The 576,716-nt window shown below is 44.8% G+C and overlaps 2 protein-coding genes and 1 non-coding gene across 6 annotated transcripts in view; 1 reads left to right on the forward strand and 2 right to left on the reverse strand.

Annotated features, from left to right (window-relative positions):
• The first annotated feature begins 41,195 nt into the window (after positions 1-41,195).
• On the forward strand, positions 41,196-344,899 carry LOC144696347 (protein kinase C-binding protein NELL2-like). Its single transcript, XM_078567565.1, has 20 exons — positions 41,196-41,396; positions 42,072-42,200; positions 86,552-86,702; positions 96,013-96,186; positions 99,718-99,814; positions 107,600-107,672; positions 110,002-110,084; positions 112,417-112,545; positions 117,177-117,279; positions 137,565-137,656; positions 139,826-139,928; positions 141,659-141,787; positions 161,663-161,788; positions 217,017-217,139; positions 241,594-241,689; positions 323,434-323,574; positions 324,147-324,340; positions 334,302-334,478; positions 341,215-341,439; positions 344,367-344,899. Exons 1-20 carry the CDS (start codon positions 41,345-41,347, stop codon positions 344,415-344,417), a joined length of 2,448 nt encoding a protein of 815 aa, XP_078423691.1. The 5' UTR covers positions 41,196-41,344; the 3' UTR covers positions 344,418-344,899.
• On the reverse strand, positions 322,300-322,408 carry LOC144696843 (U6 spliceosomal RNA). The gene has a single exon (XR_013580254.1). It is a non-coding gene; the product is annotated as a U6 spliceosomal RNA (small nuclear RNA).
• Positions 344,900-483,002: 138,103 nt separating the features above from the next.
• The window catches only part of tmem117 (transmembrane protein 117), a 383,404-nt gene continuing 289,690 nt past the window's right edge, over positions 483,003-576,716 (reverse strand). For all 4 annotated transcript variants that reach the window (XM_078567892.1, XM_078567889.1, XM_078567890.1 and 1 more), the window contains 3 exons: positions 559,423-559,582; positions 488,513-488,642; positions 483,003-484,548 (listed from right to left, as the gene is read on the reverse strand). In XM_078567892.1, the coding sequence (XP_078424018.1) occupies positions 483,857-484,548; positions 488,513-488,642; positions 559,423-559,582 (982 nt within the window). In that variant the 3' untranslated portion in view covers positions 483,003-483,856. The remainder of the gene's footprint in view (positions 484,549-488,512; positions 488,643-559,422; positions 559,583-576,716) is intronic.

A 576,716-nucleotide genomic window follows, 5' to 3' on the forward strand; every position in this document is an offset into this window, starting at 1 on the left:
AAGTGAGTGAAGCAGAGCGGGAAGTGAGTGAAGCAGAACAGGAGAAGATTGAGGCAGAGCAGGAGCAGAGTGAAGCAGAGCAAGTGCAGTGTGAATCAAAGTGGGAGCAGAGATGAGGCACAGCGGGAGCAGAGTGAAGCAGAGCGGGAGCAGAGTGAAGCAGAGCGGGAGCAGAGTGAAACAGAGCAAGCTCAGTGTGAATTAAAGCGGGAGTGGGATGAAGCGGAGCGGGAGCAGCTTGAAGCTGGGCGAGAGCAGAGTGAGTGCGGAATGAAGCAGAGCGGGAGCAGTGTGAAGGAGGTTTGGAGCAGTGTGTAGCGGAGCAGGAGCAGAGTGAGGCAGAGAGAGAGCAGAATGAACCAGAATGGGAGCCGTTTGAAGCAGAGCGGGAGCAGAGTGAAGCAGAGTTGAAGCAGAGATGAGGCAGAGCGGGAGCAGAATGAAGTAAAGCGGGAGCAGATTGAGCCAGAATGAGAGCAGTTTGAAGCAGAGTGGGAACAGAGTCATGCAGAGCGGGAGCAGAGTGAAGCAGAGCGGGAGCAGAGTGAAGCAGAGCGGGAGCAGAGTGAAGCAGAGCGCGAGCAGAGAGAAGTAGAGTGAGAGCAGTGTGGAGCAGAGTGAGAGCAGAGTGAAGCTGAGTGAGAGCAAAGTGAAGCAGAGTGAGAGCAGAGTGAGAGCAGAGTGAAGCAGAGCGTGAGCAGAGTGAAGCAGAGTGAAGCAGAGTAAGAGCAGAGTGAGAGCAGAGTGAGAGCAGAGTGAGAGCAGAGTGAAGCAGAGCGCGAGCAGAGTGAAGCAGAGTGAGAGCAGAGTGAGAGCAGTGTGGAGCAGAGCATGAGCAGAGTGAAGCAGAGTGAAGCAGAGCGGGAGCAGAGTGAAGCAGAGCGGGAGCAGAGTGAAGCAGAGTGAGAGCAGAGTGAGAGCAGAGTGAGAGCAGAGTGAAGCAGAGTGCGAGCAGAGTGAAGCAGAGTGAGAGCAGAGTGAAGCAGAGCGGGAGCAGAGTGAAGCAGAGTGAAGCAGAGCGGGAGCAGAGTGAAGCAGAGCGGGAGCAGAATGAAGCAGAGCGGGAGCAGAGTGAAGCAGAGCGGGAGCTGAGTGAAGCAGAGCGAGAGCAGAGTGAAGCAGAGCGGGAGCAGAGTGAAGAAGAGTGAAGCAGAGCGGGAGCAGAGTGAAGCAGAGCGGGAGCAGAGTGAAGCAGAGTGGAGCAGAGCGGGAGCAGAGTGAAGCAGAGCGGGAGCAGAGTGAAGCAGAGCGGGAGCAGAGTGAAGCAGAGCGTGAGAAGTGTGGAGCAGAGCGGGAGCAGATCAGGTTGTGATCTGTGAGTCTGAAGTGAACAGGAGAGGAGAAAAGTTTAAAAAAAAGGTGATATCACATGACAGGGCAGATTTTTGGGGTCAGTACACTGGTTCGCTTTTAAGTTAATTTAAATTAACCAACCATGAAGTAAGACTTGATCAATTAATTAGTATAAAAACTAAAAATTAAAGTCAATTTGATAATTTATTATATAATTAAAATCAGTATTCAGTTAATCAACCAGATCAAGCAGATATAGTTAAAATTAAATAATAGGAGATAGTAAAACTAAAGAAGACTGAATGTTTCAATAAGGTGAAGTCCACAGTTTCTGGAGAATAAGAATTAAATAAAAAATAATTTCAGTTAACTGCTCTAAAAAATAAAGTAATATCCGCACAGGGAGAAGCAGTTGATTTATGAGTAGCTAACGTGTCATTACTTATTTAAGTAGTAAGTTTAATAGTCTAATAAAGAAAGGCTTGGCAAGGCAGTTCAGGCCTGTGAAGTGCACATCCTTCTCCATGTGAGAACTCCAGGACCCTACTTGTGTCCTGGACAACCACATGTACAGAAAGTGTTGTTTAACTGGAGGGGCTCTAGCTCCTGTTTATTGAGCTTGAGCAGCAGCTGGCATCACTGCAGTGGCGAAACTGCAGTCTCGTGGGTAGCACGTTTATAGTTTTGGTCACCTCACAGCTTTAAGGGTATGCGGGAAGAATTGATGGGTGTCTGCCAGGCAATCAAGAATAACCAGGCATTGAGTACAGGAGCCTTTTGAGTGCATCTCATTCTCCAACTGGTATCCTGTTCTGAATACTGGCAGGAGTGATGGGCCCTTGGAGCTGTGCAGCCAGAGTGTAGTCCTCGGTGCCATAGCTGGCCCATCTGTACAGGGGAAGGGATGTGGGCGGGTGGCACGTAGAAGGCAGATTGGAAAGTCATTAGTGATGGGAGATTTGATAGTTAGGGGAACAGGCTTGGGGAGATAGGACCTGTAGATGCTGGATGGGTTGCTCCTGAACAGGGCAGGGGCCAATGTCCTTGTGAATTTGCTAGAGCAACTGGGGAGAATTTAAACTCACTTGGCAGAGGTGTGAGAACCATGAGAGAAAATTAGAGAGGAAAACCAAGGGGCACAGAGAATTAGGAAAGACAGGTGGCACTAGAATAGATAATAGTAAGGTATTAGGTGGGGTCAGAGTAGGAGGGAATGTAAATAAGGTCTAAATTAAGTTCACTGTGCATGTATGTGAATGCACAGAGCATGGTAAGTAAGGTTGGTGTGGTGCAAGTGCAGATAGCCTCGTAGAAATATGATATCATGGTAGTAGCAGAGATCTGGCTCAAAAAAGGGCAGCACTGGGTATTAACCATTCCTGGATACAAGGTGTTCAGGAAAGATAGGGAAGGAACGGACAGGAGATTTGATTAAGAAGAATATTACAGTGCTGGAGAGAGGATATCCTAGTGGAGTCAAGGACAGAATCTATTTGGTTAGAGCCAAGAAACAATAGAGGTACCATTACACCACCGGTGTATTCTATAGGGGAAGAAATAGAGGAAAAAGTTGGCAAGGAAATTACAGAAAGGTGCGAGAGGTATATGGCAGTTATAGAATTATAGAGTGGATTTAATTTAGACTGGGATTGTAATAGTGTAAAGGGCAGAGAGGAGTAAAAGTTCCCAGAGTATGTTCAGAAGAATTTTCTACATTAGCACCTTTCTAGTCAATGGGAAGAAGGCATTGCTGGATCTGGTTCTGGGGAATTCGGTGGGCCAGATGGATCATGTGTCTGTAGGGAAACCTTTAGGGGACAGTGATCGTAGTATCATAAGGCTTAGGTTGGCTACGAAAAAGGGTAAAGAGCAATCCACCATAAAAATAAAAGGGCCAACTTCAATGGAGTGAGAGCGGATCTAGCCCAGGTAAATTGGAATCAAAGATTGGCAGGCAAAACTATAACAGAACAATGGGGTGCCTTTAAAGAGGAAATAGTTCGGGTACAGTCAAGATACATTCCTTTGAGGAGGAAAGGTCGGGAAAACAAATCCAGAACTCCCTGGATGTCGAAAGAGAGAGTAAGATGAAGCAGAAATAGGATGCATATTATAGATAAAAGCAAAAAAACAGTGGATGCTGGAAATCGAAAACAAAAACAAAAATACCTGGAAAAACTCAGCAGGTCTGACAGCATCTGCGGAGAGGAACACAGTTAACGTTTTGAGTCCGTGTGACTCTTCAACAGAACTAAAAATAGAAAAGAGGTGAAATATAAGCTGGTTTAAGGGGGGGTGGGACAGGTAGAGCTGGATAGAGGGCCAGTGATAGGTGGAGATAACCAAAAGATGTCGTAGACAAAAGGACAAAGATGTGTTGAAGGTGGTGATATTATCTAAGGAATGTGATAATAGGCGACATTAAGAGTAGAAAGCAGGACGAGCAAGGTAAAGATAGCCCTAGTGGGGGTGAGGTGGGGGGAAGGGATCGAAATAGGCTAAAAGGTAGAGATAAAACAATGGATGGAAATACATTTAAAAATAATGGAAATAGGTGGGAAAAGAAAAATCCATATAAACTATTGGAAAAAAGGGGGATTAGAAAGGGATGGGGATGGAGGAGAGAGTTCATGATCTAAAATTGTTGAACTCAATATTCAGTCCAGAAGGCTGTAAAGTGCCTAGTCGGAAGATGAGGTGCTGTTCCTCCAGTTTGTGTTGAGCTTCACTGGAACAATGCAGCAGGCCAACGATGGAGATGTGGGCATGAGAGCAGGGTGGAGTGTTGAAATGGCAAGCGACAGGGAGGTCTGGGTCATGCTTGTGGACAGACCGCAGGTGTTCCACAAAGTGGTCACCCAGTCTGCGTTTGGTCTCTCCAATGTAGAGGAAACCGCATTGGGAGCAGTGAATGCAGTAGACTAAATTGAGGGAAGTGCAAGTGAAATGCTGCTTCACTTGAAAGGAGTGTTTGTACCCTTGGACGGTGAGGAGAGGGGAAGTAAAGGGGCAGGTGTTGCACCTTCTGCGGTTGCATGAGAAGGTGCCATGGAGGGGGTTGAGGTGTAGGGGGTGATGGAGGACTGGACCAGGGTGTCCTGGAGGGAACGATCCCTGCAGTATGCCGCCGGGGGGGTGAAGGGAAGATGTGTTTGGTGGTGGCATCATGCTGGAGTTAGCAGAAATGGCGGAGGATGATCCTTTGAATACGGAGGCTGGTGGGGTGATAAGTGAAGACAAGGGGGACCCTATCATGGTTCTGGGAGGGAGAGGAAGGTGTGAGGGCGGATGCGTTGGAGATGGGCCAGACACGGTTGAGGACCCTGTCAACCACTGTGGGTGGAAAACCTCGGTTAAGGAAGAAGAAAGACATGTCAGAGGAACTGTTTTTGAAAGTGGCATCATCAGAACAGATGCGACGGAGGCGAAGGAACTGAGAGAATGGGATGGAGTCCTTACAGGAAGCGGGGTGTGAGGAGCTGTAGTCGAGGTAGCTGTGGGAGTTGGTAGGCTTGTAATGAATATTGGTGGACAGTCTATCACCAGAAATTGAGACAGAGAGGTTAAGGAAGGGAAGGGAAGTGTCAGAGATGGACCATGTGAAAATGATGGAGGGGTGGAAATTGGAAGCAAAATTAATAAATTTTTCCAGGTCCCGACAAGAGCATGAAGCAGCACCGAAGCAATCATCGATGTACCGGAGAAAGAGTTGTGGGAGGGGGCCAGAGTAGGACTGGAACAAGGAATGTTCCACATACCCCATAAAGAGACAGGCATAACTGTGACCCATGCGGGTACCCATAGCCACACCTTTTATTTGGAGGAAGTGAGAGGAGTTTAAGGAGAAATTGTTCAGTGAGAGAACAAATTCAGCCAGACGGAGGAGAGTAGTGGTGGATGGGGATTGTTCGGGCCTCTGTTCGAGGAAGAAGCGGAGAGCCATCAGACCATCCCAGTGGGGGATGGAGGTGTAGAGGGATTGGACGTCCACGGTGAAGAGGAGGCGGTTGGGGCCAGGGAACTGGAAATTGTTGATATGCTGTAGGGTGTCAGAGGAATCACGGATGTAGGTGGGAAGGGACTGGACAAGGGGAGAGAGAATGGAGTCAAGATAGCAAGAAATGAGTTCCATGGGGCAGGAACAGGCTGACACGATCGGTCTGCCGGGACAGTCCTGTTTGTGGATTTTGGGTAGGAGGTAGAAGCGGGCCGTCTGAGGTTGGGAGTCTATGAGGTTGGAAGCTGTGGAAGGAAGATCTCCAGAGGAGATGAGGTCAGTAACAGTCCTGGAAACAATGGCTTGATGTTCAGTGGTGGGGTCATGGTCCAGGGGGAGGTAGGAGGAAGTGTCTGCGAGTTGACGCTCAGCCTCTGTGAGGGGGAGGTCAGTGCGCCAGTTAACAACAGCACCACCCTTGTCAGCGGGTTTGTTGACAATGTCAGGGTTGGACCTGAGAGAATGGAGTGCAGCAAGTTCAGAGACAGACAGGTTAGAGTGGGTGAGAGGAGCAGAGGAATTGAGACGACTAATGTCACACCAACAGTTCTCAATGAAAAGATCAAGAGAAGGTAAGAATCCAGAGGGAGGGGTCCAGGTGGAGGGAGAATATTGGAGGTGGGTAAAAGGATCCGTTGAACGGGGAGAGGACTCCTGCCCAAAGAAGTGAGCATGGAGACGAAGACGGCAGAAGAAGAGTTCAGCATCATGCTGAGCCCGAAATTCATTGAGATGAGGCGCAAGGGTATGAAACTGAGTCCTTTGCTGAGCACTGAACGTTCAGCATCGGAGAGGGGAAGGTCAGGGGGTATAGTGAATACGCGGCTGGTACTGGGATTGGAAGATGGGGTGGGGATGGAGGGACAGGCAGGGGTGGAGGGTCCTAGATGGGTGTTGGTGTCGATAAGTTGTTAGAGCTTGCGTTCCTTAGCACTTGAGAGAAAGAGAAAAAGTTTCTTGTTGAGGCATCGGATGAGGCGAAGAATAAAATGAAACTGGGGGCACGCGCAGCTTTGAAAAAGGGTGCGGCGGTGCTGCTGGAGGGAGAGGTCGAGTGTGTTCATATGGTGGCGCATGGCACTGTGTGTGGATCTCAGGATGCGACGTGAACAGCAGTCCGAGGAGCGTTGTATGTCCCGGAGATACCTGTAATCCTGGGTGGGTTCGAAACATGAGGGATGGAACTTCAGTTGAAATCCACGTGGGGTAAGTCGGAGATGGAGACAGTCACTGAGAAAGGAAATATGGCTGTGAAAGCGGGTTTCAGTAAACACCTTGTCAAACACCAGGAGAGAAATGGAATGCAATGAAGGTGAACAAGGCAAAAGAGAGAGGCGGAAATCCTGTCGGAGAGAAGAGCAATACTTCTTCAAGGTAGGCATTCCTTGAAGAGAAGTGGCAGTTGATTAAACACTAAGATAAAAGCAAAAAACTGCGGATGCTGGAAATCCAAAACAAGAACAAAAATACCTGGAAAAACTCAGCAGGTCTGACAGCATCTGCGGAGAGGAACACAGTTAACGTTTTGAGTCCGTGTGACTCTTCAACAGAACTAAGGAAAAATAGAAAAGAGGTGAAATATAAGCTGGTTTAAGGTGGGGGGGGGTGGAGGGAGAGAGAACTGGATAGAGGGCCAGTGATAGGTGGAGATAACCAAAAGATGTCATAGACAAAAGGACAAGGAGGTGTTGAAGGTGGTGATATTATCTAAGGAATGTGATAATAGGCGACATTCAGGGTAGAAAGCAGGACGAACAAGGTAAAGATAGCCCTAGTGGGGGTGAGGTGGGGGGAAGGGATCAAAATAGGCTAAAAGGTAGAGATAAAACAATGGATGGAAATACATTTAAAAATAATAGAAATAAGTGGGAAAAGAAAAATCTATCTAAATTATTGGAGAAACGGAGAATCGGAAAGGGGGTGGGGATGGGGGAGAGAGTTCATGATCTAAAATTGTAGAACTCAATATTCAGTCCGGAAGGCTGTAAAGTGCCTAGTCAGAAGATGAGGTGCTGTTCCTCTAGTTTGCGTTGAGCTTCACTGGAACATTGCAGCAGGCCAAGGACGGACATGTGGGCATGAGAGCAGGGTGGTGTGTTGATATGGCAAGCGACAGGTTTAAATATGTCTTCTTGCTCGAGTTCAAACTCATTGAAATCAATCCCAGTGGCTTTGTGAAAAATACAACCTAATAATCCTGTACGCAACTTAAAAGAGCACGTATATATCATAGAAAGCAATGGCTGAATTCTTTTCTTCATAAAGTGACTATTTATCTCCTCTATACAACTATTTCCTCTGCTGGGTGCCCAGCAATTGTTATAGTGACCTTTCCATTTCACTGATTTCATGCTGATTTGTACCTTGCCCTCTATCCTTCCCAGAGGACTGTTAGCAAGTATTTTTCTATCAAGATTGATTGCTTTAAAATTTAATCATGATTTGAATGTGCTGTGCACTCCATCAGGAACACAATGGTGTTATCTTTGATATGACTTGAATGTGATATTGGTCTATTTTCTTCAACTATTTGAGAGCAATGCTGCTTTTTATCAGCAAGCAAATTATTTTACTTTTGTTAAGGCTGGGGATAGAATTCCTGGGGCTACCCTGGACATGGCTCTTGATGTGTCAAAAGGGTCAAAAGATCAACAGGTCATCACACTTCATAGTGCATCTAGTGCAAAGCTACTGATCAGCTCAAGTAGCTCATTGACAACGTGTGAAGCAATTGAAAAGACGTACTTTCATTTGCAAGAGAGATAAAAAAGCTACCAATCAGAAATGAGCTAGCAAAACAACCAGTGATACTATTCATAAAATAAAAGCGGAAATCGTTGGAAATAGTCAGCAGGTCCTGCGGCATCGGTGGAGAGAAAAACAGAGTTAACGTTTTTGTTCAGTTACTCTCTGTCAGAGCCCAATGAAATTAAGTCATTTATTTTCTGCAAATTCAGCATCTAGAGCCAGCAACTACCAGGAAACAAACCAACTCAATTGTTTGAATTATTCCTTCATAAATTTAACTAGCTAAAGAAGTTTTTCCTCAAGTCGTCTTTGCTTCTTTTGCCAATCACCTTAAATCGATGGCCTTCTCGTTCTCGATCCTTCTGCAACAACAGGAATAGTTTCCCCAGATCTTTAACAATTTAAGGACTGGAATTCCACAAACCTCAATCCCCAGGGCCTCTCAGGTTTCATCTAATTAAAACCTGTTGAACTTTTTAAATTAATGTGTCCTTCAACTGCTGTCATTGTGCACTTCCTGTGAAAATTCTCTAGTGGAAGTCTATGGAGGGAAATGTTACCAAGTACCGAGTATATTTTAGTGGCTGTCTCCCTTCTTCATGCAGGGCAGCATATACAACTGGAACTGACGTATAACCAAAGCATGAGAAACTACAATCATTGATAAATTATAGAATCAGACCTGTTACATCACCGAAACAGGCACTCGGGTCCATCAAGCCTGTGTCAGCATTTTTCTTCACATGAACCATCTTGTCTAATCCTACTTTTTGTGTAATCCTCATGTCCTTAAATGTTCTTTTTCAAGCATTGATTTAATTTCCTTATATAAGAATTTATAGAATCTGCTTCAATAATGCTTTGTTACAGAGTTTTCTTTAGCCTAACCATCATCTGCATAAAGAAATTCTTTCTAAGTATTCAGGGGGAGCAGCCTTTTACTATTTACCCTATTATATAACTCCTTGTAATCTTGAAGATCTCTATCATCGCTTATTAACCTCATCAGCTGCAATGAAAAAGGCCATAGTTTCTCATATGTCTCCTTATAACTGTTGCCCCCTTATCCCTGGTAACATCCAAAGCAATCTACGCCTTTTCATTGTTTTTCTATCCTTCTTATAATGAGGTGCCCAAAACTGCAGATAATACATCAATTATTGCCTAAGGTCATATACAAGTTCAACATTCCCTATTTCTTTTGTATTTCAACGTCTCTAGGTCCAGAAGCAAAGCTCTCAGTACTACACTGATGTGTCAATCCACACAAACAAAAATTGTTTATATTTGCTTCTTTTAGCTCTCATAGTGAACATGATATGGGATGTACGCTTCATCTGCCATGGAAGTATAGCAATCGTGCTACAGATTTCTCCAACAAACAAACTAATTTCAGTTGGGAAGAGGAATGAATGCAATCGGTAAGCAAGTCAGCTAAAGTTACCTTTTCCCAATTCCACCCAGTGGCAGATGAGTTGAGGAATCTATTTTTTCCTACAGTGAACTATAGCGGAATCTGGGACTTAAAAAATGCATTCTTTGTAATTATTATGGCACTGACCCTGCCTCAGCTCATCCGCTGCTGAAACCTTCATCCATCCCTTGGTTTCCTGTAGACTTGACTATTGCAACACATTCCATGCCTTCCATGTTCTATCCTTAGTAAACTTGACATCATCCAAAAACCTGCTGCCCAATTCCTAATTCTCACCAAGTCCGATTCACCCATCACTCCCTCACTCGTTGACCTATATTGGCTCCTGATTGAGGAATGCCTCAATTTTAAAATTCTCTTCCTTGTTTTGAAATCCCCCCATGGCTTGTCCTTCCCAATCATTGTAATCTCTTTCAGCTCCACAAATCTGGAAGATATCTGCATTTCTCTAATACTGGCTTCTTGAGCATTCCCAATTTTAATCACTGCACCATTGGTGGCCATGCCTTCAATTGCCTGGGTCCCAAGATCTGGAACTCCTTACCTAAACCTCTCCGCCTCTCTGCCTTGCCTTCCTTCTTTAAGATCTACCTCCATGACCAAGCTTCTGCCCTTTATCTCCTTATCTGCCTTGGGTATTATATTTTGTTTTATAATGCTCCTGTGAATCGCATTGGTACAATTCGTTACATTGAATGTACTATACAAATACAAGTTGTTGTTTTTTTGTTATGATACCATTACATGTCAAATACTTGCCATAGTTAGAATAAATGATTGCATGAGAGAACAAAATATATTTAGTGGCCCACATTTTACAGCTTTCTAAGCTCTTTTAAAAAATATTGTAGTGCAACATCTCTGAACAAGTATACTGTCACAGCAGCAACTCTCTGATGATTCACTACACAAAGATATATTCAGACATGATGGTTAACAAAATTCTACTGCATTAATATAAGTGTCAGAGTGCAATATCATCAAATTGGATTGGAAATAAAACTCCAGAGAAGACAGGTTGGAATGAACAACCACCACACTAAGTACAGCAGTGTAAAAAAAGGAGCATTGACGCTGTTAGCTAACATAATTATAAATGTTACGGCAATGGTTTTCTGTAAAATAATTACAAAAAAAAATCCTACCCTTAACCATATTTTACTTGGAGCAAAAGTTGAGAAGGATGACGTTCCTTGGGCACCCTGATGAATTCCTGCCCCAATTTCAGTGGGAGTCAAATTTCAGTGGAATGGGCACAATTTCTACAAGGCCAGAAAGTGAGTTGGGAGAAGGGGTGTGGGAGTGGATGAGCAATGTCCAGACAGGGTGAGGGGCGAGGACTGTCTGGAGAGGATGAGGGGGATGAACACTGTCCGGAGAGGGTGAGGGGCTGAGGACTGTTCGGGGAGGGTGAGGGCTGTCTGTAGAGGTTGAGGAGTGAGAGGGTGAGGCCTATCCGGAGAGGGTGAGGGGGTGAGCACTGTCCAGAGAGGGTGAGGATCTCTGGAGAGGGTGAGGGGTGAGAGGGTGAGGACTGTCTGGAGAGGGTGAGGGGGTTAGGAATGTCCAGAGAGGGCGAGGGGGTGAGGACTGTCTGGATAGGATGAGGGGTGAGGACTGTGTGGAGAGGGTGAGGACTGCCCGGAGAGGGTGAGGGGGTGAGGACTCTCTGGTGAGGGTGAGGGTGAGCACTGTCTGGAGAGTGTGAGGGATAAGCACTCTCTGGACAGGGTGAGGTGTGAGCACTCCCTGGAGAGGGTGAATGGGTAAGCACTGTCCAGAGAACATGTTGAGGGAGGGAGGGTTGAACACTGTCTGAAGGGAAGGGGTGAACTTTGCCAGGAGGGAGGTAAAAATTGATGGGGGTGGGAGTGTGGAGGCTGAACATTTCTGGGATGGGCTGAACATTGCCAGAGGAGGGGGTGGTGAACATTGTTGGGTGGGAGATGTATTGCTGAGAGTGGGGAGGGGTGAACATTGCTATTGGCTCTGGAATGCTTTGACCCTTCAGTTGATTTACTTAGAGTTATGCTGGTTTTATACCTGCAATGAAAGCTATAAGTAAACCTGTGTAAAAACCAGGTTAAATATAGTGCGAACAGCTCAAGTCATCATGGTTCTAGCCATCTGATCCCACTGCGTTGGAATCACAGGGAAATCTGGAAGGTTAAAACCAGCAATCAAAAATTTAAATTTCCCATTTAAGCACCACAGGCATGCTTACGTTGGGGTTTCCTCAGTATCATGAGGTGTACCAGCAACGGAAGTTGAGCTGGTGGCCTCTCCCACATCGAAAGATTTGGACCCATGTATGTTGAAACTCCTGTAAGCCCTAAGATGTTTTAAAGTTCTATAAATAAACTGTTTTGATTTAGAACCAGAGTCATCTCTGAATTGCTATGAGACATATAAGATATGCAGCAACCCGATGAATACATGCCAAAAATTGGTGACGAGGATGGTTGAGAGCAGTTTAATTTTATCAGCTTCAGGATAGTTTCATTCATCACTGGGAGACCCTCCCATGTTGCGGGAGTGATGGTTTTCGGGGTTCAAGATCCACTTGCTCACCACAGGGATGGAAAGTCTGGATATAGCAGTGATTTGTTAGAAAATGATACTTGTACACTGTCTCAGAGCAGAAGGCCAGTGAATATTCAAGCAGCTCACAGAAGAAACATCTACATTTGATCTGATGGTTAATCGCTCTCGAAAAATACATTGGGTGAAAGAGAAGCGTGTTGATCGACCGATATGCGTTCGGTCAGAGCTCGCAAGGGAACAGTGAGTCTATCAAACAATATGCGGCAGCATAGCAGCACTTAACTTCTACATGTAAATTTGGCACATGAACCAATGAACTAATTTGTGACCAAGTAATTGAAAAGGCTTCAATTCCACAAATTAGGGGACGTCTCCTCACTAAGAATGGCAACTTAACTTTGGAAAAAGTCACAATTTTGGCAGTCCAAATCGAACCTGCCATGTTGGAGTTGAAGAGGAGATGCACCCTCAGACTCTGGTTTGCAGACACAGTTTGCCCAACCAGCTCAAGTGCAAGGATTAAGGAACAAGGGGACATCAGCAATCTCGTCAACACGTGCCCCATCACGGTCAGATATCTTCGAAACTGTACCCAAGTTGTGGAAATGCTCGTCAAGTCACGACGCCATATCCAGCTCAAGGAAACAGGTGAAACTCATGCTTTAAGTGGAACCATTTTGAAGAAGTATGTAGGTTGCTGAAGAAAATGTTTGACATGTGAAAGGGTCCTCCCTGAGAGTGACGTACAACATCACAATATATACCATCACAATAGGGTCATTTTAAGATGTGCTAAGTTGGGAACAAACCCTACAAACCCAAACAAAAACAGAAAATGCTGGTAAAACTCAGCAGGTCCAGTTAGACCTGCAGAGTTTTTCCAGCATTTTCTGTTTTTGTTTCAGATTTCCAGCATCCGCAGTGTTTTGCTTTTACTTACAAATCCAAACTTGATGGGAAACGATTTGCTCACAGAAACGTGTACAAGAACCACAAAAAGATACACTCAGAAGAGAGACAATTCCAGTGTGAGGTGTGTAAGGCTTTGTTTTGCATTCTTTCTCTCAGCAGAGACATCTGCTGATACACCACAGTGAACGAACTTTCAAATCTGATCTGTGTGATAAAGCCTTTGTGATTGCCTCTGTGCTTAACAGTCATAAAAAGACACATACTGTGCAGGAGGATCTTTGTTCACACTGTGACCAGGAATTTTCCAACAATGAAACATTACATGTGCATATTTGGTGAACGCCCTACCAGTGCCCCTACTGTGACAAAGCTTTCAGCAAGAATGACAGATTAAAAGATGCATATTAGAACACACATGCGGCACAAATCTTACCAGTGCTCAGAATATAATAACTTTTAGTCAGAAGAGGGGCCTGGATGAATATATGAAGACACCAGCTGAACTCATGGTAGGTCGGAATCTTTGCGCACCACTGAGCATTCTTAAGCTGTCGACACCAGTTAACGGGAATGTCAGAGCGAAAGCAGATGAAATTGCAAAGTGACAAGGTAAAGCAAAAGCATACTTTGACAAGTGAACAGGTGCGAGGGAACCAGGGTTTGAGGTTGGAGATTGGATTTGAATCAAATGGCCAAACTGTGACCACAAATTTTCATCACCTGTATCAGATCCAAAGCAGATCAAATGGCTACTTGGTACCAATGTGTGATGAGTGTCACTTTAAGGCCAGTTCAACTGAGTAGAGGTCACGTGATTTGTTCAACCAATGTGTGGCTAGTGCGGGGGAATAAATTCTATGGAGGTGTTTCTTAGGAAAAATGGCTGTGTGAGGGGCTGGCTGGATGCAAGCAGCCGGGGAAGCTCTTGTGTAAATAAAGTTCATTTTGTGTTTGACTCAAGAAGTCTCCCAGAGCGTGTTTCTACACAATGCTTATCTGTTAGATGACAACACCAAGTGGAATGTGAGACACTTGATAGCGAGCAGACCAGGCTCTTTTGAGGACAGTGATTATGAGGATACATTTCCTTTTCCAATGAGTGGCGTTGATCATCTGCCTCATTAAGTTGGTCACTCTGAACCGCAACATCACTTTCATAGGTCTAATCGCAGAGCAAAGTATCTTCGTATCTCAAACTCTATTTCTGTACTTAAGAGAAAACAGATAAGTTGAACTCTTAAGAAATGACTTGATGTATATATGTTTATTGTTTAGAATTATTTAATTGAAAATAAGGTCTTTAGTTTAAAGGGGAAAAGAATGTAGTGTTCAATGGTTTGTCTCTCCCATGTTTCATTATGCTAATCTGATTAACTGATTCATCCTTCTCTCCTAAAAACTTTTCTTTGGTTAATTTCACAGGACCTATTATCTCATGTCTGTACATTAATTCAAAAGAGCTAAAACCAGTAGATTTATTGGATGAATCTTGGGTAGCTAATAAAAGAAAATCCAGTCCTTTGTCCCAATCATGGGGATATTCATGACGATATGCTTTAGTAATTGAGAGTTTGATGGTACCTCTCTAAAGCGCTCTGTGTTTGTGGTTGATATGCTGTGAACTTTAACTATTTTATACCCAAACTACTCATGTCCTGAAAAATTTTAGACATAAAATTGGAGCCTTGATCCGACTGGATCTGTCGGTAATCCATATTGAGTAAAAAATTGTGTTAACTTCTCTAGCACTACTTTATCCCTAATGGTCCTTAAAGGGATGGCCTCTGGAAATCAAGTTGTCATGTAATATTAGTAAGGATATACTGGTGTCCTGCTTTCATTTCTGGTAATGGTCCCATACAGTCCACTAACACCCTGCTGAATTGTTCCTCAAAACTGGTATAGGAAATAAGGGCGCCAGTTTGATTACATGTTGTGGTTTTCCTACCATCTGGCACCTGTGGCACATTTTACAAAACTGTACCACGTCCTTATGAAAACCTGGCCAGTAAAACTGCTGGTTTATCTGCGCTTGAGTTTTCCATATCTCTACATGTCGTGCCATAGGAATTTCATGTGCTATCCGTAATATCTCTTTACGATATTTGGGCGGTACCATTACCTGATGAACAGGCGTCCACTCCTGATCTGCAGGTCTGTGAGGGGGTCTCCACTTCCTCATTAGAATTCCATTTCTAATATAACAATATTCTGGAACTGCCTTAGCCTCAGCTTCAGATGGGGCTGATTGTGCTATCTTACTTAACACTGGATCAGCTTGTTGAGAAGATTTGTTAAACATCTCTGTCGGATTACCTAAGTCTTTCAAGAAAGTTTCAGCCAGCCCAATATCTGTCTGTGGTGTCACTTTGACCTTTGATGATGGACTCTGTTTAGCCATTGCTCGGGTCATTACAAAGGAAAAATTCCTGGAACCTTTGCTTGTAACTGCTCCATCTCTTTAACCTCACTTGGGTTTTCTGTAATTATGGGAGAAGCTATTACCTTTGCTCCAGCTAAATCATTTCCCAGGAGTAAGTCAACTCCATCTATGGGTAACTTCTGAACAACTCATGCCTTTACTGTGCTAGGCAATAGGTCACACTCCAAGTGCACCCGGTACAAGGATATGGGTATATACTCCTCACCAATACCATGGACTAAAACTTTGGTTTTTAATGCAGTCCCTGGTGGAAAAGTTATGCCTTTCCCCAGCAAAAGTGTTTTGAGTGGCTCCTGTATCTCTAAGGTTTAGCTGTCTCATATGAGTGATAAGGGGTTACATTTCCTCTAGACAAAAATTCTTTATAACTCTCATATATTTCATTCACCTCTCCTGAACTCACAGCAGTGTTCACACTCAGCTCCACAGCTGTAGTTAACATTACATCCTCATCTGTTGTGCTTTCAGTCAGGGCTCCTTTTCCTGAATCACTCTTATGTACCCCAATAAGTCCCATGGGTTTCCCGTGCAACTTCCAGCAATCAGCACGAACATGCCCTACCTTGTTACAATGGAAATACTTAGGCCTTCAAACATCACTTCCACCCTCAGCACTTTCCCTTCTGGGCTGAGGAGGAGTTTCTGGGGTATTGCCAACTGTCGCTTCTCTTCCCTGGCTACTTGCCTTCCTTTCACCTTCCCACCTTCTCAGGTTTGTGGGGATGAAGAAAGAGGGTTTAGATTTATGGACCACCTCCTAATTAATCGTCAGCCATCTCTTCTGCCTGCCTAGCTGTTTTTACCCTCTGGTCTTCAACATGGGTTCTAACTACTGCAGGAAGTGAACCTTTAAATTCTTCCAAGAGAATGATTTCTCTAAGAGCTTCATACGTTGTCTCTAACTTTAATGCCAATATTCAATGGTCAAAATTACTTTGCTTTACCTTCTCAAACTCAATATAGGTCTGCCCAGGCTGTTTCCTTATATTCTGAAATTTCTGCCTGTATGCCTTTGGGACTAACTCATATGCACTAAGAATAGCCTTTTTTACTGCATCATAATCCACGGAGGAGTTGGTAATCAAGCAGTGTACACGGAACTGATTCCCCCCCCCTCGACCACCCCTGACCCTCTGACTACCCACCCACCCCTCGACTACCCTCTTGACCCCCCTACCTACTCCCCTACTTTCTGACTACCCCCTGACCCCCTGACTACCCCCCTGACAACCTGACCGCCCCATGCCTACCCCTACATCCCCGACTACCCTCCTGACCCTCTGAATACCCCCCTACCATCTTGATTGCCCTCCCAACCCCTGAAAACACGCCCACCACCCGACTGCCCTTCTGACCACCTGAATACCCTCCACACCCCTGACTACCCTCCTGATCCCTCGACTTAAGCCCACACCCCAACTACCCTCCTGACACCCCCTCAACTCCCCTTCCCCCCTGACTGACCGCCCGACCCCCATGGCCCATCCTACCCCACTCCGACCCATCCTACCAACACCCAACCCATCCTACCACTCCGACCACCCTAGCCCTCGCTCCTCCATCCTACCCACTTACCTTCCCCACTTATTTTCTCCCTGGCTTCCTGAAGTGGCTGGGACCTTTAAATTTACCTGCTTTAAGGCAGCTACTGCTGTAAAATGGGGGTGTGGCTTCACTGCCTCTGACTTTGCTGCACTAGACTGAAGGCCTTGGGAACCCGCTGCGCTGAACTATTCTCACCTGGACCGAGTCAGGTCGGGTGAGAAATGTGCAGCTCCATTCCAGTGAAATTAAAAAGGAGCAAGTGGCAATCCAACTCTGATTGCCAACCCTTGGAAGTTCTAGCCCATAATGCGTTGAAATTCCTGTAAGTTCTAAGGTGTTTTAAAGTTCTATAAATACACCATTTGGATTTAGAACTGGAGTCATCTCTGCACTGCTCTGTGATAGATAACATATAATGCAACCCGGCAAATACATAACAGGGAGCAGGCAACATTTCCATCGTTCCACAGTTAGTTGTGCATCCCTGCATCAAGGAGGTGACAGAGGCCAGGTGTGAAGGGGGAATTTATCATCATCTCTTGTGCCAGAGAGAAGCAGGAGGTGAAAGGACATAGCTTTTCCACCTGGCTTGTGGGATTTCCAATTGAACAAGAGCGCCATCACTGTAAGCATGTGACTTTGCAGGCCCCACCTGTTAATGGAAGGATGGATGTATGGCCACTGCAAGGGCCACCACTCCATGAATGTCCAGTTCATGTGTGACCATGCACAAAGAATTCTGTTGGTGAATGCCTTCCATTTTGGAAGCAGCCATGACATCTTCATCCTGCACCCCTCAGCTGTACCTGCCATCTTTGGCCACAGTGACAAACCAGAGGCTGTCTACCTGGTGACAGGGACACCATTTTACACTTGGCTCATGACTCTCCTGCACCAGCCAACCAGGCATGGAGAGTACACATACAATGAGAGCATTCTACCACCAGGGACTTCATGGCGCAAACCATTGCCCTCCTCAGACAATGGTTCTACTGTATAAATGGCTCGGGGGAGCCCTGCAGTACCTATGGGAATGTAGGTCCAAGTTTGTGATGGCTGCTGCACCATAACCCTGCTGCCACGAGGGTGCAGCCTTTGCCACTAGGCCTTCGAATGGCACCACAGAAGGAGGAGGAGGAGGTGGTGGAGGAGAAAGACAAGGAGGAGGAAGACAAAGGGAGGAGGCATCTGGGACCCCTTTGTTCTGGGCAGGCTGTCCATGAATGGCTACTCAGACTCCTGTATCCCTAAAATTTCATCCCAACATCATCGTTGTTCCACAATTCCCCACCTTTTAATTCCTCTCTGCTATGGACCATCACAGCGACCTCTTTGCTAAAATCCTGAAATAAAAGAATACCACTAAAAAAGAATTCCGCAGTCACTTTATTCAACAACACTTCCAATAATGCATGCAAAACTGAACTATTCGGCCTTGTGCGTTTCCTTAGTGGCCGTCCTGTGCATGCCTTTGCCCGGCCTAGTGCTCCTATGCACTACTGCCCCAATGGCTACAACATGGCTGGTGAAAGGCTGCTGAACTTCACGGGAGGTGGCTGCAGGCTGCAGACGGTCTTGCAGGATGTCTTTGAGCAGCCCTGGGCCTTGAAGACCCGGCTTCAGAATGCACCACCTCAGCATTTCGGATCTGGTGGAAAACAGACCTTCCAGAAGTGACAGCCATTATTCTAAAGAACCTGCGTTGTGTTAAGAAATCACAACAACGTAAAATGTAAGATCGCAGGCTATGGAAATATAAATGTAATGGGCTTCCAGAATAGATTAGAAAACAAGACCAGGTGCTCAATCGATCTTCAGGTCATTGGGAAGTAGGATTATTGAATGAATGAACATACATGTAATATATGTTCATAATGGAAGACATATATTAATATATGTATTATATCATTAATATATCAGTATACATATCCATACAGAGATGGAGTGAGAAAAGAGCTTTGGGGAAAATATGGAATATATAATTAATAGGAAGATACCTTCACTACTAATCAGTTGGAGGAATCAATATTATGGCACCACTATGCATGAGAAGCTTGGGAGACTGTGCTTGGTATATCGGGGCAATTCTAGGCTTTGGGGAAGGTGAAAAGGGGAAGTTAACACATGCTGAAACATTTCCAGCAGGGGAGATGTCAACCTCAACCTGTTCAGTGGTTACACAGAACATGACATAGAATTTACAGCACAGTCTGTACCAGTGTTTGTGCTCCACATGAGCATTCTCTCACCCTGCTTCATCCAACTCTCTCAGCATATCCTTCTATCCCTTTCTCCCTTGTGCTCTCGTATGTTTCCCCTTCGAGGCATCTACGCTACTCGCCTCGACTGCTTCATGTCGTAGCGAGATTCAGAGGTGGATTAATAAACAGGATTGTGGAAGTAAAATCCACGGCACTGTATTAAAACAATAACAGCCAAAAAGGCATCGTAATCTGGGACCACACACCTATGAAGTAAAAAACTTAATGTGGGAAAGACAACTTGCACTTGTGGCCAAAAATCAACATGAAGGAAAAGCAAAGAAAATATATCGTGGTAGAACAGTTGAGGTTTTGAGATAGGATTGGGAAAATCTGTATGAGTTCCTTCATTAATTTGGGCACTGTTCATGCCTATGAAAGCTAAATTTGTTTTCTGCTGTAAAGCAGACTTAGTGGGAGCTTGTGGGAATTTCTGGTATAATTATAACAAGTTTCACCCAAGTCAGGTTTTGAGAACAGGAATGAAATAGTTTGTTTGAAGTGTTCTTTTGAGAGTTTCAGGAAACCTTAAAAGGAAACATTGACAAAATGATGATTACTATCGGCGTTTAGAATAGAGCTGGCTACATTTAAAAAAGGCATTTAATCTATAAATGTCATTAGGTATTTAGTGGATTGGTTCTGCTCATTAATCTATCATATTCTCCAGGGGAGACGCCTTTAATGCATTTTAAATTCATCAATTTTATAAATGGGCTTTGCAATTGGAACAATACCATATGATTTCTCAAAGGGCCCACAAGCCACAGTATGCGCTCAGTGTATCTAGAATTTTGAAGAAAGGCAATGATCTACTGACTAATGACTGTAATGAATGGTCCATCATGCTCAGTTCTGGATTGAGCGGCTTTCAGCTAATTAATACACTCAAGTGTACTTTGTGCCTTAATCAGCTCTCCAACTAATAATACATTGCTTTGCAGTGTTTACATTTTCTTTTGTCTTCCTAACACGACAGTAATTAGGAGCTAGGCTAATACTAATCAGAGGACATGATGAATATTCAATTTAAAATTTATTATAAGGTATGGTTGTCAACATTTTTCCGTCATAACATGGGTATTTGTTGCTTTTTGTTGTTCAATCTGGATATTTAAAGACGAATCTCACTGCTTTGGGCGGGTCTGCTTGTCGCTTGTAAGTTAATTCCAGTTAGCCAGATTGGGGCGCAGATGGAGTCCTTCATCCTTTTGGAAATGTGAATTGAATGGTGTTAGCTTGGGAAACTTTGAAGGTAGCAGGTGATCAGAATAAACTGGCACAGTTCAGGTAACGTAAGGGCAATAAGAAAAGGAACTTACATTTATACAGTGCATTTCATGACCACAAAGTGCTTTGCAGCCAAGGAAGTATTCTTGAAGTGCAGTCATTTTGGTAATGTGAGGAAATTATTAACACATACGGAGAGTATTAAAGCATCCTCTACATTGCAAATGTCATTAAACTTAATTAGGCAAAACTTAATTAAATAACACTTAATTATTCTGCTAAAAGACCTCATTCTAAAATCTAATCTATGAACTATGAACTGAAAACTGAGGGCATTAGCATAAATATATTTAATTTTCAAAGAAACCTCCTTAATTATCTTGATCAATTTGAGTGATGGTGTTAGCAAAAAACTCTTCTAGTTCTTCCAGTATCACACACCTCATGCAGTCCTGTTGGCATCTGAAGGTGAGTCATAGGGACTCGAAACATTAATTCTGTTTCTCTCTCCACAGATGCTGCCAGACCTGCTGAGTATTTCTAGCATTTTCTGTTTTTATTTCAGAGCATCCGCAGTATTTTGCTTTTATACTGTTGTCTTGAAGCTTGTTTTCTGTCTCTGCTAAGTAATGTTTTGTTTATATGAACCTTCGTTAGCATTAGCCTTTCTCTTTCCCATTATTCAGTCTGATATTGACTCCATTTGGAACGCATATTTAAGGCCATTCTTCGGTCATTTCTCTCACAAGTATACAGCCAGTGTCTTGGAGGAGACTAGGAAAACCAACAGTGAATTTAATTTAACTTAAGTTTAAATTCCAGTCCCAGGAAATAAAACAACTCTAAACATTGGCTTTCTTTGTACTGAGTAGTGCCAATGCTGTTAATTTTAATTGAATTTTAATAGGGATATTTTAAAAAACCCATTTATTTTCCGCTCCCTTTCACTTTCAGATGCTTCCCTGCACCATGCACCTACTCTTACGGACAGGATGAAGGCTATGTTATAATAGCCTGTAGGAGATTCTCCACTGTTATGTTTCCCTATCCTTCCGATAAGGAACCACTTGGTAGTTACTGGGTGACTTTCTGTGACAGCAAGATCTCATCATGTGCATGATTTTGAACATGAATTTGTATTCCTTAACTCTATATTACAGCGTGTGGATCTGCTTCTTAAAATTACTACGCTGATAAATTACACTTAATATTTTAAAAGTGAATATTTATCTCAGGCTAACCAATCAGAGCCCCTATTACATCAATTATTATTACTAAAGGAAAGAATAATCAGGGAAAACCAATTTTTATATTCCCTCAGGAATGATTTTTCAATTAGTTTTACATACCAGCAGGACAACTTTTAGTGAGAACCACTGAAATAACTAAATCACATGTGAGAGGCCCCACAATTAGAGAACTAAAATTTTCAATTGCAGAGGGTGAGTTCTAAGCACCATTAATATTTTGGTTTTCTATTAGACATCACTGACCCTATATAATCAGCACAAGTCAAAATTGTCTGTATGTAATTGTGAAGCAATGCAGGTGCTTAAAGACATAAATGCGATCATCATATTCTAGCATTATAACATGATTATAACATTATCATACTCTAATGAAAGGTTATGAATGTGAAATGCTAACTTTGTGTCTTTCTCCACAAATGCTGAGTATTTTCAGCATTTTCTGTTTTTCAGATTTCCGGCATCTTATCTCTTCTGCCTGTAAACTAACTATGTGGCCACAAGATGGCAGCACAAACAAAGAGTTGACTTTCTTGAAGGCGCACCAAACATTAAAATTTCTCTCTTCAGTCCCAAAGAATCTCCCAGCAACTTGAAAATTATTCATTCTGCATTGTAATCACACACGGAGCACAAGAGCAACTTTATTTCTCCCTTCCGTGCTTCAGCTAAGCTTAGTTGTTTCACCTCTCTGGTGCTTTAAATCATTGAGTTGGACAAGTCATATTATATCTTCAAGATAAGTGTTAGTTGCTGCATAGCTAAGGCTGACTCAGGCCTCACAGGGACGGAAAGGCTCTCAGACGCAGCCAAAATAGCGCTGGAACCATAATTCCAGAAGCCCTGCCCCCGAACCAAGCACCCACCATTTCCGACAGGGGGAACACAGAGGAACACAGTGTGTTTGCACAGAGGAAGCTGCACATGTAAAAGTTCAGCTGCCTTCAAACAGATCCAATTTTCACCAGTGGGATGTCTAAGACATGACTTGTAAGCTTTGTACCTTTCAGTAGAAGGTCTAAACTTACCAGAGTTCTTTAGAGAGCTGGGCTACCCTTTTGGATAGGTTCAGGGACATCATTGGGAGGGGTAAGGTGCCCTTTGGGAGAGGTCAAGTACCCTTTGGGATTGTTATAAGTAGACATGAATGTGCATAAAACGTGGATAAATTCATTGGAACTGCAAAGTTGTCAAGGCGTTTAAATCTCTTGCCCTTTATTTTAAAAATCAAACAGTCTGCAGTTTAAAAATAATCTGCACTTGCAACCTCACTCTGTTTGTGGTCAGAAGCCTGAGAGCTCTTATTATAGGATTCATGCTGCATAACTGATTTCATAACTTATCCTTATCACAATGGGTTGCCTGTCAGTTCACATTTTGATAGATAGCTCCAAGTGGTTATAAAGTCTTTGATGTGGGCCTATGAATACATACGATGTTTTTACAAGAGATTAAGCGCTTGAAGTAAATGTTTGTTTTTATAAGCAATTAAATCATTGAAGAAATTAAAAATGGTGAATGGGTTTAATCAATGAGAGTATTTTTTAAAATAGTGAAGTCATTAGTAGAAACTTAGGACTTTATTTTATTTAATCTCAGCATGGGTCCTGAGGTTTGCCCATGGTGGATACTTGGTGAGCTGGCATGGAGGATGTAAGGGCAAAGGGTAGTGAGTTGTGGTGGCATGGACTGGCACTAAGATGGCATAGGGACTATAAAGGCACATGGTGTGGGTAGAGGGGCATAGGTTGGTGTGGAGAGCATGAGGGCCATGGGCGGTGGGTGGAAGGACATAGATTGGCAGAGGGGAAATGAGGGGTCAGGGGCACATGAGATGGCATGCGTTGGCATGGATGGGGCGTGGGGAATGTTTGGTGGGGGGGGGGTGCTGAAGATTGTGAGGGGTGAGTGCTGGAGGGCTGTTTTTTGTTTTATTATTTTTCTTACAAGTCCCGGAGCACAAGGTGGGTATTCCACACTGTGTCCACATCTGACAGTTCCTTTGGCTGCCTCCGCACTGTTTCTGGATGCGGCCTGACTTCTGTTTACTCCTGCCTCCCGGAACGAACATCAGACCATCCCGGGCAGTTTCTTGGGAGTTGGGTTTGCGGAGTTGAGGCTTTCCCTAACTCTGCATGCCTAATGTGAGAGCGAAAATCCAGGCCTCAGTTGCTTCTGCCAACAGGTCTCCACTATAACTACGTGTAATGACTACATGTAAATGTAGATACTGATATTTATTCATCTTGAATGCCAAAGGGCACTAATTCTAAGCTATTTTAGCATTGCAGTTTTCCCTTGCTGCAAGAAATTCCTAAATGATCCACCCAGAACTCAGGGTAGTCAAGATCAAAATTACTATTGACCATGATATACATACTTTCATTAAGCACAAATGACTTGAAGGGTTAAGTAAGGAATTAGATCATCTGTAAATCCAATGTACAGAATAGACATTGCAATTTACAACACATTAGAGCAATAGGATGAAACAGTTGCAGAAAATGTTTGGACATGGAACAGCGCAGCGTTAAGAAATTATTGTCAGTGGAAGAGTTAGATGTGTCGCAAACGATTGGAGAAGAGTACATTTAAATAAAATGTGAAAAGAGATGTCTAGTGTTTCTGCAGGGATGGTCGGGTTAACAGAAGCTAATAAGAAGGGTGAAAACACCTTGGGCCAGGATTTTCCGCGCCCGATTGTGACGGGCATGTTCGGTGGCGAGATCGGAGAATCTTGCAAAAAGGCGTGTTTCTGGCTACATGAATCCAGGAAGCAATTGTCCCCTCTCTCCCCATCAATGGTGGGCCACATTTACCTGCCACTGAACATCGGGAACTTAATTTGAATGCGTTTGCATCTCATTATTGTGGCCACCCTCTGGGATCACCACCCATGTCAATGTGATTTTATGACAGTGTGATTTACAATTGCCTTTAAAAGGCATGCACCTGGCGACCTGAACTTCGAGGGGAGCTCAGAGGTGAAAGCACACAACATTGTGCAGCGCTCGTGATGATCACAGTGCAAAGAAGCGGCTCTGCGGATTCAAGGGGAGGGGTCATAGGCAAGTCTCGATTGTGGTGCTGGGACAAAGACAACAGTGCAAGAGGGGAAGGGAACATTGGGGCAAAGGCTAAAGTGCTGGGGAGATGGAACCTTGGGGTAAGGGCTACAGTGCAAGAGAGGGTCGTGGCAGCACAGACTGAAGTTTGAACACAAACACATGTCAGGGGTGGGCAAATGCCAACACATGTCAAAGGTGAGCACTCTTCCACAGCTGAGAGCGTTCAGCTTGAGCTCAATTGAGATTCTTGGAGTCAGGCTAGTCAAGCAAATGTGCCCACTCAAGCAGCACTAATTCCTCACAGTGCCAATGATTGGTCCTTTACTGTTAACTCCTTGCGCACACACTTCAAACTTGAATGAGTGCTATGGTGCTGCAGAACCTTTGGGCGAATGGGCAAGCTTGAGGATCCTGTTGGGAAAGTTGACTATCGAACACTGGCGGAGGGGTGCGCTTCTAGTCCCTTGCATTATTGTTAAGTTGACATTGAAAAGTCGCCCTCATTGTCCAAGCAAACCGTGAAGTCTTGGAGTGCAGGTTAGGACAATGACTGTATCTGAGATGAGAGTTCAGGATGCAGTCGAGTGGCCGAAGCTGTCACCCACTCAGTCATGTGGTGCGGAGCAGTGCTGGGTGTGGACATGGTGAGCCAGCATGCACACTAAACACTGGGCATCCATGTGGTGGTCTGGACCCTCTGGCATGCATTAGAGGCCTCGAGAGGCAGCCGCAGGTGATGACTTGACCAAGAGTGGTCCTTAGGAGACAATTGCTGACCCTTGCGTCTCTCTCTTTGATACTGCAGTGAGGGGACCATCAGGAACATGGAGCCTGGAGATCTCGCTGTCTGCCACATTGCTTATAGGCAGGAGAGAAGAGGGAGAAGAATGCGAGGGAGGCACCTGGCTCACCAAAGGGAGGAGCAGAGCCCTGAAGACTCAGGGGTGGCACAGCCATCTCCATTTGCAGAGGATGAACCCCACAAGTCTGTCGTATCGCTGGATCCAGGGTCTATAGATGGTGCACGTGCTACCTGCAGACAAGTGAGAACCTCAAACTACCAACCCATGGCTCCACTCTCCTGAAAACTGTCAACCCATTTCCAATCTACCTTTCCCCTTCCAAGTCCTTGAACTTGGTGTTGCCTCCCAAGCCTCTGCCTATTTTTGAACACCTGCGACCAGGATTCCACCACTGCCACATTTCTGAGTCATAGTGACATCTTAGTTGGGTGGGACAGAGCTAAACCTATTTCTCCTTGTCTCATCTGCCTTCAGCATTTGGCATGTTTGACCACAAAATTCGCCTCTAATGCCTCTCCAGCATTGCCCAACTGGAGAGCACTGCACTAGCTTTTTTCTTTATTTGCACATGGGGCTTGTGCCTCACTGGCAAGGCCAGCATTTATTGAGTCACATGTAGGCCAGACCAGGTAAGGATGGCAGATTAGTGAACTAGATGGGTTTTTACAATCAGCATCAGATTTTTGTTGAATTCAAATTTTATCATCTGTTATGGTGGGATTTGAGCCCAGAGCATTACCCTTGGTCCCTGGAATACTAGTCTAGAGACAGTACCACTATGCCACCTTCCCCCCCTTGATTTAATTACCTATCCAGTCACAGCCAGAGAATCACCAGCAATGGCTTTTCTTCCTGCTATTGCCAGGTTATCTCTGGTGTCCCCCTAGGATCTATTCTTGGTCCCCTCTTATTTCTCACCTACATGCTGCCCCTTGTTCCCACATATACATCAAACCAGCCTTACCTCACCTCCATCTCTCTTGACACCTCCACTGGTCTCTAGCTTGTCACTGCTTGCCTGACATCTAGTACTGGGCGAGCAGAAATTTCCCCCAACTAGATACTGGAAAGAGTGAAGTCATTGTCTTCAGTCCCTGTCACAAACTCCATTCCCACGCTAACAACTTCACCCTTCATCCTGGCAACTGTCTGAAGCTGAAGCAGGCTGTTTGCAAATGCAAACCTGCTGAGTACTCCCAGCTTTTTTTTTATGGTGTTATGTTTTTATTTCAGAGTGTTTACAATCCTGATGTTATATTTGACCCCTTAATGAGCTACCTACTGCATAACTGCACCATCACTAAGACCGCCTATTTCTACCTCTGTAACATTGCCTGACTCTTTCCTTTGCTCAGCTTATCTCCTGCTGAAACTGTCATCCATGCCTTTGCTACCTCTAGATTTGACTATTTGGGAAGGCACTGCACCCTTAAAATTAAAATGACCAAACAACTGCTGCGTGGCTCTGCCAAGCTGGCAACAGTAGGACATGCACTCATTTAAAATAGGGACCACGTGAGCTGGTGTCTGAACTCCTTTCCACTTGCGACAATTTATCATGGTGAGTTGGAGTAAAATGACATGTCGCCAGCCAGTGGAAGGGTAAGGGTATCAACCTTCGCCAGGGGCTACGTTGTTATGTGAAAACCCTACACTGTAAGCAAGAACATGACTGTGCTTTTTTAGCTTTCAAATCTACAGCCTGCATAGCTCCCAACGCCAACAATTGAAGGGTAAAATGACAACTTCACTACTTTGCTAATGTGCTGCGCAGTGGTGGTTCAATTTTCAGGCACCCAGCTGGCAAATAGCAGTCAACGTGCTAATGTTAGCTCCAAGCAGACTTAGTGTTGCTTCATGAAGCCAAACAAAAGGATTGGCGAAATAGGTCTAAATTAGTCAAACACAATGCATTGAGCCAATTTTCTCTTTCACTCAAAGCTGGGATCAGTCAATTGACTCATGTTGATCTTTCTGACCTCATGCTTCCCACCCCTCCCCTCCCCTCCCCCACTAACCCTCACTACTCTTCCAGTGACAGCTGCTAAATTGATAGATAGTGTGAGTCAGCATAAAAATGGCATCAAGTTATCAGCTGCAACCTGTGTAATCATATTATTTAAACGATCTGCAGTATGACTAGGAACTAATGCTGGAGTCGCAAGTGTTATTTGCTTGACTCCAGCCATTGTGCTTTTCCAATCGCACTTTGAGATACACCAAGCTTTTAACTAAGTAACTTTGCAATGGTTTCACACTGGAATGTACTCACAGTCCCTGTTAACATTGTGGGCATGGAGATTGGAATACTATTAGCACTGTACAACTAGTTTAGTGTCATTCTATAATTCTCAGTAGCCAACAAAGGTGCAGTTTTGTTTTAAGCAACATTTAATTTATATCTCACATCATCTTCAAAATAATGAGATTTACAAATTAGCAGTAAACTGCTTAGAACTTGGAGACCATTTGCAATAACTATTTAAAAAATGTCATCTTAATATATTTTACTTTTTAGTCCATAAAAAGCAGCATAAGCTTAGCTCAGTGGTAACCTCTTGTTCCTAAATCAGAAGGTTGTAGGTTCCAATCTCACTCCAGCAGCTGGATTTTCGTGGAGTCTGGAAGGTTCTGTGGACCATTTAAAAATGGTGGGTGGGACCTGGATGAGGAAGCCCGGCCCTAATTTCCAAAAGATCCAATTTTTGCCAGCAGCGGGAATGGTGCAAGATGTCAATCACTCAGGTGGGAAACCTAAACTCAGCAGGGTCTTTTGAACTTAGTGCTGAGTTCAAACAGACCCCATTTTGGCTGGTCTAAGGGCCTTGAGGGAGTCAAAAATTGATGGAGTAGATTAAACACTCTTGAAGGCAGATAATATCTGTTTAACTGTCACAATATGAGGTTCTTTAAACTTGAAAAAGGTAGGTTTAAGCTATTAGCAAGAGTTTTAAAATATCTTTTGGTGGATTGCTTTGATTGACAGGACATCTGGTGTAAATTAGAAAAAATCTGTTTGATCAGTTTTAATAGAGCTTTTTATCGACATTTCCCAATGACTAGTACTATGTCATTATGAATGCTTGGCTGAGTGTCAAAATCTATAATTACATCAGCAGGTTACAGTTGAGGTTACAGTTGGGCATTTTAAAGAGGTCTTTAAACAATTAGCTGTCTTTGCTATGGGGTATGAATACTATTTTTTTGTTTTTATAAGAGATTGAACACTTGAGGAGATTTAAAAATTTTGACTGGATTTCGTGAATGAGAGTTTTTTTTCACGATCAAGTGTATATGAGTAAGAGCTGTAGCAGATTGTTAGAAGTTTATTTTTTTTATCTCCACATGGCTCCTGAGGTCTGCTCATGATGGATACTGGGTGAATGGCTATGGGGGTGGCATGGGGGAATGGTGGGGCATGTGTGTGGGGCATGAGTTGGAATGGAGGGACCATGGAGGGTATGAAGTGGCATGGGGGATGGTTGGGGTCATGAGTTGGCATGGAGGGGCTGTAGGAGTTATGAGGGGGCATGGGGTGTGTGGGCAGAGGGGTGTGGTGAGACCATGTAACAGGTGAGGGCTAGCAGTTTATAAAACAAAGGGGACAAAGTCCCAGAGAACCGAAGTGGGTTTTCTAACCAGCCCTCCTTGGCACCCACCAGCCCCATGGCCGATTAGGATCTACTTCTGGGGTTGACAAGCCCGACTCAATTCCACCCCTGCCTCCCCATAGCAAAGCTTTGATCTACTAAGGTGGGTCTGCCAACTTGGGAAATTTCCTGACTTGAGGCACTCACCTCGGCAGTGAAAATCTGGCCCCAAGACTTCGGCATAGAATCTTGAGTTAAAGGGAGTTCTGCACTGTCAGAGGAAACGTTTAGCTCAGGCTCCATTCAGGTCAGTGTAACGGATCCCATGGCATTTTTCAAAGGGGGAATTGCTGTTGGCCTGGCTAACATCCATTCCTAAACCAACACCACCTTTGCTTGCAGAGTTTTTATACACTCTAGCAAAAGTAATCCAGTAGCCAGGCAGTGCTTTGAGACATCCTGAGGACATGGTAAGCACTGTGTAAATGTAAGTTTTTATTTCAGGCAAATGCTCCTACATCCTTCAGGTTTCCCAAATTATGGTAGACTGGGCATTTATACCTGCCACAGGCTGGACATAATCCTTACAAACTCAAACAGCAAAAGGTGCTCTGAAAATCCCTGAAGATTAATTCCTCTCTGATGGATACAATTGCCAAAACTTGCATTCCATATGACAGACAGGCAAATGGCTTTAAGCACATTTCCTCAATTATCTGCAGTCTTCCCACTGACATGTTTGGGGGAATCTGTACAAGAAGAAATTTCATTCTGTTACTATTTTCTGGTCCTGAAAACTATTTGTGCTTTGGCCTTATTATGTACCATCAGCCCTCTGATTTATTATCTTCTGACATGTGGCACGGTTCCATTTTGCACATTTAGAATTGAGGCGGATTGGAGATTATAGAGGTGACAACATTTATTTACTTGATGGGTTTTAGGTGCAAAGATGGGCCACTTGATTTCACCCAATCAACCACGCTTTGGGATGTGTCAACTCTTCTGAATTATCAGTGTAGTCATTGCAGATTTCAGACTGACTTTGCTGATCTATTTCCTGTAATTGAATCTATAAGGCAATACAGTCCAGCTTGACAAGGGAGTGATATTTCTTCTCTGGGTTTTAAAGGGTTGATTTTACAAGTAATCTTCACAGAAACTTTACGTAGCCACCCTGGGTTTTTTATGGAAATGGGACTGCTCCAGTTATGGGAAGTGATTTTGATCCATCCTAAACACTTTCAACATTTGGAAGAGAATGACTTATTGAGTTGGTGGCTATTTTGTTTCCTACAGTACAATATTTAGGAAAAAACCCCCAAGAGATTATGATGCCCTGATTTCTTTTCTGCGTGCCTATTACCAGGGTACTGCCATTCTAAATATCTTTGTAACACATTATTAAAGAACAATAAATGGAATGTAGAATGAAAGGTGATACTTTTAAAATGTCAGTAATTACAAGAGGTTAAAGTGGTAACTGTAATCCATAATTATGGTAGCGAAGAAGTTGGATCCATCTCAATTTGTCCAATTATATGTGAAATTTCATAAAATCACTTAGTAGGTAAAAAAAACCATTCTAGCGAGGAAATGTTAATCACTTTTTGACAGGAGCTCTCATATCTGATTTAGAGGAGGATGTCTGTCATTTTGCTTTGTGTGCTTTGTCTCCTTGCATGATTTTTATTGAGTGTCGCTTGATGAGACTCTTATTTATGCTTCACCATATTACACTGGAGTTAAAACAGGAAGGTTCCATTATATTGGGACAGAGGAGCCTCTGTAAACTTGCACTTTGCCATTTGGACAGGTTCTGAGATTGTGGCATCTCCTGTGCAACTGTTTGAATATATGCTAGAGATAGTTTTATGATTATGATGAAATATTCACAAATTAAATAGGAAAGTAGAAATGCATCCTTTCAGTCTTTTTCTACTGATAAAATTTTTTTAAATTGTCATCGCTTCCCATGGCAATAACTCTGGTCAACCAATTAATATTATCTTAGGGTTCACTGTTACACTTGTTAATTGTGACTCTCCAGAGCCTACAGTATAACACTAACTGCTTGCGGCTATGAAATGTTCTCTTAATTACAGATAAATATTTTATAATTTTGCTAAAATTCATGTTACGTCCACAGGGGTAATGTGCACTTCATTTATAAACTTTCCATTCAGATGAAATTATACCATTATGATACACAAAATTATAGGGTTTGATGTAGACAAGAACAGTTGGTCAATTGAAATTAACCAGCAGTTCATTCTAGATTTGTACCAGCAAAAAGGCCTGGAATGCTATGTGTTAATCTTTCAGGAATTGCCAATGTCATGTTAGATTTCAGATTACCTTTGCTGATATATTTTCTAGCCTCAGTCATTCAATCTTTTTATATGGGTCTCCTGAAGTCTAGTTCATTGCAGTTCCAGATGGCTCATTAATCAAAGGAATAAGACCACATATATTTTACAAATAAAGTGCAATTGATCCCTTTCAGTTTGGTACTCTAGCTATTTTGTCTTTGTTGAGATGAGGAATTATTGCAGGTTTTAACCCAAACAGGTTCACAAAATTATACAACAGTTGATTGGCACATCAGTGCAGGAACAATTATGTATTTAGTACAACTCCACTGAAAGCTTATTATAATGATCTCTGTTAAAATGAATCTTTGTAATTCAATTCAGAATCCCAATGCAGTACAGATTCACATAACTACTGATGTAGGGAAACTCTTCTCGTTTTCATGGAATTTTGCGATGGCCAGTAACATTTCAGAGTAAAAATGTTCCACTATATTAAATTAGATACAGGGGTAATTGTCATAAATGGTATTCCAGGCAAGATTATTAGAGGTCCTTTTTTTACAGATTGTGTGGAGTTGCTCCTCTAACCTAATTTGAAACCTTTACCTTTGAATTGAACAAAGGGAATGCAATTCAAAGTCAGAGAATTGGATTATTATTTGAATAAAGGAGTGATGATTGAGAAAGAAAAATGTTGCTTGGTAGTATAGCACTTGAGTATAGCTGAAAAAAGAGACATGCTATTGAAGCTTTACATCTTGCAGTTAACTGTTCCCTTTTGCATTCTCCATGGCAACACCTATAAAAATCAGAGTTCACTTGCCAACCTATCATCACTCCCTTGTCATGCAGTATAAATTGTTGTTCCCTTTACAACTGGCATTCTTGCGAATTTGTCCTGATGAGTGCAAGATGAAAAGCTTCAACAACATGTCTCTTTTTTCAGCAATACGAAAGAAAACTGTATTTAGAAACTATTTCTATTCCATCATTACATATTTCTTTTGCCAAAATTTACAGAATTAACCATTCAACATTACTGTGATTGTATCATTGGGATGTCAGTTGTATTCTGCTATTGAGCTGAGAACAGTAACTGCAAAGAAAGGCTCTCAGCTTGGTGAGCACATTTTATACATTGGGTTGTGAACTTGCCTTCCTATCACCACCACAGAGTATGTATTTTCCCAGCCAGTAGATTTTGAGCGATTTGAGAACATCATTGAGAGCATCAACTTTCTCTATCTTTGTAAAACCAAAGCTTCTCCTGTCTATAAAGTGTCCAGAAGGTATCCAATGGATCCCCAAGAATGTATTTAAAATTATCTTGAAAGAAAGTAGTACGACAAGGCTTCACTGAAGGGAATCTCACACCACAATGCTCCAGAGGCAGCCCAGACCCTCAACCTGGAGCAACAATTTTAATTCCATGAGGTAACGGTGATAGTATAATCACCTGCTATATTCAGTATCATTTCATCTATAGGCTTACATATGCGAGATGGGGCCCAGCCCTTTAAATCAATGTGATCTCCCACTGCAACTTCTAAGTTGGCAGCCCGTGGACTGAGCTTTCATTTGTGTGCATTTCTGGATCTTCACCCCATGTTGGCACCTTATGCCCGATGCAATTTTGGAAGTGTAGCGCCCAAGGTGTGTGCTCACTGCCCAATTAAGGACAGAGGCCGGGCTCTCAAGGTTTGAGGGCCAAATGATACCCTCCAGCACTGGAAAATCACTGGCAAAGGTGGGTGCTGCCGATGTAGATAGGAGAGAGGTGGAGGTGCCTTCTGTCGAGTTTTTATAAATGTTTAAGTTCTTAAAGGCCAAAGCTGCCAAGCTGTCACCCTGGAGGGGCAAACACGCCACTGGATGACCAGTGACCATACAGCTATGGTGGGTGCAGGGCATTTCCTAGCAGGATGGAAAACTGGCACTGACACCCACTGCCCTCCCCATTGGGTGTGTCATTGGAAGGTTGGCTCCATCTCTCTGCTGTGTTTTGGCCTTAATGGGCAGCTGCATGGAGAGCTGGTGAATGCAGGGTATATGTCCCATTAATTGGCATAATGGGCTCTACCCACTGTGGCAGGTAGCTGACCAGGACTAACTACCCGGGGGCTAGAATTATTTCCTCGTCGGGCAGGCTCGGCAGGAGTGGGTGGGGGTGGTCTGGAAGTCGACTGCCTCCTGCGATTGGCTCTGCTCCGCGATTTTACGCAGGCGGGCCAATAAAGGCCCACCCTGCGTGGATCATGAGTGGCAGCGCTCAACGCTACCTGTGCGGGCAGTGGGAGGAGGGAGAGCAGGCCTGGCACACAGGTTGCACATGCGTGTGAAAGAGCGCTTCAATCTCCCTGGAGGAACGGAGCTGCCTCAGGGAGACTGAAGCACTTTTTAAAAAAAATGATTAAAGACAGTAACATTTTTTTAAAATGTCCCCTGATGTGACTCTCTCACATGAGACAGGGCATATTTTAAAATTCGAAAATAAAGTTTTAGTTAATGTTTATTTGCTTTAGGAGACCTCATCCCGCTCGTGGATGAGGTTTCCTAAAAAACGTAAAGGCCGCTTGGCCTTTTTGCCTGCCGCCAACCGTAAGGTTGGATGGGCAGCATTGATTTGATTTTAATTAGCTTGTTAATGGCCTTAATAGGCCTTTCAATTATCGGCGGGCGCGCAGCCGACTCCGGCGTGCGCCCGCCGAACGAAATATCGTACAAGTGCGCGATGATGCTGGGACGCACGCCCGATGTCATCGTGCGTCATGTTATGTTTGGGCGTGTTGGGCACGTGCCCATATGCCAAACGTAAAATTCTGGCCAGGGTTCAAGGAGTGGTCTGCCAACAGCACAGCACTGTTAGTTGAGTCCTTCTCTGATTTGTATTCTACTCTTTCTAACTATAGAGTTCAGCATTTTTCTGGCTAAATTTATAGTTGGATAAAGTGCACGTTTTGTATTTTGCCAGTATAACACACATCATTGTGCAGGTCGATTTAATCTATTTGAAGTCAATGAAAAATTGTTGGAATCATAATTATATATCACATATCATATTTATGCTGAAACTCTGCTGTTCATCTTTAGGGATTTTAAGACATTCCAGCTTATGCAAAACTGGTTTGGAATATTTCTGTGTCTTCTCTTTTAGGGTTTTGTAAACCCGTTAAATGTATAACTCAGCACTTTAGGTATTACACCATTTCAACACATTAAATGTACTGACACACTAAACCATTGAGTGGCAGCATGTGATTTACCATTCTTAGCTAGTGTGGCTGGGGAGAAAAGATAGATGAAGTGTGACACTTCAGTGGAAGCAAGAGAGGGAGGGAATAAACTGGTGAATTGGAAGCAGCCCCAATGCCAAATATTGGGCTCAAAGTAGCCCCTCTAAAATGATAGGTCACTTGCTCATCTTCCATGGTGCATGTCATAGAATGAATTCCAGTTGGAGAAAAATTGCTTCCACAAAAGGAAAGAAATGTTTATGTTTTTTACTTTTCAACCAACCGTTTATATGTTTTACAGACAGCAGATATTATTTTAATTTAAAAACTTCTTGAAATCATTTTGAATACATACATGAATTGTACAAATTTTGGAAAATATTTTGTCTGCAGCTGTTGCCAATACTTTTGAGAAGAAAGGTGTGAATTTTACCCAAAGAGAGTGCAATTTTCACCTGATCAGCAACCTTTTGCAATCACAACTGCCTCATCACTATAATATTTATTTTTAAGACCTGGAAGACAGACCTTGCAGATTGTGCGCTTTATTGCAATTTTCAATGACAAGAGTGATTGGTTGCATAGATAAACTGCAGATTTATTCCCAAATAAATTAAGTTCAATCCCTATTTGCCCAGTTAGACACTCGCATTCATTTTACAGGAAATGGTGTGCAAGGCAAATATCATTTACTGGGTAGTTATTTTCCTATATCAGATTTATTGTCAAACATGGGTTTTATTATTTTGTTTTCATTGCTTCTGATTTTCTGATAATAACTTCCAGGCAGGAAAATATAATAGAATCCTATGCAGGCAGAAATATATCTTATGACCTATCAAAGCAACAGAATCAACTAGATTGGTTGCTAACAGCATTATATTATACTGTACCTTGAAGTGTGAAGATTGTATTGTATATCTTTGGATATATAAAGCTTATATCTTCCCTAGGTTTCCAATTATGTTGTATTCTTTAGCATTATTATTGCCATAGATAATAAACACCATTCTGAGTATTTGCTGATATATTCCTCAATAGTGTCATGCTAGTGAGCGCCTGAGATAAAGGTGCTATAAGGTGAGACTCAAAGTGGATAAAATTTGTGTTAGGACCCTTATTTGCATATATTCGTGATACTGCTGCCTGAGTCTGGGAGAGGCTTCAGTTGTCAAAGAAAAAAACGATGTTAACATAGTTGTGGAGTGGGAAATGAGTGGTAAGTGTTAAGTGCACTTAAGTTCAGCCTTAACACCCATTGCTTCTAGGCGGAGGGAGTTAAAATTCTCCATCTAGTGTCAGGAGCATGACTTCAGACGAAAGATAAAAAAAAAACTTGCTGTTTACAGCCTTGAAGAGAAATGACTTAGAGGTGATTTCAGCAAAGATAGTTAAAGGCATGGAAAAAGAAAATGTGCAAAATTGCCTCAGTGTAGCTGCACGAATGGTACAGGCTCAGGCTGGAAGAGGGGAGATTTAGAACTGATATCAGGAAGTTCTACTCGCAAAACACGACCAATATGAGGAATGGACTATCTGATCGAGCGGAAGAGATGAAAACCATGGAATAATTTAAGAATCAATTTCATACCTGAATGTGAAGACTTTAGGGTACTCTGGGTGGATGAATTAAGTTAAGCTGAGTGACTCACTCATCTGTAATTATCTTGTGATAAATCACAAACTTATTTTTTAGTCTCTGGTATAAATCACACTGGTGAAAAATTACCTGGTTGTATAAATCGTCCAATTGTACTTGACTGAAGTGAAACGCACACCAACCATGAAATTGAATAACAGATGTTAAGGTGCTATCGATACTTATTGGAAGAATTTCTAGGATTTTTTTTTCTTGTTTTGTCATATTTGTACCTTTGTTTTGTTTCTGTTCCCTTGATCAGTCAGAGAGAGTGAAATGGTCTTTTCCTGTCCTGCACATTCCTATTATCCTTTGAGTACATGTAATGGGAGTCACATGGATTTATGAGGAAGCAACTTGTTATGAATGACAATTTGTCCTTCCAATAATAACATATTGCAACATAATTACTGTTCAGGCCTGAACTACAAAGATATAGTCGCTTCTGAATTACATAAAGACCACCTGTGCACTTGGGTGAACGTATGTCTATCTGTCATGCATTTCATGAGCATCTATTTCATCATTTCATATGCACTGCACACATTACTTCTTGTAAAGCTCAGCCAGTGGTGCATCAGAGTGATCTAATACAGATAAGAAGATTTTTACAGTGAACAACAAAATGCATTTGATACTATTGGTACCAGCAAACACCTGATGCCGCCAGAGGTGCAGGCTACAGGGACACCATTTACACATTTTAACAAAAATTGATCTTTCAGAAAACATGAGGTCAATGGCTTTCATGTATGTCTGGTAGACTGTTCTTGAGCTTTATTCTATCTCAGAATTAACTCGCATGTTCTCACATAATCACCCTTTATTCTATACATGCCACAAAAAATTATTTATGGTGAACTCAGGCTAAATAAAACTCCAGTGAAAAGCTCGATTGCGATGACTTGCTATGCAATTTGGGGTGAAGGATTATCAGAAGCAGGCAGGAAGTTACAGTCAGATCAGCCATGAACTTATTGAATGGCGGAGCAGGCTTGAAGGGCCGAGTGGCCTACTCCTGCTCCTAACTCGTCTGTTCGTATATAATTTAACAAATAAAATTACAATAAAATCATTAACTGTTCATAGTGAAAAAATCAATGCTAATAGTCCACAGTTTAATACGTGAGGATCAAGGAAATGTTTCTCATGGTAAGCGGAACCCAAGCTATCCAATGCTAAAGCCTTTAATCTCTAATCATACAATGGCTGAACCCTCTGAAATTCACATGCTAAAGTATTCACTCCTTTTCAGTTTTTGAAGACAGCCAGCATTCGGATTATATTCCTTTTTATGTAAAGTATGCAGGCTAGTAACTTGGAAAATCATAGGAGTGCAACATTTTTTTTTCAGATTGGAAAGGAGACAAGTTCAAATTGGCTTGACTTTGCTAAAACCGGATGTCCGCTTTCATCAATCAGAATGGATACTTGTATAAAAAGATTTCCCCCCTCCCCACTTTCAAGCTAAAGAGCCCATAAAACATCAAGACCTCATGAAAAAGATGCCATGTCATTCACAACCTTTCCCCAGAAAGCAGGAAATTTGGCATCATTATGTACTGATCAATCCACGCACTGCCGCAGATAGAGATTGGAGGACAAGAAGCCGGAAATGAGAAGCTGGAGATCATAAGCCAGATAAAATGGCAAACTGGAAGAGAGAGGTGAGTGGCACTGAAGTGTCCAGAATAGACAGAGAGTGTAACTGAGTCATGAGTAGGTGAAGATGAAGGTGCCACCGAAAATGCCAACTCCAAGATACTCAGTCCCTAACAGTCACCTAAGTTTCTAGTCTTCAATATTTCTTCCATTTATTCTCAGGATGTATGTGATGCTATTAATTCTGCATTCCTTGCTCATCAATAGTTGTCCTGAGAGTATAATGGTGGAGCTTTCTCCTTGAATTGTTACAGTCCTCGTGATGATGGCTTCCCACAATAGTGTTAAACGTGAGTTGTTGCTGATTACATAGCCCACTTTCCTTCTTATTGAATTTTGTAGTAATTATTTGCAACTGGGTGGATTTTTAAGTCATTTCAGAGGGCACTAAGAGTCAACAACATGGTGACTGGGGCTCATGCCAAATTTATGCCATCAATATGGTTGTGCTTCCCCGAAGCACATTATGAACTAGTTGGGTTTTTATAATAGCCTGTAAGTTTTCATGGTCACTTTTATGTCACTGGCCCACAAATTTCTTGATTTATTAAATACAAGTTCACAAGAGTGGGATTGCAGCACACTGGTGTACTAGTCCAGTACCATAATCACTGGGAGACCATGAGTATATAAAGTGTTCAATAAAACACAAACATCTGACTCCTGTTGTAGCAAAACTGGTAGTTAAATTAACCATCGGTTTGGAATTGGTAATTTCAGGTCGTAGAACCATGCAAAACAAAGGAGGCCATTCAATCCATTGTGCATGTGCCAGCTCTTTGAAAGAGATGTCCAATTAATCTCACTTCTCATAGCTCTACAATGTCTTCCTTTTGAAGTATTTATCCAATCTCCCATTGAAAGGTATTATTGAAACTGCTTTCATCATGCACCCAGGCAATCCATTTCACATCATAACAATACCATATGTTAAAAAAAAATCACATTGTCCCTCTCATTGCCAATTATCTTACATCAGTTAGAAAAGTCAAGTTATATGATTAGGCTCTGATTGATTCTACCCCATCTCTCAATCAGGAGAGAACACTGCTCAAGAACACATATATGGCACACAGGATGCTGCTCTTCTGGTAAGTAGAAAGAAAATTTGCACTTATATAGTAGTTCTCATGGCCACCAGGTGTCTGTAAAGCTCATGAAATGCTTCTGAAATGTAGGTTCTGTTGCAATGTAGGAAGTATGGCAGCCAATTTGCACACATAAAGCTCCCACGGACAGTAATGTGATAATGACCAGATAATCTATTTTTGTGATGTTGATTTGGAGATAAATATTGGCCAGGACATTGGGGACAATGCCCCCTGCTCTCCTTTTAAATAGTGCCATGGGATCTGAGAGGCCTCAGTTTAACATCTCATCCAAAAGATTCCTTCAGTACTGTGTGGGAGTGTCATACTCAATTTGTGTGCTCAAGTCCTGGAGTGGGACTTGAACTTAGAGGTTGGTTGACATTAGGGGAAACATATAGCACTGGATCCACAAGATTACTGGAAATCTTTCAATCTCAGCTTTACATTGGGAACACGTTATATTACACTTCATACCAAGTCAAGGTAGGATGAAGTGACAGCCTGGAGGGTGCTTATCACCTTTTGGCTTTAGTTTGCTCAACAGTCAGAACAGGAGCTTAACTCCTGGGATCTTCCTGCCTTTTGCCTGTCAACATGACCTCAATCCATTTCACATCAACAGCGAGGGGCCAGGATAAACTGGAACCTTAGACTGACCCCTTTCAGAGATAGGAGAAGGCCATGCAGCTCCTCGAGTTTGCTGCACCGCTCAGTCAGATTGTGGCTGATCTGTGCGTCCATTCCATTTACCTGCCTTTGTTCCACAAACCCTATCTAAACAAAAAACCTATCCACCTCAGTCTAGAAAGTTCCAATTATCCTAGAAACCATAGCTTTTTCGAGGAAAGAATTTCTGAATCCTGCTACCATGTGAATGAGGAGGGGGTGATGGCGTAGTGGTATCCTCACTGGATGATGATCTGGGTTTGAATCCTGCCACACAGCAGATGGTAAAATTTTAATTCAATAAAAATATGGAATTTAAAAGTCTAATGATGACTATGAAACTATTGTCAATTTTTGTTGTAAAAATCCATCTGGTTCACTAATGTCCTTTAGGGAAGGGAATATGCCACCCTTACCTGGTCTGGTCTACATGTGACTCCAGACCCACAGCAATAAGGTTGACTCTTAAGTGCCCTCTGAACAAGGGCAATTAGGGATGGGCTTGTAAATCGCTAGCCAGCGATGCCCACATCCCATGAACGAATATAAAAAAGTGCTCCCTCATTTCCCACCTGAATCGCCTAGTTCTAATGTTAAGACTAATTCCCCTTCGTTCTAGATTCCCGGAACGGAGACAAAGATTCCTCTATATCGATCCTGAGCATTTTAAACACCTTGATCAGATCAACCATCAATGCCCAAGGGAACACGGGCCAAATTGTTGAAATCTGTCTTCCTTATTGACCCCGGGGACCTTTCTGGCGCATCTGTGCAACGGGGTAATAGTACTTGAGCCCTTTAAGCCCCCCGCACTGTTCTATCAGATGTGCTCTCATTCGATCAGATAGCGCCACTAATGTCAGCGCTGTTGTAAAGCACACAGGTCACCAGAAATGTAGCTCAATGAGGGGAGAAAAGAAAGTAATCTCATAAAACAGGCGATCAATTCTGCCTGCCTTCTGTGGTGGGTGGCAGGGCTGTATTTGGTTTTATTATGTAGGTGTTGGGTGTGACGAAATGAGAAGGGGTATTATTCCGTGAAATAAAATCAGATTTAATCGCCGGGAATCTTGTTGCAAAGTATTCTGGCTTCAGGGGCGGATTAGAGGCACTCAGCGAGCTGAAGGCTGATGCAACGAGGAAGATTCTCCCTGCACTTGCTTGTTGGTAGAGATTTTCGCTCCTGTGAGGAACCCACAAGGAGATGTAAATAGCCCTGAACTGCCAGTTGTGTTTTTTTTTAGTGTCTCCCGACAGCGCTGGTAAAGCAAGTCTCTCTTCAGGCTCTCCAGAGACTGACACATAACAGGTTCCCTCTTTTATCCTCCAGCAGTTATCCTCCTGCTCCTGACGGCTGCCGACCTGGGTCGGACCATCAAACTCCCCACACTCCAGACCGCCTTATAACCAACGCAACTGGATTCTCATGGTGATGCTGTGAAGCCGGAGCTTGTGTGATGTGCCGGGCTGGCTGCTGATGATCGCCAGTGTCTCCCTCTCTCTCTCTCTTTCTCTCTCTTTCGGCCTGATCCGCATCGCCACTTCGCTCGCTCCCACTTTTGAGGCAGCCCTCACCGCGGTGAAAGCACTGGGATAATTATGGACTAGGAGTATTCCCCACGATGGCATTCGCGATTTTCAGAACTGTCCTCGCACTTTTTCATATCGCACAAGGTAACAGTCGCCTCGTTTCCCTGGGTTTTAAAAGCCTGTAGGACGAAACAAGGGGGTCTAACGCCCTACAGAGGGACATGGGTCCCAACACTCTGAGGATGGGCAGGGGGGTCTTATCACCCTTGTGATAAGAGAAGGCGGTTAATATCGTGTAGATGGGCAGGGTTTTTAGCAGCCACAGAACAGCAAGGCTTTTAACAATATATAGGCGGAGAAGGGTTTTAACACTCTATAGATGAACAAGGGGCTTAAACATCATGTAGGTTAACAATGGTTTAACATATACATGAACAAGGGGTTTGATATTCTGTAGCTGAATCTAACAACCGCCGGTTTCAAACCAGAGCGTTTTCTAGTTAATCAGATTGAAGAGTAGACTTTTTCTTTAGGGGAATAGAAGGTGTTGGATAGGTAGCGATTTGTGCTGGCTGCTTAGGAATGCTTTTCCGAGTTTAATATGTTAAGACATCTAAGCAAGATTTACTGAGTTGCGGTCGCTTTGTTCCGCTCCTTAGATTTTTGCACATGAAAAGTAAATAAACATGAGAACGGAAGAGGGGTCTGTCATTTCTTTTTTAAAAAAAAACATCATAATACGGTGTAACTTAGATCGACAACTTGCTTTCTGATCCGGCGGAGATGACTGTGAGTCTAGTAACATCTGGTTGATATCAGTTTTAGGATTCGGCGTTGATCCAGCCCTGGAAATTGACGTTTTCTCTGCATTGCAACTGAGTGATACGACCGACGGAATTGCCCAGGTTCCAGGATTCCGCAATGGCAGCAGAGCCTTTCTGTTCCAAGGTAACCAGGGTAACCCCTACCCCTTTGAACAAGTCCCCGCCTGAAAGGACCGTGTAGTTTCATGCCCGGGCTTTCGGCTCGCCCTAGAGAACAGGATAGTGGTCCGAGTGTGCACCAGTGCAAACGGGACACGATGCGCAGATTTGTGTGGCCGTGATTTCCACCGGTTAGGGATTTAGGCAATTAGGGATCACTAGGCTTGTATAAGGTTAAAAAGTAGAATTTCCCCTTCTGCTTAATAGCGGATTATCAATGATTAATGGAAACTTGACTGACGGTATGTTTAAACTAACCTGAGCGATAAGCCTGCTGACTGGATAAAATATCAACCAGGCTGGTCGAACAGGTGTAAAACAAAAGATCTAGAGCTCTGTCGCATTTCATTACCTCTCTCACAAACAAAAAAAAAGTACCACTCAATGAATTGACAATTATAGACCTACTAATTGGAAACAAAATCAAAATAAGAATTTCATTTGGTGGGGGGGGGAAATAAAATCTCTGCCCAGAATTTGACAAAATAGCTTGGCAGGACCCGTTGCATTCCTGGGACAAGGTGCCGCTATAACCTTCCTGATCAATAGCTGGAGTGACCCTGAAGATTGAATGTGAGATCCTTTCTATGAAGGCTCAGTGTTTATAATGCAGCGGAGTTATTGCCGCCCAGCTCCGCTTGACTGAGGGCTATTGAAAATATGTGCAACGCTGACAATTCCTGCCTGAGCGTAGATTCAGGATTTATTAATGTTTTCCTGTAATGTTTGGAGCGTGGCATTTCACATTTAATAACATCGTCGCGTGAAGGCAAACAAACAATGCTTCACAGAAATTTGTAAAAGAAAATATAATAATATTTCTGTTTGTGAGACCTTGCTGTGTGCAAATGGGCTTTTGTGCTTTTTAGATGACACTTCAGAAGTACCTGACTGGCAATGATGTGATGGTTTTGGGAAGTCATGAGGATGTGAAAGTTGTAATCCAAGTTCCTCCCTTAGCACAAGGCTGGAGTAAGACTAACTTGTATGACTATCCAGAGGCTGGCCATCTAATCTCTATAGATACACTGGAGACTTCAGCATTAATTAACATTTAGAGCTATGCGTGCTTCACTTTGGAAATAATGTGTTAATTGCCTTTGCTTAGCAAATTTTAATCGGTGGCAGTTCAGTGAAGCACCTTCTATGTTTTAGGCTCCATATAAATGCAAGTTGTTGTTTCAGCTCACTGGACATAAATTAAAATGGTGGACCAGTGCACTTCTGGCATAGGTGAGTTAGCACAAGTTCATTCTTGGAGTGGGAACATTGCTGTCAAGGCCAGCATTTATTTCATGTCTTCCAGTTGCCCTTGAGAAAGTGATGGTGGGTCTGGGGTTGGGGGTGGGGGGGAGGGGGTGCGGGCAGTGTCCATGTTTCAGTCAGGATGGTAGTGATGGTTGGGAAAGTTGGACTGGGCAAAGGCGGGGATGGTGGGAGTGCGGGGGAATGGGGGTAGAGTAATGATGGTGATCTGGGGAATGGCAGCAGTGACTGGGGGAGAGCCATGACCAACTGCAGCCCACATGGTCTGGAGAAGCATTCCTCCATTTAGGTAAGTATATTTCCTGTTTTGGATGTAGTCTGCAGTTGCTCCTTGAAGGACGGCCTGATAGATCACATCTGGACTTGTTTTTTCTGTTGCAGCTAGTTTTGGCTGTTTCAGGTCAAACTGATATTGCTGAACTCTAGAGGTGCAGTGAGAGTGACTGCCCTTGCTATCAAGGTAGCACTTGACTGAGTGTGACATCAAGGAGCCCTAGCAAAACTGGAGTCAATGGGAATCGGGGGAAAGTTCTCCGCTGGTTGTATTCATACCTAGAACAAAGGAAGATGGTTGTTGTTGGATGTCAATCATCTCAGTTCCAGGACATCACTGCAGGAGTTCCTCAGGGTAGTGTCCTAGGCCCAAACATCTTCAGTTGCTTCATCAATGACCTTCCTTCCATCATAAGGTCAGATGTGGGGATGTTCGTTGATGATTGCACAATGTTGAGTACCATTTGCAACTCCTCAGATATTGAAACAGTCCATGTCCAAATGCAGCAAGACCTGGACAATATCCAGGCTTGGGCTGACAATTGGCAAGTAACATGCCACAAAAGTGCCAGGCAGTGACCATCTCCAATAAGAGAGAATCTAACCATTTCCTCTTGACATTCAATGGCATCGCCATCACTGAATCCCCCACTATCAACATCCTGGGGGTTACCATTGACTAGAAACTGAACTGGACTAGCCATATAAATACTGTGGCTACAAAAGCAAGTCAGAGACTAGGAATTGTGTGGTGGGTAACTCACCTCCTGACTCCCCAAATCCTGTCCACTATCTACAAGGCACAAGTCAGGAGTTTGATGGAATACTCCCCACTTGCCTGGATGAGTGCATCTCCAACAACACCTAAGAAGCTTGACATCATCCAGGACAAAACAGCCTGCTTGATTGGCACCCTATCCCCAAACTTCACTCCCTTCACCACCGACACACATTAGCAGCAGTGTGTACCATCTACAAGCTGCACTGCAGGAATTCACCAAGCCTCCTTAGACAGCACCTTCCAAACCCACGATTGCTACAATCTAGAAGGACAAGTGCAGTAGACACATAATAACACTAGCACCTGGAAGTTCCCCTCCAAGCCACTCACCATCCTGACTTAGAAATATATCGCCGTTCCTTCACTGTCGCTGGGTCAAAATCCTGGAACTCCCTCCCTAACAGCATGGTGGGTGTACCTACACCACATGGACTGCAGCAGTTCAAGAAGGCAGCTCATTGCCACTTTCTCAAGGGCAATGTGGGATGGGCAATAAATGCTGGCCTAGCCAGCGACACTCACATCCCATGAATGAATAAGAAATGGAAGCTGCAAACTGATATCAGGCTTCTTAATTGCACATGCAAAGGAACTAACACCTGTTTCAGGCATGGGCCTCGGATGCTGACATCTTTTGCCTGTAACAGGATGCAAGGATGACCGTGCACTTGCTGGTGCTATACTGGAAGCTTAGAAATCTATTTAGTTTCAGAAAATGTCTAGGCCATAGTCTATGTGCTGAATTAAGCTAAAAGGGAGTTAACATTATTATTCAATTGATGTCATTACACTATATCAACATAGTCCTTACTGCCTTGTCAGATCCTACCACATCATATTCTGTTCAAGTACAAAAGGCAGATAGAGTTGTGTCAATTGCCACATCTTCATGATTTTTTAAGTGTGAATTCTGGTGGCTATTATGTAGACAAATGCAGCAGCATTTGTTAACACTCCACAGATAAAGTTGCAGGACCTGGATGACATTCAGCCTTGGGCTGATAATTGACAAGTAACATCCACACCACATAAATGACAGATATTAACTTCTCCAACAGGGGAGAGTATACCCACTTCCTGCGACATTCACTGGCATTACCATCATCAAATTCTCCACCATCAACATCCTGGGAGGGGGGTGGGGGTTAACATTGACCAGATAACTATATAAATACTGTGGCCACAAGAGCAGATCAGAAGCTGGGTATTCGCAGCAAATAACTCATCTCCTGACACCCCAAAGCCTCTCCACCATCCACAAGGCACAATGTGGGAATGATCGTCACTTGCCTGTATGTCTGCAACTTCAACAATACTCAAGAAGCTCAATACCATCCGGAACAAAGCAGTCCACTTGATTGGTACCACATCCACAAACATTCACTCCCCCCACCACCGACGCACAGCAGCAGCAGTGTGTACCATCTACAAGATACACTGCAGGAATTCAACAAGGCTCCTTAGACAGCACCTTCCAAACCCATGACCACTACCATTTAGGAGGGCAGCAGATAGATGGGAACACCACCACCTGGAAGTTCCCCTCCAAGTCACTTACCATCCTGACTTGGAAATATATCACCATTCCTTCACTGTCGCTGGGTCAAAATCCTGGAAACCCATCTCTAATAGTGCTGTGGGTGTACCAACACCACATGAACTGCAGTTGTTCAAGAAGACAGCTCACCACCACCTTTTCAAGGGTAATTAGAGATGGGCAACAAATGTTAGCCTAACCAGCAGTGCCCATGTCCCTTGAAAAATTAAATAAAGCAAGAACCCACAACCAGCCATCAGAAGAATGATTGATTAATCTAAGCTTTGTATTATTGGTTGAAGGAGAACTGTTGTGTTCAGTGAACTTCTGCCCTTCATTGAATAGGCTTAACTAATTCTTTAGAATTAATTCTTTAATGTTTATGTGATACAGTAGGCAGATGGGTTCCCTGAAGGACTGCACTTCCAGCAATGCAGCAACTCCTCACTACAGTCTGCTTAGCATTTGTGCTTAAGTCCTTTAGTGTGGCTTGAACCATAATTCCACTACTTGAGAATATTGTCAACTGAACAAAATTGACACTATCTTTAGTCGAAAGAAAGAATGACACTGGGCCTAGTATTTATAGTTTGCCACTTCCCCACCCCCCTTCCCCCTGCCCACCCCCCCTCCCCCACCTCACCCCCTCCACCCGAGCTAAGGGTGTTTGGGAAAAACAAGAAATGCAGTGAACTCACTTCCTGAAATAATGTTTACCAGCACACAAAGCTCTGGGGGGCGATTTTCAACTACCAGCTGCCCAATTCTTGTTGCCTGCTTGAATAACAAGCAGCAACAACTGTAAACTAGAGCTAGGCATCTCAGCGGCCTTATGATTGCCCAAGACCCACCTAGTGCAACTTTCAGGCTGACCTGTGATTTAACAAACAGTCTACTCACCTGAAAGAACTGAGGAGTGGGGCTGCTTAAATATGCAAACTGGGGCTATGAAACCTGAAAGATGGGCACAGCGTGCACTCCGCATGTCCGGTTTTACCAAGCATTGAGTGACATAACCAGCAGTCCTTAGAGAGACAGCTGGGTGTTGCGTGTAAATAAATAATAGCCCAGGAAGCTTGCAAATTTTTTTTAAGAGCCCTTCCTGGATCACCCAAATAAGTTCAGACCACTCTGCCTGTCCATTCATGGCCCCTCTTGGGGTAGCTTCACTCCTCTTCTATGCCTAACCTGCCAACTGTCCTAGAGTGGGAGGTGGTCAATCTCCTGCCCAACTGGTACCTCAGCTTAATGGTGGCATGTTAATATGGGCCAGGGCATCAAAATAGCTCAGAATTCATGTCGGCACAGAGAGGTGGGCAGAGTGGCCACTCCACTGGCTTTGCGCCCATTTTGCTGTTCCTTTAAAATTTCACCCTGTGCTCATTGCCCCTTCCTTCCCCCTCCCCTCACCCCCACCTGCCCCCTGCCACCCCCTCATTTCCTATTTGTTTTATCAGGAACGGTTGTAACTTCCCTGAACCCCTGAGGCTACATATAGCACCTCTTACTTTGTAGTTTGGGGGGATGTGCATTCACCATAAAAATGAAGCTGCATTGCTGACGATTAGAATCAATTGTATGAAAATGTGGTGACACCATGATTCTTTGCCTATGAAACCTTTAAAGCAAATTGACTGTTTCTGTTTGTCAGAGTGATTTGTAGAAATGGCATTTATTTAATATCCATTGGCTATATAAGACTGAAAAAATATACTTCGATGTACAATTCACTACAATTCAGTTTTCAATAAACGACTTATGAATATTGCACCAGTCAAGCTCTGTAAAGATAGCTTTAGGAGGCTTTTACTTCTGGTGCCAAACCTCTGATACTGACCTGAATTTGCTGCAGTAAATTAGGCCAAACTTTTTAAACTTTTTAACTGTTCCCTTCAAAAAAGAAATGCAGTCCTTCAGTTATATATACCCGCAGAGAACGATAACTTCTTAAAAAGAAAGCAATCCCCATGAAGCCAATGGAAAGAAAACTGCTGCACAACGTTTCACTTTTTGAAACTTCTACTGTAACAAACCAACCAAAATCAACATAATTCAAACATTAATTAACAGGTGAAGGGTATTTCAGATAAAAAGGTAAATTTTGCTTTAATTAGTTGATACAACAAAGATGCTCCTCACATAGTTACATGTGCTTGCATTACTTCCTGCAGAAATGTGTGGCCACATGCGAACTCACAGTCTTTCCAATTCAGCTTCTACTATGCCACTTAATTGTTTTGGCCCTTGAGTCGCATTCACCAGCAGCTTTGTTCCATTCAAATTCCTCGGATATGGTCAACACTGACAAGGTGGCTATCTACAAGCCCTCTCTCACTCGGGTCATGGCAGTCCTGATGCCATAGAATCCCTGGAGACTCCCTTCTCCAACTCTTTTAAACAGTCTTGTGGGTGCTGGCAACCCTCCCTGGCTTCAGCTTTCTGGTCTTTCCAACTGGATAACAGACAAGTAGCACAGTTTCTGTTCTATTCTCAGAGACCTGCTTCAACACCAGGAAATCTAAAGATTTCCAAACAGAAACTTTGGAGAGAAACTTGCTTGTTTCCTCTTCACACAAATACTCTGAACTGCCAAACAGAAAACACTGGCTGACCCAACCTGACTGCAATGCTTTCTATTTATTCTTTGCTCTTAGCTACTCATCCTGATGGCAACCCCAGGTCACCTGAACATTTCTTGGAGCCTAATGATGTCAGAATCAGGAACCTAACTAATCCTCTTTCAGAATAGTCCCCAGCTCACTTTGGTCATAAAAGGATTTTGTACAGACTTCTCCCAGCACATGGGTCTTTGCAATGCCCCTGTAAATTGGATGTAACTAATATAATTGATACAAAGGGGAAGAATTTCTGTGGTGATTCTTTTGATTGATTGCCATAACTTTGGCAGAAAATCTGCGGAAACCCTGAAGAAACGCAGTAAATACTGCTTTTCATGATTTTCAGTAGATCATCCGCTTCATATGTGGTGGCAGATCAGGAAATTCACCTCCATTATCGCTAATGACATAAAAATTAAATTATTCAAGAGTTGTTTTGGTTTTGATTTTGTCTGTATTAGTGTACAATATTTATAACATCCTATCAGTGAAAACGTTTCTCCCCTGTGCTTCATCCTCTTAGACAGGCAATATTAAGATGCAGATTCTGAATGCTTGTGAATATTAATCATGATTCTAAGGTCAGTTACCGACTATAAACTCGTAAATAAAAGCAGAAATGCTGGGAAAACTCAGCAGGTCTGGCAGTATCTGTGGAGAGAGGAACAGAGTTAACGTTTCGAGTCCAAAATGATTCATCCTCAGAACTCTATAAGCTATAAGCTCTTTGTTTTATTCACTTACTAGTAAATCTTGTCTGCACCCTCTCATAATGAACAGAATTGCCTGCCTGTCTCGTGGGGGGGCAGGTTGTCTTCCCATTTCAGGAAACCCTGTTCAGCCGTTATCATGCCGGCTGGTGCTGGTATTTTCAGGTCCCCCCCACCATCGCCCATCTCTGTTCCCCATCTCGGTGGGGGTGGGGACCCGAAAATTCAGCTCTGCACCCTTACTTTGAAAGCCACGGATCCCGTGTGTCTTTTTAACAGCCTTCCCAACTAGTCCTCTCACCTTCAAAGACTTGTTCAAATACGTTCCCAGGTGTCTCCTCCTGCACCGCTTCTAAGATTGTACCATTTATTTTATATTACCTCTCCTCATTCTTCCTACCAAAATGAACCACATCATACTTTCCTGTGCTACTTTTCATCTGTTATGTGTCTGTCCATTTCATCATGTCTCTGCCTTTTGAATTTGTTGCTATCCTTCTCACTTTTTACTGCAGTTCTGAGTTTTGTGCCATATGCCCTTTATACCCAATTCCAGGCCATTAATGTATATCAAGAGCAGCATACTTCCCCAGTCTGAGAAACAACTATTCACCACTAGACTCTGCCTGATGTCACTTAGCTAATATCATATCCATGCAGCCACTGTCCCTTTTATTCCAGTGGTTTCAATTTTGCTGAGAAGTTGATTATCTGGTATTTTATGGAGAGCCTTTTGAAAGTTCATACGTATATCAATCACGCTACCCTCATCAGCCCTTTCCGTTACATCATCAAAGAACTCAATCAAGTTAGTCAAACATAATTTGCTTTCAATAAATCTGTGCTGGCTTTCATTTATTAACCCTTGTTTTTCCAACTGCCAATTAATTTTTTTCTTGAGCTAATTTCTCTGAAAGTTTCCCCGCCTCTGATATTAAGCTGACTGCTTTGTAGTTGTTAGATTTATTCCTCTCCCCTGTTTTGAATGGGGGTATAACATTTGCTATTGTTCAGTCCTCTGGCATCACCCCCATAGCTAAGTAGGATTGGAAGATTGTTGCCAGAACTCCTGTAATCCCTAACCTGAGCAGCCGAGGGTGCATCCCATCAAGACTGGATGACTTTTCTACTTTAAGCATTGCCAACCTTTAAAGTACCACTTCTTTATCTATTTTATTTTATCCAATTTCTCGATTGCCTCTTCCTTCACTATGACATTGGCAACAAACTCTTTAGTGAAGAATAATGCAAAGCGGTCATTTTGTACCTCAGCCATGTCATCTGCCTCCACATGAAGATTTCCTTTTTGGTCTCTAATTGCCCTTACTCTTTCTTTGACCATTTTACTATTTATATGTTTATAAAATATTTTCAGGTTCTCTTTTATATTACCCGCTAATCAATTCTCATTCACTTACATTGTCTCTCTTATTTCCGATTTCAGTTCCCTGTTGTACTTTTTTCATTCAGCTTGGTTATCAACTGAGTTAAAAACCCAACATTTTTCATTAGCCTCCTTTTTCTGTTTCATTTTAATCTCTATCTCTTCACCCATCCATGGGAGTTCTAGTTTTGGATGCCCTTCCTTTCATCTCATGAAATGTGACTGGCCTGTACCCGAACTGCATCCTCTTTGAAGTCATCTCATTGCCCACTGACTGTTATATTGATCAATCTTTGATTCAATTCCACCTAGGCCAAATCACTTTCCAACTCATTGAAATTAACCCTCCTTCAGTTGAGTATTTTCACATTTAATTTTTACTTGTCCTTTCCTATAACTACCTCAGACCTAATGATTTTATGATCACTGTTTCTCAAAAGCTGTCCCACTGAAACATGCTCCACTTACCTCACTTCATTCCCCAGAACAAGATCCTGCATTGCTTCCATCCTCATTTTGGCTCATGATGATCAAGGAAATTTTCTTGTGCACATTTCAAAAATTCCTTCTTGCCTTTGCTCTTTTTTCAGCCTCTACTGGGATAATGGAAGTCCCCCATTTTCACTATTCGATTGTTGTTGCATTTTTCTGCAATTTGCCTGCAAATTTTCTCTTCTCATTCATCCCATTATTAGGTCACCTATACTATATACCTGGCTCCATAATAGCTTCTCTATTGTTCCTCAATTCTGACCAAATAGATTCTGTCTTTGAACTCTCAAGTAAATCATCCCTTTCTAATGTGTAACAATATCTTTGATAAATATTGCCATCCGCCACCCTCCTTGGACTTTTCTTCCTTCACTATCTTTCCGAAAGCGGGGATAGCTTAGTTGGCTAGCATGCGGTTCAGAATAATGCCAACATCAAAGGTTCGATTCTGTTTCTGGCTTGGGATCTCCTTCCTCGTCCTGCCTCTGAGAGTGAAAGTCAATGGCAAACCACACTGACAAAACGTGTCAAGAACATGGCTCAGGATAAAACACCAGCAGACAATAAGCCAAGGAACTGAATGAATGATCTTTCATGAATACGGCTTAGCTAGGAATAATAAGTGCCTATTCTTCCCCTTGTTTGAACATGGTCTCAGTTATTGTAATTGTATCATAATCTCATGTGATTACCTGTGCCTGTACCTCGCCAACTGTGCTCCATGCATTTTCGCAGTCAATCTAAATCTGTCTTAGCCTGCCTTCCATTTCCTTCCATCCAATGCCTGCTATTTCTGGACTATTCTTCATTGTGATGATGTTTGTCTCTCTCAACCCTCTGTGTACCTTGCATTTCCTCTCTGCTGCTTCATCCTAGTGTTTTCTCCCTGCTGAAATTGACTTAAACCATCTCCTACAGCACTAGTTAACTGTGTGGTCATTGGTCACAGTCCTGTTGAGGCATAACCCGTCAATTTTGTATAGGTTTCTCCTTACCCAGATCTGGCCCCATTGAATGCTCCAATGTTTTCTATGGGATTACTGCTGGTACAGAGTGACTAGTGAATTTGCCAATGACAGTGACGGCATTCCAAAAGCAATTCATTGGAGGTCATTTTCACTTTGGCTGGGACAGAGAAGTATCAGTAAAATCCCTGCTTTATGCTCCTTCGCTGTCAGGTCAATGGAAAACTAAATTGGGCAGCGGTAAATAAGTTTACACTCCCACCAAAAGCGACAACTATCCTCATTGTGTAAAGCCCTTTGAAACTTTTCAACCTTGTGATAGGCACTCCATGAATGTAAATCAGTTTTTTTCTGTTGAGGTCCTGGCTTAATTGTGCTGCCAAAGTTAAGGCGATGGTATTTTTTTTCTCTTTTCAGAACTTAGAGTTGACTTTCTTAGAAACAGGATTTAGTCTGTTTAAAAATATGATGGGTCTTGTGTCTGGAGCTATTGGATTGCCTGGGTGCAGAAAATAAAGGAATATCAGGCAAGGTGAGCATATGCCTTTAAAGGACCCTTCCTGATATTTCCATCCATTAATTTAAATTTGCAGGGCTATGGGGAAAGAGAAGGGGTATGGGCCTAATTCGATAAATGCTTCAAAGAGCCGTCACAGACACAATGGACTGAATGGCCTACCTCTGTGCTAAAGGATTCAAAGGGCTGAATTTTCCACCCGTCGGGGGAGGGGTGGGTGGGGGCGGGGTTGTGCTGGGACGGGCGGGAGCGAGTGCAAACCTGATCGGCGTCCCCGATCGGGTGCGCGCCGCCATTTTACGTGGGTCGGCCAATTAAGGAGTGACGCACACCTGGAAGCACTGTGTGCTCCCTTTGCGGGCAGGGGTGGGGGGATCCCCTGAGCCGGGGCCTGCGCTCCAAATGGCACAGAAATCTCCCTGAGGCACAGAGATGCCTCGGGGAGATTAGTTTAAGTTCTGGAAAATTTAAGAAAGGCGAAAAAAATTTTAAGGACATGAAACTGTCACATGAGCTGGGACATGTCCATTAATTTTTTCAAAAACTTTTATTTAATTAATAAACCCTTCATGAAACCTCAACCCGCCCGTGGATGAGGTTTCATGAAAAATGCGGAGGCCGCCTGGGCTCTTCGCCTGCCCGCCAACCTTAAGGTTGGATGGGCAGCTTTCTTGACAACTTTAATTACTTTGTTAATGGCCTTAATAGGCCTTTGACAATTTGGCAGGCGCGCAGCCAATGCGGCTGCGTGCCCACCGACCTGACAAGCTAAATGATGTGCGGTGTCGTCGGGACGCCCGCCCGATGTCACCGCGTCAATTTACGCGTCGGCGAGCAGGCCCCACCCCCACTCACCGATGGGAAAATTCTTCCCTATGAATATAGGCATGTGCTCCTCGCCGAGTGACTTTCCAGTATCTGCAGCACCCACTCAATCTTATAGGAAAAGCCTCCCTGCAATTCTTATTGAAATATTTGTCATTATTACAGAACTGGCACCAAAACGCCAGCAGCAGAAGGGGTTACCATCTGCACTGGGTAGCACTTCTGTACTTCAATTTAATCCAGTCCTTTTGAGAAATGAGAAGGACAGTTCGTAAAGAACAGTCTAAGGCTCGAATGGCTGTTGTGTTTAAGAATGAATATATGAGCATAAAAGATATAACATGGAAATGAGGATCTGACACGTATAAATGAATCATTCTGTAAAAGATGGACCACTTCACAAGTGGATACTGTGCAATAATGGTAAGGGATGGCAGAGGTCAAATATACAAAACACAAATTGGAAAGGGGAGGAGAGTGAAGGCAGAAAATGAACACATTTTATGTGAAATTATTTACTTCAGAGCATGAGCAGGCGCTACCATAAATCCCAAGAGGCTGTCTCTCTGGGGATGCATATTTTGCACATCAGTGACAGTGAGAGAGAAAGATCAGGAGAGGAGAAGTGAAAGGAGAAAGTGGATAAATAAATATACAGAGACCTGTGAAATTCTGCCTGATGTGAAGGAAAATAGAGAGGGGGAAGTGTACTGCTTTTCAACACCATGGCCAACTTTGCATTTGCAAAAGGCAACGCTGAATAAGAAATAGAAGATAGGTACCAGGAGACAGAGAGAAATTCCATGAAAAGGGAACAAAGGGAAATGGGTGTGGATCAACCACATTAATATTTATAAACGTCAAAGCAATATTGTTTGAATTTTATTATTGATGTTACAATTAGGCAACAGGCAAATCGCAGCCACTGAGGTAATTGGATTTTGAGGGCAGCCCTCCCTAGCTCAGTTCAAAGCATGGTATAAAAAATTCTGAAAGCTGATTAAAGTGAATTAAGATATTGTGAAGCTGGCGGGATGGGGAGAGTGAAATGAAATTAAGCTGAGGGAACCCAGCCTTCAAAGTAGGCTAATATATTTAAATCGCAGCATGCAATGTTAATAACAAATGATTTTGCAAATTTATGTGAAATTCCTTTGTTAAAATAGTGAACAGAGAAATGGCAACAGGCATTGCCGAGCTCAACTTCAATGCTTTAGATAGAGCTTATTAGCTGGCAAAAGATTAATATTCAGTTGCCGGAAAAGCAGACAAATGGTTTTTGAGTCAGTCAGAATAATAATGGCAACATTGAATAGAGTAAGTTTTAAGTGAAAAGGAATAGACAACAACATTTCTCTCAAGAACCTAAGCATATCATTCCGATGATACTTCGATCACCTATAAAGACGATTTTAAGGTTGAAAGATATTTTAATATTTTTGGAGTTTGAGTTGCTATTGTGGCATGTAAATTGATATTTTCTCATCTGATCTAAAGCATTTTGCTTAACAAAGGATCGTCATACCTCAGGCTACATTTGTTCAGATAGATAAGTTTGTAACTCTGCAACTAGCAATCAGTTAGATTATTTTAGAATATTTATGCAAATAAACTCAGAACCCTGAAGAACAAAGAGTGAGGGAAAACTCTTGCTACTCTGCCAGGATGGTCAAGTGACAAGTTAGCTGAGGCACAGGGATCGTAGCTGCATGTTTCTGCTCAGTTCATTTCAAGGAAGGCTTACTTTGTATCTGTCATTATGCCTGATCCTGAGAGAACACAGTGGCCAGTGTGAGAGGCAGGCTTGAGTACCTAGCATCTGAGCAATGATAAAATTAGGTCCTGACGTGAATGAAAGACACAACTTCCCATAATTTTATTTTGTGTCTTTTTTTAAAAACACAGAATGATAAGATGTGGCAGGGAGCTGGAATTCTGCATACATAAAGTAAGCTACTGAGTTAGCTGGCCATTCGATGGCCAAAAGAACCGGTCCAAATCATGTTAGGCTGCTCCCACGCTTTTCACTGCTGGCTTAGCTGTAGCATTGGCACAGGCCTGCGAGCAGGTTATCTGCTTTACACACTCAGCTGGGGTTCTTGTTGTGGAATGGGGAGCACCTGAGAAGGGAGGTGAGAAAAGCAGTGTTTATAAAAAAAAACCAAAGAAATTGATCTGTAACTTAATTGACTTAATTGAAAGTGTCATTCGAGTCTTCTGGATTATTATCTAAAAGAAAAATTCCCAATGAAGCAGTCCTGTGCCATTCCTTTCCTTTTTGGCCAATGGGATTTCCTGATTTTGAAAGCATTTCCTGATTGAAACACCTTGACATACAACATCCCGTGTCATAGTATCCAGCACATACACAATGGCTGGCAAGATGAACACTTTGATGTGATTGCTTCTGAACTGCTTCATCATTTATTGATGATTCTATTAAAGTACCACATGTGTTTGAATCATCCAAAGGCATTGCCAAGGAATGAATTAATATCTGCTCAGTGAAAACGCACAGTTGACCGTTAGTATTTCAGCTCTTCTAAATAAATACCTACCCAAGGAAAATTATGGGGTAGAAATGAGTCTGAGCCCATTTTTAGGCCCACACTCAGTGCTGAGGAACTAGTGCGCTCCTGAAGCAGGAAGCCCAAAGATCAATAGAAACCATTACTCAGGCCTCATCGGCGTACTTGGGGGTGAGCTATTAGTGCTGGACTTGTCCCATGGGGGCAACTGATTTTTGGCTGCCTGGATTGCTGGCAGTGACCCTCAATTAAGTCCTGGGAGAAGGACTGGAACGGTGTGGGGTGGGACCTGATCGCGACTCCTTTGGAGTTGGGGCTGGACTTCTGGTTCTTCAGGTACCATAGGAGAGTGCTTTTGACAAAAAAAACCCCATAAGTTTGCCTTTGGTTAGTGGCCACGGAGGCTGGCGAATTTTGAAGGCTCTGGTCAATATGATTTTGCCAAAAGGCTCCTTTAACATGCGCCAGGCCTCAAACTTACATATTTAAAAGGCCTTATGCTTAGCTGTTAAGTTTGCCACAACTATTTTAACCCCTACTACCCTAATTCCACTGGATGGACTCAGTTCAAATGTGTCCCATAAAATCTGGCACCTCTGCTCCTCTTAATTCCACATTATTTCATTTAAAATATTTGTTAACCTCTATGTTCACCAAAAAGATTATTTCTGTTAGCTTGAGCCTTTTTTTACCCCCATAGGATTTGCTGCAATTCAATTTTCCTTCTGCCCTTTTTATTAATTGTTTTCTCTCAGACTTTGCATCATTGATTTTATCTGTTACAGAGCTAATGTTTCACTGAGGCTATGTGTCCTTGATTTGCAAGTTTAAGCTGTGGGATTTTGGATTAAGTGACAAAAATTCTTCACTCAGAAAATAACTTTTTAAAAGAGAATCATTGCATTTTTAAGCAGTTAATTTAAAATGTTTGTTGTCAAAGAGCTGGTTATCATTATTGTTTTAAATATCAGGCACAAATAATACTAAAACAAGATGTGACATGGTAGCACTTTTGAGACATGAATTGCCATTACATATCTACAAAGTACCTAATTACAGACAAGCAAAAAATATTTTACATTTTGAAAGGGTAGTAAATCCCCTTCTCAACACTGTGAATCCTCCATTTTGTTGCCTGTAGGTTATTTGAAGTAACTTCATTCGGTCTGATGTTTGTGCAGCATATTAGACATGAGGTCAGCAGTACATAGCCTTTTAAACGACCTTTAGTCAATAAGGTCAAACCACAACTAAGTTGTAGCTTGACCTTGTCAAAGAGAAGCCCGGTAGCACTGTGAAACTTAACAAATCCACTTGTGAACGCAATAATCCAATATGGGCTGGGAATTCAGAAGAGATGTGTGAAAGCTTTTGTAAGGAAAACAATATACAGAAAAACAGATGCTGTGTTACTGTATTTAATAATGTGTTAGGAACAAAAGGTTTTAATATGAAAGCATTGAGCATTCAGGCAATTACATTGGACAAGGTAATTTCTGGATTCAAACCTCATGGCCAGGATATATTCCAGATGGCATGGTTTCCCGATCTGCCATCTGAGGAAGTGGCAGGGAACACATCACGGCCGACTCTGCCTGCCCTGCCGCCAGTTAAAGCTCCTCACTCCGGAGGAAGCCCCACCTTAGGGAGCTGCTGGCCAACCTGATTGGTCGGCAGCTCTCTAGCCCCTGCAGCGACAGGAGCCGCAGTGGACAGAGGTGGAAGTTCAGGCAGCCAATGTTCCGGGACAGCATGAAAAGGTGAGTTTTCGGGGTCTCGGGGCGGGGAGGGTAGGGAAGGCCTGGGTGGGGGTGGATAGTGGGGGATTGGGGTGTTGGGGGAGAGGCCGGGGTGGGGGATGGGGAGGGTGGACCAGAGGCTATTGGACCTTAAGCGGGGTGGGGGGGGGTGGGTGCCCAAAGTTAGAAGGGGGCTTCTGATGGAGGTGACCCCCACACCATTCCTAAACCGAGACCTAAACCCGATCATTTTCAGGCTTCCCCCACACCCGGGAAATCCTGCCAGCAGCCTAAATAATTGGCTACTTAAGGGCCTCAATTGGGGCAAGGGCGGGCAGCCTGTCTGAGACAGGAAGCCCATTCGAGCTATTTCACACTCTGATGCCCCCCCCCACTCCCACACCTCAAAGCCCACCGGGAGGGGAATGTGAAATTCAGGCTCATAATTTATTTTCACAACGGATGAATTTCCTGTGGTTAAGTTAACTGTGAGTCGTAGGAATCTTTGGGGGTAATTTTTTCCTTCATCACTTATTTGGTAAAGTGGTGGAGGAGATCATCTACCGGCCATAGAACCCACCTGAAAATCAATGGAAATGAAAACTGGGTGAGTTGACAACAGGCAGGCAATCCAATCCATCAGATTACCAACCAAGTGCTGAAAGTGACAATGATCTCCCTGTTTTCCATGTGTCTTCACGTTGTGGTGTTGCTTTGTCTCTTTGTGTGCCCTTCTGTTTCTTGTCTCCTTCCCGATCTTCTGTATTTGCACTTTGCTGCTTCAAAGTCTGCACCTCTCTCTGTCTTCCTGCATTGCACTGCTTTTTTTTTCAGTCTTATCTTATGCCTCTACCCTCTCTTTTCTCATTCCTTCTCCTGGTGTCTCATGCTGTGGCCCTGATATTTCTGAGGAGCTGGGGAGGGTGCGGAGGAGAGCAGGAGGTGACCGTGTCAAGACCGGGGATGTGAAGGCCTGCTGATCTTACTGGCAGAGTCGCTTTTAAATAAGAGAATGCATGGGCTCGCACCCAAACCTGCCAGATTGACAGCCCCATTGATTTAACTGACCTGTACCAGCTGATTTCCACCAGTCAAGTGCAGTTAAAATCAGACCATGTGTTTCACTTCTCTTCTGCTGGATTTTATTTTTCTTCCCTCTCTCTCTGTATTATTCTACTACTGTTCAGTTTAGCATCTAGACATCACAAGTGGCAGATAGAATTCATTCAGAACCTCAGGCAGGTGCAATAAAGTGGGTAGTGGATTTTCATGGATTCAGCTAAGGTCCCAGGCTGGTGGGACATCAGGACTCATGGACATCAGGGGAGGTAAAAACAAAAAACTGCGGATGCTGGAAATCCAAAACAAAAAATAAAAAATACCTGGAAAAACTCAGCAGGTCTGGCAGCATCGGCGGAGAAGAGTACAGTTGACGTTTCGAGTCCTCATGACCCTTCAACAGAACTAAGTAAAAATAGGAGAGGGGTGAAATATAAGCTGGTTTTTTTTTGGGGGGGGCGGGGGTGTAGAGAAGTGGGGGGTGGGGGTGGTTGTTGGGACAAGCAAGCAGTGATAGGAGGAGATAACCAAAAGATGTCACAGACAAAGGGACAAAGAGGTGTTGAAGGTGGTGATATTATCTAAAAGAATGTGCTAATTAAGAATGGATAGCGGGACAAGCAAGGTACAGATAGCTCTAGTGGGGGTGGGATGAAATAAGACTAAAAGGGCATAAAAGGTATAGATAAATGATCAGTGGAATACATTAAAAATAATGGAAATAGGTGGGAAAAGAAAAATCTATATAAATCATTGGAAAAAACAACAAGGAGGAGGGGGAAGAAATGGAAAGGGGATGGGGATGGAGGAGGGAGTTTAAGATCTAAAATTGTTGAACTCAATATTCAGTCCGGAAGGCTGTAAAGTGCCTAGTCGGAAGGATTGACCCCAAGCAGCAGTTGGATGTGGAGATGCATATGATATAGGGCTACAGGCAGAGGCACATGGGTGGATAAGAAAGTAAATAAGAAAGTGAAGTAAATAATAACTTCCTGAGGTTTGAATGGTATGCATACTTAATGGTTGAAAATATAAATTGTCACTAACACCTCCTACAGGCAAATGAAGATGTAAATGACAGAAACAAAGCTATGATTGATCCAAAGACATTAACAAAACTCAGGCCAGTACTTAGAGCAGATATGCTGCTTTAGGTTACTCTGTTTTAATGTTAAAAACGCCACTGGCAAAGTTAACTTCACTGGACTCAATGGAAACTTGCATAGTGTTGCGAAATCTCCAGGATTGGCCTGGAGTCTCCAGGAATTGAAGATCAATCTCCATGTGCAACCCTGGAGAAAAATCATAGGAAGATTAAAAAAAGATTTTTTTTTGTCATTTTCAACAAACACTTCTCTTTACCAGGGAAAAGTAAATATTGAAAATGGGGAAAAAAGGCTAATTGGCTGATGGTCATGCCTCATCCAATTGGGTTATGAGTCTTATTGCCTTCTAATTGGCGTAGGAAGGCAGTGCATCACAAGGATGGATGTGTTGGGCGACTAATGGCTGGCATATGGGGGCAAGTCATGTGATGAAACCTCCAGGAATACATTTCAACACGGTTGGTAACCCTAGTGCTACCTGCAATATTCTTGCTAGAGTTTAACACAATTGGTTCATTTGGTAGAACAAAAATTCTCCCTGGATAGTTCAAAATAAAATCTCTTCATAGCACAGTCTTCTTCAATATTAATTCATAATCATTTGAAAAACACCATTATTAATCAATACAAAGCTAGGTCTTACCCTTTAAAATTGATACATTAAAGGTTTTAAGTTAGAAATCCTTTGGATTTTATGAGTTCTATCAACAGCCCAGTCAGTTTATCATTTTACTTTCCCCAGCATGGGCACAGGACCTTATAGGGCACAATCATAATAGTGTTATTATTGTAACCTCCTAGAGTTTTCATACCTCAGTGCTGAGATCTGTAAAACTACAAAAATCGTATTGAAAGAGAATCAGTTAGTTATTGACAAAAAACAACAGTTAGTTATTGACTTGGCCTGGTCCCATATCTGTGAATATCTTTCTAACAGTTTGAGAGTGCCCTTGTGTTCATTCATTTATTTTGGTTAGCTCTTTTCCTGTGTTTGTCTTCTATTTCCAAAAGTCGCTTTTTGTACTTCTGTATGTGTGTTCTGGTAGTTTCTTCCCCTGGTATTTTGGAGAATATTTCTTGTCTTGTTGTGCTAACGCAGAATATTTACAGAGTTCGCTGAGGTAAGGAAAGAGTTAACTTTATTAAGAAACACATCTTACTGTGGCATCCTTGCCATGAGGTCTACAAGAGAGACAGAACAATAAGACATTGCATCATGTCCTGTGATGTTGTATACTGTGTCCCATTAGCATATTACACAGTTAGAATTAACCATTATACTACATCTCCCCCGGGTCTTTCTGTCTATTATACTACACCTCCCCACCAAGTCTCTGACTTCCATTTTTTCAGAAGGACAACCATTGTGGCGGTTTCACTAGTCTACCCAAACAGGTCCTCAGCTCCTTTGGAGGAGATTGTCAGTTTGAGTCCTGTGGGTGATCTCTCACACTTTGGTGAGCAGAAAGGAGAATTAATGGATGAATCAGGTTCAACAGCCTGGTAGTCACTTGTATTGGTAGATGAATGCAGCATCTCTGGTCTGTTCAATTTGGTAGATGGCTGCTTTAACTGTGTAGAAGGTTACTTTTGTGTGGCAACAATGCACGTCTGTTCTGTCTCACCATCCCATTATCTGTTTGGATGAGGTAGGACCATGGATATGGTGTCTGTTCAATCACTTGTCCATAGTGAGCTTGGTATTGGATCCAAACCGGTGGGAGGTCTGGCAGGTTGCATGCTTTGTAACATTTGTCTTGGTTCCACACCTGGCTGGAACAATACTCCCTCTTATTTTGCTCTCACTTTTTCCAAGTCATATGTGCAGTAGGAGCTTGTATGTGAGAGTAGGGAGTTGACTTCTCAGTCTTCTTCCCATTAGGAGTTCACAAGATGCCCATTTTGGAGTGGAGTTGAATGATAGCCCAGAAGTTAAATTAAATGTCATTGTTCTTCTTCAGCAATGCTTTCACTTAACACACTTCTCTTTCAGCTTCACCATTGGCTTGAGCATATCTTGCTGAGCTGGTAGTATGGACAAATCCATATGATGCCGTGTACTCTTTAAAATATTCATTGACAAACTGTGGTCCATTGTCTGAGATTACAAGGTCTGAGATTCCATGTGTTGCAAATATCTCTTTCAGTGATGTAATCACTGCTTCAGAACTGTGACCCTGTAGTTGCTTGACTTCTATCCATCTTGAGTAGTAGTCTACTACGATCAAGAACATCTTGCCTTTGTGTTCAAAGATGTTCATTCTAAGACATTCCCATGGTCTTGATGGAAAGGAAGATGACATTAACTGTTCTCTTGTCTTCTGATTATGAATAGCACAAGTAATACAGTTTGACATCATCTCTTCCAATGATTTTGAGAGATCTGGCCACCAAACAGAATATCTCTCTGTGGCATGACATTTTGTGATGCTCAATGTCCTTGGTGCAATCATTGCAGTATGTTAAGGGCAGAATTTTGCCATCAGTGAGCAGGGGGTGGGACCCGCTCACCGATGCGTAAAATGATGCGGGATGACATTAGGCGGAACCCCCGATGTCACCCCGCCCCATTTAACCTTTCAGGGGCGCAGCAAAATCAGCTGCAGGCCCGCCGACCTGTCAATGGCCTTAATTGGCCATTGACAGGATCATTTAACCAATTAAAGGACCTGCCCGTCTAATCTTAAGGTTGGTGGGCAGGCCAGGAGCCCTGACGGCAAATAGAGAAAACATGAAACCTCATCCAGCGGTGGGATGAGGTTTCATGCAGGGTTTTAAAAATTTTAATAAAGATATTATTTAAATTATGAACATGTCCCAACTCTATCCATGCTAATATACTACCCTCAACACCAGAGGCTCTTATCTTATTAAGTAGCCTTATGTGCAGTACCTTATTGAACACCATTTGGAAATCCAAATATATTACATTAACTGGTTCCACTTTATCTATCCTGCTTGTTACCTCCTCAAAGAATTTTAATAAATTTGTTAGGCATGATTTCCCCTTCATGAAGCCATGCTGACTCTGCTTGATTAGATTATGTATTTCTAAATCCTCTGCTATTACATCCTTTATAATAGACTCCAACATTTCCTCAATAACAGATGTTAAACTAACTGGCCTATAGTTACCTGTTTTTATCTCCCTCCCTTTTTGAATAAGGGTGTTACATTGGCTGTTCTCCAATCCTCTGGGAATCTAAGAACTCTTGAAAGATTACTATCAGTGCATACACTACCTCTGTAGCTACTTCCTTCAATATCCTAGGATGCAACCCATCAGGTCCAGGGGTCTTATCGGCCTTTAGCCCTAATAGTTTCCCTAGTATTTTTACTCTAGTAATAGTTATGTAGTGATGAGCTGAGGTGAGTCAGCTTCTCCTGCATGAAAAAAAATGGAGAGAGTGTGAGCAGGGTGCATGGCACTGCATTGTGTGGTGAGTGGAGCCATGGACAGGATAAGGATGTGAGCTCCAGAGGATATGACCCTGATGGAGATGTGAGGATGCATGTGAGAATTAGTGGTGTTGTCCCTTGATGTGTGAGATCCCTGTGGATGTTTGATGGGTTTGTGAGTGTGTGAGTTGAGAGTGAGGAGGTGGTGGACTTACCCTGGCAGAACTGATGAGAGCATTCATCCTCTTCCTGCACTGGTTGGCTGACCTCCTCTGTGCTTCAGTGGCGCTGACCATTGCCTCCCAGGCTGGATCGGTGACTCTGATGTACCTCCTGAGACCAGAGAGGGGGTAGAGGACATTGCGGTGGCCCTGCATTATGTCCAGCAGGTACCCCAGAGAGGCGTGACTAAATTTGGGGTCTGCTGTCTTCTTTGCTTTCAGGGTCGTCTGTCACCTGGAGCAGTCCTGCTCTGAACTCATGAGGCAGAAATTTGCGCTGAGTGGGCGGGTGCGCGCTCGACCTGCTCGAGTGTGAAATGACGCGCGATGACATCAGGCGAGAGTTCCGACGTCGCTGTGAACTCGTGTGATATTTTGGTTGGCGGGAGTCGGCAGCCCGCCCGCCAACAATTAACGGGCCTATTAAGGCCATTAAAGTTATGGTTGAATGAAATTTTTCACTGCCCATCCAACCTTAAGGTTAGCAGGCAGGCGAAAAGGCCAAGCGGCCTTTGGATTTTTTAAGAAACCTCATCAACGGGCGGGATGAGATTTCTAACAGCAATTAAAAATTAAATTAAAAAATTAAAATTTCATTTATAATATGTCCCTGTTCATGTGACAGAGGGCACATGTTTTTAACATTGCTAAGTTTTTTATTTCTGATTTTTTAAATCTTCAGCTCCCTGAGGCAGCTCAGTGCCTCAGGGCAGTTTTATTGCGCACACTCAAGCGCATGCATGAACTTCTGCACTCGCCCTCCTCCTGCTCCCACCCCAGCAGCGCTGAGCCCTGCAGCGCACATTTCACGCTGGCTGGCTGTTAATTGGTCAGCCAGCGTGAAACCGATCGCGGGCAGTGGTCAGCTTCGCGGCCGATCCCGGGCCCACCCACCACATCTGCCTAACGAGGGGAAATTCCTACCCTTTAAATAGGCATGCGCTCTGGTGCACTTTAAATATGGCACTCGGAGTGAGGAAGTGCTGATGTCATGGCGTGGCAGGCAAATCTGGAGCCCGTCCGCCAGCGATCTGGCGTGTTCCCCGTGAATGCATAATTAATGAGGCAGGGTGCGCCAGGAATGGGACAATATGGCGTGAAAAGCCGCCATTGTGGGTAAAACGTTCTTTGTGCAAATCTGAGACGATTCCTCCTACTGGCTTCATTTTAGAATGCGGGTGATTTGTATGCTGTCTGCAGCTTTCCCAGTCCTCTGAACAGCTGTGGAAATTCAGCTCTGCTTGACTTTCTAGTTCCTCTACCCTCAAATCCGATATAAGTTGATACAGACTTTCCTGCTTAACAGTGAACTCCTCTGTTTCAGTATCACATATGAGGTTCAGAACCAGAGGACAGCAATTTAGCACGATTACCAAAAGGAGCGGAGATGAATTAGACTCTTACCTGAATAGGAAGAATGTGCAGGGTTACTGGGAGAAGGTGGGGTAATGGCACTGATTGAATTGCTCATTCTGAGAGCCGGTACAGACATGATGGGCTAAATGGCCTCCTTCTGCACTGCAACAATCCTATGATTCTATATATTCAGTTATCCTATGAGCTTGAGTTCTGTGCCTCTTGGCCTGTGTAGTTTTTTTGCAAGCTGGCTGAAGAAAACTTTTCTCCAACCACGGTTCAGCATCAGAAAGAACCAAAACTGCTGCAGCTGTGTCTAGCTTAAAGTGTGTCTTTTTTCCCTCTACGAGGATATCAGCACTTCAGTAGCTTCCCGCTTGATTCCTGGATCTCTCCAAGAAAAGGTATCTTAATATAATTGATATCTTCTACTTCATGGACCTTGCCATCTTTCAAGGGCTTCTCTTGTTGCTTATTCTGCACAGGCTCCTTGCTGCGACACATAGCCTGAAAGTGGCCCTTCTTTCTGCAATAATGACATGCGGCCTCTGTGGTGGGACAATTTTTGCGCTTGTGTTTTTTTTCCGCAACCCCAGTTAGCTGGGGTGGTTGATGGACACTCTTCCTGGCTCCCCTACTTATGTATGGCCACCTCTCTGCTTTTAAAGTTAACGTACTTCACTGAGTCAGTCATTTTTGGGATATGGCTCTCCCTGTCACCCCGAATCACCAATTGATTTTGCTTCCTGACCGCAGCTTGTCTGCTATGTTGAATTGCCTTTGTTAAGGTTAAATCATCTCTCAGTTGTAAATGTACAATGCTTCATCCAAGACTCCAACAGTAATTCTGTCCCTGATTAGTTCATCTCTTAAGCTCTCATTTGCACAGTTCTTTGCAAGTCTATGCAGAATGTTGATAAATGTATCAATACTTTCCCCTTGTCATTGGGTACGCTTGTTAAATTTAGCCCACTTGAGCATGGTATACTTTCACAGATTGAAGTAGGCACCAAGTGTTTTTATTACTTCATTGTACATAGCTTTTTCTTCACTGATCCCTTGCCTGGCTAGTATATTGTCTGCACAGTCACCCATCACATGTGACAACGTACTGCCCGGCCCCACTGCTCAGCTTCGCAGCGAGGCCTGACAAATCTTTGATGCCAATTCAGCTGTGCTTCTGCTTGGTTGGGGCCTGCAACTTGGTCAAAACTTTCTGGTAATGGCAGAGACTTTTCCATAATTGTTCTCTCACTTTCTGCCACCATATAATATTCTTGATCTTGTTGTGCTAACACAGAGTCTTCTGAAATAAGGAAAATGTTAACTTTGTTAAGAAACATGTCTTATTGTGGCTTCCTTGCCATGAGGTCTACACAAGAGAGCAGGATCATCAGACATTGCATCATTGCAGCAAATAGGGTCAAAGGCGGAAAAAAATGGTAAAAAGGCTAAATTAATGACTCTTTACTTAAATGCATGTCGTATTCGGAACAAGATAAATTAATTAATGGCACAAATAGAGGTTAATGAGTATGATCTTATAGCCATTATGGAGACATTGTTACAAGGAGATCATAGCTGGGAACTAAATGTTCAGGGGTATGTGACTTTTTGAAAGGACAGGCAGGATAAAGGGTGGTGGGGTAGTTTTGTTAGTATGAGATGGAATACGTACGATAGCAAGAAATGATCTTGGATTGGAAAATGTAGAATCTAAATGGGTGGAGGTAAGAAATAACAAGGGGAAGAAGACATTGGTGGGAATAGTCTATAGGCCCCCTAACAGTAGATATACTGTAGGACAGAGAATAAATCAGGAGATAATGAGGGCATGTAAAAAAGGCAGTACATTAATCATGGGTGAATTTAATCTTCATGTAGGTTAGGAAAATTAAATTGACAGAGGTAGCCATGAGCAAGAACTCAGAGTGTATTCAGGGCAGTTTCTGAGAACAATATGTTGTGGATCCAAGCAGGGATCAGACTATTTTGGATCTGGTAATGTGTAATGAGGTGGGTTTAGTAAATGATCTCAGAGTAAAAGATCCCCTAGGGAACAGTGACATGGTAGAATTTGGCATTCAGTTTGAGAGTGAGAAACTTGGGTCAGAAACAACTGTGCTAAACTTAAATAAGGGTAATTACAAAGGAATGAGGGCAGAGTTGGCTGGAGTGGACTGCGGAAGGAGTTTAGCAGAAAAGAGGTTGATGAACAATGGCAGGCGTTTAAGAAAATAGTTCATGACTCACAACAAAGATATAACCCAGTGAGCAAAGAGGATTCTAGGAAGGGGATAAACTGACCTTGGTTAACCAAGGAAGTTAAGGATAGTATCAAGTTGAAAGAAAAAACATACAATGTGGCAAAGAATAGTGGTATGCTGGAGGATTGGGAAAGTTTTAAAAACCAACAAAAGATGACCAAAAAAAATAAAGAGGGAGAAAATAACCTTTGAGGGTAACCTAGCAAGTAATATAAAAATGGACAGTAAGAGCTTCTTCAAATACATAAAAAGGGAGAGTGAGGCCAAAGTGAACATGGGCCTCTTAGAGAAGGAGGCTGGGGAAATAATAATGGGGAACCAGGAAATGGCAGAGGGGTTGAATAAATACTTTGCATCAGTCTTCACAGTAGAAGCCATCATTGCATTCCAAAAATACTAAATAATCAAGAGGCAAAGTGGGGAGGAAATAAATAGAATAACTACCACTAGAGAAAAAGTACTAGGGAAACTAATGGAGCTAAAGGCTGATAAGTCCCCTGGACTTGGTGGGTTGCTTCCTAGGATATTAAAAGAAGTAGCTACAGAGATAGTGGTTGCACTGGTAGTAATCTTCCAAGAATCCTTAGGGAAAAATTTACCCCCCGTTGGGGGGATGAGTGGGAGCAGACGCGGGCAGGCGCACATCCGATCCGCCTATTTTACATGGGCGGGCCAATTAAGATGTTCCCTCAGCAGGGGGCGCACATGCGCATGAAAGAGTGCACAGATCTCCCTGTGGCTAAGTGCTGTCTCAGGGAGATCAGCTCCGATTTAAAACTTTTAATAAACATGTGGATGAGGTTTCATGCTTTTTCCAAAGCCCGCCAGAGCTCCTGGCCTTAAGGTTGGACGGGCAGGTCCATTAACGACCTTAATTAGTTTTTCAATGGACTCAATAGGCTGTTGACAGGTCGGCTGGTGCACAGCTGGCTTGGCTGTGCCCCCGCCAACCTGAAAATGGAAATGACGCGGGGTGACGTCGAGAGTTCCACCCGATGTCATTTTACACATTGGCGAGCGGGCCCTGCCCCCGCTCGCCGACCGGAAGACTCTGCCCTTAGATTCTGGAAAAGTTCCAGATGATTGGAAAACTGCCAATGTAACACCCTTATTCAAAAAGGGAGGGAGACAAAAAACAGGTAACTATAGGCCAGTTAGCTTAACCTCTGTCATTGGGAGAATGTTAGAGTCTATTATAAAGGATGTAATAGCAGAGCATTTAGAAATGCATAATATAATCGAGCAGAGTCAGTATGGCTTCATGAAGGGGAAATCATGCCTGACAAATTTATTAGCATTCCTTGAGGAGGTAACAAGCAGGATAGATAAAGGGGAACCAGTAGATATAATATATTTGGATTTCCAAATGGTGTTCGATAAGGTACCACACATAAGGCTACTTAATAAGATAAGAGCCCATGGTGTTGGGGGTAGTGGAGTGCCACAGGGTATAGTGCTGGGGCCATGATTATTTATAATATATTTTAATAACTTGGATGAGGGAAATGAATGTACTATTGCCAAGTTTGAAGATGACACAAAAATAGGTGGGAAAGCAAGTGATGAGGATGACACCAAGAATAAAAATGTAATAAAACATGTTCTTCTCATGTGACTCTTTAATTTTATTAATTACATTTTAAAACTTTTATTTTATTATTATTTGCTTTTGGAAACCTCATCCCGCCCGTGGATGAGGTTTCAAAAAAAAATGCAAAGGCCTCTTGGCCTTTTTGCCTGCCCACCAACTGTTAGCTTGGACGGGCAGTGAAAAGTTTAATTTAATTGATTGTTTGATGGCCTTAACAGGCCTTTTAATTGTCGGTGGGCGCGCTGCTGTCTGCGGCGTGTGCCTGCTGACCAAAATATTGCGCGGCTGCATGCTGGAGTTGGCACGCTTGGCCGAGATCAACGTGCGCCATTTCATGCCCGAGTGGGCCTGGTGTGCGCCCACCCGCCCAGAAAATATTTCTGCCTATAAGGTTCTTAGGGGGCTTGACAGGGTAGATGCTGAGAGGTTGTTTCCCCTTGTGGGAGAGTCTAGGACCAGAGGGCACAATCTCAGAGTAAGGAATCGCCCATTTATGACAGAGCTGAGGAGGAATTTCTTCTCTCAGAGGGTAGTGAATCTATAGTTAATCTGTGGAATTCTTTACTGCAGAGGGCTGTAGAGGCTGGGTCGATAAGTATGCTCAAGGCTGAGATAGACAGATTTTTAATCAGTAAGGGAATCAAGGGTTATGGGGAGAAGGCAGCAAAGTGAAGTTGAAGATTATCAGATTAGCCATGATCTCATTGAATGGGAGAGCAGACTCGATGGTCCAAAAGGCCTAATTCTGCTCCTACGTCTTGTGGTCTTATGGTCACTCCCTATAATGATGCATACCATGTCTCATTAGCCTATTAAATAGTTAGAATTAGCACCTTATATGACATTTTGGAGGTAGGTCTTCTCTTTATTTGTCTGTGTGTTTTTGGGGGATCTCTTTCCCTGAATTTGTCTTTGTATTTCTGTCAATCTCTCCCTTCATGCTTATCTCTGTTTATGCTGTAATCCCCAGTTATATTGAATAGCTTGATTGGACGTTACTGTAAAAGGATGGCTCTGTGACACCAGAGCTCATCCCTGAACTAATCAGCGGTGAATTCCATTCTGATATCAGTGAGCTAAATATAACAAAGCTTTCCAATAGCTGTAGTTTGCTTTTAAATAGCACCTTTAACATAGTAAAATGTCCCAAGGTGCTTCGCAGGAGCATTATCAAACACATTTTGGCACTGAACCGTGTAAGAAGATGATATGGCAAATGGCCAAAAGCTTGGTCCAAAAGGTAGGTGCCTTTTAGGAGGAAAGAGAGATAGGGAGGTTGAGAGAATTCCGGAGTTACGGCTTCGGCAGCTGAAGGTATAACCACCAATGGTGGAGTGATTAAAATAATGGATGCTCAAGAGTCCAGAACTGGCCAATTTGAACCATCAGCATGTTTAATTGCAAAGTGTACAGCAGTCAGCCATAACACCAGACTGCCACTGAGATTAGTATTTTTATGTTATTACTCTGCTTTCATGGCTATCCATTGCTGTTCTTTTGGATCAAAGGATATGTCACGATATCAACAATGTACATCAAAGAAGTTTCACCATGTAACGCTTTTGCTATGCACATCAAACAGCTTTTTAAAAATGCTTTGATAGCCACTTATTTCCTGTAACTAATAATATTCAATGCTTTGTTACTGCACCTGTACCTTTATGGACCAGTACAGCCTTCCACTAACTCAAAAACAGAAAATGCTGGAAAAACTCAGCAGGTCTAGCAGCATCTGTGGAGAGAGAAACAGAAACGTTTCGAGTCCATATGGCCCTTCTTCAGAGCTGAAGAGAAGAGGAAATGTGACAAAATTTATACTGTAAAGTGGGGTGGGGCAGGTGGAGCTGGATAGAAGGCCAGAGATATGTGGAGACAAAGGAGGCATTGACAAAGATGTCATGAACTAAAGGACAAAGGGAATGTTAATGGTTGTGGTTAGTGCTAAAAAAGGTGCTGATAGTGGCATAAGGGTAAGAAAGCAGACCGTGATATTAGCAGAACAAGGGAGCCCACCAACTCCCACAGCTACCTCAACTACAGCTCCTTATACCCTGCTTCTTGTAAGGACTCCATCCCATTCTCTCAGTTCCTTCACCTCCATTGCATCTGTTCTAATGATGCCACTTTCCAAAATGGTGCTTCTGACATGTCTTCCTTCTTCCTTAACCGAGGATCCCCCCGCACTGTGGTTGACAGGGTCCTCAGCCATGTCCGACCCATCTCCCGCTCCTCTGCCCTCACACTTTCCCCTCCCTCCCAGAACCCCCTGAAAGGGTCCCCCTTGTCCTCACTTTTTGCCTCAACAGCCTCCACATTCAAAGGATCATCCTCTGCCATTTCCGCCAACTCCAGCATGATGACACCACTAAACACATCTTCCCCTCATGCCCCCTGTCAGCATTCCATAGGGACCATTCCCTCCGGGACACCCTGGTCCACTTCTCCATCACCCCCAATATCTCATCCCCTTCCCACAGCACCTTCCCATGCAATTGCAGAAGGTGCAACTCCTGCTCCTTTACCTCCTCCCTCCTCATTGTCCAAGGGCCTAAACATTCCTTTCAGGTGAAGCAGCGCTTCACTTGCACTCCTTCAATTTGGTCTGCTGTGTCCACTGCTCCCAATGTGGTCTCCTCTACATCGGGGAGAGCAAACGCTGACTGGGTGACTGCTTTGCGGAACACCTTCACTCTCCCCGCCAGCATGACCCAGACCTTCCTGCCACTTGCTATTGTTCTCATGTTCACATGTCCGCCCTTGGCCTGCTGCAATGTTCCAGTGAAGCCCAATGCAAACAGGAGGAACATCTTCCGATTAGGCACTTTACAGCCTTCTGGACTTAACATTGAGTTCAACAACTTCAGACCATGAACTCTCTCCTCCATCCTCACCCCCTTTTTCTAATCTCCTTTTTTCTACATTCATTTTTATGTGTTATCCATTTTTATTTTTATTTGTATTCATTTATCCGTGGTTTAATCCCCCCTTTCATCCCATTTTCTATTCTTTATTTTCCCATCACCGTCCCCTCCCCCCAACCCATCGCCTACAGGGCCATCTGTTACTTGTTCCATGATGTTCTTTCGTACAATGCTACCCTTGTTCTGATATTATCACATTCTGCTTTCTTACCTTTATGGCACTATCAGCACCAACCACGGCCATTAACATTCCCTTTGTCCTTTAGTCCATGACATCTTTGTCAATCCCTCCTTTGTCCCCACCTATCGCTGGCCTTCTATCCAGCTCCACCTGCCCCACCCCACTTTAAACAGTATAAATTTCATCACATTTCCACTTCTCTTCACCTCTGAAGAAGGATCCTACAGACTCGAAACGTTAACTCTGTTTCTCTCTCCCCAGATGCTGCTAGACCTGCTGAGTTTTTCCAGCATTTTCTGTTTTTGCTTCCACTGACTCACCTCTTCTCGATGCCAAAAGTATACGTTGTTTCATTTATTGACAATCGGTTTCTCTTTGTGAGCTTCAAGAAGCAACTCTTTGCTTTTAATATTTTTTTCTCTGGGAACATTAGTTGATAATAAGCTCCAGCTTCCTGCAGAATTTTGACAGAAAGGTTTTTATGGCTGACAAGTACTGTGCTGCAGCAACTCACTCTCTGCTTGTTGTCTGCTTTCAACTACACCTTAAAGAGGCTCCCTGGGCGAGCTACAAAGGCTCAGCAAAATTATACCAGCTGTTGACAGTGGCGAGTGTGGGGAGGGGGGTTGGTGGCGTTTGCAGCTGGGTGGTGGTAGTGGTGGCAGGGGGGTTGCGTGGTGATGGGGAACGACATAACCAGGCAATGTGTGTGGTTTTAATAGGTATGAATATCGACAAGGCCAGGATTGGAATTTTTCAGGGCTACTGGCTTTTCTGATAGTTTTATACGCGTCCACTGAGATCAGTAAAGTAGGCCACTTGCTCCAGCTTCATCCCAAACACTGTAATATAAAATATTTAATAAGAATTGCATATATGTTGGCTGTTGGATTCTTTCTCCGAAGTCGATTAGCATGTGTGAAAGAATTTACTGCAGACTTCAGTAAATGAGTTACTTTGGGATTTCTCAACACTGTTTTAAATCCATATTTCTCTTTGTTTGAAGCAAAATGTGCATCAAAACATTAGTCATAATAATACATTTTTATATGTTGATAAAAAACAATGTCATAGGACATAGTAACACTTATATGCACTCTTTGACAGGGTAAGTTTCAGTGTATATTGGTGTAAGTCACCTGATGTGACATCCTACAGCTGAGGTAAGATCATTAAAATTGTATAAAATTTGAATCAGCTAAGCACTTTTAACATGCCTTAATGTTTAAACATCTACAGGAAAATAAATTCATAAGCCTTAACATTAAATGGTGTGATATTAGTGTACAATAGCCTAATGTGCTCATATGAAATTCCTTGGTTAGATATTTTAATGGATAATTTGACCTGCTTATCTCCATTAAAATCGTGCTGAAAGGGAATTTACAATTGAGACAAATGTTTAAGCACGGCTATATTGTATTGTACGATAAAGACCATAGTTTTTCAGTACAAGTTCACTTAATAAAATCAGATTTCTTGAAACTAGCTTTCTCAAAATAAAGCAAGAAATGGGAGCTCAGGAGCATTTGTAGATCATGATAGCAGAAGAAGCGAAAGAGATGTGAAAAAAAAACCTTTCTCATGCAGCGAGCGGTTAAGGTCTGGAATGCACTGCCTGAGACTGTGGTGAAGGCAGGTTCCATCCAAGCGTTCCAAAGGGAATTAGACCGTTACCTGAAAAGGAAGAATGTGCAGGGTTACGGGGAGAAGAGGGGAGAACGGCACTCAGCTCATTTGGATAGTTGGTGCAGGCACAATGGGCCGAATGGCCTCCCTCTGCGCTGTAACAATTCTGTGATTCTGCGGGTGGGATTTTCCACACCTCCCCGCCGCTGCAACCTTCTGGTCCCGCCACAAGTCAATGGGCTTCTGGCTGGGGCACCGCCTCGCCCGTGGTGGGTCCCACCCGCGATGGGGCCGGAAAATCCCGGCCTAGGATTCTGTGATAGCTTTCGTTAAACATGATTTTTTTTTTGTCAGCTATTGAGGCTGTTAAAACATAACAGAGTAAGAGTTGGTCTTGTTAACATTCAGCTGTGTGTCAACCTCCTTCCTTCTCTGGTTTACAACATGAATCGAGTAAATACAAGGTGGAGTAAATGAAGCAAACTTTATGTAAACTAGTATAGGTGATTGACCTAACTAAACACAGAGGGCGATAGTTAAAGCAGGTGTTGGGGGGGGCCTTGTGAGTGTCATCTCCTTTGGGGAAGGCCCGTTGGTATTAAGTGCCTCCCAAGCACTTAAGTGGCTGGTGGAGGGTTTTTCCCGGGATCAAGGATCCTGGGGGCAGATGTCCCACCCCCAAGACCTGTTTGTCAATCAGAGGCCAGCAGCTATCCATTGCAGGCAGCACCAGTGGCAGTTAGCGATGCACCCAGGGGGAGGCAACAGGTGAGTGAAGGCGGGATGGAGTTTGCGGGATGGGTGGGGGAAGGATTGCTGGAAGGAGGAAATATGGCAGCAAGAGCAGGGGGTGGCTCTCTGCATGCACCCTGTCCTCACCTCCTGATGTTGGGTCCCTTGAATCAGACATTGAGTGTCTTTGAACGAGGGACCCCCTGTCCCTCCCCCAGGAACCCACAAGCAAACCCAATAGGGTTTGCTTTTTGGGCTTTCGTTTTTTAACGACTGCCCACTGGTTAAATATCAGCGGTGGTGGGATGAGGCCATTAAGTCGGCATTGATTTGAGAGGCAGGAGGAAGCAAGGTCCCCACCTGGCACCCTCCCACCCCCCCGATTAAATGCTCCTCCCAACTCGCCTAGGGAGAGGATACTAAATTCCACCCAGAGAGCAGCTTTCAATTCCTCTATCTTTTGATCTGTTTAAAAAACTGTTGAAAACCTTGCTCCGTTATACATCATGTTTTACCTACATTAAAAAGGGCACAAATAAGACCTCATGATATGTCTGTTCCTGAATCTCTTGAAAAAATGTAAACAATTGTAGATGTTTACTCCAAAGCCATCTACTTTATACTAGACTTTCTTGAATCCTTTGAAGAACAGGCTTTATTAACCATTACTGTCTATATTATTAGTTAGTGCTTCCCTCTACTTTTATCTATTCCCCTAATCAATAAAGTTATACCTTAATCAGTCATGCTGACATCATTGCTGTCACTTTATACTTCCTTGAATCAGCACTTTCGTGTACAACACTCAAGACACTGAAAGCAGAAGACAGGATATACACTCTTCTCACAAGACTACAAAGCCACACTGCTTATATTGGAATATCTGATGCTCCAAGATACAAACAAGTTCAATTATTAACCCTTAGACTCCCCAAGAGCCAACGTACAACTCTCCAGGATGCCAAACACTTCATTGCGCCCATTTCTGGGTGAAAAACAGGGGTAACAAATACCAATTTCATGGGCTTATTTCTGTGATCCGTAGCAACATAGAAACATAGGACTTAGGAGCAGAAGGAGGCCATTTGGACCTTCGAGGCTGCTCCACCATTCGATAAGATCATGGCTGATCTGGTTATGAACCTAACTCTACTTTTCCGTCTGTCCCCCTATAATCCTTGCCTCCCGAGAATGATTGAAATGTGCCCAGCCCTTTTAGAGGCAGGTGCCTCTCTGGCAGCCACTTAAAACAGACCTTAGGCATTGGATTTGTGGATGTGTTTGGGGTCCCTTTGGTGATGATGGGCCCAGGGGTCCAAATAAACAGGGACCCCCTCCTGTCCAGCAGCAGCCTGTGCAAAGAAACCTACCGGGCTGGCTGGTTGGCATGGGCCTCTACCACCATTGGTTAAATCCCAGCAGCAGTAGGATGAGACCCTTAAACCGGCATTAATTGCCCACGTAAGCACCTCAGTTGGCCGACTGGTGGGTGAGCCAACCAATGCCACCCCCACCACTGTTTTTAATTGTGACGGGGTCAGGGGCAGGTGGGGAGCGATGGGCAGCCCACCCACTGGATTTAATGAGCCCCTGTGCCCCTCCTTCCGACCTTCAAACCCATCGACGGTGGAGCATATAATCCAGCTCAACGTATCAAGTTGATGACCTTTCATCAGAACTATAGAAGTTAGAGATATAACAGGTTTTAAGCAAGTACAGAGGCAGGGAAGGGTTGTGAGTTGGAAATCCAAAGGGAAGATCTGTGATAGGATGGAAAGCAAGAGAATTAAATGATCAAAGGGTCGATGTCACATGGCAAAAGGAACTTTTTATTCACAGCTATGGCACTGGCATTCGTCTGAAGTTGCCTAGTTTCTGCGTCAGCCAATCATCAGTCTATGACAAAGGGCAGGATTTTCAAAGGCTGATGTGGACAGGACGGGAGGTGGGCAGGCCTAAAATTTTGTGCTGCCGGCCAGCTTGCCAAAGCCCATTCCATCCTTGAACCTTTTTCAAGAAGGCCTAACCGTCTGGACAGATGGCCTCTACCACATTGATCCCACCTCCGGGAAGATCGCCTGGAGCTGGAGCACATCGGGTGCCTGACCCAACGTGCTGTTTTGCACCTTTACCCTTGGTTCCACCCATAACCTGTCTCTGCAGGATCGGGAAAATTCAACCTATCGAGGAGTTTTGTCCCTTCACCAACTGTCATGTTGGAGTTCGGAAAACACTTGCAATTAGCAGCAAAACAACAAAGTAGATTAAAAAAAAACCTACACAACTGATTGGGGATTAAACAATTCCACAAAGTTTTCACGAGAACAAAACATAAAAGGCATTGATTTTGGGAAGAGTGATGGAGATGACCAATTCACTGCAAATGAATTTCAAATCACTAACAAGTCATTGGAGTTATAAATATGTCACTGGTACATGGGACATTTCTTGGGTGTTTCTTTATCATGTTAATTTTTGGGCATCTGTTTTCTTTTTGATCAGAATGTTTCTGCTATCTCTTCAATGTGCCATTTATCTGCTTCAGAAAGTGCACACATGACCTCTCTAATGTCTTATTGTATGCTATCTTTAAGCTGGCCAATTAGCAGCTTATGAAAGTGGTATTTAGTTCTGCAACCTTGGGTAGGATTTTTCTCATGGGCCTCAGGGCACCAATGTCAGGGTCAAGTGGGGGTCAGAAGCCCGTGCTGTATGTGAAATAGTCCCCTGACTGTAATTTTCTCCAAATTGGTCAATGAATGACCAGAGGGCATGCTTATCATCCAATTAAGAACAGCTCTCGATGTTGGAGGGCCAATAAGGGTTTAAGTTAAAGTTTTAAACTAGAAATGATCTGAATAGCCAGGCCACCATTGTAGGAACACCTCCAGAGGGTAGCCGGCAGCAGCAGCTGTGACACGCTGAAAGGCCTCTTCAAAATAGTGACATGGGATCCTTTACATCACCTGAGAGGGCAGACAGGACCTTGGTTTAACGTCTCATCTGAAGCAGGACACAGCTGACAGTGAAGCACTCCTCTAGTCCTGCACTGAAGTGTCAGCCTAGACTTCAGGCTGAAGTCTTTGGGGTGGGACTTTAATCCATGACCTTCTGCAGCAATGAGAGTGTGATCCACTGAGCCAAGGCTGACAAAACTTTCATTTTGCGTCTCCATGTCATCGACTGTTCCTCGATTCGAGGATGACACTTACTCAGGATGGTGAGTTTCTGCCATGGGTCTTCATGTGACTGAATACACATGGCAGGATGTCCCACAAGGTATTGGGATCCCGAGTACAGGATTTCCTTCTTTATCTTTCTTTCTCTGCTGCCACTCTGCCTCTGCCTGTTGTGACTCAAAGCGTGATGAAGCTTTATGGACAAGTTGTCACCATTTTGAATGACTGGTAGCAAGCTCTTCCCAGTCATTAATGTCAATGCCGCTGTGCTTCAAGGAGAGCTTCAGCGTGTCTACGCAGTGTTTTCCTCATCCTCCCCAGAACACTGTTGAGAAAACAAGATCTGGTGGAGGAGACACTATTCAGTCATCTGGGCAAGTGTCCAATCCATCAAAGTTGATTTTGCAGGAGTTTTTCCTGAATGCTCATGCAGTTCGTTCCAAGAAGGACACCAACAATTGTTCACTGGCCTCCCATTGAATCGGGAGGATGGAATTTCTCTAGTACTCTTATGTGTCACTGATGCACAGTCCAGGTCTCACTGCAGTACAGGAGTGTGGTAATGACAACTGCTCTGTACAGTAGGGCTTTTGTTGACTTGTGGAGGTCTATTGTCAAACACTCACTGCCGTAGTTTGTAGAAGCCTGAGCTGGTGTAGTGTTGCTGGATCTCCTCACCAAGGGTGACCTTTTGAGAGAGGTGGCTGCCAAAATAAGAGAAGTGCTCGACATGTTCCAGAGTTTCTGCTTCAACATGCACGGGAGGTTGAATATTTGGCTGGACAAGTCTGATACCTGAGTTTTGTTTCAGCAACATTCAAAGACGGGCCGAATCTCTTGTATACCAAATTGCAGAGATCGAGAGTGGCTTGCAAATCTGGTACACAGTGGGTGATGACACTCCAGTCATCTGCAAACTGTAGACCATGACCACTTACCACAGTGGTCAGTTTAGTTTTGGCATGGAGGTAACTGAGGTTAAAGAATTTTCCAACCAGGCATTATTTAATATTGACAGCAGAGGGCATCTGATTTTCGATGATGTGATCAGGTAGATTGTAAATAATATGGCGGCTATCATACAGCCTTGCTTGACCCTGGCCTGATTTTGAAGGCATCTGTTTCAGATCTCCCTCTCAGTCATATCATCATGAAGCAATTGCAGAATTGTGACAAAGTATCTTGGACATACAAATCGCTGGTGCACAATCCACAGAACCTCGCGATTTACGGAGTCAAATGCTTTTGTCAAGTGGATGAATACAATGAAGATTTCCTGGTGTTGTTCTCGACATCTTTCTAGGGTTTGTCTAGCAGCAAAGACCATGTCGGAGGTTCATCTGAAAGGTCCAAAGCCACACTGTGTCTCTGTGAGGATTTCCTCACACAGGAAGTAGGTGATTCAGGAGAATCCGTGTCAGGATTTTCCCTGCTATGAACAAGAGGGAAATACCTCAATAGTTTCCATAGGGGTAGGGGAAGCCTAGAACGATGGATGCTCAGGGTATCTTTGTGGGGATTGTTCCTCCTCCTTACCCACAAGAAACCTTTGTAAAATATAAAAGTTTAATTTACCTGGGCCACCTACTAGTGAGTTTGAGATTTTGGGGCCTTTAGTCATGCCCACGTTTAAAATCCTGATGACACAATTTATATTAGGCCCTTACTCCTCCGATATGGGCAGTCTTCCCATGCCTGAATTAATGCAATTAAAGACTGGGGACATGGAAACATATTGGAAACAGGGTGCAATGCCCTTCCCCACATCCACTATCTTAGCCTACACCGCCAAAACATTTTCACTGAGCTGAGAAGAGAAGGCTTGTGGACAGAGGAGGTAATAAGATCAAGCCTTAAAACAGCCTGTAAATGAGATCAGTTACTTGGAAATCAATATGACGTTGGCAATAGTTTGTACGTCTTTTTTCATTAAGAAGTTGCTTGTATTTTGCCTGCTTGATTGGAAAACCATATGTTTTAAGGGAGGAATCAATTTAAATTGTAGCTTGTGGCTCAGAATAATTTGCCAGTGTATAAGAATGTTAGAAGAACTAATCTGCAATGAAGTAAAAGGTGCAGTATAGGCATTCCCATTGATGTATAATATTGTGAGAAGGACCAGAGGTCACACAGAGCAGGAAAAGCTGCTGGAAGAGGGAGGAGGAGGAGAAAGACTCTCAGCAGGAGGTCATCTCTGTCCAGCATGTTCAAGGAGTAATTCTCCTACCTGAAACTCAGTGAGGAACAATGGGTGGAATTTAATGCCCTGCCCCATAGCGAGTTTGGTGGTAGGGTAGCATTTAATCGGGCAGGAGGATGGTGGGTGGGGAACCCACAACCTACCCACTTCCATCCTGATTAAATCTGTGGCAGAAAGGACCAAGGGTGGCCTTTCCCACTCCCCCCACTGCCAATTATGGCCCTCAAGTGGGCAATTAATGCCCACTTAAGGGTCTCATCCCACCACCACTCGTATTACTGGTATTAACCCAGCAAGGGGTTGGGGGGGGATTTGCCATTGGGGAAGTATGACAAGCAAGCCCATGAGGGACCCAGCATCAGGAAGTAGGTGGGTCACTGAGATCCATCCCCTGCCCTTGCAAAGACTGTATTACCAATGGCTGTAAAGGTGGTCGTAGTGATTAACTTTCATGTGTCTGGTTCCTTTGTGGCAGGAGCTGGAGGTATTTGTAACACCTCACTGTTTGCTGTTCACTGTTGCCTAAGGGAGCTCACTGAGGCTCTCTAGTCAAAGGCAGCCAAGTACATTTCATTCTCTCTGGCCAGGGACAAGCAGGTGGAGCAAGCGCATGACTTTGTTAGGACTGCAGTCTTCCCCATTGTGCAGGGTGCCACTGACTGCACACAAATCAGGTTGCAGGCACTGCATGTCAACTCTGTTCTATACTGGAACAGGTAGGATGTGGCATTTGAAGATGCATTCACTGACCTTGTCCACTCGTGAGAGGTCACTGACCTTATTGTGGCACTACATCCAGGTCCCCAGAACTTGACTCCTGGCATTGATCTCCACAGCTATCTGCTCCCCCTGCTTTTCCAGCATGTGTCCGGAGGGTCTTCTGGTCCCCTGTGGATACAAGATATCTCACCTACTTCGACCTCCTCCACGAGGGCCTCCAGTGCAGTGTTTGCAAATCGTGGAGCTCAGCCACTCCCATGTTGTATCATTCTTCACTGTTTCCGAGGCTAGATTTTCTTTGGAACATAGGAACATAGGGCTTAGGAGCAGGAGGAGGCCATTTGGCCCTTCGTGCCTGCTCCACCATTCGATAAGATCATAATTGATCTGACAGTGGTCTCAACTTTACTTTCCTATCAACCCTCCCATAACCCTTGACTCTACCAAAAATCTATGCAACTCAGCCTTGAACAAATTCAATGACACAGTCTCCACTGTTTTCTGGGGAAATGAATTCCAAAGTCTAGCAACCCTCAGAGATATAAATTCTCCTCACCTCAGTCTTAAAAGGGAGACCTTCCTGCAGGACTCCCAGTGCCTGCTTCAGCCACAATGCACCTTCCCTTTAAGCAGTGCAGGCCACCTTTAACTGGTTCTGTAAAATCAAGCTTAGGGATGCCATATCTGCTGATTACAAGAAACACAGTGGAAATGTGCTGGCAGTTCTGAGTTACTCTGTGATTTGATTTACCTTCCTCAAAGCATTCTCTGAAATTAAGTGGCTGATTGGCTTAGAATTTGTAAATTCAGGTTGAAAAACAACAAACTTGTGACTGAAACATAAATGGAGATTAATGTAATTTTCTGTTCAATTTGAATGTGAATATAAATTGACATTCAATCATAGTTGGTAACTTGCTTTATGTCAAATATAATACTTGCAGAATTTTTTTTAATGTTACTGATATGAGCAATTATTTTAAGTAGCATTATTCTGTTAGTGTTTTTAAAGTTCCTTGGTTATCTATTTTTTTTAAGCAAATGTATCTCAGTTGTTGTGACCACGTGAGGAGGGGTAAAAATTGTTTCCCCTAACTTCCCACTCTGGCTGTAACAGGATTTTGTGAAGGTTTTAGAAGGATGGAGGAATTTTCTCACAGTCTGTGTTTAACCATTTACATACTGATTGTTAAGAAACGAGTCTGGCAGGCATTCTTGGACGTTTTAAAAGAAAAAGGGATTAGCTTTAATCAAGTTAAAAACGCACCCAGGTAAAGAAAGCAAAATATTTTTAAAAGACAAATCCGCCCTTCTCGAACTTTCGCGACCCACATTCACACACACACAAGCATGCAAAAATTACAAGTGATACTGAAGTAAAAGTCGATGCTGAGAGGTAAGAAAATGAGAGCTCACAGTGTGAGTCCTTGGCTGCAGCAGAATATTTTCCAGGTTCCTTTAAATTCCAGGGGTTGAGTTGAAGTCCGTGTAAAGCTGCAATCGTCAGAGACAATTTTCTTTTTAATCTGTAATCCGTCTTTTCCAGAAATCGATGAGTTTTGCTCCTGAGGTTCCTTTTGATGATGAAAATTCATTATTTGTGTGCTGGATTTTTAAACTGATAGGGTCTTAACTTGGGGAAGAATAGAGAAGGGAATACCTTACTGCTCCTTTGGCAGCTTTCCTGACTATTACTTTACTTCTGAGTTTAGCACCTGTATAAAGAGATTTCAAAAATGGTTACTGGTACAAACATGCAAACATATGAACAAGGAGCAGGAGTAGGCCATTCAGCCCCTCAAGTCTGCTCCACCATTTAATAAGATCATGGCTGATCTGATAGTAAGCTGAAATCTGCATCCCACCTACCCCCGATAACCTATCACCTTCTTGCTTACCAAGAATCTATCCACCTCTGCCTTAAAAATATTCAAGACTCTGCTTCCACCATCTTTTAAGGAAAAGAGTTCCAAAGGCTGAGAGGGCTGCCTCATCTCTGTTTTAAATAGGCGACCCCTTATTTTTAAACAGTGACCCCCAGTTCTAGATTCTCCCACAAGAGGAAAAATCCTCTCCACATCCACCCTGTCAAGACCCATCAGGATCTTATATGTTTCAATCAAGTCTCCTCTTACTCTTCTAAACTCCAGCGAATACAAGCCTAGTCTGTCGAACCTTTGCTCATAAGACAACCCACCCATTCCTGGTATTAGTCTGATAAACCTTCTCTGAACTGCTTCTAACGCATTTACATCCTTCCTTAAATAAGGTGACCAATACTGTACACAGTACTCCAAATGTGGTCTCACTAGTGCCCTGTACAACTGAAGCATAACCTCCATACTTTTATATTCAATTTCCCTTGCAATAAATTATAACATTCTATTAGCTTTCCTAATTACTTGCATACTAGCCTTTTGTGATTCATGCACTAGGATGCCCAGATCGCTCTGCACCTCAGAGCTCTGCAACCTCTCACCATTTAGATGATATGCTTCTCTTTTATTCTTCCTGCCAAAATGGACAATTTCACATTTACCCACATTATACCCCATTTGCCAGTTCTTTGCCCACTCACTTAGCCTATCTATGCCACTTTGTAGCCTCCCTATGTCCTCTTTATAACTTACATTCCTCCTTAACATTGAGTCATCTGCAAATTTGGCAACCATCCCATCCATCCCTTCATCCGAGTCATTTATATAAATTATAAACAGTTGACGTTCCAGCACTGATCCCTGACGCACACCACTCATTACATCTTGCCAACCTGAAAAAGGCCTATTGACGCCTACTCTCTGCTTCCTGTTAGCCAGCCAATCTTCTATCCATGCCAATATGTTATTCTCTATACCATGAGTTTTTATTTTCTGCAATGACCTTTGATGTGGCACTTTATCAAGTGCCTTCTGGAAATCTAAGTACAGTACATTCTCCAGTACCCCTCTATCCACAGCACATGTTACTTCCTCAAAAAGCTCCAATAAGTTGGTTAAACACGATTTCCCTTTCACAGTTCAAGTACCTTATTCAAGCACCTTGATCTTCTTTTCCACAATGATTTTAAGAAGGGTTTGTTTATCTGATGTCTGAATCTGGCTTTTGATCTATGCTTATAATGTCCCAGTCATTGGCTTCTGAAGGAGTCATTATCCATTTTTATGACGCTCCTCCAAGTAGCTATTGTCCTGGTAGACTTTCGGTTTCTGCTGGAGAGGTAATCTTATAAAGATGCAAATAATATGTCTCATTCCTTTCAATAGTTCCTTTTTGAAATGGACTTTGACACCCTTGGGTGTGAAATTCCATGAGCAACATCTGCCTTACTTAATTAACTTAGAAACCTCAAGATCATTATTTTCTACATTGACTTACATCATTTGATACACACATTGACCAAATCCAAACATGTCTGCAGTGCAATCCTGGGGGTTACCATTGACCAGAAACCAAACTGGACTAGCCATATAAATACTGTGGCTACAAGGGCAGGTCAGAGGCCAGGAATCCTGTGATGAATAACTCACCTCCTGACCCCCCAAAGCCTGTCTACCATCTACAAGGCACAAGTCAGGAGTGTGATGGAATACTCCCCACTTGCCTGGATGGGTGCAGCTCCAACAACACTCAAGAAGCTTGACACTGTCCAGGACAAAGCAGCCCACTTGATTGGCACCACATCCACAAACATTCTCTCCTTCCACCACTGACGCACAGTAGCAGCAGTGTGTACCATCCACAAGATGTGCTGCAGGAATTCACCAAGGCTCCTTAGACAGCACCTTCCAAACCCACAATCACCATCATCTAGAAGGACAAGGGCAGCAGATAGATGGGAACACTCACCATCCTGACTTGGAAATATATCACCATTCCTTCACTGTCGCTGGGGTCAAAATCCTGAAACTCCCTTCCTACACCACATGGACTGCAGCGGTTCAAGATGGCAGTTCACCACCACCTTCTCAAGGGCAACTAGGGATGGGCAATAAATGCTGGCCTAGCCAGCGAAGCCCACATCTCGTGAATGAATTTTTTAAAAAATCCATATAGAAACTTTCCAGAAAAGTGGCCAACGTACACATCAGGTGACCTGTGGCAGCCATCTTTGGTCAGTGTCTTTTCTTGTCTTTAAGAAGTCCTTGTTGAACAGTTCAATCTAGGTTTGGTCAGCCAATGAAACTACAGGTTAATATGCATAAATCATGCAGAAATCCTGTCATCGTGACACAGTAAACAAAGCATCAGGATGACTACCTGAATGAGTACTGATAACATTGGTTATTGTCTATTTCAGGTTGTAGTAAGTATACTGAACAGTGTTTTCCCCAGTGATTTTGACTCGTTAGCAATAAGTTGTATCACAATTAATGTCCATTTTATTTAGCTACTGTCATGAAGAGATATTAATGTCTATAATAATATTATTTTTAAAATTGAATTGTTGCGGGGTTTGTGTTTATGTGTTTGACTGTGTGTGTCTTAAATGGATTAAAACCAGCTAGTCTGGGTACTTTGATGTATAGTAGTTTGAGATGTTAATTGGGTAAACAGTAAGGAGGATAGAGGGTAAAGCGTAAATTTGTATTTGTTGAATAAAGCATGTACCTAGCTGGGAGACACCAAGCAATGCGTTTATATTACTAATAAAATTAGTGGGATGAAAATGTTATTGTTAGAAGATGTGATGTTAAAAGCCGAGGATACCACGGAAAATTTACATTCAAAGGAAAAGCTAGGTATAAACAGAAAGGAATTTGTGTGTGTAAGTCAGAGGCATTTAAGATCTAACCAGTCTGTAAGCCAGGAACTGTGTCTGCAAAGGAGCCAAATTGCAAGGAGCCTCATTTTTAAATCATAAGGTCAAATGTGCTCTGCCTGGTGTCTGTTTAAAGTCTATGGCCCGAATCTTCCGTTCGGCACGCCCCCACATGCTGATGTGTAAAATGACGCTCAGTGACGTTGGGCGTGCGTCCCGACACCACTGTGCGTCATTCTGATCTTCAGTTCGGTGGGCGCGCAGTGGAGTCAGCTGTGCGCCCACCGAACTGTCAAAGACCTGTTGAGGCCATTAATTACCTCAGTAAAGTGATTGTCGGGGCTGCCTGTCCAACCTTAAGGTTGGCGGGCAGGCAAGGAGCCCTGGCAGCCTCCACATTTCTCATGAAACCTCATCCATGGGTGAAGAGTTTATAAATTAAATAAAATTTTTTATTAAAATTCATAACCATGTCACGGCTCATGTGACACTGTCACATGAGGGGACATGTCTGAATAATTAAAAAATTTTTTTTAACATCTTTTGAACTGAACTTAATTTCCGTGATGCACGGAGCTGCCTCAGGGAGATTTCTGCGCTGTTTTGCGCGCATGCGCTAAAGAGCGCAGGCCCCGACTCTCCCTCCTCTTCCTGCCCGCACAGGTAGCACTGAGCACTTCCAGGTGCACGTCATGCTGGGCAGGCCTTAATTGGTCCACTCACGTAAAATGGCAGGGCGCAGCTGATCACGGGCGGCGATTGGCTCTGCGCCCGCCCGCCCTCTCTCCCCATCAGCCTGCCTGAAGGGGAGAAAATTCTTCTCTATGGGCTATTGTTGCCTTAGTGGAGTTTTACCTGGGAGTGATTAGTTTGGGGATTTGTTTAAAAGATATTATGGTATTATTTTGTAGGCATGTGTATGTGTTTAATTTGTTGTTAAATTAATAAATGTTTAATTTAGTTTTATTTAAAAAACCTCTTGAGGCTCGATGGTCTTATTCCTGAATCCAGAACTGCATCTCAAACACACCAATTGAAAGTATAGGTTGTAACAGTTGTTCAAGTTTCCCTTTGGGACTTAACCAACCTTTACCAACTGTTGTGTCATAACACTACCGCTAAATGAAATGTAATTGTGAGCAAAGTGGGGCTAGAGCACTGTGAGAAGACCACTTGGCCTGTTACGAATTTTAAACTATTGAATTCTACCAGTAGTGCAAAATAAATTGTGGTAAATTTGCAGATTTTTCATTAACATTACCAGCTCTCAAAAGAGAAATTCTTAGCCTGCTATTGAAATTTTGGAGGAAATAATTGTGGCTTACCGCTGGTTCACATTTTCTCCCCCCTGTGCTTCACAGATACTGCAAGAAGCCTAAAAGCATCTCCGTCTGCAGTTGAACACATCTCTCAGAAGTTAAGACACACACGCGAGTTTACCGTTCTGATTACACTGAAGCAGGTCCATTATAATTCAGGAGTCTTCCTGTCGATTCATCATTCAGATAAGAGGTCAGTGGCATCCTGCTTATTTCATATGAAGACTGCTCATTCTGCCTGTTTATTATAAGTACGGTAAAAGTCAGGGAAAAATCCATCCACAGCTGCAGTTTAATATCCAAGGTAAACAGCATTTGGGATAATTACAAAATCAGCTAAATATTGCCTTTAGGAAAAAAAATTACAGAATATATTTGACTACTTTGGCACATTGTCAGTTTATTTTTCCCACTGCATCTGTCAGACGAGAGCAAAGAGAGCACTGCGTGATGCAATAACAAGAGATCAGTTGACTTCAGAGCTTTGGTGGGGAGAGAGTCTGTCAGCAGTGATATTTGGAATCAGAGGAAGAAGTTCAAAGCTGCAAAGCTCTGTAGCCGCAGTTTGCATTCTTCAAGTTGCCACTATATTTTTAACTTCCAATTTTTCTCTCCTCTTGAAGGCAGGGAGTCAGGCTGGTGCATAATTGACAGGAGTTGTTTGTCCTGGAGTGCCTGACCCAAGTGGCCATTCTTCAGGTGTCAAATAGGGCAGTGAGCATTGACAGGTTGTCTGACCATGGGGGCAAAATTCTTTCTCACTTAAGATATATGCACCTTGTATTTTTATAATGCTGGATAATAATTAAAAAGAGGGAAACTCTGGCTGTGTTTTCTCACTCTTCCTAACCTGTGGAATATTGCGGCTAATTATAATATTTGCACCATTCTCTTGGGTTGAGATTATGGAACTCGGTGTGAACTGGGGAATAGACTTGGTATCCTGATGCAAAATATCTTTATTTGTTTTTCACTTAATGAGAAAGGGTAAGAGTTCACAGATACTTTTGTTTCTCATGCCAGTAATCATGAATATTCAAACAATTGCCCCAAGACTATTTATATGACATTGCTAGCGTAAATGCTAATTTCTCATTAATTCAATTATGTAAACTTTTACATGGCTATTTGCCAGTGCTTTTATGTTGCTATGACGGTAGCATAATCCAATGCTGTAAATATAGGAGTCCATGTGTAACATAAATTAAAACTGACATCAGTGTTCTTGTAAGAGATTACATCAAAAAAGATCAGTTGAACTCAATCAGAATTTTCCTCCAATTAATACGTTGAAGGATCAGTGGATTATGCTAACCAGTTAGTCAGTTGTTCATCCCTTACCCCCGATTGTAAAAACTCATCAGGTATTTTTAACAAAGACATCAGGATGAAGCATGTAGGACTTTAGCTGTGAATAGAGACCCAAGCCTCTCTGATGTCTCTTTAGAATATATATTAAAACAAAACCAATACACAACAGTGAACACTACAGAAACCAGTAATAAATTCAAGCATAAATTCATCCCTGGGCCATTTGTCCTCCAGTTGGGTTTTATGAACTCCTTTAATCTTCCTTATCCAACCTCGATGATTTACCCAAGATGTTCTCAGCTATTCAGATAATGGGAGCTGCACACTATTTCACAATAAGTTCTTGGAATCCTACTTTCCAAACTCAATAATTTTACCTTCTTCCAGACCAGTAAGATCATAGTGATATTTCTCTCAAGGAGCTTTGAGCATTTTATGTGCACGATGTCACTGAACAAGTTATTAGTGGATATGAAGATGATTTAAACAATACAATAAAATAGGATTTAATTTCCTTTAAAAACCTTTTTTTAGTTTTCAGACACACCCCATGCCTTGCTTTTCTTCAAATATCCGATAATGGCCCAAAAAGTATAATTCCATTATTTAAAATGACAAGGTTCATGCTACTTTTTTTAAAGTTTAACATTAAAAGATGACATTTCCCTAATCTTGCATTACAAAGGTAATCTACTTAGAGTTTGTGAGTAGTTATAATGGAAGTCCATCTCAACACTTTAATTCTGGGGTTGTAACTAGTAGATACTAAGGCTACAGAGTGGAGGGTGTGCAATTAATAGAATTCAATATTCTGCAGTTCAATTTCTGATGCAAAAAATGTGAAATCTCTAAAATGGATTGATTTAAATAATAAGGCAAATCCAGGACTGATTACAAAGGGAACAGTAGATACCTAGGATTGATTGCATAGACAATATTGGCTACCTATGAGTGATTGTATGGAAAATAATGGAAATCGAAAAGCCATTACATAGAGAATAATGGAGAGCTAGGATTGATCTCATAGAGAATAATGGATGTCTTGACTCACTTACATATACAATAATGAATGCCTGTAATTGATTGCATACAGAATAATGGATACCTTGCAGAGATTATTACATATAAAATAATGGAAATCTGAGAGTGATTACCTAGAGTGTAATGGAAACTTGAGAATGATTACAGAGTGGATAATAGATATAAAGAATTGATTTCAAAGAGGGTGACGGAAGTCTGGTTGTAGTTACTTAGGGGTAGAAATTCACTACACAGAAAATGGGGAAAATGCTTCTTTTTCCCTATAGTTGATGGCCTACTCATTTCAATTGCAGAAATCACACATTCCAAAGCCACGATTTTCCACAATTTCACTAGTAGGCCTTTAATTACGGAGAAGATAACAGGTACTCTCCTATTTTTCACTGAAAGAGGAATTTTGCCCAACCTAAGATCAAAGGTTACCTGGGTGTAATTGCACTGCAATAGTCTCATGGTGACTTCCATAATAAATCATTTGATGGTTTGTAAGTCATCTGGGATTAAGTGACTGCCTTGTAATCACTCTAGTGTGTCAATTATATTTAAAATAAATGCTCTGCGGGGGAAGGGTTATTCAGCGGATTCTGTTCTGTACTGTGTTGTTGGTGTTTCACGCTGAAGATTTAACGATTTCACTACAAGAAATTTATTGAGAATGGATTTGCAGTTCATTAAAGACATTTTAGGAACTGTTTTCTTAGAATGTGATATTTAGTAAGAGCCGTAAATTAGTATGAAACCTTCGGAAAATATTAAAGGTGCAGTGTAGTTTGAGCCTGCAGTCTTAATCCCTTTAATAAACGTGTGGGATCAGATGTAAGGATTAGTCTGTGTGGTGGTAAGATTTACAACTGATTTGTGCCCTATACATTAGAGTGAAGATACAGAGCAGCCTGGGGTCAAATGTGCTTCATGACTTTCATGTCCCGGCTGACACAGTACTTTGTTCTTATGTTAGCCTTTATGTTACTGGGAAAAATCCCTAAGGATTCACCAGATGACACTTTTCCTGGCTGAAATCCCAGAGTACAGAATCTGTTTTTTCAGCTACTTGTGCGATGTTTTCCACAACAGCTATGTTGCCAGAGATTAAGTTGACACAATAATGGGGCTATCTCAGCATAGCATTTGTTATGTAAATGAACATTTCAGATAGAAGACTAAATATATCAAGGGGGCATCAATTGCAGGGCTTTGGTATTAGCATCTATCTATTTTTTTGTTTCCATGTGGACCAGGAGAAGCAGGAGCAGACACTCAATCAACCCCACCCCCATTCCCACTTAACTCACTACAGAGACCATCCACTTGAGACTCCAGTGGTTGATTCTCAAGATCTTAAGTCTGGCCAGCTGCCACTGGCCAGCTAAACTGAATACCATGGGAAGATAGGAACGGGAAGCAGGTAATTTATAAAAACAAAAAGCTACTGCGGATGCTGGAAATCCAAAACAAAAACGGAATTACCTGGAAAAACTCAGCAAGTCTGGCAGCATCGGTGGAGAAGAAAAGAGTTGACGTTTCGAGTCCAACATGACCCTTCAACATGAACTGGAGTATAGTTAGGAGAGGGGTGAAATATAAGCTGGTTTAAGGTGGGGGGGCGGGGGGAGAGAAGTTGAGGGTGGGGTGGTTGTGGGGACAAGCAAGCAGTGATAGGAGCAGATAATCAAAAGATGTCATAGACAAAAGGATCAAAGAGGTGTTGAAGGTAGTGATATTGTCCCCACAACCACCCCACCCTCAACTTCTCTCCCTCCGCCCCCCACCTTAAACCAGCTTATATTTCACCCCTCTCCTAACTATACTTCACTCCCTCCAAGGCCTCCCTTCCTAAGGTAGAATGGTCAGAATGGAACTCAATTTTCCGGTTGTGGTCTGCTTAGGGCTCAGATGAGAATTTTAAATTTTGAGGCATTGAGAGACTAAGAGTCAGCATAGCTCAACAAGCACACAGTTAGTTGGCATGCAGGGTTTAATGAGGGATGGGATACAGGCTGGACAGAGGCTGTTAGGTGAGTTGAAGTTTATGGAGAATGGAACGCGAGAGGCTGACTACGATATCACTGGGATAATTGAATGTATGGGTGGGAGTTTCAGTGATAGATGAGATGAGGTAAGGCATGAGGCGGGCGATGTTATGTAAGTGGAAGTAGGTGACTCAACAGATATGGGGTCAGAAACTGCAGCATTGCTCTATCTGTAGCATAATTTTTACCCCCTGGATTAGCCTTCCAGATATAAAGGCCAGCTTCCTTTGGCCTTTTTGATTATTTTCTGTACCTGTCCAGCATGTAATTGAATCCTACTAGGTGCCAGATGGTTTCCTGCCCGCTTTGGAACCCAACCGTATGAATCACGCCAGGAGTTATAAAATCTGAGTGCAGCTCCTTGACCCCTCCCACAATCTTTGTACTCTTTTTATTCATTCATGGGATGTGGGCATCGCTGGCTAGGCCAGCATTTATTGCCCATCCATAATTGCCCTTGAGAACGTGGTGGTGAGCTGCCTTCTTGAACCACTGCAGTCCATGTGGTGTAGGTATACCCACAGTGCTGTTAGGGAGGGAGTTCCTGGATTTTGACTCAGCGACAGTGAAGGAACGGTGATATATTTCCAAGTCAGGATGGTGTGTGGCTTGGAGGGGAACTTCCAAGTGGTGGTGTTCCCATGCATCTGCTGCCCTTGTCCTTCTAGATGGTAACATTCATGGATTTGGAAGGTGCTGTCTAAGGAGCCTTGGTGAGTTCCTGTGGTGCATCTCTAGATGGTACACACTGCCACCATTACGTGTTGGTGGTAGAGAAAGTGAATGTTTGTGGCTGGGGTAGCAGTCAAGAGGCTGCTTTGTCCTAGAGGGTGTCGAGCTTCTTGAGTGTTGTTCGAGCTGCACTCATCCAGGCAAGTGGAGAGTATTTCATCACATTCCTGACTTGTGCCTTGTTGATGGTGGACAGGCTTTGGGGAGTCAGGAGGGGAATTACTTGTCGCAGGATTCCTAGCATCTGACCTGCTCTTGTAGCCACAGTATTTATATGGCTAGTCCAGTTCAGTTTCTGGTCAATGATAACCCTCAGGATGTTGATAGTGGGGGATTCAGTGATGGTAATGCCACCAAATGTCAAGGGGCGATGGTTAGATTCTCTCTTGTTGGAGATGGTCATTGCCTGGCATTTGCATGGCACGAATGTTACTTGCTACTTGTCAGCCCAAGTCAGAATATTGTCCAGGTCTTGCTGCATTTGGACTTGGACTGTTTCAGTACATGAAAAATGGCAAACTGTGCTGAACATTGTGCAATCATAAGCGAACATCCCCACTTCTGACGTTATGATGGAAGGAATTTAATTGATGAAGCAGCTGAAGATGGTTGGGCCGAGGGTGCTACCCTGAGGAACTCCTGCAGTGATGTCCTGGAGCTGAGATGATTGACCTCCAATAACCACAAGCCTTCCTTTGTGTTAGGTATGACACCAACAGGCGGAGAGTTTTCTCCCTGATTCCCATTGACTCCAGTTTTGCTAGGGCTCCTTGATGCCACACTCGGTCAAATGCTGCCTTGATTTCAAGGGCAGTCACTCTCACCTCACCTCTTGAGTTCAGCTCTTTTGTCCATGTTTGAATCAAGGCTGTAATGAGGCCAGGAGCTGAGTGATTCTGGTGGAACCCAAACTGAGCATCAGTGAGCAGGTTCTTGCTAAGCAAGTGCCGCTTGATAGCACTGTTGAAGATCACTTCCATCACTTTACTGATGCTCAAGAGTAGGCTGATGGGGCAGTAAATGGCTGGGTTGGATTTGTCCTGCTTTTTGTGCATGGGACATACCTGGGCAATTTTCCATATTGCTGGGTAGATGCCAGTGTTGTAGCTGCACTGGAACAGGTTGGCTAGGGCGTGGCATATTCTGGAGCACAAGTCTTCAGTACTATTGCCGGACTATTGTCAGAGCCCATAGCCTTTGCAGTATCCAGTGCCTTTAGCTGTTTCTTGATATCACATGGAATGAATTGAATTGGCTGAAGACTGACATTTGTGATGCTGGGGACATCTGGAGGAGGTTGAGATGGATCATCCACTCGGCACTTCTGGCTGAAGATTGTTGAGAATGCTTCAGCCTTATCTTTTGCACTGATGTGCTGGGCTCCTCCATAATTGAGGGTGGGGATATTTGTGCAGCCTCCTCCTCCAGTGAGTTGTTTAATTGTCCACCACCATTCATGACTGGATGTGGCAGAACAGCAGAGCTTAGATCTGATCCGTTGGTTCTGGAATCGCTTAGGTTGTCTATCGCATGCTACTTAAGCTGTTTAGCATGCAAGTAGTCCTGAGTTGTAGCTTCACCAGATTGACACTTCATTTTTAGGTATGCCTGATGCTGCTTCTGGCATGCCCTCCTGCACTCTTCATTGAACCAGGGTTGACCCCCTGGCTTGGTGGTAATGGTAGAGTGGGGGATATGCCCGGCCTTGATTGTGGTTGAGTGCAATTCTGCTGCTGCTGATGGCCCTCAGCGCCTCATGGATGCCCAGTCTTGAGTTGCTAGATCTCTTCAAAATCTATCCCATTTAGCATAGTGGTAGTGCCACACAACATGATGGAGGGTATCCTCAATGTGAAGGCGGGACTTCGTCTCCACAAGGACTATGCGGTCGTCCCTCTTATCAATCCTGTGATGAACAGATGCATCTGTGGCAGGCAGGTTGGTGAGGATGAGGTCAAGTATATTTTTCCCTTTTGCTGGTTCCCTCACCGCCTACTGCAGACCCAGTTTAGCAGCTATATCCTTTAGGACTCAGCCAGCTCAGTCTGTAGTGGGACATTGGCGTCCTCCACCCAGAGTACATTTCCACCCTCAGTGCTTCCTCCAAGTGGTGTACAACATGGAGTACTGGTTCATCAGCTGAGGGGGCACAGTATGTGGTAATCAGCAGGCAGTTTCCTTGCCCATGTTTGACCTGATGCTATGAGAGTTCATGGGGCCTGGAGTCGATGTTGAAGATTCCCAGGGCAACTCCCTCTTGACTGTATACCACTGTGCTGCCACCTCTGCTGGGTCTGTCCTGCTGGTTGGATAGGACATACCCAGGGATGGTGATGGTGGGGTCGGGGGCATTCTCTGTAAGGTACGAGTCCATGAGAATGACTTAGTCAGGCTGTTGCTTGGCTAGTTTCTCAGACAGCTCTGCCACTTTTGGCACTAGCCCCCAGATGTTAGTAAGGAATACTTAGCAGAGTTGGCATTGGTATTGTTGTTTCCAGTGCCAAAGTCGATGCCGAGTGCCCTGTCTGGTTTCATTCTTATGGGTTTCGGCTTGCTAGGCCATTTCAGAATCAACCACCAGGTAAGGAGAGCAGGTTTCCTTCCCTAAAGGGGCATTAGTGTTTCAGATGCATTTTTATGACAATCGACGATGGTTTTGTTAGATTTTTATTGAATTCAAATTCCACTCTCTGCCATGGTGGGGTTCAAACCCAGGCCTCTGGATTACTAGTCCAGTGACAGTACTACTGCACCACCACCTTCCCCTTGCCACCGATTCTATCCTTCTCCTGAACCAGTGCTTTGGGCTGACACAGACTATTCACTACGTCAGTATCCTGTTCAATCCTGAGGTGACCCCATATCTTTTCCATCACCATTAACGTTGCAGGCCTTACCTCATCCCATCACAGGTCTTACCTCATCCCATCTGCCACCAAAACTCTCACTGACACATTCAATTATCACAATGACACACTGGTCAGCCTCTCATGCTCAGGATTCAACTTTAACTCATTTAACACTTTCCCAGTTGTATACGATCCATTGTTAAATCTGGCACACCAAATAACATTTGTCCTTATTAACCAACACTGGTTCTTAATCTCCTGACATCTCACATTTACAATTCTCATCCAAAATCCTTCAATGATCTTTCTCCTCCTTATCCCTATAACGTTGTTCTCCCTACAAACTCCCTGGATTCTCCAATCCTCTGACTCTGGCCTTTTGTCCTTCTTTCTCCTCCTACTTTAGGTGGCCTTCAGTCACTTGGGCCCCCTTGCCTGAAGTTCTCTCCCTCAACCCCTCTGCCTCGCCACCTTCCACTTCCCTTCAAGACCTTCCTTAAAATGAACCTGTAGTCAAGTTTTCAATTATTCCTCTCAGCCTTTCCTTCTTTGACTCATTTGGTTTTCCTGATGCATGTGTGAACATAGGAAATAGGAACAGGAGGCCATTTGGCCCATCGAGCCTGCTTCGCCATTTAATTAGATCATGTCTGATCTTCTACCTTAACTTCTCTTTCCCACACTATCTCCATATTCCTTGATGCCTCGATCTAGAAATCTATCGATCTCTGTCTTGAACATACTCAATGACTGAGCCTCCACGGCCCTCTTGGATAGAGAATTCCGAAGATTAGCCACCCTCTGAGCGTGGGCCTACCCATTATTCTGAGATTGTGGCGCCTGATTCTAGACCACCCCCCACCCCAGCCATGGAAAAATCCTTCCTGCATCTACCCTGTTGAGCCCTGTAAGAATTATGTATGTTTCAATGAGATCGCCTCACATTTTTCTAAACTCTAGAGAACTCAGGCCCACTCTCCTCAATTTTTTATCATAGGACAGTCCCACCATCCCAGCAATCAGTCTGGTGAATCTTTATTGCACATCCTCTGTGGCAAGTATATACTTCCTTAAGCAAGGAGACCAAAACTGTACACAATACTCCAGGTGCTGTCTCACTAAAGCTCTCTACAATTCTTACAACTCTTTTTTAATGTTAAAGGCACTTTATAAGTGCAAGCTTCTGGCATTGTTACATTTTATTAATGACATTTATGTAGCAACAAAAACACAGGAATGCATTGCAACAAACCTTTTGTTAATCCTTCCTTGTTTTGTTAATACTGAGAAACCAGGTTAAAGAACAAGTAAACACCCAGGTTAAAAAGAGTGGAAGGGAATATATAGCTAATCAAAAATTAGTAATCGTATGATGTCAAACTTGGACTTTAAAAGAAAAGATTGTAGGGGAACAGAAACGCTGAGGCAGATAAGGCATCTTGCGTAAGAGTAAGAGGTTGTGAGGTAAGTCCTGATTTCAACACCAAGAATTATCTCAAGAGTTTTACAGACGTTACAATAAGACTGCTATCTTTTCTAGGTACCTGGAGGTGGAGAGTAGTGGCCATCGGAATGAAGTGCGTTTTCACTATCGATCTGGCAGCCACCAGTCCCACACAGAGGTGTTTCCATATGCTTTGGCTGATGGCCAGTGGCATCGTGTTGCCTTGGTTATTAGTGCATCCCACTTGATTTTATACGTGGACTGTAACAAGTAAGTAAATGAGGAAAGTGGATAGAGTTGGAATGCTCATTCTGCAATTGCATGGTGAGTTGTAGGTAATTGCACTGCACTGAACCCAAGAGTAATAGCCATTGGCATTGATGGCAAATGGGCAATTTGATCAATTTTATAACCTATTTTACAGTCATTGATTAAATATGCACATTATTATTAGAGATTACTCATTTTCTCCTAAAATGGACAATTCCACATAGATCTAAATGACAAGAATAAGTTCAAATTATCCCATAGCCAAAGTGAATGCTGATGGCTTACAGCAGTCAACCTCATCTCCATGGTATATACTAAAGTATTCGCAAAAGAGTCTGTTTAATAAGTGAGTGAAGGGCATCCCACATGAGGAAATGAGATATCCTTGCAGCTTTTTCTTGTTTAATTTTGAGATGCAGAATGCAGGGAGGGCTCATTTCTTGCCCATCCTTAGCTGCCCTAAGAAGCTTCTCCTCGACCTCTGCTGTCTTTGTGCTGATAAGGTTGCCACGGTGGTGTTAAGACTTTGAGCCAGGAATGGCAGTATATGTCCATGCCAGGTTGGTATGTGACCTGGAGGCCACCATGGTTACTTGATCTTGCTGTTGTTCCTTTTCCTTCTTAGTGGTAGAAGTCGGGGGCTGGGAAGTTCTTCTTGAAGTAAGCTTGATGAATTAGCTCAATGGTTATAACCAAATTTCAATTATTAAAAGCATTCTAAAAATATATGAAAAATTAAACTATGGCCTTCCTCTAGAATTCTTAATTTTTATGAAAAGCTTTTTGTCATATTCATCATTTAAAATGTCATCCTGTCAAAGGTGCTAGCCTAGTTCCTGCCATCTGTAATATTTTGCCTGATTTAACAGCTCAGAAGCGGTGAGACATTCTAAAACTTAAAAGGGGTTCTTAGAATTTTGTAATGTGCCATCAGTTTTTGAAGAAGGGCTTGAAAATGTGGGCCTTTTCACATGGAACACAGAGGAAACAAAAGGCATCTAATAGAGTTTTTAACTTATTAAAATTATGAAAGCCTTTGAGAGAGTAAAAGGTGAATTTTTTTCCGCTGCTTGGAGAGTCAGGATTAATGGGGTGTAAACTCAAGGAGGGTGAACCTCCTCGGAGGATTCCCCTCTTTTGCTGCAGTGAAAACCTTGTAGACAGGTTTACGTCAACTACCCTTGAGGTTATGGTGTCAGAACGGGAGAAGCCCCAAGGAAATTTAACCCCCCTCCCCCTCCTCCAAACTAACATTGAACAAACGGGGAGGAAGTTAGAAGAAATTTTTCACAAAGGGTATTACAACATGGAGGGACAAATTTTCATCTTCATGGCATGGCCAGTAATCTGGAACATTGGATAGAGGGGTGGTATCATAGTGGTAATGTTACTGGATTAGTAATCCAGAGAACCAGACTAAAGCTCTGCAGATATGAGTTCAAATCCCACTCTGGCAGCTGAAGGCATTTAAATTCAGTTAGTTAATAAAACTGGAATGAAATGCTAGTCTCATTAATAATGATGATAGTGCTTTGAGGGGTGTGTTGTAGTCTGTACAAGCCTTTGAAGCATAAAGGAGTGTAGGGCTCACTGCTGCCCACTTAACCATGACCTTAGTCTCAGGTTTGAGATCTTGGTCTTCAAATACTCTTTTCTTTAGAAGGAATTATATAATTATATAAGGCTTTGATGAGACCACATCTGAAGCACTATTATATATAACCATATGTCAGGTCAGCCATGATCTTATCAAATGGCGGAGCAGGAAGAAGGGCCGAATGGCCTACTCCTGCTCCTAAGTCCTTATAAAACTATTGGATTGTTGTAAAAACCCATCTGTTTCACAAGTGCCCTTCAAGGGAGGAAATCTGCCATCCTTCCCTGGTCTGGCATACGTGTGACTCTACACCAATGTGGTTGACTCTAACACCCCTTGAAATGGCCTAGTTAATCCCAAGTAAGCAACTCAATTTCAAGGGCAGTTAGGGATGGGCAGTAAATGCTGGGCTTGCCAGTGATGCTAACATCCCCAAAAAACGAATAAGAAAACAGTAGTGGTTAGCCCACCTGTTACAGAATCTGCTTGATTTTCATTCCACTGGTTTCCATGGAATCAGAGCCATTCCGGTTCTGTAGCGGGTGGGAGATTTGCTCCACCAGATTACTGCCCATGAATGTTTTTTCTGAAGAATCTATGGAAGCAAAGAATAACACCGCTTAAAAGGGAAATGGATAAATGTTGGTAAAGGAAAAATGAGAAAGCTTATGGGGAAATGGTGGGAAAATGAGATTGGAGTAGGTGGCTTCATGGGAAGATCCAGCATGGATAAAGGCCTGATTTTTTAAATGGTTCCATCAGCTGTTGCATGTTTCATGATTGTGAGTCATTAGTAGTAGTTGTGAACTATTTATTACATTTAGTGGATTATTTTGGTGAAAGGGTGAAAACAGGGTGCGTGCTGTGCTAATAGGCCACGCCTGTTTGGAAATCTGATTTCAACACACAATTTTGGCCCTAATTGTTGATTACCATAATTTAAACTTTCTGGGGATGCTAAAACAGACAACCGCAGCTGATTAAGAGCAATTTTTGTGGAGCAGCATCTGTGGACTGCACACATTGATATCCATTGAAGGTGTGCAGTGCACTGGCTGACGCACACCAGCACAATTCAGGATGACTCAAGGATTGAGGGAGAAGGTGCACAGTGCAGCACTGAAGGCGGTCCAAAGGAGGTGGGCTGTCTACAGAGTAGGGGAAGGATTCTACTTCACTCTGCTGTCCCTCCTTTCTGCAGTATCTGGCTCTACTCTGCCTAGCCTCATGTCCTCCTCTCATTTCTCATCCAGACCAAAGGGGAACCCAAGCAAGATGACCCTAACCAAGCACTCCCATTCTCCTGGTGACTCCTATAAGGTGTCCAATAAGTACGTAGCAAAGCACTTAGACTTTTTAGGTGAAGTCCTCGGAGAATTTCTGGAATAAATGCTGATAGAGTGTTGGTGAAATCTTGACAAAGTGTCCCAGAAAGACTCCTGATGTGTTTCAAATGTCATCTTCAAACCTCCAACGGCAAGTAATAAACCTTTAAGTAGTGCTCAAAATACTCAGCAACATCTTGATTACTCCTATTCAGCTGGTTGTTGTTCGGAGAGGGCATTAGTTTAAGAACTAATTGCCAAAATCCATGCAAGCTCTTTAATGACTGCTGGCAGACAACTTAATTGACAAGCAGTCCCTTAACAGTCCTCCAGGTGCTTGTTCCTAACCTGTGCTTCAAACTCCTTTACCAAGGTGGTGTTGTGAGCTACACTGGCTTTCCAGCTCAAGTACCCACCTTGACCACCTTGTAGGCTCTTTAGTGTCTAAGTTAACTGGGGAAAATCCCCAGATTTTCCCTTAATGAACCCCCTTAATGAACGCCATCTCACATAAAAATCAATTCTCTTAGCCATTAGACTCACCAGGATTCACAAATCACTCTAGTGATGTATTATATTTGGACATCATGGTTTTTTTTTTGTCTGTAGGATTTATGAACGTGTTATTGAAAGGCCGAGTATGGACATTCCAACTGGCTCAACATTTTGGTTAGGACAAAGGAACAACGTTCATGGCCTTTTCAAGGTGAGTGTGTGTCATAATATTACAACTGCTATATTCTTAAATTTTAAATGAGTATTAAAATACATTTTTATGAATGGATAAAAATACATTGTTTGAAAATATATATCTCTATTCTGAATCATATTTGCATAGAAGATATTGAGCTTTGAAAGCTGTTAACATTATATGTTTTTGTCCTGTTCTCAAAAACATATGCTTCAGAACTAGTATCAATAACCTATATGGTTCATCATGCAACCAGGCCAGAAATCGAAGTTGCATTTACACTGCAGCTACTCTCCCAGCCAGGCATTGTGTTTGCATTGCTTGCTTTCCTTGGCTGGCACTCTACTGTCCAGAAAAGAGCCCAGGGGATGCCCAGATACATGCATAGGCAGAACACCTTCCAGATAGTTAGACTTGTATATCTTTAGAGAGCTTGGATGCTTGATTCCCTGCTCCCCGTGCACTTTAAGTGAGGCCAGGCAGGTTCAATAAAAAGTCCAACAGTCTCCTGAGTGTTGAACTGAATTTGAACACATGGCAACTCAAAGCAATGTGAGATCCATGCTTCTGGGAAGGTCGCTCTGCTATGCCAAGGTATCACGTCAGGCCTCAAGTTTAGATTTACGTTTCAAAGTTTAGCATGAGTGCAAAGCCCAAAGCCACTTTGTATTGACATTTAGGGTAAAGTACAAATGCACCCTCAGGCTAATCTGAAATGGACTGGTTTGCACGTGGCCTGAGAAAGCCAAATTTTGTCTTGGATTGGGTCAGATTTGTACTTTGCTAAGATTGGAGCTAACTAAATGTTTTACTTTGTCAATAATGAGGAAATAGGAACTTAGTGGGATTTGTTTATCATTGTTGATCTGGGAACCTGAATCAACAGCACCTTTCCCATCCTAACACTTCAATTTAATGACGCAGTGCTTTTTGTCAACATAGCAAAACCAGAGTTTGAAGAAAATTTGTACTTGTATCTATTTTGCTTCACTTGTACAACTTATGCTGAAATAAACCAGTGCCATCATGCATTTTTACAAATTCAAGCTGTAAATTCAAGAAAAGGATGAACTGCCTCCCTTTATAGGGCACGGAATTCCTTGGGAAGCCCATGGCAAAAGGAGAAAAGCACTATTGAACCATTCCTGGCAGCATTTGGGAAATCTCCTATATGTTTATTTGAATATAGGAGCAAATGCATCTCAGGTTTTCTGATGCAAAGCAAGTGATTCAAAAAATAGAGTATGGCCTGAATTTTACCCCTTGGTGGCGCATGCAAGCGGTGGGCCTGGGACCCGTCGAGAAATGGACCACTGACCGCGATTGGCCTCCGTCCGCGATTTCACGCTAGCTGGCCAATTAACGGCCGGCCAGTGCGAAACGCGCGCTGAAATGCTCAGCGCTGCCAGGGTGGGGCAGAAGAGGGCAGACAAGCGCATCACCGCGGGTGCAGGTGAGCACTGCGAGAGAGCAGAAAGCTGCCTCGGAGCTACAGTCCTGAAAATGATTAAATAAAGGTTTAAAAAGCTGCCCAAAAAATGTCCATGCGTCACAATGATGCACCCGAAAATGCACCTAATAAAAATGGTGCCCACAGATATTTATTTTTATTTTATTTCATAACGGAGATTTCATCCCACCCTTGGATGAGTTTTGATGAAAAATGTAAAGGCCGCCTGGCCGATTCACCTGTCCACCAACCGTAAGGTTGGATGGGCCACGAAAATTCGGAGACAATTGCGCCGTTAATGGGCTTAACTGCCCATTAATTGTCGGCGGGCACGCTTCTAATTTTTGCATGCCATGTGAAAATTTACATGTGAAATATCGCGCAGGTGTGCAATGACACCAGGACGCTGGCCTGACGTCACCTCGTGTGATTTTACGCCCGATTGGATCAGGTGCGCGCCTGCCTGCGGGGTGTAAAATCCTGCCCTATGAATCCAGGGTCTAGATTTTGTTTTATTCTTTCACAGGATCTGGGTGTCGTTGGCTAGGCCAGCAGTTATTGCTCATCCCTAATTGCCCTTGAGAAGGTGGTGATGAGCAGCCTTCTTGAACCGCTGCAGTCTGTGTGGTGTAGGAACAACACAGTGCTGTTAGGAAGCGAGTTCCAAGATTTTGACTTAGCAACAGTGAAGGAATGGTTATACAGTTCCAAATCAGGATGGTGTGTAGCTTGGATTCTCATGCAGCTGCTGCCCTTGTCCTTCTAGGTGGTAGAGGTCGCAGGTTTGGAAGGTGCTGTTGAAGGAGTCTTGGTGAATTGCTGCAGTGCATCTTGTAGATGGTACCCACTGCTGCCACTGTGCACCACTGGTGGAGGGAATGAATGTTTAGGTGGTAGATAGGGTGCCAATCAAGCGGGCTGTTTTGTCCTGGATGCTGTCGAGTATCTTGATCGTTGTTGGAGCTGCACTCATTCAGGCAATTGGAAGTATTCCATTACATTCCTGACTTGTGCCTTGTAGCTGGTGAACAGGCTTTGGGGAGTCAGGGGGTGAGTTACTTGCTGCAGACTTCCCAGCGTCTGACCTGTTCTTGTAGCCACAGTATTTATATAGCTAGTTCCAGTTCAGTTTCTGACCAATGGTTGATAGTGGGGTATTCAGCGATGGTAATGCCATTGAATATCAAGGGGAGATGGTTAGATTATCTCTTGTTGGAGGTGGTCATTGCCTGGCACTTGTGTGTTGCGAATGTAACTTGCCACTTATCAGTCCAAGCTTGAATGTTGTCCAGGTCTTCCTGAATATGGGCATGGACTGCTTCAGTACCTGAGGAGTCTCGAATGGTGCTGGACATTGTGTAATCATCAGCAAACATCCCTGCTTCTGACCTTATGATGGAAGGAAGGTCATTGATGAAGCAGCTGAAGATGGTTGGGCCTAGGACACTACCCTGGGGAACTCCTGCAGCAATATCCTGGGACTGAGATGACTGACCTCCAACAACCACGACCGTCTTCCTTTGTGCTAGGTATGACTCGAACCAGCAGAGGGTTTCCCCCCTGATTCCCACTGGCTCCAGTTTTGCTAGGGCTCCTTGATGCTACACTCTGTCAAATGCTGCCTTGATGTCAAGGGCAGTCACTCTCAGCTCACCACTGGAGTTCAGCTCTTTTGTCCATGTTTGGACTTAGACTGCAATAAGGTCACGAGCTGACTGGCCCTGGCTTAACCCAAACTGAATGTCAGTGAGCAGGTTATTGCTAAGTGCTGCTTGATAGCTCTGTCGATGACACTTTTCCTTCACTTTGCTGATGATTGAGATTAGATTGATGGGGCAGTAATTGGCTGGGTTGGATTTGCCCTGCTTTTTTTTGGACAGGACATACCTGGGAAATTTTCCATGTTCCGGTTAGATGCCAGTATTGTAGGTGTACAGGAGCAGCTTGGCTAGGGGCATTGCTAGTTTGGAACACAAGTCTTCAGTAATACTGCTGGAATGTTGTCAGGGACCATAGCCTTTGCAGTGTCGAGTGCCTTTAGTTGTTTCTTGATATCCCGTGGAGTGAATCGAATCGGCTGAAGACTGGCATTTGTGATACAGGTGACATCAGGAGGAGGCCGAGATGGATCATCCACTTGGCATTTCTGGCTGAAGATTGTTGCAAATGATTCAACCTTGTTGTTTGTACTGATGTGCTGGGCTCCCCCATCATTGAGGATGGGGATATTTGTGCAGCCTTCCCTTCTGGTTAATTGTTTAATTGTCCATCACCATTTAGGACTGGCGAACTTAGATCTGATCTGTTGGCTGTTGGGTCACTTAGTTCTGTCTCTCGCAAGCTTCTTCTGCTTTTTGGCATGCAAGCAGTCCTGTGTTGTATTTTCACCAGACTGAGACCTAATTTTAGGTCTGTCTAGTGCTGCTCCTGGCATGCCCTCCTACACTCTTCATGGAACCAGGGTTGATTCCCCTATCTTACTCCAGGACACTGCAATGTGAAATTCCCCATGAGGAAGCCGTCTCAGACACACTGGGCAGAATTTTCCCCTCGTTGGGCAGGTGTGCGCCTGACCCGCGTGAGAGTAAAATAGCGCACGATGACATCGGGCGAGCGTCCCGATGTCATCGCGCACTCTTGCGACATTTCGTCCGGCGGGCACGCGCAAGAGGCGGCAGCACGCCCACCAACAATTAGGAAGCCTATTAAGGCCCTTAATTAATTCATTAAATCAGATTTTTCGCTGCCTGTCCAACCGTTCAGTCGGCGGGCGGGCGAAAAGACCAGGCGGCCTTTGGATTTTTGAGGAAACCTCATCAATGGGCAGGATGAGGTTTCCGGTGTTAATTAGAAATAAGATAAACATGCTTAAATCTCATTTATAACATGTCCCTGCTCATATGACAGGGTCACACGAAGGGACATGTTCACCTTATTTATTAAGTCTTTATTTGTACGGTAATAAATCTCCAGGTCCCTGAGGCAGCTCTGTGCCTTCAGGGTGCATGAGCAAACTTCCACGCTCGACCTCCTCCCGCTCCCACCGCTCAGCATTGCAGCGCGTGATTCATGCCGACTGGACGTTAATTGGCCAGCCAGCGTGACATTGCGGTTGGGGCCCGATTGCGGGCAGCGGTCAGTTTCGCGACCGCTCCCAGGCCTGCCCGCTGCGCCCACCCGACGAGGGCAAAACTCAGCCGACTGGTCTTGACACTACACAGAATATAGTTCTAGAATGGTGTCAATCTGAGTCGTTGGATTTTCTAGGCATTTAACATATTGAAGCAGAACTTATTTAAGTGTTTTGAGGGAGCAGAACTGTGTCTCAAAATACTTCAGAAGCCCTGGTGAGGAGTGGAGTTTTGTCCATGTGTGTGAGCAGCCTTGGATAATTTTCACTCCGTTCTCAATGGCCTTCATACCCCTCATTGACACTACAGTGTTGTAAAACAGTGGAAGAAAATTGTCATGCACCTAAAATGAATATCTGCTCCCAGTGAAAGCCCATGTCGACCGGGGGGCCTGAGCAATATTGAACTTGAGACCTCATTTAAGTGACACCCGTGGGAGCCAAGTGGAGCCCACTGCAACCTGCTGGTCTGAATGGTGGGAAATCATCCCGACCTCGCACTGAGCCGGCCAGTAAGTCAAGTCTGTGGCGGGGATGGTCACCTGGGGGAGGTTGGGGAGCCAAAAACATGCCAGGGTTTTACTGTGGGCCCAGGAGGAACACCTCTGTTTCTCCCGGGGCGGAGTTTTCTGTGCCCGCTGGCGTCAGGTGTGTTTGGCGGCGTAAGCGGACGATATGGCGAGAAGGCCAAAAACCGGATTCAGGATATTGTGAAACCAGTTTGCAGTCGTCCGCTCTACCCGTCAATGGCGGCCTGCATTTCCCACCATCGGATGCTGGGAAGCTCATTATAATACAGCTGCATATCATTATAAGCCCAGGTCACTGAAATCATCCGCCCACGCTGGATAAGCAACGTGCACTTGGCGAGCTGCACATCGCTTGGGACTTCAAGGTTTGTTTGCCTACCTGGCTTCGGGCATCACTCGCAGTCACCAGAGCCAGACTTTGCGGACAGCACCGCAGCACTTTTAGGGGGCCGGCCTCTACCTAACAGATCAGCCGTATGTGGGTGGCTTTTCAATGGCTGCAGGGCTGGGGCTTACTTGGGGAAGGGGGAGAAGTGGTCTCAGGCAAGGGAAGAGGCTGCAGGGCGAGGGCTGTACTGGGGAAGGAGGGTATGCCAGGGTGTGTGTGGGGGCACATGTTGATCTGTGCAAGTGGCCTCAAGATGGTGAGAGCTGAGGAGGCAACCTCCAGAGGAGATGAGGCCAGATGGAGATGTGAGGGTGTGTGCGAGAAAGTGAGTGGTGATGTCCCTTGAGCTGGCAGTGGGTGAGATACCAGTGAATGTGTGATGGTCTTGTGAGAGTGTGAGTTTAGAGTGATGAGATGGTTGCAATACCCTGGCGGCACGCATGAGATCATTTACCCTCTATCTGCATTGGGTGGCAAAGCTCTTCTGTGCAGCATTGGCACTGATCACCACTGCCATCGCCTCCCAAGCTGGAGTGGTAATGTTGCTGCCCTTCCTGTGACCACCACAGTGTTCAAGAGGAGCTCGAGGGACGCGTCACTAAACTCGGGAGGGGCTACTGTCTTCTTGCCTTTCAGGGCTATGTCTGCTTTGCAGCAAACTTGCGCTGGAAGCACTGAGGTGTGCATGTGGCTGCACTTTAAATGTGGCGCCCAGCGTGGTGGAGCGGCGAGGTGTCAGCGTGGCAGGCGAATTGGAGCCCACCCGCCATCGAAACGGTGTATTTCCCGGGAATGCATGATTAATGAGGGGGGATGGGGATGATGCAGCGTGAAAAGCCGCCATTGCGGCCGGTGGGTAAAACGTTCTTTTTCCTGCCCGCTACCACACTTAGTGCAAACCTGAGACGATTCGGCCCCTGGGCTCTCAAGCAGTAAAAATTGAAAATATCTTGGGCCATTTTTTCTGAAGAAGCTCCAATTTTATCTTGTCTGAAACGGGCTCCGATTTTCCCTTTAAGGACCTCTGGTTAAGCTGCTCAGGACTTGGTACAACTAACGCTGCGTAGCGCAAGCTCCGCCCATTAGCACCTAGATTTTGCATTCAGGGTCCTATCATCAGTGCAGAAATCCAGCTTTTAAATATAAAGGGTCTAACACCTGTTTCAGGCAGGTGAACCTGGCTAACTAAAAACTGACTGAGGTGAGACTGTGGTGGTCCATTGCACTTGTGGGCACCGTTCGGGCTATGGCAGATCACAATGCAGAATCCAGAGGTCTGATGTTGACGTTATGCCGGGTAAATGGTCAACAACAAGTTGAATTTCTCCCCTACAATCTCTAACCCTTACTGCGTTCACACCAATTCATTACTCAAGTTTCGATCTCCAGTTTAAGATGAGGTGATCATTTCAAATGATTAAAATAATTCTGGACCTCAAGCCAGGGGGCAGGAGTTTCCCCTTGTTGGGGAGTGGCGGGTGGGCCTGGGAGCGACTGTGTAATGGTCTGCCACCTGCGAACGGGCCCCCACTGCGGTTTCCCGCTGGCTGGCCAATTAACTGCCAGCCAACGCGAATCGCGTGCTGAAACGCTCGGCGCTGCTGGGTTGGGGGCGGGAGGAGAGCGAGTGCTGAAGTATGTCCATGCGCGTGGGTGCACTCAGTGAAAGCTCCCTGAAGGCACAGAGCTGCCTCAGGGAGCTGAGGATTTCTAACATTAAAAATAAAAGTTTTAAAATTAAGGTAAACATGCCCCCTCATGTGGTTCGATCACATGAGCAGGGACATCTTCAAAAATGAGATTTAAACATTTTTATTTTATTTTTAATTAACATCGAATCCTTGTCCCGCCCGTGGATGAGGTTCCCTCAAATATCGAAAGGCCGCTTGGCCCTTTTCGCCCGCCCGCCAACCGTAAGATTGGACGGGCAGGGAAAAATTCACTTTAATTATTTTATTAATGGGCTTAACAGCCCTCTTAATTGTTGGTGGGCACGCTGCCAACCTGCGCGTACCCACCGACCGAAATATCGCATGATGACCTCGGGACACTCGCCCGACATCATCGCGCGCTATTTCACGCTCGTGCGTGTCGGGTGCGCGCCCGCACGCCAAGCTGACAATCTAGCCCAAGGATTTCTTTTTACTTTTGCATTGAAGTTAAAGAATGTAAGTTTTTTGCACAAGAGAAGTGGGAGCAGCCCTAGACTGACTCTGTAATTGAAGAATGTAATTATCTGGAGAATTGTAATAGAGCCCTTTGTGTTGATAACTTATTGTGAAAATTATTTTTTTCTCTACAGGGTGTGATGCAGGATGTGCAGATTCTTGTGATGCCGCAGGGATATATTATTCAATGCCCGGACCTCAATCGAAGTATGTTTAATGATTATATTAGCTGTGTTTATATATAGTGAAAAAGCACAGATGAAGACATCATCAGAATGAAGGCCATCAGTGTTATGAACCTGGCCATTCTTTACTTCTCCATTAGCTGCCTGGCTTATAAAACAAAGGATGCCAAATGATTACTAAAAGCTATTTGACAGTAATGTGCACTTCAGTATGTCAGGGTAAATGTCATATTTTAATAATCCTGTTTATTTGTGGTTGGGAGGGATCAGCAATATCAAATGTTATCTTAAAAGCAGGTACATTATGAAACAGAAAATGCAGTGTGTGTGCAACTCCTGCAGGAGAAGTAGAAGCAGAAATTGCTGGAAAACTTAACACTCCATTCTGCGGAAGGAAACAAAGTCAATGGGCTAGACATTCAATGCCGAGTAAACATGGGGTTAGAGGCAGGAGGGGGCAGGGAAAATAGGGAGCAGCCACATCAGGACAGCTCCCCGATACATTCCTGCCACCTAGGACATTTCCCAATGGCAAGTGAGAACCCGATTGGCAACCACGCCAAGGAAGCGGGCAACCACTTAAGATGATTCGAGTCCCAACTAGGGGCAATTTTACGGCCTTAACAGCATTTTGTAGCTGGCAGGACAGACCCCCTGCCATATGTGGAGGCTGCCATCTCACTGCAGCCTCTCTGTTTCATGCCCTAATAACCAGGTTGTGGGCAGGAAAGCCTCACACCCATTGTCTAAACAATTCCTCTGGAGGAGTTTGCACTCAGCTCAGAGTAACCTACAATCTTCAGCCCTCGCCACTTTTCATCTTCATGAAAGCCTCCAATGGCGCCTCCATGTTGAGATGGTCTCTGTAGTCACTGACCTGCCTCAAGTAGCACCAGCTCTCTCGGCGGGGCTGCCGAGGTTTCAGACCAGCCAGCCCTCCGATTAATAGGATGAAAAATGCAATTAGGAGATTAAGCAGCCAAATAGGAGTGCACCTCTGGGAACAGGCACCAGCAGCCAAGAGCCAGTTCAGGAACCCCAATTGATCAGAACGTCGGGGCTCTGAATGCTGTGATAAAATCCAGCCCTTCATTTCAATCATTGTTCATCAGAGCATGAACTCTGAAGCTCTGCCCAGAGATGTTGCCTGTCTCGCTGAGGGTTTCCAGAACTCCCTGCTTTTATTTCGGATTTGCAGCATCGGCAACATTTTGCTTTCGAAAGCGAGAGACGAATTTATATAGCGAACGAGACTCTTCATCAGAACTAGTCAGCTAGAGTCACAGTTGGAGTGTTAGTCTCTCCCATTCAAATGCTAAGAAACCTATCATACCTTTCCATCATTTTTGTCTTTTATTTCAGATTCCCAGTATTCATTTTCCTTAGGCTGGGATTCAGGCAGGATCTGTCACGGGCAGGAATGGAAAATTTGGAGAGCCAGCCCAAAGTACGTTGACTGGGATTTTCCAGCCCTGTTGTGGTGGGACCCGGCACGGGGAGTGAGGCGGCCCTCCCAAATGTCTATTGACTTTTGGCGGGACCGGACGATCCCGGTGGCGGGCGGGGCTGGAAAATCCCGGCCTTTATTCATTCACGGGATGCGGGCTTCGCTGCCTAGGCCAGCATTTATTGCCCATCCCTAATTGCCCTTGAGAAGGTGGTGCTGAGCTGCCTTCTTGAACTGCTGCAGTCCATGTGGTGTAGGTACACCCACAGTGCTGTTAGGAAGGGAGTTCCAGGATTTTGACCCAGCGACTGTGAAGGACGGCGATATAGTTCCAAGCCAGGATGGTGGGCGTCTTGGAAGGGAATCTCCAGGTGGTAGTGTTCCCATGGTATCTGCTGCCCTTGTGCTTCTAGATGTTAGCGGTCATGGGTTTGAATGGTACAATCTGGAGCTTTGGCGAGTTCCTGCAGTGCATCTTGTAGATGGTACACACTGCTTCCACTGTGTGTTGGTGTTGGAGGGAGTGAATGTTTGTGGATGGGGTGCCAATCAAGTGAGGTGCTTTGTGCTGGATGATGTTGAGCTTCTTGAGTGTTGTTGGAGCTGCACTCATCCAGACAAGTGGAGAGTATTCCATCACGCTCCTGACTTGTGCTTTGTAGATGGTGGACAGGTTTTGGGGAATCAGGAGGCAAGTTACTCGTTGTAGGATTCCCAGCCTACCTGCTGTTGTAGCCACAGTATTTATATGGCTAGTCCAGTTCAGTTTCTGGTCAATGGTAATCCCCAGGATGTTGACAGTGGGGGATTCAGTGATGGTAATGCCATTGAATGTTAAGATTTTTATCTCTATGTCTTGAATTTCACATTCTTGCTTTAAAAACTCAAACTCTTATCATTTCAGCCTGTCCAACATGCAATGATTTCCATGGACTTGTACAGAAGATTATGGAGCTGCAAGATATTTTAGCCAAGACATCAGCAAAGGTCATTTTTTTTTAAATAGAAAGACTTTTAGATAATCAATTTCTCCAATAGTTAATTTTTAAAAAATGATTTAATACCTTATTGCACCTCTCTGGGCACCCCAATGTGCTTCACGCTTACTGTTGTTATGTAAGCAAATATAGCGGCCACTTTGCACACAATATGAGTTCCACAGATAATGAGATGAATGACCAATTGGGGCTGTTTTTGACAGAATTGATGGAGGAATTGGCTAGGAGGCTGGAAGAAACCTCTGTTCTTCAATTAATACCAAATATACTGGATCTTGGCATAATGCAATGAACTTTTCAAAAACTGTAATAGCATTTCCACATTAAAAAGCAAGAGTATGTTCTCTAGTTTATTCAGAGAGCATTATGAATTAAGGCTATCACAAAACTTGATTTAGGTTTCGTTGACTGCAGTACAGTCATGTGGCTCCTTCTGAAGTATGCTGATGATATGACAATCAATATCCTTTGGGTTTCAATCACTTTCTGTTTAAGTCCTCTGACAGTAAATGATTCTGTTATCTTTTTGTTCTTGATTAAATTGTGGTTCTGAAGTCATATTTGAAACCAATTAAAACAAAGCAAATTATAAAGTTCTATGAACTTTGACTGAAGTCTCCCATTTCCCAAGTTGTTTGGTTTAAAATGTCACGTCTTGTATCGGAAATGTGAAATAATCCCTTCTGGAGTGTGGAACCACCCCTAATAGGCTTTGAGCCTGGCATCAGTTATATTGCTCAGGCCTCAGTGAGATGGACCAATCACTGTAATTACAAGTGAGACTTGAGATTTTCTTTTGATTCCATTGAGAGGATGTGGGCATTCCTCACAAGGTCAGCAATTATTGCCCATCCCTAATTGCCTTTGAGAAGGTGATGGTGAGCCACCTACTTGAATACAACTGAGTGGCATGCTGGGCCGCTTCAGAGGGCAATTAAGAGTCAACCACATTGCTGAGGGTCTGAAGTCATGTATAGACCAGACAGGGTGAGGAAGGTATACTTGCTTTCCTGAAGGACATTAGTGAACCAGATTGGTTTTTATGACTATCCAGTAGCTCCTTGGTCACCATTATGGATACCAGCTTTTTGATGCAGATTTTTGGAATTGATTGATTGAATTGAAATTCCCCAGCTGCCGTGGTGGGATTTGAACTCATATTTCTGGATCATTAGTCTAGGCCTCTGGATTACTGGTCCAGCATGCTACTGTAAGTAGCACCTGGCCCTCCCTCTCTGCCCCACAGTACCTACAGCACCCTTGCCCACCCCTGCTTCAGAAGTTAAACAAAGCAAGTTGAGGAAATTTTGAAGCAATTTGGGATTGACCAATTTATTGTGATCAGCTGTCCAAAAAGCTCCTCACAGTGTCAGACACGGGAAAGTCATATTGAAGCAGTTCCTGTATCAGCTGCAGCATAAACATTCACTATGCACTTTTAAAATATTTTTAAACTAAGCTGTGCAACTATTTGAAGCTGATGTAACTAATGATAGGATTATGCATTAACACTGATTTCATCATACCTACTTGCATTTACAAAAGTCGAGTGTTTTTACCAGACATTTACTTTTTAAGTAGCTGAAAAGAGACTTGTTGCTGAAGCTTTTTGTAATAGGCAGAGTACAAACCTGTACACAGTACAGCCCACGCTTACAAAACATAAAAATAAAGTCTACTGCTAGATGTGATTCCGTGGTTGGACAGCGCTTGCTGAACAACCCTGAGTGAGCTAATAGCTACGCTAACCAGCAGTTTGAGATAATAAATCGAGCCCATGACATGGCTCGTTTACTCTTGCTAGAAACAACATACATTCGTAAACAAGGACCCATCCTCTACAAACAAGAGCAACGTGTTCAAGCCATGCGCCTTTTTTTTAAATTCCCCGGGAGCCTGGAGAACCCATGGTTCGCCACTGTTTTCTCCAAGCCATTGCCTCGGCCAATCAGGATTGACTTGTCAACCAATCAGCACCCTTTTCTCCTATAGTATAAATTGTTGTAATTGTTTGAAATTTGACATTCTTGTGTTTGTCCTGATAAGTTCAAGACAAAAAGATTCAGCAGCATATCTCTCTTTTCGGCAGGATTCAAGTCCTGTGCTACCAAATGACTGTTTTTAAACAGCTTTGCACGTGGCAATTTTGAGTAGTTTTAATTTGGCCCAGCAATGGGGCTCCATCAGAGCATAGCCTGAAATCACAGATTACAGGAAGCAGTCTCTCTCACAGCAGTTCTTTTAAAATAACCAGATACTTATTTGTTATATAAAGGTTATATAAGATTATAATGACTCTGTGAATTGAATTGTTCACACAGCTATCTTACGCTGAGGAGAAGATGAACAGTTTGGATCATTGTTACTGTGAGAAGAGCTGTAAGGTGAAAGATCGGGTCTACAGGGAATCGGTGTACTGGGCAGACGGCTGTAAGAACTGCACGTGCAAGGTGCTCCACAACACTACCTCTTTTACCAGTGCAGATAACAGTGCTGAAAGCCAACTCTTCCTTTGTTTTATACTTTCCCAGTTTCTATGGCTCTTGAACGGCCTGTGTAGAACTGTTCTGCTTGTTATATGAGATTAAATTGAAAACGAGGCAGCACGGGGGAAATTAAATGCGTTGGAGGGAATATCTCTTCCCCCCCGCCCTCCCCACCAATTTGTGGTTTTTAGCATGCCACCAAAATTTTCCTTTAACACCAGTTTAAAAATGTCCCAAGATGCTTACAGTGGAGTGGAGAAAACATAGATAAAAGGAATAAAGGATTGGACAATAAATCGTGGGCTAAGAGTTAGGAGAAACCTTGGTCAAAAGAATGGATTTTGCAAAGAACAAAATGGAAAGGTGGAGAGGTTTAAGGAACTGGCTGAAGAGAGTATGGACAAGATGGTGGATGTTCTGTTACCAATGATAATAAGTGAGTGGCGACCCAAAAGATGCTTGAGTTAGATGACTGAAGGATTGGAGAAGGGATGTAAAGCTCCAATACAATGGACTAAGGGTCTCTAGAAAGCAATTACGCTTAGCCAGCGGCGACTGCATTTTCAATGGCCTGTGACAGTGGGTTTGGACCCCGAAAACAGAAGGAAATTCTTGTTGGGCAATGGGCAGGCTTCATGACACATTTTTTCCTATATAACCGGCACTTAGAAGAAGAAGGATTGATGGTCGGAACGGTTACCTGCCATGGCATAGCGGTAACCTATTAATCCCCTTAAAGGGTTAATTAAGGGCATTCTCCTGATGCTGACACGACCTTTTATCTGGTGCACGAGTTGTCAAGAGGCCGCCCATGAAACCGTGTCAGACTCCCAGCAGCAGGGCGAGCAGACCTCAGAGTCGGAGGCTCCAATGTATCTGGAAGTCTCCGCTCTGTGAATTGACTGCATCTGCAGCAATGGCCGTTACTGTGGAGGGCTTTTCCCCCTAATCCCTGAAGGCCCTGGCCTGTCTAGCTTTGTGAGTGACCAGATGTGTGTCCAGCGAACAGGAATAGAGGTGCCCTTGCGCTGTCTTACACACTTCAGTAGCGTCCACCTCTCTGCCAATCTTTCACCATAGGAAGGCCTGCTATTAGCCCTGCAGACTCGAGAGCTTGCCTGCTACCCTTAATTGGGTGGAGTTCCCGGAGTTGGCTACGTGTGGCCGCCTCCTTGAAAATCCCCCTCTACGTCCCAGCACTGGCATGTCTGGAGTCCCAACTAGGATTGCCAACTGTGGTTAAATGTATTCCTGGAGGGTTCATCACATGACTTGCCTCGCACTCTAGCCAATAGTCATTTGACACATCCATCCTTGTGATGCACTGTCTTCCTACACCAATTGGAAAACAAAGAATCATTACCCAATTGGGAGATGCTTGACTGTCAGCCAAACAAAGTTTTTTCCATTTTTGTTATTTTATATCTGGTAAGGAGAAATGTTCAAAGAAAATTAGAAAATAAATATTTTTTAATATCTCTATGACATTTCTCCAGGAGTGTCCTGGAGATTGATATTCAATTCCTGGAGACTCCAGGGAAATCCTGGAGGATTGGCAATCTGCACTTCCTCCCAACGGTGGGATTGGGAACCAGGAACCAAAATTCAGCCTCAGAGATCTATTGTGTCAGTAGATCACGACTTTATTCTAAGTACCAAAGAGTTCCATTTCCCACCGGCTACTGATCTGATGCAGCCAGGTTAACTATGCATGTCTCCAACCTAGAGCAGGTCGTGTGTCCCATCCGGACAGCAAATCCAACCCTCAACATCTGATTAACAGGAACTTTCTCTCAGAGACATGCAATGTTACCAAAATGTGACGAAAGCTGACTATTGTATTCATGATGACTCCATCATCTAAACTCTGGTTCTTGTTGTTACACCTGGGGGCGAATCAAACAATTTAATTCCCAGCAGATACCTCTGACAGTACAAGTGAAATGCTTCCAGTTTCTTGATGTCTTGCTTAACCAACGTCTATGTAGGGACTAGAGGAAAAGGACGAAGATTGTAATTTCAGCTAAGGACAGGGAACCGACGTATGTCAGCAAGGGTAACAATGGCTGAATGGGATAAAATGTAAGGCAGGGTTTGGGCATCGAAACTTTTGGATTATATTAAGTGTAAAAAGCAGGGACACTAGAAAGCAAGGAGGAAGCAAGTCTAATATGGGATAAACTTACTGAATGAGATTCAGCAGCAGTGGGTGGGAAGAATATCCTCAGGGTGGGGACTGACCGCAAGAAAAAATAACTGAACCAATGTCCAAGGGCCTTTCTTAAAGGAGGAAGCCTAAAGGCAGGAGTCAACAATGTTAGTCCAGTTGGGGAGGCCCTATACAAACGCAGTGATTCTGCTTCGAAACATCAATAGGCAAAGGCCCATCCAGGAGTCATTTAACTCTTCTTTTACAACTGAACCTAATTGCACCGGCCAATTTTGTGAATAGGGCCAGCTTTGGGTGAAATGTATTTTAGATCAGTGTTAAAGTTTGCAGGAACTTGATTTATGCTTAATGTAACTTGCATTTAAAATTCCCTGTTAGCTGGCTGATTTCATAAAATGGAACAAACGAATGGTTACAGCGCAGACGGGGACCATTCGGCCTGTTGAGTCCATGCTGGCTCGCTGCAAGGGCAACCCAGCTGGTCCCACTCCTCGGTCCTTACCCCATAGCCCTTTTCAGCCGGATTGTGTTGATAAAACCAGCACAGCCTAACGGCTCTGTGTCTTGTGAGTGGGAGTTTAGGTACATCAATTAAACGCTGCCTGGGAATAATGTAGAAAAGGCATCTTACTCTTAAGCCTAAGAAGATAATAGCACAATGCGCTGATTGGCCAGCTAGTTAGAAACTAAAAGTTGGGAGGAGCTGGAAGCAAAGAGTCACTCTATAAAAAAATATTGAGGCACGTTTTAGTATGCCTATAATTTCACTTTGAGTCCTGCAGGGCACAAGGCAAACACTCGTGCCAGAATTTTCCTCAAAGTTTCCACTATAAGTTTAGTGGAAACCTCATTTGCACCTGGAAATGGGGTCTGCTCCAAACCTTCACCAAAGTTACTTTTGGATGAAGTCCAAGGAAATTCCTATCAATGATTTCGAGCTCATCCTTTTTTTTTTGCTGACCGTTGCCAATGTTATATGTATGGTAAAATAGACAGAGTCATTTTGAAGTATAAAGTGTGAAATCATTCCCTCTCCCTCCTTTATCTACCCAAAGTGTGAAGGGAACTTTATTAGGAAGAAATACAAAACATTAGGACTTCTGAAACAAAAACAGAAAATGCTGGAAAAATTCAGCAGGTCTAACAGCGTCAGTGGAGAGAACAAAAACAGAGTTAATGTTTTGAGTCCGCATTACTCTTCTTCAGAGCTAAAGAGAAGTAAAAATGCAATGAAATTTATACTGTTTAAGGGGGGAGGTGGGTGGGGCAGGTGAAGCTGGATAGAAGGCCAGCGATAGGTGGAGGCAAAGGAGAGGTTGCCAGAGATGTCCTGGACAAAAGGACAAAGGGGTGTTAACGATAGTGGTACTGGCTGGAGGAGGTGCTGATGGCGGCATTAAGGCCAGAAAGCAAAATGTGATAACAGCAGGACAAGGGTAAGCACTCTGGAAAGAACAACATGAACGAGTGACAGATGGCCTTGTGGGGCTGGGGTGGGGGGAGGGGACGGTGGTGGGAAAAACGTTTGAAAATAGGATAAAAGGTGGGGATAAAACAATGAATAACAATGAAAATAAATAAAAATAAGTTGATAAAAAACTTAAAAATGAAAATGAATATTGACAAAGGGGATAAAAAAGAGGGCAAGGATGGAGGAGAGAGTTCATGTCTGAACCATTTTTTAATTTTTATTTTTTATCCACTTATTTTTATTCTTATTTATTTTCATTTTTATTCATTGTTCTAATCCCCACTTTTGATCCTATTTTCAATCTTTCTTTCCACCACTGTCCCCTCCCCCACCCCACCCCACCCCCATAAGGGTCACCTGTCACTTGTTCATGTTGTCCTTTCCAGAGTGCTTACCCTTGTCCTGCTATTATCACATTCTGCTTTCTGACTTTAATGCCACCATCAGCTCCTCCTTTAGCCAGTACCACTATCATTAACACCCCTTTGTCCTTTTGTCCATGACGTCTCTGGCAATCTCTCCTTTGCCCCCACCTATCAGTAGCCTTCTATCCAGCTTCACCTGTTCAACCCCCCCTTAAACAGTATAAATTTCATCACATTTTTACTTCTCTTTAGCTCTGAAGATGAGCCATACAGACTTGAAACGTTAACTCTATTTTTTTTTCTCTCCACAGATACTGTTAGACCTGCTGAGTTTTTCCAGCGTTTTCTGTTTTTGTTTCAGATTTCCAAAATCCGCAGTATTTTGCTTTTATTACAGTAGGACTTCTGTCAGTTAGATTTTACAATCGTACATAATTTTTTTTGCAATATTATCAGTTCCTCAACATACAAGAGATATACAGAAAGCTTGGTATGTATAAATGGGCCATGGATTATTATGTTTAATAATGCATTGACGTTGATGTCTAGCGAAGCGAGTCTTGAAATAACATCACAATGTTTTCCCCAGAACGGAACAGTCCAGTGCAAGAGGCTGATCTGCCCTCCTGAGAATTGTCCTCCAGGTAATGCTCCAGTGTATGTGGAAGGAAAATGCTGCAAGGAATGCCAGTGTGAGTAGTTTATGATTTTATCTATGCTTTTGTTAATGTTACAAGTCCATACTCCATTATTTCTTGAAGGGATAAAAATCAAGATGCTGGAGCAATTTACGCCTTTCACCATTACAGATCTTTTTTTAAAAAATTTTGATACAATGGGTAATCATAAAGCCTGTCCCAAGGCAGCTGACAATATCACTTCATAAACAGCAGCTACCACCAGTCAGTCTTATTTTTCCTGTTGCTCACTGGAGAATTGCATTGTTTTCCACTCCCTGCCATTCCTCAAGTTGAGCTGTTTGTGAACCAAGGATGTCATTGCGCCTATGAACATTCAATAGTGCAATGTGGTGATCTATTAATGTACTGCTAACTTTACTATTTCTAATGATTGTAAATGTTTATGTGGTTTAAGACAGAGCCAGTCCAAAATCTACCGCCAAAGCGTCTGTGATCTTGAGAGACCAGGCTACTTTCTGTGTTGCATTTGTGGGCCCCAGTTTGCTTTCCCCTATTCCTTGAGTTACACCAGTGGCACTGACATGCACCCTCCTGCTTTCTGCACTTCATTTCTGACTCCCAAACTACCCTCTGGGAGTAGTGATTCTTTCCCATTGTCTCCACGCACAGGGACTCTTCAGCTATTTCCACTCGCTAGCCCTACATTCTCCTCTTGTGGTACCAACAATGCAGCAAATACCTGCGCAATCAGGAGAAAAATATCCCAAGGTGCTTTACAGAAGCAGTGATGGAGGTGTTTCTGTGGGAATGAAGCTCCAGGATATGTGCAAAATTGGTTGCGGGCAGAAAAAGAGATGATGGTGAGGTTGGAAGTCACCATAAGACCCAGCAGCAGTGGAGAAGTGTATTTTGGCTGAGGACAGTTCATGTCTGGCCAGGAACTAGGCTGTAGCTGAAGTTAAGAAACCACTTAGGCCAGTCACAGACGCAGCGGGTAACAGTGTCAGTGAGGGATGGGCTATTAGCTGAGCAAAGTTACTTTATAAGTTAAGCAACTGAACAGCAACTGAGTCTTGTGTAGTCCAGTTCAGAAGCATAGTCGTGATGTCCTGAGAAGTGCAGGAATTTGGAAATTTAGAAACTTGAGAAAAGATCCACTGCTACCGAGGGAAACAAAGAGCATTCACTGAATAAAGTGAATACTTAAAGAAGATCTGCATTCATATAGAGCTTTTCATAACGCTGGATATCCCAAAGTGCTTTACAGACAGAGAATCAGATAATAACCTGATCATCTGTTTTAGTGATGTTAGTTGAGGAATAAATATCGCCAAGACTTCTCCACTCTGCTCTTCTTTGTAATTATGCCATGGGATCATTTGCTTCCATCTGAAAAGGCAGGTGGAGTACTGCCAGAGTTACCTGTCTCAAAGTGTTTTCCATTTGCATATTACTGAATATTTGCATATTACTGCATATTACTGTCTAGGTGACACTTCAGATGCGTTTTAGGAACTGGCAGATTAAAGTGTTAATTCTGGACTCCACTGTAGGATTTTTTTCTCTCAAAAATAAAACTCTTCATCTGCTAGTGGTCCTGTCACATTGACATTAATGAACATCCAGAACTGATTCACTGAATCTTCCCCAACTGTTTGCTATGGTTAAGCGCACACGATATTGGAAAAGAAACATTAAATGAATAAAATTTCATCAAGAAATGCAGGTTGTGGGCTGCAAGCAGAATAGTTGACAGGAGTCTTTAAATATAGATTTTAATCAACATAATTGAGCCCTACATATCGGAATTGCAGCTGCAATGCTCAGTAGCTATTTTGCCTCTTTCACATGGGGGAAGCTGCACAATCAGCGACTTGCCATCCAGTATCATCTGTTATTGTCGGAATAATAATAAAGCGGGGTCATTTGTCAATACAATCTGCAGACTGTATCTCAGCCAGAATAGATTGGGGTGCATCAGCCATCAACCTTTAGGCTTAGTCTGTTTCCTGCTTGACAGAACATTATTTCATAATTTGCAGGTACTTGTGAAAATAATGTAAATAGCTTTTACAACTCAAACTTGAGTGCACTCTTGAGTGAAGAACATGTCTACAGTAACCTTGTTTCTCTCTGGGGATGTTTAACTGTCTTCCAAACTCCATTGGGATTCCTTCTTGTTTCTTGTGACTATTTTGTTTTATTAATAGGTCTGTATGTCAGTAATAATGTACTTATTATAAAAAAACTAGTTGCCTTTGAAGAATTAGGTTTAGATTCCATTCCACTAAATTACACTGCAATTCGTGCATGTAGATAAGGAGTTGACGTTTCGAGTCCTCACGACCCTTCAACAGAACTGAGTTCTGTTGAAGGGTCATGAGGACTCGAAACGTCAACTCTTTTCTTCTCTGCCGATGCTGCCAGACCTGCTGAGTTTTTCCAGGTAATTTTGTTTTTGTTTTGGATTTCCAGCATCCGCAGTAGTTTTTTGTTTTTATATTAGATAAGGAGTTGTGATGTCTTCTCTCTTAAAGTCAGATGTTTGGGACATTTGAATGGAGAAGGTGGCCATTATTAGCTTGGTACTTGAGGTGCCTGCATTGTCAATTTTCCTATACTTTAGGCAGTGCACCAACCTCACACCCCATTTACTCATCTGTCACCTGGCTGCAATGTATAAGAAGTAAACGTGAATTAAAATTCTACACTGTTATTTTTAAAACAAATAATTCACTTGTCATTAACTCCAATATGATTAAGGGCACCCTTTCCAGTTTAAAAATATTGCCGGAGATTTTCTCTCATGTTCTCCAACCAGGTGCTGTAACCTTAGCGGAAATTCCCATTTAAATGTCTATCCAGGATTTCCGCTAATCTTGCAGCTGTGAAAATCCCAAAAGAAATTTCCTGGCATATGACTTTTGAGTCACATCAAGAAAAGCAGGGAATGTGTGGTCCCTTTAAATCTTAAGCTCCATGTGAAGCTGGGCTTATTGATTTTACAATGGAGCCAAAGCAGAAGTGGACTGGCGAGTATACTGAAATGATTAACGAAACAGTAATTTGGCAGTACATAGTGTGTTTAGTATCATCAATTACAACCTGGTTTTCACATCAAGATGATAGAACGGTACCTTGTGTTCCCCAGTGAGACTGAATTGACGGATTCTAAAAATAGAAATGATAAAATGTAACTGTTTTACTCAAGGAATCCATGAGGTTTTTTTTGTGCTTCTTCAATTTCAAACTTTTAGATCTCAATGGGTTTCACCTCAGTAGTAATTGTTTTCAGGAGGTTACTTATTTTAATGAACAGCCAAGGCCCGCTATTTTGAAAAAGAATGTATCATGTAACATTCGTATGTACTAGTCAACCTTCCATGGCATTGCTCAGTTAGGCTGGGGAAACGATGGGGTGGAACTTGACTTAGCGCCCATTTAGTCATTTGGTAGCACAGAACTTCAGTATTGATGAAAAAAAAGACATGTCGAAGTTTTTCATCTTGCACTCTTCTGGACATTCACAAGAATACCAACATAAGGGGAAAGAAACAATTTACACTGTGTGTGAAGAAAGTGCTGATTGGTTGACAATGGACTCTGATTGGTAGAAGCGTTGCCATGGAGAATGCATTAGTGATGGTGACTTATAATTAACTGCCAAGTGTTGTTTGAAATTTAAACCAGGCAGCTTTACCCTGATTAGTTTACCACCCAAGTATTGAGCCATAAAAATTCCCCCTGCCAGTATTTTTTTAAAAAGAGAGTACAGTGCCATCCTCTGGAGAAACTTGGATACACATGCATTGCCATTATGGTGGTAAACTGTTGACTTCAATTGCAGCATTGGCAGCTTGAATGGCATGCTCACAGTCTTCATTAGTCTTCATAGTCTTCATATCTTCATAATCTTCATAGTCTAGCTAGTTTGTATATTCAGCTATGTATATCCCATAAAGGCATCTTTTGACCTTTTTTGTTTCAGATAAGACAAGTAAAATTGATCCTATCGGGTATTCAGGGTGAGCATTTAGACTGTTTTCACTTTTCATTTAAGCTACAGACCCATTGGATATCCATAAGACTGAATATCTCTTCATAGCTTTGCTGTCAAGTATCAAAGTTGACTGCCACCTTCCCCCAAGTTAAAACAATGATGGCCTGGATGAGTGAAGCTCAACAACGCTCAAGAAGTTCAAAGGTGTTCAGGGCAAAGCAGCCTACAAGATTGGCACCCCATCCACAACCTAAAGATTCACTCCTTCCATCACCAGTGCGCAGTGGGGGCTGTGTGCACCATCTACAAGATGCACCCTGCAGCGACTTGTGAAGGCTCCTTTGACAGCGCCTTCAAATCCAAGGGCCAGAATTTTGACGTCAGCATGCAGGGGGCGGGCCCGACACGGTGACGTGTAAAATGATGCGCGGTGATGTCGGGCGTGCGTCCCAATGTCGCCGTGAGCCATCACGATATTTCGGTAAAAGCAAAATACTGCAGATGCTGGAAATCTGAAATAAAAACAAAAATAGCTGGAAAATCTCAGCAGGTCTGACAGCATCTGCGGAGAGGAATTTAGTTAACGTTTCGAGTCCGTATGACTCTTCATCAGAACTAAGGAAAAATAGAAATTAGGTGAAATGGAGGCTGGTTGAGGGGGATGGGACAGGTAGAGCTGGATAGAGGGCCAGTGATAGGTGGAGGCAAAGAAGAGATTGCCAAAGATGTCATAGACAAAAGGACAAAGGGGTGTTGATGGTGGTGATATTAGCTAAAGGATGTGCTAATGGTGACATTAAGGGTAGCAAGGAGGACAAGCTAGTGGCAGATGGTCCCAGTGGGGGTGGGGTAGGGGGAAGGGATTGAAATGGGCTAAAAGGCGGAGATAAAACAATGAATGGAAATACATTTAAAAATAATAGAAATAGGTGGGAAAAGAAAAATATATATATTAAAAAAAAATATATAAAAAATATATAAATTTTTGGAAAAAGGGGGATTGGAAAGGGGGTGGGAATGGAGGAGAGAGTTCACGATCTGAAGTTGTTGAACTCAGTGTTAAGTCCGGAAGGCTGCAAAGTGCCTAATCGGAAGATGGGGTGCTGTTCCTCCAGTTTGCGTTGAGCTTCACTGGAACATTGCAGCAGGCCAAGGACGGACATGTGGGCATGAGAGCAGGGTGGAGTGTTGAAATGGCAAGCGACAGGGAGGTCTGGGTCATGCTTGTGGACAGACCGAAGGTGTTCTGCAAAGCGGTCACCCAGGCTGTGTTTGGTCTCTCCAATGTAGAGGAGACGGCATTGGGAGCAGCGAATGCAGTAGACTAAATTGAGGTAAGTGCAAGTGAAGTGCTGCTTCACTTGAAAGGAGTGTTTAGGCCCTTGGATGGTGAGGAGGGGGGAAGTAAAAGGGCAGGTGTGGCACCTTCTGCAGTTGCATGGGAAGGTGCCGTGGGAGGGGTTGAGGTGTAGAGGGTAATGGAGGAGTGGACCAGGGTGTCCCGGAGGGAACGGTCCCAACGGAATGCCGCAGGTGTGGTAAAGGGAAGATGTGTTTGGTGGTGGCATCATGCTGGACTTGGCGGAAATGGTGGAGGATGATCCTTTGAATGCGGAGGCTGGTGGGGTGATAAGTGAGGACAAGGGGGACCCTATTATGGTTCTGGGAGGGAGAGGAAGTTGTGAGGGCGGATGTGCGGGAGATGGGCCGGACACGGTTGAGGGCCCTGTCAACCACTGTGGGTGGAAAACCTCGGTGGGTGGGTGCGCTATGAGCTCCGGTGCGCACCCGCCATTAATTAACGGGCCACTTAAGGCCCTTGAGGCATTAATAGACGGCGATTTTTCGGAGCCTGTGTGATCTGCAGAGAGTCACACGGGTGCACCGGGCAGGCGGGTAGGCCACATTTTTAAAACCCTCATCCACGGGCGGGATAAGAGGGGTGAGTGGGCTCGCAAGTGGTATTTGGTAGACATTTAATGTTTAAACTTACTCCTACTTGTTTGTGTGAACAGGAGAACTTCAAATCTCTTCACAGCTGCTTGCACAGGAATAATAGGCTTCAGGTCAGGACTCTGGAGTAAACATCATTCTTGGGGCCTTGCTGGTTTCAGGCAGCCTCCCCTTACTCTGGGAATCGGAGTTGTGGTCTCCACTGGAGGCACCACCTCTGAGGAGGAAGAGAGGGCCTGAAAGGGGGAGGAGGCCAGGAGTCCATATTCAGCCTCCAGGGGAGCCACCTTTAGGAGGACAGGCGCAGGCACAAGGGGCTCAGGGCCAACAGGAAGTGCAAGGCAGAAGGGGAAGCAGAAGACGCCACTCTCCTGCTGCCAGGGTTTACAGGCGGTGAAGCAGCTACCTCAATATGTCTGAGGTGCAGTGCCGAAGGAGGCTCCGTCTCTCAAGGGAGACAGTCACCTTCATTTGTCAGATGAAAGGCCTTGAGATCAGCGCTAACTGTGTGGGTGGGCACCCCTTGCCAGTGGCGTTGAAGGTCATGGCTGCCCTCAACTTCTATGCCTCTGGCTCTTTCCAGGGGTCGGTGGGTGATCTTTGCAGTGTCTCCCAGTCAGCTGTGCACACTTGTGTCAAGCAGGTCATAGACGCTCTGTTCAGGCGTGCATTAACTTTCATTCACTACCACTGGGACGAGGCCAGCCAGGCAGAGCGAGCCAGAGGCTTTGCAGCGATTGCTGGGTTTCCCTGTGTCCAGGGTGCTATAGACTGTACACATGTGGCCATCAAGGCACCAGTGGGCAAGCTGGGTGCCTTTGTCAATAGGAAGGGATTCCGCTTCCTGAACATGCAGATAGTGTGTGACCATAGGATGCAGATTCTGCAAATCTGTGCAAGGTACCCAGGCAGCTCCCACGACGCCTGCATCCTCAGACACTCCCAGGTGACGGGGCTCTTCAGTGCTCCTGCCCAACTGGGTGGATGGCTGCTGGGTGACAAGGGCTATCCCCTCAAAAGGTGGCTCATGATGCCTCTCGGCCATCCAAGAACAGAAGCTGAGCAGTGTTACAATAGGAGCCACGGCACCACAAGGGCTGTGGTTGAGAGAACCATCAGTCTTCTCAAGATGTGCTTTCGATGCCTCGACCATTCAGGGGGCACACTGCAATACTCCCCAGATTGTGTGTCACTGATAGTGTTTGCATGCTGTGCTCTCCACAATCTGGCACTGGAAAGGGGGGACACAGAGGAGGAAGAAGATGTAGACGCAGATGCTCTGGCTGCACATGATGAGTCCAGCAGTGAGTCCAAGGACGAGCACACTCAGGAGAACGCTGAGGGGGCAGACACTGACCCGGGCATACGCCAGGGAGGCAGTGTCACCTGGGAGGCTTTAATGCAACAAACCTTCAGCTAGCCCTCCACAGATGGACCTCCAACACACGTCAGGGCTGCAGGCTCCATATTCGATACCTGAGAGCAACATCTGTCTGGTTGGGAACATTAACTATGTGCTTTGTCAATAAAGCTCACCAACAAACAAGTCACTCATAACATCATGGGTTCCCGTCCACCTGCAGAAGTAAGGAAACACCTTGAGCCTTGTTTACAACTAAAACATTTATGAATTCACAAAACAAGACAGAAATGAAACTTCATTCACCGGTGTTGAGCTGCATACCGAATTATAATCAACTAATAGCGGGGAAACAGAAAGCCACCAGTGAGAAGCCCATGGTGTGCCTAAGGTGCCTTAAGCTTAAGTTTCCGGGTGCCATGTCTAGGTGCTCCTCCCTCGCTGGCACTGGCATCTGAGGCAGCCTGTTCACCCTGCTGTCCTGTTGGCCTTGATCACCTTGGCGGGCGTCCCCTGGCCCGTGGAGCCTGTAATGGCCCTGCCTGGGAGGGAGTAGCCAGTGGCATGGCTGGCATCTCCCCAGTCACCACAGCCTCATCAGATCCCACGGTCACTGGCAGAGGGGCAGATGAGCTGCTGCCCTCTTCTGGCACGCCCTGAGAGGAGCCCGCAGAGACCATAGGCAGTTGCTGCGCCAACGTGAGGTCGCTTCGGGCCTCCCTACTCACCATTGTTGGATGGGCACCTAGCTGGGATACTGAGTGCCCAATCCATTTCCCACACTGACGCTGACCAGCTGAGGTCAATGCCCTGTGAGGGCTTGCTGGTCTGAACGCATCCCCAGGAACCCTGAATGTTCTCCTGGACGAGCATCTCCATGAGAGTCTCTCCATGGAGGAGGCATTACGCTCAGCCATGAGAGTCAATGAATTGCTGATGCACTGCATAGACCCCTCCATCACGGAGACCATGCCATGCATTGCCTCATGATCTCCGCCAGATCCTCCCACAGATCCTGCTGGACTTCCAGCGTCTGCTGCCTCAGGGGTGACTCCAGAGGCCTATCATCCGGTACCAACTGAGCATGCTCCTGGTCCCCTGCAGTCTTCCGATTGCTGGCGCCATGGGCACTCTCTGTCTCCGCCCGCACCTCCAGCGAGTGTGAAGTGCCCTCACCACTGTGCCCCGGGACACTAGCCGACGATCTCATCCTCACCGAGGTGCTAGTATCTGCGACGGTGCCTGCCTGGCTGGTGCTTGTAAGTCATCAGGGCCCTCAGGTGTTAGTGGCGGGCTGTCTGCTTCCCCATTCTGGGCATGCTCCAGTGAGGCCGAAAGGAAGAACAAGGACATTTGATCAGTAGAAGTCGTTACACTGTCAATGTGCATGCCTGGCCCCAGGATTAGGATGCGCTCCTCCTTCCATAATCAATGGGAAACCCATGTTGGAAGCTGAATTCACTAAACAGTCAACAGTGGAATGGTTGCTAGGACAGACATTGTGACATCTCTTACCTCCCACTGGCATCCCAACCTCACCGCTACTGGTTGACCTGGGTGCATGGTGCCTCTTCAGCTCAAGAGCCTCCTGCTCATATCTGGTGAGAAACGCCAAGAGCGCCTGGCCTCCACCAGTCCGCATCCACGCTGCGTTATTGTGTGTGGTCTTCTCCTGAAAAGGAGGGAGAAGCATTGATTAGTCCGCCCTGTACCTGGATTCCCATCGCATCCCTGCCACCCCCACCTGAGTGAAACATTGCAGGGCTCATGTGAATCGTGACCCTGGTGCAGCCGGACACTCACCCTAAGCAGCCAGGGCTGACCCCCTTGCCCAGGTGCTGCCTCCATCACATTTGCCACCCACACTGTATGACCTTCCAAAGCAAGGAAGCACTGCCACGTAGAGCGCCAAGGGCAGCGGATGGATGGGTGTCCCACCACCTGATAATCCCCCTCCCAGTCAGTCAGCAGCCTGACTTTGACATGTTTCGGTGTTCCAGCACTGCGCTTAGGTACAGACCCTTGAGGTCACCCCCAAAACAGTACTGTGGGTGTAAGTGCACCACATGCAGCGGGTGCAGTACCCAGCTCAGCACCACCCTCTCAGGGTGAACTAGGCATAGGCAATAAATGCTGGCCCACCCAGCGAGGGACACATGCCGAGAATGATTCAATGCAGTAACTATATTCATAGCTGGTGGTGGTGGTGGTGGGGCGGGTGTGGGGTGGGGGGAGGTTTGTGGTGGTGGTTGCAGGGGGGCCAGAGGGGGCTAGGGTGGCCAACCTACCTGCTGTGCTAAATGCCCCGCGCCAACACAGTACTCGCCCTTCCCGATCTCAACAGGTCGGCAAAGTGCTTGCAACACTGAACCCAGGTGCGTCGCACCACACTGTGCGCGCTGACCCTTTCTGCCACCCCTCCCTCCCAGGCACTTTTCGTCATGTGGGGGGGGCCTCCTCCTCCTGTCCCTCGGCACTAGGATTTCACGTGGTGCCACCACCTCCTCGACGAGGGCAGCAAGGCACTCACCTGAGAAGGAAGGGGCACAGTTAACCCGCCGACGTGCCCTCCTGCCTGGCCTGCTCAGCAGCAACGCTTTCGGGAGCCCTTCTGCTGGCCATCACTGCCAGCCTTTGAAAGGCTGCCTGTGCGCTCTTTAAACAGGCCGCCGGGTCGCCATTGGACACAACAGTCATTGCAGTCCCGCCGCTACCCGCCCCCTCCCGCTGTCCTTGAGCTGCGAATCACGCTGGGGCGTGCCTTAATTGGCCCGCCCATGTAAAATGGCGGCGCGGAGCCGATCACGGGTGGCGATTGGCTCCACGCTCACCCGCGCTTGCTTCCAACTGGCCCGCCTGACAGGCAGAAAATTCTGCCCAAGATCTCTTCCACCTAGAAGGACAAGAGAAGTACATGCATGGGGACAGCCATGAGCTGCAAGTTCCTTTCTAAGTCACACATCGCCCTGACTTAGAACTATATCACCGTTCCTTCACTGTCACTGGGTCAAAATTCTTGAATTCCCATCCTAACAGCACTGTGGGTGTACCTGCACTACAGGGACTGCAGCAGTTCAAGAAGGCAGCTCACCACCACCACCTTCTCAAGGGCAATTAAGGATGGGCAATAAATAGTGGTCTTGCTCACATCCCATGAACGAATAATAAAATAAGGGTTTTTTGGCTTTGAAGCACTTTTGATGTCCTGATTTTTCTGAAAGGTGTGGTATAATTGCAACTTGTACATTTATCCTATCACTGAAAGTTTGAGAAGAGAATACCACAATGAACAGTTGTGAAGGACATGTTTTCAATTTGTACAGCTCTTGCATTCAAAGCCACTTCAATAAATGGCACATCTATAAACACTGAGGCTTGCCAATAAAGCTGTCCATGCTTGCATTTTTTGGACACTCATTAGATTTATTGCTTGTTGCACAGACTGTGGTGTAGGAGCTATTGTGGGAGCCTTTTGAAAGTCACAAGGTTCAGCGACATGAAGCATTCTCATTTAGCTTCTGTTCTAAATCTTCAATTGCTTCTTCTTTATTTACATAATCAACTAATAAGAGTATGATGTGAATGTTACAGATTTATTTAATAAGTAAAATGATTATAGTACTTATTCCATAAAGAAATGGTATTTTGTTTCAGTTTCTGTACGTATTTGTATTGAAGAGGTGGGTGAATATCAAAGCTTCTCACATAAAATAAAAACCTTAAGGGTAGAAATTTATCTTTTGCATTACTGCAAAACAGCGATAGCAAATCCAGAAATTTCTACCCCATTAGCTTTATCAGGATTGAACACAATTGAAAACTGTTGTTGGGTTGAAGCCTTTTTTAATGATCATTTACTGTAGTGGAGACATCTGGAACAGTCAGCTATTCCTGTTTAACCATTAGATTTAACAAAAGTATATAGCAATGTCCGAGTTCAAAACCAGAAGGCTTGACTGTGCATTCTCGTAGAGTTGAATTGACAGTGACCTGCTTACTTATAAGAAATAGGAGCAGGAGTAGGCCATTCAGCCCATCGAGCCTGCTCACCCATTCAATAGTTGGGGGAGATGGTGGCATAGTGGTAATACCACTGTAATCCAGAGGCCCAGGCTAATGCTTTGGGGATATGGGTTCAAAAGCTACCATGGCAGCTGGTGGAATTTAAATTCAATTATTAATAAGTCTGGAATTGCAAACTAGCTGCAGTAATGGTGAGCATGAAACTATCATATGAAACTATCATTGATTGCCGTAAAAATCCATTTGGCTCACGAATGTCCTTTAGAGATTGAAATCTGCTGTCCTTACCTTGTCTGGCCTGCATGTGACTTCAGACCCACAGCAACGTGCTTGACTCATAGCTTCCCTCTGAAACGACCTAGGAAGCCACTCTGGTACTAAACTGCTACAGGATGGACTATAGTAGTTCAAGAAGATAGCTCACTGCCAGCTTCTCAAGGGAAATTAGGGTTGAACAATAAATGCTCTGTTTAACTCAACCTTGAATATATTCAGTGACCCCAGCCTCACTGCTCTCTGAGGAAGAGACTTCCAAAGATTAGCAACTCTGAGTGAAGAAATTCCTCCTCATCTTTGAAAATGTGAGGGCCAGGATTTTCCCCTCGGCGATTTGGGGGCGGGGCCCGGTCACCGAGGGGAAAATGACGCGGGATGACGTCATTGACAGGCTATTTAAAGTAATTAAAGACCTGCCCATCCAAGCTTAAGGCTGGCGGGCAGGCCAGGAGCCCCAGCGGGCTCCAGATTATTGATGAAACTTCGCCCACTGGCGGGCTGAAGTTTCATGTCCGTATTGTAAAAAATTAATAAAGTGTATGTGTTCTTTATTAACATGTCACATCTCGTGTGACATTGTCACATGAGGGGGACATGTTAATAATTTTTTAATGTTTCTATTTTTAATGTTTTTGACACTATCAGTATTTTCCCTGAGACAGGACTTTCCCTCAGGGAGCAGTGCGCACTTTGACAGCTGGGGAATCCCTCCCCCGCCCCGCACAGGAAGTGCATAGAGCTTCCCGTTGGGGATGCCGCTGGGCGGGCCTTAATTGGCCCGCTCACTTAAAATGGCGGCGCGCCCCGTTTCAGTGGCGGGGGTCGGCTGCCCGCCTGCCACCAAGCCGGTGGGGCCCGCCCGCCATCCAAGGGCAAGATTCTGCCGGAGATCTCTTATTTTGAAACTGTGCCCTCAATTCTAGATTCCCCACACGAGGGGAATCATCCCCTCAACATCTTTCCTGTCAAGCCTTCCAGAATCTTATCGGTTTCAATAAGATCACCTCCCATTCTTTGAGTACATTCCAATGAGTATAGGCCCAACCTGCCCAACCTTTCCTCAGAAGACAAGCAATTCATTCCAGGAATCAGCCTAGTGAATCTCCCCTGAACTGCTTCCAATACAAGTACATTGCTCCTTAAGTAAAGAATCCAAAACTGTATACGGTACTCCAGAGGCAGGCTTTTATACTCAATCCTCCTTGCAATAATGGCCAACATTCCATTTATCTTAATTACTTGCTGTACCTGCATGCTGATTTTTTGTGATTCATGTACAAAGACAACAAGATCCTTCTGTACTTCAGAATTCCGCAGTCTCTCTCCAGTTAAATAATATTCTGCTTTTCTATTCCTCTTGCCAAAGTGGACAACCTCACATTTTCCCACATTATGATCTATCTACCAGATCTTTGCCCACTGACTTAACCTATCTATATCCTTTTGCAGACTCCTTGTATCCTCCTCAGAACTTGCTTTCCTACCAAATTTGGCTACAATACCGTTGGTCCCTTCATCAAGTCATTAATATACCATAAGACCATAAATAAGAACTGGAAACCATTTTTACCAACCCTTGAAGCCTCTCCACAAACCATTGATTCTATACTGTTTCTGAACTCCAGGCATAAAGCCCAAATTTTAGTTCTGTACTCCAGGCTTAACGCTCGAATTTCCGTTCTATACTCCAGGCATAAAGCCCATATAAAAGAAAATGTTTATACTGAAACCCGGCCCTAGTGAGAATACTCTCTGCATTGCAGGCATAAAGCCTAGACAGTAATGTCAGTATACTATATCACCCCCTTCAGATTAATTGGTAACTCAAGAATATAGACAGTAAATAGCTGAGGCTCCAGCACTGATCCCTGTGGCACTCCACTAGTTAGTTTGCCAACCTGAAAATAAACCCCTTCTCCTCAATCTCTGTTTCTTGTTAGTTAATCATTCCTCTATCCATGCTAATATATCACCCCAACACCATGACCTCTTAACTTGTGCAGGAATTTTTTATGTGGCACCTAATTGAATGCCTTTTGGAAATCTAAATACACTACATCTACCAGTTCCCCTTTATCTACCCTACTTGTTACATCCTGAAAGAAATCTAATAAATTTGTCAAATACAGTTTCCCTTTCACAAAACCATGTTGAATCAACCTGATTGTATTATAATTTTCTAAATCTCCTACCATGCTTAGTAATGGATTCTAGCTTTTTCCCAGTGACAGATGTTAGATTAATTGGCTGATAGTTTCCTTCTTTCTGTCTCCATCCTTTCTTGAATAGTGGTGTTACATTTGCGGTTTTCCAGTCCGCTGGGACCTTACCAGAATCTAGGAAATTTCAGAATCTTACAACCACAATCTCTGCAGCCACTTTATTTAAGATGTTAGGATATGGGCCATCAGGTCCAGGGCACTTGTCAGACTTTAGTCCCGTTAGTTTTCATCGTACCTTTTCTCTAGTGATTGTTTTAAGTTCCCCCCTCCCTTTTGCCCCTTACTTTTCAATTATTCTTGGGGTGCTTTCTGTGTGCTACTGTAAAGACAGATACAATATACTAGTTCAAAGTCTCTGCCATTTCCTTGTTTCCCATTATTACATCCCCAGTTTCACTCTCCAAGGGACCAGTGCTTACTTTCACTATTCTTTTCCTTTTGATATACTTGTAGAAGATTTCACTGTCTGTTTTTATATTTCTGGCTAATTTCTCTCATAGCCCAATTACTCCCTCTTTTTTTTAGTCATCCTTTGCCGGTTTCTAAAATGTTCCCAATCTTCAGATCTATCACTAATCTTTGCAGCAGTTTGATACCATCCTGAATTTTTTTAGCCACGGAAGGTGCATCCTTCTTATACAGCCTTTCTATCAAAATTGAATATATCTTAATTGAGAGTTATGAAATATCTTCTTAAATGTCTGCCACTTCTCTCCCATCTTACCTTTTCACCTATTTTCCTATTCCCCTTTAGCCAACTCTATATTCATAAGTCTGTAATTGCATTTATTTAAGTTTAAGACACTTGTTTCAGACCCAAATTGCTCACCCTCAAACTATTTATAGATTGTATAAGACTTGTTACCAATGTCGTAAACATATATTTATTATGTACATGTCAGTGATATAGAGGTAAATTGCTTTGTTATGTTCTTCAATGCAAAAGGTATGGGTGAGGTTTTCATCTGATGATTTTTCATTTTGTGCCTTAAAAATGGGCGAGTGGCAGTTAAAGGCCTGTTGGGGTCCTCCTGCAAATAATTGCTTTCAATTCCCAGGCAGGCATTTAAATGGGGTCCCAGCATGCGCTCCAAAAACAGGCAGGACATTCTTTTGTTATACAAATTGGGGCCTATGAGGCACTGAGGGGCCTAACAGAGCCCTTAAAGTGACAGCCCTCTCCGTAATGTGGTACTACAATACAACAGTGACTACACTTCAAACATACTTCACTGGCTGTAAATCACTTTGTGATGTTCTGAGGTTCTGAAAGGCATTTTTTAATTGCAAGCTCTTCCATCTTCCATAAAAATCAATTCTCCTAACTTCTCTCTTTTGTTCTCTTAGACTTTATTATTTAGTGCAAGCTGATCCATATTCCAATTTTTGTGTTGCACCTATTGGTTCACTTGATCAGCCACCTGAAAGTTACATTTTTCTTTTAAAAATATCTAATTCTCGTGGTTTTTTTTTAACATTTTGACTATCGCAGCTGGAGTCATGTCCCCAGTTTTAATTGCATCTCTGGGCTGGATTTTAACATCCGCAAATCAGGAAGGTTGCACCCTCCACCCCCTGCCGCCCCCCCCCCCCCCCACCCCCCCCACCCCCCCCACCCCTCCACTCCCAGCAATTACATCAGACATGTTGTGGTGATGTCGGGTCAGCAGGTTCAATGTCACCCCGGCAGTCTCTGATAATATGGCCATTGAAATTGGAAGCTCACCCACCATTTTGAAAAACGCAATTAGCTGGCTATTGAGCTTGTTAAAGAAGCAATTGACTGCAATTTTACATTGCACACTCCATGTAACTCTTTCGAGTTATCAACAGATCGCATGTAACTCTTTCGAGTACATTCACAGTTCTTGGTTTCCGGGAGTGGGACATGAACCCACAACCTTCTGATTCAAAGGCGAGGGTGCTATGAACTGAGCCACAGCTGACACCTCAGTCGCATGGGAAAAACATTGGGGATGAGTTGGTTTACACCAGGTATGAGGAGGCAGCACAAGGCAGATGGAAAAGCCTGCAAAGGGGACCATAGGGCAGTAGCAGCAGAGCCTGCTGCTGAAGGTGGCAGTGTTTGGCTGTTAGTAGACTTTACTTCAGTTTTTCTGTAGGCTGACATTACAAATAAGGAAAGTGTGAGAGAGAAGTGGGCCTGGAGATAGGGCTATCCTGGAGGGTGAGGACTCCAACAAAGGAACCTGAGATCACTGTACCCGTGGAGACTGTGCACTCTGGAGGAGGTTTCTCCAGTGATGAAGAAACAAAGAGTAGGAGGCAGAGGAGGCCAGCTGTCCAGGGACAGGGGCACCCTGCGGTCCAGGCAGGTAAGGGACCTGCTACTGCATAAGGACCAGAACAAGACAGACAGCAACAGCAACCAGTCCATGGTAGGAGAAGACACTATTCTGTACAGGGAGTCTACAGGCAAAGAATGAATTCCCTTCAGCTCTCAGAGCACCACTACCTTCACAGACCGCATCTCTCCAGGGAGACAGTGACCTCCCTTTGTGAATTGTTGGTTGGGGAGATCAGTTCAAATTTTGTTGGTGGCCATCCTATGCCTGTTGCTCTCAAGACAACTGTGGCCTTGAATTTTTATGCATCAACATCTTTCCAGGCACCAGCAGAGACCTTTGCAGCATATCTCACGCTTTAGCTCACCATTGCATAAAGGTAGTCATGGAAGCTATGTTTAGGTGGGAAAAAGGCTTCATCTCCTTCACCACTGGTGATGTTAGTCAGGCCAAGAGAGCCAGAGGCTTCACTGGATTCCTCAAAAGTTCAAGGTGTGATAGATTGCATGCATGTGGCCATCAGAGCTCTATTGGGCTGGCCTGGGGCATTTGTCGATTGTAAAGGTTTTCATTCTATTCAAATGTCCAACTTGTATGTGAACATTGTAAAGGGTCATGCAGGCATGTGCCCACTCCCCTGGGCGTAGTCACAGCTCGTATATCCTTAGGCCCTTCCAGGCACCATGGATGTTCTGTCATGAAAGTTGACTTCTTGGAGACCAGGTGATGAGATGGCTCATGACCCCGGTGAGAAATCCATGGACAGAAGTTGAGATACGTTATGATGAGAGCCACACATCTACCAGAGCCATCATTGAGCAGACCACAGGTACAGGCGGCTCTCTGCAATTTTCTTTGGCCCCTCTTTCACTAATCAGCATGGTCTGCTGCGCCATACACAACCTAGCATTCCAGAGATGGGAGGCCACGGCAGAGATGATCTAATAGAGTGAGCCACATCCTCTGACGACAAGTCTCGGGATGAGTCTGAGGATCAGCAGGAAATCATTGTCGAATCATGGGGCTATCCTTGGTCTAAACCCACCATTTGGCCTGGCAGCAGCAAGGGATGGTGAGGATTTGAAGCAGACAGTGCTGGAAATAGCCAGGTGGTCTTTCAGCCTCTGTGGAGAGACAAACAGTGTTAAAGGGTAGAATATAACTTTCTCTGAAAACTTATTATTCAGAAGGCGAATGGGACAGGTGTGCTCAGATGGTATTTCCTCCCTGGCAAGGGCCCCGTCTGAGCCATTGCTGGAACAACAGTCCACAGAATGAAAAAAAATTACTCTGCCCCCTGCTGCTACTCCACAGCTTCAGCATCCGATTTGAATGCTGTCATCTTTGAAGAGCACAGTCACCAAATGTGGAATTCTCACGAAGCTGCCACCAACCCGATGCTTTTAAATGGGCGGCCATGGCCGACTTCCACTTCATGGCCTAACCCTGCTCCCGCTGAATGTCCCGCCCTACATGCCTGTTTGGACACGGAGCCCTCCTTCCCAGCACTGAATGGCCGGCTTTTCTGCTGGGCGGCCACTCATGGCCAGCTACGCTGGATTAGCTGTGCTGGAGCGGCAGGGGTGGAGGTGGGGGCGGGAGCAAGCAGACCACTTCCTGTTCCGCCTCCCTGACCCCACCGGATACCATAAAATCCAACCCTCTGTGTTGCACCTGAGAACCTCGCCTGGCCTTATCCCATCAACAAAGGAGGGAAACACTAGTTTGCAATAGACTGCTGTACTGTCCTCCTTTATCACAAATCTCTAATACCAGTACTCTGAAAAAAAGTACATGGAAGGCTATTTGTAGAATGGACTTGCCATTAATGTCAGATAGCAACCCAGGTGGCAGCTGGCTGTATCTCTTAAGTTACAACATCCTGTAACTGAGATGTTAAATCTAAGGTTTTAGGGAGATTGATTTCTGTATGGGCGCAGTGTGTGTGTGGCATGGATCCAGTATTTGAACTGCTGTTTCCTCACTCCCTGATTGAGAATACACCGGATTTCAGAAATCAATCTAGTGCATTAGATATTTTAAATGCGTCAGTCGCTTTTTGTGCTCACTTTGAGCAACTCGTTACAGAATCAAGCACACCCATTTTGTTTTGTGGCACAAGTCAAATAAAGTGTCAAGCTCCTTCCACTCTGACCCCACAAGGTCCATTCATTTCAATCTTTCAAACCTTTGAATGTATTGCTTTCCTTTCCCCTCCTCTCCCCACTGTGTACCTGCCCCTTGACGCCATTCCTGGCACCAGCCATTTTTCCAAAGGCAGCAGGTAGCCAAATAGGCTTGTTAATTGGTCCTAATTAGGCCCTTAAAGGCTGGAATTTCCCAGGTTCCTGCATCAACCTGGGTCACTTCGTTGAGGCAGGCACCCAGCAGCGGGCTGGGAGGTGGGGAGATGGTGGGGGAGGTGTGGGGTGCCGCATTCCAGGCAAGCCTAGAGGTCTAGCCAGCCTGCCAGCCACAGGCCACAATATAGAGGGATACTGCCTCTCCCTCCCACCCACCTACCCACAGTGGTGGCTGCTGTTTTTCAAATAAGTTGGAAAGAGAGACTCTCCATGTTGAAGCACAATCTCCATTCCTTACCATCCATTACAGCCTGCTCCTCCTCTCAAGTTGCAAGGTCTCTGATTGGCCCCTCCAGCATCCAGAGCACCATCACGGCCCTTAGTCGGACAGGGAACCTGTCTCCATGCCAATTAACGAGGTGCCTCCATGAAAATCCCAGGTCAGTGGCGGAATCACCTTGGGGTGCGTTCAGGTCACAGAAACAGTCCCGATTCCTGTTACCCATCCCAGGAGGGAAACTCCAGCCCCACCTTGATGTAGGACCTATGTACCACTTTGTTATTTAACATAAAGCACTGAGGGACTGCGTGATGCATTGATTTAGCAGAGCGTTGTTTCACATTTGACACCTGACTTTAAATCCAGCCTGGATGGACGGGTTGAAATTCTTTCACTTAGACCCTTTAGGAGACACTTTTATATTTAGGGTTTCTATATTTCAGGTAACGAGAGATGAATATGTGGATCTTTGAATTTACTATCAGGATAAAGGAGACTGATTTAACAATGTCAATGTGGTGGGGTTAGCACAGGGATATGTGCCTCCCAAAATGGCACAAAAGTTTTAAGGATTAAATTAGATGTAGTTGGTAGGGATGTGGTCTTGTGGTGGAGTGGGTAGCATCCCTGCGACCGAGCCAGAATCTCCTGTTTCAAGCCCACCTCCAGGACTTGATGGTCAAGGAAGGTGGGTCCATAACACAGCCAAACGGTTGAGGATCAATTTGTAAATCCTTCCAACATCAGCCAGTGGCAGGCAGTAAGCGCAGGAGAGATTCCTGGTCAGCCATGTGATGGAAAGAAATTGGAGCCTCTACCTATAGCCCCAGGTTATAACATATCTGTAAAAGTGCATGTTTCCACAGCAACTCTGACTTCTTAGCCCAGTCGGCTGGACAGCTGGTGCCAACAGCACGGGGTGGATTCAGGACTTACCTTTGGACAGAGAATTCAAGAAGTAGTTGTTGGTAGGGAAAGGATTCTGGGCCTTTCAACCCCATTACAGCTCAAAGCACAAACCAAAACCTAGTGGTATCAAAGCAGTTTCACTCAGGATGATTACAGAACGACTGGAGAAGGATATTGATAAATTCACATTGGCACAATATGTAGGACCCTGCAATGAAATTTGGATTATCACAAGAAATGTCCCTTCGATCATGCTCTACTGCTAATGGCTTAATGTCCAAAGTGTCCAGCCCCTCGCCAGGACTAAACACCAATTGGGGAGTTTCAGAATTCGATTATTGTCATTTTTGTGGCATTTAAGTCTTTATCCCAATACCTTTTGCTTTCAGTGTTATTATTTATGGTAAAGTTTCATATTATTCTTTTCGTAAAGCTAACGCCATTCCGCTCAGACACAAGGTTAGCCTCTGGGACACAGTACAGGTGGATAGCTGTACCCTAGAGTGAGTCCGCACCTTTAGGAGAGACAGGAAAATGTCTAACAGACGCCTTCCCATTAGGGATATAACTGTGTATTGCTGAATGATTGTCCATCAGATGGAACCTAATTAATGTTCTTTATTTTTCCAACTCTCTTGCTTAGAAAGATTGGCTGCTTTGCTGAACAGATATAAAAACTGAAATTATGTGTTTTCTGTTATCAGCTGTATGTGTCCTTGGCAACAAAATTTACTATAACGGGCAGAGAATGACAGAATGGAAAGCATCAGGAGAGTGTTACCTCTTGGAGTGTAAGGTAGGAATTGTTTAAATGTCATTCAAAGCTACTTCATTCTAAATGTAAACTTTGATGTGTAAATGCAAGTACTCACTTTGTTCTTATTTGCAAATTATTAGTTTTATTTAGTTGGTTTTCAGGATGTGGGTGACATGGCTGCTTTTATTGCTCATTCCTTTTGTCCTGAAAAATTGATGTGGGCCTTTTCCATGAACTACTGCAGTTAATACTAGTGACAGTGTTAAGCAGACAGTTCCAGGATTTTGACAATGAGGGATCAGTTATAAATGTCCAAGTCAGAATCGGAAGGAGCCTTGATCTTGATGGTTTGCTGTGATCTGCTGCTCTTGCCCTCCTTATTGGTAGAGGTCACTGGACTCCATTCAAGACTGAAACGCTTGATTTTTTTTCCCTCTGGTTTAGTGTTGTCAATATAACCAAGCCAAAGATGGACGGGGATAGGGGAGGGAAATGCAACTGATGGAGCTTGTGTTATTGTCGGTCATTTTACCAGTCACAAACCGCAGCCCGAAAAACATAATCAGCAGTGTAAATGAGGACTGAGTTCATGGATTTCAATGCCTTAAGCCTCAGTTAGTTAAATCCAAGGGCTCACTTGCTGACAGATGCATTACTTGCACAATTTCTGCAGACCTTCGGTGTTTGTTAACAGCCAGATGTTCTTTGAATTGTTCAAAATGTATTGGATTCATAACTCTGGTTGCTAATTCTCTCTCTTTTTTAATAATAATGGTCTGATTGAAGCAAGGTTCCTGCACTGCAACAGTGGTTATTGAAGTTCCTCTTGCCCTTCATCTGTGTGCAAAGCTGAGTTACAAATTACATTGGAACTTAAACCAAGTTGTGTCAATTTTAAATCTTTCCTATCCTCCCACTGCCCAGAAAGTTTTAAAAGATTAGATTAGAAATGAGAAATTCTCCTGATTCTAAAAATTCCCGCTGTCCCACAAGGGATGTGCCTGTATTCCAGATAAACTGACTGCTCAAACAAAAAAAAAAGACAGGTAGCAAATGCTATTTGCTGGCATTAGACTTCCACTCCTGCATCTGTGGCACCTCCTTAAATGGTTCACTTTTGAGTTATGAAGTATTGACGCTCATTTCTATAATTGTGCTGCACGGTCTAGCTACCTGAAGAGGTTTGCCTAGAGGAGAAGCTGACGGTTTAGGGAGAACTGAGCTTTTCCTATAAATGTTGCGCTGTGAAAATAATGTTCTGTTTTCTAAATTGAAATATATATTTAATAATCTCCGAAACCTCATAAGTGCATGGTATTGTGCGATAGCTATGCCAGCTTTACTGTGAATAAAACTTTGGAAGTATCCCTGCATCGTTTTTACTTAGCTTATTATCTTCCTTTCCTCTATGACAAACCACAAAACTACAGAGTGCAGTGAATAGGGGGTGAAGAACACAATAAATCTCTTCCTATGTTGCAAGTTTAGAAGAGAGTCTTACCCAACTTTTCGGACATCCTGACACTAATTGGCAGTCTGCTCAGAGAAGGCACGAGAATGGCACAAGGTCTAATGTTGTCAAAATGACATGGAAACATTTTCAGTTCTTGAGCGCTGATTTTTTTTCCCTGCTCGACTTCCAAAAATAAATATAACAGGTGCACAACTGACACTCTGCAACTTCCGAATGCAAGTGAGAATTAAGGGAAGAAAAATTCCAAATATTTTATGAGTAAGAGTTAAACAGTGGTTATTTTTGTGTGGCAAATTTTACCACAGTCCTCCTGAGGATTAAATGCTCATAAGCTAAATATCTGTTAAAATATACAATTGTAAACAGTAGATGTAAAATCCTGAAGATGCAAACATAAAATGGTCATATTTCGTAATAAAAATAATGAAACGATTCTGTTCAAAGCAATAACAAATAAGTCTGCTTTTGGTAGCACAGAACTTGAGTATTGCTGCAAAAAGAGACATGTCAAAGCTTTTCGTCTTGCACTTAGCAGGACGTTCACAAGAATACCAATATAAGGGGAAAACAACAATTTATACCTAATGTGAAGAGAAAAGCTTAGACATGTTTCTTTTTGAGCAATGCTTAAGCCTACCTTAAAGAGTAATGATTCTTTTAGACAATTAAAGCTCTAAAGTGACAAAGTTATGCTCCTTAAAATGGGTTTACTTAACATCTGCATCACTTGACAGGACAAATCGATGCAACGTGTTCTATATCCAAGCTGCCCTTCGCTGCCTTGCTCACGATCAAGCCAAATCTCCCTGACGAACAGTTGCTGTAAAGTTTGCAGAGGTAACCAACGCAGAGCTTAAGGGTCTTTATTGAAGTCAAGCCCTGACTCAGGATCACTGTACCACATGTGAAATCCAGATTGTTCCATTTTAGGACTTGGTTGATCAAACCTTCCTGGTTAAATGTTCCACCTAAACTCTGGCAAATCTGAACAACTGCTTTGAATAAAATGAGCATTTATTTTCTTTGAGATGCCAGAGCGTAATTATTATCTGCTCAGATACTGTGTGGTACAATGTTTCTGAGGACTAATGATCACTGTTCTTTGTGCATGACAAAATAATAGAAAGTCAGGTATCCATTTGCAAAATCACCATGCTTCAGTGTACTGTGATATGAAGCAGCAGGTCACATGTCATGCCTATAGGTCTCCTCTTGGTGAGAGTACCTTTTCTAACCAGAATCAGCCAGAGATTTGTGTAGAATGGGGATCGAGGAAGGGATTGTCAAAGACCAAATTGATCTGGCCTTCTCTTGCCAATAACCAGTGGGCTAAAGAGCGCCACGCAAAAAGGTCTGAGAGGAAATTACATGACTGGTTTTTCAACCAAGGAATGAAAGACTTTGGCAACAGTGGGAACACTAATAGAAGTACAGCTCTCGTTCCAGAAAAAGTCACACTGGGGACTGGGTCCAGCTACTTAATATGCATAAAACAACAAATAATGGGCCAGATGTTTCACAATCATATTAAGTTCAATGGGGAGTCTCACAGCAAGAAAAAACTGCTTTTGGCTAATGGCGGACTGTCACAAATCATCCAACAATTTGTGGAGGATCAGAACTCATGTCATCCCTCTTCTGATCAGCAAATACCTGGACATGGTATTTATGCATTTATAATGGGGAGTGATGTTAATGCATCATTCTAATGGTGTGAATTCCCATGAAATGTCTAACCCATTAATTCTGCACAATGGAAATGTTTGGTAGTGGATATTAATGATATCAATGAGGGGACTTGGATGGAAAAGTATTTCTGCAGTAAATCACCATTCCACCCACCATTCTCTGAAAACGCTGTCTTAAGGTCTAGCCTCTCCTCATTTACTGAAATATTCCATTGACAGTGACAGATGGCATACCAATCGCTGTTCTATTCTGAGCTCCATTTGTCATTGTCAACCATTGACAGGGTCCGCCTGTAAACTGGTTTCACTCAAAAGAGCTTCCGTGGAAAATTAAATAACTTACAATAAATAAATAGTCCTATGAACAGGCGAATAAAACATTGGAGCCGACTTGAATGAAGTCATGAAAATTATAGTAGTCTTTACCTCTGGATGTGACCCAATGTATTTTTATTTGCTTTTAGTGATTTTCAGGTTTGCCTCCTTGGTGCATGATTTTAGATCAATGGGAATTGATGGGTTGATGGGGCATGGGCAATGGGTTCTTCATAGCGGACCCACCAAACAGCATCATAGGCGCAATTTTACGGCCCCTCTCGCCAGCAGGATTTTTCCAGTCCCGCCGAAGCCAATGGACTTTTGAATGACTCGTCGTGTTTTCCGGTACCGTCCCTGCTGTGTCGGGGCTGTAAAATTCCGCCCATAGGTACAAGTGCCAGATTGAATGAAGCTGTCTTTCTTTGAGGGCAGGGTAAGACCTCGGACCTTCTAAGTAGATCTGTACTGTACCAAAGCCGAGGAACATTGCATGCCACTCCTATTAGAGTACAAGGAAGGCTTTCTTACTAAAAGCACTCCAATCATTCTTTCCCACCACAGACAATGACTTTTGCGCTGAGGGTCCCAAATGCATTGAGAATTCTGAATGTAGGAACTTGGAAGCTGGTGCAATCTGCAAGTGCAAAACTGGCTTTACGCCTCTCCGTGATGACGAAGCCTACTGTGAAGGTTAGTGTGTACGCATTTAGTAGCAGAGCTTCTTATTTCACGTGCCAATGTTCATCTTTACTAATTATGGGAAAGAAACATAGGGGCAGGAGTCAGCCATTCAGCCCCTCCAGCCTGTCTGCCTTCAGTTAAATCATGGCTGATTTTGCTGCAGTTTGCTCCCTTTGTTCCATATCCCTTGATGCCCATACCTAACAAAATTCTATCAATCTTAATCTTGAAAGCTCCGATTGTCCCAAAATCTACAGACTTTTGGTGAAGAGAGTTACAAATTTTTATTATCCTGAAAAGGCATTTATGCTACAGTAGAAGTGCTCGTAAAGAGATTTATGTACCATTTATGTATAACATTTACACACAGATATATTTTTAAGCTATCACTTAATGGTGGATGTTTTCATGCTACATGTATCAGGATAAATGTTAAACCTACTGTTGCAAGATAAAACTGGTGCTGGAGATCAGCTTCCCATCATGGAAAAGGCCCAACTTATACCTCCATACAAATCAATGCAAATTAAAAATTAAAGTATCAATAAGAGGTGGATAATCCACAATGCCAATTTTATGTCCGAGTGGGAAGTTGAATATCCGTAGGGGCAGCACATTATGACGTTGTGTAGTATTGCGATACTGCAACATAAATTTGTTGGGACTCTGATTTCACGATAAAACATATACTATTGGCAAGATAAGGGTAAAACAATAATTGGAAGAGATTTCTTGGAAATTCATGTGATCGGATTTATGTTTCCACAAGTGAGTCAATCGTAAACTCGAAATGGACAAGTTGCAAGTGAGTAACTGTCAGCCTCATGTTGACAATAAATCAATTTAAACAACAGCCACCACATGTTCTACTTGCAATATTTGCTACATTGTTTTTTTTTAATATTGGGAATTTGAGACTGGCAGATTGATAATAAATAATTTAGTGATGTTCTGCTTCACTGTGGAGTTATGAATTTCATTTCTATAGTTCAGAGAGTACACATATGCTTTAAGGATAGTTTACTTTGCCATATTGGTGTACTGTGCTATGGAGCAGTAGGTTACACTTCCAAGGCTTTGTTCTTTACCAAACCACTGGGGAAGCTGTGGAAGGGAGGTGAGGCATCGGCCAGAAGGAGAAAGAAAGAAGGATGAGATTGAATTAACTTGGGCAGTGCAGCCGCCATCTGAATTATGTAGTACTTCCTGTGTTTGCAAACTGACATTGGCTCCTGGTCCAGCCATGCTTAGATTTCAAAATTCTCATCCTTAATCCCTCCATAGTTTTGCTCCTCCCCATCTCGCGACCTTTTCCAGCTCTGCAGCCGCCCAAGAACATGGTGTTCCTTCAACTCTGGCCTTTTGGGATCCTCCACTCCCTTTGATCCACCCTTAGCAGCTATACCTTCAACCATCCAGGCCTTAAGCTCTGGCATTCCATCCCTGAGCTTCTTCACCCCTCTCTCCTCCTTTAAAACACTCCTTAGAACTTTTCTCTTTAATCAAGCACTAGGTCATCTACCCTAATATCCCCCCCTTTCTTGGCTCAGTGTTAATTACTGAATGATTATACTTTTCTAAAGCAATTTGGAACTTTATTATATTAAAGGAAAGGCACTATATAAATATAACACTGAGTTCAACAACTTCAGACCATAAACACTCTCCCCCATCCTCACCCCTTTCTTATCCACTTTTTCAATATTAATTTTTATTTTTTAATTTTTTATCCACTTATTTTTATTTTTATTTTCATTTTTATTCATTGTTTTATCCCCACCTTTTCCCCTATTTTTGATATTTTTGTGCACCACCGTCCCCTCTCCCCACCCCACCCCCACAAGGGCCATCTGTCACTCGTTCATGTTGTCCTTTCCAGAGTGCTTACCCTTGTCCTGCTATTATCACATTCTGCTTTCTATCCTTAATGCCACCATCAGCACCTCCTCTAGCCAGTATCACTATCATTAACACCCCTTTGTCTTTTTGTTCATGACATCTCTCCTTTGCCTCCACCTATGGCTGGCCTTCTATCCAGCTTCACCTGCTCAACCCCCCCTTAAACAATATACATTTCATCACATTTTTACTTCTCTGTAGCACTGAAGTAGAGTCATATGGACTCGAAACGTTAACTCTGCTTTTCTCTCCACAGATGCTGTCAGACCTGCTGAGTTTCTCCAGCATTTTCTGTTTTTGTTTCAGATTTCTAGCATCCGCAGTATTTTGCTTTTATACTATATAAATACAAGTTGTTGTGGTTGTAGGATTCAGAGAATAAACAATGGTATACATTTTTGTGCATGTTACAAGATCAGTTGGGTGTTAGATTCAATTGTTCTACAATTATCCATCTGTAAGAGCTTCAGGAACATGAGCAGGAGTTGGCCATATTGTCCCTCAAGCCTGATCTATCATACAATATGATCATGGCTGAACATTTACATCAGCTCCACTTTCCTGCTCCATCTCAATATTCCCTGATAACCTTAATGCCCAAAGATTTATCAGTCTCATTCTTCAATATATTAATCAACTGATCATCCATAATCCTCTGGAGTAGTGACATCCAAAGGTTCCCAACACTGAGGTGAGGAGATTTCTCCACATCTCAGTCCTAAATAGTCAATTCTTGTTATTGAAGATATGACCCCCAATTCTAGACTCTCTAGCCAGAGGAAATAGCCTCTCAGCATCTAACCCTGTCAAGCCCTCTAACAATTCTGTAGATTTCAATGAGATCACCTCTCATTCCTTTAAACTCCAGAGAGTATAGGCCCATTCTAGTCAATCTCTTCTCCTAGCACAGTCCTCTCATCACAGGAATCAATCTAGTGAACCTTTGTTGCATCCCCTCTAAAACAAGTATACCCTTCCTCAGGTGAGGAGTTCAAAACTATACCTAGTACTCCAGGTGTGGTCTAAGCAAAGCCTATATAATTGCAGCAAGAATTTCTTATTTTGATACTGCTGCCCCCTTTCAATAAAGCCTGACATACCATTTGCCTTCCCAATTACTTGCTGTACCTTCGTTAAGATATGGACAAAGAATTCTGGGCCAATGAAGTTGAAAAGTCACCCTAAAATGCCCACCCAGATTGACAAGGGGTGTGTCTGTGTGTGTGTATATCTGTCTGTGTGTGTGTATGTCTGTCTGTGTGTGTGTCTGTCTGTCTGTGTGTGTGTGTCTGTGTGTGTGCGTGTGTTGTGCATGTGTGTGTGTGTTTATGGTGGTGACCCTGATAATGAAGAAAAATAAAGTTATGCAAATAAAAATATTAAAATTAAGCATTTCCCACAAGCTCCGGCAAGGTAGAGCAGTTATTTCAAGAATATAGAAGAACCAAGGTTCAAAAAGGTTTCAGGCACAAGTGGGTTGTGATAGTCAATTATATGAGTGAAGACTACCTGGAATTCAGAGTCATGAATAAGATATCTTATTAATTGTGTGGAAGCATAACTCCTGAGGGGATTTAATACTGTTCTTTAAATTTCATTGCGGAACTCAACACACAGCTCACTAATAATTATTAGCTCACACTTGGGATGGAATATTGGATTTACACAGAAGTGAAATAATCCCATGAGGCATTAAATGACTGGCAGGGACTGAATAAACGCTGGTACAAAGGTCGCTTGAAAAGGTACAGTAATCTACTTTGCACAGTGAGCAAAAAATACATTAGATTCCACTGTACGTAGTAAGCAGCAGAAAGCTGCAGTGCTTGTGAGGCCTGTCAGCACACAACTAGCTGCTGTCCTCTGCAGTAAAAACAACATTAACATTGGAGATTAAATGGGGTGTGGGCTTTGTTGGCTGGGCCAGCATTTATTGCCCATGAGAAGGTGGTGGTGTCTTGCTTGGCCATTTCAGAGGGTGCTTTTAAGAGTCAACCACATTGCTGTGGGTCTGGAGTCAAATGTAGGGCAGAAGATTTCCTTCCCTAAAGTACATTAATGAATCAAATGGGCTTTTACAATAATCATCATTAGATTTTCAATTCCAGGTTTTTATTGAATTCAAATTTCACCATCTGTCATGGTGGGATTGAAATCCAGGTCCACCAGAGAATTACCTTGGGTTCCTGGTCCAGTGACAATACCACTAAGCCATCACCTCTCCCTAATATTTCATGAAAAGCAATGCTGTGCATGTGGCCTAGATAAGAGAAAAACAGCTGCCGATTGCTACTGACTTGCGAATAAACCCTAGTGCAGAGCAGGCATGACACCAGTCACCCTTTGCGAAGTCAGAGTCATCCTATCAATCTGTATACATATGCCTGAACCTATCATTAATTATCAGTATCCAATATTGATCATATAATCTTCCCATTGTTGTACTACGTATGCAAAGCTGGCATTACACGTGATAGATGCACAGCTTGGCACAGCTTTTTAAAAAAACTTTTTGAAAATGCACCTACATTGACAATAATTCAAAGTGGGTAAATCTTTAGAGGATTTTTAAGCAAATTCCAATCAGTTTCGATTGTTTAAGTTCAGTTCATTCACAGCTACGCTCACTCATTGGTTCTAGAGATGTACGTTTGATTAATTAGGACGATATGGTAAAGGCTGTAGTGCTGAAACAATACTTCAATCAAGAAACAGCAAAGACATGGGCCGGGATTTTACATTCGGTGTGCGGGGGCGGGCCCGACATGCCGGAGCGTAAAATGACGCGTGATGATGTCGGGTGTGCGTCCCAACGTCATCGTGCACCCTCGCGATATTTCATTCGGCATGCGCGCTGATAACTGAAAGGCCTATTAAGGCCATTAGCTAGGCAATTGATTTCAAGTTAATGCTGCCCGGCCAACCTTACGTTTGGCGGGCAGGCAAAAAGGCCAAGCGGCCTTTATGTTTTTTAGGAAACCTCGTCCACAAGCGGGATGAGGTCTCCTAAAGCTTTTACAAATTAAATAAAAAGTTCTTTCTGAAAAATAAAAGCATGTCCCATCTCATCTCACACAGTCACATGAGGGGACATGTTTCATTAAATTTTTAGTATATTTATTTATTTTATTCAAAAGCACTTCAATCTTCTTGAGGCAGCTCCGTGCCTCAGGGAGATTTAATCGCTCTTTTGTGCGTATGCGTGAAAGATCGCTGGGCCCGACTCTCCCTCCTCCCCCCGCCCGCACAGGTAGTGCCGCTCGCATATTACGCTGGGTGGGCCTTAAGTGGCCTGCCCGCGTAAAATGGCGGTGTGGAACCGATGGCGGGCAGCGGTCGGCACCAGGACTGACCCCGCCCGCTCCCGCCGAGCCCGCCCGACGCGGGAAAAATTCAGGCCATGGATTCAAGCCCATGACTCCGTACACGGTGAGTTCCTGATCTGGATCCTGTCGAAGAAAACACACTGAAATGAATTTAGGTTCTTCCCCCACAGGCAGCTATCAGGAGTGAAATCTCACATCTCTCTTGAAAATGCAAAATACTGCGGATGCTGGAAATCTGAAATGAATTCAGGAAATGCTGGAAACACTCAGTCGGTTTGGCTGGCACCTGGGGAGGGAGAAACAGAGTTAATGGGAAAATTTTCTCAGAGAACTGGAGATGCCTTTGAAGGCAAATGGGTCAAAGATTTTGTGCTAAAGTATGGTGTGTTGTGATTTTCTGGAGGCGGCTTCACAGAGATGACTATTTCCTGTTTGGCAGCGATGGGAATGCAATCAACCCAATTAAGGAGCCGCTTGACGGTGCTAATTGGAGTAGCGCAATGATTTTTGCTGGTGTCGCACAGTCCCCCTACTGCATCTGCATCCCATCAATTAAAGGAGGCGGCTACACAAGGGAGGTGGAGGCTGCATTACAGATGAAGAAAATGGCAAGGCCGCTGTTTTCCCATCTCACAGCCTTGCCATTGATTGTGGAATTCCTGGAGACAGGTGACTTTGTTCACCATGGGCCTAATTTTTTTCTATTCATTTATGGGATGTGGGCATTGCTGGCATTGCCCTTGAGAAGGTGCTGGTGAGCCGCCTTCTTGAACCACTGGTGTAGGTACATCCACAGTGCTATTAGGGAGGGAGCTCCAGGATTTTGACCCAGTGACAGTGAAGGAACGGCGATATATTTCCAAATCAGGATGGTGAGTGGCTTGGAGGGGAACTTCCAGTTAGTGGTGTTCCCATATGTCTGCTACCCTCGCCTTTTTGGATGGTAGAGGTCGTGGGTTTGGAAGGTGTATCTTAGGAGCCTTGGTGAATTCCTGCAGTGCATCTTGTAGATGATACACACAACTGCCACTGTACATCGCAGGTGGAAGGAGTCAATGTTTGTGGATGGGGTGCCAGGCAAGTGGACAGTATTCCATCACAGTCCTGACTTGTGCCTTGTAGATGGTTGACAGGCTTTGGGGAGTCAGGAGGTGAGTTGCTCGTCACAGGGTTCCTAGCCTCCAATTTGCTCTTGTAGCCACAGTATTCATATAGCGAGTCCAGTTCAGTTTCTGGGCAATGGTAACCCCCAGGAATAGTGGGGGAAAGGGTCAAATTTGGGAAGGTGTGGTAAACCAAAGAGTAGAGGCGAAGCAAGAGAGAAAGATATTAAAATGAGAAATGATAAATAGATGTGACAGGAAGAGACAGAGAGTACAAATCTAAGAGTAAATCAGTAGCTAAGGCTAGATACTACAAAAATATTAAAAGGACAAAACTAAAGGCTCTGTATCTAAAGGCACATAGCATTTGAAACAAAACAGATGGACTGATAGCGCAAATAGAAATAAATAAGCACAATCACATTACAGAGATTGGCTATAGGGTGACATAGATTGGCACCTGAACATTGAAGGGTATGTGACATTTAGGAAGGGCAGGAAGTGGGGAAAGATAGAGGGATGGCTTTGTTAATTAATGATAGTATTAGCACATTAGAGAGGGATGACCTAAGTTCAAGAAACCAGGATGTAGAAGAGGTTTGGGTTGAGGTAAGAAATGGTAAAGGCAAGAAGTCACTTGTGGGAGTTGTGTACAGGCCCCCTAATTGTAACTACACGGTAGGATAGAGCATAAAAGAAGAGATAATGGAAGATGGTCAGAAAGGTACAACAATAGTCATGGGGAACTTTAATCTACATATAGATTGGAAAAATCAGATGGGCAAGGTTAGCGCAGATGAAGAGTTCAATGAGTATCTTTGGGATAGTTTCTTTGAACAGCACATGCTGGAGCCAACTAGAGAGCAGGCTAAACTAGACCAGGTATTGAGCAACAAGATAGGATTAATTGATAACCTCATAGTGAAGGCACCCCTAGGTAGCAGCGATCAAATGATTTAATTTTACATTCATTTTGAGGGAGAGATGAGTGCATCCAAGAAAAGTATTTTAAACTTAAATAAGGTTAATTATTAGGGCATGAAAGTGAACTGGCAAATGGGGTTAAGGGATCACTCAATAGAGGTTCAGTGGCAGACATTTAAAGGGATATTTCAGAATACACAGAATAGATACATTCCAATGAGAAAGAAAAATTCCAAGGGGAGGGCCCACCATCCGTGGTTAACTAAAAAAGTTAAAGACAGGATCAAACTTAAAGAAAAAGCATATAATTATGCAATGACGGGTGGCAGGTCAGAAGATTGGAAAGAATATAAAGAACAGCAAAGAATGACAAAGCGGTTAATAAGGATGGAAAAATTAGAGTACGAGAGAAAGCTAGCTACTAATATAAAAATGGAGAGTAAGAGTTTCTATAGATATTTAAATAAGAAAAGAGTTAATAAAGTGAGCGTTGGTCCTATACAAAATGCGTCTAGGGAATTGATAATGGAGATGGCAGTTGAATTAAACAGGTATTTTGCTTCCGTCTTCATTACAGAAGACACAAGTAACATCCCAGAAATAGCTGTAAATCAGGAAATAGCTGTAAATCAGGAAATGGAAGGAAAGGAGGGACTCAGGAAAATCCCAATCACCAGGGAAGTGGTATTTATCAAATTGGGCTGTGGGCTGACAAATCTCCAGGTCTGGATGGACTTCACCCTAAGGTCTTGAAAGAAGTGGCTATTGAGATAGTTGATGCATTGGTTTTAATTTTCCAAATTCCCTAGATTTGAGGAAGATTCCATTAGATTGGAATATAGTGAATGCATACTCATTTTTTCAAAAGGGGAGGGAGACAGAAAGCAGGAAACTAAAGGCCAGTTAGCCTAACATCTGTCATAGGGAAAATGTTAGAAGCTATTATTAAAGATATTATAGCAGGGCAATTAGAAAAAATCAGGGTAATCAGGCAGAGTCAACATGGTTTTGTGAAGGGAAAATCACTTTTAACCAATTTATTAGAGACCTTTAGAAGAAGTAACATATGTTGTGTATAGAGGGGAGCTGGTGCATATACCATACTTAGATTTTCAAAAGGCATTTGATAAGGTGCCACATGAAAGGTTATTACATAAAAAAGGACCATGGTGTAAGGGGTAACATATTGGCATAGGTAGAAGATTGGCTAGCTAACAGGAAGCAGAGAGTTGACATAAATGGTTTTTTTCCTGGTTGGCAGGATGTGACGAATGGTGTACCACAGGAATCAGTGCTGGGGTGTCAACTTTTTACAATTTATATAAATGACTTGGATGAAGGGACAGAAGGAATGGTGGCTAAATTTGCTGATGACACAAAGATAGGTAGGAAAGTAAATTGCGAAGAGGACATAAGGAGGCTACAAAGGGACATAGATAGGTTAAATGAATGGGCAAAGGTCTGGCAAGTGGAGTATAATGTGGGCAAATGTGAAATTGTTCATTTTGGCAGGAAGACTAAAAAAGAAGCTTATTATCTAAATAGTTAGAGATTGCAGAGCTCTGAGATTCGGAGAGATCTGGGTGTCCTAGTGCATGAATCACAAAAGGCTAGTATGCAGGTACAGAAAGTAATTAGGAAAGCTAATAGAATGTTATCATTTATTGAGAGGGGGATTTATTACAAAAGTAGGCAGGTTATGCTTCAGTTGTACAGGGCACTGGTGAGACCACATCTGTAGAATTGTGCACAGTACTGCTCTCATTATTTAAGGACAGATGTAAATGCATTAGAAGCAGTTTAGAGGAAGTTTACTAGACTAATACAGGAATGGGTGGGTTGTCTTATGAGGAAAGGTTGGACAGTTTAGGCTTGTATTCACTGGAGTTTAGAAGAGTAAGAGGCGACTTGATTGAAATCTTTAAGATCCTCAGTGGTCTTGACAGGGCAGATATGGAGAGGATGTTTCCTCTTGTGGGAGAACCTAGGTCAGTGTTTCAAAATAAGGGGTCGCTCATTTAAGACAGAGATGAAGAAACATTTTTTCTCTGAGGGTCATGAGAACTCTCTTCCTCAAAAGGCGGTGGAAGCAAAGTCTTTGAATATTTTTAAGGCAGAGTTGGATAGATTCTTGATTAACAAGGGGTTGAAAGGTATCAGGGGTAGGCAGGAATGTGGGGTTGAGGTAACAGTCAAATCAGCCATGATCTCATTGAATGGTGGAGCAGGCTCGAGGGGCCGAGTGGCCTACTCCTGCTCCAAATTCATATGTCCATATGATAATGGGGGATTCAGTGATGGTAATGCCATTGAATGTCAAGGGGCAATGCTTAAATTCTCTCTTGTTGGAAATGGTCATTGCCTGGCACTTGTCTCAGTTAGTCTCCTGATACCAAAGACAGCGCCAGTGCTTTCCTGCTGCTTAGGCCTCAGCAGTGCCCCCACTGATCACACCTTGCATTGGCAGGGTTCCTGCCTTGGAATGTGCCTACTGTCCCTAATCCAACCAATTGGCAATATGATGTCAAGTGGGGCTAGGACAGGGAAATGCTCCTGACATGAGGGTCCCAACGCTTGCAGAAAAACCCAGCCCAAAGTTTCAGGTGGATGACCTTTCATCAGAATTGGGGAAAAGTCATTGACCTCAAACGTTAGCTCAGTTTCTCTCTCCACAGATGCTGCCAGGCCTGCTGAGTACTTGCACCTTTCTTAGTGGCCCTTGCTAAAGTAGCCAAAGTACAGGCTTCAGAGAAGTCCTTTAAACGTCCTGTTGAACAGTACATGGCAAAGAAAGACTGAATTATGTACTCAGGCTTTTAAGCATAATGACTCATTAATTAGTGCATAATTTAATAAGTTAAAACTTGCAAAAAAGAAAGGGATTGCAACACCTGGTTTGAGAGAGTTTAGTATAACTTGCACATTACATATCCTAAATTGAATATCATAACTTATTAGTGAGGCAACTGGCCTATTTCTAGTTAAGCTTTTGATGCCATGCCTATTTGTGTTTATATAATGATTGTGGAGGGAATATATAATTCAAAGCTGGAACAGAAATGAAGACGGCAAGAAAATAGCAACCATAATACGATTGAATTTGATTTTAGATTTGAGAGGGAGAAGGGGGAGTCACAACCAAGGTTTTAATTAAGTCAAACTTTGATGAGATAAGAAATGTATTAACTACACCAAACTGTGCTGAACTATATAGACCTCCAGAAGGCTTTTGATAAGGTTCTGCCGAAGAGGTAATTAGCAATAGAGTGTATACAATTAGATGTAACCATGTGATTTAATGTTGGTTGGGAGGTAGGAGACAAAGAATAGAGATGTCCCCTCATATCCCCACACCGCCTCCTCCATATCCCCATGCCCCTTTAATAGCCCCCCATGCCCACTCTCCCAATATTCACTATGGACAGAATGCATAAGCCCTATATTGACATTAGGAAGTCTTTGCTCAGGAAACTGTCAAAATAAACAAACAGCCATTCAAAAACCTTTTCAAAATGCTTTAATCCTATTAACTGCTCATAAAACCATCAATCAAAACAAAGATCACAATCCTCTTGACACTGTATCAACAACCCCTGCTGAATTGAATTAATTAGTGGGGTTTGGAACTGAGCCAAACATTCATAATGGGATCCCAAAGCACAGCTATCTCAACAAAGCCTCCAGAGCTGAATACACTAAAACCTTTTGGAGCAGTGGAGCTAATGGCCATCTGTTCCACTACTTCAGCATGCTAATCATATGACGGCACTGTCCACCAAGAAGAAGATAAATCAAAGGAGGAAATTGAAACTTAAAATCTTAGTCTCAATACCCTTGAATGCAGAAAAGTACTTTATTCACTGCTGTGCTTTACTGAGGCCTGGCCAAGTGATAATGGGTAGAAATCAATTGAAGCATTTTGGAATCATTGGAGCAGGAGTAGACTCTTTGGCCTGGATTTTCATGCCTCTGTCTGTATCAGAATGGAGGGGGACAAGATTTAAAACTGGCAGTATTTCTGCCCCCATTTCTATCGTGTGGGATTTTTATCATGCAGAAAGCCTAAGTCTATAAAGTATTCTTACGCATCTGAACACTTTCATAATGCTGGTCAGTTCAATGACTGTTTGCCTTTTAAGAGCAAAGCCCTACCATTAATTACTATGAAAACATATATTATTTATCTTACACCATTACATTATGTGACGTTGTCAATACCTTTTGAACTTACCTGTCAAAAAGGTTCTCTCCAGACAAGGCTTTCTGCATGGTTCACCTCTCCTCTGAGGTGCTGTGGACCATGCCTCCTAATAAAATGGGCCTGACCCCATGTAAATAGCACAGAGTCTAAAATATCTACCCGCAATGGAGTAGGCAAGGGTGGGATTGCTGCATGTGGGCTCGCTACCCGCACCTTTACCTTGGGACCATAAAAATCCCACACGATGGGAATGGGAGCAGAAATACTGCCACTTTTAAATCTTGTCCCCCTCCATTCCGATACAGACAGAGGCATGAAAATCCAGGCCAAAGAGTCTACTCCTGCTCCAATGATTCCAAAATGCTTCAATTGATTCCTAACCATTATCACTTGGCCAGGCCTCAGTAAAGCACAGCCTTTTCCTTGGACGACAGCCACCAAATGAAAATTGCAGTGTGAGGGCAGCCTTTTTTCAGTTTCAACTCTTCCAGAAAAAGAAACACTTGGCAGGAAGTTAAAACAGCCCTATGATCCATCATGTCGGATTCCTCCTCGTAGTTGTGACACTGCCAAGGAAAGCTACCTCGCATTTCCTGGCTATTATTGAAGTTCTGCCACCTGTCAAGTAAAATGACTCTCCGAGGTGTTTGAAAAAAAAAACATGTTTTCCTAAGACGTAATGATACGTTGTTGTAAATTTTCTGTGTTGCATTTTAAAAAGCAAGACACACTGTAACCCCTCCAGCCCAGAATGCTGGGGACCAAGTCATTTCTGGATTTCAGCATCTGGATTGTGGAACGACAGGATTATTACAACGCCTAACCACAAATGTGTGAACAGAGAAGCACTGTAGATATAAATATTTACCTAAAGCATAAAACACTGATAAAACACTATAAAGCAGTAATAAAAATTGTTTCGCTTATCCAATTACTGTATCTTCTATGTTTCCGCTCCCAAAATACTGTACTAAAATGATGCTGATGACGTCAAGAGCCTGCTCAAACAATTTCTGGACAACTGGTGTTTCTGTACAATCGATTTCCAGACTGGAGAGGTTACGCTGTAATAGATTTCTACTCGCGGAAATCTACTGGTCTTTTAAACTAATACAGGTCATCTCATGAGGCCTTCACACTTCACAGTAACATTACAGTGTAATTTAAAAGAAACAGCTCTTCAGTGATGTCATGTATTTTAGTTTTTTAAAATAAATAAAATTGTTCTTTACAATGCTGTTATCGAAACAAACAACAAAGCATTTCTAGTGCGGTTGATGTAAAGAGATTACATCATTTGAATGCTGTTGAGGTGTTCTTGTTGAGATCAGTGACACGCTGACCCAAAGCATCTGTAAAGTGTTTTAGTCTCCCTCCTCCCTCAGAGTGCTCATTTTGATAGTGTTGCACAGTAGGCAATGGAGAGCCAACAGTTTAACATTAATAAATTACGTTATAGATTCAGCTTCATGCTCTTGCTAAAATATGCACTTTAAATATTTATTAACTACCTGAATTAAGTAACACATGGCTTCCACAGCTGAGATTTACACGGAATGTACAGCACATAATTAGACATTCTAGCCAACTGCTCTATGCCGATGTTTATACTTCACATGAGCCTCCTCTTACCTAATGACCTCTTCCAATCCTAGCCCCATATCCTTTCTTCCTCATGTGAGCAGCAAGTCACCCACTAAATGTGTTAAGGCCACCTATTTCAGACACTCCATGGGCTGCATATTACAGGGGGGGGGGTTGTGAATGGCTCCCCCGCCCCAGAAGGGAAGTCAGCTGGAAGCTGACTCGTTCCCTGCAAGCCTGCACCGCAGCCATAATATGCTGCGGGTGGACTTCAGGGGGAGGCAGTGACGTCTGGTGGCATCATGGAAGATGGTGGAATTCGAATCCAATAAGAATCTGCAATTAAAAGTCTAATGATGACTGCGAAACCATTTGCCGATTGTCAGAAAAGCCCATCTGGTTCACTAATGTCCATTAGGGAAGGAAATCTGCCTTACCTGGTCTGGCCTACGTGTGACTCCAGACCCACAGCAATGTGGTTGACTCTTAAAAATGCCCCCTGAACAAGAGCAATTGGGGACAGACAATAAATGCTGGCCGAGCCAGCGATGCCCACATGAATTAAAAAGTACTAAATTGGCACTTCCGCCCCCTCACTGCAGCTTGGCGAGCAAGTGGGTTGGAAAGAAGTGGGGGTGGGGTAGTACTTAGGGAGACTTCCCACCAGATGTCCAAAGGGCACTCCCTGAAGATAGTATTCCCCCCTTCCTCCCCACCCGTCTAAAACCTTTTCTTTTAAAAAAACGGCCTGTCCACTCCCGCCTGGACAGCGTATTATTGGGGTCAATTGGCTTGTAAACAAGCTCAATTGTCCGTTAATTATTTACATATGGCATCGGCGCCCACCCACCTACCATGTTATCGGGGCGAACGTGGGATGGTGGCGGGCTGACCACCTGCTCTATTTTACATGCCCAGCCCCCCACGCCCCCACTGAAAACACACTCGGCGTTTCAGCGAGTTCCATATTTGCATAATGAGGTAGAAACTCAGCTAGGCGCAATTTTCATAAGCTCACGTTCCAACCGAGAAGCCTGAAGTGGGCTGAAAATTGGTCCCTACGTCTCATTAGTATTTTACACGTGAGCTGACGGCAGCTGCTGCTTCTCCACTGAAGTATTGAAATGGCACGTGCCAAGTTGCTTTCCTCGCCCGGCTGCAAAGTGGGAACTGGGGGCATTTGTGGTGACTTTGAGTCAGGAGAAATATTCCTGGTCCTGCCGGCTCCTTGGAAAGCTTTTCTTTAAAAAAAGCTATGAACATTTTTTTAAAAATGCACCTTTCGCTGACAGCTCTCAGAGTCACTGATGATTTCTGAGTGAGGCATCTGTCCTGCTATTGTAAACCAGTTTTAAAATGGGGTTCATAAACAAGAGTCAGGGTCCTTGCATATCTGAATGGGGGGAGGGGGGGGGAGGGTTTAACATATTTTAACACATCCAGTACTGGATGAGCAGAAATTTCCTCCAATTAGTTGCGGGGAAGACTGAAGTCATTGTTTTTGGTCCCTGTTCCAAACTCCATTTCCTAACTAACTGTTTGAGTTTCGCACATAACCTTGGTCAGCACTCTGATCCAATATCGAGGGCTCGCTGAATTATCAGGGATGCCATTCTTCAACTGAGACATTAAACCAGGGTTCCACCTACCTGCTATAGTGATTCAGTTAATGTTAAAGCATGATTAATGTCAGAGCATGATTCGAAGAAGCTCTTTGCAGCATTCCTCTCCCAACCAACATCAACACAAACAGAATTAATGCTTGTGTATCTCAATGGTGTTTGTGGAATCTTTGGCGTGCAGACTGGCTACTGCATTTGCCTGCACAATATTTCACAGTAATTCATTGCATGTGTTTGTGATATTTTAGTGCAATGATAATGTGATATATAAATACAACCTTTTCTGGCTTTTTATTATTTTTCCATTCACTGCATAAGTCTCAACAGGGAAGGTCTAGACCAGATTTAATAAAAACATTTAGCATATGCTCGCTGACACAAAAACAAATACTAATATTACAGTAACACTCAAATGCCAAGAGTAGCTTTCTCTATAAGAAAAGTTTGAAAATATATATATAGTCAAGACAAAATAATTAAACAAGCTTTAGGCTTCAAGTATTGAAGTCCAAAGTTATGAGTTAAGGCAAGATGGAGCCTGTGGATCTTGGTAATGCGTTGATTGAACTGTTCAAAGCATGTAAAACCATCGGAATCCAATTAAATTTTGTTGCATTTAACGTCGTCAACATTCCATTCAAAATGTTAGGGCATTAGCTTAATGACCATAACCTTGAAGTAATGAAGCATTTGCAATCATCTTCAGCTAGAAGTGCCGAGTGGATTATTCATCTCGGCCTCCGTCTGAGGTCCCCAGCATCACAGATGCCAGTCTACAGCCAATTCGATTCACTCCACGTGATATCAAGAAACGACTGAAGGCACTGGATATTTCACAGGCTATGTGCCCTGATAACATTCTTGCAATAGCACTGAAGACTTGTCTCCAGAACTAGCTGCGCCCCTAGCCAAGCTGTTCCAGTACAGCTACAACACTGCCATCAACCAGAAATGTGGAAAATTGCCCGGGTATGTCCGTGCCTCAAAAAGCAGGACAAATCCAACCCTGGCCAATTATCGCTCCATCAGTCTACTCTCCATCGCCAGCAAAGTGCTGGAAGGTGTTGTCAGCAGTACTATCAGGTGGCACTTACTCAGCAATAACCTGCTCACTGACGCTCAGTTTGGGTTCTGCCTGGGCCACTCAGCTCCTGACCTCATTACAGCCTCAGGGTCTGCTGCAGACTAGCTGATAAAGATTGATTGGTAACAACTCCATTCTTATTGTATCATGCAACTACCAGGATTGTAGGAGACAAACTAAATGGTCCTTGTTCGTTTTTATCATTCAGCACCTCCTATGTTCCAAATTATCAGTGTATGGAGAAACTCCTCTCTGTCATTCATAATCCACTGTTAATTAAAGATATGGAGATGAAGGCGATTAGGCCCTCGCTCATATCTACACCAATCTAGAGTTGCATTTTTTAGTAACAATGTGCACCAACTCATTCATCATTATTAATCAGCTCCTCAGAGATCCTGGGCAATGATTCTTTTGTTCAATTCTAGCTGAGATGCAGTTGTTCATTTGTTAGTTATCCTGGGTCTTTATTTATTGTGGATGCTTAGTGGTATTCTTGGTCAACTGGAATACCATACTTGCAAAATATGTTAAAATAATGGAGATGAAAAAGCTTCTTAGTTACAAACCTTTTCAATCTTGAATCCTACAAGAAGAACAGTGACACATGCAATAACTGATTGCTTTGTCCTATCTGGCTATTTGTCACTGATGATTGAATATACTTTTAGCTGTTGAATCCAACAGCCAATCACTGTCACTAGGTATATCAGTATAGCCGTATAGATAAGGCAATGTCACTAACTTAATAACATTTAATACCAATGTAATTTGGAAATTTAGAATTGTTGATTTGTATCATGAGTCATTTAGTGATAAGGTAAATCCTTTTGGATTTCAAGTTTTTGAAACTCATTCTTGCTATTACATTTGATTGAACTGGTCTTGCATGATGTAGACATGCTAAAATGAACCCTTTTTTATGAAAATGTTAAAAGCAAAAAACTGCGGATGCTGGAAATCCAAAACAAAAACAAAAATACCTGGAAAAACTCAGCAGGTCTGGCAGCATCTGTGGAGAGGAGCACAGTTAACGTTTCGAGTCCAAATGACCCCTCAACAGTTCTGTTGAGGGGTCATTCGGACTCGAAGCGTTTATTAAAATGTTACTGCCTAAATGGACCACAAAATGAATGAACCATTTTGTAGCCCCTTTACCTAAATTTTAGAATAACCATTTTAGTTTATTTGGTATTTCCTCTAGACATAAAGGGTACCTTTTATTAAAATCCAACAAATTATTAATTTTTTAGTAGAAGCTGTTGATTTCACAATAAACTTTCCAATGGCATCCCCTAAAAGCTGGCAGAACAAGTTCTGTGGTTAGTTGCCCTAAAAATGAGTCTGGCCTTGTTTTGGGGTCTAACTGATGATGTATTACTCATATATGCCTGAACCGAGAGGCCAGGGGATCAATAGAAGTTGGCCCTTGAGCCTCGTCCACATATCTGCTTTTGGGCGTGCCTTAGAACCATAGAACCATAGAAAAGTTACAGCACAGAAGGAGGCCATTTGGCCCATCTTGTCCATGCCAGCCTGACGACACCCAGGTGCCCTTTCTAATCCCACCTTCCTGTACCCGGCCAATAGCCCTGCAGCTTACAGCACTTAAGGTGCAGATCCAGGTACTTTTTCAAAGGGTTTAGAGTTTCTGCCTCTACCACCAACTTGGGAAGCAAATTCCAGACACCCACTACCCTCTGCTTAAAAAAGTTCTTCCTCATGTCCCCCTACACCTTCTGCCACTTATCTTGAACCTATGTCCCCTGGTTCTAGAATTCTCCACCAAGGGAAACAATTTTATCCTGTCTACTCTATCTATTCCCCTCATAATTTTGTACACCTCAATCAAGTCACCTCTCAGCCTTCTTTGTTCTAAGGAAAATAACCCCGACCTATCCAATCTCTCCTCGTAGCTACACTTTTCTAACCCTGGCAACATTCTTGTAAACCTCCTCTGCATTCTCTCCAGAGCTATTACATCCTTCCTGTAATACGGTGACCAGAACTGCACACAATACTCCAGTTGTGGCCTCACCAGTGTTTTGTACAATTCCAACATTATATCCTTACTTTTATATTCTATACCTCTGCCAATGAAGGAGAGCATTCCATATGCCTTCTTTACAACCTTGTCTACTTGAACTGCTGCCTTCAGGGACCTGTGCACTTGGTACTCCAAGATCTCTCACTTCACAGGCAGTTTGCCCTAGCAAAGACATCAATATCAGGCTGCCTGCTTCACCTGTGGCAGTTCACAGGCAAGTCCCAGCAGGGTAGATTGCAGCAGGTTATAGGGTTGGTGTGGTGGTGGTTGAGTCGGGGCGGGGGATGAGGGTGGGGGTGGGGGGGGGCGGATGGTCTTGCCTGCTGCCCTGCTCATCACTAACTAATTTGAACAAATGTACTAAACACCTAACTTACATACTCAATGGACTGGTGCCTGTTGTGTTGGTGTAGGACGCCTAGAAAAACGGTCCCATGGATTTAGCAGCAGGTCCAAAGCTTGTGCAGATGGGTGTAATTCAGTTTGCTTTGCACTCGTTTTACACTCAAAATCAAGTTTAAAGCATGTCAATTTCTATCCCATTTAATTTTACCACAAGCGTTTTTTGCATTATTTAGCCAAAAGCGTCATAACATTTTGAATATTCTTCATCTATCAATGGGGAAAGGCAGAAGTCCAGTTTGCACATTACTATTAAATATTAGCTCTCCCCATCTTCTGCCCTTGGCTGGAATCAATGCCCATTGCTACAAACATAGTGAGGTCGTTACGATGTTGCAAATGTAATGGGGAACAAATTTACAGTGTGAAGTAAAATACATTCAGAATTTTTCCAAGCATTCTAAAATCTTTTTTTTGCATGTATTTATATTTCATGTTTAAAAATGGTACAAAGCAGTTTTGGCTTTATACTGACACTAAACTTGGAGTGTAAATCAGTTATAAAGGCGTGAACTGATTCCAAAGCAAAATGGAGTGAACTTATTTTTGCTCCACTGTCGGCTTGGTTTCAGACGACAGATTCAGGCTGCCTTTTCACTATGACTGCAAAGTTGATGTGAAGCCAAACTGCACCGCATTGATGCTACTATTGTTGTGTATATGTACCCATTTTCTGTTGAAAAGCGTTTCAGTGTACCGTCCAAATATGTTAATCAGCAATGAAGACTCCTGCTATTTCCATTTGAAGAATCATGAATGAATCATGAATCATGATTGAGAATATGTGAAAATGGGATAAATGACCATTTTAGTTATTTCTGTTGTAGTTCTGCTGATTGACTTGTGAAGTTACAGTGGGAGATTGGGACATACCCTGCAGAAATTCAGGGTCTGGTATCTAGCTTCAGCTAATATGTAGCAGCAAACAATGATAGTCTCCTTTTTATCTTTATTTGAATATTTTCCATTTTGCTTGCAATTTACTTCCCTTCCTGAATCTTTGTTACCATTCCATTGAAAATGGACAGTCCACCCTTAAGGACCCCACCCCTTGGCCATTCTTCACCTCTGAGGCCAGGGAGTGAGTGTCACTGTCAATAGGTTACATTGTAGGCTTCACAGCTGTGCCCAATCCTGCCCTTACCTATTGTACATCGAATAAGGTAGGGGCACCAAGACCAATTATAGTGTCCCTATGATCCCAAACTGAGAGTGAGTAACTCAGCACAGGCCAAAGATTGACTATTGGACCTTCTCGGTTTGTGTGGCTCACCTAAGCGCTGCCTTAATGAGCCATCGACGGCAGAGAGTTAGTGCCTCTCTGTAACAGTGCACTAGGAAATGACAGTCAATATTGGCGTGCACTTTTTATAGTTTCATCATTAAGAGGAAACAAAGAAATCACAAAGTGCCCTTTCAGCCACAGCTCTCTTAACATGTCTTTGTGTGGATTCCAAAGACAGTTTAATAGAGAGGGTCAAAGAGATTGGTAGCAACCTTCTCCCACCTATTGGTTTTCTACTGGCTTCTTTCTTAATGGGGGAGGATTGAAATAGTTCTGCAGAACTGCACAGAAACACTAGCCCAATTTTTTTTCTCTTTATTTATTTGCAATAACATCATCCAATTGTTTCAGTGCTTTGGAGGAGCTGATTTCACTGATCCTCGTTATTAAATTGTTTCGATTCATAGATATTGATGAGTGTGCCCAAAATAAACACTACTGTCGAGAGAATACCATCTGTGTGAACGGTGCTGGATCCTACATCTGTATCTGCAAAACGGGTTATATTAAGGTTGACGACTACTCCTGTACGGGTAAGAATTATGTCAATAAGTGCAATCATTCAGCAGTTTGAAAAACCGTTTTAAAGCACATCTACTGCTTAACATTTTGACTTGGTTATTGCCCATGACAATAACACTCCGCCTAAAATTCTGAACCCTTTGCATCATCATCAAATAGGACCACAGAATCGTACAGCACAGGAGGCTGCCATTCGGCTCGTTTTGTCTGTGTCCGCACTTTGTAAATGCTCTGCAATCAATCCCATATAATGAGCCAGTCCTTATATTTCAAAAGGGGCACATGATGACATCAGCGGCACAACTTTATGTCCCACGCCAGGTGTGTGCCAGACCTGATCGGGCGTAAAATAGTGCGTGATGACGTCGGGCGAGCGTCCCAACGTCATTGTACAACTGCGCGGTATTTTGGTCAGCGGGCGCACATGAGAGTTGGCAGCACGCCCGCTGACAATTAAGAGGCCTGTTAAGGCCATTAAAATTTCAATTAATGTGGATTTTTCGCTGCCTGTCCAACATTACAGTTGGTGGGCAGGCCAATCAGCCAGGCGGCCCTTGCATTTTTGAGGAAACCTCATCCAAGGGCAGGATGTGGTTTCCGATATTAACTTTAAAAAAAGACGTCTGGGCAGAATTTTTATTACCTACGTTCAGGTAAGTGACATTATGTGGGCCTCATTTTTTTCAGAATTTAATAATCTGAATTTTTGATTTCTAAATTCTTCAGCTCCCTGAGGCGGCCCTCTGCCCCCAGGGAGCTTCCATTACGCGCTCCCCCGCGCCCACGCTCGCCCTCTACCCGCCCCCACCCCCCAACCCGGCAGTGCTGAGCTTTTCAGTGCGCCTTTCAAGCTGGCTTGGCTGTTAATTGGTCAACCGGCGTGAAATCGTGGATGGGGCCTGTTTCCCAGCCGCTCCCGAGCCTGCCCAACGCGCCCTCCCCATGACCCGAAAATCCTGCCCCAGGTGTAAGGGTTACCACTATTGCCAGTTATCACCATGTTTTTAACCACTTATTGATTGCCTACTATTGGGGTAATTTTCACTTTGAGTGCAAGCAGAAAACTGGCAGTTATGGATCAGCTTCACATTATGCATCTCAATGGCAACACTTGAATTTTCTAACAATACATTTGCTAGGTGATGCAGCCATGTCGGGTGGCAGCTACATGTTGGCAAAATATTCACCTGCAATTAACAGATCTTCCCTAATCACCCACAGACAGCGGGAGATCATTCCATTGCAAGGATTGGGAAAGGATGCAAATTTTTATTGAAGGAGTTAGAAATGCACCTGAAAGCCCTGGTGCAAGACTGGTTCCTGTAGCAGAAATGAATAAATAATAAACTTTTCTCACCCACTCCAGGCAGATAAACAAAGAGATTTGTTCCCCTCGCAGATGCTTGTTAAGTAACTCTTCCTGTGCATGTAAATGGGAGAAGGATGGTTCAAAGCCACATGATTTTAGGATTATTTTGTTCAGGGTAGATTGGTGTCAGGGATGAGGTGAAGCCACATTATGTCCAACTGCTATTCGTATTTTGAGAGAATACAGAAGGAACTGGAACATCCAGACACCTAAACCTGAGCCTGCTCACTGGGTTATAAAAAAAATCATGTAATGTTCCTGGTAAAAAAGTGAGCAAAGTGACTGAATAGGTGGGAGGAATGTACTTCTGGAACAGTGTATAAACACATTTTAACAGCAAAGTACATAAAGAAATCCTTGTATATGCATGTTTTTTGTATCAAAGATACTTCACAGAATGCAGATAATGTAACTTGTTTCAATGCTTTTACACACACGCACACACATGTACACACACGCGCACACACGGGCACACGCACAATTGCACACATGCACATACGCACACATGCGCACACACATGCTACTTGCATTGCTCCTTAAGATGATCTTATCAGCTGCTGCTGCTGTTTCTCCACTGTTGAATATTTTGTGAAGCAGTGCTTTGTAGAAACAGCGAGCTGGATTTTACGCACACCCACCCTCCACACCCTGCCCTGGGCATGTTTTTTGTGGGAATAAAAAAAGGCTCACTGCCTTCCCAACCTGGTCCTCATAATACAGTAGGCAGGCGGGCACCGGATTCGGCAGCCTGCCCACCATATTGACGAGCAATTGAGCTATTACCAGGCAGGTTGACCTGAATATTACACTGCCCATGCCATAAGATGGTTGGCATGGGCGGGCGAGTGGGAGTGGGTAGACGTTTTTTAAGCAAACTGCTTAAAAGGCGGGAAGGGGCGTGTATCCTTTGAGCAGGTGCTCTGTACGCATTGGGGGCAACCCCTCAACATGTTAACACACCCCCCCAACTTGGTTTCTGCCCACTTGGCCTCCAAATGCGTGGATGAGCAATACCCCACCATTCCCCCTAACCCCTGTAACATTTATCCCAGCAAGTCATGGCATGCTCTGTCAATGCCCAATGATACAGTGAACCCAAGAAACAAAAATCTAGGCACTAATAGGAAGCTGTAGCTTGCTACCTCATTAAATGTCTTCAACTAACATTGAAGGTTTTGGGAAGCTCATGAACTCAAGCTCTCGGCTATAGCGGAGAGTAAAAGAGAAGGATATGCTCCTGAAGAAAAACATTGGTATATTTAGCTTTAAAAAGAAGAAAAGTGCCATTGGTAAGTTTAATCAATGTTGTCAATTTTGTATTTTTTAAATATCCTTAAATTGCTACAAATTTTGAGGCTGTACAGGACATTGGTGAGACCACATCTGGAATACCGTGTACAGCTTTGGTCTCCTTATTTGAAAAAGGATATAATTGCATTAGAAGCAGTTCAGCGAAGGTTCACTCAACTCATTCCTGGAATGAATGGGCTATCTTATGAGGAAAGTTTATTTAGGTTGGACCTTTACCCATTGCAGTTTGGAGGAATGAGAGGTGATCTTATTGAAACATACAAGATCTTGAGGGGACTTGACAGCGTAGATACCAGAAAGATGCTTCCTCTTGTGGTGGAGATTAGAACTAGGGGACACAGTTTAAGAATAAGAGGTCTCCCTTTTAAGAGGAGAATTTTTTTTCTCTCAGAGGGTTGTTAGAGTGTGGAATTCTCTTCCCCAGAAAACATTGGAGTCTGGGTCATTGAATTTATTCAAGGCAGAGTTAGTAGATTTTTGATAGACTAGGGAGTCAAGGGTCATGGGAGCAGACAAGAAATTTGAGATGTGACCACAACCAGATCAGCCATGATCTTATCAGACTCGAAGGGCTGAATGGCCTACTCCTGCTCCGAAGTCCTACATTCCTAAGTAAACTTAAACTGACAAATATACGGTGACATTAATATAAGTCCAAGATAGCAGTTACGTAAATTTCCATAAAACATTTCAACCATCAGTTCAGATTTTTTTAATCAATAGCATTTGCTGGTTGTTTTAGTTCCAATGTAGCTATCACAATGATCCTTGACCAGACATCCAAAATTTTGGCAAGATTCAGTAAGGGACCAAACACATTTTGTTCAAAGTTCAACCATATTGCTGTGGGTCTGGAATCACATGTAGGTCAGACCAGGTAAGGATGGCAGATTTCCTACAGGAAATTAGTGAACTAGATGGTTTTTTATGACAATCAACAATTGTTTCATGGTTATCATTCCAGATTTTTTTTATTGAACTCAAATTTCACCACCTGCCGTGGTGGGGTTTGAACCTGGGTCCCCAGAGCATTATTCTGGGTTTCTAGATGACTAGTCCAGTAACAATACCATTATACCACCACCTCCTCTCCCTGTACAAGGTCAGAAAGACAAAACAATTAATTTACAATATTTATCTTATATTAACCTTGAACGTTAGAGTATGAGGTATATATGAATTAACAGGCAAACTATTATCGCACTGCATAATAAATGGCTGATGTAAGCAGGGCATAGTCTTGGATTTCTCAACAACCCACCCAGAAATCAGTAAACAATGTGAGACAATTAATCTGAAACTCTGCCTCTCTCACGCGGGACTTCAGTCTTCACCTTTGAAGATTTAACCTTGGAATCCTCTCCGCAAGTTGCTCCAACTTGGACGGTATCAACAACAGCCACCTCGCAGGGTTTCAACCTTGTCTCCTGAGATTCCGATCCCCTGGATTCCTGAGTATGCACTTAAGCGCAATTTTAGATCTTCGGCCGTACCAAGCAGAACACTACTGCTCCAAAGAGGGTACCTTTTCCCCAACAGCCCTCAACTTGGGGTCACCAACCTTCCTTTGCCTTCTTGGCTCTTCAGGGCTTCTCACGAGCCTGCTTCGATTACACGGGCTTCACCTGAGTTCTCATCAATTACCAGGGCTTCCCCGAGCCCTCTTTGATTAGTAGGGCTTCTCCTGAATCCTCTTCACTTAAAGTCTGATAACTGCAGCCCTTTACCTAATTTTTAACTTAACTGGGACCCCTTCCCGTCCCTCTCCGGGACCCTTCTTTTGGGACCTCTCACTGTCCCCTCTCCCTTTGAGTCCTCTTCCTGACCCTGCTTGGGACTTCAATGGCGTGCCCGCCCCCCCCCCCCCCCCCCCCCAGTCATATGACCCAGGTTTATGCACCATTATTCTTCCTGCACAGGTGTGCTGGGCCTAAAGAGCTCAAAATGCAGATCTGCGCACGTACAGCCTGCTCCCGGTCTGCACATGCGCAAAAGTTCTGAGGTCTGTTGGGAGTTGAAGTTCCCGACCCCCGCTCTCCAACGAGGTAAGTGTAGTTCTCATAACACTATTCTAAATTTTCTTTGAAAGTTTATGTACCATTTTGCATGCTCATGATTGCCGTATTCCCCAACAGTGCACTTGTGATTTGTTGCTGTATCATGAAATGACAATCAATAAGGTGCAACTGTGATAAAGAAATTTGTAGTGGAAATCTGCCCAAGGGAATATCCCCTGCTCACTTCTTCATGCTTCCAAGTCCTATGCTTTCCTCTTCAGTTGCTTGAAGGGCATCCCATTTTCAACTTCAATGAACAATGAGCAATGTGACTACGGTAAAAAGTACATGAGATGATTTGCCGTTGCCTTCCTTCTGTGTGCTTAAAGGAAACGCAAGTCCTCTTCCGGAATCCTTCACCTGAAAGTGGCTGTTGTCCCTCAAGATTCTACCTCTTCTGCCATCGCCACCGAAAATCCACTGGTTCCACCGCTGGTCATGGCTCATAACCTGACCCTTAGCTGGGCCTGGGGCGAATCACAAAAGGGCAGGGACAACCATCCTCTGAGGTTTCAAAAGACCCTGCTACCCTCCCGAAATTTGTAGGAGCTCAATAAACATAATTGGAAATGCCATTTAGAAGAATGATGACCAAAACGTACCTTAGGCAATAGACTATTTATAAAAACGCTCCAATTGTTAACAGTGAGTTGGGCAGTAACTTAACAATGATAGAAACAATGGCCTGAATCTTCTGGTCAGCGTATGGGGGTGGGCCCAGCTTGCTGAAGCGTAAAATGATGCACAGTGATGTCGGGCGTGCGTCCCGACGTCACCGCGCATCATTCAGATCTTCAGTTCGGCGGGCATGCACCGGAGTCGGCTGTCACATGAGGGGACACGTCTGAATAAAGTTTTTTCTTTATTTTAATTCTTCATAATCAAACTAATCCCCCTGAGGCCGCTCCATGTCTGAATATTTAAATGGGGCGGGATGACGTCGGGGGTTCCTCCCAACGTCATCCCACGTCATTTTCACATCGGCGAGCGGGCCCCGCCCCCTGCTCACCGACGGGAAAAATCTGGCCTATGACTCTATGGCCAGAATCTTTGGGTCGGCGAGCAGGAGCGGGGCCCACTCACCGACGTGTAAAATGACGCTCGGTGACATCGGGCGTGCGTCCCGACTTACCGCATGTCATAAAGATGTTGAGTTCGGTGGGCGCGCACTGGAGTCGGCTGCGTGCCTGCCGAACTGTCAAAGGCCTACTGAGGCCATTTAAACAGCAATTAAAATAATTCACTGAACTGCCTGTCCAACCTTAAGGTTGGCGGGCAGGTGAAGAGCCCAGGCGGCCTGCACAGGCCCCGACTCAGCCTACTCCCCCCACCTGCACAGGGAGCGCTCAGTGCTTCCAGGTGCGTGTCACACTGGGTGTGACTTAATTGCCCCGCCGACGTAAAATGGCGGCGTGCAGCTGATCACTGGCGGCGATCAGCTCTGCGCCCGCTCCTGCCCAACCCCACCGATGGGGACAAAATTCTCCCCTATGAGTCTATGCTCCAGTTTATCCCAGACAGCCACCTATATCTGGCAAGTGATGCTATTTCCCATTACCATTGGTGTTCATTACAAAGACAGTGCTTATATCTGAGCCTTAGGCAGTTCAGCAGCTGTTTGCACCCTGTTAAAGTGCAATTACCTGTCATTAAGTTCTGTGATGGTTGTATTGTTGCATTTGTCTGCCGTGGTTTGATCTATTCCCCCAAACCTGAAGTATTGCAAGGGAAAGCAGCAAGCGTGTTTAAGAGCTTTGTTCTTTATAATTAGGTTTGCTAATGATTCTGGCACACAGGACCAGAGTATTGAACTTTCCATGACTGGTTGATCTTAGTGAAACCTACTCCTTGTAATACTTGCTTTCTCTCTCTCTTGCTATTGTTGTCAAGTTTCACAGGGGGAAAAAAACTGTAAGGAATTTGTGGATCATTATTCAAGCTTTGTCAATGGCACACCTAATGCCTGCTGCTTAGTAAAAGTTTTTAATGCAACATTTAATTGTGCCAAAAATGGTATCCTACAATTATATAAAAGCAAAATACTGCAGATGCTGGATACCTGAAGTAAAAACAGAAAATGTTGGAACAATGCAGCAGGTCTGGCAGCATCTGTGGCGAGAGAAACAGAGTAAATGTTTCGAGTCCAAATGACCCTTCTTCAGAGCTTCACAGATGCTGCCAGATCTGGTGCACTTTTCCAGCATTTTCCGTTTTTATTTCTGGTATCCTACAATTACTGGGCAGATTTTGTACCTACAACAATGGCACACTATTAATGTTCAGGTTTTCCAGTAAGTTCAGGCTACTAAGAGATGCACCATGAGGTGTGAATGTCCAGGCTGGTCGACATATGCCGCTCTCCCATTTACTTTGCACTGACGGCATCTCACCGTTAGCCTCCCAGTTAATTTTAGGTACTTATGAGGTTTGGTCATTAATTCACCGTTAAACTCATCGCGGAAAGTTAGGGCTTGTAATTCAAAGCACAAGTTTCTTTTTAACAGTGTGATAATTGTTAACGCAATGCCCGTCACCTTCTCTTGCCCAGAAATTGAACAGTTTAAATCGGGGTGTCTAATTCTTCCAGGTGCTAAATAGTTCATTGGGATTTTATTTACGTCAAATTTTTAATTTAATTTATTTTCTTATTTACCCTTTATCTATTTCTATCTCTGACTCAATCTAATCTTTCTTTTTCAGTTGCTGATTTTTTTTTTCTTTATTCTTTCATGGGATGTGGGCATCGTTGACAAGGCCAGCATTTGTTGCTCATCCAGAATTGCCCTTGAACTGAATAGCTTGCTAGGCCATTTCAGAGGGCAGTTAAGAGTCAACCATATTACTGTGGGTCTGGAGTCACATGTAGGCTGGACCGGGTAAGGGCAGCAGATTTCCTTCCCTAAGGGGCTTTAGTGAACCGGATTTGTTTTTACAACAATCGATGATAGTTTCATGGTCACCATTACTGAGACTCGCTTTCAATTCCATATTTTATTAATTGAATTTAAATTCCACCAGCCGCCATGGTGGCATTCTCACCTGTGTCCCCAGGGTATTAGCCTGGAGCTCTGGATTACTAGTCCGTTATCACTATGCTACCATCTCCCCATAAATTTGATTTGACTGTAATTCACGCTCCTCCTCATTTGTTCCTCTGCTTCTTTCTAAATCTCATTGGCTAAGGAGATACACTGTTGGTTCTACCTTTAACCAAGGTCTCAAGTGCCCTGTTGTCCTCACCATGGCTGACATGCACACAAAAGAGTTTTTGAGCTGAAGGGTGCAGACGAATGTCTAATGGGGCATGCCTAGAGATGCCCATTATCACATTGGCATTTCAGAATTATATAAACCATTTTTACTGAATCCTTGGCACAAGATTAGTCAGGTCCTTAAATGTACTCTTGTTAGAATTTCTCTCCTTATCCCTGATTTATTGAGCATAGATAATTGGTTGCAATAAATGTGGACACGGTGCCTGTAAGGTGCCACTTTCTGATCTCTACTTTAGAGAATCACCAATATTCTGTTTAGAAATTCAGCTTAAAATTGATCTAACCCAAATACCAGCATGTACAAGGGACAAAACACATTCACACAAATGTGCCCCCTCTAAACAGTGGGGGCTGTATAAAGAATGCAAGAACTCAGGAATTAAGAACAGTAATAGGCCATTTGGCCCCTTGAGCCTGCTCCGCCCTTTGATATAATCATAGCTGATCTGATTGTGGTCTCAGCTCCACTTTCCTGTCTACCCACTGTACACTTAGATTCTTGATTGACAATGGAGTCAATCTAACTTTGCCTTAAAAATATTCAATGACCCTGCCTCCACTGCTTTCTGCGGAAGAGGATTCCACAAACTAACAAAGCTCAGAAAAAAAAATTCTCCTCATCTCTGTCTTAAATCGGAGACCTCTTATTCTTAAACTGTGTCCCCTAGTTCTAATCTCTCCCATAAGGGGAAACATCCTCTCAGTCTCCACCCTATCAAGTCCCCTCAGGATCTTATATATTTCAATAAAATTGCCACTCACTCTTCTAAACTCCAATCGGCATAGGCCCAATCTGTTCAACTTTCCTCATAAGACAACTCCTTCATCCCAGAAATCAGTTGAGTGAATCTTCTCTGAACTGCCTCTAATGCAATGGAAACCAAAACCAAGATGCAGTCTCACTAGTGCCTTGTACAGCTGTAACAAAACTCTCCTATTTTTATACTTCGTTCCTCTTGTAATAAACACCAACGTCCCATTTGCCTTCCTAATGACTTGCTGTACCTGCATGCTAGCTTTTTGTGATTCTTGTGCCAGGACAACTAGTACATGAATCTAAAACATTTATAATGATGATTATTCCAAAACTTAAAAAAAAAACCACTCACATTTCCCCCAAATCTTAGGGCCTTGGAAAACTGCAAGGGTTACAAGGAACAACTGGGCAGGCAGGCAGCCAGACCACAGTTTCGGTAGAACATGGCCCTGTTAGGTACCCGCCCCTCCAGAAGCCTGCAAGGCATTTTTTTTGCATCTCCTTACACTGTGCAAATATCAGAAGAGATGGGACTCGTGCAATGATGCCACCAGTTAGGAATGCTAATGGCAATCGATTGCAGAGTTGCTGTTCAAATAGAAGCAATTCTGGATACTGACGATTTTCATTACAGCATCTACAATTATAAATAAGTACTCCTTGATTCAAATGAGAACACATTCTCAGCATGAAGCATTGTCATAAACACTGCTAACTTTAAAACACATCCTCTAAATTGCAAAGCAAAGTTTCAAAATGTTCTTCGGCATAGGGCATGATGGCGACCTGCCCAATCTCCTGATTATTGAAGAGCCCCTCTGCTGATACATGCATCAGGTCCATTTGTGGTCAGCTGGCATTCTGTTGAATTAGGATCAGCATCCTTCACAAGTTCTGGATGCCGACCTTGGCATCTCAATACCATCATATAACTATTACCAGCTGTGAAGTGGCATGCCATGTAGATCCTTTCCTTGGCATCTGTTGTGAACACATATGGCTCCTACCACAATACACTGTGTTGACAGGTTCATCTATGTTTCTCATAGTACTTGCAGGTGTGCAGTCTTGGCACTGTTGAAAAATTAATCCTCATCAAGTAAGACATCATTGATGCAAATGGGAATAGAACACAAAGATGCTCAGTTTGAAATATTGCATCAGAAATTAATCTGTCATTTTGCCTATACTTATCTTTCTGGATGCAATCTCCAACTCTACTCATTTGCAAATTACTAAACTCTTCTTTTGTCTCAAGACACTGTTGGGTTTTAATGCATTAAATGCTAATTTGCTTGCCCTTTACCTTCAACCTATTTTCAATAATTCAGTAATGTGACTTCCCAAAGACAAACTGGTTTACAAATCTCCAAATACTACTCTGGGTAAGTCACTAAATGTGATGAAAAGATCAGACCGATACAAATACTTCTCACAATTCATGATTTTTGATGTATGATTGGGCCTGTAAAAGTAGACTGTGCAAATTTTAAAATTTTACCAATGATAACATTCTTCCAGCTTCTTTTGTTTTGGTAGACTTTAAGGTTTATTCACATTTTATTTAGAACCATAATTACTACTGTTTGAACAGTGACAGTTCGACTTAATGCACTCCTTTCCCCTCCATCCCTAGCCTCAAGTTAGGATGGTTTAACAATACGATAGCAGCAGGAGTACATTAAGAGTGTTATCCAATGAGAATGGATTATCATTAGGATTCAAATACCTTTGATTAGAAGTGCTACTCCACTGGTTATCAAACAACATAACATGTACTGTTTTCTCCACCTCATTATAATTACTTGCAAAATACACAAGAGCTTATTGCCAGACAGTGTTCAGTAAACTACAAGAACTGAATATCACTAATATCTTATCAATGATCCTCTATCACAATTATAATAATAAGCATGATAAAGGTAGCTCAACAAATAAAATTAATAACGGTCTCTATCAATAATAGTAGAGGCAAGTAGAATTTAGTGCTACAATAAGACCCTCCTTAAATAAGGCTAAGGAATTAATTATTTCCTTCTCAACCAGCAATCTCAGGTTCAGTTTAGCATATATTAGGTATAGTGTAAACTGTGTATCTACAGTTTTATAGGTTGACAATGGCTTTCAAAGTCCAATGTTTTCATTGTTTGTAAGCAAATTGTTTTGCCTGACATGTCTGTGCATCAGTCTCATTACCTTACCTACTGCAAGATTGTCGAGATTGGAGAAGGTTTTAGGCATGGTCCCCATTTGAGAGTTTGTGGCAAAATTTGCATTTCTGCTTTAAAATACTTTTGAAAACAAGAGAACAGAGGAGGTAAACTGAAGGATTGACAGTGTATTCCTCAGCTACGATGAAGGAAAGTGTGATCTGTTGGATATGAAGAAACAAGTACTATTAATTATTAATCCTGCCATTCCTATTTGGGTACTAGCTATGTGCTTCTGGTGTGGGTGAGATGGAACAAATGGTGGTTTAACAAAGGGTTTCTAGGGTTCAGTGACTAACTCAAAGCAGCTGACAGGAAGGCATTGGTCCTTTAATTCTGACCTCAAACAGCACTCATACATTTTTTTATTCATTCATGGGATGTGGGCTTTGCTGGCTGGGCCAGCATTTATCGCCCATCCCTAGTTGCCCTTGAGATGGTGGTGGTGAGCCACCTTCTTGAACCACTGCAGTCCATGTGGTGTAGGTACATATACAGTGCTGTTAGGAAAGGAGTTCCAGGATTTTGACCCAGTGACAGCGATATATTTCCAAGTAAGGATGGTGAGTGACTTGGAGGGGAACTTCCAGGTGGTGGTCCTTTCCTAACAGCACTGTGGATGTACCTACACCACATGGACTGCAGTGGTTCAAGAAGGCGGCTCATCACCACCTTCTCAAGGGCAACTAGGTTTCCATCTAACTGCTGTCCTTGTCCTTCTAGATGGCAGTGGTCATGAGTTTGGAAAGTGCTGTCGAAGGGGCCTTGGTGAATTCCTGCAGTGCATCTTGTAGATGGTACACACAGCTGCTACTGTGCGTTGGTGGTAGAGGGAGTGAATGTTTGTGGATGTGGTGCCATTCAAGTGGGCTGCTTTGCCCTAGATGGTGTCAAGCTTCCTGAGTGTTGTGGGAGCTGCACTCATCCAGGCAAGTGGGGAGTATTCCATCACACTCCTGACTTGTGCCTTGTAGATGGTGGATAGGCTTTGGGGAGTCAGGTGGAGAGTTACCCGATACACGATTCCTAGCTTCTGACCGGCTCTTGTAGCCACAGTATTTATATGACTAGTCCAGTTCTGTTTCTGGTGAATGGTAACCCCCAGGATGTTGATAGTGGGAGATTCTGTGATGGTAATGCCATTGAATGTCAAGGGGTGATGGTTGGATTCTCACTTGTTAGAGATAGTCATTGCCTGGTACTTGTGTGGCACGAATGTTACTTGCCACTTGTCAGCCCAAGCCTGGATATTGTCCAAGTCTTGCTGCATTTGGATGTGGACTGCTTCAGTATCTGAGGAGTCGCGAATGGTACTGAACATTGTGCAATCATCAGCGAAACATCCCCACTTCTGACCTTATAATGGAAGGAAGGTCATTGATGAAGTAGCTGAAGGTGGTTGGGCCGAGGACACTACCCTGAGGAACTCCTGCAGTGATGTCCTGGAATTGAGATAACTGACCTCCAACAACCACAACCATCTTCCTTTGTGCTAGGTATGACTCCAACCAGTGGAGGGTTTTCCCCCAGTTTTGTTATGGCTCCTTGTTGCCACACTCAGTCAAATGCTACCTTGATGCCATGGGCAGTCACTCTCACCTCACCTCGGGAGTTCAGCTCTTTTGTCTATGTTTGAACCAAGGCTGTAATGAGGTCAGGAGTTGAGTGGCCCTGACGGAACCAAACTGGGCGTCAGTGAGCAGGTTATTGCTAAGCAAGTGCCACTTGATAGTACTGTTGATGACCCCTTCCATTCCTTTACTGATGATCGAGCGTAGACATATGGGGTGGTAATTGGCTGGGTTGGATTTGTCCTGCTTTTTATGTACAGGACATACCTGGGCAATTGTCCACATAACCGGATAGATGCCAGTGATGTAGCTGTACTGGAATAGCTTGGCTAGGGGCACGGCAAGTTCTGGAGCACAAGTCTTCAGTAATATTGCTGGAATATTGTCAGGGCCCATAGCCTTTGCAGTATCCAATGCCTTCAGCTGTTTCTTGATATCACGTGGGGTTAATTGAATTGGCTGAAGGCTGGCATCTATGATGCTGGGGACCTTCGGAGGAGGCCAAGATGGATCATCCACTTGGCACTTCTGGCTGAAGATTGTAGCAAATGCTTCAGCCTTATCTTTTGCATTGATGTGCTGGGCTCCTCCATCATTCAGGATGGGGATACTTGAGCCTCCTCCTCCTGCGAGTTGTCTAATTATCCACCACCATTCACGACTGGATGCGGCAGGACTGCAGAGTTTAGATCTGACCCATTGGTTGTGGGATTGCTTAGCCCTGTCTATCACTTGCTGCTTATACTGTTTGGCATGCAAGTAGTCCTGTGTGCAACAGTGATATTTCCATTCCAACCATTCTTGTTGTCCCTATAAATGGGATTGGTCAAGTAATCATCTTTAGTGCCAAACTGGACTTATATGCAAGGAATGTGAATAGAGAACATTCAAATTCTCAAGTTGAATTACAGAACTAGGCATAGGTTGCGCTTGGCAATGCTCTGATGCTTGATTATAAATGGAAGTTTTTTCTTTGATTTAATGTTTAGTTTTGACAGTTTGGCTTTGGTTGTATGCACTTGCTGAACGGGAGAGTATTTACAGCTCCAATGGCATTTTATTTACATTTGTTCCCTGTCCTGCTGGCTGATATGCAAGTTGAACTCGTAGACCTTGGGAAGCAGCTCAATAGTTCAACAACACTGGGTTGCTTTTTATATTATTTTTAGAAAGATATGTTTCAATGCCTCAATAGAGACATGCAGTACAAATATTTCTATGGCTGTTAATAAATATAATTTTTTAAAATTCATTTATGGGATGCGGGTGTCGCTGGTTAGGCCAGCATTTATTGCTTGTCCCTAATTACCTTTGAGAAGGTGGTGGTGAGTTGCTGCCTTGAACCGCTGCAGTCCATGTGGTGTAGGTACACCCACAGTGCTGTTACAGAGGGAGTTCCATGACTTTGACCCAGTGACAGTGAAGGAACGGTGATATCTTTCCAAGTCAGGATAGTGAGTGGCTTGGAGGGGAACTTCCAGGTGGTGGTGTTCCCATGTGCCTGCTGTCCTTGTCCTTTTAGATGGTAGCAGTTGGTTTGGAAGGTGCAGCCTAAGGAGCTTTGGTGAGTTCCTACAGTGCATCTTGTAGATGGTACACACTGCTGCTACTGTGCATCAGTGGTGGAGGGAATGAATGTTTGTGGAAGGGGTGCCAATCTAAATAATGATATTATTAAATGGTGAAAAGGCTAATCTAGTGCTATCAGCTGTTAATCTAACATTTAAGAGAAGTGTCAAAGTGATACAGAAGGCAAGAAGGAAAGTGACCTACATTTGTATTTTAGTTTTTTTTTATTCATTCACGGGATGTGGGCTTCGCTGGCTGGGCCAGCATTTATTGCCATCCCTTGTGCCCATCCCGAGTTGCCCTTAACGTTTTTTGACCATAAATTCAGTTGATACCAGGTTGAAATAAAACCTGCTTACCAAATTTATTTTATACATTGAATTATTTGAATATTGCAGAAAAGGGAGAGGTTGGTGAAGCTTTTTGTCCAGCACTCATCAGGAGAAATGTAAGAATGATAAATTTCAAATGTTAACAACAATTTATACCACAGGGGAAAAGGATGCTGACTGGTTGGCAAGTCAACTCTGGTTGGCCAAGGCATTGCCGTAGGGAGTGCTGCCAGAGGGCTGACACATCAGCAGCACCACTGGGAGCAGTGGCTACTGCTGGGACTGCACCCGGAGAATGTGGGTGCATCAATGGTTGGTCAGGCAGACCCTCGTGAGGAGGGGAGGTGGGGTATCACTGAGAGCATGTAGTGTTGCTGCCGCTGGGGACACATCCATGGCCCTTGGAGAGCCTAAAGAGGAGGCTGCATTTGGTAGTCTCCTCCAGGGCATAACAGAGAAATAATGGGCTCTGGTGCTTCTCCTGTTTCTGGGCCCTTTATTCACCACCCCCTGCAATAAATCCCCCACCCCCTTATCTCTCTCCCTTATGTACCCCCCCTTATCTCCCACCTTCTCTCCCTCATCTCCTGCCCTCCCTTCCTTATCTCCCACACCCCCACCCCACACATTTAACCCTAAGACAAACGTATCACATTTTAGCAAAGGAGGAGCTGTGTCCCGAAAGACCCCTGCCCTCCCCAGCAGCTTGTTATAATAACTCCTCACTGTTTAAATACCTGTCCCTTAATTCCCAATAGCTTAAGTGAGAGCAAAGTAGAGGCTGAAAGGCGTGGTGGTCTGCAGCTGACCCTGAATCCCAACTGATCTGTACCAGTGTCTGCTGCTCAGGCCTAAAACCAGTCCTATATTTGAGTCAGCATTACCCAAACAACTAGTTCAGAGAGTTACCTAAAGGGCTAGGTAGGAGCAATTCTACCCTACGGTCTTTCTGTATAAGTAATGCAGAGACAGTGCTGGCTCTCACCAAATTGCTTATTATCTTTATATTGCACTCATCTTTATTCTTTTTGAATTAATGATATACACTGTAGAGTTTATTGCAAGGTATGAGTCCTTGTCAAATAGCACTTGTTAGATCTTTGTTGGGAAGTGTCGCTACAGCCAATCATGCAAGAAAGGCATTCATTTATGTCACACTTTATCGAAACTCAGAAACATGACAGACTTAGTGTTCAATGAATCACATGGTAGTTATTTAAGGGGAAATGGCTAGTTTGTATACAGCAAGATCCCATAAAGAGCAATTAAAATAATGACTAGTTAATACTTTTTGTTTAGTGACAGCCTTGAGCCCAAGGCCCGCTAAGGCATGGGCCCTGGTGTTTTGCATCTTGTGCACCCCAACTCTCCCGGTCCCTGGTCTCTCCACATGGTGGAGAGCCCTCAGCGCACTGGTTAAATGCCAGCGGAGGCAGGAAGAGGCCCTTAATATTGGATATTTAAGTGGCTTAATTGGGCTCCAGGCAGACGGGCTACAAGATCCTTCCTTCCACTGACATGATGACATGGTGGTAGCAAGATGACGTGCACACCACCCACCACCTTCCTGCACCATCTCACCAGCCTTCCCACTTCCCAGCCCAATGTTTCAGGCTCATGAACCTTCCACAGAACCGGCTTGACTATAACATTCAGCATCTGTTAAGAAAGATCTTAAAGGAGAAGAATTCAGAGTTGGCATTATGTTTCAAAATAGGTTTTGTTTTGCATTAACTGAAGAAAATTTTAAGCAATAAGTATCTGTGTCCCGCTCCCAGTTGTTGGCTGTGATCACTTGGAACTGCTCACTAAACCATAAACTGAACTATTCAACTGCCAGAGGAACAAAGATCATCTGTTGATGGTGAGGCAATCGGCTTATGGTGGCAGCAATTCCATGTATCGTGGAGTAATGTTAAAGCTGAAGAACGCCATTGAGCCTCACTCCTTAGAGTACTGCATGCAGTTCTGGTTGCCATACTATAAGAAAATATAGAGGCACTGGAGAGGGCGTAGAGGGGATTTACAAGGATGATACTGGAAATATTAGAGTATATATATCAGGAAAGGATGACTAGGCTGGTTCTCTATTCTCTTGCAAGAAAGACAGCTGATGTGACCTGATAGAGGTTGTTAAAACTATGAAAGGTTTTGATAGAGTGGATGCAGAGAGAATGTTTCCTCTTGTGGGAAGAACAAAACTAGAGGTCATCGATATAAGATAGTCAACAAGAAATCCAATAGGGAATTCCTGGGAAATTCCTTTACCCAAAAAGAGGTGCGAATGTGGAACTTGTGGCCACAGGGAATGATGGAAGCAAAGAGTATAGCTGCATTTAAGGGAAGGCTAGAAAAACATGAGGGATAAGGGAGTAGAGGTTTTTGAGTAGAGATTTAGATGAGGAAAGATGGAAGGAGGCTCGAGTGGAGCAGTCCATGTCCAAATGCAGCAAGACCTGGACAATATCCAGGCTTAGGCTGACAAGTGGCAAGTAACATTCGTGCCACGTAAGTGCCAGGCAATGACTATCTCCAACAAGAGAGAATCTAACCATCGCCCCTTGACATTCAATGGCATTACCATCACAGAATCCCCCACTATCAACATCCTGGGGGTTACCATTCACCAGAAACTGAACTGGACTAGCCATATAAATACTGTGGCTACAAAAGCATGTCAGAGGCTAGGAATCCTGTGACGAGTAATTCATCTCCTGACTCCCCAAAGCTTGTCCACAATCTACAAGGCACAAGTCAGAAGTGTGATACTTTCCCCTTGCCTGGGTCAGTGCAGCTCCAACAACACTCAAGAAACTCGACAATATCCAGGACAAAGCACCCTATCCACAAACATTCACTCCCTCCACCACCGATGCACAGTAGCAGCAGTGTGTACTGTCTACAAGAAGCACTGCAGAAACTCACCAAAGCTCCTTCGACAGCACCTTTCAAACGCATAACCACTGTCATCTAGAAGGACAAGGGCAGCAGATAGATGGGAACACCACCACCTGGAAGTTCGCCTCCAAGTCACTCACCATCCTGACTTGGAAATATATCGCCGTTCCTTCACTGCTGCTGGCTCAAAATCCTGGAACTCCCTCCCTAACAGCACTGTGGGTGTGGCAGCACCACATGGACTGCAGCAGGTCAAGAAGACAGCTCACCGCCACCTTCTCAAGGGCAATTAGGGGTGGGCAATAAATGCTGGCCTAGTCAGTGAAGCACACATCCCTTAAATGAATAAAAAAAACACTGGCATGGACTAGTTGGGCCAAATGGTCTGTTTCTTCACTCTATATCCCATGTAATCCTTTGTAAACCCCTACTTACTTATTCTCATTGAATGCACTGAAACAACATCTAAGCTCATTATGCTGTTTTATAATAGTGTCGTATGTGTAAGGCTCCTGGTTACACTATGCATTTTGGCATCACAACAACGTTATAACTGGAGCTTTATAAACTGTAAATTTTTCAACTTAATATTCAACACTTGGTAATGTCAAGCACCACTTAACGATATCAATCCAGAATAGGACAGTCTGTAATTAAAGGCTTGGATACAACAAATCATTTAATCGAGACAGAAAAGTATTCACTTGACATAATTTTTTAACACAATTATCTTAGATAACAGGAGGGAATATGCAATAAAACCAATGTTTTTCTAAAGTTGTAAAGTTTGGTAAAGAGAAATGTTTCCTGATTAAATTTCCATGTAAGTGTACTAATTTGTAAATACAACCAATTGCATTTGGAAAGCACTTTTAAGGTAGAAACAATTCCAAGGTGCTTCACAGAGATGTAATCAGTCAAAAGACAGAAAACAACAGCTTACTTACAGAACATCTGTACCGCAAAAAGTATTTTTGGCATGTTATGTGGCAAAATAATGAGCCACAAATGTAACAGTGACAAAGCTATCATTGTTAACCTAAGTGGTTGCTCAGGCCACAGAGAAATGGAGAGGCTGAGATATCAAAGAGGATTTCACAGCTTTTCTATCACCTAATGCACACTTGAGCAATCTACCTTCAGTAACCTGCAGTTAACTCCATGTTTAAATGCCTGCATCCAAGGGACAGAATTTCAGATAGCAACAGTGTGTGGGAGAGTTACACAGTCGGGAGAAATAATGCGTGACACTTCACCATTATCTGTGTATGTGGGTGTTTTAGATTAATACAGAATGTCAAAGTACAACCACAGCAGCTCTTGTGTTCTTGACATAGATGGAGAACTCTGATCTAATTATGAACAACTTTCATGGTGCTGCTGCAGTTAGGATATTATAGCCAGCCGAGCGCTCAGCTAGGTTTCATCAGTACTGTGAGCAGTGGTCCCTGGCATACAGTCAGCCATTCAGTGCAAGTTCACAGCTCTGCAAGCTGTATGGATCTGGAATTGAAAATCTATCAATAATGAAGGACTGAATATTCTCAGATTGTTCTTTCTGACCTGGAGGTTGTCTTTACGATTGACAACCACAGTGGAGAATGGAAATGGCAACAGAGTAAAGAGTCTATTTATTTAGCTCTGAAGTCGTTGTAGGTTATTACAAAATGGCCTTTAATAAAAAAAATGCTCTGCTTGCCTCCAGCTTTAATGAGTCCAGGACAGGAGGAAGAAAATTGTTTTTTTACCTGTTGCCAAGTAAACAGTTGGAATTATTCATCACTGAGCAGATGTTGATCTTGTTGAACGCTGAATTCAAAGAATGATAAGTTCAGGTGAGCTTTCTTGAGGATTTCTACTCTAATAGTTATTCGAGTCACCTTCATTTCTTTGCCCCAGTGTGGATCGATGTGATTTCTAAGCCAACAAATGCAACATTTATAACTGGAAAGCCTTTGCAGCTGTCTCAATGAGGATGAGAGGCCAACGTTCACATTCAACCTTGCACTATAGAGTCCTAAGGGAGTATTGAACCATTGGTTCTGTCCTACAGATGTGATGCTTAACCCAAAACTCCATCTGCTCTCAGGTGGATACAAAGGATCCCATGGCACTATTTAAAACAAAAATGCTGAGGAGTTCTCCTGGTGCCCTGGCTGACATTTATCCCTTAACTAATGCCATTACACCAGATAATTGTTTAGTTAACTCATGGCTGTTTGTGGAATCTTGCTCTGCGTAATTAGACCTTGCATTTCCCCACATTACAATAGTAACCATGCCTCACAAGTACCTAATTGACTGAGATGTTTTGGGACATCCTGAGTGAAGGGCACTATATGAATGCAAGTTCTTTCTTCTGACTTTTGAAATGGTACAAGAATATCTTTGGGTCACATTAATATGTTCCCACAATAGCACGCATAGAATACAAATAATCTTGTTCTGCCAGGAAATAGGATAACTGCCATAAGCATCTCCTAAATATAAAATAAATCAGTTGTGAGACAAATTTTCATGCAAAGAAAATTAGGACAGCAAAATCTGGCTCCATAGTGCTGGTAGGTGTTGTGCTGCGGGTCCAGGTTCCGTTAAAGAATGGCATTGGTGCCACTCTCAACCATTCCAGCTTAGACATTGCTGAGCACAATGTTTTTGAGGGTAATAACATAGGTGTTATATTTTTTGCACTAGAAGTATACAGAGCAGGCAGATGGTCAAGTCAGCCATTGTCAAATGCTGGTTTAATACCAGACCTACCATTTTGGACCTCGCTGTTCTAGGTACCACCCTCTCAAACACACACAGCTGACCATGTGTTCAGCAGCATGAAGAGGACACCCCACCACCAGTGCTATTTAAAGGCATCATCATACAACCTGCAGGTTCATTGCTTATTGCTTTCTACAGGTCTTGCTGAGTTTGTAGAAGTGTTCGGTTGTTGAAAAAGTTCAGAAAAGCTGCTGAAGTCTGCAAGAAGCGGTGCTGGGTGTTAGGAAGGTGCAGGCTGCTACTGAAAGCTCTTCGAGTACACCATTGCTCCTTGCCCTGGGGAGGTTGCAGTTCCCCTTGTGTTATAATTTCAGATGGTGTTGCAGCAAAGAAGTGAAGCTGCTCTCAGAAGGAGGAGGAGGAAGAGGGCTCTGAGCAGGTGGCCTTACCCATCAATGGACTTAAGGAAACAGTTCCACCTGCACCTGTACCAGGGAGCAGTGTATTTGGTGGCTGTGCTTCACCAAGGAGGTGGTCACAGTACTGCCAGGCCAGCAGCCTCAAAGCAGGGCAATGATAGTGCTGTGAGTGGTAGTCCAGCTTACTGTGGCCCTGCACTTTTTCCACAAGTGGATCCTTCCTGGCTGGAAACAAACAGTTTGCTATCCATTGCTGCAATTAAGGGGTCACAGAGGACCTGTATGCCAAGAGAGGGGTCTTCATTGTCTTTTTAAACAGAATGAAGCAGGAGGAGTGAACACGTGGCTTTACCAACATAACGGGCTTCTCCATAATGCACAGTGGCATCAACTGCGCACACATGGCATTGGGGGTGCTGGATCTCATTGTTGAGTTGAACACCATAAAATATATGAGTCACTTGTATAATGTATAATTGGTGGACGACCACATTATGCTGGTGAATGCCAGCTATCCTATCAGCAGTCATGATTCATTTATTCTGTGCCAGTCCTCTGTGCCAGCAATCTTTCAACCATCATGTCGAACCAGGGGGTGGCTTCTTGGTGACAAGGGATTTCTGCTCCACATCTGGCTGATGACATCTCCCTTCCACGAACCATGTGGCCAGAATTCAAATAATGAGAAAGATGTTGCCTGGAGGGAGGACATTGAGCAGAGCTTTGGGTGCTGAGCCAACAGTTCCACAGCTTGGACTGATCAGGAGAATTCTTCCAGTACTTGGCGGAGTGCATAAACAGACCTGGAGTAATTACAGTTCAAAAGGTGACCCATGTTTATTTATTAATAACATTAGAGCCAGAAGTGAGCAAACTTAAACAATGGATGACCCATCCCTGAGTTTTTGGTAGGGACAGGAGGTCGACAGTTATTTCAATAAGGGATTTGGATTATTCATGTAGTTCTCAGATCAAAGAAGCTAAAAGCACCTTTGTAAACAAGGGGATTTCATGGTGGAACCAGAAAGTCTGGAAAGAGGGCCATTAACTCTACTAGAGGTATAAATTATTCATGCAGGTCCCAGAATCAAAGAGTTGTTTTGAAAGTAAAAGGTAATTGGTTTAAATTTCTGTTTGGAACATCCCAGGTATGCCATGATGCTACGGAGATAGGTTATACAGGGAGCTACTCTTGGTGGTTTTGGGTTTTTCTGTGTGTATTTGCACTGAGAAACAGGCAGTCGGCAGTTCAGCTTGGGAACAGGCAGGGAGTGAGAGAAATCTGCCAGGAACTTAAAACAGCTGTGGAACCAAGGGCTGAACAAGAGCTGTGGAACAGACCGGGAGAAAAGCAATCTTTGTCTGTCCAAAGCCAGGGCAAGGGGCATAGAAGCCATTAGGAACTAGGGGTGTTCCTAATTTTTAAAAATCACTGAGCATGAATGTAGTGAGGCACAAGATTGAGCTCAGAAGTCCATAGTCATGCAGTATTGAAGAGAAGTTGGAGGTTCACTTATCCAAGCAAATAGAAGGATCCCCATGAAATCTCTTACCTTGGAGAATAGCTGGAATACTAAAGAGAAATCAAAGTGAATTCTGGAGAGCAGTGGCATACTTAGTTTGGGTCCAAAAAGAGAAGTGAATGAACCCTCATGATCTCAATGTATAAGGGAACTCTTGTGAAGAATTAGGAGGCAAAAGGGGAACTGTATTTTCAAGTCTTGACAAACTATAGTGTTAAGTTAGTCGTGCTTGCTTTGTTTTTTTACATACAGCAAAGTTTATTTTTGTTTAAAAACATGAAATCTTGTAGGGTAAATTCTTTCAGTTGATAACCGTTTGTTTGAATTTCTCTTTAAACTTTTATGGCCTCTGTAGAGATTGTAACTAAAGAGATTGTCTGTGAGCACTTCATTAGGCTCTGGTTCTCCAGAATGAAACCCCAGCTCCCTGTTGTGCAGTAACAGTAACCAACCTTATCATCCCTGTGTGACAGACCAGCACAACATCATCTTGGCCACAATGCTGACATAAAAATTACTACTAAAAACCGGATTCATGCCAACTTTATCCAACAAAGCATCCAATATTCAAATAATCACCCCTTCTGCATTCCCTTAGTGCCAGTCTTGTTGATGCCTTTACCAGGACCAGTGCTGATATAAAGTGCTACCCGAGTGACTCCAGCATGACTGGCGGAAGGCTAATACATTTAAGAAACAGTCTATGGAGGATGAAGGCTTAATTTTAAAGTTTACTATACATTTCCTAGTATCTAATTATATCAAAACTGAGGTAAGTTCACTTCACAACTAAAAAAAATGCTCAAATTAAAAGAATTAGCATTCATCATGCAGAAACATCATTCTTCTAAACATTGACTGAATCTTAATGTGTACTTAGATCTGAAATGTCATTTTCCTCAGTGCGACTCCCATTTCGCATAAGGTTTAATTATCGGCTATATGCTTCTAAAATGCACTGTTATGCTGAACTGCCGAAATAAATCCCACCAATTATTTATGTTGCTAATTGCATTTCAGCTTGTAAGTGGGAAGTTTTCCAGTTGCCTCACCTCCCTAAGTTATTGATTTAATTTACTTTTAATGATTCTGGCAGTAACCATTACTGCTGGGCAGAATTACTAGAGAGGAGCGGTTAATCTGCCACCAGTGGCCTGCCACTTACAATATTTTCCCACTATTAGTGGATCCACCATAATGCTACTGCCAGTCAGAAATTCAATTGCTGGAGTTACGTTTCACAATCTTGTGTATTTCTTATGAACATTTTTATATTATATACCCTAGGTACAGTAGACAAATCTTAACTGTAAACGAGGACAACTAGAAATTTAGGGGCAAAGCAATCTTATTAGAGTTGAAATGAGGATGTTAATGTTTTACAAAGTCGATGTTGAAGAGGATCAAAATGGGACAGGCTTGGGACGGAAAGCATCGGATCTCAGTCATGTCATTATTCTGTGGAGTTTGTGACAGATGTCACAGCCAGCCTTGATATTTACAATGGGTAATTATACTGGATTGAACTAATCGACAAGTTGTTTTGTACACTAAGAGAAAAGTTGAACAAAGCAATGGCTGGGAATTACCGTCCCCGCCACTAGTGGGCATCGTTGCAGGTGGGATGGGAAAATTTGGAGAGCCAATGCCCACTGGTCTTGGGGCTGGAAAATCCCACCGGATAGAACCTAACACCATGTAGTGGGAACTTGGTGGACTGAAATGATTTTTTTTTATTATGCAATAGCTTGAATTGAGATGTGTATACAGTTCAAGAATGATGAAAACAGGCCTGGATTAAAAACAGAAAATGCTGGAAACACTCAGCAGGCCTGACTGCATCTGTGGAAAGAGAAACAGAGATAATGGAGAGAATTTTCTCCCCGTCGGGCCGGCGGTTCGGGAGCGGGCGTGGACGGGCGCAGAGCCGATTGCTGCTTGCGATCGGCTGCGCGCTGCCATTTTGCGTGATGCACCCCCGGAAGTGCTCAGCGCTATCTGTGCGGGCGGGGGGAGGAGGGAGAGTTGGGGCCTGTGCTCTTTCGCGCGTGCACACACATGAGTGCAGAAATCTCCCTGAGGCACGGAGCTGCCTCAGGGAGATTAATTTAAGAATCAAACATTGCAAAAAAGAAACAAAAATTACTCAGACATGTCCCCTCATGTGACAGTGTCAACATGAGCTGGAGCATGTTTATGTATTGTAATAAAATTTTTAATTTACTTTATTAACCCTTCATGATACCTCATCCCGCCTGAGGATGAGGTTTCATGAGAAATGCAAAGGCCGCCTGGTCACTTCGCCTACCCGCCAACTTTAAGGTTGGATGGACAGCCCAGACAATCAGTTTAATTAGGTGATAAATGGCCTTAATAGGGCTTTGGCAGTTCAGCGGGTGCGCAGCTGACTCCGTTGAGCTCCCGCCGAACTGAAGATCGGAATGACGCGCTGTGACATCGGGACACATGCCTGATGTCACTGCGCGTCATTTTACAAGTTGGCGTGCGGGGCCCGCCCCCACTCACTGACCAGAAGATTCTGGCCAATGTTTCGAGTCAAATATGAATCCACTTCAGAACTGGTCTGAATTGTCCACTAGCATGCCATCAGTAATAAGCAGTTATGGTATTATTTTCCTTTTGTCATTTATTTCTTTTGTCTCCATGTCCCAACTGAGAAGATAAGCTGAAGGTACATCCACTTGTTCCTCCCTATCAGAATGTGCCATCTGGCCTTTGCTTTCTACCTTCCCATGATGATACAATCGAATTTAGAAGTTCATTATTGGAAAGGAGGGAATCATTGCCATGGTTCTGAAGTGCTGTAATGTCATTACCGTGTGCTTTTTGAATGCATTCATGATACTGTTCCCCCCATGTGGGACATGTTGGATAGAAACTCACTTCCTACAAATAACTCCATGCAGATCTCCTAGATCTGCTCAATAAACATCAAAATATTGCAGTGGTTGTATCTCTAATGGCAACAGAAAGGAACCTCGCTAATGTAAAGGAGCGATTCCTTACCCTAGGGCAAATTGTCAGCGTGGTAAAAATCCAAACCTTTCTTTTCCGTACACCCATACACACGTCGTGGACCCAATTCCAGTTGTGGGACTTTGTAACGATGCACTGGCCTGGATTTTACAGTCAGTGTCAAACCCATCCCTTACACTGACACTGGTCACAGATTTTCAATGGCTTCTACACTGGAATTGGTGTTGATTAGAAATCTTAAATGGGGTAGTGTCCTCTAGAGGGGATCTGGGACCTGTGTGAACAGGTCAAGCAATGGTGTGTCTCCTCAAACAAACAATCAGATTGAAGACTCCATACTGAGATGCTCGGGCTGGGATGGGGCTTTGATTTTAAATAAGGACAGGGGATGGAGGGCAGTGGCACATGGAAAAACTAGAAGTCTTGGTTCCCCACACACTGTGGAGTTTTAACTCGACACCATGCTCCATTCATCATTGGTTGGCTCCCTGCTCAGAAACTAGTCTGATTGATGGGCTTGGATTCCCATTGGGCTAGGAATGCTCCAAAGGAATATGCAGGACCAGATAGGCCTGATCCCTAACCCGGGGGTGAGGAGCTGGGGGATTGGTGGAGAAGGTTTCTGATCTACGATCCCAGAGGGGAGATTCTGTGGGGGGGGGTGGGGCGTGGATGAGTGCTTGGGGCACCGCATGAAAGCACACCTTCTCCTTCTGGCCCATGAGGAGTACTGTGAAGGTAATTATCTTCTCCAAAAAGCTGTCCTCCCCTCTTCCTATTGTGATTCCTGAGACCCAGGAATAATGGCCAGTCAGATTAAGCCTGCAAAGCAGGTTAAATTAAATCAGAAGCTTAAAACCTTATTAAAGTGTTCAAAATGCTAGCCTACTTTCTGGCCGTGGGTCATCTGCTTTCCTCTTGATCTACCCGAGTAAAACCTTGAAGTTGGCAGATTGGAGCCAGCTTCCCAACACACCCATTTTTTGCCCATTTAAACCCCACCCACTTGCCCAGGTTAATATTCCCCCTTCAGAGCCTAACTGGGAAGTATAACTGGGAATAGTTAATTCAATACAAAATAAAAACAGAATTACCTGGAAAAACTCAGCAAGTCTGGCAGCATCGGCGGAGAAGAAATCAGTCAACGTTTCGAGCCCTCATGGCTCTTCGGCAGAACTGAAGCATAGTTTCAACAAGGGAGAAATATAAATTGGTTTAAGGTGGGTGGGGGGGAAGAGACACATTGAGGGTGTGGTGTGAGCAGATAATCAAAAGATGTCAGAGACAAAAGGGTCAAAGAGGTGTTGAAGGTGGTGGTCTTTGTCTGAGAAAAGTGCTAATTAAGAATGGAAAACAGGATATTCAAAGTACAGCTCTAGTGGGGGTGGGGGTATCCACCCCACCCCCACTAGAGCTGTACTTTGAATATCCTGTTTTCCATTCTTAATTAGCACTTTTCTCAGACAAAGACCACCACCTTCAACACCTCTTTGACCCTTTTGTCTCTGACATCTTTTGATTATCTGCTCACACCACACCCTCAATGTGTCTCTTCCCCCCCACCCACCTTAAACCAATTTATATTTCTCCCTTGTTGAAACTATGCTTCAGTTCTGCCGAAGAGCCATGAGGGCTCGAAACGTTGACTGATTTCTTCTCCGCCAATGCTGCCAGACTTGCTGAGTTTTTCCAGGTAATTCTGTTTTTATTTTGTTTTGGATTTCCAGCATCCGCAGTAGCTTTTAGCTTTTTGTTTTTATAATAGTTAATTCAATGCCAGCTCAATGCTAAACCATGTGAAATAAAGGGGCGATTGAGAAGAAGTAAGAGAGACAGAAAGGAAGAAATTAAAATCTCCAACAATAAGTAAAAATGAATAAGTGAAAATCAACACTTGTTAAAGTTAATTTTCAGTGCCAGAGAGCTGTTTGTTAGTAATTAAGAAATTTGCTTATACTTGAAAGGGCACAACCAACTATTTCTGGCATGTTTAATGGGTATCTATCATGTAGGAACAGCAACCTCATGCCGTTCCATGTTTTTCAATGCTGAGTCTCTCGGCAAGTTACCACTATAGAAAAGCTTCTGGAGATGTAGGGCAGCTAAGGCAACAACTTTTTGATTTTCACATTTAACTGCGCATGTGCAGACACTGGAAGTTGCTGTCTGATTTACTCCTTGATAACAGTGAGGGCCAATAGATCCATTGTTATTTTTACTGTGAAACTTGGGCCATTGTTTAAAACAACGTATTTGACAGAGCACAAGTATTATGTCTCTGCAGAAACTCACAACTTTTAAAAAGACAAATATGCATTTCACAGTGACCGATAGGAAGAATCACAGAAGGTTTCATGTTATAAGACTTTTACAAGCTAAAGTTAACATTGACTAAACATTACTTAGTATAGGCAACTAATATACTAAACGACAAAAGAGGTGCTTTCCCCATTAAATAATTGACAAATTGGAAAATCCCATGCCACATTGATACGCTACACCATGCTCTCACAGATATATATCGTTGTAGATAAAGTCCCAAACTCCACCCAGCTTCCAACAGGATCCCTTCTCCCTGCCACACCAGTGTCCCTTTAATGTTCCTTCACTCCATCGTCTGAGTACCATCGAACTGACTTCCAGCAGCAAGGCAATCTCTGGCGACCCCTTGGTCTTTAAATCTCTACTACAAGTCCTGACTTTCAAACAGGGAATCTCTTCTTACCAGCATTCTGCTTGGTGGTTAACAGTCTTTCCTCCTGCTTGGCACAGCAGCATCTGTTTTTAGTCTTCCTCTGCACGTCTCTCTGTCTGAGGGTGGAATCGTCCCAGACTTGCACAAAGTGCGGTAGCAGGCGTGAAAGACGTCATTTTACGCGCCGGCTGCAATGGTGGATTTTTGTGCCACATCTCCCCCTTCCTACCACGTCCTGCCTCATTAATAATGCGTTCACAAGGAGCATGCCGGATCGCTGGTGGGTGGGCTCGGGTTTGCCACACAGTGGCCTCAACGCTTCCTTGCTCCGGGCGCCATGTTTAACGTGTGTTATGACCGATGCAGTTGGTAAAGCTGAGTTATTTTTAAGAATCCCAGAGGGAAACTTTAAACAACTGTCATAACCAATAATTTTAAGTGTTATGTGTGAGATGCGACTCTAAACTTAGGAATCAGACCACTAGTTCTCCAGGTTTTACATTAAACTAAATGAAACATTTTATTAATTTACACAGGTTAAAATATATGTACAGATGGTTACAAATTACTACTATCATAACTTTTAACAAATTCCCAAACTAATCTTCATTAAGGCAACAGCGACCCATGGCCTTAACCAAATACCAGGCAAAGCAATTTCACCGTATGAATTCAGAATGAGGTTCTTCTCACTGTGGAGCCACTTGGAGGCTTTCAGCTGCCCTTTGATCTTACATTGCCTCTACCCTGCACACCCGAAAACTACTGAAGTTATACCTACCACCACTGATTGAATTCAAATTCTCATTGTCTCAGCAGCCTCTCTGAGGTTTACCTTTTAATAATGAAACCCTATTTATGTACCAGTTTTGTTTGTGATATAAACATATCGCTTGGTAGCTGTTAGAAAGGCATCAAGTTTTCACCCCATTTCTTGAATGCTCTCTTCAAAAAATGCAAATGCATGTTATCTCTCTTACATATTAAAACTAGTACATATCAAAGCACTCGGACTAGCTGGCTTTAATCCAATTAAGACACCCCCACAGAGTAAATCTTTATTTTAAAAGAAAAATATTTTCCAAAATATTATATGCATTAATAGCTTCATGACAAGCGCACCAGAGCGCAGCCTACTTCATGTCTTCAGACCAACACTGCTGCAGGCAACAGATGGCCCCGAAAGCAAAGAAGACGGCAGCCCCCAAATTTAGTGATGCCTCCCTGGGGCACATGCTGGATGCAGTGGATGTCCTCTACCCCCACTCTGGCCACAGGAGGTCCACCAGAGTCACCAATCTGGCCTGGGAGTAGGTGGCAGTGGTGGTCAGTGCCATTGGAGTGCAGAAGAGGTCAGCCATCCAGTGCAGGAAGAGGGTGAATGATGCCATCTGTTCCGCCAGGGTAAGTCAACCACCTCATCACTCTCAACTCACACACTCACAAACCCATTAGACATCCACAGGGATCCCACACCTCAAGGGACAACACCACTAACTCTCACACACACCCTCACATCTCCATCAGGCTCATATCCTCTGGAGCTCGTGTCCTCATCTCGTCCATAGCTCCACTCACCACACAGACATTCCACGCAGTGCCATGTGTCCTGCTCACACTCTCTCCATCTGTTTGCATGCAGGAGAAGCTGGCTCACAACAGAGGGGAGAGGTCCCAGACCAGGGGGTGAAGTGGCCCACATTAGGCCTCTCACTCTCTTTGAGGAGCTTGCCATTGTTCTGACTGGTGAGGACATGGACCGTGCCAGCGGCAATGGTGAGGCAGCGGTGAACATCCATGTGAGGATCCTGCACCACACCATCCTTCTCTCAATGCAACAGTGAGTGTTGAGGGTTAACACAGAACTCGTGGACTCCTCCATGATGGTGACCATGGCACGCAGACCCTCAAGGATCCCTGCCAGTTCTCCCCGCGCATCTCGCTGGACACCCAGCATCTGCCACCTGACGGATGACTCCAGAGGCTCGTCATCTGCCTCGGACGCAGCATGGTGCTGGTCTCCAGCTGTGCTCCCACTGTCGGCTCCCTGGGACCTCTCTGCCTCTGCCAGCTCCTCATGCGAGTGTGATGTGCCCTCACTGCTGTGCATTACCCACTGAGCCGAAAACCTAATGCCCCGACATGTGGGTATCCGCGCTGGTGCCTGGTTCAGAGAGACGGTGTGATGCTGGTGCGGGTGTGCTGTTGTCCCCTGTGCTCAATGGGGGTCCTCGGGGTCGCCAGCGACTCCTGCGAATGGCGCACCTTTGGGAGGAAGGTAGAAGATCAGTACATTCAATCATCAAAGTCACTATGTATGCTAGGCGGGCTGAGGAGACAGTGGGGACTTGCTGCGTGGTACCATCTGCATTGAAGCTTCAATGGGCTCTCTGGCTACGACAGTTCAGTTTCTGATGAGAGGAGCCCATTATGTTTCCAGTACCCACTGCTCACGCACCTGTCACCCGCACTCTTACCTTCATCCGAGACCCTCGCCTCACCACGACTGAGCAGCGAGCTGTCCGGGGACATTCAAGCTCCATTGCATCACTCTTTACGTTTGGTGAGGAGATACAGATTTGGCACTCCTCCATGTGTTCTGCACTGCGCCGCGGTGTTATGACTCCTCTTCTCCTGGAAGGGAAAAATAGCCTCATTATTGCTCCATCTCCCTGAAGGTCCTTTCCTGGTTCCCACCCACCCTCCCACCTGGGCATTAGGCAGGCAGTGTCACTGTGGTATATCTCACCCTGCAATACACTGAGGCCAGTCGTACTGACATCCCAGCCTTGGCAGGGCAGGCTTAAGCGCCAGTTGGCACACACACTCTTAGACCGCTGAATGTTCCGAGAAACAGGCACCAGACTAAAGTTCTCCGCACAGGTCCATGACATTTCTGCACTTAACCTTGCTGACCACAGCAGATCATTGAATCTTTTGCAGCACTGAAGCCACGTGCGGCCATATCGTGCCCACCGACCTGGGTGGCAACCTCTGTCCAGGCCTTCTTGGTCAGGTGGGGCGGCCTTCTCTTGCCATCCCTGGGCATTAAGATATGTCGCCTGGCACTCACCTCCTCGACCTGCGCTCCCAGGCACTCATCTGAGAAACGGGGGGGCAGAGTGCCCACCCAACTTGCCCTCCCACCTTCCGTGACCTCCAGATGCTGAGGCCATGACTGTACACCAGGACACTTCTTCAGCAGCTTCCAGATAGGTCCCTCAACCTCCCCCACAACTCCTGGCAGCCTTCAGGGAGCTGCCTCTTCTGTTTTTGAACACCCCTGCAGGGTCCCCATTGGACCCGGCGCCTGACGCGTTCCCACCCCCGTGCACGGAAAACACATCCGGTGGTCGGGTTTCGCGCTGGGCGGGCCTTAATGGGCCACCCAGCGTAAGATCGTGTTCACAGCGCGGTCTTGGCCGGGAGTGGGTTTTACATCCACTTCCGGCCGCGCTGAACTTGGGCTCACCCCGGGGGGTAAAATTCAGGCCCTTGGGCAGATTTTACTCCCGCCCGACCCAATCCGGCGTGAAATTGCCTGAGATGATGTCGAGAAAGGATCCCGACGTCAACTCGCGATCGTGCGATATCTCAGTCGGCGGGCCCACTGACAATTAAGAGGCCGATTATGCTAATTAACGGCACAATTGTCTTTAATGTTACGTTGCTCGTCGAACCCTACGGTTGGCGGACGGGCGAATCGGCCAGGCGTCCTTTACGTTTTTCATGAAACCTTATCCAAGGGTGGGATGAGGTTTCCGTGGTGAAGCAAAATACAAAATAAAAATTGGTGGGCAGCATTTTTATCATGCGTATTTTCAGGTGCCTGATTGGGATGCTTGGACATTTTTTTTCTGCTTTTCGTAACTTTATTTGTGGATATTCGGGCCTGCAGCTCCCCGAGGCAACTCCCTGCTTTCAGGGAGCTTTCTGTCAGCACTCGCCCGCGCTCGCGTTGATGTCAGTGCCCGCCCTCTTCCCGCCCCCACCCCGGCAGCGCTGAGCTCCTTAGGCTAGCCAGCGTGAGATGGCGATTGGGGGCCGAGCGGGGTCCGCGGTCCGTTCCCCTGCCGATCCCGGGCCTGCTGATCACACCCCCCACGCCAGCCTAAAAATTCTGCCCCATGTGTGTGTGGAACGAGTGCAAAGGAAATGGTTTCACCAGATGAATCTATAATGAAGGTTAGGCAGTAAATATAGCTCTGCAAAATATCCAGCAAAAAGCAAAGAAAGAAAATTGCATTTATACAGAGTTTTCATGACCCCAGGACATCCCAAATTGCTTTGCAGCTAATTAAGTGCCTTTGAAGTATAATCACTGTTGGAATGTAGCCAACAGTCAACTTGCACACAGCAAGCTCCCACAAACAGCAAAGTGATGTTGACCAAATCATCTCCAACGTAACAGTGGTGAAGGGAAAATATTGACTAGGATCCTGGGGAGGACTCTCCCGCTGTTCCTCCAAATAGTGCCACGGGGACTTTTACACTCACCTGAGAGGGCAGACAGCAGCTTGGTTTAAATGTTTCATCTGAAACATGCCGCATCTGATCGTGCAGCACTCCCTTGGTGCCGCGTTGAAATGTCAGCCTAAATTTCATGCTCAGGTCTCTGCGGTGGGACCTGAACCATCAGCCTCTCACTCAAAAGCGACAGTGTTACCTACTGAGCCACAGCTGACAGTGAAATAATGATGGGCAGCCATGACCCCAAGCATCCATTGCAGGAGCGACCGTCCAAAGGTGGCCGTGGCTTGGAACCACCTTGCTTTGCTCCGCTGAAAAATTTATTTCCAGAACAGCCCCAAAAGATTTGGAGAGAGATTAGGAGTAGCTCAACGAGGATGGATGTCAGTGCTTGTACGTGACTGAGGTGACCTTTCGAAGCAGAACACTTCAATAACTACATTTTTAAAACTGGTGAAGCTTAAAAAAAAAGTAGTAACATTTACCTTCTGTCTTCCAGAGCAAAAGCATCAGCTAGAAGCCAAGGGAATGCATGATTTATGTCAAATATTTATTCACCACCCTGCTCTGCTAAATTGGAGCCGCAGGGTTCACTGGCTCTGCTCCTGGGGTTGCTCATGGCCTCGTGCTCAGTTAATAATACCACACACTCCAGGGAAATTAGAAGTTGCCTGGAAGTTATTACAGATACTTTCACAGTTCAGTTAGAAAACAGTTTTCAACCCTCCATATGATAACGGGTGTGAAAACCTGTTTGATTACGATGAGCATAAAACATCCCTACCAGGACTGGCTAAAAATAACAGCTTATAGAGTCACTGGTAGAACATCTCTCCAATTAATGTTTTTATCTATAGTCCTGTAGGTTAATTTCATTATTCTGTATTAATGGCAAAGATGTATTGTCATTTCAGAATTTGGACACACTGCACTTTAATTCCTAATTGAAAGGTTTGTGTTCTATTATGGCACTGTCATAATAACTCCAGTCTGTAAATACATTACCATCCAGCATAATTTACGTTCCTTTTTACAAAGTGTGGCATCCATTTTTCTTTATCAGCAGAGATGTAATGAGCAATGAGATGTGTTGCATCATACTGGGTTTCGCTTGTGCTCGAGACAGTGTCGGGAGAGCTCTTGCCTACCCTCTGGCACAGAACATAAAGGCGGAAACAATACTGAGAAATAGCTCACAAAATATAGTTAGAAGTGAAATGCACTTGAAAAATGATTGCAAAAATTCCACCAGAACCCAATTCTTTGTGGACGCACAATGGCTCCTGCACTATAGAAGTAATTCCTTGCTTTAAGTGTCTTGCGAGGGGAAACCTCCACCCTTGGACAGCTGACTGGGAAATGCATCAACCAGCACCCACCCCTCCCCCTTCTGTCAAATGGGTGAGGGTTCCCAGCCATTCTGAGATTGGGCTTCATTTGAATCTCATTGGTGAGCCACGTGCTCTACCAAATATCCCAGTGGACCACTATCGGGTGACTCATACAGGTAGGTAGTGGAGGTGAATGGGGAAAGTTGGGTGACCCCCGGCCCAAGACCAACCAACAATATTTGTGTGGAGGCAGGAGGAGCATTGTTGCTTCACGCAGCTCCACAGATGAATAGCTCAGTAATCTTGCTTTAGGACTGAGCACCAATACCTTGCAGAACAGCTGCATGGTTAAACCACTGAATGCCTGGACACATGGGTGGAGTTTGCATAGTGCAAACTTGCCCTGTGTAACTGAACATTGCAATCGGGACTCTAACTACACCACAGCAGCCTGCCTTCAGAAATAGGCAGCTGGTCCATTCACTTAAGGGTAGGCCCCTATCAAAATGGCAGCTGCCAGAGCATCAGTGATAATACGGCAGTAAATCAAATGAGCTCAGCTTGAAGCCCTGTTATTATGTAATGCGCATGTTGTCTGTGGAAATGAGGCAGTATCTCCTTTTATTATTCCCAATCAGAGACATTGTTTTGAAGTACTTCCATTGGTATTGGTCCTGCATGCCACAGTAATTATATACAATGTACATTAAAGTAATTCACTTTTTTTATTTATTCTTTCTTGGGCTGTGGGCATCACAGGCTAGACTCACATTTCTTACCCATCCCTAATTGCCCTTGAAGTTGGTGAGCCACCTTCTTGAACAGCTGCAGTCCATGTGGTGCAAGTGCACCCACAGTGCTGTTATAAGGGAGTTCCAGGATACCGAGTTAGCAACAATGAAGAACGGTGATATATTTCCAAGTCAGAATGGTGTGCGGCTTGGAGGGGAACTAGGAACTAGGTGGTGTTCCTATGCATTTGCTGCCCTTGTCCTTCTAGGTGGTAGAGGTTGTAGGTTTGGAAGGTGCTGTCCAAGGAGAGCAGTGCATTTTGTAGATGGTACACACTGCTGCCACTGTGTGTCGGTGGTGGAAGGAATGAATGTTTGTGGATGGGGTGCCAATCAAGCGGGCTGCTTTGTCCTGGATGGTGTCAAGTTTCTTGAGTGTTGTTGGAGCTGCACCCATCCAGGCAAGTGAAGAGTATTCCATCACACTCCTGACTTGAGCCTCGTAGAAGGTGGACACATTTGGCGAGTCAGGAGTTTATTTACTTGTTGCTCGATTCCTAGCGTCTAACCTACTCTTGTAGCCACAGTATTTATATGGCTAGTCCAGTTCAGTTTCTGGTCAATGATAACCCCCAGGATGTTGATGGTGGGGGAATTCAGCGATGGTAATGCCATTGATTGTCATGGGGCGATGGTTCGATTCCCTCTTGTTGGAGATGGTGATTTCCTGGCATTTGTTACTTTTTATTGTCACATTTTAATAATTTTTTTTAACATGGTGATATAAGTCACCAATTTAGGTATTTTTAGTTGTATGCAACAAATAATTAGTTTAAGCTAGCTTGCTTTCCAAACGGATGCCCCTGGAAATTAGCAGTGGTGGTGGGACCCACCGTATCCAGCTATATTCCCTGAGCTTATGCTTCATTTAAATCTCACTGGTGAGCTACGTGCTCTATCAAATATCCCAGTGGACCACTATCAGGTAGGTGGTGGAGGTGAATGGGGAAAGTTGGATGAGTTCAGCCCCAAGACCAGCTGGCAATATTTGTGTGGAGGCAGGATGATCATTTTTGCTTCACACAGCTCCACCGATGAATAGGTCAGTAATCTTGCTTTAGGACTGAGCAACAATACCTTGCAGAACAGCTGCATGGTTAAACCACTGAAGAGCTGGACACATGGGTGGAGCTTGCATTGTGCAAACTTACCCTGTGTAACTGAAAATTGCAATCGGGACCCTAGCTACATCACAGCAGCCTGGCCTGCATTAAAAGCCCTCGGACCCAGGCCAAAGCAGCCCGCCTGATTGGCACCCCATCCACAAGCATTCCCTCCCTCCACCACCGTCACTGGGAACCCTCACCCATTTGACAGGAGAGGGAGGGGTGGGTGCTGGGTGAAGCATTTCAGAAGTTGCATGGTTTTCTAGGGATTTTAATTATATAATTCCATAGATATCTAGCAGAGAGAATTTTGATATGGGAAGAAAGTTGTCATTAAGCTCCTGGCTGGTGGTTATCAAGTTCGAACATATGTTGCAGATGGAAGAATGGCTGAGGTAATGACCTTGAAAGGAAATGCTTTTTTTTTTCATTTTAGTCAGAATCCAATTACACACAAATGTGCACAGATGGTACAAACTTTGTAATTGTCCTTCTGCACATGTGCAGAAGCGTTAGTTTCTAGGGACAGGTCATTCTGAAAATGGTTCCTCGCAATATTTGAATGTTGGACTGATTTAGAATGGAAAATTGCTTTTTCCCTCATTTCTATAGCAATGCGCAACTGTCACTTTAAGATATCAATTGAATATTGCTATGAATATTTAGGTTCTTCTGCAACTAACTGAATTGACTGATCAGTTGGTGATATTGCTGCCGTAACAGCAACAGTTAATCAATGTCTGAGTGAGGGCCGCTGACAGCAATAGAGACCCTAAGTTGAAGATGAAATTGACAATGCAGGCATTGCAAAACTCATCAAACAATCACTGAGGGGGGGGGAAGATACTGTCAGAGGTAGTAATTATATCAGGTAATTGGTGTCATTTACCTTGTCACAGCCCACTGAATGTGACTAACGCAGGGCATTTGAGCTGTCACACACTGTTAGCTTTGAGGTGCCACAGCTTTAGGAATTGCATGAGGTCTCACTCATTTTGAGAAGAAAAATACATGCAGCAAAATGAGTTTCTGAAACATTAAAAAATAACGTACCTGAAGAAAAGTTAATCTGATTAAAAGAAAAGTAGTTTCATGTGTGATGGAAAGCTTGGATTTTGTTCCAAGAATTAACCCTTCATTGCCGAGGACACATGATTTAGTAAAGTAAGGCCTGGAGGTTTATTGGTACTGTGTCCATTTTTCAGGTACAAAATGCATGCCTAAACATCCAATGTGTCGGATGGGTTGTATCTCTTTATTAAGGGCTAGAGACCCACAGAAAAGAGTCCAGGGCATGTTACTGAAACAGGAATAAATACAATGGGACATCTCACATTGCTTGAGGATGCCTTTTCAAAATTGGATTGTTGTGAATGTTGTAATGTACCTTTAAGGGATAGCAGCATGCCATCACTAGAAGGGAAGTGTGTCATGTGACCCAGTCTCAGTTTCACTGGCCAATGAGCAGAACACAGCACACACAGCACAGCTCTGATGTCTTCCGACATTCTACCTTTGTAAAGTTGTTCTTATATCCCTAGTCTAAATAAATGAACCCATGCATTTACCCAATCCCTAATGAGTGATTGGTGCCTTTGTATCATGATAAAAACATGTCATGATGTTCATCAGTGGTCAAACAGTATGGCAACAAGATTAACAAGTGGTCTGAATCACAGAATCACAGAGCAGAAGAGGCCCTTCGGCCCATCGAGTCTGCACTGACACGTGAGAAACTCCTGACCTACCTACCTAATCCCATTTACCAGCATTTGGCCCATAGCCTTGAATATTATGACAGGCCAAGTGCTCATCCAGGTACTTTTTAAAGGATGTGAGGCAACCCGCCTCCACCACCCTCCCAGGCAGTGCATTCCAGACCGTCACCACCCTCTGGGTAAAAAGGTTTTTTCTCACATCCCCCCCTAAACCTCCTGCCCCTCACCTTGAACTTATGTCCCCTTGTGACTGACCCTTCAACTAAGGGGAACAGCTGCTCCCTATCCACCCTGTCCATGCCCCTCATAATCTTGTACACCTTGGACAGGTTGCCCCTCAGTCTTCTCTGCTCCAACGAAAACAACCCGTCTATCCAACCTCTCTTCATAACTTAAATGTTTCATCCCAGGCAATATCCTGGTGAATCTCCTCTGCACCCACTTCAGTGCAATCACATCCTTCCTATAATGTGGCGACCAGAACTGCACACAGTACTCCAGCTGTAGCCTCACCAAGGTTCTATACAACTCCAACATGACCTCCCTACTTTTGTAATCTATGCCTCAATCGATAAAGGCAAGTGTCCCATATGCCTTTTTCACCACCCCACTAACATGCCCCTCTGCCTTCAGAGATCGATGGACACACACGCCAAGGTCCCTTTGTTCCTCAGAACTTCCTAGTGTCATGCCATTCCTTGTCAAATTACTCCTTCCAAAGTGTATAACCTCACATTTTTAAATTCCATCTGCCACTTAAGTGCCCATTTGACCATCCCGTCTATATCTTCCTGTAGCCCAAGACACTCAACCTCACTGTTAACCACGTTCAAGTACAACATGGTGAACAACCTTAGATCGTGCTACATGGCTTTAGACAATCCTTAACATTCTGGTCAGACTACAGTTTGTTTGCAGTATCAGAAAGTTTTGAAATTGCAGTGTGGTGACCGCACAGAAAAGCTTGGAGAACACAGTGCTCATATAAAGAGCTGGTAAGCAGATGGATCCCTCGTGGTGAGATTGCTGTGCATAACCTGTTAGTTCCATCAGTGGGACAGCGCATTGAGAGGAACAGTACCGGGTTATGTCATTTGGGAAAGAGGAGTGACGAGGGTGTGGACCGGATCAAAAGCAAGCAAGGGAGTGTAAAACAAAATAAAAACAAAACTGTCATAAAAATCGGGCCAGAGAAGGTTGCAATTATTACGGGTATCTTCGGGAGTTGCTGATAAATTGAATAAAACAAGGAGGAAGGTCAAAGGGATATTGTCAGCATGTCCACAAAATTCCCCAGTTTGAATTGGGATGCAGCTGATTTACTATCTGAATTCAAAATCTTTAAACAGCGTACAGAGCTATGGTTTCTTGATTCAGGTGTGTCTGAACCAGACAAGCAAGTCATAAAAATTCGCCTAGCAATTGGGAATGAAGGTTTACACAGGCTGAACATGTCATGATTAACAGCAGAAGAGCTAAGTGATCCCCAAAAGATATGGACCACTTGGGAAGACTGGTTCAGAATCAGGTTAAACTTCCGTATTCATCGACTAGAGTTCGTATCACTTTGACAAGAGCCTACAGAATCCATAGGCCAATTTGTCAGCGGATACAGGGAAAAGGGTACGTACTGTGATTTTTCAAACACAGAGCTAGCAGACAGAACTGTCGAGTTGCTGATCACATCCACTCCCATGGAAGCATCTGCTAGACAAGCCAAAAATGTATAGCATCAAAGAGCTACTCAAGGATAGATGTAAGTACGAAGTGATCCTCACAGGTCGACAAAGCTTACAGGTCCTAAGTACAACCCCAATTACTGACGCTTTCACTAGAACACCCAAAGCTAGCAAGACGTGTGGAAGGTGCTGAATTGAATCAGGCCATCCTTTGATGATGGTTTTCCACAGTTCCTGTTGTGTGGAACCTTCTGCCGTTTCTTCTTTTAGCTATTGACACTTGCGTTGTGCAAAATGTACCAGATCGATTTGGAGAACGTCTTCAAGTTTGCCTCCATGTAGGAAATGCCCAGCTTTTCAGCAATTCTGCAAGTCACGTGGCAGAAAGGGCCATTGGCAGCTGCAGTGCACTAGAGCAAAGGCTGATGCAGCTACAAAGAGATGTGCACTGATCCAAACAGACCGTACACAGTGGTTACCTTCAAGCAATAAGAATGACCATCCAGTATCCCATCAGGGACATGTACCCAAGGTCACTGACAAACCAAAACATGACTATGATGTGCACGACAAGCCGCAGAGTGGAGAGTATGTTTCACACCATCAGCCCTGTGGAAAATATAGATACCGTCACACCACCTGAAATATTTGCCAAGATTCAAATTATCTGCCCTAAGAAAGTTGGTAACCATTAGTTATTAGCCCAGATTGAACAGGGGCAAGTGCTAACGTCCTACCTCTATGGGTTCCAAAAGACATGTATCCACGGACATGGAGAGCCATGGCGGAACCTACTACTGCGCAATTTTCAGTATACAATGTTTCACTAATTCCATGTGCAGGTTCATAGTCCTGGACTGCAAGTACATTCAATCCTCCTGGGTATCACAGATGTTCTACATCGTGGAGACTAAAGGCCAGATGCCTGCAGGTCTACCAGCGTGCCATGACCTCATACTGGTAACAATCCATGGAATTACTCAGACATCACAAGGCAGATCAACCTCAGAAACTACTCCTGTCACCTCAGTTCATGACCTAACATCGAAATATCCAGAATGTTTTGACAAAATTGGCAGTTTCAAGGGAGCTGCAACATTACACTTGCAGGAGAATGCAAGTCCATCAACGCGAGCGCAACATCCACATACAAGACAAATTAACAGTTGAACTAGACAAAATGGAGAAAGACGGAATCCTTAGAAGAGTACAAGAGCACACCGACTGCTGTAGCTCAATTACGTGCGTCATAAAGAAGGATGGATCATTGAGAGTATGCCTCGATCCACAATGTTAAAACGCAGCTGTCAAACTTTGTCCTTACGAAATGCCCACATTAGAAGAGTTAAATCCAAGATTTGAAGGTGCAAAAACCTTCTCGAAGCTTGATTGGTCAGTTTATCTCACAGAGGGGTCCCAAGAACTTACAACATTTCATACCCCGTTTGGGCGATACTGTTTTCAACAACTTCCTTTTGGGCTGTTAGCCAGGATCTCTTTCAAGCTCACATGCATTGTGCCAGGATGCATCTGTATTGCTGACGACTTTGCTATTGTGGGAAGAATAAAACAAGAACATGACCATCTGTACTTTTGATGCAAGTGGCATGACAGTCTGAAACATGCCATCAATGTGCGGCAGATCAATTTATTCGGGTCTATTTATCCCAGTGCCGGCATATGTCCCAATCCAAGTAAAATAGGAGGACATTAAGACCATGTCAACTCCATAAGGTAAGGATGATCCACATGAAGTCCCTACCCATCCTTGGTCCAAAAACGCATCCGACCTCTTAAATGTCCATGGTACCGACTTCGTCGTTAGCGTCAACTACTTTACCAAGTACCCCATCATTTGACCATTGCACAATACATCAAGCACAACTGTTGCGCATGTGCTAAGTGCTATTTTCAGTTTATTTGGTGCGCCTAGAGAAATCATTATAGTTAAACGGTCCGCAATTTGTTGATAAGCCATTTCAGGATATGTGTGATAAATGGAATATCAATCACACAACTCCTCCTCATTTCCCTAGATCTAATAGCCTAGCTGAATGGATGATTCGCACAGTGAAATCCCTAATTCTCAAATGTAGACAGACCAAGCAAGATCTACACATTGTACTGCTACATCTGAGAGCGACACCATTAAGTGCAACTATTCCATCACTGGTGGAGCTCATGTTTGACAGACCAGTGCGTACCAATTTACCTATTCTTACCCATTCTACTCTCTCAGAAACCAGAGAGTAGCTTTTAAAACTGCAATAGAAGGTGGCCAACGTGCATGATAGAAAAGTGGGTACAGAATTGCCAAGTATACAGTTGGGACAAGTTTACATCCAGGATTCCACAGAAGGTATGTGGCAACCAGCCGAGGTGACAAGGATTTGTTGGGAACCAAGGTTGTATGAAGTGATTACATAAAGGCTCAATGGTGAGGCGTAACCAAAGACAAATCTGATCCCCTCCAGCTCCTCAACCACCATAGAGTCCTATTGCATCTAGGACAGGTCCCAAATGCAACCAGAACCAACATCCAAGAAAGACAATCCCACAGATCACTGAGCAATTAAAGAAACCTCCAGACAAGGTTACCATGACAAGGACTGGATGTACCAGCAGATTACCTCTATGCTGTAGAGACTCATGGATTCATCAGTCCCATACACTTATGTAATGGTAACTAAACATGAATATGTATTGTAAATAGTTATATTACTTTGGAAGGGGGAGAAAAGTATCTTTAAAATGAAATATGCCTTTAAGGGATAGCAGTATGCCATCACAATAGAGGAAGTGTGTCAAGCGATCCAGTCTAAGTTTCAAAACAAAAATAAAAATACCTGGAAAAACTCAGCTGGTCTGGCAGCATCTGCGGAGAGGGATACAGTTAACGTTTAGAGTCCGTATGACTCTTCAACAGAACTAAGTAAAAATAGGTTTTCTGCATTCGCAGTTTTTTGCTTTTATCTTACAGTCTAAGTTTCACTTTAGTTTGTGAGCAGAACAGCACACACATAGCCCTGCTGTTGATGTCTTTAATCTTTCTACCTTTGTATGACTTCTTCTGTGCTAGCCAAAATAAATGAACGCACAGCGTGTTTACTCAATCCCTTATGAGTGATTGGTGCCCTGTTATTATTATAAAAACACGACAGTGAATGTAGCAGCATAAGGACAGCTGCATTCGGAAAAATGTGGTTTGCGGATGGCCTAACGAGTGGTCTTTGAAAGGGACCAATGGAGGCGGTCACTAAAAACATTAAGTTTAAGAAAAAGCTTACCTGTATGTGAAAACAGAAGCAAGGATATCAAATGTGCCTTGAGGATACTGGTTTTGGTACAGGCCTGCGCTAACCAATTTCTAGGCCTAAATCCCTAAGTAGCAAAACCAGTTGTGTCTCGTGCTAACTTGGCTAACTCTACCCCTTCATTGAAGGGATTTAAGCTATTTAATTAAATGCTACAATGACACATTTCCAGATCGTAAAATTTAAACACAATTATATTTTGAAACTAAAGAACCATCACCATAGTTTGCAAAGTATTTGTAGACTTCAAAGAGAACTCTTGCTTTGATGAGAAAATATTTTCTCTGTATTCAGGTGGTGTTAGGTAGAATACAATCTAAGAGCTTAGGGTAGCCTGCTGTGGCTGTCGGTCATGTCCACCGTCAATAAATTTATTCCTTAGAAGACATTGCACATTGTGCAACCAGTGGAGACTATTGTAGTGAGTTTCAAATCAAAATTGTGTGATAAAAGGAATGGGGGTTAGAGAACCAAGATGATGAGAATCAAATAATTACAAAAAGACAGAATAAGGAGGTGACAGTTCAGCATGCTATATCAAGGAAATTCTGAGAGGATTTGGAGAGATCCTGGAGGAGGAGGCTGCCAAAAGGGACATCCTTGTCCCCGGAGATGGAAAGAGGAGGCAACTGCACCTAACAAAAAGAACTTTGGAGGAGGTGGCAGCGCAGAACTTTGTGTGGCGCACATGGGTGCAGTGCCGCAAAAGGTTTAACGACCTGCTGCGCCCGGGGAGGGTGAGTACCGTGTTGGCATGGATCAGTGTGTTGAAGTGTTAAGGTCTGGCCGTCCCTCCCGTAGAGCTCAGGAGTGTTAGAGTCTGAGTGCCAACTGTCAATGACACCGGAGCTGGCCCAGGGGGTAAGCCCTGGCTATTTGGACTGAGTGCCTTGCGGCTCAAGAGCCACAACTCGGATGTGCTCTTCAAGGTGTTCCTCAGGTAGGGTTGGCCAGGCTGCAGTGGCACTGTAGATAGAGAGTGGACTAATCCATGCTCCTCTGCCCTTTCAGGAGAAGATGACCCATAACAACATTGAAGGTTGTGGACAGGCAGAGGCCCCCCAAGCCTCTGAATCCTATCTTGATTTGAGCAGGATACCTTGGAGCTTGAGAGATGCCATGCACCTCAGTCAACTGGCTGCTGAGAGTCTGGGATGTCAGACGAAGGTAAGAGTGCAGTGCACAGAGGTGAGAGTTTCGGATGGTGCAAATGTTCTTGTGTAGCCTCATTATTGACGGGAGCCTCAAAACTGGAGTCCCCATTGATCAACGAAAGAGGATGGCACCATGATGCAGATCTGCATTGTCTCACCAGGGTGCCTGGCATGCACAGTGACAGTGTGATGGCTTAAACTAATGACATATTGTTGTTCTCCCTTAGATTCTCCAGCACGCACTCAATCACAGGACCCCAAAGAGTCACCCCTGATGCCAGAGGACCGCCAGGCTTCACATGCACCTGCGTCACACCCGGTCTCTGAACCAGGCACCAGCGCAGATGCCAGAACCTTGGTGGGCATTAGATTCTCGGCTAGATTGTCAGAGCACAGCGGTGAGGGCACTTCACACATGCTTGAGGAGCAGGCGGAGGCAGAGAGTGCCCAGGGCACTGGCATTTGGAGGACTGCTGGAGGCCAGGACGAAGCTGAGCCGAAGGCAGATGATGAGCCTCTGGAGTCACCCATTAGGCGGCAGATGCTGGATGTCCAGTGGGATGTGCAGGAGGATCTGAAGGAGATCCATGAGGGTATGCGTGCCATGGTCTCTGTTGTGGAGGAGTCCTTGTGGAGCATGAGCACTGCATTGACCCTCATGGCTGAGCACACTGCCTCCTCCATTGAGAGAGTGGCGACTCTCATGGAGAGGCAGCTTCAGGGACAGAATCAGGGGTTCCTGGGGTTGCACTTGGATCTGCAAACCCTCACACAGGTACTGATCTCAGGTGGTCAGTGCCAGTGTGGGAGATGGATGAGGCACCCAGTATCCCAGCTAGGTGTCTGTCCATCAATGGCGAGCAGGGAGGTCCAGAGTGACCTCATGTTGCCGCACGAGCTGCTTGTCACCTCTGCGGGCTCCTCTCAGGGTGCTCTGGATGATGGCAGCAGTTCCTCTGTCCCTCTGCCAGTGACCGTGGCATCTGATGAGGCTGCGATGACTGGGGAGATGCCAGCCTTGGCACTGACCATTCCCTCCCAGGCAGGGCCAGCACAGGCTCCACGGGCCAGAGGACGTCAGCCAAGGTCATCGAGGCCAACGAGACACCAGAGTTAGCAGGCTGCCCCCAATGCCGCTGCCAGTGAGAGGGAGCCACCAAGATGTAGCATTCGCAAATGTAAGTTTAAGGCACCATGAGCAGAAGAGAGACTGGTCATGGGTGACCTTTGTTGTGTAATGTTTTGTTTATGTTTACTGGTCTGGGAATGAAGACCGGAGAAGATTATGTTAATTTTTATGGATTGCCAAAATGAGATAAATGTTGTTTTTGTCATAATGGCCTGAGTATGCTCCACCTTTTTATTTTTTTGGTGCAGGGTACGCCAGTGTGTAATGCTGGATGTGAGTGGCTCTAAACTTTATTGCACAGACACTGAGTGGACTTTGGGTTCAAATGAAAGGGTCATCTCAGACATCCGGGATGGAGACAGCAGCCCTGGCATGAGGTGGAAGCAGATCTTTGGCAGCCTAGCTGAAGGGGTGTTGGATCAAGGTGTCCCTGGTGTCCCTGCCTCCCTGGAGGATACAGAGGTCTGCCTCAGCGTTCTCCTCACCGTGCTCCTCTTCTGACTCACCACTGGATTCATCCTCTGTGGCCTGTGGAGCTGTGTCAAGATCCTCTTCCTCCAGTGGGTCCCCCCCTTACCAGTGCCAGATTGTGGGGAGCGCAGCATGTAACCAATATCAGTGACACCTGCTCCGAGGGGTATTGTGGTGGTCCCCCTGAATGGTCCAGGCATTGGAAGCACATCTTCAGAAGACCTATGGTCCTCTCTATCACCTCCCTTGTGGAGGCATGACTCCTTTTATAACGCTGCTCTGCCTCTGTTCTCGGGTGGCAGAGAGGCGTTATAAGCCACCTTTTCAATGGATAGCCCTTGTCACCCAGCAACCATCCATCCAGTCGGGCTGTAGCACTGAATAGCCTCGGCACCTGGGAGTGCCTGAGGATATAAGCATCATGGGAGCTGCCAGGGTACCGTGCACAGACTTGCCGGATCTGCATCCTGTGGTCACACACTATCTGGACGTTCATGGAGTGGAATCCCTTCCAAAAACAAAGGCACCCGGCTGACCCACTGGGGTCTTGATGGGCACATGTGTGCAGTCGATGGCACCCTGGATGTGGGGGAACCCAGCAATCGCTGGAAAGATAAAAGCAAATTACTGCAGATGCTGGAAATCTAAAACAAAAACAGAAAATGCTGGAAAAATTCAGCAGGCCTAACAGCATCTGTGGAGAGAAAAAAAAAGGTTAACGTTTTGAGTCCATATGACTCTTCTTCAGAGCTAAAGAGAAGCTTTAGAAGCCCGCGAGGCGTAAAATTCTGCCCCTGGCGTCCGGAAAATTCAGATGATGCCTGAACCTTCTTCGTGTGTTGACAGCTTTGTATCCATCTGGTTTTACTTGCAACTCCACTCCTCCTGTAGACATTTATTTTTCTTTAAAAAGAAAGCGTTTTCCAATCGATGTTCCTTTGCGCCGCTTACCTTTGTTTCCCTTTTCTTCAAATAAAAACTGGGGTTGGAAGCATAGATTCATCATATGAGAATAGCATGTGACACAATCTGCCAGGATCTTGTGTGCTGCACTTCATAATCCTCCAGTACACTTGGAACTATAATTTTTTTTTTCAAAAAAGCAACCTGTAATTTGCATCTTTCAAGTTTTATTGGTTAAAAACAGACTTCTGGGAGTACAGGAGGTTGTATCTGAAAGTAGACTGCTGAATGAAGACTGAGAGTGCAGGTCTAATCTATTGGTCTAGTTGTTACACTCAAATGTAATACTGAAAATTCAATGCATTGCATTTTTTTATGCTGTTAAACTATTTAAAAAAAAATAATTGTCTGACGCCTGGGAGCTCTGATAGAACTCACCCTTCCCCAGCCCGACACGTCGCTCATGTGCTGTTCTGAAACACATTGCTGTGTTTTCCAACTGGGGAGTATCCAGTGGGCGGGTGGGGGGTGGTGGGTGATGAGTCCGGCGGGCTGGCCTTATAATGACGTGCTGATATATTACAATGATGTCCCCGACGTCTGATGGTGGGAAGTGAGGCCCCCTCCATCAGCGAGCTGAGCGGACGATCACAGACTGGTTTCACGCCGTCGTGAAACCGAGCGTGCCATATTGTCCGCTCACGCCACCAAACACACCCCGACGCTGACGGGCACGGAAAATCCCAGCCAGTGAATTCTTTTCCAAAAGGTGGCTACCACTCAGTATCTAAAACAAGAGGCAAGAGGCCAAAAAGTGAATACAAGATCAAATCTGTCACATTAATACTGGCCCTTGAAAACCTCGCATTGTTTCATAGCACCATGTAAATGCCTTTATTAGAAGAAAATATTATAACATCTAATTGCCTGTGACTTTTAAACTCAGGAACCAAATAATAAAATATCAGCTTCAACTGTGCATGATTCACAGAAAAAAGTTATCCTTAAACACTGTGGGCAGAATTTTGCCGTCGGTAAGCAGGGGGTGGGGCCCACTCGCTGACACGTAAAATGACGTGGAATGAGGTTGGGGGGAACCCGTCATCCCGGCCCTTTTAAATTTTCAGGAAGGCGGGGGCGCAGCAAAATCAGCTGCGCACCCGCCGACCTGTCAATGGCCAATTGAGGCCATTGACAGGATCAATTATACAATTAAAGGACCTGCCCGTCCAACCTTAAGGCTGGCGGGCAGGCCAGGAGCCCCGGCGGGCTTCTTAAAAAACATGAAACCTCATCCACCGGCGGGATGACAGTTCATGCAGGGTTTTAAACAGTTTAATAAAGTTTTACTGTAATTTATAAACGTGTCCCATCTCATGTGACATTGTCACATGAGGGGGACATGTTTAGGATTTTTTTTTCTATTTTTAATCTTTTTAAAAGTGTCAGCGATCTCCCTGAGGCAGCACTTAGCCTCAGGGAGATGTGCGCTCTATTGTGCGCCTGCGTGAAAGAGCGCACTCTCGCTTTTGGGGAATCCCCCCCGCCCGCACAGGGAGCGCATAGCGCTTCCCGCCGGACGTCACCCTGAGTGGGCCAATTAAGGCCCGCCCACATAAAATGGTGGCGGGGCCCACTTCTCCGTCGGGGATTGGGTCAGGCCCACCCGACAGGTAGAAAATTCTGCCCTGTAAAATGTTATTTGATTTATTCTGTTCATTGTACATACACATATACACACACACAAAATTCCCCCTATAAAAACTCCCTTCAATCTTTCTATTCTGTCCACATACTGCCTTACTCCCAAACATTTTGTTTTCTCTCATTCTAGAATTTAGCCTGTGGCTACCTCTTCAGTTAGAATCCCTTCAGCCTGGCTTCTGTCCTGTTTATGGCATTGCATCCTGGCTGAAATCTCCAGTTGCATGGCACTGGACTCCCTGTGACTTTGTGTGTGCTTGACCACTTCATACTCTTTTTCTGTAATACTCTCGTCTTGGTTCAAGTCCAATATATCCGCCACATCTCTAGGAGTGGTGTGTCCTTTTATGACTGACTTTCAACTCCAGTGTGGCTCAAGATTCCTGGCGGAATTGCCCCAGATTTGCACTAAGTGCGGGAGCGGGCGGGAAAATGGGTGTTTTACCCGCCGGCTGCAATGGCGGCTTATCATGGTCTGCTTCCCACCTAATTAATTATGCAGCCATAGGAAACATGCTGTCTCATTGGTGGGCGGCCTCTGATTTGCCTGCCACACCATTGCCACACTGTTTCCTCACTCCGCTGGCCATATCTAAACTGCAGCCACGCACACAGTTCTCAATGCTTGCAGCCCAGGACTGCTCCAGTGAAGACATGGCCCTGAAAGCCAGGAAGAGTTTAGTGACCCATCACTGAAATGCCTTTTGGAGGCCCGCTGTGATGTCCTCCACCCCCGCTCTGGTCACAGGAGGTCCAGCAATCTCACCACCCCAGCTTGGGAGTTGGTGGCAGTGGTGGTCAATGCCTAAGCTGCACAGAAGAGGTTGGCCATCCAGTGCAGAAAGAGGATGAATGATCTCATCCGTGCTGCCAGGGTAAGGCAACCATCTCATCACTCTAAACTCACACACTCACAAGCCCATCACACATTCACTGGGATCTCACTCACTGCCAGCTCAAGGGACATCACCACTCACCCTCACATCACCACTCACACTCACAAGCCCCATCACACACACCCTCACATCTCCATCTGGCCTCATCTCCTCTGGAGACTGCCTCCTCAGCCCTTGCCATATTGAGGCCACTTGTGCAGTTCAACATGTGCCCCCACACACACCCTGGGATACCCCCTTTCCCAGTACAGTCCTCACCCTGCAGCCTCTTCCCTTGCCTGAGGCCACTACTCCCCCTTCCTCAAACATGCCCTCGGCCTGCAGCCATTGAAAAGCCTACCTCGCCTTATGATGGGTCTGGTAGGTAGAGACCTGCCTGTGAGCCCCCCTAAAAGTGATGTGGTGCTGCCTGCGAAGCCTGGCGCTGATGACTGCGAGTGCTGACCGAAGCAAGATAGGCAAACAAACCTCAAAGTCCGGAGCAAAGTGCAGCTCGCCAGGTGCATGTTGCTTATGTTCAGTTGTGCTCAGTGTGGGGCGGGGGGATGATTCTGGCAGGCGGGGTTTATAATGAGATGCAGATGTATGAAAATGAATGCCGGCGGTGGAAAACATGGCCTGCCATTGACGGACAGAGCGGACATTGCAAACTGGTTTCGTGATGGCGTGAAACCAATTTTTGGCCTTCCCGCCATATTGTCCGCTTACGCACATAGAACCATTGAAAAATGACGGTGCAGAAAGAGGCCGTTCAGCCCATTGTGTATGCACTGGCCAAAAAGAGAACAAAGAAGCTAGCCACTCATTTTAATCCCACTTTCCAACACCTGGTCCATAACTTTGCAGGCTACAGCACACCAGATGCAGATCCAGCTACCTTTTAACTGAGTTGAGCGTTTCAGCCTCGACCACCAATTTAGGCAGTGAATTACAGATGCCCACTGCCCTTTGGGTGAAAAAGGTTTTTCTCATGTCCGCTCTAATCCTTCTACCAATCACCTTAAATCAATGCCCCCTGGTAATTGACCCCTCAGCTAGGGGAAACAAATCTTTCTTGTCTATCCTATCTAGGCCCTTTATTATTTTGTACACCCGAATTAGGTGACCCCTTGCCCTCTCCGTTCTAAGGAAAACAACCCTAGCCTATTCAATTCTCCTCATAGCTGCAATTTTCAAGCCCTGGCAACATTCTTGTAAATCTCCACTGCACTCTCCCCAGACCAATTATGTCCTTCCTGTAATGTGGTGACCAGAACTGTACACAAAATTTCAACTGTGGCCTAACCAACGTTTCATACAGTTCCGTCATTACATCACTGTTTTTGTATTCAATTTTGCTTTCCATTCGCAAAAAACATCCATTGACCATTACCCTTTGTTTCCTGTCACTGAGCCAATTTTGGATCCAACCTGCCACCTTCCCCTGTATCCCATGAGATCTCACTTTCCTGACCAGTCTGCCATGTGGGACCGTGTCAAATGCCTTACTGAAATCCATGTAGACAACATCTACTACACTACTCTCATCAATCCTCCTTGTTACTTCCTCAAAAAAATTCATAAAGTTAGTAAGATATGATCTTCCCTAACAAAACCATGCTGACTATCCCTGATCAATCCGTGCCTTTATAAGTGACAGTTTATCCTGTGTCTCAAAATTGTTTCCAATAATTTGCCCACCACCAAAGTCAGACAAACCGGCCTGTAATTTTTCGCACCCTTTTTAGATAATGGTACAATGCTCGCACACCACCAATTGTCTGGTACCTCACCTGTACCTAGCGAGGATTGGAAAATGATCCTCAGAGCTCCCACTATTTCCTCCCTGGCTTCCTTCAACAGCCTGGGATACAATCCATCTGGCCCTGGTGATTTATGCACCTTCGAGGATGCCAGTCCCTCCAGTACTTCCTTTTGTGACTGTCATTAGTTTTCTTTTTCTGCTTTATCTTGGCCCCTATCCTTCTGGATAACCAGAGGGCTCTAGATTTGGCAGTACCACCTTTTCTGTTTCTGGGGACATGTCTACACTGTACCTGTAAAATCTCACCTTTGAATGCCTCCCACTGATGTGACACAGTTTTTCCTTCTAATAGCTGCATCCAGTCCACTTTCGCCAGTTCACCTCTCAGCTTTGTAAAATTTGTCTTCCCCCAATTTAGAACTTTTACTCCTGTTCTGTCTTTGACCATTTCCATAATGATACTAAATCTCACTATCTCCAAAATGGGCCCCCATTGCTACTTCATCCACTTGCCCAGCCTCATTTCCTAAGACTAAATCTAGAATTGCGCCCCCTCTTGTTGGGCTTGTTACGTGCTGGCTAAAAAAGTTCTCTTAAATGTAGTTCAAGAATTTTTCCCCCTCTCTGCCCTTCACATGTTTGTATCCCAATTGATATTAGGGTAGTTGAAATTCCCAACAATTACTACCCTATTGTTTTTACAGTCAGCAATCTGTCTACATATTTGCCCTTCTAACTCCCTTCCACTATTTTGGGGGTCTATAGTATACTCCTAGTAGTGTGGCTGCCCCCTTTTTTATTTCTGAGCTCAACCTATACAGCCTCATTTTGATGCTTTATTTAGTATATCATCCCTCCTCACAGCTGTAATTGATTCTTTAACCAATAATGCTTCACCCCTGCCAAGTTTCCATTATAGCGATGATATCATGTGGCTATGTACCTATCTGTGCCCTCAGCTCATCGGCTTTATTCATTGTGCCCCTTGTGTTTACATATATACCTTTTAACACTGCCAAATTCCTGTGCTGTACACTTTTTAACCTGTGCTGCTTCTGTCTTTCAGAGTCACTCACTAATTCTCCATCTCCCATTCCCTGCTCTGAATTTGCCCTCAGGTTCCTATCCCTCTGCCAATCTAGTTTAAACCCCCTCCCAACAGCACTAGCAAATCTCCCTGCGAGGATATTCATCCCAGTCCTGTTCAGGTGTAGACCGTCCAGCTTGTACAGGTCCCATCTTCCCAGAACCGGTCCCAATGCCTGGAAATCTGGTGCCCAACCTCCTCCCACCAACTTTCCAGTCACCTGTTTAATCACTCTGTTCTCCTATTTCTAGACTCGCTTGCACGTGGGACTGAAAGTAATCCTGAGATTACTGCTTTAGAGCTCCTGCTTTTCAGTCTCCTTCCTAACTCCATAAAATCTGCTTTCAGGGCCTCATCCCCTTTTCTACCTCAGCCATTGGTACCAACATGGACCATGTCCTCTGGCTGATCACCCTCCCTCAGAAGAATGTCCTGCAGCCACTCCGTGACATCTTTGACCCTGGCACCAGGGAGGCAACGTATCATCCTGGAGTCATATCCATGGCCACAGAAATGCCTGTCTGTTCCCTTAACTAACAAATCCCCTATTACCACTGCTCTTCCTCTCTTCTTCCTCCCCTCCTGTACAGCAGAGCTGCCTGTGGTGCACTCCTCCAAGGAACCATCACCTCCACTGGTATCCAAAACGGAAAACCGATTGGTGAGTGGGACCCCAGGGGACTCCTGCACTACCTTGCCTAATTTTCTTGGACTGCTTGGCGGTCACCCATTTGCTTTCTGCCTCCAGGCTCCTAAGCTGCGGTGTGACCACCTCTCTGGATGTGCTATCCACGTAGCGCTCGGCCCCATGGATTCGCCACAGTGACTCCAGCCACCGTTCGAGCTCCAAAACCTGGAGCTCAAGGTTCTGCAGCTGGTGATGCTTCCTGTACATGTGGTCATCTAGGACACTGGTAACGTCCACAACTTACCACATATTACAGGACATGCATTCCACATGACCAAGCTGTCTTGCCATGGCTTCAATTTACTTCCCTTGCATTAACTTTATTTTACTTTGTTTTACGTATGCAACTTTATTTTACCTGTCCTTGATTTAACTTTATTTCCCTATTGCTTATGTTTCTTACTTAATGTAAGTAGCCCCTTCTTTTAAAAAGAATGCGCTTTTCTAATTCTCAGCTATTTGAAGACACTCCCTAACAGCAGTTTCTCACCAACCAATGAACTTATGTTTCTCTTGTGATGTTAGGTGCTAGGTGCTGCTGACCCAGGGTTGCCCTCTTGCATTCTCCTCTAGGTGCTGCTGACTGCCTGGCTTGGGGTTCTCCTCTCACACTCTTCTCACACTAGCTGGTGCTTTTTTTTATTTCGTTCATGGGATGTGGGCATCGCTGGCTAGGCCAGCGTTTATTGCCTGTCCCTAATTGCCCTTGCTCAGAGGGCATTTTTTTAAGAGTCAACCACATTGCTGTGGGTCTGGAGTCATATGTAGGCCAGGCCAGGTAAGGGTGGCATATTTCCTTACCTAAAGGGCATTAGTGAACCAGGTGGGTTTTTAGACTATCGGCAATGGTTTCATGGGGCAGAATTTTGCCCTTGGCTGGCGGGCTTGGCGAGGGTGGCTGGGAAGCCGACCGCTACCTGCGATTGGCACGGCACCGCGATTTCACACTCCCGGGCCAGTTAAGGCCCGCCCAGCGTGAAACGTGAGCGGCAGCGCTGAGTGCTGCCTGTGGGGAAGGTGGGGGGGGGAGGAGGGCGAATGGGCTGAGTGTGAACATAGTGCGTGCACGCAACATCAACGTGCTTGGCCGACGTCAATGTGCGTCATTTCACACTCCAGCGGTTGGGTACACGCCTGCCTGCAGAGCGAAAACTTCTGCCCATGGTGATCACCAGGCTTTTACTTCCAGATTTTTATTGAACTCAAGTTTCACCATCTGCCTTGGTGGGATTCAAACCCTGGTCCCCAGACCATTACCATGGGTCTCTAGAATGCTAGTCCAGTGGCAATACCACTATGCCACCACCTCCCCAGCTGACTGCCTGGCTCGGGGTCCTCCACTCACACTCTCCTCTCCCCAATGCCAACAGGCACAGAAAATTCCACCCTCCATCTTTAGTCCTCACCTACTCCTCCGATATGTTGCCCTTCAATGACATTATTCACAAACTTTGTGAATGAAATTGTGTGAGTGACGGGTGGGGGAGGGGGTTGTAGGTGGTGGTGGAGGGAGGGAGTCAGCTGTCATATGCATGCTGATGGTACCTAGCTTCCAACACTTGACTCCACAGTGTTATTAAAGTATGCAAGATAATGAAGGTCAGACCAAAAAGGATTGGCAGAATGATACATATATCTCTGAATAATAAAATTTATTTAAGGATTAAACAAATAATTAGGTTTAAAGATGGTGCAGGACTTGGAGCTCAGACATGCTGTCCGGCATAAAATTATCATCTGAATTCACTTCTCAATGTCCCACATTATGATCCTGACCAGGCACATCCCATATGGTGCCCAAGAAAATCAAAATAAAAGTAATCCAAGCTCCACAAATCCAGCTGTGAATTGAATGCAATAACTGTAGAATTTTGTGGGCTAACACCAGAAAACGTGGTCAGGTTGTCATGAAAACCCAACGGGTTCATTAAAGGTTCTTTAGAACTTTTCATCTTTCATCCCAGCCTCACCTGACTTAAATGTGGCTCTGTTCATGTGATGTGGTTAACTCTTAGTGCCCCCTAAAGGAACCTAGAAAGCCACACAGTTGTTATAGCAACTAGAGATAGGTAATAAATGTAACTTCATGGGCAGGATTTTGCCTTTGGCGGGGGTGCTCGGCGGGGGCAGGCTGGGGCAGTCGGGAAGCCGACCGCTGCCCGCGATCAGCTCCGCACCGCGATTTCACACAGGCGGGCCAACGCTGAGTGCTGCCTGTGTGGGCAGGAGGAGGAGGAAGGCGAGTAGGCCTAGCATGATCTTCGCGCATGTGTGCGAAAGAGCGCTTCAATCTCCCTGAGGCATCAAACTGCCTCATGGAGATGAAGCGCTGTTTTAAAAAAATAATGAAGGAAATAAAATTGTCATGAAACATGACCCCTCATGTGGCTCTGTCGCATGTCCTGGGACATGTTTTTAATTCAAAAATAAAATTTTTATTTGATGTTTATTTGCTTTGGGAAACCTCATCCTGCTCGTGGATGAGGTTTCCTAAAAATTGTAAGGGCCGTTTGTCCATTTTGCCTGCCCGCCAACCATTAGGCTGGATAGGCAACATAAATTTGTCTTTAATTAGATTGTTAGTGGCCTTAATAGGCATTTTAATTGACAAGGGCATGCAGCTGACTCTGGCACATGCCCGCCGAACAAAATATCGCGCGTCATTTTACGCTCGGGTGCGTTGGGCATGCACCCGCGTGCCAAGCGTAATATTCAGCCCCATATCTTGAGAACCAACAGCAAAAAATAATAAGGTTAATTTAAATGATCAGTATGAGATTGTGTTCAATAGCAATTTGGAAACTTCAAAGCATACCCTCTCAAGTATCTGCCACTGCCTTGAGATGATATAATTATATGAAAGGTTTGAGGGTCGCCACACACCCAACATTGCACCTTGTTGAAAACCTTAACAGATCACAACTGAGCAAGTTCTTACCTTGAAAGTTTGTTAAGGCAACAAAGAGAGGACCTGACAATCTGAAGAAACTTTCATCTCCAGAAACAAATCTCTAATCAATCTCGACACAACACCCTCACAGTGACCTTAAAAAGGGACAGGTCAGGTTAGCAGCTAAATATTAATAAGCCCATGGGAGACAAGCTGTTGTGTTTTAAGGCATAAATGAAAAATCTTGCAACAAAATAAGAATAGATATTTTTATTTGTCTTAAAGAATGGTAAAGCAGAATATTTCAAAATTGATTCCTTATGTTGACATTTGGGATTCTTCACTCTGTGGCCAAAGTAAAGGGAACATTTAAAAATATTCCTTTTTTTAAATGAGAATTTTGGAAATGCGCTTTAATCACAATTGAGTTTAATATGATGCATATGATTTTTCCTTTTCTTTCCCTCAGATCATGATGAATGTAGCACAATGCAACACAGCTGTGATGAGAACGCTCTGTGTTTTAATACTGTCGGAGGTCACAACTGCATCTGTAAACCGGGATATACTGGCAATGGCACTCATTGTAAGGGTAAGTACTGCCAAGATATTTATTAGCTGTCTTTGGTTGAAACTCTTAACACTTTCCAAGAGACTTAAATAAAATGGTTTAGTGGATTTTCTTTCCAGCACTGTCTAAGCACTGATGCGTAGTGCATATACAAGAATGTTATTGTGCTCCTTGCCTTTCTGATGACAAAAAGACCTGTCAAAGGCATATCTCAGGCACAAATTGCAACACAATCAATATCTCATTGATGTTACAAGTTCCCGATTTGCAGCAATTCACAAACACTCAAGCGAGTCCACTGGCCACATAATCTACCACCAAATAAGTGGCATTGAAATAAAAACAAAAAATTGCGGATGCTGGAAATCCAAAACAAAAACAGAAATACCTGGAAAAACTCAGCAGGTCTGGCAGCATCTGCGGAGAAGAGCCGATGCTGCCAGACCTGCTGAGTTTTTCCAGGTATTTCTGTTTTTGAAGTGGCATTGAAGTCTGAATTGGTGGCAAATGAAGTTCGCCGTCTTACCTTTTCCCAGTCTGTTTCTGCAGTGTACTGAAGTTAACAATCCCCGCAGTATCCATGTTTCGGTCTGATTAATATATTTTTGCTGCAGCAGTCAAAAGAATGTACCTATAATCTCACAAAAAGTACAAGTTTCTTAAATGAAACCGAATGATTCTACACTTTAGCAGTCCCATAAATAATTCAGCTAAATCCTATCATCCCAAAGTCACTTGTTGATTGAGATCAGCCATTGTCAATAGACATGACCACACTGCCAAAAAAATGGCTTTGGAATGGAGATAATCTTGGCTTTCTTTTTCACACGGGGATGACAAGTGGAGCAGGGAAAGCTCTTCATTGAATTTAGACTCATCATATTAACCCCAGGAATCTCCAATACTATTAGTTACAAAGTCAAAGGGAGTGAAATTGGTCTATGCCAGGCAGCACAAAAAGGGTTGCTAAGCTTTCATCGTGCCAGGTTTTATATTCCTTTGACTTGGAAAATGTTGCCAAGGTTTTTATTTTCAAACCAAGAAAAAAAACGACAGTGAGATTAAGAAACAAGCCTCCGAGGAAAGAGCTTGAACTATTGTTCAGAGAACTTCAGTGGAAAGATCGGGCGAGGTGAAAAATCAGCCTTCAATTTGCTAGGAGCCTTTTCGCGCTGTTGGCATAGGCCGATGTCAACCCCACCGCACCCCCCTCACCTCCCAAATATTTAATTCCTTCATGAAGGCAGAAGCAACGTGCCAAAATTGCAACCAACTGAACAAACTGAACAGTTTGTAGTAAGAGAACTTTTGGAGTATTGTAAGAGTAATCTTATCATCCTAGCGAATGATGCGGCTCAAGGTTCGGACCACAGGATTTCTCTGGCTAGTCACAATCACATCAATTACCAACTATAAAAGAAGCACCATACTGCGCATAATGGACTTCATGCTTTAGGAGCTAAACTGGCATTTTCAGTTTTCCACAGCTAGCTGTATGTAAAATATAATAGGCTCAAAAGTCTCCACAAAATTTTCCAAGAATCACTCACTTTGATTATCATAAAGATCCCTTGCATCTTTTTGTTGCCGTTTCCATAGCTACAGAGCTGCTAATGGAACCCTATTAATGCAATCGTTTGAATATCAAAAGATACTGAAATGAGTAAATAATAATCTTTAAGCGTCTCATATTTAGAAGACAAAGTAAGCAATCCTGCTTCTTAATAATTATCGTGACCATGTGTATAAAAGCTATCAAATCCAAGCATGTGGAAACATAGGCACAGGCACAATTTGAGTGTGGACTGGTTGAAATTATGAGTTTAGAAGGGGCACTGCTGAACATCTGTAAAAAGCAGACAATGTAATTTTCATACGAAGATCTGTCTGTTGTATTAGAAGCTCGAATACAGAATTAAGCATTGTGTGGCGAACCATAAAATAAAGGAACACTTGCATTTCCGTAGACCACATGCAGTTCCTAAGCACTTTTACGGCCAATTAAGTACTCTTCACTGCTATAATGTAGGAAAAGTGGCAGCCACAACAAACTCCCATGACAGCAATGACCAGATAATCTGTTTTTGTGATGTTGATTGGTTGGTGGATAACTCGCAACTGCAAGAGGATCTTTTACTTTCACTCGAGAGGCAGTTGGGCCTTGACTTAACGTTTCATCTGAAAGACAGCACCTCCGGCAGTGCAGCACTCCCTCAGCTTTGATTTTTTTGTTTTTAAGTCTTGGCGTGGGTCTTGAACTCAAACATCCTGACTCAGATCAGCGCGACCAACTGAGCCACAGCTGGCACCTTGGTTGAACCATGTTGCTGATGTGTTAGGTCTCATGATGTCTCTTGTCCTATGTAATCCAGCATAAATTCTCTTGGGGGACAATTTTCTCCCCATCAGGCGGGCAGGTTGGAAGCGGGCATAGGTGGGCGCAGAGCCGATCGCCACCCGCGATCGACTGCGCGCCGCCATGTTACGTGGGCGGGCCAATTAAGGCCTGGCCAGTGTGACGGGCACCTGGAAGCGCTCAGCACTACCTGTGCAGGCGGGGGGAGTCGGGGCCTGCGCTCTTTTGCGCATGAGCTCAGAAATCTTCCAGAGGCACAGTGCAAAAAATAGTTAAAAATTTAAAAAAATTATTCAGACCTGTTCCTTCATGTGACAGTGTCACATGAGCTGGGGCATATTTATGACTTTCAATAAAAGTTTTAAATTGATTAATAAATCCCCGCCTGTGGATGAGGTTTCATGAGAAATGCAAAGGCCACCTGGGCTCTTTGCCTGCCCGCCAACCTTAAGGTTGGATGGGCTTCTTTCTCAATAGGGTTAATGGTATAATTAATGGCCTTAACAGGTCTTTGACAGTTCGGCGGGCGTGCAGCCGATTCCGGTGTGCGCCTGCTGAATGGAAGATCAGAATGACACGCGGTGATGTCGGGACGCACGTCCAACATCACCGCGCGTCATTTTAAACGTTGCCGTGCAGGGCCTGCCCCCTCCCCTGCTCCTGCCCCCTCCCCCGCTCCCGCCCCCTCCCCCGCTCCCGCCCCCTCCCCTGCTCCCGCCCCCGCTCCCGCCCCCGCTCCCGCCCCCTCCCCCTTCCCTGCTCCCGCCTCCTCCCCCGCTCCCGCTCCCCTGCTCCCGCCCCCTCCCCCGCTCCCGCCCCCTCCCCCTTCCCCGCTCCCACCCCCGCTCCCGCCCCCTCCCCCGCTCCCACTCCCGCCCCCGCCCCCTCCCCCGCTCCCGCCCCCTCCCCCGCTCCCACTCCCGCCCCCTCCCCCGCTCCTGCCCCCTCCCCCACATGCCGAGCAGAAGACTCTGGCCTTGATCTTTGTTCCGAGACACCATTCAAAGAATGCCCACACTGTGGGCAGAATTCTATGGCCCCATTTCAGCAGGGACAGGGCCATAAAATGCAGTGGGCCGTTATAAATCCCATTGACGACAGCGGGAACATAAAATGCCGCTGTGGTAAAATTCTGCCCTGTGTTACCGAATCAGAAAGATTACAACTTAAACTACAGTATATAAACCAGGAGTTTAAATCGAGGCTCAGTTTGATGCCTGTCCCATACCTTCAATGATTCTTAAATTAATAAACTGATTTTTTAGGGGGAAAAGATCAAAGTTCAAGGTTTTGCATTCTTTCTGCATCATACACAAATGAATGTGTACAACAGAATATCACTTCCACATTCAACTTCCTTCCTCAATAGGTAAACTTATACGAGTTAATGAAGGTGTTTTTCTCAAATCAATGTTGATCAATCCCAAAGGGTATAATTTTAAACTTAACCCACCCAGCCAGAAACTGATAGGATCAGATCAACTGCCCAGTTTACACCTGGCCAGGTTTTACTTTCTGTTCAAGTCAGTGAAAAAATAAAGATCAGACTTGGTGTTAAACTAGCAGCTGACCTGATCCATTTAGCCAGGTGGATTAGGTTAAAGTGACCCTCCTCTTTCTCACACCTTAAGTGTTGTAAACCAGTGCTGACAGTTTCCAGGATGGTCTCACTATGGTATAGTTATGTTGTAGCTAACTGAATGAAAGAGGGCCTACCAACTGAACTGGATGGCTGCCTAGCAATTGGCCCTGTACAAATACCGGCGTCTAAAATGAGTGTTACTGTTAATATGGTCAGACTGTACGTCTAACGACTCCATTTTGAGGCCATTATCAGGTGATAATGGCGACCTTGGCAAGTTAAAATCAACCCCACAACTCTGCTTGTGGTGCGAAGCTGAATATAATAAGTGTTCGACATAAACCACTGGATCCCCTGAGCAGTATATACACTGATGCAAAATTTTTTTTAAAAAGTATTTTGAGAATTCAAAAGCTGGTGCTCTCAAACAGTTAAACCTTTAGCAGCTGGGACTACAGTCCTACTCAGCTGTCGGAGTGGAATTCCTAGCCTGACACCAGGACAGGCACTGCATTCTACAGCTACCAACCTCAGGTCAAATTGCATATTAACCTCTGCCTCTGTTAAACAGGAAGATCCCGTTTAACAAACTTTGGGTGCCTTCACATCCCCCTTAAATAAAATCCACCCCCCCCCCCCCCAAAAACCTAAGAGGACCAAAGGACTCTGATATTTCTTATATTTATTATATCAAAAATAAATACAGAAAATGACAAATACAAAGCAGCTTTTGAAAGAAATCAAAACAAACATTTGGGCGAGACCTTCATCAGGTGCCTTTGATCTTTTGCACATTCTCCGTAGTTCCTGATTTTATTTCACGTGCTTTATCATGACTACCATTATTTAGTCTTGTTTAAAAACAGTGGATGCAGTGTGTGAAAATATAGGTTAGCAAGTTTAAAAACTATTTATCAGATAGAAGTTTGTGTCAGAGTCAATTTTCCACATCTGTGCACCTTGCTAAAACTAACACAGAAGAGTTGGTTAAAGTGATTGCTCACACAGATCACTGTCATTGACTATCTACTGTTCATGATTCCATTAGGGATATCTATTGAAGAGCTACATGCAGTTTATTCCCTGAAGAAGTTGTTAAACGCTTGAATAGTCAAGTGCAATAGCAGTGCGATTATTTTATAAGCTCTTTTGAGAAAGGTTTGATGGTGGTTGGGGGGGTGGGGTGGAGAGGAGTGGGGGCAGAAAAGAGTGTGAAGACAAATGTGTTTCAATTGAACTAATCTGCAGACATACCGTCAGGAATGTTATACGGTCAATTTGCCTCATCACCCGGTGACACCAACATCCAACATCACTTGCAACGTGTCCCTAGCACAGGGAAAAAAAGTTCAAGCCACGCTAACAGATGAACAAGCTTTCATGTCCCATTTGCTCACCCAGTTTTGTGTAGGCAAACTGGCTTTTTACTGTCACCTATTAGCACATTTCTTAGCTAATATCATCACCATCAACACCTCTTTGTCCCTTTGTCTATGACATCTTTTGGCAATCTCCACCTATCACTGGCCCTCTATCCAGCTCTACCTGTCCCACCCCCCTTAAACCAGCTTATATTTCACCTCTCTTCTATTTTTCCTTAGTTCTGTTGAAGAGTCATACGGACGTGAAACGTTAACTGTGTTCCTCTCGGCAGATGCTGTCAGACCTGCTGAGTTTTTCCAGCTATTTTTATTTTTGTTTTTGTTTTGGATTTCCAGCATCTGCAGTTTTTTGCTTTTGGCTTTTTACTATATTGCCAAAGAGAGGATTTCTCAGTACAGGGCAGGGGTTCTGTTCACAGCAGCCCCACCACTGTAAATTTCTCCTACTTAACCTTTTATACAGAATATGGAAGAACCAAGGTTTGCGTATGAAGTTAATGAATGCCTTTCCGATTTGCCACTGGCAAAAAGATTCTCCTGCACTGTCTGAAAATACATCAGCAGACCGAGAATGGGACAGTATTGTAGAGGACAGAAGGTGGCCACTTGGCCCATCATGTCAGTGCCAGCTCTACAAAGTTAATGCTAAGATAAAAGCAAACTACTGTGGGTGCTGGAAACCTGAAAAAAAAACAACAGAAAATGCTGGAACAACTCAGCCGGTCTGACAGCATCTGTGGAGAGAGAAAAACAAAATTAACATTTCGAGTCCGTATGACCCTCCTTCAAGGCTCTGAAGAAGGATCATACGGACTCAAAACGTTAACTTTATTTTTCTCACTCCACTGATGCTGTCAGACCGGCTGAGTTGTTCCAGCATTTTCTGTTTTTGCTACAATTAATGCTGCTCTTTTCCCATTTTCCTGCAGTTCTTTTCCTTTTCAAGCATTTATCCAATTTCCTTTCCAAAGTTATTATCTATTTCCATCCTCTTTTCAGGCTGCGCATTCCACATCATAACAACTTGTTACATAGAAAAGTTTCTCACCTCCCCTTCTTTTGGGAATTTCCTTAAATCTGTCTCCTCTTGTTACCGACCCTCCCGCCAGCGGGAGCAATTTCTCCTTATTTATTCTATCAAAACCTTTCCTAATTTTGAGCATTTGTTCTCCCTTAGCACATGTTCTCTGCAAGATTTTTTGAAAATTAGATTTCCAGGAGCCAGTACTACGTTAAGCCAGGCGTTCGCAATCGGGGGTTTTGCAAGAATATTTCAAGAAGCTCACCGAAATTCGAGGATGCATAGAAAGCAGGCCTTGTACGTCCTGTCCGTGCCCCTCGCCCTCTCTCTTTCTCTCTCTCTCTCTCTCTGTCTCATGAATTTTTAACTTGCCCGAATTCCACAGTCACTCAATTCAGTAACAAGCTTCACCATTAATGCAGGCTCAAGGTGGTTCACAACTACACCACCTCCCTGAGCATCAGCTAGCACCAGCAAGACGTTTCACATCAATAATTAATATTTATGTTTAACTGTATAACTAATTTTATACAGAAAAAAAATATTTGCTTTGTGTTAGATGGGGTCCATGGAAATTTTATGACTGGGGTGTGGGTGGGCTTAAAAAGCAAGAAGGTTGAGGATGCTTATATTAAACTACCTTACCCACCACCCCCCACCCCCGCTATGCCAAGAGAATAAAATTATCCGTGAGGCTTGCATTCTTCCATTCTTAATTTGATACACAACGGGCAGAATCTTCGGGTTGGCGAGCTGGAGCCCATAATTCTGTTCTAGTTCGCCGATGCGTAAAATTACATGCGGTGAGGTCACCGCGCGTCATTCTGATCCTCAGTTCGGTGGGTGTGCAGCTGAGTCGGCTGCCTGCCCACCAAACTGTCAAAGGCCTATTAAGGCCATTTAAAAATGAATTAAAGTAATTAATTGAGCTGCCCATCCAACCTTAACGTTGGGGGGGCAGGCAAAGAGCCCAGGAGGCCTTCACATTTATCATGAACCCTCATCCACGGACGGGATGAGGTTTCATGAAGAGTTTATAAATTAAATATTTTTTAAAATTAAACTTCCTTGACACGTCCCAGCTCATGTGACAGTATCGCATGAGGGGACATGTCAGGGAATTTTTTTTTTTCTTATTTTTCAGATTTTTTATTGTAGAGCCAATCTCCCTGAGGCAGCACTTAGCCTCAGGGAGATGAGTGCGCTCTTTCGTGCGTATGCGTGCAAGAGCACACTCTCAGCTCAGAGAAACCCCCCCCCACCGCCCGCACAGGGAGCGCATAGCGGACGTCACGCTGGGTGGTCCTTAAGTGACCCCCCCCCATGTAAAATGGTGGTGTGCTCCCGATTAGCAGCACCAATCAGAGGCGCGCCTCTGTGCGTCCGCTCTTAAACTTCCCCCACAATGGGGGGAAAATTCTGCCCTTGAAGTTATTACAGAGGTTTAAGTGGGAGATGGTGCAATACTTTATCCTGTTGGAGTCTGGTAGTGGGTTTAACACCAATATGTAAGGTACAAGGAGTCAGAATGCAAAATAAAATATTCCTTATATATTTATTTCATGCAAATAAAAATTCATTTCCCTAAGGTTTTGGAATCCGCTCTCTCCACTGAGATTATTTGACAGCACATTTCACCAATCTTTTTCAAATAGTGGATTTAGTGCTATTTATAAAGACAATTTGGAAGAAGTTACAATAATAGGAATTTTTAAAAAAAACAAAGATAAAACTTGTTTGCTTTCCACAATCAGCATAACAGAGTCCTAGCCATAAATTCACTGCCATCTAATCCAACTGTTTCCACAGTATGTTGGCAAATGTGCCTGGCTTTAAGTGATGCAGTAGCATCTTATTGGCAGCCGTCGCTGGTATATAGTATCTGGCTTGCGCTCGCAGTGCACAAGTAGCTCAAGGCAACTCATTCTCCGAGTTGCCCTGTCTCTAACTTGGGAAATTATCCAGGTTTTAATTGATATATTCCCCTGATAATAGAACCAAGATTGGGAATTTGACTTATGAGAGATGAAATCATATCCTTCTTCCCAGCATCATGGTTGATGATACATGATATTAGTGTGTTTTTTTTAAAATCTCTAATCACTTGGGCTGTAAGAATCATCTGGTCATGGGGCTAGGCAGCCTCTCTCTTGTTCTCTGCTAATAATTGCCCTTTGGAAAAATAGTTCTATTCCCCCTATCTTCCTTTCTGCTTGGGCTTCATGCATCGGTGGAGTCGAGATTAAGAACTCAGCTGCAAATGGAAATGCATGTGTTCCCATAATAATGGTGCCCCAAATACGGCTTGGCCATTTTGTTTTATTAAAAATGGAAACAAGGCCGCTTTGGAGGCGAGAACACTAACAAAAGTCAATGGACTTTTCAATGGCTAGCTGCATTTTATGGCCCCGCCCACCTCCGCAACAGGGCCATAAAATTCCACCCATGGATTCCTACATGAATGAACTGGATTGATTAAGAGAAGGGGGTCAGTTTCATTATGCTCAGAGTCTATTTACAGGCCTGTTCTTAAAAAAAAAATCTTCAGGACATATTCACACTGCTTTCCTTACTCAACATTCCAGCATGACCACTCAACAAAATAAATGGACATACAACCATTTGAATATTTACAAAGCCATATTTTTTTAAAAAGAACACATCTTATGTTAGAAATCTCCTACAAAAGTGTTTACCCCTATTTAACAGTATCCATTAACATCCATTTTTGGTTACAGAAATTTAAATGCAGCCAAGGTTTAGTCCCACTACAAGTTCCCCCATTATTTCTTTCCTTCTTGAATTCCAGCTCATCCATGAGGCCGACCTCCTACTCCCTCAATTCCATTCTCTCTTTCTGGCTCACATACTGGCTAACACGGTAAATGGTTTTCTAGCCTCGAGCAATGTTGCCTTTCCTTTCAAAATGACCATCAACCCCAAACTCAAAAAAAAACATGGTTCACAGGGCAGAATTTTACTCGGTGGGAGCGGTGGGGGGTCAGGAAGCTGATAGCCGCCCGCGATTGGCACCGTGCCCAGATTTTATGTGGGCGGGCCAATTAAAGCCCGCTCAGCGTGGAACGCGAGCGGGGGTGGGGGCGGGTGGGGGGTGGGGGGGGGGGCGGTGGAAATGAGTGCAAGCGGGCCTCACGCAACCTTTGCGAGCGCTTCAATCTTCCTGATGCACGGAGCTGCCTGAGGGAGATGAAGCACTGTTTAAAAAATCTAATGCACAAAATAAAAATGTCTTAAAACATGTCCCTCATGTGACCCTGTCACGTTACTAATTCAATTTTAAAACTTTTGTTTTATTTTTATTTGCTTTAGGAAACCTTGTCCCGCCCGTGAATGAGCTTTCCTAAAAAATGCAAAGGCCGCTTGGCCTTTTTGCCTGCCCGTCAACGGCTAGGTTGAACAGGCAGTGAAAAATTCAGGACAGTTGTTAACTTATTGGTCTTAATAGGCCTTATTGGCTGCTGGCTCTGGCGTACGCCCGCCGATCTAACCATCGCAGGACTACGTGATGATATCGGGAAGCTCACCCGACATCGTCGTGCATCATTTTATGCTCGGCCAGGTTGGGAGCGCGCCCGCCCGCTGAGCTCAATATTCTGCCCATAATTCTGTCCTAGCTGACCACCATCCCATCTTCAATCGCCTCTTCCTCTCCAAGGTCCTTGAAAGTAGTCGTCCCAAAGATCTGTAACCCTCTGTACCCCAGTCCCTTTACGAATTTCTACATTTGGGGGCTGAATTTTACGCCCCGTGGGTGGGAGCGTGCCCGACCCGTTCAGGTGTAAAACGGCGCGAGAAGGCGTTGGGCGAGCATCCCGATGTCATTGCTCACTCGCACGATATTTCGCTCGGCGGGTGTACGCACAAAAGTTGGAAGCGCGTCCGCCGACAATTAAGAGGGCAATTAAGCCCATTAACGGGGCAATTATCTACGCTTTTTCGTGGCCAGACAACCTTACAATTGGCGGACGGGTGAATCGGCCAGGCGGCCTTTGTGTTTTTCATCAAACCACATCCAAGGGTGGGATGAAATTTCCGTTATGAAATAAAATAAAAGTAAATATCTGTGAACAGCATTTTTATCAGTTATATTTTCAGGTGATTAATTGTGATGCGTGGACATATTTTTTGCAGCTTTTTAAACATTCATTTGAGCATTTTCAGGCCTGCAGCCCTCTGAGGCGGCTCTCTGCCTTTAGGGAGCTTTCTCGCAGTGCTCACCCGCGCCCCACAGTGACGTCATCGCCCACCCTCTTCCCGCCCCCACCCCGGCAGTGCACAGTTCACGCTGGCTGGCCAGCAGGTGTGAAATCGCGGTCGGGGGCCAAACCCGTCAGGGGCCCGTTTCACGAATGCTCCAGGGCCCGCCGATTGCACATGCCCACCAAAGGTAAAATTCAGGCCTAGGTTTCTGTCCCTCCCACAACACTAGAACAGCTTTAACTGAAGTTCTGGAATACTTTCTCCCTGACTGCCAGTGTGATGCATTATCCCCCATCAAACTTTCGACAGCTATTGACATGGGGTCAGCACATTATTGTACTATATAGTGACATTAACGATTAAAACATTCCAGGGCGCTTCACAAAAGCGTTATAAAGCAAAGTTTGAGACCGAACCAGCTTGGCTAAAAAGGTAGGTTTTAAAGGAGGAAAGAGAGGTAGAGATGTGGTGAGGTTTAGGAGGAAATTCCAGATCATAGGGTCTTGGCAACTGAAGGTGCAGCCAATAATAGCGGAGTGATTAAAATCAGGGGTGCTTGAGGCTGGAAGAGATTGCAGAGAAAGGGAGGGACATAGCTATAGAGAGACTTGAAAACAAGGACAAGAATTTTAAAATCAAGCATTGCTTAAACAGGAGCCAATGGAGCTCAGCGAGGGCAGGGGTGATAGTTGAATAGGACTTGATGCAAGTTACTCTTATTGAAAGTAGAATGAGGGAGGTTGGCCATGCGTGCATTGGGTAGTCAAGTCCTGGGGTAACAAAGGCATGGATGGTGGTTTCAGCAGCAGAGGAGCAGATGTGTGGTCAAAAGCACATTTTGGGGTCAGATATGATCCTAAGATAGTGAGCAGCTCTGTGCAGCTTCAGACAGTTGCTGAGGAGTTGAATGATGAGGGAATGGAGTTTGTAGTGGGCAATCGAAGACAATAGCTTCAGTCTTCCCATTATTTAAGTGGAGTAAATTTCTGCTTGCCTACCACTGCATGTCAGACAAGAGGCCTGATAATTGAGAGGCAGGATAGAGAAAGACGGTAGATCTGGGCTTCATTTGCATATGTGAAAACTGGCGCTGCATTTTCAGATGATGTTGCTGAGGAGCACCATGTAAATGAGAAATAGGAGGGGGCAAGGTAGATACACGGAGGACACCAGAGACAATGATGCAGGAGCGGCAAAAGAAACCTTTCATTCTTTGGTTACAATTAGGTATATAAGAATGGAACTGGGCAAATTCAATTTCACCTAACTGGTCAACAGTGGAGGAGCCAATGGAGGAAGATGGTGTGGTCAACCATGTCAAAAGCTGTAGACATCGCCAGCATCTCTCCTTCATTATCCAACTCAATGGAACTGTCCTCACTTGGTCCCACTTTTACCATGTAATCATAGCCATAGCATCTCAAACAATGGCTTCTCAACCTACCCCAGCACAGTTAAAAGTCCCTCAAAGATACACCCTTGGTCAGCTTTCTTCACTTCCTCAACTACATTCTGCCCCACGGTGAGCTTTCACATACATGTTAATGACATTCAGCTCTACCTGCTCACCAATTGCCTGGAACCCTCTGTTGCTACTGTACTATCAGGCTAATTGCCAACATCCAGTCTTGGATGAGTCACCATTTCTTTCGGCTAAACATTGGGAAGGCTGAAGCTATTGTCTTTGGCTTCTAACGCAAACTCCATTGCTACTCCTGGTCACCATTTCAGACTGTTTGCAGCTCCAATGTTCTGCTTGACCCCATATCATATTTCTGACCCCATATCATCACCATCACAAATGTTGTTTATTGCTATCTTTGCCTCAGCACATCTGCAGCTGAAAATGAAACAATGCTTTACCAGCAGCAGACTTGATTAATGTTTTTCTGCTAGTGCCCCATCCCTGTCCCTTAATAATCTTCCACTGATCCAAATCTTAGCTTCCTGCATCCTATCCTGCATCCTATCGTGCACCCGGGTTCTATTTGCCCCTCACCCCTGTGCTCACTGACTTACATTGATCTCTGATCCTCTGACAGAGTGGCTTTGCCACTCCCCGTCTCTGTAACCTTATTGAGCTCCACATTGAATCTAGGCTCATGGGGCAGAATTTTACGGTCCCATTTCAGCGGGGACGAGGCTGTAAAATGCGGCGGGCCGCTATAAACCCCATTGACTTCAGCGGGAATGTAAAATCCCGTTGTGGTAAAATTCTAACCCATGTGCAGTCCCATTCCCTCTGCATTCTACCATCCAGGCCCCATGCTTTTCCTAAAATCCCTTCTACTCCTCACCACTCTCCTCCTTAAAACTCACTTTGTTCTTTGGCCAGATTTTGAGGAGCGCAAGCTATTATTTTTCTCCCTTGTCTTTGCATTAACTTTTCCTTACTTGAGATAGTTTTTACATTAACAGTGCAACTCCTGCTCCTCTTCTGTTCTTGTTAGATTTTGGGTACTAAGGGAATTACGGGATGCAGGAATAGTGCAGAAAGGTAGAGTAGGGTTAAAAAATCTGCCATGATCGTATTAAATGGAGGAGCAGGCTTGAAGGGCCATATGACCTACTGATGCTCCATGCAAACATACATATGAACAATCCTTATTGTTCTTATATAAATGAAAGTTATTGTGGTGTAGACTTTGGAAAAGGTTTCCCCAGCATTAACTTTCTAGGTATAAATAGGTTAAGTCCTAAGGAGCATTGATCTTCTGAACGGTACTTTGATAATGCTTTTTAACTGTTCATTTGTAGCCAAAGCTTTTCTTTTAAAAAATTATATTAACAAGTGAAATCGCTTCTGTAAAATCTGCACAGGGTAAGGGTTCTGATCATTTTCCCAATAAGTTTCTAATCCTACAACGCGCAAGTGAATCTGAGTAAACAAAATAAATGCAAAATTGTGTAGTTTAGAAAAAGAAAGGTGAATAGATTTCTGTGGCTCAAGTCAACATACACAAACTAAAGCTTGATCTTCTAATGTAGTACAACAAAAAAAAATGGCGGGGATAAGGAAGCCATCCAAAGACAGATGAATTGCTCATTCTTTTGGAGCCACTTGTTATAAAGCACTGAATAGCCATTGAAATGATATGAGCAAGTCATTGAATTATGCTTATATCAAATGTGTTTATCATGTTATGACAGTAAATTATGGGTTGTACATTCTTTTGCGAGTCTGTCAGCTTGTCCATGTGTAGCATGCATGACAAATTGCACGAGTAAAAGAGTTTCATAAGAAATTATATCACTCATGCCTTCAAAAATGCATTTGTAATCATACTTTGAAGAAGATAAATGAAAGGACCAGATAAAGTATTGACAGTGAGCATTCTGCACGTGTACAGTTTTTACCCTTGATTTATTTTCTTTTAAATGAAAAATTGAAAAATGTATTTTAAACGATTACAAGTTATCATGCAAGTGGCACTTTTAAATGATGCTGTTAAATTTTGGATGTGTATTAAAATGAGGCGGCATAATGTGTAGTGTCCATTAATGCCCTCAATTAAAAAAGGCTGCTTTTACAAGTGCAGGGCAGATCGTGACTTGTTTACTGTCTCCTTTTCCTTGCATCAGTATATTAGGCTTAATCTTTTCCAGATAATAAAACTACTAGAAATTACTGGAATACCTAACTTTTTTGATGTTTGGTAAACCTTTTGTCTTGTCTTGGAAAGGTTTTGCTAGAAACAGTTTTTCAAAGGTTATTATTAATATCTGACATCTGTTAAGTATATTCACATCAAATGTTACCCATCATCACAGCTATTGATCTTCAGCCAACTCCATTCACTCCACGTGATATTAAAAAAAGAGCTGAGTATACTGAATACAGAGGTTATGGGCCACAACATCTCCCCAGCTATAGTATTGACAATGTGTGCTTCAATCTGTGGATCTCTAGCTAGTCTGTTGTAGTACAGCTACAACATCAGCATCTACCCGACAAAGTGGAAAATTGCCCAGTTATGTCCTGTCCGCAATAAGTAGGACAAAACCAATCTTTCCAATTGCCAACCTGTCAGTCAACTCTCAATCATCAATAAAGTGATGAACATTGTCTTTGACAGTGCTATCAAGCAGCACTTATACACCAATAACTTGTTCACCGGAGCTCAGCTTGGGTTGCACCAGGGCCACTCGATTCCAGATCTCATGAAAGCCACGGCTCAAACATTGAGAGTGACTGCCCTTGACATTAAAGATGGCCTAGTAAAGTTGAAGTCAGTGGGAATCAAGAGGAAGACTCTCCACTGGTTGGAGGAGTCGCACCTAGCACAAAGGAAGATGGTTGTGGTTGATGCCGGTCAATCAGCATAGCCAGAGAACATCACTACAGGAGTTCCTCAAGGCAGTTTCCTGGGTCCAACCATCTTCAGCTGCTTCAACAATGACCTTCCTTCCATCATAAGGTCAGAAGTGCAGATGATTGCACAGTATTCAGTTCCATTTGCATCTCCTTAGATACTGAAGCAGCCCATGTCTACATGCAGAAAGAACTAGACAACATCCAGGCTTCGGCTGATAAGTTGCAAGTAACGTTTATGCCAGATAAGTGCCCGGCAATGATCAACTCCAAAAATAGAGACAATCTATCCCCCTTCCCTAAACATTCAATGGCAATACCTTAAATTCCCTGACCATCAGCATCCTTGTCGGCGGCTGGGGTATGGTGGGGGCGGGTGGGTGGGGCGGTGTCACAATTGATCAGAAACTCAACAGGACCAGCCACAAAAATACTGTGGCCACAACAGCTGGCCAGAGGCTGGTATTCTGTGGTGATCGATTTACCTCCTGACTCCCCAAAGCCTGTCATCTACAAGGCACAGTCAGGAATATGATGGAACACTTGCCTGTTTGACTGCAAATCCAACAGCATTCAACTCGACTTTTTCAACAGCACCTTCCAAAACGGTGACCTCTACCGCTTAGAAGAACAAAAGGATCAGGTGCACGGGAACACTGCCACCTTCAAGTTCCCCTCCAAGTGACCCAGCATCCTGACCTGAAACTATAGCCCCACTGCTTTACTGTTGCTGGGTCTAAATCCTGAAACTCCTTCTTAACAGCACTGTGGGTGTATCAACACCACAAGGCTGCAGCAGTTTAAGAAGGCAGCTCATCACCATCTTCTCGAGGGCAGTTAGAGGTGGGCAATAAATGCTGGCCTTGCCAGTGATGTCAATATCCAGTAAATGAATAAATATAAAAGGCTCTGAAAGAGTTTCTCAAATAGATCTTATTGAGTGCTATACTTTTCCGACAAGTGGACTTGGCTGAATAGTGCTGGAGGGGTTAATCATTTGAAAGGCCAAATTCTTATCTTTTTGTACATAGACACACTGCATCCCCAGTGTTTAGATTCCTTGAACTTGACAACTGGATGTTTAAACTAGATAACAATTATTTTGGACGTGTCCTTGCTTTCATACATTTTCCTGTTTGAGAAGATGCTAATGGAGAATCCAAACAATAGTTTGAGCAGGGAGCAGGCAGGGGTATTTTCAGTAGTTTGAAGTTTGAACACTGCAGCCAAACCAATCCCTGTACCTCTGCTATTCCCCTTTAGCCAAGAGCTTATCCCACTCATTTTCAGCTTCACTAGTTCCTTTTGGGCTGTATCTCATTCCTGGCCTTGTTTCCCTTCTCTCTGGCAGCAGATTGATATTGAGCACTCTTTAGACTCCTGGAGAGCCATCCATTTAGCTCATCGTGCCTAGCTGACTGTTTGAAAGAGCTGTCAAATTAGCCCTATTCCTCTGTCCTTTCCCCAGAGCCCTGGAAAATTTTCCCCTTCAAGGGCAGAATTTTCCCCCCCATTGGGGGAGGTTGTGTGGGGGTGGGCGGGAGCGGGCACCAACCTGATTGGCGCCCCCGATCGGGTCCGTGCCACCATTTTACATGGGCAGGCCAATTAAGGACCGCCCAGTGTGACGCACACCTGGAAGTGCTGAACACTCCCTGTGCGAGCGGTGGGGGGGATTCCCTGAGTCAGGGCCTGCACTCTTTCGCGCATGCACGCAAAAGAGCGCAGAAATCTCCCTGAGGCACTGAGATTAGTTAAAGTTTTTAAAAGCTTAATAAAGGAAAGAAAATATTTTAAGACGTGCCCTCATGTGACAGTGTCGCATAAGCTGGGACATATCAAGGAACATTAATGATAAACTTTACTTAATTTATAAAATCTTAATGAAACCTCATCCTGCCTGTGGATGAGGTTCCATGAAAAATGCAAAGGCCGCCTGGGCTCTTCGCCTGCCCATGAACGTTAAGGTTGGATGGGCAGCTCACTTAGCTATTTTAATTAGTTTTTAATGGGCCTTAATAGGCCTTTGACAGTTCGGCGGGTGTGCAGCCGACTCAGCTACGCGCCCGCCGAACTGGAAATCTAAATGACGTGCGGTGATGTCGGAACGCATGCCTGACATCACCGTGCATCATTTTACACGTCGGCGAGTGGCCCCGCCCCTGCTCACCAACCCGAAAATTCTGCCCCAAGCATTTACCCAATTCTCTTCAGAAAGATATTTTAGTGGGCACCTTCTTCTGGCCCAGTAGGTTTTGGAGAGGCAGCAGAGGTTAATCAGAATGATACCAAGGATGAGGGATTTCACTTATGTTGGATGAGATAATCCAAGATTGTCCTCCTTAAAGCAGAGAAGGTGCAGGGGAGATTTACTAGGTGTCAGGGTTGAGGAATTTTGAGAGAGTGTTTTGTTTTATAATGCTCCTGTGAAGTGCCTTGGGTCATTTTACTACTTTTAAAGGCACTTTGCAAACACATTGTTGAGTAAATCAAGTGAAATTGTTTCTGCTATCAGAAGGGTCAGTGAGATTTAAGACAGCTGACAAAAGAATCAGGGAGAGAAGAGGGGAATTTATTTCAAGTTGTTATGATCTGGCATGCACGAATGAAAAAGGTTGGTGGAAGCAGATTGAAGAATAACTTTCAAAATAAAAAGGAAATTGGATAAATATTAGAAAAAGGAAAAGGCGCCACAGGACGATGGGGAAAAGAAGTGAGATTAACTGAAAGCTTTTTCCAAAAACAGCTGGCAAAGGCACAATGGACAGATGGCCGCCTTCTGCACTGTATTATTCCATGACTCTATGCTCAGACTGTCATAAACTTTCCACCTGAATGGATTGCTTTGGCTAGTTGTGGATCCCAGTAGCTACTTTACACTGCTGTTAGTACCACAGCGACAGCCTTCTCCAGCTGTGTGGAACCGTGTAACTTGTGGTAACAATTAGGATGGGCAGGCAGCAATAACTAGATAGGGAAAGCCCCAGCAAGTGCAAACATGTCTCTGCAGAGTCTCTTATCCTCCTTTGACGCAATGGTCTTCGGGGAAAAGTGCAGAGTTGATAAGGAGCCTTGCTGCATGCCATTGAAAAAAAATGGAAAGAGTGCCAAGATCAAATTCTGAGGCAGGATACACATGAAGGCTCAATCAAGATAAGACCTTTACCATGGCGTATTCCTTTTGAAAAGGCAATTATGCAGATGGACATGTGGTTTCATTGTAAAGGAATTTTAGAGATAATTTGTGGGGGTGGGGGCCTCATTGCATATAGTATTTTTAATTATTTGCAACTGTTCTTAGAAATCTCCACTTTTCTCCCCCCAGTGCAGCTCACTGGAGAACCATCGCTTTGGAATTGCTCGGTTGATGTTAAATACTGGTGCTGTCATGGAACGTCAGTGTGGTCACCTTGAGCTGGAGGCTGATCTCAGGCTTTCCGCTTTGTAAACATTTACTGCCCGCCAAGCATTGTTGTGTACCTGATAGGCCTCAGCTTTTCATTCCAATTTTTCCCCAGTAACCTCCCCCTCCAGCCCATGTCTTTCATTTAACCCCTTTACAGTGAGGTTTCCCACTATCTGTCGTACTTACCTCGATTGTGGTTCCCTTTCTTCTGCAGGATATTTATTTATTGCTGAAAGCCTTTCCTCTTGCTTTACAGCATTTTGTGCAAATATTAACACTCTCATCAAGGCATTTTCACAATATCCTAATTTCAAACAATCATCTAGAAAGTGTCTACCTCATGTTGGCAGGGTCTTGGATCTCGCTGTGCCTTGAGCCCTGAGTGTTTAGTTCGTAGGAGAAACGCGTTTTGTGGAATATATATTTGTAGTCAGCAGATCTATATCTATTGGAGGCGCTGCCTCCAGTATTGCATCTCGCTCATCTCTAGATAAGGTCACCTCCAATGATACACCATGGTCAGGTCAATGCTCATGGTTGCAGTGATCCATGTTCGCCAGTATCTTGACCTTCTACAGGCCCTGCTGCCTCTTGCTGCTCAGGTCCTTGCTCCCCCTGTCCCTGTGCCAAACAGCAAAAGGCCCTCCATCTCCTCATCTGGATGAGAGCCATTACCAAGGCAGGGTTGTCTGCAGCATCGACACCGCAGTGGATGTGTGACCGAATTGATGTGATACATTTAGTGAGCATGTCCTTTACAGGTTTACTTCCATCTCAAAGACAGCAGGCTAGTGCTGAGCCCTTTGCTTGGCCTCCATCTTATGATCCTAGGCTAGACTTCCAAGTTATTGGTCAGATCTGGTTAGGAACCAATAACTTTTTGTTTAAAGTAGACAAAGTTTGGGATTCAAGACACTTGCTCAGTGAAGAAAGCTACAAGATTCCAAGGTTTTGAACAAACAAAAGTAAACTTTACTATACAAGGTCAGAAAGATAAAACAATTTACAGTATCTCTCTTATACTCTAACATTCAGGGTTAGTATGAGGTACATGTGAATTAACAAATCAACTGTGGTTGAACACATCACACTACACAATAAATGGCAGATGCAACCAAGACAGAGTCCATAGATTTCTCAACAACCCACCCAGATATCAGTAACAGTGAGAGTCAACCAATCTCACTAAAACTCTCTCTCTCTCATGAGGGATTCCAGTCTTTAGCTTTGAAGATCTAACCTTGGAATTATCTCCAAAAGCCGCTCCAACTCTGACGGCACCAACGACAGCCCACCTCGCAGGGTTTCAATCTTGTTTCCAAAGATTCCATTCCCCTGGATTCCCGAGTGTGCGTTCAGGCACCAACTCATAAGCAGAACTTCAACTCTTCAGCTAAGCAGAACACTACTGCTCCAAAGGGGTACCTTTGCCCCAATGGCCCACAGCATGGATTCACCAACCTACTGCTGTCTTCTTGGACCTTCAGGACTTTTCCTGAGCCCTCTTCAATTACCAGACTTGGACGGCATCAATGACAGCCCACCTTGCAGGGTTTTGAATCTTGCCTCCTGAGATTCCATTCCCCTGGATTCCTGAGTCTGCACTCGAGCACCAAATTACAGGCACAACTTCAGATCTTCAGCCACATTGAGCACAACACTACTGCTCCAAAGGGCCCCAGTGGCTGCCTTTTTCACTTAAAGTCTGCTGCCCATAGCCATTTGGAACCTGTTTCCCTGCTCCTCACATTAGCTGAACAGGGACCTTTTCCTGTCCCTGTCCCTGACCCTGTCCCTGTCCCCTCTCTGGAACTGTTCTTTTGGGACCTCTCCTCATTTGCTCTCCCCTTTGGGACCTCTCCCTGTCTTTGCCTGGGACTCTAGCCTTCCATGGCACTCCCCTCCTGGTCACCTTACCTGGGTGTTTACACCATTTTCCTTCTTGCACAGGAGTGCAGGGCCTGGAGAAAGTGAAAATGTAGAACTGGGCATGTGCAGCCTGCCTCCAATCTGCACATGTGCAAAAGCTCCGAGGTTCATTGGGAGCTGAAGCTCCTGATCTCTGCCCTCCACACAAGGTGAGTTTGGTTTTCAAAACACATGATATCCCCACCTCACCCCTTCCAGGTAGAGGACACCCTGGATGACCAGAGATGGGTGTTCCTCCCATTCATATATGGAGACATTACTCTGTGACCAGGGTGATAAGTGCCATGTACAAGAAGCCTCCTACTGACACTGTTGCACTTGCCTCCATTACCCTTGAGACTCTATAGAGAGACCATTGCCTTGGCAGCATAGAAAGACTAACCGCATGAGCCCTTGTCAGTCATGACCATCCACTCGGGAGGATAAATGTTTAGAGTCATGAATTGGCTGCTGTCCACCAGCTGGGCCTCTTGGAGGCACCCGCCTCCCTTCATCCCTGCCTCTAACTGCAGCCAATGGCCAATGGCACAGAATGAACAGCAGCTTCAGCCCTTGCTGGGATCTTGATGTGGGCGTCACCAGAGAGAGGAGAACACAACTGAGCATGGTTGACATCCAGCTGCCTCATAATTATTAGGGTGGCCCTTTAGTCGGTCGTTTGTGCTGACTTTGAACTCCACCCATCCAAAAAAGACCCTCCTCCCACCTCCAGGGATCTCACTGACTGACTAACTGTGTGGTCAAGGTCAGATTTGAAAAGTGGTGCACGTCACCTTTCAAACTCGCTCCACCACCTTCTACCCTCCCCGTCATTCACCAACACCCCCACACACCAATATCACCATTCCTCCCTCTGGACCCTATCACGGTCCACTTCCACATGCCTCCCCTCTCCTCAGACCGTTCCCATGCCCACCCTGACCCTGCCCCCTCCTGATATCTGAGCCACCTGTCTAGTTCCCCTCTGTGACCGCCCCCCCACCCCCGGTGAGACTTTCACCTACCAGACTTTCACCTTGGACCTGCCGCCTGACTGCATCCCACTCCCCCCTCTAACTGTGATGGTCCCCTCCTATCACCAGTACCCTGAGTTCACCCCTCAGGACCCCATCGCTGACATCACCAACGCCACCATCTAAGACACGCCTCCTCCCTTCCCTGGACATTCTCCCCACCCAGCCCCACTTACCCGGACTTCTCCCCCCAACTTGCCCAGACACTCTTTCTGCACCCCCCCACCCCCCAACCCCCTCAACCTCCCACCCTTCCAGACTTCACCTGCCTCCTGTTTCCAGCCTTGGCACAGCAATTGCTACTGGCATTCGAGTGACGTTATGCGAGGTCCCCACCTGGAGAGGGTGCATAGGAGATTTACCAGGATGCTGCCTGGACTGGAGGGTCTGAGCTATGAGGAAAGATCGGATAGGCTGGGGTTGTTTTCCTTGGAGTAGCGAAGGTTAAAAGGGGACCTGATAGAGGTGTATAAGATTATGAGGGGCATAGATAGAGTGGATAGGAAGGCACTTTTTCCATTAGTAGAGGGGTCAATAACAAGGGGGCATAGATTTAAGCTAAGAGGTAGAAGCCGAAAAGGGGAGTTGAGGAGAAGGTGGTGGGAGTCTGGAGCTCACTGCCTGAAAGGATGGTTGCGTCAGAAACACTCGTAACATTTAAGAAGTATTTAGATAGTCACTTGTGTTGCCATAGCCTCCAGCGCTATGGGCCAAGCACTACAAAATGGGATTAGTGTAATCAGATCTTTTTCACAGGCATGGACACGATGGGCCGAATGGCCTCTTTCTGTGCTGTAAACGTCTGTGAGTCCATGAGTCTAAGAGAAAGCAATATCTGCTGACCTCATGGTTGTGGAAGAGGTGAAGCTCGCCAGGTGCACTCCACTTATATGCAGTTGTAAAACTGAAATATGTTCTAAATTCTCACTGGTGGGGATCTTAATTTGGAGGATGAACTTAATTCTGGTGAGGTGGCCTTTTAATTAGCATGCATGAGATACTAGTTAATGCAAATGGGGCTCCTGACATAGTTCGTCAGGAAACCTGACCCACCACGAAAGCTGGGAGAGCAAAACTCGCATGGTTTTCTGTCATCGGGAAACAGATGTTTTGCCTTCATCAAATTAAATGCCCCGCTTGTCACGACGGGAATGAAAAATTTTGTCCCTAGTGTCAGCTGTGGCCCAGTTGGTTGTACATTTACCTCTGAATCACAAGGTTTTGTGTTCAAGTCCCAGGGCTTGAGGACAAAAATCAAGGCTGACACTCCAATGCAGTACTGAGGGAGCACTGCACTGTCGAAGGTGCTGTCTTTCAGATGAGATGTTAAACCGAGGCCCTATCTGCCTGATTGGGTAGGTGTATAGGATCCCATGGCACCATTTAGAAGAGGAGCAGGGGAGTTATCCCTGGTCAATATTAATCCTCCATCAACATCACAAAATACGGATTATTTGATCACTATCACATTGCTGTTTGTGAGAATATGCTGAGCTGCTGCGTTTCCCTTGTTACCACAGTGACTACACTTCAAAAAGTACTTCATTGGCTATAAAGCTCTGTGAGATGTCTTAAGGTCACGGAAAGTGATTTTTAAATACACGTCTTTCTTTCTTTTTATTTAAATAAATCAAAATTCCTCTTAGATGCTTATTAATTAATTCAACTTTTTCAGGGTTTCCAATTTTGACTTTAAGGGCTGAGTTTCCCTCCTGCTGGGGCGGGGTTGTGCGGGGCGGGCGGGAGCGAGCGCAAACCCGATCAGCGCCCCCGATTTTACGTGGGCGGGACAATTAAGGCACAAGAGCGCAGAAATCTCCCTGAGACACCTCCGTGCCTCAGGGAGATTAGTTTAAGTTCTGTAAAATTTAATAAAGGTGAAAAAAAATTTTAAGGACATGTCCACTCAGATGAAACTGTCACATGAGCTGGGACATGTCCATTAATTTTTTCAAAATTTTTTATTTAATTAATGAACCCTTCGTGAAACCTCAACCTGCCCATGGCTCTTCGCCTGTCCGCCAACCTTCAGGTTGGACGGGCAGCATTCTTGACAACTTTAATTACTTTGTTAATGGCCTTAATAGGCCTTTGACAGTTCGGCTGTGCGCCCGCAGAGCTGACAATCTAAATGACGCTCGGTGATGTCGGGACGCCCGCCCAACGTCACCGCCTGACATTTTACGCTCACTTGCCAATGGGAAAATTCTTCCCTAAGTTTCAAATTATTCGTGTTTCTTTCTGTATCACACTTGAGTTTTCTCCATTGAATAAATCCAGACATTAAGAACATTATTAACTGAGAATAGCTTTTTAATCAGAAGATTTCCAATTAGCATCCTTGCACCCAAGCCCTGCATAAAAGAATAGCTCAAATACCTTGTCAACCCAGTTGACTACTTGATAGAGGCAGCTCCTGTTTATCAAATTTAATGATCGTCACTGGTTAGAAGTCATATGGTTGTTGGTTCCAAAACGTTTATTTATTGCCTGATTATTTTTAAAACATTTAACTTTTAGGCTAAGGGTAGGCTCCAGAAGCCCTACATATTTAGTTTTGTTTATTTTCAGCTTATGCGTTGTGAAGCTAAAACATAATAATATTATTCAAGTATTAGAAATACCTTTATTTATTAATCCTAAAGTATGAAAAACCCAAAATACAAAATGGAGTTTTGACTCTATCATCCTTGTGGAAACTGGGCACAGCAGGAGTTAAAAATCAAAGCCATACATTTATCGTTCATTACCTTCCCCGGGTCTGTTTTCACACTACTGTTTACCTGAGTGGCTTAGGCACCAACCTGACTAAGGCAGCAGCCTCATAAATATGTGCAAAATCATGGGCCTAGCTCATAAATAAGACGCCAATGCTATTGTAACTACTGACTGAATAGGATACTTGCTCCGGACATACTGCTCAGCAGTTGTCCAGCTGAGACCCTATCATGCAAGTGTACAACTTCCCTTTTCGGGATCATGCGTCTTTCTCCTGGCCCCACTAAGAAAGTTTGAACGTATGAAAACTCATCTCTTATTAAAGTCATTTGGGATTTCCATGACTTTTTCTAAGTAGGTGCCAACAAACGCACTTAATTGTTGGCAATGTAATTGTAGGCTTGTAATTTAATTGAAAAATTAATTCTAGGTCCTCACCCACGCTAATGCTTTAATGGATGAAATCAATCTGTTGTTTGTTGTGAGGGTAATTACTGGAAATGTCATGCTAAAAATTCTTTGGTGTCTTCACCAGCATTTTGTGAAGATGGCTGCAGGAATGGAGGCACCTGCATTGCTCCCAACCTCTGTGCATGTCCACAAGGATTCACGGGACAACTTTGTGAAACGGGTAAGCAGAGGAGCTGCTTTATGCAGTATTTCAAGGATGTGATAGGTATCGTCACACAAGTGCTTTTATTCTAGCTCTGCAAAGAATTAAATAGTGATTGCACTGGTCCATTTGTCTCGCCCCTCCAGGTTTGTATATCATATAATTCTGCATCAAACCATGACCTATAGATTTTATGCTATATTTTGCTTACCTTACAGTTCGATTCACATATAAATATGATTATGGAAAACTGCACCATAATATCTCACATCAGCAATGTGATGGTTTTACTTGAAGATTAGTGAGAGATTTTACTGCCCAAAATTAATCGAAACAGGACTAATCTGTCAACCAACTCATTACTACGATGTGATCCATTGATTTAACCAGCCGCTGAAGCGTACTTGTGACTGACTGGTAATAGAGTACTGCCTGAGTACAGCCTGATTATATTGCCAGCTCGGAGACAAACTGAATGTGATTCCTCTGAAATTTATACTGAGCTTTGACCATGTTGGTGTTGCAGGAGTTATTAAATGATCTGCCTGCTCTATCCACTGACAGTTTCCCCGAGGCTGATTCTGGTTAGAAATTCTCCTCGTGTAGCCTGACGTGGGTTTGGATTTCTGTAGCCCGGATGCACATTGAGGTCAACAGGTTAGAGGCTTTAATCCACCAAGAAGTCAGTGTAAACTCCTTTACATTGTTCAGACTTCACTTTTCAGTGCAGCTCTGATGGAAATACACAAGAAATGAACGCCAGGGCTCAGAGATCCGTCTTTCAGTGAAAGATAGAAGGAGGCACAGAAGAAACATAACTCCAGCACCAAGGTTGATAAGAGTTGTAATAATGTTTTACTTGGTTCGTGTGGTCATTACTGACTATGAGAGTCTCACTGTCAGTCTGAGCAAACTCAGCATTCAAAATGCCTAAATGCCTGTAATAGTTGAACCAAATTCTATTATTCTATTCTTATTTTGCAGCAACCTTTTACCACATTAAAATAAAATAAGCCATCAGCTAATTCCACTGCAAATGCTAAACATTCTCAAGAATGGTGTTCAACTAATTACCTGTGATAAGTATATCTTAGCGGACAGCAGATGGCTATGAACACTGTATTCAATGTTCTGTTTCATTTGTGTAAAGAAAATTGTTGAAGAACATAAGAACGTAAGAAATAGGAGCAGGGGTAGTCCATTCGGCCCCTCAAGCCTGCCCTGTCATTCAATAAGATCATGGCTGATCTGCCCCAGGCCTCAACTCCTCTTTTGTGCCAGCCCCTCCTCATAGCCCTCAACTCCCCGATATTTCAAAAATCTGTCTACCTCCTCTTCAAATACTTTCAGAAGAAAGCCTTAAGAAACATAATCAGGAGCTTATTTGCTTATTTTCGTCAGTAAAAATATCACCATCTACACTATACAATTTAATTTAAATTAGGACATATTAAATGAAGTAAGCAAAGCTTTTCTTTACAGTTTGAGCTAGAGTCAATTATTGACAATTGTGCAATTTCCACTTTATAGCAGAAGTGGATTTCTGAATCATTGCAAGTGAGATGAGGGCTAAGGTTGAAGCAAATTTATCTGAACGCGATCTCCTTGGCAGATTCCGTTCGATCTGAACCATTTGCAGTATTAATGCAGTACAAGTGTTTTTTCCTTTCCAATCACTCCAGCCATATAGTACGAGTAGGAGATTTCCCCAAGTCAGCTCATGTGGCTCATGACAATATAGTTTTGATTTTTTTTAGATCCCACCGTCCCCGCCAGAAGCAGCTGGGCTCCTGTTTGTCTTTGAAACTGGCCACGCAGAAAGTATATGAGAGATCAAATGGGTCTACCATCAATACACGTAGTGTTTCTTATATTACAACTACACATGAGGCGGAGTTTCACCCATGTCGGGCGGGATCGGTGGGGGCGGGTGGGCGGGGGTGGTTGGGAAGCTGACCGCCGCCCGCGATCGGGGCCGGAAGGCGATTTCACACTGGTGGACCAATTAAGGCCCGGTCAGCGTGAAACGTGAGCTTCAGCGCTCAGAGCTGCCTGTGTGAGCGGGGGGGGGGGGGGGGGTGGGTTTGTGAGCGGGGCGAGCTGTGAGAAAGTGCCATTTGCAAACCTTCCTGAGGCACGGAGCTGCCTCAGGGAGATAAACCGATTTAAAAAAACAATAAACATTTTATAAATGTTATAAAACATGTCCCCTCATGTGACTCTGTTACTAATGAAAAATTAGGGCAGAATTTTCCGTTTGACGTGTGGGGTTGGGCCCTGCACGTCTGCGCGTAAAATGACGCGCGGTGACATCGGGCGAGCGTGATATTTCGTTGGGCGCGTGATGAAGTCCGATGCGTGCCCGCCATTAATTAACGGGCCACTTAAGACCCTTTAGCGTTCAATCGATGCTGATTTTTCGGCGCCCGTGTGATCTTTGGGTCGGCACACGGACGCAACGGGCATGCGGGTAGGGGACATTTGTATTAAACTCATCCAAGGGCGGGATAAGAGGGCTCAGTGAGGCCGTGGATCTGCTCTGTGAAGTATTTATTGTTGAAAGTTTTTCAAACTTGCCTGTGTGATCTGCAGTACTTCAAAACGCATCCCAGCTGCTTTTTCTGGACTCTTAACCTTCAGGTCAGCGCTCTGCACTGAGGAATCTTTTCTGGGCCTGCAGCTTTCAGGAAGCCTTCCCTTAGCCTGGGAATGGGAGCTGATCTGTCCACTGGAGGCAGCTCCTCTGAGGAGGAAGGGAGGGCTAGAAGGGGGAGGTGGCCAGGAGTGCACATTCAGCCTCCAGGGAAGCCACCTTTGGGAAGACAGGCGCAGGCATAAGGGGCTCAGGGCCAAGAGGTGCACCAAGGTGGAAGAGGCCGGAGAAGACGCTGCTATCCTGCTGCCAGGGTATACAGGTGGCGAAGCAGTTACCTCAATATGTCTGAGGTGCAGTGCCGAAGGAGGGTCCGTCTCTCAAGGGAGACAGTCAACTATATCTGTCAGATGATTGGCCCTGAGATCTCCCCTAACTGTGTGGGTGGACACCCCATGCCAGTGGCTCTGAAGGTCACAGCTGCCCTCAACTTCTATGCCTCTGGCTCCTCCCAGGTGGGTGATCTTTGTGGTGTCTCCCAATCAGCTGTCCACACTTGTGTCAAGCAGGTTACAGACGCTCTGTTCAGACGGGCATTGACCTTCATCCACTTCCGCTGTGACCAGGCAAGTCAGACACAGCGAGCCAGAGGCTTCACGGCCATTGCTGGTTTCCCCCGTGTCCAGGGTGCTATAGACTGTACACATGTGGCCATCAAGGCACCAGCAGGTGAGCCCGGTGCCTTCGTCAACAGGAAGGGCTTCCACTCCATGAACGTGCAGATAGTGTGTGATCACAGGATGCTGATTCTACAAGTCTGTGCAAGGTACCCAGGCAGCTACCACGATGCCTACATCCTCGGACACTCCCAGGTGCCAAGGCTCTTCAGTGCTCCAGCCCGGCTGGATAGTTGGCTGCTGGGTGACAAGGGCTATCCCCTCAGAAGGTGGCTCATGCCGCCTCTCCGCCATCCAAGAACAGAAGCTGAGCAGTGTTACAATAGAAGCCACGGCACCACAAGGGCTGTGGTGGAGAGAACCATCGGTCTTCTCAAGATGCGCTTCCGGTGCCTGGAACGCTCAGGGACTGCACTCCAGTACCCCCCAGATCGTGTGTTGGTGATAGTGGTTGCCCACTGCGCTCTCCACAATATTGTGCTGGAAAGGGGGGACGCAGTGGACGATGAAGACATCGACACAGTGGCTGCGGCTGCACCGAGGATGATCATGCACAGGGAAATGCTGACGGGGTAGACGCTGACCCGGGACTGCTCCAGGGAGGCAGGGACACCTGGGAGCCTTTAATTCAACGACTCTTCAGCTAGCACAACACAGATGGACCACCAGGACAAGCCTGGGCTGCCGCCTTGAACCTCGACACCTAAGTGCAAAATCTGCCAGGTCAGCAGCACTAACTAAGGGCCTTGTAAGTAAAGCTGAATGTCCAACAGATCACTCATTACACTTTTCTCAATCATACACATGCAGAAGAAACGAGGCACCCTCAGCCATGGTCACACATCTGTATTTAATGTGTGAAGCAAAAGAACTTATCACAAAGAGAAACCAATAATGTTAACAATCAAAAAGAACTTTTTAATGGCCTTAATAGGCCTTTTAATTGTCAGCGGGCGCACTGCCGACTCTGGCGCGCGCTTGCCGACCGAAATATCGCGTGAGTGCACGATGACGTCAGGATGCTCGCCGTCATTTTATGCTCAGTCGGGACGGGCGTGCCCGCCGAGCTAAAAATTTTACCCATGACAAAGCGCTCAGTGGTTGTATAGCACTTCGGATTGCCCCATGGCCATGAAAGGGGGCAATGAGAGGGGCTACATAATGCGAAGCTCCCTTTTTTATCTATTTTGTAAAATAAATCAATAAATACAATATGCTAAAACTTGTTATTTTTAGTTTTTGTCTTGGGCCACACTCTCCTGAAATAATCTGAGAGAACATAATGACTTGTCTGATCACATCAGAAGGGACATTAGCAGTTTGAATGAAGAAAGATCTACGTTGTACACTGAACCAAATCATAATCGGATAGTATTATTCTGTATAAGTATCTTATAATTGAAGAGATAGTGTTAGAGAAACAATAGCATGGAGTCTTGTGTAAAAATTATATAATACAGCAAATCCTGTAATTAGATACTTTTAAAGCAATACTCTAAAAGATTAGAGGAATTAAGAGATTAATATAAATGTAATTAGTAGATGATCTGGATTATGCATCTTGAAAGCAATAATGATACTTCACAACAGATATTGTATTCAAGTGAAATGAGAGCAAGAAAGAAAATAGTTTAGATTGAAAACAAATTAGCTAGCTAATTGGAACCAAGGTCATTTTATCAATTCCAGTAGCCTAACTTGAGCAGCTGTCACCAGCGATTCCCAGGGGATTGATCAGTGACACTTATGCCTTTAATATTTATTAATGGCCTTCCTGCTCTAAAGAAAGAGATATGGTCCAAAGAGACCGACAGAGACTGAACAATTGCACAAATGGATTGCCGATGGTATTTACAGATGCCGCTTACTTTGATTTCGCACTGTGATAGGAGCATCACTAGTGTCAACACACAAAAATGTAAACTGTTTTTTAAAAAAAAATCAAGTGGAATATCACACCCGCTGCTTTGCCAGCGCTGTCATTTTGCATATGGGTAGCTGAGTAGAATGAAGCTTTTGTTGTTGCCCTCCTGCTGGTTGCTTCCAATTCCAGGGCAGCATGTTGCACAGTGAAGGATGCGGTAAGCTCACTATCATATCTGTCATTTCAGCTGACCTTCAGCCAAAATGGAAGGATTAAAAGGACTGATCCCTAAATTATTGAAAGATTAGATTATCCTTTCAATTTCCACCATGGTGAATCAAGGTACACCCATGTAAGGAATCAAACAAAATATTTGGGTTGGGATATCGAACCAACGCGCAAAATCAGGTTGCATTACGTGTTACACGCTGCCAAATCAAACTGGATTGGAGCAGCAAGCTCGAGTCTTGATCCAGAGTTAGGGTTCTGGACACTGAAAAAAAATGGCAGATATCGGAATACCTTACAGAAGGAAATCCTGGTTCCCAATTCTGACTTAGGAAGAGCCTGGAATAACGAGTTCAGCAACAGCAACAACAATGCACAACTTGCATTTATCTGGCACCTTTAACATAAAATATCTCAAGACACTCCACAAGAGTGCAATCAGGCAAAAAGATTGGCACCAAAGGAGGAGACTCAGGACAGGTGCCCAAATGCTTGGTCAAAGAAGTAGGTTTTAAGGAGGAGAGAGAAGTGTCGCGATTTAGGGAGAAAATTTGAGAGCTGTAGGTGTGGCTGTCAATGGTGGGAGGGGGAGGGGCAAGGGATGATGAGTGGATGGACATCAGGATGCACAAGAACCCAGAATTTGAGGGATCTTGGAGTGCTGCGGGGCTGAAGATGATAGGAGGGGTGAGTCCATGCAGGGATTTGAACACAAGGGTGAAAATTTAAAATTCAAAAGCCAATAAATACTGGAATGGCAGATGGACGGGACATGCTGCGAATACGAATGAGGGTTTCAGCTGAGGCAGGGGTGGAGACGGATAATATTACAGAGGTGGAAATAGGTGGTCTTGGTGATGGAGAAGTTAAGGAATATGTACTTCACATACAATAATTCCTAACCTATAGAAGAGGCTACCAGCTAGCCCAGTAAATGTAGCTACCATTGAAGAACTCAACAGGGAAAAGAGCAAGAAGGTACAGCTGGTTTTGGCTTTGCAGCAGGGAAGATGGAAGATAGAAAGGGTCTGCCTCTGGTCAAGAAATAATGCCAATCACAAAATCTAGGCCACAGATTCAATGCCATTGACAGTTCAATTAGTTCTTGTGGGCATGTATTTAATTCTATGGTGTGTAAACCAATTTCTGGAATCTAGTGTCTATATAAAGTGATAGGCAGGGGACATTTGCCTAGTGCTGGACCGATCTCTAACTGCATTGCTTTGCCTTTGAGCTTCATAAAGAGATACATTTGGTTGGTTGTGAGGCTAGAGAAAAGCATCAATGGTCATCTCAAATACTCACCGTGTTGCACTCTATATTACAATTCTTTCCAATTTATGTAACATTTATTCAACTAGAAATAAATGGGGGCAAATTTCTTTGGTCATTCTACTGGACTCCCATAAATCCTGGCTGGAGATTGGTGGAATGACTTGAAAACAAAAAGTCAGGACACCAGTACAACAGGACCTGACCTCAGTTGGGAAAGTCTGGTAGGCATTGGAAGAAACAGATTCTCTGCTGTCCTTTACAAGTCCAGCTGGGGCCAGTGACGCTGCCAGAGCGAGGACTCCCAATGCTGAGAATTCCTGTTTACCTGGACCATCTGGAGTATTGTGTCCAATACTGAGTACTACAAGGACATGAAGGTTTTGGAGAAGGTACACAAGAGTTTTACTTAATGGTTCAGAGGATGAGGGATTACACTATCATGGATGGACTGGAGAAGTGGGAATTGTTATAGAATAGGATAGAATAGAATCATAGAATCGTGACAGAAGAAGACCATTTGGCCCATCGTGTCTGTGCTGGCTCTTCTAAGGAGCAATTCATGTACTGCCACTCCCTTGCCATCTCCCAACATCCCTGCACCTTCCTCCATTTCAGATATTTAGAAAGCATATTAAAAAATTACAGAACAGAAGGACACTGCTCTGCCCATTGTGTCTGTGCTGGCTGAAAAATGCGCCACCCAGCCTAATCCTATTTTCCAGTGCTTGATTCACATTCCTGGAAGTTACTGTATGTCAGGTGCATATCCAGACACCTTTTAAATGAGTTGAGGGTTTCTGCTATCCTTTCAGGCAGAAAGTTCCAGACCTCTACCACCCTCTGGGTCAAAAAAAATTTCCTTGGGCAGAATATTACGCTCGGTGTGCGGGCACCGCCCGACACACCTAAGCATAAAACGACGTGCGATGACGTCGGGCGAGTGTCCCGACGTCACCTCGCAGTCTCGCAATATTCTGTTTGGTGGGCATATGCCGGAATTGGCGGTGCGCCCGCCGACAATTAAAAGGCCTATTAAGGCCACTAAGAAGCCAATTAAATTCAAATTTACGCTGCTCGTCCAATCTGTCGGTTGGCAGGCAGACGAAGAGGCCAAGCGGCCTTTATATTTTTTTCGGAAACCTCATCCACGGGCGGGATGATGTTCCCTAAAGCAAATAAACATCAAATAAAAGTTTTATTTTTGAATTAAAAACATGTCCCAGCTCATGTTTTATGACAATTTTATTTCCTTTGTTTATTTATTTTTAAACAGCGTCTCATCTCCCTGAGGCAGCTCCGCTCCCCAGGGAGACTGAAGCGCTCTTTCGTGCGCATGTACGAAGTTTGCGCTAGGCCCACTCGCACTCCTCCCCCCCGCCCGCACAGGCAGCGCTGAGCGCTGCTGCCTGCGTTCCATGCAGGGCAGGCGTTAATTGCCCGCTCGTGTAGAATCGCGGAGCGGAGCCGATCGCGGACGGCCGTCGGCATCCCGACCACCGCCGCCCACCCATGCCGAGCACCCCCACCAAGGGCAAAATCCTGCCCCTCATCTCCCCTCTAATAGGATAATAATAAAATCTAAATATCCCATCAGAGTAGAGAAGGCCAAGAGGAGATTTGATAGAGATGTTTAAGATGTTTAAAATTGAAGATGTTTAAAATCATCAAGGATGTAGATAGAGTATGGAAATTGTTTCCAATGCTGAACGTTCAATGACCAGACAGCAGAGATGTAACGTAACTGGCAGGAGAACCAGAGGTAAGACGAGGAAAAACTATATGTCTATATACACACACACAAGTGGTTTAATAATAGCCTTCAGAAGGGGATTGGATAAATACTTGAAGGGGAAGGAAATTGCAGTGTTAAGGGGAATGAGTGAGGGTGTGGGACTAACTGGATTGCTATTTGAAAGAGCTAGTACAGACTCAATAGGCTGAATGGACTCCTTCTGTGCTGTACTTGTCTATGTTTCTATGAATGGGATCACCGTGGAAGACTGGAGGCCAGTATACCGTCAAATGAGGTATGACAGATTCCAGAAAAAAAAGAGTCTCAGCCCCAAGGAAAGAGCGGTGAAGACCTGGACCACCAAAAGACAGGATTTTTTTTTTAATTTAAGTTTTGTTTTGGCTCCCTTACATTGAAGTATTGGGTCATGGGGGCAACGGAACCTCAGCACCTCCTGGATGTTGGTAAGGAGGAGGGGTGGCCATGAATGTGAGTTGGAGAATTTAAATGGAAGGAGAGGTTAAGGGATGACAGTGAAATTATAGGAGAAGAGGATGAGGCCAGTTGAGATGGAGGTTGAAAACAAAAGAAGTTTCTTATTGAACTTCTCTGTATCTCTAAACAGTTTTCTTTTTTGCTGGCATTGGTGTAACACATTTCTGTTGATTAGAATTACAAGAGCATAGATCCATTTATAGTTCATGCACTATAAACTGTGGCAGCTTTATGGTTCGAGTGGAAGTTTTAAAATCAAACTCTAGTTGTTCACTTTTCTTTTCAAACATTACTCGCTGGAAAACCTTGATTCATTATATACGGTTAACAGGGTACCACAGCCACAGTGATTCAAAGTTATTTGTGCTGGACGTGAACATGAAGTTAGAGCATAATTCTGGGCCACATCACAATCCAACTGCAGGGGCAGGATATTACCGTCGGCGAGCAGGGGGGCAGGGTTCGCTCGCCGACGCGTAAAATGACACAGGATGATGTTGGGCGGAACCCCTGACTTCACCCCACCCCATTTGAATTTTCAGGAAGGCGGGGGCACAGGAAAATCAGCTGTGGGCCCGCCGACCTGTCAATGGCCACTTGAGGCCATTGACAGGATCATTTAAACAATTAAAGGACCTGCCCGTCCAACCTTAAGGTTGGTGGGCAGGCCAGGAGCCCCGGCGGCAAATAGAGAAACAGTGGGACGAGGTTTCATGCAGGGTTTAAAAAATTTTAATAAAGTTATTATGTAAATTATGAACATGTCCCAACTCATGTGACATTGTCACATGAGGGGGACATTATAGGGAATTTTTTTTTTCCTATTTTTAATATTTTTCAAAGTGGAAGTGATCTCCCTGAGGCTGCACTTAGCCTCAGGGAGATGTGCGCTCTTTCATGCGCATGTGTGAAAGAGCGCACTCTTGCTTTTGGGGAATCCCCCCACCCCTGCCTGCACAGGGAGCGCATAGTGCTTCCCGCCGGACGTCACGCTGGGCGGGCCTTAATTGGCCTGCCCACATAAAATGGCGGCAGGGCCTACTTCTCCAGAGGGGATCGGCTCCCCGCCCGCAGGTGATTGGGTCGGGCCCACCCGCCCGCCCGACAGGCAGAGAATTCTGCCCCAGAAATTAAAGCCCAACAGCCCCGACAGCGTTTGGATTCAACAGCAGCGTAACTCAGAAAAATGAAGTCACTATGAAAAATGAAATTGCTATCAAAATCAAGGCAATGCCAATGGCACGTGCTGCTGGGTAAATGGCACTGCAACTTTAAACAAGAAGATGTGCTGGTTAAAAGTGAATGTCCCAAAGTTGCTGCCGCAGGTTGCACTGCTCTGCCCTTAGCTTTGCAAAAACAGAATGTCACACTTCGATTCCCTGGTTTCTTTTTACAATTTGCTGAGGGAGAAAATCACTTGCGTAATGCCATTGCTACCTGCACTATGCAGGCTTACTTCCATTCCCTGCACCACTGTCTGCCTCAGGAAATCGAGTTGTGTCTGCAATAGGGCAGATAGAAGTGATGTTACAGGAATGAATTTCTCCTCTGCCGTACTTACCCATTCACTGCTCATTCAACACATCACAGAAAGTTAAGTTCTGTCATTACAAGTGCAAGAAGCCTTTTAAATGATAACAACTGGCAATCAACCTCTCCAGCACCAAAAAAATAACTATTACAAGTCTCGAGTCTCTTGCTTCAGGTGTAAACTTTTACAGGGAGATATAAAATGTCGTTTAAAAAAAATCCTCACTTCTCCTGTCTTTTCTTCTCTCTCAAAATCTTAACCTCCCTCTCTCTCCATGTAACTAATTGACATTGAATTCACTCTTGTTCTCAGTCCTTCCTTCGTTTATTTCCCAATCCTTTAGAACTGATGATATATAGGGACAAGTCTGGCAATGCCAGGCATCATTACTTGCCCTGCTGCAGTAAATTCTGGTCAAAGGGCTCGGTTGCTCCATAGGGCCAACTCAGTGCTTTAGGAACTTCCTGCAGAATTTATTTTTAATGTTTGAAGGAAGCAGACGCGTCCAATGCACTTTCAGAACATGGGGCAGGATTTTCAGGCCATTGGGTGGGCGGGCCCCCCAGGTGCGGCCTGGAAACGCTCTGCTGCCCACAATCGGCCCCCCAACCGTGAAAGGTGGGCTGAGAAGCTCAACGCTGCAGGGGCAGGGGGTGGGCGGGAGGAGCGCGAGCACAAGAGTCTGCGCATGCGCGGGGTGGGGAGCACGAGCTGAAAGCTCCCTGAAGGCAGGGAGCTGAACAATTTTAAAATCAAAAATAAAGATTTTTAAAACCTGAAAAACGTCCCCACATAGGACTCACTCACATGAACAAAGACATAGGCCAGGATTTTCTCTTCCTGCTCAGAGGAGGTGCCTCCATTGGAGAGCACAATCCCCATTCCCAGGCGAAGGGAAGGCTTCCTGAAACCAGCAAGGCCCCAGAAATGATGTCGACTCCAGAGCCCTGACCTGAAGCCTGTTATTCCTGTCCAAGCAGCTGTAGAGAGTTTTGAAGTATTCCTGCTCACACAGGCAATTATCAGTAACTTTAACAATTAAATATCTGACAAATGACACTCGTGACCCTACTCACCCCTCTTATCCCGCCCGTGGATGAGGTTTATTCAAATGTCTCCTACCCGCCTGCCCGTTGCACCCAATGCGATGTCCTGAAGATCACACGGGCCCCAAAAAATTACTGCCTCAGGGGCCTTAAGTGGATGATTAATTAATGGAGGGCCCTGCATGCCGACGCGTAATATGACACGCGGTGACATTGGGCAAGCGTCCCGACATCACCGTGCACCATCGCGATGTTTAGGGGGGCAGACGCGTGATGTTCTCCGTTGCTCGCCCGTCATTAATTAATCACCCACTTAAGGCCCCTGAGGCAGTAACTGACGGGGATTTTTTGGGGCCCGTGTGATCTTCAGGACGTTGCATGGGTGCAACGGGCAGGCGGGTAGGAAACATTTGTATAAACCCCATCCACGGGCGGGACAAGAGGGGTGAGTAGGGTCACGAGTGTCATTTGTCAGATATTTAATTGTGAAAGTTACTGATAATTGCCTGTGTGAGCAGGAATACTTCAAAACTCTTCACAGCTGCTCGGACAGGAGTAGCAGTCTTCAGGTCAGGACTCTTGAGTAAACATCATTTTTGTGGCCTTGCTGGTTTCAGGAAGCCTTCCCCTAGCCTGGGAATGGGGGTTGTGCTATTCACTGGAGGCACCTCCTCTGAGGGAGGGCCAGAAAGGGGAGGAGGCCAGGGGTCCACATTCTACCTGCAGGGGAGCCACCTTTGGGAGGTGAGGCGCAGGCACAAGGGGTGCAGGGCCAACAGGAAGTCCACGGCGGAAGGGGCCGCAGAAGATGCCACTATCCTGCTGCCAGGGTTTACAGACGGTGAAGCAGCTACCTCAACATGTCTGAGGTGCAGTGCTGAAGGAGGCTCCGTTTCTCAAGGGAGACAGTCACCTCCATCTGTTAGATGAGAGGCCCTGAGATCAACGCCAACTGTGTGAGTGGGCACCCCATGCCAGTGGCGCTGAAGGTCACGGCTGCCCTCAACTTCTATGCCTCCGGCTCTTTCCAGGGTTCAGCGGGTGATCTTTGCGGAGTCTCCCAGTCAGCTGTCCACACTTGTGTGTCAAGCAGGCGACAGACGCTCTGTTCAGGTGTGCACTGACCTTCATCCACTTCAGGCAAGCCAGACACAGTGAGCCAGAGGCTTCACGGCCATTGCTGGCTTCCCCCGTGTTCAGGGTGCAATAGACTGTACACATGTGGCCATCAAGGCGCCAGCAGGTGAGCCCGGTGCCTTCATCAACAGGAAGGGCTTCTACTCCATGAACGTGCAGATAGTGTGTGATCACAGGATGCTGATTCTACAAGTCTGTGCAAGATACCCTGGCAGCTCCCACGACGCTTACATCCTCAGACACTCCCAGGTGCCGGGGCTCTTCAGTGCTCCAGCCCGGCTGGATGGATTGCTGCTGGGTGACAAGGGCTATCCCCTCAGAAGGTGGCTCATGACGCCTCTCCATCATCCAAGAACAGAGATTGAGCAGCGGTACAATAGGAGCCACGGCTCCACAAGGGCTGTGGTGGAGAGAACCATCGGTCTTCTCAAGATGCACTTCTGATGCCTGGACCGTTCAGGGGGCGCACTGCAATAACTCCACAGATCGTGTGTCGCTGATAGTGGTTGAATGCTGCACTCTCCACAATCTGGCACTGGAAAGGGGGGACGCAGAGGAGGAAGAAGATGTAGATGCAGTTGCTCCAGCTTCACACGATGAGCCCAGCAGTGATTCCGCGGATGAGCAACATCTGCCTGGTTAGGAACATTAACTAAGGGCCTTGTCAATAAAGCTCAAGGTCAAACAACTCACTCATAACATCATGGGCTCCCATCCACCTGCAGAAGTAAGGAGTCACCCTGAGCTCGCATATCAAAATTTAGTGATTTTACAAAATGAAATACAGGAAAGAATAATTACAAATGTGTTGCACATCACACCAAGTGGTCATGACCTCATTGCGGGGCAACATAAAACCACTAGTGAGAAACCTGTGGTATGCCTAAGGTGCCTTAAGTTTACACTTGCAGGTGCTACGTCTGGATGCTCCCCCCTCGCTGGCACTGGCATCTGAGACAGCCTGCTCACTGTGCTGTCCTGTTGGCCTCGATGACCTTGGCGGCCATCCTCTGGCCCATGGAGCCTTTGATTGTCCCGCCTGAGAGGGAGCAGCCAGTTCCACAGCTGGCATCTCCTCAGTCGCCGCAGCCTCATCGGATCCCACGGTCACTGGCAGAGGGGCGGAGGAGCTGCTGCCCTCATCCTGAGCACCCTGAGAGGAGCCCACAGAGATGACAAGCAGCTGCTGCGCCGATGTGAGGTCGCTTCGGACCTGCCTGCTCACCATTGATGGATGGGCACCGAGCTGGGATACTTGGTGCCCAATACATCTCCCGCACTGGCACTGACCAGCTGAGGTCAATGCTGCTGAGAGGCTTTGCAGGTCCAAGCGCAACCCCAGGAAGCCCTGATTGTTCTCCTGGAGGAGCCTCTCCACGAGAGTCATCACTCTCTCCATGGAGGAAGCAGGGGGCTCGGCCATGAGGCTCATTGCATCAGTGATGCTCCATGTGGACTCCTCCAGCACGGAGACCATGCCACGCATTGCCTCATGTATCTCCACCAGATTGACCCACATACCCTACTGCCTCACAGATGACTCCAGAAGCACATCATCAGCCACCGACCGAGCATGTGCCTGGCCCCCAGCAGTCCTCCGACTGCCGGTGCCATGGGCACTCTCTATCTCCGCCTGTACCTCAAGCGAGTGTGAAGTGCACTCACTGCTGTGCTCTGGGACAGTAGCCTAATCTAATTCCCACTGAGGTGCTAGTATCTGTGCTGGTGTCTGCCTGGCAGAGATGGTGTGACGCTGGTGTGTCCAATTGTTCAGGGGCCTCAGGTGTGAGAGGTGGCCCTTTTGCCTCCTCCTCCCGGCCCTGCTCCGGTGATGCTGAAAGGAAGAACAAGGACATTTGATTAGTTAAAGTGGAGACAATGTCAATGTGCATGCCTGTCCCCCGGATCATTATGCGCTCATCCTTCCATAATCAATGGTTAACCCATGTTGCAAGCTTCAATCACTGAGCTTTCAGCAGTGCCATGGCTGTTGGGGTACACATAGTGACCTCAGTGCTCGGCAATCATACCTCCCTGTGGCACCCCAGCCTCACCGCCGCCAGTGGACCTGGACGCATGGCGCTTCTCCAGATCCATGGCTTCCTGCTCAAATCTAGTCAAGATGGCCAACTGGGCCTGGCCTCTGCCAGTCCGCATCCACTCGGTGGCATTGCATGCCATCTTCTCCTGAAAAGGAGAGAAGAGCATTGATTAGTCCAGCCTGTACCTGGATCCCCATCACATCCCTGCCAACCCAACCAGAGTGGGACATTGCAGGGCTCTAGTTCTTCGTCACCCCGCAGCTGCCACACACTCACACAAAGAAGCCAGGGCTGACCACCCCACTCTTGCCCACGTGCTGCCTCCATCACATTTGGTATCACACGGTCCAACCTTGCAAAGCAAGGACGCACAAGCATGTGGAACGCCATGTGGGCGGCAGATGGATTGGTGCCCCGCCACCTAGAAGTTCCCCTCCCAGCATGTTAGCACCCTGACTTTGATATGTTTCACAATTCCAGCACTGAGCCTAGGTGCAGATCCTTGAGGTAGCCCCCAAAAGATACTCTGGGTGTCAGTGTCACACATGCTGCGCGTGCAGAACCCATCTCAGCACTACCTTCTCAGGGTGAACAAGGCATGGGCAATATCTGCTGGCCCACCCAGCGAGGGAAACATGTTGTGAAGGATTCAATGCTGTAACTGCACTGAGAGTTGAGGTGGGGGGAGGCCTTGGTGGGAAAAGCTACTGGCTGTGTTAAATTACCTATGTCAACATGGTACTCACCCTTCCCGAGCGCAAGAGGTCATTGAATTGCTTGTGGCACTGGACCCACGTGTGTCGCACCATGTCATGGGAGCTCACACTCTCGGCCACCTCCTCCCAGGCACATTGGGTGGGCCTCCGCCTCCTGTCCCTCAGAGCAAGGACCTCCCGATGTGTTTCCACCATCTCCAGGAGGGCACCTAGGCACTCATTGAAAAACCGAGGGGCACACTGCCCCACTGCCTTACCCTCCGGCCTGGCCTGCTGTCCAGCAGCGCTCTGGTAAGCCCTTCACTGACCATTGTGATTAGCCTTTGCAAGGCTGCCAGCGCCTCATTTAAACAGGCAGCCGGGTCACCATTGGACCGGGCAGTCGTTGCACTCCTGCTGTCCTTGAGAGCCGGGTTTCATGCTGGGCGGGTGTTAATTGGCCCACCCGTGTAAAATGGCAGCACGAGCACGAAGCCAATCGCAGGCGGCGATTGGCTCCGCGTCCATCTGTGCCCACTCCCGACTGGCCAGCCCAACATGGGGAAAATTCTCCCCATAGTAAAAATTCTGTCAAAACACTTTTTTAAATTTAATGTTGGAAACCTCATCCTGCTCATGGATGAGGTTTCCTCAAAAATGCAAAGGCCTCCTGGCCGATTCGCCTGCCCGCCAACCGTAAGGTTGGGCGTGCAGCGAAAAATAGATTTTAATTATTTGATTAATGGCCTTAATCAGCCTCTTAATTGTTGGCAGGCGCGCTGCCGACTCTAGTGCGCACCCGCTGACCGTGAGTGCGCCACGACGTCGGGACACTCGCCCGAGGTCATCGCGCGCTATTTTACGCCCGATTGGGTCAGGTGCGCACCAGCCCACTGGACGTAAAATTCTGCCCATGAACTATTTAGCAGTCCAAGCCTTTGTATATTTGCAAGCAAGCAGGCATAGAGCTTTCTGTAATATAACATCCGTCTTGGGTTGCAATTTATGTTCCAAGATCCATCTATGGCACACTAATTCAATCTTACCACAGTTTCATAATGGGCTAATGTTTGTAACTTAGTTTTTGAATTCAGTACCATGCTTTAACGTTGTAGTGTAATCCATCAATAAATCCATGCTTTAACATTATATTGTAACCCTTCAATAATTACCAATGATAAACTGATTTGATGATACCAGCATTGATTGTCATTTTGTAATATCAGAATTGGTGCTTTTTTTTAACACTAAAAATTGTATTTAAAGCTTCAATCTCTGTTTTAATGTGTTAAAATCAAATTTTAAACTTGGATCAGATATGCCTTGGTTTTGATCCACGATCTATGTGGTATTCTAATGAAATTTTTGATCCAGAAACAATCTTCACAGTTCCTTGGAGGCAACTTTTCATAACATGTACTTGAAACTTTCCACAGAATGCATAGAACTGAGACTTATAATTAAACGAAAAACTCCAAGCATATTTACCTGTTTATCAACCGACAGCCTTTTTAAATGAAAAATTTAATGTCAAAAATAATGAAAAAGAATTTTAGCAGCTCTCAATATTTAGAATGTCTTTTCTTGGTATATCATCTGGGTTCCAATATAAGCAACATTTGAACAAATCTGGTTAATTCTGGCGTTATAAATCATGACTTGTACTTGTGTGTCAACCAGAGTGTGGCTTTGTTGACAGGACACTGCATGGCACTTCTTACAATGCATTTACTGGATGGTATGAATAGACGATTCAGACGTGTTAACGCAGTTCATGCGTTATAAGGTGAAGTCCAATGTGCACAATTATCGTTACCTTTGCCCCTCCCCCATTTCGTAAATCAGTTTAGAGTACCTTTCTTTTGGGTACCTCAAACATCAAGGGGCAGCTCCTCAGGAGGTAGATTTCACTGTCACGTGGGATTCTCCCATGCACCCTAACTGAGCTCTGGAAACAGTTATTTTTGCAAGTCAGACAGTCCATCTCTCACCTATCCAAACATACCGCACTGGTGAACACACCATAACCACTAAACTTGCCCTTGACCGGTATTGCTATAATTACAACCGGCATGATGGTGAAGATGCTAACACATAGATTAAAACAGAATTCAAGCGGTTCATTGAACATAGAAAAGGACTGACTATCCCCACAGCTCTTAGGCTTCAGAAGCAGTTGGAGTCCTCAGTAAGCAGAGTTGTGTATATTGCCTGTATCAAGTGGATACATGGAAGACTGGTTTCCCTGAGTAAAGAGCAATATCAGCATTTGTATTACTGAGTTCTCATGCTACTCCAAAAATAGTATCAAAGTGATAGCAGAATCAAGGGTATCACTGAATCCTATTGTATCCCCAGTTAGTTTTGACAGCTCATTCTTACCATTTGTTTTTCACAGTAAATCATTCATGTGATGTATGCCAGTGTTTCTTGCATGAATATGAGTATTTCACAAAGCCAGGAAAAATAACACCCTCACCGTTCACTAACACTATGGATAGCAGCACTTAATTCCTCAACGAGGGGAGGTGATGGCGTGGTGGTATTGTCGCTGGACTAGTAATCCAGGGACCTGGGTTTGAATCCTACCACAGCAGATGGTGCAATTTGGATTCAATAAAAATCTGGAATTTAAAGTCTAATGATGGTCATGAGGCCATTGTCGATTGTTGTAAAAAAATTCCATCTAGTTCACTAATGCCCTTCAGGGACGAAAATCTACTGTCCTTACCTGGTCTGACCTATACGTGACTCCAGACCCACAGCAATGTGGTTGACCTTCAAATGCCCTCTGAAATGGCCGAGTAAGCCACTCAGTTGTAACAAACCGCTACAAAGTCACAAAAAAAAGAATGACCGAGGCACCAGAAACAACAACGGCAATCTCAGCCCTGTCGACCCTGCAAAGTCCTCCTTACTAACATCTGGGGGCTAGTAACCAAATTGGGAGAGCTATCTCACAAACTATCAGCAACAGCATGACATAATCATCCTCATGCAATTATATCTTACAGATAATGTTCCAGACTTCACCATCCCTGGGTATATCCTGTCCCACCACAGGACAGATCCAGCAGAGATGGCTATACAGTTGGGAGTTGCCCTGGGAGTCCTCAACATTGACTCCAGACCCCATGAAGTCTCATGGCATCAGGTCAAACATGGACAAGGAAACCTCCTGCTGATTATCACGCACTGCCCTCCCTCAGCTGATGAATCAGTTCAGTGCTCATCACTTGGAGGAAGCACTGAGGGTGGCAAGGGTGCAGAATGTACTCTGGGTGGAGGACTTCAATGTCCATCATGAAGAGTGGCTCACGAAGAGTGGCTCGGTAGCAGCACGACTAGCTGAGTCCTAAAGGACATAGCTGCTAGATTGGGTCTGCAGCAGGTGGTGAGGGAACCAACAAGAGGGAAAAACATGCTTGACCTCATCCTCACCAACCTGCGTGCCACAGATGCATCCATCCATGACAGTATCGGTAGGAGTGACAGTCGTTGTGGAGACGAAGTCCCGCCTTCACATTGAGGATACCCTCCATTGTGTTGTGTGGCACTACACGCCATGCTAAATGGGATAGATTTCAAACAGATCTAGCAACTCAAGACTAGGCATCTGTGCGCCATCAGCAGCAGCAGAATTGTAGTTGAACACAATCTGTAACCTCATGGCCTGGCATATCCCCAACTCTAACATTACTAACAAGCCAGGGGATCAACCCTGGTTCAATGAAGAGTGCAGGAGGGCATGCCAGGAGCAGCACCAGGCATACCTAAAAACGAGGTGTCAACCTGGTGAAGCTATAACACAGGGCTACTTGCGTGGCAAACAGCATAAGCAGCAAGTGATAGAGTTAAGCAATCCCACAACCAACGGATCAGATCTAAGCTCTGCAGTCCTGCCACATCCAGTCATGGTGAACAATTAAGCAACTCACTGGAGAAGGTTCCACAAATATCCCCATCTTCAATGATGGAGGAGCCCAGCACATCAGTGCAAAAGGTAAGGCTGAAGCATTCGCAACAATCTTCAGCCAGAAGTGCCGAGTGGATGATCCATCTCGCCCTCCTCCGGAGGTCCCCAGCATCATAGATGCCAGTCTTCAGCCAATTTGATTCACTCCACATGATATCAAGAAACGGTTGAAGGCACTGGATACTGCAAAGGCTATGGGCCCTGACAATATTCTGGCAATAGTACTGGAGATTTGTGCTCCAGAACCTGCCGTGCCCCTAGCCAAGCTGTTTCAGTACAGCTCCAACACTGGCATCCATCTGGCTATGTGGAAAATTGCCCAGTATGTCCTGTACACAAAAAGGACAAATCCAACCTGGCCAATAATAATAAAAACAAAAAACTGCGGATGCTGGAAATCCAAAACAAAAACAGAAATACCTGGAAAAACTCAGCAGGTCTGGCAGCATCGGCGGAGAAGAGCAAAGTTGACGTTGCGAGTCCTCATGACCCTTCAATAGAACTAAGTAAAAATAGGGAAGGGGGTGAAATATAAGCTGGTTTAAGGCGGGGGGGTGGTGTTGTAGGGATAAGCAAGCAGTGATAGGAGGAGATAACAAAAAGATGTCACAGACAAAAGAACAAAGAGGTGTTGAAGGTGGTGATATTATCTAAAAGAATGTGCTAATTAAGAGTGGAGAGCAGGACAAGCAGGGTAGCTCTAGTGGGGGTGGGGTGAAATAAACGATGGGTGGAATACATTTAAAAATAATGGAAATAGGTGTGAAAAGAAAAATCTATAAAAATTATTGGAAAAAACAAAAAGAAGAAACGGAAAGGGGGTGGGGATGGAGGAGGGAGTTCAAGATCTAAAGTTGTTGAACTCAATATTCAGTCCGGAAGGCTGTAAAGTGCCTAGTCGGAAGATGAGGTGTTGTTCCTCCAGTTTGCGTTGAGCTTCACTGGAACAATGCAGCAAGCCAAGGACAGACATGTGGGCAAGAGAGCAGGGTGGAGTGTTAAAATGGCAAGCGACAGGGAGGTCAGGGTAATGCTTGCGGACAGACCGAAGGTGTTCTGCAAAGCGGTCATCCAGTCTGCGTTTGGTCTCTCCAATGTAGAGGAAACCGCATTGGGAGCAACGAATGCAGTAGACTAAGTTGGGGGAAATGCAAGTGAAATGCTGCTTCACTTGAAAGGAGTGTTCGCCCCATCAGTCTACTCTTGATCATTGGTAAAGTAATGGAAGGGGTCATCAACAGTGCTATCAAGCGGCACTTGCTCAGCAATAACCTGCTCACTGATGCCCAGTTTGGATTCCACCAGAGCCACTAAGCTCCTGACCTCATTACAGCCTTGGTTCAGGGGCAGAAGAGCTGAACTCCTGAGGTGAGGTGAGAGTAACTGCCCTTGACATCAAGGCAGCATTTGACAGAGTGTGGCATCAAGGAGCCCTAGCAAAACTAGAGTCAATGGGAATCAGGGGGAAAACTCGCCGCTGGTTGGAGTCATACCTAGCACAAAGGAAGATGGTTGCGGTTGTTGGAGGTCAGTCATCTCAGCTTCAGGACCTCACTGCAGGAGTTCCTCAGGATAGTGTCCTAGGCCCAACAATCTTCAGCTGCTTCATCAATGACGTTCCTTCCATCATAAGGTCAGAAGTGGGGGATGTTGTCTGATGATTGCACAATGCTCAGCATCATCCGCAACTCCTCAGGTACTGAAGAAGTCTATATCCAAATGCAGCAAGGCCTGGACAATATCCAGGTTTGGGCTGACAAGTGACAAGTAACATTTGTGCCACACAAGTATCAGGCAATGACCATCTCCAACTAGAGAAAAAGTACTGAGCAAACTATTGGGATTAAAGGGTGACAAGTCCCCAGGACTTGATGGCCTGCATCCCAGGGTCTTAAAGGAAGTGCAGCGGAGATAGTGGATGCATTGGCTATAATATTCCAAAATTCTCTGGATTCTGGAAAGGTTCCAGTGGATTGGAAAAATGCTAAAGTAACACCTTTATTCAAAAAGGGGAGGGGGAGGAGGCAGAAAGTAGGAAACTATAGACCAGTTAGTTTAATGTCTGTCGTTGGGAAATTGTTGGAATCCATTATTAAGGAAGTAGGAATGGGGCATTTGGAAAGTCAAAATGCAATCCATCAGAGTCAGCATGGTTTTATGAAGAGTAAATTGTGTTTGACTAATTTGCTAGATTTCTTTGAAGATGTGACAAGCAAAGTGGATAATGGGGATCCTGTAGATGTAATATATCTGGACTTCCAGAGGCCTTTGATAAGGTGCCGCACAAAAGATCAAAACACAAAATAAGATCACACGGAGTTAGGGGTAATATATTAGCTTGGATTGAGGATTAGCTAACCGACAGAAAGCAGAGAGTTGGGATAAATGGGTCCTTTTCTGGATGGCAAGCTGTAACTAGTGGGGTGCCACAGGGTTCGGTCCTTGGGATCCAACTATTTATAATCTATATTAAAGACTTGGATTCAGCGATGGAAGGTACTGTAGCTAAATTTGCAGATGACACGAAAATAGGTGGGAAAATAATTTGCAATGAAGAAATAAGAAATTTACAAATGGATATGGACAGTTAGGTGAATGGGCCAAAATTTGGCAGATGGAGTTTAACGTGGATAAGTGTGAGGTTATCCATTTTGGTCAGAAGAATAAAAAGGCGACTTATTATTTAAATGGAGAGAAACTTCAGAATGCTTCAGTGCAGAGGGATCTGGGTGTCCTCGTGCATGAATTGCTGAAAGCTACTATGCAGGTACAGCAGGTAATAAGGAAGGCAGATGGAATTTTGGCATTTATTGCTAAAGGAATAGAGTATAAAAATAGGGAAGTGTTGTTGCAACTGTACAAGGCATTGGTGAGACCTTACCTGGAGTACTGTGCACAATTTTGGTCTTACTTGAGGAAGGATGTAGTTGCAGTGGAGGCAGTTCAGAGGAGGTTCACTAGATTGATTCCAGAGATGCGGAGCTTGTCTTATGAGGAGAGATTGAGCAGTTTAGGCCTATATTCGCTAGTGTTTAGAAGGATGAGAAGAGATCTAATTGAGGTATATAAGATGCTAAAGGGAATAGACAAAGTAGACGTGGAGCGGATGTTTCCCCTTCTGGGGCATTCTAGAATGAGAGGCCATAGTTTTAGGCTAAGGGGTGGTAGATTTAAATCAGAGATGAGGAGGAACTACTTTTCTCAAAGGGTCGTGAATCTGTGGAATTCACTACCTCAGAGTGCAGTGGATGCCAGGACACTGAATAATTTAAGGAGGAGATAGACAGATTTTTAATTAGTAATGGGTTGAAAGGTTATGGGGAGAAGGCGGGAAATTGGAGTTGAGGCCAAAATGAGATCAACCATGATCGTATTGAATGGCGGGGCAGGCTCAAGGGGCTGAATTGCCTACTCCTGCTCCTAGCTCTTACATTCTTATGTTCTTATGTAAGAGAGAATCTAACCATCGTCCCATGATGTTCACTGGCATTACCATCACTGGACCCCCACTCTCAACATCCTGGGGGCTACCATTGACCAGAAACTGAACTGGACTAGCCATATAAATACTGTGGCTATAAGAGCAGGTCAGAAGCTAGGAATCATGCGACGAGTAACTCACCTCCTGACTCCCAAAAGCCTGTCCACCATCTACAAGGCACAAGTCAGGAGTGTGATGAAATAATCCCCACTTGCCTGGATGGGTGCAGCTCCCACAACACTTGAGAAGCTTGACACTGTCCAGGACAAAGCAGCCCACTTGATTGACACCACATCCACACACATTCACTTCCTCCACCACCAACGCACAGTAGCAGCTGTGTGTACCATCTCCAAGGTGCACTGCAGGAATTCACTAAGGCTCCTTAGACAATACCTTCCAAACCCACGACCACTACCACCTAGAAGGACAAGGGCAGCAAATAGATGGGAACACCACCACCTAGAGGTTCCCCTCCAAGTCACTCACTATCCTGGCTTGGAAATAAATCGCCTTTCCTTCATTGTTGCTGGGTCAAAATCCTGGAACTCCCTTTCTAATAGCACTGTGGGTGTACCTACACTGCATGGACTGCAGTGGTTCAGGAAGGCAGCTCACCACCAACTTCTCAAGGGCAACTAGGGATGGGCAATAAATGCTGGCCCAGCCAGCGAAGCCCACACCCCGCGAAGGAATAAAAAAAACAAATAGTGCCCTTCAGCATATAAACCAGGTTAGGAAGTAGCCTGTAAAAAGATCTGCTGTAAACAAATTCCTTCTTCCAAACACTGTCAACTTCATTTTTTTCATATATAAATACAGAATTATATTATTCTAATTATATAGAATTAATATAGAATGTTATTATTTTAATAATATTCCTGCAGCATTTATCATTGGGACTGGGAAAACATTCTTAGGATCTTGTGATTTCCAAAGCACAGAAATCACAACTGTGTGAAGAATGTATAATACGGCTTAGCCATCTGAGACCTCAAATATATTGAATGGCTCAGCTCTTCAATAGCGCACAGTTAGTTAGTATCAGAAGTGGGGATAGAGAGGAAGATTTGTGCAGCTGGTTAGAAACTAGCCTTGACTTCATAATTTTTTAATTCATTCACGGGATGTGGGCTTCGCTGGCTGGGCCAGCATTTATTGCCCATCCCTAGTTTCCCTTGAGAAGGTGGTGGTGAGCTGCCTTCTTGAACTGCTGCAGTCCATGTGCTGTAGGTACACCCACAGCGCTGTAAGGGAGGGAACTCCAGGATTTTGACCCAGCGACAGTGAAGGAACGGCGATATATTTCCAAGTCAGGATGGTGAATGACTTGGATATTTAGCCCAAGCCATTGAGGTGGGAACCTCCTCTGTATGCTGCTTGTCATTGTGCAATGAACTTAAGCAGTCTCAATTAAAATCTTAGAAAGCACAGACCTATAACTACAAACTTGTTCAACACCAAATTCCAAAATGAGAGAGACCACAACACAAGTGGTGACAGAAATGGAAAAAAGTCACATAGATGCAGTAAGGAGTGCTTGCCTAAAATTTGGGGCTGAGTAAAGTTGTTCATAAGAACAGAGAGAGTTTTACTCAGCAGCTGACTGCATTTTATCTGATGTTGCCATTGAAGTGGAAAGGAGTCCACTCTTGATCACTGACAGCCCTCAGCTTGACAATCACAAATGACCCTTTGAATTCTCCAGTTAGCATCGACAGTGAGTAGTCATGTCAGTAAAAATTAACCATGCGATCTCTGCAAAAACAAAAATACCTGCAAAAACTCAGCAGGTCTGACAGCATCTGCGGAGAGGAGCACAGTTAACGTTTTGAGTCCGAATGACCCTTCAACAGAACTAAGTAAAAATAGAAAAGAGGTGAAATATAAGCTGGTTTAAGGGTGAGTGGGAGAAGTAGAGCTGGATAGAGGGCCAATGATAGGTGGAGATAACCAAAAGATGTCACAGACAAAAGGACAAAGAGGTGTTGAAGGTGGTGATATTATCTAAGGAATGTGCTAATTAAGGGTAGAAAGCAGGACAAGAAAGGTACAGATAGCCCTAGTGGGGGTGGGGTGGGGTGAAGGAATCAAAAAAGGCTAAAAGGTAGAGATAAAACAATGGATGGAAATACATTTAAAAATAATGGAAGTAGGTGGGAAAAGAAAAACCAAGATAAATTATTGGAAGAAAAAAGGGGGGGGTGGGGATGGAGGAGAGAGTTCATGATCTAAAATTGTTGAACTCAATATTCAGTCCGGAAGGCTGTAAAGTGCCTAGTCGGAAGATGAGGTGCTGTTCTTCCAGTCTGCGTTGAGCTTCACTGGAACAATGCAGCAAGCCAAGGAAGGACATGTGGGCATGAGAACAGGGTGGAGTGTTGAAATGGCAAGCGACAGGGAGGTCTGGGTAATGCTTGCGGACAGACCGAAGGTGTTCTGCAAAGCGGTCACCCAATCTGCATTTGGTCTCTCCAATGTAGAGGAAATTGCATTGGGAGCAACGAATGCAGTAGACTAAATTGAGGGAAGTGCAAATGAAATGCTGCTTCACTTGAAAGGAGTGTTTAGGCCCTTGGATGGTGAGGAGAGGGGAAGTAAAAGGGCAGGTGTTGCACCTTCTGCGGTTGCATGGGAAAGGTGCCGTGAGAGGGGGTTGAGGTGTAGGGGGTGATGGAGGAGTGGACCAGGGTGTCCCGGAGGGAACGATCCCTGCGGAATGCCGCCGGGGGGGTGAAGGGAAGATGTGTTTGGTGGTGGCATCATGCTGGAGTTGGCGGAAATGGCGGAGGATGATCCTTTGAATGCGGAGGCTGGTGGGTGATAAGTGAGGACAAGGGGGACCCTATCATGTTTCTGGGAGGGAGAGGAAGGTGTGAGGGCGGATGCGCGGGAGATGGGCCGGACACGGTTTAGGGCCCTGTCAACCACCGTGGGTGGAAAACCTCGGTTAAGGAAGAAGGAGGACATGTCAGAGGAACTGTTTTTGAAAGTGGCATCATCAGGACAGATGCGACGGAGGCAAAGGAACTGAGAGAATGGGATGGAGTCCTTACAGGAAGCGATGTGTGAGGAGCTGTAGTCGAGGTAGCTGTGGGAGTCGGTAGGCTTGTAATGGATATTGGTGGACAGTCTATCACCAGAAATTGAGACAGAGAGGTCAAGTAAGGGAAGGGACCATGTGAAAATGATGGAGGGGTGGAAATTGGAAGCAAAATTAATAAATTTTTCCAGGTCCAGACGAGAGCATGAAGCAGCACCGAAGTAATCATCGATGTACTGGAGAAAGAGTTGTGGGAGGGGGCCGGAGTAGGACTGGAACAAGGAATGTTCCACATACCCCATAAAGAGACAGGCATAGCTGGGGCCCATGCGGGTACCCATAGCCACACCTTTTATTTGGAGGAAGTGAGAGGAGTTTAAGGAGAAATTGTTCAGTGTGAGAACAAGTTCAGCCAGACGGAGGAGAGTAGTGGTGGATGGGGATTGTTCGGGCCTCTGTTCGAGGAAGAAGCAGAGAGCCATCAGACCATCCCAGTGGGGGATGGAGGTGCAGAGGGATTGGACGTCCATGGTGAAGAGGAGGCGGTTGGGGCCAGGGAACTGGAAATTGTTGATATGATGTAGGGTGTCAGAGGAATCACGGATGTAGGTGGGAAGGGACTGGACAAAGGGAGAGAGACTGGAGTCAAGATAGCAAGAAATGAGTTCCGTGGTGCAGGAACAGGCTGACATGATCGGCCTGCTGGGACAGTCCTGTTTGTGGATTTTGGGTAGGAGGTAGAAGCGGGCCGTCCGAGGTTGGGAGACTATCAGGTTGGAAGCTGTGGAAGGAAGATCTCCAGAGGAGAAGATGTCAGTAACAGTTCTGGAAACAATGGCTTGATGTTCAGTGGTGGGGTCATGGTCTAGGGGGAGGTAGGAGGAAGTGTCTGCGAGTTGACGCTCAGCCTCTGCGAGGTAGAGGTCAGTGCACCAGACAACAACAGCACCACCTTTGTCATCAGGTAAGGCCCGAACAATCCCCATCCACCACTACTCTCCTCCGTCTGGCTGAACTTGTTCTCACACTGAACAATTTCTCCTTAAACTCCTCTCACTTCCTCCAAATAAAAGGTGTGGCTTTGGGTACACACATGGGCCCTAGCTATGCCTGTCTCTTTATGGGGTACGTGGAACATTCCTTGTTCCAGTCCTACTCCGGTCCCCTCCCACAACTCTTTCTCCGGTACATCGATGATTGCTTCGGTGCTGCTTCATGCTCTCATCTGGACCTGGGAAAATGTATTAATTTTGCTTCCAATTTCCACCCCTCCATCATTTTCACATGGTCCATCTCTGACACTTCCCTTCCCTTCCTTGACCTCTCTGTCTCAATTTCTGGTGATAGACTGTCCACCAATATCCATTACAAGCCTACCGACTCCCACAGCTACCTCGACTACAGCTCCTCACACCCCGCTTCCTGTAAGGACTCCATCCCATTCTCTCAGTTCCTTCACCTCCGTCGCATCTGTTCTGATGTTGCCACTTTCAAAAACAGTTCCTCTGACATGTCCTCCTTCTTCCTTAACCGAGATTTTCCACCCACGGTGGTTGACAGGGCCCTCAACCATGTCCGGCCCATCTCCTGCGCATCCGCCCTCACACCTTCTTCTCCCTCCCAGAAACATGATAGGGTCCCCCTTGTCCTCACTTATCACCCCACCAGCCTCCACATTCAAAGGATCATCCTCCGCCATTTCCGTCAACTCCAGCATGATGCCACCACCAAACACATCTTCCCTTCACCCCCCCGGCGGCATTCCGCAGGGATCGTTCCCTCCGGGACACCCTGGTCCACTCCTCCATCACCCCCTACACCTCAACCCCCTCCCACGGCACCTTCCCATGCAACCGCAGAAGATGCAACACCTGCCCCTTTACTTACCCTCTCCTCACCGTCCAAGGGCCTAAACACTCCTTTCAAGTGAAGCAGCATTTCACTTGCACCTCCCTCAATTTAGTCTACTGCACTCGTTGCTCCCAATGCGGTTTCCTCTACATTGGAGAGACCAAATGCAGACTGGGTGACCGCTTTGCAGAACACCTTCGGTCTGTCCGCAAGCATTACCCAGACCACCCTGTCGCTTGCCATTTCAACACTCCACCCTGTTCTCATGCCCACATGTCTGTCCTTGGCTTGCTGCATTGTTCCAGTGAAGCTCAACACAAACTGGAAGAACAGCACCTCATCTTCCGACTAGGCACTTTACAGCCTTCCGGACTGAATATTGAGTTCAACAATTTTAGATCATGAACTCTTTCCTCCATCCCCACCCCCTTTCCGATTTCCCCCCACCCCCAACCACCTTTTTTTTCCAATAATTTATATAGATTTTTCTTTTCCCACCTACTCCCATTATTTTTAAATGTATTTCCATCCATTGTTTTATCTCTACCTTTTAGCCTTTTTTGATTCCTTCACCCCACCCCACCCCCACCAAGGCTATCTGTACCTTGCTTGTCCTGCTTTCTACCCTTAATTAGCACATTCCTTAGATAATATCACCACCTTCAACACCTCTTTGTCCTTTTGTCTGTGACATCTTTTGGTTATCTCCACCTATCACTGGCCCTCTATCCAGCTCTACTTCTCCCACCCCCCCCTTAAACCAGCTTATATTTCACCTCTCTTCTATTTTTACTTAGTTCTGTTGAAGGGTCATTCGGACTCGAAACGTTAACTGTGTTCCTCTCCGCAGATGCTGCCAGACCTGCTGAGTTTTTCCAGGTATTTTTGTTTTTGTTTTGGATTTCCAGCATCCGCAGTTTTTTGCTTTTATCTTAATGCTATCTCTGCAGTGGGTTCAGACCCTATGGTCTTCTTTTGGGCTGAGAAATAGGTAAACTATTTAAATGACTCCAGCAATATCATGAGTTTCCCATTGTAGCTGGGCTGGGGAGGCAGATGCTGACTCAAGTCATAAGTTGCTTCCCAGAAAGTCAACACACATCACATTGATTATAAGCCCAGTTCAAAGTGCTGGCAGGCAGATATTCTCTGCCTGCTTATCATTCCAATGGTGAAAGGAGCCTGACCACTGAAGAAAATAATTGGAGATCCTGTGAGGGTAGGACGAAATTTAATAATGTTCCATTTGAGTTCTGCAAGGCCTGAATTCATCAGTTTGTGAATTATCTTATAACCCAAGGATAACGTGCAACATTTCACCTTCTCAAGGGCATTTAGGGATGAGCAATAAAAGTCAGTAACTCTCACATCCCTTGAACCAATGGGGAAAAGATCTGATTTTTCACGTTTCTGATTAAAACTAAATAGTGGAGCAGATATTTGATGATACATTTTAGATTCCACACTCCCCCCCAACCCCAACTCCAAGGTAATTGAGCTTCCTGATGGGATTAATTTCTCTCTGTCAATAGGTCTATTTCCATGGAAACCAGATTTCAAATGATTCAAAGATTCATCACCTATCTGTTTTACACTAGCATAAAGAAGAGGAATATTATGAACCGGACAAGTCAGGAGATAAATAAAATGCAAGGCTTCAGGACTATTCACAAACCAATGTATATAGTAACATGTTGTTACCTGAGTTTGTGGCCTACTTTTGACTAGTCACAGCTTTGCATTGAGTTACAGTAGTTTGGACGGACATACGCAGAACATAGATGAGAACTGTCTCTAATGAGAGTCTAATTCAAGCCATGGATCATTACCCTGGCCCGTGGTAATAACTACACTGACTGCAGGAATGTGTTTTTCTTCTTTCTGAACTGTCTTGATAAGATTAGCCATGCAATTCTGAATTGCACATTTCCAATCTATCATCTACAGCATAAGTATCTGGAACTGCATTAATATAAGTTGCCACACCATCATAGATCCATGCATGCAATGAATTATAAGCTTTTACTAGATACATCTAAGGGATTAAAAGCCACATAACAGCCAGCCTAAAGCCATGGAGGGAGAAAGGAAGGAGATTAATGAGCAATGATTTGGCTGAAAGGAAATGGAGAAATGATAAGGAGAGATGGTGGTAATGTCATTGCACGAGGAATCCAGAGGCCTAGGCTAATGCTCTGGGAACATGAGTTCAAATCCCACCAATTAATAAAATCTGAAATTGAAACCTATAGCCTTCGATGGGCGAGCGGCAGGTGGGCAGCCGACCCCCGCTGCCGAAACGGGGCCGGTCGCCATTTTGATTGGCGGGCCAATTAAGGCCCATCCACGGCCTTCCCGACAGGAAGCGCTATGCGATTCCTGTGCGGGGGGGGGTGGAGGGATTCCCCATCTGTAAAAGTGCGCTCTTTCACGCATGCGTGCGAAAGAGTGCACTGCTCCCCGAAGCAAAGTCCTGTCTCAGGGAGATTAGTGACAGGTAAGAAAAGTCAAAAAATAGAGAAATATTAAAATTATTAACATGTCCCCTCATGTGACAATGTCACACGAGATGGGACATGTTAATAAGAAACACATAAAGTTTATTAAATTTTTAAAAAACAGACACGAAACTTCATCCCGCCATTGGATGAAGTTTCATGAATAATCTGGAGCCCGCTGGGGCTCCTGGCCTGCCCGCCAGCCTTAAGCTTGGCCGGGCAGGGCATTTAACTATCTTAATGAGCCTGTCAAAGGCCTTAATTGGCCATTGACAGGGCGGCGGGCGGACAGCTGATTTCGCTGTCCGCCCACCTTCCTGAAGATTTAAATGGACTGGGATAACGTCGGGGATTCCTCCCGACGTCATCCCGCGTCATTTTCCCCTGGGCGAGTGGGCCCCGTCCCCAAATTGCCGAGGGGAAAATCCTTCAGCTCTAGACTCAGTAATCATGACTATGAAGCTGTCATTAATTGTCGTAAAAACCCATCTGGTTCAGCAATGATTCACTAATGCCCTTTAGGGAAGGAAATCTGCTGTCCTTACCTGGTCTGGCCTACATACATGTGACTCCAGACACACAGCAATGTGGTTGACTCTTCAATGCCCTCTGAAGTGTTCAAGGGGAATTAGGGATGGGCAACAAATGCTGGCTTTGTCAGCGACGTCCACATCCTACGAAAGGAAAAAAAAAATATACATAGAGCATAGCAAAACACAAATGGTGACTCACAGGTAAATAATCAGATATCTTTAATTTAATGATAAAAAAATGAATGCTATTGATCATGGAGAAGTTTTTCTACTTTGGTGACTCCAGCTCCCCCCGCCCCTACAATCCAAGATTCCACACAAACTCATTTACATATTGCCAAATGCAAAATCTGCATTGAACCAGTTAGAAGTTTCAAAACATTATTTTCTTAAAAAGATGTAGATTTTGCTTTTAAAAATTGTTCTTTGATAAATTTAAGAGTGGGGGGGTAACCTGGTAAAGTCTGATTAATGCAGCTGAAAATGAGTTGATCACAAAAAATAAACATGTAAATCAATGTCAATCCATGACACGTGAATAAACCAATTTTAAATTACTTTTTAAAATAAATTTTAAAATAAAAAAAATCCTTTTTCTAACCAGTTTGGGATTGTCAGTTGTTTGGTAAGTTTTTTTAAAAATGTCATTCAGAACCTTGTTATGGATGGGCGTTGGAATAATTCCCCCCTTTTTTCCTCAACTCTCGACTAAATGCAACAAGATGTATTTTTGAGAAGAAATGTTTTAACCTCTGAGTTAACCTGTGACTTTAAAGAACAGACACCAAAACAGACTTCCTTGGAAGTTTAAATCAAAAGAAAAGATAAATGTTTATTTTCCACAACACCCAAAATGTAAACACAACAAACACCCACTAGCGTAGAAGTTTGCAAAAATTCAAATTGCACTCAATGCGATTTACGCTTAAAAGTTCCGCAATCTTTTGCACCAGTTATGCCAATAATCAGGGAGTTGTGGTGAAAAACCAGCATAACTCAAGCAGAAATCCCAGTCTCCCATGCATGATTTCAGAACACAAATTTATTGCCAAAATAAAAACTTGATGTGCTAGATTTAGCATCACTGTTAAGTTAGTTTTAAAAAGTGAATTGCATCCAGTGAGAATGATGACCATGGGGCAACATTTTCCTCCCATCGGTGGGGGTGTGTGTGTGGGAGTGGACACAGATGGGCGGGTTCCCGATCGGCGCCCCTAGTCGGGGGCGCGCTGCCATTTTACGTGGGTGGACCAATTAAGGCCCACCCAGCGTGACGTCCGCCAGGAGGCACTGTGCGCTCCCTGTGCGGGTGGGGTGGGGGGAGGGGGGTGGGAATTCCCTGAGGCCGGCACGCGCTCTTTTGCGTGTACTGCCTCAGGGAGATTGGCTCAGGTTTGAAACATTAAATAAAGATAAGAAAATAATCTTGCTGCCATGTCCCCTCATGTGACAGTGTCACATCAGTTAGGACACGTCCATAACTTTTATTTTAAAATATTCTGAAATTTTTAAATCCCTCATGAAACCTCATCCCACCAGGGCTCCCGGCCTGCCCGCCAACCTTAAGGTTGGACAGGTAGGTCCATTAATGATTTTAATTACTTTTTTAATGGCCTTAATAAGCCGCTAACAGGCTGGCTGCACGCCCACCGACCTGAGAATGTAAATGACGCGGGGTGATGTCGGGACGCCCTGCGTCATTTAATGCATTCCCGCCCCCTGCTCACCAACCGGAAGATGCAGCCTCATGAGACAAAACCATTTTCTGGCTGATCAGTGCAGGACGATGGTTTGGAGTCCAGCCTGTATGAGTCTAAGCATATGAGGCAGTTGCAACAAAGAAGTTTTTTTTTTGTCTTTCAAGCAGGGTATCAGCTCTCATGGAACTGTTGACAGCACTGCAGATAAAAATAACGAGGAGCATTTAGTTCACTGTTTAAATCGGCTAGAGACCAGCAATTGTGTAAAATATGGCAAGTTGTAGTTAGGCAGAGACGAATACGTAAGTGCGTACAAGATGATCTTGATTGTTGGCATCATTATCAACCTGCATTTACATCATACCTTTTATATAGAAAATATCCCAAGGCACTTCACAGAAACACAAGGAAAGATAGAATTTTTAAAAAATTAATAAGTCCTAAAACGATTTAAAAATCCATGTTTTTAGGCTATGAATGAAAAGAAGCAATGGATTTTGGATCTAATCTCACATCAGACAGAAGGCTCCACTTTAGACCTCACTGTTTATCTGCCTGATCTCAATCAGAAGATGCTTATATTTTTGTTACCTCTTTAAATGTATGCGTACTTGTACATTATAATGGATCCCTGGACAGCTGGAGAAACAAAAACAATTACTCTGTATTTTAGCATTTCTTTTGCTGGAGCAGAGGACACCCTACTGTTTCACCACACACGACCTAATTTCACATCCCAGACTGCACAATTTCTTTTTAATGTGATTTCAATAAGCACAAGTATTGAATATTAGCTGGCGCATTGTGTAATCATGCATATATGTATCTTGTAAACTCTGAGCATTGATCTTTATCTTAAAACAAACCAGATTTCAATTTAGCAATGGAAGATTCAACACATTTGAAAAGTATGGGTTTTTAAATAGTTGAGGATTGTCCTGATGTTCCTGGTTATAAGAGGTTACAATTTGACAACATATAATTTAAGACACAGATTTACAAACTGTGATGAAGTTATCTCTGCAAACCTAACCCAAAAAAAATCTGCAAAGGGTCGTCCTAAATCGCCTAGAAACGTAACTGAAATGAAAACAGAACTGCTAGAGATCTGGCAGTGTCCATTGGGAAAATGAGACAATTGACATTTCAGTAGAATATCTTTCCCAATACCTGAATGCAAGTGACTTCACTAATGCTATTCCTAGTCACATAGGGAATCAGTTCAGCTGAACAACATTCATGAAGAGGTTCAACCATATGAATAGTAAATGTTTGCTTCAAGAAGTTATTTACTACATTTAATCTGATTTAAATTTACCCAAGACCAAAGATTTGATCACATTAAAATAAAATGTAATCCTAAAGTGCTACCCAGAAATACTAGTGCAGTTCTTATTATATTCTAAATGCTATCACGTACTTTAAACTAAAAAAAATCAGTTTGAGCCTTTACAATACCAGTTTTCTGAAGGGGGAGGGGATGTTAAAAAACCCCCGAAAATAAGGTATTCCATTGGATTACAATGACATTCTTCATAGGTGCGCACAAGTGAATGGGAAAGAAAATCAAATTATAAGTTTGGAGTAATGCAAGTCAACTTTTCAAATGAAATAAATTATGACCTAATAGAGATGAGTGTTTCGTTCTGCTGATGACTGGTTTCCAGTCTGAGTATGCAGATATATTTATTTTGTAGCTGGAATGAGGCAAGAGTCATACGGATTTGATTCCTGGTTGAACAAGAGTGTGCATTCACATATTGGAAGTCTATTTGGGGACTGCATTGGTCTTTAATAAATTCTGGTGAGGGTTGTGCACCATTTGTTTGTGTTGGATTAGATTCAGATTCGCACATGCAAACCAACTCCGAGTTGTTACCTCCAGTTTGTCTGCAGACATTAGTTTTGTGGATCAATGCAATCTAATCATCTCAAAAACTAAAAGTTATAATTTCTTCATCTTTTTAATATTATTTGACCTTTTGAGTAATTGGGGGTAATTTTCAACTTTGCCACCTGGATAATTTTCAACTTTGCTAACCTGGCAGAACCCGTTGTAAGTTATGGCCCAATATTCATGCCTTTGAAATTAATGGGATACAAATCAGATGGTTCTACAGCCACCATTGGTTCAGGTGACCCACTCTGCCTGGTTATTGCCCAGGCAGTGAAGTTGAAAATGGCCCTAATAAAACCTCACTTAAAAACCATGAATTGCAACTACCTCAGTCGTCATATTATATACATATGGAAAGGTTTATTCGGAGGTAACCACTTGACCTTAGTGCATTTATCATTCATCTCAAACTCTTTGCAATGAAAATGATATTGTATATTTACTTTGATTATATATCTCACGTGTGCTTTGTAAATGTGAGAAATGATCTCAGTGACAAACTGCAATTGTTTTTGTTGCATGGTAGCATTATGTATAGATTAATTAGTAAGCAACACAAGTTTGCTGAAATTGGTCAGGGAAAAAAACTGCAGGCCATTGAAACCCCACAAACTCCTGCTTTTGAACAACAGATATTAATTGAGAACATCTGCTTTTGCTTATGTTTATAACGTATGAGATTTTGCCTGTGAGTGGTGTACAAATTTGGACTAAATTCTCTGGAGAGAATTTCTCCTTGCCTTTGGAAATTATGCAAAATGGAGTGCATTTGGTTCCAATTTATAAAACCCAACACCTGGAGTATTTGCCAAAACATTTGCCAAACAGTATATGTTTTAAATTACATTATCGCATTAAATAGCAATACAACTTCACAACCCATTATAAAACTGCACTCAGGTAAGACCTATGCACATTTACCTCCTTTTGTCAATACTGTGCTCATCAATGCAAATCCTGGGGAATGGACCTCTTTCCATTTTGATTCTCCAGCATCAGTATCTAAACATTCACAGGTCAGGTAGAACTCATTAAATGCAGGCAATAGCTCCTTCTATTCTGCAGCAATATCAGAAAGCAGCTCTAGCATCCAAGCCACACTTCCTTTCCTTCTGAACGCTGGTAAACCAGCTCATGAAGCTGAGAAATACGTTTGTTTTCTGCGTATTTTGATGTTGGTGGGCTGCTGAACAAATCCTAGGTCAGAGCACCAAGATCTATTAGGATCAGGAGTTTAATCTAGTGGAAGTGTTTAGGATGATTAAAACAGTTGATAGGATAGAGAGAAACTATTTCCCCTTGTGAGACAGAATGAGAGCACATGACTTTAATATTAGAGCTATGCTGCTCAGGGGTGATGTTAAGAGTACTTCTTCGCAAAAAAGGTAGAGGAAATCTGAAACTCTCCCCCCATAAAGTTTTGGAGGCCAGGCAAACTCAGATCAATCTATTCCATTACTCTAACAAGAACCAAGGCAGGTAGAAGGAGTTAAGATACAGATCAGCCATGCTCTAATTAAGTGGCATAGCATTCTAGTAAATCTCCTTTTCACCCTCTTCAAGCTCAAATGGCAAAGTTTTCCAATGATAAAAGCACTATCTGAAGCATATTATTCAAAGTACGGAATTTCTAAATACTGTTCTAAACAAATGACGATAAGTTGTGTATTTTCTAAATGATCAGGTGTCAGTGAAACAAGAGTTATTTGGTGCCACATATACACAATATATCTTCGAAATATTGGACCATCGATGCCATAATTTATGTATAGAATTGAAGCATTAACTGAGGAAATGGGACTTTGCATTAACTCTAATAGATTCTATTCTCCAATTTAAAAAAATACAAGTGGTCATTGAATGTTAAACATCCTATGATTACTAAGCCTGGATTGATGCTAGAAAATTGTTGCAGGATGCTGACATTTCTGTTTTCTGAAGCACGAATACAATTCATCATGCTTAATTAGTTCTGCTGAATTATTATTTCCAATTGTTTTAAGTGCCATTTTGCAGAAGTACAACCTACTTCTGAAGAGGCTGCATACTGATAAATTAATGTGTGTCATCATTGCTAGCGGTGTTTTAGGGGCCACCTCATATTACGGAGTCAAATGGATGCTCCATGTAGCCATTTTTAAAAATCAAGCATCTCTCCAATGGCCACCATTCAGCATTTGGTCAATGTTGCATTAACCCATGACTTAAGTGCAACTTTGGATGGGCAGTGGTTAGCATTTCCTTAGAGACGCATAAAAACAAATTACAAAACCACGATACTGGAATTTTAAACAGTTGCACTTCATTATCAGTCATTACTTATTATTTAATCACTTCTGTCGTATCCTAGGAGCATTACATATCACAATGCAGTTTATATATCAGGACCAGAGCAGACCAACACTTTGACGTGATTTAATATTCATTTTCTTTGTGTGAGATGGTAAGGAACCTACCCTCCAATCATTTCCTCTGGTGGAATAGCCAAAAACGAAGGGCAGAACCTTAACATTAGACCTAGACTTGTTCAGAGGCGAAACCAGGAAGCACTTCTTCAGGTAAAGGGTAGTGAAAATCTGGAACCATGTCCCCCAAAAATGTTGTTATGGGGAGAAGTTGAAAATTGTAAGGTTCAGAAATGAGAGAGAGAGAGAGACATTTGTTAAGTAATGCTACTGAGGGGTTATGGAGCTCACATACAGATCATCGTTAAACTTTTAAATTCCAGATTTTTATTGGATTTAAATTCCACCAACTGCCATGGTGGGATTTGAACTCAGGTCCCCAGAGCATTACTTCTGGATTAACAGTCCAGTGGCAATGCCAGTACACCATCGCCTCCCCCAGCACTTGTATCTGAGTTAAATGGGCATGGGCTCAAGCCCCCTTCAAAAGACCAAAACGCCACAATCTAGGCTAGCACTTTAGTGTGGTACCGAGGGAGAACTGACATCTTTTGGATGGGACATTGAATCATGGCTCCATTTTCTCGCTTGGTATATGTGAAAGATTGCATGACACTAGTTGAAAAGGGGGTTCTACTGTTGTCCTAGCCAATATGTAGCCCTCAAATTACTAAAACAAATTATTTGGTCATTTATTTCATCAGGACCTTGTTTGCAAGTTGGCTGCCATGTTGTCTTGAATTACAATAGTGACTAAATTCCAAAAGTAGTTAACTGGCTACGAAGGACTTTATGATGTCCTGAAATCATGAAAAGTTTTATTTATTCTTTGATGGGATGTGGGCATTACTGGCTAGGCCAGCATTTATTACCCATCCCTTGAGGTGGTCGTGGTGAGCCGACTTCTTGAACCTCTACAGGCTATATGGTGTAGGTACACCCATTATGCTGTTAGGAAAGGGGATCCAGGATTTTGACCCAGTGACAGTGAAGGAAGAGTGATACAGTTCCAAGTCAGGATGGCGCGTGTCTTGGAGGGGAACTCGCAGTTGGTTGTGTTCCCATGTATCTATTGCCTTTGTCCTACATAAAATACTATATAAATTCAAATTCTTTATTTTAGCATTCTGATGGATCTCTACTCTGCACTCTTTATGGCTTTAATGTTCTTTCTACAATGCAGTTCCCAGAACTGTACTCAGTACTGTAACTGTAGCCTGATTGTTATATGGCCCCATTTATAAATCCCTTATTCAACAAGGCATAACTTTGCAGCAAGAATAAACATAAAAAGAGGAAGTTCAGGTCAGTTCAGTGATTTCTAGATTTCAATCTGTGAGGGCTTCACCCAGGTACCCTGTGGAGGAGCAAGGAATCACTGACAGCAGCTTCTGGAATAACATAAAAGCAAAATACTGCAGATGCAGGAAATCTGAAATAAAAACAGAAAATGCTGGAAAGCTTAGTAGGTCTGACAGCATCTGTAGTGAGAGAAACAGAGTTAACGTTTTGAATCTGTATGACCCTTCTTCCACAGATGATGTCAGACCTGCTGAGTTTTTCCAGCATATTCTGTTTTTATTCTGGAATAACATGTTTAACTGTGCATGTGTTGATGCCAGAAGTCACTGATAGTTTCACAGAATAGTGATAGCGATTGCTGACAAGTTAATTGTCATTGCAACTGCAAAATTAGACATAGAAGCTCAATTAATTGATGGCCCTTTCTGTACATCAATGCGGTTAGTGTAAATTTAATTAAAATCTTGGTTTGTCACATTTGAATCAACATCCAGATTAGACCTGGTTGGTACAACTGAGCACAAATGTTCCTAAATACTTTCAGGTACTTCAATGAACAATTGCAAATAGAGTGTTTCACAAAAATATTTCTAGTCATTTCCAGATTTACAATTAAAATGGCACTCTACTGTAGTAGAAATGGACTCCATTAGGAAGTCCAGTGTGACCGTTCTGCAATGTGTACTCTACTCTTTAATATTTCTCAATTCTTTACAGGCAGCAATATTTTCAGATTTCACTAAAACTTGTGGGACAGTAACTTTACATGAAACTGTTAATAAGTGTATCTGCCAACAAGAGTCCTTTGTCTATAATTACAGTAGATAATCAGCTAGGCAAGTCAGTTATTTTCAATATCTCAGCGGCGAGGAGCACTTCACATTAATGGCATTTTCACCACAACAATGTTCTCCTTTAGGTTCAAAAACATTTTTTTAATTTTGAAGGTGAAGTTACTCAACTAATTAAAAACAAAAAAAGGCAATTAGCTATAGTAATTTTTGCATAGCATGCAATAGTTACATTTAACCCTTGTCACTGTAGACATACAAACACTTTGCAATGTTTATTGCACATTAAATCATACAACATAAAAATGCCTCATAATAAGTGTACTACAGTGTTCGGAGCTAAGTATTTTCTCAATAGATTTCAGTACACTGCTCATCTGCAAATAGTATCAACTAAATTAAATTTATGGTTCAGTTGGATCTCGTAAAAGGTGGAAATGATAGCTTCATCAGCTTCTGTGCAAATGTGTTGAACAGATCACTTCATCACATTTCTAATTAAAATTGTGGTTTAAGCCTAAACAAAATTAAATACAGAAATCAGCAGATTACAGCTTCCTATACAAATTTATTGTTCATATACATTAAAAGCATATCACCAAAGTCATTATTGATCCTTAGCACAAGTGATGTCACTCCAGTAATTAATTACACAGATCAAAGAATAATTGACATTAATGACTGCTTAATTTAAAGTGCATGTAAAGCACATCCACCATTATGTCATACATAATTTTGATGGTGTGTGAAAACACTATAGCAGCAAAAATAGTTCTAATTAAAATGCAAATGGCTTGAGCTGACAGAATCTATATTATTTGAAATAAAGACAGCCAGAATATACACATTTTATAATGGTATACCACTTCAGATTATTTTTAGGTTGTCTGTCCATAGCAGTGGAGTCAAAAAGGCTACGAGAGAGAGGAATATAATAGAAAACAAAGTGCATTTTATTCAATGGCAAACATTTTAAAAGTGTATGGCCTGAATTAGTAGCCAGCAAAAGAGCTGAGGTCACAAGACAGACTTTGATATTTGCAACTTGTCAAAATAAAACACTTTGGACAATTCTAACCTAACCCTCCCCTGTCAAGAAACTGAGGGGGATCAGATGTAATGGTTGTTTTATACCTCATCCGATTTTGCCTTCCATTGAAGTCAGTAAAACCAGTGTTCCGCAGAATCCCCTAAGTTAGGTTAAAATTATCCCATTAAACTTTCTGAACTTTAAAGCAAGCAAATTGAGACCACTCAGAGCCATCTAGTTCCATTGATAAAACAGTTTGGTGTCTGCCACAAAGTCATCGCTAAATATCGCCCCAGCTATAAATTCTTTTGTTAACTGAGACAAATACCAAAGACAGTGCTATAAGCACTAGCTGAATTAAATCGCTAACAACTATGGTTCCAATCTTAAGTCTTTTACGTAGCATGCCACATTTCAACATGATTGCATCTCAAATATTTGTCGCCCTTCTGACTCAAATTTCCAAGGAACACTTTCAAAATACACTTCAATATTCAATTACCCCAGCACAAGTTTTAGCTATGAATCTGTTGCACCATTGTATTTTATAATTAATTTCACGAATCAGTCATACAGTTTGCAAACTGAATAGATTGGGTGGGATTTTCTGGACTCGCCCACTGCTGGGATTGTCCAATTGCGCTGAAAGACTTTTGGTTGGGCTGCCACCCACTCCATGGCGGGTCCTGCCCTGGTGGGGCTGGAAAGTCCCATAATGACCAAGTCAGGAAGTACTGTTTGGAGTGAATGAGCCATAGGGCTGAATTTTGCCCTTGATGGGCGGGCGGGCAGCCGATCTCCGCCGCCGAAACGGATCCCACTGCCATTTTACGTGGGCGGGCCAATTAAGGTCCGCCCAGCATGTCACCTGACGGGAAGCGCTATGCACTTCCTGTGCGGGCAGGGGGGAGAGAGGGAGTGGATTCCCCAACTGCGACAATGCGCTCTTTCACGCATGTGGGCTAAAGAGCGCACATCTCCCTGAGGCTAAGTGTTGCCTCAGGGAGATCACTGAAAGGTTGTGAAAGTTGAAAAATAGAAAAATAAAAAAATCATTAACATGTCCCCCTCATGTGAAAATGTCGCACGAGATGGGACATGTTAATAAAGCGCACAAAAACTTTATTAAACTTTTAAAAATCCGAACTCAAACCTCATCCCGCCACTGGATGAGGTTTGTTAAAAAAATAACTCACCCGCCTGCCCGTTGGGCCCGTGCGCTGAGCCGAAGATCGCATGGGTTCCTCAAAATCGTCGTCAGTTGCTGACTTAATGGCCTTAACAAGGCCTTTCATTAATGGCGGGCGCGCGCGCATCGCGCTGCATAGTGCGCCCGCCAACCTAAACATCGTGATGCCGCGCGCTGACGTCGGGACGCTCGCGTGACGTCAGCGCGCAACATTTTAAGCGCTGATGTGTGGGCTCCGCCACTCGCACGTCAGCCGTAAAATTCAGCCCATAGTGATCATCTGAAAACGCTGAAGTTGCAACTACATAATTCTCCAATATCACACATTACAGAGATAGCATCCAAGCATCATGAAGAATGCATCGATATTAAGGGCTGCCCTCACATCCAAAAAGTGAAACCGTGATTGGGAAGGGATGTATTAACTGACAGTTATCCTACATCACTGCAATTCCTAACCTGTTTCTGTCACCTCTAACTGGCTCATAGTTGAGAAACAGCCCACATTTGATCTGGCGTGAGTGCAGATATTAAATCCCCACCTTAAATGCATCAGGAGCAGCTGAAAAACATTCAGAACAAATGCTGTTACAAATGATCAAATAAGGTAGTGGCATCGGCCACTGGGTTAAAGAAAGCAAGCAGTGGCAAGAACAATATGTGGAATTATAACATCCCCAAATAATTGCTTTACTAATGTGATAAGAATTGTAAATCATCTGAAAGCCAACAAGTGCAAATCTGGCACCGAAGTTGAACAAAATGTCCAAGTTTGTCAACTGTATCTGACATCACATTGTAACAGTTATTTTAAGTCAAGATAAAGATTCGCAAACTTACAGGTTCGGGCTCTTCTAATAGTGTGCCTTAATTCCTTCAGATACATAAAGTAATCACATCCAAATCAAACGCTGTCCATTGAATAGACTTTGCAATGATCAGCAGTTACCTTGAATATATTTTACCTCAGTACATCAGCCATAACCCCTCATAACTGCATTCAGAAAAATGAGTGTCTAACTGCCTGAAGATTTAGAGATACCAGTGATGGTTCCGTTGGGCAGGATTTTCTGGCGTTGGCCGGGCTGTCGAATCTCCCACGACGGGTCCTACCAGGAAGGGAAAATCCGGCCTTAGTTTATCACTTAATTCCAATTTCTTCTCCGGTGGTCTGCTTGTTGTACTTGAAGCTGCAACTTATTTACTTGGATGTTTAAAAAATAACAGTCAATGATTATTCGACCTATTCTTCACTCCAGCTCTCGAACAGTTTAAATATTCTGTTTCTGTTTTTGTTTGTTTTTAAGCAGCTGATGTCCACTCTCTATCGGTGGAATAAAAACACCCAGTCATTTTCTCATTATAATTACAACAACAATTTGCAATTATACAGCACGTTCCACGGAGCAAAATGCCCCCCTGGGCTCTACAAAAGGAGTGAAATCAAATAAAAGAAGGAGATATGAGGACAGGTGGCCAAAAGTTCTGGCAAAGAGGTAATCTTTAAGGAGGAGAGGCGGAAAGGCGGAGAAGTTTAGAGAGGGAACTCCGGAGATTAGAGCTTTGGAAGCTGAAAGCCTGGCTGCCAGTGGTGGATTGATTAAAATTGCAGATGCCCAAGAGGCCAGAATTAAAGGATCATAGTTATTTTGAGGGTTGTATGTCTGGAGGAGATAGGGAGGGCAAGGCCATGGAGGGATTTGAAAACAAGTCTCAAGGCTTTTCTATGAGAGGACAGTGTAGCTTCAAATTTAACAGATTTGACTTCAAGTCCTCCCTGAAGTTAACCCTTTCCTACCAGCTCAGCATCATTGTATTCTCTCGCAATCGTCTGGTCTCATTGGCGTTGGGTGTCATGGTGTGCGTGAGCGGACAATGTGGCGAGAAGGCCAAAAATCAGTTTCACGCCATTGTGAAACCAGTTTGGGATCGTCCGCTCCTCCCGTCAATGGCGGGGCCGCGTTTCCAGCCGCCGCACATCGGGAACCTAATTTCAATACTTTAATATCTCATTATAAGCCCTGTTCGCCGGAATCATCCCCCCCCCCCCCCCCGCCATGTCCAATTTAACGCTCACGTCGGCGAGACTTCAGAACAACGAGCTTCAAAACTGTCTTTAAAAAGTGTGTGCCTGGCGATCCAAACTTTGAGGGGAACTCGGAGGTGAGTGCACACAACTTTGCACAGTGCTCGCGAGCACGGCCGCAGCACATCAAGGAAGAGGCATTCACGGGGTAGGAGGTGGTGTGGGGTGTGCACAGGCAAGTCGCTTTTTCCTGGCTGGCTTTCAGTTTGGTGCTGGGGCAAGGGCTCCAGTGCGGGTGAGGCCAGTGTAGATTGGGGACAAGGCAGCGCAGACTGAAGGAAGTACATAAGCACGTGCCAGGGTGTGGGGGGTGGGAAGCTATCACGCACTTGGAAAAGCTTGTCAAAAGTGAGCATTCTTCCACAGCTGAGGTCGTTCAGCTGTAGCTCCATTGATATGCTTGGAGTTGGGCCTCTGAAGCTTTTCTGCCCACTCAAGCAACACAAAAATATGAAAACACCACCAAGTACTCCAGAACCTTTCACCCCTCGGACACAGACTACAAATTAATGTGCGTTTTAGGGGGCAGCAGAACAACTGACCAACTGGACAAGTTGTAGAATCCCTTTGTGAAAGGCGGCCATAGCGCAGTCACTGGTGGAGGTGCTTACAGCCCCTTGCAATGTCTTTATTAAGGTTTGGACCGGTATCCATTATGGTTCAAGCTAACAGCACAACCTTGCAGTGCGGGTTAGGAGAATGCCTGCACCTGAGCTGAGAGCACAGCATGCAGTCCAGTGCCTGAAGCAGCCGCCAATCGGTCAAGTGGAGTGGGATGGAGGTGAATGGGGTTTCGGACAGCCATGAAACGCACTACACACTAGCATCCAAGTGGAGGTCAGCACTCTCCTGCTTGTGTGAAGGGGCTTTCAGACTTAACCAAGAGAGGTTCTTAGGACACATATGCTAACTCACATGTCTCTCTCTTTGATCCTGCAGGAGGAGAACATCAGGATCATGGAGCCTGGTGATCTAGCGGTGTTCCTCATGGCTTACATGGAGAAGAAGAAGAGAGTGGCAGAGTCACCTGGCTTGGCAAAGGGAGGAGCACACCCTCAAGATGAAGGGGTGGCAGGGCCTCCTGCACATACAGCTGAAGATCTACAGAGAGCCGTCACTCATATGCGCCTCGCTAGACCCAGGGTCTATAGATCGTGCCTGTCATTCCTGCAGGTGACTGAGAACAAGTGTCACTGAAGGCTGCACATGTCTAGGGAATTGGTCGGTTACATATGCCACCTGCTGCAGGATTTGACGCTACGGGGACATGGAGAACATCCACTGCCAGTGGCCATGAAAGTTACCGTGGTGCTCAATTTTTATACCAGTGGCTCATTCCAAGGTTCCACAGGTGCCTTGTGCAGGATCTTGCAAGCCTCCACACACAAGTGTATCCAGGAGGTCACAGAGTCCATCTTCACAAAGGCACAGAGCTTTCTGCATTTCAGCCAGGATCAGGAAAGCCACGAAGCAAGAGCGCTGGAGTTTGTGCAGATCTCAGGTTTCCCACAGGGTTAGGGTGCCATCAACTGTACTCATGTGGCACTTAGATCTCCATGGCAACAAGCAGTCAACTACGTCAAATGCAAGGGTTTCCACTCGCTGAATGTTCAGCTGGTGTGCGACCACCACAAACACATCCTACAGGTCTACACATAATCCCCAGAGAGCGTCCACACCTCCTACATCTTTAGCAGGTCTCAGATCTCTGGCATCTTCCAGGGTCCAGAGAGGCTGCAGGGTTGACTCCTTGGGGACAAGGGCTACCCACAGAGGCCGAGGCTGATGACGCCTGTGCAGCGGCCTCAGACTGCAGCAGAGCGATGGTATAATGAGGCTCAGGCTGTGACCCGGACTTTAGTGGAGCAAACAATAGGCATCTTGAAAATGAGGCTCCGGTGGCTCAACAGGTCCAGTGGAGTACAGCAGTACAGTCCGCCCAGCGTATTGCATATCATCGTAGCTTGCTGTGCACTACACAGCCTGGTGCTGCAGCAAGGGGAGGACCTGGCTGAGGAGGAGATGGAAGAGTTGCACATCTCCGATGAGCAGGATGTTGAAGAGGATGAGGGTGATGAGGTCCTAATCGGCAGAGGCCCTAATAGTCACTAGATTCCAGGAGGATGATGATGACATGCAGTGAAGACACATCTTTACATTGCCTCTGTGAATGTTTGAATCCTGCCTGGCTGTGGGCAGCTCGCTTGTGCTCTGTAATCAGGGTCATATCATGGAGATGCAGCCATGAAACTTTAAATGCACCTGATTCTTTGTCAGCCTTCAGCCCCCGACCCCTTCAGTAGCGCAACTTCGATGGTCACAGATGCTGAAGAGATGGGGGGCCAGCCCCACCTCAAAATTGCTGAGAACACACAGAGAGAATGACGGAACTCTATGACGCCTGTTCACGACATTCTGGCAGCAGTGACAAGCAGGCATCACTGATGTGTTCAGTGAGTGTGAGGCTGGACCATCACTTTGGTCTGAAGGTTACACACTGCACAGGGAAGAGGCCCTGGACTGAGACACCTGCCTTTATCCTGTACAGAAAGGTTTTACATCTAAATGACACGAACACTGCTTATCATAACAAGGAGCCATAGGCAGGGAGACATTCTTGGGAGTTTATTTACAATAGTGAACGTTATGTACAAGTGATTAACCCCCGAGCCCACACTGTGCAACTAGACCTTCTTAATCCTCCTAACCCTGCTGCTACATCTTGGTGCTCTACCTCCTGGAGGTGGAGGCAGCCTGCTGACTGCTACGCCTTGTCTATGATGACCTTGGTGGGCGTCTTCTGGAGTGCCCCGGCCTGCTTTGGGTATCCTGCTGTGGGCCAAATGCACCCTCATTGGCTGTGGGGCTGGAACTGCAGGGGTCACAGGAAGAGGGGATTTGCATTGGCCAGACATTCCCGGAATCACCAGGGTGGATGGCCCCCGGGGTGTGCACCTGTTGGTCTTCCTCCCTATGGGTGCCTGTGGGCCCCTGGCCGACTCCTTGAGGAGAAGTGGAAGCTGGAGTGAGATTGAGCTCCTCCCACAGCCCTATCTCATCGACACTGCTGGAGGCCAACTATGGTGTCAGCGACGGAGTTCAGCCTGTGCAGCAGTGCAGGACCGATGTCCTGGACCAAGGTCTCCATGGCAGCCACCATCCTGCCATTGTTGACCTCGGTGTGTTGGCCTTGGACTGAAGGCAGACAGACTCCTCCATTGTCCTTTGCAATCGCAGGAGTGCACTAGACATCCCTTCCTGATATTCCGGTGCTTATAGCTCCACCAATTGAGGACCGAGTCCAGAGGCTCATCATCTGTCTCAGACTCAACAGATTCCCTACCTCCATCAGTCCTCTGAGTGCCAGTGACCTCGGATGTCCCTGCCTCCACCTGGTGTGCTCACCAGATTGTGATCCTGAGGCTGCTCTACATTTAGGTCCCACTGAAGTGTGTGTTGCTGCGCTGGTGGAGGATGTGGGTGAGCGCTGTGATGCGATTTCAGCGGTGCTGCCTTCAGGGACCTCATCCGAGGCGTCCTAAGCACTGGGGTCAGGCTCAAGTTTGCCTGAGGGTGACATGTCAGGTGTGCCTAGGAGAGAAAGTGGAGATTATTAGTGCTTGGCAGCCATGTTGAACACAGAGCACTGGACTCAGAGTGGTGTTGAGAGAGGGGTCATGTGGTGCAGGATCCTCACGTGCATGTTCACCGCCAACCTCACCATCGCCACAGGAATGGTCCACCTCCTCTCTGGTAAGCTCTGACGCTTGATTCTTGCACGGAGTGAGGACCTCGATGTCCTGCACTCCACCCCCGGTTTGGGTCCTCTCCCGTTGATTGTGTGCAACCTTGTCCTGCATAAAGACAGGCGGAGAGAGCATGGGCAAGGCACATTCCAGGCCAAGTGGGGGTAGAGGACTTTGCAGCGGGCCTCCACGGCGTCCAGAAGGCATCCTAGGGACGCGTCGCTGAATTGAGGTGCTACGATCATCCTGGCTTTTGGGGCCATGTCTTCAGCGGAGCAGCCCTGGGCGGCAAAAATTGCGAAGTGTGCGCGCAGCTGCGCTTTAAATATGGCACCCATTGTGAGGTAGCAGCGAGGTAATGGCATGGCAGGCCAGTCAGAGGCCTGCTGCCACCCATCCGGCGTGTCTCCCCTGACTGCATAATTTAAGAGGCAGGAAGGGGACGATAAGGGGTGAAAGCCCACCATTGCAGCCAGCGGGCAAAACATCTGCTTTCGCACCCGCTACCGCACTTAGTGCAAACCTGGGACGACTCCTCTCTAGATGTCTGCCCATCATGACCTGTTACATTGGGATATTTTGTCAAGGCCCCTCATCTGGCTTTTTACATGCATCTTGAGAAGTTACAGCAGCATAGTAAAGAACGAAAATCTTGCATTTATGTAAGACCTTTTATAAATTCTGGATGTCCCAAATGTTTTTCGGTCAATGAAGTTCGGTTGAAGTGTAGCTGCTGTTGTACTGGTATATTTAACAAAATATGTTTTAAAATTTATAATAAGCAATGAAGCTTGACTGTTTTCTTCGAATATTTTCAACCTGTCTTTTTCTGTCTGCATGCATTGTGGAAATATAATACGTCACATTTACCATTTATGTAGAAATACCAGGTGTGGTTCATAAAATATGTAACTTCCAAAGATAACGGAGGTTCTCGGCGCGGCTAAATAAACCTGGTAAAAGTTGGCTTGGCTCATTGGCAGCATTTTCACCTCTGAGTCAAAAAGCTGTGGGGTTTAAGCCCCAGTCCAGAGATGCCTCCAGGGGGGGCAGGATTTTCGGGTTATCTGTCAGATGCGGCAGGTGGGCCCAGGAGCAGCCGGGGAGTGGTCCTCCTCCCCCGATCGGCCCCCGACCGCGATTAATGGCCAGCCAGCACGAAGCGCGCACTGAAAGGCTCAGCACTGCCGGGGAGCGCTGAGCTATTCTGTGGCACCATTCAAAGAATAGTCGGAAGCTCCCTCAGATTTCTGGCCAACGTTTATCCCTCGATCAATGCTATTAAAAAGATTATTTGCTCCATCGCTGTTTATGGGATCTGCCTATACACAAATTAGCTACCATTATTTTTCTATGCTTCAGAAGTAATTAAGTAAAGTGTTTGGAACATCCTGAGGAAATGAAAGGCATGACGTAATGCAAGTTATTTCTCCCCATGAGCTGAATGACTTGCCCTGTCGAGGCGTTGAGTAAATTGGGCCAGTGTAAAATTCCAACTTAGGGTCTTATTTAAATATTATTAATGCTTCTTGTTTGATTTTTCCATACAAAAGATAGTTGAACCTGTATGAACATTGCCACATAACAGGCAGGATTTTTCAGTTGGCGTCTGGGGGCGGGCCCGACACGCCGACATGTAAAATGATGCGCGACGATGTCGAGCGTGCGTCCCAACGTCATCGCGCTGAGTAGGGATGTTTCGGTCAGCGGGCGCAAACTTGAGTCGGCTGGGCACCCGCTGTTATGTAAATGGCCTATTAAGACCAGTAAGGATCTAATTAAGGTTATTGTGAACGCTGCCTGTCCAACCTTACGGTTGGCGGGCAGGCGAAAAGGCCAAGTGGCCTTCTTGTTTTTTAGGAAACCTCAACCACGAGCGGGATGAGGCTTCCTAAAGCTCTTATTAATTGAATAAAAACTTTTCCAAACATATAAAAAACATGTCCCATCTCATGTGACATGAGGGGACATGTTTAAATACATTTTTAAACCTGTTATTTAATATTTTCAGAAGCGCTTCAATCTCCCTGAGGCAGCGCTGTGCCTCAGGGAAATTGAAGCGCTCTTTCATGCACGTGTGCGAAAGAGCACTGGCCCCAACTCTCCCTCCTCCCCCTGCCCGCACGGTACCGCTCGCGTCTTACGCTGGGTGGGCCTTAATTGGCCCGCCCGCGTAAAATGGCGGCGGGGCGCCGATTGCGGGCGGCGATCGGCTCTGTGACTGCCCTCGCCCGCTCGCCACCTGAAAAATTCAGGCCAACATGAAGCAGAATACAAATATTTTTCTCAGATAATCTACCTAATTTTCACAAAAGACATCTATCCTTGTGTTATTTATAATTAACTTGAATGTAAGGCTGGCTGTAAATTCAACGAAAATCATGACATTAATATTCTAGCCATCTTTTCATGTATCTTGAGGAGCATAGAAAACTTGTAAGTTAATCAGTTAGATTGGGAAGTTTATATTGGTAACCAAAGGAGAAAATAAATGAACATTAAGTTAATAGTCAAATACTGGGCTGCATTTTATGTACCTGTGCTGGGTGTGTTTTCAGCAAGGAGGTGGGCACCACACCATCTTCCCACCCACCCCCGAGCGCCAAAATATCGCCGGCCATATTTAAATGGCTAATCAAACTTGTTACCAAGCCAATTGACCTTGATAATACGTTGCCCTCGCCATAAAACATGTGGCGTGGGCAGTCAGGCTGGAGTGGGCAGCCTGATTTTTAAAAAATAATCTGTTTAAAAGGTAGATAGGAAGGGCAGGGGGTTCTATTTTCGGTGGTTGCCCTTTGCTGAATGGTGGGAGAAACCCCTAAAATAGAATCCCCCCCACCCCCACCCCACTTTCTTCCTACCTGCCTGCAGCCTTAAACCCAACCCTCATCCCTCCACAACCCCCAACACTCCTGGACCAAGACCCTGGACTTATCTGTCTCCGGTGATCCACGGGCGTGATTCCTCCTCCCCTTGCAGTCCCAGCATAGCTCAATAATGCGCTCTTGGCACTGCCGGGACTGATGGAGCCAATCCAAGTGGCCGGCAGCTCCCGAGGGAGAGTCTTCCTCCCCAGTGAGGGGCAGAATTCCCAATCGGCCCTGGTTTAGCCCGCCTGCAGCATGTTATGGCTGCAGGGCAGGGCGATGTGGAGCAGGTCAACTCCACACCAACTTTGCTTCTGGGGGAGCAAGCCACTGCCATAACCCTACCCCCCACCCCCCTCCCTCTACCACCCCCCCCACCACCCCCACCCCCACAGCCATGACATTCAGCCAAATGTTTCTAAATTATAATCATGAATGATCATTTAAAAATATACACTTGGAAATTACTATAGTATTTAAATATTCGAGCAGGTAAATCTAAATTTTCTGATATTCAAACCACTTAAAGCGCCGAATCTGATTATTTTTGATTATAATTGATGATTTTAATATAGCAATATGCCAGATTTATAGATTGCAATGGCACTGGATAATTAAACTTAACACAGAGAATCAGAAAGCAACCACAACATGTATTATAGGTTTATGTTCAAAAAAAACGTCCGTCTTACATCCCAAGCAATAAGAATCCATTTTGACTTGCTATAAAAGTTTAATGTTGAGTGCTACAATCTTCTGGAAGTAACATCGGCAGATAGCAGGCCACTCAGCAATTGCCATCTGGGTCATGTACACAGTGATGTCAGATATTGTAATGTGGAATATTGCTCGTAATGTGTTCATTGAACTGATTAACCAAAACACCAATAAAAGACCACTGTGAATGAGTATAGTGAAGAAATTGTTAAGCATTGTCCCTCACGTTATAGAAATGACTCTTTCAAAGTATCAGTTGAAGTAAATGGGCTGAGGGGAGAGAAAAAAATTATAACAATATCCAAGAAACTGACTTCCTTTGCGTACAGGAAACATTCTAGGACTCGGACCTGGTAACTAGGACGCAGGACTTCCTATTCCACCTCAGTGACTCCTTTAGCTACTAACTAGTAAAGGAACATCTGTAATAATGGGTGCCTTTAATATGCATATAGATTGGGCAAATCAAATTAGTAACAATACCGTAGAGGAGGAATTCCTGGAGTGTATACGGGATATTTTTCTGGACAAATACATTGAGGAATCAAAGAGAGGACAGGCCATCCTCGACTGGGTATTGTGTAATGAGAAAGGAATAATTGGCAATCTAGTTGTGCGAGGCCCCTTGGGAACGAGCGACCATAATATGATAGAATTCTTCATCAAGATGGAGAGTGACATAGTTGATTTTGAGACTTGGGTCCTGAATCTTAATAAAGGAAACTACGATGGTATGAGGCGCGAGTTGGCTATGATGGATTGGGGAACATTGCTTAAAGGGATGACGGTGGATAGGCAATGGCAAACATTCAAAGAGCGCATGGGTGAACTGCAACAATTGTTTATTCCTGTCTGGCGCAAAAGTAAAACAGGGAAGGTGGCCAAGCCATGGCTTACCAGGGAAATTAGAAACAGTATTAGATGCAAGGAAGAGGCATACACATTGGCCAGCAAAAACAACAGACCTGAGGCTTGGGAGCAGTTTAGAATTCAGCAAAGGAGGACCAAGGGATTGATTAAGAAGGAAAAAATAGAGTACGAGAGTAAGCTTGTAGGGAACATAAAAACTGACTGTAAAAGTTTCTATAGGTATGTGAAAAGAAAAAGATTGGTGAAGACAAATGTAGGCCCCTTACAGTCAGAAAAGGGAATTTATAATGGGGAACAAAGAAATGGCTGACCAACTAAATACATACTTTGGTTCTACCTTTGCAAAGGAGGACACAAATAACATACCAGAAATGTTGGGGAACACAGGGTTTAGTGACAGGGAGGAACTGAAAGAAATCAGTATTAGTAGGGAAATGGTATTGGGGAAATTGATGGGATTGAAGGCCGATAAATCCCCGGGGCCTGATAATCTACATCCCAGAGTACTTAAGGAAGTGGCCCTAGAAATAGTGGATGCATTGGTGGTCATCTTTCCAGATTCTATAGACTCTGGAACAGTTCCTATAGATTGGAGGGTAGCTAATGTAACCCCACTATTTAAAAAGGGAGGCAGAGAGAAAACAGGGAATTATAGACCAGTCAGCCTGACTTTGGTAGTGGGGAAAATTCTAGAGTCCATTATAAAAGATTTAATAGCTGAGTATGTGGAAAACAGTGGCAGAATCGGACAGAGTCAGCATGGATTTATGAAAGGGAAATCATGCTTGACAAATCTACTGGAATTTTTCGAGGATGTAACTAGTAGAGTTGATGAGGGGAAGCCAGTGGATGTGGTTTATTTGGACTTTCAGAAGGCTTTCGACAAAGTCCCACATAAGAGATTGGCGTGTAAAATTAAAGCGCATGGGATTGGGGGTAGTGTATTGAGATGGATAGAAAACTGGTTGGCAGACAGGAAACAAAGAGTAGGAATAAACGGGTCTTTTTCTGAATGGCAGGCAGTGACTAGTGGGATACCGCAGGGATTGGTGCTGGGACCCCAGCTATTCACAATATATATTAATGATTTAGAAAAGGGGATTAAATGTAATATCTCCAAATTTGCAGATGACACAAAGCTGGGCGGGAGGGTGAGCTGTGAGGAGGATGCAGAAATGCTTCAGTGTGATTTGGACAAGCTGAGTGAGTGGGCAAATGCATGGCAGATGCAGTATAATGTGGATAAATGTGAGGTTATCCATTTTGGTAGCAAAAACAGGAAGGCAGATTATTACCTGAATGGCTATAAATTGAGAGAGGAGAATGTGCAATGAGACCTGGGTGTCCTTGTACACCAGTCGCTGAAGGTAAGCATGCAGGTGCAGCAGGTGGTAAAGAAGGCAAATGGTATGTTGGCCTTCACAGCCAGAGGATTCGAGTACAGGAACAGGGATGTTTTGCTACAATTGCTCAGGGCCTTGGTGAGACCAAACCTGGAATATTGTGTGCAGTTTTGGTCTCCTTATCTGAGGAAGGATGTACTTGCTAAAGAGGGAGTGCAGCGAAAGTTCCTGGGATGGCTGGACTGACATATGAGGAGAGATTGAGTCGATTAGGATTATATTCGCTGGAGTTCAGAAGAATGAGGGGGGAATCTCATAGAAACATATAAAATTCTAACAGGACCAGACAGGGTAGATGCAGGAAGGATGTTCCCGATGGTGGGAGAGTCTAGAAGCAGGGGTCACAGTCTGAGGATATGGGGTAGACCATTTAGGACTGAGATGAGGAGAAATTGCTTCACCCCGAGAGTGGTGAGCCTGTGGAATTCGTTACCACAGAAAGTAGTTGAGACCAAAACATTGTATGTTTTCAAGAAGGAGTTAGGTATAGCTCTGGGGCGAAAGGGATCAAAGTGTATGGGGAGAAAGCGGGAGCAGGCTATTGAGTTGGATGATCAGCCATGATCATAATGAATGGCGGAGCAGGCTCGAAGGGCCGAATGGCCTACTCCTGCTCCTAGTTTCTATGTTTCCATGTTTAGTAATATTACTGTGCTGGAAATCTGAAATTTAAACAGAAAATGTGGAAAATACTCAGCAGGTCTGACAGCATCTGTGGAGAGAGAGAGAAAGAGAGACAATTTCAGTTGGGTGACCCTTCATCAGAACCCAGTTCTCTGTTGTTATTTAAGATATCAGGTATTGGGGAAGAAGCTCTCCCTTTGTTTTTGGTTCACTTTACCCTTCATCCTAAAACAGATCAGCTGTACTAAAGGAAGTGATACATGGGGCTAAATATTATGGGGTGAGGGGGAGGCGGATGGCTAAACCCCCCCCCCCAACCAACAGAAGCAAAATCACTGTGGAGCCGACATGCTCCAGCCTGACCTGCCTCTCAGCCATAAAGTATGCGGGGTGGTTAAACGAGGGCCAAGTGGGACTTTTACCACTCACTGGGGAGGCAGTCCCGCCCTCTGGAGCTGCTGGCCAATCAGATTGGCCGGCAGCTCCATCAGTCCCAGCAGCGCCAAGAGTGAATCAGTGGCTGCTGCCTGGACTGGAGGAGAAGAAGATAGAAGGCCCGTGGATCTCCGGAGCAGGTACGTCCGGGATCTCGGGCAGGGAGGGTTTGGGCAGGTCAAGGAGGTGTCGGGTGGGGGAGTGGGTGAGTTTTAGGCTGTGGGCGGGGAGGAAGGAAGGAGGTTTCGACCTTAGTGGGGCCGCTGTCTGATCGGTAAAAGGCCCGTCCCAATCGACACCCCCTTCCTTCCGGTCCTTTGATGAATTTTGTTTTAAAAAATCGAGATGTCCACTCCTGCCCGACCGCCAACTGTTTTATGGTGTGGGCAGCGTATTATCAGGGTCAGTTGGCTTGGTAACAAGCCTCATTGACCCTTGATGAATTATTTGAATATAACCGGCGGGCTTCCGGTTTTGGCAGCCACCCACCCCCGGGTTATGGGAGCGAGCTCGGGGGTGGGTGGGAAGGTGGTGGGGTGGACACCCGCTCTATTTTATGTGCCCCCCTCCACCCAAAACAAGTCCAGCAGGGGCATGTAAAATGGAGCCCATGGTCTGGAGAGGGAATTGGCCTATTTTTTCTTTTCACAATTCACACTTTCAAATAATACAATACAATGGTAGGCATTAGCATTCAGGGGTGAATATGAGAAGATTTAAAAAAAATGTTTGCCAATCCTGTTTAATGCTAGAATGACACAGTTTTAACAGATAAAGGCCACTTGGCCCAATCAGTCTATGTTGGTGTTTACACTCCATACAACCCTTCTCCCATTCTATTTACTTTATTCTCGCCCCATCATTATCATCGTTTCTCTCTCAGGTATATCCAGCTTCTCCTTAACTGAATCTATGTTATTTGCCTCAAACATTCCTTGTGATTGCAAGTTCCAAATTCTCCCCACAACAGGTTTATAGTGGGCATGTCGTCTATTTTCTCCAGTGCCCTGTTCCCACCAAAAGTCCAAAGAGATATAATAAAGAAACTCCCATAAATGACTTAGAATGCTTTAACAAATTCACAGCAGTGAGAGATTGCCATTCTTATCTACGGCAAATAAGCAGATGCAAAGCAAACAGTATCTTCTTATCCTGCAGGAATGTCATTGTTAAATGGGAAGAGGGAAAAGAGGAGAAAGTTTTCAGAATTCTGGTTTATTCTGGGGAGACTATAAATGGTGGCTGGCACAGCTATTGTACTGTACAGTAATTCCCCCATTTAAGGCACTTTCTAATAATACATTTTCAATTAAGTGCGGTTTTCATAAAAGGGAACTTTTTTGAATAGCGCCACCTGAATTTTAGTTCAACGCAGTTGGTAAACCTCAAGGGATCGAATGGATTGATCCTGTGATTAGGAATTGATGCTCCCCCCAGTCTGTCTTGGTGGGACATTGAAGTATTCCAACTTGTCCTGGTGAGAGGTCACTCACTCTGTAGTCTCTGCTGGTTGTACAGAACCAGAGTCAGCCAGCTCACAGCTTAATCTAAAAAATTACGTTTCCTTGGGGGGAAATTATTCTTGTTTACCGCGTTTTCATTCAGCACACCGGTTTTCGGGGACACATTTGGCTAAATAAAGGATAGCTGTATTCAGAATCCGCTGAAATTTCGCAAGACTTTGAAACGCGTTTCCTTGTGACCTGGAGAGACAGCTTTTGGTCGGTCCTTCACAAAATTTCTCCTCGGATAATATTGTCTGATTGCCATGCCTTATTCAATACCAGTTGAAAACAATGAAATTCAGGAGCCCAGATCTTCGACGTTGACTATCCATCAATTTAATGAACTGGACTGAGGCCGTGTAATCCGTCAGTGAAGTATAACAAGAGATCAACCACTTCCAAAGGGAGGTAAAACCTGTCATCTTTTACAGCAATTGTCTCGTTTCACTGCACGTTTTCCAAAACCAGTGTCAGCTGTCGGCATCAAAAGCAGGAAATTGAGAGACCTGATTAAAATCAAAGATACAATTACAGTCGGACGGTCATACCTTCACGGGTCAAATAGATTCTCCTCTTGAACTGAACCATGACCAAAACTTCAGTTGGAGAATGGTAAGTGAATTAGTGCTCATTCTGATTTCATATTCAGAACCTCCGAAATGGGATCCACAGCCCTCAGGAAAATAAAATTAAAACTGACAAGTGTGTGAGGGGCGAGTCTTCACAGACTGCTGGGAAAGCATTCCTTGGATGGCAATTATTCTGAACCGCCAAGGAAATGTGTGCTCCCGCTATCTAATCCCAGAAGACCATCCCAGGACACTGGTGATTTGAATAGATCCTCAGATTCAGGCTGAGGGATAAATGGACACCTCAGGGCGATGTTTCATTTTGCCCAGGACAGAAATCAGCTAGATCGGGTGGACAAAGCACCACGTAAATTAAAACGATTATCTGTCCCTTCATTCAACTGATTATGCAAAAGGCTCATTTGTGTAGCACTTCTCACGTAATGTGGCATTGTGCTTGTGGAATATAACACTGAATTTATTGACAGTGTATATGTATAAAACCATAATTGGCACAGCATAGTACTCATCAGACCCAACATCATAGGAAACGGGGATTAAAAACGGAAAATGCAGGAAACACTCAGCAGGCCAGGCAACACCTGCGAAGAGAGAAACAGAGATCACTTATTGTCAGAACAGCCTGAAATCTGAACTCTTATTTCTCTCCAAAGATGTTGGCTGACCTGTTGAGTATTTCCAGCATTCTCTGCTTTTCTTACAGATTTCCAGCATCCACAGTGTTTTGTGTTCATATCCCAAAAATGGAGACACTCTGAGGGGTAATTAATGGCGGCGACGGGGATCTCGCCCACTGTCTGGACAGCCGGTGAGAGACCCTGCGTCGCCTCTTTTAAGGAAGGTCCACTGCATTATGTGCCACTCAGGCACTTAACTGGAAAGCAGTGGGCCTTCCCCAGGGACAAGAACCCTGGGGGCAGAATCTTCTGGCTGGCGTGCGGGTGGCGGAGCCCGCACGCCAGCACTTAAAATGTCGCGCGAGTGTCCCGATGTCAGCGCGCGGCATCGCGATATTTCGGTCGGCCGGCGCACTATGCAGCGGGACGCACGCCCACCATTAATGAAAGGCCTTGTTAAGGCCATTAAGTCAGCAATTGACGACGATTTTGAGGGGCCCATGCGAACATCCAGTGGCGAGATGAGGTTTGATATCGGGTTTAAAAACTTTTAATAAAGTGTTTGTGTTCTTCACAAACGTGTCCCATCTCGTGTGACATTTTCACACGAGGGGGACATGTTAATGATTTTTAAATTTTTCTATGTTTAGAGTTTCACAGAGTTTCAGCAATCTCCCTGGGGCAGCACTTAGCCTCAGGGAGATGTGTGCGCGAAAGAGTGCGCTCTGACAGTTGGGGAATCCCCCCCCACCTGCCTGCACAGGAAGCGCATAGCACTTCCCGTCGGGCAGCCCGCTGGGTGGGCCTTAATTGGCCCGCCCACTTAAAATGGCGGCAGGGCCGGTCGGGCCTGCCCGCCCATCAAGGGCAAAATTCTGCCCTGGGAGTGGAAGCCCCGCCTGCTGAGCGCTGCCAGCCAATCAAAAGCCGGCAGCTCTATTGACTGGCAGCACAACCAGGGAAGAGGGTGACTGCTGCCCGCATGATACCCACTCAGGGCCTGGGATCACCGATGGACCCAGGCACGAGTGAGTGACGGCGGGAGGGGGGGGCGTGTTGTGGGGTGGGGGTTGCGGCGCGGAGGGAGGAAGATTGTCAGCAGCAAGGCCAGAGGGTGGTTCACCGATGCCGGGTCCCTCGATCGGGCACTGAGTGCCTTTGTACGAGGGACCCCCCCTCCTCAACCCCAGAAGCACACAAGCTTGTCATGTGCCCCCTGCTCACTGCTGAGATTAAACTAGCAGTGCCAGGATAAGGTCCTTAAGTGGGTATTAATTGGTATGGACCTAATCAAGGTGGTGGTGAGTAGATGGCAGGGTCCCCACCTGCCACCCTCCCACCTGATTAAATGCCCTCCCTCGCCACCAAACCCACCACGGGTGGGGGGGGGGGAGAACATTAAAACCTGCCCCCGATTCTAAATGAATCTAACTCCATCCAATTCAGATTGATTCCATTTTAAACTCAGTTTGAAGTTCATCTGTGGTACTCTGCATACTAAATACATTTGGGATGATAGGTAATTCCAACTGAAGGTGGAAATAGCCTACACTAAGCTGAAAGAAATGTGCTTATATCTGAATTGACAGAATTCTGCAGCGTAGAAGAATGCCATTCTGCCTCTATAAAAGAACGATCCGAGAACAATCCATTCTCCTGCTCTTTCCACATAGCCCTGCAAATTTTCCTTTTCAAAGTACATTTACTTGATAAGTAGATATACCTAGGCAAAGCACTCAAAGCTCACTTAAAGACTACGTGTACAAAAACAACTGTTATATTGTTTGAAAAAAACTTAAAGGATGAAAGTTTCATATTTTAATTTAGCTATTAAAATCAGATCGGGATTGCAGTTTAAGATGTTTACATTTTTATATTAGACATCTATCCAAATTTTCCACGTATGTTATTCTCAACTTCCATGAACGATGGTGCCGCACACAAAGCTTGTTTAAAAAAAAAATCACTCGTGTGTTCATCTAAAATTAATGCACGTAACTGTGAAGGTTCAGTGAAGCATTGGAACTTCTCTTTCACTAATAGCCATTAGCTCAGAGACAATTGTATGAAGAGGTTTAAATATTTTAGCTAATACAACTGTAAACTCTAAAAATAAAATGTTTGTTGGGAGGAAGGGGGAGGACTTAAAAGCTGCAACCAATTACAAGAATCATCAACAATTTACAAACCACTTGGACCTCACTTTGAGTTACAGAATCGTTACAGCGAGGAAGGAGGCCATTCGGCCCGTCGTGTCAGCCCCGGCTCTCCGAATGAGCAAGCCGCCTGGTGCCATTCTCCTGCCTTCTCCCCGTAACCCTGCACATTCTTTCTGTTCAGATAGCAGCCTAATTCCCTTTTGAATGGCTTGATTGAACCTGCTTCCACCACACTCTCAGGCAGTGCATTCCAGACCTTAACCACTCACTGTGTAAAAAAGTTTTTCCTCACGTCGCTTTGGCTTCTTTTGTCGTTTATTTTAAATCCGTGCCCTCTCATTCTTGATCCAAGTGGGAACAGTTTCCCCCTCTCTACTCTGTCCGGACCCCTCATGATTTTGGATACCTCTAAAAAAATGAATTGACAGAAAAACGGAAGGGTGAGTAAGGCATGGGTAACGTTACTTATTTAGCTACAATTTCAGGATGCTGTTTGACTTTTCTGTCTTGTTGTTGCCGCATCCCAATATTCTTGGGGGAGGGGGGCTTATTGCTCAACCCCCACCACACCCCCGGAATGACCAACTTAAAAAAAAGGCCACCCCACAGCGATAGCCTGTTGCCAGCTCCCTAAATGAGCAGAGAGTGCGGCTTCCTCCCCTCAGTGGGAAGAAACCCTGCTCTCGAGAGCTGCCAGACAATCTGATTGGCTAGCAGCTCTAGAGGTCCCAGCAACACCACAACTCAGTAGCGGTGTGCTGGGACTGCAAGCAGGCAAATGAAGAGCATCAATGATGGCCAGGCCCAGGTAAGTCCAGGGTTTTTTAGGCGGAGAGCGATTAGGCACTCTAGGGAGAGGCGTGAGGGGGCTAGCCGGGAGGGGGGGAGGATTTTGGAGGCCAGTGGAGGAGGGAACATAGTTGGGAGGGGGTCTCATCTTGTGGGGAGGGGTGCCCCCGATGCACACAGAGCACTCCTGGCTATGGGCCAAGTGCTGGTAAATGGGATTAGGTAGATAGGTCAGGTGTTTCTCACGTCTTGGTGCAGACTCGATGGGCCGAAGGGCCTCCTCTGCACTGTGTGATTCTGTGATTCTCTGTGAAATATACAGCCCCTTTCCTTCCCACTTTTTCACCTCAGATGGTCAAAATACAAACTCCCCACCCTCGCCCACCTGCCCACACCAACCGCATTATGGCAGGGGCAAGGTAATATGAAGGTCAGTTGGCATGTTAATAACTTTAAAAAAAAACATCGGGCAGGCTGCCAATTTCAGCGCCCACCCACCTACACGTTAATGTCGGGTTCGTAGCCCTGATGTCATCACGCTGGATTTTACAGATGTGCAACCTAACAGCTCATTACTGATTTATGAACTATGATGTTTTCTAAACCCTTGAAATAACTAATGCACAGGTATGAGTTAATGGCTATATTGGTTCAGTCAACATTCATCTACTGTTCGAGTTTCACTCTTGTGAATCATGATACTATATCAACTGTCTTAATTGGGTCAGTGCCTTGGAACTCCCTGCTCGATGGCAATCATAAATTGATGAACTACTCTTGGTTCAGGTTTTGTGGTTCAACTAAATCTTAAAACAGACCTGACCTACTGAAAATGATGTGCAAATCAACAATGGCTGGGATTTTCCAGCTCCCGTTAAAAGTCAATGCTATCCAAATTTTCCCGCCCTGCCCATGATGATGCCCACCAGTGTCGGGGCCGGACAATCACGCATAATGTGTCCAGATACTTAATTCGAATTTTTTATGCTAGGCTCAGCATTTCTTTGTTAAGTTGAGTTTTCTTAGCTTGAGTAACCCCCCCCCCCGGCCCCCCCACCATTTGATTGTACCGGGTAAATTGAACTTCTCTCTGCAGCACATTCGAACTGTTATATCAATTAGTTTATTTTTGATCTCCTGGGAAGAAAATGTTGTCTTATGAGGAAAGGTTGAGTAGGTTTGGCTTATATTCATTAGAGTTTAGAAGAATGAGAGGTGATCTTATTGAAACATATAAGGCTCTGAGTGGATTTTACAAGGTAGACGTTGGGAGGAATCTAGAACTAGGGAGCACAGTTTCAAAATAATAAATAATCTTTCCTTGAAGTTGAGGAGGAATTTCTTCACTCAACGAGGGTCATTTGGAATTGTCTTCCACAGAGAGCTGTGGAGGTTGGGTCATTGAAGATATTCAAAGCTGAGTTAGACAGATTTTTGATTGACAAGGGAGTCAAGGGCAATGGGGGACAGACAGGGAAGTGGAGTTAAGGCCACAATCAAATCAACCATAATCTTATTGAATGGCAGAGCATGCTTGATGGACTGAATGGCCTACTCTTATTTTGATTTCTTATGATCTTATGACCTCATGAAGGTTAACTTCAACCAGGACATAGAGTGTTTCCATAGGATCATAAATTGATACAGCACAGAACAAGACCATTTGATCCATTGGGTCTGTAGACTCTTTGAAAGAGTTATCCAATTAGCCCCACTCCCCTGCTTTTTCCTGCAAATTTAGCCCTCCAAATTTTTCCTTTTCAAGTTTACACCCGGTTTCCTTTGGAAAGTCACTGGGCTGGATTTTGGGGCCAGCAGTGAAAAGTAATGGTGTTTGCCATCGACTTCAAAGAAAGCTGCCCGCAAAGGAATGTGTCCGACAATTAAGAGGCCAATTGGTGTAATTAAAGTTGCAATTGTCTCCGATTTTTCATGGTCCATCCAACTTTACTGTTGGCGGACGGGTGAATCGGCCAGGTAGACTTTGCATTTTTCATGAAACCTCATCCAAGGGTGGGATGAAGTTTCCGTTATCAAATTTTTAAAAAATAAAAACCTACAGGCAGAATTTTTATCATGTATATGTTCAGGTGACTGATTATGATGCTTTGACATTTTTCTCCTGATTTTAAAAATTTTTATTTAATTGTTTTCATGTCTTCAGCTCCCTGAGGCAGCTCTCTTCAGGGAGACTTCGTTCTGTGCTCCCCTGCGCCCACGCTTACATCAGTGCCCACCCTCCTCCTGCCCCCCACCCCGGCAGCGCTGAGGATTTCAGCGCACGCTTCACGCTGGCTGGCCATTAATTGGCCAGCTAGTATGAAATCATGGTCGAGGGCCAATCGCGGCCAGCGGTCTGTTCCCCGGCCGATACTGGACCCGCCAATCGTGCCTACCCACCGAGCTAAAAATTCTGCCCATGGGATTAAGGTGGAAGATGAAATGCAAATTCAAAAAACATTTTGTTTTAAAAATCTATGGATATTTTTTATCATGGAATGGAGAATTTCTTTTATTCATTTACAGAATGTAATTTTCGTTGGCTGGGCCAGCATTTATTGTCCATTCCTAATTTCCCTTGAGGAGGTGGTGGGTGAGCTGCCTTCTTGAACCACTGCAGTCCATATGGTATAGGTACACCCACCATGCTGTTAGGGAGGGAGCTCCAGGATTTTGACCCAGTGACAATGAAGGAACGGTGATATATTTCCAAGTCAGGATGGTGAGTGGTTTGGAGGGGATCTTCCAGGTGGTGGTGTTCCCATGTGTCTGCTACCCTTGTCCTTCTAGATGGTAGCAGTCGTAGGTTTGGGAGTGCTGTTTAAGGATCCTTGGTGAGTTCCTGCAGTGCATCCTGTACATGGTACACGCTGCTGCCATTGTGCATTGGTGGTGGAGTGGATGTTTGTGGATGTGGTGCCAATCAAGTGGGCTGCTTTGTCCTGGATAGTGTGAAGCATCTTGAGTGTTGTTAGGGCTGCACTCATCTAGGCAAGTGGGAAGTATTCCATCACACTCCTGACTTGTGCCTTGTAGATGGTGGACAGGCTTTCGGGAGTCAGGAGGTGAATTCATCGCCACAGGATTTGTAGCCTCTGACCCACTCTTGTAGTCACAGTATTTATATGGCTAGTGCAGTTCAGTTTCTGGTCAATGGTAACTCCCAGGATGTTGATAGTGAGGGATTCAGTGATGGTAATGCCATTGAATGTCAAGGGGCGATGGTTAGATTCTCTCTTGTTGGAGATGGTCATTGCCTGGCACTTATGTGGCACGAATGTTACTTGCCACTTGTCAGCCCAAGCCTGGGTATTGTCCAGGTCTTGCTGCATTTGGACATGGACTGCTTCAGTATCTGAGGAGTCACGAATGGTGCTGAACATCATGCAATCATCAGCGAACATCCCCACTTCTGACCTTATGATGGAAGGAAGGTCATTAATGAAACAGTTGAAGATGGTTGGGCTGAGGACACTAACCTGAGGAACTCCTGCACTGATGTCCTGGAACTGAGATGATTGACCTCCAACAACCACAACCATCTTCCTTTGTGCTAGGTATGACTCCAACCAGTGGAGAATTTTCCTCCTGATTCCCATTGACTCCAGTTTTGCTAGGGGTCCTTGATGCCACACTCGGTCAAATTCTGCCTTGATGTCAGAGACAGCCACTCTCAACTCACCTCTGACACCTTGACACTCCTAAATATTAAGTTAGTTTTCCAGAGTTGGTCAGGTTGTTCAGCAGTTATTGTAGAATCGTAGAATCATAGAAAGTTTATGGCACAGAAAGAGGCCACTTGGGCCATTGTGTCTGCGTCGGCTAAAAAATGACCCCCCAGCCTAAACACACTTTCCAGCATTTGGTCCATAGCCCTGCAGGTTACAGCACTTGAGGTGCCTATCCAGACACCTTTTAAATGAGTTGAGGTTTTCTGTCTCACCTACCCCTTCAGGCAGTCAGTCCCATACCCCCACAACCCTCTGGGTGAAAAATATTTTCCTCATCCTCCCTCTAATCTTTCTACCAATCACTTTAAATCTATGGCCCTTAGTAACTGACCCCTCACAATTTTGTTCACCTAAATCGAATCTCCCCTCAGCCTCCTCTGTTCCAAGGAGAACAACCCCAACCTATCTAATCTCTCCTCATAGCTGCGATTTTCCAGCCCTGGCAAGATCCTCGTAAACCTCCTCTGTAACCTCTCTAATGCAGTTACATCCTTTCTGTAATAAGGTGACCAGAACGACACACAGTGCTCAAGTTGTGGCCTAATTAATGTTTTATATAGTTCCAGCATAACCTTCCTGTCTTTATATTCTGTCCCTCAGCCATTAAAGGAAAGGATCCCATTTGCCTTCTTAACCACTTTATCGACCTGTCCTTATACCTTCAGGGATCTGTGGACATTCACTCCAAGGTCTCACTTCCTCTACACCTCTCAGTATCCTCCCATTTATTGTGTAAACCTTTGCCTTGCTTGGCCTCCCCAAATACATCGCCTCACACACCCCTGGGTCGAATTCCATTTGCCGCTTTTCCTCCCACCTGACCAGTCCACTAAATGATGATTTAGCGTACCACTAAACATCCAGTTACACCTCATTCAAACAGACAAAACTTTTTCAAGGGTTTTTTTCAGCCAGTATAGAGCATAAGAAGTGGAAGTTCATGTCAAATCAGTGATTTCTAATCGACAACCTGAGGAGGGGCAGGGAACCACTGACAGCAACATCTGGCTTTTCATATTCAACTGCACAGCTTTGGATGCCAGAGGTTGCTGCTGGTTTTACAGAGCAGTGATGGTGAACCATGACAGTTTCAATCATTACAACCACAAAACCCAGGGCAATTTTGAATCTGCCTCAGCCAGCCTTTCAGTCAGTGCATTCCAGATTATACCAGCTCGCTGCCCTTCATGCCAATTCACAATACAAATGCTGTCGAGCAACGGGGCATTTTAGGGACCTGCAACAACTGTTTTGAAATAAGGTACTTAGAAACATGACTGACTTGGGTAGCATGTAATTCTCTGCGACTGTCAGTTCACAGAGCGTATGTATACAGGAAACATTCAGACTGAGAATCTAGTGAACAGAACGTACATTTGTCCTTGTCTGAGAATCAGCATCAAACTCATATAAGCATTACATCACTCAGCAACATGGTAAAGCAACCAATATAGGTCAACTAGTTTAAAATTTGATAAGGTTTTCAGAATGCATGTTCCTAGAAGTGATCGTAGCTGCTAATTTGCCAGCAGGTTGCTAGGAGCTGTATGAGTAGTGTTCTTAGATATACCGCCAGACTGAATGTGAAGCATTTCTGCACAGCGTACATTAATGTTTAACAGTTTGGCCTTTAGGAATGATAAAGTACAAACAAATTTGGTTGCTGTTTTTCTATAGCACTTCAATCACAGGAATGTTCGCACTATGGCTGGTAATTACAGAAGTCTTGCTAAGAAATATTACTTAAGATTAATAGGTAATTTGCTTCCAGTGAAATGGCAGTTGCGTGGCTTTATATTGTGAGCGCTGAGAAAGCAAACGTGAAAGAATATTAATAAACAGCAGAGCCCGGAAATCTGAAACAAAATCAAAGAATGCTGGAAACACTCAGCAAGCCAGGCAGCATCTGTGGAATTAACGTTTCAGGTATTTTTCTTATTCTTTGATGGGATGCGGGTGTCACTGGCAAGGCAGCATTTGTCGTCTATTCCTAATTGCCCTTGAACTGAGTGCCTTGCTCAGCTATTTCAGAGGGCTGTTAAGACTCAAGCACATTGCTTTGGATCTGGAGTCACATGTAGACCAGACCAGGTAAGCCTGGCAAGATTTTCCTCCCTAAAGGACATTAGTGAACCAGATGGGTTTTTGACAACAGTTAATTAAAGTTTCATGGTCATGATTTCAACTTTCAACTAGACTTATTAATTGAATTCAAATTCCACCAGCTGCTATGGTGGGATTTGAACCCATGTCCCCAGAGCATTAGCCTGGGCCTTTTGGATTAGTAGTCCAGTGACATTACCACTATGCCACTGCTTCCACCATTTCAGGAATGAACCCTCCATCACAATTAAAGAACATTACAGGTGAATTGAAAAAGAACAGAAGAGGAGTGTGAGGATGAGGGGATGGGAACAGGCAAGTCCCTATAATGTTCTGAAATGGAAAACCGAAGAAGACTAAATGGCAGAGGTGATGTAAGCAGGAGGCATGAGAAAAATATAAGCAAAGGAAGATGAAGCTTCCCCTCTTACACCTCTTTCCAGGGCCCAAACATTCCTTCCAGGAGAGGCCGCAATTTGAGATTATTTCCTCTAACCTCGTATATGACATTTGCTGCACATGGTGCAGTCTCTTTGACATTCGGGAGTGGGCTTTGGTGAAAACCTCCATTCAGTCTTCAAGCCCTACCTTGAGCTCTCTGTTGTTTGATACTTTCTCTCGCCCACTCCCAGTGATGCCTACCCTTCCGAAGTGAAAGACGAAATTTTGAAATAAAAATTAAGACTCATACACGAGCCGCGGGAGCACTCCAAAAACGCGAAATTTTTGACACCGATTGGCGTAACAGTCCTTCTGTGTATGTGCCTGGGCCTTGGAGAGCTGACTGCAGGGGAGACCAGATATGGGGCCTGCCGAAGAATGTTTCTTTGCAGATCCAGAAGCCTGAGTGAAACTGCCTTGCTTTACCTTGGACCCAGGTCCGACAAACACAATCTGATCCCAAGGCTGGAAGAGTAGTTTTTCTAGCTGCAGGTGGTGAACCAGCTCCAGTCCCCAAGCTCCCTACATGTTACTGGCCATTATTTTTTTGTAGCTTTGAGGCAACATTTGAAAACTGTCGTGATGCATAACCCAGAGCGCGCAGAGACTTCATTAAAGGGTCCCAATATTTCTGTCACGCAAACCAGAAAATCCTGTTTACCAGATGCTGTTGCTCAGAGCACATTTGCGAGTTTTATTGCCGAAGATTTTGAAACAGCTTGAAACTGCCACTTCGGTTTAGAAATCAGTTGTTTCAAATGATTTTGGTTTCAAATGTTTTTGGTTGCATTTCCATTTCTCAACAACCTAATTCTACCTATAAGAGATTGGACAGTAAAAAAAAAAGCTATCAGCGGGATTTACCGCACCCGCCCGCCTCCAAAATCTTCCAGTCCCGCCGCGAGTCAATGGGCTTCTGGCTGGGGCGCCGCCTCGCCCATGGCGGGTCTCGCCAGCCTCCGGAATCTTCCGGTCCCGCCACGCCCGCAGCAGGTCCCACCTGTGACGGGGCCGAAAATCCCGGCCAATATCAGTATCTTTTTGTTTTGACAAGATAAGGGATATGATTACTTGGTATTTAAGTTAAGTTCTCCTCTACCAGCATCAAGTACAAACATTAACAGCATGGACAATCGCAGAGCAAATTACACCCTGGTCAATGTCAACATTTCTTCGCTTGAGCTTGAGAAAATAATTCTTTCCTGCACCACGACGAATTTTGTTGCTTTCCAGACCCATAATCTTTTAACTCGTTGAGTGGGATTGATGGTTGTTCTGAATTTTGGGAAGTTTATGCTGTCGCCTGCATTCATTAGGAGCTGGATTAAGACCGGCCACTTTCAGTTGTAATAATACACAATATAAACGAATTAGGAGCAGGAGTAGGCCACTCAGCCCCTCGAGTAACAAGAGACTTTCACTTAAAAGCAGGAATGTTTGTTCTATTTGGTGATGTCATTCACCAATGCATGATATTAAAATGCCCAATACATTTTACATGTGAGAGTTATTTCACCACCTCAACTTTTTGTCAACCCACCCCCCCCACCATCCCTTCACTGTAGCATTATATAACTCTGCAGAAAAGGCACACGTTTGGAAGAATAAAACCTATTGTATTGCCAGGTATTTTTTTTTTTTGCAGTTCAGGTAGACATAGTTTGAAAAGTTCATTGAGCCACGTCACTATGTTTTACTGAAATCCTCGGAGAAAACCAGAATTCAGTCGTGTGATAATTCCACACATTCACTATGGCAATGCTGGAAAGTGTGGTTAAAGCGCCTGGTCTGATCTAATTTTAAACCCACTTTCTACATATGAAAGGACTTTGCCAATCGATGGCGTTACTCTATTTCAATGATGGGTTAAGTTTCTGTATCAGTTTTTGACTTTTTCAGATTTCAGGAATTTAAGTAAGATAATGTCATTGTTAACAAAATGGTCACATTTTTAAGTCTAATCTTGTGCAGGAGATAAACTCAATGGTCAGGATTTCACTGCCCCGCCACGTTGTGTCTCTCCCACCAGCAGATGGGACGAGCCATTTAAATCTCCATTCAGTCTGGTGGGACCGTAACATCCTGCCGGGGGGAGGGGCCATAAAATCCTGGCCAATGGGTACAAGTCCATGGGCAGAATTTTTCTCTTGTCGGGCGGGCAGGCACGCGCCCGATCTGAACAAAAGTAAAATATTGCGCGATGACATCTGACGAGGGCAAAATTCAACCCCATGTTAGACAATGTTCATTATGTTCACTTCTACTTTTGTAATATCATTACTATTGAACAGTTCCTGACTTCAGATGCAACTCTGAAACTGTTCGAAGCATATCCACTGAAATGAAAGGGAAGGAATAAACGCCTGCCTACATTTTTGATATCACTAAATTGACTTGGTGGAGTTTTGTTGTACAAGATAGAAGTGCCTTTATTAAAGCATGTTTATGAAACATTTAAATAATTTGTACAAACATTTGGATATAAAATCTGTTTGGGTGGAGGTAAAAAATAGCGAAGGAAAGAAGTCACTGGTGGGAGTGGTTTATAGGTTCCTGACAGCAGCTATGCAGTAGGACAGATTATAAATCAAGAAACAAAAACAGAAAATGCTGGAAAAACTCAGCAGGTCTGACAGCATCTGTGGAGAGAGAAAAACAAACTTAACATTTCAAATCCGTATGACCCTTCTTCAGAACTGAAGAGAAGTGGAAATGTGATTAAATTTATACTGTTTAAGGAGGGTGGGGCAGGTGGAGCTGGATAGAAGGCCAGCGATAGGTGGGGACAAAGGAGGGATTGACAAAGATGTCAAGCTTTAAACTAACTCCGCAGGGGTGTGGGAACCTGGCAAGAATATTACAGAGTAATACCAAGGTGCACAAAATACTGGGAGAGACAGATAGCGCTAGAGTAGAGAATAATAAGTTAATAGGCAGAGTTGGAATAAAGGAGAAAGTAATGAAGTCTAAATCAGGGTTATACTGCATGTATGTGCATATATGGATTGTAGTAAATAAGATTGATGAGCTACAGGTGCACATTGCCATGTGGAATTAGGATGTGGCGATAACAGAGACCTGGTTCAAGGAAAGGCAGGACTGGGTGTTAAATATTCCTGGGTACAAGGTGTTCAGGAAAGATAGGGCAGGAAGAAAAGGAGAAGGGGTGGCTGTATTGGTTAAAGAGAGTATTGCCATGCTGGAGAAAGAGGATGTCCCAGAGGGTTCAAGGACAGAACCAATTTGGCTATTGCTAAGGGACAAAAAGGGTGCAATTACATTGCTCGGTGTAATCTATAAACCGCCAAAGAGTGGGAAGGATGTAGAGGAACAAATCTGCAGGGAAATTACAGAGAGGCGCAAACATTAAAGATTAGTTATAATGGGGGACTTTAATTACCTGAATATAGACTGGGATAGTGGTAGTGTAAAGGGCAGGGAGGGGCAAGAGTTCCTAGAGGGTGTTCATGAAAATTTTCTACAACAGTATGTGTCCAGCCCAACAAGAAAGGAGGCACTGCTAGACCTGGTTCTTGGAAATGAGGTGGGCCAAGTATATCGAGGGTCAGTGGGGAACACTTAGGAGACAGTGATCATTGTATCATAAGGTTTAGCATGATGGTAGAAAAGGACAATGGTAAATCCAGAGTAGAAATAAATAACTAGTGGAGAGCGACTTCAATGGGGCAAGAAAGGAGCTAGGCCGCATAGACTGGAAACAGAGGTTGGTGGGAAAAACTGTAGCTGAACAATGGGCTACCATCAACAAAGAAATGGTTCAGGCACAATTAAGGGAAAGGTTGGGCAAACAAATCCAGAGCTCTCTGGGTGAAAAATGCATTAGAAATTAAGATAAGGGAGAAAAAGTGTGATTATGACGCATGTCAAGTAGATATACAATTGAGAACCAAGCTGAGTACAGAAGATTCAGAGGAGAGAAGAAGAAAATAAAAGAAGCGAAGAGGGATTATGAGGAGAGACTGGCAGCCAATATAAAGGGGAATCGCAAAGTCTTCTATCGGCACATAAATGGTAAAAGGGTGGTAAAAGGAGAAGTAGGACAGATTAAGGACCAAAAAAGGGGACTACACATGGAGGCAGGGGGCATGGCTGAGGTGATAAATGAATACTTTGCATCTATCTTTACCAAGGTCATGGTGACAGAGGAAGAAACTTTGTCACTAGAAGTGATAAGGAGGAGGCAGTGTATAAACTATTGGTACTTGAAGTTGACAAGGCACCAGGACTAGATGCGATGCATCCAAGGATATTGAAGGAAGTGAGAGTAGAAATTGCAGGAACACTGACCATAATCTTTCAGTCTTCTCTAGACTCAGGAGAGGTACCAGAGGATGGAGAATTGCAAACATTATGCCCTTGTTCAATAAAGTTTGTAAGTTTAAGCCCAGCAAAATCAATCAGTTTAACTTCAGTGGTGGGGAAGCTTCTAGAAACAATTATTCGGGATAGAATTAACAGTGACATGGAAAAATATGCTTTGATTAGGAAGTTTAAATTTCTTAAGGTAAAATCATGTTTAACTAACCTTCTGGAGGAGGTAAAAAAGAGGGTTGACGATGGTAATGCTGCTGATGTGGTGTATATGGACTTTCAAAAGGCATTCAATACAGCGCCACACAACAGACTTGTGAAAAAAGTTATAGCTCATGGGATAAAAGGGACAGTAGTAATGTAAATATAAAATTGACTGAGTAATAGGAAACAGCGAGTAATGGTTAATGGATATTTTTCAGGCAAGAGGAAGGTTTGTAGTGGAGTTCCCCAGGGGTCGGTGTTGGGACCCTTGCTTTTCCTGATATGTATTAATGATCTAGATCTTGGTGTGCAGAGGACAATTTCAAAGTTTGTGGATGGTACAAAACTTGGAAGCATTGTAAACTGAGGAAGACAGTGTAGAACCTCAAAAGGACATACACAAGTTGGTGGAGTGGGCAGATAGGTGGCAGACAAGTTCAATGCAGAGAAGTGTGAGGTAATTTATTTTGATAGGAAGAACATGGAGAGACAATATAAAATAAAGAGTACAACTCTAAAAAGTGTGCAGGAGCAGGGAGACCTGGGTGTATATGTGCATAAGTCATTAAAGGTGGTAGGATAGGGGGAAAGAGCAGTTAGTAAAGCATACAGTATCCTAGGATTTATTAATAGGGGCATAGAGTACAAGAGCAAGGAGGTTATGCTGAACTTGTGCAGGACATTAGTTAGACCTCAGCTGGAGTACTGTGTACAGTTCTGGGCACTACAATTTAGGAAGGATGTGAACACATTGGAGAAAATGCAGGAGAGGTTTACAAAAATGGTTCCAGGGATGAGAAACTTCAGTTATGAGGATAGATTGGAGAAGTTGGGACTGTTCTCCTTGGAGAGGAGAAGGCTAAGAGGAGATTTGATAGAGTTGTTCAAAATCATGAGGGGGCTGGACAGAGTAGATAGGGAGAAAGTGTTCCCGTTTGTAAAAGGATCAAGAGCGAGAGGGCACAGATTTGAAATGATTTGCAAAAGAAGCAAATGTGATGTGAGGAAATACTTTTTCACACAGCTAGTGGTTGTGGTCTGGAATGCACTGCCTGAAGTGTAGTGGAGGCAGGTTCAATCAAGGCATTCAAGAGGGGGTCGATCGCAGTCGGCGGTCCATTCCCTGGCCACTCCCAGCCCGCTGATCGCGGGCGCCCGCCAACTAAAAATCCTACCCATGGTGTTGGGGGCGATATGTTAGCATGAATAGATGATTGGCTAACGAATAGGAAATAGAGAGTTGAGATAAAGGGTCATTTTCAGGTTGGCAAACTGTAACTAGTGGGGTGCCACAGAGGTCCGTGTTGGGGCCTCAACTATTTACCATCTATATTAATGACTTGAATGAAGGGACAGACTGTATTGTAGCCAAATTTTGCTGACGATACAAAGATGGGTCGGAAGGCAAATTGTGAGGTGGATACAAAGAGCCTGCAAGGGAATGTGGGTAGGTTAAATAGCTGGACAAACATTTGGCAGATGGGGTATAATGTGGGAAAATGTGAGGTTGTCCACTTGGCAGCAAGAATGTTATTTAAATGGAGAGACTGCAGACTGCTGCACTACAGAGGATCTGGATGTTCTTGTACATGCAAAAGGTTAGCATGCAGGTATAGCAAGTTACTAGGAAGGCAGATGGAATGATGGTCTTCATTGAAAAAAGGATAGATATAAAAGGAGGGAGGTCTTGCTACAGCTGGACAGGGCACTTTTGAGACCACACATGGAGAATTGTGTACAGTTTGATCGCTTTACTTTGAAAGGATATATTTGCACTGGAGGCAGCTCAGAAAAGGTTCACGAGGCTAATTCCTGGGATAAAGGTGTTGTCTTATGAGAAAAATTTGCAAGTTGGGTTTATACTCATTGGAGCTTAGAAGAATGAGAAGTGATCTTATTGAAACAGATAACGTTCTGAGGGGGTTTGACAGGGTAGACGCTGGGAGGATGTTTCCTCTCATGGGGGTAATCTAGAACTAGGGGGCACAGTTTAAAAATAAAGTGTCTTCCTTTTTAGATGGAAATGAGGAGGAATTTCTTCTCTGAGGACCATTAGTCTTTGGAATTCTCTTCCACAGAGAGTAGTGGAGGCCGGGTCATTCAATATATTCAAGGCTGAGCTGGACAGCTTCTTGATCAACAAGGGAGTCAAGGGCTATGGGGGTCAGGCAGAGAAGTGGAGTTAAGACCACAGTCTCATTGAATGGTAGAACAGGCTCGATGGACCAAATGGCCAACTTCTGTTGCTATTTCCTAAGATCCAGTGTCCTGACATCATCAAAGATGCTATATAAATCAAGTTCTTCATTATTGTTCTACTTGTCTTCTAGCAGCTTCTATTATTTTACCAGGGAAATATCTCTCCATACACACAGTGGGGCCACCCAGCAACAATTAGGGACTCGAACAAAGACAAATCATTAAGCTGCAAGAAGCTGGCTGGCCTTTTACAAATCCTCTTGCCTAAAAGCACAGCCCAACAAACCATAATGATTATTTCCCTCCAGGCATTTTTTAAAGTAGAGATCTGACTGCCTCTAGATCTGCGAAAGATGCTGTGACATCACCTAGGTCCTATGAAAGCTATTTAAATGTTTCAGCTGGGATTTACCTACACATGCTCAATTGGCACAAGAAAGGGCAGAGTCCCAGGACTGATTTTGTCCTTGGGGGCAGGAAGCAGGAGGCAGGACTGTTTTCGGTTCCCCAACCCACCCCCAGGAGAATAGTCGCTCTTTGGGATTTTTATGGAAGTGCTCCCTTAAATGGTATGGAGAAAGCTTCCCTGTTCATTTAAGAACGGCGGGTGGGATCTCAAAGCTGGAGGGTCAATCAGAGGCCTTCCAGCTTGCGAGGAGCAGATGAAAGGTAAGTAACTAAGAGGGCGCTTCAACATGGATGTGCCCCCTCTCCAAATTGTTGAAAAATGTCAATAGAAAGCAGAAAAAGCAGCCAGGCCATCCCTGGAGGGTGGAGGGGTGGGGGGGAGGGGGTGGGGGGGTGGTCATGGAGGAGGGGGAATCCTTTTACATGACAGCCATGGGCTGTACTCCCAACCATACCCAGCAGGGAGGGGCCTGTAGAGCTGCCGGGAGTACCGGCATCCCAGGGCCTCGAGGCAATTAAGCTGCCCCCACCTCAACATTGTGCTGGGTAACAGGAGGCCAACTGGGAAATTCCAGTCAACCCCCTCTGCCAAAGTTTAACAAGTCTCTTAACTGAGCTTAACTGGCTGCAGGGTAGCTCTTCCAAGCCCACCTCGGCCAAAATGGCCAGCACCAGGGGCAAAGCCAGGAAACCAGCATGATGGTCAGTGCCGGATTCCTGACCACCTTCATTCCCAATCTCAGTGGGGCCCGGATATTGAGCCTGCAGAAGTATGATTTCCTGTCCATAGCACCCTGGGAACTGGCTCACACTGGGCATGATGGGCACATTAATTGGCCCCTTGACATTTAATTGGCTATTACCGACAAAGAACCTCGGAAAGTAATTTTTTTTTTTTCAAAAACAAAATAAGTTCAGCGCATTTTAAATGAAACTATGGTATCCCTTTGTACAGACTCAGCAACCCAGAATCTAGAAGTCATATTTCAAATGATATCTGTGCTGTCACTTTACAGCATATCTGTTACATTTTAGTCCAAGGAGAAAAGAAATGAATTCAACAATTACATATACTTTTCTTGCAGTCTGCAGCATTGGGAGAAATTAATGCATGGAGTCTATAATTTTTGACAATCTTCAAGGCTGTAACATTGCATTTATCAGCATGTTTCAGGGTATTAGAATTGTACCTGACAGAATATTGTCTCTCCCTTTTTCAGCATCAACGAACTGCTTTAAATTTAAAGCTGAGTTGACTCTGGGATTTATTGTTATATTAGTTGGTCGGTTTGACAGCATTTCATTTGAAAATTAGCCATTTGCTTGCATTGAAAGAAAATAGACGGGATCAGAATCATCTCTAGATGTTAAGATTGCCCTTTCTTATTATTCATTTCATTTCTGCTACCCGTGTTACTGGAGCTCAGAGGAGAACCAAAAGAAAGACGGTGAAGTGCATGTGCAAGTGAAAATGTCAAGCCTTTAGAACGGGCGTTCTGATGCTGATTCATTTTCAGAGACCACATGGTTTTCTTGAATGAGCCAGATTTCAGTAGCTTGTGAATAAGTTCCTGAAAGTACAGGGTTGGTCCACTGGACAAGCATTCAGGTGGAGAACTGGCAGTCGCAGATTACCCTGGTCAGGGTGTTTAGAAATCTAGAGCCCCAGCTTTCTCTGCCTCTTGATTTAAATGGATGAAGCATCACAGGATGTAATCCCTTGATCTCTCTACTTATGCATGCTTGCATTTGCCATGATTGCCTAAGAGGGGAATCAGCCCTTATTTATCAAACCCATGTTTCATTTCCTGGCAGAAGAAGAACAGCGATGAAAACATTTTAGCAGATAACATTTTATGCCAAAGATCCATTGAACTGTTCCAATGTAATGCTACCTCATTTTACAACAGACTTTTACTCTTTCTGCACAATAGTCAAAAGATCTCATCTGGCACCTTGAGATTACGGCGCCAAAAATGAGATAGCACTGACTAGAAAAGTATATTCTGCTTGATAGCTCAGGTGTTACAATGATTAACGTCAAAGGATAAATTTTAGTCCTTAATGCCTGGGCAGCATTTTGGCCCATGTTAGGACCAACACAATTTATATTCTGGAGAAACTCAGCAGATCAGACAGTATCTATGGAGAGAAACAGAGTTAATATTTCAGGTCGACGACCTTTCATCAGAACTCAGGTCACGGGCCTGAAACGCTAACTCAGTTTTTCACCACAGACGATGCCTGACCTGCTGAGTGTCTCCAGCTTGTTCTGGTCATGTTTCAGATTTCCAGCATCCGCAGTCTTTTGCTTTTGTGTTACAATTTTAATTTTGCTGAGATCAGCAGTTCTGGCACTTGATTGACTGAAAAATCACCCCATGAAACAGCTTTCCAGTCAATGTCACAGCTCACAAATCAATATGTCAGCATAAGGTTAATGTTCTTTGAGTCTACTTAGTTGATGAGTTGAATATTCGATCATTAGAGCTAAGTGTTCATTTTAACAACTTGCTTTTAATGACATTAGTTTGTGTTATAACTTTTTAAACCCATTTAGAAAAATATTATTTGATTATTTCCATTAAAGAAAGTAATTCAATTATTAGTATTGCAGTCAGTACCAGAGCAGTGCATTTGCAGCTGGAAATTACTGTTACCATGTAAATACTTAACATGTTAGAATTGCTGAAAAAAGAGACATGTTGAGGCTTTTCATCTTGCACTCATCAGGACACTTTGCCAGAATATCAATATAAGGGGAAATCAACAGTTTATACTGTGTGTGAAGAGAGTGCTGATTTGTTGGGGAGTGGCGTTGCCATGGAGAATACACCAGTGATGATGACTGACAGTCAACTGTCGAGCACTGTTTGAAATTTAAACCAGGCAGCTTGACGCTAATTGGTCAAGGCAGTGAGGGGGCGAATGGCTGTCACTTATTTTGCTTCACTGAAACAGGCACAATGTGTGTACATGTTCTTTCTGTCTGCAAAGAACAGGGCCCTATGCATTGATATATGTAGCTTCCAGTACAAGCAAATGTGCTGCACTGTAAACCTGACTGACAGTCTTAAATTGGTCGTCAGCGTAATTCTTAGCACATTGAATATTATTTAGCAAATGTTGTCCAACCGTTGAATCACGTCTAATGTTGAACACTGTGTGTAAAATGACGCGCGATATTTCAGTCAGCGGGTGCATGCCTGAGTTGGCAGCGCACCTGCCAGCAAATAAAAAGCTTATTAAGGCTGTTAAAAGGGTAATTGAATGAAACTTTTCGCTGCCCGTCCAACGTTGTGGTTGCCGGGCAGACGAAAAGGACAAGCGGCCTTTGCATTTTTTCAGGAAACCTCATCCACAGGTGGGATGAGGTTTCCAACAACAAATAAAAATAAAATAAAATAAAAATTTTAAAATGTATTTAATAACATGCCCTGCTTACATGACAGAGTCACATGAGGGGACATGTTTTATAATATTTTAGAAATCTTTATTTTTAATTTTTCATATCTTCATCTCCCTGAGGCAGCTCTGTCAAGTGCGCACCCGCGTGCATGTGCAAGATTCGTGCTTGCCCTCCTCTTTCTCCCCTTCCCCACACAGGCAGTGCTGAGCGCTGCCGTTCACGTTTCACGCTTGGCAGGCCTTAACTGGTCCACCAGCGTGAAATCATGGTCTGGCCCTGATTGTGGGCAGTGGTCGGCTTCTCGACTGCCCCCACCTGTCCCTGATGAGCCCGCCCGATGAGGGAAAAATCCCCCCCCCCACCCACCCCACCATGGTCTCCACTATTCTCACTCCTGGTGTGCAGCAGTGTCATGCAGACAGTTTCTCTTTAATTTGCTCAGCTTGGCACTTCCCCAAGGCAGTATGACTGAGTCTAGTTACCCAGTGACTCAGGGGTTCAAACATGCATTCCTCATAACCATGACTGACTGAACCACAATATCACTCATTTTTACTCTCGTTGGTGATGCTTATTTTTAAAACTTAAATGTGAGCATCGTGCAGTTGCCAATTTTAGGTTTATAAATTTTGCCCTCATAGTAATTGCAATTGGATTCAGAAATATACAGTTGGTTTAGAGATTGCAAATGTAAGTATTACCATGCAAAATGTTACTGGAACATTTTCTTCTGGGTAATGATGCAGGAAGAAGTAACCCAGAGACACATATAGGCAGAAAATCTAGGGTAAGTTACACTAGGCCCAACTGTCAGCTTCCATGAAAATTGCAGCAATATGCTTGACATTTTCTGACATGGAGCGAGGGAGTCTTAAAATTCATCACTATAATGTATTTAATTTTTTGCATTATTCAAGTTACACTATCTACACTGGTGCATCAGTAAATGCCAAGCGAATGAACACCGCTTTTCTGATTTGTAGATGTTGCATACCTGACTGGCAGACAGACTATAACCCAAACTGAAAGGCATACATATGAAATCATTCCGAAACCAGGTGATGAAGTAGGAAACCAGACACCAATCTTTTACTTAATACCAGATATATTTACAGAATATAACATTACATAAATATATATATATATAAACAAAAAACTGCGGATGCTGGAAATCCAAAACAATAACAGAATTACCTGGAAAAACTCAGCAGGTCTGGCAGCATCGGCAGAGAAAAATAAAGTTGACGTTTCGAGTCCTCATGATCCTTCAACAGAACTGAGTAAAATTAGGAGAGGGGTGAAATATAAGCTGGTTTAAGGTGGGGGGAGTGGGGGGAGAGAAGTTGGGGGTGGGGGGGTGGTTGTAGGGACAAGCAAGCAGTGATAGGAGCAGATAATCAAAAGATGTCACAGACAAAAGAACAAAGAGGTGTTGAAGGTGGTGATATTATCTAAAAGAATGTGCTAATTAAGAATGGATGGCAGGACACACAAGGTACAGCTCTAGTGGGGGTGGGGTGAAATAAGACTAACAGGGCATAAAAGGTATAAATTTAAAAATAATGGAAATAGGTGGGAAAAGAAAAATCTATATAAATTATTGGAAAAAAACAAAAGGGAGGGGGAAGAAATGGAAAGGGGGTGAGGATGGAGGAGAGGGTTCAAGATCTAAAGTTGTTGAATTCAATATTCAGTCTGGAAGGCTGTAAAATGCCTAGTCAGAAGATGAGGTGCTGTTCCTCCAGTTTGCGTTGAGCTTCACTAGAACAATGCAGCAAGCCAAGGACAGACATGTGGGCAAGAGAGCAGGGTGGAGTGTTAAAATGGCAAGCGACAGGGAGGTTTGGGTCATTCTTGCGGACAGACCGCAGGTGTTCTGCAAAGTGGTCACCCAGTTTGCGTTTGGTCTCTCCAATGTAGAGGAGACCGCATTGGGAGCAACGAACGCAGTAGACTAAGTTGGGGGAAATGCAAGTGAAATGCTGCTTCACTTGAAAGGAGTGTTTGGGCCCTTGAACAGTGAGGAGAGAGGAAGTGAAGGGGCAGGTGTTGCATCTTTTGCGTGGGCATGGGGAGGTGCCGTAGGTGGGGGTTGAGGAGTAGGGGGTGATGGAGGAGTGGACCAGGGTGTCCCGGAGGGAACGATCCCTGCGGAATGCTGCCGGGGTGGTGAAGGGAAGATGTGTTTGGTGGTGGCATCATGCTGGAGTTGGCGGAAATGGCGGAGGATGATCCTTTGAATGCGGAGGCTGGTGGGGTGATAAGTGAGGACAAGGGGGACCCTATCATGTTTCTGGGAGGGAGGAGAAGGCGTGAGGACGGATGCGCGGGAGATGGGCCGGACACGGTTGAGGGCCCTACCAACGACTGTGGGTGGAAATCCTCGGTTAAGGAAGAAGGAGGACATGTCAGAGGAACTGTTTTTGAAGGTAGCATCATCAGAACAGATGCGACGGAGGCGAAGGAACTGAGAGAATGGGATGGAATCCTTACAGGAAGCGGGGTGTGAGGAGCTGTAGTTGAGGTAGCTGTGGGAGTTGGTAGGCTTGTAATGGATATTGGTGGACAGTCTATCACCAGAAATTGAGACAGAGAGGTCAAGGAAGGGAAGGGAAGTGTCAGAGATGGACCATGTGAAAATGATGGAGGGGTGGAGATTGGAAGCAAAATTAATAAATTTTTCCAGGTCCCGACGAGAGCATGAAGCAGCACCGAAGTAATCATCGATGTGCCGGAGAAAAAGTTGTGGGAGGGGGCCGGAGTAGGACTGGAACAAGGAATGTTCCACATACCCCGTAAAGAGACAGGCATAGCTGGGGCCCATGCGGGTACCCATAGCCACACCTTTTATTTGGAGGAAGTGAGAGGAGTTAAAGGAGAAATTGTTCAGTGTGAGAACAAGTTCAGCCAGATGGAGGAGAGTAGTGTTGGATGGGGATTGTTTGGGCTTCTGTTCGAGGAAGAAGCTAAGGGCCCTCAGACCATCCTGGTGGGGGATGGAGGTGTAGACGGATTGGACGTCCATGGTGAAGAGGAGGTGGTTGGGGCCAGGGAACTGGAAATTATTGATGTGACGTAAGGTGTCAGAGGAATCACGGATGTAGGTGGGAAGGGACTGGACAAGGGGAGAGAGAAGGGAGTCAAGATAACGAGAAATGAGTTTGTCTGCCCCCTTCCTAACCAACCTCCAGTGACCCAGAAGCCTCTCTTAATACTGCTTTGAGTATGGCAATAAAAAATAAACTAATTAACAATTAACAAATTGAAAGACCCTTAAAGGCGCACTGTAACAAAAGAAAACTTTAAAAAGAAACTTAATAAATCAAAATAAAATGTAGTTTCTGGGGCTGATGATGCACTCCAACTGCTGCGATGTCCATCGGTCGCAGAAGGCCTCAAGAATACTGGCAGACACCACATGCTCCTTCTCCTGGGTGCGCACATAGCCGCGGAAGGGGTATAGACAGTCGGGCTGAACAAACCCCTCAACCTCCCACCTCCTGGACCTGTTGAAAGCCACCTTGGCCAGGAGCAGGCTTATGAGTAGGTCCTCCGCCCTGCCAACCCCTTTGCACCGGACCGGGTGGCCAAAGATCAGGAGTGTGGGGCTGAAGTGCAACCAGAATTTGAGAGCAGCCCCTCAAATAATCAAAAAGGTGCTGCAACCTATATATACATGGAACATGGACTGCTCAAGGCTGCAGAAAATACAGGTGGACTGGGAGTCCGTGAACCACCTTAACCTTTTATTGTACGGGTCTACTGCATCCGACACCCTCCATGCCAAATCCGTGATGGTTAAAGGGAGGACTCCAAGGTAGAGAGCCCTCCGGACGGCAGGACAGAACACCGCCGCACGTCTGGACGGTTGACGAGGGGGAGGAAGTGAAGGGTGTGCAGCAGCAACCCATGCAGGAAACCCTTCCATGCAGAATGAAAAGTCACAAAGGGGATTTCGATGATATGGCTCAATGTGTGACATCGAGGTTTCTGAGGGAAGTTTCGGGACCTGGAGTCAACATGAAATCCTGTCCAAACGGCAGTCAGTTCAGATGGGTGTCCAACTGCACGCCTGAGCTGCCTCGACACCTTGAGTGCAGTCAGGGCCAAGCACCACGGTTTTGAGACTGCGGACGGCTTTGGCTGCGAGCTGGATATCAACAGACACACGACATGCAAGTTCTTGCTGAGTCATCCAGCCCACAAGTTTCCCTCTATAGAGAGAAACAAAAATCAACCAATTGAACTAAAAATCACTCAATCAGAAGGGGTGACAGCAACAGCCCCTGGTGCGGCACTGTAACTAATACAAAAGCGTGAAAGGAAACTTACAAAAATCCAATCAAAATGTCATTCCGGGGGTCATGATGCACCCCAGCCCCAATATTGAACGCTTCACGAATTTGCATGTCATCCTTGTACAGCGGCCATGCTAATCTTGTCTGTATTGTTCCAATTTTAGTATATGTGCTGCCGAAGTGTCAGTGCCCTTCACCTACGTATCCTTAACTTTAATAATACAATTAACAATGCAGAATAGCAGACTACTGATATGGAAGACAAAATTCTGCGGCCTTTTCAATCCATTAAATGAGCACAGGACTGCAACACTGATTCTGCGAGTCAGGCTGAAATGGAGTTATGCTAGTCCATTAATCTTCATCAGCTGGCCAGTGGGGGCGAGACACATAAGATTTTGCAACAAGAATCCTAACTCCACCCTACCCTCCCAACAATGTGAATGAGTTATTGACATGGAAATGCTTGTCCCATGGTGTCACACACTTGGCAAGGGAAGATATCATTCAGCAAGGCAACAGTTTTCCATAAAATACTGGAAGAGTGATGGCAGGAAAATGGACTAGTAATGAGATTAGAGCAGGGGAGTCAAAAATGGTGACCAGATCATGTTGCAGGGAGCGCAGTTAGGAAAGTAACCCCCGCCCTCTACTTAGGGCTGAAATTCCAAGAAAGGCAAGAGTCCGTTCAGGCACCATGGCCCTAAGGTCTCCTTCTGTGCTGCCAGTTTCTATGGACGGGATCTTGCAGTCCCACCTGCTGGCAGGATTTACCAGTGCCACTGAAGTCAACAGACTGGCCAGCTCACCACATCTGCTGCAGCGGGACTGGAAGATCCCAGCCTATGAATTTATGAAGTGTTGGCCTTACTAGTGATTCCTGCATACCAAGAATGAATCAATAAAGAAATCATAACATCCATAGCAATTCCAAATATTTTTGAAGAATTTTAAATTTTAGACTGCAGGATGCTTATTATCGTCTTGCTTTTGGTTAGTTTGAGTATAAATGTGCATTATATGGATAAATGCACATTGTGTATGGTGCAAAATTGGACTTACACTTCTAAGGACAGTCTGACAATTGATTACATAATGCAGCGCCCTTTATTTTGGCCCTGGGTACAGATTCTGTGTGTGATTGTATTGGATATTCAGTGTGTAAAACTTCGAGTGACAGTGTTTTATTATGCTTTTTTTTTTGGCTCTGTACAGACATTGATGAATGTGCGGAGGGTTTTGTTCAATGTGACAGCCGCGCTAATTGCATCAACCTTCCTGGATGGTACCATTGTGAATGCAGGGATGGCTACCATGACAATGGTCTCTTTGCAGCAAATGGAGAGACATGTGAAGGTCAGTGTCTTTAAAAAAAAAAGCTTCTAATTTTATCCATTCTCACCAGAGAATTTCTGCCATCCATTAAGTTGAAAGAAACAGAGCAAAGTTTTTCTGGACAGAACTCTGACAGTCTTTGGTGACAGTGTGTGTGTCTTTGCAATATTTAATTATCGTTGTTGAAATGTGATTATTCAATTTAGCAGCTGAATTAGTCATATGGGGACACTTGACAATCACAAAGCATTGCTGTGTGGACATTCTAATAATGCCAAATGGGTTGGATAGATGTCAGTTTACAATTTTTTTTATTGTACTGCAATGAACTGTAATTACATTAAAGTGTAATTATAGTAAGGGGAAATGGTTGTTGCCCTTAAAAAGATGAATTCAATTTGAAAGATTTCACTGGCTCAGAATGTTCATCAGCTACGGATTTCTTTGGAGTGCTTGGGGGATTGAACATTATGGGGTGAATTAATTTTAAGTTTCAAAGTTTTTATGAGAGAATTATTTATGTCATCTGCAGAGGAAGCATTATGTTAATTGGATATGCTCTGAAAAATAAATTTACATGTGTTACTTCACAGACATTGATGAATGTGGGACCAGGAGACACAGTTGCACCAATGACACTGTTTGCTTTAACCTCGAAGGAGGTTATGACTGTAGATGTCCTCATGGGAAAAACTGTACTGGGGACTGTGTCCACGAAGGTAAAATAAAGCACAACGGACAGATTTGGGTATTAGAAAATGACAGGTGCTCGGTCTGCTCGTGCCAGGTGAGTTCATATTTTAAATATTTTGTCAGCTTCTCCTGTTGCCAGTGAAATATGTTTTCTTATTTAGTCAGATGTCAGCCATAGATCAGTTGACAGCCCCATCGCCTCTCAGTCAGAAGGTTGTGGGGTCAAGCCCCACTGCAAAGGCTTGAACAATAAAGATCTAGATTGACACTGCAGCATAACATGGAAGCAGTGCTGTGTTGTTGAAGGTGCTGTCTTTTGTATGAGGCCTCTAAGGTGGTCATATAGATTCTATGGTGCTATTTTGAGGAAGAACAGGGAAGCGATCCCCGGTGCCCTGGCCAATATTTATCCCTCAGTCAACATCACAAATACAGATTATTGGGTCAATGTCACGTTATTGTTGTGGGGGCGTGCTCCCACATATCCTGCATTATAACACTGACTACACATCACTGGCTGTAAAGTTTTTTGAAGCATCCTGAGGTTGTGAAAGGCGCTACATAAACGTGAGTTTCCTTTATTTGCTTTTGTTTCTTCAACACATGCACACACAATCCTGCACATTGGGCTGAATTTTATGGGTGGGGTGGGGGGTGGAGCGTTTTGCTCAACCCTTCCCCCCCGCCATTAAAAAAGGTCAGTCGCAAACCGACTAGCATTAAAAAAGGCTGCCCCGTAGTGATAACATGATGCGGGTGGCCTTAACAAGCAGAGAGTGGGACTTTCGCCCCTCGGGTGGAAGGAAGTCCCGCCCTCGGGAGCTGCCAGCCAATCAGCTCTTGCAGTCCCAGCAGCGCCAGAACTCAGTAGTGGGCACTGTTAGGACTGAAAGCAGTTGCATGAAGAAGCATCATGGACACCGGACCCAGGTATGTCCTGGGCTTTTTTGGGCGGGGAAGGATCGGGCGCCCTAGGGACCTCCCACCTCCCACCTTCCTTCCTTCCCACTCTTGCCCACCTTCCACTGCACAGCGTATTATGGCAGTGGAGGCAGATTGAGGTCCTTAAGTAGCTATTACTTAAGGAGGGTGAGTGCGAACTTCACGCATGTGTGTGAGTGAGCGCTTCATAATCTCCCTAAGGCACAGAGTTGCCTCAGGGAGATGAAGAAGTATGAAAAAAAATTTTTTTTAATGAAAATGTAATGAAACATGTCCCTTCATGTGACTCAGTCACATGAGCAGGGACATGTTAATAATGAAACATTAAAGTTTTTATTTTATTTTTATTTGCTTTTGGAAACCTCATCCCGCCCGTAGATGAGTTTCCAATAAAATGCAAAGGCCGCTTGGCCTTTTCGCCTGCCCACCAGCCATAAGGTTGGATGGGCTGCGAATAATTTAATTTAATTGATTACTTAATGGCCTTAACAGGCCTTTTAATTGTCGGCGGGGTGTGCTGCCAGCTCTGGCGCGCGCCCACTGACCAAACTATCTTGCGACTGCGCGTTGATGTCGGCACGCTCAACCGACGTTAGCATGCATCATTTCACGCTCGAGGGGGTCGGGCGTGTGCCCACCTGCCGAGCGAAAATTCCTGCCCTCTGTTTCTCTCTCTCTCCACTGATGCTATCTGACTTGCTGAGTATTTCCAGCATCTTCTATTCTTATCCAAGTGTTCCACTGCAAGGCCTCATTGATTTCCATGTTTGATCCAATGTAGTGACACATCTCCATTATCCATGTCCAACTACCCACTCTCTTAATTAACCACTAGGACTTCCACAAGGCAAAGGTTTTTGTGGGGCATCACCTCATTGCACAGTCCACTCCAGCAATCTCCTCGTGAGTAAGATCACTCTTAAAGACTAAGAAAGATTTGAATTTAATCTAAGTTATTGGTGCCGTGGTTGTCAACTTTTCCTGGAGTATTTTAGTGCTAATTATACGGGCGGCCATCTTATTACAAATATGCATATTTTTGTGAATTTGTAAATTGAAAGCGTGAATTTGACCTTCTTCTATTCCACCACCCTCTTTGCTCCTTACTACCTCTTGCCCTGGTTTTACCTGTTTGAATTTCATGGTCTTTAAAGTTTAAGGGCTGTTCTATGTGCTGATGTTGCCGATTTAAGATTTATTTGTGGAATTCGAAAAAGTAAAGCTACTAAAGGAGCATCATGGAGCAGTGCGGATTTAAATTTTAACCGAATCCTGACAGAGCAGCGGGAAGGTTCAGCCAAAGGCCAGCAAGAGAGGAGGGGAAAACTTGCCCAATGTTGAGCAAGGAAAACAATTATTTCAATCCAAGAGAGAGAATATATAATACTGAAGTGCGGGGGCAATTGGGGATTGGTGATGTGAATTGATTGCCATCAATTTCCTCCCATCTTCATTGGCCCTTTCTTGCAATGGAATATAAATTGAGGAGATGTCTGGGGCTTGTTTTCCTGGTTTAAATTCCATTTAAATGAAAGAAAGCCTTGCATTTATATAAAGCCTTTCATGACCACCTCCAATCTCAAAGTGCTTTACAGCCAATTATGTACTTTTTGAAGTGTAGTCACTATTGAAATATAGGAAAGCTGGCAGTCAATATGCGCTGAATTAATTCCTACAAACAGCAGTGTGATAATGACCAGATCATCTGTTTTTGGTGATGTTGATTGAGGGATAAATATTGGTCAGGACACCAATGATAACTTTTCTGCTTTTCTTTGAAACAGTGCCATGGGATGTTTTATATCCAAATGTGATGTGCAAATGTAACGTGAGAAAAAACTTTTTCACACAACGAGTGGTTCGGGTCTGGAATGCACTGCCTGGAAGTGTGGTGGAGGCAGGTTCAATCGAGGCATTCAAGAGAGCATTAGATGATTTTTTGAATAGAAACAATGTGCAGGGGTATGGGCAAAAGGCAGGGCAATGGCACTAGGCCATAATGCTCATTTGGAGAGCCGGTGAAGACATGATGGGCTGAATGGCCTCCTTCTATGCCGTTAAAATTCTGTGATACCCACCCGAGCAGAAAGATGGGGCCTGGGTTTAACAGGTCATCTGAAAGACTGCACCTCCAACAGTGCAGTTCTCCCTCAGTACTACTGCACTGGAATGCCAGCCTTGATTTGTATGCTTAAGCTCTGCAATGGTGCTTGATTCCGGAACCTGTGATTGAGAGGCAAGCAGGCGACTAACTGAGCCACAGCTGATACATAAGGGATGCAGGGTATCATTACTGGCAGCTTAAGAAAATGATGGTGACTGCCCTGCACCCTTGCTGTACAAGACCAAATTGGATGTCCATATAACAAATCATATTTATATAGCATCTGTAATGTAATGAACAGGCGCTTCACAGGAGCGTTATGCCTTCATGCTTTCATTACCTTGAGACTTGACTATTCCAATCCACTTGTGGCTGCTTTCCATATCCCACCCTCCATAAATTTGAGGTCATCCAAAATTCAGCTGCTCATGTCTTAACTTTCAGCAAGACCCAATTCCCTGATCATCCCTATACTCACTAACTTACATTGGCTCCTAGTCAAGCAACATCTTGACTTGAAAATTCTCATGCTTGTTTTCAATTCCCTTTATGGCCTCCCCCGCCCGTCTCTGTATTCTTTTCCAGCCCCACAACCCTCCGAGATATCTGCGCCCTCTAATTCTGGCACCTTGTGCATTCACAACACCATTAGTGGCTGCGCCTTCAGGCACAAAGGCACCAAGCTCTGAAATTCCCTCCCTAAACCTCTCCGCCTCTCTACTTCACTTTACCCCCTGAAGACACTCCTCAAAGCCTACCTCTTTGATCAAACTTTTGGTCATCTGACCGAATGCCCTGGATTTCTGCCCCTGAGATGTGTGCGCAGAGCTGCAAAATCTCTCCACTCACTATACCCACCTTGGGAAAAACATGTCCTGAATGGCAGGATCTTTGTTCTGGGGCAGTAGATTGCGGAATGGAGTCAGGCCTACTGGCCCTGGGCGTACATTGGGCTGCCGAGTGTCTTGGTTCTCTGGGATTTTGTCCATATATTTTTTCATAAACATTAGGCCCTCTAGCTTTCACCCATCACAACCCCTCACCCTCCACCTGCTCCCATGTCCATACATGCAAGCCCTTGCCAACCCATTACTCCCACCCACTCCCATGGCCCCTTATGGCCCCTATACCGACTTAGTGCCAACTCATGGCCCCTTATAGTCCCTTTGCCAACTTAGTGTCAACTTATGGCCCTCCATTACCCTTTGCCTTTAAACCCTCCATAGCAACTCACCCAGTAACCACCATGGGCAGACTTCAGGAGCTATGCTGAGATTAAATAAAATGAAGTTCTAAGTATCTGTTACCGACTTCCCTCTATAAAAAAATCTATCATTCATAAAAGACCATTCAGTACATTTAAATCCCCTCAAGTAGTTAATCCTGTAAAAAAAACAAACATTTTTAATCATAATTTCACCAAGACAGATAATCTTTTAATAACCTCTTTGAGCTATCAAACTGTGAACTTCCAGCCACTCCCCGACACACTGTGAGAATGATAGTTTGTGAAAAGCAGTCAAGCAATAATAATGCTATGAAGTTAGCACTTAGGGTTATGTCAATAAACAGCTACTGAAACTGTTAGGACAGATTTTTTCCAACTCGCAGACATAGGCAAGCAGATCCCCCTCAATTTTTAAAGGGCAGGGGATATAAATAACTCAACAGCTTGATAGTTCTACATACCTTATCCATCCTTCGAGAGCATTTACATCTACTTTAAAAATTCATAACTCACAACAATGTGGGATAATGCCCTTCCTCCAGTGAAAATGGGGTCTGTTTTAACACAACACTGGGCTGAATTATCCCCCCGTCAGGGAGGAAGTTGATGGGCGGGCACGTGCGGACATGCTTCCGATCGGCGCCCCCGATCAGAGGCGCGGCACCATTTTACATGGGCGGGCCAATTAAGGCCTGCCTAGCGTGACATCCACACGGAAGCACTATGCGCTCCCTGTGCAGGCGGGGGGATTCCTAAAATCAAGAGTGCGCTCTTTTGCGCATGCGCACGCAAGAGCTCACTCACTTCCCTGAGGCTAAGTGCTGCCTCAGGGAGATCACCTCTACTTTTAAAAATAGGAAAAAAAATTTCCCTTACATATCCCATGAGTTGGGACATGTTCATAATTTCCAAAAAAACTATTAAAATTTTTAAAACCCTGCATGAAACCTCATCCCGCCTGTGGATGAGGTTTCATGTTTTTTCCAGTTCCTGCCGGGGCTCCTGGCCTGCCCGCTAACCTTAAGGTTGGACGCGCAGGTCCACTAATTACTTTAATTGATCTGTCAATGGCCTCAATTGGCCGTTGACAGGTCGGCGGGCGCGCAGCTGATTTTGCTGTCCCCCCCGCCTTCCTGAAAATTTAAATGATGCGCGGTGACATCGGGAGTTCCGCCCGACATCACCGCGCATCATTTTACGCATCGGTGAGCGGGCCCCGCCCCCACTCGCCAACGGTAAAATCCAGCCCACTGAGTTCAACTGGCTTTGCCGAGTTCAGGTTTCCCACATGTAGGAATTATGTCCTGCCCTTGATCCCAACCATCTCCTGGTAAAAATTGTTTCTGCTGGATATGGGGGTGGGATTCGGGGTCCATCCACCATTTTGGATGTACCATGGAGTCTCCACAGCTCTGGAAATCCAGGACAATATCTCCTTAAGTGGCTCAGTGCCATACTTTATTTTATCATGCACCTGGGAACCTTTCATTACATTAAAGGAACTGTATAAATACAAATTGTTGTTGTTATAAAACAAAATTTGATGCCGAGCCACACATGGAGATAATATGGAAGATGACCAAAACCTTGCTTTAAGGAGTGCCTTAAAAAAAGGAAAGAGAGGTAAAGAGGTTGAGGTGTTTAGGAAGGGAATTCCAGAGCTTTGAGCAGCTGAAGGAATGACAAACAACATTGTAGCAATTAAAATTAGGGAATGCTCAGAGAAGCACAGAATTTTTTTATTCTTTCATGGGATCTGGGTGTTGCTGACAAGGCCAGCATTTGCTGCCCATCTCTCACTGCCCTTGAACCAAGTGGCTTGCTAGGCCATCTCTGAGTCAATCACATTTCTATGTATCTGGAATCATATGTAGGACAGACCAGGTAGAAATGGCAGATTTCCTTCCCCAAAGGGGCATTAGTGAACCAGAACTGAGACTAGCATTATATTCCAGATTTACTCATTGAATTTTAATTCCACCAGGTGCCATGGTGAGATTTGAACCCATACCCCCAGAACATTAGCCTAGGCCTTTGGATTGCTAATCCAATGACACTACCACTATGCCACTGCTTCCCCATATCTCAATGGTTTATGAGTTAGAGGGGACTTAGAGATTGGGAAGGGTGAAGACATGCAGGGATTTGAAAACAAGGATGGGAATTTTGAAATTGGGGATTTGTTTAGCTGGTAGCCAGCATAGGTCAGCAAGCATGGGGACCTGGGTGAATGAGATGGCACAACTAAGAGCACAGACAGCAGAGTTTTGGATGACCTCAGGTTTATGGAGAGTAGGCTGGGAGAGGCTGACTAAGAGTCTGTTGGAATAGGTAGAGCTGGGTGTCATCAAGAATACATGTGAAAACTGATGATGTGTTTTTGGACATTGTTGCCTTTGAGCAGCAAATAGATGAGAAACATGAGGAGACCAGTGATAGATCATTAGGGTCCCCAGAGATACTGATGATTCAGCAGGAGGAGAAGTCATTGCAGGTAACATTCCAGCCATATTATATAGATAGGAATGGTGTTAAGGGAGGGGAGATGAGTTCACACCCAGGGAAATGCCCAGGGCAAGAGAGAGTAATGGTTTTAGTGGAGAGTGTGGCATCAAAGATGGAGGGAAGGATGCAGTTAAGCAAATCAGTAGCTGCTAAATTGTTGTGATGGACGGAGGGCCAAAGGCTAGAGCACTTTGAGAGCGCAGATGGAAATGAATTGGGAAATATCTTTTTCCAGGAGCAGACACAAAGGGAAGTAGGGTTGGGATAGGGAAGAGGGGTGTGGGTGGAGAGTGATACAAGGAATTGATCAGAGATGGCTTTACCTGCAGCTGATATGATGGGAGCAACGAGGCCATATGAAATGACAAAGTCGAGGGGGTGGCCGTGAATATGGGTTGGAGGGTGAGGATAAGAGGCCAGTGAACCCACAAGAGAGACAGCATGATGAGATGAGATGGAGGTTGGAATCCTCAAGGATGAGTTGTCATTCGGTGCAGAGGCTGAGGGAAGAAACCACTTGATGGCGATAGAGGACGAAGATTTTAAATTAGTGGGGAGCGGAGAGGAATCAGGTGACCCTATGAAAGGGAAGCTGGAGGATTTTCTAAAATGGCAGCAGAAACCCAGCATTTGTTTCTTTTTATCCATTCTCAGAGTGCAGGCATCGCTGGCAAGGTCAGCATTTATTGAGATCCATAAGCTGAGTGGCTTGCTAGCGGCCACTTATGGAGGACAGTTAAGTGTCGACTACATCTACATAATATGTATTGAAGTTACTTAAAATTTCTAGTTTGGTAGCTTTTACCATTGATGTTGTACCATTGTTCTGTGAATTGATGTAATTAACAGTCTAATGGCTTGTGTCATGAAAACAACATATTGCTATTTATTGATTGTGAGTTCATTTTGGCATATGTTTAAAAGAGTTTTAACACTCTTACTGTTAATCACAGACTGATAGAAGATTATGCATTCAGCAGATGTTAATCTAGTTACGAAAGATCACAGGCTTTCTTTTTCAACAGAATAACTGATTTATTGGTAATAGCCCTTCAGCATTCATGGTTTGTCCTATTTCCAATTACTGCAGTTCAAGAACACAATTTAAAACCTGCAGTGGATGCATTTTATTTTCAATGTGAGTTATGCAAAAGGAAAAGAAAGAGAAAATAATGAAGGATTTATACTAACTTTTCAAAGATCAACTCATGCTTATAAATTCTTTCAGAAATTTATAATTTTATTTATAATTTATAAGAAAGTGGGAGTCAAGAAGTTTAGCCAGCCGTACATACCTGTTACGTTTGACATATTCAGGACACAGAGCCCAAAGAACAAAGAAGCTGGCTGCCACACACAATGATTTTCCATTTTCTATGTGAGAAGTTTGAGGGACAATCTAACTGAAGTGTTTAAAATTTAAATGGATCGGATGGGTAGTGACAGAGAAGCTGTTTCCTTTGATGGGCGATTCAGGAACAAGGGAACGTAATCTTAAAATTAAAGTTAGGCTGAAGCACTTTTCACACGAAGGGTAATAGATATCTGGAACTCTCTTCCTCAAAAGGCTGAGACAATTGGAGCTTTCAAGGATGAGACAATGGACTTTTGTTCAGCAAGGGGTTCAAGGGGTACCCAGACTGTCAACTGTCTGAGGCTGAACAGACCATTGGCCACTTTGGTTAAATTCCAACCCATATTTACTCCAGCACCAAAATTGCCTATATCCACCTCCATAGCTTCCTCTACTAGTCCTACCAGCTACTATCAGGTCAGCCATGATGTTATTAAATGGCGGAGCAGACTCGAGGAGCTGAATGGCCTACTCCTGCTCCTTGTCCGTATGTCCCTGTGTTCGTATGTACCCCTGCCTCACTCACGTCTTCATTAGCTTTAGAGCTGTTTGCTTCAAAGCATTTCTGTCTGGCCTCTCATCTTCCAGCCTACATAAATTTGAAGCCAGAAATCTGCTACCCATATATGAAATTGCACCATGTCCCATTCACCCACCACCCCTATGTTTACTGAGCTACATTGGCTCCTTGTCCAACAATGCCCTGATTTTAAAATTGCATCCTTGTTTTCAAACCCCTCCATAGCCTTGCCCCCTCCTTGTCCTGTAACCTTCTGTAGCTTAACACGCTTCCGAGATCCCTGAGGCCAGCTCTGGCCTCTTGCATTTCCCTGAATTTAATCCCTCCAACATTGATGGCCATGCCTTCAACCGCAATGGCCCTAAACTTTGCAATTCTTCTATGAACCTCTTTGAGTCTCGAACTTGCCCTCCTCCTTTAAAACATTCCTTAAAACCTACCTCATTGACCAAACTTTTGACCATCCGTCCTAGTACCTCCTTATGTGGCTTAGTATCAAATTTTGATAACATTCCTGTGAAGTGCCTTGGGCTATGTTAAAGGCGCTATATAAATGAGCCTGTTTTTGTTGGTCCGGAGCTCAAGTGGTCTTGAGGTGCCGATCAGCCATGATCTAACTGAATGGGAGTAGGCTCAAAGGTCTGACTGCCCTTGTGTTCTTAAGGAAGTGACTGATACACAACAGTTAGTTCTATCGGTTTTTGATCAGGCTCTTTGTTAGGATGTGCCATATAGCACACAGAAAGTAGTAATTCTTACCCTGCAAAAATCCTATTTCCTGAATGTTGGTAGTTAATGGAAAAACCTGTGTTTTATTGTACCTGTGCCCTACATACCTACATTTCTCCCGTCAAAATGAGTATGAATGGCAGTGAACAGACAAGCTATAGAGAAATGGATGTGTGTGTGTGTGTGTGTGTGTGGGGGGTAATTAATTATAGATTTAAAGAAAGAGAATTCAAAGGACTATTAAGTATTACTGTACAAGAGCTGTATTTGCAGAGAATTAGATATCCAAGCCAATATCAACTGCTACTCAAACTCCCCTATTGCAGTTGGACTATTTGTGGTGGTCCTCAGTTTGCCTGCTAACTCCAGCACTAGATGCCATTTAAGGATCATTCTTGAGGGAAACAGCTGACAGAACCACCGCTTTGGCTCTGAAGTACATTGCTTGTTGGACAATCTCATGAGAGGCACTGAAATTGACTGGAGAAACTCGTGATTCAGATGTTCTTGTTCTGCTGGCTTAACGCAAGAGCCCTCAAAAGGGAATATAAAAACTAATGTGCAGTTGAAAAAGTCTGTAGGAAAGGTGCTCATGAAATCTTCCCTTCTACCTGCACTTGATAAACAATAATACTATCTGCTCCACCAACCTACTGTTTTCATCCCATAATAGGCTGGCTTGGTGCTGTGTCGACGGATGGTCTGCGACTGTGAAAACCCGACAGTGGATCTTTTTTGTTGCCCTGAGTGTGACCCACGACTAACCAGTCAATGCCTGAATCAAAAAGGAGATGTGACCTATAAAAGCGGAGACACTTGGGTGCAAGACTGTCAACAGTGCCACTGTGTGGTAAGCCATGGCTTGTTCAGACGTGACACTTGGGGCCAGAATTTTGACCTTGTCGGAGGGCGGGCTCGAGAGCAGTTGCGAAGCCGCCCGCGATCGGGCCCCAACATCGATTTCACGCTGGCTGGTCAATTAACGGCTAGTTAGCGTGAATTGTACACTGCAGCGCTGCCTTGGTGGGGGGCAGGAAGAGGGTGAGCGTGCAGGTTCGCGCATGCACCCGAGTGCGCGCGACGACAGCTCCCTGAGGCACTGAGCTGCCTCAGGGAGCTGAAGATTTAAAAAATCAGAAATAAAAAACTTTGCTGTGTTAAAAACATGTCCCCGCATGCGACGCTGTCACATGAGCAGGGACATGTAATAAATGAAATGTAAAAATTTTTATTCAATGTTTAATTGCTCTTGGAAACCTCATCCCACCCGTGGATGGGGTTTCTGAAAAAATCCAATGGCCACTCGGCCTTTTCGCCTGCCCACCAGCCGTATGGTTGGACGGGCAGTGAAAAATTTCATTCAATTAGATCTTTAATGGCCTTAATAGGCCTGGAAATTGTCGGCGGGCATGCTGCCAACTCCCACGCAAGTCCTCCGACTGAAATATTGCACGTGTGCGCGATGATGTCGTGAAGCTCGCCCAACGTCATCGCATGTTATTTTACGGCGCGCCCACCCAGTGCGAATTTCTGCCCTTGGTATACTTCAAAGTAAGTACTCACATTTGATCCCATGAGAGTGCATTAAACGTAACACAATGATATATGAGGCTTGCGCATATCCCAAGGGAAGTGGCTACTAGCAAAATATTTCCAAATACTGTATAGAAAATCAACTAAGTTCATAAATCATTGAAAAGGGTAACTTGGATATTGTACAATGAAGAGGAAAAAGCAGCTTGGATTGCAGAAAGTAAAGTAATTCAATACCTTTTGCAATCTTATATAACAGTTTAATAGACATCAGAAATAGTGCTTTCACACTACTTTTTGTGCACTTGCCTGAAAGTTTTCCCAGTCACTGTTGATCAAAGTCATTATGCTCCAAGGCCATCCATCATATTTGTCGACTTACAAAGTTATTTTTTTTGCTTTCGACACAAAGCTGATGGCTGAGGCATAATGCTGTGAGGGTCTGAAAATAATGCTCAAAAGGATACGATTCGGCAATGCAAAAATACCCATAACTCTGGCATTTTCTTCTGAAGTCTCAGTTGTAAAAATTCCAGAGTTTGGTGTGTGGTGAATAGGATCCCTTTGCTCTGAAGCTGAATAAGACACAGCTGTCAGAGTCCACCAGGCACCACAAGCTGATTTTATTGTTGGAGTTGACTGGGTGGAGGTTACGGGCAGCTATTTTACAAACACTGACCCACTCCAACAATACTACTGGAGTTCATTCCCTCTTCTCTTCTCTACCCTGCATTGTGTAGAGTTACTGTGAGGGCTTGGTGAGGGCTTGATGTAAAAATGGATTGATCAATAAAACCACTAACTGTCAACAGTATCAACTTAATTCCTCGGTGTAACCTGTGGCTTAAGGCAAAGCTAGGCTTGTATTTTATTTGTGTTTGTTGGGTCCTCACACACAGTTTACATCTGAATTCTGTAGTCAGCCATGTACTTAATTCCAAGCAATGAGATCAGAGACAGAAAAGCTTTTAAGAACCCACAGTAAGGTTTATTGGCCAGGCGTTCTTATGGTATTGGCTTGAGGGGGAAATTTTATGTAACATGTTTTCTGGGACTGACCGACTGCCAAATATCAAATAGAAAAACCAGTCTACAGTGCTTGGTAACATCATTGGGTGAAAATTGAAATAGTTTCTGACAATACTATTTTTATTTCTGACCTTGGAAAGTGATATACTGAGAAGAAGGAGTACTGATGTGCACTGTACTGATGTAATAATAAACAATTTGCATACTATCAGAGGACATAGTAGCCTGGATTTTCCAGTTGGGAACAAGCCTGATGTTATGAGCACTGCCCCTACTATAATTTCCAGACACAGCCCTGCTGAAGTCTACATAATAGAAATGCTATTTCTATTTGTATAAGTTATTTATAAACTGTGCGAGGACCCAACATTTCTATTTCCACCCTTTTTGGGGGTGGAAAATTTTATGTTGCTGCAGGATTTAAAGAGTTGAAACTGTTTAAAGGGGAAAACAACAGCATTTAGGAAAAGAATGGCTGAGAATTAATGCAGAATAGCTGCCAGTCGACAGAGACTCCCTTCGTTCTCTGATGGGCTAGTGGAAATACCGCTACAGGAAGTTAGACAATGAAGAACAATGCTCTTTTGACGCAAATTGCTGTAAGACCGCAAGGAGAACTGCCCAAAGACCACGGCAGAATATTACCAGGGTAGCACATTTCAGTCTCCTCAGGAACCTGTGGTAGAAAGGGAACCAGATTGGCCCGCTTACACAGCAGCATTAGAGTGTATCTTGCAGTAAGTGCAACTCAAGTCTTAACTGCTTTAAGGTGAATGCTATCACAAACTGCTGCCAAAGATATTGGAGAAACACAACAGTAGGGTTATGAGCTCATGCAATGCTACCAAGAGGAAACACTGTAGTAAGAAACACTTGGTATACATATGGGTTTTCTATAAAACTATAACACCACACAAGTTGTATAGGCATTGGCTGGGATTTTCCTGAGACAGGAGGGGTTCTGGGGCTGAAAGCAGTGGTGGTGGGACTGGGGAGAGACAAACCTGCTTCAGGGAGCCCCATTTTGCTGGCAGCAGCCAATTAAGCAGCTGCTGCTGGGGCTGCCATCCCTATTTAGGACAGTGGCCCACCTCCAAGAGCTGCCAGCCCAATCAGAGGGCTGGCAGCTTGGCAGCGCCAGCAGAGTGGTAGCCTGTGCTGGGGCGGCGCCTAAAGGAATAAGACACATCGATGGACATGTGCCTCACAAACAGGTAAGTAGGATTTGGGGATGTCAGGGGCCTGTCGGGTGAGGGGGATGGTGGGAGGGTTTGCTGACAAAAGGCAGAACCAACGCTGCACAGACAGCCATTGCCACTGTGGGGTACCTTTGGGCTAAAGATTGCCTGAAAAGGAGAGCAACTCACCATACCCTGCCAGGAAACCGCCACGGTTTACTTGGTGGCTTCCCTCTGCTGGTAAAATGCCTGCAGGGGCAGGGAGAGAGACCCTTGATTGGCTGCTTAAGTGGTTCATTGGGCTCCAGGCTGCCTGTCTGCCCCCTTTCCCATTGATGGCAAAATGGCATGGCAGCAGTGCCCGAAGCCTTCCCATATCATTTTGCCAGCCTTCCCCTCTCTGAGCCCATTCCCAAAGGCCCTGTTAAATTCAGCCCATTGCTTTTGTAGAAGTCTGGAATTAGCTTTCATTGGGTCACATGGATGGGAACCTGGTGAACTGTGATAGTCAGGGGGAGTCCTGAATATAATCACATACTTCTGGAGGAAAGGAGGAAGATGTAGGCAGGTGTATTAAAGTAGTTGGCAAACATAGTGTTCACAAAAAGGCTTTCAGTACGAGTCTGACATGAATGCCTCATAGTTATAAAGAGGCTGGCCTCCTCACACTTCTCACCTATTGTTCGCCTTGTTGCCTGTAGGGCGCTTTGCCCATCTAGGATCTGTATAATGAGATTTCTTTGTAAGGCACAATTGTGAAGAATGTAACACACAATCATGGTCTTTCAGATCTAGCGAAACAATATCGCATGTCATCTCAGATCACACTAATCAATTGAGGTACGCAGTCAAGATATCAGTGATGTTATTACTCTGGTGCATGAATGTACCTCAGTATGATGGTGTTCATGTCCTAGGATCCAGAGCATGGCTTCAGATGATCACTTGGACTTGAAATTGCTTTCTCCGTCAAACAAAACTTCCATGACCTGCTTAATGTATAACTGATTAGTTGTAATTACATCTGTCCATATATCAGCCTAAAATGACCCCATGGCATAAATATTAAGGGTGATGATGAACTTAACAGTGACTGGTAGTGTATTGCCTGTTGTAGAGATGATTTATAGGTCAATATGCAACATAACTCATTGATTTTTATTTAGTAAATCAAAATCATCATGGGCACTTCTGTGACAAATGTATATTCTGGTCTGGGGAGTGGGATGTTTGGTGGTAGGTGCTGGCAGGTGAGAGCAGCTCTAGTACTCTCTCACTAATCTGACATTCTTTGCTCCTTCATTTTTTCCAAAAAGCAAATGGGTGGGAAAATTCCCAATGGAAAACCAATTGTGCCAACTTTGAAAGGGTTTTGGGGCATGACTAGCAGCCCCAATGGAAATGCCGCAAAATAAGTTACAGTCAGCAACAACAGCGGAAAAAAAACTTTCAAGAAGGTATCAAAAGTGAGCTTTGCACTGTTGCTATTTAAGGTGATACTAGACTTCTCCGTAGCACCTAGCAACACTTAGTAAATGGACACCCATTTTAAATAGGCGAGGATAGGAAACAGCAGACAGATAGGAACAGCAGATAGATGGGAACACCACCACCTGGAAGTTCCCCTCCAAGTCACGAACCATCCTGTCTTGGAAATATATCACCGTTCCTTCACTGTCGCTGGGTCAAAATCCCAGAACTCCCACACTGTGGGTGTACCTACACCACATGGACTGCAGCGGTTCAAGAAAAGCAGCTCACTACCACCTTCTCAAGGGCAACTAGGGATGGGCAATAAATGCTGGCCCAGCCAGCGAAGCCCGGGTCCCATGAATGAATTTTTTTAAAAACAAGCACAAATAAGGTCAATTGTTGGAAAATAAGTCTCTTTCTGTCATGACTTATTTCATTTCACTCGCATGGAATCGCTCAAAAATGGACAGACACTTGTTGCTTCCACCTGAAGTGATGGTGGGAAATGGGGCAAGGCATGGTATAACTCCACTTAATCTTCCAGCCTGTCCACTTGATTTACACCAACCAATAAGGTGGAAACAATGGTAAATCCACAGTGTTTCAATTAATGGTGCACCAGAAACACTTCTTATACCATTCACATAGTAAAACAAATCATTGCTTGGATAGTGTACACACAATGTGGGTAATTTATTGCTGGGGGAAAAAATGGCTGATAGAAAATTGGCTGTTCCTTTTACACCTTGTCCTTTGGAGCAGAATGCCTGCCAAGGAGTAAAACCAGCCCATTCAGTATTGTCTAAGTTAAAATTGTAAAAGTTAAGCTATATAACAGGAGTATTGCACTCAATCGATTTCCAATGGATACAAAATTTAGACAGTTTCAGAAAACTCATTTTTTTAAGGATCCCTGACATAATATACTTGTCAAAAGCTCTGAAGAAGAGTCATACGGACTTGAAACGTTAACCCTGTTTTTCTCTCCACAGGTGCTGCTAGACCTGCTGAGCTTTTCCAGCATTTTCGGTTTTGGTTTTATAACATACTTGTTGATGCCTATGGTAGCACATTGGTTGAGAGCATTGTTTTATGCACATAAATGTCACAATAACAATGAACAATAACACAATCTTGTTCTACCACAGTGTAAGTGCAGAGGTTCAGGCCTATGTGCCAGACACAAGAAGCAAACTGTAAAACTGTGGATCTAGATTATTTCCTTGTTTTCTGAATCCTGTAGCCTCCTAAGGGACACATACAAATCAAAAATTGACAGACAAATTTGATAAAGTTGCAATTCTGCCGGTGTTCTCATAATATTAAAGTGACTTGCTTGTTTGGGCCTAAAATGGGTAGGTTTTGATTTGGATTCATATTTGGGCCCAGACTCAATGCTGGGCAGTCCCTTGAATCAAGGAGTCAGTGGAAATTGGCCCTAGGGCCACATCAGCATCTTCACTACTGGTCGTGTCTCCATAGGCAGTTCAGCTGAGTGAAGACATCAGTGTTGGGCTGCCTGCATTGTCAGCAGCAATGCTCAATGGAGTCACAGGTTGGAGACGGGGGTGGGGGCCATAGTGGAGCAGATGAAGAAGAGGGAGCACTTGTGCTCCTCCTGGCTCTAGAGGGTGTATTTTCTTTAAACAAAAAAGATCTGTAGGAGCTGCTGTAGAATTCTGAGCCAGGTAGACCCAATGCCATGCACTCTTACCCTGACTATTTCTTGACATGGCCCTTTAACAAGCAACAGACCCTTTAAATATATACATTAGAACCCCGAATGCCAGTTTTAGGCATCCAGCAAGGACACCTTTAAAAAGGCCCCACAAATTTAGCCATGAGGTCAATACCTGCCCAGATTGGGCATAGATCATTCAATTGCTAAACAGACGCACTTTGTGCTCGTTTTATGCCTGAGAAATGGATGCAAATTATACAAATTTCAGCCCCAAAGACTTTTTTGGTTCTGGAAAGCTGGGTAAAACAATGCAATTGGGCTTTGTTTAGGCACGCATGTTTGCTGTTTTTTTAATATACACATATAAATGGAGCAAAACATTTAAACCAACAAAATTACATCCAGATGGGAAGTACATTGATTCTTGTCTGTGTCTACCTGTTGTAAATTGCAATGTTGCTTACGATTGGGGTGCTTTTCTTTTCATGGATTACATTTAAGACATATAATTCCAGTTCAATTCTATCATAAGCCATGCAGGTTTCCCACAGGCCTCACATATTCATGAGAAGCAACCCAAGGCACTAAATATTGGCTTTGTAATGTAGACGCTTCAAAGTGTCGCTTCATATTGAATCTGCCCGCTTGTACAATGACTTAGATTCTTACCCTTTGTTGTTTGTTTTTTTCAGCAAGGTGAGGTTGACTGCTGGCCTCTGCTGTGCCCAGAAGCTGACTGTGAATTTAGCATGATCCTTGAGGGCGAATGCTGCCCGCAATGCATCGCAGATCCTTGCCAAGCCAACAAAATCCGCAATGATATCACCAAGACTTGCATAGATGAGCTTAATTTGGTCCGCTTTACAGGATCATCGTGGATAAAACATGGCACAGAATGTACTCTCTGCCAGTGCAAGGTGAGGCAGGGGCATTTGTTAGGATCAGCAGTAACTGTTGGTCTAGAACTGTAATATTTCACTGAAAGCAAAGGCTTGCATTTCTATAGCTTCTTTCATAAATGCTGGACGCCCAATGAAATACTCCTGAAGCACAGTCACTGCTATAATGTAGGAACTGCGGCAGCCAACTTGCACATAGCAAGCTCCCACAAACAGCAACAAAATAGTAACCAGGTTATCTGCTTTACTGACATCGGTTGAGGGATAAATATCGGCTAGGTTCCCCAGCTCTTCCTCGAAATAGTGCCAGACGCGACCTTAGTTTAATGTTGCATCCAAAGGGTGGACAATAAAGAGAAAGATTCCAAAGGTTATAATCTGAAATACAAGCAAGAAATGACAGTAGATCCTTCAATATCTGAAAAGACAATATTTCATGTGGCAAACACAGTCTTTAGAATGAATCTCAGGTAAAATATACTTTCCAGTCATGTTTTACTCATCTGATATATCCCAAGCCATTTGTCAAACAGAGAGACTAATATCTCCTGGTAACCCTGTCAAAGATAAATCAAAGCAGACAATCTTCCCTGATACATGTAAGATGAAAATATTTTAATTTTATTGAGCCACCAAGATGTGAATACAGAATAATGGTTAGCCAGGAATAATTACAAGGTAGTATTCTTTGAGGCCGGGGCTCAGGTATGTTATAAGTAGGAGCTTGTAACTAGCAGCTGAACCATAGATTATATTACGGGCTTCAAATCAGTTCCAGGTGTCAACTGTTTTTCGCAACATACAGTGTGAAGAGCATGGAGGCAGACTGCAGTTCTGTTCCATTTTCACCACGAATGGGCGGCCAGGCAGAACACTATATGCCATTCATCTGTGATGATGTCCTCACTCTAATCATTGGAGAGCTTTTTTAAATAAGAGATCATTGATTACTAGAAAATAACACCAATATTATGTGTATTTAATAGAAAAAAGCTCTCGACATTTTTTTGATCAATTTAATGATTATTTCTCCTCAACGTTATTCTTAACATGTTTCTTCTTCAATACCATGGAGCTCTAATTTAGAGCATAGCTTTAGTTTGCGGCTTTGCAGATTAATAGATTGCAATTGATTATTTAGTTACACAAATGTAATTAACTGTTTATGGACTTGCAGCTGAGTCAGAGAGTAAGGGTATGATATATATATATATATATATATCTATGGAAGCAGTATATTTGCTTTCTCTCTCCGTATGATAAGCAAATAGTGAGAATGGATTTTTTTCTTCCAGTTTCCAAGTGATTAGTATTGGCTAAAATATGAGACCTGAAATTCCTCCAGTGTGGTGCCACTATAGGTTTAACTAGGCCATTACATCATTCGCAATAATTTAGTGTTTCAAAATATGTAATTCATCATCTCTTTAATTGACAGGAAGTTCTGCTTCGAAGGTAATTGGACAGCGCATCTATATCCCAGTGTATTTAATAAATCACAGTTAAAATGATTTAGGGATGAACAAATAATTTTTCTAGGTATTGGACACATGGAATCGACTCCCCCAAAAAAAGCAGTTAGAGCTGTTTTCACTCCTTCCAAAAGAACCCGATAAGTATCTTGTTAGGAGTAAGACTGACAGTTACAGAAACAAGAGGAGAAAGGGACTGTCAAGTACACAATAGAATGCAATGATTTTTGTACTGTTGGGGCCGTGGAAATGTCACCCTTGGAAAATAAAATGGCCAAAGTTGAATAATGATGGTGTATGACTCAGTTGCCTTTAGGGTTCTAGGGAAAAAATTATGCAGAATTTTCTGTCAGCAGATTAAATAAGTGGGGCAGAGTCCACGATAGATCATCTTGCGTATGGTTTGCAAAAAGAATAGGCCAGGTTTCTTATCGGTGTGTTAAAACAATACCATGTTCTAATCACTCATAAGTGATGGTACAGGTTTGCCACACTGAACATGACATACGCATTACTCCAATTCCTAAAGCATTACCAATAGGTATTTAAGAATTAATATGCACTAGGACTATTTTTTATTTTACATCTAGGACACAACTCTTGTTCAAACTTAGCATGATTTTTAAATACCACTGATAAATTATTGAGACCATTCACAGCCCCTTGGTGTTGTATTTGACACTGAGATGAGCTTCGATTACGTATTTGCCCCTGCTCATCTGCTGGGGAAACCCTCATCCATACAGTTGTTACCTCTAGAATTGACTATTTCAACTTTCTCTTGGCCAGCCTCCCATCTTCCACCGGACATAAACTTGAACTGTGCTGCCCATATCCTAACTCACAGCAAGAGCTATTCACCCATGTGTGCATTAGCTTTATTGGCTCCTGCTCCAGCAATGCCTCAATTTTCAAATTCTTACCTTGATTTTCAAATCCTTCCTTGGCCTCACCCCTCCCTATCTCTATAACCTTTTTCAGCCTTACAGCCCTCTGAGATATCCACTCTGTTCCAATTCTGGCCTCTTCAGCATCCCTGATTTTTCTCATCTCGCCATAATTGGCAGTCATGCCTACAGCTGCCTATAGGGCCTAGTCTCTGGAATACCCTCCCCAAACCTATATGCACTGCTACCACTCTCTCCTGCTATAAGACGCTCCTTAGAATCTCCCTCTTTGATCGAGCTTTTGGCCACCTGCCTGCATATCTCCTTACATGGCCTGCTGTCAGATTGTGTGAAGTGCCTATCATCTCACAGCATTAAAGGCACTATCTAAATACAATTTTTTGTTTTCGATGCCCCTTTGAGTTTGATTTAGGTTAAGATTAGTAGATTGGTATAATTCTGTTACACAACTTTGAAATGAACGTAGATCTTTAACTGTGGTACTCTGAAAAGGTTTGGGGGCTTCATGATTTGCAGTGTGACCTTTATGCCACCTCTCATTACATACTTTTCTTTCGTCCTTCAGAATGGTCATGTCTGCTGCTTAGTGGACCCTCAGTGCCTTCAGCAACTTTAAACCGTAAAGCACTCGATATAGCGTTTGTTGTGCCATTTGTATGGGATTCCTGTTTACTCTGCAGGGCTAAGAATTAACATCAGTACAAAGATTCTTCAAGAGCAACTTTCCTGTCAGAAAACAAATTTATACCAAATACCAGATTTATGTTCAGCCAAAACAGAAGCTGTTATCATTCAAGAGGAAATCGCATCCTAGCAAGGACTGAGAGTGCTGGAGCTGAATCACTTTGCAACCAGAGAAATCATTTGGAAGCAAGTGCAAGCTTGTTAGATTGTATGTGAAAACAATGTTTTAACAACAAGTTTAGAAAGAATATATGTACAAGCATGACTAGAGAGCCAGGATCTCAATGCAAGGGAAGTCATGTGATGTATTTTTTTCCGTTATTTGTTTGAATTGTTGTTTCCCAGTTCCAATGATTGCTGACTTGCTTGTCTTAGTGCAAAAATGTCGAATTTAAATTAAAACAATTTTCATTCAATTTCAAAATTACTTATCTCTTTTCTTCAATTTAACACCACGTTGAGAAACCTGGTGCAGTTTGACTGCCCTTGACACTATGGCCGGGATTTTATCAACACAGAGGGGGCCCAGATGACGGGGCAAAAAGCTGGGGGTAACACTGCCTCTGTTATTTGTGGGACTCCTGGCCACATTTTTCAGCCATCTGGCAACTAGCTCCTGTCCTTTGTCCGCCCCCATAAGTTGCCAGCCAATTAGAAGATTGACAGCTCAACGGTCTCAGCATCATCAGAAGTGGTTTCCACTGCTGGGACCATACCTGGCAGAGAGGACACCGGGCTGCCCTCACAACTGTCAAGTGGAGACTGGGGCTGACTGGCCCAATCAGGCAGGCCCTGGTGAGGCAGGGGTTTGGGTGGGGGAGGGGGGGAGGGATGTGGCAGTGGTGATGCAGAGTGGGGCAGGAGTTGGTTAGGGTGTTATGAGTAGTCACTGCTACTGGAGGGCCCCATCTTGGGCCACAGAGTACCCGATTAGGGAGGCAAACCTGTGCCTGCAGGGTTGTCACCAGAGTTCATCGAGTGGTCTTCCCTTCTAGCAAAGGGGCCATCCACCCCTGGTAAAGTGTCAGTGGTGGCAGAAAAAAGCCCTTGGTTGGGCCCTTATATGGCTCAGTTGGCCTCTAGGTGGGTGGGCTGTCCCCCACCTTCCCTGCCTCTTGTAAAATGTCTTTGTGGTGGGAAGGCAACAACTCCCACCTCCCACATTCCTTCACCATTTTACAGGATCTTCTGCCTCCCAATCCATTCCCAGAGGGCTGGATCTCCAGCCCAAGGCAGCCCTAGTGAAATTGAAGTCAGTTGGAATTGGGGGAAAACTTTTCACTGGCTGGGGTCATGCCTAGCATAAAAGGAAGATAGTTGTGATTGTTGAAGGTCAATCATCTCAGCCACAGGACATCACTGCAGGAGCTCTTCAGGGTAGTATTCTAGGCCCAACCATCTTCAGCTGTTTCTTCAATAACCTTTCATCCATCATCAGGTCAGGAGTGTGGACCTCCGCTACCGGTGACAGGGTGTTGAGTTCCATTTAAGTTTTCAGATAGTGAAGTAGTTTATGTCTGCATACAGTAAGCCTGGACAGCTTTCAAGCTTGGGCTGATAAGTGGCAGGCAACATGCACCATTCCAGTGTCAGCCAATGACCATCTCCAACAAATAAAGTCTAGCCACCTCCCCATGACATTCAATGGCATTACCATGATTTAATCTCTCCGCTATCAACATCCCTGGGGGGATACCATTGACCAGAAACTTGACCAGATTAGCACATAAATACTGTGGCTTCAAGAGTAGGTCAGATCCTGGGTATTTTGTAGTGAGTAATTCATCTTCTGACTCCCCAAAGCCTCCCCACCATCTATAAGGCACAATAGGAGTGTGATGGAATGCTTTCCATCTGCCTGGATGAGTGCAACTCCAACAACACTCGAGAAACTCAATGCCATCAGGTTCAAACAGCCCTTTTGACTGACACCAAAGTTTCCTTAAAAGTTAAAACAGAATTACCTGGAAAAACTCAGCAGGTCTGGCAGCATCGGTGGAGAAGAAATCAGTTAACGTTTCGAGTCTTCATGACCCTTCGGCAGAACTGCCGAAGGGTCATGAAAACTCGAAACGTTAACTGATTTCTTCTCCACCGATGCTGCCAGACCTGCTGAGTTTTTCCAGGTAATTCTGTTTTTGTTTTGGATTTCCAGCATCCACAGTAGCTTTTAGCTTTTTGTTTTTATTTCCTTAAAAGTTAGTTGTTGTGCATGGTCCCTTTAAATTTTTTTGCTACAAATGCACACGATTCTTCACAGGGAAAGGTCTGCATGGTACCTGTCAGTCAGCTGTGTAGCCATGAACCCACAGAGCTTAGTGGGAACATTGATTGGCATCTCATCCATCACCAGCACAACATGTCTTCATTTTTACTATCTACCAGACGCACTGCAGCAACTTGCCAAGGTTTTTTCGACAACACTTCCCAAACCTGTGATCTCGATTGTATAGAGGGACAAGAACAGCAGGCACATGGGACTACTTCCAAGTCTCACTCCGTCTAGAGTTGGAAATAGATTGCCATCCCTTAATTGTCGCTGAGACAAAATCCTGGGACCCCTTACCTAATAGCACGGTGGGAATGCCTACATCTCACGTAATGCATCGGCTCAAGAAGGAGCCTCACCACCACCTTCTAAAGAGCAAATAGGAATGGGCATTAAATGCTGATTTTGAAGTGATCCCACATCCGATGATTGAATAAAGAGAAGATTGATAAGATTATAACATCGTTTAGCACCGAAGGACGGTACTTAGCCCAAAGCTGGACCTTTTAAAGAGATGTTCAATTAGCCCCAATCCTTTGCTCTTTCTCAAATCCTTTGCTCTTTCCCCATAGCCCTATGAATTTTTCCATTTCAAATAGGTACGCAACTTCTTTCTGAATGTTGTTATTGAATCTGCTTCCACTTGCCTTTCAGCAGTCCATTTCAGATTATGCAACTCGCTGCATACAAGAATTCTTGTCTCCCCTCTGGTCCTTTCATCAATTCCCTTAAATCTGTACCTTCTTATTACCCACCATCCTTTTAGTGAAAACACTTTCTCCCTATCTACTCTTCATGATTTTGAACCCCTTTTAAATCTCCCCTTTTCACTCTCTGCTGTACGAAGAACAATCACAGATTCTCTAGTCTCTCCACATAACTGGAGCCCCTTATTCCCAGTTTCATTCTAGTGTACCTCCTCTGCTCCCTCTCCAAAGCCTTAATATCCTTCCTACAGTGTGGTGCCCTGAACATGACACAATAGTCCAGCTGATTAACCAATGAGAGGTGCCTGGGAAAGAGCAATATCCGGTCTTACATGTTTTTCAGCATTAGATTTCATCAGCCTATATTTGTAACCCTTTGCGATAGGGTGTAAACCTCTTCCAACATCCTTTCTATAATAAATTTCATTGTCCAGGTCAAGAGATGCCCTTTGCAAACAATGCAGGGTTCTGTTAATAACTTGCAAATGGAAGTTCCACCAATTTTAAAAAAATGTTGTCAAAGCACACATTAATGCTCTTCAATGTTTTTTTTTGATCAGTTAGTTGTGTGTGACCGTTTCATGCAATTTGTAATCATAAACTGGCGAGAGGGGGTCTAATGGCTCCCCTCTTTGACCATAACAAGTTTTTTTGTTTGGAAAAGGATATACTCACCAATTCAGTGAGTACTTAACTGTTTACGCTCTGTGATCATAAAAGAACCAACAGGACAGGTTTACATGAGCTTAACAAAGAAAGAGGTTAGCTTTATTGTACATAAACTGATCTAAGTAAAATAATAAAATACGCCCGAACTTTCGCGCACATACACGCACACACACACACTCGAAGTTCACACATATATCAATACAGATTACAGAGTGGGGAAGGATAGGTTGGCCAAATTAGAGTCCATAAAAAGAATAAAGAATACACAGTCTGTAGTTTTGTGACTTGGCTGGTTCAGGCTCAATTGAATGGTCTCGACGCTTGCAATTTAAAGATGTAGATGACCGAGTTGGTTGTTCTTCTGGAGATGGTAGTGCTGGATTGAATTCTTTTAAGAAGTCTCTGGCTGCAGTAGGGAGTCTTTGGATGGACACAGTCAGCAAACAGGGTTTGAATCTTAGCAGGTGGGTTGGAAAGAGGGAGGCAAGGGGCCCATCACTTGGGTCTTCTCTCTAAGCTGTTTCTCCTCAGTTCTGCTGAGAAAACATGAGCTTAAAACGTACAAAGGTTTAGCTTGTCATACGACTTTACTTCTCCAACTGCCGGGAGATCCAAAAAAGGACATCATCTGTATTACAAGGGTGACTTGTTTACCTCATGTTTAGAAAGTTATCTTAGCCAGGGTCCCATTGTCCAAGTGATTAGTCTTAATGGTCTATCTCCAACAGTTGAATACCTCAGGTGATTGCCATAGATGCCTTGCTAATAAGACAGGAGATGTGAGTCCTTCACACTCCCCTGAAGACATTGTGCTGAATAATATGCTCGAACGCCAATGGCAGGTTCTGCACCCAGAAGTTGGCAGCGCTCCAACGGCGGGCCCATTGTTGGTGTGCATCTGATAATACATAAATTGCCACCAATTAGTGGCAACGGTGGGTTACAGACTGTCATCCCACCCAATGGGTGCTGGGGGGGTGGTGGCATATCAGGTCTCGGAAGCTGCAGCAGTGACACAGAACGAGCACTTTAAAGGGCCCCCTGGCATGGGACAGTGTCAAGTGACCCATCAGATGATCACTCAAGAGCAGAAACTGTACATTGTAAAGATTCCAGTCTAGCCGGGCAAATCTATTTAAATTAGAACTAATCTTCACCAACCATGTCAATCTTCAAAGGTGGCACAGTTTTTTTTTAAAATCAGCAAGTCTCCTGCCTTTTGGCATTGAGGAGTTGTACATTTATTACATATTTCCATGGATAAATGTCTGCGCCATCGGAGCGAGGGGCATCGCAGAAGGGGCAAAGCTGCCCCCAGATTCAGTGAGGCTGCCCTTGCTGCCCTCCTGTGTACAGTACATGACAGATGGGACCAGCTCATGATGAACCCTGGGAAGAGGAGGAAGCCCAGGCAGACTCATGCTGCTTGAGAGAAGGTGGCCAACGAGGTCAACAGTGTTGACATAGTGAGGAGGACTTGGTCCCAGTGCCACAAAAGGCTCAATGACCTCACAGCAAGGGTGGGTATGGCATCAGTATGAGCAATCCTGGTTCAGTGTGATACAGGTCTCGCTAGTGAACGCAGGAGGTAATTGTTGTTAGCAGCTCCTCAAATGTTGCACCATTCCACAAGTACATAGCTGTCCTAGACCATGCCATTGTACATATCAAGCAATGGTCTAGTTATACAGCAGGTAGTTACTTTATGACACATGAGCATGGGCTTCAATCAGGCCCGTGCTGACCTGATAATAGGGTTGGGGTATCACTTATGCTAGAATTAAATTTTCGATGAAATCTCTGTGTCAAATCCTTTCAGGAGAAGCGAGCCCACAACTCCTGCGAGAGAGTACAGGCGGGGGTATACCCAACATGGAAGTCCTGACTCCTTATGAGGAGCATGTGCTGGCCCTGCAGGAGCTTGACGCATCCAGGAGTATAGGCAGTGGTGAGACTGGAGGGAGGCTTGGTTCTGGTGAGATGACAAAAAGTATCAGACTGGTTGATAACAGGAGATGGCTAGTGGTAGTTTAATGGAGGTTAGGAACTTTGCAATGTGTTTGGTGAATAGAGTTCACACATTGGACGACCTTCTTGAGCAGAAGATTCAGATCATCATTCAAGGGTTCATTGTGATTGTGGAGCTCATTCACTCATTTCGGACCGCGAAATGGTTTATGTGCTTTGTGTGACTGGGCCGATGTGTCAAGTGATTAGATACTGGATTATGCCCTTACTGATTTCTTTCTGTTTAAAGAGAAGCTTCTTCAGCGCAACTGAAGCCATCCAGCAACCTCCCTCCTCCTCCGAGGTGGAACCCTTGGAGGGTGCAGCGTCACACCCTCTCGCTGCACCCAGCACCATCGCAGATACTAGCACCTTGGCAGGATTTAACGCCTTTATGTTCACACATGCAGCTGCTGGAGATTGTGGTGGAGCAGGCCTCAGAGTGTCCAGGGTGACCCAGAGACTGATTCCGAGTCGGATGATGAGCCTCTGGAGTTGTTTGTAAGGCGGCAGATACTGGATGTTCAGCGCAAGGCCTATGAAGATTTGGCAGGTATACCAGAGGGGTTGCGTGCTCTGGCCTGGACTGTGGAGATGTCCATCCAAACCATGAGTTCTGTGATTGCCCATTCTTCAGAGCATCAAACTTCCTCCATAGACAGACTGGCAACTGTCCTGGAGGGGCAAACCGAGTATATTGCAGACACAATTGTCAGGGTGCGCTCAGAGGCTCAGATCCAGGGTGACAGGGGAACTGGGAGCTTGGGTGCCCACCCAGCTCCTGGAACCTCTCTGGTTGACAGGGGGGACCAACCTAGTGGCGGAGGATGAGCAGCTGCTGCCTCCATCTGGAAGTTCCTCTCTGGCACTTCTGATGGGGACAGCATCTCCTCCGACAATCGGCTATTGACGCAGGCTTCAGCCATTGCCACAACGACTGAAGACTTGCATGCATCTCAGCAAGAGTCTACTTGAGTGGCTGGCTGCTCAAGGCCTCAGCCATATAGAGGTTGTCTACCTAAGTCATCCAGGTCAAGGGAGGTGGCAGATCTGACACCCGTCTCTAGAGCAGCTGCAAGTGAAGGGGGAGCAGTGCACTGGAGCATTCAGACACATGTTAGCAAATATCCACATTAGTCACGAATAAGGGCACATGGGAGAGGTTATTATTTATTGATGCTGTTATACTTTGAAAGCTTGTAGATAAACACTAAACTTACATTCCATCATGCTTATGCTCTTATTTATTGCTGTGGCTTAGGGGCTTGTGCCTGAAGGCTGAGGGAAGGAATCAAATGTTGAGGGAGGGCAGGAGGAATCGTGTTCTCATGTGAGGTGATGGAGAATGTTTCGATACAAGGCATATGGGATTCTATCATCGCAACTGGGAAAGCGAGGGGCAAGATTTCACTAAGCCCCTTCTGGAGGCTACAGCAAGAAGCTCCATAGAAACCTTTGCCATACTAAGGCCCGCCTGTGGTCAAGGCCATTCACTCAGTCACGGCCAGGGCCGTCTGCAGGAGCATCAGCATGGTCCCTCATGTCATCATTGCCAACGTCCTCAGAGGATTGGCCTATCTTCATCCTCCAGGGCATCTCCTCTTTGTGTGGTGATTTTATGGCATGCTCAGCAAACCATGACCATCAGAGACATACATGATGGGGAATATTGTAATGCACCTCCAAATCTCTCCAGATATAAAAGCGAATTTTTAGGAGTCCAATTGTTTGCCCCACTATGGCCTTGGTGTTGGTGTGGCACTCAGAGTTATAGAGTCATAGAGTTATACAGCACAGAAACAGACCCTTTGGCCCATCGTGTCCGTGCTGGTCATCAAGCACCTATCTATTCTAATCCCATTTTCCAGCACTTGGCCCATAGCCCTATGTGCCACGACGTTTCAAGTGCACATCTAAATACTTTTTAGATGTTGTGAGGGTTCCTGCCTCTATCATCCCCTCAGATAGTGTGTTCCAGGTTCCAACTACCCTGTGGGTGAAAAAGATTTTCCTCAAATCCCTTCTAAACCTCCTACCCCTTACCTTAAATCTATGTCCCCTGGTTATTGCCACCTCTGCTAAGGGGAAAAGTTTCTTCCTATCTACTCTATCTATGCTCATAATTTTATATGCCTCTATCAGGTCCCCCCTCAGCCTTCTCTACTCTAAGGAAAACAACTCTAGCCTATCCAGTCTCTCTTCATAGCTGAAACGTTCCAGTCCAGGCAACATCCTGGTGAATTTCCTCTGCACCCTCTCCAGTGCAATCACATCCTTCCTAGTGTGGCGACCAGAACTGCACACAGTACTCCAGCTGTGGCCTAATTAATGTTTTCTACAGCTCCAACATAACCTCCCTGCTCTTATATTCTATGCCGCGGCTAATAAAGGCAAGTATCCCATATACCTTCTTAATCACCTTATCTATCTGTGCTGCTGCCTTCAGGGATCTATGGACATGTACACCAAGGTCCCTCAGATCCTCTGTACTTCCTAGGGTCCTACCATTCAGTGTGTATTCCCTTGCCGTGTTAGTCCTCTAAAAATGCATCACCTCACACTTCTCAGGATTAAATTCCATTTCCCACTGCTCTGCCCATGTTACCAGCTCATCTACATTGTCCTGTAGTCTAAGGCTTTCCTCCTCACTATTTACAGCACCACCAATTTTCGTGTCATCTGCAAACTTACTGATCATACCTCCTATAATCACGAATAAATCATTAATGTACACTGCAAACAGCAAGGGTCCCAGCACCGATCCCTGCGGTACTCCACTCGTCACAATCGTAAAAACAAAATTCGGCCATCACCCTCTGTCTCCTGCCACCAAGCCAATTTTGGATCCAATTTGCCAAATTGCCCTGGATCCCATGGGCTCTTACCTTCTTGACCATTCTCCCATGCCGGACCTTGCCAAAAGCCTTACCGAAGTCCACGTAGGCCACATCAACTGCACTACCCTCATCTATACTAGTCACCTCCTTAAAAAGTTCAATCAAATTTGTTAGACATGATCTCCCCCTGACAAAGCAGTGCTGACCGTCCCTGATTAATCCCGGCCTCTCCGAGTGGAGATTAATCCTGTCCTTCAGAATTTTTTCCAATAGTTTCCCTACCATTGATGTTAGACTCACAGGCCTGTAATTAACTGGTTTAACCCTCCTCCCCTTCTTAAATAATGGCACCACATTTGCTGTCCTCCAGTCCTCTGGCACATTCTCCTGTTGTCAGAGAGGATTTGAAAATTAGTGTCAGAGCCCATGCAATCTCCTCCTTTGCCTCACATAGCAGCCTGGGATACGTGTCATCTGGGCCTGGAGATTTATCCACTGTTAGGCCTGTTAAAACCACTAATACCTCCTCCCTTTCAATGCTAATTTGTTCCGATTACTACACCTACATCATCCTTCTCCATAGTGAACACAGATGAAAAGTAATCATTTGAAACCCCACCTATATCCTCCGGCTCCAGGCACAGATTGCCAGTTTGGTCCCTAATGGGCCCTACTATGTCCCTTGCCCTTGCCCTTAATATATTTATAAAATGCCATGGGATTTTCCTTTTTCTTGCCCACCAGTGTTTTTTCATGCCCCCTCTTCGCTCTCCTAATTACATTTTTAAGTACCCCCTACACTTTCTATACTCCTCTAGAGCTTCTACTGTTTTCAGCCCTCTGTATCTGCCATAAGCCTCCTTTTTTTCCCTTATCCAATCCTCTATATCCCTTGACATCCAAGGTTTTCAGGACTTGTTGGTCCCACCCTTCACCTTTACGGAAACATGTTGGCCCTGAACACTCTCTATTTCTTTTTTGAATGACTCTCGCTGGTCTGATGTAGACTTTCCTACAAGTAGCTGCTCCCAGTCCACTTTGGCCAAATCCTGTCTTATATTGAAATCGGCCTTCCCCCAATTCAGCACCTTTATTTCCGGTCCATCTTTGTCCTTTCCCATAACTACCTTAAATCTTACAGAGTTATGGTCACTATCCCCAAAATGCTCTCCCACTCACACTTCTACCACTTTCCTGGCTTCATTCCCTAAGATTAGGTCCAGTGCCGCCCCTTCTTTTGTAGAGCCTACTACATGCTGGCTCAAAAATCTCTCCTGGATGCACTTTAAGAATTCAGCCTCCTCTAAGCCTTTCACACTAAGACTAACCCAGTTAATATTGGGGGAGTTGAAATCTCCTACTATTATTACCCTATTATTTTTACACTTCTCTGAGATTTGCCTACATATCTGCTCCTCTATCTCCCCCTGACTGGAAGCCTTTTGTACACTCCCAGATGAGTGATTGCCCCCTTTTTGTTTTCAAGTTCCACCCATAGGGCGTCATTTGAGGAACCTTCTAAGATACTATCTCTCCTTACTGCAGGAATTAACACCTTGATCAATAGTACAATGCCACCTCCGCTTTTACACCCCCCACCTTCCCCACCCCCCATCACACCTGAAGATTCTATACCCTGGAATATTGAGCTGCCAGTCCTGCCCTTCCTTCAACCATGTCTCTGTGACAGAAACAATATCATATTCCCATGTGTTAATCAACACCCTCAATTCATCAGCCTTACTTGTAAGACTCCTTGCGTTAAAGTAGATGCAGTCCAGCCCTGCATTATTCCTTTGTGCCTTAACAGGTTATATCTGCTCTGCCTTCCAGACTGACTTAGTTTCTCTTCCATTTTTGGCTGTGCATCATCCCCTACTGTACCTCCACTCAGTATCCCATTACCCTGTCAAATTAGTTTAAACCCTCACCCCCCCACCCCCCAACCCCCCACCCCCACCACCCCCAACAGCATTAGCAAACCTCCCCGCAAGGATGTTGGTCCCATTCTGGTTCAGGTGCAACCTGTCCGATTTGTACAGGCCCCACCTTCACCGGAAACAGACTCAGTGATCCAAGGAAACTAAAGCCCTCCCTCCTGCACCATCTCTTCAGCCACGCATTCACCCTCTCTATCCTTCTATTCCTATACTCACTAGCATGTGGCACAGGGAGTAATCCAGAGATTATAACCTTTGAGGTCCTGTTTTCTAATCTGCTACCTATCTCCCTAAATTCTTGTTGCAGGACCTCATCCCTCTTTCTACCTATGTCGTTGGTTCCAATGTGAATCACAACCTCTGACTGTTCACCTTCCCCCTTCAGGAAGCCCTGCAGCCGTTCTGTGACATCCTTGACCCTGGCACCAGGGAGGCAACACACCATCCTGGAGTCACAACTACAGCCGCAGAAGCGCCTGTCTGCACCCCTCACTATTGAGTCTCCTACCACTATTGCTCTTGCACTTTTACTCCTCCCCCCTTGCATAGCTGGGCCACCCACAGTGCCATAAACTTGGCTCGGGCTGCACTCTCCAGAGGAACCTTCACCCTCACCGCTTTCCAACACAGAAAAATGGTTCTTGAGTGAGATGCAGTCTGGGGCTTTCCTGACTACCTGCCTGCCTCCCTTCTTCTGACTGGTGGTCACCCATTCCCTCTCTGACTGCACTTCCTTAAGCTGCGGAGTGACCACATCTAACAATGTGCTATCCATGTAACTCTCAGCCTCGCAGATACCCCACTGAGTCTCCAGCTGATGCTCGAGCTCCGAAACCCGTTGCTCAGGCTGGTCAAGCCGGTGGCACTTCCTGCACATGTGGTCATCCAGACTGCAAGGAGCGTCTAAGAATTCCCACGTGCTGCAGGCCGTAGAACATACGGGACTGAGCGCCCTTGCCATAAATTTTGTTTGTTTTTAATTAAAAGACTACTTCCTTAAATTTAAGCCAAGTAGAAAACTATTTAGTTTTTCTTAAAAAAACAACAAATGCTGAGATTCTTACCTTCTGTAATGTCGCTTTAAAGTGGAAAAAACACAATTTACCCACTACCTACCAATCAGCTCTCTCCCTTGTCCTGACATCACTCCTTTCGAATTCCAGCGCCACCCAGTGTTTGAGTGAGAACCGGCTCCCTCACAGGTAAACTCCGCTCCGCTCTTTTATACAGCCACTCCGCTCCCTCACAGGTAAACTCCGCTCCGCTCTTTTATACAGCCACTCCACTCCCTCACAGGTAAACTCGGCCCTGCTCTTTTATACAGCCACTCCGCTCCCTCACAAGTAAACTCCGCTCCGCCTTTTTTATACAGCCACTCCGCTCCCTCACAGGTAAACTCCGCTCCGCCTCTTTTATACAGCCACTCCGCTCCCTCACAGGTAAACTCCGCTCCGCTCTTTTATACAGCCACTCCGCTCCCTCACAGGTAAACTCCGCTCCGTTCTTTTATACAGCCACTCCGCTCCCTCACAGGTAAACTCCGCTCCGCTCTTTATACAGCCACTCCGCTCCCTCACAAGTAAACTCCGCTCCGCTCTTTATACAGCCACTCCGCTCCCTCACAGGTAAACTCCGCTCCGCTCTTTATACAGCCACTCCGCTCCCTCACAGGTAAACTCCCGCTCTTTATACAGCCATAATAGGCATCAGGGGGCCGTTGGGTGATATCTCCCCCTGTGAGGTCACAGTGACCCTGGAAAGCCTGAATCTTCTTCTGCACTGAGTCTCGCTCAGTTACAGGTATCTAAATCACTGCCTGTATACCCTTGGGATGGCATAAGTCCGTCTGTGTCTCCGCTGAGGCTGTTCTGGGTTCTTCCTGATCCATGGGGTCTGGTGCTGCTCTGCCCCCTTCGTGAGGATTCACAGCATCCTGAGACCCACTGTGTTCCCATCTTCTTCTCACAATTCTCCTCCTTTTTCTCCTCCTCCCAATCCTCCTCTCCTCCTCGCTGGAGGTTGTGTCTCTAACTGAGCCATCCAACAATCGTCATCCGTCTCAGGTACTTTTCACCCCCCACCCCTGGGTACCAGACAGGAAACTATTCAATCAAGAGAACCCTCTGAATCAGAGGAGTGTCCTCCTCGTGAAAAAAAATCCAAATGGTTGTTCTGCCCACACAAATGAGCAGTCCCTGCAGGTAATGGAGTTTGAACTGCAAACCTGAGACTCTGGTCTCAGCTGCAGTTTTAAAACCCACCCAAACGAGCTTGCCCATGAAAAAACAGATTCCCCGCCTGTCGTGAATCTCATCCTGAAGGCGTATTATTGCCTTCTGACCATATTATGGCAGTGAGTTGGGTAGTTAATTGCCTTAATTGGGTTTTCAATTGCTATTTGAATAATGCGGGCACGTTCCCGAATTTTTGACCCGCCCGCTTATCATATTACTAGGAACCAAAGTGATGATGTTGCCGGAAGTCATCACGCCCCATAACACGCTCCATGAATTGGCGAATGCTTTTGATTTGGGAGTGTATTATTCAGCCCCTTGCCTTTGACGGACTTGGCAGACAGACTGTCTCTACTCCAATGATTTGGAAAGCAGAATGCATAAGAATGGAAATTGGGGTAGCCATCTTGAGCTGCGAGTCACTATAATCTCTGTGTATTAAAAAGTCTGTTTTTAAAAGTTCAATTTAGGTTTCCAGCTAGTGGATTAAAAATCATTGTTTGACATAAAGCATGTGTTCAGGACACTGTGGGTGATCGAACTGCATTGTAGTGGCTATATACTCACGTTAAACGATCAGCATTTATATTTATTTCTGAGAGACATCTTGATCTTGCTTAGCAAAGGCTTTCTGAACTAACCAGACCCAGCAAGTTCACAGGTTCAATCCCTTGCATACCATGAGGTAGCTTCTTGCAACCATGGTAGAGGTGCTACAAGTGACCTCAGTGACCTCAATGTATGGAGGGGAGAATTCATCCGGCTTCTTCTTCTACTATCTAGTGATTCCTGCTGGAAGTGCTTATCTGTTGGTTATAGGACAATATTCTACTTAGTCATGATGCCAAATAGCCTGTGAATGTTCACCACTAAGGTTCAAATATGAATAATTAAGCCAGGGTTCCAGATGGCATCAGGCACCCTTACATCCCCAAAGAATCTACATCTTCCAGAAGTAAGGAGGCAAGAAAATTGCAGGGAATAAAATGATGTCAAGCACTTGGCAAAAAAAGAAAAATCAAAATGGAGGACAGAGTTCATGGTCCAAAATGTTGAGTTCAGAAGGCTGTAAAGTGCCTAATCGGAAGATGAGGTGCTGCTCCTCAAGTTTGTGCTGAGCTTTTCTGGAACAGGCTGAAGACAGAAATTTGAGCATGAGAGCAAGGTGTTGAATTAAAATGGCAAACAACTGGTGGTGGGGGAGGATCCCCAAGTCATACTTGCAAACTGAGCAGAGGTGCTCCACAAAATGTTCACATAGTCAGTGTTTGACCTCCTCAGTGTAGAGGAGATTACATCGTGAGCAGAAAGAATCACAAGTAAACTGCTGCTTCACCTGCAAGGAGTTTTTAAAACCTTGGAGGGTGAGGACAGAGGAGGTAAAAGGGCAGGTGTTACACCTCCTATGATTGCATGGGAAGGTGGGGTCAGAAGGAGACAAGGTGTTGGGGGTAATAGAAGAGTGGACCGGGTGTCATGGAGGGAACGTCCCTTCGGAATGCTGAGAGCGGAGGGGAGGGGAAGGCGTGTTTGACGATGGCATCATGCCGGAGGTGGCGAAGGATGATCCTTTCAATGTGGAGGCTGGTGGGGTGGAAAGTGAGGACAAGGCAAACCCTATCGCAGTTCTGGGAGGGAGGGGAAAGGGTGAGGACAGAAGTGCAGGAAATGAGTCGGACACGGTCGAGGACCCTGTCAGCCACAGTGGGGGGGGATTCCTCAGTTGAGGGAAAGGAAGCTATGTTAGAAGCGCTGTTATGGGAGGTAATATCATCAGAACAGATGTGATGGAGACGGAGAAACAGGGAGAATGGAATGGAGACCTTGATAACGCTGACGATAGTTTTTTTTTTAGAAAGGCCGTTCGTGAACTTTCATTCATTGATCACTTTTGTCCAGGCCCCTAAAGAAAAACAAATACATTGTAATTTCTAATTTGATTTTTTTGTGCTTTAAAAGTGGAATATCAGTCCTGATGAAGGAAACATTTCTTTATTTTGGAAGCTCATGTCAGCATAATGCACTTTCAGGTCAGGCACAACATTACAGGTGCAGAATTAGGTCTCTTCAACTGCACCCCAAGATTTACTTCAACCCCAACCTCAAGCAAAGGCCACTTACTACACCAGTTTTCATATCAGCAACTGATAAAAGCTCTGAGTGAATTTGCTAATTTAATCATAATTAGTGGGCAATTTAAAAACAATACAGCAAATTTAGGATAACTTTAAATGCAAGTCCAGAGCTGAAAAGATAGTGTGCTAACCCACTGCAACATCCAGTCCTCACAATGTTGTTAATTTAAACATGCAGCAAGTGCTAGAAGCAATGATTAAATATGGCTTTCTCTTGACATTGCAGCTATTCAAAGACTTACATTAATAGACTTACACAGCGTTATGAAGAATGAAACAGATGGCAATAATTGCTGCAAGTTCTATATCACATATACTAAATTACTAGCAGAATATTTTAACACTGAATAGATTTTTCTTACTATGATTATACATAGTTTTCAAAAGGAATGGCTGGTCAGAATTTGGTTTACAGCCAATCTTTAAAGCAGTTATGTGTCTATCAAGGCCGGCATTTGTTGTCTATTTCCTCCCTTTAAGAAAGTTCTGGTGAGCCTTCTTGAGCCACTGCAATCCATATGGTGAAAGGTCCTACCACAATGCTGTCAGGTAAGAAGTTCCAAGGTTTTAATGCAGCAACAATGAAGGAATGCAATACATTTTTAAGTCAGGACACGGGCAGAATTTTACGCCCCATGGGCGGGTGCACGCCTGAGTAAAATAGTGCGCAATGACGTTGGGTGAGCGTCCCGACGTCATCACGCAATTGTGCGATATTTCGCGCAGGTGCCGGAGCGGCGCCACCATTAATTAAGCAGCCATTTAAGGCCCTTAAGAGTCCAAGTGATTGCGGTTTTTCCTTGCCTGTGTGATTTCTAGCTCATCGCATGGGCAAAATGGGCAGGTTAGCTGAAATTTTCACAAACCTCATCCAAGGGTAGGATGAAAAGGGTCAGCAGCATTGCCAGTGTGAGTAGTGAGGAATTTTGGAGATAGTTTGCAGCTGGTTGCTTGGTACTTGGCAGCTTCATCTCTGTTCGGGGCCTCATTCTTCGCATTTCCAGACTTCATTTCAGGACTCATTGCTGTCTGCCAGGTTTCAGACCGTTTGGACCCTTCCAGGTATCGGACAACCTTCCCTTACCCTGGTAATGGGGATTGTGGTCTCCGCTGGAGGCACCTCCTCTGAGGAAGAAGAGAGGGGCAGAAGGAGGAGGAGGCCACGTGTCCCTGTGCAGCTTCCAGGGAGGGACCTGTGGGAGGAGGGGCGCAGGCACACGGGCGCAGGGCCAACAGGTAGTCAAAGGCGGAAGGGGACACAGAAGACGCCACTATCCTGCTGCCAGGGTTTACAGGCGGCGATGCAGCTACCTCAGTAGGTCTGAGGTGCAATGCCAAAGGAGGCTCCGCCTCTCAAGGGAGAACGTGACCTCCATTTGTCAGGTAATTGGGCCTGAGATCAGCTCCGACTGTGTGGGTGATCACCCCATGCCATTGGCTCTGAAGGTCACAGTTGCCCTCAACTTCTATGCCTCCGGCCCTTTCCAGGGCTCAGTGAGGGATCTGTGTGGAGTCTCCCAATCAGCTGTCCACAGTTGTGTCAAGCTGGTGACAGAAGCACTGTTCAGGTGGGTACTGACCTTTATTCTTTACTGTATGGATGAGGCCAGCCAGACTGAGCCAGAAGGTTTGCAGTGTTTGCTGGCTTCCCCCGTATCCAGGGTACAATAGACTGTACAAATGTGACCATCAAGGCACCAGCAGGTGAGCCCGGTGCCTTCGTCAACAGGAATGGATTCCACTCCATGAACGTGCAGATAGTGTGTGATCACAGGATGCTGATTCTGCAAGTCTGTTCATGGTACCCAGGCAACTCTCAAGGAGCTTATATCCTCAAAAGCTCCCAGGTGCCGAAGCTCTTCAGTGCTCCAGCCTGACTGGATGGATGGCTGCTGGGTGACAAGGACTATCCGTTGAAGAGGTGGCTCATGACGCCGCTCCGCCACCCAAGAATAGAGGCAGAGAAGTGTTACAATATGAGTAATGCCTCCACAAGGGCGGTGGTAGTGAGGACCATAGGTCTTTCAAGATGTGCTTCCGATGCCTGGACCGCTCTGGGGGTGCACTACAATACCCCCAAGAGCGGGTGTCACTGATAGTGGTTGCATGCTGCGCTTTCCACAATCTGGCACTGGCAAGGGGGGACCCACTGGAGGAAGAGGATCTTGACACAGCTCCACAGGCCACAGATCAGCCCAGTAGTTAATCAGAAGAGGGTCCCAGTGAGGAGAACACTGAGGGCATGGAGGCAGACCTCGGTAACCTCCAGGGAGGCAGGGATACCAGGGACGCCTTGATCCGATGCTCCTTCAGCTAGGCTGCCAAAGACCAGCTTTAGCCGCATGCCAGGGCTGCCCCCTCCACCCCAGATGTCTGAAAGGATCCTTTCATTTGAACCCAGAGAACACTCAGTGCTTGTGTAATAAAGTTCAGAGTCACTTGCAGCCAGAATTACATACTGGCGTACCCTGCACCAATAAAATAAAAAGGTGAAGCATACTCAGACCATGACAACAAAAGCAAAATTTATCTCATTTTGACAATTCCAACTTTTTACATAAACTTCTCTGGTCTTTGCTCCCAGGCCCGTATAAATAAAGTAAACCTAAATTAACATAAAATCACTCATGACCTGTCCCTCTTATGCTCGTGGTGCATTTAACTTACGCTTGCGAGTGCTATGTCTTGGTCCCTGTTCCCCACCTCGCTGGCACTTTCATTGGAGACAGCTGCTGACCCTGCTGTTTTGTTGGCCTTGGTGACCTTGGCGGACATCCTCTGGCCAGTGGAGCCTGTGCTGGCCCTGCCTGGGAGGGAACAGCCAGTGCCATACTTGGCACCTCCCCAGTCATTGCAGCCTCGTCAGATGCCATGGTTACTGGCGGAGGGGAGAAGGAGCAGCTAACAGCGTCCAGAGTGCCCTGAGAGGAGCCGGCAGAGATGAGAAGCATCTTGTGCCAACGTGAGGTCGTTCTGGACCTCCCTGGACACCACTGATGGATGGGCACCTAGCTAGGATACTGGGTGCCTCATCCATCTCCCAAACTGACAGCAACCACCAGACATCAGTGCCTGTGTGAGGGCTTGCAGGTCCGAGCGCAACCCCAGGAACCCCTGATTCTGTCCCTGAAGCTGCCTCTCCATGAGAGTCGCCACTCTCTCAATAGAGGAGGCAGTGTGCTCGGCCATGAGGGTCAATGCAGTGCTCATGCTCCACATGGACTCCTCCACAACAAAGACCATGGCACACATACCCTCATGGATCTCCTTCAGATCCTCCTGCACATCCCACTGGAAATCCAGCATCTGCCGCCTAATGGGCGACTCCAGAGGCTCATTATCAGCCTTCGACTCAGCATCATCCTGGTCTCCAACTGCCAGCACCCTGGGCACTCCCTGCCTCTGCCTGCACCTCAAGCGATTGTGAAGTGCCCTCATCAATGTGCACTGAGATATTAGCTGCTGCTCTAATACCCACCAAGGTGCTGGTATCTGCATTAGTGCCTGCTTCAGGGAGCGAGTGTGATGCGGGTGCAAATGACGCCGGGTGGTCCTCCGGTGTCGGGGGGGCTCTTCGGGTCCACAGAGCGATTGCTGGTGAACCTAAAAGGGAGAACAAGGACATGTTATTAGTTAAAGTCATCACACTGTCACTGTGCATGCCAGGCACCCTGGTGAGGCAATGGCGATCTGCATCACAGGGTCATCATCTTTCAATGATCAATGGGGACTCCAGGTTTGAGGGTCCCATCAATGAAGAGACTGCACTGGAATGGGTGCACAAGCTGAAATTCTCGCCTCTGTGCACCACACTCTTACCTTCACCCTGTTACACATGGGGTGTGCTGGCTCTCCATCTCCAGGATGTCTTGGTTATACCTTGAGAGGATTAGGAGGCTAGCTAGGCCTCCTCTGGTCTACGGCCTTTCTATTTTGTTGTTGGCTGTCTCCTCCTGAAACAACAGAGGGGAATTGATTACCCGCTGCGCCATTGCAGCCTGGCCAACCCCACCTGAGGAACACCTTGCAGGGCACATCCAAGTCGTGGCCCTTGAGCCGTAAGACACTCAGTCCAAGCAGCCAGGGCTCACCCACTTGGCCAGCTCCGGTGTGATTGAGAGCTGGCACTTAGACTCTAGCACCCCTGAGGTCTAGGGGGGGATGGCCTTAACACATCTGCACACTGCCCCACGCCAACATAGTACTTACCCTTCCTGAGAGCAGCAGGTCATTGAAGAGCTTACAGCACTGCACCCATGTGTGCGCCGCACCACATCATGGCTGCTCACCATTGCTGTCACATCCTCCCATGCTCTCTTGGTGAGGTGTGGTGGCCTCCTCCTCCCACCTCTGGGGACACGGGTGTCCCTCCTGGCAGCCTCTTCCTCCAGGAGGACAGCGTTCGTCAGGAAAGCCGGGGGCCGAGTGCCCACCCGACCTGCCCAGCCACACTCGGGTCCATCGCAAAGATTCAGGGGATGTCCTCTGTGGCAACCTTCCAGGTGCTGCCCGGGCCGCTTTTCAACCGGCTGCCGGGTCCTCATTGGGCCGGGCGGCTGACAGCCCCGACCCCTGCTTGGCCCTCCCCCGGCCAGTGTGGAGCTGCGTTTCATGCTGGGCGGGCCTTAACTGGCCCACCAGCGTGAAATTGTGGCAGGGACACGATTGCGGGTGGCGGTCCATTTCGTGGCCATTCCTGGGCCCGCCCACCATGCCTGCCCGATGAGGGGAAAATCCTGTCCAATTTGAAGGGCAACTTGGAGGTGATCATGTTCCCATGCACCCGCTGCCCTTGTTCTTTAAGTTGGTGGATGTCGTGGGCTTAGGAAGTGCTGCAAAAGCCTTGGTGAGTCGCTGTAGTGCATCCTGCGGATAGTACGCACTGCACCCATGATATGCTGGCGATACAGGAGGTGGATGTTTGAGATGGCAGTTAAGCAGGCTGCTAATCGTTCTGGATAGTGTTAACATTTTTGAGTGTTGTAACCATCCAGGGAAGTGGAGAGTATTCCATCACACTCCTGATTTGTGCCTTGTAGGTGGCAGACAGGCTTTGGAGAGTCAGGAGGTGAGTTACTCACTGCAGAATTCCCAGTCTTTGACCTGCCTTTGTAGCCATTGTACTTATACAGCTGCTCTGGTCAAGTGTTGGTTAATGGTGATGATCAGGATGTTCATAGAGGGGGTGCCCAACCATGGCAATGCATTGAATGTCAAAGGAAGGTGGTTTGATTCTTTTGGAAATGGTGTCATTGATGGGTACTTGTGTTGTGTAACACATGTTACTTGCTACTTATTAGCCCAAGTTAGGAAATGTCTGGGAAAATCAACCTTAACGGGTTTTTGACTAACTGATGAATTAGAGGTAAAGAGAAATCTCTATTTAATACAACAGGGTCTTGCCTCATCCACGTCCCTCAGACAAATTGCACGATATAGGGAAGAATGCAACTTTTCAATACTGTCTCTCAATTTCTTCAGTACCTGATGCTTTTATTGAAGTTGATACATTTAAAGAATAAAATTCCTTTCTTCGCTCGTTTTAACAAAAAAGATTTAGCATAAGTAAAAGTATATTAAAATTAGTAGCTTAGCTTCAAATGAATTAGTCCATAATTCTTTCTAGATAGTCTAGTTTTGGGTCTCTAGTATCATAAGGGTTGTTACTTTTTACTTGTCTATTTTATGGTTACAAAAAAAGAGACATATTTGCATTAAACTAAAACACATCCACTAATTTAAAGTGATTGCTATTACATGGTCCCTCGTATCAAAGCGTTGCAACCTTTAACCTTCCAGCAGTTTTCCATTTTCTTTCTCCAATGTGCATAGATGTCGCTCCTATGCTCTGCTGGCAGAGAACAAATAAGCACCCAAAATATCTGCTTTAGTGAACTGTGAAATAAACTGCATTTTGCATGGATGTGAACTTGATTTGAATTTCTAATTCATTTTAACAATCATAATGTGAGTGCCACGAAAACAGAAAATACTGGAAAAACTCAGGCAAGTCTTTGGAGAGAGAAAAACAGAGCTAACATTTCGAATTTGTATGGCCCTCCTTCAGAGCTCAGATGCTGCTGGACCTGCCGAGTTTTTCCAGCCTTTTCTGTTTTTGTTTCAGATTTCCAGCGTCCGCAGTATTTTGCTTTTATCATAATGTGAGTGCCCATTGATTAGAAGCCATCTAAGGTCACTCTATACAATCTCCTGCTAGCTATTTTAATTCGGATGTTTGTAAAGTATAATTCACTTCAAACAATAACGAGAGTATTTCAAATCTTTTATTTAAAACCTTTTTATTCTAACAATTAAAAAATTACGAGAGCACAAAATTCAATGGTTCGGCCCTGAAAACTCAAGCTCAAATTCTTCAGGGCTTGTTGAATAGATCGATGTTCTTGATGCATTTAATGCAATAACTTTCACTTAGCTGGCAACCAGATAGGGGAATAAAGTTTTATCAAAAGCATAAGGCCTTTATAAAATAGCCATTAATGTTTGAGTATAGAGAACAGTGGGGAGGGCTAGAATTTTACCAGCCACTTGGTGAGATGGAAGGTGGGGAGGCTAGCAAAATGGCACAGCAAAGTGTCTGGGAATACCTGCCATGCCATTTTGCCAGTAGTGGGAAACGGGCAGATTGGCCGCCTGCCATGAACCCTATTGAACTACTTAAGTGGTCAATTAAGGGCTTTTCCCCTCATCCCCACGGCATTTTGCCACACCATGGGAATTCCGACGCTGCAGGGAGAGGCTATCGAGCGAAACCTCGTGGCTGCCCTGTGGGGTCCAGGGGAGGGGATGGAGGAGCCCCCAGTGGCAATGGTCACTCTTGCGTCGATGGTGCCACGTGCCCTCAACAACACCCCCTCCAGTCACTGAGGAGTGCTTGAATCAAAACCCAAAATTGCTGGAAAAGCTCAGCAGATCTGACAGCATCTGTGGAGAGAAAGACAGAGTTAACGTTTCGAGTCCATATGACAAAGCAGCTGCTACTTAATTGGCCCCATGGCCAATATGCTGCCCCGGGGTCCTGCTGCCAGCTGGAGCAGGCTCACATCCCACTTTTGGGTCTGGCAGTTGGAGCTCAGCCTCCTGCATAAAATGTAGTCGGATAATTAAGAGGTGAAATCCAACAGGGAAGTTTCATTCGGTTTTTGGACATCATCAATTAAAAGGACAAAACTAAAGGCTCTGTATCTAAAAACACATGTAGCATTCGAAACAAAACAGATGAACTGATAGCGCAAATAGAAATAAATAAGTATTTATTTAATGACAGCCATTACAGAGACATGGCCACAGGATGACATAGACTGGGGCCTGAATATTGAAGGGTATGTGACATTTAGGGAGGACGGGGAGTTAGGAAAAGGTGGAGGGGTAGCTTTATTAATTAATGATGGAATTAGTACATTAGAAAGCGATGACTTAAGTTCAGGAAAACTGGATGTAGAAGAGGCTTGAGTTGAGATGGGGAATGATAAAGACAAAAAAGCCACTTGTGGGAGTGTTGTACAGGCCCCCTAATTGTAACATACAGTAGAACAGAGTATAAAAGAAGAGGTAATGGGAGCTTGCCAGAAAGGGACAGCATAATCATGGGGGATTTTGATCCACATATAGACTGGAAAAATCAGATGGGCAAAGGTAGCACAGATGAAGAGCTCATAAAATATTTTTGGGATAGTTTCTTAGAACAGCACGTTTTGGAGCCAACCAGAGATCAGGCTATACTAGACCCGGTATTGAGCAACAAGATAGGATTAATTGATAACCTCATAGTGAAGGCACCCCTAGGTAGCAGCGATCATAATATGATTGAATTTTACATTCATTTTGAGGGAGAAACGAATGCGTCCAAGACTAGTATTTTAAAGTTAAATAAGGGCAATTATAAGGGTTTGAAAGCAGAGCTAGCTAAAGTGAACTGGCAAATGAGGTTAAGGGAGATGTCAGTAGAAGATCAGTGGCAAACATTTAAAGGGATATTTCAGAATACACAGAATATATACATGCCAATGAGAAAGAAAAATTCCAAGGTGAGGGCCCACCATCCGTGGTTAACTAAAAAAGTTAAAGGCAGTATCAAACTTAAAGAGAAGGCATATAATTATGTAAAGATGGGTGGCAGGACAGAAGATTGGAAAGAATATAAAGAACAGCAAAGAATGACAAAAAGATTAATAAGGAGAGAAAAATTAGAGTATGAAAGCTAGCTAGTATTATAAAGATGGATAGTAAGAGTTTCTATAGATATTTAAGTGAGAAATGAGTTAACAAAGTGAGCGTTGGTCCTATAGAGAGTGCGTCTGGGGAATTAATAATGAAAAGTAGGGAGAAGGCGGATGAACTAAACAGGTATTTTGCTTCAGTCTTCACTATAGAGTACACAAGTAACATCCTGGAAATAGCTGTAAATCAGGGAATGGAAGGGAAGAAGGAACTCGGGAAAATTACAATCACCAGGGAAGTGCTATTTATCAAAATGTTGGGGCTGTGGGGCTGACAAATCCCCAGGTCCAGATGGACTTCACCCTAAGGTCTTGAAAGGACTAGTGAGATAATTGATGCACTGGTTTTAATTTTCCAAAATTCCCTAGATTCGAGGAAGGTTCCATTAAGTTAGAAAATAGCAAATATAACTCCTTTAGTCAAAAAGGGAGAGAGACAGAAAGCAGAAAATTATAGGCCAGTTAGCCTAACAACTGTCATAGGGAAAATGTTAGAAACTATTATTAAAGATGTTATGGCAGGGAACTTAGAAAAATTCAAGGCAATTAGGCAGATTCAACATGGTTTTGTAAAAGTGAAATCATGTTTAACCAATTTATTGAAGTTCTTTGAAAGAGTCGCATGTGAATGTGATGAAGGGGAGCCAGTGGATGTACTGTACTTAGATTTCCAGAAGGCATTTGATAAAGTGCCACATCAAAGGTTACAGCAGAAAATAAAAGCTCATGGTATAGGGGGTAACACATTGGCATGAATAGAAGATTGGCTAGCTAAGAGGAAGCAGACAGTTGGCACAAATGGGTCTTTTTCTGGTTGGCAGGATGTGATGAGTGGTGTGCCATAGGAATCAGTGCTGGGGTGTCACATTTTTACAATTTATATAAATGACTTGGATGAAGGGACCAAATAAATGGTGGCTAAATTTGCTGATGACACAAAGTTAGGTAGGAAAGTAAATTGTGAAGAGGACATAAGGAGGCTACAAAGGGACGTAGATAGGTTAAATGAGTGGGCAAAGGTCTGGCAAGTGGGGTATAATGTGGGCAAATGGGAAATTGTTCATTTTGGCAGGAAGAATTAAAAAAAAGCTTATTATCTAAATGGTGAGAGATTGCAGAGCTCTGAGATTCAGAGGGATCTGGGTGCCCTAGTGCATGAATCACAAAAGGTTAGTATGCAGGTACAGCAGGAAAGCTAATAGAATGTTATCATTTATTGTGAGGGGAATTGATTACAAAAGTAGGGAGATTATGCTTTAGTTGTACAGGGCAATGGTGAGACTACATCTGGAGCATTGTGCACAATACTGGTCCCCTTATTTAAGGACAGATGTAAATGCATTAGAAGCAGTTCAGAGAAGGCTTACTAGACTAATGCCAGTAATGGGCGGATTGCCTTATGGGGAAAGGCTGGACAGGTTAGGCTTGTATCCACTGGACTTTCGAAGAGTAAGAGGCGACTTGATTGAAACCTTTAAGATCCTGAGTGGTCTTGATAGGATGGATGTGGAGAGGTTGTTTCCTCTTGTCGGGGAATCTAGAACTAGGGGTCACTGTTTAAAAATAAGGGGTCATTCATTTAAGACGGAGGTGAGGAGAATTTTTTTCTCTCAGAGGGTTGTGAGACTTTAGAACTCTCTTCCTCAAAAGGTGGTGGAAGCAGAGTCCTTGAATATTTTCAAGGCAGAGCTATATAGGTTCTTGATTAACAAGGGGGTGAAAGGTTATTGGGGATAGGCAGGAATGTGGGGTTGAGCTTACATTCAGATCAGTCATGATGTTATTGAAGGGCGGAGCAATCTCGAGCCGCTGAGTGGCCTACTCCTGCTCCTAGTTCACATGCTCATATCCCTTTTCTACAAAATTAGCACATACCAATCTAAATTTATAATCAAATGATTTAAAAATGAAAATGTTGGAGAATAAATAGTTTAAAAGGTTTGTAAAGAAGAAAATTTATTATAAAGGAATGAATCCATGAACACATTAATAAACCATGGTTGCTGTAATTATCCATACAACCTAGGTGCCTCATTGATAACAGGTATGTCATGCTTTCTGGAGTTCTCTCCGTAGACCCCTTCATTTCTTTACTTTTAAGAACCTCCTCTAGCCTCATCTTTGCAAACAAACATTTGGTCATCTCTCCTAACTCACCCAATCACTTGTGGTCGACATAAGAACATAAATAGGAGCAGATGTATGCCCCTCAAACCTGCTCTGCAATTCAATAAGATCATGGCTTATGTTTGTGGCCTTAACTCCACTTTCCTGCCAGCCTCCGTAACCCTTGAGTCCTTTGTAGATCAAACCTCTTTCAAACTCATCTCTGATTATTCTCAATGACCCAGTCTCCAGTGCTCTCTGTGGAAGCAAATTCCAACGATTAACAACCCTCAGAAAAGAAATTTTTCCTCATCTCCGTCTTAAATGGGGGACCATTTATTTTGAAACTGCGCCTCTTATTTCTAGATTCCCCCACAAGAGAAAACATCTCAGCATCTACCCTGTCAAGCCCCCTCAGAGTCTTATATGTTTCAATAAGATCACATTCTTCTAAACTCCAATGAGTATAGGCCTCAACCTTTCCTCACAAGGCAATCCCTTCATCCCAGAATCAACCTAGTGAGCCTTCTCTGAACTTCTTCCATTGTAGATGTATCCCTCCATCCCAGGAGACCAAAACTAGGTAATGGTCTTGGTGTGGTCTCACCAATGCTCACAGCTGTAGTAAGGCTTCCTTATTTTTATATTCCTTCCCATCTGCAATAGAGGCTCCAGCCAAAGCGGAAACTTCACATTTTCCCACGTTATATGCCATCCACAACTTTTTTGCCTACTCACTTAACCTATCTATATCCCTTTGCTGACTCTTTCTGTCCACTTTACAACTTGCCTTCCTATTTCCCTTTGTATCATCAGCAAATTTGGCTATAATATGGTCAGTCCTCTTATCCAGGTCATCAATATAGATGGGAAATGATTGAGGCCCTGACACTGATCCCTCTGGCACCCTACTAATTACAGTTTGCCAACCTGAATATGACCCATTTATCTCAACTCTCTTTCCTGTTAGTTAGCCAATCCTCTATCCATGCTAATATATTACCCCAGCCCCATATCTTTTACCTTGTGTAGCACCTTATAGAATGCCTTTTGGAAACCCAAATACGCTACATCTAATGGTCCCCCTTTATCCAGCCTGCTTGCTACATCTTCAAAAAGCTCGAATAAATTTGTTCCCTTTCTTAAAACCATGCTGTCTCTACTTGATTGTGTTATGATTTTCTACATGTCCTGCTATTACTTACTTAATAATGCATTCCAGAATTTTCCCAATAATGGATGTTAGGAAAACTGGCCTATAGTTTCCTTCTTTCTGTCTCCTTACTTTCTTGACTAGAGGTGTTACATTTGCGGTTTTACCTTTCCAGAATCTAAGGAATTTTGGAGCATTACAAATCATGCCTCAACAATCACTGCAACCACTTCATTTAAGCCCCTAAGGTGTAGGCCATCAGGTCCAGAGGATTTGTCAGCCTTTAGCCCTATTAGTTTTCCTATCACTTTTTCTGCAGTGTTGATGAATTTTTTTAAGTTCCTCCGTCCCTTTGCCCCTTGGTCTTCTACAATTATTATTGGGATACTTTTTCTGTCTTCTAATATGCAGACCGATGCAAAATATTTGTTCAAAGCCTCTGCCATTTCCTTATCTCTCATTATTAATTCCCCAGTCTCATTCTGAAATACCAACTCTCTGTTTAGCTACTCTCTTCCTTTTTATTTACTTGTATAAGATCTGTTTTTATATTTCTTACCAATTTACTCTCATATTCTAATTACTTCCTCTTCATTTTTTTAGCCATCCTTTGCTGGTTTCTAAAATTATTCCAATCTTCTGACTAATATTTGCAGAATTGTATGCTTTTTCTTTCAATTTGATACCTTCCTTAATTCCTTAATTAGCTATAGATGGTGCTTCTAACTTGTAGAATCTTTCTTTCTCAATGGGATATATTTTCATTGAGAGTTATGAAATATCTCCTTAATTGTCTGCTTATCAACCATCTTTCCTTTTAACCTACTTTCCCATTCCACTGTAGCTAACCCTGTCTTCCTATATTTGCAACTGCCTTTATTTAAGACACTAGTTTCAGACCCAAGTTTCTCAGCCTGCAACTAAATGTGAAATTCTATCATGCTATCATCACTTTTGCTCAAAGGATCCGACTTCTTCATTCCTTTTCCCTATTGTTTCCACATCCCCCCTCCTAGAATATTTTTCTGACATTAAGGCTTAATATAAATACAACTTGTCATTGTTTTAAATCCCTCGTGAAGTGCTGAGACACATAGATCAGGAAGTTCCCAAGCTTAGGTCTTTATGTTATCTTGATCAGGCAGCAGTAAGAGCACTCAATTGGTCTGAAAATCCATGGATTGGAAAGAAAGGAAAAAAACACTCAGGGCTCCTGCTCCCACTTGCTAACCAATAACACCTCCTGGAAAAATTAAAACATACAGGTATCGGTTGAAAATAAAATCCATCTCAGGTGGTCAGCCAGAGATCATGATCCACGTTGGTACCAGTGACGTGGGTAGGAAAGGAGATGAGGTCCTGAAAGCAGATTTCAGGGAGCTAGGAAAGGGATATAAAAGCAGGATCTCTAAAGCAGTAATCTCAGGATTTCTCCCAGTCCCAAGTGGAAGCAAGTATAGAAATAGGAGAATAGAGTGATTGAACACGTGGCTGGAAACTGTTGTAGGAGGGAGGGCGTCAGATTTCTGAGGCATTGGGACTGGTTCTGGGGAAGGTGGGATCTGTACAAGCTGGGTGGTCTACACCTGAACAGGATTGGGACGAATATCCTATCAGGAAGATTTGCTAATGCTATTGGGGGTGAGGGAGGGGAGGGGTTTAAACTAGATTGGAAGGGGGCTGGGAACCTGAGGGCAAATGCGGAGCAGGGAACAGGAGATGGAAGAAGCACAGGTTAGAAAGTGTACAGCACAGGAATTTTGCAGTATTAAAAGGTGTACATGTAAATACAAGAAGTATAGCAAATAAAGCCGATGACCTGAGGGCACAGATAAGTAAATGGCAGCATGATATCATTGCTATAATAGAAACTTGCCTTAAAGACGGGCAAAAATGGCAGCTCAACATCCCTGGATATAGAGTTTTCAGACAGGATAGAGATGGGGATAAAAAAGGTGGGGATGTAGCATTATTAGTTAAAGAAACAATTACAACTGTGAGAAGGGATGATCTACTAAATGGTGCACCAAATGAGGCCATATGGGTTGAGCTCAGAAATAAAGAAGGGGCAGCAACATTGCTAGGAGTGTACAATAGAGCCCCAAATAGTGGAAGGGAGTTAGAAGAGCAAATATGTAGGCAAACTTCTGAGTGCAAAAACAATAGGGCAGTAACAGTTGGAGACTTCAACAACCCTAATATCAACTGGGAAACTGTAGGGGTACCCAAATACAGAAAGTAATTAGATAACTTGACAGATATGTGGAAGTGTACATCGGTACACAGCAGGCTGGGAGCATAGTGTAAGGGTGACACAAGGTCAATGTGTTCAAAGGGTTCAAAGCATATTCAAGCATAATTCATATTCTGCTCAGACCCTGAGTAATTTAGCTACACAAAGAGACATAACCACAATAATGTATGTAAATTAGAGACTCGATGGATGTTTTTGTGAATAGAAAGTGGTTTCCAGTGGTGTTCCACAGGGCTCAGTGTTGGGGCCCTTGCTGTTTGTCATATCTATTAATGATTTGGACTTAAATGTGGGAGGCATGATTGGGAAATTTGCAGAGGATACAAAAATTGGTCACGCAGTTGATAGTGAAGAGGATAGCTGTTGTCACCAGAATTATATTAATGGTTTGGTTGAGTGGGCGGGAAAGTGGCAAATGCAATTCAATCCAGAGAAGTGTGAGGTAATGCATTTGGGGAGGGCAAACAAAGCAAAGGAATACACAATAGTTAGGATGATATTGAGAGATGGGTTGAGGAATTGAGAGACCGTGAAGTGCATATACATGGTCTTAAGAAGGAAGAATAAGAAGTGAAGAAGCATACATGCATTCTCTCATTCACACTGGCACATCAGATACACAGCTAGCAAAGGCAGTCCCCTGTTAGACTTCTGTTTAGTGGTTTAAACCTCAGACAAGCATCCACAAGGACATTGTCCTTTCCAGCAATATGGGTGATTCGCAGGTTGAATGGCTGCAAGAGCAGGCTCCAGCAGAATAGCCACGCATTGGTGGCTTTGAATTTTTCCTAAAACTTCAGAAGATTGTGATCGGTGTACGCTAGCGTCTCCCGGTGCCAATGCCAAACATAAATTTCAAAGAGCTGAAGTGCTAGCAGGAGACCGAAAGTTTCTTTCTCCACTGTGGAGTATTGTTCCTGGTGGGGGTTGAGTTTTTTTGAAAGATAGTCAATGGGACCCTCTATGCTGCACTCATCTTCCTGAAGCAGGATGGCTCCCACCCCTGGAACAGTGGCGTCTATAGCTACTCTGAAAGTTCACTGAAGTCAGGGCTGCAAATATCGGCTCATTTATCAGGACAGCATTCAGTTTTTCAAAAGCCTCTTGGCAGGCCTTTGTCCACCCCATTTTTGAGTGCTTTATTAGGGCATCGGTTAAGGGGGCAGTTAGAGTGCTAAAGTTCAGAACAAACTTCCTATAGAACCCACACATTCTGAGGAAACACCCGATTTCCCTCTGGTTCCTGCGAGTGGGGAAATCGATTAGGGCCCATGCTTAGGCTTCACGAGGCTCTCTTGTCCCACCACATGACCCAGGTAAGATACCTTGACCTGGGTAAACTCACTCTTTTCTAAGTTCACCACCAGGTTGGCTCTCTTCAGAACCTGGAACACTGCCTGCAAGTGGATCAAGTGATCACTCCTGGTGTCGCTGTAGATGATCAGATCATCCAGGTACACTGCATAATTGTTGAGGCTAGCGGCTACCTGGTTGGTCATTCTCTGAAAGGTAGCAGGAGCATTTTTAAGGTCAAAGGGTGTGACTTTGCATTGGTGCAGGCCATCTGGGGTGACAAATGCAGAGATTTCTCTCACTCTGGGGGTCATAGGTGCCCTTTTAAAAGGTTAATCTTGCTCAGGTAAGCTGAGTGAGGCACCTTGTCTATACAATCCTCAAGAGTTCCCTCAACTGTTCTTCACAGGTTTGCCATTTTCTCCCTCTGTTCCTTGGTCAAATGGGCTAATTGGGCACTGAGGTCTTTCAAGGCCCCTGTGTTTGCCATCCTGGGGGCCAGGGGTTCAACAGTGGGGACACTCCAGTCCCTCCTCCTCAGCAGGAGCCTCCAGGCTGTCCTCTGTTTCTCCTGCCTACTGGCAAATACTCACGAGTTGGCTGGGCTCCTGGCTGTAACACCATTTTAACAGGTGAAGGTGGCACAGCTGGGGCTTTTTTCTCTTATCCAGGGTGTGGATCAGATAGTTTACCTCGCTAATTTTTTTTGCCACCCATTACGGACCACTGAACCTGGCTCAGAAAGGGTCGATTGGTAGGGGCAATAGCACTAAGGCTTGGTGAACAGGTTGGAGAGTTTGGGCCTGGGCACGTCATGGTCTGTTGGGAAGCTTTCAGTTGCTCCTTGGCCATTCCAGAGGCATTGAATTGACATCCCCAGAAGTTGGAGACATGCTCCAACATGGAGCTGTCTTCCCTGGGTTTTCCCAGGAATTCCTCCTTTAGCAGTTTTGGGCATTGTATTCCCTCTGCACCTCATTCCCATAAGTTAGCTCAAAGGAGGAGCACTCGTTCAGTGAGTCCCTGGTGGTGAACAACAGGAAGCCCAAACTCTTGTCCCGGTCATGGGAATATTCGGTGCAGTGTGTCCTAATCATGGTTTTCAGAGTTTGATGGTATCACTCTAGTGCTCCTTGGGGCTGAGGGTGGTATGCTGAGGACTTCAGCTGGGTTATACCTAAACTGTACATAATTCTCTGGAACACTTGGGACTGGAGGTTCGTCCCCTGATCTGATTGGATCTCTCTCAGCCGGCCACACCAGGTGAAGAAGTGGGTCAGCTCTTTGATCATGGCCAAGGCTGTGATCTTCCAGAGGGAGGGTGGCTTCAGGGAACCTGGTGTCTAGATCCTTTATGGTTAGGAGGTATTGGTAACCGGTCTTGGTTCTGGGTAGGGGACCCATACAATCTACCAGCATTTGATCAAAGGGTTCACCGAATGCTGGGATGGGCTGAAGGGAGGTTGGTTTAATAGCGGTCTGGGGCTTTCCTGCAACCTGGCAGGTTTTGCAGTAGTCTGCTGCATTGGACCACAGACGGGGTCAGTGAAAATGCTTACTGACAGGGGCTAAAGCCTTACGGGTACCCATGTGCCCAGCCATCGGCATGGGCATGGGCTATTTTTAGAATGTCCTGACAGTATTCAAGGGGCAGGTCAACCTGGTGGAGCACTGTCCAGTGTTCATCTGCAGGCCTCCCCAGGATTCTCCACTTCCGTATTACGACCCCATCTTGTAGGTAGTAGCACTCTGGGGCCTGGGTGGCTTCTGTTTCTGAGCAGGCAGTCTGTGCTATGCACCAGACCTCAGGATCTGTCTGCTGGGCTTTAATCAGGGAGGTTCGGCTGAGCACTTCCTCCCCTTCAGCCAGGTTTCGAAAGAATGTTTCTGCCAGCCTGACTTCTGGCTCATCCAGCTGAATCAGCTGCTGACTGAGCTGGCCGGCCTAGCCTGGGATAGGGTCACTACACAGCCAGGGAAAATCCCTGGGTTATCCTCCAGTAGCCATTCAGTTTCCGTCTCTTCGTTTGGCTGGTCTAAGACTATATGGGCAGCGAACGCTTTGATACCAGCTAAATAGTTCCCGAGTAGGAAATCGATTCTGGTCACCGACAGATCGGGGATGATCCCTGCCATCACCAGGCCCAAAACCAGGTCACGCTGTAGGTGGATCCAATGGAGGGGACAGGCTGGTAACCCCTTCCACTCCACTTTGTGCTTTGGCCTTCAGGGAGGACTCAGGGTTGGGGGTGGGGGTATGTTTAGGTTTCCCTCTGACCTCTGTGTCTGCAGCAGTACAATGGACTTGCTCACATTCGGGACAGGTATGGGGACACTGTTCCTGACAGGAAAAATCTCCGATAGCTCTCGGGGATTTTGTCCAGTCCGGCTACACTTAACGCCCTCCGAAGGGTAAGTCTCTATATTGAGAGGCTCTGCTGCCTCTGCTGCACTACGCATTGGGGTGTTCTTCGGGGGACTACTTGGGTGAAGCACTACTAGGCCAAGCGGCTTGCTTCACACTCTCCAGCGTTCAGGTCTGCAATGGTCTATTTTGTTGCAATGAGAACACACCGGTCTTTGGAAGTTCTGCTTTTGTGCTTCCTGGGGGTTTCTTGCACCCTCTTCTGTGTTTTCCTTTCTAGGTGGAGGGCCTTTCCTATCTAGATTGCCTTGGTTCTCTTTCCAATGCTCAGGGGTACGGTTTGGAAAGGGGCTGCTTGAGTTTACAGGCCTATGGGTGAGGTCACAGCTGTCTGCTGTGACTGCTGTACCCCAGGCTGTGAGGATTCTCTGCTCCTCCAGGCGTATTCATAGGTTGGAGGGTAGGCATTTTTTGAATTCCTTCAACAGTATTAGCTCACGTAACCGCTGATAGGTGCATGGCATTTTTAGGGATCATATCCATCGGTCGAACGCCATTTGTTTCAGCCGTTCAAACTCGATGTAGGTTTGTGTGGTTTTCTTACGAGCGTTCCAGAATTGCAGGCAGTATGCCTCAAGGACTAACTCATAGGCACTGAGGATGACAGCCTTAGTCTGCTCATAATTTAGGGACACCTCAGAAGGCAGCATGGAGTAGACATCTTGGGCTCTCCCTGATAACTGCGCTTGAATTGAAAATGTCCAGATCTCTGAGGCCCATTTTCACAGCCCTGCTAATTTCTCAAAGGTGGTAAAAAATTACTCCACATTACGCGCTTCAAACTTAGGAAGGAATCTCGCATACTTGAGGGCCCCAGAGAGTGGCTCGGGGTTAGGGGGGATAGTGGGTGCTACAAGGTAGAGAGAGATTTCTCCTTGTCGCTTCCAATTGTCTGGCCTCTGGCTCCATTTGAGCTGTTAGCTCCATTACTAATTTTCGGAGCTGGAATTCTTTTTCCCTTTCCTGTTCCTTTGCTCCTCTCCCTCTTTCTTTCTCTCTTTCCTGAGCTTCCCTTTCTCTCTCTTTCCCTCTCTTGAAATTCAAGCTGCAATTTAAGCTTTCCCAGTTCAAAATTAGCTGGGATGGGGATTCAGAATCATGATTGAGCTCTTCATCCAACTGCTCAACTGGTGACGTGAGATCCAGATGTTTTACCAACACCAGGTTAGTTCACTTCTTTTGATTTTGTTGGGCAATTTGAACTGTATCTCCCGAGCTACAATTTTCAACTGATCTGTGCTAAGGGTCTCCAAACTTTCCCTATTTAAATTCTCTCGCTGAACAAACATTTGGGCATCAAACGTTTCCATTTTCTTAGTGTTAGGACAAGGAATTTACCATGGTAAGTTACTTGCCTTAAAATTAGTTCCAACCACTGAGTTTCCCTTTTTTTGGCTTCCAATTGACTCTTATCCATAATTTGGCTCACCTCTTAACTTGGACGCTTGTCAAATTCAAATTGGATCAATCCCGGAAGAGTCCCCAATTTCTGTTATGGAGAGGAGGGCGCTTAATTTAGAATAGCCCTGATTTCTCCACTCACTACCTGTTCATAAACAGAAAGGAGTTTTTGATTTTTGATTTCCCTCTTTTATAAGTGGTGGCATATGTTTTCCAATTCTTCAGTTTGGAGGGATCCAATCCTCTATTAATAACCCCACAGCAAACTCAAGATAAGGTAAAATAAGAGGGTTGGTTTACTTTACACACACACAAAAAGTGGGAAAGGGGTTTTGCAATGTCCACCCTTTTTTTCATTCATACAATAAAAGAGGGATAAGGGAAAGAAAGGGGTTCAGGGCAGAGACCATGATAAAAATAAGAATTATGTGTTCACGTGAACCCAGAGTCTAGCATCAAAGTCCAATGAGAAATTCTTTCACAGAGTTTGGCTGGCTGACAACTGGTGGTGTCAGATATAATGTTCCAGTGGCGTTGCTGTTCCAAGATGAAGTAGGCATGCAGAGATTGAATCAGTTATGTAGGCGATAGTACAAGTCTTCCCAGCAGAGTCAGGTTAGATGGGGTACAGTTGTCCAACCTGGCCAGAGCTGGCTTCTGTGTGACCTGCCACAGGTGTTAAACAGCATACTGAAGACAAAATGCAAAAGCTGTATAATTAAAGCAATTCAAACAGTTCAAGTCTCGGTCATGTGACAGGGTGGTTTCAGGTCGAGCTATTCAGCTAATGAGCCCCCCTTGTTAAAACCCATTGGGCAGAATCTTCGGTTCAGCGAACGAGGGGCGGGGCCCATTCGCCGATGCATAAAATGACGCAGGGTGACATCGGGCGTGCATCCCAACTTCACCCCATGTCATTTAGATTTTCAGTGCCGCGGGCGCGCAACCGAATCGGCTGCACGCCTGCCGAACTTTCAAAGGTCTATTAAAGCCATTAAAAATGTAATTAACATGGTTAATGGACCTGCCCGTTCAGCCTTAAGGTTGGTGGACAGGCCGGGAGCCCAGGCGGGCTTCTGAAAAAACATGAAACCTCATCCAAGGGCGGGATGAGGTTTCATGAGGGTATTAAAATTTTTATAAAATGTTTAAATAAAAGAAATTGACATGTCCCAGCTCATGTGCCACTGTCACACGAGCAGACATGTCAGTAATTTTTTTTCTCATCTTTATTTAATGTTTCAAACCTGAGCCAATCTCCCTGAGGCAGCACTTTGCCTCAGGGAGATCTATGCGCTCTTTTGTGCGCATGTGCGAAAGAGTGCACTCCCGGCTCAGGGAATCCTCCCGCCCTGCCTGCATAGGGAGCGCATAGCGCTTCCTAGTGGACATCATGCTGGGTGGGCCTTAATTGGCCTGCCCATGTAAAATGGCAGTGCACCCCTAACCAGGGGGCACTGATCGTGCCCGCCCCTGCACAACCCCCCCTACGGGGGGAAGATCCTGCCCATTGTGTTCTGAGCAGGTAACTATAGAACCATTAGCAGAACATTGGAGATGAGGAGTCACAAATAGCTCTGCCTTTTTCCATACCTGGCTGGAGCCGACATCTCATCTGCTATCCTTCATCTTGGGTTGGCTGGAATGTTTATACACTGTGAGGAGTGTTACTTTCCAGGGTTTGGTGTGTTAGCCATTTGTCCATTTTAAAAAAAAACAGAACTAAGATGATATATCCCTTCATGTCTTCTGACCATGACATAGTTCAGGCAACTTTCTATGTTACATCAGAAAGTTGTATACTATAATCTGGAGATTTAACCTCCAAAGCTCTAACTGCTGCTTGGAACCTAGAGTTCTTCGTTAATAAGTTACCTTTCTTCTGATGAAGCAATTAACACATGATGAGCAGACTTTAACTCCCTCCTTGGGAGCAGGCTGGGAGGTGGCTGAATTGGGGTGAGGGGGTGGAAGGTTGGAGGCTGAGTGCCTATCGCCTTTCCAACTACACCCCCCACCCCTCTAATTAAGTCAGCGGTGGGCAAGGTCAAGATGACCTTCCTGTCTAGAGGCCAATTGAGGCCATTAATTAGTAATATGCCTCATCCAGCCACTGCTGGTATTCTTCCAGTGTCGGGAGGGTTATATGTCATGTGGGGCTGCTATGCTGGGGGGGGCGGGGGGAAGAGGGGAAGGGTGGAAGGAAGGGATCCCTTCTGATTAGCCACAGAGGGCACCTTGCCACCCACAGCAAGAAATTCCCTCACTGAAAGAGCCCCACAATGCCCTCCACAATGATACGTCCAGCCCCCCCACACCCCTCCCCACCCCACCCCCCGCACCCTCACCAGGACCAGGCCGACTGGCCCCAGCAAGCCTGATCCACTCACGTGTGATAATTGGTCGTGCTCCATCTTTGGTGTTCTGGGGCCTGCTGCAGTCCCAGCAATGGCCACTGCTCCCAGTGGCGCTGCTGGGACTGAAGAGTTTGTTGGCCTTCCAATTTGCTGGAGGCAGGTTCATCACCCTTAAAGGTTTGGAAGCTGTGACAGCAGGCAGTTAACTGCCTGACTGACATGCAATCCTCTGGCTGGTGGGCACAACCACTGCTATGGCCATTAAATCCAGTTTGATAAATCTAAAACATACCTTCAATCCTTTCAACAGTTAGACCAGTTAAACCCTTCAAGCCACATACCATTCTGACTTGGAAATATATCACCGATCCTTCACTATCGCTGGGTCAAAATCCTGGAACTCTCCCATTAACAACACTGTGAGTGTATCTACACCACATGGACTACAGCGGTTCAAGAAGGCAACTCACCACCACTTTCTCAAGGGCAATTAGGGATAGGCAATGAATGCTGGGCTAGCCAGTGACATCCACATCCCATGACTGAATAAAAAAAAACCTTAACAACAGACTGTGTGATAAAAAGTAGTACTGGCACAGTGTGAGTTTGCCATTTAAGACACATCTAGATGAGTAAGTAGGATTAATTAGTTTGTAGGTGAACCTTAGGGAATGTTTAGCAGTGGAAAGCAGACAAGATTCCCAAACTTTTGTGCATGGTAAGACCTTTAGTTAATTTAACTTTCATTCTGGTTCAATGGGAAAATCCAACATATGACATTTAAGGTGCAGAAAAGTTGGATTTATTTTAATGCCAGCCAGGACCAGCAGCTAGGGCGCCAAAGCATACACAAACAATCACAGCCTTACATGAAAGCTAAAAACTTGTACAAAGGGCTCAGCTGTAAATTTGCAATTAAGAAATGGGGAAGACCATTTCGCACCATCTGATAGCCTCGAACCACATCCAGTCAGCCCCCGTAAACCTTTTGTATAGAACAAACATACATTCTTTGCTGTCTCCAAAAGGACAATACCCAGTCTTTGCCTTGCAATTACTTCACAAGAACACAATTATCAGCACACCGGGGAGGCGGGGGGGGTGGGGGGGGAGGTGGGGGTCATTGTGCTATGGCCTTTGCCTAACTAATACCATTAAGTTGTAACTGATAGTAAAAAATATATAAACTGTGCTCATTTGAACCTTGGTGGAGAAGCGCCTGGACTGCCCAGCATTTACTCCCCGCATGCATAATAAAGGAACCACTTGAATATTACATCTGGACTCCGAGTGTTGAAATTCTGTACCAGGGTATTCCTCGGACTTTTCAACATTAACCTATACAAATAAGGAAGACCCTGTTTTTATCCTTAGCCTACCCTGAGTTATCCAATCTCAGCTTGCTAGTGTAGACCACAACTGGTTCCAGAATCCTAGGGGTGGGGAGTGGAAATATCCTTGTTCCTGAAATTGCATTTCCATGGACTCCAGGTGGATAAAGCATGCTTGTGATGACCTCTGCAAATGAACTTCTTACTAACAGACTCACACATGAAGAATGGGCCATGGAACAAAATTCCCAAAAAGCAAAGACAGCATAAAAGTGCCTTCACCAACACCTTACTTTATTAAAGTACTGGATTTGTAGGAGAATTTGAAGAAAGTAATATTAATGGATCTTTTCCAGCCATTAAAACCAGTGGCATAGAAAAGAAAAAGGCCTGGGTGGGAAATGGGGTGGGGGTGGGGGAGCAGCCTAGAAATCTAGTCCATATCTATGGAGGCAGGGAGAGAGGGAAGGAGAGAATGAGAGAAAGAAGGAGGAAAGAAAATTGTGTTTAAATGACATTTTCCATGTCCTCGGGAGGTCCAAAAACAGTTTGGAGCTAATTAACACAGGGACCAATTTATGTAAAGCAAGTTTGCATTAACTGCATTGCAATGAATTACTATTAATCTGTTTTGTTAGTGTTGGTTAAGAGATTAAATGTTGGCAAGGACACTGGAAGAACTGCCCTACTCTTCGAACATTGCACTATGTGATCTTCTACATTTACTAACAAAGACAAATGGGATCTCAGTTTAAAATATAACCTGAAAGGCAACACCACCAACAATGCAATACTCCTTCATTAATGCACTGAATTGTCAACCTTGGTAATGTGATCAGGTCCTAGAATATGGCTTTAACCAATAAACCGTCTAGCAGCTGTTTAGTTGCTGCCTCTTTCTGGGCTAGTACAGGGATCACCTTTAGTATCCACTAATGTGTTTCTCACACAAACATTAAACTGGTGATTAATGACAAGCAAATCTGCACGTCCAGCACCTTTGTCTTGTTGAATGGAAACAGGAGTATAACATAGTACCACATCCCATGTGATAGTATTAAACCATTGAAGTTACAGCCTGATAGATTCCTATCATCAAAACTCTTCAATTGCAAAAACTCACCCCTACATCAAGTAATCTTGATTGAATACTGCCCTCCCACAAATGTTGCTCAGCTACCTGTCAGAGGTCAAACTGCTCTTCTGAAAACTGCAGAGGACAAAACACAAACCAAGCTTCTGGTGAAGGTGGGACAAACATTTCCTTCCAAGGATGATGCTTGACCTGCCGAATATTCCCAGATCTTCTGTTTATAAGTCAGAATTCCGACATCCATAGTATTTCACTTTATATGATAACGAACAAATGAATTAGAATGAAAAGCAAAACCATTTTTGGTCAGGGTTCTATGGTTGGAGGCAGGTTCCAGAGTCATAAAATTACATTGAGCTTCAAAACTGCTTAATCAGATGTGTGGTTTCCGTTGGGTGAGACTGCTTGAAGCAGAACTAAGCCGGATTATTTTCTTTACGCTCCAAAGAATTTACAGCACGGCTCAACATATGTTGAGTGATGAGCTTGAGCAGTTGGTTATACTGAGAGTACACATATAACGTTAATCGGCTAGTATCATTACAAAAAGCCTATCCAAGCCATCATATTCCAAGCCTCATAAAATTAATTTGGTAATGAAACACCTGATGTGTTTCCCGGTGTTATTACATTCAGTTGAATTTTTATAACAGACAAATCATGCCATTTTTTTTTTTCTAATCACATTTTCCGTGCCAATACGATGATATTGTTGCACTTTATAACCCTTCCTTAAGAGAATGGAGGCATTAGGCCTCTTTATCCAACCAGCTACCTCTGTGCCCAATTGACAGAAATGCAAGAGTTCGAAAACTATTTCGCAAATCCTCATCTAATTTTATGGGCACACACCCAAAGGAATAAGCTTCTTTCCTCTTGGAGCTGGGATTGGTTTGATAAGGGTCAGGTAACCAGCAGATGCCATCTGGAATTTCAATCGGATAACTGTGGGAGGGGGCTGAATGGAGAAGGGAGAGGGCGACGGAAGGGCTCAGTGAACACTCCAGCTGCTAGGTCACCTCTTTATTTTTAGCAACGAGAAACATTTGGTTAACATCAAAACAAAACTTGTAAATTACAATTGTTGCCCAAGAAGATTACTCAATAAAATTGCAAATGACTTTATACCGTAAATTTTACAAGTGTAATTTTCTGCTCAAGCACCTGGTGGAGGAAACCGATAAAAAAAAGGATATGGTCTTGTATCTGAAGTTCATGCTGGCCCTGAAGAACTGAGCTCATCAGATTTTCAATTTGACGAGTAGAGTTGGCTGCTGTGAAATGCAAAACATCATTGACACAAACTGAGCTCACGGTATCTGCAGCGTCAACGTAACATCAGGAATTGACACTGAAATACCACTACAGGCTCCATGCTAATTAAAATGCAATTAACAGGTTTTAAAACCCTTCAGTTTCAAGGGGTGATATTGTGGAGGGGGAATCCTTTGAAGTCTCCTTACCTTACTTTGTAAACAGAGCAAAGAACAATGATGTTTTAAATTCTTATTAAGGGAATCAGACGTTTCCACGGGAGGGGGGGAGTGGGGCGGAGGGTGGGGTGGGTGGGGTGGGTGGGTGGTGCGGCAGTGGGGGAGAATAGATGGGAATGTGGAATTCAAAACACAAGCAGATCAGCCATGATCTTATTGAATGGCAGAGCAGGCTCGAGGGGTTCAACAGCCTACTCCTGCTCCTATTTCGTAAGTTCCTAAATTCTTAATGTCATCAGTGACATGACACCATCATTGATTGCATCTGCCACTCCTTGTTCAAAGGCAATATTTTGTTTACTATTGTGCCTTAAAATGACAGTTATATGAAAATAAAAGGTTTCTGAGCAGTATCAAGCCTGTCCCCAAACTCTTTGAGAAAGTGATGATATTTCTTTAATTTCAGCTTGTATTACAATAGTGCAGCTATTCAGTGAGTGATTACATTGGTTATCCAGTCCATTAAAAAAACTGGCTACTTCCATCTCCGTAACATCCCTCATCTCCACATCTACCTTGGTCTGGCTTCTGCTGAAACTTTCATTTATGCCTAGGAAACCTCTACAGTCAACTATTCCAATACTCTCAAAGTCAAACTCCCATTATCTACTCCCTGTTGCCTGACTCCTATCCAGCAACAAGTCCCACTCACCTATCAACCCGGTTCTTGCTGACCTACATTGGCTGCTGGTTGTCCAATACCTCAAATTAATATCCTCATCCTAATTCTAACTCATTTCATGGCCTCACCTCTCCCTATCTCTAACTTTTTCCAGCTTTACAACGTTCTCCCTCCAAAATCTTGATTCCTCTGATTCTGTACTCTTCCCCAAATGATTCTGTACCCTGTACTCTCACCAGGGGCTGGCTGATGGCGAGTGTGATATTGGAGGATCTAGTGTGAATCTATGTTGCACAGGGACGCGTCTGGCAATGAGCCCCCCACCCTGTACAGAATCAGTCCTGGATACATAGCCACACCTCCCAGCTGCCCTGCCATCCTCATCCTCCTCCATTTCAGAAGTGTCAGAATGGATAAGGGCTTCCTCCTCCTCCTCATCATCATCCTCATCTTCTCATCATCCTCCTCCTCAGAGATTGGAGCTCTGGCCCTGGCATCATCTTCTTCGAGTTGTAGGCCCCTCCACTGCACAGTGTTATGCAGCATACAACACACCACCGCTATTCAGGATACCCTTTCTGGGACATACTGCATGCAGAGCTCCACTTGAGCGATCGAGATTATATGAAGCGCATTTTTAGAATGTCAATGGCCTGCTCGATTTTTTGCCTTGTGACAACATGGCTGCTGTTGTCGTTGTGCTCCGCATCAGTTTGAGGGCTCTGAATATGGGGTCATTAGCCTGGATCTTAATGATTTCCCCTTGTCCTCTAGAAGCCAACCATGGATCTGCGCAGGTGGATGAAATAGCTGAGGAAGTTGGGAAGTCCTTAGTGTGAAGGAGTCATGGTAGCTACCAGGGAACTTTACACAGACTGGAAGGAAAAACTTGCTGTGGTCACAAACCACCTGTACATCGAGTGAGTGGAAGGACTTTGGTTGATGAAGGAGTCCGAATGCTGAGTTGGATCCTTTATGGTGACATGGATGCATCAATGACACCCTGCACCTGAGAGAAGCCTGGTATTAGGGCAAAGGCTCTCTGTGTCTCACATACTAAATCTACGGGAAATTAATATGCTCCCCACAAACAAGCAAACAGTTACAGTGTTAACGCGGCTGTGTGCTGCTGACTGGGATATACTAGGCAGGTCTCCTGCTGAGCCCTGGAAAGAGCCTCAGGCATAAAATTTGAAAGCCATGGTTACCTTTACAGCCATGGCAGGGCATGGGTGTCAACAGGGTGTGGCTTGAGTTGTTGCTGGACCATGTGACATATGTTGGTGACCAATTCACAGGTTAACCTCAGTCACCTTCGGTACTGGTTCTCTGTCATATTGAGGCATTACTTACCTGGATAGTGAGCCAGGAGATGGTAGACAGAAAAATCCTAGTCTAACTCCTGGGTATCTATACAACTGATCCCCCACGCACTCACACTACCCATCTCAAATACCTCGACTAACCCCTGCTCCTATCTTATAGCCCCCGATCGACCTGAATCACTCCCACCACCTGACTCCACACCCGAATCGACCTGAACCAACCCCACCACCCAATTACTCCAGCTTGATGTGACTAGACCTGACCTGACTTGACTAGCCCCACCACCTTCCCACAGGGTAACAACTGGTTGTCCTCCATCTCCTACTCCTCCTTCCAGGTGCACATGGCACCACCTCTTCCTCCTTTGACCTTGTGCCCTCCCTCTGGCCTCTGCCTGCTCACATTGACTTGCTTCCATGGTTCCTATGTGTCAGGGTGCCACGTCTATCTTGTATCTTCCTTGGTACACAGCACAACGTGCCCTTCTCAAGCACAATATTCTTCCTGCCATCTGGGTGCAAAAGTCAGTAGGGGCAAAAAAAATTGCCCTGCCAAGTCCAGAAGCCCCCACCCTCCTACTCCCTAGTATGAGGCAGTTGCTATTAAATACGTGCCACTTCTGGGGCAGTTCATGAAATTTTAGGTGGTAGGATGGCAGGTGGGTAGGGGTGGTGGGTTGATAGGGTGGCAGGCTGATAGGTGACTGAATGGGTGGATGGGTCAGGAGGTAGTCAGGTTGGGAGGGGTTGTCAGGTGGTGGGGCTAGTCAAGTCAGGTCAGGTCTAGTCAGATCGAGTTGGGGTAATTGGGTGGTGGGGTTGGTTCAGGTCGATTCGGGTGTGGAGTCAGGTGGTGGGAGTGATTCAGGTCGGTCGGGGGCTATACGATAGGAGCAGGGGTTAGTCGAGGTATTTGAGACGGTCAGTGTGAGTGAGTGGGGGATCAGTTGTATAGATACCCAAGAGTTAGACTAGGATGTTTCTGTCTAACATCTCCTGGCTCACTATCCAGGTAAGTAATTCGAAACTGTCCAAGGTCTCTGACTCTAACTCAGAGTCAGGAGCTCAAACTTTCCGGGCAATTCCCACAGAGTCATTGCTTTGGGACTTCCAAGGGATCCTGTAGCACACCTTCCAGGGTATGTCCTGCCTCCGACCATCCAGAGATCGGAAGATCTGGGCCAATGTATCAAATACATTATTTGTTTGTGTGTATGTGTATGCATGTATGCAACACACTTCAAAACACACACACTATTCTTTCTCCAAAGTGTCCTTCATCTATGCACCATCCTGTGTGAAAACAGCATTTCGACAATAATCCTAAAAGGTTCATGGTTGAAAAAGCATGTCTTAACCTGAACTAATTTAATGAGTCTTATGGCAACATCTTGCAGATGGAGCAGAACTGCGGGCATCAAGAGCTGATGCTTGAGTAGTTCCTTTTAGATGTGCTATTGATTAACTTTATAGCATACACTGTAGCAGTGTCCTTCACTATCAATCACAAAAGCAGGAGCACTGTAAGGTGTAGTTAAAGCAATAGTAAAAACCTATTACTGTATCTTTGGTCGGCATATAATTACCAGACCTGATTTAAGCTACAAGCTTTGTGTCATATAATTCAAAAACTAACTTTAAAGAATTTTTCCTCTCTACCAAGCAATTGCCTGTTGTTTAATAGAGCAAGAAGGGCAGAAGATAGGGCCATGAAAGCAAGTGCTAACATTATGTTAAAAACAAAAAGCTACTGCGGATGCTGGAAATCCAAAACAAAAACAGAATTGGATAAACGTCGACTCTTTTCTTCTCCACCGATGCTGCCAGACCTGCTGAGTTTTTCCAGGTAATTCTGTTTTTGCTAACATTATGTTGTTGTCTCACTGAAAAGAGCTAATAAGTCTTTTATTTTGTTTCTTCTAGATTTTGCAAAATAACAACTATAAAAGCGCAGAGTGAAATGCGGACTTTTAAGATAAGTACCTCAAAAATAATTACATATAAAAATAAATATGGTATTTCCCTACCATTAAACTTGTGTTTGAGCTCTATAATCACTATCCATTGGCTTGTTTTTCAGCATATTCTTTGACATTTGCTTATGTTTAAATTTTAATGCTTGGATGAACATCCTAGTGAGCATTTTTGTCACAAAGGCAAGCTTCTATGTGGATGTGGTTTACATAAAAATGTACAACTTTTTAAAAATTCTAGGTTTGTATTGCTATCACAATAATATGTTGACATCTCCCTATTGTGTGTGCTATTGCCCAATTACTGAATCCCCCACTATCAACAACCTGGGGGTTATCATTGACCAGAAACTGAACTGGGCTAGCCACATAAATACTGTGGCTACAAGAGCAGGTCAGAGGCTAGGAATCATGCAATGAGTAACTCAACTCCTGACTCTCCACAGCCTTTCTACCATCTACAAGGCACATGTCAAGAGTGTGATAGAATACTCTCCACTTGTCTGGATGAGTGCAGCTCCCACAATACTGAAGAAGCTTGACACCGTCCAGGACAAAGCAGCCATCCATAAACATTCACTCCCTCCACCACTGAGGCACAGTAGCAGCAGTGTGTACCATCTACAAGATGCACTGCAGGAATTCACTAAGGCTCCCTAGACAGCACCTTCCAAGCCCACGACCACTGCCATCTAGAAGGACAAGGACAGCAGATAGATGGGAATACCACCACCTGGAAGTTCCCTCCAAGCCACTCACCATCTTGACTTGGAAATATATCACTGTTCCTTCACTGTCACTGGGTCAAAATCCTGGAACTCCCTCCCTAACAGCACTGTGGGTGTACCTACACCACGTGGACTGCAGCGGTTCAAGAAGGCAGCTCACCACCACCTTCTCAAGGGAAACTAGGGATGGGCAATAAATGCTGGCCCAGCCAGCAAAGCCCACATCTCGTGAATGAATTTTAAAAAAGCCAGCGTCAGCCCCTAATGTGCGAGAGCGATACTTTTTCTTTATCAGCCATCCAGTCGCCTCACAGTGCAACTGCCAATTTGTGCCTGTTTTTTGACGAAAAGGAAATGGATTTAGACTGTCATGTTGAGGACCCCCCGGGCAACTCCCTCCCGACTGTATACCTCTGTGCTGCCACCTCTGCTGGGCCTTTCCTGCCAGTGGGACAGGACATATCCAGGGATGGTGATGGTGGTGTCTGGGACTTTATCTGGAAGGTGTGATTCCATGAGGATGACTATGTCAGGCTGTTGCTTGACTTAGTCTGTGGGACAGCTCTCCCAATTTTTGGCACTAGCCCCCAGATGTTAGTAAGGAGGACTTTGCAGGGTCGAAAGGGCCGAGATTGCCTTTGTCGTTTCCAGTGCTTAGGCTGATGCCGGGTGGTCTGTCTGGTTTCATTCCTTTTCTATGACTTTGTAGCAGTTTGTTACAACTAAGTGGCTTACTAGGTCATTTCAGAGGACATTTAAGAATCAACACATTGCTCTGGGTCTGGAGTCACGTGTAAGCCTGATCAGGTAAGGACGACAGATTTCATGCGTCAGTGGCATGTTGATGGGGAAGAGTAGAGGGAGCATTCCACTGCACCTGGCTGTCTATTACTTACGTAGAAACATAGAAAATAGGAGCAGCAGTAGGTCATTCGGCCCTTCGAGCCCACTCCACCATTCAATATTATCATGGTTGATCCTCTATCTTATTGCCGTACTCTCGCACTCTCCCCATACCCCTTCACACCTTTAGAAATCTATCTATTTCCTTCTTAAATATATTCAGTGACTTGGCTTCCACAGCCTTTTAAGGTAGAGAATTCCATAGGTTCGCCACCCTCTGAGTGAAGACGTTTCACCTCATCTCAGTCCTAAATGGCCTAACCAGTATCCTGAGACTGTGACCCCTTGTTCTAAACCCCACAGCCAGAGGAAACATCCAGTCTGCCCATCCTCTCAGAATTTTACATGTTTCAATGAGATCTCCTCTCATTGTTCAAAACTCTAGTGAATACAGGTTTAGTTGAACCAATCTCTCCTCATAAGACAATCCTGCCATCCCAGGAATCAGTCTGGTGAGCCTTTGCTGCACTCCCTCAACGGCAAGTATATCCTTTCTAAGGTAAGGAGACCAAAACTGCACAGAATACCCCAGGTGTGGTCTCACCAAGGCCCTGTACAGCTGCAGTAAGACATCCTTGCTCCTGTACTCAAGTCTTCTCGCAATGAAGGCTAACATACCATTTGCCTTCTTAACTGCTTGCTGCACCTGCAGGCTTGCTTTCAGTGATAGGTGTACAAGGACACCCAGGTCCCTTTGTACATCAACATTTCCCAATCTATCGTCATTTAAATAATACTCTGTCATTCTGTTCTTCCTACCGAAGTGGTAACTTCACACTTATTCACGTTATACTGCAAATGCTATGTATTTTCCCACTCACTCAACTTGTCTAAATTGCCTTGAAGCCTCTTAACATCCTCCTCATTGCTCACATTCCCACCAAGTTTCATGTTGCAGGCAAACTTGGAAATATTACATTTGGTTCCCTCGTCCAAATCATTGATATATATTGTGAATAGCTGGGGCCCAGGCACTGATCCCTGTGATACCCCACTATTCACCACCTGCCACTCTGCAAAAGACCTATTTATTCCTACTTTCTGTTTCATGTCTGCTAACCAACTCTCAATCCATGTTAATACGTCAATCATCTTGTTAAAACCAATTGCTAGTTAAACAGATGATGGGCATTGATTATCCCATTTAAATAGAATAAAAAGATACAGCTGGAACACTTTGTGTGGAAGCTACTTGGAAGTCAGTAGCACTGAGGAGTTGACATTTCGAGTCCTCATGACCCTTCAACAGAACTGAGTAATATTAGGAGAGGGGTGAAATATAAGCTGGTTTAAGGTGGGGAGGGCGGTGGGGGGGGGGGGGGGGGGGGGGGGCGGGTGGGGGGAGAGAAGTGGTGGGGGGGATGTGGTTGTAGGGACAAGCAAGCAATGATAGGAGCAGATAATCAAATTATGTCACAGACAAAAGAACAAAGAGGTGTTGAAGGTGGTGATATTATCTAAACGAATGTGCTAATTAAGAATGGATCCCCACCCCCTTTCCGTTTCTTCCCCCTTCCTTTTGTTTTTTCCAATAATTTATATAGATTTTTCTTTTCCCACCTATTTCCATTATTTTTAAATCTATACCTTTTATGCCCTGTTAGTCTTTTCACCCCACCCCCACTAGAGCTGTACCTTGTGTGTCCTGCCATCCATTCTTAATTAGCACATTCGTTTAGATAATATCACCACCTTCAACACCTCTTTGTCTTTTGTCTGTGACATCTTTTGATTATCTGCTCCTATCACTGCTTGCTTGTCCCTACAACCACCCCCCACCCCCCACTTCTCTCCCCCCCTCCCCCCCCACCCAACCTTAAACCAGCTTATATTTCATCCCTCTCCTAATATTACTCAGTTCTGTTGAAGGGTCATGAGGACTCGAAACGTCAACTTTTTTCTTCTCCGCCGATGCTGCCAGACCTGCTGAGCTTTTCCGGGTAATCCTGTTTTTGTTTTGGATTTCCAGCATCCACAGTTTTTTTGTTTTTAGCTCTGAGGAGTTGTTGTCTTGAAAATAAACCAGCTTAAACCAAAAGACCAGGCTGGATTAATTCTTCCACCACAACCTCTTTTTGTGAGTAACAATTCATACCAATATATCATCCCCAATCCCATGTGCTTTAATTTTACACACTAACCTCTTATGTGGGACTTTATCAAAAGCTTTCTTAAAATCCAAATACACCACATCCACTGGTTCTCCCTTATCTATTCTGCTAGTTACATTCTCAAAAAACTCCAGTAGGTTTGTCAAACATGATTTGTCAAACATGATTTTTCTTTCATAAATCCATGTTGGCTTTGTCTAATCCAGTTGATATTTTCTAAGTATCCTGTTAACACATCCTTTATAATTGACTTTAGCATTTTCCCTACTACTGATATTAGGCTAACCATTTTATAATTCACTGTTTTGTCCCTCCCTCTTTTTTAAAATAGTGGGGTTACATTTGCCACCCTCCAATCTGCTGGGATTGTTCCAGAATCTACAGAATTTTGGAAGGTGACAACCAACGCATCCATTATTTCCATGGTCACCTCCTTCAGTACCCTGGGATATAGATTATCAGGCCCTGGAGATTTATTGGCTTTCAGTCCCATTAATTTCTCCAGCACTATTTTTTTGGTAATACTAATTTCCTTCAATTACTCCTTCTTACTAACTCCTTGGTTCCCTAGTATTTCTGGGAAGTTATTTGTGTCTTCCTCCATGAAGACAGAGCTAAAGGATTTGTTTAATTGCTCTCCCATTTCCTTGTTCTCTATTATAGAATCTCCTGTTTCAGACTGTAAGGGACGTACATTTTTCTTCACTAACCTTTTTCTTTTTACACATTTATAGGAACTTTTACAGTCCGCTTTTATAACCCTTGCAAAATTTACTCTCATACTCTATTTTTCCCCTCTTAATCAATCTCTTGGTTCTCCTTTGCTGAATTTTAAACTGCTCCCAATCCTCAGGCTTGCTACTTTTTCTGACAACTTTATATGACTCCTCTTTGGACCTAATACTATCCTTAATTTATTTGGTTAACCATGGTTGGGCCACTTTTCCTGTTGCATTTTTGCCCCAGAAAGGAATGTATAACTGTTGCAATGCATACATTTATTCTTTAAGTATTAGCCATTGTCTATCCACCAGCATCTCTTTTAATGAAGTTCCCTAATCTATCTTAGCCAACTCATACTTCATACCTTCATACTTTCTTTTGTTTAGATTTAGGATCCTAGTTTCAGATCGGACTACTCCACTTTCCATCCTAATGAAGAATTCATGTTATGGTCACTGTTCCCTAAAGGACCCTGCACAACAATATTATTAATTAGCCCTTTCTCATTGCACAATACCAAATCCAGGATAGTCTATTCCCTAGTCTGTTTCTCGAAAGGTGGGTCTAAAAAGACCATCTCATATGCACTCTAGGAATTCCACAGTATTATTGCTAATTTGGTTTGCCTAGGCTATATGTAAATTGAAGTCACCCATGATCACTGCAGCACCCTTGTTACATGCATCCCTAATTTCCTGTTTAATGCCATCCCCTACCTTATCACTACTGTTTGGAGGCCTATAGACAACTCCCACTACTGTTTTCCACTCCTTGTCACTTCTTAGCTCCACCCAGACTGACTCTACATCTAGATTTTCTGAGCCAATATCCTCTCTCACTATCACACTGATCTCATCCTTATCTAACAATGGCACACCATCTCCTTTTCGTTTTTGCCTGTCCATCCTAAATATTGAGTACCCTCGGATATTCAGTTTCCCAGCCTCGGTCACCCTGCAGCCATGTCTCCGTAATCGCAATCATATCATACCCTTTTACATCTATTTGTGTTGTTAATTCATCTACCTTATTGCAAATGCTCTGTGCATTCCAATACAGTGCCTTTAGACTTGTCTTTTTAACATTTTTACATTTTTTTTGTACTATGGCCCTATTTGCTGCTAGCTCTTGTTTCCACCGCCTTCCACTTTTGCTTTCTACTTTTCTGTCTTTCATTCCTATCTGTGTTTCCCTCTCTTGTGTCTCACCGCTCAGGTTCCCATCCCCCTGCCAATCTAGTTTAAACCCTTCCCCACAGTGCTAGTGGATACCACTGCGAGGATATTGGTCCCAGTCCTGCTTGGATGCAACCTGTCCAGCTTGTACAGGCCCCATCTTCCCCAGACTCAATTCAAATGCCTCAGGAATCTAAATCCCTCCCTCCTATACCATCTCTCCAGCCACGCATTCATCTAGTCTATTCTCCTATTCCTGATCTTGCTAGCATGTAGCACAGGGAGTAATCCTGAGATTACCAGATTTGAGGTCCTGAGTTTTAATTTGTTTCCTTGCTCTCTATATTCTGTTTTCAGGACCGCATCCCTCTTTTAACCTATGTTGTTAACACTGATATGGACCATGACCTCTGGCTGTTCGTCCTCCCCATTCAGAATGTCCTGCAGCTAGTCAGTGACATCCTTGACCCTGGCACCAGGGAGGTAATATACCATACAGGTGTCATGCCTGTGGCTGAAGAAACCTCTATTTGTTCCCCTTGCAATAAAATCTCTTATCACTATTGCTCTACCATTCACCCCCCACCCCCACCCCTCCCCCCCCACCCCCACCCCCACCCCCACCCCACCGCCACCCCCCGCACCTCCTGTCCTGTGCAGCTGAGCCACTCATTGTTCCACAGACTTGGCTCTTGCTGTATCCCCCTGAGAAACCATCACCCCCAGCAGTGTCCAAAACAGAAAATCTGTTGCAGAGGGAGATGGACCCAGTGGACTCCTGCACTACTTGCCTGGTGTTTTTACCCTGTCTGACAGCCACCGATTCCCTTTCTGCCCGTGCATTCTTTACCTGCGGTGTGACTACCTCACTGTACGAGTTATCCATAAAGATCTCATCCTTGCGGATGCTCCACAGTGACTCCAAGTGCAGCTCCAGCTCCAAAATATGGATTTTGAGTAGTAGCAGCTGGAGACACTTCCTGTACACATGGTTGCCCTGGACACCGGAAGTGTCCCTGACTTCCCACATCACACAGGAGGAGCATGCCACTTGGCCAAGCTGCCCTGCCATGACTTACCCTTAAATTACTCTTTTTACTTTTACATCCTCCAATTTAGAGAATATTAAGGATGGAATAAATGCTTACCAGCTCCTACTTACCAAAGCCGCAGCTCTTCTTACTATGGAAAGGTAGAAAATGAAAGGATCACCTTCTTACCTCTTCAGCGAACTCTCTCCCTCATCAAACTCCAACTGCAGCACTTTAATGCAGCCCAAAGCGGCACTGTAGATGGCTTGCTTTAGTCCTGTCTGAATCTAACTTCTGAAAACCTATTTAAGCCAGTTAACTAGTTTACTAGCTACAGCTGCAAGCAGGGCCTGTATAACCCCTGTTTTAAAGATGGATTAAAACTCACTTCTCCCAACCAAAAAAGCAGCTTTTAGTTAGCTGCTAAATTAAAGAAAGACTAGACTACAGATAGAAATTAACCCTTAAAAGTCCCCCTCTCACTAAACTCCAACTAAAGCACTCTCTTGCAGCCCAAAGCAACGCTCCAGTGCAGACTTAAGTGTATTTGATGCTGAAATGAAGGATAGGTCTTTTAGCTCCAGATGGGTTCGAGCATCTGGATGGTGGATGGGCATGAAGATATGTGCTGCCAGTCGCCATGCTGGTTAACCAGCACCATATGCCCCTGGGCCATCTTCCCAGAGGCAGTATGGAGAGGGGGAGGCGGTAGGACTACTCACCTGCAAGCAACAAGTAACCAATTAAGGCTCTTTGAATGTCTCTTTTCAGAGGCCGACCCCGAGCACTTGCCCAGCTGCCCTGCGGGATCCAGTGCGCAGGCAGCCTTTAAGGCCCTCCCCACCTGCCTGGCTTCAGTTGTAGGCTGCCCTGTAAGGAGATTCCTCCTCCACAGTGGCGGCCTGGCTGCTGAGTGTTTTTATTTAAAAGTTTATTAAGTCAGGGAGTGTGCTTCCATGTTGAGGCGCCCTCTCTCTTTGCTACTTCTTCAGTGCTGAAGGGCCTCCTGTTGGCCCTCCAGCTTTGAAAGCCCACCTGCCATTGGAGGGCAGCCTGCCCCCTGGTGAATAGTTGGCCAATCCGGGGAAAATCATTGCCAGTTGACCTTTTCCCATAATGAGGGTTGTGACCCCCATTTGACTCCGACGTTGGAGTCCAGACTCAGGGAGCAAAATCCTGCCAACGTGTCCTAAAGAGGAAGAACTGACATCTTTTGCCTTAATGGCCGAAGGAAATACAAAAGCAACACAATCCTCTTCCTGATAGGACAAGAGCCCTCCAAGGTTGAATAAGACTTCTTTACTTATTCTTTTTGCAAAGCATCTGAATAAAAAAAACTTACAAATTATGTGTTTAGTGTTTCTCTTTGTACAGTTCAAATAATGGCAACCTCACTATTACTTTTTATCATGAATGGCATTGGCAGTTGATCAGCATGCAACTAAACTGATAGATATGTGGTAGTGAAGCCAAATATTTTCTGTTACCGGCGCTGTTGGAGGCATAAGCAGCACTACTAGACCAATAGCGACTTATCTAAGCAAGTGTGCTCTTAAAGCTTATGTTAACTTATATTTTCCATTGCTTGTGTTACTTAACATTATTGACCAACTTTAAAAGCCTTATCACCAAGTCCTCATAGAGACAAACACGATGAGCAGTGTATTATCAAAATGTAACAACCTGGGAATTACTCCTTCACGACTGGGGCGATGAACTGGCTTAGTGGGCTGTTCGCCAGTTATATAAGGCTCAACGGATTTTCATTCCACTGAATTCAATAAGTTAAAAATCAGCTGAGTTTCACAACAGGCAGACAATCCACTCCCTCAAATGACTGCATGAGCAGTAATGGTGAAAATTAGCCCCTGTGTGTTCAATTAATCCACTGTCCTTGGCCTTGGGTGACCTAATCCCATTTAGGATGTCAAGTAGTTTTCCATAAAGATTAATTGAATGGTTGCAATGTAATAACCTATCTTCTTTTCCAGAATTGTTGAGGTGCTTGTAACATCTGCACAAAACAAATATTTTTACAATTTGTGCTTTTTGTACTGAATAGAGCGAGGGAGCAAATAATGCTTTTTAGATATGCCAACATTACCCACCATTATAAGTTAGATCTAGTAATTATATACGTACAAAGAGCTGCACAAAATAATATTTTCTTTGCTACTACTAGCACCCCCCCCAATTTGAAGACGGCTTTAAATTAAATGTGGCATCCTTCTGTTCTAACTGATAGCTATGTATATCATTATGAAGATTGAAGGTCGGTAATACATTTAATACACTAATGAAGAATGACCCTCTTTAAAGAGTAAAACATTCAATCAGATTACCTTTCTATTCCCTGACAATGAAATTTGAATCCTAATTGGTATGTATTTTGAAGCTGTGTTTTGTTTTAGCGGCTGGGTGTTTTACCAGCACTCTACGCTAAGGTTTCAGTGAATAAAACCTTAAAATACAACACAAATATGAAATATGAGCCACAAGCCACTTTGGTAGGAAGGTTCCTGTTCGTAATGGAGCACACACAAGGCTTTGGCAGGGTGTTGCACCAGGGTCCTGTGAATATACCATGCCACTTCAGTGAGTGACACAGTAAATCATGATTTCTACAAAAATATTAACAACTTGCCTGCATTCAGTGGGTACTAATGCTTAGTTTTAACAGATTTACTCAATCTCAATCTTCATAGGCTAAATTTCACAGGCCACCTTCAGGCAGCAAAGCAGGCGGGGGGGAGGGACCTGTAAATTAGGGCGCCGTGCCATTGGCAGCATGCCCGCCAGCAGCCCGTTGCCCCACTCCCACCCCGATTTTACAAGTGGAAGGGGAGAGGTCAGGTGGGTCACCCGCCCGTGGCCCATTTGAGGCCCTTGACTGGGCAACTAATGCCCAATATGGCGGAAGAGGCCCGGTGCTCAATGTGCAGGCTGCTGGCCAGTTAAAGGGGAAGGGTGCCTATTGCCGGACCCCTGGTACCAACCCACCCCCCCCCCCCCCTCCCCCAAACCAAAACATCTTTTGCCGCCATACATCCACACTTCCTCCCCTGCCCTGTTCAACATAACCCCCACACCCCCTCACCGGGGCCTGTCAGCCTGGCATGAGCAAGAGCCCAGATGCACCTGAATGTCCAGCTCCATTGCTGAATGCCACCTCCTTGGCCTACCTGCAGTACTGACAGTGGCCATCGCTCCTGTTGGTGCTGCTGTTGTGCAGAGCTGCTGTCCTCCAAGTGGCTGGCAGCTCCATGAGGTGGGACTTCCCTCAGGAGATGGACAGACAATCCGCCTCTTACCAATGAAAGGGCTTGAAAAGTTAAAGCTGAGCAAGCTGGCCGAGAGGAGGTGGGCCTGCTCCTCTGACAATTACAATGCGGTGCAGGTATCTACCCTTAGCATATATACCAGACCCATATTTTTTAACTGTGACTGCATACAAAAAGGGGAATAGCTAAAATAAATGTTGTTCCCCTAGAGGCAGAGACAGGAGGAGTTATAATGTGAAATTAGGAAAGGGCAGAGATGTTGAACAACTATTTTTCACAGTAGAAGACAAAAATTACATATCAGAAATAGGGGTAACCAAGGGGCTAATAAAAGTCGGGAACATAATATAATTAATATCAGCAGAGATCAAATATTGGCGAAAAGAGGCTAAAATCTGACAAATCCTCAAGACCTGATAGCCTACATCCTTGGGTTTGACAAGAGGTAGCTACAGAGATAGTGGATGTACTGGTTAGGATGTTCCAAAATTCCTGAGATTCCAGAACTATTCCAGTAGATTGTAAAGTTAGCAGATGTAACACCGCTATTCAAGAAAAGAGGGAGCGAGGAAACAGGGATCTACACACCAGTTACCTGGATATCAGTCCTTGGGAAAGTGCTGGAATCTATTGTTAAGGAATCCTCAACAATACACTTTGAAAATCTTATTATGAGCAGAGTTACCATGGTTTTACAGAAGGGAAATTATGATAAATTTATTAGAGTTTTTGAGGATGTAACTAGAAGGGTAGATAAAGGGGACCCAGTAGATGTAGTATACCTAGGTTTCCAAATGGCATTAAATAAGGTGCCACACAAAGGTTAATATGCAAGATAAGGGCTTACAGAATAAAAACAGGAAATGCTGGAAATACTCAGCAGGCCACACAGCATCTGTAGAAAGATGCACAGTTAATGAATGTTTCAGGTTGTGATGACCCTTCATCAGAACTGAGGAAAGTTAGAAATGTGATAGGTTTTCAACAAGTGGAATAGGGGAGAGTTCAGAAGAACAAAAGGGAAGGTCTGTGAAAGGGTGGAGGACAGGAGAGATTTAGGACTGGATTTTCACCGTATGGTGAGTAGCCAGAGTCAGGATATTTCTCCACTCAGAACGCCTGCCTTGGGAGAAATGCCTGCTAAGGCAGGGTTTTTGTTCCGGGGTGACAGGAGGTAACTGGATTCAGGCCAGCTGCCCTGGATAGTATTCAAAGGCAGCCGACAGAGGCTGCCGGATGTGGAGGCGGACATTTAAAAGGCCTGCCTCGATGTCCTGGGACATTATCCCAGTTATAATAAAATCAATTAAACAAAAAACAGCCCATAGCCCTCACTCCTCACACTCTCTCACCTCCCACACACACGCCATGCCCCATCCATGCCAACTCATGTCCCCCACCCACCCCCATGGTCCCTCGTACCCTCTATTCTAACCTCTGAACAGACCTAAGGCCATCACTTTGGGCCCTGAAAAGTGCCCAGTCTACCTCAGATTACCCTGGAAGGGCAAGGAATCTCAAAACTTTGAGCAACAGGTGAAGCTAGCTGTTTCACGCTGCTACTATGCGGTAGCAACACAAGTGGTATTCACCACTAACAGGATGCTGCTGTGAAGCCAAAAAATCGTTCTGCCTATCACACAAATGAGTAACGTGGGATATGAATTTCCGTGCCAGTGTGATGCATGTAGGTTGTAGGTCCCAAAGATTGGCGGATCATATCAAACAGCATGTCCCAGCCGCTGTTCGCAATGGGCAGGATACAGACCATACCCAATCAGCCCATGCTTGCAAAACTCAAAACACAATGTCCAACATTAGATGTGATTCTGTGATTGGACAACATTTGCTAATAATCCTTAATGTGCTAACAATTACACTGACAACCAATTTAAGATTATCAGTTGTGTCACAGTGTGGTGCGTGTACTGGGAGCTACATATATTAATACACAGAGCCGTGTTCTTTCATACAGAAAGAACATGTACATACATTGTGCCTGTTTTGGCTGAACAAAATAAGTGACAGCCATTCGCTGACTCATTCCTCAGGGCAATGCCTTGACTGATCAGGGTCAAGCTGCCTGGTTTAAATTTCAAATAATGCTTGGCGGTTACACTGTCAGTCACCACCAGTGGTGCATTCTCCATGGGCAATACCACTTGCCAACCAATCAGCATCCTCTTCACATACAGTATGAATTGTTGTTTTCCCCATTATTCTTGCGAGTGTCCTGATGAGTGCAAGATAAAAAGCTTCGACATGTCTCTTTTTACAGCAATACTCAGGTTCTGTACTACTAAGTGAATATTATTTTAAACAGCTTAAAATTATTAAAAATTAAAAATGCCATCTTTTAACATGTTTTGAATATATTGTTTTTGATATTCGGAAGCATGTTGAGTAATTTCTTTGAAATACATTTACCATGATACTCCAAAACCGTACTCAGAATACTGAGCTTATCAACAGCGACTAAGGGACAGCTTTGTATTGACCTGGAACTTGCACCGTGCTGTGGCTAGTGGACTCCCACTGTCAGTTATACATGACTGCTAAGTGAAGCGGTAAACACCAGAGCTTAACAAAGTCACGTAATGGGTGTTCACAATAAGATATGTTAACCATCATAGAGCCAAACTTTTTCTTAATGCAAAAATGTGGCCCATGTAGGCAATTTACTGTTTACAAAATATGTGCCAATTTCCAGGTGCACGTTCTCGATATACCTGCCAAGGGAGGGATCAGATTAAGGCTATGGCCCTGAGCTTCTCTATACATGACTGGCATTAATCAAAGAAGAGAGATAGAGAGGGGAGCCTATGTTTATGTCAGTTTCGCTCCGAGCCCTCAGAATTGGAGAGCTAGAGTCAGCTAACAGTGACCTCAGTTCCCACGTTTTGAGGGGAGCTAAGGCCCTGTCGATGACTCGGCAGGCTTTTATCACAAAGTTTTGACCAAGATTCAATACTCAAAGGAATCAGCTAACCTGATTAACTGGCCATTCATCTCATGTCGCTGTTTGTGTGATCTTGTGTATAAATTGGTTGCCTCGTTTGCCTACATAATGACAGTGAATATATGTCAAAAGTAGTGGGGAGAATTTTCCCCATGTCGGGCGGGCCGAGCGGGAGCAGGTCCGGGTGGGCGCAGACCCGATTGCTGCCCGTGATTGGGTCCGCACCGCCATTTTACACAGGCGGGCCAATTAAGGCCCAGACAGTCTAACCTTGCAAAGCAAGGAGGCACAAGCATGTAATGCAACTCCCGAGGATAGCGGCAGTGGGTGGGTGGTGGCCGGAGTGCAATGATCTCCAGGTCCAATGGCGACCCGGCGACCTGTTTAAATGAAGCGCTGGCAGCCTTGGAAAGGCTGATCACAATGACCAGTAGAAGGGCTTACTCCTGGAGAGTAGGCCAGGCCGGAGGGTGGGCCAGCGGAGCAGGCCAGGCCGGAGGGTAGGGCGCAGTGTGCCCCTCGATTTTCGGATGAGTGCCTAGCTGCCCTCCTGGAGGAAGTGGCAGCACGGTGGGAGGTCCTGCTTCCGAGGGACGGGAGGCGGAGGCTCTCTGACCTGACCAAATGTGCCTGGGAGGAGGTGGCAGAGAGTGTGAGCTCCCATGACGTGGTGCGACGGACGTGGGTCCAGTGCCGCAAGAGATTCAACAACCTGCTGTGCTCGGGAAGGGTGAGTACCATGTTTGCAGAAGTCACTTAGTGCATCCGGCAGCCTTTCCCCCCAGGCGCCAGCCCCCCAATCCCCCCCGCCCCCACTAACAACTCTGAGTGCAGTTACAGCATTGCATCCTTCACGGCATGTTTCCCTCGCTGGGTGGGCCAGCAGATATTGCCCATGCCTAGTTCGCCCTGAGAGGGTTGAGCTGAGATGGGTTCTGCACCCGCAGCATGTGTGACACTGACACCCAGAGTATAAATTTGGGGCCAAACTCAAGGATCTGCACCTAGGCACAGTGCTGGAACTGTGAAGCATGACAAAGTCAGGGTGCTAACATGCTGGGAGGGGAGATTCCAGGTGGCGGGGCACCAATCCATCTGCTGGCCTTTGCAGTCCACGTGCTTGTGCGTCCTTGCTTTGCAAGGTTAGACCGTGTGGTGCCAAATGTGGTGGAGGCGGCATTTGGGCACCGGGGGTGGGGTGGTCAGCTCTGGCTTTTTTATGTGAGTGTGTGGCAGCTGCGGGGTGACGAAGAACTAGATCCCTGCAATGTCCCACTCTGGTTGGGGTGGCAGGGATGTGATGGGGATCCAGGTACAGGCTGGACTAATCAATGCTCTTCTCTCCTTTTCAGGAGAAGACTGCACACAATGCCGCCGAGTGGATGCGGACTGGCGGAGGCCAGGCCCAGTTGGCCATCTTGACTCCATTCGAACAGCAGGCCATGGATCTGGAGAAGCGCCATGCATCCAAGTCGACCATCGGTGGTGGTGAGGCTGGGGTGCCACAGGGAGGTATGTTTGCCGAGCACTGAGGTCACCATGTGTGTCCCAGCAGCCATGGCACTGCTGAAACTCAGTGATTGAAGCTTGCTACATGGCTTGACCATTGATTATGGAAGGATGAACACATAATGATCTGGGGGACAGGCATGCACATTGACATTGTCTCCACTTTAACTAATCAAATGTCCTTGTTCCTCCTTTCAGCATCATCAGAGGAGGGCCGGGAGGAGGAGGCAGAGGGGCCACCTCTCACACCTGAGGGCCCTGAACATCTTGACTCACCAGCGTCACACCATCTCTGCCAGGCAGGCACCAATGCAGATATTAGCACCTCGGTGGGAATTAGATCATCGGTTAGTGTCCCGGGGCACAACGGTGAGGGCACTTCACAGTCGCTGGAGGAGCTGGCAGAGACCGAGAGTGTCAGAGAACTGCAGGGGACCAGGCACACGCTCGGTCGGTGGCTGATGATGTGCCTCTCGAGTTGTCCGTGAGGTAGCAAATGCTGGAAGTGCAGCAGGGTATGTGGGAGGATCTGGCGGAGATACATGAGGCAATGCGTGGCATGGTGGCCATGCTGGAGGAGTCCACATGGAGTGTCACCGATGCAGTGAGCCTCATGGCCGAGCCCCATGCTTCCTCCATGGAGACAGTGGTGACCCTTGTGGAGAGGCTCCTCCAGGAGAACAGTCAGGGCTTCCTGGGGTTGCGCTTGGACCTGCAAGCCCTCACAGCGGCATTGACCTCAGCAGGTCAGTGCCAGTGTGGGAGATGGTTAGGGCACCAAGTATCCCAGCTCGGTGCCGATCCATCTACGGTGAGCAGGGAGGTCTGTGACCTCACATCAGTGCAACAGCTGCCTGTCGCCTCTGTGGGCTCCTCTCAGGGCACTCCGGATGAAGGCAGTAGCTCCTCCGCCCCTCTGCCACTGACCGTGGCATCTGATGGGGCTAAGGAGATGCCAATGGTGGAACTGGCCGCTCCCTCCCAGGCGGGGCCATCAAAGGCACCAGAGGATGGCTGCCAAGGTCATCGAGGCCAACAGGACAGCACAGTGAGCAGGCTGTCTCAGATGCCAATGCCAAAGAGGGGGGAGCTCCTAGATGTAGCATCCGCAAGCATAAATTTAAGGCACCTTAGGCACACCATGGGTTTCTCACTGGTGCTTTTATGTTGCCCCACGATTAGTTCATGACCACTTGGTGTGATGTGCAACACATCTGTAATTTATTTTTCCTGAACTTTTTTGTTAAATCGCTAAATTTTGATATGTGAACAAGGCTCAGGGTGACTCCTTTCTTCTGCAGGTGGACGTTCTGATGTTATGAGTAAGCTGTGTGACATTGGGCAGAATGTTCCGTTTGACGTGCAGGGGGCAGGCCCCGCATGTCCACGAGTAAAATGATGCGCGGTGATGTCGAGCGAGCGTCCTGATGTCACCACGCGTCATCGCGATATTTCACTGGGCGGGGGCGCAATGAAGTCCGACGCGCGCCCGCCATTAATTAACAGGCCATTTAAGGCCTTTTAGCGTTCAATCGATGCCAATTTTTCGGCGCCCGTGTGATCTTTGGGTCGGCACATGGGCGCAATGGGCAGGTGGGTAGGGGACATTTCTATTAAACTCATCCAAGGGCGGGATAAGAGGGCTTAGTGGGGCCGTGAATATGCTCTGTGATTTATTTATTGTTGAAAGATTTTCAAACTTGCCTGTGTGATCTGCAGTACTTCAGACGCATCCCAGCTGCTTTTTCTGGACTCTTAACTTTCAGGTCAGCGCTCTGTACTGAGGAATCTTTTCCGGTCGTGTAGCTTTCAGGAAGCCTCCCCTTAGCCTGGGAATGGGAGCTGATCTGTCCACTCGAGGCAGCTCCTCTGAGGAGGAAGGGAGGGCTAGAAGGGGGAAGAGGTCAGGAGTGCACATTGGGAGGTCAGGTGCAGGCACAAGGGGTGCAGGGCCAAGAGGTAGTCCAAGGCAGAAGGGGCTGCAGATGATACCACTATGCTGCTGCCAGGGTTTACAGGCGGCGAAGCAGCTACCTCAATATGACTGAGGTGCAGTGTCAAAGGAGGCTCCATCTCTCAAGGGAGGTAGTCAACTATATCTGTCAGATGATTGGGCCTGAGATCTCCCCTAACTGTGTGGGTGGACACCCCATGCCAGTGGCTCTGAAGCTCACAGTTGCCCTCAACTTCTATGCCTCTGGCTCCTTCCAGGGCTCGATGGGTGACCTTTGTGGTGTCTCCCAATCAGCTGTCCACATTTGTGTCAAGCAGGTTACAGACGCTCTGTTCAGGCATGCACTGACCTTCATCCACTTCAGGCAAGCCAGACACAGCGAGCCAGAGGCTTCGCGGCCATTGCTGGCTTCCCCCGTGTCCAGGGTGCTATAGACTGTACACATGTGGCCATCGAGGCGCCAGCAGGTGAGCCCGGTGCCTTCGTCAACAGGAAGAGCTTCCACTCCATGAACGTGCAGATAGTGTGTGATCACAGGATGCTGATTCTACAAGTCTGTGCAATGTACCCAGGCAGCTCTCACGGTGCCTACATCCTCAGACACTCCCAGGTGCCGGGGCTCTTCAGTGCTCCAGCCCGGATGGATGGATGGCTGCTTGGTGACAAGGGCTATCCCCTCAGAAGGTGGCTCATGACGCCTCTCCGCCATCCAAGAACAGAAGCTGAGCAGCGGTACAATAGGAGCCACGCCTCCACAAGGGCTGTGGTGGAGAGAACCATCGGTCTTCTCAAGATGTGCTTCTAGTGCCTCCAGGGGTGCGCACTCCAGTACTCCCCAGATCGTGTGTCGGTGATAGTGGTGCATGATGCGCTCTCCACAATCTTGCGCTGGAAAGGGGGGACGCAGTGGACGATGAAGACGTCGACTCAGTGTCTGCGGCTGCACACGGAGAGTCCAGCAGTGAGTCTGAGGATGAGCATGCACAGGGAAATGCTGAGGGGGTAGACACTGACCCGGGACTACTCCAGGGAGGCAGGGACACCTGGGAGGCTTTAATCCAATGACCCTTCAGCTAGGTCAACACAGATGGACCTCCAGGACAAGCCTGGGCTATAGGCTCGATACTCGACACCTAAGTGCCAAATCTGCCAGGTCAGCAGCACTAACTAAGGGCCTTGTAAATAAAGCTGAATGTCCAACAAATCACTCATTACACTTTTGTCAACCATACACATGCAGAAGAAATGAGGCACCTTCGGCTATGGTCACACATCTGTATTTAATGTGTGAAGCAAAAGAGCTTATCACAAGATTGTGTTAACAATCAAAGCGAAATCATAGGACCTCATCTCGGGCCAACACTGAAGCACCAGTGAAAAACCCGTGGTGTGCCTAATGTGTCTTATGCATTCGTTTCCGGGTGCTACATCTTGGTGCTGCCCCCTCGTTGGGAGTGGCATCTGAGACAGCCTGCTGACTCTGCTGTCCTGTTGGCCATGATGACCTTGGCAGTCGTCCTCTGGCCCATGGAGCCTGTGCTCACCCGCTGGTGCCTTGAGGACCACATGTGTGCAGTCGATTGCACCCTGGACACGGGGGAAGCCAGCAATGGCTGCGAAGCCTCTGGCTCACTGTGTCTGGCTGGCCTCATCCCAGTGGTAGTGGATGAAAGTCAATGCATGCCTGAACAGAGCATCTGTCACCTGCTTGACACAACTGTGGACAGCTGACTGGGAGACTCCGCAAAGATCACCCACTGACCCCTGGAAAGAGCTGAAGGTGTAGAACTTGAGGGCAGCCATGACGTTCAGTGCCACTGGCATGGGGTGCCCACCCACACAGTTGGCGCTGATCTCAGGGCCTCTCATCTAACAGATGGAGGTGACTGTCTCCCTTGAGAGCCGGCCCTGCACCTCAGACAAATTGAGGTAGCTGCTTTGCCGCCTGTATACTCTGGCAGCAGGATAATGGCGTCTTCCACTGCCCCTTCCACCTTGCAATTCCTGTTGGCCTTGCGCCCCTTCTGTCTGGGCCTCTCCTCCCAAAGGTGGCTCCCCTGAAGGCTGAATGTGGACTCCTGGCCTCAACCCCCACTTCTGGCCCTCCTTTCCTCCTCAGAGGAGGTGCCTCCAGTGGGTAGCACAACTCCCATTCCCAGGCTTCCTGAAACCTGCAGGCCTCAGAAATGATCTTTACTGTAGAGTCCTGACCTGAAAGCTGTTACTCCTGTCCAAGCCGCTGTGAAGAGTTTTGAAGTATTCCTGCTCACACAGGCAAGTATCTGTAACTTTCACAATTAAATATCTGACAAAAACCACACGCGACCCCACTCACCCCTCTTATCACGCCCGTGGATGAGGTTTATGCAAATATCTCCTATCCGCCTGCCCGTTGCGTCCATGTGATGTCCTGAAGATTGCACAGGCCCCGAGAAATAACAGACAATTAATGCCTCAAGGGCCTTAAGTGGGGGATTAATTAATGGCGGGCGCGCACTGGAGAACACTGCGCACCCGCCCCACTAAACATCGCAATGGCGCATCATTTTATGCATTGGCGTCCCGGCATGCTGACGAGAAAATTCTGGCCAATATATTTGTTGTGTTGTGCTTTGAGGTATCAGAGAGCATGAAAGGCACTCTATATAATTTTTCTGCTTTTTTTGACTGAGAAATTTAGGCGATGGAAAAATAAATACAAATGATACCATCCACCACGAAGGTTGTAAAGGGTTGGAGAATAGATCTTTGCAAGTATGATTTGCTCAACAGGGTATAGGAAATTCCATACTGTGTAAATGTTTAGCGGGGGTGTCAGAAAAAGTGTTGGAGAAATGGCACAAATAGATGAAACAAAAACAAAAATAGCTGGAAAAACTCAGCAGGTCTGACAGCATCTGCGGAGAGGAACACAGTTAACGTTTCGAGTGCGTTAGGATGGGACGTTGGGATAACCGTTGCGGGAAAAAGAAAGGAAATTTTCTTTAAAAATGTGACATTGGAAGTGGACCACATTGTGTAATATGCTTAGGCTCTTAAACATTTAAAAGGATTTAGATACCAAGGTTGAATTAAAAAGATCAGAGCAGTTATATTGAAAAGAACAAAAAGTGAACCCAGAAATTGTGATTGGATAATACCAACCTTGGGTTTAAAAATGTGAAGATTGTAAGACAAAGAGAAACTGGAGGAATTAAACAGACATGAATGATTAATGTGAGACTCTGCAACTCATTTTGATTATACCAATGGCACTGTTGCACTTTTTGTACAGGAACTCTTCAGGCCGGCTGAAATGTTGTCAGGAAAATTCCACATTTTCATAATCTGGTAAAGTGGATCAGCACCCAATTTCCCAAAAATAAATTCAGCCCTATGATTTGCTAAAAGGTTTCCAAAGACCTGATCCACCCCCATCATCATTTATATACACGATTTTACGCAATGCGGTAGACATTTTGGAATTGGCCCGAAGACATCATTTCCCTTCAACAATTCAGAAATCTCTATAAGTAAGAAATTATTGTCCTGCTATCACAAATAAATCATGCGATTTCAGTCTTCCACATTGAAAGGGACAATTGGACTTGTTGCCTGACAACGATTGATCTGTGCCACTTGTTTCATACTCAATATATCTGTTATAATTCTATTAGGTATGGAATTCTTATGAGATGAGAAATAGGAAATTCGCAGGAAAGGGTATAGATGCAAATATTATAGCTTTCATTAGTCAAGCACACCATAGTGATCACTTACAGCAGATGCAGAAGGGGTTGAACTGAAATCTTGTAACTGACTTCTTTTGTCGGGAGACAATTTACGCTTAAATTTTTTTTTTATATTCGTTCATGGGATGTGGGCATTGCTGGCCAGGCCAGCATTTATTGCCCATATTTAATTTCCCTTGAGTAGGTGCTGGTGAGCTGCTTTCTTGAACTGCTGCATTCCATGCATTGTAGGAAACCCATAGGGTAGAATTTTACGAATCGGCGAGAGGGGGCAGGGCCCACTCGCCGACGTGTAAAATGACGTGCGGTGATGTCAGCTGTGCACCCGCCGACCTGTCAATGGCCAATTGAGGCCATTGACAGGGTCAATGAAGTAATTAAAGGACCTGCCCGTCCAACCTTAAGGTTGGCGGGCAGGCCAGGAGTCCTGGCAGGAACTAGAAAAAACATGAAACCTCATCCACAGGCAGGATGAGGTTTCATGTAGGCTTTAAAAAAATTTTAATAAAGATTTTGTAAAAATTATGGACATGTCCCAACTCATGTGACATTGTCCAACAGAGGGCGCTGGTGAGAAGTGACTGAAGCATTCTGGGAGAAGTCACCGCAGATGCCACGACTCAGGAGGGAATCGAGGAGGACCCACTGTCAAAGAACCGAATAGCCTCAAACATTTCATTGCTGTAGTGTTTCAATCCCTCCCTCCTCTTCAAACCTAAAAAAAAAGAGAGAGAGGAAGAGGCAGTGCCTTCAGAAAAGCATCAGACTTACGAGGGACACTCTTCTGAAAGTGGATTTTAAAGAAAAAGCAGCTGATTGGTGAGTAAATCCTGGGAGCAGACTTGGAGGGAGGAGCACCGGAGTGTTGAGTATAAATCTAACTTACCTCGGGGATTCTCGGCCTTGTCTCCAGGGAGCAGACTTGCAGGGAAGGGCACCGGAGCGGTGAGTATAAATCTAGCTTACCTCGGGGATTCGCGGCCTTGTCTCCAGGGAGCAGCTTCGGAGGGAGGAGCATCAGAGTGGGGCACAGAGTAACTGAAGTCAAAACTGAAAAAGTGACATCACAGGAAAGCTGTGACCTGATTGGTTGGTAGGAAATCTGCACCAAATTTGAAAAAAAAGCACTGCAAAGCTAATTAATAAATTCATTATCTAAGTCGAGATGGCTGGGCAGGTGATGTGCTGTAGTTGTATGATGTGGGAGCTGGCAGATCCCATTGCGAGCCGCATTGACCACATCTGCAGCAAGTGTTGGTTGCTGCAGGAACTCCAGCTTAGAATTGATGAGCTGGGGTCCGACCTCCGGATGTTGCGGCACATCTGGGAGGGGGATAGTTACCTGGACGCTTTGTTTCAGGAGGCAGTCACACCCGGTAGATTAAGTACCTCAAGTTCGATTAGTTGTCAGGGTCAGCAGGGTGTGACTGCAAGTGAGGCAGGTAGAGGGATCCTGTGTTCAGGAACAGAGGAGCCTCAGCTCTTGACCTCGTCCAACAGGTACAAGGTACTTGCTCCCTGTGTGGATGAGGAAGAGGGCTGTAGGGAGGATGAGTCAGCTGACTACGGCACCGTGGCACAGGAGGCAATTCAAGAGGGGGGAGCAAAAAGACAAGTGGTAGTTGTAGGGGATTCTATAATTAGGGGAATTGATAGCTTCCTTTGTAAGCAGGATCGAGAGTCCCACATGGTATGTTGCCTGCCCAGTGCCAGGGTGAGGGACATCTCTGACCGGCTTGAAAGGATATTGGAGAGGGAGGGGGAGGATCCAGTTGTTGTGGTCCACGTCGGGACAAATAACATAGGTAAGACTAGGAAAGAGGACCTGTTTGGTGATTATCAGGAACTAGGAACTAAATTAAAGAACAGGTCCTCAAGGGTTATAATCTCCGGATTATTACCTGAGCAAGAAACAATTTAGGGTCAGATGATGTAGAATCTGTGTGGATAGAGTTGAGGAACCGCAAAGGTAAAAAAACCATAATGGGAGTTATGTACAGTCCTCCGAACAGTAGTCAGGATGTGGGGCACAAGATACACCAGGAGATAGAAAAGGCGTGTAAGAAAGGCAAGGTTACAGTGATCATGGGGGATTTCAATATGCAGGTAGACTGGGAAAATCAGGTTGGTAGTGGATCCCAAGAAAAGGAATTTGTGGAATGTCTACGAGATGGCTTTTTGGAGCAGCTTGTGGTGGAGCCCACTAGGGAACAGGCAATTCTAGATTTAGTGATGTGTAATGAGACAGATTTGATAAGGGAGCTTAAGGTGAAGGAACCCTTAAGAAGAAGTGACCAAAATATGATAGAATTTACCCTGCAATTTGAGCGGAAAAAGCTGAAATCAGATGTAACAGTATTACAGTTGAATAAAGGCAACTACAGAGGCATGAGGGAGGAGCTGGCCAGAATTGACTGGGAGATGAGCCTAGCAGGAAAGACAGTGGAACAGCAATGGCAGGAGTTTCTGGGAGTAATTTGGGAGACACAGCAAAAATTCATCCCTAGGAAGAAGAAGCATACTAAAGGGAGGACGAGGCAACCATGGCTGACAAGGGAAGTCAGGGACAGCATAAAAGCTAAAGAGAAAGCATACAATGTGGCGAAGAGCAGTGGGAAACCAGGGGATTGGGAAGCCTACAAAAACCAACAGAGGACAACTAAAAAAGTAATAAGGAGGGAGAAGATTAAATATGAGGGTAAACTAGCCAGTAATATAAAAGAAGATTGCATGAGTATTTTTAGATATATAAAGGGTAAGAGAAAGGCAAAAGCGGACATTGGGCCACTGGAAAATGACGCTGAAGAAGTAGTAGTGGGGAACAAAGAAATAGCGGAGGAACTGAATAGGTACTTTGCGTCAGTCTTCACGGTGGAAGACACAAGTAACATCCCCAAAGTTCAAGAGAGTCGGGGGTAGAGGTGAGTATGGTGGCCATTACCAAGGAGAAGGTGCTAGGAAAACTGAAAGGTCTGAAGGTGGATAAATCACTTGGACCAGATGGATTACACCCCAGAGTTCTGAAGGAGATAGCTGAAGAGATAGTGGAGGCGTTAGCGGTGATCTTTCAGGAATCACTGGAGTCAGGGAGGGTCCCAAAGGACTGGAAAATCGCTAATGTAACCCCCTTGTTTAAGAAGGGAATGAGGCAAAAAACGGGAAATTACAGGCCAATTAGCCTGACCTCGGTCATTGGTAAGATTTTAGAGTCCATTATTAAGGATGAGATTTCAGAATACTTGGAAGTGCATGGTAAAATAGGGCAAAGTCAGCATGGTTTCATCAAGGGGAGGTCATGCCTGACAAATCTGTTAGAATTCTTTGAGGAGGTAACGAGTAGGTTAGACAAAGGAGAGCCAATGGATGTTATCTACTTGGACTTCCAGAAGGCCTTTGACAAGGTGATGCACAGGAGGCTGCTCAGTAAGATAAGAGCCCATGGTGTTAGAGGCAAGGTACTAGCATGGATAGAAGATTGGCTGTCTGGCAGGAGGCAGACAGTGGGGATAAGGGGGTCCTTCTTAGGATGGCGGCCGGTGACTAGTGGAGTTCCACAGGGGTCAGTGTTGGGACCACAACTTTTCACTTTATACATTAGTGATCTAGATGAAGGAACTGAGGGCATTCTGGCTAAGTTTGCAGATGATACAAAGGTAGGTGGAGGGACAGGTAGTATTGAGGAGGCGGGGAGGCTGCAGAAGGATTTGTACAGGTTAGGAGAATGGGCAAAGAAGTGGCAGATGGAATACAACATGGGGAAGTGTGAGGTCATGCACTTTGGTCGGAAGAATAGAGGCATAGACTATTTTCTAAATGGGAAGAGAATTCAGAAATCTGGAGTGCAAAGGGACTTGGGAGTCCTAGTCCAGGATTCTCTTAAGGTTAACTTTCAGGTTGAGTCGCTAGTTAGGAAGGCAAATGCAATGTTGGCATTTATTTCGAGAAGACTAGAATATAAAAGCAGGGATATGCTGCTGAGGCTTTATAAGGCTCTGGTCAGACCACATTTAGAATATTGTGAGCAATTTTGGGCCCCGTATCTCAGGAAGGATGTGCTGGCCCTGGTGAGGGTCCAGAGGAGGTTCATGACAACGATCCCAGGAATGAAAGGCTTACCAGATGAGGAACGTTTGAGGACTCTGGGTCTATACTCGATGGAGTTTAGAAGGATGAGGGGGGATCTGATTGAAACTTACAGAATACTGAAAGGCCTGGATAGAGTGGACGTGGGGATGATGTTTCCATTAGTGGGAGAGACTAGGACCTGAGGGCACAGCTTCAGAGTAAAGGGAAGACCTTTTAGAACAGAGATGAAGAGAAACTTCTTTAGCCAGAGAGTGGTGAATCTATGGAATTCATTGCCACAGAAGGCTGAGGAGGCCAGGTCACTGAGTGTATTTAAGACCGAGGTAGATAGGTTCTTGATTGGTAAGGGGATCAAAGGTTACGGGGAGAAGGTGGGAGAATGCGGGAGAATGACGTTGAGAAACTTATCAGCCATGATTGAATGGCAGAGCAGACTTGATGGGCCAAATGGCCTAATTTATGCTCCTATGTATTGTGGTCTTATGGTCTTATGGTTTCAGCTGAGGCAGGAATGGAGATGGATAATATTACAGAGGTGGAAATAGGTGGTCTTGGTGATCGACAGGCCGAGTGACCTAATTTCTGCTCCTATGTCTTGTGGTCTTGTGGTCATATGATGGGACACGTAAGGGAAAATTTATTTTTCTATTTTGAGCTTTTTTAGATGTGCAGCCGCCTTAATTGGCCGGCCCACGTAAAATGGCGGCGCACCTCCGATCAGAGGCGCCGATCAGAAGCGTTCCCGTGCGCGCCCACTCATCAACTTCCCCCCCAATGGGGGGTGGGGGGGGTGGAATTCAGCCCAAAGTGTTGTTAGGAAGGAAGTTCCAGGATTTTGACCCAGCGACAGTGAAGGAAAACACAGTAATCCACAAAGTCAATTACAAATCGGTTAGATGGGAAATCTTAGATTGATCTTATTGAGGATCTTGAGTATAGCTTAACCCTCTTTGAAAGTTCCAAGTTCATTAAAATTGAATTTTTCTTTCACATGGCCACAGCGGTTCAAGAAGGTGGCTTAACACCACTTTTTCAAGGGCAATTAGGGATGGGCAATAAATGCTGGGCTCGACACCCACATCACAAGAAAGAATAAATAAAAACTTGAAAAGTCGCACCAACTGAACCTTCTCCTTTTGTTCCTCCTAATCTATAAGTGTACCATCCTGCAAGCTCTGTCTTGTCCCGGTTGAAATCAAAATGAGTTGCAATGCCTCGCATTAAGCGTTCATTTCTCAGTGCTGTTTAACACCCCCAGTTTCTCTTCCTCTTACAATCTTCAGATTTTTAAAACCCAAGATTGGTATTATCCAATCACAATTTCTGGATCCACTTTTTGTCCTTTTCAATGTTACCGCTCTAATTTTTTTTAACTTGACCTTGGTGTCTGAATTCTTTTAAATGTTTAATGACTTAAGCATGTTACACAATGCGGTCCACTTCCAATATCACATTTTTAAAGCAATTTCATTCCCAAGATTTCTCTTCACTACGAACTGCCAATATGTGCAGTAAATACAACATGGCACATGGGAATTGATTTCATTTCACCAGACAGTAAATCTACACAAAGGTTTACTGGTCACAGATAATCAATGATACCATGCTATCCAACAGGTTTTATGAAAAATCGCGGCCTCAATTTTAACTCATTCCACCCCTCCACTCCCACTACTACTACTACCTGGCAGAAAGCAGACAAGGGGAGTTAAAATGGCGTGGGATGGGGAGCTTTCCCACTCCTTTCCCACCTATGAGCTGCAATTTAAATAACCGGATTCAAGGTCACCCTACAGCCCAGAAACCAGTGGGATCCTCTTTAAATATGCAGATCTGATTCGAGCGACATCGTCAGGCTTTGATTGCTCTTCAATGTAGGCCCCACCAATCCACTTAACTTGCACCGGGGCCTGTCCCCCTGGCTCCCCCAGCAGCAGCCCTTTTCAACCCAATTTTAATGGCTGAGCAGCTGGACGTTTTGATCAGGAAGTTGGCAAATGAATGGGGTTGTTCAATCGGGTCAGCCTGGCTGCCTTTCCCCTCACTGCTCTTTGCTATATTTCTGCCCAGGAGTTAGAAGTCAAGCCCAAAATATGAAATCCTCCCACAGCTTGAGCATCTTCTTTGTTTTATTTGATTTCAGTGCCATTTTCATGTCCCTTCGGAATATTGTCGCTTCTTTGGCTTTTCTTCACTGATTGCAAAGTAGAAAAATCAATAGCTCATTTTTCACATCAGTAAGATGCATGAACCTGGCAAAAGCTTCAGCAAAGAACGTCCATCCTGCTGAGGGAAAAAAAACATGTTTTTCCCATCTCCAGACCTACACTTTACAAGATACTATCGACTACTTTGTGGTACTTGTTCCAGGTGATATCCATCATGTTAACACTTTTGTTTCAGACTCAATCACTCTGCCTTTATCATAAACCTAAACACTGAACTCACTAAGTAGGAATATAAATCCACTATCATGCGTTTTAGTACTGCATTGTTGGCCATGAAGTATCAATTTAGATTTGGATTTGGAATATGGATCAAGGGGATTCAGCAGAGCTGGAATTAATAATAACTCGTGCTTTTTGAAAACTTCCTTAGCTTGGTATATAATCCAACATGATCCTTTAATCTGATTTCTGAACACATTTGGCTTTGTTTTCCAGTTATTTTGTGCATGCTGATATCCATCCTATGTATCTGCTATCTAATAGCTTTGTTGACAGCTTTTCTATAGGTATCATGTGTCCACTATTACTGCCACATTTTATCTTCTTATCCAGCATGTCCTTCCACTAGGATTTACTGCAAACATCAAATTATCAATGTGTCTGGATATCTAGACGAGCCAATAAAACTTTACAAAGGCAGGTTTGTCTCAACAATGTAACATTTATGAATTTGGTAGACTATCAAATATGAGAAAAGGATCTGCTGCTTTGACAATTTTTTTTTTCTTTCTGATGCATTATTTTGGTCATTTGCTATGTCTAACTCACTTACCAAGCCATGAGGATGAAGTTCTCAGGCAAGCATCTACAGGGCTTTGGTGACACCTAGAGTTTTGGTCTCCTTATCTAAGAAAGGATATGCTTGCCTTGGCAGCAGTGCAATGAAGGTTCACTAGATTGATTCCTGGGGTGAGAGGGTTGTCCAATGGTGAAAGGTTGAGTATATTGAACCTATACTCTCTGAAGTTTAGAAGAATTAGGTCTTTGTGAAGCTTATAAGAGTCTGAGGAGCTTGACAGACTGATGCTGGGAGATTGCTTCCCCTGGCTGGGGAGTGTAGAACTAGGGAGCAGAGGCCGGAATCTTATGTTCTGGGGTTTACGTTTGGCGGTGGGACCGGAAGTGGGAGTGATTTCCACTTGGTAGGGGGCGCGGGGGGAGGGGATGACATGGCTGACCACGTGCGATCTTACACTGTTCAGCTCATTAAATATATATCCGTGAGGAGCTTGCCAATTCTTGCAGTGGGGCAGCAAGGAGGTCACTGTTTCTACCATTACCCCGTGGGGTCAACAGTCCGGGCGCCATATTTAAAGGGCACCCGGACAACCCGCACTATCCCTTCCGCCTTTGCCTGGCCACTGCTCCACCCTTCCCCACTAACCCTTCCTTAGTCATCCTCCACGCAACTTGCACTGCCACCACCCAGTCTTGAGTATAGCCTGGCATCTGCAGACACTCCCCAAAGAGGACAATACAGTGGCAACTCACCGTTAATCATGGAAGAAGTCTACCTCACCAGGCGCATGCCACTTATGTGCAGTAATGAATGTGAACATTCTAATTTCTTGCTGGAGGGGATCTTAATTTGGAGGGGGAAACTTAATCCTGGCAAGCTGGCCTTTTAATAAGCATGTATGACATGCAAATGCACGCAAAGGGACTTCCTCGCATTGTTCATCAGGAAGCTCGACCTGACTTTAAAGTCCCGAGAACATAATCGCTACAGTTCATCCCGCCATCGGGAAATTGATTTTCGGCCTCACGCTAAATTAAGTCCCCCCACCACCCCCACCCGTTCCCCCCCCCAAGCTTCTCGTTGCTGGCGGGATTGGAAGATACCATCCAGAGTCTCAGAATAAGGGGTCAATCATTTAAGACTATGATGAGGAGAATTTTTTTTTCACTCAGAGGGTTTTGGATCTTTGGAATTCTCTATCCCAGAGGGTCATGGCTACTAAGTTGTTGAGTATATTCATGCTTGACATAGCTGGATTTTTGGACTCTTAAGAGAATCAAGGGATATGGAGATCAGACTTGAAAGCAGAGCTGAGGCAAAGCAAAGATCGGCTATAATCTTATTGAGTATGGAGCAGGCTTGAGGGGTTGTATGGCCTACTTCTGCTCATATTTCTTATGTTGTTAGAAACATTGCTTTGAAGTGCAGCATCTGAACACGGGGATACCCATATACCTCTCTATGTCTATTCCCAATTCCACTGTGCAGCAGTGAACGAATTTTGCTCTAAAACGGCCATCATCGACAGTAGTGGTTGTGGAGAAACCTGGTTCCTCACCTGATTTAATCATTTCTATGATTAAAATGAAGATTTAATGAACACTTGCAAAAGAATCAACATTCCGAAAGGTCTTGCATGGGGAAAAGAATAAATACAGTAATATTGATCAGGGATATATAAAGTAATTTCATTGTCCTCTACAATTCTGATACACAAAAGATCTTGATAAAAACTATTTTGCTTGAATGTACAAAATGGCATTCGGAACCCACATATGACCCAAGAGATATCACTAAAATCACTACTTTAGTATCCTACGTTTGTGGTATATTTAATGGCAAATGTTTATTGGCAGCTCTGTTTTGATTATAACTGCTGCTGTGCTTTTCTCAAAATATATTATTGTAATGGAAATTTTAGTTCTGAGACATGTGGATATTAAAACCAATGGTAAAAGAATTGGATATGTTGTTAACCTAAAAGTTGAAGCAAATATGATTAAATTATGAGTGCCAGTCAATTACTATGCTAAACCCTTAGGGCCTAAGTTTAAAAGCAGCCTAGGGTAAAGCAATGAAAGTCATCTTTTGCTAACAGCATTAAAGGTCACAGTTAATAGAGTTCCTGCAATCTCAGCTGAATTCTCGTTGGACACAAATCCACAACATAAATCTGTCTCATACTTAGCGATAATTTAATTCAGCATCAGCCATGCAGTCTCACTTCTCAGAGTGTGAGAATGCACTGGTAGGAATGGAGTTAGGAAGGGTTTGTCAGAGTAAAGAGAGGAAAGCACAGCTTCTAATGAAATTGTTCAGCTGAGTACTGATTTCCCTCAATGCGAAATGCGAAAATGTCTTTCTCTCTGGTGCTGTAATATTGCGATCTCGCACCCCAATAAGAAATGAACCAAACTTAAGATGCAAAAAATGAAACCCTTGCAGTAAAAAATTGGCTCTGTTTATATGAAGCTAACAGTTTTTTCTTCGTATTTAGAACCTGTGAGAATCACTTCACAAAGCTGCTCATAATTACTGCTTTTCCTTTCACAAATAAAGTAGGTGTTACGTGTACATATGTTTTTGTGGACCAACTGATAATCTGTGCACTGATTTTTTTTTTAATTGCTTTGTGCTTTTATTACCATGACATATCAGAACCATAGCTCTTACAGTTGGGAAAACAGCTCCTTCTAAAGGTATTTGCTGATTATTTCCACAGGTCATCAGTCTTTATCTAAATAGCCCCCTTAAACAAAATCTCAACTGAGAATATGGAGGTCATATTGCTGGAGAGGATCACTATTAATGTTCTGCGTTCATTAGCATTGACTGCCCATTAACTTTTCCTCTTACAGGCTGACCTGGATATATTGCTCTTCAAGAGGTTATCAGAAGTAAAAAGAAGCCTTCCAAATCAATCATAATTTCTGAGGAAGTTCTTTCACGCACCAGGAAAATAATACAACTTTATTGCCGATTTACAAATTGGTGGTTTTAATTTGGTTATTAGCCATCCTAGTTTAGTTTACATTTACAATCTAGTTTACATTTTCTCACCAGTCTTATCTAGGAGCAACAATTCCTCTTTGGTGAGAACATTGTGGAATTTCCCCATCCTGCCTGTGGCAGGCTCCGCGGTGGGCAGGAGCAGAACATTTGGAGAGGCCAAAAATCGGATTCCCGCCGGCAGGAAAGCAGTTTGGAATTTTCTCCTCACCGCTTTCATGGCGGGCTGATGGTGGGTCAGGTTTCCCGTTGATCCGTGGCAGTAACGCCATTTGCATGCATTCCCATGCCAGGAATGCGCGTTAAATACGCTATCCGCTGGAATCACGTTGCCCCTCCCTATCTAGCGCCACATCAGCGGAAAATTAGACCGGTCCGAATCACGTTTGGAAATAAGTGGCATGCTGCCGATGGCCCTCATTTCGCTCGTGACTTCGAGGTGAGTGCAACATTCAAAGCCTACCTGCACAACGCCGCTCCGGGTTATCACCAGTGCCAGTGAGACGCTACACTGATGGGGGTGTAGGCTTGCTCTGCTCACTGACCTCCCCTGTTCTTTGGGAGGGTGTCTTCTGTGGGTCTCAGGCAGGGCTGCATATGGGACAGAGGCCAGAATTGTGATTGGTGTGCGTGTGGAGATGGTGGGGGGGGTTGGTTGTTGGATGGGGAAGGAAGATGGAGACACAGGTGGCAATGGGTAATGGCCGGGTTGGAGAGGGGTGTGGAGTCAATGTTAATATGGCAATCACCTAGTTAAAACCAATTGCTAGTTAAACATGTGACGGGCATTGATTATCCCATCTAAATAGAATAAAAAGACACAGGCAGAACACTTTGTGTGGAAGCTACTTGGAAGTTGGTAGCACTGAGGAGTTGTCTTGAAAATAAACCAGCTTAAGCCAAAAGACCAGCCTGGATTAATTCTTCCACCACAACCTCTCATTGTGAATAACGTGGTCGCAGAAGATGAACTTTAAGCTTTGCTGATTGATTGCTGTATATGAAGATTTCTGCCTCAACCCTCTGAGGGAAAGGAAGTGTACTGAGAGGGCACAGCCTCAGAGTAAAGGGAAGACCTTTTAGAACAGAGATGAGGAGAAACTTCATTAGCCAGAGAGTGGTGAATCTATGGAATTCATTGCCACAGAAGGCTGTGGTGGCCAGGTCATTGAGTGTATTTAAGACCGAGATAGATAGGTTCTTGATTGGTAAGGGGATCAAAGGTTACGGGGAGAAGGCGGGAGAATGGGGTTGAGAAACTTATCAGCCATGATTGAATGGGGGAGCAGACTCGATGGGCCAAATGGCCTAATTTCTGCTCCTATGTCTTGTGGTCTTATGTCCTGTTGTTGACAATTTAAGTTATGGAATGTTGGAAGGAAAGTGCAAAATCACAAGCTTTGATTATCCACCAATTTTTTCTGACTCTGAACCTGATCAGCAATGGAAGGCTGAAGTTGAAACGTGGACCTTGGTTACTTCTATACCCTAGAAGACGCAAGGTATGGCTTTGGCTTTGTCATTACCAGCCAAAAGTAAGATAAGGAGTAAGGTATTTTCAGAGTGGAGAGTGGATGATTTGGATCACGAAGAGGGATTAAACCTTCTGTTACAATTTTTGGATAAGTTTTACAAAAAGGATGAGTTATTGGGAGTGGATGAGTTATTGGGAGTGGATGAGTTATTGGGAGTGGATGAGTTATTGGGAGTGGATGAGTTATTGGGAGTGGATGAGTTATTGGGAGTGGATGAAGCTTGGATGATCTTTGATAGGTTTAGGAAATCAGATGATAAGTCCATGGAAGAATATATCATGGATTTTGATAAATGGTACAGGAAACTACAGAGATTTGGGTTTGAAATTCCAGAATCAGTATTGGCATTTAAATTACCGGACTGTACTCGCATTTCCCATGTTGATTGTCTTTTAGTGCCAACAGGAGTTCAGTTCCAGGGGAGAAAATCTCTCTTTTGATCAAATGGCTGCTGCCCTAAAAACATTTCTGGGGAAACAGTTGTTCCCTGCCACTTTTTTAGCAAATGTGAACAGCTATGCTGTAAAACAAAAGAAAGAGGATTCAATGGTGACCAAATTTCGAGGTCGACCAAATATTAGACGAAGATTCCAATACAAAGATGGGGTTAATGACAAGAGGTCTGAAAGTGCTCGTAACCCTAACCAATTTGAGAGTCGGGGCAAAAAGCATGTCTGGGATGGTGACAGTAGGCATTTAAACCCAAAAAATGCATGGGGAATGGTTAATCGGTGTTTTAGGTGTAAATCCTAGTATCATTAGGTGATGAACTGCCCACAGCGAAGGAATTGCGTTTTTGAAGTGACCCACGAGACAGATTCATCTGAAACTGAAAATGATGACAGTGACTGCCGCGATGGAATTGTATTGATCACTGAGAGTTTAAATCTGGTGATGAGTATCTTGATGGTAGATTCCTTCAACTGTGCAGTTCTGGACAGTGGTTGCACTTCTACGGTGTGCGGCATGGACTGGCTTGTCTGCTAACTGGAGTCTCTCGATGAGGCAGACCGCGGAAGGTCAAGGAGTGTGAAAGCTCTACTTCCTTCAGGTTCGGAGATGACAATACATTAACATCCTCCAAACGGGTGGTCCTCCCTTGTAAGGTAGCAGGGATCAATCTGCTTATCAGTACTGATGTGGTTTCTAGCGAGATACCACTATTGTTGAGTCGATCTGTGATGAAGAAGGCTCATATGACGCTAGATATGAAGAATGATAGAGCAGTCATGTTTGGAAAAAAGTGGATCTACATTTTACTTGGTCAGGCCATTAGTGCTTGCCAATAAGGAAGCCAAAGATTTCTCATCAAAAAGTTCATGAAGTTATGTTAACTGCTGAGAATAAGAATTTGGTGGACAAAAGGAAGACCATTTGGAAATTACATAGACAGTTTGCACATCTGGCGCCACAGAAACTGAAGATTCTACTTCGAGATGCGGGAGTGGTCGATAAAGGATATGATGACCTTATTGAACAAGTCACTGATCCATGTGAAATTTGCCTTAAATATCGCAAGACACCACAGCGTCCTGTTGTGAGCTGCCACTAGCCAGGGAGTTTAACGCTGCAGTGGCAATGGACTTGAAAGTTTGGGACAAGAATAGGGGTATTTTTTTACTACACTTCATAGATATGGCAACCAGATTTAGCCTATCCACTGTAATACATAGTAAAGACAAAAGGACCATTATCGATAAGGTCACGGAGAAATGGGTAGGAACAGGGTTAGGAACACCAACAAAGTTCCTCATGGATAATGGTGGGGAATTTGTCAATGAGGAATTTCGAGATATGTGCAAAAATTTAAACATCAGAGTTAGGCACACAGCAGCTGAGAGCCAGTTTAGTAATGGTCTTTGTGAAAGAAACCATGCAGTAATAGACGACATGTTACATAAAATATTGGCTGATCAACCAGATTGTAAATTGCAAACAGCACTAGCATGGGCGGTGCACACAAAGAACTCTCTGCAAATGGTTAGGGGTACAGTCTCTACCAGTTGGTGTACAGGAGAAATCCAAAGTTACCATCGGTGTCACTGGATGCTCCACCTGAAGAAGGGATTAGCATTAGCTCCACCTTTTCTGCTCATCTGAACACTTTGCATGTGGGCAGAAAGGCTTTCATTAAAGATGAAGTTTCGGAGAAAATTCGGCAGGTCCTATGGCACCGCATAATACCATCAGGAATACAGCTTAGACAAGGAGACATGGTATATTATAAAAGGGAAGGCCAGAAAGAGTGGAAAGGACCTGGAAAGGTAATAGGGAGTGATGGGAAAGTAGTAATTGTGCAACACGGCAATCAAACTGTTAGGGTACATTCTTCACGGTTAATTGGTACTGACTAGACCTTTACATGTTCTGAGCAGGACATAGAACGCGAGGAGGCACCATGTATTTCACATAAACATACACTGGGTAGTTATGAGGAGCAGACGACAGCAGATACAGGGTTGACTGACTATGAACAAAATGGGGTACAAGACAATGCTATTTGTCCAAAAGGGCAACTACTCAAAGTAGGAACAAAGGTAATATACATGCCAGAAGGGACCAGTGTGTGGAGGGATGCCACTATCATAGGGAGACAGGAAAGGCCATTGGTAAATACAAACATTGGCCAAATGTGCAGGATAAAGGATAGGAGACAAGACCTATCGATTGGCAAACCGAGGTAAAGATGTGAAAACCAAGAAAGCATAGTATGAGTTCTGACAGTGGACCAGAAAGTGGTCATGACCCGAGAAAAAAATCACGGACTTGCGAACGGAGTTCTGTTCATGTGGGAGCGCAATCATATAGTAGAAGTCCAGAAAGGGAGAGGAATGTGAGTAGAGGCTGTAGCTTAACAAGGAGAACAAGAGAGCAAGCTAGCAATCTCAATAGAAGTAGAAGTCCTTATGACCAAGAGATTCTAGTAGCTGCTAATAAATTGGAAAGTAAGCCTGATAAAGGAAGCCAAACAGAAAGAGTTAGAAAGCTGGAAGGAATTTGGGGTATATTCTGATATACCAGACTGAGGACAGCCAGCTTTATCTTACAGATGGATCTGTACAGAAAAGGTACTCCCACACGGCACATATAAAGCCAAATTAAGATTATTACCCCCAGGCTTTGAAGAGAGACTAGAAAATTAGGATGTCAGAGTGGGCTCACCTACTGCGGGGAAAGTGAGTTTGAAGATTTTTTAAAGCTATGTTAGCATCCTATTCCTGGGAGTGCAAATCCATTGATTAAAAAGGCTGTGTTTTTACAGGGGGAGAAGTTTCAAAGGGAAGTTTTTCTGAAACCACCCAAAGAAGCCGGGGATGTAGAAGGAAAGCTATGGAAATTGGACAAGTGTGTGTATGGATTGAATGATGCATTAAGAGTTTGGTATTTTCCCCGAGAGGTCTGTTGAAAACAGGTTGTAGTCAGTTAAAGGCAGACCCCGAGATGTTTTACTGGTACCATAAGGAGAAACTAGCTGGAATCTTTCTCATGCATGTTGATGATTTCCTGTGGGGGAGGTTCTGTAGAATTTGAACAAGGGGTAATCGAGAAAATAAAGAAGGAATTCCAGGTCAGAAGTCAGGCTTCAGAGGCCTTTAAATACATAGATTTAGACATTAAGCAGAGCAAGTTAGGAGTGACATTGAATCAACAATCTTATCTAGAAAACGTTATCATATCCCAATAACCCATGGTAGATCCTCACAAAAAGAGGATCCTGCTACCAAGGAAGAAACGGAACAGTTGAGAAGTTTGATTGGGCAGTTGAACTGGTTGTGCGCTCAGACTAGGCCTGACACTAGTTATGATGTGTTGAAGCTGAGTACCATGATGAAACATGCTACAATTGAGCACATTCTGAGAGCAAATAAAACACTTAAAAAATTAAATTCTGAGAGATGCGTGCTCAAGTTTCCAGCCTTAGGTGATCCAGAAGATATGAGGTTGGTAATTTTTAGCGATGCTTCACATGCCAATCTTCCAGATGGGTACTCTAGCACAGCAGGGTTTATCATATTCTTGGTGGGAAAGAATGGTAAATGTTGCCCACTGACTTCGGAGGCCAAGCAAATAAAAAGGGTTGTGAAAAGTACCTTAACTGCTGAAACGCTAGCTTTGGTAGAAGCATTAGATATGGGAGTTTATTTATCCAATATACAGACAGAAATATTATAAAAGAGGCAATGTGAGAAAATTTTGCTCATAGAATTTTATGTTGATAACCGGTTTCTTTGGAACAACGTTCATTCCATGGAAAATGTCACTGAGAAAAGGCTAAGAATAGACCTAGCCAGCATAAAAGAAATGTTAGAGAGAAGAGGGATCTCTAAGATACAATGGGCTGACACAAGTCACCAACTATCACACTGTTTTACAAAAAGAAGTGCCTGCTCTAAGAAATTATTAAATGTTTTGGAAGAGGGGTGTCTTATAATAATGCAATAAAAAAAATGTTTTTTCGTTTTATAATTGTTATATATGTGTGGTAAAAGAAATTCGGGAATTATAGATGTGGAAATACGTGACATTATTTTCTTCTGTTTGTTTTTTAAAAATTCTTAAGTCTTTTTTAAAAAGAAAAGAGGGGAATCTGTTACTATGGCAATCACCTTGTTAAAACCAATTGCTAGTTAAACAGGTGATGGGCATTGATTATCACATCTAAATAGAATAAAAGATACAGCTGGAACACTTTGTGTGGAAGCTAGTTGGAAGTTAGAAGCATTGAGGAATTGTCTTGAAAATAAATCAGCTTGAATTAAAAGACCAGCCTGGATTAATTCTTCTACCACAACCTCTCATTGTGAATAATAGTTAATGGCTGTCAGAGGGGAGACCAAGGGTGGGGAAGTTGGAGCTGGAAGACTGGAACACAGACACAGAAGGGGGTGGATGGGAATCGAACTGCATGAATGGAACAGAATGCACGCAGACTCCGAAACACAAGTGGGATGGGTTGCACAGGCAGTCATGGAGTGCGTGGGGGAGGGAGACTGTGTTGTCATCAGTAATGAAGGAACAGGAGAGCTTATTGAAAGACAGTCCCTGATCTGGGGCCAAGAGGTGAGGGTGAGAGATAAAGGCAGTCCTGGGGCTTTGCAAGCCATACTGCAGGGCTACGCATGGCACTCACATTGTAGTCCTGCTCTGGAGAGAGGCATAGCCTGTGTGCTCAGTTGGGATAAGGCATAGCTTGGTGTGCAGGGCGTGGTCATGGTGTTACAGTCTCTGGCCATGGTCTTGTCTGGCTTGGTACTGGGCTGCAGATGGGGCGGTCATGGTTAGGGGAGGCATCTGCAGCCTGTAAAGACGGAATATGAAATACGGAGGGGTGCATTCGAAACACACCTGGGAGTGGGTGGGGGAGGAGGTGGTCTCCTCTGTACATGATCGTGCACACAGCCTCGAGATGGGGAGGGGTGAGGTCCACATTGGGCATGGGGACATCAACAGTGATGGATTCAGGTGGGAGGTTTGGAATGTCCATCACAGTGACAATGTGATCCAGGATTCCTGGGAGAGGCTGGAGAATACGGGAGCGAGCTCTACCTGTACAGAATGGGATTCCAGAGAGATTGGAGGGACCTGAACACTCACAGGGCGGGGGTCGAAACTGGTCTCAAAGTAAAAGTACATCACCACCATCTTGCAAGACCAAAGTTATTGCACAGTTTAACATCGAAACTGGAAAGGAATCTGCACAGGAGGAGCCTGAGTGAGTGTAGGAGGAGCCCAGGACTGCACTCAGGGGCCCTTTCAGGGGGCACCCTCAAATTGCTTGGAGTCTCAACATAGAAATGGAGTTAGAGCCGAGAGAAAAGAGGAAGACTTCCTTGAAGAAGCACAACCTGGAAGATGTGCCCATGACACTCTGATAGCCAAACAAATCCAGGGTGATTAATGTTTTAGGGTGGCTGAGTTCCTATTTGTAATAGAGTTGTTCTGCAGATACTTTTTGAGTTGAAACATTATGTGTATTTATAATATACTCAACAGCAACCACATGTGTACTTTCAACTCCAACTCTGTCTCTATGCTGACTGCTGAGGTAGCCTGTGCTACTCTCCTATTGGTTACTACAGATCATGTGATCTTCTCTAACAAGTATTATTCTTAAAGGTACACTACACGCTAAATAAAACCATAATTACTACGTTCCTCCCTCTTTAACTTGACTATACATATTATTTTTACAAGTACACATTTTTCAAAACAACATAATACTTACACTGGTTAAGGAATTTACAAGTTCAGTCTTCCAAGTGGTTTCCTGATACATGTGGAACATCGCAGCTCCTCAACTTCAGATTCTTTGTCAGGAACCCCCTTTTCCAGATAAAAACAAAATACTGCGAATGCTGGAAATCTGAGACAAAAACAGAAAATGCTGGAAAAACTCAGCAGGTCTAGCAGCATCTGTGGAGAGAGAAACAGAGTTAACGTTTCGAGTCCTTACGACCCTTCTTTTTTGGAGTTGCCTGAACATCAGGTGCTTCGATGGGCACTTGCCACTCTGTATCCTCAACTCTTACAGGAACATCAGACATGTCAGTCCTGGGTTGAGTATATTCAACAGGAAACGCAGACCCGGTCATGGTCACCGGTAGAATTATATCTTGGTGATTTGTCTCTCTCTTCCTTAAATGGTCCATATGTTTAAGGATGATCCGGCCTTCCACCTCCACGTGGTAAGATAGAGGTTCAGACACCGCATTTATTTCACCCGGTAACCACTTTGGTCCTTCCCCGAAGTTTTCCACATATACCAGCTATCCCGCGGTAAATTTCCTCTAACGACTACGCCAGCCCTGTCTAGTCTTCTGGCTTCCCTGACTCCTTTCTCTACTTCCCCTTTATATTCAGCATTATTAAGCTCAATCTCGTCCTGAGATAGTGTTTCAACAATAACTCCGCAGGTGTGACATCTGCTGTTGTGTAAGGAGTAGCCCTTTAATGAAAAAGAAAGCATGCTAGGTTGGTTGCCAAGGATCACCAGTTAGCTTCTTCATGCCTGCTTTGAACATTTGAACCGCTCTTCCTCCATTTGAGGAAGGGTGGTATGGTGCAGTTTTCACATGAGTGATACCATTGAGGCTGATTAACCGTTGAAACTCAGCACTCGTAAATGCCGTGCCATTATCTGAAACGACTACTTCTGGTAGTCCGTGAATGGCAAAACTCTGACATAGTTTCTCAGTTTAGCGCCCGATGTTGGTGGTTTCACATCATATACATCCAACCGCTTTGAATGGGCATCGACAATGAGCAGAAATATTGTTCCCAGGAAAGGTCCAAAGTAGTCAATGTGTAACCACACCCAGGGTCTACCTGGCCAATCCCATGGGTGTAATGGAGCTGTCACTGGCAACTTTTGACATTGGGAGGTGTCCCAGAAAGAAGCTTTCATAAAGGTGAAGCAGTTGTTGCACTCATCCAATCTATTAGTGCATTATAACCAGATGAAACAATTGGTGCTGACATGTGACACACCTCCCTATAGAGTGGGAACAGCGCTCTCTCATCGGATGGACCACAGCATGTAACAGCCAATAACTTATATGTCAAGAACGCTCACCACAGCGGAAAAGGGATACGCGCAGATAGAAAAAGAAACCCAATTCTGATATTGCGCACAGTGCATTACCAAACTCTCTATTTTGCCATCCACCCCCAGCCACCATAGATATCTGTGTGCTATGGTTTTCATTTGGGAAATTCCTGGATGGGCACTGTGCAGTTCAATTAAAAGTGGCTCCCTTCACTTTAGAGGAACTGTCACTTGTGCTCCCCACAATAAGATGCCATCCTGGCTGGTTATTTCATGTCTTCTCTTGAAGTACAGTTTCATTTTGTCAGATTCGGGCTCCTGGGACCAACCATGTAGCATTTGTTCTCCTACTTGAGATAGGACTGTGTCCTGACTTGTCCAGTCTTGGATCTGTCAAGCACATACCGGCGAGGAATCTAAGAAATTTAACAGTAAAACTGGTTCTTGTGGAACTGGGATGTGCTCATCATTTTCTTGTAAAGGCAAATGACTAAGGGCATTGGCATTTGCGATTTGATTGCTAGGCCTATGTACAAAACTGTATTCATATGCTGCCAGAATTAAGGTCCATCGTTGTATTCTTGTTGAGGCTATGGGTGGTATAGCCTTGTCCTCACTAAACAACCCTAGCAATGGTTTGTGGTCTGAAATGATTGTGAAATGGCGACCATGTATGTACTGGTGAAATTTCTTGACACCAAAGATGATGGACAGGCCGCCTTTTTCTATCTGCGAGTATTCCTTTTCTGCTGTGGTGAACGTTCTTGATATGTAACCTATTGGCTGTTCCGTGCTGTCATCCATCCAATGAGAGAGCACAGCTCCCACTCCGTAGGGAGATGCATCACATGTCAACACCAATTCTTTTGTCTGGTCATAATGCACCAATAGATTGGATGAGTGCAACAATTGTTTCACCTTTATGAAAGCTTCTTTCTGGGGCACCTCTCAAGACCAACTTTGGTTCTTTTTGAGTAGAGAATGCAAGGGGTCCAGCGTTGAGACAAATTGGGTAAGAAACGCCCATAATAGTTGATCATTCCTAGGAATGATTTGAGTTCTGAGGTGTTCTTTAGCGCAGGGGCCTCTCTTATGGCTCTTACTTTCCCCTCAGCCGGGTGGAGACCCTGTGAATCTACCCGGTGATTACCTCCCTCCCTGAAAGAGATTACCTCCCTCACTTGGAAAATGCACTTTTCTTTTTTTAGATGCCCTCCAGCTTGCAAAAAACCTTTTAAGACTTTTTCTAAGTTTGCCAAATGCTCTTTTTCAGTGAACCCTGTCACTAATACATCGTCTTAATAGACTACAACCTAGGGCAGTCCCTGCAGTAAGCTTTCCATTGTTCTCTGATAGCACAAGCAGAGGAGACACCGAACGGCAATTGTGTATATTGCTCCAACCCTTTGTGGGTATTAATTGTGACAAATTCCTGGGCGGCATTATCCAACTCTAGTTGTTGATAAGCATGATTCATGTCAAGCTTTGAGTACATTGGCCCTCCTGCCAGCTTGGTAGACAGGTCTTCAATTTTTGGAATGGGGTATCTGTCCAGTTTGGCTACTTTGTTAACCATTAGTTTATAGTCCCCACAAATTCGGACACTTTGGTCAGGTTTAAGGATGGGGACTATGGTTGCTGCCCATTCTGAGAGCTGAACAGGTTGTACAATGCCCAGTTTCTCTAGCCTGTTCAGTTCAATGTCGACTTTTTCTCACAGTGTGTATGGCACTGGTCTTGCCTTCATGAAGCAAGGGGTTGCTTCCGGTTCCACATAAATCTTGGCCTGCAGGCCCTGGATTTTTCCCGGTTCAACCTCGAAGATGGTGGCATAGTTTCTAAGTAGCTCTGGTAGCCCACTTGTTCTCAACTGGAAGATTTTGGACCAGTCTAACAACCTCCTTTAACCAATCTTGCCCAAAGAGGCTTGGCCCTTCACCTGCTACCACCATCATGGGTAGCTGTGCCAATTAGCTTCCATAATGGACAATGATTTTGCTTACTCCTTTTACTTGAATGTCTTCATCTGTGTACGTTTTTAGCTTGGCCGTTATTTGTTCTAAATTTAATTGATGTCCACTATTATTCAAATATCTGAAGGTATATTCCCCAATTACGGTAGTGGAAGCTCTTGTTGTCTACTTCCATTTTAACAGGTTTGCCATTTACTTTCACTGTGACAAATTTTGGCTCTGTCTTTCTAACTTTCAGATTAAACGACGAGTAAATGTCAGAATTTGTTGCTTCAGACTCTTCTACATTGTACATTTCATTGGGCTTCTTCTATTGTTTACAAGCCTGCTTGAATCTTTCCTTTCACTGCTTCATCATATGCCCATCTGTGTGACAAAAGTAGCATTTGATTTTTTTAAACTGCCAATTGTTAAAAGACTGACTGTTTCCACCTCTATTAAAATTATTCTTCGATTTTGCTGCTGAGTTATTTTTCTTTATTCTTTGGCTGGCGGGGCTGTTTCCCGCTTCTTGGCATAGCCTCGCTTTTTGGCATCACTTTTGGCTGAGGTTTCCCGCCTGATGTGGAGGACAGTGCCATTTTGTGCACCCTATATTGCTTGTGAGTCTCTTACTGTACTTTCCATGGCCAGCGCTATCACCAGCACCTTCTTGAAATCCAGATTCACTTTGGGCAATAATCTTTTCTGGATAGTATCCTCTTTCACACGACGCACTAAACGATCTCAGAGTATGTTGTTCAGAGTTGTACCAAACTCACAATGTTCCATCAGCTGCTTCAAATTTTGCCACGTAGCGTGCAATTGTCTCACCCAGGGCTCTATTTCATAATTAAATCTGAACCTCTGCATCCGTGACTGAGGGCTTAGGTTTAAAATGTCCCTTCATGAGTGCCACCAATTCATCAAAATTCTTCGAATCTGGGGCACTGGGTGCCATCAAATGCTCTGGGGAATGATAGTCTCCACAACAGTGCAGATATTGCGACAAAAGACTTGATGCAGTCATCGCCACCTTTATGAGGAACTTTTTGCCGACATTGAGATGCGTGCATGTTTGGAGAGACCATCATGGCTGCAGGTCTTGTGCTTTGGCACTACTAATGAAGGCAGCCTTCTCATTTGGAGAGACAGTTACAGCTACTCCTACAAGCTAGTGAGCGCGCCTAACTCCATGCTGTCTTATAAGGAGTATAGTTGCTAACGCATTTTGCAAACACTTCCAGTAAAGTGTTTGACGCATCTCCCTGACATAACACACGGGTAGAATAAGTATCATGAGTCAGCTACATGTGAGATTCACAAAGGGAGGCAAACACTGAATGGGGGCCTGGCTCACTCTTGCAGTAGGAAGGCACATAGATGCAAATGCACAACCTTTCAGATGACAAGACCATTCTCATGAACAGCAAATGTATTTACAAAGGTGCATGATATTAACAGTGATTGAACACCCGTGACCCAGATGTGATTTCAAAGCTTCTTAATTTTTCCAATCCTACCGCTATGTCTAGACGCATCTGCAGCAGAGGTGGAAGCAGCCTACTGACTGGCACACCTTGTTGTCTTTGATGGTTTTGGCAGCTATCCTCTAGAGGGCCGAGAGCTGGAGGGCTCCAGCCTGCTTTAGGTGCCCTGCTGTGGGGCAGGCGAATCCTCCTTGGCCTATACAGCTGAAGGTGATGGGTTCACAGGCAGGGGGGAGTCAGGATTGGCTGGCCACTCTCGGAGTCACCTGGGTAGATGGCCCGGGGGTCTCCAGCTGCTAGTTCTCCTCCCTGTAGGTGCCTGAGGGCCCCTGCATGACTCCCTGAGGACAAGGGCAACTGGAGGGAGGTCAAGGTGCCCTGCCCCCACCCTCGCCTAGCCACTGATGGATCCCACCAGTGTCTACACCGATGGAGTGCAGGTCTGAGTGCAAATCCAGCAGAACCTGCTGGACCAAGGCCTCCAAGGTGGTCCATACTCTTCCCTTGGAGACCTCGAGGTGCTCACATGTCAGAAACACGACATGAGACAGAATGCAGATGGACCCCTTTACCCTTTGCTCTAGTCTATTGACTGCCTCTCGCAACACTGCCTGATATTCCGACCTCTGTTGTTACATCTCCAGCATGTGTGACATGGCCATTTCCAGAGGCTCATCATCAGACTTGGACTCAGTGGGTGGTTATCTCCAGCAGTCCTCCGAGTGCCAGAGACCTGGGCTGAAACTACCTCTGACTGCTGTGCAGATGTGTCCATGAGGTGTTCCCCAGAATGTGACCACGAGCCTGATCTAGAACAATGACCGCCGAGGTGTGTGCCTCTGAGTTGGTGGACAGTGCAGGTGAATGTAGTGATGGGTCTTCTTCCAAAGGCTTCTCAGAATCCTCCTCCGAAGTGGCCTGGGGCTGGGGCTTATGTTGGCTCTGCTGGCCTGTCTGGACTTGCTCTTCCTCTGAGGGAGAGCAGGTAGATTTAGTTCATGAGCAGGCTGAATACAACCCTGCATGCCCTCACTGAGAATGTCAGGGTGCAATCAGCTCATGGAGGGCTCATCCATACTGGCTTGCTGGGAGAGGCCGAAGTTTGCTTCACCACAGGAGCGATCTCTGTCCTCACTAGCCAACTCAGTGACATCCTCCTCCGACCTGGTCAGCTCCAGGATGTCGGCCCTCCCTCCTCTTGCTGTGGACAAGCTTGGCCTGGATGAAGACAAATGGATGGAATGTGACGAGAAGGCTTGGAGGAGAGGTTGGGAAGTATGCACACCTGCTGTGTGTGCTGAGCCCTCCCCAGCAAGGGCTGAGGATAGAGTTTGTGCTGCATCATAGATGATGCTAAAGTGCCCATGAGACAAATCAGTGGTGATGCACCCCACCCCGCCCGCTAATATTGTGTCAGATCCCTGAGCAGTCTAACCCTTCGAGTGCATGATGCTCTGATGCGAGTGTGAGAATGGAGTGAGTTGAAGATTCACTTACCCTGGCAGAGCGTATGAGATCATTCATCCTCTTCCTGCACCGGATGGTGTTTCCCGAGTGGGTGCCTGACGAGCTGGCCTCCCTTGCAATGGGCTCCCAGGCTGGCAAGGTGAGGCAGGCGGGCTTCCTGGAACCATCCCTGGGGTAGAGGACATCCCGGTGTTCATGGTCTCCATTGGAGGGCCATTGGGGGAAATCCTTACTGAACCTTGCGGTAGCTTTCTTCTTCAACGCAGCTACCTGGAGACATCATCCTTCCCAAACCTGGGCTGTGAATGTGTGTGTTCAGGTGGCATTTAAATATGGGGGTCGAAGGTTCGGGCGCCATTAGGTGATGGTGGAGCAGACGGATCAGTTCCTGATCCGCCAAGTGATTCAAAGAGATACTCTCTAATGCATAATTAATTTGCTTCCGCGAGTGAAATCGGGTGCGATTTCCTGCCAGGACACCCAGCAGGAAATGTGCTGTGGAAACCGCCCGCCACGGCACTTAGTTTCAAAAATGGAAAATTGAATGAGTTTTTGTACCAACTAGGGACAACTGTAATTTTGTAAAGTCTAGGATTAATTAGACATCAAGTGTACAGTATTAATTATATTGTTTAGAAATAAGGAGGGAAGTTCCTTTGCCTGGCACAGAAACATTAAATGCTCATGAAATGCAGCACGGAAATTGAGTAAACAGAGACATCTTCTCCAGAAAGTAATCAGGCCACAGTCATTGGGCGGGGTTTACCTGTCCCGCTGAAAATCCATGGACTTTTGACTGCCTCTCCAAATTTTCCGTTCCCGTCGTGGGAATCCCATGCAAAATGTTGTGATTTTAGAAGTTCTTCTGTGATTGAGTTCCATCGTGAAGAAGCTTGAAACGCTAAATCTGATAAAAGGGTCAACTGGAGAAAAAGAAATAATTTTATCCAGATTTTAACCTCTTGGCTCTTGTATGGATATTCAGTATAATGTGTGATGGCTGTTTCATTTCCTGGTACCCAACCACTTGTCACGTAATAATCTTGCAGTTGTCACTGCACAGTCGTTCTTAGCTCATTGTGACGTTGTCACATTCAATGACATGAAGTGCACTGTTCCACTGTTACAGAGTGGCATCACTGCGAGTTAGGTGGGAAGGAAGCGAAATTTTACATTTTAAGGGTTAATCTTTTATAAAATCTAGCACTGCTTGCTTGCAATTCAGCGTTTAACTTACATAATTAGCAGGGCTAATTAAGCAAATCAAGCCCTATGCTAGAGAGCAGCTGTGATAAATAAATTAAGGAACCGGCCTAATCTGATTCTATAACTGCCAGATAGGAGGTTCATTTGAACCTCAATAGTATAAAGAAGAGAGGCCTAAGTGCTCTGTTGTGGTGTGCAACTGTTAGACAGTGGAACTGCTGCAAGTTTGGTGAGGAGGGAGTTTGGTGAGAAGGGAGTTTGGTGAGAAAGGAGTTTGAGGAGGAGGGGTTTGAGGAGGAGGGGGAGGAGTTTGAGGACAACGGCGATGACGACTTTTCTTCATCTTTATCAACCTGCAGGAGACCAGAGTTAAAAAGCTGCATAAGAGGGCTGAGTTTTCAAAACATCCAAGAGTGACATCACAGGAGGAACACAAGCTCATTGGTTGGTGAGAATCTATTGTTATGGAGGGTCTTCAAGTAGCTGAAAATTAGAAAAACACATGCTCCTTAAAAGAAGGAGCTACTTAGCTTTCAGTAAGAAACACAAGCAATAGGGAAGTAAAGTTAAGTGAAGGCCAGGTAAAATAAAGTGGTATAAGTTAACATAAAGGAAGTAAATTGAAGCAATGGCAGGACACCTCGGTGGTGTGTAATGTGTGTCCTGTAATATGTGGGAAGCTATGGACACTACTAATGTCCTAGACATGTGCAGGAAGTGTCACCAGCTGCAGCACCTTGAGCTCTGGGTTTTTGAGCGTGAGCGGTAGCTGGAGTCACTGTGGTGCATCCATGAGACTGAGAGCTACGTGGATAGTATGATCAGAGAGATGGTCACACCACAGCTTAGGAGCCTGGAGGCAGAAAGGGAATGGGTGGCCACCAGGCAATCCAAAAGAACTAGGAAGGTCATGTAGGAGACCCCTGGGGTCACACTCGCCAATTGATTTTTCTGTTTTGGATTCTGGTAAGTATGTTGGTCCCTCGGAGTGCAGTCAGAGCCAGGTTTGTGGCACCACAGGTGGTTCTGCTGTACAGGAGAGGAAGAAGAAGAGGGAAAGAGCAATAGGGGAACATTAGTTAGGGGGACAGACAGGTGTTTCTGTGGCCATAGATATGACTCCAGGAAGGTATGTTGCCTCCCTGGTGCCAGGGACTCAAGGATGTCACAGAACGGTTGAAGGGCGTTCTTCTGGGGGAGGACGATCATCCAGAGGTCCTTGTCCACGTTGGTACCAATGACTTGGGTAGGAAAGGGGATGAGGTCCTGAAAGCAGATTTTAGGGAGCTAGGGAAGAGATTGTAAAGCAGGACATCTAAAGCAGTAATCTCAGGATTACTCCTGGTCCCACGTGCTGGTGAGTATAGAAATAGGAGAACTGAGCGATTAAGCATGTGGCTGGAAAGCTGGTGTAGGAGGGAGGGCATCAGATTTCTGAGGCATTGGAATGAGTCCTGGGGAAGGTGGGACTTGTACAAGCAGGACGGTCTACACCTGAACAGGACTGGGATGAATATCCTCACAAGGAGATTTGCTCATGCTGTAGGAGGGTAAAGCAAAATTGGCAGGGGGTTGGGAGCCTGAGGGCAAACTCAGAGCAGGGGGATGAAGAATTAGTGAGTGACTCTGAAAGACAGAAGAAGCACTGGTTAAAAAGTGTACAGCACAGGAATTTGGCAGCGTTACAAGGTGCATATGTGAATGCAACGAGTATAGCAAACAAAGCCAATGAGCTGAGGCACAGATAGATACGTGTCAGGATGATATCATTGCTATAACGGAAACGTGGCTTAAAGAGGTGAAAAAATGGCAGCTCAACATTCCTGGATATACAGTTTTCAGGCAGGATAGAGAGGGGGATAAAAATGTAGGGTGTAGCATTATTGGTAAGAAACAATTGCAGCTGTGAGAAGGGATGATATACTAAATGAAGGATCAAATGAGGCCATATGGGTTGAGCTCAGAAATAAAAAGGGGGAGCCATATTACTAGGAGTGTGCTATAGACCCCCAAATAGGGCAAGGGAGTTAGAAGAGCAAATGTGTAGGCAAATTTCTTGGTGCAAAAACAATAGGGCAGTAGTCTTTGGGACTTCAACTACCCTAATATCAATTGGGATATGAACAGTTTGAAGGCACAGAGGGCACAAAATTGTTGAACTGCATTCAAGAGAACTTTCTTAGTCAACACGTAACAAGCCCAATGAGAGGGGGTGCAATTCTAGATTTAGTCTTAGGAAAGAAATTGGCCAAGTGAATGAAATAGCAGTGGGGGACCATTTTGGTGATGGTGACCATAATACAGTTAGATTTAGCATCATTATGGAAAAGGACAAAGACAGAACAGGAGTAAATTGGGGGAAGACAAATTTTACAAAGTTAAGAGTTGAACTGGCGAAAATGGATTGGTACAGCTACTAGAAGGGAAAACAATGTCAAATCGGTGGGAGGTATTCAAAAGTAAGATTCTACGGACACAGTGTAGACAGGTCCCCACAAAGAAAAAGGCGGTACCATCAAATCTAGTGCCCCCTGGTTATCCAGGAGCATACAAGGTAAAATAACGGAGAAAAAGAGAGCTTATGATAGTCACAAAAAGCTTAATACTGTAGAAAGTCTAGAGGTATAGAAAGTACAGGGGTGAAGTAAAAAATGAAATTAGGAAAGCAAAGAGGGGATAGGAAAACATATTGGCAGGTAAAATCAAGGAAAACCTAAAGATCTTTTACCAGTACATTATGAGCAAGAGGATATCTAAGAAAAGGGTAGGTCTTGTCAGAGATGTACATGGTAACTTATGCATTGATGCTGAAGATGTGGACAGGGTTCTCAATGAGTACTTTGACTCTGTCTTCACAAAGGAGAGGGATAATGCCGACATTCTAGTTAAAGAGGGAGAGTGTGAAATGTTCTATACAAGAAGCATAGTGGGAGAGGAAGTGCTGGAGGGACTGGCATCCTTGAAGGTGGATAAATCACAGGGGCAGATGGATTGTATCCCAGTTTGTTAAAGGAAGCCAGGGAGGAAATAACAGATGCTCTGAGGATCATTTTCCAATCTATCACTAGATATAGGCGAGGTACCAGAGGATTGGAGGTCTGTGACTGTTGTACCAATATTTAAGAAGGTTGCAAGGGATAGGCCAGAAAATTATAGGCCAGTCAGCCTGACTTCAGTGGTGGGCAAATTATTGGAATCAATTCTGAGACACAGGATAAACTGTCACTTAAAAAGAAATGGATTGATCAGGGATAGTCAGCAAGATTTTGTTAGGGGAAGATCGTGTCTTACTAACTTAATTGAATTTTTTTGAGGAAGTAACAAGGAGGATTGATGAGGGTAGTGTAGTGGATGTTGTCTACATGGGTTTCAGTAAGGCATTTGACAAGTTCCCACATGGGAGACTGGTCAGGAAAGTGAGATCTCGTGGGATACAGGGGAAGGTGGCAGGTTGGATCCAAAATTGGCTCAGTGACAGGAAACAAAGGGTTATGGTCGATAGATGTTTTTGCGTGTAGAAAGTGGTTTCCAGTGGTGTTCCATAGGGCTCATTGTTAAGGCCCTTGCTGTTTGTCATATATATAAATGATTTAGATTTAAATGTGGGAGGCATGATTGGAAAATTTCCAGATGACACAAAAATTAGTCGCATAATTGATAGTGAAGTGGATAGCTGTTGTCCCCAGAATGCTGTCAGTGGTTTGGTTGATTGCGTGGAAAAGTAGCAAATGGAATTCAATCCAGAGAAGTGTGAGATATTGCATTTAGGCAGGGCAAACAAAGCAAGGGAATACTCAATAAATGGGATGGTATTGAGGGGGGCAGAGGAAATGAGACTTGGCATGCATGACCACAGGTCCTGACGGTGGCAGGACAGGTGGATAAAGTGGTAAAGAAAGCATATGGAATGCTTTCCTGTTTTGGATGAGGTGTAGAATACAAAAGCAGGGATGTAATGCTGGAACTGCATAAAAAGCTGGTTAGGTCACAGATGGGATTTTGTGTACAGTTCTGGTAAGCACATTACAGGCAGGACAAATTGCTCTGGAGAGAGTGCAGAGGAGATTTACATAAATGTTGTGAGGGCTTTAAAATTGCAACTATGAAGAAAGGCTGGATAAGCTAGGATTGTTTTCCTTAGAACAGAGGAGGCTGAGAGGTGACCTAATTGAGGTGTACAAAATTGACGGGCCTAGATAGGGTAGACAGGAAAGACCTCTTTCTCCTAGCTGAGCAGTCAGTTACCAGGAGGAGATTTAAGGTGATTGTTAGGAGGATTAGAGGGGAAATGAGGAAAAGCTTTTTCACCCAGAGGGTGGTGAGCATCTGGAATTCACTGCCTAATTTAGTGGTTGAGGCTGAAATGCTCGACTCAGTTTAAAGCTATCTGGATCTGCATCTGAAATGCTGTAACCTACAAGGCTACGGACCAAGTGCTGGAAAGTGGGATTAAAATGAGTGGCTAGTTTCTCTTTTTCTCTTCATAGTGGCGCAAACAAGATGGGCTGAATGGCCTCTTTCCGCACTGCAACTTTTCTACTGTTCTATGAATTTCTATCATTATGATGACACATGCTGCTACCCAAATTATTTTTGAACTAATTTCAAGTTTTTAATCTGATATTGAAATTCAGGTAACAGCTATAAACTACTCATTCTGAATCCACGGTTGAGATAATTTCCTTGTAACCATTCCTCACAATTCTCTTCAGTTAAAACACTCAGTGCTGGAATTTAACATTTTGGCAGCCAACCAAACCATCTTGAGGCAAGGGCTTCATTTGGATTTGACTAGTGAGCTGCAGATAATTGCAGATAATGGTTTTAAGAGATTGCCAGTTATGGGCCACTGGAGCATTGACTGGTTGACATTAGCAGTAACTGCAGGTAGATCCTGAGGGGTAAGGGAGGAACAAGCCCAAGGGCAGTGGGCTGGAGGCAAATCCTTGAGGGGGGTGGGGGACCGTGGCAAATGAGTTCAAGGACAGAAAGCTGCAGAAAGGACCGGAGGTTTAAGAGGAAGTAGACCTGAGGACTAGGAATTGTAGGTAGTACCTGAGGGCTGGGAGGTGGGAGTGGGTAGTGGTGGGGGTACTGAGTCTCAGGACCCAGAGCTATAGGTTGGTTCTAAGGGGTGGGGGAACGATTCTGAGGGTGGGGGGGTGGGCTGCAGGTAGGTCCAGGGGGCTGGCAGAGCAAGTCTCTGGGCCGGGAGTGGCCCACAATAATTTTCTGATGTTTGAAGGAGTAAAATTACCATTTAAATTTTAGATTCAGAAAAGTCATCTTGAACTTCAAGTACAAAGTGCATGTGCTGCCGCAGTACGGACAGCTAACTCTAGGAATGGTGACTTCTTTTTAAAGGCAAGTTTGTCATAATTATAAAATTTGATACATACCTGAAATAATTCACACAAAATAGATGCATGTTTATAGGCACTGAAGCTGCAAGAAACGCAAATGTTCAACATCTAGACTCGTTTTTGGTTTCTAATAGCTTATTTGACTGTACAGCTTGTAATGAAAGCCACAGTGATTAAATTTACCTTAAGAATCAGGAAAAAAAAATAAGAACCACATTCCTAAACTCAAGGTATTACAAAATTATGTTAGATAATCTCAGTATTAGGCCCAGAGGTCTGAAATGCCCAAGTGGCAAAGGAGGCTGGAAAAGTCAACCTGAAGGTTCAATAGATGAACATTCAGTGTTCATGTTACATTCCTACCTGCTATATTTTCAGCCAGGTGCTAACCCAAAGCAGTGCATAGAGACAAATAGTGTAAACATGCCAGGCATTCACACATGGAGTTGACCAGTTAGATTTTATGTCCTGTTAATCATGCAGTAATACTTCCACCACCTAGATTGGTCCTGGATAGCTGCTGAAGTTTGCAATCTTTGCTCGGAATTTGCAAACTTGTTAATACTGAAACCCGCAACTGGCCTTAGTTACGTAAGGCAGAATCTTCGGGTCGGGGGGCGGGAGTGGGGCCCGCTCACCGACGCGTAAAATGACGTGCGGTGGCATCGGGCGCACGTCCCGATGTCACCGCGCGTTATTCAGATATTCAGTTCGGCGGGCGCACACCAATCGAACTGTCAAAGGCCTATTAAGGCCATTTAAATTACAATTGAAATAATTAACTGAGCTGCCCGTCCAACCTTAAGGTTGGGGGGGCAGGTGAAGAGCCCAGGCGGCCTTCGCATTTATCATGAAACCTCACCCATGGGCAGGATGTAAAGGTTTTAAAACATTAGTAAAAATTTTTAATAAAACTCATAGATATGTCCCAGCTCATGTGACAGTGTCACATGAGGCGACGTGTCTTTACATTTTTTTTTCCTTTATTAAAATTTTTAAAAATCAAACTAATCTCCCTGAGGCAGTTCTGTGCCTCAGGGAGATTTCTGCACTCTTTCATGCGCATGTGCGAAAGAGCGCAGGCCCCAACTCAGCCTACCCCCACCCCCACTCGCACAGGGAGCGCCCAGCGCTTCTGGGTGCTCATCATGCTGGGCAGGCCTTAATTGGCCCACCCATGTAAAGTGGTGGCGCCCAGCCAATCACGGGCAGCGATCAGCTGCATGTCCGCCTGTGCCCGCTCCCGCCCAACCCCCGACGGGGAGAAAATTCTCTCCGTATAGTTCATTCGTGTTGCAGGTGAACCACAAGTTATGAAAAATTACTTCAAGAAGGTGCTCATTTTCTCTTGAAGTTGTTCCCTGGATAACCAATGTACATTTTAGTAGGTGTAGAGAAACAACTTTCAGTAAATAATGTTTCCTGCAGCTGTTCGTGTTCTCATATAAAGGGATGGCTTGATCAGGACGCAGAGGATGTGCCAGCAAAGTGTGTGGAAAACTTTGCCTTTCTCCCCACCTGTAGCAAAACTTAAGGGGTACATTTCACATAGAAAACCCACGTCCTGCCTCAAGTTGTTGGCCTTGCCAAGCAAAAATCTTTTCTACTCCTCCATACTGAATTTCAGCCTCTAAGTTTCTTGATATTATTCTCTATAACTCCATTTAATTACTTTTCCGATCTGATTTGCACCTCTCTTCATTTCCATAGATTTTTTAGCATCATTGGAGGACACAGGTTAGAGTGTTAGACACACACCAATTGTTCCTGCTCAGAGAAAAGCTTCCACGTGTAAAACGTCCAAATTGACATTTATACTTTGTGGTTCCGGGCATGTCCTATATCACTGGGAAGACAAGGAGGCAAGAGATTTGAGAGATTTATGGTAACAACTTACAATGGCCTAACCTATTATTAACAGTGATGGCATTATCCATCTTGGCAACAGACTGCCAAGCTATTGCAATCTTCTCAGTGATGATACCTTATGATAGTAGTTTGAACAAGCTTCTCTATTTACAAATTTGGTGTTATGTAAAAGATAACGATGGACTTGCAATTCACCGTCCCAGGTGTCATCTTTTACTGTCAGGAATTTCTGGGTTGGAGGGTAGGAATTTCTGATAGCAATAAATAAATAACAGATAACAGTAATAATAATTGATTTTTGTGTGTTTAATTGTGTGTTCAATAGCAGAGGAAATTTCTATTTGCTCTGCTTAATTTTAAGCACTAATATTGACAAAGGTAATCGGATTCAGTGCGTATAGCAGATATAATGCAATATCATCCCCAAGGTCAAACAATGCAAATTTAAATCGAGAGTACATATCTGTTTGCTATGCAAAAACGGAGCCATTATTTCCCTTTATTGCACTCTCCTTCTGGCTTTTCACACTTCACGTTTCCCATCCTCACTGAAAGTAGCGCAAGTTATTAACCGAGGCTGGAATTTTCTGTGCCTGCTGGCGTCGGGAGTGTTCAGCAGTGTGAGAGGACAAGGTGACGAGAAGGCCAAAAATCCATTTCACAACATCGTGAAACCAGTTTGCGATCGCCCGCTCCGCCCGTTGATGGTGGGCTGTGTTCCCCGCCATCGGACGTCGGGAAACTCATTTTAATACATCTGCATATCATTATAAGCTCAGCCCGCCAGAATCATTCCCCCCCCCTCCTCCCCCACCCTGTGCTGGATCAGCCGAGCACACCAACATGTTTCACAACAGCGTATCTAAGGTGTGCGCTTGGTGGGCTGCACTTTGAAGAGAGCTCGGAGGTGAATGCACAGTAAGGTTGCGCAGCCCTCGCCAGGGTCGCCTGTTGGACTTCAAGGTGGAGGCGACTTGCGGGGCGGTGGGGGGGGTGATCGCAAAGGCTGCACTTTGGTCGAGGCAACTTGGGGGGTTAAGGGCTGCATTGCTGTCAAGGTGACTTGAGAGGGTGGGGGGGGCAAGGGCTGCACTGTGGTTGATGGTAGAGCACAAGCACATGCAGGGTGGGGGGGGAGGGAAGCAGCCACGCATTAGGGAAACCTTGTCTAAAGTGACCATTCCTCTGCAGCTGAGACAGTTCAGACGCAGCCACATTGACATACTTGGAGTCGGGCCTCAGGCTTATCTGCCCACTCAGGCAACATATAGGCATGAAAGTGCCACCAAATGCTGGCCATGGAGCAGTCACTAATGGAGGCACTCACAGCCCTTCATAATGTCATCATTCCGGTTTGGACCAGCCTTCCTCATGTTTCAAGCTAACAGCGCAGCCTTACAGTGCGGGTTAGGAGAATGCCTGTGCCTGAGATAAGAGCACAGCATGCAGTCCAATGGCTGAAGCTGCTGCCAATTGGTCAGGTGGAGTGGGGTGGAGGCGGAGTGGGGTGGAAGTGGGTGGGGTTTTGGCAGCGCACTAAACTCTGACCATCCAAGTGTTGGCCAGCACTCTCTGGCAGGCATTAAAGCACCTTCAGACTTAACCAAGAGAGGTCATTAGTACACCCAAGCTAACCCATGCAGGTCTCGTTCATCCTGCAGGAGGAGTACATCAAGAGTATAGAGTCTGGTGAACTAGCTGTATGCTTCATGGCGTACAGAGTGGAGACAAAGGTGAAGAAAGCAATGGAGGCATTTGGCTGGGCAGAGGTAGGAACAGCACCCTCAGGAAGAAGGGGCAGCTGGGGGTCCCACACAAGCCGATGAAGAGGCACAGTGAGCCATTGCTGGTCGGTGCCTAGCTAGACACAGTGTCTATAAACACCGCCTTTCATTCCTGCAGAAAGCCGAGAACCAGTGTCGCCAAAGACTGTACATGTCTAGGGAGCTTGTCGGTGACATCTGCCAGCTGCTGCAGGATTTGGCGCCATGGGGACATGGAGGGCATCCACTGCCTGTGGCCGTGAAAGTGACAGTGGTGCTCAATTTCTACGCCAGTGGCTCCTTTCAGGGCTCCACAGGTGACCTCTATGGGATATCGCAAGCTTCCACCCTCAAATGCATCCATGAGGTCACAGATGCCATCTTTGCGAAGGCACACAACTTTGTGCATTTCGCCCAGGACCAGGAAAGCCAGGATGCAAGATCGCTGGGGTTTGCCCAGCTCTCGGGTTTCCCACAGATGCAGGGTGTCATTGACTGCACTCACAAGGTGCTCAGATCTCCATGGCAACAAGCGGTCAACTATGTCAATGCAAGGGCTTCCACTCGCTAAATATTCAGCTGGTGTGCGACCACCACAAATGCATCCTCAGGTCTGCTTACAATTCTCAGGGAGTGTCACCAACTCTTACATCCTTAGCAGGTCTCAGATCCCTAACATCTTCCAGGTTCCAGAAAGGTTGCAGGGTTGGCGCCTTGGGGTCAAGGGCTACCCACAGAGGACGTGGCTGATGACACCCGTGCGGCAGCCTCAGACTGCAGCAGAGTGAAGGTATAACAAGGCTCATGCTGCAACTCGCCAAGTTGGTGGAGCAAACCATCAGGATGCTGAAAATGATGTTCCAATGCATGGACCAGTCTGGTGGAGCCCTGCAATATAGTAGACAGAGTGTGTCATGCATCGTCGTTTTCTGCTGCGCCCTTTACAACCTGGCGCTGTAATGGAGAGAGGAGCTGGCTGAGGAGGAGATGGAGGAGCTGGAGGTCTCCTCCAATGAGGAGGACATTGACAGGGATGATGGTGAGGAGGTCCTCAAAGGTGAAGATGACGGCGATGAGGCCATCACAATGGCCAGACAAGGCAAGCGCGCTCAGGAGGCCCTCATAGCTGCTAGATTTATGGAGGAGGATGATGACGTGCAGTGAGGAGACACCATAAATCCTCACTTTGCAACTGTGAACATTTGACTCCTGTCTGGCTGATGGCAGTGCACATACTCTCTGTGATAAGGCTCCTGGCACAGAGACGCAACGGAGGCCATAATAGTCACTTGATTGATGGAGGATGATGACGACTTGCAGTGAGTACACTCCATAGATCTTCACATTGCCTCTGTGAATGTCAGACCCCTGTCTGGCCAAGGGCAGCTCGCTTGCACTCTGTGATCAGGGTCATATCATGGAGGAGCAGCCATGAAACTTTAAAAGCACCTGATCCTTTGTCAGCCTTCAGCACCCGACCCCTTCAGGTGCACAGCATCACTGGACACAGATGCTGACAAGATGGGTGCCAGCCCCACCTTAAAGGTGCTGAGATCACACAGAATGAGGGAACTCTGTGACGCCTGCCCACAACATTCTGGCAGCAATGACAAGCACCATCGAGGTGCAGGCATCAGTAATGTGTCCAGCGAGTGTGAAGCCAGAACATCACTTTGCTCTGAAAACTGCAAAAAGCACAGGGGGAGGCCCTGGACGGAGACACCTGCCTTTATCTTGTGCAGGAACCAAGGTTTCACATCTGAGTGACACGAACACTGCTCATCAGAACAAGGAGCCATAGGCAAGGAGACATTCTTGGGAGTTTATTTACAATAGTGAAAATTATGTACAAGTGGGTGCCACCTAGGCTGCGCAGCTACATCTTCTTAACTTTCCTAACCCTGCTGCTACGTCTTGGTGCTCCCCGGACATCCACAGCAGAGGTGGAGGTAGCCTGCTGACTGCGACGCCCTGTCTGTGGTGACCTTGGCGGCTGTTCTCTGGAGGGCCCCAGGCCTGCTTTTGGGGTCCTGCTGTGGGGCAGTGGCACCTTCCTCGGCCTGTGGTGTTGGAGCTGCTGGGATCACAGAGAGAGGGGATTCGGATGGGCTGGACTCTCCCGGAGTCACCTGGGTGGATGACCCCAGGGTGTCAAGCTGCCGGTCCTCCTCCCTATGGGTGCCTGACTCCTTGACGATCAGGGGTAGCTGGAATGAGATTGAGCTGCTCTGCACCCCTCGCGTACACACTGATGGAGGCCAACTATGGCAGAGTCAGCAATCAAGAACAGCCTGCTCAGCACTGCAGGACTGGTGTCCTGGATCAATGGCAGCTGCCATTCTACCTGTTTTGACCTCGGAGCGTTGGCATGCCGGCACTATCACCTCAGCCTGAAGGCAGACAGAGACCTCCATCGTGCCTTGATATCTGAGGAGTGCAGCAGATATCCCTTCCTGATGTTCCTGCGCCTGCCTTTGCAGCTCCAGCAACTGTGACATGACTGAATCCAGAGGCTCATCAGCTGACTCAGACTCAGCAACGTTCTGGCTTCCAACAGTCCTCTGAGTGCCGGAGACCTTGTAAGTCCCTGCCACCATCTGCTGTGGATCAGACAGTGCGATGTGCTCACCAAATTGTGATCCTGAGGCTACTCTAAAGCTAGGTCCCGCTGGAGGTGTATGTCTCTGCACTGGTGGAGGGTGTGAGCGAGCGCTATGATGAGACTTTAAGGAGGGTGCCCTGGGTCGTGGCCTCTGTCAGCTGTTTCCCATTTGTACCTGCGAAAAGCAAGGAGATATAATTAGTCCGCGGCAGGGGACTGCAGAACAGGGTAAGTGACTCACAGCATGGTTGTCTGATGAATGATACACTGCTGGATCCTCACTTGTTAAGCACCGCCGACCTCACCGTCAGCACAGGAACGGTCCAGATCTTCACCAGCCAGCTTGATGACTCTATTTTCAAAGCCCGCGAGGACCTTGATTTCAGGCATTCCTCCACCAGTCTGCGACTGCTGTCCCTCTTTGTGCTAGCTTGTCCTGCATGAATACAGATGGGGCGAGTGTATGTCGGATGCCTGCCAGGGCAGATAAGTATGCCTGGAATGTGTGAGTGCTGAGTGGTCCCACGGACGGGATGAGGACAATGAAGGTTTGTGTGTGTGAGAGAGTGAATGGTGACGTCCCTTGAACTGGCAGTGAGTGAGATCCCTGTGGACGTGTGATGGCTTTGTGATTGTGTGAGTTGGAAGTGATGAGAAGAATGGCTTACCCTGGCAGAACAGAGGAGATCATGCATCCCCTTGCAGCACTGGGTGGCTGTCCTCTTCTGTAGGGTGTTGGTGCTGACCACCACTGCCACTGCCTCCCCAGTCAGGTGGATGATGTTGCTGGCCCTCTTGTAGCCAGAGCAGGGCGGAGGACATCATGGTAGGCCTCCACAGCATGATTAGTGAGGCGGGATTGGGATGATAGGACATGAAAACCCACCATTGTGGCCTACGGGAAAAACGTTCTTTTTCTTTAAAGGGTTCAGGATGGTTCCTGTCAAAAGCCCAAATCCAACACTCCTGACCTGACCAGCTCCATTGTGGAGATAGGCATGTCCTACTCCTCTGCACTTTTCATGGAGTCGGGCCAGGTTTTTAAAGAGTTGTGGTTCACGACCCCGTAGAGAAGCCACAAATCCTGGTCTGCATGAGGAGACCTTTTAAAAAGTACTTTCAAAAGGTCCTCCTCATGCCAAGCTATGATGCTTCCATAACAAAACAAAAACAGAATTACCTGGAAAACCTCAGCAGGTCTGGCAGCATCGGCGGAGAAGAAAAGAGTTGACGTTTCGAGTCCTCATGACCCTTCAGCAGAACATCAGCTCTGTTGAAGGGTCGTGAGTACTCGAAACGTCAACTCTTTTCTTCTCCGCCGATGCTGCCAGACCTGCTGAGTTTTTCCAGGTAATTCTGTTTTTGTTTTGTTTTGGATTTCCAGCATCTGCAGTAGTTTTTTGTTTTTATATATGATGCTTCCATGCCCATTAATGCACTATACACTAAAAAAAAAGCTTTGAAAGAAAGTAATTCATTCATAACTTTCTCCTATGTTGAAAAAATGTCATTTCACTACCATCTAATAAAATTGTTAATCATCCGGATCATTTAAAGGATCAATGACAAAAAAACGCAAGCCCTTGAAACTAAAGGTCGTGTACACAAACATTGTGAAATTGACAGCAGAGATCAGAGAGCCTGAGCTGTCAATCAAACAATATTTTCCCTGGGGGCGCAACTGTATCACAAGAGTAATTGTCTGGGCTCTCAGCCTAGCATACATAATGAGGCTTGGCTGAGAGCTTAGACATCCATTAAGCTTATTGAAACACCTGTGCCCCAGAGAAAACATTGTTTGATTGACACCTCAGGCTTTCTGATCGCTGCTGTCAGTTTCACAATGTCTTCTTTACACAATATTGAGTGGTTTCAGGGGCTTGTGTTTTTTGTCATTGATTCTTTAAAGAGTCTGGATGATTGACACTTATTAACTTGTAGCAAAATGACTTTTTTTTAACATAGGAGAAAGTTATGAATGAATTACTGCTGTTACTACAAGGTTCGTTGGTTCTAGACAGTGTATAGTGGGTCAATGGGCATGGAAGTGCCGTGGCTTGGGATAGGGGGCATGAGGGACCATGGGGTGTGGGTGGAAGGGCATAGCTTGGCATAGGGGGCAAGAGGTGCCACAGAGGTGGCATGGATGGGGCATGGGAAATGCTTGGAAGGTGAGGGGGTGTGAGAGTTGAGGGTGGAAGGGCCTGTGTTTTTACCTTAACTGAAACAAAGTCCCACAACACTGAAGCGGGTCTTTTAAACAGCCTGCCTCCACACCTGGCAGGCCCTATGGCTGCCTCCAAACCTCTTCCCGGGTTGGTTGGCCCAACTCCGGCCTGCACCCATGCTCCCCAGGAATGGAAATCCTGCCTTTGCAGGCACTTCCTCCCGAGGTGGGCAGGCCAAGCTGGGAATTTTCCCAATTCCCGCTACCCACCTCGAAGTTGAAAATCCAGGCCAATGCACATAATGTTACTAGTTCAGGACAAATGTAATGAAATTGTCGACCTCTAACTTTCCTTTTAAACGTGCTCCCACAAATAATAGGATAATACCAGTTTGGTTAAAACAAGCTCGGTCAAAGATATACCAAAGTAAAAGACTGAAAATTTAAATTATGGAACGTTACAAGATAGACAAAATTGTTTGAAGGTTAAAAAAGGAACAGAGAGTTGCAGGGGGAATGAGGAGACTGAGAGACTTGGGGTCATTTATGAAGCTTTGGGTTAGATAGAGAACTGTTGCATTTTGGTCACCTGCAAAATTTGGGTTAGCTGTGGCAAATCCCAAAGCCTTAAGTAAGACATGAAGATTAGTCAGTTACATTGTAAAACAGATGTCTATCAATTATGCACAAACTCATAGGAAGTGTAGGTCTCCATCTGAAATAGAAAGGAAAGATTTGACTACAAAATATGAATTGTGGTGCTTTGTCAGTGAATAGGTAAGGAGGATTAAAAATTTGAATAATATTTGTCGATTGGCTGAATCTGTAGCTCAAACAGAATTCCCGATTTAGAGTTCTTGAGTTTAAATGTCAGCCAAGATGGATTTAAACTTCATAACCTCTTGCTGCTTTATCCCCATCAATCCGTAGCCAGCAATTCTTTCTCAGTGTAGTCTAATGGTCTAACGAGAGGCTGAAGTTGGAGATAACTGAAACAAGGACAAATCTCTCATGAACTTGAATGTGCTGGCTGTTACAAACAGAAACACAGAAGGGATTGTGTTGTCAGGTGCCAAGGGGGAAAACTCAGAGTTGCATAATGAATGTTCCAGCAATGCTGGTGCAGTACTGATCATTGGCTCTGTATTTGAACATCCACATGTAAAACCACAGGAGTTCTACTTAACAGTTCTATTTGAGAGAAATGTCTACAGATAAGCAAAGCATCACTATTGATGTTTCATAATTATACTTATTGGATTGGCACAAAATTTCTGTTTTAACTGGAACCTGAACTTGGGGAGAGGTCAGACTGTCTGTAATTTGCATGTGTAGTAACAATGTCTGACATATAGGACCCAAATACCATTTTAACTGCCCATTGGGTAGAGTACACATTAGAAGTAAAATCTACGGGTACTTCAACAGAGGTTTGAGAGAAATGCTCACCTCAGTTCACATCCTACCCCATCTGCCCCACTCCACAATCGTACTCATCTCCCAATTAACTTTGGGAAGTTCCTTCTGAACTTCCCTTTATCCTTGTCAGGTTTACCTCCAGGCTGCCCAATATTTCACAAGCCTGGAACTGACACAGATGATAATAAGGTCTGGTCGTCAAAGTACATCAGGCCTTGTCAGCTCTATTGGCTGGCCAGTGTGCCAAATTGTTAAAATTTCCAATCAAGCCCCGAAGAAACCTCTGAAGAAGAACCTGAAGGCACCCCAAATGACGATCCGTCACAGTGCTCACCCATACCCTCCACCAACACAGTATACACACCTCAGTGGGACCTAGCTTTAGAGTAGCCTCGGGATCACAGTCTAGTGAGCACATGGCACTTTCTGATCCAAAGCAGAGGCAGATACTACCCAGGTCCCCCGCACTCAGAGGACTGTTGAAGGCCAGAAATTTGCTGAATCCGAATCAGGTGATGAGCTTCTGGACTCGGTCATGTCACAGTTGATGGAGCTTTCAAAGGCAAGCTCGGGAACATCAGGAAGGGATGTCAGCTGCACTCCTCAGATTGCAAGGCACAATAGAGGAGTCTGTCTGCCCTCAGTCTGAGGTGATAGTGCTGGCATGCCAATGCACCAAGGTCAACATTGTTAGGATGGCGGCTGCCATGATGACCTTGGTCGAGGACTTCGGTCCTGTACAGCTGCGCGGCCTGAACTCCATAGTTGGCCTCCATCAGTGTCAGCGAAAGGCATGCAGGACAGTTTGATCTCACTCCAGCTTCCTCTTCTCCTCAAGGAGTCAGACAGGGATCCTTGAGCACCCATAGAGAGGAGGGTCAGCAGGTGCACACCCCAGGGCCATCTACGCTCTGGCAGTGCCCAGCCCATCTGAATCCCCTCTTCCTGTGACCCCAGCAGCTCCAGCTCCACAGGCTGAGGAGGGTGCCACTGCCACACGACAGGGCCCCGAAAGCAGGCTCGGTCCTCCTGAGGGCGCCCTCCAAGGTCATCACAGACAGGACGTAGCAGTCAGCAGGCTGCCTCCACCTCCACTGTGAATATCGGAGGAGCACCAAGACGTAATGGCAGGGTTAGGAAAATTAAGAAGATGTAGTTGCACCACATGAGCAAAGGTGTTAATCACTTGTACATAATGTTGACTGTTGTAAATAAATTTTCAAGAATGTCTCCCTGTCTATGGTTCCTTGTTCTGATGAGGAGTGCTCGTGTCACTCAGATGTGAAATCCTGGTTCTTGCACAGGATAAAGGCAGATGTCTCAGTCCAGGGCCTCCTCCCTGTGCTTTGTGCAGCCTTCAGACTAAACTGATGGTCCAGCCTCACACTCCCTGGACACATTACTGATGCCTACACCTTGATGATACTTATCATTGCTGCCAGAATGTCGTGGGCAGACATCACAGAGTTCCGTCATTCTCTCTGTGTGCTCTCAACACATTCCAGGAGGGGCTGGCCCCCATCTCTTCAGCATCTGTGACCAGTGACGCTGTGCTCCTGAAAGGGTCAGGTGCGAAGGCTGCCAAAGGATCAGGTGCATTTGAAGCTTCACAGCTGTGTCTCCATGATATGACCCTGATCATGGAGCACAAGTGAGCTCCCCTCAGCCTGACAGGAGTCATACATTCACAGAGACTATGTGAAGATCTATGGAGCGTTCTCACTGTATGTCGTCATTATCCTCCTGGAATTGATCGACTATTAGGGCCTTTGCTGTGTCTCAATGACAGGAGCCTTATCACAGCGAGTATGTGCACTGTCATCAGCCAGACTGAAGTCAAACATTCACAGATGCAATGTGAGGATCTATGGTGTCTCCTCAATGCATGTCATCATCATCTTCCATGATTCTAGCAGCTATGAGGGCCGCACAAGTGTGCCTCCCTTGTCTGGCCAGTGCAATGGCCTCATCGCTGTCATCCTCACCTTCAAGGACCTCCTCACCCCCAGCCCCATCGATATCCTCCTCATCGGAGGATACGTGGATCTCCTCCATCTCCTCCTCAGCCAGCTCCTCTCCCCGTTGCAGCAGCAGTTGTAAAGGGCGTAGCAGGCTACGACAATGCGTGACACCCTCTGTGGACTATATTGCAGGGCTCCACCAGACCAGTCCAGGCACCAGAACCTCATTTTCAGCATCCTGATGGTTTGCTCCACCAAGCTGCGAGTTGAGCATGAGCCTGGTTATACCTTTACTCTGCTGCAGTCTGAGGCCCCACATGGGTGTCATCAGCCTCATCCTCTGTGGGTAGCCCTTGTCCCCGAGATGCCACCCCTGCATCCTCTGTGGACCCTGGAAGACATCAGGGATCTGAGACTGACTGAGAATCAGGAGTTGTGGACAATCCCAGCGAACCATGCGCAGACCTGCAGGATGTGTTTGTGGTGGTCCCACACCTGCTGGACATTGAGCCAGTGGAAGCCCTTGCAGTTGACATATTTCACCGCTTCTTCACATCGCGACCTGAGCACCACCTGAGTGCTGTTGATGGCACCCTGCACCTATGGAAAACCTGAGACCTGGGCAAATCCCAACCTTTTCTCCTGGTCCCATGCGAAATACACAAAGTTGTGTGCCTTCGTGAAGATGGTATATGTGACCTCATGGATGCAATTGTCGGTGGAGCCTTGCGATATCCCACTGAGGTCACCTGTAGGCCCTGGAAGGAACCACTGGCGTAAAAATGGAGCACTGCAGTCACTTTCATGGCCACGGGTAGTGGATGCCCTCCATGTTCCTGTGGTGCCAAATCCTGCAGCAGGTGGCAGATGTGACTGATCAATCCCCTGGACATGCGTTGTCTTCAGAGACACTGGTTTTCGGTCATCTGCAGGAATGAAAGGCGGTGTCTACAGACCCTGGGTCTAGCTGGACACTGACCAGTGATGGCTCACTGTGGATCTTCATTGGTGTGTAGAAACATAGAAACAAGGAACAGGAGTAGGCCATTTGGCCCTTCGAGCCTGCTCCGCCATTCATTATGATCATGGCTGATCATCCAACTCAATAGCCTGCTCCCGCTTTCTCCCCATACCCTTTGATCCCTTTCGCCCCAAGAGCTATATCTAACTCCTTCTTGAAAACATACAATGTTTTGGTCTCAACTACTTTCTGTGGTAACGAATTCCACAGGCTCACCACTCTCTGGGTGAAGAAATTTCTCCTCATCTCAGTCCTAAGTGTGCAGGAGCCCCAGCTGCCCCTTCTTCCTAAGGGTACTGCTCCTCCCTCTGCCCAGTCAGGCACCTCCGCCACTCTCTTCTCCTTCGTCTCCACTCTCTGTAAACCATGAGGTATACAGCTAGGTCACCAGGCTCCATGCTCCTGATGTACTCCTCCTGCAACATGGGTGTTCGAATAACATCTCTTGGTTAAGTCGAAAGGCCCTTTAACACATCTCGGAGAGTGCTGACCACCACTTGGATGGCCAGAGTTTAGTGCACTGCATGGCTGACCGAGACCCCACCCAACTCCACCTGACTGATAGGCAGCAGCTTCACCCACTGGACTGCATGCTGTGCTCTCAGCTCAGGTGCAGGCATTCTCCTAACCCGCACTGCAAGGCTGCACTGTTAGTTTGAACCATGGGGGAGACTGGTCCAAACCTGAATGATGACATTGCAAAGGGCTGTGAGCATCTCCACCAGTGACTGCTCCATGACCAGCTTTCACAAGGCGATTGTACAACGTGTGCAAGTGTCCAATTGTTCTGCAGTCCACTAAAACGCTCATCAGTTTGCAGTCTGCGCCTGAGGGGTGAAAAGCTCTGGAGCACTTGGTGAAACTTTCATGCCTCTGTGTTGCTTGAGTAGGCAGATCAGCCAGAGGCCCGACTCCCTGCATGTTACTGTGGCTACATCTGAACTGTCTCAGCTGTGGAAGAATGGTCACTTTATATAAGTCTTCCCTAATGCGTGGCTGCTTCCCTCCCTAACACATGCCGCATGTGCTTGTGCTCTACCATGAGCCGCAGACCACCCCCCCCGCCGCAAACTCATCTGAACTGCAGAGCAGCCCTTGTCTGCACCCCCTCAACACCTCAACTGCAGGTCAGCCCTTGCCCACCCCCCAACTCACCTCAACCGCAGGGCGGCCTTTGACTTGGCACCGCACTGCCAGCCAGCTGGGAAAAAGTGACTTACCTGTGCCCTCGCCTGAATGTGCGGTGGCTCAACCTTGAAGTCCAACAGGCAAACCTCGTGTGTGCTGCGCAATGTTACTGTGCACTCACCTCTGAGTTGCCCTCGAAGTACAGCTCGCCAGGTGCATGCCTTATATATGCTGTTGTGAGACATGTCGGTGTGCACTCACACCAATGTGCTCAGATGGTCCAGCACGGGGGAATGATCCCAGCAGACTGGGCTTTTAATGATATACAGATATATTATAATGAAGTTCCCAACGTCCGAAGCCGGGAAATGCGACCCGCCATTGACGGGCAGAGCGAATGATTGCAAACTGGTTTCGTGATGTAGTGAAACCGATTTTTGGCTTTCCTGCCATATTGCCCGCTCATGCCCGCCATGATGCCCGACGCCAGTGGGCACGGAAATTCCACCTTTGGTGAGACAGCGCCTGAAGTATTGTGCACAGTTTTGATCTCCTTACCTAAGGAAATATATACTGGCCATAGTGGGAGTGCAACAAAGGTTCACCAGGCTAATCCCTGGGATGGTGGGATTGTCTTATGAGGAGAGATTGAGGACACTGGGCCTGTATTCTCTAGTCTAGAATTTCAAAGAACGAGGGATGGATCTCATTGAAACTTACCAAATTCCTACAGGGCTTGATGAGGTAGATGTTTCCCCTTGCTTGTTAATCTAGGACCAGGGGACACGTCCCCACTAATAACACTTGGCACCCCTTCACATGATATCGGCAAACCCTCACTCACCAACCCACCTCTGCCCTTTTTAGCCCCCATCATACTCTCCTACCATAGTTACCCTCAGTTTGCACCCAGGAGTCACCATTGACTCCATTGACCCCTCCCTGTGAACACCTTCAGACCTCTGCACACCCCCGTACCCCTTCAGACCTGCAAAAGCCCGCCCCTCCTCACTGCCTGCAACCCACCACACCCTTTCCGCCCTCTGCTCCCTTCCAGCTGACCCACTGAAGACCCCCTCTGACTCCCTCTTCCCCCAGCACCTTCAACCTCCCCTGCTCCCCTCTAGGCCTGAACCCCTACACCACCTCCTCATTCCTCTCCTACCATTCTTTCAACCACCACCCTCCCAATAGACCCTCGCCACCGAACAGTACTTCAGCAGCCTTCCACCTGCAGCTGGACAATCCAAGCCCTGGGCGGAGTTTCCGGGTGAAGGATGTAGCCCTGGGTGAAGGTCTAAGCCCTGGGCAAAGTTGGGCCATCGAGAAGATCCACACGGTTGATGCTCTACCCACCCAGTGCTGCACGTGGTGTTCCAGCGTCCGGCCTTTGGAAGTCTCCATTTTCTCTTTAGATCTCCTCGAGCTGCTCAAGGCCATGTTAAGGTAACCCCGACTTTCACACGCCACGTTGGTCCAGGTGTGTTCTGGATGGGTGTGATTTCCCGTTGGCGTTGAGAATGATCAGGCATGGGGAGGCAATTCCAGTCGGGTCTTCGTCTGTCATCTCATTAGTGGAATGCAAATCGGTTTCATGCCGGCCTCTGATGGAATTGCAACCCAACATGGCAGGCAGTAGAGGAAGATCCCGCCGTCATTTTACGTCAGCGTGAAACCGATTTTTGGACCTACCGCCAAATTCTACGCCATCCCCTGCCCGCCATCAAATCCTGACGGGGGGGCATGGGAGAATTCTGCTCATGGTGTTCCAAGTCCATGCCCCAAAAAACTTAGATGAGCATAATTAGCATATAACCAAGAGTGTAATTAACCAAAAGCAACCTTCGGGTGTTCAGTTACAGCGGAGATCAGCAATTTCTTTCCTGCTGTCATGAAAATATAATAATTTTCATAATATTTTTGTGATTTATTGTAAAGGTAGGTTAATAGTGGGGTTTGGATTAGTTTCTCTGTCTGAGGTTGTGTGCGTTGGGGGTTTTAATTGAATCACAGACAGCTAGTCTGGAGCTTGTGAGTTATCAAAAGAGAAACTAGGTTTGAAATGCTAAATATGTAAACATGGCTGAAGTTTTAGAATGTGAGGTGTGAGGAACATTTGCATTTTTAGATAAACCAGAGTCATGAATTTCAAAGAGATGGTAAGATGTTACACCTAGCCAACAGAGGTTAAGCCAAACAGTGTGTTTATTTTTCCCAAAGATTACTGATAATATGAGTACTATGGAAGATTTATATTATGGAAAAAGTAAAGTTGCAAAGACATATTGGGACAATGGAATTTACATCAAAAAGGGAGAAACCTGTATAAAGGAGATGAGGTTATTTTTAAGGAGAAGGCATTCTAAGATCTAACAAGTGTGAAAAGCCCCCAGCTTCTATGCATCAAGCTGCTGTATGCAGGAACCGAAGCTAAGAAAACTCACAGTGAATGTCACTGTCCAGGGTATTGTGTGCTTTGCTGAAAATCTATATTGTTCTACTGTTGCCTTAACAGAGGTGTAACTGGGAGCTAGATTAATTAGGAGATTTAGGAGTTATTATAGTAGTAATTTGTAGACCTATATATGTATTTAAAATCTTTTCTTCTATTAATAAACGTTTAATTTAGTTTTGTAAAAAAACCTCTAGGACTTGGTGGTCTTATTACTACTGAATTCACGGCACACATCTCAAAATAAAAATACAAATTGCAAAACAGTTGTGGCAGCTGTTTCAAGTTTCCCGCTGGGATTTGAGCAGCTTGGCATTTACTATCCGCTGTGCCATTACGCTGCTGTAAGTGCTTCAAGAAAAATTAACCTGACCTATCCCACAGCAAAGCACTTGCCATCAGCTGATTATTGAGATCCATTGATGGCAGCCATTGAGAAACCCATGAATAGGTCAACAGGCTTAAGGAAGAATTACGATGTATTGTGACAGCAGTAGTGTCCTTGGACAATGTATAAATAACTTATGTATAAATAAATAAGCGAGCCGCTAAGATAACATTAGGCCAATAAGCCCAAGCAACAGGTGCCTCTAGAGCAGTTGAGACACCAGTGAGCCCTCTAAACAGTTAAGTTTTAGAGTACAGGGGAACTGGGTGTGCAATAGATATAGATACTGGCCTATCATCTCTGGGACCTGGATTCAGATCCTGTCCAGACTGATGGTTGAACATCTCCATGGTCTGCTGGCAGTAGAATCTTTAAGGTATGATTTTGGGCAATGTCAATCCAGTCCCAAGTAGGCATGTGCCAACAGCAAAAAATTACACTAACCAGGAGTTGGCACTGAGGTATCTGGCCAGAGAAGGAATAGGAGGATTTATTCTGCGTCTGGCTTTGTACCTGACCTAGAAAGGTGTACAGTGTTCTATTCCATTACAGTAGGAAAATGACATAATCGTACAATCCCAGGTCAGGCATAGCATGGGGCAGATAGAGAGAGTAAGCATCATATACATTCACCCAATATCATGTGGCTCAATCTGGAAAAGTTTTCCTTGGCTCTTTGTTTTCTTGTACTAGTCATACCTGCAGTCAATCCAAACAAAATTGTCCATTTTTCACTTTATTATATTTAAAAATCGAACCTGTCAGTTTGAATACCTCACTCAAAATGCACTCAACTGTAGAGTTGAAGGTAAGAGGCACTCACTTCAAACACACAGATGTATGTACAGTGCAGATACAGTTAATGGTTTCATTCATGAGTTTTCACTGGAAGGCTTATTAAAAATTATGCACAGAGTCTTGATGTGACATGACAATTCAACAATTTATGAAATTGTTTAACTGCCTTTAATGCACTTGTAGCTCTACGTGTGTGATAGATAGGAACATTTCTGTCTTTATTTTATATTAGCCAATCTCTTATGAGGAGTCAAGGACCAATTGCAGTCTTCAGGAGAGGGAATGTTAGAGGAGACATTACTGCATCGCAGCATGCAAATATAAATTCAGCACTAAAATTAACTTTGCATATATCCATTTATCCAGCATAATGGCACCAGGTACAACTCAGGTGCAAAGAGAGATAAAAGGAAAATAATTTTTTTTTAAATATTGCTTTCATAGAATCATAGGAATTTATGGCACAGAAGGAAGTAATTTAGCCCATTGAGTCTGTGACAGCCGATAGGCTTGTCCAGCCTTATCTCACTTTCCAGCTCATGGTCCATTGCCCAGTAGGTTACAGCACTTCAAGTGCAAAGAAGTACTTCTTAAAAGTGATGAGGGTTTCTGCCCCTATCACCCTTTCAAGCAGTGAGTTCCAGGCCCATAGCACCCCCGTGTGAAAAATGTTCTCCTCAACTCCCCTCTAATCCTTCTACCAATTGCTTTAAGTCTATGCTCCCTGCTTATTGACTTCTCTGCTAAGGGAAACGATCCTTCCTACCCACTCTTCGATCTAGACCCCTCATATTTTATACATCTCAATTAAATCATCCTCTTAAGTTAAAAAATAACACCAGCCTGACCAACCTTTTATTATAGCTAAAATTCTCCATTCCTGGCAACATCCTTGTAAATCTTTGCTGGGCTCCCTCTTGTGCAATCACAACATCTCTGTAATGTGATGAACAGAATTGTATGTAGTGCTCTAGCTGTGGCCCTACTGGTGTTTTATTTCAGTATATCCACTAAGAACCATTTGAAATATATACGATTTTTTACAGTTATAGGTAGGAATGAAGAAATGCAAAAACTTTTAAATTAAAATCATAAAATTTTAGAAGATTCATTTTGTTCCTTAGGCAGCACAACACATGAGGGAGGGTGGCAGGGTACATGATAGCAGTAGTAACAAGATGAAATGGCAATAACACAGTGCATTCTTAATTCCCAGCAATAGCCAGTCATATTTTCACAGAACAAAACTTTATCATGAAAAAATGCAAACTTTAGTTATTTCAGAAATTTCCATAACCAAATGCAATTTGGAAAAAAAATAATGGGTTGACAATTGGTTACATAACCAACACATGCAAACAATAATTTGATCAAGCTACCAGCATTCGTCACACCTCAAGGTGGATCTCATCACTAGTCTCTCCCCTCTGCTTTTCTTGCTTCACATCAAACTTGAAAAACAATTAACTTGCTCTCCCAGTGCTGACCGTTCGCCAGGCTGGGTTCACACCAGGAAAACCTGACCAGAGCAGGCTCAGCTTGTGCCCAATGCAGCCCAGTTTCTCAAAGGGGTCCTAAAGCAGGCATCAGCCCATAATTACCATGTGGAGGGGGCTTAAAGCCTGTTTTAGGGCAGCCATCCTGAATGCCTGACATTCATGAGAGACCAGTTGCAAATCTTTCAGGCATCCTTGTGGTGCAGATATTAAACCCGTGAAATTGCTCGCGTTTTCCAAAAACTACTTTAATTATACACTGTAATCTCTTCATTTCAGAATGCTTTAATGGGACCAAGTCACTTCAGGGTTTCAGAATTTCCTGGATTATAGAATGATGTTGGAATGCCTAACCACAAATACGTGAATTGGAAAATACCATAGATATAAATATTTACCTGAAACATGTAAGTGATAAAACATTATTAAGCAGTAATAAAAATTGTTTTACATATCCAAATGCTGTACCTTCCATGTTTCCATGACCAAAGCATTGTACCAAAGTGTTGCTGATGACTTCAAGGGAATAGGTGATTCCATTGTTGCAGCTTCCGAACAGTTGAGTGGCAAGTCCATGACTCGCTTGGGTCTACTCAAAAAATTTCCAGACAACTGGTATTTTTGAACAATAGATTTCTGCACTGGGGCTTTCTCAGCAGAGCAAGATTCACATGAAAGTTTTCAATGTAATTGTAACTCACGTAATGAATTTAATGTGTTTTTCTTAACCTACAGAAACAAAACAATGCTTCAAACTGAAGGAAAATAGGCAGATAGTAACCAAGTGATTTGATTCATATAGAAATTAATCGAGAAAAAGTTTCTTTATTCCAGAAGCAAATTGTATTATATCCTATATTCTATGTCAATATCCTGCGAATTTCGTATACATATTTCATGCAACAGTCCCAACATACTGTCCCCTTGAATACAAGTTCACATTTTGTAAGGCTATGGGTTTCTCCTGTAATTAGTTTTGGTGCAAGGGCAATGGACCCCATAGAGAACTCGAACTTGTGTTGTCTGCCTAAATCACATCTTAAAGAGCTACAAAGTGCGCAAATCCAAAAGCTCTGAAGAAGAGTCATACAGACTCAAAACTTTAAGCTCTGTTTCTCTCTGAACAGGTGCTGCCAGACTTGCTGAGTTTTTCCAGCATTTTTTGTTTTTAAATCCACGGGTTCCTTCCCAAAGGACCTGCTGCACCCCAAGGAGTACTGAAAAAGTTTCATTAACCTCTCATGAACTGATTCAAGTTCATGGTGCTGGATTAGCACCATGCTGTATCATTTTATTTCTTTATGTTATCTTCATTCAAAAATAAATTAGAACTATTAGTCTTACCCTAGTGACAGGTGGCAGGAAAACATACTGTATTCTTGTGATTAGGGTTTGCTTGATAAACCCTAGCTCCATCAGTAATTTAAACATCAAATGACTCCATCAACCATGACATATAGGTAGAATATTTGTTAATGCATAGGTAAAGATAATGGGGTCAGCAGCACATGAATATAACTTACACTGAGTATGGCAATACAAAATCATAGGCAAATATAAGTGATGGATGGAGGCAAAGAAATTTTCAAACATATTTGTCGACATAAGCTCAGCTAATTTCTCCATATTGTTTTATAATGGAAGTTTGTTTATTTTTATAATAGGAATTCACAGGACTGTCTGCATTTTAATTAAAATAAATGCTTACTTTACCCCTCAATACATTTATATTTTCCTGGCCTAGTGATGGTGGCTTTGGAGGCAAGGGAGCGGGGTGCCGGGAAAACAGCAGGGAGCTATGCAGGATGGCTCCTTGATGCACTCCTGCCGCCAGGGAGGTTTCCCAGGTATGGGCAGGAATGCAGATTGGCTGCTCACACTACGGAGACAGGCAGCCTATTAACCTAATTAAGGTGCTTAGAGGTGCTTTTCCAGCCATGGGATCCCATGGAAGGCCCCCCACCCACCCCCGCTGCAAGCGGAGGCCGTCAACTAAAGGGAGACAGGCTCCCTGTGGTGGTCTGGAGGGCCAATGGAGCTGGAAGTTCTATCCCCCAAAAGAGGGGGCTGCAGGCATCAAAAGACACCCTAGTGGCTCCAACAATCCAAGCAGATGGGTTTCCCCTCCTTTCCAAGAGGCCTACTGCTATCCCACTTTCTGAAATTATTTATTTTTATGGTTCATTGGGCACCTCAGTCTCACGGTTCCTACCCACATCAGCAGTGCTCATCTCTCCCAATGGGCCAATCAGAAGGCATCATTGGGAAAATAGCTGTACTGGTCTGACTCCCAGCAAATGTTGTTCAGGACCCTCATTTGGTACTGATGTTGGGGTCCAAAGCCTGTGGAAAGTCTTGTCCTTCATATTCTCATTTTGTTCCAATCTTTATTTGAAGTATGTCCTGGAAGATTGACATACATTATGGATGTCAAGAGTTGTCTTCATAAAGTTCTAACTCAGTAGATTAGGGATAAACACTTTCTTTTTTTAACTCCAGTCACATGTATGTGCCCCATGAGTACAGCTTGAGTCTACAGTCCTGAATGATGTGTTTTATCAAGTTTGATATAACCTGCTGCTTGCTGGACCTGAAATACATCCGTACAGAGCTATCAGTTATCACAGGCGTTAGCTTGGTCCCAAAGGAATTGAGATGGACCAAGAGTCCAGAAGCACACAAAATTAAAATCTTTAGGAGATGTGATCTGTCTGTTAAAAGGACATTGGAAGTGAAGGATATACCTCTGAAGTGGCACAGATCGAAATGTTCATGATTGAGGTGGGAATTTAGTTTTACTTTCTGTTCCCCTCCACAGAATCACAGAATTGCTACAGCATAGGAGGAGGCCATTTGGCTCTCCATAGCACAATTTATCTAGTGCCACTGCCCTGCCTTCTCACCATAGCCCTGCACCTACTTCCCTTTCAGATAACAATCCAATTCCTTCTTTAATGTCTCAATTGAACCTGCCTCCACCACACCCTCAGGCAGTGCATTCCACTCGTTGCGTGAAAAAGATTTTCCTCGTGTCACCATCACTTCTTTTGCCCATTACCTTCAATCTGTACCCTCTTGTTGTCAATCTTTCCACCAACAGGAGCAGTTTTTTCACCTATTGTTATGACGTGGCAGGTGATAAGTGCCAGGCCAACAAAATCCTCAAGGGAAACTTGGCCGAGCTATCACAACTGTTTTGCAATTTGTATTTATTACAAGAATGCTTATGCACTGAATTCAGAAGAATTGAGTCCACTAACACCTTTAGAGATTTTAAAGTTAAAAAATTTATTAACAAAAGGAAAAAAATAAAACAATAAACACACACAGGATTACAATTGCATGGTTAGTTAGTCTTAACAGTTCTCAAAATTCTTAATTAAACAGGCTCCCAACTACATACCCTCTTTAAGGCAACAGTCCAAAATAGATTTGAAATTATACAATCAATCCAGCAAGGTTACCACAGCACCCACTCGACAGTGGAATTCCAAAAGCTTTTAATACACCTTTATTTATGGACACAGCAGGCTTCTGCTAAAGTGGCTGGAAGCTTTTCCTCAAGGACTGCTTCACTTGGTGTACCTTTCAATCTCACACGGCCACAGCCCTACATAGCCTTCCATCCTTCTTTATATACATTTTTTCTCTCTTTAATCTGTAAATTCCACTGTTCTATGGGTCTTTGGAAAGATACTTTTCCCATAATATAAAAGCCTTTCATGTTGTCAGCATGGCCGATTTCCTTTTGGGAAAAATAAACATACTAACCTTGCCCTATCTAACTTGTTAGTTGTAAGTATCTTACCATCCCTTTGAAAAGCAAACACCTTTCCATTTATCTTAAAATGCAAATTTCCTGCATGCTGCCCTCATCCATGTCAAATGCCTTTTTACACCCAACTTCTTTTGATAATTTTAACCTTGCAATCTATTTAATTAAATCAGTCACACAGACAACCATAAACCCACAATAATATTATGAAAAATATTATAGTTCTGTGACACAATCTACTCTCTCCAGACCCTTCTCTCAACCTCCTCTTTTCCAAGGAAAACAGTTCCGACTTCTCCAATCTATCTACGTAACTGAAGTTCCTCATCTCTGGGACCATTCTCATGAATCTTTTGTGCACTCTCTAATGCCTCAGCACCTTTCCTAAAGTGTTGGACCCAGAACTGGACGCAATACTCCGAACCAATGTTGTTGAAGGGTCATTTAGACTCGAAACGTTAACTGTGCTCCTCTCCGCAGATGCTGCCAGACCTGCTGAGTTTTTCCAGGTATTTTTGTTTTGTTTTGGATTTCCAGCATCCGCAGTTTTTTGCTTCTATCCAAGTTTAACCTAACTTTCTTGCTTATATACCCTATGTCCTATTAATAAAACCAGGATGCTGTATGCTTAATGAACCATTCTCTCAACCTGCCCTGCCACCTTCAATGACTTCTGCACAAATATCCCCAGGTCCCTCTTCTCCTGCACCCCCTTTAGAATTGTACCCTTTATTTTATATTGTCTCTTCATGTACTTCCTTACCAGAATGAATCACTAAACACTTATTTCCATTGAAATTCATCTGCCGATCCCTTGCACATTGTTAGACCATAAGACATAGGAGCAGAAATTAGGCCAATCGGTCCATCGAGTCTGCTCCACCATTCAGTCATGGCTGATAAGTTTCTCAACCTCATTCTCCCGCCTTCTCCCCGTAACCTTTGATCCCCTTACCAATCAAGAACCTATCTATCTCGGTCTTAAATACACTCAATGACCTGGCCTCTACAGCCTTCTGTGGCAATGAATTCCATAGATTCACCACTCTCTGGTTAAAGAAGTTTCGCCTCATCTCTGTTCTAAAAGGTCTTCCCTTTACTCTGAGGCTGTGCCCTCGGGTCCTAGTCTCTCCTACTAATGGAAACATCTTCCCCATGTCCACTCTATCCAGGCCTTTCAGTATTCTGTAAGTTTCAATCAGATCCCCCCTCATCCTTCTAAACTCCATCGAGTATGTTGGTGCATGTTCCATCCCCTAATATTGGAAAACTGCTTCCAGAAGAACACCATGGGCAGTATTTAATCCAGGCAACAGGCGTCTCGCCCCATGGCTGGAGAGCCAGAGAAAGCTCTTCCTTTGGGGATGGCCGGTCTATCAAGTGCAGGCACTTAAGTGGCCAGCAGCAGGCCTTCCCCAGGTTCAAGGTGCCTGCTGGTGAAAACTTCAATGGGATTGGAGCTCTTGGGACAGGGAGAATATTAAGGTGCAGTCCATTGACAGCAAAGCCATTATGGATGGGAACCTTAAGTTGATCCTCGGCCTGACATGAACACTCATTCTCCACTAATCCATCTTAATGCCCATGTGACACAAGGAGGACATCGAGGCCAAGAAGCAAACTCCCAAGCAAAGACTGCTGGGCTGGATCCCAAACAAGTTGCGCAATATGCCCATCACCAGTTTCAGCAAAGACTGGCAAAGCACCAAAGCTTTGGGCACCCTGGTGGACAGTCGCTCTCCTGAACTTTGCCCAGACTGGGAGACCTGGGATGGCACTAAGCCATTGGACAATGCTTGTGAAGCCATTCAACAGGCTGATGTTTGGCTGGGAATCCCACAGGTCATCATTCCAGAGGAACTTGGATGAGCATTCCAGCATGACCTACCCATCTCAGTTCCCTGAGGCCAAAGTGAAGCCTGGAGACCCACGCCACCCGAAACTCAACCCCAAGACAAACAGGGCCCAAGGGCCCGGTATTCAGCTGACTGGCAACGTGGTCATGAGGAGAATAGAGTTCATGGTCAAGACCATCAGCACTGGACTTGGCGGGGTGCTTGTCTTTGTTGAGACCTGGTAGGGCATTATGAGGAGGCTGACGTGATGGTGAATAATGATAAAAATCATACCTATCCTGTCCATTACACTCCCAAGGTGGTCAGGCTGTACAAAGTGTGCGCCCTGTTTGCCAGGCATGATAATAGCAAGAGTGTCAAATTGCAGCAAAGTGGAAAGATTTATTAAGCATAAAATATGACTTAGTAAACTAGCCAGTAAGTAACACGGCTCAGCAGGTTATACTTCCTGGGCAGAAATTAGCCCATGTTGGGCGGGCTCGGTGAGGGCGGGTGGGGGAGGTTTGGCCCGGACCGCGATTTCACACTGACGGGCCAATTAAGGCCCCGAGTGCGAACTTCACACATCTGCGCGAGTGCGCGCTTCACAATCCCCCTGAGGCACAGAGCTGCCTCAGGGAGATGAAGAGTTGTAAAAAAATAAAGAAATTAAAAATGTAGTGAAACATGTTCCCTCACGTGACTCTGTCACATAAGCAGGCTCATGTTATTAATTAAATTTTAAAACGTTTATCTTAGTTTTATTTGTTTCTGGAAACATCATCCTGCCCGTGGATGATGTTTCCAAAAAAATGCAAAGGCTGCTTGGCCTTTTCGCCTGCCCTCCAAATGTAAAGTTGGACAGGAAGCGAAAAATTTAAGTTAATTGATTCTTTAAGGGCCTTAACAGGCCTTTTAATTGTTGGCGCAACGCGCCCGCTGACCGAACTATCGCGTCACTGTGCACTGATGTCGGTACACTTGGCCGACGTCAACGTGCATCATTTCATGCTCGAGCGGGTCAGGCGCGTGCCCTGTTTTGGCTATGGTCAACGGAGCACACCAAAACCTGGACTGGATTCACATTGTTGACTTCTCTTTCTTGTCCTTCTTGGACTTCTCTTTGTCGCAAACCCCTTAGACTTCTGTAGTTTATTCTTCAGGATCCTGTGATCTACTCAGTTCTTGGATCCTGGGTGGGGCCAACCCCTTCCCTTTGGATCTATCTTCTCTCCACAGCAATTAACATGGTTTCCACCTCCTTTCTTACATCCTAAGTAGTTAAATAGTCTCTTTGGCCAGTCCTGTCACATTGGGTGACTCCTGATCCAGTACATAACCACAAACAAGGTCATACGAGCGTATGAAATAGGAACAGAAGTAGGCCATTCAGCCCTTCGAGCCTGCTCCACCATTCAATAAGATCATGGCTGATCTGTTTGCGATTCAAGTTCCATATTCCCATCTACCCCCGATAGCCTAACAAGAATATATCTGCCTCTGCCTTAAAAATATTCAGTGACCCCATCTCCACCGCTTTACGAGGCAGAGAGTTCCAAAGTTGCACAACCCTCAGAGAAAAAAACATCCTACCTTCAAGATAAAGTCAGCGGCGCACAGGAACCTTGTGGAAACCGGCTCACAATTATTTTAAGGTGGTGTGAACCAGTCAGCTTTGTGCAGTTGTGTGTAAGGTCTGTGGTTTTCATTGTTTAACTCAACAGCACAAAGGAAGTGAGCAGGGGGGTGGCAGCTTGCATGGAGCCTCGGGACTGGCAAATGTGAGCCAGTGGTGGTGGGGGGGGGCGCGGAAGGAAGTAGGGTTGGGAGCATGGAAGAGTGAGGTGGGACGGGCCTGGCCTCCTTGGTGTGGTGTGTGGTGGGGGGTGGAATGGTGGGAACATTCAGTCAAGGTAAAAAGATGAGGGGCCTAAAGAGCATTGTCAGTATTGTCCAAATGTATGTCCATCTCAGGGTGTTGACTGGCAGAGTCCTTACAGAGCTTTGAGTTCACCTACAATGTTTCAGTTATCCCCACTGAGAATGATCTCTTTACAATGTGTAGAAGTGAGGGCCAGCTGAGCCTACCCGTTCAGCCATGTCCCACAGAGTGGCGAGTATAACACTGGACACTAACACAAACATTCAAAAAATGGTGAAGTAAAAAACACAACATTGTTTCTTCAACAATAAAGGGAATGTCCCTAACTCCATTGTAACCATCAATCTGTGCCAGTCATGAGGTTTGCCAATATATTTAGCTCACCGAATAAGCTAGTCTCAGCAAATAACGATGATGCACATGTGAATAAAGTGAAACCAACGCAATGCGAAATATTCACAAGTGAAATTTAATTTTGAAAAACACCTGTGCCACCTTTGTGCTCTCAAGTCTTATGTAAATGCCATTGTAGTCGGGCAGGAAAGTTTTGGCTGTGGTGCAGAGTCCCCCTGTTTGATCAGGAGACTCTTTTATAACCCACCTGCAGCTCCAGTATTGTCAGGTGATGGCGGGTTTCACCTCTGGAAAACATCCTCTACCATGTGATCACACGTGCTTCCTGTTCATGCTGCTAGCACTTAAAATTTTAATTGTAATCACGTGGGAAATGGGGATAAAAAAGAGAGCGGAAGTGGCACATAATTCCAGTTATGCCATTGGGAATAACATGCTGGTGAACTCCGATACTTAAGGTTAGGCAGACACATGTTAAATCTTCAGACTTTGAATGCTGACTTGATTCCCTTGTGAAGCATGATTCTAAAAAAAATGATTTTCTCACAAGACTCCCCACCTTGAGGGTGAAATAGGCATATTGATCTCTCACTAATTACTGCTTCCCGTTGATCAATATCTTGAAGCTATTAGTTCATTTATTCAATTTTCCAATCAAGCATCTCAAACAGTAGAGCATGAAAATGTCACCAATTAACAACAGTGCCTGAATCAGGATCATCTGCATTGACAATGTCATGAGCCATGGATGTTACATAACGTTATAGACAGTTTCCAACCAAGACTTTTTCCCCAGTTTCCTCACCTTTTTGCCCCCTCATTTGTTGTTCTGCTTCATTTTGGCTAGATGCTGCTGTGCCATCCTCTCTATTATGGATGTCAGACTTAATGAGAAAGAGGGGAAAAGGATCTCCAAACTGTGCTACTGCTTTGAGCATATTCTCTTGCATTGAAAGGTTTACCCTTAGTTCAGTGATATTTTGGATTGGCATGTGGAACAAGACATGATCCCCTATTTGGGCTGGCTTAAAGCAAAAGGTGGAGCTTTTAATGGGGCATAACTCTTTCCAATACACTTCTCACTGGCATTGGCATTAACACAATAGGTCTTTATCTCGAGATATATGTATCTAGCATGGTCTTTTCCCCACTTCAGGCTAGTCATGTCACATGTGTGTGACTCCTGATCCAGTATAAAACCACAAGCTGCCTTCCCAGGATTCCTAACATCGCACCGACATATATGAACACTTTCTCTTTCTGAACAGCATTCAACATTAAGGCGGTCCTATGTGTAGTTTTGGATGATTAGAATAGTTGAGGGGGGGAACGCATAGAATACATGTGTATCCCATTCTAAGATTCCGATGGATTCCACCTTAAAAACCCCCATTCAGTGTCTTCATGTAAGGGTGGCAACTACAGAACCTCTGGCACTACGGTCATATCAGTATACGATATAGGAGCTGAAGTAGGCCATTCAGCCCTTCGAGCCTGCTCCACCATTCAATAAGATCATGGCTGATCTGTTTGTGTTTCGAGTTCCATATTCCCATTTACCCCCAATAGCCTTTGATTCCCTTGCCTAACAAGAATATATCTGCCTCTGCCTTAAAGTGAGCCTGCCTCCACCGCCTTTTGAGGCAGAGAGTTTGAAAGTCGCACAACTGCCTGAGAGAAAAAATTTCTCCTCATGTCTGTCTTATAACGGTGACCCCTAATTGTAAAACAGTGCCCCCTACTTCTGGACTCGCCCACAAGAGGAAACATCCTTTCGACATCCACATTGTCAAGATCGCTCAGGATCTTATATACTTCAATCAAGTCACCCCTCAGTCATCTACATTCCAGCGGAAACAAGCCCAGCCTGTCCAACATATTCTCCCGCTCACTCCAGGGATCAATCTAGTAAACCTCCTCTGAACCACCTCCAATGCATTTACATCCTTCCTTAAATAAGCAGACCAAAACTGCACACAGTATTCGAGGTGCATTCTCACCAATGCCCCGTATAACTGAAGCATACCACCTTCACTTTTATGTTCAATTCCTCTCGTAATAAAGGATAGCATTCTATGAGCCTTCTTAATTACTTGATGTAACTGCATACTAACTTTGTGTGACCCATGCACAATGTTACCCCCTGCACCATGAGCTTTAATTTTCCACAATAACCTTTGATGTGACACCTTTTCGAATGCTTTCTGGAAATCCAAGTACCCCACGTCTACAAGCTCCCCTGTATCCACAGTGAACCTTACTCCTTCAAAGAACTCTAATAAATTGGTTAAAATTGACTTCCCTTTCATGCTGACTCATCCTGATTACCTCGAACATTTCTAAATGCCCAGTTATAACCTCTTTAATGATCGACTCTAACACCTTCCCCACGACAAATGTCAAGCTAACTGGCCTGTAGTTTCTTGTTTTCTGCCTCCCTCCCTTCTTGAATAGAGGGGTTATACTTGGTACTTTCCAGTCTGATGGAACCTTTCCAGAAACTAGGAAATTTTGGAAAATTAATACCGACACATCTACGACCTCATAAGACACGAGAATGAAGTCCACCTGGACTCGGAGATTTGTCAGCCCGCAACCCCATCACTGTGCTCAGTACTGCTTCCCTAGTGATTGTAATTTCGCCAAATGCCTCTCTCCCCTCCACCTCCCAATTTACAGCTATTACTGGAACGTCCTGTTCTGATAGTTTCTCTTCCCCTTGACTAGGTGAGACAATCCACGCTGTCGTGCTCCCCTTGCATCATGATGATCTGTATACCATGCACTGATCATGCTCTCATTTATGGACACAGGAATCTGGTTATTCTCTATGTTATTGAGCCCAGCTATTACCTAGCATATGACTACAATAAATGGAGCACATAATGACATTGGCTAAGTCCTGCTCAGCTTCTCCCTTATCCCTGATCAGTCTGTTAAAGGCTTCCTTAATCTGTTGGGATATGACTCTTTCATCCTGGACCCTTAGGAGAATTTGAGTCAATTTCCTAATGATGTCTTTGTTCTCCTTATTCAGTCCTGATAATATTCCCTTCAGTTGCCTCCTCACTGTCATATCCTCAATGTCTTTCCTATTGCAGGCCGCAGTAACTGCTACGACACCGATACCTATCCATTCCTACAATCCCCTTCTCGTTCTTTGCCTTTTGTCTCTAAATCTCATGATGCCCATTTATTCTGGGCATAGTTCTTAGTCAGGAAATCCCTCACTACCTTCCTCACCAACTGATTGTAAAATGTTTGGTCTTCTCTTGGGCACAGTCCTGGGGGAAGGCGAATGTCTTCAAAGATTAGAACAGCAGGAACAATCCCATATCTTACATTGTTGTGTAGTTGTTTGTATGTACAGCTAACCACTGGCCCATTTATTGATCCGTCACTTAAAACCTCCAAAACTCCAAACCCATCTCAGGGAGGGCATTAAATTCTGCTTCAAGTCCTTGCAGTAATTCCTCTATTAGTCCACTCTTGTCAAGAAGAATCCTAAGACATGCCTTTAGATTAGGGCTCAGTACTGATTTTTTATATTTAAAAACTTAATTTTTAATTATAAAAAAGAAGCCACATGATTCTTATACCATCCACTGATACCAGTAGTAAGCTCCAGCAAGGACATGGGAATTTTAATCCACACATCCATTTCCCATGCACATTATACAAAGTGTGAGTTGTACATTGTGTTCCACATTGAACATTTAAGAGGTTGAGAAATACAAGGGGGCAGGATTTGAACCCATAAGCACTTGGAAGTTACTTTAATTAACCAAGTTAGTTGGCTCATTCCATCTATGGTTTTAGAGGTAACAAATAGAATATCGCTCTGCAAAGTTCATCAATAAATCTGTCAAAATTGAACACTTTTCATGCTTTGATTTGCCAAAGAAGAGAATAAATTTCCAACATTACTGAAGATATAAATGTGGTATGCCAAGATACTGAAGTCATTAAAAGCCATTTCTAGGGAATAAAAGTCTATTAGCATTTTTGCAGCTTCTGAAGGTAGTTATCTTGTCAGTGGTGCTGACAGACGATGTTCAAATAATACTGCTTTAGAAAGCATTTAAAGAAATCAGTGGTGTATCAGTATGGTAATTAAGAAGTTGACTGTCTTCTTTAATATTGTTTCATATCATTTTAGTCATGAAAATTCTCATATAATGAAATATTACAGCCTAGTACTTGTATTAATATAGCACCATATCAAGTATCACAGAAATAGCTCAAGGTGCTTCACATTTGACAATGTATTTTCAAGTGCAGTGATTATTGTAATGTAGAAAATGCAGAAGTCATTTATATTGCACTTTATCACATCTCTCAAAAATCTCAAACTCTTCATATATGGGAATTACTTTGAAGTACAGAGATTATTATGTAGAAAACATGACAGCCATCTATTAAATCGCTCAGGAATCTTTCAAAGTGCTCCACAGAGTGAGTACTTTGAGGCGTAGCAATTGTGTGTAAAGGATAGTAGCACAGAAACAAAATTAGGACATTAAGCCCATCAGCTCTGCTAACCTAATGCCATCAAAAAGTTTGGATGTATTTGTTTCTATTCCCAGAGTAAGTTATTTATACAAAGTTGAAAGGTGTATCCCAAGCTTTAACACTTGGAGGATACTACTTTTCCCATCCCACCAAACCTGGAATGTCCTTTTTTTCCAACTCTCTGCCTGACACCTCCCAACCACTGAGCTACATGTACCAAAACGTTGCCTCTAATTTCCAAATGTTGGCCTACTTTTTCGTTTTAATCTGTTCCTTTAAACACTGGAATACACACACAATTGTAACAATGCAAAATCAGCTCTTCATCCGGACATCACACTTCACAATTCCAGTATGAGCGCATGGGACCTCATTGAGCTCATATTACATGATTCAATATGAATGCTCGGGTACATTCCACTCCACAATCCAGCATACATGGCTCACTGCCAATTTTTATGCTAATTCTACCTTTGATCTCTACTACCATTAAATCATAGTACATCAAATATACATGAAGATGACATCAGAATAACCACTTAGAAACAGAAAGTTAACTCTTCTCAATCACAACCATTTCATTATCATGGTTATATGAGCCTCTTAATTCCATGGTTTCCACTGACCTCAAACACCTTTCAGAATCATTTTACTACCATAAGCACAAGATTATGGGATGTGGGCATCACTGGCTAGGCCAGCATTTATCACCCACCCTAATTGCCCTTGCTCAGCAGGGGCATTTAAGAGTCAACTACATTGCTGTGGGTTTGGAGTCACACTTAGCCCAGAGCAGATAAGAATGACAGATTTCCTTCCCTAAAGGGCATTAGTGAACCAGATAGTTTTTTTTAAACAGTAATCAGTTCATGGGGTCATTGTCAGATATGCCTGATGTTGAATTCATGTTTCACCATCTGCCATGGTGGAATTCAAACCCAGGTCCCTAGGGTCTCTGGAATACTAACCCAGTGACTTTTATGCCACCATCTCCCTACAAGTGACCAGATCAATATTGTCTGGACTATCAAGACATGGATGAGTGAACTTCACACATTTCATCAGCCCCTTATCTTGAGAAGAAACACTGTCTTAGCCCTGCTTACACAACGGGCGGAAATTTCCGTGCTCGCTGGCAGCGGGTGTGATAGGTGGCGAGCGCGGGCAATATGGCGTGGCCTGGTTAACGATGGCGGGAAGGCATGTCACGATTGTCCACTCAGCCTGCATTTCCCGCCAACGGTTGGCGGGGAGCTCATTGTAATACATCAGCATCTCACTAAAAGGCCATCCCGCCAGGCTCTGTGACCCCGCTGGTTCGTCCGTCCATGTCGGTGGGAATGTACGTCGACGTGCTTCACAACAGCACATAGGTGACCTGCACTTGGCGGCCTTCACTTTGGAGGAACTGAAGTGAGTGAACAGCATCGTTCTGCAGAGCTCGCCAGGGTGGCCTATTGCTTTGCAGGTTTCAGGGGCACCAGGGGACCTGGGTGATGTGCCACCCTGCCTCGGAGGTGACAATTTTCAGGGGAGTCGTTGGTGTCCCCTTCCCCGGAGGCAACTGTACTCGGGGTGGGGGTGTCCGGAGTCAACTGCTGCCCTGGCATTGGATCCCGCGCACAAGCGATCGAGGTGAGGGGCAGGGTGGGTGAGGGAAGTGGCCACACAGTAGGGACACTTGTATAAACTGACCATCTCTCTGTAACTGAGACAGATCAGGCGCAGCCACAGTGATACGATTGGGGTCAGGCTCCTAGCCTGCCCGCCCATGCAAGCAATGCGGAGGCACTAAAGGGCCACCAAGCACTCCAGACCTTATCCCCCAACACCCCGGCACAGACTTAGAGTCCGCAACCACTTTACCGGACCGCGCAGCAGTTGGACTGTACAAGTTGTACAAATACTCCTCGCCAACACTGGCCATGTAGCAGTCACTGCTGGAGACGCTCACAGCCCCTTGCAATCTCAGCATCCTGGTTTGGACCAGTCTCCCCCATGTCGCAGGTTGACAGGACAGTCATGCAGCGCACTCATCTCTGGCCATCCGAGGGGTGGCCACCACTTCCCGGGGAGCATTAGTGGGCGGTCACACAGGGCTAGGGAAGGATGTTAAGTACACCCATGTTAACCACATCTCCCTCTCTCTTTCATGCTGCAGGAGGACCACGTCAGGATCATGGATCCTGGTGACCTAGCTGTATGCCTGATGGCCTACAGGGACAGTAGGAGATGGAAGAGAGAGCGACTGAGGCACCTGGCCATGTAAAGGCAGGAGCAGCAACCTCAGGAAGAAGGGGCTGCGGGGGCTCCCGCACACACTACCCAGGAGCGACAGCGAGCCGTGGCTGGTCGGCGCCTAGTGACACTCAGAGTCTATAGACACCGCCTAGCATTCCTGAAGATGACCAAGAACCAGTGTCGCCGAAGACTGCGCATGTCTAGGGACCTGGTCACTCATATCTGCCACTTAATGCAGGACTTGGGGCCAAGGGCATATGTCGGGCATCCACTGCCAGTGGTTGTGAAAGTGACCGTGGTGCTCAATTTCTGTGCCAGTGGCTCCTTTCAGGGCTCCACAGGTGATGTCTGTGGGATTTCACAATCCGCCACCCACAAATGCATCCATGAGGTCACAGATGCCATCTTATCCATGGCACACAACTTTGTGCATTTCGCCCAGGACTGGAACAGTCAGGATGCAAGGGCCATTGGATTCGCCCTGATCTCGGGATTCCCACAGGTGCAGGGTGTGATCGACTGCACCCATGTGGCGCTCAGGTCTCCATCGCTGCACACGGTGGACTTCATTAACCGCAAGGGATTCCACTCACTGAACATGCAGCTGGTATGCGACCACCAGATGCACATACTGCAGGTATGCGCATGGTTTCCAGGGAGTGTGCACAATGCCTACATCCTCAGTCTGTCACAGATCCCTGCAGTCTTCCAGAGTCCACAGAGGCTCCTCAGGGACAAGGACTACTCGCAGAGGCCGTGGCTGATGACACCTGTGCAGCGGCCTCAGACTGCAGCAGAGCGACGGTATTACATCTTGATGGAGCAGACCATTGGGATGCTGAAGATGCAGTTCTGGTGCCTGGACCAGTCTGGTGGAGCCCTGCAATACAGTCCACAGAGGGTATCATGCATCATCGTCATCTGCTGCTCCTTTTACAACCTGGCACTCCAACAGGGAGATGAGCTGGCTGAGGAGGTCCTCAATGCTGACAATAACATGCATGAGGCTCTCACACTGGCTAGACGAGGCAGGTCCACTTGAGAGGCCCTCATAGCTGCCAGATTTGTGGAGGATGATGACAACATTCAGTGGGGTGTCCCCATAGATCCTCACATTGCAGTTGTGAACATTTGACTCCAGTCTGGCTTATCGCAGCGCCAAAAGCCTCTGTGAGAATGCACCTGTCATGGAGATGCAATGGAGGCCCTAATAGTTGCTCAATCGCAGGAGGATGATGATGACATGCAGTGAGGACACTCCATGAATCTTCACACAGCCTCTGTGAATGTCTGACTCTTGTCTGGCCGAGGGTAGCTCGCTTGCGCTCCATGATCAGGGCCATCTCAGAGACACAGCCATGAAACTTTAGACGCATCTGTTGTTATGTCTGCCTTCAGCACCTCAGCCCTTCAGGAGCTGGTGCACAGCATCACTGGTCGCAGATGCTGGTGTGATGGGGGCCAACCCCACCTTAAAGGTGCTGAGAGCACACAGAGAGAATGCAATAACTCTGTGGCGCCTGCCCACTACAATCTAGTACCAATGACCAGCACTGCCGAGGTACAGGCATCAGTAATGTTTCCAGGGAGTGTGAGGCCGGACCATCACTGTGGTCTGAAGGCTGCACAGGGCCCTGGACTGAGAAACCTGCCTTTATCTTGTGCAAAAAGGTTTCACATCCGAGTGACAAGAACACAGCTCATCAGGACAAGGAGCCACCGGACGGGAGATATTCTTAGGAGTTTATTGACAATAGTGAACAGTTTGTACAAGTGACCAACATCCATACCCAGGCTGTGCACCTACTTTTCCTTAACTTTCCTAACCCTGCCGCTACATCTTGGTTCTCCCTGGACATCCACAGCGGAGGTGGAGGCAGCCTGCTGACCGTGATGCCCCGTCTGTGATGACTTTGGCGGGCGTCCTCTGGAGGGCCAAGACTTGGAGGGCTCCGGCCTGCTTTCGGGGCCCTGCTATGGCAGTGGCACCCTCCTCGGCCTTTGAAGCTGGAGCTGCGGAGGTCACAGGAGGAGGGGATTCAGATGGGCCGGACACACCCAGAGTCACCTCAGTGGATGGCCCTGGGGTATGCACATGCTGATCTTCCTCTCTATGTTTGTCCGAGGGCCCATGGCTGACTCCATGAGGGGAAGGGCTAGCTGGAGTGAGATCGAGATGCCCAGCACCCCTCTCGTATGCCAACTATGGCATCAGCGATGGAGTTAAGCCCACGCAGCAGTGCAGGAGTGACACCCTGGACCAAGATCTCCATGGCAGCCGCCATCCTGCCAGTGTTGCCCTCAGTGCGTTGCGATGCCGGCGCTATCACCTCAGCCTGAAGACAGATGGATTCCAACATCGTGCCTTGCAATCTGAGGAGTGCAGTGGACATCCCTTCCTGATGTTCCTGAACTTGCCTTTGTAGCTCCAGCAACTGTGACATGACTGAAGCCAGAGGCTTGTCATCTGACTCGGACTCGACAGGTTCCTGGCATCCAGCAGCCCTCTGAATGCTGGGGACCTGGGAAATCCCTGCCGCCACTTGCTGTGGATCAGACTGTGCACTGTGCTCACCAGTATGTGATCCCATGCCTATCTGGGCATGTGTGTTCATGATGTGCAGCTTGGACCAACAATCCTCCGACTCAGAGGCAAGAATTGTACCAAATGAGTTGAGCTGATATTTTTCAATATACTTGCATCTCAATGTTAGTTATACAATAAAATACTTATATCAGCACTATTGGGCAGTCTGACAATTATAAAACAATATTTAACTTATTAAAATATGTTTATGATCATTTACACTGCAGTGAGATTCACTCTTGCTATAAATATTACATCAGACTTGTAACCATGTAGTAGCTTGTACTTCTATTTAAACAAAATGTAAAGTGACATTCGTAATCATTAACAAAGGCCACCAAATGCAGCTGTGAACCAAGTCCAATCAAAATTAATGACTTCCAACATAATTACTGCGGCCAACTACAAAAGCATCAACAAATGTTAAACATTTTTCAAAAGGTAGGTATAATTACGAAAGACTGAAGCAGGGATGCGGATCATAGAGCGCGCACTCCTGGGAAAACAGCCCATGCCTTTGAAAATGAACTCTCAAGTCAGACAGCATTTTGGTAGTTGCTAACAGTGAAATAAGAAAAAGTACTGGTGTGATAAACCAAGTTCGATGTCACAAGGCTAGTAGGGATTAAGCCTGCAGATTGCAGCTTGTCACACATCCTTTCACTTGTAAAATTGATAAAGATTGCTTGTGACATTGCTAACGGCAAGGCATTCCAGTGAGATGCATGCGTTGCTAACTGTGAGACTGATGGGATTCCTTTCTCACTGTGCTACTCAAAACTGTGCACAAAAAAAAACGTATTCAAATTAATTTGGGTGCTTTGCGAAGCAAAGCAGGCTATGATTACCTCATTTTATGGGATTTGCTTTGACTTTCTATTCCGTGCAGCACCTTTAAATTTGATTAAGTGCCTTGCAAAAAGGAAAGCAATCATTAATTTAGACTCAAAGTTACAATACTAGTGAAATAATAAACAGGTTGATTATGCCTGTGCATATAATTAAAAGAGTGAATAAACATTGGATCTACACTGCAATATTCAGGGGCCTCAGATAAAAATGAGATAATTGCATGCTGCTACTGCATTGCATTGATTTTATCAACAGTTACAAGACCATTCTAGACTTATATATTTCCAAAATGAAATACACTGAATAATGTACATTACTATTTGCTGTATAACAATTGAGCAGGGGAAATTACACTAAATGAATAGCTCTTTCATGTAACTGGCACTGTTTTAATGGCCAAATGGTCGCCTTCTGTGCTGTAAAGTACTATCATTGTGGCTACCGCACTTTGAATAGGTGAGCGAATTTATTGGTATAAGTGTTTCAACAAGTTTTAATGTATGAACTACGGTAGGTCATGACTAATAATGCGTAAGAGCAAATATCAAGACTCAGAACTTTCAATCTATAACAAGTGCTAAGAGTTTGTGACACTATTCAATTTGCAAATCTGTTAACAGCATTCTTTGCGAGAATGGGAAAGCAGCTCAGTTTATTTGAAGGCCATTGAATGGTACCATGTATTGGTCAAATGTCATTTTCAGGCCAAAACCTTATGCTTGCTGACCTCACCTATGTTGGCTGGAGAGAGGCTGAGTGGAGGATAGCTACTGCCCAACATAAAGCCCCAAAAATTGAGTCTTGGTTGCCCTTTAGCTGGCAACCGAATTAAGTTCAGAGCTGCTCAAGACCAGGGAGTAACAGGCCCACCTGTTTCAAGTCACACCTAAATTCCTGAACAATCACATGCATGCTAATATAATCACCTGTGGCTTAAATGATTCAGAATCAAGCAGTTGGTACATGGCAGCACGCATGTGTACATGTGCCTGTTCCGGAATACATATTACCACCTGTGAAATGCAGATAAATGGGAAGTTTTAGTTAGCCACACAAGCCTTATTCAGAAAAAGCATTTGCTGAAATTCAGAAATAATTGACACAGCAGTTACAGTTGACTGTTGGGCTTGTGATGCAAGTGCTTATCTGTGGACACTTGTAGCGCAGAGGAAAAGGCTGGAGAAATGAAGAGCTAGTCCAGTGCAAAAGCTACAACAAGAAGAACTCGCATTTATACAGCACCTTTAATGTATTAAAACGTCTTAAGGCACTTCACAGGAATGTCATGAAGCTAAATTTGACACGGAGCCACATAAGGAGATATTAGGGCAGATGGTCAAAAATTCTGGGTGGAATTTTCCATTCTGGGACTAAGTCCTGTGGCGACGGTGGGGATAGGGAGTGTTTCCCGCCGCAAAGGCTGCTGGGAATTCGTGTGGTGTCATTCAGCTCCGGCCTCATTAATTATGCATTAGAGGATTTCCCGATGTATTGCACGGAGGTGCGGGCTGGATGGCGCGCATCCCGCCATCATATCTGGGCGCCACATTTAAAAGGTGCCCGGACAGCAACATACACAACGTTGAGGGAGGAGGTGGCCCAAAGAGGACAGGGAGCTCTGGCACCAGAACTCAGCGATACCTCCCTGGGTGTCCTTGACAAACTGAGGGCCAGGAGGGACGCCCTCTATCCACAGAATGGGAGGAGGAGGCTAACCAGGGAGATGAACCTGTCATTGGAGGAAGTCTCCAGGGCAGTCAGTGCCCAGGGCCTCTAGCAGACGACCGCCCTGCAGCACCTCATCTTCCGACTAGGCACTTTACAGCCTTCTGGACTGAATATTGAATTCAACAACTTTAGATCTTAAACTTCCTCCTCCATCCCCACCCCCTTTCCGTTTCTTCCCCCTCCCTTTTGTTTTTTCCAATAATTTATATAGATTTTTCTTGTCCCACCTATTTCCATTATTTTTAAATCTATAACTGTAATGCCCTGTCAGTCTTTCCACCCCACCCCCACTAGAGCTGTACCTTGAGTGTCCTGCCATCCATTCTTAATTAGCGCATTTTCTTAGATAATATCACCACCTTCAACACCTCTTTGTCCTTTTGTCTGTGACATCTTTTGATTATCTGCTCCTATCACTGCTTGCTTGTCCCTACAACCACCCCGCCCCCAACTTCTCTCCCCCCCCACCTTAAACCAGCTTATATTTCACCCTTCTCCTAACTTTACTCAGTTTTGCTGAAGGGTCATGAGGACTCGAAACGTCAACTCTTTTCTTCTCCGCCGATGCTGCCAGACCTGCTGAGTTTTTCCAGGTAATTCTGTTTTTGTTTTGGATTTCCAGCATCCGCAGTAGTTTTTTGTTTTTAGCCCTGCAATGCTGCAAATGGATGAATGACCTCATCCGCACTGACAGGGTTAGTGAACCTTTAACTGCTCACACTCACCTCACTGAATGAAGAAGGGGGCATGAGTCTCAGTGGCAACATGATAAGACACTCCTTCATAGCCTTACTGCAGACCACCTACTCTGCGGTCGGAGAGGCCGCTGTTTTTCAATGGCTGTATATGATTCAAGAAGTCTTTCAGAGTCACAACTTCTTTGTGTGTCTTTTCTCCCTGCTGTTTTGCTTGCCTGTACATCTGCTTGAGTTTTCCCAACTCCTGCTTTGATTTACCAACTGTGGAATTGAGGGTCGTTATTTCCTCTTGGCACCTTTGTGCCATCTCTGAAATTTGTTTGTTCAGACCTCAAACAGCTTGGTTCATTGAAGACTTCAGTTTGTTATGCATTTTCAAAGGTATATACTCAGCTTGAATCTTGTGCTCCAAATCTTCCAGTTCAGCTCTGATGCGAACATCTTCCTGAGGAACAGTTTCATTACTTTATGCATGTTTTGCTTCTTTTGAGTTATTCCAGGTAGCTTTCCTTCATTCACAGCCATCTACTCACTCTGCCTGCTACCTGTTTCCCTCACTCTGGGGTTTTTCGGCTCCCTCTCGCTAGGGTTTTCTGTCACCCTCTTTCTGGGAAATTTTATTGCCCTCCCTCTGGGATCTTTTGTTGCCCTCTCTCTAGGGTCTTTTTTTGCCCTCCCTATGGTGTCTTTTGTTGCCCTGTTTCTGGGTCTTTCGTTGCCCTTGGTGTTTTATTGGGAGTTGCCCCCTCTCTCTGGGATCTTTTATTGATCTCAGTGCTTTATTGGGAGTTACCTCCTCTCTGGGGTCTCTTGTTGCCCTCGGCACTTTAATGTCTCCGTCTAGGATCTGCGCTCTCCACAATTGGGGTTTAAAATATCTGTCAAAGCCATTTAATATTTCACCAAATGTTGTCAAGTGTTGATCTATTCATTGGCTGAGGAGTACTTCACCCACAAATGAATTAAACATGAATAAAAACTTATCAGCTTGTACTTCTGATTCCTTATTTAACCTTGTAGTTCTTCTTTAAACTAAAAATTGTCTTCTCCAAGACTCCAATTCTTGGGTCTGGTTTAGCCCTTTTCATAGCAAGAATGTGCCTGGATCTTCTAATTTTCCATCCATGACTGGTTTCTCCTTTTGCAGTTACTGCTTGAAATGTTGTTACCGCTTCAAGAGCTGTCAGTGCAGTAACCATTTCTTTCCCCCTCTCGGGTTGCTTCTGCAGCTGTTGGTTTCTCGGTGTACATTTCCAGTGCTTTTCCAGGTTTTGGCGGGTTCCCTGGCAATTCTGGGCCTTCTGTTTTTTAAACTGTTTTCAACTTTTAAGGTAAGAGCATTTCTTTTCTGGGTGATTCTTTTTTTAACTCCTGAGTGGCTTTTTGAACCTCCCATGCCGTGGATGTTTGGTGGGCTCGTAGTCCAATCGGGGTCCTTTTATTTAAACTTAAAATGACAGCACTTTGTTTTTAAAATCTGCAGGTCTTGTTGTTTTTAAACTCTGCAGGTTCTGCTTAAACTTTTGACTCTGCCAGCTGATTTTTACAGGTTTGTTTTTTTAAAAAACCTTTGTTTTTTACTTGCAGTTCTCTTTCAGCTGCCCCCTGTATGCTGAGCCCCTGGGACTGCCACCTATTCTAAAATCCAAGTACAGCTACTTTTTTGTATTTTTGCTCACCATCTCATGAACTGTGTCACTCAGGTTCTTGAAATTTTCTAAACACACTTTGGTGGATTCCTCACTTCCAAGTCTGCATTGAAGCTTCTTCAACTTTTTCTTCAAATTTTCTTCTTAGGTGCATGTCTCTGTAGTTAGGCTTCAGTTGCTTTTAGCTTTTCATACCTTGGGATGCTGTTCTGAGTTCATGCATTTGGCTGCCACCTTTCATATCACTACAGATCACCATGTCAGATTATGATGCTATCTCTGATGTGACATCTTTTAGGAGTGCCCACCGCTGCCAACTGTGTTGTAATATGGGTTCTTTAGATGTCTCAATGATGAGGTCTTGAGACTTGTATATTTAAACATGAACCCTTTATTATCAATCTTTAACTATTTACAGATCCCAGGTTACTGTCATGCATGGTGCTGTTACCTCTATGCAGGCTGGTTCCAGTGTTCTGTTTAAACTGTTCACTCAGTCTATTACCATGTGATTCTATGCATCATATCATGGGGGGTGCTATTCTCCAATTCCACATCAACCCTTGCTCTGATGAGCACCTTTACACTACAGTGGCATGCAGGCACATAAAACATCATACAACATCTGCAACAGGATGAGACAGGGTCAGCCAAGCTCACCGGCATTTGGAAGAGTTCTGGGGAAGAGGCATTTGCGCGGTCTCACAATGTGGTCTCCTCTACACTGGGGAGACTAAAGGCAGACTTGGAGACCGCTTTGCGAAACACCTTCGCTCTGTCCACAAGCATGACCCCGACCTTCCTGTCGCTTGCCACTTCAATTCACCACCCTGCTCTCATGCCCACATGTCCATCCTTGGCCTGCTACAATGTTCCAGTGAAGCTCAATGCAAACTGGAGGAACAGCACCTCATCTTCTGATTAGGCACTTTACAGCCTTCCGGACTTAACATTGAGTTCAACAGCTTCAGATCATGAACTCTGTCCTCCATTTTGATTTTTCCCAACCTCCTCTCCCACAGGGCCAGTCTGTAACTTGTTTTTATGTTTTGCTTTCAGAGAGCGCTGACCCTTGTTCTGCTATTAACATATTCTGCTATCCGACCTTTATGCCACTATTAGCACCTGCCTTAGCCTTTAACACTATCATTACCACTTCCTTTGTCTTGAGTCCATGGACATCTTTGTCAAATCTCTCCTGAGCTCCCACCAATCCCTGACCTTCTATTTTGCTCCACCCGCTCCATTCTCTCTCTTGTGCAGTATAAAACCCACCACAATTCTACCTCTCCTCTGAAGAAGAGGCATACGGACTCAAAATGTTAACTCTGTTTCTCTCTCCACAGATGCTGCCAGACCTGCTGAGTTTTTCCAGCATTTTCTGTTTTTATTTCGGATTTCCAGCATCTGCGGTATTTTGCTTTAATTCTATAAATGCAAATTGGCTTCAAACTTTGCCCACAGTTGAATATTACATAAACTAAGTTTGAATAATCTCACTCTGGTTCACAATTGAGGTGAGTTCAGAACAAAAATAAATTATAATTAAGCATAAATTTCACTCAAACAGGGTATTACAATGGGAAATAAGAAAATTCACACCAGCACAGAGCCTAGGTTGAAGCTCGGCACATTGTTGTAACAAAGTAAATAATTTGAAATTAATAAATCATCTAATTGCCGGGAATTATCTGATATCTCCGCGCAGTCAACTAAACTTCTTGTTGTTCTCAACCCCCATCCTGAGCTGTTGCCAAACTTGGTCTGTTTACCATGACCGTTGTCATTCAGCCGAGTCCTTGACCGATTCGTTAACAGTTAATGTCTTCCAAACCCAACAATTGGTTGAGATTGTTGTGTATTTCTTTACTTCAAAGTTACTCAATTAAAGTTTTAGGCTATCCTCTGGATGGGCACTGAATCCCTTGATATTTCAACATGGCCCTGATATGATCCACAGCATGGCATTACACTAGAGTATATTTATACTGGGCAGGCTTTTCACTTTCAGCCCCAAGTTATAAGCTCAGGTATAACTATGTCACTTCAGTTAAATGGTTTACCAGTTTTTTAAATCAATTTAAATCATAATCTTCAGTTCAATAAAAAACAGGCAATGACTGAACAAGGTAAAATGTAATGCAGTAATCATGATTACAGGTTTTAGCAAAATTAGAATGTGGACTGAACATCTGCCTTATTTGACAATGAAAGACATGGCAGTGGCGAAGACTGCAAAGCGCTGTGATATATTAGTTTTGAGATTCCTATTAAACCATCACTGAATGATCAAGGAATAATTGGATTTATTAGGAGTGAAAACAACTTTGCATCCAGTAGCCATCAGTATCTCACTACGAGCTTATATTTCCATCTTCTAAACTAACTCATTTCATTAGTCTCTATCTAACCAGTTGCTTAATTGCAATATGAATATAATACTTCTCATGTTCAAACTGATAGATCAGGCTTGACAAATACGAGATGAGCAGATGTAACCGAGGGAAAATCTCAGGTACCATTTTACGCCTTCCTTTCCACTAAACTTGTAAACCAAAAGCTGGAAGGATAGCTGCTGTCGAATTCGACAGAGAACACAAGCAAAAAGTTGGCAATAGTGGTACAGCCGGAAAATCCATTTAAACACGCAGCTGTGTTTATTTTTAAAGATTATCGTGCATCAAAATAGCTGACATTTATAAACCATAATTACTGATACTCAGTTTGTCTGCAAAAAAACAATGGACATAAGCTGAAAGGATTACACCATTTATTCTACATCTGTAGGTAGTTAGTATTTTTACATACATAAATACAGTCAGATGTTTGTGCTTTAGTATACACTACTGCAATGCAATTCTGATTGTGAAATACAGATTGTGAGATATATCCTCTTTGTACACAGTGGCCCACACAGAGCAGTATTGTCCCCTCCCCATCACCTTCACAGCTTTCTTTGGCAGGCAGCCAATTCATCAGAACTAAAAAATTAATCAACAGCGCTTTTTGCATGTGTCGTTCAGCTGACAATACCATCTTCGCCATAATCAATTAAGCATTGGAATCACCTATTCATAAATAGAGAACTTCCAGTACCAATTTCAGCCTCAGAAGAACGCAGTATAACATGAGCAAAGGTCTGGCAGTCTCTCGAGTAATCCCATCAGAGAATCAAGAACTACTAATGTTTTTGTTTTGTGAAGGTGAAAATCTAAGATTTTATAAAATTCCTTGAGACAACAGTACAAAATGGAACTTCTCAAGGCACAACTAGTACGGTATTTATCATTTTACCCTTGTGTTAGAGATGAATACTTTATTACCATACAATTTAATACAGCATTGACATAAACCGTGTGCTATTGTGAAAGGCAAGACATAAAGGGATGTCTAGGTGTAGGCACAATAATATGCTTTTCAAAAATAAAAGCGATTTCTGCCCTCCACTGCAGGACCACCACCTACATACTCTAGTTAGTTTGTTTTTTAAACCTAGGTCAGTAATTTTTAAGTCAAAATGACACTGTAACACTAATTGTAGAAAGGTCTATAAATGTGTAAAAATGAAAAGCTAAAATCTTGCTTAAGGCCTGTGCTTATTTTAAGTTTAAACTTGAACATGTGTGTCAGGTAACTTTTTTGCTGATGGATCAGGAAGAACAACAGGAGACATGTGTTCATTGTCTGGCCTTGCTTCAAGCACACTTTTGCCCTGCGAATCCTTGAGGAAAGTGTCCTGGTCTTCAGAAGTAGTAGAGGTTGTACCGTGTACAGTAGCTGTTGCCACCTCCGTCCCTGTGGACATCAATGCTTCATCCTTTACAGTCACAGATTTGTGTCCACCTTCTGCAAGCTCATTTAAATCTTTGCTAAATTCAGATGGCGATTTCTTCTTGATCTTTACGTACAGATTATCTTGTTTGTCTTCAACTAATTCACTTTTCTGAAATCTTCCAAAAAACCAGATGAAGAACCCAAACAAGATAAATGCCAAGATGCTTGGGACAAATGCAAGACACTTAACACCAAGTCTGGCACCAATATACCTGCTGTGCAAAAACAAGTCATTCTGGGCATAGGTCCTGTTAGTGAGAGGGTTAATGTTGGTTGATCGCCATTCCCAGTTTAGAGTACTTTTGTTTAAATCCTTTAATGACTCCGGATCGTCCACTGTATAGATTTTCTGCCCAGGCCCGACATACTGGCCATATTCAGGTGGCTGGTAAAATATCTGATTCTTCCACATGTTCAGGTCCAAAATCAATACAAGAAAGATAATGCCATAGTTAAACCATTTACCTGTAAATAGATGCGATAAATATTGTAAGAATTAGAAAACTCTGCTTAGTCCATGAATTGTCATCAAAATTCACACAACACAAAACAGTACTTCTCTTTCTTTTGACTGTGGTGGCGGGGCAGTAAGACAATTTGTCTATGTAAAATGTATAAGGCTAAAAATTTTTATGCTCCATTTTTCAGGTGTGGGATTGCAATTCATGATCTCCCCATGCTGGTTCCAGTGGCGGAGGTAAGCAACATGTAAATTTGGTGCTGCCACCTCATTTAGCTGACAGTTGTGTTGGGCTGAATGGCTCTTGTGCTGCTGGCTGCCTCTGTGCTCAGTAGAGAGCCAAGCAGCATTGAGCTGATTGCACGTGGTGCAACTAGCCCTCTGCTCTTAAAGGAAATCTGTCCCTCTTAAAAAGAAGCTGCACTGAATTACAGGAGGCTGCTGCTGAATATTACTGCTGCAAATCTAAATGAGTAAAATGAAATACTAGTGAAGAAAGAGGGCCCCAGGGTCACAGATGGGGGTGCTGGGGTTGTTGGTGATGGAGGTGGACAGGAGGGGAGGCTGTGCAGGATTCAGGAGATCCTCAAGAACCACACTCAGAAGGATTTGGGAGCAGGTGATAAGGGACGTCAAGGGACACTGGGGGCAGAATTTTGCTCTGGACAGGGGTGCTCGGTGGTGTGGTCGGGGGCAGCCGGGAAGCTGACCGCTGCCCGTGATTTCACGCTGGTCGGCCAATTAAGGCCCACCCAGCCTAAAACGCGAGCGGCAGCGCTGAACACCGCCTGTGCAGGAGGGGGGTGGAGAGTGCGAGCGGGCTGAACGTGAACTTCGCACATGCGCGTGAGTAAGTGCTGCATAATCTCGCTGAGGCACGGAGCTGCCTCAGGGAGATGAAGAGATATAAAAAAAAATTTAAATAAAAACGTAATAAAACATGTCCCTCTGCGACTCTGTTACATGAGCAGGGACATGTTATTAATGAAAAATTAAAGTTTTTACTTTATTTTTATTTGTTTTTGGAAACCTCATCCCGCCCGTGGATGAGGTTTCCAAAAAAATGCACAGGCCGTTTGGCCTTTTCGCCTGCCCACCGACCGTAAGGTTGGACGGGCAGTGAAAACATTATGTTAATTGGTAACTTAATGGCCTTAACAGGCTTTTAATTGTCGGTGGAGTGTGCCTGCCAACAACTATCGCGTGACTGCATGTTGGCGTTGGCACGCTCGGCCGACGCCAACGCGATCATTTCACCCTCGAGTGGGTCGGGCGCGTGCCCGTCTGCTGAGTGAAAACTTCTGCCCCTGGACTCCGGGATCTGGCAGCTGTGCCAGAAGAAGTTGAATGACCTCATGCAGGCTGTCGAGGCCAGTGAATAATTTGCACATGGCATCTCCTACCCACCACACCACCGACCCCCTCACGCTGCTCAGCGCACCACATCCCCATCACGCAGCAAACACCAGCCCCCGGCACTCAGATACTCCACCCCACCCTCACCCACCCACCAGTGCTGCCAGCCTTACACCCACCTCTTGCTGCGTCCAAATACCTCCAGCTATTCAGCAATGGCAGGCACAAAACCCAAACACAGTGGGACACAGTCACTGACATTCTGCCCTATCTCTTGCGGGGCAAAGTGGCACACATTGGAAGGGAAGAGAGCAGAAATGCAGCAGCACAAGGACATTTGCATCTCCTGAGTCTCCACACAATGGAGTTGACTGACAGAGCAACAGAATCCGACATTGCTGAGAGCATTGAAGATGATGGTATGTTCCTGCCTTTATGCCTCTTCTCAGCTCCCAGCTCACTGTCATCCTGCTATCTGGCGTGACAAACAAGCTGCTGACAGTGCGACCATGGACCCCCTACTTTCCAATTCACCTCGCTTTCTCACCCCAGCCTTCCTCTGCTGATTGTTTTTTTGGTTTCAGGCACCCATGAACTGCTGCAAACCCAGCTACTGCAGCCCAAAGAAAAGGACAGAGAACAACAGCACAACAATAACGAAGAGGCCCTGTCAATTGATCAAGCGCTCACTCACAGCCACCCGTTCAGGTATTGCAGGCTAACATCGAGTTGGCATCAGTGTGTGGTGAGCCATCAGCCATGAGTGGGCTGTAGCCAGACCTGGGGAAAAGCATGGTTCGTGTGCCAGCTCACTCAAAGGGAGGGTCACAGATGAGTTCTCAATGGGGTCGCATGCAGGAGAGCGCTGAAAGTACATGCACACCTAGATGCTGGGTGCATAGGCAGCCTGCCAGGCAGCCTCCTGTCAATGTCAAGGAGCAGGTGGAATCCTGCTCCAAGTTGGCAGAGGTCATCATGCAGAACATGCCCTCTCTGCAACCTGCACTCCACCTCACTGTTGTACTGCAGCTTACAGGCACTGCAGCTTTGATCCGGCTGCAGCCTTTGTGTGGAAAGGTCACCAAGTTCTCTGCCCTCGCTGTGAGGATGCAGCAACACATCCGAAAACATTCCACAGCGCTTTCAGACACTTGGCGATAGCGGAAGCTCTTCAAATTTACCCTATCTGCCAGCTGGGTGCCTGGCCCTTCAAAGAACACTGGTGCTGTGCTCCCCTTGGAGCTGAACACTTCATCTTAGGTGACTGATGCACAAATTAGTTGAATGGACCTGGGACAATGGGCATCACATCAGCCGGTAGGCTGGGAAATATCAGGATAGTACCAGTTCAGCTGCTTCCAGTGTTCGCAGGGAATGCAAGTGGGAGTGCCCTTCGCAAGGAGGTTCACCATGCAGGCTGTCCAGAAGCAAATGGCAGTGCAACGCACAGCCCCCAGGAGGGTAATCAGTGGCATGAATGTTATGCCTATAGTCTCTAATTGAGTTAAGGACCATGCATGAAACTTTCTACAAAAGCATGCGTGTTTATCAAAAATTGAAAGGTCATCGACTTTTTTAAAATTTATTCATTCATGGGATGTGGGTGTCGCTGGCTAGGGCAGCATTTATTACCCATCCCTAATTTCCCTTCAGAAGGTGGTGGTGAGCTGCCTTCTTGAACCACTGCAGTCCATGTGGTGTAGGTACATGCACAGTGCTATTAGGGAGGGAGTTCTAGGATTTTGACCCAGTGACAGCGAAGGAATGACGATATATTTCCAAGTCAGGATGGTGTGTGGCCTGGAGGGAAACTAGCAGATGGTGGTGTTCCCATGCATCTGCTGCCCTTGTCCTTCTAGGTGGTAGAGGTCATAGGTTTGGAAGGTGCTGTCTAGGAGTCTTGGTGAGTTGCTGCAGTGCATCTTGTAGATGGTACACTCTGCTGCCAATGCGCACCGGTGGTGGAAGGGGTGAATGTTCAAGGTGATGGGTGCGGTGTCAATCAAGCAAGCTGCTCTGTCCTGGAGGCTATCAAGCTTCTTGAGTGTTGTTGGAGCTGCACCCATCCAGGCAAGACTTGAAAAGTTAATTCTGTTTCTCTCTCCACAAATACTGCCAGATCTGCTGAGTATTTCCAGAATTTTCTGTTGTTATTTCTGATACCCAGCATCTGCAGTATTTTGCTTTTATATATTAAACCCCAATCACTTTCCTTTCCCAGATTTCAAACTAAATCAAGTATGATTTTGAACTTCCTAGTTACTAAGAAAATGATTTATCTTTGGATAACTTTCTGCATCAGGCAAATATCTTTAGGTGCAAAAGGTGGCAAAGGAAAAGTAAAAAGACTTTTAACATTTATTTGCTCTGCAACGTTTTTGTTTTTTTACTAGAATATTCGTCAACTCTCATGGTGTCGCGCACAGTGAGTCAGGATAGCCATAATCTTCAGGTGAAGTAGGGTTAGCACAGTGAGGAATAATCGGACTAAGGCACACAGACATAATTCATTCCCCATTTAAACTCATGCATTCTGTCCTAACTTTTACAGTTCCATTATAAATTCTTTTATCGATATTTATGTCTCTCACCTGTTATATTTATGTCTCTCACCTGTTATACAAATGAGGTATTCTTTCTTGAATATTTTCTGGAAATGAGGCAGTCTTAAGTGAATATGTGATGTGGGAAGACCAGGAAGGTTGATTTCCAAATTTTCCATAAACTGTGGAAACTCCCAATCCTAACAGAAAGAAAGCACAACTTTTTCAGCAACTAGTTACCGTATAATATAGCTTAGTGATAAATGAGAAACCTACTGCCATAAGGTTCCTGTATTAAACGTGTTAAAATATGAGCTGACCTATCTCTTTTGTTGTGAAATCTGCATTCGTTTTCTTACGCACCTGTTTTTCCTCAAGACATCACTTATTTGAATTGTAAAATATAATGGAAACAGAATCATTTTTACTTTCTGAATCGCAAGCCCTGTCATATATTATCATCAACCTATTATACTGCTGGCTCAATAAATGCAACGTTATATGACACTGACACAAAGGATTTTTAGCCCAAAGTACCAATCTACCAATCCATTCTATTTGAAACCATAACTTTATTGTCTTTTCAGCATATTTGTGCATTATGCAATATTATGGTTTTCAAATGTTTAACACATGCCTCAAGGATCACTGAAAAAATCTAAAATCACCAGACTGCAATTTGATTTTCTTCATTTTTAATATCTCCTAATGGTCAGAACCATTTATTTCCAAGCCAGCAGATGTCAAACTGATTAAAGGCTGAAGCCCATTTTTATTACACAAGCTTACACACAATAAGAAGCTTACACACAAAATGGGGATGCCAGCACTCAGCCCAGCATTCATAATTCCTGCTGCTTTCCACCAAACTCCTCATGTCAGCTGGTGATACAACGCCATTCATGATTACAGTTAAATATGCCATGTGCATTATTCCCAAAAACTCAAGAAGGTTCAAGGTACAGCACTGCCATGCAAACCTAAACCAGCCTAAAATTCCATATAAGGGCGTAGAGTCATAGAGGCCTACAACACAGAAAAAGGCCCTTCGGCCCATCGAGACTGCACCAGTCAAACAAATACCTAACTATTCTAATCCCACATAGAGTCATAGAGACCATGTTGGCATATTTTCCCCCTTCTGAGAGTCACCTCACTGACAAACTGGGCCTGAAATCATTTTTTGGATGTTACAAATGCCCTTAGGGTTCCAAAATAGCGGTATTGGCATAGCCACCCCCTTTTGAGGCAAATCTTGCCAGAAGCTATATTGGTGAGGCCATTAGCATGCATGCAGTGAACGGACGCCGAAGTCAGAAGTATACAGAGCAGACAGATTAGGACATCAGTGACACTGGCTTGACACCAGCAGTGCTCAACCCTGCAACTCACGCCCTCTCTTAACTTTGCATAACTGAACATGCATTCAACAGCAGGAAGGAACCTCCATCAGGGCTATTTAAGGGGATCATTAACTATTCACAGGTTAGTTGCTGATTGATTTCTTCAGGCTACTGCTTTGATTCAACAAGTATTTGATGCCTTCTGCAGTTGTTTAAAGTTACATAGGTTTACAGGGAGTGGTGTAGTATATGCTGAAACAGCTTTTACTGACTTTAAGGCTTATGCACAAACCCATTGTTCCTCCCTTTGGAATACACAATGACTTGGAAGAAGTATAAAGGTCACACAGAGTAGGACTAAATGCTGGAAGAAGGAGGAGAAGGAGAGGATGAAGTACTCTCAGCAGGAGGCCATGTTTGCTTAGAGTGTTTGGGGAATAAGTCTCTTACCTGAACCTCAGTGAGAAACAATGTATGGCTGTAAAATGACAGTGTTGATGATATTTTATACATTTTGCTCCTTCCAAGGTGCCTGCAATCTGGGCTGGTTGACTGACAGGCAACAGCAATGGCACTGGAGGAATAGTTAAGTGGGATTAAGAATGTTATTTTCTGAGAAAGGACATCAGGCTCATACTCTACAGAGCCACTGCCTCTCCCACAGGGTGGCACCTCAGCAATCTCAGTAATCTGTTGGAGGATGGATTGCTGGATGCCTGTGACACTCTGCACGCTATAATCGACAGACATGCTGGCAGCAGTCTGGGATTGCATGTCAGTAAGCATTATCGCAGTGTCAGCCTCCAATGCAACTTCCACTCAGATGTTGGGTGGCTGCTGTTTGTGCTGTGATATTGGCCATCAGACATTGCATCATGGGCTAATGGAAGTTGTCACCATGTTCATGCTGGACAGGATGGGATCCAAACCTTGTGCAAAGTCAGTGCCCAGTTGATGCTGGGCTCTTCCATGCTCCTTGACATTGACCAGGAGCTTTCTGGCAGGCTTCCCAAAGCACCAAGCATTTTATTGTGTGCACTCATCAATGTTATTCTGTAGACTGCAAGATCAAGAGCCTCATTCCGGCGAGCTGGCAACTGCACTATCCTTGCCTCCTGCCCTGGCTGCAGGCCACTTGTCCCGATGTCTCACCTTACACAGACCCAACCTCTAATCCATCCTCTAAAGCAGTGATTCTCAGGCTTTTTTCATTGAAGGACACCTTTACAAATAATGGGCCATAACTTCCGATCTCCAGGGCAGTTTAACTGGGCAGGGGGGGTTCCCTAAAGATGTCTCCACCCCCCAAAAGATCGCCCTTGACCTTCCCCGAAACCTCATAGGACTCACCCCACCCTCCCCAACTACCTTCTGCAGGGGACTCTACCCCCACCACAGGACTACCCCTCCCACAGGGCTCCCGCCCCAAATGGGTATCCCCCCCCCTACAGTAGGACTCCCCACCCCCCCCCCGCCCACCCCAACCCCACCCACCCCCACCAAAAGGACTTCCCCCAGCCCCCGACTACACCTCTCAGGCCTGACCCAACCCTCCCCACCCCCTCCTGCCGACAGCCCAGCCCACCCTCCAGAATGCCTGATGCCCCACCCGGCCCTGCCCCATCGACTGTTGGGCCTTCTCCCCTGAATGCTCAAACCCCCAGACCCTCCCGCCTGAGCGCCTGACCCCTTCCCAACTGCCTTCCCCCGACCCTCCCCACACCAACAGTCCAACCCTCCCATCCTCCCACCTGACTGCCCAACACCTCCAGACTGCCCGAAAGCCCCCTGACTGCCTGACCCTCACCAAATACATGACCTCCCTCGACTGCCCGGCCCTCCCCACTGACTGAACAAGCCCCTGAACCCCCACCCCGACTGCCCAGCTACCTCCCCCCTCAACCCACCCAAACCCCCAATCCCAAATTCTAACCACTTACCTGACAAACCTACCTTCTGCCTGGCTTGAAAGTGGCTGAACCTTAAACCTAACTGATTTACAGCAGCCTGTGCAGTAAAAAAGGAGCGATGGCTTCCTTGCGTCCAACTCTGAAGCTCTTTACAGAAGGCCCTGGGAGTGTGCTGCCCTGCGCAGTTCTCGCCCGGCCTGGGTTGGAAGACTGGGCGAGAAAAGATCGATAGGTAAACAAGTAGGAGCAGAGTGGCAATCGACTCCGCGGATGTTAAGGCTCAATATGCAATCATGGTCTCCCCGCCACCCCCACCCCCATCCAAATTACAATGTTATAATGGCGTAGAGGCCATGGCGTAGTGGTATTGTTGGTGGGCTAGTAATCCAGAGACCCAGGGTAATGCTCTGAGGACCCGGGTTCGAATCCCACCATTGCATGTCCTCGTAGGAGTGACCACTGCACAGTCATTATGGAGATAAAGTCCTGCCTTCACATTGAGGATACCCTCCATTGTGTTGTGTGGCACCACCACTGTGCTAAATGGGATAGATTTCAAACAGATCTAACAACTCAAAACTGGGCATCCATGAGGCACTGTGGGCCATCAGCAGCAGCAGAATTGTATACAACCTCATGGCCTGGCATATCCCCCACTTTAGCATTACCATCAAGCCAGGGGATCAACACTGGCTCAACGAGGAATGCAGGAGGGCATGCCAGGAGCAGAACCAGGCATACCTAAAAATGAGGTGTCAACCTGGTGAAGCTATAACACAGGACTACTTGCATGCCAAGCAGCAAGTGATAGACAGAGCTAAGTGATTCCACAACCAACGGATCAGATCTAAGCTCTGCAGTCCTGCTACATCCAGTCATGAATGGTGGTGAACAATTAAACAACTCATTGGAGGAGAAGGCTCCAGACATATTCCCATCCTCAATGATGGAGGAGCCCAGCACATCAGTGCAAAAGATAAGGCTGAAGCATTTGCTACAATCTTCAGCCAGAAGTGCTGAATAGATGATCTATCTTGGCCTCCTCTGGAGGTCCCCAGCGTCACAGATGCCAGTCTTCAGCCAATTCAATTCACTCCAAGTGATATCAAGAAACGGCTGAAGACACTGGATGGTGCAAAGGCTATGGACGCTCACAATATTCCAGCAATAGTACTTGTGCTCCAGAACTTGCCATGCCCCTAACCAAGCTGTTCCAGTACAGCTACAACACTGGCATCAACCCGGCTATGTGGAAACTTGCCCAGGTATGTCCTGTACTCAAAAAGCAGGGCAAATGCAACCTGGCAAATTATTGACCCATCAGTCTACTCTCCATTATCAGTAAAGTAATGGAAGGGGTCATCAACAGTGCTATCAAGCGGCACTTGCTTACCAATAACCTGCTCACAGATGCCCAGTTTGGGTTATGCCAGGGCCACCCAGCTCCTGCCTTCATTACAGCCCTGGTTCAAACATGGACAAAAGAGCTGAACTCCTGAGGTGAGGTGAGAATGACTGCCCTTGACATCAAGGCCACATTTGACCGAGTGTGATATCAAGAAGCCCTAGCGAAACTTGAGTCAATGGGAACCAAGGGGGAAACTCTCTGCTGGTTGGAGTCATACCTAGCACAAAGGAAGATGGTTGTGGTTGTTGGAGGTCAGTCATCTCAGCTCCAGGACATCACTGCAGGAGTTCCTCAGGATGGTGTCCTCGGCCCAACTACCTTCAGCTACTTCATCAATGACCTTCCCTCCATCATAAAGTCAGAAGTGGGGATGTTGGTTGATGATTGCATAATGTTCAGCGCTATTCGCAACTCCTCAGATACTGAAGCAGTCCATGTCCAAGTGCAGCAAGACCTGGACAACATACAGACTTGGGCTGACAAGTAGCAAGTAACATTCGTGCCACACAAGTGTCAGGCAATGACCATCTCCAACAAGAGAATCCAACCATCGCCCCTTGATGTTCAATGGCATTACCATCACTGAATCCCCCACTATCAACATCCTGGGGATTACTATCGACCAGAAACTGAACTGGACTAGCCATATAAATACTGTGGCTGTAAGAGCAGGTCAAAGGCTAGGAATCGTGCGATGGTTAACTCACCTCCTGACTCCCCAAAGACTGATCACCTTCTAGAAGGCACAAGTCAGGAGTGTGATGGAATACTCCCCACTGGCCTGGATGAGTGCAGCTCCCACAACACTCAAGGATCTTGACACCATCCAGGACAAAGCAGCCCGCTTGATTGGCACCACATCCACAAACATTCACTGCTTCCACCATGACGCACAGTAGCAGCAGTGTGTACCATCTACAAGATGCAGTGCAGGATTTCACCAAGGCTCCTTAGACAGAACCTTCCAAACCCACAACCACTAACATCTAGAAGGGCAAGGGCAGCAGATAGATGGGAACACCATCACCTGGAAGTTGCTCTCCAAGTCACTCATCATCCTGACTTGGAAATATTTCGCCGTTCCTTCACTGTTGCTGGGTCAAAATCCTGGAACTCCCTCCCTAACAGCACTGTGGATGTACCTACACCACATGGACTGCAGCGGTTCAAGAAGGCAGCTCACCACCACCTTCTCAAGGGCAACTAGGGATGGGCAATAAATGCTGGTCCATCCAGCAAAGCCCACATCCCGTGAATGAGTTTAAAAAATAATTCATAATATGAAAGTGCTGAAGGTAAAAGGTTGTCATGAGAATGCTTTTATGGAGACAGGAATTTACTGCCACAAATCAGTGAGATGGATGTGTCTGCTTCTCGCTGCACAGCCTGCCTATCCTTGGAAGGAGCTTGGAGAGAGCAGGAGCCCGGAAAGTGCAGAGCATTGGAGACAACAGGAGCCTGGAGAAAGTAGGAGCTGAGAGAGGTCAGAAGCATCACGGAAGCAGATCACAGCACTAGGGGAGTAGGGGTAAAGCAGGAGCACAAAGGAGCGGAACATGCCTGTGCTCACTATTCACTTGCTTACCACTTACCACAGTGCCCTGGACTGTCATCCACCTATAAAGCTGGCCCTATGTCACAGACATAGAAGGTCTCTGCAGACCCTCAGGGGTCCGTGAACCCCAGTTTGAAAACCAATGCTCTAAGATATGAGCCATGTCAGTATGAGCTTGGTGACTGCTAGTGTGAAATTACGTAATGGTCTTCCCCCAACATCACTTTCTTTATGGTATTTGACCACTGCCTGGCCAGGTGTACCACTTGAGTATCTGAAAGCATAAGGATAAAATTGTGGTGCAGAGAGATGGGAAGAGGAAGACTTGGATGCTCATACCATCTGGATTAGGTATGAACATATCATCATCTTCAATTATTTCTGCCCCACCATGAGTCACTGCCTCACCAATGGCCGTTCCAACAGTGGCAAGTATTGTCTCCTCCATAGGGAGTTAGGATATGCATGTGCACCTCCAGTTAGCTTCTGCTGTCTTTGGTTATGCACCATCACCCTGTCTGCAAAAGAGAGGGAAATCTGTCAGTCAGTGTTTTGCAATCTGTTTGTGTGACGTGGTCATCATGGTTGAAAGGCTGACAGTGTGTATAAGTTGTGAGATGTGGATATGAGGCTTGCAGCAGTGTTAAGAGAGTGATGGAGCCCATGACTGTCAAGTAAGAGTCTTGATTGACAGGGATTGTTGGTAGGTGAGTAATGGGGATGTGATGAATTGAACAGTGACTGAGGCTAGTTGTTCGCTTGGTAGAATGTGACATTTGAAGATGCATTTACTGACTTTGACGACTCATGTGAGCTCATTGAAATTCTTGGTGCGCTGTATCCAGGTCCTCAGGGCTTGACTCCTGTCACTGACCTCCACAGTATCTACTCCCTGTACCTTCTGAGTGTATGTCCTCTCTCTTGCTTACCATCTCCTCCAAAAACCTCCAGCGTTGCATCCGTGGAGCCCGTGCTTCACAATGTTGCACTATTATTCCATGTATCTCAGGTCAGATTCACTTTTGTACAACTGCCAACACCTGCTCCAGCCAGAAGATGGCCTCCTCTTTAAGAGATGTGGGCTAGCTTTAAGTCATACTAACTACTTACTTTATTAAGCTGCTGCTGATACGTACAGCATGGTTAGCACCATTTGGATGCTGAAATTTTGAAATGAGAAGGCAGGACAAAGTTTGCCTGCTGCCTGTGTTGCAATCATGCATCTTGATCAATGTTCCCCCTAACTTCTGTTTGCTGTGCGTGGCTGGTTTGTTGCAGTGCGCAGCCCCTTTAAAACTGACGGGTGCCTATTGATGTGCGCATCTGAATGGGAATGTTGTGTGTTCGTGGCCTGTTTGTTCCCCGTTTGGCACATTCCCAACTGCTGTGTGGCCAGATATCCAGGCAGCTTGGAGGAAACATTGATTGTGAATCCTCTGCCCTATTGCCCCAGTCGAATTGAGCCCCCAACACCTTCGGGTAAGGCAAAGAACACCAAGACCACTCTTCAACTGATTGAACAGGCTGGTAAAGAAAACAAGGTGTGGGGAAAATGAGCATAATGTGGAACACCATCCACTACGTGTTACATTATTATATACCGTCTAAACTTTTAAACAGGAAAACCTGACCTAAAGCCCCATCTTGATGTGGCATCGCTTCCTAACAACGCTACAGCAGGGAAATAAGTGTTAGAGATGCTGTGGTACGAAAGCTTAACAAATTTGTGTCAAGTTTCTCCTTCCACTCGTCGATTAGAGGCATTAGCTCAATTAAAGTAAACGGATTAATACCACCTTTAACATAGCAGTGAGGAATTTAATATGAGCTCCTTTAGCATTCATAAAGCTGAAGGGATTTAACCTTGTCAGCTGGACTGAGGGGAAAAATTGAGCTGAAGGATAAATAAACGTATCTATGTCCTAGAGCGGGAAACTATTGTTCACTCCAAGTTACTATCAGCAAATCCGTGGCAGAACCAACAGTCTCGCTAAACCTTTTGTTTTTTTTTTAATGGCCAATCTGGGAACACTTTGCTGAATGTTTCCAACGCACCAGAGATTCCTACCGTGTTAGGTGAGCATTGAGGCAATTCGGGCATCTCCTTTTTTTGTTTTCTGCGGCAAAACCAGATTTTTTTTAATCCCCTCCATCCGCGATTACCATTTGAGCTTGATCGCGAAAACCTTATTCAGTGGACGTGCTCAGGAGAAATTTTTGTCAGGAGCTCCTGTGTTGACATGAATTTTTCCTGCATTTTTTATTCCCGCATTTACATATTAGAGTCTTTGCTGCTGGCCCCCATAAATCACATTGTTAATTTTCCACAGACCAGGGCTACAAGTGTGCATGCAAAATACGATCATTGGCCTACCGCAGAGACCTGAAATAAATCTGAGCAGTATTTTGGCGTGAGGGCTAGTAAGTTGACAATCCCATTTTATAGGTCATAAAGAATGAAAATGGAATCAGTAAAACACAACCTTACTCACTTTCAATCTTAATGACAGGATCCCAGCATTGCTGTGTTATTTTGGCATAAAACCATCATCCTATTTTGTATTTGCTATCATCATTAGCTATGGTTGATGATTCCCCTATAAACAATTCACTCAAAATCAATGCATACAAAATTAACAAGCTATCAATGGTATTAATGAATATTCAGAATCCAGAATAAATAATTTGTCATTAAATCTTACAAAGGAATTCTACCAGCAATAAAACGGGTAATTGTAGCGAGCAGGACTATTTCAACTGAATGAGCAGATAAAGCTATCATTTGCTTTAGCAAACTGGCCCCAGGATACTGTATTTGGATGGAGGACTTGCTCGCTAATGCTTCAAAGCAGTTTAACAGCTTAAACTTGGGCAGAATTTTTGCTCCCATATGGAGGAAAGTATGGGGATGGATATGGGTGAAACTTCACTGCCCCCTCACCCCCACCCCCCGCCCCTTGCCCCACCCTGGCTGGCGAGCCAGTTTTCTGGCACCATCCCACCCCTGAGCCATTCACCGGGAGGTGGGATCGGGAGGAGAAGGGCCGCCCACCCGCCAGTGACAGGTAGTCAATTATAGCCGATAAATACAATGAACAGAGGCAGGCTAGAATTTTCCAGTCGACCTGCGGGCTTCCCCAAGACATCGGGAGCTGGGCCAGCTGCCTAGAGGCAGCCTGCCAATAGCAGACCAGTGGGGACAGCACTCCAGGTAGGCTTTGAGGCCCTGCCAGCCTGCCTGGTCACAGCTGCCACCACAGGCCACCCCTTGGAGGGATTTCCCCTCAGTGATGGTGGCCCAGCTTGCAGTAGCCATTTTTGAATTTAAAACTATTAAAAGTAGCAAGATGGAGGCGCCCTCCCTCTCTCTCTCTCTCTCTCATCCCCTTACCTATAATGGCTGGTTGAAGCTCTTTCTGTGCTGGCAGACCTCCTATTGGCCCTCAGCTTCAAAAGCCCACCCAACATCCTTAATTGGACAGCAAGCCTGCCCTCTGGCCATTAATTGGCCAGTTCTGGGAAAATCGCTGCTGGTGACTGTTTTCCACATGGTGTGGGATCCTGACATCTGGATCCCGACCAAAATCTGGTTCCAGTAACTGATAATCAACTTACTGATTTTGTTCCTAAGTGCATTGTGACGTTTTCCTACTTTGAAGTTGCTGTATAACTTTAAGTCGCTGGTGTTGTTTCTGTTCACATAGAAGCATAGATTTTCAGTTCCGGGGTGGGCTTGCCTGGAAGTCAGGCAGTGTGGAAAAGCGCACATCCAACTTTGAGTATGATGGGTGCAGATGTATTTCACATGATAATATTGTGGCTGAGCTTTGAGAGTATAAAATGCCTGTGATTGGGAGCTCACCATTTGTGGTTAGACATTGAATATTGCTGAAAAAAAGAGACATGTCAAAGCTTTTCTCTTGCGCTCGTCAGGACACTTTGCAAGGACACCAATATAAGGGGAACACAACAATTTACACTGTATGCAAAGAGAGTGCTGATTGGTTGGCAAGTGGACTCTGACTGACAGAGGCTTTGCCATGGAGAATGCCACCAAATGGTGGCGGCTGATAATTAACTGCCAAGCATTGTTTGAAATTTAAGCCAGATAGTTTGACCCTGATTGGTCAATCGCCCTGAGGAATGAGTCAGTGAATGGCTATCACTTATTTCGTTAACCGAAACTGGCGCAATGTGTGTACATGTTCTTTCTGTCTGCAAAGAACAGGGTCCTGTGTATTAATATATGTAGCTTCCAGTACACAGAAATGTGCTACACTGCAAACCTGACTGACGATCTTAAATAGGCGTAATTCTTGGCACACTGAGGATTATTTAGCAAATTTTGTCCAATCGTGGAATCACATCTTATGTAGGACACTGTGTTTTGAGTTTTGCAACCACGGGCTGTACCATGCCCATTGCAAACAGTGGCTGGGACATGCTGTTTGATATGATCTACTAGTCTTTGGGGCATATAGGCTGCATTCCTAGCATAACACTAGCACTGAAATTCATATACCACATTACTCATTTGTGTGATAGGCAGAACGTCTTTTTGGCTTAAAGGCAGCAAGTTAGACATTGCTGCAAAATTTAAAGGGCTGCAGCAGCTCAAAGGGACTGGCATGGTAATTTACAGATTTGAATGTCAGCAAGTTTCTTTTTAGGGAAAGAGCACCTGTAAAAGGAGTGGAAATGACAGAGAGTAGCCCATTTCTTGGGCAGAATAATTGGCCAGAATTTTCCCATCGGTGATTTGGGGGCGGGGCCCACTCACCAGCTGGAAAATGACGTGGGATGACGTCAGGAGGAACCCCCGACGTCTTCCTGGTCCATTTGAATATTGAGGAAGGCGGGCGGACAGCTGATTTCACTGTCCGCCTGCCAAACTGTCAATGGCCAATTGAGGCCATTGACAGGCTAATTAAGATCATTAAAGACCCTGCCCGTCCAACCTTAAGGCTGGCGGGCAGGCCAGGAGCCCCAGTGGGCTCCTGATAATACATGAAACCTCATCCACTGGCGGGATGAGGTTTTATGTCCATTTTTAAAAAGTTTAATAAAGTTTATGTCCTTTTTATTACCATGTCCCATCTCGTGTGACATTGTCACATGAGGGGGACATGTTAATAATTTTTATATTTTTCTATTTTTAGTGTTTTTTATACTGTCAGTGATCTCCCTGAGACACTACTTAGTCTCAGGGAGATGTGCACTCTTTCACGCGCATGCTCAAAAGAGCGCACTTTGATAGATGGGGAATCCCTCCACCCCCCGCAGGCCGCTGGGAGGGCCCTAATTGGCCCGCCCACTCAAAATGGCGGCAGGCCCTGTTTCGGCAGCGGAGTTCGGCTGCCCGCCTGCCGCTGAGCCAGTGGGGCCCGCCCGCCCATCGAGGTAAGAATTCTGGCCATTGAGTATTCTACAGGAAGTACGAATGTGAATATGGCAGTACCCCAGGAGCAGTAACCAAACAAATGATAGGAGCTGGCAAGTGCCCTTCATTCAATTCACCTGGAAGCAGTCGCAGAAGAAATTTAATGATCTTACCAGGTCAGCTGAGAAAGCAGACCCCATAACTAGCCATTAATGCAGCGTACTAAGCACATTTGGCACTTAAAATTAACCATCCCTCACAATTTCAATTCTTTCATCAATGTGAATTACTCAGTAAGGTGCACTTTGCATCCTCAGCTTCCTTCTGAAATGTATCTTCACTTACAGCCTGAAGTGTATTCATCCCAAGTGAATGCTTTCATTTAATGTAGGTGGATATTTTATACACCTGTCATCATATTCATTAAGGGCTACATCTTGGCACTTACTTTTTACTGCACAACAATTGAATCTACTCTGACTTTAATAAAATATAGCATATGAGAAGAAAAAAATTATAAGAGATTAACTCTCTCACAGCCATCCTCTAATCCCACGTAGAGTCTGGGGTGGAAGGTCAAAGCAGAGGCTGAAGATATGGAGTTTAGGGCTGTCATCAGTAATAACCTTCTGCTCTGCTTTTGCACTTCCTTTCTAATTCTCAGTGAGTTTCATTAAATTTACCCCCTCCCACCACCGAATGGAAATTTTGGGGGTTTCTTTTGCCCCAGTGACAAGTAGGGCAGGATTTTACGTTCATTGGGCGGGCGCGCGCCTGACCCGATCCGGAGTAAAATCACGCGCGATGATGTCAGGCGAGCATCCCAAAGTCATCGCGAATTCTCGTGATCTTTCGGTCAGTGGGCGCGCGTGAGAGTCGGCAGCCCGCCCGCCGACAATTAAGAGGCCTATTAAGGCCCTTAAGCAAGTAATTACTTTGTATTTTTCGCTGCCCGCTCAACTGTTCAGTTGGCAGACAGGTGAGTAGGCCAGGGGGCCTTTGTATATTTAACGAAACCTCATCCACGGGGGGGGATGAGGTTTCCAATGGCAAATATAAAACCAGTGAAAAAATTTGCCATCATTTCAAACATGTCACATGTGGGGACATGTTTATTTCATCTTTAAAATCTTTATTGGTCAGTCTCCAATTCTTTAGCTCCCTGAGGCAGTTCTGTGCCCTGTGCATACATAGACTTCCGTGCTCGCCCTCCCCTCACCCCCACCCCGGCAGTGCTGAGAATTTCAGTGCTCCTTTCACGCTGGCTGGCTGTTAAGTGGCCAGCCGGTGTGAATTCGCAGTCAGGACCTGGTCGCTGGCGACTGTCCGTTTCATGGCCACTCCCAGGCCTGCCCGCTGCGCCCACCCGGCGAAGAGAATATCCTGCCCATTAAGTTTGTAAACCCAGGATCATTGAATCTTAGGTTCTAATTTAGTGGGATTTGCAGTTTAAGTTTCCAGGTAGTTCCACGATTGTGAAAGTAATGAATGCAAAAGAATGAAGGTCACTAAACCAATAAGAGCAGTACTTCAGACTTCCTCATCTTGCATAGCATCTCGAGTGCAAGTGATATTCTCGCCCAACAATAACACCACCATTTTGAAAACTGAAATGACAAAGGTAACAAAAGTACTGATGGAGGATTTAATGCTGACAGTATTTCGAGACTGTTTAGATATGAGGCGCAAACATCAATATGAAAGAAGACAAACAAAACATATGAGGATAGAGACCTTTTTGTTAACTCCAACAGATGACAGGAATTGGCAACTTTGACAGGAGAATGAACCCCAGGAATAACCGAGGATAGGTCAACAGGTGTTTCAAATGTGACTCGATATATCATTATGCGATGAATTGTCCAAAATGGATCAACAGGATTTTTGAAACGACACATGACATGGAAGATTTGGAAGGGGAAGCTGAGGATATTGATCAGTCAGAAGGAACCATACAGGTCACCAGAAGCTTTAGCCTGGTAATGAAATGTTCTAATCGCAGACTCATTCAATTGTGCTATGTTAGACAGTGGGTGCAAATCCACAGTGTGTGAAGTGGATTGGTTAAAGCATTAGCTGGATTCTCTAAACAGTAAAGACTGAAGTAAGTTTAAGGAATATGAAAGTTCTATTTATTTCAGGGTCAGGGACAACAAAATGTTAAAATCACTCAGGAGAATTGTGATTCCATGTAAATAGCTGGGGTAAAGCCTTCATCAGCACAGATGTAGCATTCAATGAAATACCCTTACTGTTGAGTAAGCCATCTATGAAAAAGGCTCAAATGAAATTAAATATGGGACACAATAAGTAAATTGTTTTTGGGAAATTTGTAGATTTAGAGGTTACACAATCAGGACATTATGGTATCACCTTAACAAGACCTAACATTTTTAATCACAATGTTAAAGTAGGGTTGATGACATCAGGGGGGGGGTAGGAGTTTAAAGGAAAAGAAGGTGAATTGTTTTAAAACTACATCGGCAGTTTGCCCATCCATCTTATCATAGGTTAAAAATCCTACTAAAGGATGCAAGGGTAAAGGATGCTGAATATAATAAACTTATAGAAAAGATTAGTCAGAAGTGCGATATATGTAAAAAACAAAATATAGGAGAACACCATCACAGCCTATAGTGAGTCTCCCATTAGCAAGGGACTTTAATGAAATTGTAGCAACGGACTTGATGGTATGGGGTAAGGACAAAAACATTTTTCTCTTACACTTCATAGGCATGGCAACTAGATTCAGTCTGTCAACAGTAATATATAGCAAAGGCAAAAAGGTAATGTGGACAAGATAATGGAAAAATGGATGGGAACTGGACTGGGAGCACCAGCTAAATTCCTAACCAACACTATGGTGGGGGGGGATGATTTTGCAATGATTAATTTAAAAGCATGTGTGAAAATATGAGCTTCGTAGTAATGAGCACAGCAGTGGAAAGTCCCTTTAGTAATGGAGCTTGTGAAAGAAACCACGCATTAATTGATGAGATGCTTCACAAAATCTTAGCTGAAAACTGACTTCTGCCCTGGTGCGTGCTGTCCAGGCGAAGATTTCACGTCAAATGGTTTGGGGCTACCATCCGTATCAATTAGTTTATGGGAGAAATCCAAAAATACCTTCAGTGATGCGGGATCATCACCCGGTCTTGGAATGGACTGCAATTGATTAATTTTTTCCTGAGCACTTGAATGCCCTGCATGCAGGGAGGAAGGCATTTATCAAGGCTGAGGTTTCAGAGAAAATTCGACAAGCCTTATGGCACTACACAAGGCCTTCAGAAGTAAATTTTAATCCAGGGACATGGTATATTCGAAAAGAGAAGGGCAGAAAGAGTGGAAAGGCTGGTGTAAGATTATAGGCAGTGAAGAAGAAACAGTAATTTTACAACGTGGCAATCAAACTGTTAGGGTTATTCCTCAAGGCTAATTGGCACTGATTATACATTTGCAGAAGCTGAAAAGGTAATTGAAAGTGAAGAGGCACCAAGCACTTCACATACACATGTGTTGGACAATTATGAGGAGCAGATTATGGCAGATAAAGGGCTTACTGAATATGAACAAAGTGATACTGAAGCACAGGATAAGGCTATTTATCCCATTGGATAACTACCCAAAGTTGGCACTGGAGTAACATATATGCCAGTAGGGGCCAGTGAATGGAGAAAGTGCCGCCATTAAAGGGAGAGCGGGGAAAACCACTGGCAAATGCAAACATCGGCTGAATGTGCAAGATGAGGGACAGGAGGTAAGATCCATGGATTGGCAAAATGAGTTAAAGATGTAGACGGGCCAGAAAACATGATCCAGAAGATGTGGGCCAGGATTTTCAGTTTGGCGTGCAGGCGCGCGCCTGACAGGCACGAGCGTGAAATAGTGCGCGGTGACGTCGGGTAAGCATCCCGAGGTCATCACGCTCTCGCGCGATATGTCAGTCGGCGGGAGTGCGCGGGAATCGGTAGCAGGCCCGCCGACAATTAGGAGGGCTGTCCACCGGCAGGATAAGGTTTCGACCAGTCGTTAAAAGAAACTTTTAAAACTCATTTTGAACATGTCCCTGCTCGTGCGACAGAGTCACACGAGGGGACACGTTTTACTTATTTTTCAATTCTTTATTTATAATGTTAAAATTTATTCAGCTCACTGAGGCAGCTCTGTGCCTTCAGGGAGCTTTCACTGAGCGCACCACCGCGCTTGCGCACACTTCAGTGCTGGCCGTTAATTGGCCAGCCAGCGTGATATCGGGGTCAGGGCCCGATCGCGGGCAGTTTTGCTGCCCGCCTGCCACACCCGCCTGACGAGGTAAAAATTCTGCCCATGAAGTTAGTCATTTTTAGTGAAGCTTGACATGCCACCTTCTGGATGTATATTCTAGTCGAGCAGGGTTTACTATATTCTTGCTGGGAAAGTAAAACAAATGTTGTCCATTAGCCTGGGAAGCAAAGAAAATAAAAGTGTAGTTAAAAGCACCTCAGCAGCAGAAACATTGGGCAGAATCTTCAGGCTGACGTGCGGGTGGTGGAGTCCGCACGCCAGCGCTTAAAATATTGAGGGCTGACATCACGCTAGCGTCCTGACGTCAGCGCGCGGCATTGCGATATTTCGGTCGGCGGGTGCACTCAGCAGTGGGACGCGCGCTGCCATTAATGAAAGGCCTTGTTAAGGCCCTTAACTTGCCAATCGTTGATAATTTTGAGGGGCCCATGTGAACTTCAGCTCGACGCACGGGCCCAACGGGCAGGCGGGTGGGAGATTTTTTTTACAAACCTCATCCAGTGGCGGGATGAGGTTCGATATCGGGTTTAAAAACTTTTAATAAAGTGTTTGTTTATTTCATTAACATCTTCCATCTCGTGTGACATTTTCACATGAGGGGGACATGTTAATGAATTTTTTATTGTTCTATTTTTTCTATTTGCCAGCCTTTCAGCGATCTCCCTGAGGCAGCACTTTGCCTCAGGGAGATGTGCGCATGCGCGAAAGAGCGCACTCTGACAGCTGGGGAATCCTCCCCCCCCCCCCCCACCCGCACAGGGACCGCATAGCGCTTCCCATCGGGCGGCCCGCCCACTTAAAATGGCAGCGGGGCCCGTTTCAGTGGCGGTGATCGGCTGCCCGCCCGCCCGCCCATCAAGGGCAAAATTCTGCCCTCTGTTTCTGTGGGCAGGATTTTGCCCTCGTCGGGCAGGCTCGGTGGGGGTGGGTGGGAGCAGTTGGGAAGCTGACCGCCGCCTGCAATCGGGGCCGGACCGCGATTTCACACTGGCGGGCCAATTAGGCCTGGTCAGCGTGAACGCCAGCTGGAAAACCTCCGAGAGGGGGCGGGCGGGGGCCTGGGGCCTGTTGTCCGTTGGGTCCAATGGCGACCTGGCAGCCGGTTCAAAAATGGCGCCGGCAGCCCCAGGGAGGCTGCCCGCGTCAGAGCTGCAGCAGCGACATGGCCGCAATTAAGGATGCAGAGAGCAGGCGGGAGGTGAGGTCAGCTGGGCACTTGGCGCCCCTGTTTTTCCAACGAGTGTCTCACCACCCTCCTGGAGGAGGTGGCTGCCAGAAGGGACACCCTTGTCCCCAGAGATGGTGGGGGGGTGGGGGGAGGAGGCCACCGCACTTCACAAAGAGGGCATGGGAGGAGGTGGCAGCCTGGGTGAGCAGCCATGACGTGGTGCGGCGCACCTGGGCCCAGTGCCGGAAGCAATTCAATGACCTGCTGCGCTCAGGAAGGGTGAGTACCGTGTTGGCATGGGTCAGTGTGTTCAATTGTTATGAGCTGGCCATCCCCCCCCATGGAGCTCAGGGGTGTTAGAGTCTGAGTGCCAACTGTCAATCACGTCGGAGATGGCCAAGGGGGTGAGCCCTAGCAGCTTGGACTGAGTGCTTTACGGCTCGAGGGCCATGACTCAGATATGCCCTGCGAAGTGCTCCTCAGCTGGGGTTGGCCAGGCTGCAATGGTGCTGCAGGTAGAATGCGGACTAATTAATGCTCCTCTGTCCTTTCAGGAGAAGATATCCCATAACAATAGTGAGAAGTCACAGACTGGCGGAGGAACCCCACACCCCCTCATCCTCTCCCGGTATGAGCAGAAGGCCTTGGAGCTCGAGGGGCGCCATGTACCTCAATCAACCAGCTGCGGTGAGGCTGGGGCGTCAGGTGAAGGTAAGAGTGCAGTGCACAGAGATGAGAGTTTCGGATGGTGCAAACAGTCTTGTGCAGTCCCATCATCGATGGAAGCCTCAAAACTGGATTCCCCGTTGATCATTGAAAGACGATGGCACCATGATTCAGATCTCCATTTTCTCACCAGGGTGCCTGACATACATAGTGACCGTGTCATGACTTAAGCTAATGACAGGTCCTTCTTCTCCCTTAGATCTGCCACCAAGCAGCAAATCGCACAACTTCCAGGACCTACCCCTGACCCCGGAGGACCACCACGGTCCCCAAGCACCTACGTCACACCCTATCTCTGAACCAGGCACCAGCGCAGATACCAGCACCTCGGTGGGCATTAGTTCGGTGGCCAGTACCTCGGTGCATGTTGGTGAGAGCACTTCACACTTGCTTGAGGTGCAGGTGGAGATAGAGAGTGCCCAGGGCTCCGGCAATCGGAGGAATGCTGGGGACCAGGACAATGCTCAGTCAAAGGCTGATGATGGGCCTCCGGAGTCGTCCATTAGGCAGCAGATGCTGGACGTCCAGCGGGGTGTGCAGGAGGATCTGGCGGAGATCCAAGAGGGTATGGTGTCACGGTCTCTGTTGTGGGGGAGTCCCTGCAGCGAGTGAGCACGGCATTGATCCTCATGGCCGAGCACACTGCCTCCTCCATGGAGAGTGGTGACTCTCATGGAGAGGCTGCTCCAGGAACAGAATCAGGGCCAGGATTTTCCCTCGTCGGGCAGGCATGGCGGGAGTGGGCGGGGGCAGTCGGGAAGCCACCCACCGCCTGTGATCGGCTTCGCACCGCGATTTGACGCCATTTTTTAGCGGCCCACCATGTGTGGATCGCGAGCGGCAGCACCCAGCACTACCTGTGCGGGTGGGGGGGGAGGAGGGAGAGCGGGCCTGGCACACACTTCGTGCATGCACGTGGAAGAGCCACCTCAGGGAGATTGAAGCTCTTTTTAAAAAATTACTAAAGGCAATAAAAACGTAATGAAACATGTCCCCTCGTGTGACTATGTCACGTGAGATGGGACATGTTTTTCAATTCGAAATAAAGTTTTTACTTAAATTGTATTAGCTTTAGAAAATCTCATCCCGGCGCGCCCGCCAAACGAAATATCGCCAGACTGCGCAATGACATCGGGACACACGCCCGACGTCATCACGCGTCATATTACATTCGGGTGTGTCAGGCCTCACTTTAGTCTACTGCGTACGCTGCTCCCAATGCGGTCTCCTCTATATTGGAGACACCAAACGCAGACTGGGTGACCGCTTTATGGAACACCTTCGGTCTCTCCGCAAGCATGACCCAGACCTCCCTGTCGCTTGCCATTTCAACACTCCACCCTGCTCTCATGCCCACATGTCTGTCCTTGGCCTGCTGCAATGTTCCAGTGAAGCTCAACGCAAACTGGAGGAACAGCACCTCATCTTCCGACTAGGCACTTTACAGCCTTCCGGACTGAATATTGAGTTCAACAACTTTAGATCATGAACTCTCTCTTCCATCCCCACCCCTTTTTTGTATATTCATTTTTATTTTTAAACTTTTACTTTTTTTCCACACCTATTTTCATTTTCATTATTATTTTTAAAATTTATTTCAATTTTTATTCATTGTTTTATCCTCAGCTTTTAGCCTTCTCGATCTTTTTTCCCACCATTGTCTCCTCCCCCCGCCCCACCCCCACTAGTGCCACCTGTCACTTTCCAGAATGCTTACCCTGATCCTGCCATTGTCACATTCTGCTTTCCACTCTTAATGTCACCATTAGCACCTCCTTTAGCCAGTACCACCACTATTAAACAACCCTTCGACCTTTTGTTTAGGACATCCTTTGCAATCTCTCCTTTGCCTCCATCTATCCAGCTTCACCTGTTCCACTCCCCATAAACAGTATATATTTCACCATATTTCTACTTCCCTTTAGCTCTGAAGAAGAGTCATACGGACTCAAAACGTTTACTCTGTTTTTCTCTCCGCAGATGCTGTCAGACCTGCTGAGTCTTTCTCGTTTTTTTTGTTTTTGTTTCAGGATGTGTCCAATGCCAGTGCCAGCGAGGGGGGCGCACCTAGACATAGTACCAATAAACATAAGTTTAAAGCACGTAAGCACAAGATGGACCGGCCACGGGCGATCTTTTGTTCCCCCATTTTGCTTTTCTTTTTTTAATGGTGTGACTACCAACACCGGATATTGTTCCATTCAACACTATGTGAGTTCCAACATTAAATTACATTTGCTTTTGTGTTATTGGCCTGAGAATGCTTCATTTGTTTTGTAGGTGCAGGGTAGACCAGTGTGTAATGCTGGACGTGGGTGGCTTGAATCTTTATTGCACAGGCACTAAGTGTATCTTGGGGGCCAAGGAAAAGGTCATTTCTGTGATCCATGATGGAGGCGGCAGCCCTGGCATGAGGTGGTAGTCCTTATTTGGCAGCCTAGCTGAACGAGCATTGGATCAAGGTGTTCCTGGTGTCCCTGCCTCTCTGGAGGTTACCGAGGTCTGCCTCCACGTCCTCAGCTTTATCCTCACCGTGCTCCTCTTCTGACTCACTACTGAACTCATCATGGAGGACCTGCGCAGCTGTGTCAGGATCCCCTTCCTCCAGTGGGTCCCCCCCTTGCCATTGCCGGATTGTGGAGAGCGCAGCATGCAGCCAATATCAGTGACACCCACTCTGGGACGTGTTGCAGTGCACCCCCTGAACGGTCCAGGCATCGGAAGCGCATCTTGAGAAGAACTATCACCGCCCTTGTGGGGGCATCACTCTTATTGTAACGCTGCTCTGCCTCTGTTCTTGGGTGGCGAAGAGGTGTCATGAGCCACCCCTTCACTGGATAGCCCTTGTCACTCAGCAGCCGTCCGTCCAGTCGGGCTGGAGCACTGAAGAGCCTCGGCACCTGGGAGTGTCTCAGGATGCACGTGTCGTGGGAGCTGCCTGGGTAACTTGCACAGACTTGCAGAATCTGCATCCTGTGGTCACACACTATCCGCATGTTCATGGAGTGGAATCCCTTCCGGTTGACGAAGGCACCCGGTTGACCCGCTGATGCCTTGATGGTCACATGTGTGCAGTCGATGGCACCCTGGATGCGGGGGAGCCCAGCAATCTATGCAAAGCCTCTGGCTCTGCCTGGCTGGCCTCATCCGTATGGAAATGTACCCATCTGAACAGAGCTGCTGTCACCAGCTTGACCCAACTGTGGACAACTGATTGGGAGACTCCACACAGATCCCCCACTGAGCCCTGGAAAGTGCCGGAGGCATAGAAGTTGAGGGCCACTGTGATCTTCAGAGCCACTGGCATGGGGTGTCCACCCACACAGTTAGAGCTGAGCTCAGGCCCGACCATCTGACAAATGGAGGTCATGGTCTCCCTGGAGAGACGGAGCCTCCTTCGCCACTGCACCTCAGGCATATTGAAGTAGCTGCCTGTAAACCCTGGCAGCAGGATAGTGGGGTCTTCTGCGGCCCCTTCCGTCTTGGTCTACCTGCTGGCCCTGCGTCCCTTGTGCCTGCGCCTCTCCTCCCACAGGTCCTGCAAGCTGCATTGGGACACCCAGCCTCCTCTCCCTTCTGCCCTTCTCTTCCTCTTCAGGGGAGGTGCCTCCAGCGGAGACCACAATCCCCATTACCAGGGTAAGGGAAGGCTGTCTGATACCTGGAAGGGTCCACACAGTCCGAATCCTCAGGGAGCCTGGAAGACACTAATGAGTCCTGAAATGAAGCCTAGAAATGCTAAGAATGAAACCCCGATCAGAGATTAAGCTGCCAAGTACCAATAAGCCACCAGCAGCAAGTTATCTCCAAAACTCTTCACTACTCGCATTGACAATGCTGCTGACCCTTCTTATCCCGCCTGTGGATGAGGTTTTGCAAATTGTGGGCTGCCCGCCCGCCCGTTTTGCCCGTGCGACAAGCGAGAAATCGCACGGACAACGTTAAATCACCATCAACTGGATTGTCAAGGGCCTTAACTGGCCTCTTAACTAATGGCAGGCGGGGCTCCGACTCCCATGTGCACCCACACAGCGAAATATCGTGCAAGTAACGTGATGACGTTGGGACACTCGCCCGACATCATTTTACGCTCATTCGGGTCGGGCGCGGCCCCCACCCAAAGAGCTAAAAATTCCGCCCTTGGTTTTGGTTTCACTAATCGGCTTGGATTCTATTAACAAACGGAGGCAGGCCTGGCTGGTTCAACACTCGTCTGCCACCATTCCATCCTCGGGCCTGCTTCTGGTGGCTTCGCCCAACCCTAGCCTGTCCACCCCACCCCACCATGAAAATATGGTGGGCGGGCACTGCTGGGCAGGAAGTGGGATCGTGACAATGGGAAACGGTCCAAACTGCAATTCCTGCCTTGAGGATGAAAATTTGGCCCCAAGGCTTTTCTTACCACTTTGGAGTTGGGAAGGTTAGGGGATGACTGAAGAGGTCAAGACTGGGGACAGCTAGGACAAGCTGGTGATTAATTGTCTTCACTGTTTAATAAGACAATCCCACAATTGCCACAAATTTAAGAAAACCATAAAGAAAATTAATTAGGAAGGTTAGGAAAAAGAGCCTTTACGTAGAAGGTGTTTAACATGTGGAATTCTAGGCCACAAACGATTATAGAAGCAGAACCCAAAAATTCTTATGAAAAGACTCTCTCGATAGTTACTTGGAAAAGAGGAATGATAAAAGGTATAGAGATTGAGCAACAGAGTAGGTTTTCATTCAATAGCTGAAGCAAAGTGGAGAACACTGGCAGGCTTCATTTGTCAAATTGGCAGCTTCTGCAGGCTACAATTCTTTGATGTTATCATGGCCACACAATAATAACTTGCGTAATGAGTGACTTGCCAACTCACAGGAAGAGGAGCTGAAAATTCAGCCTGAGTTCAAATGAATGGACAGCCACATGAAACCAACTATATATATGAAGATAAAAACATAAAATGTTGGAAATACTGAGCAGGCCACATCTGCCTTTGCAATGAAGAGAAGTTTCTGGAGAGGTGAATTGATTCGAGTTCACAGCGCTATGCCAGTTGGAAAATCCCTATTAAGAGCAAAAAATACTGTATGGCCTGTCATTGCCAAATGATATTGGGTGCATCACAGTCAACACCATTACAGTACAAATTGGAGAATTATGACAGCTGAATGGTAATTCTCTAGGTGTGTGGGCTTACTGTATAACAGCAAATATGATCTGCTTCTGACTGATTCCTCAGTTGTAGATGAGAGCAGCTCTCTAGGTATTGAAGAATTGAAGAACTTCAACTTAAATGCAACTGGCCTGGTCATGATGATTGTTGCGAACCTTGACCAGGCCCCGTTATGTGGGGGGCATCTGGTTAGGGGCCAATAACATTTTGTTTGAAGTCGTTAAAGGTTGAGATTTAAGACACTTGCTTTGGGAATAAAGTCACAAGATTCCATAAATTTTGAACAAACAAAAGCAAACTTTACTATACAAGTTCAGAAAGATAAAACCATTTACAAATCCATCCTACGCTCTAGCATTCAGGGTAAGTATGAGGTACATGTGAATTAACAGATGAACTGTGGGTGGACACCGCACATGACAGATGCAATCAAAAACAGATTCCATGGATTTCTCAACAAATCACACAGACATTAGTCCCACTGTAAGTCAACCAATCTCACTGAAACTTCATCTTTATCTTGAAGGTTTCCAATCTCTACCTTTGAAGATCTCTCCTTGGAATTCTCTCCAAAGGTCGCTCCCACTCGGACAGCTTTAACAATCCCCCACCTCACAGGGTTTCAATCTCGCCTTCTGAGATTCCTTCTCCCTGGTTTCTCAAGGACACTCAAACACTAACTCACAAGCACACTTTCAGATCCAAGGCCCTGCCAAGCAGAACACCGTTGCTCCAAAGGAGTACATTTGCCCCAATGGCTCTCTTTATTTAAAGTCTGCTCCCCATAGCCCTTTCTCTAATATTTTAACTCAGCTTAGCTGGGAGATCAACAGTCCATGTCCCTGTGGCACTTGCTGAATGGCAGACTCCCCAAAACTGGCTACCTCAAGAAGAGCTGTTCACTGACCCTTGAACTGATCTGGTGACTTATCAAAACACTCCCAGAGGGTCCCACCATTGTTGCTAGGCAGAAACCAATGTAGTGAGCATTGGAACATTCTGTACTTTAAATATTGCAATCTCCACAGGCTGCTAATTTAACTCCCAGGGACATACAGGTCAATGGATTTCATGACATGGTAAAATTTACGATAAGAATCAGGCTATCTGATTCGATGAAGAAGATTGCCTCAGGGTCATCCTTATTGCAAGCACTGATGTGTGCGTGCTGACACATGATGGTGTCTTTTCACTGATAAAACTATGCAAATTTGTTTAGCTCATGAAAAATTACAAGCTTCAGAGACAGCCAAAAAGTAGAACCTTTTTCTGGGATAATGGGACATATCAGCACAGTCTGAATCCTATCCTGCAGCATATGCTACTTCTAAAGATTTCCATTCAAACGTGTTATTGATTTCAAATGCCCATCAGATGTGACCCTATTTTCTGAAGGCTTTAATCAGGTAAACAGAAGTTGTTAATTGGCTGTGGGGGTGTTTATGCTGTAGGGCTAATACTGCCATGAAGCTTAAAGTCACTCAATTAGTTTGGCAAAAAAATTATTGGTGAAATATTGCTTCAAGCCGTGGGAAACAAAATAAATAAACACAAGCTCTCATAATTTAAGTGGCCCACTTCAGTACCTGAATAGACAATAATCTTCCACAATGAAAGCAGCTTTAGATTTTTTTTCTTATTTTTTGTACCTGTTGTTGTGTAAAAGCAATGCATTTGTTGTTGGGGTGGTTGGTGGAGACTGCTCCATATATGACTGCATCTGACTGAGGAAATGCACTGTGCAATTTTGGCAGTGCTGACCGTCAGTGCAGACAGCGTGGGACCCTTGGAGGGTGCGGCTGCAGAATTGATAATGGGGAACAGGGAAATAGCAGATAACTTAAACCAATATTTTGCATCCGTCTTCACAGTGGAGGACACTATAAACATCCCAAAGATATCAGATAAGCAAGGAGCTAATGGGAGGAAAGATCTTGTAACAGTCTCTATCACGAGGGACAAAGTATTTGACAAACTAATGGGACTAAAGGCAGACAAGTCGCCAGTACCTGATGGCCTGGAACCAAGGGTTTTGAAGGAAATGGCTGCAGAGATAGTGGAGGCATTGGTCGAAATATTCCAGGAATCACTGGATTCTGGGAGGGTCTCAGCAGATTGGAAAACCATTAATGTGACACCCCTGTACAACAAGGGAGGAAGACCAGGCCAGTCAGCCTAACATTTGTCATTAGGAAAATGCTAGAGTCCATTATTAAGGAAGAAATAGCAGGACATTTACAAAAGCTTAATGCAATCAAACAGAGTCAACATGGCTTTGTGAAAGGGAAATCATGCTAGAGGTCTTTGAGGATATAACAAGCAGAGTTGATAAAGGGGAACCGGTAGATGTAGTGTGTTTTGATTTCCAGAAGGCATTCGATAAGGTGCCACATAAAAGGTTATTGCACAAGATAGGAGCTCACAGTATTGGGGGTAATGCATTAGCATGGAATGATGATTGGTTAACACACAGAAGACAAAGAGTCAGGATAAATGGATCTTTTTCAGGTTCGAAATACGTAACTAGTGGAGTGTCACAAGGATCAGTCCTACAGGCTCAATTATTTACTATCTATATTAATGACTTGGAGGAGGGGGCAGAGTGTAATGTATCCAAATTTGCTGATGATACAAAAATAGGTGGGAGGGCATGTTGTAATGAAGACATCAGGAATCTGCAAGAGGATATAGATAGGTTGAGTGGGTGGACAAAAACTTGGAAGTAGGAAAGTGTGAGGTCATGCACTTTGATAGGAAGAATCAAGAGGCAGACTATTATTTAAATGGAGAGAGACTCCAAAAGTGTGCAGTACAGAGGGATCTGGATGTTCTTGTGCATGAAACACAAAAAGTTAGCATGTAGGTGCAGCAAGTAATTAAGAAGGCAAATGAAATTTTGGCCTGTATTGCTATGGGGTTGGAGTTTAAAAATAGGGAAGTCTTGTTACAACTGTACAGGGTGTTGGTGAGGCCGCACCTGAAGTACTGTGTACAGTTTTGGTCCCCGTATTTAAGAAAGGATATACTGGCATTGGAGGCAGTTCAAAAGAGATTCACTGGGCTGATTCCTGGGATGAAGGGGTTGACTTATCAAGAAAGGCTAAGCAGGTTAGGCCTTTATTCATTAGAGTTTAGAAGAATGAGCGGTGATCTTATTGAAACGTACAAGATTCTGAGGGGGCTTGACATGTGAGGGGGTAGATGTTGAGAAGATGTTTCCACCAGTGGGGGAATCTCAAACTAGGGGACATAGTTACAGAATAAGGAGACACTCATTTAAAACTGAGATGCAAAGGAATTTCTTCTCTCAGAGGGCAGTGAACATGTGGAATTCTCTACCACAGAGAGCTGTGAAGGCTAGATCACTGAAAGTACTTAAAGAGGAGATAATAGATTTTTGAAATATCGGGGAGCTGAGGGCTATGAGGAGCTGGCATGAAAGAGGAGTTGAGGCCTGGGGCAGATCAGCCATGATCTTATCGAATGGCGGGGCAGGCTTGAGGGGCCGAATGGCCTACTCCTGCTCCTATTTCTTATGTTCTTATGACAGGATGGAAACAAAATAATTATCATTGATATAGCAGATATGGACACAGACTTTTGGTTCACTGCAGGTCATTTGCCTTTGCCATGGCTGACAGTTGAACAGTTGACCATCTTCAGACAGGTGAACATCATTTTTTGCGACAAGTAAAGAGGATCCCTTCCACATTAATCGCTGAACCAAAACCACTTTGAAAGAAGGATTATCTTGCCATTTATCTCATTGCTGTTTGTGAGACATTACTGTATGCAAATTGCCTGCTGCATTACAATAGAGACTGGATGATGTGAAGCACTTTGCAACTTCCTGAACTCATGACAGGCACTATATAAATGCATGCTCTTTCTTTTTACATCCTCCTTAAAATGCCAACTTCTGTAGAGGCCCTGCCTGCTATTCAGTGGCTGAGTTTATTTCTACATGTCTTCCTTCTTATCGCACAAATGCAACTCTTGATACTAGAGTCTGAAGAGCTTTCACAGTGCTGCAAAATGAACAGCTAGGAGTGCTCTCTTGTTTATTGATAACACCTTTAACTTTTACGAACAGCTCTGGTTCTCAGTTGTGTCCTGTTTACTGGGTGTAGTGGTACTGTGTGGTCTGAAAGTGGAACAGATGGGTGGACAGACATGTGACCGTTGTCATTGAGTCTCAGACTTTTCACTTTGATCAGATATGCCCGAGGCGAGTTTAACTTTCATCTGAAACAGATGTGAAGTTGGCGGAGTGCCCGAGTCACCCACCCAAAGCTGACATCTGGAGGTCTGAATCAGGTCCTGGCCTCATTTAAATATGACTGGTGAGCTTCAGGTACAGTCCTTTGGTTGTGGAGGAATTGACTCGGAGACCCAGCTGGCCTGCAGGTGATTGTTAAGGGGCCAAGAGGTGCATTCTTCCAAAAGAATAGTCACCATAAAATGATACATTTGAGGGAGGAGAGAAGAAGGAGGAGGAGCATTGAAGGAGGCCCATTTGGCCCGTGGGTATGTGCTGGTTCTTTGAAAGCGCTATCCAAATAGCCCTACTAACCTGCACTTTTCCCATAGTTCTACAAATATTTCCCCTTCAAGTATTTATCCAATTCATTTTTGAAAGTTATCAAATCTGCTTCTGCCACCCTTTTAGACAGGGAATTCCAGATCTTAAGAACACTCTGCACAATTAATTTCCTTCAGGAAATTCCTTCCTTCTTCTTTTTGCCAATTACCGTAATTTTGAATCCTCTGGTTACTGACCTTCTGCCACTGGAAACAGTTTCTCTGTATTTACTATGTCAAATCCTTCATGATTTTGAACATCGCTATCAAATTTCCTCTTAACTTTCCCTGCTTTAATGTACCCTTCCCAACTCCTCCAATCTCTTCACATACCTGAAGTCCCAAATCCCTGGTATCATCTCCTCTGCACCTGCTCCAAGGCCAATACGCCTTTTATAAAGTATGGTGTCCCAAAATGGGTATAATTCCCCAGCTGAGGGACAATCAGAGTTTTATAATGGTTTAGCATAACTTCTTTGCATTTTAACCCCATGCCTTTATAAAACTACAATCCGTATATCTTTTTAATAGCCTTCTAAACTTGTCCTGCCACTTTCAAAGGTTACACCCACGGGTCTCTCTGTCCCTGCAACCTTAAAAATTGTTCCATTTATTTTATATTTAATCTACTCATTCTTTCCACCAAAATGGATCCCTTCACATTTCTCTGCATTAAAAGTCATTTGCCATATTCCTGTCCATTTTGCCAGTCTATGTCCTCATTAAGTCTTGTATGATCCTCACCACTGTTTACTACATTTCTGAATTTCATATCACCTGGAAATGTTTAAATTATGCCTTGTATTCCCATGTCCAGTTCATTAATATATATCAAAAGGAGCACTGGACTTAATGCCGATCCCTGAGCGACAACGCTGTATAATTCACTCCAGTTTGGAAAATAATTATTTATCACTATACTCTGTTTTCTTTACATTAGCTCATTTTGTACCAATTGCCCCTTTAATCACTTCAGCTTCAATTTTGCTAAGATATCTATTTTGTGCCTCTTTATCAAGCTCCTTTTGAAAGTACATGTACACATCAACTGCATTACCTTCAATGCTCTCCATTACTTCAAATAACTCAGTGTCCTATCCTTATGTAAAAGGCAACTGAGGTCCCAAATTGGCACAGGACCCCAATTTTCGCAGTGAAGCAGCCTCTATCCTTAAATTGGCAGGTATGCTGCTCGCCTATTTAAACGCCTAACTGAAAATTGCATCTGACAGGCCTTGTGCATCAATGATCTGTTCAAAGTGCCCCTTCCACATTCAACAGTCAGCCACCTATTTTTCAGGTGAGAAATGGTTGACCTGCAGCTGAAAATCACCCCCGTTGAATCTAGAACCGATGAGAGAGGAATAATGTTCCCACTTTCATGTTTGAAAGAATTGTTATTTCAATTTGAAAATTAATGCATTGTGATTCTCTTCTTAGAACCTGTGTTTCCCCCTCCTCACCACCAACTTTTAGGGGATCTCAGGACACAACACCTTCAAATCCTATGATGTTCAATATGATCCAGCGATTGGCAAGATTGAAGCCTGGAATCACAGCAGGTCTCTGTCATTGTAAACTCCATTAGAATATAACTTTATCCCCAAGGATTAGAGACCTTACCTCCCCACCCAACCAACGAAATCAGTCTAAGTTAAAAATGTGATCCCAGTGGAACATTTGCCTTCTTGCTCAAGGGCACAGGCTTTCCTCCAGCCAGTCAAAACAAACACTAACAGTTGCTGGTGAAGGAAGAGAAGGATCTTACAATTGCACGCTCATACCATTTACATAACTTCAGCTACAGACAACTGTGAAAACAAGTCGATATCCGATATTATATTCTGTGTAAATGTTAACAGGACGCAGGTTTTACTGCTAGATTTGATGAGGATTTATGTCTTTCCTTTTAAACTCAAGAGCAAAGTTGAGTTATAGCTTACAAACTCCCTTCTAACTGGACACTATCCTCAAGCCAGGATGGTACAAAAGCAATATTGCTCAGATAACTAATGCATCAAAGCATTGCTTAACATAGGGCAGACATTTTCGCTCGGTGGACTGGCGCGCGCCCGACCCGCTCCAGCGTGAAATGACGCACGTTGACATCGGCCGAGAGTGCCGAAGTCAACGCACAGTCATGTGATAGTTCAGTCGGCAGCGCGCCCACCAACAATTAAAAGGCCTGTTAAGGCCATTAAGTAATCAACTAAATTAACATTTTCGCTGCCCATCCACGGGCAGGATGAGGTTTTCCAAAAGCAAATAAAAATAAAATGGAAACTTTAATTTTTGTCCCTGCTCATGTGAAAGGGTCACGTGGTGGGGGGGACATGTTTCATTACATTTTTATTTAAAAAATTTTTTTTATATATATCTCTTCGTCTCCCTGAGGCACGGAGCTGCCTCAGAGAGATTATGAAGCACTCGCCCGCGCGAAATTCATGCTCGGGCTGCTCACCCCCACCCCCACCCTGCACAGGCAGTGCCCAGCGCTGCCGTTCGCGTTTCACGCCGGGCGGGCCTTGATTGGCCCACTAGCGTGAAATCGCCGTGTGATACTGATCGCAGGCGGGGGTCGGATTCCCGCCCACCCCTCGCCGAGCAAAGGGGCAAAATTCTGCCCTCGTTTCTGTTTTTTCTGCAGCTTACGTTAAGCTGCTGTGTTTATCTTGCTGGTACATTGTATTTAATCCTCATTTTAATGGTAGAGTTTGACTTATTTGAGGTGACGCACAATCGATTTTGCTGCTTGATGGAGGTTCGATCATTTTCACGATGTTCATTTGATTGTTGGCTGGTTTCTCAGCTGCTGGACCACAGCCACTGCACTTGTTAATTAGATTGAGTGGAGTTGTCATTCAGAAATTGGTTAACTTACTGATGAGCGAGTTTGAATCCATAACATGTGTAAGGCTGTGCTCCTTGCATCCAGCTGCAACGCCTTTATAAAAACATATTGGGTGCTGTGGGAACAGTAGTCCTTCACCGTTTTAATCATTTTGTGCGCTGCATTTTGGGGCTTTTCCATTGAACTGTTTTTGCTGATTGCTTTGCAAGTTGAGAAAAGCGACGCTTTTATGAAATGAGTAAGGACAGAAATTTGAAATGAGACAACCCGAAATTATGATCTGTCTGCTGAATGAAGCTGCATCTTTCTCTTCTTTGCCACGGAGATATGTTCAAAAGATTTCCGATCGCACAGACAGTCAAAAAGCCACTTTTCCCCATCCCAGCTATTTTATCTTTATCACTGCATTCTTGTGACCTGTGCGCCACCGGCAAGGCTGTATTTCTTGCCTGTTCCTAGTTGCCCTAGGGATGCCAGCTCTGATCGCATGTATCCCTGGAGATATGATCAAAAGTCGTTCAACCGCACTGCCTGTCAAACGGCCATTTTCCCCACCTCAGATATTTTTATAGCTAATAAGCAAAGTGTTCAAAGAAAATTCTAAAAACACACACGATTTTTTTTTAAATGGCCCTCTGACTTTCCTCCTGGGTTGCTCATGGCAGTATCCAGCAGTGTGGTCTTCAATTGCTGAGGACTCCAGGATGATCCTGGAGGGTTGGCAACCTTAAGTTGCCCGGAGGTGGTCGTGGTAGGCTTATCCCTTGAAATGCTGCAGACCTTGTGGAGATGATGCTCCCACAATGATGCTAGGTAGCGAATTCCAGGATGTTGACCAAGTTGTAATGAAGGAACTCACCATACCAAAAATAAAAATGGATCCAATAAAAGAATGATCCCATTATGATAATAGAGCTACTATTGTTCCAAAAGCAAAATACCGCAGATGCAGGAAACCTGAAATAAAAACAAAAACTGCTGGAAAAACTCAACAGGTCAGACAACATCTGTGAAGAGAAGCAGAGCTTTGCTTCAGGTCTAGTGACCTTTCAGCAGAACTAAAGAAAAACAAAAATGTACGAATTTCTAAGCCAAAAGAAGGGGGGAGGGAGCGGGAAGAACAAGAGGAAAGGGTTGAGGGCAGGGGAGAGTAAATGACAAAAGATTTCATGATGCAATATCCAAAGAGCGTGGTAATGGATATAGTAAAGAAACAAAGGTTGTGCCCAAATGAGGCTTGAATGGCTACATAAAAACCATTGAATGCAACATGAAGGGATAAAGAAGAAACAAGACAAGACCAAGACAGAAAAACAAAAAAAAAATAGAAAAAGAAAAAGTTATGATCCAAAGTTTCTGAACTCAATGAGCCCTGAAGGCTGTAGAGGGCCGAGTCGAAAGATGCTGCTCCTCAAGCTCGCGTTGGGCTTCACTGGAACACCGTAATAGATCAAGGACAGAAAGGTCAGCATAGCAGCAAGGTGGAGAATTAAAATAACAAACAACTGGAAGCCTGGGGTCATGCTTGTGGACTGAACGCAGGTGTTCTGCAAGGCGTTCACCCAGGCTGTGTTTGATCTCCCCAGTGCAGAGGAAACCGCAGTGTGAACCGTGAATATCGGACAGTAAATTGAAAGAAGTACACGTAGGGAAGGAGATTTTGGGGCTTCGGAGGGTGAGAAGAGAGGAAGTGAAAGGAAAGGCATTGTGCCTCCTGCAGCGAAAGGTGGGGTAGGGAAAGGCAGGGGGTTTTAGGGGGTGACTGAGGGTTGCACTAGGGTGCCATGGATTGAATGGTCTCTTTGGAATACTGAAATACTATTGTTCCACCAGATTGAGATACCTCTGTAATTCACAAATGCCACTTCATGCCAAGGCCTCTCTACTCACATGATCTCAATCACTGAAACAGCCATTTGTAAAGAAAGACTAGAATTTATATAGGGGCTTCTATGACTTTAGGACATTCCAAAGCGTCTTACAGCCAATGAAGTACCTATGAAGTGTAATCTCTCTTGTAATGTAGGAAACTCCAAACATCAGACACTGGACATATAATCGAAGATGCGCGTCAGCATCCTGTAGAAGTCTTGACACAAGGACCTAAGTGGGAACTGCCTAGGAAGTTCCAACTTCTGATGGGCAATTCCCCTGATTCGCGGAACCCTCTGTGAATGTCTCCAACTCTGAGCTAGAGTCAAAGACTTTGGACAGTTCCATAGTACTTACCTGGGCAGTTACCCAGAAAATGTTAAACAGGTTAAAACCTTGTCAAGCATCTACACAACTGACCCCTCAATCACCTCCGACCCCTGACTAGCCCCCTGATTCCCCCATGACCAAACCCCAACCACCCAACTAGCTCCCCATCCAGCCACCCATCTACCCTCCTGACCAGGCTTGACTACCTCCACCAACCATTTGACTACCCCACAATCCGACCTGACCAAGCCTCCCCAACCACCCAACTACCCTTTTGACCACTTGACTATTCCCCCAAACTGACTACCTCCCTGATCTAACTACCATTCACCTACCACCACCTACTCACGCACCCACATACTCACCTCACTCTCCTAACCTCCTACCCACCTACCCACATCACCCACTTATCTACCTCACCCATCTACCCCCTAACTTACTCATAACACCCACCTAGCCCCCTAAGCACATACCCACCTCACCCACCTACTCCTACCCACTTACCGACTTATCCATCCACTCACCTCATCTACTGACACACCTCACCCACTTACCCACCTCATTCACCTCCCCTCAACCCACCTACTTCACCCACTTACCCATCTCATGCACCCATTCACTCGCCCACTCATTCATTCACTCATCCATGCACTAACATTCAAATTGGAACTTTAACCTCACCATACGGCAGCTAGTGCCATATAAAGGGGCAGTGTCCTATCTTCCCTGACTCTACTCTGCTCCGATGGAGTTCCCCTCTAGATGCTGCGCTGCGCGTTTCTGTGAAAGCTGGGATGGGAAGACCCTCCTAGAAATAGGCAGCAACGCCGCGTCGGGAGAATTTGTGAGTGCAGCAGCAATCCAACAATCATTGCCGCTGCTCGGAAGATCAGGGCCAGTGTGTTTTAGTGATGTTGCTTACAGGGTCAACATTTGCCAGGACACAAGGGATAATCCCCTGCTCCTCTTTGAAATAATGCAAGGGGATATTTTTATGTTCACCTGAGAGGGAAGGCTACTTCTCATCTGAAAGGCCGCTACTCCGACAGTGCAACACTCCTTCAGTACTGCACTGGAGTGTCAGGCTTGATTTTTGTGCTCATGTATCTTGAATGAGACTTGAACCCAGAACCTTCTGACTCAGAGGTCACCCTCTGAGATGTAGCTGATGAATCTACAACCACTTCCTTGTAGCTCTCACCATTCACCCGCATACCCCCACCCCCACCATAACCAATCCTGTCCCTGGAAAAAGGTCTTCTCCAAGTAATTTACAACTGCGCTATCACACTCTGAAATGCCTGGCATTTTTGCCCTCCATTCACCACAATATCTGTGGCTGTGGGTGTGCTCAATGAGCCTCTTGCTTCCACCTTTGATACCTTGTACTCAGTAGTACATAAATTTCTCTCATTCCAGACATTCCCAATGATTTGGCTTTCTGGTGTCATTGCTAGAAATGTTTCAGCTTCTTAAAGAATAAAGAGCCATATCGGCCACTGACATCTGCTAAAAGGAATCCTCCCCCAAACCCGTTTCTTCATTTCATTTACACAAACCCATTTTAATATCAGCTACAAAATATTGCTGATCAATGAAGGCTAAAGCTCCCAATGTAATTGTGAATTATATTGCCCATACAACTCCATACAGTCCACTTAATCAATAAAAATGGTAATTTAAACTGGTAACTTTTCAGCCTTAGTCTGGTCTTAAGCAGTGAAACACAGTACATTAACCAGATGAGATTCAAAAACAATAAAATTCCTTCCCATTTCACTAAATGATTATACCTGCTCATGGTCGGTGTCCTCAGTTTCTGAATTTTAATCCACAATCCACTTTTAATTGACCGTTACTACATTTAGCAAAACACCGATATACCCTGTGAGAGAAAACTGATCTTATTGTGCTGAGTAGAGTCACAGCTAACTCCAGCCTTTCCATTCGGAAGGTCTGGGAGAGCAATTGACTTATAGCTACTTGAATGAGCAATAGGTTCATTTCAGGGATATTACTAAAGCAATATTCATATATCAGTGAAACATTCCTTTTTATGTAGGCAAAGCTTAATATATTGATTACTGTACTGATTGCTCACGATGCACTGACTTTAAGGGATCCTTCTTAAAATATTGAATTTTGGCTTACACTTGCATATTCCATTCCTAAGAACAAATGCACGATGTTAAGTCAAATTACATTTTAAAAATTTGACTTTTTTATTTGGCTTTATGGAACATTTGCTAAAATAATTAAGCATAAAAAAACATCAATGAAATGATTTCTTTTCAGAAGAACCAGAGTCTGATCCATAATAGGTTAACATAATAAAACAATAGAAATGGTACTTAAATTGGGATCACGTTTTGTTGGTCAACTTGACAAACAGCTTTATTTTCAATTTTCACGTACAATTTATATAATATTTACACAGTATGAGATAATGTCAACAGTGTGAGGCAGCTGATTGGCTGAAACAGATATTCAGTACTGGATTTGCTTGAAAAATATCTATCCTTACAAAAGATATAATGGCCCAGCTCTTGCATGAGCAGGGCATCTCATGCTGTGCAGTATTAGTTACACCATTTCCTGCACCCTTCAGCTCAAAAGCGTTTGCCTTTTAAGTTGCAGGAAGTATGAGCTGATAACAGTAGAGCAAAGGCAATAAGGCATCTGGGATCTTAGTGAACAATTGGAACAATAGACTTTCTCCTTAACAAATGAAAACTATTGGGAAAAGAGACAGGGGAATAATGAAGAAAGAGGGTGACTTAGAGTCAACTTGGAGAGAAAAATTGACTTAAGAGACAGGAAGAAAAAGAGATGGACAGGAAAAACAGGGAAAATTAAGAACGTAACTTATTATTGATTCTGAGGGGGTTTGGCAGGGTAGCTACTGAGAAGATGTTTCCCCTCATGGGGGAGTATGGAGCTAGGGGTCACAGTTTCAAAATAAGAGGAATGAGGAGGAATTTCTTCTCTCAGAGGATTGTTAATCTTTGTAATTTTCCACCCTAGAGAGCAGTGGAGACTGGGTCATCGAATATATTCACGGTGAATTAGACAGATTTTTGATCTGGTTATGGAGGGGGTGGGGGAGTTGGGGGGGGGCACTGGTAGGCAGAAAAGTGGAATTAAAGCCATAATCAGCCATGATCTTACTAAATGATGGAGCAGGCTTGAGGGAACAAATGGCTGACTCCTGCTCCTATTTCTTACGTTCGTAGATTTTTCAAATCTCTAAGAACATTTACCATGGAACAAAGCTCAACAGTTTAAACTATTCTCTTTCTGGGTCCAAGAGATCTGTCGGCATTGCATTAACAATCATCACATTGTTAATAGGTTACTTACACTGCTAAGTACAAGCATTGACTTCCTGGGGTGAGTTTAATTTAAGTTTAATGTACAAATTCAATAAGTTCTTAAAACTAACAGCATTTGTTTTCAACAATCAACAATTGCTTTTCCACACAAAGATGTAGATATTCTTAGCTCCAAGCTATTAACATTGGAGCTACTGATTGATGTCAAGTTTAATATAACGACGATGAAAAGACTTGCATTCCAGAAACAGAATGCTGCAACAATCAAGGATAATGCCAGAAATACAAATGCAATCCACTTGTCTTTCAGTACAGGGTCATTGTGAACAAGTGTATATTTTTCTAATGTTATTAATTTTGTTGAAGTTTGAACGTGCCCCAAAATATATTTATTATCACAGAATCACAGAGCAGAAGAGGCCCTTCGACCCATCGAGTCTGCACTGACACGTGAGAAACACCTGACCCAACTACCTAACCCCATTTACCAGCACTTGGCCCATAGCCTTGAATGTTATGACATGCCAAGTGCTCATCCAGGTACTTTTTAAAGGATGTGAGGCAACCCGCCTCCACCACCCTCCCAGGCAGTGCATTCCAGACCATCACCACCCTCTGGGTAAAAAAGTTTTTCCTCACATCCCCCCTAAACATCCTGCCCCTCACCTTGAACTTATGCCCCCTTGTGACTGACCCTTCAACTAAGGGGAACAGCTGCTCCCTATCCACCCTGTCCATGCCCCTCATAGTCTTGTACACCTCGATCAGGTCGCCCTTCAGTCTTCTCTGCTCCAACGAGAATTATAAAACGATAGCAGACTTATCATTCTGCCACTTTATGTTATACCCTTCAGCTCAGCAATTTTGTGGAGAAGACTTCACCACAATTCAATTTAGTCAAATTAGGTGCAGAGCAGTGGAGGAGCAGGATAAACACAGAGTTGCATTGCATTGTTTAGACATATGGATATGATGTTAAATTGAGGCCCTGTCTACTCTCTCACGTGGACGTAAAAGATCCCATGGCATTATTTCAAAGAAGAGCAGAGGAGTTATTCCTGGTATAATCACCTCCTAATCAACGTCACAAAACAGATTATCAGGTTAGTATTACACTCTTGTTTGTGGGAGCTTGCTGTGCCCAAATTGCCCACTGCGTTTTCCACATTACAACAGCGGCTACACTCCAAAAGGTGCTTCATTGGCTGTAAAGCACTTTGAGACATCAAGTGGTCGTGAAAGATGCTTTTAATGAAAGCCTTTCTTTCGTGCATCTGAGGAACTTTAAGTTCACATCGCAACTATTTTTAGCATGAATCTGTAAAACTTTATTATAATCTCCAGTCAATGCACATGTGTTAGAACAGATTTGTGTTTTAGTTAACGTTTGTTAAAAGGGGAGCTGCTGGTTTGAAGTGTCTATTTGGTAGATGCAATTGTTGATTGCAACATGAAATACCTTTATTTTGGATCCACTTAATAGATGTTAACTACAAAAGCTTTAATGGTCACAAAGGCTCATTTATCATCTGAATACTAGAAAAACAAAAGGAAAATATCCTCATTAGATGAGATACAAATTCAATGAAGTTGGATCTACAGTTTAGTGTAGCAGCAGCTGCTTACACCAGCATTAGAATAATCATTGCACTTTATGCAAGGTTAGTCCTTTGTTCTTGCATAACTTGGATTAAGATCAACAATGCTGGACACAACCAAAAAAAGTATCAAAAATGTAATGTTAGCTAAATATTCCAGTGTTACATTTACATCTGAGGTTTTCCTTTGCTACAATTATTCACCCTTCATCCAGTGTTGTTGCAAATGTTTTAGATTAGAATGTAACTTTTACCTTCAGAGCTAAAGTGTTAAATATAAGATAAATGCCACTTGGTTAAGAAACTGGTGTGCCTCTAATGTATATGCAAATTAAACAAGCTGAGGTAATTACCTTTAAGAGGTAACCTGTGTTTCTCTTTCAAGGTCAGAGATAGAGGTGTAAAGCTTAAACAATGAATGACCCATTTCTGGGCTATTAATAAAGTCAGAAGATTTACCCTTGTTTCAAGAAAAGATTTAAATAATTCATGTAGGTTCATGAAAACATGGTGGGAGGAGTTTAGAAGATTGGAAGTTCCTTAATAGGACCCAGCAAGTCTGGAGAAAAGGTAATCACATCCATTATAGATATAAGTTACTCATATGGGTTGCAGAGTCAAAGAATTGTATTGAAGGTAAAAAGATAATTAGTTTACATTTCTGTTTGGAACATGCCAGGTATACCTTGCCTGCCTGCAAATCATAACTTGGATGGGCAATGAAAAGTCTCTGTTAACTGTGCTGTTAATGGGATTAATTGCCCTCTTAATTGTCGGCTGGCCTGCTTCCGAGTTTAGCATGTGCCCGCCAACCAAAATATTGCGCGAGTGCGCGATGACATGGGGATGCTGGCCCGACGCCATCACGCGTTATTTTATGCTCGAGCTGGTCAGGCGAGTGCCCGTGCACCGAGCTCAAAATTCTGCTCCGTTTCCTCGCACAATCTCTCTTTAACATCAATTTTAAACTGATACAGGTCTTGATTTAAAAAAAGAACACTTGAAAAATCATTTCAACGTGCTGCAGAAATTTCCCCCCACTTGTTAAATAAACAGCATTGATTTAAATGATCTTCAGTTGATATGTGCAGCATTACCAATAATGATGCATCCACTTGGTGTGTTGAAAAACATACATATCCTTGAGAGCTTGTCTACGATACAGTACTGCAGGTTTTTGCATATACGCTACAGCTCAATTTGCGCTCCAAAAGAAAAGACAAATATTAAGTTATCAGGTCACATGAGTGCCTGGATCAAATGGATTTCAGGCATTTGTGTGCGCTAGCTATGTATTGTTATGAAAAAAACTGGGAAATTACCCTTAACAGAGAGAGCAATGGCTCAAGAATATATGAGCCAATCACCATCTTAAATTTCGTCAACTTTGCTTCTAATTTTCATTCTTCCCTCAGCTTCACATGTTCTATCTGTGACTCCTCCCTTCCCTTCCTCTGTCTGCATTTCTAGGGCTAAGCCATCGAACAATATTCGCTATAAGCCCACCAACTCTCAGACCTACACGTCCTCACACTCTGTTTCCTGTAAACACTCTATTCCATTCTGCTGGAAATGGAAGTCTTGGAAATAATCCGGGCATCAGTTTAACTCTGTTCCTATCTCCAGACCTGCATTTTCTCTTTATCAGCAGCTAAATTCGAATTACATTTATTCATTTACACCTAGGGCAGAATGTTGCCCTTGATGGGCAGGCGGGCCCCACTGGCTCGGCGGTGGGCGGGCAGCCAATCGCTGCCGCCGAAATGGGCCCCGCCGCCATTTTAAGTGGGCGGGCCAATTAAGGCTCGCCCAGTGGGCTGCCCGACGGGAAGCGCTATGCGCTTCCTGTGCGGTGGGGGGGGAGGGATTCCCCAACTGTCAGAGTGTGCTCTTTTGCGCATGCGCACGATAGAGCTCACATCTCCCTGAGACTAAGTGATGTCTCAGGGAGATCATTGACAGTGGTTTAAATATCAAAAATAGAATAATGAAAAAATTATTAACAAGTCCCCCTTATGAGATGGGACATGTTAATAAATATGACTAAAACTTTATTAAACTTTTTAAAAACAGACATGAAACCTCATCCCGCCAGTGGATGAGGCTTCATGTTTTTTCAGAAGCCCACTGGGGCTCCTGGCCTGCCCACCAGCCTTAAGGTTGGACGGGCAGAGCCTTTAATTAGCTTAATTATCCTATCAATGGCCTCAATTGGCCATTGACAGGTTGGTGGGAGGACAGCTGATCGCACTGTCCGGCCGCCTTCCTGAATATTTAAATGAGGCAGGATGACGTCGGGGGTTCCTCCCGACATCATCCTGTGTCATTTTCCCGTTGGCGAGCGGGCCCCGCCCCCAACTCACCGACGGAAAAATTCAGGCCCTTGTCCCTCATTATTGTTACAGCAACTGAGCTACTACAGTGTTGTGCTAGACTAATATAGCCCAAGGATCAAAGAAAGATGAATTATGAATTAATTCAAAGTTATCCTCTGAATAATGATGGATATTACATTTTTCATGTGAAATTTGCCTAATCAAGGCTTCACACTGGGTTTCATGTGTACCTCTTTGTATATTTTCAGTTGATGCACAATTATGTTCAGTAAATATTCCCTGGAGTTTAAAGGAGTGAAAGGCGAACTCATTGAACCTTACAGGATTCTGAAGGGACTTGACAGGATAGATGCTGAGAGGTTGGTTCCCCTGGCTGGGGAGCCTAGAACACAGAGGCACAGCCTCAGGAGAAGGGGCCGATCATGTAGGACTGATATGAGGGGAAATTTCTTTGCTCAAAGGGTTGTTAATCTTTGGAATTCTCTACCCCAGAAGGTTGTGGATACACCATCATTGAATATATTCAGTCAAGGCTGGGATAGATTTTTGATCTCACATGGAATCAACAGACGAGGGATGAGCAGGGGAGTGGAGTTGAGACAGAAGATCAGCCATTATCATACTGAATGGTGGAGCAGGAATAGTTGACCATATGGCTCCACCTCTTATTTCTTATGTTCGTATGTTAGATAGGACAACTGATGGTGAACCCTTTGCCAGTATGCAGCTTTTCAATTTATTTTTCCCTCATTATTTTTACATCCTCTTGCACCTGTGATAACATTCTCTGTTGGAAAACTGGATGGTCTGGTGCGCGATCACTTTAATGACACCATCAGTGGTCCCTTAGCAGAACAACCACCTGATTAGCTTAAGCAATATGGAAATTGAGCTCTTCAAAATTATTTGCCTTCCTCCTGTGGATTTGTCATCCAAAATTAGCAAATTCAACATTTTCAGAACCCAAGCATGATCATTAGTCAGCATTGGGATTCAAAGTTGAGTCTCCCAGATGGAAGAAAATGCTGTATAGCTGCAATTACTGTTGCTTGTTGTTGCCTTCTTGTTGCTTAGGTATGTAAAATCAATTTTTAAAACATTCAGGTATCTTCTGGAAGTGTGGTGAGGGAAAGGCTTTGTCAATGCTTCACATTAAAGAAGAGAAACTGCATTTATATAGAACCTTATTGCATCTCACAGGACAAGTGATTTGTTGTTGTTCTGCAGTGAATGTAGCAGACACTTGATGCACAGCAAAATACCATACACAGCATTGGGCTGAATACTTAAAAAATACTGATGAGCTGGTCAAACAATTATTTACACTTAAAGGATGAGAAAATGGTAAAGTTAAGGCGATAATACAACAAGTGAAACAATGGGCGCGGTGTTATGGGATGCTGCGGTCCATGCTCCCTGCCTCTTGCCCCCGCCTCTCTCTCGGCTATCTCAGGAGGAAGCCTCAAAATAAATACATACAAGTGAAGAGTGCATATCTCCCCCACACTGTTAATTCAATGTTACTACAATTACGCAGCTCCTGATGCTCTGTCACTACACAGCCGGAAAAATATTTTCATTTCGAGCTTCCATCACACTGAGGAGGTGTCAGACCAATTCACATCCAACAACCTGCTCTGAAAACTCTGCTCACATTTTGACCGCTATAACAAATTCCACCACAGCAGCTGAGACAATCCACAACATTCTAAATCAAGCAACTCACAGCATTCTAGAAAAAAGTCAATTCATCCTAATGTCCAACATTAACGGATCATTTAAAAAGATTCCAGGATCCGGATCTGCAACTTTGTCAAAAATTTATCAGTTCTTCCTTGGGCCATTCCCTAACTATGTACCAAGTTTTGTTGAAATTCATCCATTAGTTTGTGAGATATATTGTTTACAAAAAGGCAAACAGACTCACAAATAAGTGAAAACATAATTTAAAGTCAAATTCAGTCTTAAAATTTTAGAAGCTAGTTAATATTATAAATTTATTGGCCCTTCAATAGTATATTGCCTGAACAAATTTGACATACTAGAATAAATCTTCAAATTATAAAATGAGCTCATAAAACTCATGGCTTAGCATCCAAATCCTAAAGGGGAATAGTAACACATTTTAAAATAACTGCTTTGTGTTGAATTGCCTTATGTTAAATGTCTTATGTAATTTACATTTTCATTATCATTTAGACCACTTTACTTCAAAAGCAAAGTTTGATTAACCTCTTACAACATTCTAAAGTGATAATTTTTCCAGATAGATAGAATAAATAACTAGCGAGGTAATAAAAAATTCAAAGTCAATGGAATTAATAACTTGGAACATTTAATTTTGTGATAGGTTCCATCATTCGCATGCATAATTTGCTATAGATGTTAATCTATACAGTGTTGCTTTATGGCTTTGTTTATTTATTCCAAAAAAGCATTTTTTAAAACTGTGACTGCAAAGAGCTTGGAGAGGAAGGCAACAAATGGAGAATTATGAGATATTTACAATTCAACCTGCCTATCATCAAGAAAGTCATTTGCAATTATGATCGATGGGAGTAGAATTTAAACCATTTCAAGTAAGATTCGGAGTCTTGTAAGGTCACTTTAATTTTCCCATCTTATTTATTGTTTCAAAGAAGCAGATAGTCATTCTATTCTGATTGTCTACATTTGCATCACGTCGCTATGGCATTACTACAATTCTATCATCAATGAACCAGAGCTAGGCAGTTAAAGGAGAAATGAAAAATAAGAATTGATATTTTCACATTCTTTGAAGAATAAGGCCGTAACCCTTGGGACTGAAGATATTCTGAGCAAAGATAAGTGGAGCAGTATATAGTTTGTTGCAAATCCCTGAAAGCACATGATTATCTGATTTGTGGAGAATCAAACCTCCTAGAAAAAAGTGTCCCTTCATAATGTATGCATTCACCTTTGGATATCCAAAACTTTAGAATAAATAAACCTCCATGTTAATTACCTTTTTGTGGAATGAGGAAGTTATACATTCCTTACATGTTATGATTGGTGAGACTAACTTCAATCACAATGATATCAACTTTGACATTTTAATTACTAGCAGTTGTTCTCAACATTGAAATACCAGGTTTAAACGCCATCGTGGTTCTCTGAAATTTCATTTTATAAAACCACAACCTTTGCTGCCAGAAAGATATGGGGCTGGATTTTCAGGTTCCGGCGAGAGTGAGCATGCCGGTGACTGGGCACAGAACTTTGTGCTATTGGCCGGCGTTCCAGTTTTCCGGCTCCATCCCGCCCAGGGTCCATTTTCACTGAGGTGGGATGGGGGGGGCGGAATCAGGGCTACCTGCCCACACGTGGCGAGTAGTCAATGAAGCCTGTCTAAGGCCTGGTATTGTCAGAGGCTGACTGGAAATTTTCAGTCAGCCTCTAGCCCCCCCTGGAGGCATCAGGGAACAGGTCAGCTACCTTGAGGTGGCCCTCTGACAGCAGTCTGGGGGGAGAGGGGGAGGGAAGGGCAGTGCCCCAGGTAGGCTTTGAGATCTTCCCTTCCCCTCCGTGCCTGGCTTCAGCTCCAGCCACATGCTGCCTGTGGAGGGCTCCCCATCCCCCTCCACAATGGGGGCCTGGCTGTTGAAGAGTTTTTTTTATTTTAAAGCATAAAAACGTGGAATAAGACACATCCATCTTAAGGCACCCTTTCTCTCGCTTACCTGAAAAGGCAGCCTGCTGCTCTTCACTGCTGAAGGGCATCCTATTGGCACTTCAGCATCGAGAGCCCGCTTGCCATCCTTAATTGGATGATGAGCCTGACTCTCACCACTAATTGGTCAATTCAGGGAAAATCACTGCCGGGTGATTGTTGCCCCCATTGTGCCAGCTTCTGACCCCCATTTATCCTTAATGTCAGCGATCTGAAGCCCGCCAGTAAAGTGCTGCCCATCGACTACAATGAAGCAATACACAAATCCCCAGCTATTAGTGGACCAATTTGACTAGGTTCGTAAGTTTGTGTAAGGAAGATGCATCAAAAATTATTGTGGCTGACTCCAGTGAAAATTATGGGCTGGATGCAGAGAGTTGTGGTGGGAAGCATGGAGGACCGACCCATTTAACCGCAGGAGAGGCCACAAGTCAAACCCACGCGATTAAGTTGAAGGCAGAACAGGCCCATGGGAGAAACTCACCTTCTTGTGACAAATTGTCATTGAGCCAAATGATACCAATTATCCCTGAGCCGAACGGAATTTAGTGATGGCTCTGGGACGACATGTGAAGAGCACGGCTTCCCTGTCTTCTTTGCCTGCGATCTTTTGTGAGGGTCCCTCCTTTCAAAGGCACTTAATGCCCAGGCAGGGACCAAGCATCAGGTAGGAGGAGTGGCCACTGAAAGCTACAGTGCCTGCCTTTGCCTCCAATCACCTGCACCCCCCCCACCACTCCCACCACGACCCCTTCCCTGCGACCCTCATCCCTGCGACCCTCATCCCTCCCTCACTCACCTGTGGCCTGGGTCCCTCGGTGATCCTAGGCCACTCCCTAGGTGCATTTCTGGCAGCTCCCACCCGGTGTCACTGCCTCTAATGGAGCGCTGCCTGCCACTGATTGGCCAGCAGCACTTGGCGGGTGGGATTTCTGCCCTTAGGGTCCTGAATGCCGGGGCAGGCCTGACGCTGGCTAATTAAGGACACATCAGGCAATTAATCTAGTGGGGCCTCCCTTTCAGATGTGACATTTGTTTCCCACTGATTCTCCAACTGGTGGGCTGAACCCATGTCAGTTATGTTAAATTTCACCCTCTGTTTCTGATGACAAGTCTGAAGCCATGGAACTTATTCTGCCATATTAAAGCCTTCTGAAATACCTTAGGTAACTCCCTACCTCAGCCCATATTGTATGAAAGTATCATTATCCCCTAGAATGAAGAGGAAACCTAACTGGGAAGAAGGATGCACAACGCCCCCCCCACCTTCCTCCCCAACCCAAGAGGGTATGTGATGAGCATGGCATTGCTCAGCTAAGAATCTTGTTTTATTGTTGTGTGAAACTTTCTACATGAGCGACATTAGAACAGAATGCTGTCAACCAAAATAAAAACGTTTGTGGGGTTGAAATGTCGTTAAAGACCAACTGAATTTTCTGATCAACATCAGGTTTACAGCAAAGCTGAACAGTGGCTAAGACTGTCACAACAAAAAATCTGGCACCATAAATAGTTGATATTGTCGTAGGATGGTGTCAACTATTGTGGCTCATTGATAAGAAGGTCTTGAGACATGTATGTTTAAACTTGAACTCTTTATTGGTAATCTTTAACTACTTATAGATCTGTGCTGCTCACCATGCAGGTAGCTGCCTCCAGTGTGTTCTCTCTAGACTGTTCTCTCTGAGTCTATTACCATGTCACTCTATACATCATACCGTGAGCAGTGCTATTCGCCAGTCACACATTAGCCCTTATTCTGCCGATCACCTTTACATTACAGGGGCATGCAGACACATGCAGCATCATACAACAGATATTTCTTTTAAAAGCAGGAAATTCTGACACTTAGCGGACTTGAAGACGAGAGTGGATTTGTCTTATTAATGTTTATAGATTGAATGGAAGAACAACTGTAAAGTCCTTCAGGTAGTGTGGCTAAAATGTGCTTTGTTTTAAGAATTATTTGTATTCTGTGGTTGTCCTTCAGAACCCTTTTTTCTACTTTCCTTTATGATTCTTTTGGAGGACATGAAGATTACTCTTTTAAATCCAAAGCGGCTTTTTGGAGAAACACAGAGTTTTAAAGAAGGGAAAGAAAACCCTCTCCAATAGTTTTTCACCAAAAGCAGTTCTGATATCCTGTCTTCCGGTAAGCAACTTGGCCTATTTCATGGACCAGGTAATAATTCAAGTACTGCAGATAGACACTGAAAATATGCTGTCATCAGGAAGAGACAAAAATGTGCTGCTACGTAAAGCACATGGGAAAGCAATCCACAGAGTCAAAAAGGTTTCCTTACCTTTGATTGAGAGTCAGCATTTTTAAGCTTTAGGCAGTTTTGCTAAAGGTCCTTAAATTTGAAATATGCTTTCAAGGGAAATGATTTTGAGAGGGGGAAGGGAAAATTTTTATTCTTCCCCGATCAGAGGGAAAGGAGATGGGGAGCAGTTAAAATAGAATTGCCTCGTTCCCGCTCCATTTCCGCTGATCTGGGTTTTATTGATGGATGTGTGTCCCACTGAATTCCAGGGGGAATCTCATCAATGAATGCAAATTGGGGCCCCAAGACGTGCATGGGTCTCCAATGGCACCTTCATCTGCAGCGGGTCCGCTATAGTCACCTGTCCAAATGAAGCTATTGGGAAGCTTGGGTGCCCATTTTTTCTGGGCTTCAAAAGGAAAGTCATGGGGGCTGAACTTTTAGGCCCCGATTGTGGCCGGCACAGAGGCGAGCAGGTGTGGAATTTCGGAGTGCTGGTTTCCCCAGCTCCATCCTGCCCCCGGGCCAAATTCAACTAATTAAAGGCCCATTGAGGCCTACTGGAATTTTCCTGGCAGCCTCCAGATGCCCGGACACAGCGGGAGATAGGGCAGTTGCCTAGAGGTGGCCTACCGATAGCAGACCTGAGGGTCAGCACTCCAGGCAAGATGGAGGCTCTCCCTTGTCTGTCTGGCTTCAGTTGCAGTTGCAAACCACCCTATGAAGGGATTCCCCCCAACAATGGTGGCCAGGCTGCAGATATTATTTTTAAATTTAAAAAGGTTGGAGAGAGTTGTGTACCTATCTTGTGGCTCTCTCTCACACCTACCAAAGCATCCTGCTGCTGCTTCCGAATTGGAGGGTCTCCTATTGGTCCTCCAGCTTAGTGAGCCAGCCTGCTGTGCTTTACTGGAAGGTAAGCCTCCCCTCTGGCCACTAATTGGCTAATTTAGGGACAATCACAGGTAAGTGACTGTTCCCTACATAACACAGCCTTCTGACCCCGTTTTGAACCTCATGGCGATGGCCTGAAGCCGTGGAAACATCTGCCCAGGTTCCTCCTCAAACCTCCCAGCTGTGCGATCCAGAAAAAAATGTACCTCACGGCTGGTTTCTGTGGTAAAGTGAGGTACCCTGTTCCTTTAAGAGAATGTAGGTATACTGATCATGTGACAGCACTGATGAATCACTGTACAACACGGGCAATTGGGAACTGTAAGTCTAGTTCTGGAGGTTTCTGAGTGAGCACATATGATCTGGTGCTCTGCCCTATATCTCAATCTCAATCAGTCTCTCCCCATTATCGATTGCAAGCAGCAATTGATGAGAACATAGGAAGGCGTGCAGTTAGAGTTCGGTTGGCCAATGAACTCAATTACCCAAGACATAAAAGTTTCCTTCTTCCAATTGCTAACAGGTGGACTCCTGCTACCGCTTAGAACCATAGAACCATAGAAGTTACAGCACAGAAGGAAGCCATTTGGCCCATCTTGTCCATACCAGCCCGAGGACACCCAGGTGCCCTTTCTAATCCCACCTTCCTGCACCCGGCCCATAGCCCTGCAGCTTACAGCACTTAAGGTGCAGATCCAGGTACTTTTTAAAAAGAGTTTAGAGTTTCTGCCTCTACCACCAATTTGGGAAGCGAATTCCAGACACCCACTACCCTCTGCATAAAAAAATTCTTCCTCATGTCCCCCCTACACCTTCTGCCACTTATCTTGAATCTATGTCCCCTGGTTCTAGAATTCTCCACCAAGGGAAACAATTTTATCCTGTCCACTCTATCTATTCCCCTCATAATTTTGAACACCTCAATCAAGTCACCTCTCAGCCTTCTTTGTTCTAAGGAAAATAACCCCAACTTATCCAATCTCCTCGTAGCTACACTTTTCTAACCCTGGCAACATTCTTGTAAACCTCCTCTGCACTCTCTCCAGAGCTATTACGTCCTTCCTGTAATGCGGTGACCAGAACTGCACACAATACTCCAGTTGTGGCCTCACCAGTGTTTTATACAATTCCAACATTATATCCTTACTTTTATATTCTATACCTCTGCCAATGAAGGAGAGCATTCCAAATGCCTTCTTTACAACCTTGTCTACTTGAACTGCTGCCTTCAGGGACCTGTGTACTTGTACGCCAAGATCTCTCACTTCATCTACCCCTCTTAGTATATTCCCATTTATTGTGTAATCCCTGTAACTGTTTGGCCTCCCTAAATGTATGACCTCACACTTCTCTATGTTAAAATCCATTTGCCACTTTACCACCCACTCCACCAACCCATCTATATCGTTTTGGAGATTATGGCTATCCTCGACACTATCCACTACTCGGCCAATCTTTGTGTCATCTGGTAGTTTCTCCACCGGTCAGTTGCCACTGTCCACCAGAAATAGCCAATGTGCTGACTGGAGAGATTAAAATCTGTCAGGCCTTAACTCACATTCCCGAGTGAGATTGCGGTCTGCTCCCACCCCAGTGGCTTTTCGTCGACATCTAAAATCGAGCTTTTAATTTAACCTTAAAATGTCTCACGGTAAAACCATTTTAAAGTCCCAATGCAGTGAAAAATGAAATATTAAACACAAACTAATGTCTTAGTTAAAAAGCATTGCTCGTTATTGAAATGACACCTACTCAGTGCTTTAATTTTCCCAATCCATAGTCTTTGTCCTATGCATTTTTACAATTACTCCAGTTTACACTATTTCCCTTTCTCCCTCCCCTTCAAAGTATCTTAAAGGGTAAAAAAGGCTTACTCTGCTAAGTGGGCAGCCTTTGGCTGAAAATTCAATTTACCCTGTCTGAAAACATTTGTTGTATTATGCTTCCTGCCACCCAGTGATAGATTAACCACCTCTATAGCTGGTCAGACTACATTACAAGGGGCTGAGTTATTGAATGCAGATTGAAAGAAATGCAATTTCAGCTCTTCCAAAGCAATAAATTTTCCCTGCACAACACCACATATCACACATGAGCCTGGTGTTGAGAGCACTTTACCGTTTAGAATTGACGTGAGAGAGCAATATTATTCGCCCCTTTGTGGTGACTTTTCAGGCAGCCTGAGCTGCTGTAAAAATGAACAACTTATTCAAAAGACAAAAGCAAAATACTGCGGATGCTGGAAATCCGAAATTAGAACAGAAAATGCTGGAAAAACTCAGCAGGTCTGGCAGCATCCGTGGAGAGAGAAACAGAGCTAACGTTTCGAGTCCGTATGACTCTTCTTCAGATTTTCTTCTTCTCTGAAGAAGTCGTACAGACTCAAAACGTTAACTCTGTTTCTCTCTCCACAGATGCTGTCAGACCTTCTGAGTTTTTCCAGCAGTTTTTGTTTTATTTATTAAAACTTATTCAAAAGCTAATTTTCTACAGCTGCAGCAGGTGCAAGGGTGCTCTCGCAGGTCTTTTGTTTCAACCCTGGGTAAATAATAGCCCAATAACAAAATGTTCGTCCCTTTTGTGTTAGAGATCGCAGAGAAGGAAAATACTGTTGAAGTAAGTTTGGTGAAATGCCGCAGTGCTACTTTTGCGCCAGTTCTTTTTTTAAACCATATGTTAGGTTTTTTTTCTGTTAGATCCCCACCTTTACCCACTGTGATGACCTCTCTAGTGGCCAACACTGGCAGAATGAATCCACGACTTTTTTCAAGAACGTTAATTTTGTTTGATGCAGGGGCAAGATATGTCTTTCTGTAAGGACCTATTATCTCAGCAATCAATAGCGTCTAAAAATTTCTGCCACTGAGGGAAATCAATTTTGAATGGCGAGTTAAGGGTGGGATATGAGTTAGGATCCTCTAAATGCGAGCGCTGGACATCACTGCTGGAGTTACTGAACTATTCCAAGGATATAATGCAGGTTACTTAAGCTGGGAAGTCTGGCAGCCTGAAATGGCCAGATCCATTCCACCTACAATTCAGGGGGCTTCTTGCTTTTTCCTGCTCCCAGTAGCGTCAACCCCACTGTCTCATAAATCAGGAGATAGACCCATTAAAAATTGAGAGATTTGGTATAAAAATCCTGAGTTGCTTTTTTTTTTCAAACATGCACAATTGGTTCATAAATCTCATTCGTGACTTACTTAACCTCTAACAAGTCACAAGTCTTCACTAAAACCGTATTCTCTCTCTCCCTTTCGCACACGCTCTCTCTCCCTCTCGCATACGCTCTCTCTCCTTCTTGAGCACACTCTCCCTCTCGCGCACACTCTCTCTCCCTCTCGCGCACACTCTCTCTCCCTCTCGCGCACACTCTCTCTCCCTCTCGCGCACACTCTCTCTCCCTCTCGCGCACACTCTCTCACACACACATTCTCTCTCTCTCTCACACCCTCTCTCTCACATACTCTCTCACAAACACGCTTTCTCTCACACACGCTGTCACACTCCCTCTCCCTCTCACACATCCCCTCTCTCTCACACACACGCACATTCTCTCTCCCTCTCTCTCACACACACGCACATTCTCTCTCCCTCTCTCACTAAAACCGTATTCCTATATCAGAAAATGCTTTACAGAAAACTTTTTTAAAAATCTACCTGTTATCAGTTGTGCAATCTGTCTCTTAAGATAGAGGTTATGTTTACCAGCCTCATATCCCTCTTTAGTGGAGCCAGTTAACGAGGAGATGGTGGCGTAGTGGCAACGTCATTGGGCTAGTAATCCAGAGGCCCAGGTCAATGCTCTAGGGGCAAGGGTTCAAATGGAGTTTAAATTCAATAAAAAACCTGGAATACAAAAAAGCTAGCCTCACTAATGATGACCATGAAACTATCATTGATTGCTGTAAAGACCCTTTAGCGAAGGAAGCCTGGCCTACATGTGACTCCAGGCCATAGCAATGTGTTGACTCTTAGCTGCCCCCTTGTGTTCAGTTCAAGGGAAATTAGTGATGGGCAACAAATGCTGGCCTTTCCAATGACACCCACAACCTGTGACCGAATTTTTAAAAAGGCAGGTTCCTGAGAGATATTCTACTTGGATTGACAGTTCTGTAGCCAAAAACTTCCTAAAATTGGGTATGATTATCATTCATTTATACAAAGTAGATGGCTTGTCTTTTTTTTTCCCCTTCCTTCTCTTCTTCCTCCTTGTGTTGTTCTCTTACTTGTTCATTAAAGAGATTATTTCATGGATGCCCTGCAAAGTAACTACAGATTCCCAGTGGTCCATGGATCCCAGTTTGCAAAACCACTGCACTGCTAACACTGTGGTCTGCAAACCTTTATGGTCGAAGGACCTTTTTTGAAATGGACTAATCACCAACCTCCATCTAAATTATAATACTAATTATGAATTTAAATCTACTGCTGAAGAATTTCTGAAATAGTCAGTGGAAGAACATGTAACAACTTTAATTACCTTTTTTTAAGTAGTAGAGGCAATAGTTCCACTGATACCCTAACAAGGTGGACCGTGAGCAGAACTATTAAAATAGAGGCTGAGATTTGCTGAGATGCATAAATCCAGCTCTGTCAAACCATCTGTGCGAAAACAGAGCCTCAGGGCGTGGGTGGAATTCATCAATAAGTCTTTTGCGTATAGTGTCTGGAAACAGCCCTGGGGTAATAATTCCACAACCCATTTGTGGCTCCAGAGAGATGTGACAGTGATAGCGGAGGCTGATGTGTGAGCTAACGGCTTGTCCTTGTTCGAGCGCCCAGGAACCACACACAGCTCTGGGGAGGAAGAAGGAGAAGGAGGTGGGGTTGAGGGGGTGATTTTTGCTGATTGTACTTGCTGTGCATCAAAACTGCAAAAAGCAGCACCGGAACATTCCACCTGATTAATCTGTCTCCCGCCTCACAGCCCAACTCTCACCCTATCTGGGGCTGTCAAGTGTTCTCTAATCAGGCTCCTGGCTCCAGCCCCTGCTCATTATTCCAGTTATACATTTTGGCTGAAACATCTGTTTAGCCTTTTCTCTTAGAACTCGAAAGCCAAAACGTAAATCCACCATGATCGCACGTTCATTTATTTTTTTTAAAGTCCCCTTTTAATCTTCTTGACAAAATTAATCCATTCACATGGGCATAAGTGAAGAAATATAAAGGTTACACTAAAAATTGCATTAGGCTTATTAGCAAACTATGGGGATAGTGATGTACAATTACCTGCGCTCAGTGGAAGTGCTTCAGGCAGCCCAGAAACCTTTTGCTACCCTTCATCTCCATGAATGTGATGTGCAGTCCAGCACTCTGCAGGCTGCTGACTAACTGCGTTCTTAGCAGGGGACCCAGGTTCATGCAATGGTAGCACCAATTAAAGTTAACCTGCGCCTCTTAAAAAAGAGATGCATTCTGGCTGTAGCAGAGTCTGGAAGTGGCTGCAAAAGACTTTCTCTATCGTAAGAAATCTGAGAAACAGAGCAGCACCTCAGAGAGAGGGCTTGTAGGTTCTCCAGTGCAGCACTGGAGACCGTGGTGATGTAGCTGGAAAGGACCAGAGAGGTCATCTTTCTGCAGGGGCCAGAAGGCCCTCCATGCAAGCACTTAGGAGGCATTGGAAGCAGAGAGCCATGGAGGTTAATGCAAGGGGACTGGCTCCAAGGACCTGGAAACTATGCCAGAAAAAGTTCAATGACCTCACACAAGTGACCAAGGTCAGTGAACGCATCTTCAGATGCCATTCCTATCAACCGCACAACCAACCTCATACACTACTCAATGCCCCACATTCTCATCACCCACCTCAACAGTGTCTGACAATCCGGACTCATGCCTCACAATCATATGCTTTACTTCACTCTCAAATATACTCCTGCTACAAGTCTCACACTCACATCTCATTAGCTATTCAACTATGACAGGTACATCCTCTTAACACATTGCACCACTCTCATCGGCACTCTCCTCCCTCTCTCTTGCAGGACAAGGTGGCCCAAAGCAAGAAGAAGCAGCAAAGACCTGGATAGTGGAAGGCACGGCTGCATGTCCCACCTCATCTTCATCCAGCATCATCCCCGTCCGGCTGAAAGAGCTCCTATCAAATCCTCTAACAACATGGTACACAGTATTTCCACTAACTCTGCAGGAGCAAAAGTCAAAAGCTCCTCCTCTAGAAAGTTGAATGACGATGCCTTTAAATAATGCAGGCGGAAGGGTCCCTTGAGCAGCTGAGTGGCTTAGCTGAACATGTTAAGAGGGGCATTAACAGGGCTGGTGAGTTCCAAGACGTTAGATTAGGCACCCAGTTGGCATTAGATCCCGAATAATGTCAAGATCAGCACACTCCATAAGCTTCTGACATACACATGGGATGCCCTCACTATCAGCCTTCCAAGCATGACAGTCAATGGAGGTAGCAACACAAGTCATCAAATGCCATTTTTTTCATCTGCTGGCCACTATTGTGCCGTATCTAGCAGCACCATGAAGCCAAATTTTGGGAACATGGTCTTTCTATTTATCCATCCCAACAGTGCACATTTATTGTCCCAGCAACTTTTAAAAGAAAAGATTTTCACCAAGTTTAGGACTGATTTTTTCTGAAGTCCTTGGCTTTCTGTTGAACGTGAGCTTGCCAGGAAGCACGATGAGTCCCACACCATTGATCCGTTACCTCAGTTACTGAAGACACTTTTACTGCATTTTCAATAGACCTGAGAACCAATTTCTTCATATCAGACTCTTGGTTCATTTCTAACTCTGCAAATCTGATTTCCATCTATTGCTTTGTCAGCTGCTGGTCAATTTTATATCAAATTAATGTTTATGTTATATGGCTGTCGAAAACTGTAAAGGGGCTGCTGGGCATGTTGGAAGAGATGAAAATGTGATCGCATCCTCAGGGCGTACAGCTTATTTTATATATGGTCAGCCTTGGAGAAATGTGCACCTCATTTAAGCATTAAAAACTGCAACGTACAAAATTGTTCCTACTTTCCACACCAAAGGCTTGATTTTAGCTCACTCGAAACCCATTCGTTTATGCTGGGTTAAAATCGGGTCCCAAGCATTACCCTATTACACGGGCCAGAATTTTTCACTCGTCGGGCGGGCTCGGTGGGAGCGGGCAGAGGCGGTCCGAAGGCCCATCCGCGATTTCACGCGGGTGGCCTAATTAATGCACGCCCTGCGTGGATCGCGAGCAGCAACGCTTAGCGTTGCCTGTGCAGGCGGGGTGAGGATGGAGAGTCGGGCCTTGCCTGTAGTTCATGCATGCGCGCGGAAGAGCGCTCCAATCTCCCCGAGGCACGGAGATGCCTCAGGGAGATTGAAGCGCTGTTTAAAAAAAATTAATAAAGACTGTGTCACGTGAGATGGGGCGTGTTTTTAATTCAAATTAAAGCTTTTACTTAATGCGTATTAGCTTTAGGAAACCTCATCCCGCTCGCGGACGAGGTTTCTTGAAAAATGTAAAGGCCGCTTGGCCTTTTCGCCTGCCCGCCAACCGTAAGGTTGGACAGGTAGCATAAATTTCAAGCTAATTAGCTTGTTAGTGACCTTAATAAGCCTTTTAATTATCGGCGGGCGCGCAGTCGACTCTGGTGCGCGCCCGCCGAACGAAACATCGCACAAGTGCGCAATGACATCGGGACGCACGCCAGACGTCATTTCACGCTAGGATGTGTTGGGCGCGTGCCTGCACACCCAGAGTAATATTCTGGCCGTGATGTTTGATATTTGGAAATTTAAATTATTCAAGTTACTACTGCATTTCAGAGGCAGAGCACAATTTCCAGTTCAAAATCCCTTCTGTTTAAACTGCATGGCTTTGTTTAGAATCCTCTATTTTCATCGGGTTGAAATGTTTTGTGTATCTTAGAAAAATGTTAACCCATTCCACCCGGAAGGGTTGGAGTGTTAGGGAGTTTGAGGGGGGTGGGCAGCAGCACCAGGATGGACTGGGATTGGGTGGGGGGGGTGGGTATGGTTGCAAGGCAGGGGTGCAGAGGGCACCTTTGAAATTGGGGTGTTAATTTACTGGCCTGCTCCTGTGCTCCTGCTGACCACCATTTTAACTTCTTACTGAAGTCAGGAGACTGCGACACCCTCATTGGGAGCAGGCAAGAGCCTCAGAGGTTTATGCGAATTCCATCCATGGGACTCATGATTCCATTTTAACTTGTGTCTCATTGGGGGAGTCACTGCAGCTTTCCCGCCAGGTGAAGGTAGGTAACCAGCTGTCAGGGAAAAAAAAAGTGAAAAGCAGCACTGCTCCTTTGGGCTCCATAAGGAAAATCTTGGCCTCCTCCACCCCAGATTCACCATTACCCTCATGGAAGACCCTGATTACCAGCAAGCCTTCCACAGATGCCAGCCTCTCGCCACCCAAAGGCCTACTCCCACCTGGCAGCCAACTGCTACCTCTGAATCATTTTCAAGCTGGCAGCTGACTGGTAGTGTACAGTTGAGTTGGTGGGAGTTGGCTAAGCAGGTGCAGGCCCAGGAGTTAACTTAAGCCTGAGAATGTGTGTTATGCTCAACCCTGAGCTTCCTGAGACTTGTTTGTTGTTAAATTGACCATTTTGTCATTCTAGACAATTGCATCAGGGCTCCACTTCACCAGATATCCACATGCTCAGACAGTGTTGCTGTAAATAGGGCCTTTTTATTTCTTCTTCCACCCCCTGCCTTGGAGTTCTCAACACTGCTTTTTCAGGACTTGCTGCATTCGTCTACATAAAATAGTACAGGCCCTTTAGCTCCTGCAGTGTGAGGCATTGGGAGCTAGAGATGGATAACTCAGGGCCAGGGCCTGTTCTCAACAAATAGACCCCACATCAAAGACAGATAACCCTTTAATAGCCTCTTTGACCTGTCAATCAGACTGAGAACTTGGGGCACCCCACTGGCATATTATCAGGTTCTGGAAAACAGCCAAGCATTAATAATGATATAATGATAGCCCTTGCCATAATATCAATAAACAGCTATTGTAACTGCTGGAACAGAATTTTTCAACTCTGACACAGGTAGGCTGTTTTTTTTACGTTTTTAAGGGCAGTGGATTTGAGTAACTTCACAGCCTGAGTTTTTTTTAAACTCTCATTGACACAGGCAGGCTGTTTTTTTTATTTTTAAAGGGCTGGGGATTTAAATAATTTCACAGCTTGACAATTCTCCAGACCTTAGGCACCGTTCGCGAGCTTTTACATCCCCTCCACAAATTTGTAACTGTGAGTAACCAAATTTTAAATGATTGAAAAGAACTTGAAAAATATGTGAAGAAGGGTTTGCTAGTTATATTGGAATATAATCCTCAGTTTCTTAGTAAAGCAAGCATGGAGGGTAATTTTGTTAATATTATTATTTTATGATTTTCAGCTATAGTAATCAAATTTCACCTAGTTACCACTTTTAAAAATATTTAACATAAGTCATTCTTTTAAAAAGAAAATATTACTTTAAAATGCTGGCTGATTGCATTGGTTCATAGCAGATTTTGTGTTTGGCAATATGCAAATGAGATTGGGGGACGATCAAAAGAAAAAAGCACTTCTCAAAATGGGCACCGTTTTGAGCACAATTTAGAATCATGGGGCGGGATTTTAAGTCCCGCGGGTGGGCGCGCTCCCAACCCGATGGGGGTGTAAAATCGCGCACGATGATGTCGGACGAGCGTCCCGACGTAATTGCACATTCGCACAATCTTTCATCGGCAGGTTCACAAGAGAGTCGGCTGCAAACCCATCGACAATCAGAGGCCTAATAAGGCCCTTAAGCAGTTAATTAATTTGTCATTTTGCTGCCCGCCCAACCATTCGAGCGGGATGAGATTTCCAGAAGTAACTTTCAAAAAAATAAACATTTTTATACATCGTTTTAAACATGTTCCCTTTTCAGGCTCCTCAGCGCGTGTTTCATGCTGACAGCCTGATAGTTGGCCACCCGGTGTGTAATTGCGGTCGGGGCCTGATCGCGGGTGGCGGACCGTTTCGCGGCCGTTCCCCGGGGCCCGTCTGCCTCGCCCGCCCGATGACCGGAAAATCCTGCCCGTAGAATGGTTACGGCACAGGAGGTGGTCATCTGGTGCATTGTATCTTTGCCAGCTCCCTGCAAGAGCAACTCACCTAGACCCACTCCGCCACCTTTTCCCAATTAAAGGCCTGCAATTTTTTCTCTTCAGATAATTATCCAATTCCTTTACGAAATCCATGATTGAATCAGTCTCCCTCCACCACAGTCTCAAGCAGTGCATTCCCGGTCCTAACCACTTGCTGCATAAAAATGTTTTTCTCCACCTCGCCTCTGGCCCTTTTGCTAATCACCTTAACTCTGTGCCCTCTGGTTCTCAGCTCTTCCTATCTCCCTACCTATTCTGTCAAGTCCCCCCATGGTTTTGAGCACCTCTATCAAACCCCCTCTCAATCTTCTCTTCTCCAAGGAGAACAAACTCCAGCTTCTCCAACCTATCCAACTGAAGTCCCTCTTTCCTGGAACCATTCTCATGAATCTTTTCTGCATCCTCTCAAAAGCCTTCACATCCCTTCCTAAAGTGGGGTGCCCAGAACTGGATATAATACTCCAACTGAGGCCAAACCAGCGTTTTATAAATTATAATCTAAGGAACTTGCACCTGGATCGTCAATTGTGCCAAAAGCGAAAGCTCTACCCCAAAATGCTTCCAAAGCATGAACAAGAAAATCCCAGCTATTATGCAGGTTTAAGAAGGATCTTGAGATTCTATCAGCCCATAAGTCCTTTGTAAGCTGAGTCTTTGACACAATAGGGGGTCCTTAATATAGTATCAGGCAGTAGGCTTTTGAGGTTACTATTGCCAGGGATTCTCACATCACTTCTCTCAAGTCAAGTCTGAATCTGGATTGACACTAGTTTAGTATTTGTGCAAAGTACTGCTTCACACCAATGCTATATTGCAGTATAAAAGCATTTTTACAGATGTAAGGGAAATCAACAGTGAACTAAGAGGAAGCACAAGCGGAGAAGGAAGTGGGTGACAGAACAACACATGGAGAGGGGAGAATACCATAATGCTCACCAGGTATTACTATTTTGCTGCAGGGTTGAATTACTGACTTATGTGTCTGGAAATACATCTCAGCCCTTATATCGTACCGTAACAGAGTACTGTGTAGAGAGACCAATATTTCACCATCTCCTTCTGCCGTTAAACAAAATAACATTTTGGGTCCTGATTACATCAAAGTGGGTCAAATTTAGATTAACTGCATTCTTAGGAACATGAGCATTGGCATATAATAATCAATTTATCCAGAAACATTAATTTGCATTTTTCTATGTCAAATGTAGCACAGTCCAACGCACTGCTGGTCTGACCCTCCATGATGTCCCATTGAACTTCAGAAGACACAACGGCAAGCTCCACCTTGTCTCTTACATTGAGGGCAAGAGGGTGTCCAATTTGGAAAATATTTTAACGAGGTTTACGGTTTACCAAGAATTGATTTAGAGACTTCCAGCATTTTATTACTTATGGCCTTTAGCTGATCTAAATCCTAAATCCAGCACTAAATTGAAATGAAGCAAAGAGAATGCTAAGAACGGGGGGAGATGGCGGCATAGTGGTAGTGCCACTGGACTAGTAATCCAGAGACCCAGGCTAATATTCTGGGTACATGAGTTCAAGTCCCACCATGCCAACTGGTGGGATTTGATTTCAATTACTAAATCTGGAATATTTATGATGACCATGACCTGGTTCACTCATGTCTTTTAGGGAGGGAAATCTGCCCTCCTTACCTGGTCTTACCTACATGTGACTCCAGTTCCACAATAATGTGGTTAACTGAAATGGTCTACTCAGTTCAAGGGCAATTAGGGATGGGCAACAAATGTTGACATTGCCAGCAACACCCATATCCAATGAAAAAATAAATTTACAAAAACATTTATCTCAGTCTTATTATGAAATATCATGCAATATTTAAGTTGCTAAAATCTACAACATTATTAAAATCTACAAAATAGTCAAATGCATCCTTGCCTCTCTTTTTCAAATGTTGGTAAGTCTAAGGCACGAAGCCAAGACACTGCTGATCTGATTCTTGTCAGGCTCCTTATTGAAATATCAATCATGTCAACGTAACTGGAAATGAAAAGGTCCATACTTATTAAAGCTGGTTTTAAACTGACACAATAATGAGGGTAATTTTACAGGCCTCTGCTGTTGACGTGGGACAGTGCATTTGACCGAAAAATCACGACTTGTGCGAATTTCTGAAATGCTGTGCCACATTACCCCCGTCTAATTGCTTGTAATTTCTTTTTTTCCCTTCGTCTTTTAGCTCCTTTGTTACGGTGTCCATTTTCTGACACATTTAACGTAATTTCAATCACAAGCAATGTTTAGATGGATGTTTGTGACATTCTCCATGAAACTCAATTAACTGGAAAGCTTCTAATGACAATCAATTTAAAGCACCAAATTACAGAGAAGCACATTTTTGTATTATTCCTCAGGTTTGACAGCGGGGATGAGGCATTTGTGCTTTTCCCTACTGCAGTTTACAAGCACTGCTGAATATTAGAAACTAAAATTCAGGAAGCATTTCTTCAGTCAACTTGTATTTTATTCTCACCCTGCAGGAGCGTGTCTTCCTGTACCAAACAATGAACAAATGGGGGATTAACTCACAAGCCTTGTCAATGGTGAGCCTTTCAAAGTTGCCAGAAAGAAATGTAGGGTGGATTAAATGGCACTTCTTTCAGTATTACTCTCCTCCCTGTCTAGTTCCAATATTGACTGATTTTATTTCAGATCTGCAGTTTATTTTGTTTATAAAGGAACAGGTAGGTTTTTTTTATTCATTCATGGGATGTGGGCATCGCTGGCTAGGTCAGCATTTATTGCCCATCCCTGCTTGCCCTTGAGAAGGTGGTGGTGAGCCGCCTTCTTGAATCACTGCAGTCCATGTGGTGTAGGTACACCCACAGTGCTGTTAGGGAGGGAGTTCCAGGATTTTGACCCAGTGATAGTGAAGGAACGGCTGATATATTTCCAAGTCAGGATGGTGTGTGACTTGGAGGGGAACTTCCAGGTGGTGGTGTTCCCATGCATCTGCTGCCCTTGTCCTTCTAGATGGTAGAAGTCTTGGAACTGGATGATGCTGTCACAGGAGGCTTGCTGCAGTGCATCCAGTAGATGGTACACACTGCTGCCACTGTGTGCTGGTGGTGCAGGGAGCAAATGTTTAAGATGGTGGATGGGATGCCAATCAAGCTGGTTGCTTTGTCCTGGACGGTGTCAAGCTTCTGTTGTTGGAGCTAGATTCGTCCAGGCAAGTAGACAGGATACCATCACACTCCTGACTTGTACCTTGTAGATCGAGGACAAGCTCTGGGGAGCCAGGAGGTGAGTTAGTCACTGCAGAATTCCCAGCCTCTGACCTGCTCTTGTAGCCACCGTTTTATATGGTTGGTCCAGTTTAGTTTCTGGACAATGGTAACCCCCCAGGATGTTGATAGTGGGGGATTCAGCAATGATAATGCCATTAAATGTCAAGAGGTGATGATTAGATTCTTTCTTGTTGGAGATGGTCATTGCCTGGCACTTGAGTGGTGCGAATCTAACTTGCCACTTATCAGCCCAAGCCTGAATGTTGCCCAGGTAAGCAATATATAAGCAAATCAGTGAACTGAATAAAATAAATGGCTGTGATTGTAGTTGTTGGAGGCCCAATCATCTTATCCCCGGATCATCAGGAGTTCCTCAGGTGGTTTCCTAAACTCAACCACCTTCAGTTGCTTCATCAACGACCATCCCTCCATCAAAAGGTCAGAAGTGGAGATGTTTGCTGCTGGTTACACAATGTTCACCACCATTCACGATGACTCAGATAATGAAACAATCTGTGCCTGTATGCAGCAAGAACTGGACAACATTCAGGGTTTGATAAAGTAGACCAGAATTGGGTTCCATAAATATAAGATAGTCACCAGTAAATCCAATTGGGAACTCACGATATGCTTCTTTACACAGAGAGTGGTTAGAATATGGAATGTACTCCCACAGACAATGGGCAGAATTTAGCCCTCAGATGGCAGGCAGGCCCCACTGGCTCGGCAGCGGGCGGGCAGCCGACCCCCGCCGCCGAAACGGGGCCCGCCGCCATTTTGAGTGAGCGGGCCAATTAAGGCCCGCCCAGCGGCATCCCCGACGGGAAGTGCTACGCACTTCCTGTTCCGGGGGGGGAGGGAATCCCCAACTGTCAAAGAGCACACTGCTCCCTGAGGCAAAGTCCTGTCTCAGGGAGTTTAGTGAACGGTAAGTAAAGTCAAAAAATAAAAACATTTAAAAATTATTAACATGTCCCCCTCATGTGACAATGTCACACGAGATGGGACATGTTGAAAACAAACTCATAAAATTTATTAAATTTTTACAAAACAGTAATGAAACTTCATCCCGCCAGCGGATGAAGTTTCATTAATAATCTGGAGCCCGCTGGGGCTCCTGGCCTGCCCGCCAGCCTTAAGGTTGGCCGGGCAGGGCATTTAACTATCTTAAAGAGCCTGTCAATGGTCTTAATTGGCCATTGACAGGTTGGCGGGCGGACAGCTGATTTCGCTGTCTGCCCACCTGCCTTAAGATTTAAATGGCCCGGGATGACATCGGGGGATTCCACCCGACGTCATCCCGTGTCATTTTCCCCTCGGTAAGCGGGCCCCGCCCCCAAATCGCCGAGGGGAAAATCCTGGCCAACAGCTGAGGCAAATAGCATCGATGCATTCAAGGGGAAGCTAGGTAAGCACATGAGGGAGAGAGGTATAGAAGGGGCTCAGCTGAAAAGGCTTGGGAGGAGACTCATGTAGATTATAAACTTGTTGGGCTGAATGGCCTGTTTCTGCGCTGTAAATACTTTGTAACTTTGTCATCCAAAAACTGATGACTAAATGTACACTGAGTTCAGGATCACCTCACTCTTTACTGCAGCTTGTTGGAGTTCAAAGGTGACATTTGCTCTGATGAGATAGCTGCTGTATCTTCATTATTTTAATTTCATGCCTCAAAATACAGGGTTGTCTTTTTAGCCCTTTACTTGATGTCGTTTCTTCATCTGCTAAGGACAATCTCCCACCTATGCAGTCCTGGATGCTGCAGTAACACTAGCCTGGTATCAGCTCTTTAAACAACAAATAGGAAAGGATGGACACAATGCAAGATAATGTATCGGTTTCGAGCAGGGAAATAGAGAATCATGCGTCCAGATAATATGCAAACCTATTATAATCCAAGCATCATAAAACACAGGAAAAACACTGCAAAAAAAAAAATCAAAAGGGAGCCTAATGTTGAAGCATTAATGCTCACCATCTCTGAATAACAGCATTTTCCTTCACCTTCAAATAACATCACATGAGAGAGAACCATTAAAATAAATTAAAATAACTGAAGGCTGAATTACCAGGCCACACTGATGAGAAGGAAGCCTTGCCAGTGAACTCTGACACATACTTATTCTTTCACTATAATAAGAGGAATCAGAGGAGGGGGAGGGAGCTTTATTTTGTTCTGTATTTTTCGGCTATAGAATTAGTTTAAAAAGTAGCTGTAAATCTAGTGCTGCAAGGTTAGGGACAGAGCGACAGCTAAAGCATATGAAACGACCGCTCCAATAAGGTTTCTGATTATTGGGTAGTTACATCAATGCAATAATGGTAGTTTATTCTTATAATCATCTCTCTCTGAAGCATGCAGCTCGGTATTATAAAGAAAGATGATCAGCACTTGTGTAGATGATGAATAGAACCTAACTCAGTCATTTCTGGGGTACATACCGGCAAGTATTAATTCTTTGCAAACTATGCTCAGTCCTGGTGGCAAAAGGACATGCCAGCTTAATCCACGAATAGGAAATCACAGAGGAAAGAATCAGTGATTGCTGCGGTGCTAAGATCTAACCAAGAGGTAGGGGGTGGACGGGGAAAGAAGTGGAAAGGGGGCCAATAAATAGAGACAGATATGGCAAGGGACTACTTTGTAGCAGAGATGAAACACTATCTGCTCCCAGATTAGTGTTTCCTGTCACTAATGGTTGCTGTTGACAAGTTTAAATCCTATAAATTGTGACTGCTGCTCAATGTTGTGTCAGAAACAAAAGTGAGAGACCTACAGGGAAAACCTATGGATATAATAAAAAAGAACTTGCATTGGCAAAGTAGGGATGTTTCAAAGCCAATTCACAGCCGATTAATTATTTCTCAATTGCAGCCACTGTTATTGTAGGCAAATGTGGCAGTCAATTCATAGACACCAAAATCCCACAATCAAACAGATGGAGACAAATTACCAGTTTATCAGTTTTTGAGGTATTGGTACAGCACCTGCTCATCTTCAAATAGTGTCAAGCAATCCTTTACATTACAAATTTTACTCAGAAATGGTGTAGTTTAGTTGAAGGATTAATTCGGACAATAACTAGTATTGAGGATGAGGGAATCACTCGTTCACCAGATCTGAATGTGTATCAGAACAAAAACTTGCATTTATATAGCGCCTTTAGCATAGTAAACAACCCCAAGACAATTTACAGTAGTATAATCAGACAAAAATTGACACTGTGTCAAAGAAGGAGACATTAAGATAGATGACCAAAGGCTTAGTCAAAGAGGTAGAGCTTAAGGAGCATTGTAAAGGAGGCATTAGTGAGCCAGTTGGGGTTTTTTTACAGCAATCGATGATAGTTTCATGGTCACCATTACTGAGTCTAGCTTTTAATTCCAGATTTATTAATTAAATTCCACCAGCTTGTGGAGAGGGTTGGGGAAGAAATTTGGGATCATATATACCGTGTAATTTTCAGTATTAATTGTTGGTCGGTATATGGTATTCTGGGTGAAATAATCATCAAAAGTAGTAGCATGCATGCTAATTAACGTTTAAAAAGGGTTATCACTTATTAACTGAGAAACGCATCAGCACTTATATGCTTAATGGACATTCTTACTTGTCTATTACCTTCATTTATAATATTCAACACTGGAAAATATTTTCAAAAGTATCTAATTTCTTTTGTCACTATAAAAAATGCATACCACATGACAATTTAATACATCATTCTGAGTTTCGCTAAATACATAAAAACTGTTTCTGTTAGGTACAATAATAAAGTTAGTTTTTTTTTCTTTGATGATGAATATAATGAGCAAATGCATTCATTTAGGTACATTAAGTTTGTTAAAACGAAACAAATGGGAGATATGGTAGTGAAGTGGTAATGTCACTGGACCAGTAATCCAGAGGCCCAGATCATGGCAGCTGGTGGAATTTAATTAATAAATGTGGAATTAAAAGCTAGCTTCAGTAACGAATACAATGAAACTATCATTGATTGCTGGAAAACAAAAACCCATCTGGTTAACTAACTCTTTTAAGGAAGGAAATCTGCCGTCCTTACCTGGCCTGGTCTGGCGTACATGTGACTCCAGGCCCAGCCCTCTGAAATGGCCTAGCAAGCCACTCAGTTGTATCAAAAGGAATGAAACCAGACAAACCGCCCCAGCATTGACCAAGGCACCAGAAACAACAACACCAAACCCAGTCCTGGCAACTTGTAAAGTCCACCTTACCAATACTGGGGGCATGTGCCAAAATTGGGAGAGCTGTCCCACAGACTAGTCAAGCAACAACCTGACATAGTCATACTCGTAGAATCATACCTCATTACAGCCTTGGTCCAAACATGGGCAAAAGAGCTGAACTCCCGAGGTGAGGTGAGAGTGACTGCCCTTGACATCAAGGCAGCATTTGACTGAGTGTGGCATCAAGGAGCCCTGGCAAAACTGGCGTCAGTGGGAATCAGCGGGAAAACTCTCCACTGGTTGGCGTCATAACTAGCACAAAGGAAGATGATTGTCGTTGTTAGAGGCCAATCATCTCAGTCCTGGGACATGGCTGCAGAAGGGTAAGTGTCCTAGGCCCAACCATCTTCAGCTGCTTTGTCAATAGCCTTCCCTCCATCATAAAGTCAAAAGTGGGGATGTTTGCAGATGATTGCACAGTGTCAACATCACTTGGGACTCCTCAGATACTGAAGCAGCCCATGTCCATGTGCAGCAAGAATGATAGGTGGCAGGTAACATTTGCACCACATAAGTGCCAGGCAATGACCATCTTGAACAAGACAGAATCTAACCATCTCTCCTTGATATTCAATGACATTATCTTTGCTGAATCCCCCACTATCAACATTCTGGGGGTTACCATTGATCAGAAACTGAACTGGACCAGCCTGTCCACCATCTAGGAGGCACAAGTCAGGAGTGTGATGGAATACTTTCCACTGGATGAGTGCAGCTCCAACAACACTGAAGAAGCCTGACACCATCCAGGGCAAAGCAGCCAGCTTGATTGGCACCCCATCCACCATCTTCTACATTCAATCATTCACTCCCTCCACTACCAACACACAGTGGCAGAAGTGTGTACCATCTACAAGATGCACTGCAGCAACTCACCAAGCCTCCTTTGACAACACTTTCCAAACCCGCAACCTCTACCAACTAGAAGGACAAAGGCAGCAAATGCACAGGAACACCACCACCTGCAAATTCCCCTCCAGGTCACACACCATCCTGATTTGGAAATATATCACCGTTCCTTCACTGTCACTGAGTCAAAATCCTGGAACTCCCTTCCTAACAGCACTGTGGGTATACCTACACCACCTGGACTGCAGCGATTCAAGAAAGCAGCTCACCACCACCTTCTCAAAAGCAATTAGGGGTTGGCAATAAATGCTGGCCTGGCCAGCAATGGCACACCCGGTGAAAGAACTAAAAGAAAATGTTCTTTCAATTCCTTATTCCTTTTACCTTAAAAGCTGCGGGTTTTAGCTTTAAATATGGTTCAATTTAAATCATTGATATTAAAATTTTAAAAGAACTAAATTCCTTATACATTTGTTAAAAGGGTTCAAACCTCACCATGGCAGCTGGTGGAATTTAAATTCGATTAATAATCTGTAATTGAAAGGCTAGTTTCAGTCATGGTGATCATGGAGCCATTGGCGATTGTCATAAAAACCCATGGGCTGAATTTTCTGGCTGGCAGGGGGCGCAGAGCAGGAGTGGGCACGGACAGGCGCAGACCGATCGCCATCGGCGATTGGGTCCACGCCACCATTTTACGCAGGTGGGCCAATTAAGGCCCGCCCAGCGTACTTCACGACTCCTGTGCACAGCAGGAGTGGGCGGGCTGTAGCAGGAGTGCTCAGCTCACTGGGTCCAATGGCGACCCAGCGGCCTGTATAAAGGAGGGTCCTGGCAGCCTTGGAAAGGCTGCTCGCAATGGCTGGGCGAAGGGCTCTACAGGGGGGCAATGGAAGTGAAGCAAGTCCGGAGGGTAGGCCATCGGGGCAGGCCAGGCCGGAGGGCAGGGCGGGGGCCAGTGTGCCCCCCGTTTTTCCGATGACTGCCTTGCTGCCCTCCTCGAGGAGGTGGCAGCGCGGCGGGAGGTGCTGGTTCCCCAGGACGGGAGGAGAGGCCCCCCCACATGACAAAATGTGCCTGGGAGGAGGTGGCGGAGGTGGTGAGCTCCCGCGACGTGGTATGGCGCACCTTGATCCAGTGTCAAAGCGCTTCAACGACTTGTTGCACTCTGGCAGGGTGAGGACCATGTTGGCATTGGTCATTTAACCCAGCAGGTCAGCTCTCCCCCTGCTGCACCGCCCCCCCACCCCCCACCAAGTCAGCATAGTGACTGCATTGAATCATTGATGCCATGTGTCCTTCGCTGGGTGGGCCAGCAGATATTGCCCATGCCGAGGTCACCCTGAGAGGGTGGTGAAGAGATGGGTTCTGTGCCTGCAGCATGTGTTACACTGAGACCCACATGACTATTTTGGGGGCAACCTGGAGGAGCTGCACCTAGGCGCAGTGCTGGAACTGCAGGACATGTCCAAGTCAGGGTGATGACATGCTGGGAGGGGAGCTTCAAGATGGCATGGCAACGAACCATCTGCTGCCCTCTGCGCTCCACATGCTTGCGCCTTCTTGCTATGGAAGGATATACCGTGTGGCCAAAGGGGGGCTGAGAGGGTAGGGAACAGGCCTAGCATCTTTGTGTGCGTGTTTGGCAGCAGCGGGATGAGGAGGCACTGGAGCCCTGCAATGTCCCACTCTGGTTGGGGTGGGCCGTGCGCAAAGAGAGTCCATGTACAACTTGCACAAATCAATGCTCTTCTCTCATTTTCAGGAGGAGAATGCTCAAAGTGCTGCAGAGCGTGTGAAGACTGGTGGCGGCCAGGCGCAGTTAGCCATTCTCAGCCAGTTTGAGCAGGAGGCCCTGGATTTGGAGAGGCGCCATGTGCCCAGGTCTACTGGTGTAGGTGAGGCTGGGGTGCCACGGGCAGGTATGTACGCCCAGCAATGAGGTCACCATTGTTCTCCCAACAGCCATAGTGGTGCTGAACTTTAAGTGATTTAATTTTGCAACATGGCTTGACCATTGCTTATGGAAGGATGAGCGCGTAATGATCCGGGGGACAGGGATGCTCTTTGACATTGTCTCCCCGTTAACTGATCCACTGTCCTTGTTCTTCCTTTCAGCATCAGCGGAGCAGGGCCCGGGAGGAGGAGCAGCAGGGGACCCCTCTCACACCTGAGGGCCCTGAAGTCTCACCTGCGTCACACCATCTCTGCCAGGCAGACACCAGCGCAGATACTAGCACCTCAGTGGGGAACTAGAACATCGGCTAGTGTCCCGGGACACAGCGGTGAGGGCACTTCACAGTCGCTGGAGGAGCTGGCAGAGACAGAGAGTGCCCATGATGCCAGCAGTCAGAGGACTGCAGGGGACCAGGCACATGCTCAGTCGGTGCCTGATGATGTGACACTGGAGTCGTCCACAACGCAGCAGGTGCAGGAAATGCGGCCGGGTGTGCTGGAGCATCTGGGGGAGATACATGAGGCTATGCTTGGCGTGGTCTCCGTGGTGGAGGAGTCTACGCCTACGCAGACGATCACCGAAGCAATGAGCCACATGACCGAGCGCCATGCGTCCTCCATGGAGAGTGTGGTGACTTTTGTGGAGAGGCTCCTCCAGGAGACACATCAGGGCTTCCTGAGGATGCACTCAGACCAGCAATCCCTCACACTGGCATTGACCTCAGCTGCTCATTGCCAGTGTGGGTGATGGTCTGGGCACCAAGTTTCCCAGCTCGGTGCCCATCCATCAGTGGTGAGCAGCGAGGTCCGAAGTGACCTCATGTTGGTGCAGCAGCTGCCTGGCGTCTCTGTGGGCACCTCACAGGGCGCTTTGGATGGAGGCGGCAGCTCCTCCGCCCCTCTCCCAGTGACCATCGCATCCAGTGAGGCTGCGACAACTGGGGAGATGCCAGCTGTGGAACTGGCAGATACCTCCCAGGCGGGGCCAGCACAGGCTCCACGGTCCAGAGGACGACCGCCAAGGTCATCGAGGCCAACAGGACAGCAGGGTCAGCAGGCTGGCTCAGATGCCAATCCCAGCGATGGGACAGCACCAAGACGTAGCACCCGTAAACGTAAACATAGGCACCTTAGGCACACCACAGGTTTCTCACTGGTGCTTTTGTGTTGGCCCGAGATGAGGTCTTTATGATTTGCTTTGAATTGGAACACCAATGTCATTTGTTTGGCTTAAGTTTCTTTGCCTGTGATATTAAGTTCAGACATGTGCCCATGGCTGAGGGTGCCTCTTTTCTTCTGCATGTGTACGGTTTCCAAAAATGTTAGGAGCACTTTGTGGGAAATTCAGTTTTATTAGCAAGGCCCTTAGTTACTGTTCCTAACCTGGCAGGTTTGGCACTTAGGTGTCGAGTATGGAGCCTACAGCCCAGATTTGTCCTGGAGGTCCATCTGTGGTGTACTAGCTGAAGGTTCGTTGGATTAAAGCCTCCCGGGTGTCCCTGCCTCCCTGCAGTATGCCCAGGTCAGTGTCTACCCCCTCAGCATTTCCCTGTGCGTGCTCATCCTCGGACTCACTGTTGGACTCTCCGTGTGCAGCTGCAGCTTTTGCGTCGATGTCTTCATCGTCCACTGCGTCCCCCCTTTCCAGCGCACGATTGTGGAGAGCGCAGCATGCAACCACTATCACCGACACACGATCTGGGGGGTACTGGAGTGCGCCCCCCTGAGCGGTCCAGGCATCGGAAGCGCATCTTGAGAAGACCGATGGTTCTCTCCACCACAGCCCTTGTGTAGACGTGGCTCCTATTGTACTGCTGCTCAGCTTCTGTTCTTGGATGGCAGAGAGGCATCATGGGCCACCTTCTGAGGGGATAGCTCTTGTCACCCAGCAGCCACCCATCCAGCCGGGCTGGAGCACTGAAGAGCCCCGGCACCTGGGAGTGTCTGAGGATGTAGGCGTCGTGGGAGCTGCCTGGGTACCTTGCACAGACTTGTAGAATCAGCATCCTGTGATCACACACTATCTGCACGTTCATGGAGTGGAAGCCCTTCCTGTTGATGAAGGCACCGGGCTCACCTGCTGGCGCCTTGATGGCCACATGTGTACAGTCTATTGCACCCTGGACACGGGGGAAGCCAGCAATGGCCACAAAGCCTCTGGCTCGCTGTGTCTGGCTTGTCAGATCCCAACGGAAGTGGATGAAGGTCAATGCCCGTCTGAACAGAGCATCTGTAATCTGCTTGACACAAGTGTGGACAGCTGATTGGGAGACACCGTAAAGATCACCCACTGACCCCTGGAAGGAGCCAGAGGCATAGAAGTTGAGGGCAGCTGTGCCTTTAAAACCACTGGAATGGGGTGTCCACCCACACAGTTAGGGGAGATCTCAGGCCCAATCATCTGACAGATATAGTTGACTGTCTCTCTTGAGAGACGGAGCCTCCTTCGGCACTGCACCTCAGACATATTGAGGTAACTGCTTCACTGCCTGTCTACCCTGGCAGCAGGATAGTGGCATCTTCTACGGCCCCTTCCTCCTTGGTGCACCTCTTGGCCCTGCGCCCCTTGTGCCTGCGCCTGTCCTCCCAAAGGTGGCTCCCCTGGAGGCTGAATGTGCCCTGCTGGCCTCCTCCCCCATTTATCCCTCCCCTCCTCCTCAGAGGAGCTGCCTCCAGTGGACAGATCAGCTCCCATTCCCAGTCTATGGGAAGGCTTCCTGAAACATGCCGGCCCAAAAAAGATTCCTCACTGCAGAGTGCTGACCTGAAGGTTAAGAGTCCAGACAAAGCTGCTGGTATGTGTTTTCAAGCTTTGTAGATCACACAGGCAGGTTTCAATAACTTTGAAAAATCAATATTTGACAGAGCACACTCACAACCCCACTGAGCCCTCTTATCCCGCCCATGGATGAGGTTTATATAAATGTGTCCTACCCGCCTGCCCGTTGCGTGGACCTGAAGATTGCACGGGTGCCAAAAAAATCAGCATCAACTGGTGAGTCAAGGGCCTTAAGTGGCCAGTTAATTAATGGCGGGCGTGCAGCAGATATCATCGCGTGCCTCGCCCAATGAAATATCGCGATGGCGCACGGTGACGTCGGGACGCTTGCCCAACGTCACCGTACGTCATTTTACACGCGGACGTGCAGGGAAAATTCTGCCCCATCTATCTGGCCCACTAATGAATCTGCCATCCTTACCCAGTCTGGCCTACATGTGACTCCAGACCTACAGCAACATGGTTGACTCTTAACGGCCTGCTGAAATGGTATGGCAAGCCACTCGGTTCAAGGGCAATTAGGGATGGGCAACGAATGCTGGCCTTGCCAGCGACAGCCACAACCCATGAAAAAATTAAATTAAATTAAAAGGCACTAAAACCCTTAGGATGCTGGTTGTCACAGAGGTACACTTAGGCATGGAAAATACATTTCTTTCAGTCTTCAAAAGGACTTATCTATGCTGTGCTTTGTGAACTGATTTCCCTGAGAAACTAGAGAAACTAGAGATACTTAGACCATTTTCCAAACATTTAGGGTGTGGTTTTCCAACCCCAACCGCCACTGGGATCGTCCGGTCCCACCTAAAGTCAATTGGACTGTTCGCTGGGCAATCGCTTCCCCCGCGGTGGGTCCTCCCACAGCAGGGCCAGACAATCCCGGCCTTAGATGACCCTATTACATAAACGTGTGGTAATTATAACTAGATGACCATCTATGTTGGTCGTAATCAGGTCCCAGAATGATGCTATCGAACATCAGTAAGGACTATGCCTCCCACGGTGCTTACCAACAGAACTGAACGTAATGCAGCTTTGAAAAGTAAATCTTAGTTTTTGAAGAATTAACAAATCAAGCACCAATACCTGCATGACGATGAGGAGGTCAAAAACCAGGATAAAAGAGGCCAAAAAGGCTCTGGAGACTTCATCACTTGGCAAAAACCCTCGGTTCAGCTTGTCCCAACTGATCCAGTCAGTGGTGATGACAACAACGACAACACTTGTCAGGATGATCAGCACAGACCTGTGAGCAGAAAAGATAAATACATTTTCACTTGCTGCCCGTAAGTTAACAAAGGGAATGGTGCAAAAGCTTTTTTTTGGCGATTCTCAAATTAAAAGTTTTAATTTTTATTTTTCACAAACACAAGTATTCATTTACGAAAACAGACCTAATTTTCTTCATGTACGTCAGCTTTTTACCTGGTCATTACATTCCTGTGCATCCTTCTTTTAGTTGGGTGATTGGCCAACATCAACTAATCTACAATAATCGGTCTATCTGTTGTTAGCTGAAGAAGTAAACAAAACATCCATTTCTTTCTGATTGGCTGTCCTATTCTGTACATGGTTCAGAACACTCAAGGCCCATCGTGCTTTGAGAAATGTGGCTGCTATTGTGTAATGTAGGAGTCTTCACTGCTATGCTGCTTATCAATTCTCACAAACACCAATGTCTAAACAAAATGGACCCAAAACAGGACAGTGTAAGGGTCAGCAGATTATTCCACCATCAAGTCCACTACACCAAAAGCCAATCTGTTTTCTCCCAATGTCACAATCAGAATCAGAAATGGAAATCCCCTTTGTTTTTTACCCCCTCTAATCCATGGGCACTTTTGAACGCCCCCACAGTTGTCATATCTGTGATTAGTCAACTTGCCTCAGGTCAAGAATCCACTTGAGAGCTCATGGTCTAAACGACAAACTAATGTATCATCTCCACATGTTGAGGGATAGCAGTTTTCTTTTTCTATTCCAATTTTCCCTCTGATTTCCTGCCATTTACCTTCCTTTCCTGAAGGCTGCAATTTTTGTTGTAGAAGATGAGAATTTCATTGGCACCTCACCCAAGCTGTCTCCTCCCAAGTATGAGTTTTAATAAAGAACTTCAGCAGGATAAGCAGTCACTGAAGATGTCACAGCCAGGGTGTCTCTGTTCTCAGAGTGAAGAATCCTTTCTGTTCATGTAACTAATTGTGCGAGGGAACAGGTAGGGCCACATGGTCCTGCCATTTTGTACAAGAAAATGCACTATCCGCTTATGTTACTGGTAGTTGATAGGGTTGGTGTTGAATTTGTTTCTTCAAGCAAGTGAGCTATCTGCAATTTATTTAATAAATCTGCGGAATATGTCATTGATGTTTCTAGTGGCAACCTGGAAGAATTCCCGAAACATAAAAGTTCAAGTTCACTTAAATTAACCTAGCATTGCAATGCTTGCAGTTTATTTTAGAGGTAGGAGAATAAGGCTGTTAATGACCCTGCCTCCACTGCTCTCTGGGGAAGAGAATTCCACAGCCTAAGTTCTCTCTGGGAGAAAAAAAAATTCTCCTCATCTCCATCTTAAATGGGAGACCACTTTTTAAAAACTCTGCTCCCTAGTTCTACATGTTCCTTTCCTAGAACATAATGTCTTAATATTGAGATGTGACACCACAATTGGACAGCACTTGTTGAATAATCCTGAGTGTACTAAGATTTACATGAGCAGCCAATTTAAGATTATCCGTCAGCCTCGTAATGTGGTTTACTTTTGCTTGCTAAAAGCTAGATATATTCATAGACAGAGACTTGTCCTCTTCAGGCAAAAGGAACATGTCGAGCCTTTTATGAATTAAACAAAAGCATGGTGGACAATAGTTCCCTGGTGCATTCTCCATGGCAACACCTCGAGCAATCAGATTCAATTTGCCAACCAATCAGCTCTCTTTTTATACGCAGTATAAATTATTGCTCCCTTTGAAATTTGGTATTCTTGTGTCTGTCCTGATGAGTGCAGGATGGAAAGCTTCAACAACATGTCTCTTTTTCCAGCAATGGTCAAGTAATGATTTGTTTTCGTTCGTCATGGTCGTCTTGCATATACATGTAATTTCTTTCAACAAAATTTCAATATTTGTTATCACATCTGTGTGTCAACATTTTGCCTAGGTAATTTTCTATATCCATATGTGTATTGGAAACTGCCTATGTAAACCATCACACTTTAATTATATCCTCCTACCCAGTGGCAGCACTGTAGCACCTCAGCATGTGTCTTCTGTTTCCCAAATTACTGCGCTTTTCCACTTAATGAGGATCAGAACATATGACTTTCAAATGGAGATTGAGTTCAGTATGCATTGTGTTTATATAATGCCTTTAACATAGCAAGATGGTCCAAGGTGCTTCACAACAGCATTATCAATAAAAATGATTGTAGAGCCACAGTAAGAGATATCATGACAGATGGCCAAAAACTTGGCTTTAAGAAGCATCTTAAAGGAGGGAGAGGTAAGGAGGCAGAGAGATTTAGGGAAGGAATGCCAGAGATTAGGGGTAAGACAGCTGACAGCCACCAATGGTGGAGTGATTAAAACTTAGGGTGCACAAGGTGCAAGAAATGAAGCAGGACAGAGATGTTGAAGGCTTATAGGGCTGGCAAAGTTTATAGAGATAGGGAGGGGTGAGGCTATAGGGGGCAGCTTTGAAAACAAGAATAAGAGCTATAAAATGAAGGCATTTCCTGACTGGGATCCAAGTAGGTCGGCGAGCACAGAGATGACAGATGAATAGGACTAGGTGAGAGTTAGGACACAAGCTGCAGAATTTTGGATCAGGACAAATTGATGCAAGTTGGTGATGGAAAGCCAGCCAAGAGATCATTGGGATCATCAAATCTAGTCCAATTATCCTGGTCTTCAAACCTCAATTTCCCCTGAAAACTACACTTGGGGCAGGATTTTCTGCTCTGCGTGCGGGCGCGCGCCCGACACGCCTGAGCGTGAAATAGCACGAGATGACGTCAGGCGAGCGTCCCGACATCATTGCGCACTTGCGCGATATTTCGGTCGGTGGGCATGCACGAGATTTGGCAGCAGGCCCGCCGACAGCTAGAGGCCTAAGTGTGTGCTCAGTGTGTGCTCCCCCCGCATATGTGCAGAGTACTGCGCTTGCGCTCCTCCTGCCCCCATCCGAGCAGCGCTGAGCTTCTCAGCACGCCTTTCACGTTGGCTGGCCATTAATTGGCACATGGCTGAATCCACCTCTTGTCATTGAGTTAATGACAGAGCATATCATTCAATGGGTGTGTCAATGTGTGGGGCAAGAGATTGCCTTCCACCCAACTGCCCTATCTTGTTTACAACTAAAGAGAAAGACTTTTAGACAATACCACAATCCACAGAAGAAACTAAACAGCAGTTTTTGCCTGCAAGTACATCACAAATCCAACAAAAAGCTGAAAAAGTCCCCATCCCAGTTAACCAGGTGTGCTACACCAGTATTAGGAAAAGAAAACTGAAGCATTTATGTCTAAAGTCACTGCGCGTAAAATTGTACTTCTCTGCCTTAGGGCACCCTCCTTTCAAAAGATGTCAAAAGGAAATTCCAAAGAAATTCCACTTTTCTCGGATTACCGTTTTGAGGTCAAGTTTAACTGCCTATCTTGATTGCACTGTATACATACATTAGGGACACAGATCTTTGTGAATCCTTAATGGTTAAAGGAAAAGGAAGATAAATGTGATTTCCACAGATGAAGAAAAAAACTTCCAACCAGAAGTGCTTTTCCTGAATGAGAAAATGAGAGGTTTTATTCAACAGCATGAAAGTTCACCGAGCCCCCACTCTCACTCCCCTGCCAGCCTAAGGGTCTTTACTTCATACATATAGATTTGTACGCATTAGATCTTGTTCTAAAGTGGATCTCATATACTTTCACTTCAGACTCCAAAGATTCTGAAAACAGGGTGATGCTTAACTTTTAAAAAGGTCCGGTTTCCAACTCTTACTTGCACACTTTGTTTACACAACCTCAAGTCCAAGAAACATTGCAAACTGCTTTTCAAAACCACCAATCTATCATTGGCCTGAGGATTAGGTTGATTTGAGGATAAATTAGCACATGCCTCTACAACATTGTAAGGATGTATTCTGGACCTCAAATACTTAAGGCGGAACCTTGTTCGAACCATAGAAAAGTTACAGCACAGAAGGAGGCCATTCGGCCCATCTTGTCCATGCCAGCCAGAGGACACCCAGGTGCCCTTTCTAATCCCACCTTCCTGCACCCGGCCCATAGCCCTGCAGCTTACAGCACTATAGGTGCAGATCCAGGTACTTTTTGAAAAGAGTTTAGAGTTTCTGCCTCTACCACCAACTTGGGAAGCGAATTTCAGACACCCACTACCCTCTACGTAAAAAAGTTCTTCCTCATGTCCCCCCTACACCTTCTGCCACTTACCTTGAATCTATGTCCCCTGGTTCTAGAATTCTCCACCAAGGGAAACAATTGTATCCTGTCCACTCTATCTATTCCCCTCATAATTTTGTACACCTCAATCAAGTCACCTCTCAGCCTCCTTTGTTCCAGGGAAAATAACCCCGACCTATCCAATCTCTCCTCGTAGCTACACTTTTCTAACCCTGGCAACATTCTTGTAAACCTCCTCTGCACTCTCTCCAGAGCTATTGCATCCTTCCTGTGATGTGGTGACCAGAACTGCACACAATACTCCAGTTGTGGCCTCACCAGTGTTTTATACAATTCCAACATTATATCCTCACTTTTATATTCTATACCTCTGCCAATGAAGGAGAGCATTCCATATGCAATATTGTTACCTATAAAAGTAATCGAGGGGCGGGGCTTTTTTCGGGTGCCCGCCCCACACTTGCTGACAACGCACCCGTCAGCGTGATCTTCCGGGAGGTGGCCTCCTAATTGCCGCCTCTGGATTCATTATCCAATTAAGGACAGTGGGCGGGTTCCTGGGGCTCTTAGCCCAATCAGAGAGCCTTCAGCTTTGGCAGGACGGTTAGTCCAATGGCAGAGGTGGGCTGCCGCTGCAAGATGGGGGGCTGCGAGGGCGTCTCCGTGTTGAGGCATCACCTGAAGAGGTTAGATTTGTCAAGAAATAAACACGAACTAGATCTTTAAGCCACCCTTGTGGAGTGGGTGCAACCAGCTGATCCGTGCAGCTCTAGTGGTCGGGGGTGGGGTGGGTTGATGGTGGATGGGTAAGGACAGGAGACCTCGCAGGCACCCCAAAGCAAGCCAATACCAGGAACCTGCCAGGTTCAGCGCTCAGTGGAGGGGCCTGTCCTCCACTGGGTCCCCACTCAGTCCACTAATAGGCAGCTAACTTTTCAAATGGACTACCCACTGCAGATGGACAGATAGCCTCAGCCGATGATGACCCACCTCCAGGAAGTCGCTCAAGGCAGGAGCACATCAGACTGTTAATCCAATGCCAGGATTTCTGAATTTCCTCCCGGTCCCAAGCCTTAGGTATGGAAAGATTTTACCCTTTATCTTTGCCCATATAACATTACTGCAATCTAATTGTGCACCCTTTAACTAAGACAATATAACTACATTCAACTCAGTTTTAAGTTTACCACTAAATAAACAATTGTATCTTGCTGAAATGCCTGTTATTCATCCACTTCCCCAAAATTATTATGTGGACTGAGCTATAGAGAAATTTACAGGCCTGATCAGCCTCTCTTCCAGCTAAAATTGCAGCAGGTCATTAGGTGGAATAGAAAGAATGTCCCAATTTGTAGGAAACAATATCCATTAAAAAAATAATAAATTGTTCTGCATTTCATTAGGGACATGACATTTGCTGACTAGCAATAAAGTAATTTCCACTAACGGTTTGAATAATAAATCTTCTATAGTCATTATGCACAAGCCATTTTATTTTAATGCACAAAAGTTCAAAACCCTCCAAATAAAAAGCTTATTTTTCAAGATGCAAACACAACAAAAATTCTACTTACATAAAATGTAAAAAGCAATCTGCATTCATCAATGTTTAGTGGTTGCAGTGATGGCTGAATGGGAACAAGGTGGGAAATTTGGTTTTGTCTTTCTGCTTTTTCCGACTTTAATTCTGGCCAGCCGCGTTTCCTGAGCATTGGGACACCCAGCAGCTCCACCAGGTCTAGGACTTGGCGGATTGAGGAGGTGAGTGCCTTTGCGCCGACCTGTCTGAGGAACCCCTACAATCGGGCACCCCCTGTATTGACCTCCCCCATGGCCTCCAAACGCACCACTATGCCACTGGCTCCCCCAACCACAAGGCCTCCTATCCCTCCCCCTTCCAGGGATCTGCTGTCCACCCAACTGATCCCCACCTCCAGCCCTGATGGATGCCCCCCCCCCACCCACCCCACAAGCATGAACTTACCTGGCTTTGCAACCTTCAGCACCCAGTTCCTCTCTCTCTCTCTCTGCAGTCTTTCCCCATTTTGCTCAGTTAACATAAAGGGGGAAACGCTGCACAATAATTTTGTGTCTTCACAACGCCAATTGGAAATCCTCAAATGAGGAGGGCGACATCAAAATTCGATTCACCACAGTTCATAGGTGGAAATTCTAGTTACTATGCAAGTTATCTAATGAAGATTGTTTAAAAATGAATTAGCAACATGCATCAAAAGCTTGCAATGGAGTCCAACTGCGTACATTGTATTTAAATAACAGGTTAGGAATTTGAAATGGTTTTCAATTTAATCATATTCAACATTTAAAAAAACATATTTATAATTTTTTTCTTAAGTTTAATACATTAAAAGATGCCTAAGTATCAACTATATTACTGTTTAATATTTATTATCAGGAAACATTGGCATTTTTGCACTTATCATATTACACCATTATTATTCCAGTTAAATTAAAGAAAGAGGCAATTAACCCGCAGCAGTGCTTTGGGACTTTGTGGTATTTACACAAGTTCTGGAGCTGGATTTTATGCTCCCCTGCTGGCATGTTTGATGGGCAGGGGGAAGAGCTCGTAAAATGTAAAGCCCACTGCCTTCCCATTCGCCCCCCACATGTCGCCCATTTTATAGGGGGTTGGTGAACGGAGGGGCCTGCTGCTGCTGGGCACATTGATGCCCTTAAGTGGTTGATTAATGGCCACATAGGTGCCCCATGCTGACCCGCTGCTATTTTGCCCAGGGCAGGGGGAGGCCCGCACCAAGCAGCTAGCCTGGCAGCTTTAGTTGCATGGACTGGAATGGGGTAAGGGGTGGAGGGAGCCTCAATTGGGTTCCCCTGTGTGATACCTCCCTTTAACCCTCCTCCCTGGCCCCTCAAACCCAGTCCCTCACACCTCCCCCCCCACCACCCCCCTCCCCTCCCCCCCTCACTGGGTCCTGCCAGCCAGGCCCCTCCGATACACCAGGTTGACCTTCAGTCAGGCCTTCATAACCTCCTTCCTTCAATGAATGGCTGTAGTCCCAGCAGAGGTCGCCATTCGAACCTGGCGCTGCTGGGATACCGAACTACTGGCCAATCCAACTGGCCGGCAACTCCCTTAAATGGAACTTCCTCCCCGGATGGGGGTAGAAGTCTCGCCCTGAGCCAATTAATGCAAGGCAGCTGGCTTTTTGATAGGTGGGCTCCCAACGCGATCAACATATTAGTTGCGGAGCGGGGAATCTAGCACCCTGTAAAATCCAGCCGCAGACGGGAGCAAAATCAAACAGGTTTTGTTAATGTTTCCATCAGGGTAAATTTACGATAATGTGGGCTAAGTTGAAATGACTTTAACCTCCAATCCTTGCTCACAGTGCATTAATGTCATAAAATGTCATGAGGGTTTTTTTTAAAAACTGAAATAAGGAAGTAGATGGTGTGCTGTTCAGACGAATGAGAGGGAGCTAGAGTCAGTCACAGTCTAATTCAGACTCACTGAAATAGGGACCCTCCCTACCTTGTGTGTGGCTCAGCTATTGAATGGAATGCCTGACTAGACCACGTTGCCCTTAACTTTTTTTTCGTGGACATACACGTACAGTATCTTCAAGAGGACAACTTGTAAGCGGCCTGCGCAGTATCTTCTGAGTTGCAGCATTGCCACTTGCAAGCAGATTACAGGAACATGATCACATCTGCCAGTCTCAATCGGTCAGGAAATCCAGAAGTAGGGTGCCAATGCCAGATTGAGTTAAAGAGCCACGGCAAAATCCACTTCACAAACTTTTTAAGTTCCTGACCAGCTGCCAGCCTCTTCCACCGCATGCAGGTCCAAATTTCAAAATTTTGCCCAAAGGATCACTTGCAATTTTTTTAAGCCTATGTTAGTACAGTTGAATCATCATGTCATGACCCAGTGAAGCATGGCCCTTTGGTTTGCTATGCAAACCAGAGTCTTGAGTTTTGTTGTGTGACATGAGCAAGAATGTAGATTCAGGTTATGAGTTATTAGCTCATATTGTATTTATTACTGAGTCTGACTATTAACTCTCAGCATGCACTTTTGCATTTTAATATTAGTCCTGTTAGGTTTCCCACTGACAAATGCAATTATGCTGTGAAGTCTTTGGAGGAAGTCTGTGTGTTACTAAATGTCATTTTGTTCCCATCAGTCAAGCAAAATCTTACACAGACCTATGTACTGCAAGGCAATGGTGTGCACAAGAACAAAGAAATAAATTAAACAAAAAATAAAAGCTGTAGGAACCTCCACATGAATTTCACTGCAAACACTCATCATAAATATTTAATCCCTCCCAAGAGACACTGCACGATTTTGGAGACATTCCAAGCATTAATTCCATTCCATTAGACAGCTTGCAGGATGTGCGTTCGGTAACTTAAAATGATTGAATCCATAAATGTCTTCATACTTAAGTGAACTGTGCGTTAATCAAGGATATGCTTCAATTAAAGCAAGCTTCATGTTTGCAAAAAAAAAAGCACGCAGCATATCTTAGCTCATTTAGAGCTAAGGATCTTATTTGTTGCCATTGCCGTTCCTGATCCCAAGAAGATGTGTATGCAACTAGATTCCCCAAGAGGTGCCAACTGTATACAAGCCAAACTAAATCAACGGGCAGCAGCATAGGCTTATGATATCCATAAAACCTGGTTATTTATGCAGGATTTTCCTTGAAAAACACAAGTCTCATTTAACCTTTACAAACGCAATGTTAACACTCTCAGGAGTAACTGAAGTACAATTTCAGACTGCAGCATATGGCGCTATAGTGCTGCGATGAATGAGTTTTTAAAAAGTGGTAGCAGTTTATTGTTAACAATACATAATTGAATAATAAACCATATTAACAAGGAATACTGAAAGTAGTTACATAGCAGCAAGCATGTTGAAACTCTGATGTTCTGTGGCATGAATTCTAAGAAACAGGTTCATACCTGAAAACCACCTCTTAATTCCCAACTGTGGAACGGCCTGAGACTAGATTCGCTGCTTAAACTCTCAGTCGGGAAAGAAACATTGCATGGGGAGGATTTCTAAAAGGAAAAGATGTGACCGAAATAGGATAACACAATCGTTACACTTGAAGTGTTGGAACGGAGACTCATGCTGAGCGCTGCTCAAGTCTTTCTTCGTGGTGGGCAGGGAAAATCGAAGGGCAAGCGCGTCCGAAGGAGATTGTGCATTTTGTACCACACAGCGTCAGAAAAACGTAGGATTGTACAGGCGCTGTTACAATTTCAGGTCAGCGTTGGATGTTCTCTTGGGTTAATATCACCGGCCCCTGCTGCAAGCGAATCTATCTCCCTCAACATCAGGAGTGTATTTCTACAACCCAATATCTAGGCGTACAATAGCATAACCCAATAAGCCAAACACCGGTTACTAAACTGTTTTAGTTTACTGTGGGTGAGTGACCATACAGAGCAAATCTCACCTTAACATAACTTTGCCTCTGTCCCCCCACAGAAATAAGCAAAATAATAAAAATATGGATACTAGAAAAGAAAAAAAAATGCCTGGCTATGGGGAAAGAACAGGAGAGTGGGACTAATTGAGTAGCTCTTTCAAAGAACCAGCATAGATATGATGGGCTGAATGGGCTCCCTCTGTGCTGGATGATTCTATGGGCTGAATTTTCTGGTTGGCGGTGGGAGGGGCGGAGCTAGAGCGAGTGAGGACAGGCATGGACCTGATCGCCGCTCGCGATTGGGTCCACGCCGCCATTTTATGCTGGTGGGCCAATTAAGGCCCACCCAGCGTACTTCACAGCTCCCGGGAACAGCGGGAGTGGTCGGGCGGCACCTGGCATGCTCAGGCCGCCGGGTCCAATGGCAACCCGATGACCTGGGTAAAGGAAGACCCTGGCAGCCTTGGAGAGGCTGCTCTCAATAGCTGAGTGAAGGTCTGTGCAGAGGGGCAATGCAGTTCATGCAAGTCCAGAGGGTAGACCATCAGGGTAGGCCAGGCCGATGACTGCCTCACTGCCCTCCTCGAGGAGGTGGCAGCACGGCTGGAGGTGCTGGTTCCCCAGGATGGGAGGAGGAGGCCCCCCCACATGACGAAACGTGCCTGGGAGGAGATGGCGGAGGTGGTGAGCTCCCGCGACGTGGTGTGGCGCACCTGGATCCAGTGTCACAAGCGCATCAACGACTTGTTGCGCTCTGGCAGGGTGAGGACAATGTTGGCACTGGTCACTTAACCCAGCAGGTCGGCTTTCCCCCCAGCTGACCCCCCCGCACCCCCACCCCAAGCCTGAGTGTAGTGACTGCATTGAATCATTGATGGCACGTGTCCTTTGCTGGGTGGGCCAGCAGATATTGCCCATGATGAGCTCAGCCTGAGAGGGTGGTGAAGAGATGGGTTCTGCGCCCGCAGCATGTGTTACACTGAGACCCACATGACTGTTTTGGGGACAACCTGGAGGAGTTGCACCTAGGCGCAGTGCTTGAACTGCAGGACATGTCCAAGTCAGGGTGATGACATGCTGGGAGGGGAGCTTCAAGCTGGCGTGGCAACGAACTATCTGCTGCCCTCTGTGCTCCATGTGCTTGCACCTCCTTGCTATGGGAGGATATACCGTGTGGTGCCTAATCTGATGTAGGCAGCATGTGGCCAAGGGGGGGTTGCGGGGGTGGGGAACATGCCTAGCATCTCTGTCTGCGTGTTCGGCAGCAGCGGGGTAGTACTTGACAGAGCGAGTGTCAAGATTCGCATTGTCCACTGCATGTTGCAAAACATGCCCCTCCACCCACGGTGAGCAGGGAGGTCCAAAGCGACCTCACATCAGCTCAGTAGCTGCCCGTCATCTCTGCGGGCTCCTCTCAGGGCAATCCAGATGAGGGCAGCAGCTGCTCCGTCCCTCTCCCAGTGACCATTGCATCCGGTGAGACTGGGGTGATGCCAGCTGTGGAACTGGCAGCTCCCTCCCAGGCAGGGCCAGCACAGGCTCCATGGGCCAGAGGACGACTGCCAAGGTCATCAAGGCCAACAGGACAACAGGGTCAGCAGGCTGTCTCAGGTGCCACTCCCAGTGAAGGGGAAGCACCAAGACGTAGCACCAGGAAACATAAACATAAGGCAGCTTAGGCACACCATGGGTTTCTCACTGATGCTTTTTTGTTGGCCCGAGATGAGGTCTTTATGATTTGTTCTGATTTGTAACACTATTGTTTTTTTTTTGCATAACTTTGTTTGCTTGACATATTAAATTCAGATATGCCACCATGGCTGAGGGTGCCTTTTTTCTTCTGCATGTGGATGGTTTCCAAAAATGTAGTGAGTGCTTTGTTGGACATACAGCTTTATTAACAAGGCCCTTAGTTACTATTCCTAACTTGGCAGATTTTGCACGTAGGTGTTGAATATGGAGCCTACAGCCCAGGCTTGTCCTGGAGGGCCATCTGTGTTGTGCTAGCTGAAGGGTCGTTGGATTAAAGCCTCCCGCATGTTCTTGCCTCCTTGGAGTAGTCCCGGGTCAGCATCTACCCCCTCAGCATTTCCCTGCGCCTGCTCATCCTCAGACTCACTGCTGGGCTCTCCGTGTGCAGCCACAGCCACTGCGTCTATGTCTTCATCGTCCACTGCATCCCCCATCTCCAGCGCAAGATTGTGGAGAGTGCAGCATGCAACCACTATCACCGACACACAATCTGGAGAGTACTGGAGTGCGCCCCCTGAGCGGTCCAGGCATCAGAAGCGCATCTGGAGAAGACCGATGGTTCTCTCCACCACAGCCCTTGTGGTGCCGTGGCTCCTATTATACCGCTGCTCAACTTCTGTTCTTGGATGGTGGAGAGGCGTCATGAGCCACCTTCTGAGGGGATAGCCCTTGTCACCCAGCAGCCATCCATCCAGCCGGGCTGGAGCACTGAAGAGCCCCGGCACCTGGGAGTGTCTGAGGATGTAGATATCCTGGGAGCTGCCTGGGTACCTTGCACAGACTTGTAGAATCAGCATCCTGTGATCACACACTATCTGCACGTTCATGGAGTGGAAGCTCTTCCTGTTGACGAAGGCACCGGGCTCACCTGCTGGCGCCTTGATGGCCACATGTGTACAGTCTATAGCACCCTGGACACGGGGGAAACCAGCAATGGCCGCGAAACCTCTGGTTCGCTGTGTCTGGCTTGCCTGGTCCCAACGGAAGTAGATGAAGGTCAATGCTCATCAGAACAGAGCGTCTGTAACCTGCTTGACACAAATGTGGACAGCTGATTGGGAGACACCGCAAAGATCACCCACCGAGCCCTGGAAGGAGCCAGAGGCATAGAAGTTGAGGGCAGCTGTGACCTTCAGAGCCACTGGCATGGGGTGTCCATTCAGGCCTAATCATCTGACAGATATAGTTGACTGTCTCCCTTGAGAGACGGAGCCTCCTTTGGCACTGCACCTCAGACATATTGAGGTAGCTGCTTCGCCGCCTGTATACCCTGGCAGCAGGAGAGTGGTGTCTTCTGCAGCCCCTTCCGCCTTGGTCTACCTCTTGGCCTTGCACCCCTTGTGCATGCGCCAGTCCTCCCAAAGGTGGCTCCGCTGGAGGCTGAATGTGCACTCCTGGCCTCCTCCCCCTTCTAGCCCTGCCTTCCTCCTCAGGGGAGGTGTCTCCAGTGGATAGTTCAGCTCCCATTCCCAGGCTATGGGAAAGCTTCCTGAAACCTGCAGGCCCAAAAAAGATTCCTCACTGCAGAGTGCTGACCTGAAGGTTAAGAGTCCAGACAAAGCTGCTGGTTTGCGTTTTGAAGCATTGCATGTCACGCAGGCAAGTTTCAAAAACTTTGAAAAATAAATACTTGAGAAAGCACACTCACGACCCCAGTGAGCCCTCTTATCCCGGCCGTGGATGAGGTTTATACAAATGTGTCTTACCCACCTGCCCGTTGCACCCGTGCGCCGACCCGAAGATTGCACAGGCGCTGAAAAATCGCGGTCGATTGGAGTGTCCAGGGCCTTAAGTGGCCCGTTAATTAATGGCAGGTAAGCAGCGGAGAGCATTGCACGCCCGCTCAATGAAATATCGCGATGGCGCATCATTTCACGCGCGTGTGTGCGGGGCCCGCTCCCGCACGCCAATGGGAAAATTCTGCCCTGTGTTTAGTTTGGCCAGCTAAATTCACTTCCTTTACTTGAAAAGTCTTTTTCCTGAAACCTAAAGCCTAGGCCCTTTCGCCATTCAACTGTGAGGGAACTTGTAGTATAAGGGTGTGGTATACATAGCGTTAATGTGGGACTGAGTACAGAACTGCCCACACAATGATGTAGGAGAGCCCATGACCAGCACCCAGAGTCAGTTGAGTGTTGGACAGAGCCGTGTGTGCCAGCAAGCATGGAGACAGCTCCTAGCTTGTACTCTTTGCTATATATTTGTAAATAGTTCTAAAAGTCAATTAAGACTTACAGTTAACCTATGCATGACTACAAAGATGACTTCAGACCTACCGATCTGTAACCAACATTCTACAACATGTTGGCAGCTCGCGAAAAAACCCAAAACCTCGTTGAAATTCAGGGACAAACCAAAATGCTGGAAGACTGAGGGAGAATTCCAAGAAGCATTCTGACCTGAAAAGAAGCTCCAGAAGCAGAGGCGCAGAGGCTGAATTGCCAGGAAAAAGCTCGAAAGAAAAGCTTGGAAGTTGAAGGCAGTAATGTAAAATTCCTTGCTGGAGCAGAAGACTCCATTCAATCTCCATTGGATGTTCAGCTTCAGAATGCAGGGTCAGCAGAAATTGCAAGGGTGAGCTAAATCTTTTGATTTTCCAGACTGCAGGCAAGTCCTGAGAAACCTTTAAAGTCAGGAGTCAGGAGTGCAGTTTTAGAGAAACCCATTGCCAAAACCTCTCTGCAGCTCTCAGCCAGCATACCAAAGCCACAAAAGATGATGGAATCTGTCATCAACTGTCCATTGCAGACAGTGAAATATAGCGGTGATGTGTACCTGTAAAGATGGATGTTATTTTTAAAAATATTTTTGGCAATATGGTGGTATAAGAAGTGTGTGTGTGTCTGTGTCTGTGTGTGTGTGTGTCATTAAACCGGGGAAGGTTAGTACAGAGAGTTTGTCTGTGGGAGCAGAGAGATGAAAGGTACAGACACTAGATGCATGCATTTGTAATGAGAGGCAATGGTGAAGTTGAATGTTCCAGTTAATAGATTGGGTTTTAAAATTTGCATCAGGTGATAGATAAGGACTTGACTTTTCAGCTGTTAAATTTCAATGCGAGTTTAGAAGTGACAAGGGACTTTTACAACTTACACAGGTTTCATAGGTAAACAAGGGAAGATTATTAAATTCTATTTGACCTGAAAGTGGAGGCAATAGGAAAACATGAAAGATTTTTATATTTTGGAAAAATTGAGTTCAAAGAGGTGCTTGGAACAATGGAGTTTTTAAGATCAAAGGGGAAAAGGATATTTAAGGAAAGTTGAGCTGTGTTGGCTGTTGGGGGAGATGCCCTGAGACCAGCTCTGTCCTGAGTCAAGTTGTGAATTTGAAGCCATCCAGTTTCAAGGCAGAAAAGTCCTTGTTTAAGAAAGCAGCCTGTTTCCGAACTTCCTCTGATTTTCCACAGCAAGTGAAAGAGAGTGAGGACTTGTGTGGTCTCCTTTATTAAAGTAACGGCAATTTTTGCCTTACGTAATATTACTGGATTTTTATGGTTAAAATTTATAAGGGCGCTGTTGCCAAGTAGTTTATTTGCATGTTCTGATCAAGTGGGTTTTTGGGGGGTGGGGGAATGTTTTGTAAGATTGTTTCAACAGTGAAATATTAATTTTGTGCGTTTAAGGTTTTGTTCTTCTTGTTAATAAATCTTTTAATTTTAAAATCATAAAATTATTACTGGGATTCTATGCTTCTGTTTTCCCCTCGCTTTCAAAATACAAAAAAAGAATGATGATCAGTAAGACAAGTTTCCCCGCTGGTATTTGGCTTGCTCAGCGAATAACATTAGGCTGCGGTCGTGACTGTACCACTAAACTTCATTCTCGTCATAGGAACCACAGAGGACATCGTCACAACTCACACGATGACAGGAGAAGTGAAAGAAATGACAAGGGGATGACAATGCCGATGTTTGTCCTCTTCGCAAGAAATGAGTGAGGGTAGCAACCACCACCAAGTGCAGCAGCCAAACCGACCAACTGCGGTTCAACCCAAATGAATGGAAGAAAAGGATGAAAACATACCCAGGTGCCAGAACAACCTCCAAATCTACAGAAAGAACCAGCAGCAACAGAGCCTACTGCTCCTCCGACAGTAGTGCGAATGAGATATGGAAGGGTTATAAGGGTTATAAGGCCTCCAGAGTACCTGAATCTTTGACTTGATGGGAGGCGATGGGGTAGTGATAATGTAGTAATAACAATGTAAAAGTATGAGAGTAATTATTTCGGCACAGACTAGAAGGGCCGAATGGCCTGTTTTCTGTGCTGTAGTGTACTATGGTTCTAATAACATCGTAAGACAGAAGGTAAACTATAATCACTTAAAACACATTGGATAAAGACTTGGGGGGAGATGTAGTGTAAGGATCTGGCACATGTAGGGTTAATGTGGGACTGAGTAAAGTACCAACCACACAGTTATGTGAGAGAGCACATGACCCACACCCAATGTCAGCTGAGTGTTAGACAGAGCCGTGTGTACCTGCAAGCATGCAGACAGCTCCTAGCTTGTACACTTTACTGTATATTTGTAAATAGTTCTAAGAGTCAATAAAGGCTTATATTTAATCTATGTATGACTACAAAGACCTCTTCAGACCTACCAAACTGTAACCAACACCCTACAACAGAACTGACCTAGAGTGTATGTTTAACGTTCTTTTGTTCTGTCTCTACAGGAAATGGAGGAGCCTTACCCTGTAGCCTTTCCATCAAAGCGTTGGTTAGTTGACATGTCAATTAATTGGATACCACCAATTCCCTCCCCCAGGATGGATGCCTGGCCAGGCCACAATGTGCTGTGTTTGGAAGACTTTGGTTCAAACCAACCTCAAATATGAATATCTACTGTGAGATGGACTTCAAAGCATGGTGAAATTGTGTTAATGTAAAGCAATACTTCAATATAAATCATAATTAAGTCCCACCTTTGTAGAAAAATGGTCAAAAATTATGAAATGCGATAGACCATTCATCCTTGAGACTAAGGAAAGTTAATGTTTATATATGTGTTTTTACTAGAGTAGCCATTAATCAGAACCTCTGGCAGATCTTGCACTTTGAGTTTCAACCAGGGTACCTGAGCCCAAGATTCCATGAGGTCACCAAATTTCCATATTGTTAAACCATGTGCATATTGCTCTTGCTGTATGATAATCAAAAATATTTCTTTCAATGAAAGTTCATTTGTTAATTGTATATCAATTCTGGTTAATTATATGCAGGTTGGAGGGCAGTAATTGGGGTTTCACTTGAGAAGATGTAAAGAGACACTCACTGAAACTGGAGTGTAGTTGAGTTAGGAGGTGTATGCTTGTAAAGTTTCACTCTGTAAATAAATGTTAGACTGGAGTAAAGATTGGATCCAGTTCTATCCTTCGCCAACGAGCTTTCTCAAATATCACATTGTTTTCTTTTGGGATACTGACGCTGTTGTTCCAAAGCCAAAACAGCATGTCCCCCACCGAAAAAAGTTTGGAACTCACTTGTGAGGGAACAGACAAGGTGGCCAATCACGTTTTACTTTTTGAAAGAAAGTGCCAATAGCTTACAAGGATTTAGCCTAGAGATTACTAATTACTTATTTTAATTCAATTTCCCAAATAAACTTAGTATATACCTCAGAATATATTTTACATATTTTTTGAAATATCACAATAGATTTTCATCTTCATGGGAAAAATCAATGGAATGAAAATCAGACAGTCTTTGATAAATGGTATGCACTTTGACCTACTAAATTATCACCCAGGCAGTGAAGATGAAAATCTATCCCAC

Source organism: Cetorhinus maximus, chromosome 22, assembly GCF_964194155.1.
Source record: "Cetorhinus maximus chromosome 22, sCetMax3.hap1.1, whole genome shotgun sequence".
In the NCBI taxonomy this organism is placed as follows: Eukaryota; Metazoa; Chordata; class Chondrichthyes; order Lamniformes; family Cetorhinidae; genus Cetorhinus; species Cetorhinus maximus.

Excerpts from the sequence above, each read along its gene's own strand:
- LOC144696347 (XM_078567565.1), top strand. The coding sequence starts at position 41,345 with ATGGCATTCGCGATTTTCAGAACTGTCCTCGCACTTTTTCATATCGCA. Across the intron at positions 137,657-139,825 it reads GTTACCTCTTGGAGTGTAAG|GACAAATCGATGCAACGTGT; the intron begins GTAGGAATTGTT and ends ATCACTTGACAG. Across the intron at positions 241,690-323,433 it reads GGGACAACTTTGTGAAACGG|ACATTGATGAATGTGCGGAG; the intron begins GTAAGCAGAGGA and ends GGCTCTGTACAG.